This window comes from Arvicanthis niloticus, chromosome 29 (assembly GCF_011762505.2).
Source record: "Arvicanthis niloticus isolate mArvNil1 chromosome 29, mArvNil1.pat.X, whole genome shotgun sequence".
NCBI classification, from domain to species: Eukaryota; Metazoa; Chordata; class Mammalia; order Rodentia; family Muridae; genus Arvicanthis; species Arvicanthis niloticus.
The window spans coordinates 22,028,314-22,605,029 of NC_133437.1; the positions used below are offsets into that span (position 1 = coordinate 22,028,314).

Consider the following 576,716-nt stretch of genomic DNA (forward strand, 5'->3'; position numbering starts at 1 on the left):
GGATATTCAATTTTGTTTTATGTCCTTCAATAAAATTTTATCCCTTTATTGACACAAGCCTCACACAATTCTTGTTGCTAGCCATTTATGGTTCTTACAGCCATTGCATATAGATATATTTTCATTTTCTTTTGTAAGTAGTTAATGCTGGTCTGTAGAAAAATTTATTGATATGTACAGCTACTTTTTTAAATGTGGCTTGGCAATCCTTTCCTGTATATTATAATAAGAATGGAAAACTTTATTTCTAAATATCCATTCAAAATACATGAACAGTCAAAGCCACTTGGTTATATAGTAAGACAATGGAAATATTTGTCATTTTACAACATTTTCAATATTGTGTGGCCAATCTATTTAATATCATTTCTCATCATAAATGTAATACATAGTTGAGTTCACAAAAGACAATTTTTAAAGGTCCATTGTATTAAGAGGAAGCACAACATCCAGGGATATCTATAGTTTGTAGTTTTATGTGAACATACACACAGTTATGAACACAATGTGCCAAAACCACAGGAGTGTGTGTGTGTGTGTGTGTGTGTGTGTCTGTCTGTCTGTCTGTCTGTCTGCAGTGTCAGGATTTACTGAATAACTATAAAATCACAAGGTTTGGCAAATTTACTAACAACAATATGTCATAAGACCCTCCTGCTTTGGTGTCTTAAGTGAGACATGCAGAGTTTTACATCCTAATGTTAATTACTAATATTAACTCTCACATCATATAATGCATAGCACACAGCAAATCAATCAATTTGTATGTGTGTATATGTGTGTGCATACATGTATGTGTGTGCATCTGTACATGTGTGTATGTGTGTGTGATGCGTGTGTGATATGTGGTTTGTGTGTGTGTGGTGCATGTGTGATACGCGGTTTGTGTGTGTATGTGCATAGCATGGTATGGTGTGGTATGTGTGTATGTGTGTGTGCTATGTGTATGTGTATGTATATGTGAGTGGTGTGTGTGTATGTGTGTGCATGCTGTGTGTGCATGTGGTATGTGTGTGTATATGTGTGTGTATATATATACTTGAGGGTGTGTGCTTTGTGCATGTGTGTATATTACAAAATACAAGTTAAATTAGATGTGGCAGAACATTGAGAAGGAGTCCATGAAGATAAAGAACAAGGTCAGGCTGGGAGCGAGCTGCCAATGAAAAATTCTGATATTAAGGTTTAAGAACAAAGCAGCAGATTCGAAAGTGAAAAAAAAACAAAAAAACAAAAAACAAAAAAAAAAAAAACAGAGCCAGGCTGAGAGAATCACAACCAGATCAGGAGCAGGAAATCGTGGTCAGAGACAGATTCAGACAGGTTCAAACAGGTGAGCAAGTGGAGAGAGGGGCACTGAGTAGGCCCAATCACCTGTAGGGAATGGATTCAAGTTGGGGAGTCCTTTACACACACACACACACACACACACGAGGTGTTAGGTGAGAGGTTGTTATAGTGTCATGCTGACAGCTCCAGCGCTGCCACATGAGCTCGGGCGTAGGCCTGGGGGATTAAAGAAAGACTCAGACTTGGGTCATTCGTTGTCAGTGAATGCCAAAGCTTTTACTGGGCAGGTTCGGTATATATACACCAAGCCAGGGGAAAAAAAAACACAAACTCAGGAAAAAAAAAAAGGAACTCAACTGGAGAGCAATAGGATGTCAAGTGTAAATTCCCTTCCTGGGGCACCATGGCTTAGTCAGGATGTTTTGATCTTAGAGGAACTGCAGAATGTTACTTAGTAGACAGCAGCATACAGAAAGTCTCAGCCAGGGCATAGCAGCCCTTTGAGGTCCTACATCATGCCATCAGGGTGTTAGGACCCCATCCTTTATTGGGTCCAGGAGAGGGCATTATACCTGTTCCTCAATCTGGTATGATCTATACGCTCTTGAATCTAGCCTCCCCAGTACGATTTTTCATATTCTCAAGTGCCCTACAGAAGCTCTCATCCGACAACCTGGTGTGTACACCGAAGGATAGACAGGTAGGGAACTGATTATCACAGGGCCTTCAGCTCAGCTTGGTCCCCACAGCCTCTTTGAATTGCTGTCTGTCCATCTGCCTGACCCTGACCCTGCTTTTCACTTCTATGGCCTTCACAGTCCTATGCCTCACTTCTGAAGCTTGATTTGACCCTGAGACTTGGCTCAAATTGTGACCCTCTGGCTGGACTCTGTAGTAGTGACCCTGGCAAGATTCCTGGGGAAAATTCTTCTACCATCCTTACCAGCTTCCTGCCGCTGTCTCTCTGGCCTCTTTGGAGGTTTGTTGTTGTTGTTTGTTGTTGATTTGTTTCTGAGATGTGGTTTCATACATCCCAGACTGGTTTCTACAGTTATGTAGCAGATGATGACCTTCAACTTCTGATCCTCCTGCCTCCACCTCCAAAATTCCTCTCCTTGAACTCTATATAGCTTGTTTTACCTTTTGTGGAATTCTATAGCCAACAGGTACACACACACTCACACCACACAGACACACACACCCACATGCACACACACACCACACACACACACATATGCACACACACACACATATGCACACACACCACATACACATATGCACACACACACATATATACATACATACACACACCCCCACATGCACACAGACATACACACACTCACACACACACACCAAAGTATTTACTGTGTGATATATAATGTGTGATTGAGAGTTAATATTAGTAGTCAATGTGTTTTTTCTTTTAGAGAGAGAAGCAGAGAGAGAGAACCAGCACTTGCCTTGGCTGGTTATCAAGAAAGCCGGAACTCTAAGGCAAATCGCTGCCAAAGAAACTGCCGTGCCTTGTGGATTTATTGCTAGTCAATAAATTCTGACACTGTGGAAAGACACAAGGGTATTTGTCTATGTTTCTGACACAGTAAGCTCATGACAGTGATAAACTTACCCAGTAGCAAAATCTTAGGGACAATCTGAACCTGAGGTAGGAATCATAGGAGTTGCTTAAATCTGTGCCCAGCACGTGCAGGCACTCTATGAGGAAAATGAGCTGAAGACATCTATACATTTCGGAGGACCACCAGCAGAGAACTGTGCCAGAGCGCAAACCACTCTGCCCTGCCTGCCATGAGGGGTTCTTCAGGACTATGATGGACAACTAGGAATAAGCAGCTGGGACCCAGAGCTATAGCAATGTCCGGAGGCAGAATTTCAGTCCTTTAAAGGCCACTACTGTCTTCCGGAAGACACTGTGAGCACATAGCGTGTGCTTTGTTGTCTCTGAGGGCATTTGGGACAATAATAAGGAAGTCCGAAATGACCTGAAATGGTTCGTTTCAACCTGACATGGTCTGGGATCACCTGGGAAGAAGGTCCTATGAAAGATTATCTAGGTTATGTGGCAGTTACCTTGCCTAGTGAGGTGCTCTGCGCAGCACTCCGGGTGGCGCTGTCCTCTGAGCAGGAGATCCTAGATGGCATAAGAGTAAGAGTGGTGGTCGGGCTCCTAAAAGTCCAACTTTTCAAGTCAGGATTCTTCTTCTTTCATCTGACACCCTGTAAGTGTTCAAAGCTATTTTAGGAATAACCTGAGCATTTGCTATCTTACCAAAAAAAGGTAAAGCTGGGTCTGAGGAGTGTCTTGTATCAGAACTTCTGATGGCTGGGGAGGAACTTCTCCATCTAGCCCAGCTCTGTAAGCTGACCATCAATCACCCAGGCTTTAAAGCAGTAAGATCTTCACCGCTCATGCTGCAGCTGCCTGTAAAAAAGCATGTGACAGCTATATAGCACACACACACACACACACACACACACACACACACATATATGTGTATATACACACATGTAGACATGCACACACACATACACGTGTTTGTGCATTACACACACACATAGATATATGTCTATACACACATGTGGGCATGAATATACATATACACATGTCTTTGTACATTTCACACACATATATATGTGTATACACACATGTGGGCATGCACACACACATACATATACATATATACATGTGTTTGTGCATTACACACATATACATGCATATGTGTGTGTGTGTGTGCACACACATCTTGGCTAACTTTATCAGAGTAACAACAAAATATATTTCACGTTGAAGAATATTTTTGAAACCAGATTAGCAAGCCCAAGTTTCTAGCTACATTTCCTGCCCTCAAACCACCCTGTGCCGGCTCTCCTGATACCTTCTCATTCTGCATTGCCGAGAGATGAATCCGTGAATGCAGCTTTTTCCACTTTCTAATGCTTCTCAGTGTGGCTGTACCTAAGAGTTTGGCACCATTAAGCTTCCCAGTCGTAAGGAGGGAACAACAACAACAACAACAACTCTTTTTCACACTTATGTAATCCTTATTTCCAGTAATTCTTCACATGTATGAGAGAAAAAATAAGATTATTTGCCCCCCTACTTAAGACTTTCTCAGAATGTATGAGCAAGCTGCTCTGCCCTAGAGTAAAACCTCAGGAGGATGACAAGGTAGAGGATGAATATTTCCACCAACAAAAAAAAGTTCCTCTCTTGTCATTCATTAGCCCCTCCCCTCCTCAGTGAGTTTTTCGGAGGTGATTGTGAAGAAGGCTTAAGACCTTCTCGCCTCAGAGATTCTGTGCCCCTCCCCACAAAAGTGTGCGGCTGTGTTCACTCTGGGAGAGAGACACAAACACACACAGAGATGAATCTTCTCACAGAAACTCCGCCATCTGGGATGGCACCCGGCATGAGATGTCTGAGACACAGCCCTTGTTTCCTAGAATACAGCACACCGGCCCTCTGATAGCCTCTCTTTGGAGGCTCTTATTTATGGCCTGTGTATGTGTAGACACGATTAACATGGGTATACGTCTGGAGTGGGAGTCTGGGAGCTGGGGAGCCTAGGAAAGGGGCTTCCCAGCTTTGTCTGAGAAAAGGGGAAAAGGCAGCCCTCCCTTGACCGAGTCCAGCCCTTTTCTCCCAGCCAGAGTGCAAGTGCCAGCTGAGCCCCGGCACCTTGCTTTATTGTGCGAAGTCAGGAAAGAGATCTCTCAATTATCTCCAAATTAACTGCCTCTTGCCATTATCCGCTCCCTGAGGACCAATCAGAGCGTGCGTTAGCAAGAGCTGGGCATCAGCCTACCACTTCATCCACTCTCTGGGATTTTGTCCCAGCCACCTCCTCCCTGGCACGCACCGAGCCAAAGTCATCTGTGGCTGCCATTTCTCATGACAAACTTTAATGCTTTAATTAGGAAGCATCCGCGTGTCCACTATTCACAAACACCATATGGCGCCTAGCGCGAAATATGTTTCATTTTCACGAAGGCGAAGCCTTGGGAAAGGGCAGCATTTTGAATATCAATTGTTGTTCCCACACTGGTGAAGAATAAATTTTTTATACTTCAAAAGAGACCACAATGTTGAAAAGAATAAGGGGGGTTTTCTCTACCTGACAAAACTGGTTGGGGGGGGGGGCATTTTTTGTGTGAGGAAGTAGAGCTCAACTTCTAAAGATCAGAAATTCAAAGTCCTTTAGAAGTGAATTCCAGGAGTCTTCTAAGCATTCTAAAGATTTAAGATAAGAGATGTCCTGTGTTTACTTTTCCATTTATAACAAAACGATGGAATCCCATCTCTTAAAGAACATGGTGTGTATTCAGGCAACTTGGGCTAGTTTTATCATGTCAAGCCCACCACCATCCCTTGCCAAAAAACCCTTCTGCCTCTATCTCTCCAGGCGTATCAACTACTCTGCATCTTAGAAGCTGTGGACTGGCTAGGGATATGTGATCCAATGGGATATAGTCTTTGGACTTGGTTTCTTTTCAAACATTATGTCCCTTAAATAACACACCCACATTTTCAAAAAAACAAAACAAAACAAAACAAAACTGTGAATTTCTCTAAAAATCCAAGAGCCAAAATGAGGCTGAATTCGGATCTTTTGTCAGGTGGAGATGAGGAGGGAGAGAGAGGCCAAATGCCAGCATGGGCCTTTTCCTGCTAATTATGCAAATCTCTCAAGATGCAAATGATTAAATAATCAAACCATTACAGGGTATAAATAAGTGATTTATATTTTCTTCTTTGCTCAGGTCAGTTACTCTTCCTTTGTTGGAGGCCATAGGACAGGGTAACACACAGTCCCTGTGGAGGGTAGAGAGTTGGGTCAGGAAGGACTATAATTAGTCATTTCCATCTTAAAATAAACACAGCAGTTGATACTGAGGCGTGAGCATCAGCCCTGTTTCCCTGCTTGAGGGAACTGATTTCTTTCTCCTTCATCATGGTTTGTATTCTCTACTCTAGCTCCCATGTCAGTCACCTCAGACTCCTCTTCCTCTGGACTACATAATTATAAGCTACCACATGTGGCGTTGGAGACACAACTTTAATTATCCAAACTGGAGCACACAACAGACCCTGAATCCAGTGAACAAAAGCCTATTAGAAGGTGATCCCCTGTGGTCACATCGTAATTATTGTCAGGGGCCGTGGGGCTGTGGAATTATCCCTGCAATATCTCACTAACCTCCTATGCTAGAGTCACGTGGACGATGATTTGTGCCTAATCTCATTTCCTTTCATGGTGCGACACTGAAAATAAAGAGCCGGGGGAGGGCTTGTGCGTAAGTCTGGTGGGAACTCAATTCGGGAGGCCACCGCAGATGTGCAAACACAGCACGGGCAGTAATTACTGCAGTGAGAGCCTCTGGCCTTGCACTCAGCAAGTGACGCCCTGGAAATGAGGGTGTCCCTCCTCACAGAGGCGGCCACTAAGGCACCTGGCTCCACCAGAAGGTCCCCCTTATAAACGGAAAATAACCTGGAAGCTCCCTGTCGAGTGGCTCGGTATGTCTTTCCTGAGATTGTCAGAGAAGCACAGAAGTGTATTCCCTTGCAACAGAAAGTCTTGCTAGAAGCCCTGAAATGATCGGCGCCTGCTTTAAGCCCGTGAGATGCTCACGTTTTGTCCTTGGACCATTGAGAGTAGTACTGCGATTCAATACATCATATCTTTCACTTCTTTATCATGAAAAGTGGACTGTCTGGCTACTGCTCGGAACCCTCAGGGCAGAGAGTCTTGGGTTCAGAGCTGGGGAGATGGCTCAGCAGTCAATTGCTGTTCTTCTTGACGACCTGAGGTTTGGTTCTCAGGACCCAGAGCATTCAGCTCACAAAAATCTTGTAACTCCAACTCTAGGGGACCAGACACCCTCTTCTAGTCTTCAGACAACCTGCACTCACTTGCACATACTCTAACACAAACGCACACATACAAACGCATAATCAAATAGTTTTTTTTTTTTAATTAAAGGAATGTCAGGTTCACAAGCACTGCTGTTTCATTGTTTATTTAACAAAATTGCTTTGACACTTTATTGACTGGACACTTGTTTTCTCATGAAAACAAACAACAGATTACATCATTCTATTAACACACATTTTCCCCCTTTTCCTCCAATTATTTTCTTAGACCTAGTGTGTTTTCAAAAACTGTTCTTGAACAATCCTATGCTCAACCAGTTTCTTATAACAGTCTGTGTCTGTTAAGATTTCCAACTAATAGACAGAGATGTTCAAAGGCATGCATCTATCCCTTAATATGTATGTGTGTATACATGTATATAAATATGTTTACATAGATATATGTGTATATGCATGTACACTTGCACATATGCATATATACATAGTGTATACATGCATGTGTGCATAGTTCATATGTATATATATGCATATGTGCATAGTGCATTCATGCCCATGTGTATATGTGCATGCATCTATACATGCATATATGCATACATGCATATGTATATATGTATATGTATATGTATATGTATATGTATATGCATACATGCATAGTGCATATGTGCATACCTGTTTATGTATATATGTATACATGTATATATGTGCATATATGCACAGTACATATGTCTATATGTATGTATGTATACATGTATATATGTCATTCTCCACAACTCACCTCTATGTCCCTGCCAGTCATATAAACTAAACCTGGTTTATATGGTTTAAAATTGGTCCTGATTTTCTTTCTCGCTGTACTGCAATGCCTTTTTGATTTCACATCCCAACGTGATTATCATTTCTTATCCATCTTCTCCAGACAGCCTAAAAAACTGCTGGCCTCTGCCTATTTTCCTAGGTTTGTTAGCTCTCAAGCTCTTCAACCCTACAAAGAGATGTCTTCCCTATCTCCCTTCTACCACAGTGCTTGCCTCCTTCCTCCACACACTAGACTCATTCATCTGATCCTCTGTGTCTCTAGTCACTGAGAGCTATTTGGTGCTATGGTTTGGATCTTGAATGTCTTCCAGAAGCACAGATGTTAGCATCCTAATTCTTAGGGTGGTTATGTCAGGAAATGATGGAACTTTGTGTCAGGATCATCATTTATGTGTCCCTCTACAGGAACTGTGAACTTCTGGTCCCTCCCCCCACCCCTCGCTGCTGATGTGAGTGATTTCATACCACCATGTTCTCCCACTGTGATGGAGTACCTTACCTCGGGTCCAAAACAATGGGCCAACTGACTGTGAGCTAGAACTCCTAAAGCTAAGAGCTAAATACATTGTTTATCTTTACAAGTAAATCATCTCAGATAATGTTTGTTATAGTAATGTGACACTTAGACACTTAGCATTTGTGCATTCATCTAACCAGTCTACATGTTGGTTATTTCTCCATTTTTTTTTTTCTGGTACTTGGCACTAGAGATTGTATCAAGGATTGAACATCAAAGCAGAAAGACTAAGTAAAGCCTGGTGCTTATAGTATTGCTCAACTTAGAGGTAGTTCTGGGTTAAGAGGGGGCAAGCAGAGAAAGGAACTGTAACAATTGCTCCTTGATCACACTCTAGTCCCTCACTAGCATTCAGCCGGCATCTGGCTGTCTTTGAAGTGGCAGACTACTATTTGAAAGCATCATAGGGTTTTGTTCACCTTACCACCCAATTGGTTTAAGGTCAGAAATATTTCACACAGGAGATGCTGTCTGATCCAAACTCCAAATAATGAAAGATTACCCATGTGTCCATGATGGGAAAGTCAGTTCCTGAGTTGATATATTAGTTCAGTTTCTGTTGGTTATGACAGAATAACTAACAAAAGCAACTCAAGGAAGGGATTACTGACCTCAAAGATTGACTGGATCTAGTGCTTTGTGGTGGGGAAGTCACGGCAACAGGAATATGAAGATGGTGGTCACCTAGGGTTTACAGCCAGGAGGCAGGGCCATGATCAGCTCACGGGATGCTGATACCCACGTTCACCCTGGGTCTTTCCTATTCAGTTAAAACTCCTTGGAAGCACACACTCAGACGCATCCAGAGGTATGCTTCCCAGGTGACCACAAAAGCTAACAATGAAGATTAATTAACTCTCAGGGTCAGAATCCTTACCTCACAACTTTCATCCCTAGATCTCCTGCCAACAAGATAAAGACGATCAATTCCTAAGATTAAAATCAAATCAATAGGTACTTTAAAATTTTTAATCTAATGTAATTCTTTGTGGTGAAAGTCAAAGTTGGGAGGGTGCAATATTGAATCTGGGATTTATTGAATAAGAATCTGCTTTGACGAATGTAACATATTTGCGTGAGGGAAAAACTGGATGAAACGTTCATGGGACTTTGTAGTTCTAGGTTTGTAACTTTTCTGTACATCTGAAATTCTTCCCAAAACCTTTAAAACGTATTTAAACGGTTAAGACAAATACACCTCCAGCAAGTGATGCCCAGGGAATGGGAATAACATTTGGAAGAAGGCAGTGTGAGTGCTCCATCTCTGCCCATTCTGACTTCCATTTTTGTTTTTACACACATGCATTTGCTGGTGCAGCAAATGGACCATCCACCCCATCTGCAACTGCTTGAGCTCCTGAACCCTCTGACTGACATTACTAGTCAAAGTCCTCTTGACTGGCTCAAAGAAGGAAATAGCCCAAGTGACATTTTTGCCTTAAGGTGCTAATGGTGACACAGGCTTTCCCTGGGGTTCCAACCACAGTGTGTCATTAGCTTGCTACCATTGTTTTGTTAATGTAATGAATGGCTCCATAGGAAATAACTGGAGTAACAGCTTATTAAAGGCAAAGGCTTCATCCATTAAGATGTTCTTTGTCCTTAATGAAGGTCAGGAAAAGACAGATTGTAGGAGGAAAACTTGCTTTATCCCCATCCATATGTCTTAATTAATCATCATGTCAGTCTGAGTTTGTGTTTGTCCTTCTTCGAGTTGTTGGGAAGGACGATTACTAAAACCATTACATTGTATTTTGCCCGCTGAGCAGTGTGCATGGTGGATATCATTTCCCCAGTGTTTGAGTTTAATTTCTGGAATACAGTATCTCCCGGTATGTTTTTGTTTAACTTCTAATCATACAAAACCTGTTAGATTTGCACTGTCTATACACAGCACCACTAGCCATGGTTAGAGCATAGTGTGGATTATGGTTAAGTATAAAACATTGGCACGGTGGATTTCAAAGACATTACAAAAATATGCACCGTCCTGTTGATAATTTTACATTTGATGATGTAAAAAAAAATGACATCAATTTTACAATTGATGATGTGTTGAAATAATATTTTAATGTGCTAGTTAAATAAAACATTTTGATAAATGATCTTTCACATGTCCCCCTTTTTCTGCTCTGGCTAGCAAAAAATTGAAATTGCATATGTGACTCAAATTATATTACTGTCAGAGAGTACTGTATTAGAGGACTCAAAAAAAAATCTGTTCGGTAACTTTTGAGCCAACCTGCTTTACATGCTTGTTTTAGATAGACTTCCAGTCAATGGGGCATAGTGGAAAGTGTGATTTTCCTCCATGGTGTAATAAATTAATTATATTAGGCCTACTTAGGTTCTTCTTTAAAATATATTCTGGGTTCTTTATACCACTAACCTCTTTCCTAGCACCTGAAATTGTCTTAGACATTGGCGGTGTATGTAGAAGATGCCGTTGTTCTTTTCTCTGCTGGATCTTTTCTTTCTAGCTTTACAATGACCTACCGCCTACTTTGACAACTTCTTCCTGTACCTTCTCAGATTATCCTTACCTCTATCTTGAGGACAAAGCCATGTACATTGTAGTAATCCCCCTAATATAGGACAAGGAAGATATTTGCTTGTCCACTCATATGTACCATAATGAATAATAACACTAATTGTATTGTTTGCTGAACATTCATAATATTCGTAGTTTTGTCTAAATATGTCTTCTATGACTCTTTTGTGGAACCTCCTCAGCAAACCTCATGGGTAGAGTTCAAAGTCATTTATAGTTTACACCAAGGGAAACCAAGGCACAGTGAGGCTTATAGCTTGTCCCACACAACAGAAAACACATGTTAGCATGTAGTCCTGGAGTTGCCTCACATGACAGCCCTGTGCCCAGTGATGAGGGTGGGCTGTGGAATCCATCCGCTGTGGGACTGAGTAATGACTGAAGTGTTAGCCAGGTGAGTGAGCTCAAACCTCATCTATCATCTTGACTAGGGAAACTCAAGGCATTGCTATTCAGGGAATCACAACTTGGGCCTTTCCTAAGAGCTACAGACGGAGGCCTTCACGACCCACTACACAACTTGTAAAAGAACAGTTGGGATTAGATGGTAACAGACACACAGCATCGCAGAAATGCCCCCTCTTAAAGAGTTCTGGGGAAAGGTGGGTTGGGGGTCAATGGAGAGAGGAGCGGGGTAGAAGGCAGATGGGGAACATCAGGACGAAATGGAAAAACACTCCCAGGTGACTGTCATTCTCATTCCAACTCTGATGCTCATTAGTTTCAAGTCACTTGGCCTCAGACTCTCAATGTGGTCATTGTTAAGGGAATGAGGTGATTTAATCCTCAGACTTTGTCAAACAAAGCTATTATGAACATCGGTCCTATTCTCAACAAAAGGTTAAGGGCATGACATGAATTCATTCTGATAGTTTCTTTGCCTGTAAAAGGTACATGAGGCAGATTACTGCCAAAAAAAAAAAAAAAATTCAATGGGATTCTAGAATAAATAATATGTACACATTCTTGCTTCAGCCAACTGACATGAGACAGTGATACAATGGCTCACCCAATCGTCTTAGCTGTAGGACTGTTTTCCTGATTGTTCTTGAGTTACAGGGAGGAGGTGTCTTCCAAATGACTTTTGGGCTTGTTAGTTTTGAAAATATGTTCTTCACGAGATTTTATTTTCATGAATGAATCTCAGTACCATTGTTTCAAACTTAAAAAAAATTGTTGATAAACAGCATCTACACAGCTGTCCTTTCTTTCTCACAAAGTTTAATAGATGTTCTTTTTTATGAAGAGTACACTTTGCTAGGTCTCATGGGACGAGGGATGTGTTTAGAGAACACTCACATGAAGTATTGAGTAGTCTGGGAGCTCCAGTTCTTTCACAAAGCATTACTATTTATAGACGTTAGCGTCTGTCTAATTTTAGACCTGTCTGTCTAATTTTAAGCAGTAGGAGCTTTAGGCACTCACTATGACTAATTGTATGTTTTAGAGAGTACTTAGCGCATGGTTGGTGCTCAATAAATGTTAAATAATTGAAAATGTTAACAATAATCATGTTTGTAAGCACACTGAGCAGAGACTGTTCCTAAATATGTTTCAGTGAAGGGCTCACTGCACTGTTGGCAGGCAAACAACATGGAATGGTAATAACACCAACTGGTCCCTCTTGGTTTTTTCCAGAAACAAAAGAGGGATTTGGTGTAGTGTTGATTTTAGGATCTATAGGGTGTTGATAGCGTCCTCCTAAGGATGATAGTGTAGTCTCTAGAACCTATGAATAGAGGAGGCTATATGACAAAAAGAAATTAAGGTGCAAGTTACCAATCAGCTCGACTTGAGATGGGGGAATTAGCCAGGCTTCTTCAGGTAGGATGAACACAGTCATAAAGTTCTTACTGGTGAAAGTACATGACGGGAGAGATTTGAGGATGCTTTGCTATTGCCTTTAATGATGAAGGAAGGAGCCATGTTCCAAGAATGCAGGTGGCTCTTGAACCTGTAAAAGGCATGAGTGGCTGCTCCTCCCTGGAAGATTCTAGAAAGACCTCAGTCCTGCTGACACCTTGATTGTAGGACTTTTGACCTTTGGAGCACTATGGTAATAGGAAGCTGGTTTTCTAAACACGTGGGTCTATGATAATTTGTGAGAACTACAACACAAACCTAAGACAGAGTCTCCTCAGCATGAATGGCCATAGATGTTCTGAGTGGGCTTTGGGTATGGTTTAGAATATTATCTGAAAGAAAAAATGGGTAAAAAAAATCAAACCTCAAGTGTCTAGCTTTATATCAGCAGGCATTACACAGGGGCATGCTTACAAACCATGAGCCATGGAAGGAACATAGACAGTGGTGCATCAGGGGCAGTGTAACTGATCTACTGACTTCCTTTTTTGTTTAATGTAATGCTTCCTTGATAGTTTTAATAATGTATTTTAAGAAGAAAAGGGGGAGAGACCCTTAATGTGGAGTGACGTTTTCAGAAGTTGCAGTTCAAAAAAAATATGTCTTAGAGACAATTTTCCCATATCTTTAGCTTCTGTACATATTTTTTTTTTTCCTAACACTAATCTGTCCCTCCAAAGAACTTCCTTGAGTCACATGAAAGAAAGCTGAGTCCTCTGTCATTTTACTTACCCTGGTATATGGCAGCAGGGGTGGGTCCTTCCAGGGTACCAAACAAATGCTGTGGTTTTAGGGCCATAGAGGCCTCTAGCTCCTATGTCTACACCATGGTTCATTTTGGTCCAATAGATCTGAAGTGGGCAAGTTGGTGGTATAGAGTTGTCTTGTGTATTTGATTGACTGTTGGTTTTATTTTCCCTTTTATTATTTTTCTCCTTCTTCGTATCAGCTGTTGTCACAACCCTTCCCTTTCAACAGTGAGTTCCAGCAGACTGAACAAAAAAAGAGCAGAGAAATCCTGAATTCCTTAAATGGCTTTAACCCAGATATTTAAATAAGAGTCACAATAATCAATTATTCTCCAAAGAATTTTTTTTTTTTTTTTTTTTTTTTTGGAATATGTCACTACCTGGAAAGAAAAACACACATAGTCTAAACAGTTCAAGTTTCTAAGTATCTTCTCAAACATGAACAGATTGTGTCTGTGTTAATCTAATTTTCACAATACATTAGAATAGACCTCTTGGTTTTAATCCCAGCATTTGGGACCCTAAGACAGACAGGCTTCTGTGAGTTCAAGACCAGCCAGGGATACATAGTAAAATCCTGTCTTAAAAATGGTTTTTTAATTAATTTATTTTTATTTTATGTGCATTGGGGATTTCACTGGGCGTATATGTGTGTGAGGGTGTCAGATCTTCTGTAACAGGAATTACAGACAATTTCAAGCTGCCATGTGGGTGCTGGGAACTGAACCCAGATTTTCTGGAAGAGCAACCAGGGCTCTTAACCACTGAGCCCCTCCAAAAAAATTTAAGTGATTGTTTTCATTTAATATATGTTATTAATAATATATAAAATATATTTTATCAAATTTTACTATATACATATTCTAATTATGGTCAGCCCTCATTTTATTTCTTTTAATAACATGCATAATATTTTCTACCACTAATTTCCAAAAATGTAATTATATATTCCTTGACAGATAGTTAACTTTCATTGGTATTAAAACTTATTTTTTTATTAAATGTACAAAAGAATGTCTAATAAAATTAATGGCGTTATCTTTACTTTTGTACATGATTCTATTGTCTTCAAATACCAAACTCCAGAGTTTAATCTCCACATGTACACAAAAGTTTACCAAATCATTATCATGGCAATTACCAGTAATCAATAAATTCATTGCACTTCTTATTTTTTTTTACATTTAACTTTTATTTTACACTTAACATTTACCCTCAAATTATCTCACTATTATAAATTAGAAGACAAATTTACTTATAATTCTACATTGATATTTTTTAAATGAACTAATTGTATTTAATTCTCATCATTTTTAATCTTGACCTATCTCAAGATGCATTTCATAATGCTTTTCTTTTTAGATCTTATACTAATATTAAAGTCATAGTCTTTTGGCAAGAGGCAATAATAATTTCACTAATTTAATTACAAATTAATATGAGCCTTGCCAAGTAGATTCATGATAATAGTTTCTAAAGTTAATAAATTATATCATCTTCATTTTTTGAAAAATACACATTCAGAGCTTATGGCAAAGAAAAAGCATTAGTAAAAATAATTAGAACCACATATTGACAAAAGTTTAATAAAATTAGCATATATTTTTAATTATTAAATACACAACAAATAAATATTTTTAATTAAAAATTGGTTCACCATGTTGGGCCAGCAAGAGGCCTTGGAGATAAAAGTGTTTGCTGTCTGAATTGCAGTCTCTTTTTCCTCACATCTGTAATCCCAGCGTTCACTTCTACAAGAAGATGCTTGCAGAATCAGGAGATTCAACCAGAAACTCACGGGACAGCTAGGCTGAAATGCACTGTGTAGAAGCAGAAATGAGGGGGACTGTTTCACCAGGGTAAGGAGAGTACAGGCTCTGAAGGTTGTCCTCTGACTTCCTCTTGTGCTCTGTGAAGGGCACACACACACACACACACACACACACACACACACACATACACACACACTATAACCAAAACACACTAAGTGAAACATAACTCTTCTAAGCCTGTTTAAATCAAAGAACTGGAAACCACACGACTTGCAAAATAATTTGGCATCCTAGTTACTTATTTTCTCAGTTTCTGGCACATATATTAAAAACACATGAAGACTTATTAAATGACTACCAAACGATTGAACATGTTTGGGAAGAGTTCCCACTAAAGTCACCCACTAACAATCTGTAAACTTTTTTTTTTTTTTAATAATAGGATATCATTTCAAAGTGATCCTCCCCCAAAGCACTGAACAAACTATTATAAACAACATTTTCCATTTTTCTTTTAAGAACCTGTATGTATGTGTTTGCATGTGTATTCGTTCATGTTTTTTTCTTCTTTCTTTAGCAAGCAATGCACCAATGTATTAAAATAGTTGACTAAGGCAAATACAGCATGACTTGTACCTCTGATCATGACTCGATCCTGCTCAGTGTCACCTGCTCCATATTCTCAGAATGGAGACAATAACTGGTCTGGAAACAAGCCTTCATCATGAAGTGAGGGTTCTTCTCTTTATTTTGTGTATGTGTTTGTGTGTGTATGTACATATATATGCGTGTGTGTGTACATATATGTGTGTATGTGTGTGTGTGAACTGTGTGTATGTGTGTGTGCATGCCTGTAGAAGCCAGAAGTTTATGTACAGGGTCTTCCTTACTTGTACTCCACTTTATTTTTGGAGATAGAATCTCCTTTTGGACCTTGAATTCACTAATTTGGCTAGGTTGGCTAGCTAGAGAGTTCCAGGAATCTGCTTGTTCCCATCAAACTCTAGTGTTGGGGTTATACATGCATGCTATCAGCTCAACTCTTTACATGGGTGCTGAGTTACCAAACTCAGGTCTGTGTACAGCCAGTACTCTATCTACTGAGCCACCTCCCCACAAGGGTCCTGGGGGCATGGAAAGTGGTCTTTTCACATTGAGAGTCTTAGCTTCTATGCTTCTGATCAAGAAAGTATCCAGAGTCTTCTCAATGTAGTTGAAGTTGGTAAGTTTACTTTTGTGACTCACTACTTCTCATTCAGGAGGCTTTCTTGTATCTTTAAAAACCAGAATGTGGTGTGTGTGTATGTGTTAATGTGTTTGTGTGTGTGTATTTGTGTGTTTGTGTGTGTGACTTCTAGATTTTTCTTTCTTCACTAAAGTTCAGTGTACTGAACACATTCTCTGAAGTTTTACTAAGAGAGATTAAGAACCAAAGAGTGACCGAATCTGAAGCTGGAGATCTGGAGAGAGCACCCGGATTGCTCAACATAGACTGATCTCAAGAGCTGGAACATTTCTCTTACAAGGACTCCCCATTTTTTTTTACAAGCCATAGGCTTCTGTTCTCTGTTTTTCTCATATATCTGTGCCAACTGTGTGTTTATTTTAACAGAAACACACAATTTAGAAGAAACTTAGAAGAAACGCTGTCTTTCTTCGTGCATCATGCCTGTGGCAATAGCTTCAGACCTGAGTGCACCGAACCTTTCAGTTCAGTGACTCATAGCTGACTGGCTCAGGTTCCTTCACTCACTCCAAGGGTAAAATTTTCCATCTCAACTAAGATGTCCATTTCTGAGCTAAGCAGCTGTGACTTGAAGACATAAGCATTTATGTGATGCGATCGCCAACGGTGAGGAAGGCAGAGGGACCAAAAGGCGGAAGGACTTCCCAAAGAGCCAGGAGCAGATAGGAACATGTCAGTCAGGATCAGCAATTACAGTAGGAGCTCTTGGGATCAGCAAGTACCACACCAGTGACATATTTCGTTTTAAGCACAGCCCTAGGAAGGCATTCTTCATATCCACATTTTACAGAGAAGGAAGTTGAGGCACCGGGAGCTTAGGTGAATTGGCCCAAGTCAAACCTTTGATAAGTGGCAGAGCTTCTCTTTAAGTCAAACCCATTGATCTGAACTGTATCAACCATTTCATCTCTTCCTATTGTTTGCTATGGCAGTAAAAAAAAAAAAAAAAAAAAAATCTAGTCAAAGTTATAGGTGAGAGACTAGAGCAAAGAGGAGGAAAGGAATGTTCTCCTGAGGCATGAAGGAAAGATGAGCAAACAGATTAAAAGGTAGACTGTTAGAGCCAGAGTGTTCATAGCAGGGAATGCCATGCAAGAGAGAACGGACAGGCAGAGCCAGAAGACCATCTCTAGTCATAGAGTTGTTGGGCATCTGCCAAGAGTCATAAAAGAATCAGCTCAAGAGTTGATCGGAGTTGAAAGTAGTGAAAGTACTCTCTGTGCTGGGCTCCTCTGCTGCCAAAACAGTCTGCTGGAAACAGTTGTCATGCAGAGGATACTGCAGGACACCATGAAGATGCTACGAGATCATTGTCCCAGCTACCATTCCCTTCAGTGGCCACCGTACCCAAGGTTATACCCATCCAGGTAGCCCACATCCAATGACTGATTATTCTTAATTTAGAAAATCTTAATCAAGAAGATTGACCAAGGCCATCCCCACACCCACAATCACAGCTTTTTCCTGCATCCAGTCCTGCTTCTGCATCCTCCTTTCCAAGTATCCATCCCAAGGACTCTCTGGAATAACCATCCTGTACCCAGATTCTATCTCAGAGCCTGTTCACTCAGCATCCAGCAAACGGCCACTTTCTATGAGCAAGTGGCCCAGAGTAAAGTAGAAGCTCTCAATTCCTGACCGCTGCTCCTGCTGCCATCCACCAATCTTGTTCTGGCATAAACAGCATAAGGTCACTAGGTCTGTGCTGGCTCTAGGACTTAAACTGGTCTTCGGGGTAGCTGAGTTATTATCCAAACTGCCTCCCACGATAAGCTACTCTTCTTGTCAAACAACTTAAAATGATTAACAATACAAAACAGATTTGTGGGCCGGGGACGTGGTTCGGTTGGTAGAATGCTTGTTCAGCATGCACAGAGCCTACCTAGGTTCACTCCCCAGCATCACTGGGGCAAGCATAGTGGTGCACACCTGTAATCCCGCCCTTTGGTGAGGTAGGCAAAAAGATACGAAGTTCAAAGTCATCCTGCTGTTCTCAAGACCAATTTGGGATACACAAGACTCTGTCAAGGTGGGGAAGGACTTCTTTAATGTCCACAAAGTCACCATAGCATGGAGAAGGGCATTGAGACCAGAGAGGGTGAGAGACTTCTTGCACAGTAAAAAGATTCAGAATTGGGACAACATCTGTGTTTACATAAGAATACAGCTCTTACCTCAAAGAAGGTAAAAAGTAGTTTATCCTGGAGTCCAATGTTTGTGGCCGTGGCCCCGGAACACAGATTTAGATTACCCCAAATTCCATGGAAACAATTTCATAAACTTTTTATAATAACAGAACAAAGAAAGTAATAAATGAAGACACCTTTCAATACACTGGTAGAAACACGAGAAAGATGGGTTACAAGAATGGAGAAATCTCAGCTATACGGCTTATATGTTACCTGATGACGTGTTTAACTTTTGAGTCGGTGAAAGCCAGTGGGCTGCCAAATCAATACATACTTTTTTTTTTTTTCAATCTGGTAGTCACACTGTTAGGTTTGGCAAGAAATGGCTATTCAGCGGGCTAAAGATAACCCAAGGGGAGAAAATTATAATTAGGCTCTGTATTAGTTCTTCTAAGAAAAAGTCCGACTGCAGCTCCGAACAGACCACTCCAGACCAGGCGGTTCCAAGGGGGAGGAGGTATATTCAGGGGATAGGGCAAAGGTGGGGAGAGGAAGGTGGAAGAGATAAGAGAAAAGAGGAGTAGAGGCTGGCCATGACCACGTGGAGAGAGAGGAAGGTGGGGGAGGAGACAGAGAGGCAAGAAGGTAAGAGAGAGAGTAAGAGAGTAGGAGAGTAAGAGAGTAAGAGAGAGAGGAGGGGGCAAGCAGCCCCTTTTATAGTGGATCGGCCTACCTGGCGGTTGCCAGGTAACTATGGGGAGGAGCATACCTGGCTGTTGCCAGGTAACTGGGGAGGTGAAGTTTAGACAGAATACTAACACTCTGGATCTGCAACATTCCAACCTCTTCACTTTACTGAAGTTGTAATCAATCAACTTTGTGGACACAACTTTGTTCTGGGAATTCTTGTTCACACAGGAATTATGGGGCTCCCAGTTAAATGGAAGGTATGACATCCAAAATATGGGTAGGGGGGGATTACAACAGAAGAGAGAACAGTCCGTGGTGGGCATGACTGTAGTTTCAGGAGAGCTGAAGGAGAATGGACAGAGCACAGGGGCAGTGTAGCCTTCCTTGTAACCACTTGGCCATGGCAGTGAGGAGAACATCCTGGAGGGACTGTGTGGGTCTGACCATGCCTCATCCTTTCTTCTTACTGTGCTAGGCTCTTAACCTCTCTGGTCTCAATGTCCTTCTCTACGAGATGGCAGTTTTCTATAAAGCAGTTTGGACTACTGCAGCAAAATAATATAAACTGAATGGCTTAAACAATATCTCTTCCTCATAGCTCTGGAGGCTTTGAAATCCAAAATCAGGGTCCTGGCAGAGAGTCTGAGGTGAGCACCTTCCCCTCTCCCCCCCCCGCACCCCCCAAATGGCTTCTTGCACAAGGTGAAGGGGAGAGAGCTGGAAGCAGTCTCTCTGTTGACTGTTCTGATAATGGCCCAATCCCACCATGAGGGACCACCCTCAGGTCTCCCGCTAACCCCAACCCTCTCCTAAAATCCCCACCTCCATTACAGTGGGGCCAGAGCATCATGTGACTTTAGTCTTTAGAAGCGATTGGAGAGCTGTAAGAATCCACACGCACAGACCAGCGAGCAGGGGCCAGAGGCTCCCACATGGTAACACTCCTGTAGAAGAGCTCATATTTTATTAAAGTCATATGAGCTGAGTCCCAAACTGTCAAGTGTGTCAAGGCCTCTGCTATGGGAGCACAGTTTCTTGGGGGTCCTTTTGTTTCTCAAAGGAAGTAGGGGAAAAAGAGCTTATTCCTGGGAATTAAGACAGGCTTTTTTCATGCAAATATTGGCTTGGGGGAGTCCCTTTGCAATTAATTACCAAGGTGCAAATTGTAAACCTCTTACTGTCCTTACTTCCTACCTTCTCTCTGTTCCTCCCCCCACTCTCTCCTCTGAGATCAAATGCCTGACAGTCTTAGAATTCTGCCCACTTAGGGGATTATTCTTGTGAGGGAGTATTTAGCCTTTAATTCCACAGGGCACAAGCAGGTTGAAATATAAGACGTCATAGAAAAAAAGAAGAATTTAGCAGGGTTAATCGAGAGGTGAGAGGTGAGCAGAGGTGAAATAGAATCTAAAGTAAACTCGCATCGTCGAAAACACCAGCGAGCTTTAAGACTAACCCTGCAACCGTGGGCAGAAACCTATCACATCTTTATTCCTGCAATTATGGACTCTGTTTTGCATCTTGACGAAGCATAAAGTCCGTTGTCAAGTACACAAAAGCATAATTGAAATCATGTAGGGTGGAAAAATGGGTCTTTCCTTTCTTTCTGGAAATGTCTGTCTTATTTACGCTACTGAATTCTTTGGCAGTTGTTAACAGGGTTTGCTCTTTACGCCGTTGGTATCTTACCCCTGTCTGCTGTTGTTAGCCAACCGACAGGCTGAATCCTACAGTCCCTGGTTGGACGTATTGATCTTGTTTCCAGAAGGGTCCTCCTTCTTTAAGAAGAGTAGAGAAAGCCTGTGACTAAGATGGTGATAAAAGCTCTGATCGTGCTGTGTCATGGATGAGAGAGAGATAGGTACTCAAATAAGCTCAGTCTGTCAAGGGCTTTCGGAGCAAGCATGAGGATCTGAGTTTGATCCCCAAAACCTAAGTAGAAACACAAGGCACTGTGACCTGCATATGTAATCATGGAGCTAGGGAAGCAGAGAGAGATTCCTGGACCTTGTTGGCCGGCCACTCTAGCTAAATTTGTAAACTCCAGGCTCAGTGAGAGACCCCGCCTTAAACAATGAAGGGAGGGGTACTGAAGAAGACATCCAGCATTGATTACTGGCCTGCACACGCGCGCGCACACACACACACACACACACACACACACATCAGCTTTACTGAGATAGAATCATAAAATCATAAAATTGCTCCCTTAAAAAAATATACAACTCAGTGACATAGCATATTCACTTGTGCAAACAGAATTCGGATCATCCATTCATCCCCAGATAAAACTAAATGTTCCTCTGCATGTGTTCCTTATCCCTCCCTCACTGCCGCCCAGGTGACTACCATCTACTCGATAGATATGCATTGGCCTGTCCTGGATGTCACATTACATGAGGATCACAAACAATGTAGCTTCGGTTGGCTTTCTTCTTTTACATCACATGCCCATTTTCAAGGTCTCATGCAGTCTTTGTGGCATCCCGGAAGGGTGGTCGACTGGCCTGTTATCTGGGGGTGGGGGGTGGAGTGGGGGGGAGTGTGTATCTAGGTGAAAAGTTAAAACTGTTGAACTGACTGCTAGATTGTACATTTAATAAGACTGACTACCTCAGGAATATCTCCACATTCTTAGAGATAGCTATAGCGAGATAGTCATCATAACATTGACTGGAAAAAAAGTCAAATTAGTGAGGGAGCTGGTGACATAGATTATGACTCGAGCCTGTAGTGGCATGGTGTGTGGCCATTCATAGTGTAAGTCAGTCCAGGCTGGGTGGGCCTAGAATGCCCTCCACCATCCATTCATAAGTGAACAGAAGGAAAAGAGCCAAACACACAAGTGTATAAAGTTGACTTCTTTATTTTTCCCCTTGGCCTGTGTTTTGTTTTGCTCTTAGGCAGAAATATCTTATCTCAAACTTTCTTATACAGCCAAGGATAAACTTGAACCCCTGAGCTTCCTACCTCTACCTCCCAAATACCAAGACTACAGGAATAAGCCACCACGTCTAGCTAAAGCTGACTTATACCTGTGTAGGAAAAAAAATTATATATATGTATATCTGTATATCTGTTTATGATGTATATGTGTATGATGTATATGTATGTGTATATGTGTGTATTAAGCCGAACTTGTAAATTCACACAACAACACACATATATGAATTCACAAGTATATGTCTGTGTGTATGGTTTGACTTAATGTTCTTTAAAAGTCACGAGGACGTGGATGCCGTGTGTAGTCAGTAGAAGGCATACTTTGACTTTAGAGTTTTGACCTTTCCTCAAGCTAGAAACATAGAGAACAGTCACACAATAGTCTCTTGAGATTATCCGTGGTGACAGAGAGCAGTGCTCCCAGCTAACCCTGCCGGTGCTCCCAGCTCGCCTTATGATCACCAGTGGACTATGTTTCTGAGACCTGGCGTTTGGTAGTTTGAGTGTTTTAAATACACTTGTTATGCTATTTTCTATTTAAGATGAGTTTATCAGGACATTATCCTATTGTAAGTCAGGAGGTATGTGGGAGACAGAGAAACTACATGAAAACCTATCTCTAGTAGGGTGCCAAAAAACTCCCAGTGCCTTCAGGGGAGGCATGCATATCCAGGAACACAGAAGGCATATCACATAGAAATATATTTTAGTTTTGTCTAAATTTTATTTGCCAAGTAATCTAGTCCTGAAAAATGTAAGTAGAGATGATGGTTTTTTTTTTTTTTTTTTTTGAGTCGCTCCTGAGCATTGTTTTGGTGTCTGGAGACCACAGCAGGAATCCCACAGCCTCTACCCTAAGGGTTTTGTGGTCAGTAGCAACCCCAAGACTGTCCCAACTAGAGAAGACCAACTGCAGTGAAACCCGAAGGTCTTGGATTTGAGGTTCAAAGTTGTTGGTTCTTATCTTCCCAGAGACCTGCTGACACCTGCCCTGCATTTTAACCTGCCAATTAGAGGTGAGCGCACTCACACACACTTTGATGTCAAAGACCAACTGGAAAGGTAACTTGGAAGTGCCCACCTACCCCCACCCCCACCCCCACCCCCAAGTCTGCTCTCAGTGGTCAGTGACTCATTGTGCTTTTATGCCTTTTGAGAGAGGTTCTGGGTCTGCATTCTTAGTCCTGAGACCTTTTGAAAAGGATCCTCATTATTTGGTCTGGGACCAAGCTAATATCTTAATGCATCCTTAGACCTGTGGTGGAAATGTTGTCATTTCCTGTCTGGTTTGTCCAAGTTGTGGGATAATCTTGCCCAAGCGTCTATGGACCATGGACCCCAGGTGGGAGAGAAGACAAAGTAATGATCTCTCTCCAGCGTGCAAAGTTAAAGTCACTGTCAGGTTTGCTTGCAGCCAGAGTTCCTTTCCACCCACTGGTGTTGGGATGAAGTCAAAGCCAAGCAAGAGATTGATTGTGTGACTTTTATTTTTAAAGGAGTGCCTAATTATAGAAGGTATGATATTGTATGATTTTGATATTGTTTATAATGGCTTCATCAATTTTTCTCAGCCGATCAGAAGTGAGAAATACCAACCTCCCTGCCCCCAGCCAAAATCCAATACATTCCTCCCCAGCTATTCAAAGTTCCTCTGATGCACTCTAGAATAGAAACATCAATGTCCACAGTGTACTGAAATTCATCCGCATTTGCCTGATACCCTTTAAGATCTCTCCCCAAACTGCCTTAACAACCTCTGGCATCAAAGCCTACTGAGAATATGTGGACTTTTCCTTCCCGTTTGAGTAACACTTATAAAGACAGGTAGCAATTAAAAGCAAATCATAATTTCTAAGCCTTAAAGGAAACTATCGCAGTATGCTGAATTATCGGGATGTCAGCTCCCACCCACTTAGGACATGGCTTGGAATAAAACAGCAAGCTTCAGTGGACCTTAAAACCAAAGCACTTCTCCAAAGACTCTACCTTGGTGATTTCCTATTGCTGTGATAAGACACCATGACCACGGCAACTTATAAAACAATTTGATTTGGGCTTATAGTCTCAGGTGGCTAGAGTCAGCGAGGAGGTAAGGGTATGGTGACAGGAAAAGTTGAGAGCTCACTTCTTGATCCCCAAGTAAGAGGTAGAGAGGGAAAGACCAAGAATGGAGAGAATCTTTTGAAATCTCAAAGCTCATCCGCAATGACACACCTCCCCCAACAAGGCCACACCTCCTAATCCTTCCCAAACAGTTTCACCAACTCAGAACCAGGTATTCAAACACATGAGCCTGCAGGGACCATTCTCATGAACGGTCCAGTGGAAGTCACCATTCTGCTCACTCAAGTAGGAAATATCATCCTTTCTTTGTAGTGTTATAACTCGCTGCCTTGGCAGTACTACCATGCACTAACTCACCCCTGGGGTTTTGAGGAGATGAGATGCTTCCTCCTGTAGCATCCTTGCAGCCAGAATATGCAAGACGTGCCTCCATTTGTAGCCCATCCACAGAAGCCATTGTTCTCCTGCTCAGCAATACACTTTGGGCTTGAGAGCTATACGTGCTGAAAGAAAGCTCACCCAAACTAACCCCATGGGGTTGTATTTAGTTTCCTTTCTATTGCTGTGAGAGAACACTCTGACCAGAAATGGCTTGAAGAGGAAAGGACATAGGTCATCACCAAGGGAAGTCAGAGCAGGAACTCAAGGCAGGAATCTAGATCAGAAATAATGGAGAAACACTACCTGTTTTCTGACATTCTGGCCCATGCTTAACCAGCTTTCTTACACAGCCCTGACTGGACCACCACCAGGAAAACAGCAGTGACTCACAGTGGGCGGGGCTCCCCTCTGTCAATTAAGACACTCAGGACAATCCCTCACAGACAGGCCCAAAGACCAATCTGATAAAGATGATTACTCAACTGAGACTGTTTTTCAGATGATTACAGGGTATGTCAAGTTTTGAGTTCCTGGTAACTGGGACAGAATGTTAGACTGTTCTTTTTTGTTTTTCAAAATCCCACTCTTGAAATACAATCTGAACCTGAAACAGCTTTCCCTCCACAGTCTGCTCTGGTCCCTAGAGTGCTGGGCCCATGTCTGGTTACCAGTGTTAAATTTATCTGCCACATGTCAGCAGATACAATAGGCCAGCACCAGCCGTGCCCAGGAAGGTCTTCTCCGTATTTTGGAGCTAGCCTAGGTGCTTCTAACACAGTCAGAAACAGACACCACTGAGTGTATCCAAGTCATCTTCATTCTCTCCAGATCATGGCAAAAGCTGACGTAACCTTCATCTATTGCTCCTCTGATGAATTTTCTCAATACTTTAGCACATTTAATTTATTTCTCCTAGTGATCAGTGTTTGATCTAGAAGAATGGGAAGATAAAAGTGAGCAGAATGAAAGACCATAGACATATTGCTTTGCTATCACGCTCCCAGAACTTTTGTTATCTGCACAGATATTTTCAAAACCGAGCTTTCCAGTGTCTTTCTTCTCGAACAAGTTTGTTGGCATGTTTCCAGGTCAGTAAGCAGAGCACTCCACCCTTCTGAATGGCTGCTCAGCATCTGTGTGCCTCTACCGTCCTTTCAAAAGCTTCTATGGCAGGGTTGGGTGTTTATATTCTTAGCTTGCGGGTTTGGGCTGCTACTTTGGTTTCTTCAGGGTTCTTCTGTATTGTATTGTTTTCCCACTGTAAATATTACTGAAACGGGTGAGAGAGGACTAAGCTGGCACATTTCCTTAGGATATATTCCTGAGAGTAAATTTACCGAGGCGTCCCTAGAACTCTGATGCACATTCAAATTGTTCTTTAAAACACCTCCACCCAGACTGTACTAGCAAGTACTAACTTTGAACCAACACAGGCATCACTGTCTTTGGTTTTTGTACCTTCTAATGATTGGAATGTCTTCTTTTGCAAATATTTTATTCATGCTCTGGGCATATTTCATATGAGGTGTGCTTTTTCTCATGGATGTGTAAGAGTCATTTGCACAACAAGGCCACAGACTTTCTTAATTTTTGTCCCTTAAAAACGTAATTCAAATTTATTTATTTATTTATTTATTTATTTATTTATTTAGTTTCTTGTTCATTTATTTATGGATGTGTGCATGTGTTGGGGCACTTATGTGCAAGGAAGTCAGAGGGTCACTTGTTGGAGCTGGTTCTCTCCTTCCACCATGTGGATCCTAGGGTGGGACTCCCTCCGGTGGTCAGGCTTGGAAAGCAAGTATCTTTCCCCATTGGAGCATCTCATCTATCCAAACTTGTCCTTTTTTATCTTAAAAACATTTAAAGCCTCTCTTTTGGTTTTTAACTCCAAGTCCTGTTATACTTCATTTTAAAATTTGCATTTGTTTATTTTCAATGATTTCTTATGTTGGTTCACTTTGTCCTTTGATAATTTCATACACATATATAGAACAGTCTGTTTATTCTCTGCCTCACTCCCTCTCAAGTCTCTCTCTTACCCCACAAGTCCATTTTCCCAATTGTATGCTGTGTTTGGTTTGGTGACCCACGGATCTTCACATAGTCAAGTCTTCAGGTCTTGTTTTCCCGTATGGTTTAAAGGCTTTGAGTCAACAAGGTAAAACCCAGTTCTCTACACCAGAGTCATACACTTGCCTGTTCCCTGGTCCTTTGATGCTTTCCCTTTTATGTAATTAAATCTCTGTGTCTAATTAACTTTAAAGCACACAGATGATCAAGCCACTCCCCCTCCTTAAATTATTGCCTCTATCTCTATTGCCTGTGGGATTCAGTTGGGTTCCTGCACACACCTTGCTTCTGGTCATCTGGTCATCCTGCAGCTTGCTTGCCCTTTCATTTATGCATACTGAATTCCCCTAACTCCAGCTCTGAAGACACTAGGAGTCTTCTCGCTCTACAGAGAACCTACTACCTCTAAATTCCTTAGGAATAGAGACCAAAATGGCTTTGATAATCCCATCACCTGACAGGATTTGGAAAGAGATACATACTATTTAATATATGTTAGGAGAATAAATTAAATACTACCTCTCCTAGGAACTGTCTTCCCAGGTTTCTGGGAAGAATTTCTTCTTCTGTAATGTGTTCCTGACGCACACCATTGGGGAGGCATTGTACCTAATGAAGAGATTTGGTTTGCTTAGGTCCAATAACTTTTAACACAATGTAATAGTATGACATAATATAAAATAACAGCCACCTTGCACTGTTGGTCTGAGGTGACTGGATTCTAATGAGGCCTCCCTGCTTGCAGTTCTGCCTTTGGTGTGCCCTGACATGTCCTTGTTCTTAGAAGCAACGACTATGACAGGCTCTAAATGAACAACTAAATTATTAGGTGAAACCTACAATCACTATGAGCCATATACTGCACTAGGAAATCGGTGCCTTAGACACACGTCATCTGGCACCGCTTCCTGGACACTACCCATCATGCTTAAGTGTCAAGGAAGCAGTGTGATCATTTGCCTGAGTAGATTCAAAGACTTCAGCAGAAAGCTGGTGGGTAATAAGAATTTGTCTTTTCTCCAAGAATGTGATACTAAACAATAGCATATTTTCTTTCTAAAGATAATGAGAATTAAATTACTCTGAGTGTCCCTTCAGCTCCCTCTAACCCAGAAGTTTGGTAGACTTCTGTTCTCTGACCTTCCATGAAGTTTTCCTTTGTTATTCATTAATAACTATTCTGTCTCTCTCCCCCATACCACCTTTTACAACAAGTCACCTGAAACCCTTGTAGTGGATTTATGAAACCTAAAAACCCATGCCCTTTGCCTCAATTCTTTCCACCTAGACCAGCAGCTTTCAAAGTCACATATCAGACATCCTGCATATCAGATATTTATATTACGATTCATAAGAGTAGTAAGATTGCAGTTATGAAGCAGCAATAAATATAACTTTATGTTCGGGAGTCACTATAACGTGAGGAACTGTGTTAAAGAGTTACAGAGTTAGGAAGGTTAAGAACCACTGGCCTAGAGTTCATTGTGTGAACACTATAATCTGAGATTTCAACATGAAGTAGCACTAAGGCCTTTAAGATGGACATGTTATAAACTGGCTCCATCTTAAAGTTTAGGGTAGAAGTAGAGCTGGTTTCTGTGGGATGACATCAGGAATCATAATCAGATTGATCTTGGGCATGTCTTCTTACCCCTCCAGGATTTGCTTTCCTTATCTGCAAAACAACAAGGAGGTTCAACTGGTTCCTTGACACTTAAGCGTGATGGGTAGTGTCCAGGAAGCTATGATCTGGAAGTTTCCCTCCCACCCAGTAACAAATCATCTTTTCAGGTGGTAGGAATGAAGACCACCCAGGCAGCCAGAGAAAGAGGTATCATCACTTCTGCTATCTGGTTCTGTCACCTTATCTCCTGTCAGGGCCTGTGATGCAGATACGGGGTAGGGGAGTGGCTTCCTATCAGGCCAGCTCACAGGACACCAGTGTGCCACTCACATAGGCTTCCCGAGAGCCATGCCTGTTTGTGAGCCAGCCAAGTGATCCCAAGAAGGCGAGCATTCACTGGGCTTACCTGAGATGCTATGAGGAACAGGCTAGTTAGGGGCAATCGACAAAAGAAAGGCTTTTATCTCTTGAGTTTTTAAAAGTCAGAAGTAGATCTTGAGACATGAGTGTTTCTGTTCCCAAGGAGCCAAGCCTACTGTCTTCTCACAAACATCTGTCTGCTCCAAGCCCACTGAAGGGCCTGGAAAGAGAAGCAGAGGGACCATGACCACACACTACCTGGCTTTCCATGAGCACCCAGGGGAGCACTCCTTTTCATACTGAGGCCTGGACCTGGCTGGACAAAGGGGAAAGAGCAGATTTCTATTGCCCCCACTCCTAGCCAAAAACCCCAGCCCAGATGGAGGAAGAGTGGAAACATGTGTGGATCCTTGGTATTACTGACATCTTTGGGTTAAGTCCATGATACCTATCACAGGGCTCTCATCCTACCATGTGAAGCTGTGAGACTCTTGGGAACCAACAGAACTCCAGGCTGTGCTCAAGACCATGACATAGTCCAGAAGGAACTTTGGATTAGGCACAGTGATGAACCTCCCGCACAAGCACTGAGCTGTGGTCCTATCTACACTGTCGAGTTTTGCAACCTGCTATGTGAACTTGAGTAAATTGTTTCACCTCCGCTCAGTTCCTCATCAGAGAAAGGGGGTTGTTGTGATCTTTAAACCAGTGCATGAGAATGCTACGTGTAGAAGCCCTTTCAAAGTTAATTCTTTCCATGCATCAAATGGAATCACATCACTGTCTTTTATTTCCTAGAAGCTTCTCCAAAGAGTGCTATTGACACTCGTGGGTCATTCCATCTTCCTTCACCTTTCTCTCAAGTAACAACTGGTGGCTGGTGGGGTCCACACAACGAGAAGGGAGGGAGGTAGAAGCAGCCGTCAGCAGCTGCCCTAGAGACACCTCTGAAAGAACACATCAGTGTTTAATAATGAAGAGTTCATTAACCAATCACATGAAATATTGCCTCTACCTTCCTGATATGCAGGTCAAGTTGAATTAAAATATCAAGGCTCAAGGGTGAACTCACAATCAGAAACTGCATCACATTTAGTTCTATTGGCTGACTTTTTTCACGTACCCAACCCAATTTTCATGCTGAATTTGCATATGTTTATCAGCTGAATGCTAGTATTATGCAAAACCAATGCATTTTTTTCTTTTGGGGGAATGAAGCAGGTCATTCATAATGCTTAATCAAAAAAAAAATTAATAGATAAAGCTAAGCTTAGTGACTCAGAAGGACTGACATGTGACCCTGACTGTTAACTAGGTCTATAACGTGAGCACAGGAACCTTAATTTGCAAACTATCTCTCCGTGGCTAGGGAGGTCAAGAAAGAGAGATGAATACGATCACACGATCACACGCTAATAAGAGGGAAAGGCTGTTACAAAAGGCTGCTAATTAGATGATTAACCATTGTGGAGCATTTCAAGGTTCTCAGGCTGGCAGATTAGCTCCTTCACGCAGATGTCTGCCCATTCCCAAAGCCTGCAGTTGCGCCGTCCAATAGACGCAGGGAGCATTGAGCAGGGCGGACAGAGCAAGTACTGTGGAGGACCTGAAACCTCAACTCAATGTAATTGTAAGTATTTTCAAATGCAAATAGCATTTGTGGCTGGTCGCCCCCCAGCCCCCCGGCTGCATAATGCAAATGTAGCAGCATTCCCTAATGTATTAGGGAAAAAAATAGAACAGATAATAGAACAGACAAAAAAGAATGCGAATCCTGTAGACTTGTTTCCCTCCAACAACCTTTACCAGATTGCTTTATAGGTGCTAGTAAACCCAGTTAGGGTTAGATTTTGACATTTAGTTAGGCCTCCGCTCATATTGCTCATATTCTTCAAGGCCATAAAAGTGTTAAAGAAAAAGAGAGCTTCAGGAGAGAATTTTTTCTCAGCTTTTAAGTACTCAGAATTCTCACACAATAAGCTGACAGCCTCTAAAGACCGACTGTCTTTAGATCAAAGCATCCAAAAAAGGAATATGCAAATAACTTGTCAAGTGTTTCAGGTCAGAAAGGATTGTGTTAATATCTCATTCCCCTGAATGATAGGTCAGAGTCCTGTCCGTGATGTGCATTTACTAACTTACTCTGTTCTGCTGTAAGAACTGTGAATCCCTTTAGCAGATTTCCCCTCGGTACCCAGAGCAATGTATAAATGACTAGCTACTTCTCAGCATCTCTGCTGCTGAGCTACTTTGAAGGACAGAAAGATGGGATTGTGGTGGGGATGGGCTGAAGATAGGAGGACTAGCTAATATGTCCCTCATTTGTAAGTTTTCATTGCAGTGGTTTATAAAGCAATTAAGAAGCAGAAGGAGGCAGCAATTAAAAAGCAGTGGTAGCACATACCTTTAATCCCAGCACTTGGGAGGCAGAGGCAGGTGGATTTCTGAGTTCGAGGCCAGCCTGGTCTACAGAGTGAGTTCCAGGACAGCCAGGGCTACACAGAGAAACCCTGTCTTGGAAAAAAAAAAGAAAAAAAAGAAAAAAGAAAAGAAGAAGCAGAATGAAGGTCCTGATTAGGTAGAATTCACTTCCCTCCTTTAATAGATTCAGGGACAAGGGAGCATCAGGGCAATCCGTCATTGCATTACTGTTGTGCCCAGAGTTGTCTGTTTTTTTTAAAACACATTCATTTCCTTCATGGGGGGACAGAGACCTCTGTGTCAAGACATCTTAAAATAATGAAAACAGAAAACCAGAAACTACACCTCAGATGACTGAAACGCCTGCTCTTTGCTTCTTGTGAGTCCAGGCACGTGTCACTAAGCTATGTGGCTGTGGGTGGTCCAATTGGTAGGATTTCCAAGCTTATCTGACCCCAGATAAACCTTGAGGCTTCTTAAGGGCCAGAATCATGATGTGTTGGACAGTACAGGGAAAGGCAGCTTTCTGACTAATTGATGACACAGAGTCCTTTGATGTTACAAGGATGGTGATGGGCTTATCCATGCTGTATGCTGTGGAAGACTGCACCATCAACAGGATGTGGCAAACCATGCACGAACTGCTCACCAGCAGTCAAAACATCAGTCCGAAGATGGCTTTGAAGCTGACGTTGTGAGTCACCAGTGTGGATGCCAGGTAGAGGCTGGTACTGCCTGAGGTCTCATCATTACAAACACCTTTAATGAGTTCAAAATCCTTCCTGCTTCCCAGATGAAACTACGGCGGCCGGCGGAGGCTAGGAGCTTAAAACCTCACCCAAAGTCACACAGATAAAAAAAAAAAAAAAAAAAAAAAAATCACCCTGTCGACAGTCAACTTAAGTAGGTAGTTGTTGGGCATGATGGTGGTGTATGCCTATGATCCCTGCACTTCAGAAGTTGAGGCAGGAGGCGTGTCAGTTTGAGGGCATCTCCAGCTACATAGAAAGGTCCTGTTTCAAAACATATATATGTTAGGAGTCTGGGCTCTATTTTTCTTTGTCATGGGTCCAAAGAATGCAAGGAAGAATTTTAAGAGCTTGTCCAAGTTTTTGCCACACACCTGCACAGAAAGCAAAGGGGAGGAAAGGCTCAGGTGGAGTGCTCTGGAGTCACCCACTAAACTGAGTAGCCAAGAGTCAATATAATGCATGATTCTTGAAAGGGCGCTGATGAGAAGCCCCTGCCTCTTGAGTTGCCCTGGGCAAACTAACTGTTATGAGTCTGAAACCAGAATCTCAGTCAATAGGAGAGGTGCAAGTGGTTTGTACCTAGATCTTTTTTTTTTCTAGTTTTCAGAAAACTTGTCAAAGTTTTCTGGTAACCCCCCACAACAGTTGTAAACACTTGTATATTTTCCCCTCATCAAAACTGTCATGCTTTCAGAAACCTAACCTGCATCTCCAGCTTCGGATAGCCAAGAGAAGAATGTGCAAGGTTATTCCTTGTAGGATCAGGAGACTATGGTAGGAGAGCGTCATACATTTAAGGGCAGCATGGTCTATTTGATGAGTTCTAAGACGGCTTGAAATAAAAGAAAGGGGGTGGGGGCAGAACCCAAAACATCCTGAACCATGTTGGCACGATTCCACCCTGAAGCAAGGTGGAAAAAGCCCTTAGTCAATGGGCCCAGCAGGGTAGCCTCAGAAGGGTTCATAATAGGCATAGTCAGCAGGACAGAGCCTGCCATTGGGGGACAAGCCTTGGAGAAGGGTGCAGGTGTGAGTCCTTAGTAGTCTAAACCTCTAGGGTCAAAGGGTGTGCAGAAGGTATATCTATGGGGAGCATCCACACCTGTGCATGAGATATTTAATCTCTCCATCTTTCGAGGTAGGTTACTATTATTATAATAATGATATGTTATAGAAGAACTGAGTTGTCAGGAGAGCATGGAGGTTGATGATGTGCTCAGAGAATGATCAATTAACAGGACCATCGGAGTCTCAGCTTGATACCCCGCCTCTACTCTATACGATTCTGCAATTTACACTGGGAGACGTAAAACAGCAAACAGGGACACCCCCTCCCCCTTAAATAGTCACCGGGCCTCTGTGGCTAGCCGTCACCACTCAGACAAAACGACCACAGTTTACGAGCATATATTAAAAATTTTGTGTTACTACAGCATAAAAATAACTAAGACTGATATTTTGGAAAATGAGAAAACAAAACTTTTTTTTTTTTTTTTTTGCAATGTTTTTGCACCTGGAATACACATTGTTCATATACAGATTCCTAGTTTTTACTCCAGCTCTAACTTCAAAGCACATTCTATATTTAAACATTTATTTCAACCTTCATGACTGTATTTTTGACATTTATTTTGTGAACACGCACGCATGTGTGTATGTGTGCATGTGCGTGTGTGTGTATGTGTGTGTGTGTGTGTGTGTATGTGTGAGGACAAAGGACAACACTCCTCCCACCACAGAGAGCATCAAATTCAGGTCCTCTGGCTTAGGGTGTGTGCCTTTCCTGGCTGAGCCATCATGAAGGCCCTATGACTATCTTTTTAAAGCCCCAAACACAAAAACAAAAATAGTAGGGCGTAAACTCCTCACATTTGTGTTCTTGCAAGGGGCAAAACTTAACTCTGTAATTAGCTTAGCCCCTCCTTTCTCCTGCCAGCTGAAGTTTAACCTGGAGGATGACATAGAAATGACACAGGACATAGCTTGATGTGCAAGTGTCTCAAGAACCAGCGTTAATAACTTCACGAAGGGTGAAGAGAATTTTTTTTCCTGTTGCCCAAAACTAGTGACCTGTCCTTAAAAAGCTTTACAGTGTGGCCCAGTGCCGTGCTGTTACTCACCCTCTGTGAGCAAAACAAAGGGCGCACGGGGCTCGACTGTGTAACATTTTGCCATTATTCTGAGAGTTAATAACGAAAACAGGTACCTGAGAACAGCCCACCATGAGAAACTAATACATTTCCTCCATTCCTGGGGTCTTCACAGCCCTCCTCCCTCTCAGAATACAGACTCAGAAAATACGGGGTGGGGCTCTTTAAATAAATCCCAAAGCTCGTTCCGTTCCACCAACCTTGTCCTCCTCTGTTCAGAGTTATCCTTCGAGATACAGGCAGTCTCTCGTGGAACCCCCAGATCACATGTTTCCTGTGCTGTCTTGGCTGAGCTCAGCAAAGCCTAGGGTTTCACTAGGTGTTAGGTAGTAAGATCTACTGTGACAGTGTGGACTTCCCCTTTAGGGACCTATTAGCAGGTCAGAATACCTAACAGAGCTCCCTAAAAGCGGCCCCCAGGGTCTGGAGAAGGTTAACTCAGAGCCAGTCTGGCTAGAAGAAACCAGCTGAAATAAATCAGCTGAAAGCCCCCGCGGGGCCCTTCACTTAGATAAGCGAAAGCCGGGAAGGGAAGGAGAGAAACAAGGTCTACTTTCTAAGTCCCAGAGGTAGGGAGGAAGTTGGCTAATTAAATTTGGGAAGCCAGGTAAGGGTAAGACTCCTTGATTTGGCTAACCCAGAAAGAAAATAAACTTGTCGGGAAAATAGAATATTGAAAGTCTTACTTTCAGCTCTGATCTGCTATGAATTCTAGAAAGGGGGAAGATGGGTCATGGAGAAAAAGCAGACACCTGTATTTGAGATTGAGGACTGTGTGTTGGTTCACCACGTTGCTGGCCTCGGTGGAAGGGGAGTTTTGCTTGGATCCCATCCAGGACAGTATCATTGCCAGGACACCAGGAGATCTCACTCAAAACTGGACATCCGGTCTCTAGGTAATTCCTCGAGCTCATCTCCTCCCGGACTCTGTAGCATCCATCCATCATCTCGATCCTTCCTCCCTCTTTAATCTCTGCTTCCCACCCACTCCTTCCCCTTCTCCCCCACCCACCCCCAGGACCATAGATAATTGATGAACAGCAAGCAAGCCACGCTCTCTCTTGAGTTATCGTCCCGTTTCTTTCCTATCAGCACTCAACACCGACTTCCTCTGCTTTTTCTTTTCCCTGCATTTCCGGCTTCTGCCGCCAGCATCCTGATCCACAGTGCAAAGTAAATTTGTCCCAAAGGTCCCAGTAGATAAGTCCGGTGGTTTCCCTTTTCCTCCTGTTCAGCTTCTGGAGCAGATAATGCTACAAATCCCGCCTTGGTAAAGCCTTCTCCTTCACGCCTTTCCAAATAGAATGCTGTTCTCGCAGTGTCTCCTACACCACCCTTCCAGAATCTTCTCTGCTGGCTTTCTCCGACAACCCCTTAACAGTAGATCTTTCTTAGGATTTGGTTGTTTGTGCCCTTTTCGTCTCGAAATGTCTCATCATTGGTGAAGTCGTCTGCTTCCCCTAGCTTCGTAATAACTTCCACGTGACGCTCAGATATGAGCACCCAGTTAACTTCTCTACTGAACCCAGGGATGCAATGCAAGCCTCTGTGCAGCTGCTAAGTACCTCAGATCCACCAGGAAGATCAAGCTCTTGATCATCCTCATTTAAATCGTCCTCCTCCCCAAACCCCTTCTCTTGTCCTGGTATATGAACTCACACTGTTGCCTAGGGACAGCTTTCATTTGTTACTGTCCTTCTACCATACACGCAAAACCCTGAATTTAAACTGACATGGCTTAATCTCTGTAGTAGTACCCAATTAAATACTTAACTAGATCTCTGTAGTAGTACCCAATTAAATACTTAACTAGATCTCTGTAGTAGTACCCAATTAAATACTTAAATAGATCCCAATGTCGATTGCATTCCTCGCTGCCTGCCCCAGTGTTCTGGGGTCCCAAATGAAAGATACACACAAACAGCCTTTATATTTTGATATGCCTAAAACAGCACAATGATTGGGCCATTTCCTAACCTTTATGTGGCTAATCGACATCCCTCCAATATTCCCGAGTTACTACTTACTAAATCCCATACTCCATCTTTGCTACCCAGGACACAGTTGGGCAGCCTTCTTGAGCCACTATCCCCTGGCTCCTACATGGCAGCGATGCTCTCTGTACTGCATCTTCCCAAGTGTGGCGTCTTCCTCTTCTTCTTCCGCCTCTGTCTGCCCTGCCCAGCCATTGGCTGCCAGCAACTTTATCTACCAATCAGAACCAACTGAAGGCAGGGTCCCTCAGTGTCTTAGGCGTAGGTTCTCAAGCAAACAATTTTGGGGGACCCAAATTAACATAAGAATGAGCAGTATAGGGCCAAACCCAGTACAGCTCTCTATATCCGTGCCTGGTCTGCATGCCGTGTGCAACCCCCTCCACCCTCCACATCCCCGGTCTTCTTTCTACTCCCACTGACCCAGGTTAAGTTTCCAGTCCACCTCCTATCACTAAAAGTCAGTCAACTGATCCCAGTATTCCCTTCACACCCCTAAAGCATTTCACTAATAGACAAAACCACCAGGCCAGTGAATTGCTAATGTTACCCCCATTTTCAGACACATTTGGTGAGCCCCTGTGCTTTACAGAAGCAGTCTGACCAGAACATCTGTAGTTTTTAATGTATTATTTTATGTTTATGGATGTTTTGCCTGCATATATTTTCCATGGACCACGTGCACCACGTGCATTAAGTCCAGCAGGAGGCCAGAAGAGGGCATTAGATTTCTTGGGACCGGCATTACAGATGATTGTGAGTCACCATCTATGTGCTGGGAATCAAACCTGAATCCTCTGGAAGACCAGCCATGCTGTTAACCACTGAACCATCGCTCCAGCCTCACAGCATTGTCTTTTAGAAAGCAATGCCCACCCTAAGACACACACACACACACACACACACACACACACACACACACACACACACACACAGAGGCACTCTTGGGCTTGCTGGAGATCTTCTGAAGTTCTCTTGACTTTTTAGGGTTTTCTCTAAGCTTTAATACTACATCCTCCATAAAGTCTCTCTAGGGTGCTACCCTCTTCCACTCCATAAAGACTATTTTTATTATATCTCCTTCTTTTATAAATTACCCTATAACTTGAAGAATATTTATTTTTAATTATATATATACACATTTTTACATTGTACATATATATCATATTTTATATGTATACATTTTAATTGTACACACACATATAATGTGTGTGTATATATGTGTATATATATATATATATATATATATATATATATATATATATATATATGCACACATACATATGGATGTGTATATACATGTAGGTGCTTGCAGAGGCTAGAAGAGGAGGTCAGAGTCCAGGGGTTGAAGTTACAAGCAGTTATGAGCCACCCAATATGGGTGCTGAGAGCTGAACTCTGGTCCTCTGCAAGAGCAGCCAGTGCTCTTAACCACTGAGCCATCTCTCCAGCCTATTACTTTTGAATTCTACCATAACAATGGTTCTCAAAGAGCCTCAGTGCAGCAAAAATAGTATATCTTCCGAGAAACATAATTCCCAGGCCTGATCCCTGAATTAAGATCTGTGTGGAGTCCCAGATGTGTATCTCAAGTTTGCTGGTGGTTATGAGACAGGCTAGTACAAGGACCACTGCACCTGAGCCGTAGCCCTAGTGCCCACCATATGTGTTAGAGCTTATTCTCATGAAGACTGTAAGCATCCTGAGGGCAGGCTTGCCATATGGCCATCCCTTTTAGTAGCAGCTTAATTAATTAATACAAGTATGAGTAGATAATGGTTGGAAGTTAGTGTAACCACAGAGTAGTTTTTGGCCTTAAGACTCTGCACACTGGTACAAGAATCAACCCTCCAGTCACAGTAAGAACACTGCATCTGTCTTTCCTTCTTTGCTATATTTAATGTCAGTTCTGGACAACAGGGAAAATTCCTTTACATAAAACATAAATGTTCAGGTCATCTTGACTTCTTTCTGAGTATTAAAGAATAAAGCAATGTGCAGTGGATACTACGGTTGTTTCCATTTTTCACAAGTAAAGTGAGGTTCAGAGGGGTCAGAAACTGGCTTATTATCCTGCAACCAGAAGCTGCATCCAAACTGTTCCATCAAGTCCCTTTAGTGGCTCCACGTCTCCTGAATAGGTCCAAACTTTTCACGGAAACCAGGAGATGCTATGTTCAATTTCCTAGCACAACTGTGAACCCAGGTTTTCTCATGCCTCTATGTGCCCAGATTTGCTTCTGATGTTTGAAGTACTCCCAGGCCTCCACAGCAAGTTCTTACCAGTTTTTGGTAGACTCAAGGTCAAGGCATTTATCACCTGGGTAGAGCCCTCCTGCTGACAGACAGTCGTGACAGGAGGAGATACTCTGGAACTTATTAACCCTGCCTGGGGCACTCTGAGTCATAGAGCCGCAGTTAGAGTAGGCAACCAGCCCGTTGGTTTTTATGGCAATGGACTCGCACTCCCAGGGTACTTTAAATTAACCTTTCGAGGCCTTTAAAATCTTCAGTTTTGGCATGGGCATGGCTATTCATGATTGTCCCCCAGATAGAGGGAGACTGACTTCAGACAAACAAAACAAAAGACCTGTGGTCAAGAAGACTGTCTGCCCAAGGCACTGAGGCCACACCCTTGTCTAGAGTTATGGGCCAAGTTTTACAGCTGGGGATTTGAGAGATGAATAAAAGGAAACAGCAGATCACAGCCATCTGTGGGGTTTTCTCAGCCATAGGTTATCAGTGCCCCAAGAAAAAATAGCCTGGACCCCAATCTATAGCCAGTCTACCTGTCATTGAAGAAGGAGGAGAGGAGATGGACCAGGGAGGGACAATGAAATTTACTCTGTTTTAGTGCATTCTTTCATTTATCCATCCATCCATCCATCCATCCATCCATCCATCCATCCACCCACCCAGTCATTAAATCTGGTTCCTCAACACATATCCATCCAGTGCCCACTGAGCATCCCATTTGGTGGGGATTAGAGGACAGTGAAGACTCCATGGACCACGTTCTTGGGAAATTCCAACCTAATGGTGCACTTGCATTATTTATCTAGGGTCTCCCTGGTCCCTTAGATCATCCCTGGTGTACTCCTGATCCACAATCCCCAAGCAAAGTAAAAAGGAAACATCTTTGTAGCCTCAGGTCCAAGAGGCTCTGGCAGCTCTCCCACACAGGCAGGTCTGGGCTGACTCCTGACACCTGCTCCTCCCCTCCCACGGGGGGGGGGGGGGGGGGGGGGCCCTCTGGCTTCCTGTTCTGTCATTCACAGCCTCCTTTGCCCTGGGCTCTTTCTGAAGCAACCTTGTCAATCTCAGCCAAAAAGATGTTTTGTTTTGTTTTGTTTTGTTTTCCTTTTCACTGCTGACTTTCCTATCCACCAGAACCTCCTTCCTTTCTGGAAAACCAGAGGAGAAAAATATCAACTCAAGAGACACCATGTGGCAGCCCAGAGCCAGAGCTCAACCACTAGCTCAATGAACTAGAAAGTTAGAGAGTGATCGGGGCCAGCACATCCCCATGCTGAAACTCCCCTCAAAACCACTGAAAAATCAGAGAAAGGACTGACAAGACCTGTCATGCCTGAGAACCTAAATTTGATCCTCAGAGCCTGTATGTGGAAGGAAGAATCTGACCCTTGCCAGTTGTCCTCTGACCTTTACATGTATACTAAACACACACACACACACACACACACACACACACACACACAATTAATTAATTAATTAATTTTAAAAGTCAGAGAAAAACGGAGCCATGTAGCTCCACCCCCTACATTATCTTCCCTCATATATGAAAAAGCTGATGGGAGAGGTCAAGAAGGGCTGATGGTAGACTTCCAACAAAGAAGGACATTACACATGCTCAGAGGATGCCTTACTGCTATTTGACTCTCTGTGTAAGGAATCCAGATCAACAAAAAAAGGTCTTATAGGCTGAGGTAGATGGGGACAAGAAGGGCTTTGAGGTGGGAACGCCCCTCTTGGTCTCCTCAAGAGCACTGAAGAAGCCATGCTGCCCCTTAGAGTCAGATGCCAACAGTCTTCTTTGTACTTTGCACCTCTGTCACATGGGCAATCTTCAGACACTGAGATGACCAACAGGCTGAGGTGACCAACAGCCCCCCCCCCATCTAATGGTCCATAGGGCTAATTTACCATGTAAAGGAATGTGAGCCAACATGGAAGCTGAGCTTGGGAAAGCAAGTTCTGCCTCTTATCCTAAGAATGACAACGCCTTAGATGATGAGCCAGGTGGTAGAGGGAGAAGCGGGTTCCAACAGCTGTGGAGTCTGGGGACAAAAAAGTGTGAGTTATGTATGAATGGGAATAATTGCATTCCAAAAATAATGATCAGAAATAAAAAGGTAAAACCCCAAATCCCTGCATGTTGGCTTGCTGAGGAGCAGCAGCTGGGTTCATAGACACATTTCACTCTCTGACTTTCCAGCTAGTTATAAGCTAGGCATAGTCTGATCATTTTTCACTTTGGATAAGGAAGATAGTATAACTGCTTTGAACCACATATACACAAGACGGATCTAAATCGTAGCCAATTTTTTACTGCATACCCCTCTCCCCACAGGACTCCCTCATCACCCAGTTTACCACGTTGCTCTTCTGTTTAATTCTTCCTCCTGAGATACCTTGACTTTCTCCACCTTGCTCTGAGCTTAGTCAGCAGACCTGGCCTTCACGACTCATGGTGCTGTCTCTTTTGTCTCTGGCTTCTAGTTGGCTTGGATGAATGGAAGCAGGCCAATGGAGGGCCAGAAGAGAGGTGCTCAAGTCATTCTTTCCAGTCATCTGTCTTTTCCAGCAGCCACAATCCATTGTCCAAGATGTTCTTGTGGTATGGACAACCTTCTAAAATTACAGTTTCCTTTGGACAGCCTCTCTTTTGGGGTCCAGTCCTGGATGTGGTTGAGGAATATGGCTTCACTCTTGCTTGTCACCAGGAGGATAATGAATCCCTTCATTGCTGGTCCCTGGGTGTCTCAAGCTCCCAATCCTGCACTCTATTCTATAAATAGTTAATACTCTAAAATATCTCCAGATTTCATCCGGGTGTGCCTTCTGGTTCTTCCCAGAATCCCTTGTGACCCTCGAAATATTCTGTGCTGAAGTCCCTTTGCCCCAACATCTATGCTACCTAATGGTTAGTCCAGCTTCTTCTTGTGTATTTAGTAGGGGATTAAGAATTTGGATGTTAAGCAACCCTCCAACTAGACTACAAGGCAGTTGCATTAGTTCCTATCTTGTTGCTGTGCTTCAATGCTGATAATAGGCAACTGAGGGCAGGAAGGGATTTATTTGGTCTAAGGTATCATGGCTGTGTGGCTGGGCTTTATTTTCCACAGTGGGAGCTTGCTTGTGGCTTCATTTTGTCAGATCAAGGAACAGAGTCCCCAGGCTGGAACCTGAGGAGCCCTCTAGCTTCAGTTCTACAGTCCTGTTAGACCTAATGCCCTGAGGGGTCCACAGCCTCCCAAAGGGAGGCCATTAAGGCCGACAGCAAGTCTTCAAGTCTACTACTATGGAGGAACTTTACATTTAAACCATAACAGCACCTTTGTAGGCTCTTTCAAGAAGAGACCAGGAAGGCAGGAGCTAAGAGAGATGCAGATGTTCTCCTTTGTAAAATAGTATTCATCTTGTAGTTTTTTTCAATGAAGGTCTCGTGCACTAGACACTATGCTAGGACATGGGGATGCCAGATGTGAGGGACATGTGTTGTGAAGTTTTATAAACAGGCTACCACCTTTGCTCACGAACGGCTGCCTGAGCTCTGGCCCCTCCTGGCTCTCTTTTGCTCCACCTGGCTTTGCCCCAGGATTGGTCACAACCAGCTCACTCCTGGCTTCCTTTTCTACCCACCTTTGTTCCCGGAGGAGCTGAGCTACCAGCCCACGCTCAGAGACCCTTGAATCTGAGGATAGAAACACAAAGACAGCTCCAATACCTTTAGAACTTGCCTCTGGGCCAATTGCTGGGTGCAGATACCTCCTGCCTGGAAATTTGTGCCCTTATCAATTTATTATCTCTGTCTCTCCCTCAGCTCTAAACTTAGTGGCTTGCATCAGCTAGCCCCTACCAACATCCTTGGCCCCTGCCTGCAGCAGAGGCCTCAGGCCCTAGCTGACTAAAGACCTTACATGACTGCTGCTTTCTTCTCATTCTAAAGCATGGCAGAAAAGCCCTCTCTCTTTCCCTGTGTCTCCTTTTCCTCTTGGGACCTGGAAGTCCTACCTATACCTTCCATCCATCAATCGGCCCTCAGTCTTCTTTATTGACAAGTCAAGAACCAATCGGGGAACAAGACCTTAGCAACAGAACATCCTCCCCGCCCCCTTTTACAGGGACACATCTTTTTCCTCAAGAAAAAGTTTAGCAGGAGAGAGAATGTGGTAAAGAAATAATTCTGAATAGGGTATTGTAGAGTAGGGGCTTGAACCAAGTGAGTAAAGAGTTGCTGATCAGAAAATCAGAAAAGGCTTCTCAGAGAAGGCGATTTCCAAGGAGAGCCTTCAGGCAACAGGGAATTAGTTAGAAGGGAGATTCTTGGGTAACAAGTTTCCAAACAAAAATATTTCTGTAAGCCTTGCAGACTGTCAGGTGTTTCCACACCTATCCTTGGAATTCAAACTCTACCCCAATGATTCTTGCACTGAAACTATTCATGTTGGGAGTACCTGAGATGCTTTGGCACATACTGATCTCTGAGCACCCCAAGATTCACTCTGAAGCAGTCATTAGTGTCTGGGGTCACTCAGTTGCATAGATCCCTTTGAAGGTTGGAGGATAGAAGAGATGCTGAAAATATGGTACCCACTGGAGGATATTGGAAAATTTATACAAGCAGGCTCTCATTTTGTTCTTTTAAAAATGGTTATTTATCATTTATGTGTGTATGTGTACCACGGTGTGCAATGCCCACAGAGGCCGGAAGAACTAATTCCCTGGGACTGGAGTTATACTTAGAGACAAGTATAAACTGCCATGAATGTGCTGGGAATTGAACCCTGATCCTCTGGAAGAACAGCCAGTGCTCTTGATGCCAAGCTATTTCTCCAGCCCTGTTGTTCTTGACAAAGCTCTTCCAGCATGCTCTTTGGGAACCCTGGGCCTGGATTAAGTCCAGATCTAAGTCTCTGGATGTCAATCACATCAGCTTACTTGGAAGAACGTCCAGAAGGGCTTAGTGTGTGAAGAGAGTTGAGAACATTGCATATTTGAAGAGTTGGAAAAGATGTTAGAGTTCTAGTAAAGTTCTGCCATTTTACAGCTGAAACAGCCATAACCCAGAGAGGCAAGGGACAGGCTGAAGGCCCCACAACTCATCCCCAAAGACAAAGGTTTGCATCTAGTTCCCCAGCTCCAAACCCCTGCTGCTCATGCTCGAGTATCTGGCTCATTACTGGCGTGGGTGCTGTGTACCAAATGCAGAGGCGGAGCCGCCCTGTTGTACTTACTCCGAAGTGCTGGCTGCACGGCTTTTTTACCCAAATGTTAGCATCTTGTATGGCTCAGTCAGTCAGGGACGCCTGGTATGACTGACCTGGGACAGCTGGGGCAGAAGAGTTGATGTGTATGATGAGAACCCTCAAAGGCGGAAGCCAACAGGGAACACCGATCCAGCTGAAAATCTATCAGATCAGAGATAACAGGCACAAAATCATTGTTAGGAGAAGGTTTTTCCTAAACTGGCCTTTTGCCATATCAGAGTCTGTGTAACTATCCCCTGGCAGAGGTTTCTCTTTCCAGACAACTGCACTGTGAGGAGTTCTGAGGGCCACGGGCATTCGCTCGCGGGCGCTACGGAATCCCACGGACCTCTTACCCTTGACCTGCGAGGATGCTCGCTATCACACCCCCTTCACGGCATGTTCATAACGAGTCTCCATAGACTCCAAAAAGTCTTTTTAAAAGTACGCTTGTATGTTTAAAAGAAGAAAAAGAGTACACTTGTATTAAATAATACCAGGGAAAATGGAAAACGTGGTGCAGTACTGGGAAGTCGGATAGCAGATACCTGCCTCGTGCCTGGGAAAGGTTGTACCTAGCCCAGGCTCTCTAAGATGAACGGTGAAGGGATGGGCAGCTGTAGCTTTGTGTGGAGGTGCAAGGCTACCTCTTCAGAAGAAAGATGGTCTTAAAAACCCATCACTTCCTGCAAGAGGTGTGAGCTGGCAGAGTTAAGATGAAAGAGGGAGACCAGGAAGCTTCACGCTGGCCCATGGTAGAAAGCAGCCCCCTCTCCGTCCTCAGCAGCGGTGAGGCAGCTGCAGACTGCAGCTATTGCTCTGTTTGCCAGGGATCTAGTTTGCATGATTGCTTCCATGTTCCTGAGGCATGGACAGTAGGCAGCTAGGCCCCTCGGTAGCTGCATCTTCTGTTTCTTCCTATCCTCCGCATCCATGTCTGCTCCTAACATGGGCAGTACCTAAGCATATCCATCCCTGTGTCTCAGCTTCCATGATGTAATAATTACATTTATAAGAAAAAAATACTTGTATAATAGGGGTAGGGGGCTGAAGACCCTACAACTCCTCTCTTGCTTGTTTCCTCTCTTCCAGAGATAGTTTGTAAAGGATTTTTCTACTTAATAAATTGTTTATTAAAATTTTATTTATTTATTTATTTATTTTTGTTTTGTTTTGTTTTGTTTTGTTTTGTTTTTCGAGACAGGGTTTCTCTGTGTAGCCCTGGTTGTCCTGGAACTCACTCTGTAGACCAGGCTGGCCTCGAACTCAGAAATCCGCCTGCCTCTGCCTCCCAAGTGCTGGGATTAAAGGCGTGCGCCACCACCGCCCGGCAAAATTTTATTTTTTAAGAGGTAATATCCATAGACAATGAACGGTATTTCATTTATGTATCTCTCCTGTTGTGGATAGCCCTGGTGCTATTTGTATTTTGATACTAATTCCGCTTCCCTAAGAGAGGCTGCCTGGGATCAGGAGTGAATCACGTACCCGGGACTTCATGTAACCCTTCTAATGAGTAAAGATTTCAAGGATCAGTCACTGGGTGAGGAGTAGGTGGGACTTCTGGGTCAGAGAGCCGAAAAGGGGAGAGAGGCAAGAGAAAGGGATGGGGTTTTGGACAGGAAGAAAGATGGAGCAAAAATGTAAGTAGTAGAGACCCCTGGTTTAGGTAGCGGATCCGTTGGGGTCCACTACCAAAGGATTTAACTTAGAATGGCTTACTATTAGGATGCTGGTTGCTTTTTGATTCTAAATAAGATTGTGCGGTGTTTTCCTTCAAGCAGCAACTTGACTGAGTTCCAGAGAAAAGGTACATTGGCGGGGCACGCCAGCCAGCCATGGGAATTTGGAACTTTGAGGCTAATGTGGAAGTGACTGGCCATGGGAACTTAGCCATTTGGGTGGAGAGATTTCGGAGCACCAGGTCAGAGAGTCTCCACTAGCTGAGAAGAAGACTGGCTGGTGATAACATGGATTGCATTTTTAAATATTTCACACCATACTCCCACATTTTTTGTATTTATTCTTTTCTCATATATTGCATCCCTGCAGCTGTTTCTCCTCCCTCTACTTCCCCTAGTCCGTCCCTGTAACCTCTCCCTTTCCCTAGTCCACCTCCCTCTTCATGTCCCCTCAGAAACGTGCAGAGCTCACAGAAACATCAACCAAAGCCGACCCATCAAGCTACAAAACAACCAGGCTCCTATTCTCAAACCAATGCTGTATGAGGCAACCCAGTGGGAGGAAAAGGGTCCCACAAGTAGGCAAAAGAGTCTGGGACAGCTCCTGCTCCCACTGTTAGGTGTCCCACAAGGACATCAGGCTACACAACCATAACATATATGCAAAGGACATAGGTCAGATGCATACAGACTCCCTGATCTCTGTGAGCCCATTAGAGGCCTAGTCGGTTGATTCTATGGGTCTTGTTTATTAAAAATTTAAAGAGAGAGCTTTACTGTGAGTAGTATCTGGGCTCTTGCCAAAAATGGCTGATTTGCTGTGCACTTGCAGAATCAGGGCTACTGAGTACTTGAGATCCAAACAAAATGGCCGGAGGAAAAAAATCCTTAAGCTCCTTAGTGTTGGAAAAGCCTGTACATCCATTCTTTTTTGATGCAGGAACGATATAGTTCTAAGGGCATCTAAACTGCATGCTTGTGGTACTTACTCTCTCTTAATTGATGAGATTAAGTCGAGAAGCTCCTGTATGAAGATTAAGTTGTGGTATTTGTTTTTAAGAAACATAAATCTAGACAGTGGGAAATATAAACTCATAGGAAACAAAGGAGAACAGGGCTTGCAGTGTGTGCTCATACACAGATCCACCATCCCCATGAGAGATGCTGAGAGACTCTGGCTCATTCTCTCAGGATGAGAAAGGGCAGGAAAGAAGGATCTAGAGAAACAAACACCCCAAACGTTTGCATATAAACACATATCACCACTCCACACACACACACACACACACACACACACACACACACACACACACATTCACACACATACACACATTCACACACACATTCACACACACACACACACACACACACATACACACCACAATAACAACTAAAGATCAAGAAGAGGCCGTGATTCCAGAGGGGTTGTTATAGAAAGGGCTGGAAGAATGAAAGGAAGGGAAAAAAACAATATAATTATATTTGAATTTAAAAATATTTTTTAAGGGCTGGAGAGATGGCTCAGCCATTAATAGCACAGACTGCTTTTCCAGAGGCCCTGAATTAAATTCCAAGCAACCACATGTTGGCTTGTAACCATCTGTAATGGAATCTGATGCCCTCTTCTGGTGTATCTGACGATAGCTATAGTATACTTATATAAATAAATTTTTTTAAAAATATATTTTTTTTAAAGTTTTAAAGTATAGAATTGTTTTCTAGACAGTGACTGACATTTAGTGAAAGCTTACTTTGTGCCCAGTATTTTAATAACCATCCTCTCTGTTGAACTTCATTGTGTTCCACTATATAAATATTATTATTAGAATCTAACAAACACACAAAGGCCAAGGAAGGTTAGGAGGCTTACCACACACACAGGCTCCAAACCAAGGACATCAAACCCCTAGACCGATCACATTAACACCTGTTGTACTTACGGAACTGGACCATTGGAAGTCTTCCAAGAAAGCTGAGTTGCTTCTTGAGAAGTGCTCTCTGTAGCACAGGCTGCCTACTTTCCTGGAGCTGCCTTGCTTGGGGTTGTCCTTTCCTTCCAGAATGTAAGTGACAGCATCTCCACCCAGTCTTTGATAATTCTGATGGGTATAGCCCATTCCGGATGGGCCAACACTGAAGCAGATCCGAATCCAGAATTTCCTCTCCCGGCTCCCATGCTCCCCTTTCCTTTCCCAGGTCTCCAGTGAGCATAGTATTCTAGAGAACCAAACATCAGTAATACTGTGCTCTCTCCCCTAGACTTCATGTGCACAAAAAAAAAATAGGCTCAAATGCATATATGTGCATACGGGATACCTGTTGCTCAGGCTATGCCTTCCCCAGAAGATCACAGAACAAGCTTTTCAATTCGTAGGATCTTTGGTTGCCTAGGAAGGCAGTAGAGCTGAAAGGTCGAGACCATTCCTTTCGGGTCAAATCTAGTTTGGAATCATAAGCTGTGCTCATTTATGAGAGTTGAATTTGATCATTTCAATGAAAACCTTCAACCGTGGGTGGCCCACAGCAAGCCTTCAATAATTGGCAGCTACTATAATTGCCTTCCAAGGTTTCCAAGTCTCAGGTCCAAACCACACACACCCTCAGGCTAGCCCTGCCTCTAACAGCAAGACAGTCTCTGTTTCCAGCTTCCCCTTTATACTCTCTGTCCATCTGTAGTGATAGTTCAGCCTACCAACACCTTACTTCAACCTTCATTCTCCCCGAGACTCTTCCAATGGTGTTCAGAATAGTTTCTTGTCTCTAGGACTGGATTCTCTTCTAATCCATCCTAGACTTTCTCCAGAGAGTGAGCAGTATGTCTGAAATGCAAATATGATCTCTGTGTGGAAACCTCAAATAACTTCCACTTCTGGCAAAGAAAACCATTGGCGTAAAATATGTCGATCTCTGAGGAGGTTGCTGTGATTTCTCCCATGTCCCAAACTTACTGTGTGCCATGTGCTGTTTGACTTGATGGTTCTCTGTCTTCGACTGTCCATCTCTGTGTCCTCCCTCCCCACTTCAAATCCTCAGACCTTCTTGGAAAATTATATTTGTTTTTCAAACCCCCTGCTATGGACTGAAATCTTGTGTCCCTTCAAATTCCACATGTTGAGCGTGGGTCACCATCTACCCCCATTATTATTATTATTATTATTATTATTATTATTATTATTATTATTATTACTAGTAGTGGTGGTGGTAGTGGCTGTGGCAGTGGTAGTAAGTTTTACATTTGGAGCTAGGCAGAGGTAAGGTCACGAGAGTAAAGCCCACACAATGGGAGTTAAGCCTTTTACAAGAAGACTGAATTTCTCTTTCTCTGTCTGACTCTCTACTATAAAAGAAAACACAAGAAGATAGCCATGTTCAAACCAGGGAGAGAGAGAGACAGAGAGAGAGAGAGAGAGAGAGAGAGAGAGAGAGAGAGAGAGAGAGAGAGCCTTTATTAGATACACTGTCTTAGCCTTCCCAGTCCGAAGAATTACAAGGAGTAAGTCTTGCTTGAGCTATCCAGGTAGGCTATAAATTTTTATTACAACAGCCCATCCTGACGAAGGCTCTCCTCCCAGTCGCATCTCCTCAAGTGGCCCTCATCTTTACTTGTCAATGGTGAATAGTATCTGGCATTACTTACATTAATGTTAAAAAGAAAAAGGAAAATGTCGAATCTTTCCCAGACATACTTATTTAGTTCTTAATTTCCGTAATTTCTATGTTTTCAAGATTCTGTCTCTATAAAGCTTTTCATTCACACTTGTAGTTGTTTCTCTAATTTTGTTCAGCTTTCTGTAGCCTCGTAATTCTCACTAAGTTTCCTTCTAAGCACTCCTAATTTCCTTATCAGCACTTGTCAACTGTGTTCTCTCTGGGATCTGTTGCCAGCTCACCATTGTGTTCTGTTGTAGGCATTGGCTTACATTCACTTTGTGATGAATACATTTTTAAATAATCCTATATTAAGATTTTAACATCTGGTAGATCCATTGCCTCTATTCTTTTATAAATGAGTTTTTTTAATTAACAGCTTGGTGTGCCATGCTGGCTTTACTACCAACTGATCACCACAGTTGTGCTGGATAGGTTCATGATGATCTGACACAACCTAGAGTCCTCCAAGAAGAGGAAACCTCAATTGAGAGAATGCCTCTTTAAAATTCAGCTATAGGACATTTTCGTAATTAGTTATTGATGGGAGAGAGCCCAACCCATTGTGAGTGGTGCCATCCCTGGGCTAGTGGTCCTAGGTTCTATAAGAAAGCAGATTGAGCAACCCATGTCAAGCAAGCCAGTAATCAGCATCATTCCATGGCCTCTGTATCAGCTCCTGTCTTCAGGTTTCTGCCCTGTTTGAATCCTATCCTGAATTCCTTCAGTGATGAACAGTGATATGGGAGTATAAACTAAATAAAGCCTTTCCTCCCCAACTTGCATTTTGGTCGTGGTGTTTTATCACAGAACTAGAAACCCCAACGAAGACAATAATGTAATCTCCTATAGATTATTTGGGGTTTGGCAGAATATCTGATCAAAAGGAGCCACTGTCTCTTGGGTCTAGATTTAAGTAGGGACTCTCTCGTAGCCCTGGCACATAGGATGCGCATGGCAATGAGGATGGGGTGCCAGTTGTGTGTCCACTCCAATAATGAGGGTACAGGCAGTAGGAACAGAATAAACATTTACTTAGGCATTGCAGAGGCTTGGTTACTGGGGTCTTAGTTGGTCTTCAGGGTTCAATAGGTTCATGATGCTAGAATCTCTGTGATAGTATGGTAGAATATCTGTAGAATCCAAAGATGAAGATACACAGGGGTTTCTGACTCCCAGGACAGTATGTGTTTGGATAATGGCTTCCTTCTCAGGGCTGTGGTAAGATATGGCATCACTGGGGTAGCAGTGGGGAGAATGTGAGTGGCTTCTCTGATGTTGGGAAGACTCCATGAAGTTTTCCTAGCTGTGCTGTGACATGTGAATGATTGTGGAACTTTCCAACAGTTAGCTTGCTGGTGTCCAACTGACACAGCTTGGTAACACCTCCATCAGCCATCTCCACTGCAGATAGGGATTAGGGTTTAGGTTGCCAATGTGCTTCATCTTTCTTCCTCTGCTGCATCCTGCATCCTTGAGTCTGATAAGATCCCAGTTCAAAGCTGCAGCTTTCTTCCTTCAGTCATATGCCTCAAAATGCAGCTGCCTGCCTGTTCCCTTGGTTCTTTGTGAAGAGCCAATATTTGACATCTCTAAATGACTGTCATTTACCAGCATCTAGAGGACTCCAAGACACGCAACACCCACAGATCATAGGCAACAGATGTGTCGTCAGAGCCATTTTGGTTTCCCAAAGCCGTTTTTGGTGGTTTGAGTAGGTTTGGCCCCACAGACTCAGGGGTTTGAATGTTTAGCCTATGGAGAGTGACACTATAAGGTGTAGCCTTGTTGGAGATGTAGACAAGATGTAGACCTCTCAGCTCCTTCTCCAGCACCATGTCTACCTGCCATGATCCCTACCATGATGATAATGGACTGAACCACTGAAATAGTAAGCCAGCCCCAATTAAATCTTTTCCTTTAGAAGAGTTACCTTGGTCACGGTGTAGCTTCACAGCAAGAAAACCCCAACTAAGACACAGGAAAACCAGAGCTCAAGATTGTAGTGAGCCGCTGTTTCAGTGGCTACACATTTGCATTTCCAAGATGGCGCTGGCCGCGTGTCTTCTCCAGATGTAAACATTTATCTGCGCAGTTGCTAGGCAGATAGGCGTGCCTTAGTCACTGCCAATCCCGAGGCATAATATTGGGTGGTGAGCGAACAGCCATTCAGAAGTGAATACGTCACTCTAGGGTGTATTTAAGGAGCCTCTTCCGGTTTCTTCTGTCTTTTCTGCTTTTGCTGTTACAAGAAGTAAAGCCTCGTCTGTAGTGATACCCGATTACTGCCTCCGTGTCCTTATTCGCGGGCGAAGGGGACACAGAAGAGGTGCGCGGAACACAAGATGGCTCTTGAACTGGATTGATCAATGCAAGGCAGACCTGCAAGATATCTGTGTCCATGTTCATTTGTCCATGTCTGTGTGTTTTTATAAGTGTCCGTACATGCGTGTGCACGTGAAAGCCAGAGGCCAGAGACCAATTGGTATTATTCCTTGGGTGTTGTGTTTTGAGACAAGGATTCTCACTGGTCTGGGACTTACCAATTAACGCTAGCTCTAAGAATCTGCCTGTCTCTGCTTCCCTAGTGCTAAAATTACAAGCGCACACCACCACACCACACACTGGCTTTTATGTGGGTTCTGGGGGGCGGGACATATTCAGGTCCTCATGCATGTGAGGAACTGAGTAAGTTATCTCCACTAACCCCAGATTGTCATTTATTTTTACTGATTATTTTTCTTTCAGATGTTTTTAGTAATAAGCACCAAGAGGTCGGCAATGGTATTCACCCAATGGACACAAACAGATAACCCCGTAATTGCCCATTAAACTCTAGTAACAGATTCTTACAAAAACTCAAAGTTCTCTCATTTATATAGGGGCTTGCCAGTTACTATGGCCCATTCCAAGCCACTAACACAATGCCACTAAATACTGAACAAAAAGGGTGTGTGTGCATTGATACTGACTCCTGAAGGGCAGTTTCCAGTCTCCATCCATCACACCACTACATAGAGAACTATCATCCAATAGGAAGAGATGTTTGAGTGATCACTAATGTTTCGATTGGTTACTCTGGGGCTGGGTAGTTCTATGTTATTATGTCATTTATTTTCTTGGTCAACTTTGTAACTTATGGGACTTAAAACTTCAAAAGCCCATGAGCATCATAAAACTTTCAGGAGATGCCTCCTGGACCTCATAGTTGCTCTCAGGGCAGACCTTATATCCACGCTCACAGACTGTCCTTGCCCTCACTGGCTCTTTTGTCCTTTGAGATAATTCCTCTCACTGACCCATCACCACTTTTGTATTCGGGGGCTAAAATAAAGACTCCCACACTTTCTCAATAATATTCTTACTAGAAGCACTAAGAAACTTGGCACTAACTTTAATTCTTCTTTATTTTCTCTACCTCCCCACCCCACACCTCCCAGCACAGGGTCATCTTTGCAAATTACTATGCACTAAATTGCTTCCCCTAAAATTTCTATGTGGAAGCCGTAAGTTTCAATGTAACTTTATTTGAAGTAGAGCCTTTAAATAGATGATTAAGGTTAAGTGAGCTTGTAAGAGACACAGCACCGATGTCCTTAGGAAAGAAAAGAGATATGGAGGAGGTGACTATACAAGGAAGGCCATCTGAGGACACGGCGAGAAGGCTGCCATCTGCAAGCCAATCTGTCCACAGGAGTCATTGCTTCTGGTGCCTCTGTCTTGCGCTTTTGGGCTTGAGAAAGCTCACACATTTCTGTTGTTTGAACCATCCAGCCGCAGCATTTTGTTGCGGCATCCTGAGGAGAGCAATATATGAGTGGACGTAGACTAGTCTTGAACCTTTCCTGGTTCTTCTTGGTAAACGCACAAGCTAGAAGCGGTGCCAGCACTTGTGTGAGCGCATTTGCAAGCTTGCAGTTGCTCCGCTCTGACATTTGCTGTACAGAATCCTTAAAGAGTTCCGAGAACGCCGATATTGCACAATCTGCAAATAACTCAGTCTGACAAATAAAAATAAATGTCAGTTTTGTTTTAAGACATTGATTCATTTGGGAAACTTTCATTGGTAGTATAAAATGTTCTTTTTATATACTGTATTAGATTAAATTTAATCAAAATGAATGAGAACTTTTAAAGTTTGTTGAAGTAGACATGGTGTTTCAGATAACTCTCCACTTACTTTTAATCTGCTTCTGATGCAGCAGGATGGAGGAACTTGACTAACTCACAAAGTTATGTTTCCCCAGTGAAATGAGCTAAAGAGTGAATAGGACTCTTATTTTCAATGGGGAGTATTGTTTGGCCCAAGCAGACACTGCAGAGCCCAGTCTGACTAATCATAGATCTGACCAACACAGTTCCATGTGCCAAACCCCCATTCGCTTCTGTGAAGTTGCCAGTAAATCCAGATCTCTGGCTACCACCTAGACACTAGACAGGCAGCTAGTGTCTGTCGGAAGAACTGTACACAGACTGGCTCATAATTAAACCCATGTCTGTGGCTAAGAACGAGCTAGTTAGTGTGTGTTCTGAATTAGGTAACAGGCTGGCTCTGGCTTTCAGATCACCTCGACTGGACACTTCCTCTCTGCTCCCTGTTCCCTGCTCTCTGCTCCTCCCTACGCCCTCCTCCTTACTCCTCCCTGATCCTCCCTGCTAGCCCCTGCTCCCTGCTCCCTGCCCCCTCTTGTTCTCCAGCCTCCTGCTACATAGAGAAACTTTCTGGAACAGGAATCTGAAGGGTTTCCATGGCGTCTCTACCCCTGGTGCTGACTTGAATCCCATAAGTGTTACTTGAATCTAATAAACATGTCATAAAGTCTATGAACAGTCAAGACCACCAAAGAGGAACTGCGAATGATTCACAAAGAGATGAAAGTATGTTCTATTTCATTGGTGACTCAGAGAATGATATGTACACTAGTTGTCACTGTGACAAATCCCTGAAAAAACAACCTAAAAGAACACTGAAGCCTCCAAAATCAGAGGCTCCAAAGTTCTGGTTTCAGAGGCCTCAGTCCCCAGCCAGCTCCGCCACTGACTGCCAGCTTGAGGCAAGGCAGAACAGTCTCCTGCAGCTTATCTCTTGGCTGGTGGGAAGGAAAGGATGAGATAGGAAGAGGACAAGAACAAGGCATATCTTTCTGGGACATGCCTCTAGTGAGCCACTTCCCTCAGTGGGACCCACCTGCTTTCCACCATACCAGTAATACCACCATACCATGAAGCCATCCTGGAGATGATAGTTCATTGATAAAGCCAGAGCTCATGAGTCAATCACCTGGTATGGATGAGAATGTAGCTCAGGAAGGTGGTAGAGCATTTTCCTAGTGTGCACAAAGTTCTGTTTTTGTTTCCCAATGCCATGTGCACACACACACACACACACACACACACACACACACACACACACACAGAGAGAGAGAGAGAGAGAGAGAGAGAGAGAGAGAGAGAGAGAGAGAGAGAGAATACTACCTCTTAATAGTTGTTGGGAGACGACTTTTAGCAGAAGGCAGCTATCAGCTTTGCAGCCATCTTGAGCCATATACCCTGACATGAGACTTGGACAATAGACTACAACAGCTGAGCACACTCTGATAACATCTTGCTTTAGGACTTTCCTTGGGTGTGTGAGATTAAAGGTGTGTGAGATTAAAGGTGTGTGAGATTAAAGGTGTGTGACTTAAAGGTGTGACTTAGAGATCAGATTTAGAGACAAGACCTAAGGGCATGATTAAAGGTGTGACTTAGAGGCATGGCCTAGAAGTGAGACATATAAAAGGCGAGAGGCAGACAGGAGAGTTCAGCACAATTAGGACAGTACAACAGAGAACAATTTGGAGTAACAGAGAATCAGACACTTCAAGGAGTACAACTAGGGACTAGGAACTCAAGACTTGGGACTTGGACTAGGAAGAGAGACTGAAGAATAAACGGGATTGAAACACACTCTGTCTGATCTCCATTCTTCGAGTCTGTCCTCACTCTCTCTCTTGCTGAACCCCGACCCTCGGACTGGATCGGCAGCTTGGGCCGGGGAAACAGTGGCCGCCAAGCGCCGAGTGGAGAGGGCCTCAACATTTTTTTAGCCCCCAAACGTGGGCCAGCTCAGTTCTCAACATTTTTTGGTGCCCAGCTTGGGGCTAGTGCGGTCTCCAACAAATAGTTGGGTGTGCTCCTCTCTAAAGAAGACATCTCCCCCTCTCTCAGCATCCTTTAATTGCCTGTATAATTTTGTTGTTGTTTTCTGGTTTTTTTTTTTTTTTTTTTTTTTTTTTTTTTTTTTGCTTTTGTTTTTGTTTTCTGCAGAGTTGAAACCTTATGGTCCTTCCCCCACCCACCTCAGCATATCACTTGAGGTGTCCTTGTTCAGCTCATGTCTGGGCAGTCCTGTTGCTGAGACTTCCTGAGTGTAGCTCCTGACATGCCTAGGAGATCTCACAGTAACCTCCCTGGCCCTCTGGGTCTGAGGATATTTCTGTCCCTCTTCCACAGTGATCCCTGGGCCTTAGATGCAGGAGGTGTGTTGTTTACGGACCATTTGGAACTGGACTGCACAACTGTGCGTGCTGATTGGTTGCTTACCATCAAGTCTTTACTGAAAGAAACATTAAAGAAGAAATTACGTTAGATATGAGTTTGCACAAATGAATTAAGAAAACCCAAACTTGAAATTACAATGGATAAATATCAATCAATCAATCCATGAATAATGGTTTTACTTCTTAATGCATTTTCCTGTTTTCCCTTACTGTGACAAAATGCCTGTTAGAAAATCAGCTAAAAGACAGACAGGTTTATTTTTGTTCACAGTTGCAGAGATTTTAAGATTTTACTTTACGGTTGCTTTGAATTGCATTTTCTTGGTGGCATTATATAATATAGTAAGACTACCAGGCAGAGGAGTACTGCTTAGCTCATGGTGGCTAAGAGACAGAGAGGAAGGGCGAGGCCAGGGTCCCAGTATTTCCTTAGAGGACATAACCCCAGTGACCAAACTTCTTTACATTAGGCTCCACCTTTCAAAGATCTTACCACCTTCTAGTGGTGCCATCGGTGGGAGACCAAGCTTTGAGCACAGAAGCCTTTGGCAGACATTTAAAATCCAAATGGTAGTGCTAATCAAATATCCCTGAGTAGCAATTCACTGTTTAAATGAAGATGGTAATGGTAAGGTTTGGTTTTTGAAATGGGTATACAAATAAATTGTATTACAATAGCACAAAGTCTGAGACTTAAGAAATAAAAGGGATTCTGAGACCTTCATACTATGTGTGAAATCCTACATTATGACCTGAAAATAGAATATGATAAGTTACAATACATTCTAAAGTAACTACTTTAATAAAACAAAAATGTTAGACTGGATGAGCCATCAGAGGACATAACAGATAATCAATTTAAATTGCCAATTAATAATCAGAAGATATAAAAAGACAATGAGAAAACAAGCAAAGCTTGCTGTGCTAATGTTAGCCAAACAATTACCGAGAACCAGGAAATCCCATGCAGAGTTTATTCACCTACTTAAAAGCTTTAAGCTACATGAGGCATGAGTGTAGGAAACTACAAGGAGATCTAAGCAAGTCCTCAGGTACAGTTGGAGATGGACTACTTCATGCTCAATGATGAATGGAACAATCACAGAAAAAAAAAATCATAAGGGTACATAACATTTTAACCATATTCTCTGCCAACTTGACTTAGTGACATTTAATGTAACATTCTGCCAAGTGACAAAAAGCCTTCTTTACAATTGTACTTGGGACATTTATCCAGAGTGATCATATTCTAAATTATAAAGGAGGCCTCCCTCAGTAAACTTAAAAGTTTTTTTCTTTTTTCTTTTATTCAATATTTTATTTATTTACATTTCAGATGTTATCCCCTTCCCCCATCCCCCATAAGCCCCCTATTCATCCCTCCTCCTCCTTTTTTCTTTTATATCATTTAAATTACATGCAATTATTAAGGTCAGTTCTAAGCTGAGGAACTAGCAATAATTAGATGCAAATAGTCAAGGAACAAGCAAGACAATAAAGTGTCCCGTGATCACTCCTGTGATTACTATTTCTAAGGGCTTATCAGGATGACTAAAATATCTGAGCCTACTTCCCTGTTCTAGCCCAAAGTCCTTTTTATGCCTGAAGCCTACTTCTTTGCTCTAGCTTAAGATTTATATTCCTGCTGGTAACTACTTCTTTGTTCTAGCCTAAGATTTAGATTCCTGCCTGAAATTTCTTCTTTGTTCCAGCCTAATGTCAGATTCCTGCCTGCCACCCATTTCCTTGTCCTTGGTCAATGTCACATTCCTTCCAAGCAGCCCATTTCCTTGTCCTTGACCAATGTCAGATTCCTGCCAGGCAGCCCCCAAAGCTTTCTACATCTCCCCCTTTTTATTGCATAAACAAGACTGAACTTGTCTTAGGTCATTCTGACAAGAATGCCTTCCTTACCAGTCATGGAATATGCATTATCAAAAGCAATGCACTTCTGTCTTAGGTTGATAAAGTTTTAAATTAAAAGTTTAAATTTAAAATGATCACATATGAGTTCCGACCACAGTGGAATTAAATTAGATATTAAAAGTAAACAGACTATGAGAACTCTTCAAAGATTCACCAACTAAACAGCTTACTTTTAAATGTGAAGAGTATGATTCATACAAACACACAATTAATTTGTACACTTTCAAATAATAAAATGAGAAATATTTTTGAATTGAATGTTAATAAATATAGAGCTTATAAGAATGTGTGTTAATGCAGTGCTAGGAGAAAGCTACCACACTATTGTCTGTATTAGGCAAGAAGGAAGCTCTTTAATTTCAGAGCTTCCCTTCAGAAATTAGAAATGAAAAAGGAAATAAAATAAAAACAACTAAAAAAGGAAATATAAAATTAGAAAACACAATCCACATCGAAATCCCAGTGATTTTTTTTAATAGATAAAAGTTAACAAAATAGGTGTCTTATTTTCATGGAAATTCAGTAAACTTAAAAGAACCTAGGTAACTTTGAAATGGAGCAAAGCTGGAGGACCAGGGGCAGCTCCAGACTCTGGATTTCAAGATGAATTATAAAGCCACATGCATCAAGATGACTCACAAATAGACAACTGATTTTTCTGACAGAGATTCTGAAGTAGCTTAGTGGAGAAATATACATTTTCAGTGAATGTACTGAAACAATTGGACAGCCACAGGATGTACAGACACTGAACCAGAGACATGTCTTAAAAGCTTGTAAAAGGCATCTGCGAACTGATGATAGGCTGACATGTCTGGAGCCATTATTCCACCTGAGGTCATTCGTGTGAGACTGAAAAGTGGGCAGAAGATGCTCTTAAACACACTTCCCACCTTCAGCCCCACCCCCAAAGAGGCAATGAGTAGGCAAAGGCCTGGGCTAGTGAGCAGCAGCCGCAGTGTGAGCAGGCCTTGGGGATGCTAATCTTATTTGCTCTTGATCCCTGACATGTGTTGGGGGCCGACTTTTAGCAGAAAGCGGCTATCAGCTTTGCAGCCATCTTGAGCCATATACCCTGACATGAGACTTGTTTTACATCAGCCTACAACAGCTGAGCACACTCTGATAACATCTTGGTTTAGGACTTTCCTTGGGTGTGTGAGATTAAAGGTGTGTGACTTAAAGGTGTGACTTAGAGATCAGATTTTAGAGACAAGACCTAAGGGCATGACTTAAAGGCGTGACCAAAAGACATGGCTTAGAAGTGAGACATATAAAAGGCGAGAGGCAGACAGGAGAGTTCAGAACAATTTGGAGTAACAGAGATTCAGACACTAGGAGTAGGAATAGACATTAGACACTCAGAAGAGAACAAAAAAAGTACAACTAGGAACTAGAGACTAGGAACTCAAGACTTGGGACTTGGACTAGGAAGAGAGACTGAAGAATAACCGGGATTGAATCACACTCTGTCTGGTCTCCATTCTTCGAGTCCATCCTCACTCTCTCTTGCTGAACCCTGACCTGCAGACCGTAGCAGCAGCTTGGGCTGGGATATAGTGGCCTCCAAGCATGTAGTGGAGAGAGCCGCAACATTTTTGGCTGCCTGAACGTGGGCTAGTACGGTTCTCAACAGACATGGATGACCACTTCTCAGATCCATGACTTTGTACCAGAAGAACGTCCACAGTGTGGAGAAGGAAAGAAGGGGTAGATGAGACCCTGAGCTTCCCTAGCAGCCCCAGAAGTGATTGCCAAAGGAGCGTAGGCTGCATTAGAGACCCCACAGGGCTCAGTAAAGAGGGAAGAGCAAGCAAGTGTACCCACCTTTAAGACACTTCCTGTGAGCGCCTGGTGAAGTGGCTTAGCCGGTGAGAATGCTTCCTCTGCAACCCTGAAGTCTGGGTTTGAATTCCCAGCATCCATATGAAAAGCTGCATGACTGTGCATGTTCATAACTCTGGTGCTGGGGTGGGAGAGTGTCAGGCCCAATCCTAAGAGTTCACTGGTACAACTCACTAGGCAGCCTAGCAGAAACAGCAAGCTTGAAACACAACCAGTGTCCTACCCTTGCCTCCATGTATGCAAAGACCAGAGTACCATTAACACACACACACACACACATGCGCGCGGGGGGGGGGGGGGGGCGGGGGAGAATGGGAGGAGAGGGGGTGAGATGGATTGAGAGAATTAACCCAGGGCTGGCAGAGCTGGGATATACTGAACAAGCACTGTACCACTAAGCTCCACCCCAAGCCCTCTATGTATGATTTTAAATCTTATAAAAAGAAATGAAGGTAGGCTGGATATTTCCCCATGCACATGAATATGTGGCTCTCTGGGATCTCGTGTCCTACAACATGAGAAGGTTGGCCTTAATAAATTGTAAAGCCTTTTCACTCTGGCTTACACTTTTAAGAGATTACATGCACGACGTATACACCCTTGCTACACTTCTACATAGTCTTAAAAATAGAGATAAGTAACGAAGAAGGGTTTTTAATTCCTCCAAAGGCGTTCCCTTCCCTCCGATTGTCAGCTGAGCTGGGCACTCTGCCCTAGATTTTCTTCTTTGAAGCTGCATCTCTTATTGGTTCTGATGAGATTAATCCTGAAGTTCAGGATTGCTGGGCCTTCATGTTTATTTATAAGCTCTTTATTGAAGCACATAACTCGTTCTTGCCCAGAACCTGATGCAGCCTTTCCTGTGCCATGCAGCCTGTAAATTATCCAAATGCTCGGTTTCCAGATTGATTTTTTTTTCCCCCTTCGTTCCCCCATTAAATCATCGTATTAATCAAAACAACATTTTCCTTCATTGAGGATGTTGACGAATGGGAAGTAAATTATCTGTCAATTGCATAGTCACCAAAGTATGTAAGATTACCCCAAGCTTCTTAAAAAGTAGCTATCCCACACAGCTCCCTAGAAATACCAGGAGTCAAATTTCTCCTGAGTTATAGCAACAGATGTGCTGGACTCCTGGAAGGGCTGGCGTTTGAACGATGGCATTGGTGCACATGAGTCTGATTTTATGAATTGCTGTTATTATTTATAGTTTGCTGAGCAGCCGTGATGCATAGCTCTCTCACCATGGCAGTGTTGGGCCCAAGCTGTATTTTTCCTCTACAGATATGTAGTCTATAAAGTCCTGGTTTACAACCTCTAGTCTTCCAGACACACAGCAAGAGGACGATCTGAAGAGCCACAGGGTAAGAGGTAATGTGGTTCTGCTGATTTTACAATTTATGACCTTTTTGGGGTGGGGTGGGGCATCCATTTGTATTACTTATCCAACACAGATACCCTCTATGCAAGATACCCCACATTAACATGGGAGGGACTTCAGCCTTGTGATTGTGAATATAAGCTTTCAAGTCACACAGGCCTGGATTAAGACATAGTCTTCAAGCTACTTGACCTTAGAGAGCTTCTCTTTGCTCATCTATAAAACAGACCTACGAGTTGTAGCTATTCCAAAAGTTATTAGTCAGGAATTTAAGAAGATAAGACACCGTAGAGCCTCCAGGGGAGTGCTTTGAGCAGAGATAATGTCTAATAATTTTAGCATGAATTATTAGAAGAAAATGGCCATCAGCTGCAGTTCCCTTTAACCCACTCTAAAGAAGTTACCTGATGTTTACTGGCAGCTGCCTCAGTAGCTTGCATCCACTGTTTATTTAGTCCTAGGCAGGGGTTTTGCTCACTTCCTGCACTCTCTGGTGTTGAATGAACACAGAGCCCTGTAAGTTGCTTTGTGTCATTTGCCTACTGTCTGGGGTTTCATTATACTCACCCCTTTCACTTACATACTTTAGTGAACTAAAGATTTAATGTTAATAAACTATATGCAATAAACTCCGATAGAAACTCTTTCACTTCCAAACATTTTAAAGGGCGCTTAATGGACAATAGAAGATAAGACGTAACCTACCTCACACGTGTTAGTTAACCTACTTCACGCGAGTTAGTGGCAGGAGAAAGATCCGTATACACTTAAGACAGACATAGAGTCACAATGATGATAACGTCCATTTTCCTTTCCAAAGTGGTTTGTAAAAATCACTGACTTGTTTTTATAGAACACTCGGGGCTGGGTGTTGCAGCAGGTGCCTATAATCCGTACACAGAAACTGAGGAAAGAGAATCACAAATTCAAGGCCAGCCTGGGCTGCACATAGCAAAGCCCTTTGTTCAGATGAAGATGAAAGGGAATGGGGGTAGGGAAGACAAGAGAGGGAGAAGGAGGGAAAACACATATTTTACCAAATAGGAAGCTAAGTGATACATATATTCAGAAAACAATAGTCGGTGGTATCATGAAGCACCTCCTGGTAAAATATCCTCTGACTCTTCAAGATGACCAGAGGTTTCCATTTTCAGTATACTGGGACCTCTCTGACCATTGTATCCACATCTTTATCACCATCTTCTCCATCACCGCCATCATCATCACCATTATCATCACCATCATCTTCATCACCAGCATCATCAACATCATCAACATGACTATCATTATTGATTCTCCATCGTATTCGACATACCGTTCTGAGCTTTTTACACATATTAACTCATTCAGTCTTTCAACAGCTCTTTGAGACAAGCACCATAGTTCCTTCTATTATTAATGGTAAGAAAAAGTGCGATGCAGTCACCTCTCTGTCAGTATCTTTATGAAACTGGTTCTAGAGCTTTGTGAATACCCAAGTCCATATGTTATCAAGTCCCTTATATACTCTGACCCAGCATTTACACTTAACCTCCCCGTCCCCATATCTTTTACAGCATCTCTGAAGTTACTTGATTATCGAGTATGATACAATTCTGTGTAGGAAGTTGTTACACTGCATTCCTTTAAGGATAACTACCAGGACACCCAGGGCTTTGCAGAGAATCTCTGTCTTGATATATTTTCCTCTACAAGGGGCCCAGACCCTAACATCTCAATACCTTAATACCACTCACTCCCTGTGTCACGAAGACCATTCAGGGGAAGAACAGTTGGCAGAGTGGGGATGTTATAGCTGGTGCAATAATGGCTGTGGAGAGAGCCCAGCTCATTATGTGGTGGGCACTGCTCATACTTATGGCAAACCTTATCTTCTGGCTCTTGGATTTAACAATATGCAGAAAGGTCTCAACCTTCATGATGCTATGACTGTTTAATTAATACAGTTTCTAGCAGCAAAAACCTCTGGAGAGAACTCTCTTCTCCAAAGTGTTACAGCTCTTACATGACAGACACTCTCAGAGGACCTTTGATGAAATAACCCTTGTGTGTTTTATTCCTTGTGGACAGGGTCTTATATACATTTTGGGGTGGGTTGGGGTCTAAAGCAGATGCTTTCTATTGGTGTTGTCTGAGATGTTAGGGATGCCTCATCTGCATGTGGAGGGGCTTCAGGTGCTTCCCCTAAGTAACTGACTGTCACTGTCCTCTCTATGGGGTGCCATAATCACATGTTCCAGGAACCTGGTCAGGAGTAGATGAAACACCTACTCAGTTTTGAAGGCACCCAGTTTTCTGAATCCACTTGGCCTTACCACATTTTCTGTCCACTGCCCCATAGGGCCACAGAATTTTTCATTAAACACAAGTTCTAAAAGAATTTTCCAGGCAAAAAAGCCAGCAGGGGCTGTGCGGTGAGGTAATGTTTGGAACAATACATGCACTATCGAGTGCACGCTAACTCTCCCTCATGTCACGCCCCCCTCGGGGATTCAGAGTGCAGAACCTTAGGTGACCTTTGGCAGAGCCTGTATCCACCCCAACAGCGTCACAATTGCCACGCCCTAACTCACACCCATCTCTCTAGAGCCAGTCTGGAGTGCTAAGAGGGACCCCACAACATTCCCTTCTGTCCCAGAATAAGTCTTTGACCGTGGTCCATTTCTCATCCCTCTGAAGCATTCATTTTAGCAGAGAATATATCCACTATTATGATCAGTCTATGCCATCTCTAATAACATCTTGTGTCTTCCACTGTCCGACTGGATGGCATGCCTGCTCCCGTCCAGAAAGGTGGCAGTTAGGAACTCAACATTGATTTGTTTGTAACGTTTTCTTTCCAAATAATCAGAACAAGGGCTTGCATTTTCCGCTGTGGAACTTCAGATGCGGCTTTAAATAAAGCATGCTTTTTGAAATAATTTGCCAAAGCCGGTTTATTGGCATCAGCAGTCTTGAGAGAGAATCAGAAGCTTCCTAAAATGATGTCTTTCAGTAGCGGCGGTCAAAGGGCACTTGCTAAAGTAGTGGCCTCTCCTGGAACCCATCCCTCGTGTTTTCTCTAAGACTCCAGGAAGTGTTTTCCTGCCCCTTGTTTTCTTAAGAAGTGTTGGCTCAAGTAAGGCTCACTCATTCTAAAACCTGCTACTGGCATAGATTCATTGTCCACAGTGATGGTTTCATAAAATCGTTTTTCTATGAGCTGCCACGTACTTCTTGGAATGACCCCTGCACTCTGCCCCTTCCCCTCATGAGTGCCATTTTGTCCCAGTCAGTCATGAGTCTACTCTCATGTTGTCATATGTATGAAAATGATTTCATGTATCTATCTAAAATCCAGGATTAACCAATGAGAGAAAACAAAACAAAACAAAAAATGTTATATTTCCCGAGTCTCACTTTGCTTAATATGATAACTTCTAATTGTATCTGTTTTGCTGCAAAATGACATAATTTCAACCTTCTCTACGGCTGCATGAGACTTCACATATGTGTGCTAACCACATTTTCTTTTTCCATCCATCCATTGACAGACATCTAGGCTGGCTCTGAGGCTTGGCAATAGTGCCACGGCGGACAGGGATGTGCAGAGATCTCTGTGCCTCTTTGATTTTGAGTCCTTCTGGTTTACATAGCTGGATTATGCAGCAATTGTGTGTGTGTGTATGTGTGTGGGGGACTTCCATGTGATTTCGATGGTGGTTGAACTAATCTCTGCATATAAGGGTTCCTCTCCCTTTATCCTCTCTCACTTGTGGGATCCCCTCCCCATGAACACTCACTTCTTTCCTGGAAATTCCCTGTGTCACCACAGAAGCTGTTGCAGCCTCTCCCACACCTACTCTGTGTGACTCATCTGGGGCAGCCCTGCAAGGGCTACCTATTCACAATGAACTGCAGAGTTTGAACCAAAGATTAATTGGTGGCAGGTGCAAAGGGATTAGGGATAGAAAGAGGGTGGAGTTTGTGTCCCACACGAATTATCCCAAACTGGTGGCTTCTTGCACATGTTTTGTGCGTGCATACACTTGTGACAAACAATTCACATGCATGAATATGTGATTACCTCACCCATGAACAGAGCTTGGGGCAGAGGAGCTGAACCATGGACCTTCTGGTATGTTCTCTCCCTTCTAACCAAAGGGCATTGCCCCTCTTCCCCCAAAGGCCACATGAGGTGCCCATAGGGTATTTACTTAACAGAAATGTTTATTTTGGAGTTGAATGTCTAAAGTCAGATCCATCCCTATTTTGGAAGACTCAGGCAGAATCTAGGGGTGGGACTGGGAAATTCTCTAAGCACCTGAGAAACAAGGAAAAGAAATAGCTTATAATTTGAAAGCAAGCTGACTTGAGTGACAACAGACAGAGCAGGGGAGGGGTTTAAAGGGTCATGAATATTTGCATCATGCAAAAAAAAATATTTGCATCACGCACCCATAAACACCCTGTACCCCCACCCACTGCTGTCCTCCCCACAGAGAGGCTCAGTTGTCTTTTCTTGAGGACCTCTAAGAGACTGGGGGAAGATTTCCCACAAACCTGAAGAGGATCCCTGCCTCTTCTCAGGAACATTAAATCAGAATTTGAGCCCCAAGTTTGGCTTCAGAGTGGAGCATGGGAGAATGAGGCACAAGAAGGGAGTGATTTCTGTCCCCAGCACTTTGGATGCAGTCACAGACACAACAAGGCAGGCAGCATTCAAGTCTTTTCTTCCTGTGATTTGATGCTTTTGTGAAACCAGACGTGGAATAGCCGAGAGCACAAAGAGTCTGGAATACTGAGTTGTGTCGCTGCAGAATGCTCCAGCATCCTGATACTAATTTGTTGTTTCATTGCATGCTATTTGAAGCTGGATGTGCATTTCCGGGTTGCACCGAGGATAGTTTCACATTTTTCAGGAAATCATATAACATTCTGGCATATTCTCTAAGGTGCATCACCTCTCATAATAAAAGAAGGAAAATCCAGATACAAGAAAGAAAAGTCTCCAAAGCCAGTCAGATCATAAAGCAGAGTCTCAGGGACATCATAAAGGACATGGGTGGTGACATGTTTTATAAAACCAACGACACGTTTTTTAGAGCGTAGTATGGTGCAGTAGGCAGGGGCACCTCAGCAGGCCTATGCTGACACATCCCTCTCCACTGAGGTACCCGCCATATGATGAGTCTAGTATAAAATAGAGTTTATTTGGGGGCATGGAAAGAGGAGTTGAGAAGGGACTAGAGGCAGAGAAAGAGAGGAGACAGAGAAGGATAGAGAGAAAAAAAAGAAAAGAGAAGAGGCCCACCAGGAACATGAGAGAGGAGGGTAGTGGGGGAAGGGGAGAGTGGGAGAAAGGGGTAGTGGGAAGGCCAAACATTCCCTTTGATAGCCTGGCCAGCCTACCTGGCTGTTGCTAGGTAACTGTTGGGCGGAGCCTAGAAGGAATGCCAACAGGTAGAAACAACAGGGGAGGCTAGACACAGTTCACAGACAGAAGATTCTGGGGCCAAGCCAGACAAGCATTAAGCAAAGTTCTACCTCCCCAACTCTTTATCATCTATTTTCTCAAGAAGTGCATGTTAAGTGTTCTTTCATAAGTAATCCATACCCACTGAAGAGAAAATTAGTATAGAAGAAGAAATTAAGAAACTCCTGGAAATTGTGATACACCCATTAGAGGTCCCAGATCGTCTTCTGAGCTCTGTTCCTGACCTCTGCCATATGACTTTGAGGCTAGAAGCAATCTCCCTCTCCCACTGATTTAGGTGTGACCATGTAGGCAGAGAGAACGGTGTGTCAACTCCAAATGAATGTGGCAAGGATGGCGTGGGGTGACGGTTACAAAGTATAATGTGGCAAGGAGTTTTTGGTGGACAGAGCCAAGATCCATCCCTGAGAAATTATGCCATGCAAAAGATCTGGAGTAAACCGGGGATATTGGGGTAAAAGAGAGGAGTGGGGAATGGGGAAGGGGTAGAAACAAAGCTATGAGGACAGATGGGGGGGTTATGGAGGCCCCTAGAACAGAGAGAGGGAGACAGACCAGGGGAACAGAGAGTGCTGGGGTGACAAGTGATGCCAACTGGTGATGACTAAGCAATTGCTAGGTCCCTCAGAGCAAGCCAACAGAATTGCCTGTACACTAACAGCAACATTCACTCCTTTGCAGTCTTCCATCACTGCAAGAAGAACCAGGACTGGCTAGCCCATTGGCCAAAGAACTAAGAAATACATAAAGAAAACCATAGTCTAACTTAGAGTTTGAAGGTAAGCTTTGTTGAGCTAACCTGACATAGACAAGCTGGCTCACAGGCATATGTGTTATGTTTTGTAACATGGTATAATGAGGTGGGAGGGAGTACCTTGGCAGGCCCATGCCAAGGCCATGCTATAGGCCTAGGATAAAGGAAGCTTATGGGGAAAGGCAAAGTGGTAGAGACAGAGAATCGGGGAGAAGGGGCAGATGACAGAGAAAAGCAAAGGGAGAAGGAGAAAGAATGAGAGTGACCGGGAACACATGGGGACAGGGATGAGATGGGAGACAGAGATAGAGAGACTAAGAGAGAGAGAGAGACAGAGAGAGATAGGGGAGGGAGAGAGAGAGAAGAGAAAAAAGAGAAGAGAAGAGAAGAGAAGAGAAGAGAAGAGAAGAGAAGAGAAGAGAAGAGAAGAGAAGAGAAGAGAAGAGAAGAGAAGAGAACTAGGGTAGCCATGCAGTCCACCTTATATGCCAGGTTGACTTGTACCTGGCCACAGGTGATGATGTAAGCTGTTGCTAGGTTCTTGGGAGGAGTCTAGTAGAATTGTCTGTAAGCCAATAGCAGGGCTATAAACAAAGTGGGTCTTGTTTTAGGAATTGAGTTTTGGAGTACTTTGTTATACAGTATTGTTGTAGGAAAAAAAAAGCTACCTGCCATGAATATATATGAACAGCACACAAAAGCAAGATGATTACTATTTAATTTATTCTTTTTAAAAATGTGTGTACACTCTCCATATAGATCAACATTTGTAAATCACTTGGTCAGAGCATTTTGAAAATTTGTGGGGTTTCCTTCACTTACTGGGGAATTTTTTTCCCAAATAAAAATGTAGGTGTATCTTATAACATATTTTAACATATTTAAGGATAATAAAATGGTTTATAGTATTGATGTAGAGAATCAAAATCAGGACTTTTCCAATGCTAGGCAAGCTCCCTACCCGGAGCTTCATTGCTAAAACCATTTAAGATTATTTTTAACTGATACATGGTAACATACTATATATTACATATACTGTGCGTAGATAAATAGATACATTGTGTAACATTGTAACTAAGTTAAGCAGTTCTGTTTCCTCCATTATTTATCACTTATAGTGTAAAGTGTAAATGTCTTATTTTACCTTTTAGAAATGTAAAGTACATTTTTATAATCTGTAACCACTCCACTAGTCATGACCACCCCACACGTGTCCATTAACATTTCCCTATTCCTCGCCATTACCATTCGTCTCCATAGCTCCTGGCAACTATAATTTTCTCAACTTCTGAGATACAGCTTTTAGATACTGTGGAAGAGGAAGATTATATAATACTCATCTTCCTGTGCCTGGCTTATTTCACTTAGCACACCGTCTCCCATTCTGTTCATATTGCTGTAAATGGCGGGCTTTAGTTATTGTGCAACTGAATGGTTCTCTGTGTATGTACCACATTGTCTTTATGTGTTCATCAGTTAAGGGCATTTAGATTTCTTGGCCATTGTGAATAGGGTCTCAGTGAATGAAGAAGTGCCAATAATTCTTAACATCCCGACATCACTTCCTTTGGGTACATACTCAGTAGTGGCTAGATTGTGTGGGAATTCTATTTTTAATTTTTTTGAGTGCTATCCATCTTCTTTTGTATATGGCAAGTTTTTAAAAAAAAAAATTACTTGTAGACTTGGAGAAATAACTGAATAGAATTTCTTTGGAAACAATACAAAGAATGTAGACCAGAATAGAAGTATCATCCAGCCCTCTGTATTAGGGTTTTGTGCTGTAAAACCCTAACTGAGACACCATGACCAAGGTAACTTATAAGGAAAACATTTAATTGGGGCTGGCTCGCATGTTCAGAGGTTCAGTCTGATATCATCATGGTGGGAGCATGGCAGCATCAGGCAGACATGGTGCAGGAGAAAGGCTGCTAAGGGAAGACTGGCTCCCGTGTGGTTAGGTTCCCACGTCATTGCCCATCCTCACAATAACCCACTTCCTCCAACAAGGCCACACCTCCTAATAGTGCCATTCTCTGGGCCAAGCATATTTAAACCACCACAGACATAACCAGGAAAGATTAGATTTGTCTTCTTGCTGATCTTCTGCTGTGCGTTAGGAAACACATATAGGGTTCCAAATTTACCGTTTCAACATTTTGCCAACTCACAAATTTTCACCAACCAAGTTCTTTTTACATGTAGTACCACATCAGCCATGTAAATTTGCCTCATTATACTGAAAGGCTGAAAAAAAAATACACAAAAATATGGGCATATTGGTGCTTAGGATATTCCAGAATTCCATCATCAGTAGACATTTGAGTTGTATCCAAGTGTTTGGGGTTGTTTAACGCACATAATTCTTCATGTCTCTTTGATTCTAGATGAATGTGCTCCAGGATCAGTACTTTGGAGAGAAATTAATGATTGTTAACAATTGCAATCAAAGTGCTCTCCAGAAAGCCAAGTTGCCTTCTACCAACAGCACATCAGTGGGCCCACCCCCAGCAATGCTGGCCGTGGCCTCGTATTGCTTGTACTTGTTTTGCAATCCAGCCCAGAACATTTGTTACCCATCTTTAAAGCATCTGTTCTTATCTCATCCTATCATTGAGGAAAGCACTCATCCTCTTCACAGTAGGAGCCTTGCCCAAGCTTTGCTTATGACTGTTAGCATTATTCCAGGAAATCTCACTTCAGCCAGCCCAGTGCCCCTGCCTGTCCCCTAAGCTTGGTTCATGCCCGCCTTAGACTTCCTCCAACCTTCTGACTTCTCAGAACCTCGGTCCTCAGCCATCCTTCCAGGTTGATTGCAGATCTCCCCTGCATGACATTAATTAGCCATTCTTTGAACTTCTGTAAGTGTCCTTTGCTTTGTTGTTTTAGAATTGCCAGCCTCGTAATAATGGTGTTCAAAAATCTATTAATTCTTAGCTCCATATGAACCATTGTGCTAAGTGCTATTGTAGCTAGCATGTTACCTCTCACCTCTACACTATCAATGTTTGAATTAAAAAAAAATCTAGAGATTGGAGAACTAAAACTATCAACTCAAGGACACACATGATGGCAGGCCAGAGACTCCAAGCCACATCTCTCTGCTGCAGATCCCATGCCACCCACCATTCCACGGTGTCCTTCTCTCTTCTCTAAGACCTGTGGTCTGAGTACCAGTCCACCTCAAAATCCATTGACAAACATTAACTTTCTATTCAACAGAATTGAGATGTATGCTTCTTGGAAGGTGACATGTTAGGCGCCAGCTGTGTGTTCCTTGTTCTGGAGGGTGTCCCATGACGATCTTGACTGGGGACAGGGTGAGAGCAGGGAGGGCTCACTACTGTCTCTGCACTGCCTCGGGCCTGCATCTCTGCTGTCAGTAGGTCTCCGGCCCGGCCTGATGAGGAGGTCGAGGCCAAAGGACACAGAGTGAGAGCAGGAGGGGAGATTGCCTGCCCCTGACGCTGCCCCTGACGCCCTGTCGTTGACCGGTCTCTCCCAGGTGTTGCCTCTGTCTCTCCGCGCTGAGCTAGCTGGCAGGGAGGCAGCTTGGTGTCCCAAGCAGGTTTCTGGGAGAGTGGGGTTCTCCCCAAGTGTTATAGCTCTTGTGACAAAAACTCTCAGACACCAGGATGATTCTTGAGCACGTACCTTTACTTCCCCTAAATAGAGCCCTTATATACAGTTTTGGGGTAGGTTAGGGTCTGACAGCAGATAATGTCTATTGGCTTGACCTGAGAGCTTGGAGATACCTCATCTGCATTCGGAAAATTCTGAGGGACCGTTCCTCGTGACTGATGGTCATAAACCTCTCTGTGGGAGGGGTTGTTGGAGGACTAAAGCTAAGTGAAAAGAACCAGGGCCTGAAAGCAGAGCTGAACTCCTGCCGTCCGATAAAGGTTCCAGGGTTCGAAACTCATGCTCAACCAAACACCCAGCTGCTTCTCACAGCCCACTGCCCTACAACGACATATCTTACCCTCACTAGTAGAATTATTGTCCCTATAAAAGATATTTATAGGATCTTATTAGCACTTTACATCACACAGGGATGCAGCAAGAAGATACAGTCTTTGAGAATCCTGCCCTCACTAGACACCAACTTTGTTAATCTCTTCTTGTTGTATTTCCCAGACCCTAGAACTGTAAGAATAAATGTCTGTGGTTCATAAGCAACTTAGCACTTGGTAATTTGTAAGAGCATCCTCTGAATACCCAGACCATGAGACTGGAGGCTCCTAAAACAGAGTTTTGTCCTTTTTGGCATCCTCCTTACAGCATAACACAGTGTGATAGGTGATCAGTTACCATGGTGATTGTTGACTGGTGTCCTTTCCAGGATCACATTCTGGATGTGACTTCTTAATCGCTGATAGCGCCATAACCCACCCTCTAAATGATCAGGAAAGATCCATCGACCATACTATGAAATAAAAGCAATATCTATCCCTGCCCTGTTGCGTCTGTCTTCTGCAAGTGCAGTTTGAGATAAACAGGAAATATAGAGCATATAGTCCTTGGCATAAGGAACTTTCATCCCTTACCTGGAGGACAAAAGATAATTGAAATACTAAGTGGTCATCAATCAAAGTGTCCCCCAAACACCTACCTAGAAAACAAAGACATGAATTAGCCTGAGAGTAATGACATACAAGGAGTTGTTAGGGAAAGGAAGTTTCCAGAAAGATGAGGCTTCAGGAAGTAGCCTTTGAGGGAGGGGTGAAATAAGGACAGGCAAGGAAGGCCCTGCTGGAATTAGGTCTTGGGGGCGGATTTCAAGCTCCTACAGCTTTCCCATGCTCAAGGTTCCCAGCATTCCTTCTCTATCAAATGGGCCTGATCATATAGCACATCCCTCAGACTTACTAACATAATATGGTCTAATTAGGCAGTTCCTGCAAGCACTTTGAACTCCATTACAGAAGGGAAGTGACTGGGTTGAAGAAGTTATTATTAGTGGGAATGTGGGGCTAGCCCTGTCTTAAATACTGAAGCAACTCTCTCATAACTAAGTTCAGGCCTGTGAAACAGTCACCGGCAGATCTCTCTCTGTACAGGGAGCTTTCTCTGTTTCTCAGTTGCAAAGACATTCAACTAGAAAGGAAAGTTCTGCCTTGAATATGGGAATAGTCAAAGATAATCAGGTCCTACTGCTATCAGAAGAGGTGAAAGATTTCTTTACAGGAAACAAAACAAATAAGCTGGGTGATATGGGTGCCTAGGAACCAGTGAGTCTATCACAAGCCTGAAATATAGCCAGTTTGGCCCTGAGCTAAAATGACCAAATCTCATACTACTGCCTATTAGAACATGTTTGCACAAAACTCTTAAGCAATGCAGTTTGTTTGTGTCCAAAAACACAGTCCACACAGTAAGCACATTGTTCCCAGCATAATACTGAGGCTTGTCTCCCAGGGCAGGACCACTTTCCCTGGAAAACAAATCTTTAAAAGTAACAAATTGCCAGCAACCCGAATGACGGCTTTCTGTGCAATCTGCCTCTTGTGGGTCAGGGCGGGACTGTTCTTCATACTGCCAAGAACACAGGACTGAGGTCAATCTGTCAATGTTGTCATGGAGAGGCAGAGTTTAGATTAATCCAGGGAAGGACTCTGTAACACTGAGAGGGAACAAGAAGTGACACAGGGTTCATATGGATGCTCCAAATCCCCCAGCACTAGAGCTATCCAAATACCAGCACAAAGACTGAAGCAAAGTCAGCAGGACAGTAGGACAGTCAGTGGAGGGGTGACCATGTCCTGCCATCAGGACACCTCATAACCCAACACACAGGCTGATGAACAGAGAATGAACCTGGACCCTGGAATGGGTTCCCAACCACAAACATTTGGCACAGCGTGGGTACTGAAGCCAGGCCTGTGCTTACCGGCTTCAACTTTTCTTTAATACGGATTAGCAGAGTTAGGCTTGGGCATCTTCTATTTACTTTTAAAAATCAAGCATGTCCCAGTTTGACAGGAAGTATAACATGTCCTGTTCCAAATTGCTTTCTATTTTTTTTTTCAGAATTCCATTAATTCTGGTTTTATGATTGGCTAAGGTATTCTAGGTCTGTAACTAGCAAAGTTTTTGTTTGTTTGTTTGTTTTTAGATTTTTTGTTTTTGTTTTTCATATTATAATTTATAACCTTTCTTCTCCCTGCATCCCCTTCCCTCCAGATCCTCCCATTTATCCTTTCCCACTCTCCTTCACATTAATGGCTTTTTTTAAATAAACAAATTGTTATTGAATGCATTCAGGTATATGAGCATCCATGTACATTGCTAAAAATATAACCTCTTCAGTCTATATAATGCTACTGTATCCTGCATGTATGTTTTCAGGGATGAATGTGCGGCACTGGGTGACCACCTGGAGTGCTCATCCCCCCCTCTTGTTCTCAGATTTTCTCAGTCCAGTGAAGATTTAAAAAAAAAATCAGTAATATGAGCAAAGCATTAACAGAAGCCACAGCTGAAATGGCTTGCTCACTTAGAGTGGCTCTCTATCTTGGCACTCAACCCTTTTGGTACATGCTTGGGCAAAGATTTATTTATTTTCATCGTATGTGTATGGGTATTTTGTCTGCATGGATTTGTGTGCAGTGCATGTGTGCCTGATGCCTATGGAGACCAGGAAAGGGTGTCAGATACCCTGGAGCTGGAATTACAGACCGCTGTGAGCTGCCACATGGGTGCTGGGAAGTAAACAAGGGTTCTCTGCAGCAGCAGATAGTGTGTTCTAAATGGCTAAGCCACCTCTCCAACCCAATTCTTCTGTTTGTATGCTTAACACTTTAAATTTCTTTTTCTCTCCTTTTCTCCCCAAATGACTCATGTGGCCTCTTCCCAGCATCCCACCTCTGCCCTTTGAGAACATGTACCCTCAGGGCTATCCATAACAGCAGCCTAGTGACAGGCAGAGGGGACCCTGTCATCTAATATCTTGATCACCAACTCTGTAACCCAATTATACTCATCAAACCTGCTTCCTCACCTATAAATTGAGAGCATGCCACCACCTCTAGGTCACTGTGAGGATGAAGGACAGTCAGGTCTATGCTTGCCCTACTGTGTGGCCTAGAAGAGAGGAAATCCTTAGCACATGAAGGTCACATCAGAGAGCAGCTTACAATTCTGTAGTGTGTGTTTCCAAATATGGAAAATGTTATAGACTGCATGTTAATGATGGGGGTTGGCCATATGGCAAAGGTCACCCTGCAATATGTGGGCCTTCAGGACACCATGTCTGGGCTCAGGAGCCAAGGCCCACCCCTGGTAATATATGAATGAATGAAAGAAACAGGTACAATACATGGAATACACCAGAGCTGGGGCTAATGTTTGGTGTTTACTGTCAGTGTTGTCTGTCAGGCATGCTTAGCTGCTCTCTCACCACAGATGCTGGGGTCTGTGGGAAGCCAACAGCAAATACTATTCCATAAAATAGGATGTGAGCAGGGAGCTTCTAAAAGTCATACAGCAACTTGGTTGAGTGTAGATTTATCTCACAATTCTAATAAATTGATTGGAGTCAGAATCACAGAACAATAAAAAAAGATCCAATGATCTTCAGAAGCTGGCAATAATTCAGCAAAAATTTACCAGAGCCAGGCATAGAGGGGCACACCTTTAATCTCAGCATTCAGAAGGTAGAGGCAGGCAGATCTCTGTGAGCTCCAGGTCAGCCCAGTCTACAAAATCCAGTCCAGGGCAGCCAGGGCTCTGTTACACAGAGAAACTGTGTCCCAAAACAAAACAAAACGATCGCTAGAAATATAGGGCTCTTACCTGTGTCTCTTCTCAAGTAACAAGGTTCTGGGATCAGTCTGCAAAGCCATAGGACAGATACTTATGTCTTTGGAGGTGAGAGGGATGCCCAGCACCAACATACAAAGCAAGGACCACACCACTCAAACAAAGAAGAAACAGAAATGGAATTCTTTCTACATACAAACCATGTGCATTTAAAATGTGAGACCAATCAGGATGCTCCGTGTTTGATACACTTTTCTCAGCGCCACAAGCTGAATGGTGGATGGTCTATCACTAATGCTTCTTGCTTTTTGGAAGTGGGGGGTGGGGTGGATGACAGTGTTCCGATCAAATGAAGTGAATAGAGGGACAAATCAGACTGTGATGTGATCTGGAAGCCCTTGTTACAGAGGATGCCTCTAATCTTCAAACCTCTTAAAACATCTCCTGGGGCTAGAGAGGTGGATCAACAGTTAAGAGCACTGACTGCTCTTCCAGAGGTCCAGAGTTTCTGGTGTGTCTGAAGAGAGAGACAGGGTACCCACATACAATAAACAAACAAACAAACAAACAAACAAAATCATGTCTCCTCATCTAACCCGTTCTTTGTGTTTGAGTAATGGAAGACAGAGGAAGTGTGCATCCTAGGGAGACAAGCAGGGTTCAAATCTTTCATTTTATTCCAAAGTTCAAGGCCTTTCACTACCCTGTACCTTAGTTTGCTCAAGGAAAAATGAAACCGTTCATTATGTAAGAAGGTCCATATTGATAGGAGAAAGGCTTTGAGATGGAATGGTTCCTTTCATAGCCATCAGAATCTTCATCCAGAACAATGGGCAGCTGAAATCCTCCAGGTCCAGTTCTTGAGAAGATAATAGGTTAGCACACTAGCCCAGACCTTGATGAGCACCCGTTGGAGCTGTCATTTTGGAAGCAGTCTTGGATCTCAGGACATAGCAGACAGAGTTCTCACCAGCTGAGATGAGAAGAGAATGTTCTCTGAGCAAGGAATCAGGATTTAACTCGTCTGTCACAGAGAGATGAGGGTGGGAACAGGGAGCATCTATGTGTGCCTAAACTTATGGCTGGGTGAGAAGCCAGCTGGTGACAAGCTGGCCTTGAAGAAGCCGGAGCTGGTGTTCTCTGACACAGGGTTAAGTCTATGATCCAACTATTCGTACCCTGAGACCCAGTGCCCTCTCTAACTGTGCACATCACAGGGATTCACAGTGAATCCTTCTTGCTTCCTACTGTGGTGTTTTATGGACTAAAAGGCTTTGGCTTCTGGGCTTCCTATCTGTTTATAGGTTAGCTAGTTGGGTTCCCATTGTTTGGGGTCATATTAAAAGATACTGGTTATTTCACCTTGCAAGCCAGTGTGTACACGCCATGGGCTGTCTTCATTTTCTATCCATCATCACAGGAAGGGTAAGAGGGTGTTGTGTGAATTTTTCTAGGTCAAGAGGTATGGAAACACTTATACATAACACATAAGACACTAATGACCAAAGAAACGATTTAATATAAGCCTGTCTTGGTAAATCAATGGATCTCTTTGGATGACTTTTAGGAGTGTAGGTGAAGGATTTCGTATAGGAGAATGGGTAACTTAATGGTAGCTGTCTCTGTTATCACCAAAGTCTAACTTGACCATGGGAGGCCCCATCCCATCCAACCACTTCCTGCACACTCTAGACCTGCCCATAAGACTACTCACAGCTGGAGACGACTATGTCTGCAGCTGAGAGGGGCAGGAAAGAACAAGAAGGTGGACTCTCAAGCGAGAATCCTCCTTTCTCTTCTGTGGGGAACTTCAACAGGTTTGATCTTGTGAGAGTTTCCTCTGGGTCAAGCTGAACATGTAATGCCTGGAGAACAGAGTTGCACTACAGGAACCAGCTTTTCCAGACTAATGTTTAGCGGACACTGTCTACAGGATGAATACTCCTGTAGTTTTTATGGGGAAGCAGACATCCTCGGGGAGTCCAACAAGCAACTGATCTTCATTGTAATCAAAACTAAGCAAGAGCTTTCTAAGATTCAGACTATGTCTCTTAGGACGAACGGCAGGGGATTGTTCATTTTCCTTAGACATTGCCTTTGATGGTGAGCATGATCATCTGACTGGACCTAGGGTATTCTTACTTCCGGCTCCAGAGGCTGAGAATCCCCGGAAGATAGGGTAGTGATGGATCTGATGCTGAGCTGTGGGATGGAAGAGGAAACCTGGTGGTTTGTGAGTGTTTTGTTAGGATGACTACAGACAGGAACAGGTACCTCCTAGTGCCATTCTCATCTCTGTGAGGCTGAAAGGAAGATCTCATACACAGAACTGCAGCAGCGACCTTGTGACCATGAGATGAGGAGCATGCTGGGAAAATCACAGAAGACTTGGAACATTTTAGACTTTACCAAGGATGACTCTCATTTTCTCTCCCTCTCCCTCTCCCTCTCCCTCTCCCTCTCCCTCTCCCTCTCCCTCTCCCTCTCCCTCTCCCTCTCCCTCTCCCTCTCCCTCTCCCTCTCCCTCTCCCTCTCCCTCTCCCTCTCCCTCTCCCTCTCCCTCTCCCTCTCCCTCTCCCTCTCCCTCTCCCTCTCCCTCTCCCTCTCCCTCTCCCTCTCCCCCTCCCCCTCCCCCTCCCCCTCCCCCTCCCCCTCCCCCTCCCCCTCCCCCTCCCCTCCCCCTCCCTCTCCCTCTCACCCTCCCTCTCTCCCCTTTCTCTCTTTTCCATGTTTCTTCCCTCTCTCCTCTCTCTCCCCCACCTCTCTGTCTCTGTGTCTCTCTCCAGGGTTTCTCTGTGTAGCCTTGGCTGGCCTGGAGCTAGCTCTGTATTCCAAGTTGGCCTCGAACTCACAGAAATCTGCTTTCTTCTGCCTCCTGAGTACTGAGATTAAAGGCGTGCACCACTACCTCCAGGCCAAAACTCTCTCTTAGGACTCTTCTTAAATTTGATGTATGGAGAGAAAGATAAATTCTGAGTTGTTGAAGCCACTGCAAAGTGAGTTCTTGTTACATGTGTCTGATGTGCCTTTCCTTTTTTTTTTTTTTTTTTTCTTTTTGGAAATGTAGAAAGTTGGCTGGGTGGGATGGGAGTCATGGGGATAAAAGAGGAAAGAGCTGAGACTTGGAAGCCGTCCTTGTTGGCTGTTGGAGAAGCAGGTCAGGACAATCAGAAGTGATTTGCTCTGGGGGCTGCTGTGTGCTACTCTGTCCTGGGACGGGTGCCCTTTCCACATCTGGCCCAGCCTTCTACACTACAGAGTATAGTCACAGGACTTCCAGCTTCCTCCTGCAAGCCCTGCATTCTCTTCCCTTCACCCTTCCCACATTTTTTAAATGTAAGTATTAAGTGGCTTAGGGAGTATCATTGCTTTCCATTTCAGCAGAAGAGAAACAGAGCAATTAAGTAGTCATACAGGGATCATTAAAAATCTGATGCACCAAGCCAAGGTAACTTCTTCTTGAGCTGTTTTGGCCCAATCTCTACAAAAGCCATTGCCAAAATATTCACCCTATAGCTAGTTTCTCTGTATTAAAAAGCTGTCTGCTGAGTGTGGAGTTGAGAAAAACCAAGTCTAGATAGACCATTGGGACAGTGGATGGTCCACGGTGAAGGGGGACCCTTCCTACTGGAAAGATTAGCTAGAAGTCCAAAATGTGGTCCCTGGTTCCTTGTTATGGCTTGGGTAGCACATTTCATGTAATCTGCCAAGTGTTTGCATAGCTTTAGGGACTTGACCTGACTGGGGCAGCAGAAGAATGAAGGAAGGACAGACACAGAAGAAATAACAGACACACCTATGCAGAAGAGCTGGTGTGCTCTCTGATGGAGAAATCTCAGCATCCCAGAAACTCAGCCTGTTTATTTTATACCATTGAACAGGGAGGTGGGGTGTTGCATACAGCTGAAGGAGCAGGTGGGACCATTACATACAGATAAGACTGGGATTTTACAGACAGCTGAACCAGGAGGCAGACTTAGCTCATCTCAGTAAGATTGGTCTGTGTAGGAGAGCAGTCTTTAAGCCATAAACATCTGGAGGACAAAGCTACAGTGGAAATTTTCTACACAGGTGGTCGATGCTCTTACTTGGTCCCCAGAGAAAGGCTTTGAGCCTCACCCAGGGAAGGCTTTGCCACTCCCATAGGCCTGAAGCATTGGGTTCCTTAACTCGGACAATATATTAACCTCAGACATTCACTCAGTACTTTGTCAGGGTTTCTTCTGCTTTTCCCAGGACCCATTCAAACTTGACACTAGGGGGTGCATGGAGAAATGAGGTAGGGGTAGTAGCCTACCTTTTCATGAAAGCAAAGAGCCAACTTTGTACATTGCTGTCCTTTGAAATCCAGTGGCCATTATTTCCAAGTTCCATCCTACTTGATAATCTCTTGACTCAATACTCTAACCTTTGGAGCCTAGAGTCAGGTACAGGACTCATACTCAGGCTGCCTGCCTGGGGTCTCTCTGCCTTATCTCAGGGTATTGGCATATGAGAGAATCTCATGTAGTGCAGACTGGTCTCAAATTGACTATACAGTCAACCATGACTTTAAACTCCTGATCCTCCTGCCTCTACCTCCCAAGGGCTGGAATTAGAGATGTGTATCCCCATGCCCAGCTTTCTCTCTTCTTTTGAACCTTGCAAATTCTGCAACTGGAGTGGCTTGGATCTGGAAATCTGTCTGGGACACTGAGGGAATGAAGAAAGGGAAGACTCGCAGATACATGTACAGAAAATCTGGAGACGGGTGCAGTGTGCATACTCTGATAGAAGGGCACCTACTACTGCCACACCCCTGAACCTCAGCTTGCTTATTTTGGACAGTACAGTGGGGAGAGGGTTGCTACTCTTGGAAGGAGGTTCCTGTAAGTGAGCAGTCTCAGGCTGTGAAGGCCTGGGAGGAGGAGGAAGTTGCATTTTTAGTCTTTATCCTCATTGATCACTCCTTCACATGTGAACCTCTGAGAAAAGCTTTGCTATATCTCTAAGCCACCCTTGACCATATGAGAATGGCTTTGCCAGTTTCCCTTGGGACTGAGACCTTAGCATCCTCAACATGCCTTGCCCATGAATAATGCACACTCAAGATTTGCTTCACCTTCTGTCTGTCTGTCTGTCTCTCTGTTTTTACATTGCAGTCATTTTCCCAGTGAGATTAAAGCCATTGCTTTATTTCTGCATAAGCTTAAAGGTTTCTTCTGAATCAGCCTTTGGACTTTCTACATAATGTATTATATTTAGAATACATAAGGTTCTAATCATTTTCACCTCAAAGAGGATGTCACCAGTGGTGTGCCACTCACTGGGTCACTGCAAAAGCCTGGGTGCCAAGCACTACTCAACACCACATCAGTCTGATGTGTTGGTACAGTTAAAGTGGCAGGGGACCAACTGAATGATGTAAGACCATTGATTACAACCTGCTGCAGAACCTGTGTCTACAAACGCTATTGAGGCCTCTTGCAGGAGATTCTGACAGACACAGGAAACAGCATCCCCGTCTCCACCCCATTCCTCCCCTGGTGTCATTGTTAACCTCCACTTGAGAGGTGAATGTTGATTCTAAGGTCGTTTCTCAATTACCCCTAAAACTTTAGATACCCTTAAGTTCCATAACCATGGCATGAGGGTAGAAAAGTTGATCACCTTGAGGCTGCAGTCAGGAAACCAAGAGAGAGGAGCACTGGTGTACAACTACTTCTTCTTCTTCCTCCTCCTCCTCCTCCTCCTCCTTCTCCTCCTCCCCTAATATTTATTTATTTTATATATGTGAGCACACTGTTGCTCTCTTTAGACACACCAGAAGAGGGTATCAAATCCCATTACAGATGGTTGTGATCCACCATGTGGTTGCTGGGAATTGAACTCAGGACCTCTGGAGGAGCAGTCAGTGCTCTTAACTGCTAAGCCATCTCCCCAGCCCCTCTTCTTTTTATTTAGCCTGGGACCTCAGTCAGCGGGATGTTGCTGTCAAAATTCCAGGTTGGTCTTCCCACTTCAGACACTTCTGGAAACAGTCTCACAGTCAGACTCACAAGTGTGTCTCCTAGGTGATTCTAAGTCTGAGCATGTGAGCAGTCAAGGCTGACATCACTCCCAGAGTATACCGTCCTCAGTTGTTTCCTTCCTTCTGACTGTGGAGTACACCCTTTGTTGACCCACACTTCTCGCTCATTTTGTGTCACTTGACTGAAGTGTCCCAAAGTGCAAACTATTAAATGAGCTGCTAACAGTAAAATGGTGGAAATGTATATAGGCTCTATCAGATAGTTCTAGAATCTGGCTGATTGCACCTCAGACTTTTCCATTACCAAACTGGATAAACAGAACTTCTGCATCTCTGGCCCTTCTTCTGTCAAAGCAATAACAGTATCTACCTCTTGAAGTATTGTGAGGCCCAACTGAGATAATCACACCATTGCACTGGACGGGCTTCTCAGCATGCAGTCAACGCTTAACACATTTCAGCTGCCAATACTGTTCTATATGAGTCAAGAGTCTCACCATGTAGCTCAGACTGGCCTTGAACTAGAGATTTTCCTGCATCAGCCTCAGGAGTTCTGGGATTACATGTGTACACCGCCATTCCTTACTGTCATTATTATTGCTACTAATGTAATGGATTTGGAATTCATGAGTAGTTTAATTCTTCAGGTAAATCCTCATTCAAAATGATGGCCATAGCAGTATAGTTCCTCTTTGCATTAGGAAATGCTTCCTTAAATGGAAAGGCAAGAGCAGGATCACCTCTGTCGGCCAAGAAATTCTAAAAATGACCAGTGTAAATAGTATCCGGTGCCTAACTACAATGGCCAGTGCATGTGTGAAGTTTACGGTGCCAAGCTTTATTCTAAGTGCTTACACATTCCAACATTTTCCCATACTACCGCTTGAGAAACAAAATGCAGAATTCCCATGACTTACACATGAAGAAAACTGAGCACAGAAAGGTTAAACAATTTCTCAAAACTGCACAGCTATTGCTGCAGTGAGGATCGAAACCCAGGAGTCTAGCTTCAAGATCAGCCTTCTCCATGGCATAGCCTAGCAATAATAGGGGATGGGTGGGGAAAAAAATCACTGTTTAATAGTGATTTAATTAATAAACTTAACTTCTAGCGATTAAACTTCAGAGTACAACGGGTGTTCAAACCCAGGGTCATTCGTAGTTTCTGTTCTCCATTGTGAACCTAGTTTCTACATTTATCTAATCAAGTTAGCATCAGATAAGCTGGGACCACACCTGCAGCTGGGCAGGAGGGACAAGAGCAAGCAGCCCCTTCTAACCGTAATGAAGTAAGTAGAGTCCTAAAGTGGCCTCACACCCAATGTGATCCTCTTTAATACAGGCAGAGCCTGTGAGCCTTTTCCATCTGGTAGAGAGCATGACCAACATGACTATTACAGAGGGAGAAACTCTCCTACCAGCCCTGAGGCACTAAGCAGGCTTGTTGTTGGGGGTCTGAGACCTGGGGCACTTAAGGATGCTAAGGGTGGCCCCGAGCCAATAGGCAGTGATGAAGCAGAAATCCCAGCCCTGCAACTGAAAGAAACACAAGCCAGCTAACTCATGTGAGCTTGGCAGAACATCCCAAACTCCAGAAAGGGACAGGCCACCTGTGCTCTAACAGCAGCCTTATGAGGCCCGAGGCAGCCTCCGGCTGAGTCGTGTGCAGGCAGGCTCCTGACCCACGCTGTTGACTCAACGGAGATGTGCCATTTGAAGCTGCTTGGTTTGTGGTACTTTTGCATACAGCAAGGAAAAAGCAGATCTATACTACTTTTGTTGATAGACAAGCTGGACTTGGCAAAACTGCATAACACTAGAGTGATAGAAGAGTCGACTCCATAATACAGAGTGGCATCTCCCAAGAGCTCAATCTAAAATGTAAAAGACCAGGGCTAGAGAGAGGACTCAACAGCTAAGAGAACCCATTACTCTTCTTGAGAACCTAAGTTCAGCTCCTACTCCTAGCACTGTTAGGTGCTGTACATTCGTCAATAACTCCAGCTCCAGAGGATCTGATGCCCTCTTCTGGCCCTCAAAGACATTGAACGAATGTGGTCTGCAGATATATATATATATATATATATATATATATATATATATATATATATATATGTAAAAGATTTATACACAAAAGATAAAAATACATACTTTTCTTAGATGAAGCAGAGGCAAATCCCCTGCCTAGGAACACAGCCTGCATTCATCCCTTGGAGCTGATATTAATCTTAAGTGGACATTTTGGTTCTTTTCTAAACTTGTCAACTCAAAGAACAGAAGTGTCTTAGTTAGGGTTTTACTGCTGTGAACAGACACCGTGACCAATGCAACTCTTATAAGGACAACATTTAATTGGGGCCTGGGTTGCAGGTTCAGAGGTTAAGTCCATCACCATCATGGTGGGAGCATGTCAGTGTCCAGGCAAGTGTAAGACTGGAGGAGCTGAGGGTTCTACATCTTTATCCAAGGCAGACAGGAGAAGACTGGTTTCTAGGCAGCTAGGATGAAGGTCTTAAAGCTCACGCCCACAGTAACACACTTCCTCCAACAAGGCCACACCTCCTAATAGTGCCACTCCCTGGGCCAAGCATATCAAACCACCATAAGAAGACATCTCCAAAATGTACCTCTTTCATTCACTTGGCTCCAAGAAGGGCTCTGCCTAAATAAAACCAAATGACAAAGTGTCTGCGTGTATCTAAAATTCTCCTTTGGTGTCACGGTGACTTAAAAAAACCTACCTTGAAAATTCCTTCTGTCTATTCAAAGCTCTCTTTCCTAAGGCTGCCTTCCTCTGGCTCAGACTCAGGTATGAGGGGAAGCAGGCAGTCTGCATCAAATGCATAGCAACACTTCATGTATTTGAAGGCAAATAAATCACTCTTAATGCTTGTCTTCCCGGAGCTGAAACCCCCTTCTTCCCTGCCCATCTCTCTAGTTTTCTGAAGTCTCTTGCAAAGGTTTTGTGCTACCTATGTCATTGGCCTTAGCCAGAGGGGATGAAACTCCAACTACAGGAAATAATCGATGTTCTATCAGCATGACGGTAGCAGGAGGGTAGTCAGACACTCTCATTTGCCACAAAATAGCACATTCGAACTCTTAGGATCATATAGGAATAAAAAGATGAGCAGAAAAAAAAAAGCAAAAAAAAATATTTAAAAACCAGGAACTAGTAAAAATTATTCTTAGGGAATAATCAGGTGTGGGGAAACACAAATAAACACAATAAGAATTACTCCAGAGAAGAAAATTTGTCATGGGCATGATAAGAAAATAGGGACCAAAGAAGGAGGTGGGCCATTCACTTTGATCAGCGGGTCTCCAAAGTGACTTCAGAGGCATCCGTGTCAGACTGCCTTGTGCCTTTCCTAGTACTGACCTAACGAATTGTTCTCAACTCATGCTTACGACAAAGGAATTTATACTTAAATGGTGCTAGAGATCAAAAGTCTGAAATCAAGGCATCAGTGGGAGGTAGACGATCCCAAAAGACTCTCAAGAAGTCTCAGTCCCTTTTCATTTGCGTCATTGCCAGTAATCATAGGCACATCCTGGCTTAAAGATTTCACCCTAATGCCTCTGTTGCTGTATGACATTCCACGCTGTGTCTCCAGTTTTGACTGAACTTTCCTATTTATTGTTCTAAAGGTGCCAGTCAAACTGGGGTAAGAAACCTACTCCAGGGGTGTGTGACGTCATCTTGACTAATCATTTCCATCCTATTTCTACTATAATTACTATTTGGAGATCCTGAGAGGGTCATGAATTTTGGTGTGCTGTAATCAAAATGTCTGAACTACTCTCATCTCCCCTAAAATGGGGTGATACTAGACAATGGGGCTGTGGGGGGTTGAGAGGGTCCTAGAAGGGGCTTCAGAGAGCCCCTCACTTCTCCTGCCTCCTGAGGGCACATCAAGAACTTGGCCCTTGCTGAACGCCAAATCAAGCTACTGTTAATCTTTGATTTCCCCGCTTCCAGCAGTGTAAGATAAAAAATATCAGTTGTTATGGCATCAATGGGCATCTTCTTATCATTCTGAACAGACTAATATGGCCCAGTGTATCTAAGAAGTAGTTGTAAGCGTAGCTACTCTGGCCTTCCGTAGTGTCTGTTCAACCGGAGGCCCATGTCAGCAAATCCAGAGTCCGACATGAGAACTGGAGACGTATCTTGGTGACAGAGAACTTGCCTAGCATGTACAAAGCTCCTGCCGCAATAATTTTTAGCACCAGGTGTGGGTGGGGGAGCATAGGGGATTTTGAAAATGGAAGTGTTGACAGCAGTTGATTTTAGTGTACCTTGGGAAATCTACTATGCTATTATCAGTTCAGGAATTTATAAAAATAGCAAGATCGATCTCCTTAGCAGGATGCGAAAGTTACCTGGAAAGAAGGGCTGGGCTATTATCCTCAAACATTGGCTCTCTGTATATTTTGGTGCAGATCATTATTTTGCTATGAATGCATTTGTATGAATAAACAAATAAATGCATGTATGAATATATAAATGTATGGTTTGTGCTTGCTGATCTGGGGCCCAAGTATGACTGTTTTAGACACTGGCTTTAGGTCACAGTTCACAAAGCAACCCCCACCCATCCTGCTGAGAGGGCGCATCCTTGGCTTGCAACAATACAAAGACTCCTGAGGGACATCACCCCACAGTCCAAACAAAGCTCTAAAATCCAATCTGATGGCAGATCCAGAAGTGGATAGTCAGGGTTCAAGGTCACAGAGCAGGAAAACACACTAGTCTTAAGCCCACAGGAAACAGAGAGGCCATCCTCAGAGGACACGTTTCCGGCTTCCGCTCGGCTGGATAAACACACCTGCCTCAGATGCTATATGAAGATCCTGAATTTTAGTGCCGTCAGCAGAACTTCCTGGCTGTCTGAAAAGCTTTGGGCTGTGTCCTTCCAATTTGCTGAGTTTTTATTGCAGAATGGCTTGGAGGCTCTGACTGTCTCCGGGGGCACAGTAAAGGAAGGGACATGAAAAGAATATAAGATAGCATTCAAAACACACAAGCGAGCACCGAGTGCAGAGCCACATGGAAAATCAATGATGATGTCTCCTCAGGGGACTGTGCTGCTGCATGGAGCCTGGGCTTCTATTCCTCTGGAAGGAATTATGCAGTGATGGTTGCTTCTGCAAAGGCTGCAGGCTCAAGTTTCCTAGACAATATCCTGGACTTTGAAAGTACATGTCTCAACAAGATGTATATCCGCTGGCCGAGCAGCACAATAGTGACTTGATGGCTTATTAGGAGAGTGGGTAGATTAATCGAGGCAGTGACTTATTTTGCTTCTAAATTGGGACTTCTGACTCATACACACCCGGAGAAATACCGTTGCTTCCTACCTTGATTTTCGTGTGGCCTTCTGCATCCTAAAAAGCTTAAGAGAGAAACTGGGCCACTTAAATACTGAAGCCTGACTACACACACACACACACACACACACACACACACACACACACGGCATGGTCCCGGGATCTAAACAGGTTGGGTACCACCAGAGAGCTTGTATGTCTATGGGCATGTTTTGGGCGGAGCTGCGTTGGGATCTCCAGAGGTTAGGAATAGTAAGACTAGACCATATGTAGCTGAGAGATGTCATCTTCTCCATATGCCATTATAAGGCTCCTTCGGCCATCTCCTTCCACAAAGGAAACCTTGATGCTTTCCCCACAGCCAGACCCTCTCCCACTCCAATCTACTGTCTCACCTCACTCCTCTCCCTGTCTATACCCAACTCACACAGCAAGGGACCAGCTCTGTGTTTTTCCCGTGACCAATATTCATAAACTACATCATTTGAAACCGACAGATACACCTTCCATCTTTAACAGCAAACAGAAGCCTGGCTCTTGAGTTTACCGTTGGCCTTCACTCTTCACAGGGAGCGAGCAATTGTACCTGAAGAAGAAAGACTAACCTAGAGAGGGAAAATGATTGCTGAAAAATGAATGGGTCCTCAGATAAAAACCTTGCTTTGGGACACACCGAGAGACCATTTATGCCTTTCCCAGACCACTCTATAGCATAAGCCCCAAGACAATGCATGTGAAAATGTAAGTAGGTATCCTGGAGGAAAAAAATCCACAAAATCCTGAGTTCTAAAATCCCAAATGATCTATTAAAAAAAATTAGCCATCAGTGATGGATGGTGAAGCTGAGCAGACATGGGGTAGAGAGAATGTTTCCTATGGCAGAGCTGAGCACTTCCTATGGCCGTTAATTGAACATGCTATTCAGTCCATTTGGGGTGAAGGAGTCAGTGCAAAGTGAGTCTGGAAGTGGGGCTCTGTGAAGTCATGTTTCTTTCTTAACTAGCTTTGTTAATGGGCAGATCTCCTTCGAGGCTGTTAAATGATGATACCCATGTGTCGTGCAAACAAAGCACCAACACCTCTATCTTTGTGGTAGCGTTGCCAGATCCCCTCAGCACTGGCAGTGATGTGAAGTCAGGGAGGTTCTTACAAACTATGGTGCGAACGGCAAGGAATTCCAGCTATTTCCCCCACAGCTTGATGAATCTATTTTAATTAGAATTTTCGGACTAGAGAGCATGATATTCCTAAGAAGACAAAATTACTCATGGGGGTTTTAAAACTCCTTTCTGAGCTTCATGCTGTGTTTACCTCTTCTGCGTATAATGATTTATCATCTCTCCTTTCTTCCGGTCCTTTTGAACGCTGCTTACTCCGTGTGTGTGTGTGTGTGTGTGTGTGTGTGTGTGTGTGTGTGTGTGTGTGTATGTGTGTATACCTTTTTATGAGCTTGTCTCTCTTTCTCGGATTTCCTGTCATGAAGTCAGAGGATACATTTTTATTTTCTAATAAGGTTGCTTAAGTCACTTCCTCAGTCTCTCTCTGGAGAGCTGGGTTTCACGAAAAAAACATTTCACATTTCGTGGGATCTCAGCGTGCCTTCCCCTTTGTAGCTGGCTCCCTGCTTTGGGGTGTTGGAGAGGAAATGGAAACTAATGATGGCCTGGCAGCAGCAGAACACACACACTTAGGGAGAGTGGGTGTCAGGGCTCTCTGTACTTTCAAACAGGAGCCTTCCCTTAGCTTCCCATAGAGCATCGTGGCTGTAGAGTGAGACTGGTCTGCCCACACTCTCTTCTTGGCTCCATTTCTCTGCTTCTGGGGCAGCGTGCACAGGGCCCTCGGAAACAGACTGATTGCTTTTATCTCTCTTGAAAATATTTATAACCAAACACTGGCAATCGCCCTGGGAAGCAGGCCTATAAATTTCCTCTTGCCTCCCACCCCTCCCTATCTTGAAACCCAAGATGAATCAATCCTAGAGTGGGATTGAAGAAGTGGGGAAGAACCTTCCGGGGAATCCGATAACGATCACTTATCTTATGGGCAGCACTCCGGTCTAACTTGAACATCTTGGTTTGGCCAGGGTGGTTGTTCATGGCAAAGCAAGGGTAAATACTGCAGGGCAGTGCAGAGCCCACGCTGGTTAGGGCTGGGAGACATTCCACTCTGTCTTAGACAGAACAATACCTCACACCACAGGCTGATGTGCATGCCAGCCTGGCAGCCTGGATACCCTTTCCCAAAGAACAGTGGAAAAAGAAAACAGGCAAAAATGCAGAAGGTCTGAACCCGGGGGGGGGGGGGGGGGAGAGAGCTTTGTTGAAATACTGAGTCTCTTGTACAATAAGTGCCTTTAGCAGACACCCTTCTGTTCAGGCCACATGAGCATGAGATGTCTCATGCCAGCCTGGCTTTGAGACAGGAGTTACATCTGAGAGACTTGAATGGTTCCGAGCATCCTGAAGGCTTCTCACCCAGCTTACTGATGGTAGAACATCAGAACTGGTAAAGGGTCCCGGTGACCCATGATTGTCTTTTGGCCTCTCCTCTTATCAGTTGTGACGTGGGAAAGTCACTTGAATTATCTGAAAAGTACAAATAATAATGCCTACGGCACAGGCGTAGTGAGACTGTGAGAACTGCATAAGACAGTGCACATAGGCTCTTCCATAAACTCAGGCACGAGGAGACCTCAGTGAAAACTTAGTTTGTCACTGGCATGATCGCAATGAAGCTGTGACTCCAGTGTTTGCACGGGCCAGGGCAGGCCAAACACCTCATTTTCTTGAAGTGTATGCCACATTCATAGATAAGTCAGCTTTTTGGCGGGACTGACTTGACATCTAGTCAGTGTGGCGTTGCCAAATGCTATGTGTGCCCCTCATTATTTAACCTGGTCCCAAGGCCTGAGTGGTGAGCCCCTACACCTGACTGTAATGAGTCCGTTTTTCATAATAACCTTGTAATTTTCATTTTATTTTCTCATTTTCCTAGCTGTTCAGGATATGACATCAGAGTTGATGGTGACTATTTTTTTTTCTGAGTCTAAAGAAATTATACAAGCAAAGCTTTCTAAACTTTTTGAGGCTTATAATCACTTCCCACTATCTTCAAGACCAGCTGGGTGGGGGGGTCCTCAGATCCATTTTTGTGTGGTCTTGGACAGAAGGCTGAACTTATGTATATTGTTAAAGGTTCCCCTGGACGTTGTTTCTACACAACTGTCTACGGTGATTCTTCATGTGTGTTGGAGGAGGGGCCCTCCATTCCACAAGGAGGAGCCTGGACACTGGTGCCCTCTCCACACTCACAGCCAGGCCCTCATTCTCCTGCATCAGTGATTCTCAACCCTCCTAATGCTGCGACCCTTTAACACAGTTCTTCATGCCGTAGTGATCCCAACCATAAAATTTTGTTGCTATTTCATAACTGTCATTTTGCTACCAATCACAATTAGTAATATTAGCAATATCTGACATGTGACCCCACCCCATAGAGGTCAGGACTCACAGGTTGAGAACCATTGTCCTGTATGCAATCATCTCCGAACATCAGAGTCTACAGCCTGCTTATTCTCCAGACTACCCAAGACTCCTGCTCAGGCCTCCCTTTATCCAAAAGTGGTAATAATGCCTTCAACCTCACTAATCCTGAGATGATTTATGACAGATGAACAGACAGGGAAGCCAGTGAATTTAGTAACCTGACATTAAATGTTGGTACTGTCTGACTCACATGATGGTCTGGACTCTGGGAGATGGAGAGAAGCCTGTTGCAGTATAAGACGGGAATCCAGGATCTCTAGAGAGAGGATCTCTTTGTTGCCCAGCTTAAACCTTCCATCTTCTGGGCTCTGATTGGTGGCAATGAGTTTAGGCTGATAAATTCTGGGAGTTCCTCTTCTCACTTAACTCCCATCCCCACCCAGGACCAGAAATAAAGTCGCTGTCTGGGAACCAGTCCCATTTTGAATGGTATGTGGTTTGTAACACTCTCTCAATGAAATGCCATTGAAAGACTCTCCTTCGTAGCCTAAAGTCCTTGAGCCTGTAATTAAATCCTGCACGATCAAAGAGCACTACAGTACTACCACCGAAATGCACAATTTCTATATTCCTCGACAGAGCAACCATCGGTTACCACCAAAGCAATGCCCTTAAGCTACTGGACAATCATTTCCATCTTGGAAATTGGCTTGACTTCCTTGAGTGCATAAGAAAAGGCCCTGCCTAGGGTACGTTCTGCACAAAGAACTGGAAAGCATTCTTACTGGTGGTTGTTGTGGGTTCCTGTGCAAAACCAGGATTCTGTTAGGAAGGAATAATGAAGATAGGCAGATACTGGGTGAGCCGCTGTTGTCCGTGATTAGTCTTCTAGCTGCACCATTATCTAGAGGAAAATATAAGTGGTTGTCAGTTTCAAACAGAGAAATTCTGCTTGAAAGAAAAAAAATCTGTAAACTTCAGGGTAACGTCATAACGGAGACCAGTACAATGCCTTACTTCTTGCTTTGCCTGAATAAGGCTACTTCAAATGTAAAGCTTCACTAGTCAGTGTCGGATGTAAGCACTTTTGCCTTAGCTCCACTATTTCACTTTATAAGGTGGCTAATGAAAAAGCAGGCTTCCTTATGCCTTTTCCCTCATGCACGAGTCACTTTAGAACAGTGGCTCGCAGCCTTCCTAATGCTCTATATTGTGGTGACCCCCAACCATTAAATCATTTTTTTTGCTACTTTATAACCATAATTTTGCTACTGTTACGAATCATAATCTAAACATCTGATATGCAGGAGATCTGATATTTGACCCCTGTGAAAAGGTCATTAGACACCACCACAAAAGGGTCATGACCTACAAGTTGAGAAACACTACTTTAGAGACAGCTTAGACAGAGGTGAAAAAAGGAAGGCCCGTAGTCCATGCATTGTACAACAATGGGTTGCAGAGCCAAAAGTCTTTAGAAATCTAAAGGATTATCAGACATTTCTGCAATCTCCGTTGCTCATGTCAATCACGAAATTGGAAATCCCTTTCCTTTTTCTCTCCACTCAAGATTTCTGCTATTGACTGAGAATAAAGACAAGCCCAACCCCCTTAACTTAAACTCAAAACACCATGGATTGGCTCCTCTCTGTGAAAAATTAGGGAGAACCAATGACCACATGTGTTTCATCCTCCGTCACGACTCCATATGTTGACTGTCTTTGCTATGGTGGGTATAAAAATCTTCCCAAACATATTTCTTTTCTAAGTCATTATAGAGACATCTACCAGAAGTCTAGACATGATGTGTCCCTCCTGATGTTCATCCAGATAGATCAATACAATCTCCTCTGGGTGATTATGATCAGGTAAATAGAAGGCTGGCTGTCCTCATTAACTTACCTAATTGGGGATAATCCCTAAATCAAGGGCTCTTAGGTTGGAGCATGGGGAACTAACAACCAAAGATCTTTGACTCATGAACAGAAGCTTCATATGGTTGAGCCTAGAAAGTGGGGTGTGTATGGGAGAGAATGCCTAGGATAGTGGGCAAAATTTGATGATCTGGCATTTAGGGGGAATTATGGGTGGAGGTAGATCTTGGAATTCTTCCTAAGTTGGATTTATCATGCACTGGCTATATGCACTTGGTTAAAAACTTCAATCTCTGTACCTGGGTTTTCATACATGCAAGCTACAGTATACACAGCACTTGTGTTGGAAGGATCCAATGATAAATAAAAATTTCAAAATGATAACTGTCTCTTAGCAGATATCAGTTATTAGTTTTAGTGTGGTTTTTGTTACTTCTGGGCACACGTGATGCCCCCATTGTCAACACCCTGGTGCCTTCTTCATCCATGGGTGATGGGTGATGTTCCATCTTGTAACTCATTTCAGGAGCTGTACTCTCCACGTGTCCTGGGGGTTATTAAAAACGGAAACGATCATTCAGTTACATTTCAGCACACTGAGAAACGGTTTGTTTTTCCCATTCGTGTGCTCATCCACAGAGGCTGCAATCACCAACTCTCAAAGCCAATTAGAGTCAGTGAATTACCCACAGACATAAAATTAATGAAATTTTCTGACATAATTGTTTCCTAGAAAACACAAGGTAACTAAAGAGGCACAGGATCAAATGAAATGACTACCTTCATCAGCTTCTCAATTCCCAGGCTTGGGCCAGATGTGCTCCCCCTTCTCTGCCTTCTAAGAGGGTTTGCTTCTTTTTATCTGATTGATTGCTAAATCCCGGCCCACGGTGTTAGTAGCAGCACCTTAGACAGTTCACTTTGGCTCATTCATCTGCATCTAGGCAGATTCATGCCACAAGTATCCTAGACTAGATGGGTAGCTAGAACAGCCAAAGAAGCTTCCTTTGAGGAAGCTAGGTTATTTTAACTGAGCCATGGTCCAGGGGAAGCTGGTAAGTAGGATAAGGGTAGAGGACAGAGAGCTGTCCTAAAAGACAGGCAACAGCTACTCCCTCCCCCCAGGCTCCCAGCAAACAACAGCCTGTCTGAGAGATGGAGCATGAGCAGAGATGAACAGATTTCTTCTTCCATAAAATCAGCTGTTCAGATGGTATGACCTTTTGATCAGGCTTGCCTCGAAACTTTGAGAACTCAAGGACACGGGAGTTTTGGAGACAGCCCCCTTTTAATTTTTTTTCCCCAGCTCTGTTCTAAATTCATCTGCTAGCATCCAAGGGGACAGACACCAAAGCCTTACCAGGCCCCTCCCTGCTTTGTACTCATAGAAAGTATCCATCAGGGTGCCTGCACAATACAATTCAAAAGCAATTTGGGCCAGGCACTGTGATTTATAGTTCAAGACTCAGAACACAATGCTCCATAACAAGGTACCATCTCATGCTGATACTTTGAACTGAAGGAAATTGAAGGGCCGTGGAAGTGAGTCCTTTGACCTCCCCATGACCTGGTTTTCCCTTGTTCGGGGTCTCTTTCAAAACAAACTACAGGAAGAATTTCTCTTCTTTGAGATGGATCATGGAAACTATGTGCTTTCTTTCCCAAAGCCAGCAACAATACCTAGAAATGTCACTCTAGCCCAGTAGTTCTCAACCTTCCTAATGCTGAGACCCTTTAATATGGTTCTTCATGTTGTGGTGACCCCCAAACATACCATTACTTTATTGTTACTGCAAACTAATATTGGTACTGTTGTGACTTATAGTGTAAATATCTGTGTTTTCTGATGGTCTTAGGCGACCCCTGTGAAAGAGTCATTCCCCAGGTTGAAAACCACTGCTCTAACCTTACTGTGTCTTTCTGTGTCGGAACCTGTGGCCTGCTGGTCTTAAGAGTGTTGAGGAAACTTACCTAAAACTGTCTGGATAACAAAGCCATTGTGTAATATCAACCTGGTAATGCCTGCTTGTCACCGATGTTAATTTATCAGTCTGCCTCACTATGTAGGGACTCCGATCAGGCAATCCATCGAAGCATCTGTCTGCATTATCCCACAAACCTCTGCAGTAACTGCCTGCAGAAATAGATGCCAGTCTTATTATGTATATAAGCATGCTAAAGTTCAAAGGCATCATAGCTCAAGTTCATACAATTGAAAATACATGGTGTGATAAACCTTAAAAGAGGTGCCCTCCTCTAAAGACTGAGTCCTCTCCATTCTTAAAATGTTCCTGCTGTAGGCCTTTGGAGGCCAAACACAGAGCAGGCATGGTTCTTTGAGCCTCCTCACAGTAGTCAGTACCCAGCTGAGCATGGACTTGAACCTTGTTTTCATTTCTCTATTGGTCATATAGAACTATGGCTTCTAAAGTCAGTTGGACGGTACATATGACCTTCAACAGCTGCTCTGTCCATTTCTGGCCTTCATCCCATCTTGTTATTCTGCTTGCACTGGCATCCTTGATTGTTGTGCACCAACCAAAAAGGCAAGAACCATTCGTTTTGGGGAACTGTCACAGGCATGAAATGAATGTAGAAAATTTGGCTCCCTGCCTGATGAAACTTGAGGAATCAAGCAAGCACATGCTGTTGGTCAAGTTTGGAGATTTGTCAAAAGATCTCTGGCTCCTTAGCTCCACATTCTTTGGGTGCTTGGCAGCCTGGTCAGTATATAGCATTAACTTTAAATTTTCTAGCCCCGTAAGCAGCCCAGGATTGTTAAATACACTGAGGTACTTGGTAATTCATCTTGCTCAATATTTTCATAGTTCAGTAAGCATGCATGAATTATCATAGACATCGTGTTAATGTTTAACAAACATAACTGGCATGATCTCAGCCTTCACCAGCTCCATGTCATGAAATATACAATGTATATACAAATAAACAATTCATGCAGAGGTAATGTTTCTCCCTTGTCTAAGGAAAGACAGTCACGGCTCACGTTGTGTTAGGAGAGAAGATTCCCCGTGTTTAGAGTCTGAGTAACTGGGATTCCCAGCCCTGGTGAGGCCTCCTCCCATTCAAGACCCACAGGATCACAGCCTGCCTGACAGTTCTCCGAGTAATAACAGCACCACTTCTCATTCCCTGGGGATATGTGTCTACAGTTTGCACAGCGCTCTTCCTGGTGTTTATAGTCTGTGGTTGCTGGTTCAGCAGGTTGCTAAGTTCTGTGAACAGTCACTCCTGTTACTCGGAAGATTATGCTCTGGTTTATTCTATACCTTTTTGTTTTTCCTTGCACATTTTTTTTTATTTTTTCTGTAGTGGTATGCCCTCTGTTAATACTGTATAAATGTATGTTTTATGATTTAGCAACAGGATACCATTGTCCATTGGACAGCTCAAAAAAAAAAAAAAAAAAAAAAAAACCAACAACAACAACAACAAAAACAGCAGACAAAGCAAGCCTGCTATGTCAGCTGTGGAAGAGTGTCTTTAAAAGTATGAAAAAATACAAATTTCTCCTTATTTCTAGTTGCCTAGAGTTGACATTCTGAAGCAAGATTTAAAGATGGAATAATAGACTCTTGATGTTCTCCACTGTGCAGGCTCAGCGAGTTTCTATGTGGAACATGCTAAATGATACAAAGTGTCCCAAGCATCATCACTCAGATGTACATAGTTATAAAAATAGGACCCAGAACCAATATCTATATTTCTATTCTGTTTCTATATCTCTGTGTCTCTATGTCTTTGTCTCTATCTCTGTCTGTCTCGTCTCTGTCTCTGTCTGTCTCTCTCTGTCTGTCTCTGTCTCTGTCTCTGTCTCTGTCTCTCTCTCTCTCTCTCTCTCTCTCTCTCTCTCTCTCTCTCTCAACAAGGTCTCATGTAATCCAGGCTGGCCTCGAACTCACTACATAGCCTCCAATGAACTCTTTGTTATCTTGCTTCCATCTCCTAAAAGTTGTAATTATGGTAGCATGAGCCACCCCTGATGTCAAATGCCTGCTTTGCTTTGCTTTGCTTTGCTTTGCTTTGCCTTGCCTTGCCTTGCCTTGCCTTGCCTTGCCTTGCCTTGCCTTGCCTTGCCTTGCCTTGCCTTGCCTTGCCTTGCTTTGCTTTGCTTTGCTTTGCCTTGCTTTGCTCATTCCTTCTTTTCTTCCTTTCCCAGAAACTGGAGGCAAGGTTGACCCAGAACACCATCCGGTGCTCGGTCTGGATGGGCATGAGCTTCTGTTCCCACAGTACCCACCATTCTCCCACTTATTATTTCATGTAGAAAGGAAAGCTGACAAAAAGAAAGCTGACAATGATGCAGTAACGAGGGAAAGGGCGATAAGGTATTCCGTCAGTCTGATATAGCCACCATTAAATTGTCTTTGTGTTAAATAAAATTGAACATCATAAAAATATACAAGTGGGGCATAGATGAATAGGGAAATACCCCAGAGTTTTCTTCTTCAAAATATGGAAAGATAAACTGAATTATATGATTTATTTGGGGTTGGGGAAGAGATATTGTAGATGAGTATCTATATCTTATACCTGCCACCCTCACCTTCTGTTTGTTTGAGACAGTGTCTTGGTATGTACCTGTGGCTGACCTCAACTTCACAAATCCTTCTGCCTCAGCTTCTTCAAAAATTAGAGATATGTACCACTATATACACCCAGTCACGTCCATGCGTTAAGTAGGGGAAAGATGTCTCTGAGTGAAGAACATAGATAAATGTTCCTTTATGAAATAAACTATGATAAAGATTGTACCAGTGAACTTCAGGACTACATTCAGCTGCATGTAATAAAACATTCTGAAGCACTGGCCAAATGAAGAGTGGGGGAACCTCCACACAGCTGTCCAATTCTGCCTTGCTATTTCATCATCTAAATTAAAAGGTTTTTTTTCCCTATGTTCATGATTGAGAAGCATCTTGCACATGTTTTAGGTAGAAGCAAAAGGAGAAATGCAGCCCTCCCTAAGGAGCCTCTGTCATGCCCTGCTAACAGGACACACCCACACAACTCACTAGTGTCAAGAAAACTTGGAAATTGAGTTTTAGCCACTAGAGATAAAAAAAAAAATGGAAGGGAGAAGAAGACACATGTATGGCTTATGAATGCGACTTTGTATCATATACATGACAGGGATATGGGAAGAGGCATGGATGGATGTGAACACTCCAAGCCACGCACTTACATGGACCTGTAAACGTGTAAAATTGCCACTCTTGGACCATGACAATAACTCAAATCATCCCAGGCAGAAACTTCATGGGTGGAAGGAGTCACTTTGATGACTATCGGAACCCAGAGTAACACACTCCAAAACCAGGCTGTGCTTTCTTCCAGCAGGTTGCATGCATGGCTGTTGAATAAATAATAAAATTTTATTTCTTTGTAAGAAATCACCCTAGAGAAAAATCCCAACAAGCTTTATAAGTAACTTAACTCCTGTATTTATAGAGTCATTCAGAGTACTTGAATTTTTTGATCACACATTATTGCATAGCATAGAGGACACTCTTACACTGCAATAACATTGGCAGTGTTATAGCTTCATCAGGGCTTCAGAATGTATCCCTGGTGAATTCCAGGGTCTCTTCTGTATAATAAACCACTAGCTGGATGGTTGAAGATCACAGTACAATCCTTAGAGAATCATGGCAGAGATTAATGTGGGCAACACTGATTAGAAAAACTCACCACTTGCTTCTGGAGTGTTGTAATGAACACACAGGAAGATACTTTTAAAGGTTAGATTACATTTTCAAAGGAACAACAACATCACAATTCAGAAGCCTGACAACTGCTTCTTTCTGGAATGCTGCTGGGGAAACACCAAAGCAAACCCCAAAGATCACTGAGATAGCCAAAACAGGTCTTGCAGAATCAATGTGCTGAAGTCTAAATATTTTATTCCTAAGGAGACCTCACTCTGAGACTGTTTATTCTGGCTTTGCTTACACATTTGCTAAGAATGATTATCTGGTCTCTTCATTCAAAGGTGAGTAGGAATGAATGTCAAGTTCAAGAAAAAAGCTGGTCTGTTAATAGCAGCAGAAAACTGTTGGAACAGAATGAGCCCGAGGAAGGAAGAAAGAATCTTCTAAAATCCAAGACCAAGAATTACAAAGGCATTGCTCTGTTGTGCCATTAGTGAAGGAACATTAATCATACTCAAAGGAAGCCCTGGGTTGTTACAGTGGCTACCATATTTTAACACTCCAATGTTCAATGACAGTAAAAGGTTGACCTGGGTCTGGAAACATGGATGACCTGAATTCAATTCCTAAACCCAAACAGTAAGAGAGAAATGTAGGGAGCAGGTCTGATGCTAAGGTCCTGTTCTCCAATTGGTTCTTGATCTGTCAGTAAAGAAAGCCACGGGCCAATGGCTGGGAAGCAGGTACGGGTGAGACTTCTGGGTCCTTGGAGGCAGACAGAGAGAAGCAAGGAAGGAGAATGGAGTTCCCCATGCTTTGGAGAGAGGAGAACCAAGCAACCATGTGGCCACTCCTATAGGTGGGTGGTCAGGGGAGTTTAGCAACTGAAGTTTAGGGCAGGTAAAGCGATGGAGATTAGGGATTTGTAAGAGCATTATTTTCCAGGCAGGAGGTAGTAGTGCCAAACAATTGTGCCAAGAAGTTGAAAATGAACAACTCTGTGTGTGTGTGTGTGTGTGTGTGTGTGTGTGTGTGTGTGTGTCTTTTGTCCTTGGATTCAAGAAAAGCCAGGGGCAGGGGTGGGGAAGGGTGTGGCTGGTATCGTGGTCACCTCCTGGAGCAAAGACAAGTAAAGCAAAAACTACACACAACCGAGAAAAGCCTCCCCAAAGATGCCCTCTGACCTCTACATGTGGTCCATGTTTGCACATCCCTCTGCCACAACACTTTTTTAAAACAAAACGTTTTTTGATTCTTTGTGAGTTTCACATCATGTACCCCAATCCCTCTCATCTCCCAGTCCCATCATATCCACCCTTTGTCCTTGCAACCTCCCTCCCAAAATAAAACACACAAACAAACAACAAAGTAAAACACAGAAAACATTTCATCATTGACAATATAACCCGGGACTTAGAAAGAAAGAAACAAACAAAGCAACAAAGACACAAAGAAAGAAAGAAAGAAAGAAACAAAGAAAGACAGAATGACGTGAATTGAAGACCAGCATGTAAGAAGCCAGAGAAATATGTCCTACATTCCAAGAAAGAGTTTTACTTAAATGCCTAAAATTTCCCTTAAACAGAATAAGCCTCAGTTATCTGGAAAATTCTCATGGAGAACAGTTTCTGGCTAAAATCAGGAAAGATGTTACTGCACTCTTATAACTGAAGGTCTGTGTATAAGTTCAATTTGTACAAACAAGAGAAAAAAATGTTCAGAGAGGCATTCATCCCTTTTTAATTATAAGCTGTTTCAGTCAGACTGTAAATACGGCCATACTTGAACACACACTGAAATAAACATGTTCAAGCACATTTATTGACCCATACCAACTACTTACGTTCATTTGATTCCAGTGCAAACTGGCTCCAAAGCACTTGTACACCCCCCCACCCCCACCCAGCCCACTTCCTCTCACATATAACATAGGCTGGGCTGGACCAGACAGAAAACAGAGCAACCAAAATATATCACTCATTTACCGCAAGCATATGGAGCTCTCAAACATGTTTTAATCAGCGTGGTCCGAGTGAGCCACAGAACGGCAAGGCTTCACTTCCAGTAAACACACATTAAGTCTTTCCCATTAGAGAAGTATCGAGTAACAGTCTTGAAATCAGGCCTTCCCAGATGAGTCCTCTATTCAATAACCCTGATGCTTAAAAAGGTATGCATTATAGGATGCTTGGTAGCCTGACAGGATGTGATACAGGTTACTTGGTAACCAATCCATCTCACATGCCTTTGATAGCAAGAATGCTTTCTCCCCCAGTGTCAGTGGTAGAGGTCCTAGCCTTTATAGAGTGTCTTCTGTTAGGAGTTCCTGGTCAGGTCTGGCGGCACTGTCTATCCCAAGACCATTGCACTGGGGATGGTATAGAAAAAAATAAGAAATAACCACCTGCTTGGGGCCCAGCATCTGCAAAAAGACCAAGGTTTGGGGAAAGCAAAAGATTAAAGAAGGTCTCTGTGGCTGAGAACAAAGAAAACTTTCCTCACTATTAACCCTGACTCATCATCTTCATAATGATGATATTACCTGTTTCTTTTTCACAGTAATTTATATGAATGAAGCCCTATGCCAAGCATTTTACATGCATAGATGCTCCCATTTAATCTCATAAGGGGGCTATTATTTTTATTCTTAGGGAAACAGAAAGAATAAGCGGACTTGCCCAAATGGTAAAACTAAGATTTGAACCCAGACATCTGATGCCAAGTCCACTAACCTTTGCTGTTTCTGACCTCTTTTTTCTCTGTTTTCCATATTAAAATTTCTTGTTCCCTCCTGTCTTCTAAAGCTCCTTTTGTGCCATGCCTAAGCGCTAGGACTCTAACATCCACGTGGATGGTGTAAGTAGAGGACAAAGGTGACCGAACTGTAGAAAAGGACTCTCCTCATTGGATGTGTCCGCATTGGATGGTACACAGGATCAGGCACTCAGCCCTAGCTAGTAAGTCAGTCATCAGTAAGCTCACCCAACACTTTCTGGTTTCCTGTTAGCCACATGTCACTCAGCCCACACGTCTCCCGTGATTTTTTTTTTTAAAGTTTATTTCCCCATAAAGTGGATTCATTCTTTCTACTAAGATCACTCAGCATCACCTTTCCTTGGGTCCTAATTCCCAGATCTTCACAAACAACATCATCCTTTGAATTCTTTGTCCCAAGGAGACAATGGGACCAAATGCTCAGTAGGACCAACATGAAGACATGCCCTATAAGGAAAGAGGTGGTAGGTCAGCTGCTCACCATCTGCCCCATCTCTATGTTTTTTTTTGTTTTTGTTTTTGTTTTTCCGGGAAAAGGAAGACCCAATGCAGTGTCCTCTTTAGCCAAACTTCAGAAGTTTGCTTCTTTGTCCCTGTCCCTTGCTCCTTAGAGGCGTTGCCCATTCATTTCTTTGCTATCTTGGTGGTTTCTGCTATGTTCTAAGCTGCTAGGTGACGTGTATACTTAGGGAACTAATTATGCCCACCCCATAATGCTTCTTCCCTTCCTGACTTACCACCATACCCTTTTATTATAGTTGCCCTCTTCTTAAAACCACACACAGTCTTTGGTTTCTTCTGGCCTTTCCCAGGGTTGTCCCTCCATGCTCGTGGGAACCAACCTGAGCGAGCTAACTTTCCCACCTCTTCCAAACTTATCACAGACACCTTCAAAGCTCGCCCTCTCCCAACCCACACAATGAGTTAAAGAAAGGGAGGGAAATTGGTTCTTCTGGAGTCTGGGATAGAAAGTGGTTGGTGTGGAATACTGGGGGCTAAAGGAACATTGAGGTCAGCCCCAGGATGAGGAGCTGCTTGGGTGGGGCCAAGCCTGAGAGCTGTAGCCAGAAGCCCCAGAGGGTTGAACAGGAGTGAAAATGCTCAGGCCCCGGGTGAGTGAGAAGAGGTGGGAACCCGAAGAAGGAATGAGTCACACGGGATAACATAATGCCTGGAGAAATGCAAAGGAGGAGCCTCAGCAAAGCAGGTCAAGGCAGGAGAAGCAGGAGTACGAGATGAGTCCGGGGGCAGGAATCAGGAATTCCTGAATGAAACAGTAGAACTGGAGGGCAACAGAGAGACTTACACGTGAAACAGGAAGACAGGTGGGATGTATCCTGATCTACAAGGGCTGAGACTGCATTCTACTATGTAGACAACATTCTCTCCCTCTCCCACTCCCCCCCCCGTCTCCCTCCCTCTCTTTCTCTCTCTCCCTCCCTCTCTCTCTTTTGTGTGTGTGTGCACCCATATTAGGTGGCAAACTTGGACTCAGATCTAATTTTACTAGTTAGTAGGAAATTGAACTGTATTTGATTAGCGTTTATCTAAAAAAAAAAAGGATGCATCTATATGATATCACATGCGCGTTAGCATGCTTCTCCACGCCTTGGTTTGCTTCTCTGTAAAAGACAGATAATAGCATCAGTTGGTGGTAATTAGATGAAGATACATACTTTAAGAGTGCTTTACACCTAGTAAATATCAATAAATATTAGCCATTTTCAGTAATAATAATTACTTCAATACCAAACTTAGAGCTTAATGCTTCTTCACCAAGCAACACAAAAAACCACACTCAGTGCTATGTGCTCCAGAGCCCATGGTGAAATAATGTTCTGTCTCTACACAACTGCAGCGGAGCTCATGCCTAAAATTCTACATGGTCCTTGAATCCCATTTTACTGCTGAATAGCTTTGGCCATTTCTCATCCGCATCTCCAAGCCTCAGCCACTCGTAAGCTGAGGATGGCAGCTGCAGCAGCCTCACATGTGAGGTATGATCCATGACACAGGGTCCGTGGGGTTCAGTGAGGAACGGAGTCATCATTGTGTAGCGCTCTTAGTTTTGACTTGGACCTGTTCTTGGATTGTAGCTCCAAGTATGAGGTCATACCAACTCTTCCGCTGCAAGAGTGGTAAGTGCTTTTGTCTGTTTATCCTGAGCCTCTCCAGACCCTGGAACTTATCATGCAAAGAAGCCCTGGTTTTTACCGTGATACCTGCCAGGATCAAATCTGGGTGAGAAGCTGCTAGTTTCATGTCATATAAAAGGTGGTGAGGTGACTTGAAACAATTCTGATAGTGGCTTTTGAACTTCAGGTTGGAAAGAAATTCTTGGCAAGAGGAGACTTTTTTTTTCATTCAAAATAAAACAGCTTTGTTTGTTTCTTTATTTACCTATGGACCTTTGGGTTTTTGGACTGGTGGCTCTCAAGAATATTAATGGGTCTCAGAAGAGGATCACATGAAAGCAAAACATCTTCTTCCATGTGCAGGTGGATCACAGAACTGGGTGCAAAGAGCCTGTAAGACACACACTGGGCACAAAGGAGGCCTGTGTCTGGGGGTGGTTTGGCTGAGGTTGGCTGGCCTGTTCCTTTTCCAAGTAAGTAGCTGAGTGATACCAACAGCCCTGCAGCCAGATTACATGTTGCTACTAAGAAACCTGTTATGTCATCTCAGAAAAAAATCTGCACGAACATGCCAAGTTTCTTGAGAAAAAAAATCAAAGGCCCACTCCTCTCTTTCATCTTTCTGACTACAGAGCTTGGGCTCCCAAGTTACCACATGTGGCTCAGTCTTTGCACTGAGATCAACAGGGCTTATCAACTCAGAAGATGGGGACAAAGCCAAGGCGCACAAACTGCACTGGTGACACGTAACTGCTATGGTAGCTAACTCTCAACCAGAGAAGACAGAGGGCATAAGGGAACCTTCCTGTTACTAGACCCTAGGGAAGAAGGGAAGAATTTGTTTTAGTAGCTGATCTTAAGAAATGGTCTAATGAACTGATCAGGTTTGGGGTGTCTTTCTTCCTTTAATAGAATATAATGCAAGACTTCAGAGTGATTTTATGGTACTTCTGGCCACTTGTTCAAGCCTGGGGAGAAAATTAGAGCTGAGATTTAGGGATTTTTCTTTCTCATTCAGCAATACCTCTTACTGGGCTTAACCCATTAGGAGTGCTTGTGATACTCAAATTTAAGACCTCCAGAAAGCCTTGCTAGGAGATTATGCTTATATTTGACTAACAACCAGTGGTGTCTCTGTCCTCCTGATGCATTGTCTATACTGGAACAATTAGTCCACATTCCTCCCAGGAGGTAGTTTGCATCACAACAATAAGAAAGTCACCGCCTTTTGTCTACAAGTTTCTGTGGTGAACAGGCAGGTGATCTGTGGAGAACTGGAAGCCAATGTGTTTAAACATCTCTTGAGGAATGGCAGCTCGGGGCTGCCCATCTTCCGTCATATCTTCCTGAGGCTTGGTGAAGTAGCTTTCATCACTTCCCAGATGAACTCCCTAAACTCATGAACCTGCTGCCAGGGCAAAGAGAAAGAAATGATGATGAAAGACCAGAGAACTAGCCAGTTAATCAGGACAAGGAGTCGATTGGAAGGGCATCTCTTTCCACTTGACTGTGGGAAAGTGCTTTATCCCTGCCCTCTCCGCTACCCCATAATGATATTCTGAGCATTAATAAGAGGTCTGGCATCTACAGCGAACTCCTCAGATTAAAAACAAACAAACAACAGCCCCTTCTATGTGAATAAAGTCATGGTGAGGCAGTGGTGAGGGATGGTGGATGCCGGCACCCAAGGGAGGATCTGACAGGAAACCCCAAACAGCAGCCATGCTGAAGATAGTGGAAAATTACCAGACATTTACTAGGCACTATCTTGAGCTTGAGACAGACATCAAAATGACCCGATGAAGTTCATTTACTCCACCTGGTGCTATAGCACAGTACCGCAGATTGAGCGGCTTATAAACAACAGAAATTAATCTTCTCATGGGTCTAGAGGCTGAAGTCTCTGATGGTGCAAGCACAGTCAGGTTCAGGAGCGCACCCTCTTCTGGAGTGCACACTAGTGTCTTCTTGCACTCTCGTGTGCTACAAAGATGATCAAGAAACAATGTGTCTCCTCCTGTTATTTTGTTTGGCTTTTGTTCTTCAGATCGGATCTTAACACTAGATTCAAGTCTACATGTCACTATATGTAACAAGTTAGCCCTGAACTCGTGTCAATCCTCCTGCCTCAGCATCCTTAATGATATAAGTATGAGCCATCGAACCCATTTCTCTTCGTGTTTCATAATGGCATCAACGCTATGAAGACAGCCATATCCTCATGATTTCTCATAACTTATTTACTCTCCCAAGTTCTATGCTTACAAATACTAGTAGGTTGGGATTAAGATTTCAACAGAGAAATTTTGAGAGAACACATTCAACCCATAACGAAGATAGATGCAATTTCGATCTCTAGTTGCCAGAAGAAAATGAGACACAGAAACATTAAATAGCAACTTAAGGCCACAGAAGCAATAGCCAATTAAGCTGGCCCTTCGTATCCATACCATCAGGTTCTAAACCTAGGCTCATAACTACTGCTACCCGCTGCCTTCAGTGTGAGTCTGATACAGCCCCTGGATCAACAGCATCCTGATAAAGCTGTTTCTGTGATATAGAAAAAAGTCATATGGATAAATTTTGTTTCAGAAGCCAGGATTCTCTCTAACACATTCTGGCTCATAGGAATCTAATAAGTTCAGGATGAGTTGACCTTGAGTTATTTCTGTCCCGAGCCCCTCTACCTCCCTCACCCCACCATTCCCAATGCTTAACTGACCTTTTCACTGCTATTTCCTCTGGAGGAGTTCTTTGGGACTTCAAAGACAAATGTCCACGTTGGCGGGGTCAACCACTGTAGAAGGTCTGTGGACTTGGCACTATGCCAGCCATTCCTAGAGGTTAATTTATAATGGAAGATAGCCCAGATGGGTCCATCCGCACCTCTCAGAATTCCACAGCTCCGCCCCCACTCCCCACCACCCTTCACCTTGCAGTTAGAGTTCAAGTAAGTGGCAGGATGCTTGTACCCAGAAAGCTGCTCGAGGCAGCGAGCAGCTCTCTGCCTTGTGGCAATTAGCAGAGTTCCTGTGGCTCCTTAAGCAATGTTGGTGGACCCTTGTCTTTCATTAAACTGCCTGAGAGCCAATCCCTTGATGGATCCCAGAGGGAAAATCAAGGAGGAAAGAGTTTATTATCAGACACAGTCTAAGGGCGACCAACTGAAGACTTACCTAAAAAAATGATAATTAAATATTTCTCCAAGGAGCAAATTAAGATAAATACCCTAAGAGTCATTCCACATAGATCTGTCTAGAAAAATGTCCAATTAGTATAATATATACCACATTTCAAGGACCTGGGGGACTCTTTTTCTATTAAAAAAAATCATTGTTGATACTCCAAGATTCTATGGAATTTTTTTTTCCTTTTTCTTTTACATGCTCAGGAACAAATCTGCTTTCTCAAGAGAAGTACCAGGGTATAATTTAGCAGATCAAAATCCTGTTCCAAGTCATATTCTGAGAATGAATGGCTTCTTGACAAGTCAGAACTGCAGTTAATTTAGGACAATGAATGGAAGCAGATTCAAAGGACCGAGCTTGTTGTCAACTAAGTTTGTGCCTACTGATGTGACTCGAACAACCGTCTGGCATCTGCCTCCCTAGAATAAATAAAACGAGCAGCCACTTTTTTCTGGAAAGAAAGAACAGATCCCCCTGTGCTGCTTTTTCCCTGGCCTTCTAGAAGGCTTGGCCATTCGGGCTTCCAGATAAACGTCCCTGGAGTAGTTTTATTCCAGAGATTTAAAGAACTTGGAGTTGATCCTTGAGTGAGAGCTGTCTACACGCCTCACCTCATTAATCTTCACTGAGAGGGTGAGTTTTACAATTGAGCCATTATGTGGATAGGGAAAACTGACTTGGGGAGTTTTATAGCAACCATGAAGGGCCTGAGATCCAGCCCCCCAGGCAGAGCTTCCTCTCACCTGGTTGCACGATGCTTCAAAGATGCTCCAGGATTCTGCAGAATCAGCCTTTTCCTGAAAGAAAGCTAAATTCCCTGAGGAACAAAGGTCGACTCAATTTTCCAACCTAAGGTTTTTTTTGTTTTTTTTTTTAAAAAAAACACCGGTCACATACCAGGTCGAGAAAAGACCAATACGCTGCTGAACCAGTCTTTATTTGGCTGTCTGCGAGTCTAATGTGTCTGAAGCGCTTTGGGGGAAAAAAAAAAAAATTAAGAAAACAACCGTTGATACCTTTGACACATGAAATGTCTACCAGGATCTTTTTTTCCTAACCATGATCAAGGATGATATGAAAATCCACTGTAGAGAGCAGAGAAGAGACAGTGACTTCTCAGTGCAATGCAAATCCAAGTTCAATGCAGACACTGCCCCACCCCCTTCCCTTTAAGCCAGGAATAGATCATTCTAACCCATCGAGAGGAGCAAGGCAGAGCCCTCATTATCTCCCATCCATGCTTTCCAAATCAATCAGCTCCCTGCTATACTGCTGAGCTTTTTTAATTTAAATGTCAGCTAAAGTTAGAGTGTGTTAAAAAAAAAAAAAAAAAAAAAAAAAAAAAAAAAGCCAGAGCCTCACTAACTTTGGTTGACAATGTCACTTTTTCTTGACAATGTTAAATACTAGGAATTTACACACTAAGGTTCATCCTTGATGTTTTCTGATACTGTCCCTTAAAAAAACCTGGATGTGGTTCAAAAATTAAGAGGCTCCAAATTTCCTTTGTCCGTAAATTGCCACTTCTCAGAACGCAGAGACGGTTTCTAAGGCTTTGCCACCTTGAAATGACATTGTAATAAGTACCCTAAAAGCTACTGTCACCTGTAATCTATAGCCTTTCCTTACTGGGCCTCCTCTCCACTTTCCTCCCTTTCATTTGGCATTGCTAATTCGAGGAGGGGAACAATTGTGATATTTTCCCTTCTTTAAAGTGGGCGCGTTACCGATGCTGCAGGAGGCAGAGCCCTCAGGATTTAGAGGGAGAGGTTTACCTTCAGTGACTTTCAAGCTTGCTAATGCCAATCCAGCAACACTGAGATTGGACTGACATTGCTCAGTGGCCTTTGTGGAGTTAGTAAATGTTATTGGGCACAACAGTCTCATTCATAGCCCGACCTTCCATTCTCCTGCATCTCCTGCCCACTAAACAACAGGATTCCTTACCAGTTACTGAGGGTCTGGCTCTCAGAACAGGATACCCATGGCATCTTGGTCTGTTGTATACTTTGAATTGGCAGCTACCAGAAGGACCTGGGAAGTAAGGTGCTATTAACCCCCCACCTCCTATTCCTGTGCTCCTTTCCTTCCCCAACGTGAGTCATAGAGACCACATTTCTTTTCCTCCAAGATGGGTCTTAAACACTAGAACTCGCAGGGCGTGGTGGCACACGCCTTTAATCCCAGCACTTGGGAGGCAGAGACAGGTGGATTTCTGAGTTCGAGGCCAGCCTGGTCTACAAAGTGAGTTCCAGGACAGCCAGGACTACACAGAGAAACCCTGTCTCGGAAAAACAAAACAAAACACTAGAACTCAGCCCCAAACCAAGCCGTAGACATAAAAAAGGCCACTCCTGAAGTCTCGTTCCAGGGTCCTTGTCCCATTCCTGAGAAGAAGAAAAGTTGCAGAGACCAAGATGACCCCTAACATCAGACCTTGCTGCCCCACCCCGGTCTAGCCCACTCTCAACCCTGTTGCTCAGTTCCATGCCTACATGGCTGTCAATTCTTCATAGAACCTTAGCATTAAAAACACAGTTTTCCCTGAGCTGGGGGATCCTCAACTCTGAAAGCTGCCACACCATGTAGAACGTTGAGTAAGTAAACTTGTTATGCTTTTCCTCACTATACTGTGCTGGTGATGTTGCCTGTGACTTACAGTGGTCCAGGAGAGACAGTTCATTTCTTGTCTTTACTCTGACAACCAAAAATACTTTCATACACTTCCAAAAGCTTCTGTGAGGTGTAGTGCACACTTATTGAGACTAAATTAAATGCAAACCTTCCAAATCCTAACACCAGACAAAAACTCAAAACAAAGATTTTGCCAGTGATAATCTCCACATGGGGACTCTCCGAACACGTCTCCCTGTGTTGCTCCCTAAAACTGCTTATTTCATTGCTGTGGTCTGCTGCTTTGATGCTCTCTGGGGGCGTCACTCTTCTGCTGCTGACACTGGCCTCACCTGGCTATATAGTAGCATCCTTATGGGTGGTAGGTATCTTAGGATAGGACTTACTGTGTCCCAGACTAAGCAGGATCCTGGGCATGATAGATATCCATTCACTTTAATGCTGCTGAATTATTTATGTATAAATAATAGAGATGAACTAAACCCTATACCACTGACCAATGGTCTAGTAAGAAAGACAATATATTGTAGTTTTTTCTCATCTTTATATATTGATGGATGCTATGGTAGACCTGCCCTCTACCCCTGTTTACATGTTGAAAGCATGACCAGAGTGATGACATCAGGGAGTGGGGCCTTGTGCATTCCTGTCCTTATGAGAGAGACCCTTGAGACTTGCTATACCTCTTTTGCCTTGAGAGGACACAGCTAGAGAGAGCCATTTATGAGTCACAAATCTCCCAGAGAGTTAACCTTGGACTTCCCAGCCTCCAAAACCATCTATTGCTGAGGATGCCCCAAGGCTGCAGTATTCTGTTGTTAGCAATGTAAATGCCCCACGATAGTGCAATCCAATAGTGGGTCGTGACTGTAGCACCATGGCCCCTGGGAAGCTGAGTTCCGTTCATCATAGTAACATACAGAAAGGCACAGTAGAAAGACAGTGTTTAATTCCATTACTGGAGCAGCAGGCATATTAAAGTGATGACAAGTTAAGTATTCAGACACATAAATGCCCACACATATGCTACTTACACATATACATGCACACACACACATGCTACACACACACAGAGACACATGTGCTACTTACACATATGCACACACACACACACACACACACACACACACGAACAAACAATGACAGTGTTTGCCAGAAATAAAACATTTTCTCAAAATTTGATGATTGGGGTAGAGGACGTACATTTTTCCTTTTGAATCGATTCCATATTTTTATTCTAGTTGTTTCTAGGCTTCCATTGTTCCTCTTTTATCAAATCAGGTGTCCCTTCAAAGACATCCAACCACTGATGGTGTTTCTTCCTCATGGCCCATGTTCATTCTAAGACAGCAAACCTAGAATACGCATTCCCTCCTGTCTAAATGTGCTTGGAGAAAGAAAAGGTGGGTTGGCTTGGGCTTTTCAAAGACCATCTTTCTTATTCATTGTAAGAGACGGAAATCGCAGTTGAATTCCAAGAGCAAACCCAACTTCTTTCTACTTCTGTGGCCTCAGTAAAAGTCTTATCTTGTGAGTTCAACAGGGACAGCCTTCAAATAAGAGGGAAAATGAGAAGCAAAACACATTCAACCATCAAGTTTAAGGGCAACTGAGCCTTAGGTCATCTGCAGAAATACAGATAGGGACAAATTCCCACGCATCCGGTTTGTTTCTTCTCTGTCTCTATGACTTTAAGCAGCGTACAACTGGAAAGCATCTGACCTGCTTGTCGTGTGTGTCCCTTGAAGATGGTGCAACAGTTAAAAGGGAGGCATGGAAGGACAGGAGAGAAGAGGAAGGAGGGAGGGAGGGAGAGGGAGAGAAAGAACCTATTTTATTCGTGCACCAAATCCCTCACACAATCTCTTGTGACAGGGCAAGTCTGGGCATTAGGAGTTTCTAGGGTGCCTGTCTGTCGAAAGCTTGTACACGGGAGCAAACACCAAGCTTTGTTTGAGAGCACGTGCCTTCAACCACCAACGTACACATTTGTAACATCTCAGACCTTACAGCCTATTATGTCATTACATTTGAACTTACTTTCCACAGTCGGTGGGCATTAGGGAGCAGAGAGTTTCAGACACCAGGATAATGAGCCCTGCCCCACCCCTACACCAAAACAAAGGTCATCTATGATGCCCTTCCTCAAACAGACAACTTCTACTGCTGTGAGACAGAGAAAAAAGGCTGCCAGTCCAAGTAATATTGCTGTCCCCCACCCCCAGAAGAAAAGCCTAGAACTGTTTCAAGTCATTAGCCACTCCTTGCCAATCAGGAGGAGGCAATTCGAGGAAGCTACTCACAGGGACACAGATGCAAATGGACCCCAGTTTGCTAAACTCAGGCCTCATCTTGATCTATACTGATCTTGATCGGCACTAATATTTTATTCAAGTAAAAGTAAAAAAAAAAAAAAAAAAAAAAGTACAGTGTTCTTTTTTCTCTCTCTCTTTTTTTTTTTTTTTTCATTTTAATCAAAAGGTTTAGTCCAAGCTGAAATCAATGTTCTCCAAATGAAACCTGAACCAGACTGATGCTTAATTACCTTTCTAGTCCCGAAGGCATCTCTTAACAATTTGCCCATGACAGTGGACAACTAGTCTCCCTCTTGGTAGCTAGTGCACCAATAACAGCACCCCTGGCAGGCTGGTTGACTAATTTAGCTCCAAGCTGCCAACTTGGCCTCCCTGCTAGGCCATTTAAAAACCATTTACACAGTCGAGTTTGATTGTCAAGTATTCAGACAGATGACAGGTCATTCCAACCTACTCGTCCGAGAGCGTGTTTTTGTATATCCTTATGCCTCTTATAAATCAGACCAAGAAAGGAAGACTGGGAAGACCAGTTGGCCACTTCAAGTAATTGTTCTGTCTGGCCTGGACGGATGAGATATTCAGTGGTGTCAGCAGTGTTATTGGTGGTGAGTTTACTGGCGGAAAGGTTATGTGGCCAGTGCCTTGAGTGCTTTGCCTGACCGGCTCAGTTTCTCTCCTCCCTCACGTACAAACACAGCCTCTTTAATTACTAACAGCAAACAGCGTATTCCACACACTTCACAACATCTGTTCTAGCCTTAATTAATCTCTCACACTGTCTCCATAGCAACAGTGCTTAGCAGGCTCAGACTCCACATTAGGAAAAATCTTCCTGCGAGTGAGTGACTCAAAATATGGCCTTAACGAAGATATGTCTGCATTAATTCTAGTGTCAGAGCTAATGAGAACTTTGCACGGGGAGGTTTACCTGGAAGGATCAAGTTGTATGATTACCGTGATAAAAACAACAGCTTTAAACCGAGAATAGAGAAAAGCGGTTTTTTTTTTCCCCCAAGATATTGCAAAGAAGATGAAGAGAAAAAGCCTGCATAGCTACCTTTATGTTGCAAGAGATTCCTCTGCTAAGAAGATTGGTGACTTTCAGGGGGCACATGACTATGGTTTGCAGGGTAGTTAGGAGAACCAAGTGTTTAAAGGCAGATCTTTAAGGGGCGTTCTGAGCCTTGACTCCTCTGACTTTAATTAAAAGCCCATTGTCCTTTGCTGGCACCTGCTTATGTCTTACACCAATCACAATCTGCCTTGCCAGCAGTGGCGAGGTGAACCCAAGCTTTCCCAGGAGGCTGTGGGGCTGCCAAGGGAAATGGCAAGCTCGCTCCTGAGAACGTGTTTAGCTCCCTGGCCCATGCAGACCCTCGCTGATGCTGGCTGCCTTTATGTTTATATTTGAAGCTGTTAGGTTAGAGAATGTAAAAATAAGCTTTGGAAAGTGCCCAGGGAGCTTGCTTAGACATTAGCCATGGTGTCAGAGCCTTTAGGCAAGAGGTATGGAAAACACAGAAAAAAAACCAAAACCCAGGAGTCAGGCACTTACCTCTGAGTGGTATTTTAAATCAGAACATCCATCGTTAAATGTTTAACTTGAGTTGCTAACCAGAAGTAAACCATTCACTGAGTGTCCCGTTCCTTCCCCCTTCACTGCCCCCATCCACACCCACACACAGACAGGTAACACAGTGAAGTCATCTGAGGAAAAAGAAGGGAAGAAAAAAAAAAAAACCAGGCAAATTAACAGGTAAGTTGAAAAAGAATTTTAACAGACAAGTAAGATTCCTTTTGCAGAAAAAGAAGATCCTCCTCCAGGGAGCATCTGGATGGAGGGGGAGGTTCCTAAATGTTCCCTGGAGCTGAGACTCCATGGACCCCTGGGCACAGCTGACCCCTGAGTTGGCTAGAGATGGAGACAGATTAATCAGCATGGTTGCAGGCCTATGAATTAAAATTCATTGAGAGAATGGGAGCTGGGACTTTTACAGGAACATAAGACTTTTTTTTTTTTTTTAAATGCAACAATAGAAGCAAGTCAACTTAGCAAAAGAAAAAAAGAAAAAAAAGGAAGTCTTTGTTGTTGGCAGTATTTAAACCTCCTGACCTGCCCACCTTTCCAAGAGTTATATCCTGGGCAGATTACTGGAATTCAAGTAATACCATGTTGAAGTTTCTCAGCCATGAAGCCTTCTACACAACCACTGAACCATGCCCCCCCCCTAAAGTTCCCCTGCCCCAAGCCATGTGTGACCAGCCACTTGAAGCAACTGCTATAGAGCCAGCAGCCAGAGTCCAAGATCTATGGCTGGGTCTCTTGTTCCTGTTCTGTACATGCTGATCTGAGACTTCCAAAGACTCTTCCATTCCTTCCTTCAGTGTTGAGCTTGGAGCTCTCCCTCTGAGCTGAGTATCCTGTACCCCTCCCTGGGTCTTAGATGTCTTTCCTGGACACGGGAACATGGGCTTTGAAAACCTGAAGAAGGCCCTGGCTGGTTTGTTACTCAAACACACCCATGCCTGCCTTTTGCTCACTCCCCTTCTCCACACGTCACTTATAGAGTGCTTACTGTGTACCATTTTCTGTCCTGGGCTTATTTCATATAGTTCTTGATGTAACTCTATAAAGTATGGCTTTTACCAATGCGCCCACTTTAGAGATAAGCAACTTAGCCCAAAAGCAAAGCTGAAGGCCCGTCGAGCTGGCAGCAGGCTCCTCTCTCGTTGGCCTCCAGGAGCATAGGTTTTGCCTAGTGTGGACCCATGCAATATGAATAGGATCTTTGGGGTGGTGGAAGCCAGTGCTGCTGGAGACGTTTAGGAAGCAGAGTTCAGGTCTGTTTGGGCTTTCTGGTATTTTCTAACTGCCTCTTTTACTCTGGTAAAGGGATTTACTTTTCTGTTGCATACTAAAACCGTGGTGAACGTAACTTATAGAAGAGTTCATTTGGGCTTATGGTTTCAGAGGGGTGAGTCTATCATGGTAGGGAGGAGACACAGTACCAATCATCAGGCATGGAGGCAGGAACTGAATCGAGAACTCACATCTTGAATGGTAAGCATGAAGCAGAAAGAGCAAACTAGAAATAGCAAGAGTCTTTAAACTCTCAAAGGCAACCTCCAGGAACATACCTCCTAAGCAAAGCCATACCTTCTAAACCGAACCAAATAGTGCCACCAACTAGAGACCCAAGTACTTGAATGCCCAAGACTGTGGGGGATATCAATCAAACTACCACAGGAATATCTGTGCAGAGGAGACAGTCTGGAAAGAGCACAAGTGTTTCTTCATGTCAATCATAAGATTCTGGAGTCTTCTATCCATGTGCCTCACCCCTCTCCTTCCATTTCTCCTACCCTTCATTCATTTCTTTCTTTCTTTTTTTTCTTTTGATTTATCATTATCTAATGATAAATGAAAATGGAATCTGGGGGCAGAAGCAGAGTTGACAAGCGAAGAAAGCAGAGACGGAAAGCATGGCAGCTTCTCCCTCCTCTCCCCACAATCCTGCGTTGTGTGTCATCACACAGGTTCTCAGCTTCATCCCAAAGAAGCATTCTGATGCTCTCTTCTGAAACTCCACTATAACCTGCATCCTCAGGGGATCCCAGGGACCTGTTTACTTCTTTTTCAGTACAACTTAGGACCAGGGAGGCAGACATGTCAATGCCCATTTGACTAGAATCCATATCACTAGTAGAGGTTGGTATAGAATGGGGGAGATGACAGAAACTGCATCACACTTTGAGAGCAGGCTAATATGGAAACCGATATTCCTCTCCATTCCACAGTCTGGCCTTTTGTAGAACCTGGTCAGTTACCAGGGAACATGGGTAACTTCCTTGTTTCCCTGCTACATGTATAAGGGTGACTGGAGAGGCAAAGAGACAATCTTACAGGATACCTGATCCAGGATAAGAAACTCATTATGGGCTCCTCCAAATGCCTGCCTCCCCATCTCTGTCTTCTCATTGTATATTTCCAGACTCAAACACACACGTGGCTCTCTTCCCCTTGATGGAAATGTCTTCTCTACCTACTCTCTCTATTATTCAAGCCTTAGGCATCTCTTTCTTTAGAACGCTCCCCCCAGTCCTACACACACCAGCCCCCAGCAGCCTCTTCCTATGAGTTCTCATGGCAACCTGCATGTCTCCAAGTCGTTGTCTGTGCAGTTGTTAGGATCATCTGCTCATTGGTTAGTGCAGATGTGCATGCCTGTTCATCTTCATTTTGTCCCTGACAGAACACTTCGCCTCTTGCATGCAGTCAGTAAATGTTTGTTGACCGCCTGAGTGACAGGACATTTAGGGATGCAAATGAGTTGAAAGCTCGCATTGTAGGTACTTGCTCCAGTCTCCTCACTAGCCATCTCTAAGCACTTACAATTCTCCACTCACATCTTCTGGCAAGCAAGAGCAATCTTCCTAAACTTTGGGGCAAAACTGAGCAAATGTTAGCAGATTGTTAGTGATAGTAGACACCATATATCAAGTGACTACCACGCCCTGACTCTGTCCTAACTATAATGCTTAACTGCTTAATCTTCACAATCCTATAAAGCAACTATCCTCATTTTTATAGAGGAAGAAACAGAGAAATAAAGCAGAACATTCAAGGACACACAGCCAGTTAAGTGGAGCATTTGCTGCGAAACCCATTCTCTCAAGTACTGAGAGCTGCTGCCTTCTGATGGGAGGTCAGAGGTGGTGGGAGAAGAATGACCTCAGGTCATAGGAAGAAATACCTATTCCTTTTTATTATCTGTTATCTCATGACTGAATTGTGTTATCTTAACTTACATGACATGCTCTTGTGGACACACACACACACACACACACCTTTTTAGCAGCAAGTGTGTTTATATTTTTCTGAAAGAACAGGGCTCCGGGCATGAGTGAGCGGGGTGGATGGATACAATTACACATCCTGATGAAGTACAGAGTAACTCGGACTTGGGCTGATGCATGAATTCATGTTGCCTGGAAAACACAGAACACAGAATGCTTTTCATTCCAGGACAAAAGAATAACAGCTTCCTTTAAGCTTCACCTGGAGGGGCACAGCAGATCCTTGTGGGAGACGCTCAGCTATGACCTGGGAAACTGTAGTCTTCTTGGAAGATGAGTGCATCTGTGTGGGAGTCAACAACTTCTGTTGAGTTCTGTCGTAGCCTGTTCAGGTTACTCTAACAAAATATCATGAGCTAGGTAACCTATTAAAACCAGAATTTTATGTCTCAACAGTCCAGAAGCTGGAAAGTCTGAGAGCGATGTGTTAGCAGAGTTGGTGTCCGATGAGGGCCAACTTCCTGAGTTACAGAAAAGGTCCTCTTGCCATGTCCTCCCTATGATGAAAGGACTGTGGGATTTTCGCATGGCTTCTATAAGCACAGTAACCCCATCTATGCAGGCTTTACCTTCATAATTTAATCACTTTTCAAAGACCTCATCTGCTACCGAGATAGTGGTAGCTATGTGTTTAATGTTGGAGTGGGTATGGTAGACAGACAAGCCATTCAGATGCTAGATTCGTGCTCATTACACAGTGAAAGACATGTGAAAAGGAAGAACCTCCGGAGGAAGCTTGGACATCTACCTGCATCAGTAAAACACTGAAAGATTAAATAACAGCATGGCCAAGATAAACCTACAAATACCAGTATCTCAAAAACTGTCCAAGCTGTCCCAAGAGAGTTGCATGGAGGCCTTGGTTTTTAGAGCCCGAAGGTCAATTGAGGACAGATTTTAAAGCAGAACTCCATGGGGATTTTTTTTTTAAAACATCTTTACATATTTTTACTATTTCCATCGCCTCTATCATGAAAAAAAGATATTTATAGTTATCAGAGCAAAGATTCTGAGATCAGCTTTAATGGAGACAGAAAGAAACTTCTCTCCCTAGGTGTCTTTGGGGTGGGGTAGAGCTCATGTCATTAGGAGTTTGCCACAGAGATAAGGTAACAGAGTTTTAGTAAGCTGTCTGAGTTTTAATGACTATACTTACTGGGGAAAACTCAGCCACGGGACTTTTTAATGCACTTTAACTAAAGCGTAGTCATAGCAGAGCTAGAGAATCTCTCCAAAGAAATTCTTTTAAACCTTAAGATTTGACCTGAGAAAATATAATGTAGAGACAATTTATAACTTCAGGAAAAATAAGTTGGGATCTGAGTGACTGCCCCTCACCACCACCACCCATTCCTTTTCGGTTTCCATTAGGACTGATTTGTGTGTGTGCGTGTGCGTGTGCGTGTGCGTGTGCGTGTGCGTGTGTGTTGGGAGCTGACTTTAAGCAGAAAACGGCTAGATCAACTTTGCAGCCATCTGGAACCATATACCCTGATGAAAGACTTGGTTGTCAAAAGCCTATAACAGCTGAAGCACACTCTGATAAATATATTGTTTATCCCACATAGCTTGTTTTGCTGTTTAGTGACCTCAGCTGTATGGTGCGCGTGGTAAAGTGTTTTCACCTGTGTTCTCCTGCTTGTGTATATAAATACCTCAGAATTCCCTTCAATAGGAGAGACGCAATAAGAGAGACTTGAGAAAATAGAGAAGAGACTTGATCACACCCTGTCTTGTCTCCATTCTTCGTGTCTCCTGCCCCTGCAGCCCCACTCTCTCTCTTGACCAGAGCACTTAGCACCAAAGTGTTGAGGCAGAGTAAAGGTTACCAACGTGTGTGTGTGTGTGTGTGTGTGTGTGTGTGTGTGTGTGTGTGTGTGTGAAATGTGTGTTTTGCTATGGTCCTATGTTTAATATTAAATTTACAGAGTAAAATAATGAGGCAAAAGATATTTATTGACACTGACCAGAACATAGACAAAGATTTCCAAAGAACAAGATGAGAACATTTCCAGGTTTATTTTCTCATAGAGAGCCACGGGTACTCTGAAATCAAGAAGTGTGCCTTTGTCCCTCTGTAGAAAAGCCCAGGCAGGCAGCCACCTTCACTAAGATCTACCCCCTGTGTCCTTAAGACCTGCAGGCTGAGTTCCTTGTAGTGATGGTAGGCCTTGACACTCAGGCCTGCCCACCAGGCTCAAGTGAGGGCTTTCTCTTGGGAGTTTCACTATTTACAGCTAAAATGTCACGCTGGAGGCTCTGGGCTGGGCTAAAAGACGGTGCTGAATAAACTCAGAACCCAGCAGCATTGGTTCAAGAAAGTGAGCCACAAAGCAGGGTGATTCAGGTCCCAAGTGTGTCCAGACTGTGTTCTGCAGTGCCCACCCAGTATAAACAGGTTCTTAGACAGGACACAAGGGCTGTAGAGTGACTATGACAGCACCCCAACACTGAAGGCCCCGATGTTCACACGTAAGAACCAAGCAAGGAAAGGTCTTTCCCATACCGTCCTCTGCCTTCTTTGGGATATCAAAGCTACTCTCAATGAGCAGCTGCTGTCATGGCGGAAGTTCAGTCCTGGGGAAGATCACTCTCCAAATCAAAATGGCTTCACCTTTGTCTTAAAATGCATTTCACACTCTAGATGAATGGGTACACAGTGTAATATGGAATTTCAAAGTGAAAACAACTTTTTCACATCCTTCACCTCACTCAAGTGAAGTTTCTCCCCTAGAAACTTGAAAGTGGGTGAGATCAGTTAAAGATGACACACACAGAGCTGTTTTTTTTTTTTAAATAATTTAATTATTAGACTCATGCCAAAAATTGAACATGCATGAAATATTAAATATTCTTCTTAAAGCACTTTAGGCACAGAAAATCACACACAGGAGGACTGGGGCTGAGGAAAGGTTCTCCCCAAAGTGCCAGTGGTTTTGTTTGTTTGCTCGGGAAAACAAATGGCCACACAATCAGAGGTAAACAATGTTTTCTTCAGCTCCGTCTCCAGCATCTCTCCCATGTCTGGCCACCATCGGGAGAGTTAGTCTTGCTTCTGTTACAAGTGTCTGTGGCTGAGGGCCGCACTGATTTGAGTCCTGGGGCTCTAGGGATTCCCTCTGGAAGGAATCTGCAACTGAAAGACATCATAGGTTACAGGAGACTCCACTTGGCACATGGCAGATGACACTTTTTACCTCAGAATTGGGAAATAGAACAAACTTGTGGTCAACCAGAGAGAAAATGCCCAAGCCCCGGAAGAGAGGAACACAACAGCTATAGAGTGAGGTCATCAGTATTCAATTGTGGGCACAAACACCCTAGGAGTGGAAACTTCCTTCACGGAACACTCTTAGGGGAGTGTCAAGTACATAAAGACTGATCACACTCACTGTTGCCAGAGAAAGGGACTCCCACTGATTTTCTTAAGTGGGTTCAGGCCTCGAAAATGCAGACAGCCTTGTGTGCATCACAGATTCTGTATGTATCTTCCTTTAGAATGCTCAAGTCAAGAACTGGTCTCAGGCTGCGTGGTAGCACACACCTTTAATTCCAGCACTCTGGAGGCGGAGACAAGTGGATCTCTGAGTTTGAGACCTGTCTGGTCTACAAAGAGAGTTCCAGGAGAGCCAGGGCTACACAGAGAAATCCTGTCTCCAGAAAACAAACAAACACACAAAACATGGTCTCAAGACTCCATTTTTCTTGGGGTTCACTAGTGTGGGTAAAGAAGGGGGCTGGAAAAGGGGGCTGAAGAATAAAGAAGACCATCGACCCACCCACTATGCATGTCTGCTAATGCCACACAAAGGACTTTGCAAGAGCAGCTAGGTTTCTGGGAAAATCTTGCCAACTGTAGCTGGGCTTGCAGCTTTTTTTTTTTCTGGTTGCCTAGCAACAGCAGGCACTGTCTCCCCTTTTCTGATAAAAGCTTCTACATTGTACTTTAAGCGGGGAGATAAAGGGGTGCTTTGATTTGAAGAAAGAAACATACTTGCTACAAATCAGTTTCATGGCATTTCTCCCAATATCCAACCTCCCTGAGGTAGCAAAATTACAGGTGAGCAACTCCTAGTTAAAGGCGAACAGATCTGCACGGGAGTGAAGTGAGGGCAGGTCATTCTGAGGTTCATCTATTTCTATTTCAATCACCAAAAAGAAACCATTATCACCTTTGCCACATTTTTTCCTAAGCTACCATTATTTCGACAGATGGGTACATCTCCATTCTAATGATAAAATGCTTCTAACTTTTCCCTCCAGACAGAAATTTTGGCTGCTAGGGAGTGCAGTATGGATGGCTTGGTAAAAATGAAGGGCAAAATGTCCCCACGGGGTCTCTATCTTTTTGCTACCCCTTAGGTCCTTTCTTTTTCCAATAAGAGGTGGGGCTGATTGGGGAGCAGCAACCTGGGCCTTAGGAAGTAGAGTCAGACCACATGACTCTGAAGCAAAGGAGGCCCCTGAGGGCAGGGTGCGGAGGCGAGGTTGCCTGCTTCAGCTTGCTCAAAGGCACAGGCCAAGGCTATTTTAACTTCTATTTTCTTTTTCCTCTTCCTCCTCCTCCTCTTCCTCCTTTTCCTCTTCCTCCTCCTTCTCTTCCTCCTCCTCTTCCTCCTCCTCCTCTTCCTCCTTTTCCTCTTCCTCCTCCTTCTCTTCCTCCTCCTCTTCCTCTTCCTCCTCCTCCTCCTCCTCTTTCTCTTCCTCTTCTTCTTCCTCCTCCTCCTCCTCTTCCTCCTCCTCCTCCTCCTCCTCCTCCTCCTCGTCCTCCTCCTCCTCCTCCTCCTCCTCCTCCTCCTCCTCCTTCTTCTTCTTCTTCTTCTTCTGACAGGGTCTTTCATACCTTGGGATAGCCAAGGAAGACCCTGAATTTCCAATTCTCCTGACTCTACTTTCTGGGTTGTGGAATAACAGATACAAGCAACCATGCTCAGGTCATATGGTGCCGTGTATCAACTCATGGTGTTCTAGATATATGCTAGACAGGCAGTCAACCAATTGAGCTACACCACCAACCCAGGAAGAAAATCTCTTACGCTGGGGCAATGTGACTTTAAGTCTTGTATCTCAGACCCAAGGAAAGCATTATCTAAAGGCTGCTGAAGATGGCTCTGAGCACAATCCACTGTGTCTGTCAGCATCTTCTTGCCACCAGCCCAAAAGCTGTGCCAAGTCCTTTACGCTCACCATCTCTTTGCAACCCAAAATGTAACCCACAGTTTGTAAGTTGGGAAACTAAGGCTCAGGTTAGTTCAACTTTTTGCCCAGCTTTACACAGCTGGAAATATCCCGACATCAGAGGACTGATGCTTGCTCCAGAAAGACACCTCCCTCCTCAGGTCTCAGGACCTCACTTCTCCGTGAGCTGGAAGTAACATACAAGATCTTACATGCCTAACATCTTCTCTCCACTCACCCTCCTAAAAGACAGAAAAAAAAAAAAAAAAAAAAAAGATGTACTAAACCCTGTTAAACCAGCAGGGCAATAATTACAGACCTAGCAACCTCCCCTACACAGTCAGACAAACGCAAAGATCCCAAGCAGTGATTTCAAATCAACCCAGGCAAGACTACAAATCAACTCAAAGCATTTCTCCATCCCATTTGAACACTCTAAGAGACAGGGTATATTGGTCTGTGGTCATGATGTTGTTCACACGATCTTAATTCCTCTCCCCAGCTGTTGGAACCGGTGATGTTGATAGAAAACAACTTCAAAGGAAAAAAAATCTCAATACTTTCATCTAGCAAATACTGGCAGATGGAGCAGGTCACCTGTGCTGCAGCAGCTCTGTCCCCTTGCCAGTGGACAGTGGGTCAGCTGGGACACACAAACCATTACACTGAGAATGGAAAAAAAATCACCCATGGAAAGAGGCAGTTAGGAGCTGATTGCTGAAATCTGACAGCTCCGGGAACACTCCTGTAATCCATGAAGCTCCTAGCCTCTGGGATGACGCAGAGTCCAAAATGTCCAGGGGTCTGGCATTCTGGGATGTCTTATTAATGGCTTCAGGAGCAAAGCAAAAAGCAAGCCAAAGAACCAAGTATGTATTGGAAAAAAAAAAACTCCAATCTTTAAATGATTGGCTGTAGTTCCAGAAGACAGAGATACGATAATGGTCATGGGGCAGGAAAGTATGTGTGCACACTTGCACAGGAGTGTGTATATGTACACACACTTGCACAAGAGTGTGTGTGTGTGCGCGCACACACTTGCACAGGAGAGTGTATGTGAACACACTTGCACAGGTGTGTGTACACACACTTGCACAGGAGAGTGTGTGTGCACACTTGCATAGGAGAGTGTGTGTGTGAACACACTTACACAGAAGTATGTGTGTGTGAACACACTTGCACAGGAGTGTGTATGTGTACACATACTTGCACAGGAATGTGTGTGAACACACTTGCACAGGTATGTGTACACACACTTGCACAGGAGAGTGTGTGTGTGCACACACTTGCATAGGAATGTGTGTGTGTGAACACACTTACACAGGAATATGTGTGTGTGAACACACTTGCACAGGAGTATGTATATGTACACACACTTGCACAAGAGTGTGTGTGTGTGCACGCACACTTGCACAGGAGAGTGTATGTGAACACACTTGCACAGGAGTGTGTGTGAACACACTTGCACAGGTGTGTGTACATACACTTGCACAGGAGAGTGTGTGTGTGTACACACTTGCATAGGAGAGTGTGTGTGTGAACACACTTACACAGGAGTATGTGTGTATGAACACACTTACACAGGAGTATGTATATGTACACACACTTGCACATGTATAGTGGGGAACAGGGCTTTAATCAGAATATTTGGAATGAGGATGAAAACATATGAGAGCACTATTTCTGCCAGGATGTTGAGCCCTAAAGTGACTGGTCATCCCAGCTGGATGCTGTGTGGCCCTGTGGCACCCAGGGGGATGCTGTGTGGCCCTGTGGCACCCAGGGGGATGCTGTGTGGCCCTGTGGCACCCAGGGGGATGCTGTGTGGCCCTGTGGCACCCAGGGGGATGCTGTGTGGCCCTGTGGCACCCAGGGGGATGCGGTGTGGCCCTGTGGCACCCAGAGGGAATGCAATTTCCTGCTCCCTGTTCTTTCTTCATTTCTATCTGAACTATGTAGGCAAGGTCAGTCAGTCTGACTTTGAACTAGAAGCCATTCTGCGATTTCTGATTCTATTACTCTTTTTCTGCCCCCAAGCGAACTCTAGCAGAGCAACTGCGTCCATATTTTTTTTTTTACCCCAAAGAATATGATCCTCACACCAAACCTAAAACTGAAAGTATATTTCTTCAAATGAAACCTCGCCAGTTCAGAAAGCAGAATTCTTGGGGAGTTAAAATGAAATTATCTAGTTTCACTGGTGATCAAAATGCCTGATAATTCATGAAAAGAAAAAATAAAACTTCCTTATTTTTAATAAACAAAGAAATATTAATGGGACCAGGAGCTAGTGAACTGAAAGGCAGACACGATTCTATTGAGATACAATTTCAAGGCTGCAACACTCTCCCTTTCGACAGACTAATTTGAACCTCACCACATCTCTGGAAACAGAACAGAGTACAGATTACTAAGCCTAAAATAGAGACAAATAATCCGAAACACATTTAAAAACCCAAAAGTCGGGCTGAACCAAGTGGAAAAGGAGAAGCTTAGTTCAGGGCCTTTTCTGCTTCAAGACTGGACTACCGGTTGCGCACTGAAACCTCAACTTCCAAAAGAAATCTGCATAGCCACATTGTGAGGGCCGCTGTGAGTCCAGGCTAGCTCCCTCCTGCAGCTGAAAATGGAAGAGAGTCTCTCAATCTGACTGGTACCATTTATTTTTCTGGTAGACGTTTAGTACAAAAGAACACGCTCCTCGCTAAGGGACATGCATGCACAACCTGAGCTGGTCCCCTCTGTGACAGCCTGCCTGTTGACACTGGCGTGTCTGTTCCCTAATACTGGAATTTCTAACAAACACTGAAGAGATTTGGCCTTCCAGTGTATCACCACAATTAGTATCATTTTGAGCCAACTTGATAATTAGCTCTTTTCGTGACCAGCTTACAAACGGTTTAGAGAACATCATCGTGTCATATCCACGACGAACAAAGTGACTCATAAACTGTGAAGTGATTCAATGCTACACCATGGGGTGAAATGTCGCCCTGAGCAAGTCATGAAGGATTGGGCTGAAATCATGAAATTCTCTTACGTTTCTGTTTGGGTTCAGCGACTTTACAAACAACATTCTAGAGGTAAGACAAAACAAAAGAATGCACGACGCAATCAAATCCATTACTTGAAGTTGCGTTTAAATTACTGTTTATAAGGGAGTCATCTTTTTTTCCACTTGTCTGCCTTCAGCCTTCTCAACAACACATGTCTGAACAGAGCCGACGCATTATCCTTAAAGGGCTGAGAAATTAACTGATACCATTCATAGCTACAGTCTACATTTGATCTCTGCTCTTGTGACCAGCAAATATAAAAGTCACTTGTCAACAAGACAAGGCTCGTCTCTAATTTGAAGACATTTAGTTAACATATTCTTTGCCTTTTTCTGAATTTTCTGTATATGAAAACATTTTATTTATTTACATATTTATTGTGTGTGTGTGTGTGTGTGTGTGTGTGTGTGTGTGTGTGTGTGTTTCAGATAGAGTCTCACTATGTAGTTCAGGCTGACCTTGAACTCATGATCCTTTTGCCTCTACCTCACCAATGCTAAGATTACTAGTATGTGCTGCCACATCCTTCAGGAGAAGCCACTTGACATCATGACCATTTTGAAATGAAAGTTTTATTTAACATTAAAAACACTATAACTTTCATCATAGGCATCAGTGCCAAGGTCTAAATGAACCCAGCAGCATAGCAAGGGCCAAGGGCCAAGGACCCAGACGCCCAGGGGTGCACTGAACGTGTTTAGTCTACTTTACCATCATTGATGACGCCCTGTTCAACCCGTCTTACCCCATACAACAGAACTCCGTGAGCCATGGTTCTGCTCTTGTTCATTTTAATCAAGCTTTCTGACTTGTGTGTCTTACTACTATTATGTCCCTCATGTATGTCCCCAAACTCAAAAGCCACACTTTCCTAGAATAACTTCTTCTCCAAGAGACGACTTTATCATTAATGTTCCAATTCTCCAGAATCATTTGTATTCCCATTTAGTCACTGATTCATGCTTATACTCTGAAACATTTAAAAAATCATTTCCTGATGGCATCGCTGGCGATCATTATTTTTTTTTCCTCAGGAGCATTAATGCACAACGTTTTCCCTCTAATGGAAAACATTTATTGTACAGAGCTTGAGGTATCTTCAGAGCAAAGGAAAACTGGTCTTTGTCCCTAATTTTGCTCAATTTGATTTTCCATAGTGAGCCACAAAACAGGATGTGGGCTTGTGGATGTGAAAAGCAATCTAGAGTTGACAGCTGAGACAAACAAAAATATTCTAAACTAGTGTTGTGACTCTCTTTTTCCCTAGTCCTTGTGTACCAATACTGCACTTAAAATAAGTAATGAGAGAGGAAGGAAGGGAGGGAGAAAGGGAAGGGGGGAAGGAAGGGAGGGAAGGAGGGAATATATGTGGTGTGAGCATATTGAAATGATAAAGAAAGTAAATTGTGTGACAATGGCTCTTAACATTGTGACTGAAAACTGGACGTTGGTATTTTTAATGTTCTTGAGATGGTCAACATCCGCAATGTAATCAATGCCAACTCAGGGAGTCTCTTCTCACAGTGTCCCAGACAGTATTTTGTTTCGTGAAACAAATGCAGGCCAGGGCACTAGAGAACTATAAATCCATTCTAGATTATGCAGAGAAAACAAATGAGCAAGATGCCAGAATAAACCCTGGGTGGGTGAGACGGTGGAAGTAGGTAAGTTCTTCTAAATCCAGAAGCTCAGATCTACAGTGCAGCAAGCCCAGACTCATTAGTGGCTGCTGAAAACTATGAAGAGAAAAGCTAGCAGGAAACTCCATAATGGTTAGTTAGGTTAGGCTGGCAGCTGGACCAGGGCTCAAGCCTGCATCAAACTCATGGAAGGAAGCAGACACTCTGCACTCCATGATGGGATGAGAAGGAAATGCACAGGGGATGCTCTATCCATAGGGATGCTTCCATATAGGACAGAGGCCTGCACTCCATCAAAAGGCTATACTCAGCCCAAGGAACTACAAACAGCTGCAGAATATGAAAAATGGTACCACCGGGATATAATCGGCAAGCTATGGAATGGAGTTTGTTTTTTTTTTAACCCAGAAAATTCAAACTGCCCTTTTCAACAAAGAAATTGAATATTAAAAGTGTACGTTAAAAGACAGAGGCGAATGAACTTTAGAGTTAAAATAGTCTTGAGGAATATGCCCATTAAAGGCAATATATAAAATTATTTGGACTTTATTTTCACAAAACAATCATCAAGGGTATTTATAAGATAATCATTGTTAGTCACATACCAACAGCTTGATTTTAAGTAACAATTGTTAATATTGGTTTTGGGTATAATAATGACATTACAGAGATGAAAAACTGGGTTCTTTCAGAAAACTTCAGTTAAAATAATGAAATACTTTTCCAATAAAATGGTAAGGAGCCTTGGATATGTTTAAGATAACTCAACTAGAACGAGAAGTGGGAATAGACCCAAGGGGACTGCGGGTTGGTAAGAGTTAAAGCTAGCTATGGGTAGAAGGAATTCATCAAACAGCCTTTGTGTATGTTTGAAGATTGCCATGACTACTCTTAAAAGTCAATAGCCTTATGCTAATATTATAAAAGGTCCTCTGTTCTGACAGTATAGCTTCTATATGTGTGATATAAGTGGGACAGTGTGGTGGTGCATTAGGAGTCTTCCCTGTATGCAAGCATGTTTATGTCAATTTTAGTGTAACAGGATAACAAGTCATTGGCAGATTCATATATGGGTTTCCATGTGCTTTAGAAAGATGTAAAAAATTGCCCATAAAATGCATGAGGTTGATTTGCATTTATATGTCCCTATAAAAACTGATACTGATTCCAAAATGGTCTTTGTTTTTGCCTAGAGAGCCAATAACATCTCTTAGGTGAATTCTAATCCAGAAAGTATCTCATTTGATATCTGTCAACCTTTAGCAATGAATTAGGTGAGGTTCTTCTGAAGTTTGGATTTCTAATTTTTGCCCTTTCTAGATTGAATTCATTTGAAACTAACATGCTTAAGACACAGGAAATAACGTAGTTCATCTAACCTGATAATATCAAAGTAAATTTCCAGTTATAGTAAGAACAGATGTCAATACAATATCAGATGAATGCATGCATTAGTGAATACCTGGTTCAAAACTTGGAACTACCTTGATCAGACTCACCAGGAAACCAGCCACTTGGAATTCCAATGATTTTATCAGAAATAAGATTAGCAAGAGATAGAGTAAGGGGGCAGGGCATGTGGGGGAGGAAGAAAGAGCAGGAGGGAAGTATGACACAGATATGCAAATGCCACAGTGAAGTTCATTACCTTGTATGCTTCCTGAAAAATAAACAGGAGAGACTATAAGCAAGTGTGTGTGTGTGTGTGTGTGTGTGTGTGTGTGTGTGTGTGTGTGTGTGTGTGTGTGTGTGTGTTGAGCTTGAGCTAGTGGACAGAGACATAAAGACAAACACAAAATAAAGCTGCTTCTGTTACCCAGAAATCACTGCTCAGCATAGGTCTTGATACATATAAGAGAAAGAGTGTGGTTCTAAAGACAGTTCAAAGAGACAGAGGTATTGAGATGAGGTTGGTTCTAAGAACAAAGAATTGTCATTGTAAAGAAAATAGAAGGGACTGGAGAGATGGCTCAGTGTTAGGAGCTCTGACTGCTATTCCCAGATGTCCTGATTTCAATTCCCAGCAACCACATGGTGGCTCACAACCATCTGTAATGGGATCTGATGCCCTCTTCCGGTGTGTCTCTGAATACAGCTGTGGTGTACTCATATTCATAAAATAAATAAATAATTCAAAAGCAAATAGGATAAATCAGGGAAAACAACTTAGAAATTAAAATGCAGTTAGTTTGGTCACCTTGGCAGAATCATAGTGTAAGAAAAGGGAAGGCAGAGCTATAGGTTGGAATCTGGCTTGGTGGCAGACACTTGCCAGTATGCACAGGGAAAGGTAGAATTTCTCTGCAGGCCTTCTGCCATTAAGTCACTAATATCATTTGACCTTTGATGACCATCGCAATACCTATCTAGAACCTCCATCCACTCATTGGTGAGCTTAGGTACCTGGAGTCACAACAGCCCTCAACCTCCTCCCATGACAACACATGGGATAACGTTAGCAGCAGAGCACACACCCATATATTTGCTCAAATTATAAATAGGCTATAAATCATTAGGAATCTGGGGCTGTCACTCTCTTCTGTCCATGAGAAAAAAAAGCCAGAAAACCAAAAATGGAGAAAATGGTTACTACAAAGAACAACTTGAACATTCTTTAACTTATAATGACATATATCAACCTTCAGTAGTTTACAAATGTCAGTAGGATCTCTGTTTTCCTAATGTACTATTTAGGCTGCTTCTCGAAACCAAGCAAAACAGATGCACAAGACAAAGTTCTTTAATTAAAAATGTCTCAGGTTTCTTACAAAACCAAACTTTACTATTTTTCATTTACTATTTTTTCCAGCTAAAATAAGCTGGAAAAGATTCAACTTTCTGTTTAGTTTTTTAAAGGGATTTCAAGATGGTATATGAATGTAAATATCCAGACTTGTAGAAAACCATTAAAGAATACAACCAACATAAAATATTGACTTCTTATCCACGCCAGACACAGTTCTACATACTTTGAACATGTCTCTCAACTGCCATAATCCAAAATGGCAGCTACCATGTGAACTACTACTGAAAAAGCCTAAAGTAAAGGCAGAGATCAATCTAAGGCCCATGGAAAGCTGAAGAAAACTTCCAAAACCCATGACTAGCAAGCATCTTTAAAGAAATATTGAGCCGGGCGGTGGTGGCGCACGCCTTTAATGCCAGCACTTGGGAGGCAGAGGCAGGCGGATTTCTGAGTTCGAGGCCAGCCTAGTCTGCAAAGTGAGTGCCAGGACAGCCAGAGCTATACAGAGAAAAAAAAGAAAAAAAGAAAAAAAGAAATATTGAAGAGGCACTCCAAACACAAAACTAGAGTCTATTAAATAGTGGTAAGAAAATTGAGGGATATTTCTCAGAAATCAAAATAATGATAGCTGAGTTAAAAAAAACTTAATGGGGGCCAAGGAGGCTTTAAAAGCTTGCAGGCCAGCTAGCCTGGTGTGTACAGGGATTAGGACAAGAAAGATCCTGTGTCAAACCAGATAGAAGATGAGGCCCAACACCTGAGTTATCCTCTGACCTCTGCATGTGGGCCATGTGGATGCATACATGTGTGCGCACACACACACACACACACATCATATGCACACATGCAAAAATGTTTTTAAAAGTCAATAGGATGGGATAATAGCAGAGTTAAGATTTAAAGAAATATAAAAAATGGAAAAGGGAGAAAAAAGAATAAAAAGGAGAATTGGAGGAATCCAACTTCCACAGAAAAGCACTTCCAGTGATGTAAATAAAGAGAAGCAGTATTTAAAAAGAAGAAGAAGAAAAAAGGAGAAGCAGGAGGAAGAGGAGGAGGAGGAGGAGGAAGATAAAAAAAAAAGACCATTTCCCAGAACAGAAGGAAACATGTCTCTGGGTGAAAAGGGCCCAATGAATAACTCATAAAAATTATTTAGCAGACGATCTTACAGACAGCTATCATAAAATTTATACAAGTGAGGATAAGATGGTTCTAAAAGCCTCTATTGCTGAGTGGGCCACAAAAAAGAAGAAGAAGAAGAAGAAGAAGAAGAAGAAGAAGAAGAAGAAGAAGAAGAAGAAGAAGAAGAAGAAGAAGAAGAAGAAGAAGAAGAAGAAGAAGAAGAAGAAGAAGAGGAAGAAAGAGGAAGAGGAAGAGGAAGAGGAAGAGGAAGAGGAGGAGGAGGAGGAGGAGGAGGAGGAGGAAGAGGAGGAGGAAGAGGAGGAGGAGGAAGAAGAAGATGATGATGAAGATGATGATGATGATCAGGAGCCAGGAGGTCAAACTTCACCAGAGGATGTGAAAAAACAAATCCTCCCAAACCCAACAAGTGGTGATCCTGGGTGAACTGTTAAAAACTAAATGTCACATGGCAAAAATAAATGGGATAAAATATTTCAATTTATTAGAAAATTTATTTTCACTACATCTTTTCTTAGGAAATACATCGCTCCTGCAAGCAGCTCCTCCACCAATGTGTGTATGTACATAATACACACACACAAACACACAAAAACATACACACAAACACACAAATACACAACATACTCACATGTACACAAAATCACATCTACACAACATGCACACACACACACACACACAAGCCTGTATATGTTCCTATGAAGGCATATATCAGAGAGAAGGAAGCTGGGTGCTGCGCTCACATGTTTCCACACAGGAGCATAGCTATGAAAGGCTGAGCACAGGGCGAGAGAGAACACAAGTCCATCCTGGAGCGGAAGGACATAGGAGCCATCGCCCAAAATTTAAGACAGGCAGAGTGAAAGAAAAGAAAGAAGGGAAGGAAGGAGGGAGGAAGAGAATGGTTTCTTTCTGATCTTAAAAGGGTCCAGACATAACTGTAAAAAGATTTTCTTTGAATGCCACTTCTCTGAGAACAAAAATGCAGTGAGGCAATTTGAAAGGAATTTCTAAAGAGCGGATCTTTTGAAATTCCAGACTGTAGGAGTTAAAAAGCAACAAGAGCATAAACACAGAAGTCACAGGAGGTGGAACGTGAAAAGCTACTGACCATGCAAGGATACTGTCTCTCAGTGGTGATCAGACAGAATGGATGGAAAGAACAGCTCACCATTATGATAAGTGTCTACAGAACCACAGCATCCTAAGGATGCTAAGCCTTGAGGAGGACCAGAAGCCCTGGGAGTCACAGGCAGCAATAGCAATAGTATACTATACAACTGTAGAAAAGAAAACAAAACAAAAAACAGTCCAGCAAAGCTAAGGACCGCTTCCCACCTCTGAGTGTTACATTTCTAAGTAAACTCTCATTCATGTGCGCAAGGACTGAAAGTTACTGATCATAATTTGTAATGGAAAAGCATGGGAAACATGCTACTTCCTCATTCGTAAGGGAAGGAATACACTGTCCCCCTTCATAAGTTGGAATAGCATGCATCACATACATGAAGCAGAAAAGCAAGCTATAGAAAGACATGTACATAACAGTCACACAAACAGATCCTAAACACTGTAAGGAATCCTAACTATGGGAACCCATACTGAAATGTTTACTTATAAAAATAAAACAAAAAATATCATTGACATATGAGATATGGATGCATCTCCGTGCCTAGGGAAGAGAGTGAAGACACCGTGTAGTGATGATAGTCACCACACCTAAGGTGTTGGTCAGCTCTGAAGAAGAAATTGAGAGTCACAGGAGGGCAACTGCTTTCTCTGTAAGTCAGCATTGCCTGGGAAGAAAACACAGTGACCTGAAGCTAATGTGGCCAAACGGTGCCAAGCGCTCACTGTGCGGCCAGCCGTTCAGTCCTCTACATTTGCAACTCCCATGACTAAACCTTCTATACTAATGAATGCACCAAACACAGGAAGGAGCTGCTGTTGCAATGTACTCTTTACCTCAATGGCTTATTTTTAATAACCGGAAAAATGCACACATGATATTTGTGAAACTACTGGAAATTTAATCATACAGCTGTCATATGTTGGTATGAAATTCCTGTCAATTTTTCCCCTAGGTGTGGTGATGATGGTGTCAAAAACATCTGCATCAGAGATTCCTTTAGGGGAAGATCGTGTGGTGAATATCCAAAATATAAAGCCCTGTGGTGCTGTATTTTAATTGTTCAAGCTATATGAAGCAATTCTGGTATTGAGAATAGATTTTATAAACTGGTGATTCTATTTGACTCTCCGAAGTTACTCTGAGGTATGCACGTGTGTCTTCATGAGACTACCTATGTTAACTTTATTTAATCCGCATTTAAAGCGTTTGTTATAAATTGAATATAATTCTATGTTATATTTCATTTGCAATAATCATATGTGCAAATAATCATTATTAGGTGAATAAAATAAAACGTATTTTTTTAAGGAGTGCCTTATCTAGTAGAGATATTATTAAAATGTTCAGGGCTTAATATACACGTATGCAAATGTTTACAATTTACCTTACATACAGAATTGAGGGAGGTGGGAGTCTGAATGAACTATAACTACACATAACTTTGTGGTGGTATATGAAGAATTATTACACTCCTCTGTTAATCTTGTGTCTGTTTGAAACTGTTCACGACATATCCAGGTAGACAAGGGGTGCGTTCATCCTAAATCCAGCAGAACAATCAGATCCTGGCATGACTGGGAAGAGGGAAGCATAACTTAAGAAATGCTGGATGAAGCATCACACAGCTATAGGCGGTATCATCATGGCACCGGATCTTTCTATGGCTCCAGGGAGTTCCTAAACACAACAACAACAGAGCAGGCATTCTGGCAACTGCCAGCAGCTTGACGCTACCCACGCTGAAAGAGTTATGCTTCTCATTTTGCCGAGAGAAGAAGAATCATTTCTGTGCCCGCTGAATAAGGCAGGAAGTCAACCCAGGAATTTTAATGCTGTATTTACTGCTTACTGCTTCAGTAGAGGGGAAAGCAGCTGCTGAACTATCCTGCATACCAGACCCAATTGGTATTTCCCTTTAATCCAGAAGAAGGCAAGCCATTTAGTCAAACACACCCAAGCTAATTAGTTCTACCTGCTTCTTTGTAATTATGCCATTACCAGATTTTTAAAAATGAAATCCAATTCTTTGTTTTCACTGCCCATGAATGAGGGTTTTCCCCCATCTTGATTAACTACGAAATGATGGATGTTGAAGAATTTGCAGGCTCATTCTTTTTGGAAAAATTGGCATTTTGTGTGTGTGTGTGTGTGTGTGTGTGTGTGTGTGTGTGTGTGTGTGTGCAATATATTATATTTTTGTTTTGTAGTTTTTAATGAGAAACATTAACTTGGTAATTCTCATTTGTTTAAAATGACATTTGCTGAGAAGCCAAATCCTGAAGTGTCATTTCTAATTACAGCCTTGCCTTCGTGTCCCTCAAAAAGATTATAACTTAAAAAGCACGGTGTAATATACAGCAAGTGTGTGTGGTTTGAGCAAGATCTCACACCTTGGTTCTCTCCAAGCTTGTTATCATTGCAAAGACCACTGTGCTTTCAAACATTAAAATGAAAATACTTTAGGAGTTACATAATTACAAACTAGGAAGTTTATAGGAAAATGGGAAGCATTAAGATTTTTTTTTTAAATTATTGAAACAGCAATCAAAAGCAAGCCAGGTGTTATGGAACACACCTGTAATTCCAACACTTTGGGGATAGAAGCAGAGCTTCTGTTAAAGAATAAACTACACAGTGAGGAGGAAGGGAGGGAGGAAAGGAGGAGGAGGAGGAATGAGGAGGAGAAGGGGGAGAATCGGGGAGGGAGAGGGGAAGAGGGACAGAGAGAGAGAGAGAATGACTATCTCTTTGGAAACATCTCTCTCAAGAGAATTGACTCAAGGTTGTCTTGTAAATAAGCACGGATGAAGTGGAGCCGTGAACCTGTTGGTATTTGTATTTCCTGACCTGTGACCCAAGACCAGAGCTGAAGGAAAGCCAGCTAACAGCCTTTGCTTATCCAGGTGACGAAAGATCCAAGGTTGTATAGTAACTTCCTCTTTTGACACAGATCTGTTTCTTTGACAAATAATTCTGCTCAAGAAACAACACCCATGGGCTGGAGAGATGGCTCAGCCGTTAAAGGCTAGGCTCACAACCAAAAATATAAGAAACACCACCCAACTGGTCAGACGATTTTAAGACACAAGAGCAGAAGCCGTGTTTGGTAGCCTCAGGTACTCCCTTAATGCCTGGCAATCCCGGCTGCTATGCTGCGGGCCTTCAAGCTTGTGGCCATGGAGTTGCCTGTCCCCTTGTAGAATAACAAGGTAGAAATACAGCTAAGTTCAATAGGTGGGCCATCCTGCTCAGTGGCTAATGAACACTACTCTCAACACACAGCATCAAAAACTCTCCAGAACAGAGGAGTTCCCAGATGTGGCGACCAAGACAGGTTTGGGGGAAGATGAAGACATCTGAACGGAACCTCAAATGCTCACCAAGATGTCAACAGCCTTTCATGGAAGGTCATTCCAGTGAAGTGTGTAGCCATTGTGATGGGAAACGCTAGATATCATGAGCAAAGGGGTCCTGTTTGTGTGAAATGCAGGGGACTAGAGAGGAAGAGAACGGAAAACTCGGGATCCACAATAGGAGATAAGGGAAGTTTTACCTTCAGAAGGTTTTATAAAGCTTGGTGACTCCTAGTGGTCAATTCTCCTTTATGGTTCCACATCAACCTGCATTGCTGGCTTCCCTTCCCATCCCACCCTGACACAAGAGGCTCACTCAAGAACAGGGTGAGAAGGGGACTGTGTTCCCCCATTCTTTACCTGACCTTAAGGAACCTGCATTAGTCAGACAAATCCCTGCCTCACTTCATAAACAAAGCAATTGTTTGTGATCAGAGGTTCTTTCAGAATGAAGACTAATTTGAGCATCTCATTCATCTTTCTATAAACACTGAGTCCCTACTGTGTGCCCTTCACTGGTCTGGGCAACACTGAGTCCCTACTGTGTGCCCTTCACTGGTCTGGGCAACACTGAGTCCCTACTGTGTGCCCTTAGTGAGCTGGGAATTAGGAACCAAGGTGAAATAGATCTGTGCTTCGTACCCAGCAGACTTAACAGTGACCCATTTACTTTCAAAACCTCCCCCATGTTTTCTTTATGTTAAATGGGCACCTTCCCCCATAGTAATTCTACTCTTGGGCACTTTACTCTGTAAAACAAAGAAACCTGTCACAGGCCCATGCATCAGCGTGGATACAGCTCAAAAATAACGTGACGGGCAAAAACAAACCAGGCACACAAAAGGCTTTGGGCTGACTGATTCCATTAAATTCTAGAAAAGCAAAATTAGCCTGCGGTGACAGGAAGCATAGGTGTAGTCTCTACTGGTCTGAGGCTTGACTGAAAAAGCACCTAAGTGGACTCTCCAGGTTGACAGAAATGTTTTGTACCTCGCTGCTCTTTCTATAAAACGGGATAGTCAAGTTAACAGCTAAGAATTTTACTAAATGTAATTTATACCTTGCCATATTGATCTGCTACATAAAGCACCACACTGTCTGGAAAGGAATACAGAAGGAACTTTGTGAAAAGGAACCAAAGTTTCTGTTTGCGTCCACAGAGCCATGTGTGAGGGACTCCTGACCCTAGCCAAGGATGTCTGGAGAGGCCCTTGGAAGAAAATGGCCCAGAGCAACCCTGAAGGAGGAGGAGGGGAGAAATGACAAGGTCAAAGTATAAGGTAGTGGGGATATTGATGACAGAGAAAATTGATGAGCCATGGGTACCAGCCTGCTGCAGAAAGAAACCAAAAACACCTCGACTGGACAGCTCCTTTACCATCTTTATCATCAGATAAAAAAGACTGAAATTCTGTGAGGCCAGGTGACTAGAAGCTGGATCTTGTCTCCAGGGCACACATAACCGCCTGTGCTTCAAGCACAAACCTCAAGGTGACCAACTTCTACATACAGAAGGCCTCTAGGAGCCAGTAAGTCTGACACAGGCAAATCCTAAGAGGACAGAACACTAACTAGCCCTTGATCACATCCTCAGTGTGGGCTAGGGTTGTGCTTGTGTATGGGGCTGTTGTAAATAAAACCCTGTCTGAAGTTCATTGTGCCTGGTTTGGGTTGCAAAACATAACCCCTGTAGCAAATTATGCTGAGATATGTCATTTGGATTTCAAGTGTTCCCAGGGTGGGTGGGGAAACTGTATTTGAAGGGTGTGCCACATGCAAGGAGTTGATTTCAACATTCAATGACATCAGTATTTCCAAAAGATGTCTTAAAAAAAAAAAAAAAAAAAAAAAAACACCCAACTGTCCTGAAAGATGCCAGGCTGTGGAGGAAGATGGGATGGTTAGTTAGACTTGGGAAGTGGCACTTTGGGACAGTCACAGAGCATGTGAATAAATACAACAGGAGTGTACAAAACCCACCATCCCCTCAACAGCATTTCCCAATATTGCCATGGGAACGTAAAAAGAAAATCACATAATACCTAAGACCAGCCAAGCAGTCAAGTTGTGGAACGTTAGCAAAGATGTAATGTCATCATCCCAAATGGGGCATAAGAGGCACTTCCCATCACCAGAGAGCACCGTGGAAGCAGGCCAATGGCTCAAGTAACCAGATGCATCTCCTAAAATCTCAGACCTCTCTCGCCACAGAAATAACATCACCAGTGATGTTTACTGAATCCTAAGAATTTTACATGTATTGCCTTATGTAATCCTTATGCCACCCACAAAGGAGATATTATCAGGAGTGTGAGAAATCTGAGATACACCAAATAATTTTAAACACCCGTTGAAAATTTCATAGATAAGTGACTACGCTGAAATCTGAACCCAGGACTAAGTCCCAGACCCTCCACCTTAGTCACCATGACAGCACATCCTCTCTACTGCCCAACACAAATCAAGTTCTTTCTCCCACACATTCACTTGTTCATCCACTCATGTGTCCTTCCTTGTGAATCAGCAAGACACCAATACCTGCACGCAAGCATCACTACACTGTAAAGGGCGGTCAATTTATTCTTGCTCAAACTTGATTGCAGGCATTGGCAGCATCTGTCATTTTCTTACCAATCTCTGGATGGTGGAGAAAAATCACCTTACCTGCTCTCCTTCTGGGGACATGTCAGGTCTGTTTAAGTTTGTCAACATTCTGGTCCAAGATGGTTTCTACCTGACCAGGTTGGTCTGGTCTGGTCTGGTCTGGTCTGGTCTGGTCTGGTCTGGTTTAGATCTAGGCTAGTGCTGATGCAGCCATTTAGCCAAACCCTCTGTAAAACACTTCTGGAATTTTTCTGAACCATATACATCATCAAGTTAAACAATGATCTCATAATCTTGAAAATAACCATCCCAGAAGTAGTCTGTCTGTCTGATGAAACAGATGCTTTATGGTGGGCATGCTTTGATTTATAATTTTAAAAAAGTGAATTTAATCCTGGCCCCATCCTGTCAGTAAGATAATGAGATAGTTACTGGGTCTTTTAAGTTGTAGGAAGAGATTGACTCTGGCATATCTATTTATCCTATATCCTTATCCAAGTATCTGCATCCATCATCTGACACATACCAAGACGAAATATTTTAATTAACTGGCAGAAACATTTAAAAAAGATAATCCTTCTATATTATACCAAGAATCATAGAAACTACCGCAATGCAATAACTTCTGCAACTTGGCTACTTAAAAATGTGTTATGTGTTTGATCGTTATTATTATAGTGTATTATTATATAGTACGTTTGATGCCAGGAGGGGAGGTGCCTGCCACAGCATGAATGTGTGGAGGTCAGAGGACATTTGTAGAATTTTTTTTTTCTCTCCTCTCACCTTTCTGAGTGTTCCTTGGATGGAGCAAAACAAACACTTTTACCTACTGAGCCATCTTGTCCACCAGAAACTGGCTACTTTTATAATGTCACCTTTCCCAGCAGTGTTTGCTCTCAGCTCAGACAATGGAAACTTCAGGTATTTCCTTCTTGTTCATGAAGGTAACTGACTCAAAGCCAGCTCAGAACAGAGCAACTCACAAAAGTCAGCCTGCATTTTCATGGCGCCCTACCTCGGGTGGAGCATCATCTAAGTTTAAAAACAAAAGCAGGCTGTGGAGATGGCTCAGTAATTAACAGTGTTCGAAGCTCTTTCAGAACTCTGCAGTTTAGCACCTAGCATCTACACTTGGTGATTCCCTGGGCAACACACACACACACAGACACATAGACACACGCACACACACACACACAGACACAGACAGACAGTCTTAGTTAAGGTTTTCATTGTTTGGATGAAACACCATGACTATAAGCAAGTTGGGGAGGAAAGAATTTATATTGCTTATACTTCAATTTTATAGTCCACCATTAAAGGAAAACAGGACAAAAACTCAAACATGTTAAGAGCCACAAATCGGTACTGACACAGAAACCATGGAGGGGTGCTGCTTATTGGCTTGTTCCTCATGGCTTGCTTTGCTTGCTTTTTCATAGCACACATGACCACCAGCCCAGGGATGGTCCCACCCATATTAGACGGGGCTTTCCTGCTTCCATCACCCACCAAGAAAGTACACTGCAGGCTTGTTCACAGGCCAATCTTATGGAAGCATTTTCTCACTTATGAATCCCTCTTCTTAATGACGCTATCATGATACAAACTGATGTAAAACTAACCCCTACATATATCTATACACATAAGTAAATGATAAGTCTTAAAAACAAAAACAACGAATGTACAAACATAACTGTGTAGGTAGCTGTGATGGTTTATATATATGCTCGGCCCAGGGCGTGGCAGGATTAGAAGGTGTGGCCTTGTTGAAATAGGTATGTCATGGTGGGTGTGGGCTTTAAGACCCTCATCCTAGCTGCCTGGAAGTCAGTATTCTGCTAGTAGCCTTCAGATAAAGATGTAGAACTCTCAGTTCCTCCTGCACTATTCCTGCCTGGATGCTGCCATTTTCCCACCTTGATGATAATGGACTGAAACTTTGAACCTGTAAACCCCAATTAAATGTTGTCCACATAAGAGTTGCCTTGGTCATGGTGTCTGTTCACAGCAGTAAAACCCTAACTAAGACAGTAGCTGAGTGGAGGACTCTACAAAAAGGCTAAATACTCTTTTGGAGTATAACCAAACTTTTATGGTGGCCATGGTTTCAGGTCCCAGACCTCAGGAGACATTAATAGATAAGTTTACTTCCTCATGCTGTGACCCCCCATTAACACACACTTACTAACAGGCCCTGGATAAAACAGTCACCATGCTGTCTTCCCTCTCCTCCAATCTACAAGTTGATGGCAAGTAGTTTGCATATAAATTTTGTAAAACAAAAATTGCATGTATTTTAGGATTCCAGTTGAACCAGAGCATTAAGAAACTAAAAATAGAGGGTGGGCTCCATTTGTAATGCTCCTGCCAATCTGGACGAACATTCATGACTTTTCGGTAGGAATAAATCCATTCCAAGTCAGACATTTGATCTGCTCATTGGAAGTAAACCAGCTTTGAAAACCTTTAGCTTCTATAAAGGGGGGTTGATTTTGAATCAGATGGAATAGATGCCAGGCTTGCATATTCCTGTTGCAAGAATATTCTAAAGACAGAAGCATAAGGACCTTTATAAAGACACACTGTATGTATGCCTCAGGGTTTAGGCTCATAGAATTTTAATACTAAATAGATTCATATTTACCATGCTAAAATTAGGAGGAGAAGCCCATCACAGATAAGCAGTTAACTATAAGCATATATCTGAACTGACAAGAAGACAGGCTGAAGATTCCGAACACAGACCCCAGAAGCTTCTGGCAAAGCTATGCGTCATGAAGGCTCCTTGACTTCCCGTATCACACTACCCCACATCCTGTCATCTGCAAATGTCATGGATTTCCAGGGTGGAAACATGCATCCTTTCTAAGACATCCCTACCAAGAATCCCTAAACCATGGTCCCTCGCAATTGAGCATGACTGCCCTGAAATCAGAGAAAAACACAAAGCCATACTCCCGATATGGACTCCCATAACAAGAACTTAAATCGTTCTGGAGACATTGGAACTGCGAAACTCAGAGTCCACGAGAAAGTACTCAGGCTTCCTAGGACGTATTTAAAAAAAAAAAAAAAAAAAAAAAAACAGCATAAAACCACCTCCACATTTGGTATTTTGCATGAAGAGTCTTAAGCACGAGATTCCTGTTGTTTGTTTCTGGTAGATTTATGAGACTCACAGAGGGCAATGCCCTCACTGCGGCATTACACCATTCTGTGTGATTAATTGGTGGCAAATCGCTGCACAGGGTGCCAAGATCACTGGTAGGAAGCAAGTCATTAAAGAAAATTAAAACTCTGCCAGTGCTTTGCTTGTGAATGTTTCCTCCAAAGCCTTAGAGCACTGCCCTAGGGGAAGAAAATGCACCGACATCTCCATAAAGCAGAGCCTCCTGTGTTTCTGCTGCATGATCCCTGGGGTCTATACTCAATCCAAGCATCTAGCATGTTATGTTTTAGGAAGGACATCTGGGCAGAGAACTATGGAGAAAGGGGGATATTTGTATTTGGGGGTTGAAGAGATGGATCAGTGGATAGAGTGCTTGCTTCTCAAGCATAAGAACAAATTCAGGTCCCAAGCCCCATATAAAAACCAGGTGCGGTGGTATCTCTGCACTGTGCTTCTTAGGCAGAAATAGGAGGATGCCTAGAGCTTGCTGGCAAGCTCGTCTAGCTGAAATAAGGAGTGCCGTACTCATTAAGAGACACCTTTCAAATACGGTGGAGAGTGAGAGAGGTAGACGACAAACTTCAACCTCTGGCTTCTGTATTTGTGCATACATGTGTGTGCACTGCATACACACAGGCATGCAGGCCACATGCACACACACAAAAAGATAAAAAAAAAAATGTTGTTGAAAAGCCTTACTGTGTAATTGTGCAAACAAAGGCTCAGTGTTTTATCTTACATATTTTGAAACTTTGAGCACCTACAGTTTTCTCTAGGTAAATCTTCCAACCAAACATTAACATATCAAATTAAATTGAATTAATACCATATATATATATATATATATATATATATATATATGTGTGTGTGTGTGTGTGTGTGTGTGTGTGTGTGTGTACATATATATACACACATATATATTCAGATATCCATTTTATATGTGTGTATATATATAAAATGGATATCTGACCCATTATCCAAGGAGACTCATTAGGGATTTATTATGACAAATTAACATCTTCACAGACTTATTTAATCATCTGGCCCAAGATCTGATCACAGTCATTTCTCCTCCTTAGCCAGAATGTGAAATGTGTTTCAGTCTGGCAAAACAAGGGGATATACTTCTCAGGATGACAGCACGCTCACTCTGCAGATGGCTATAATAAGTGTGTGATATTTCAGGCCACATTTTAAGGCTGACAAGCAGAAGGTCGTGCCAGGGAAGTCAGCTCACACTCTAGGAGTGTACTTAGCTAAGCAACCCCTAATTGTTTTGCCTGGGGAGAGACACTGGACTGTTAAATAGGATTTAGCTGAAGAAAACGAGCTTAAGACAGTGTTTCACTGATCCTCAGCTAGCCACCCACACTGAATATATTGGTGTTCACGATATTTTATGTTAAAAATAATAATGCCCCGGTGACCAGATAAGCTAGCTTTGATGGAACAATCCTTACGTGGTGAGTTGTTTATGTGTCTTCTCCCACAAATGACAGCAGTGGGTCGATTCCAGGAGACTCAGCTAACTCAAAGTACTTTATGGAAAACACATTTTAACTTGTTTCCATTTACTACCCATGGCCATGTGGCAGTTACACATACCATGTCCTAAATGAAAAAAAAAAAATCACTAATGATGGAAGATGTTCTCTAGCATGGTACAGAAATGCTTATACCAAGCTGACAGTACTGTGGCCAGCTTTTAAAAAGTGAAACATAAATTCAGGAACATATAGTTGAATGCAATTGCCTTATTTGAAAGGAGGAGGAGGAAAGAGGAGGGAGAGTTAGAGGGAGGAGAAAGAGAAGAAGGGAGGAAGAAGGAGGAAGGAAAATAAGGAGAAGGAAGAGGAAGAGAATGGGGAGGAAGAGGGAGAGGAGGAGGGAGAAAGAAGAGCTTGGGCCTCAATTCATTTCATAAATATTCACTAGACACCTGCTATACACTGAACTCTGTGTGTGGTGCCTGTGGAAGTGCAGCTAACCAAGGAGACACATGGAGTTTTCCACCCATATGATGCCCATTCTCTAGTGGAGTAGACAAGTATTACAGAAATTATCCCACATGCAATTCATTCAAATAGGAAAGATGAACAGAAACTGCTTTCGGGTGGATCCAGGCTTGGTTTTTGTCAGTTTGCCTGGGACTGACAAGCACAGACTGTTTGGGGATGAATCAGTCTTAAGGAGATGAAGGTCAGAACTCTTAAGCTTAAGGTGAGAAATGGTTCATATCCATCTCCTTCTGTTGCCTGTGTCTGGCATCTTCTTTGCAGTAAGAGAGCCCACTCAAAAACCCAAAGTGATTAGAGGTTTGTTCTGGGGATGTGATTATGGGATGCAGCCATTATGGCTTGGTTAATCTTGATAGTAGCCTCTCATCTGAAATTGAAAGCTCATGCTTACTGTCAGAATGGCCTACATTTGGGTACTTTCCTTTGGGTCTATAAACGTGGTCTGTTGGTGTTTTGTTCTAGGCAGAAACAAAAAGAAACTAAACATTGTGCTTTGGGGTTTTCCCTGGAGGACAAGGCCAATGATAATGATTACAAGGGCCCCTTAGGGCATAAAGTTGTGTGCAGGTAAGGAGTTGGGAGTAAAAACGATCAAAATACATTGCACGACATTCTAAAATGATTAGTAAGGATATCTGTAAAGTGCCTCTTGTGAGCCTGGCATGGACAGTTGTCTCTTTAACAGGCTTCCATCTTCAGGTTTGAATCATAGGCTGCTGGCTTTATGGTGCATGTTGGGAGACACATTTGTGTCATTAGCACGTTACTTCTGAATCTCAACCCCATTGGATTATTTCCATAATGATGGAAGGAGAGCTGTTAAAGTTCCTCAGATGCTAAGTCCTCTAAACACTTTCCAACCTTTCATGTAGATGGGAAAACCAAGACTTTGAGATCACACAGCGGTAGGATCCCAACTCTAACAGCAGGCATTAGAGAGAGTCAGGGTCGGAACCGAAGTCTTTAAACAACCAGGTCAAGTGAGGTGATGGCGTGCCGGGTCTGGCTCACCATGTTAAAAATCTTCCAAGGGAAATGTTAAAACACAGGTTAGATATTTCCTTCTATCCCTCATCCAGATCCTATTTCTTGGTGGAAAAATCCTCATTTATTGCATATGGCAAGAAACCCTGACATGAAGGTATCAATCATGTAAGTAATACCAGATATGGTAGCTGTCCTTTGAGCCACACGTCCCACCCAAAGTATCTTATTTTTTTGTTACCTTACAGTTAGGTAATGGTCCAGTCAACCCCACAACAGGATTAGGGGAATGGGAGCTTAGGGGGTAGAGAATATCTTCAAATTTTAATCCACAAACCTTGGACTCTCTCACGTACATTTAACTATTGATTTAGGAATTCATCTTTTCACTGAAACTGAAAAACCAAGCTGCCTTATTTGAGAAAACAGTGATCTCACAAGGCAGCAAATGAGATCATGAATTCAAATGTAATTTGGATGGCACAGGGTGCCATATAGTATTACACCGTTAATTCATCCAGGTGAATTAGATAACCCAAAGGGGAATTAATTTGGATAAACATTCTAAGGCTAAAGGGGTTTAATCTTCCTCACCCTTCAACTCAAGCAGAAGGCAGAGGGGTGGGGGGGGAAGTTTGGAAACGGAGGGAGGGGGGGAAGTTTGGAAACTAATATCTGAAGTAGGTTAACTATAGCCCTGACAGATTTTACTTTTAGTTTTGTGAATCTGTGTGGAGCATTGCACACTCATGTCAATGCAGGTACACGCAAAGTCCAGAAGAGGGCGCTGGATCCCCCCCCCCTCCCCAAGCTGGAATTACAAGAGGCTGTGAACTTGCCAGGCATGGGTACTGGGAACTGAACTGTGATCCTATACAAGGGCATTACAAGCTCTCAACCACTGAGCCATCTCTCCAGCCTCAAGCTACCTGTTTAATCATAGCTCTATAATAGAGCACAGCTAACTGCATTCTTCACAGACTATCAATGGCTGCATTCAAGCTACAGGGGCAGAGTTTATTATTTGCAATGAAGAGCCGATGGTTCAAATAACTTATTTACTGAATGACCCTTTAAGAAGAGTCTTGCTACCTCCTAACCAGGAAGCCATATTCTTCTTAGGCAAAGTTAAAATGATTCTCGGTTGAACCCATCACATTTTACCTGATTCTAACAAGGGGACCTTGGTGGCTAGGGTGCTAGAGGAGACCGTTCCCAGAACCCAATACCTGGGGAGGGCAATGCTTCCTTAACCAAGGTTGGATCGTGGCCCTTACAAGCCGCTGTGATTCGTGCAAGTAAACTTTATCTTTCAGGGATATTTAGTGCATAAATGGTCATAGGCAACTCTTCTTCCAAATTTAACTGTTAGTCACTTTGACCTTTCTAGAAATGTCAAATATGTGACTCGGAGGCCGCACGTGTATACACATGCATGTGTTTTTGTCTTGTTTCGCTTTCAATATTAAAGGTAAAGATGAATGAAGACCAAGCTGAAGCTCTGCATTCATTTATACTTACTGAACTCTTACTTGAACAGTTTGTCCAACCCCAGTTGGAAGCTGGGATGCAGAGAGGAGAAGGAACAGCAGCCACAGGCTGGCTTCCTGCCACCCATCCACCCACCGGCTGGTTATGCTCTCCTGCTGTGAACTGGGCTCCATGTGCTAAGTAAGGCAGGATGGCCCAGGCCCAGTTGGCTCCTGTAGCCAACCTGCCCCCAGAGAACATGCAATCAGGAAGTTGGCATAAGTGCTTGTAGCTCACCAGACTCTACCAGCAAATGGCATGTTTCCTTTTCCTGGTACAAAATCTGTAAAAGGCTAAAAGTCAATCATCTATAAAACTGAGCCTTTGAGCTTGCTTCTTTACGTTTCGGTTATGAAGTAGCTTACTAAAAACAAGCAATACTGTGGCTTCTGCAGCGTTGCCTACAATGTCTTTCTTCCGGTTTCAGAAGAAAGACAAAACTGCCCACTGGTTCCTGAATTTTTACTTCTTCGAACTCCTATGGATATATCTGCACAATAATTTGATGCCATAATAAATGTTTCAATGCCTTCATTGTTGTTTCATTTAAACAATCCAAACCACAGACGTCTAATATCCACCAATCGCAGAGGAAGCTCAAAATTCCCAAAGCCATTTAATGAAGGCCTAGGCTGGCAAGCATAGCTTACATTTCTTATTTAGGCTGTCGTAGGAAATGAGCTTACGGACTCAATATTTCCGACCTTAATTTAAGTATACAGTAAATAAGCCAACAGAGTCAAGACTGGCTGCCCTAGTTCCTACGTAATAATACAAACTTGATAGCACAAAAGCCCGTGTCTATAAAGATAGATAGTCTAATTTAGCATGATTTAATGTCATATTTTTTTAACAAAGTTCAATTCACTGCCCTAACTTTCCCCTCCCCCCACCAAATAAAACAAAGTAGGTAAATTATAGTTTGACTTCAGTAGGTTAAAATGAGAATTAAGGCTTCCATGACATTTAAACTACTGTAGGGAGGAAAGCCACCATCTTATTCCCTGTAAGAGCTTAATTATGCTCCTTAAAAGTGAACACATAACCCCTGGTACCTCCATATATTAGGATATATGGCCATCAAAAACGTGTGTGGCTATTAGTTTAGGCCCTAGTGTAATACAGCCGATGTTCTTCTAAGGAGAGCTGCTTAGAACTTGGACAGACACAGGGGAGATTCTGTCAATACACAGGGAGAAGACAATCAATCAGGGAGAAAGACTGCCACAGAAACCAAGCCAGCCAGCACCCTCATCTTGGAACTCCGCCTCTAGAACTCTAAGGATGCAAATTTCTGTTGTGGAAGCCATCAAGTCTGAGGTGCTTGGCTTGGCATCCCTTGAAAACTTAAACAAGTCTCTTTTCAAATGCTCCTTTGTCACTGAAGCTGATGGAGCCCGAGGCCAACTTCAGTTTTATAGGAAATGGCCCGAAAGCCTCTGCATTGGCTTCTTTCCACTCAGACTGTCCACATAAGGTGCCAAGTTCTGAATTCGAGAATAGTTGTTAAACACTGGAAATTACCAGATTCTCAACTGTTTGAAGACTAAGAACTATAGCATAGTTTTTAATTTCAAAACAGTTATGATTAGGAAGCCTGTTAGCAAGAAGTCTGATGCACCTATCTCTATTTGTTCAAATAAAAAGAAAAGAAATTGCCAGCAACACATTACCAGGATGAGATATTCTGAATATAAGGCCCTTATGTTTCAAAATGTTTTGCTGGGCACCAGGTTCTAATATGTAATGCAAGAGAAATTCCTTTGGAACCAAAACAATGAAGTTACTCTTGCCGCTGAGCCACTGGAGTGCTTGCTTGCTTGGCGTGAATGAAGCCCTGGGTTCAATCCTGGGTACCATACACTAAATATGGGGTGACACATGCCTGTAATCCAAGCACTTGGGAGGTACAGGCAGGAGGTGGAAAGTTCAAAGGTCATCTTTAGTTACATAGGGAGTTTGGAACCAACCTGGGCTTTCTTACCTTTTATAAACAAAGGTACTCTTTTGTTCCATGTCTATGAGACTGCCACAAACCTATGGGTCAGTGAGGAGGCTGCGTGAGTAGAAGGACTCCCCACACAAGCCTGTTGACCTGAGTTTGATCCCTGAAACCCATGTAAAAGAAACTGGGTGTGGTAGTTTGAATGTGTGGTTCCTGAACCCCTAAAAGCAGGGTGAGAGGCTGAGACAGGAGAATTGTCCAGGAGCTCATGGACCAGCACACAGTATGGCAGCAGCAAGAAAGACCCTGCCCCAAGGTAGGAGGAGGAATCAACTTCCAAAAGTTGTCTCCTGACCTCCACACATAGACACAAACATGTAATCACACATACACACACACACACACACATCACAATGCACAATAGCAATAATTTAAATGGACCCGATCTAATTTTTATTTTACATATAACAATAATTCTTGTATATCATCAAAGACAACATTTTAAGTAATCTGAAAATAGAGTACTGAGATATTTAAATTTCTTTTATATAAAAGATGAGCCTAAATCAAAGAGATTTTAGACTTCCGAACCATAAAATGTTTTCTTCATTAATTGGTGAAAAGAGCAAGTAACAGACACTAACTACATGCATTCAATATAAAGTTCTATAATTCTAAAAGCTAAGAGGAAAAAATCACAGTAATAAGATAAAATGACTTTGTGTGTTGGAGGGGCTTTAAGAGTAATGCAATTGGGCATTTCATAAGACCAATTACATAGCAATTGTCCCACAGAGACTTCATTGTTCAAAGAAATTCAAATGTTTTGTGGTCTTGGCTGGTATCCCTCAGAAGAGGGGGGAAAAAAAAGTCCTCAAACCAACCATCCATCCATTATAAATAAAATCAAATGCTAATTTAGATTTAGTATTCAAATATCCGAGAATTTTGTTCATAAAATAACTTCCAAAACTAGAAAGTAAACTTCCTTATGGTTCTACCTTAAATATTTAGAAATAAAATGGACTTATTATTAGACATTAGAGAATCAAATATCCTTGAGGAAAAAAAAAAAAAAAAACAAAAACCATGTCTCCTGGGATGTAACTGAAGCTACAGGCTACTTATGATATCTGAAGGTGCTCAAGTCCCAAGAAAGACTTGGCCACAGAAATCCAAAACCTTTAGAAATAGCTTCCAAATGGCAATATTAAAAGAGAAGGGGGGATAAACAAAATCAAAATCCTGGCCCTTAACTGTGAGTGGCCTGCCAGGCATTACATATAGATGCATTCCACATCTTCCCCAAGTTCCATTAAATGGTTTAATTCTTGATTGTCCCCTCGCCAGCCGTGTGGCCTGGGACAAGTTGCTGGCCTTGCCGCACCTGAGTTTCCCTTCTGCCGTGAGCTCAGCACAAGAACTGTGTTGGCGGCTGGGAGTGTTAAATGGTTTTCTCCATAGAGAACCTCTATCCAGGGGCTGCAGGCTGACCTGTCATGTAGTTACTGCTGCTGCTGCTGGAAGAATGACCCAGGAACTAAACTAAGTCAGATCAGAGAGTGAACTGAAGTGTCCTGGTGAGGTCGGATTGTAAGGACGAAAAACCAAAAACATTGACAATTCCAGTCTTGGTGCCTTCTGAACACACTTGTGAACTTTATTTTCACATATATTTTTTTTTTCTGTCAGCCCTCCTATTTCAGAAATCCTTATTTTTACTCCTCTGAGCTGGACCCAAACATAACATGGGGCCAGACAAGAGGACAAACGATTCTTAGGTTCTTCCTGAAACAGAGGCCCTTATTCCAACAATAAAACAGTATAGCTTTCATAAATCATAGTTAAAGGCATATTTAACACAATTATCAGCCTAGGACATCGTAGGCAAACACAGCTAGAGTACTGTGCTCTACAGGACTCCTTTGTAGTGGTCGCTTAAAACCGCTCACTCAAAGATTCAGAAGTAGAACACCCTGCCTTGGCCCGCACATCATCTCAGCACCGCCCACTACACCGGTGGCTTGCTTCTGCCCAGCCCAGTTCCCCTCCACTCCTGGCTCCCAAAAGAACATGTGTGGAGAGTGCTCAGAGCCTAGCAAAAACCCCTACCAGCGGCCAATGCTGTATCATTTTCAAGCCACAGAGTTGTACAAGCTTGGAATGAGTTGAACAATTTTAGCTGTCTCTGACCACCCCTTAAAAAAAAAAAAAAAAAGAACCATTTTTCATTCCAATGCCCTCTTCTCTTCCTGTTCTTTGACTATCTTCCCTCTCATCCAGAAATTACCTCTCATGGTAAACTAAGCAAACAGGTTTTGACTAGCGTAAGTTCAGCAGTGAGCAGACCTGACCTGACTCCTATTTCTATGCCCCAGGATGTTCCTGAGAGATCCAGGTTGAAGTGGACCTTCCTCCCTCTGGTCAATGTTCTGAGTGTCCCTGGTCTCCGCTGGACATACCACTGATTTCTTAAGCAAAAAGTCCATTCTCTCAGCGTTTCTATCGACTCCAGCTAACACTTTCTATGCCCAGAGAACGGCTTTGTGTCCCATCATTTTTTATCTCCTTAGTACATTTTCCTGTCTGTCACGAGCGTCCGGCCAAATGTTTCAGAACCTGAGACTTTAAAGCCTGAGGTGAGAGAAAATGATACCCAAGGAGCAAGAAGGATACTTCTAAACAAAAGACGAGTGTGGTTTGACTCAAATGGAGTTTTTGAATGATACCAATGCCAGCACGCAAAACCACACCGACAATAGGACATAAAACACTGCATAGCAAGTTAATGAGTCAACACAGCGAGGCAGCGTGTGCCCAGCAGCAACATCCGTGAACTGGACTGCACAAGACTGAGTTCCAAGATAATTTATGAGAGGGGTTTCTATTTTCTGAGTTTTGCTTGACCCTTTACTTTTTAGTTCAAAGTATTTATCATATTTAAATCTTTTTTTTTTAATTTAAAACAACGTTTTAAAGAAGGTTTTCATTCTCTCCGAGAGAACGCTACAGTAGGTGACTAAGCAATGTCAGGAGTCAGCCAGGACTAAGGCTCAATGTTCCTAGGATCAGTCATAAATCAACTCACAGGCAGTGTCAGGATGATTGCTCCCTAATTGGAAGGAACCGAATGCCTTTAAAACTTTTTTGTTGCTGAAAAATGATCCTCCCAACTGACAAACTAAGAATATATGTTAAGCCCGGAAACAAATCTGTGTCCAGTTCTAAAGATTGCTATAACTCCTGATTGTTTTATGTTTCTGAAATATTGCACTGTGGGTGATTTATTTCCTATCCATGTGGCCAGCCATTTGTTTATGCGATTGCATACCATCTGTTTTTCTGAAGGGAGGTTTCAAGTTCTTCTAATTCCCTACCTCCCATCCCAGGGAAAACAATTCAAAATGGACAGAGATTTCAATCATTTGGAATCACACGGAGTTGGAAACCCTAGCTGCCCTTCCTTTATATTTGGCAAATGCTTTAAGAGGGTTAGCAAATTGTGTTCTTACGAGGTACTTATGGCGAGACGACACCTTTTTTCACAATGACAAATGATGCTAACAGTTTCAGTCTGAGTGTTTAATAGTACAACAGAAGACTTCACTAATGTTACAGGAAATCACCCGGATACTACCACAAATCCCGTCCATACCTTTTATTTCTGCTTGTCAACCCAGACACATATCAAGACGTGGCGGGGTCTAACTACAGAGGAGAATAGCCATCAAGGTGTAGCGCTTTTAAGTGGAGATCACTTAGCCCACTGGCCTAAGGAACGCTGTTGGCCATGCCTATTAAATACACTAAGGCAGTGCTTCTCAACCCTCTGGATTCTTCCACGCTTTAATAGAGTTCCTCATGGTGTGGTGACCCCAACCACACGATTATTTGTTGTTGGTACTTCATAACTGTAATTTTGCTACTGTTATGAATTGTAAATATTTGTGTTTTCTGATGGCCTTAAGTGACCCCTGTGAAAGGGTCATTCGAACCCCCAAGGGTCACGACCCATAGGTTAAGAACCATTGCTCTAACCCTACCACACCACAAGGCCTCATTTATTCAGCTACTTGGGAGTGCTAGGGGCTCAGGCTTCCCAAAGAAGCCTCCAACCCATTGCTATCACCATTCCTTTGCTCTGCTTACTGGGGTTCATTCCCTCTACTGAGGAGCCAACCACTCAGAGAGCAATTTCACATTGACATTGTACCGAAGATGCGTAAAGAATTAATTACCATTTTTACAAGACTCCTTGCTGTTTTCTTGGGGAGCAGGTCTCTGATGGCCCGGCCCTGTTGTCCAGAGTTCAGAGTTGACATCAGAAGGCTGAGAACCATCTATCTTCAGTTCTGTTTGACTCTCACTAGTCCTTGTCAGATCAACATGAGATCCACCCCAGGGATGAGCGTCCCAGGGGACACCTGATGGGTTTGGTTTATTGGACGTGTTAAGTGACATGTGTGCTAAGGCTTCATTGATGAAAAATGAATTTTCATGACACAAACTTTCAGCTCGATTAAGTTCCGTTACCTATATAAAGAAATACAGAAAAACACAGTAATTTCCTTAGCAATTTAAACAAGTTTCATAAAGTATTAATTTGTCCCATAAGCCTGAAAACTCTTGTTCTAGAAATTGCAAATTTAATAAAAATGAGGTTAGGAAGAAATCTACCATTTACTCTCCTCCCAACCCCTCTAAATGAGCTAGAACAAGAAACTCCAATTAGCCATGCACAATGTATCTTATTTTTTAAAAAATCTGCAGAGTTCTATGCCATCAGAGGATCTCCACTTTATTTTAATCAAAGCAATCAGTGTCCCCCTGTTTGCTATATAAAAAGGTTGAAAACGTATCCTTCAACGCACAAGAAATTTGCAATGAATGTAATTTAGCAAACTTGAAGGAGAAATCAGATGCAATACAGTTTTTTTCTTATAAGCCTGTTAATTCTGACAGCTTTATGCACTATCAATAAAAACACACATGCGGCGCAGAGTGCAGAAACTCTGCCCAGACAAACAGAATTGTCAAGCAGTGTTACAATGGATGCAGAGGAAACAGAGGTCTCCTAAATGGTTTTACCCACTCAGTCCTTCATCGGGGCAGTTCATGATAACTTTTTTAGTGGAATGGACTTCAAACTCACGATAACCAACTTTCAAGGCGCAAATAAGCTTCCTACGTCAGTTGTTCAGTTCAATACTTACACACGAAGAGCTAAATGATCTATAAAAACATACGTACCATACAGTGTGATAGGTTATTATTAGTCTATCACAACAGATCATTTATAATGAGTCCTTCAAATACCAAGAAACCAGCATGCTCACAGCGGATGTGTCTCCAGGTCAATTCACCCTTATCTTACTGGGGCAACTCCATGTGTCTCAGCGCACAAAGCTCCCCTCCCCCCCCCCCAAGCATAGGACCTTAAATTTTCTATATTTCAAGTCAAAATATATATAAATTAGTTCTAAACAATATTGCGCCCCCCCCCCCCAAACTGAGACACATGGGTAAGCCCAGGGTAGACAGGGCTAAGGCATACCTCCTTGCTCCCTGGAGAGAAGACGGCTGGGAGGCTCCGCTGGCGACTATGCTTGCAGTGGCCCAGCAGACCCTGTTGGACACGCATCCTCTGTCTCTCTCTCTCTACCATCCGCTGGCCCTCCCGCAGCCGCTCAAGGCTCTGCTGGTACTCTTGGAGTTGGTGGTCCAGCTCGCTGCGGTGACGAAGCAGCAATTCCTCCTGTGACTGGCACTCACGCTCCCGAGCCTGCAGCCGGCTCTCCTGGGCTTCCTGCTCACGCTGTTGCTGGTCGCATGTGCGGTGCCAGCGCCGCTGCTCCTGCTGGAACTGGTGCTGAAGCTTGTGGATGTTGGCCAGTTCTTCACGCTGCTTTTCCAGGTAGCGGGATTTCTCCTGGTCTTGCAAGGGGCCACTTCGGAAGGGGTGGCTAGAGGCCAAGCTCTCCCGCTGCTGTAGAACCAGCTTGTGGATCTCAATGTGGCTATCCTGGATGGTCAAGGCAGCCTGGGGGAGGGGAGGGGGGAGAAGAGGCCAAATGAGTAAGTAGACTTGAGTTACATATGGGGTAGCAATGGGACCCCAAATGCTGTGGGTTAAAAGCCTGGTGGTCTGCTGTAGAGCTGGTGGGAAAAGGTAGAACCTTTAGGAGATAGGTTTAGGAGATGGTCATGTAGGAGTGGGGGTGAGGGTGGAGTGGAGTATACCTTCGAAAGTGTGTGTGTGTGTGTATGTGTGTCCATCCTGGAAGAAGATACTGGGACCCAGCCCTTTTTTGTATCATGAGGTGAATAGATCTGTCTACCTAGTGTCCCTACTATGAAGTTCTGCTTTCCCCAGAGCAGTGGCACCAAGTGTCCATGTACTGAACCCAGGAGCCAAGGTCAACTTTTCCTCTTCCGTCTGGTTATCTGGGTACTTTGTCAGTAAGGTGCAAAGCTACCACAGCCTGTGGACTGTTTACCTCTTGATCAGAAATATCTCTAAAACATGGAAGACTCGCTGGATTATTTTTATATTCTGTTCCTTCCCAACTTAGATCCAAGGCACATTGAGCTCGAAATAGGCTTGTCTACATCTCCTAACAGTGTGACTTAAGGATTTATACAGGAAAGAAATAAGATTACAATCAATATCACTGGTCTTTCAAATCTAAGAGAGTTTGGTTCAACGACTCCAATGGATATTCAAGTGGATGGTGGAGAGGGAGAGACAGTGGATGTTCAAGTCCTTAACTGAAGTGGCTTAGTAGTAAGACATAACCTACCCATATCCCCAGCCCACCCCCAACTCTTGGAGTTGCGTCTAGATTGCTTGCAACACCTAATGTGCCATCTGATGTGCTTCATTCACATGGGAAGGGGTGAAGGCCAAGTGCTTTCCTCAACTTTCTGGAACTGCTTTTTCCATCTTTTCGATCCAAGGTTGGTTAGGTTTCAACCTAGGATAAAAACCTCACAGCTACAGAGGGTTGATTGTTCTCATTCTTGCTTTTGAAGAAGTGACTGGCTGCTGGTTGTTGGGTTGTATTTAAGTCATTCCTTTGGGTAAAAACTTAGTGTGTAAATTCGCAACACTCTGGATTCCTGTTCTATTCTCCTTCTGAGGTCCCTAGTCAGTCATTCGTGGGAATTTAAGAATCTATATAAACACAGTAGTATCCTTTATTTGAGTCCCAAACCAGAAATTATTTGAGCTTTATATATTGCTTTCATGAAGACATAAAAATAAAAGTCAACTATTTGGAGACTTCTGGCAAATAGTCTTTTTATAACATAATGCCTGAGAATTGCAGTTAATGCCGTTTTTTTTAGGAGCTATGAAAGTGGGCAGAACTGGTCTCTTTACTTCTAGGTTTTAGCATTAGAGGGAGAAGGTCATACAAAAAAAAAAAATCTAAGCCTTAAGTTACTGTTTGCTGGATTGCTGATAGGAGGCAGGTATGGTTAAGGGAAAATAGGTACTCTAAATCCCAGCAACATGACTGAACACTAACAAACCTTTCCGAGTCATAGTATCTGACTATGAAGAACTTAGCAACATCACAGGAAAGAATTACCAGGATCTGAGAAGATGCCAGTGAACCAAAAACAACAACAATAACAACAACAACAACACACAAATCTATAGTGAGTACTCTTGGAAGCCTTTAATTTGGAAGGTTCCCATTTAAAGCGCAAGAATATACAGAGGGAGCACACTGCAATGAGACACACACTGGGTATAAACGTATGGCTTAACTCTGAACGAGAAGTCATTACCATCCTAAGGATAAATTCAAATCTTGGCTTCCTAAGACATTTTCAAAGTGCCCGTGTAATGCGCACCCTGGGAAGATGGGGATTTGCCCATTGGTGTGTGTGGTCAGCACTTTTCTATATTTCTGAAAGTTTACAAACTAAGATGTTTTAAATTCATACTTGCCTTGGAATGAGACTCGAAAATGTATTCACCAGGGTCTTTTGAAATAAAATTTGTATTTTTAAATTTGAAAATTAATTGAAAAAAAAAAATCATGGTCACTCTTGATGAGTGACTTAGGAGAGCTGCTATAAGACGAGCAGGGGTCACCATCGAGAATGGGTACTAGCCAGTGTGGTCCTTAAACATAGGATAGTTAGCACTAATAAACCACTGGCACCCTGCTGGCCTGACAGCACACTGGAGGTGCTACCACTACTTCATACCCTAGACTCCGAGGGTATCTGAACGATAAAGCCAACAAACTCCCTATTTTGCATGCCAAAAAAATAGGCATTAGCTCTGTATAAGGATTGCAATTAGCATAACCCAGTGTAAGCATGAGGAACTTAGGTCTGCTTGAGATTGGGATAAGGCCATTTTTCTTCCCTTTCACAAGCATACACTGAAAACTGGATATTGATTTCCACATTTAACTTTACGTTCAGTAATTCTTAATTCACTCTCACTTCACATATCTGGGTCCTTTCCCTTTTCAGCCAGTCTTCTCCGAAGCTAATATAGGGACTAATTGTCATTTTCTGAAATGGGTAAAAGTCCAGCTTCTAAAGAGAGGACCACACCACGAAACAGAAATATTTCAGACCCCATACCCTAAGACCAGCTCAGGGAATCTACTGGAGACGTGGCTATTTCCGGTTAGTAGTCAACACAGCGGTTCCCAACCTTCTTCTTTTTTTTTTTCAAAACGCTTTATTTATCAATATTTGTATAAACATATATACTTATGCACGTATACATATATAAACAATAATTAAATAATAAGATGTATTTTAAAAGTATGGGGAATTGGGAAAAGTGGGAGGAAGGAGAGAAAGGGGAAAATTATGTAAATACAGTGTTCATATATGAAATTCTCAAAAAGGAATCCAGTTTTTTAAAATGTTCAACAGATTAACTAACATTTTACAATATGAAAATAAATATGACCTATAATTATGTTAAAGGACATTTTAACTCACTACAAACTTTGAAGTTTAAATGAGATCAATAAAAATTATTTTACCCAGCATACTAACAAAAACCACAATAACGTTTTATAATTCAAAGTATTTCTAAGAACAAGAAAATAGATTGTCAGGAGCTAAGTCAGCAGAACCAGGGGTACACTGTGTGTGTGTGTGTGTTTTATCAAATCATAATTTTTACTTTTTAACATGGGGGTTATAAACACAAAAACGCAAGATATGGGGAAGGGGATGACACAGGAGCATAGGTGTTCGGGGGAGTACAGATATCTTTCAGAACAGGGTATCAGCTGGGTGAAGGTTCAGGGGTCAGGTTACTATGACTCTGCCTATGATTCACTTGTCCTTATCTAATTTGGTACTATCTGCCAAAGGCTGCCTATTTACAAGGTCTATGACTACTCAGGCTGGTAGATTTCCACCAAAGCTGCCTATTTACAATAGTTTATAGCCATCTGTTTCAGTGTTTTTTCCATAGAGACCCAAGACTTTGTGTTAGCAGGCATGTAAGTCAGGCCTATTGCTGATTTTAGGCTTATGGCTGATTTTAGGCCTTCAGTATATAAGCAGGGCTGCCCCTGACATCTCCTCCCTTCTCCAAGTATAGAAAGGCTATGGCGATTCTAATCTTGCCAAGGCGGGGTTCCCAACTTCTTAACGCTGCAACCCCTCAATACAGTTCCTCATCTTGTGGTGACCCCCAACCACAAAATTACTTTTGTTCCTATTTCATAGCTGTAATTTTGCTGCTGCCATGAATAGTAATGTAAATATTTGTCTTCCCTGATGGTCAGCAACCTCTGTGAAAGGGTCACCTTGGGGGTCACGACCCACAGGTTGAGAACCAACGACTTAACATATTGTGAACCTGAGAGGTCGATAGGCTGCTAAACTCTTCTGAACCAAAGATACCCATAGGGCTGCACTTAGAGGTGAACAACAACAACAAAAAAAGGACTCAGTATCTTTTCATCAGGCAACACAAGTCAGGATGCTCATGTTTACAGTCCCTGAGAGTTTAATGGACTTTTTAAAGCCTGAAGCTTTTCAGTTGCCATCTAAAAAACAGCTTGTTTGTTTCACATGATCAATGGATCTTAATACCTTCCATAAGACAGTAAAGGCATCCCCACATGATATGAATAAGACAATAAGTTTACTGTTGCCGCTGTTTGTTAACATAGTTTCAGATGGAGACATGGCCAAATTGTGGTCCAGGCACCACATGTGTCCCAGGATAGCTCCAAATGCACCCTAACACAACATGGTAACCAATGTCGTATTGGTTTGTTTGCTCTTTAAAAAATGATCATGACAACAGCAATTCTCTCTTTAGAACCACAGACATTGTACTTGATTTTTATCCTCAAAAATGTTCTACACTGTAACTGTTGCCTTGATAGCATTAAAAATTTCTAACCACCACGGAGAGCACACTGGGCACATTGACAGCTTCTTTAGTGTGTATCATCTGAGGGATTACACTCTCCCAGTTCACACCAGTAGTGTGATTTCTACACCTTCCTTAAAAGGTAACAAGTCCTTAGGAGGCTCTGTGGCCCATTTGCCTTTGAGTGATGAGCAAACCAAGGCACAGAGGAGCATGCAAATTATTTAAAGGTTCTCTACAGAGGACTAAGGCCAGCTGTGGAGGTGACACACATTTAGGTGAGAATTTTAGTTTTCACCCAAAAACATGACGTCATGCTGCACTCACCTAAGCGGTTCACTGTGTCAGACCCAAGCAGATTCATTGCTATGATTGAACGGTTTTATGGTTTCTGAGAAGAATCGGGTAAAATGTGGCAGTGCGTGCTGCCTCGTGATTACAAAACCAGGTGAACGCAGCTCGTCTGGCGAAGTGACACCTAGGGGGGTTGGCACTCTTCTAGGATGGCTTACGGCCTTTCAAATGTTCTAATTTCTGAGGTCTGGAAATCATCAAAGCACATTAAAAGAAACATTCACAAGGTTGAAATTACAGGAGAGTCGTTACCTGAAGGCTGTAGAGGAGACGCGTTAAATTCTGTATCGCTTGTATAATCTGGGGGTATAAAAAAGATTACATGTGTCAAGTTCTTGAAAAGCTTCCTTAGCTACAATTTGAGAAAGGACGGTACATGTTTAAAGCACGTGTAGCTCACCTCTGACTGTGAAGAACCTGAAAAACTTCTATATTCCACCTAAAATACATAAAAACACAAGAAAATGAACAGCCACCCGACCTTTGAAAGCTATCAAGTATTCTTGATATACAGGCTTCCCTGTCCAAACTCCATTACTGCTGTAACTATCTCCTCCCAGGCTGGGGAATTAAGCAGCCATTTGACAACATAGGTCTTATTCATTCAAACTCAGAGATTAGTGACAACTCTTACCCAACCATTCCTTAAAATGTCATAGATGATGGTAAAGAAACACCAGGAGACACTGTTACATCTTGTTCTATGGATGCTACAGAACATCACCTGGACTCTAGCTTTTCAATCTCAGTGTTGGAGAACCATGATGCCCAGGTAGCCAGTGGTTACAAAGAGATAGACCCAGGAAAGCGCTTAGGTGGTGTCCTCCAGATCCCACCTCAATTAATCACCAGCCAGCTCAAAACCCATGAATGAAGCCAGAGGATGCTGGCCATCTTCTCCTTGGGGATGGGGCCTATGCCTCAGACTTTGTCTCTTTCACACCACTGAACATCAGGGAATATGTAAATACTGAGGGCTCTTGTTCTCAAAACTGAATTAAGCCTTTGTTTAAGTGTTGTCTATTTTCTCTCTCATTCTTACAATGAATAGTAAAGTTTTATGCATTTAATATTACATCTGCAAATCTAAGGATGGTGCCTCACACTGTAAGGAGCACTCACCAAATAAATGACTATAAGTTGTACTTGTTCACATTCTCTTTAATAAGTAGCAATGAACACTACAAACTCCGCATTTTATGAGATAGAAAACCATCCACTTCCCTGTCCTCTGAGAGCCTGCAGCCTCCTGTATGATGCTTGCTTTTGTTTGAGCACATGCCGTGTTAGGCCCTAAAGAGAATCAACCATAGTTCACCTTGTTGCTTAAAGGAGGCACTTAGCTTAAGTCGGTGATAAGTGAGCCGGATCTCCTTTTGCTTCACACTGTCAGTACAGATTTTGTTGCTTATCAGTCCCTTAACAAGGAAGTGACAAAGGTAGAAGAGAGAGGTGTGATGTCAGGACTTTAGAACTCTGCTCAAATGTATGGAAAACACCAGGACTAAGCACTCTGGTTTGGTGGTAAGTTCTTGCGTGTCTCATGAGCCCCTCTTGGCCCCTTCACTGCTTTTGTGGAAAAACTAAAACAACAACACAAAACAAAAAAACTATGATATCTCCAATTTTTATACTTTACAAAGAAGTAACCAGGTAGAAGTGAGCTGGATTGTGGTACATTGGTTAGTTCCGGCTCAAACCTTTGGGAAGCTATAGGAACTTGTCTTTTTAATGGACTTCGTATGCCACCTGGTGGTTCTACTGCATAACTACAGTTGATCATTGGGAGGAAAATTTCTACCCTTGGGTTATTGTTTTTCATTCTTTGAGATTTTTGTTTTAACCTAATCTTTTTAAGAATGCTAATGCCAAGACATCAACTATATGCTTGCTTAAAACTTTAGCCAAGTGATCTTTTTGTATATATGTTTATTTCCGTTCTCAAAAGTCCCCATCAAGTGTCAGATTTTCCCGAGGTTAACTCACTTCACCTGTAACTGAGTCGGGGGTAGGAGCCAAGCCATTTTCTGTGCAGAATTAAGCTGCCATTGACCAATTATCGTTCCTCCCTAAAAACCTAGGAGCAATGGGAGGCTACGTGCTCCACACTTTAAAGTGACGATCACACCGAAATGCAGAGACAATTTAAGATAAATTAGTTTCATAGCTTACAATCAGAGTAAGTAAAGTAAAATCCTGTATTCATAGGTTAACTTGGGCCTGAGCTTTGCATGTGAATGCTAAATCAGAGCTGACTTTTCTGTGAATTTCTGAAAGCCAGATTTGGTTCTGTACTATGTCACATATCTGGAAACCATGTACCAGTAAGATGTCGCATCTATAACATATGGTAAAGTCCCACAGTGGTGCACATCAACACTTGGAAATGGAGCTAAACCAATGCTAGACAGGTAAACACTCTTGACCTGACTCCCCACCTCCCAGAAGCACAGTGTAATTCCTCCCATGTTTATGAAATCACACACTTGAAGTTAATAGGAAGCTGTATGCATGTAATTTCTACAGAGAGAGAGAGTGACAGCCTACATATATCAAGAATCAGAGAACCCTGTGGCACAGGCAAAAGGTGGTTATGTGGATTCCGAGTCTGCGAGAGGAAGGTGAAGTACGGGTGAGGATCGGAAGGTCACAGCAGAGAACAGAAGCAAGACCATCCCAAAGTGGAAATCAGTTCAGCTCCAAGGGCGCCATCTGGTGGTGAAGCATCCCAATGTTGGGGCCACCTCCCGAACAGAGAGTTGCCGGAAGTAGTGAGGAAAAGCAAAGATTTGCAGCGGCAGAAAGTAAACCGGAAGTCAGAGAGTGCAGACACACATATACACGTGAGGGTTTTCAAGCTTTTTGTTTTTGTTTTTAATAACTTTTCATTTGTTTTTTTTTAAACACTTACATGATGTAGAAAGAACAGGAACATTTAAAGAAGAAATAGTTTAGAAAGTTTCAATATAGATATTTAAATGGATCAGAAACAATTCAGAAAAAGTATTTTCAGTCCTCTCACTGCCTGAGAGCTGAAGCTACTTTGTATACAAAGCAATAGATTCTCGTTACTAGCAAGTTGGTTAACAATTAACAATACCTTCTCCCCTGCATCAGAGACCGCCAAGTCGGTTACCACACCCTGGAGCCCGGGATCCACATCCCAACAGCCTCTTCCTTCTGTACCTTCTGTGACTAATGCTGGAAGCATGCCATTGAGACAGAAACAAAAAGGACAACATCAAACATCAGCCGGCCGATTGTACACAACTCCTGTACACAACTGAAGCACACTTCAAAAAAAGAAGTATCACCAGATAATACATACTTAGTGCTCCTACAGGGGGCGCTAGAGATCGAAAGAAAGCCCGCAGTCCCTGCTCTCCTGGAGCTTACAGGCTAAGAGACACCAAGCAGCATCCTTTGTCACCCATCATTTAATTGTGCTTCTTTCTTGGGCTCATGTGTCCATGTGCTGTTTGTGGTACCAAGTCTACGTCTTGCTTTCATTTAATAGGAAAAAGCCTCCAGGGAAAGAAGTAATTTAAAACAGGTGCCCAGTGGAATAAAAGCAAGGTCTCTTGGCAGACCCGGGTCCATAAAAGGCTCCCTCGTGGCCAATACAAGATCAGCAGCTGATGGACAAGGTTTAGAAGGCAGGTCCAGAGGCAAAAGGGATACTGTTCTAAGAAGGCTGGAGGTGGCTAATGCTTTATGGTTTCAGAGTCATAAAAACCGAGAGCCTGCCTCAGTTTCTCCTCATGTCCAGCTTTGCTCACATTTCACACTTAAGGTTTAACACTGTAAATACTGCACACTTAAGCTAGGGAAACACAGAAACTGGTCCAGAGATGTTCCAAATACAAATTTACCTTTACCCGTGAAACCACAGTTGGCAGGATTTCATCATTTAATTGATTCACAATTAAATCAAACCAGGCTTCTCAAAGCTGGGACACACATACACTCACACACACACACACACACACACTTCATTGGAGCAATATTTGACCAGGACCCTGATCAAAGTATTCATTTTGTGATGTTTATGAACATTTTTTAAAATATGGTGTCATTACACATCTTTATTTCAAACAGGGGCTGCTCTTTTCTCTTTGTTTAAATGAACAAAAATCACTTGTATGACCATCAGAAAATGACAGCTGCCCAGGATTCCAAAAGCCTCTTCTAAGGCAGAGTTTTGTTTGAGTGGGAGCCATTTAACATGAACCAATCGAAAACCCAAGGTCACTGGGCGAAAGCTGAGTACTTCTTAGGCAATGATGTTAGAGGGACAGGTTATAGCAGCTTTCCCTAACTCCTAAAGAGATGTTCAAGCTATTTCCAAACAAGGAACCAGTCTGCTCCTCTCCCCCACTTTCTTACATTAACAGTTAAACACTGGAGGGAGCTGACTTGGAGCCAAGCAGAGGTAGAAGGCTGGAGCTTCCAAAGCTTTTGTTCCCTCATGTGTAGCAACAGGCTCTCTGCTGGACTGACCCTTCTAGACAGTAGATTATAACAGTCTCCTTTGGTAAGTATGCTGATGAACTTGCCTATAACCTCAGACCGACAAGGGCTTGCTTCACAAAGACCCTCCCTGAAGCCCATGCCTTCCTTGAGGAATGGTCTTCTGCCCTTAGCAACTGTATAAAGAGATCAAACTCTTGGAGCACCATGGTCCAAGCCAAGCCAAAATGGATGGCTTCTGGCACATGCGTTCACCCTGTGCCTCCCAGCCTGATCCTAATGGCAGGCTGTTCTAGGTCTAGCAAATGGGTGTCCCTTTGGAAGGCTCCAAAATACAGATTCTGACAAGGAGAACCCTCAGTGGCCTGCCTGGAGGGAGGAGAGGACCTGGCACGTGCCTCAGACAACTGCAGGGGCACAGTGGAGCCTCCCAGCTGTCCCTAGGGCGGGGCTGAGAGCAGCATACCCTCGGTATTTTTAGAGAGCACCTCCTCAATGGCATAATGATGCTCTTCTAAAGGAAATCACCCAGAGCAGTACAACTCCCCCGGTGAATCTGGCTGTTGGAAATGAAAAACATATGTGCACATTCTGAAAATAGAAAGCCCGGAGTAAATAAAGCTGAATTTGAGAGGGGAACAATAATTTGGGGGTGCTTGTAATAAAACAACAAAACAAAACAAAAAGAATAGAACTAAAAAGTTACACTGCTTCTAGGCATTCTACTGAACCACGGGATTTGTTAAAGAAATTCCAAACAGAACACAGAACGCCTGTGGCAGCGCACGCCAATAATCCTGGCACTTGAGAGAGTCAGAAATTCAAGGCCATTCTCAACTACAATAGTAAATTTAAGGTCAATGTGAGAGCCACGTGGGACTGTGTCTCAAAAAAAAAAAATCTTTCTGAGTAAGGTTTTTACCATCTTCACATGAAAAATACACTCTTTCTGCTCTTAGAATCCTTTTTGGAATTAGGTATTTAGCTTATTTTTAGAATATAATGACAGCTGAGTATGATGGTGTACACCTGTAAGTTCAGCACTTCTGAGGCAGGAGGATCATAAACTGAGATCTGCTCAAAATACAGAATATATCCCAACATGAAGAAGACTCTCTGGGAGGGAGGGCTGAGGGTGTGGCTCGGTGGTAGACTGCTTGCCTAGTGTGTTCGAGGCTTTGGGTTCTATCATCCTGGGACCATAAAAACCAAAATAGAATTGTTTGGCAACCATGTCTATAATGATGCCACCAAGCAAGCCCTGTGCTCACGTGTGCATCTGTATCTCATGCGGGTAGGAGAGGCTTTCTAGCTTTCTGAGTTGTGATTCCTTAGCTGATACCCCGAAGATTATACTCAAAAACTTGTTTGCTTAATGCATTGCAGAGACACTTTTTAAAAAAAAAAAAAAATTGAAAGTCCTTTCAAAAATTCATCCAAGAAGTCATTAAACCCTAGTCAGGGCATGATTTGGGGAAGAGGCAATTCTTACCCAGAGGGCAGAACAGTATTACCTACCAGTATGAGTCTTTGTCCTTGAAATACAAGTGTCATCAATTGTCACCTATAACATCTGTTTATGGCCAGCATGGTTATTCTCAAGGTTTTTTTTTTTCTTCTAAGTACAAAAATTACAATAAGTTCCCCTGAAACCAGGTAGTTACTGCTTTTGTTTTATGTGACCACTGTGTGCACTGGGGGTGTGTGCAGGCTCATGGTCAGGTCCTGCACTGTCACTTACAAGCAGTCAACGATGCTGCTTCATCCTGTGAACTGGGTGTGGCAGCGAGCACAGCCCCTCCAGGGCCTCCTTCAGACGACTGGCTCACATCACCCATCTTTGAAGCCTTCACAGCAACTTGCAGACTCTCGGCTAAAAAGGGAGAAAAACAGAACTGAATTTAAGCGATAAATACACAGAGAGCTAGGTTAGCTTACCAGGTGTGTCCAGCCTGCAACAAGTGGGCTGCATGTGCCCCCCCTCCCCCATCTATAACGACTAAATCTCTATGCAAAAGTGTTGACTTACTAAAACATTGAGATTGGTTTAGTGGATAATTAATAATTAGTCACTCTGTCACGTGACATGAACTCTGTAGACAACAATTTGTCACAACACGATGACAGAAGATTAGATATTGTGATCAACCAAAAGTTGATAAATCATATTTGGTCAGAAACTGACTGCTGTTATACAACTCAGTTTTTCTTTGCTTTCTTTTTTCTTTTTTTTTTTCTTTTCTTACCCCCACCCCAAAAGAGTCCTTCAGGTAGTCCATGATGGTCTCAAAAATCCTAGGTAGCTGAAGAGAACCTTGACCCCTTGACCCTCCTGCCTTTACCTTTCAAGTGCTGGGATTCCAGGCATGTGCCGCCATGACTGGTTTACATGATCCAATAATGGAACCCAAGGCTCCATACATGTTCAGTAAGAATTGTATCCACTGCACTATGACCCCAGCCTGACTTCATAGTTATGAAAGTTGTATAAACACATGCTCATGAACACATAAAACAATATCCCAAAAAAGTCTGTGACCTGCAAACACTAAAATACTTACAGCTGGCCCCTTACAGAAAAGTTACACGGCCCTGCAGTCTACACCAGTTGACAGCAGCATCCTTTAGCATAGAGAATTTAACATAATTTTTTTTAAAAATCCATTGTATAAAATATCTCAAGTGTAGCTTTCAATACATTAGAATACTGAAAACCTTCCTGTAATTCAATTAATATACAAACACTATTGACTATTAGGATTTTATACATTTGTTACTAAGATACTAGCTGTTCCTCAGAGGACTGCTTCTTCAAATTTGACTTTAATGACACACAGTCCCATCTGTGCTCTGGTCCTGTTGGGAACTACTACCTCCCTCAAAAGGAGCCAAGTTTACGTACATAAAGGAGTCTCAGTTAGAACGTAGAATATGTCGAGGACCTTGTAATTACTTCTAAAGAATCCTCAACACATTTAGATCACATTCGGGTCAGAGAACGACTCACTGAGCAGCCACTGCTCTGCTATGGTTATTTGATGACTACTCAAGGGAACTTCAAAGAAAAGGGAGAAGAGACACTTGCAGCTATGGCCACATGGAGGCACAGGAGAGCAACAGTCGCAACTGGGACTGGGAAGAAGTTCCTAAAGGGGTGGACACTGAGAAGACCTGGAAGGGCAATGGGATTCACGAAGAGAAGGGAAGAAAAACAGCAGTCCGGCAGGGCAAAGGGGCTTTTCAAAGTGTGCACTCAATAAATAAAGACTAAATAAAGACGGTGATGTCCCCATCCTGGCAAGAATCTCTGCAGTCAGGTGTGAACCAGTGACCCAGAATGGATTCTCATCTGTGGAATACATGGTGCCTGCACTGCTGTGGTTCTCCTGAGCAGCAGGGCCCATGAGTGTATGCTGGCTCCTGGAACAAAAGCCTTCCAGCCCCACATTAGGGAAGATTTGACAGAGAGAAGGAAACCGAAGGTCGGGCTAAGCCTAGGAGCAAGCGCTGTGCTCTGCTAAGGCTTTCATCATGGATGCTGTCAGTTCCTCCACTTCATTCCCCAAACACATCCCAAATATGCCTACTACTCTGCTTCTGTTGCCAACGGTCCTGGCCACCAAATGTAAGGAATATCCACTCCCTCTCAATGACTCTATAACTCTCCACTTCTGCATATTTTTCTTCACAGCACCTCATACTTATAGTCTGACATACTTATTTCTTTTAAAAAAAAAAAGATTTATTTATTTATTTTATGTATATGAGTACACTGAGCTGTCTTCAGGCACACCAGCAGATAGCATCAGATCCTATTACAATGGTTGTGAGCCGCCTTGTGGTTGCTGGGAATTGAATGCAGGACCCTTGGAAGAGCAGTCCGTGCTCTTAACCGCTGAGCCATCTCTCCAGCCCTTATACTTATCTCTTTGTCTTTAAAATTTCTGGAACATGGGTCCTATGAGAATAAGTATTCTGTTTCATTTGGCCACAACTCTGCACCAGGGCCACCGTGCATGACTTGTAATAGGGACCCAGTAAACACATGCTCAGCCTGTCAAACCAAATCATTTCCAGGGCAACTCACCTTCTTTCAGGGCTGCTGCAAGCAAAGAGGCTGCCTGGGGAGGCTCTCCGGGGTCAGGCTTGATGAGCAGATGGGGTTCTAGGTGGACGTCCTCAAAGCCACTTAGTTCCTTAAGTTCAGCATAGATGTGGAGCTTTTCTTCCAAATATGTGCAAATCTGTTGGTCTTGGTTACTCAGTATTTCTGTAGAATAGTATTTATCATAAGAGGTTATCATGGGCTTGGCTCCAAACTTCATGTGCAAATCAAGTTAGGAGGACAAGGCACCATGATTTAGCAAGCTGTCTGGCCCAACACTTTTGTTGGGTGTTAGAGACCCAGATTCAAATTCTGCTGCCTTCCCTCATGACTGCGACCTCCTGCAAGTGACTTAACATCTGTGTCCTGCACTGCATTTGATAAATAAATGTACCTTTCCCAGATTCCAGAAAACCTCGCATTTTTTGTTGTTGTTGTTTATGGGGACATCTTTCTATTAAGACTGACTATCCAGCTCCAGAAAGAGACTTGAGGCAGCCCTTTCTGGAGCAAGTGAAGGCTCCCACGGGTTGAGAAGCACAGGGCTGAGAAGCTTTAGTCTTCTTTGTCTTGGTCAAAGCCAACACTAGTTTATGCTTCTGCTTCTAAACGTCTAGTTCCTGTGACCATCTTTGCATGCATCAATTTCCACCTGACGTCAGTGTGCTGCAGGAGTCTTAAAGCCTAGAGACCCTAACTAGCACCAAATCCAGAGAGTCCCTGCTTCAGTTAAGGGAGTTGGGGAGCAGACGGGAAATTTTTACTGACCTCCCTGAGTGACTCCAACGTAAGGCCTGGAGTTGAGAATTAGTAAGATAAACATACTTATTGAACTCCTGGCCTCATCACAGAAGCCTGACATGGCTGAAACTCTGTTTTCCCCCAGCATCATATGGCCACAGTAATTGCCTCATGTGTGTTACATGAATTTGCGTGAGTATCTAAGTCACTTGTACCATGTGTGTTGATGGTGGTTTTGGTGAAGGGTGGGCGGTGTGGACCTCGAGTGCACACAGTTAACCAGTGTCATCACCTTCACCGATGACGTCACAGTTTTCCCGCCACTCAAGAGAACAGCCAGAGCTGTGCACACACCTTGGCATTGCTGAATCTTAGCCAGTCTGGCTTCAGCTTTGCGCCTCTCCTCATCAGACTCGCTGGTCCTTCCTCCGTCTTCTTCTGGACAACTTCAAAAGACAACAGTCAAGGCATCACTGAAACCAGTTTCAAGATTGAAAGTCTCTATAGGATGATTCAAATATCCCAACCCCCATGACCACCACCACCAGCAGCAGAAGTAGCAGCAACGGTGGCATTATACCATCCACTGCAACTAAGATAACAACATTTTTTGGTTTTGTACCATTATGAAACTCCTCTTGATGGATCTAGAATAGAAGGATCATGGAACAGTAGTAGACGTATTAGACAGATAAGGTAGAGATGGGAGTAACTAACAGAATTCCAAGCTCACCCAACTAATCGAATTACCAATAATAATTATAACACCCACTCTTGCCCCTCAGTTATCAAAACTATCTTTGCACAAGGAACAAGCAGTATATTAACTGAGAAAACTGAAATTTGCCAGGCATTTATTTGAATGGTTCCTCAGGCACACAGAGAAACAAAAGACATGGTCCCTGCTCTCAAGGAGCGTCCAGTCTAAGGAAACACACACATACTACATGTAAAATGTAACAACTACAGGCAATAGATGGAGGACACCAAATCAGTGCCTTAGAAAGTGGGTGTGACCGCATCTTAGGTACCACAGAGAACACCTGGATTGAAGAGGTCTTCACGGAGCAGGTGAGCAGGAGCCACACCAAAGCACACAGGTAGAGTGGGAAGGCACGGCATGCAGGGAGGCGTGCAGAGGGCAGAGTCGTGCAGAGGGCAGAGCTGCAGGTGACATGCTACGGCAGGCAGGGGTAAAGGTCAGGGAGCAGGCAATTCTGGCTGAGGCAGAGTTTTCATGCAGGGGGAGATATGGTTAGAACACGTTACCCAACTGAACAAGGGCATCCCCTAGAGGAAGAGCAGCAAAGTTACCTCTCTACTGCCTGCTGGATCCGCCTCATCCAGTTATTCCGCTCCTCCTTGGAATTGGTGTGGATTTCGTACATCTCGGGACCAGCTGATGAAGCACTGATCAGAAACATGCCTCTCTCCTCGTTGGCAACTTCTCTAGCAATAAGCTTCTGAAGGGAAATGACTGAAGGCTTCTGGTCCTGCGAGAGTTAAGAGGATGCACAGATGAACCCGAACTGATTCTAAACCAAGAGTTACACGAAACCCAGGAACCACAGAGAGCTATAGGATTCGGGAACCAACGGAGAGCAGAAAGGATATCGAATTAGCTCTCCCCTGGCTATGACAGTGTTTGGCATCATCAGCGGAAGACAGCATTCAACACAGGAGCTGGTAGAGGGCATTTCTTACTCAAACCAAAACAGATGGAGAATGAAGATTGAGGGGATAATTATACTTAAGGTTGGCAGGCTAGAGGTTGAAAAGATGGCTTAGTGGTTAACAGCAAATGCTACTTTTGCAGATGACCTGAGTGTGGTCCCCAGTACCTACACTGGGTCACTCAAAATCACCTGTAACTACAGCTCCAGGAGATAGGATGCCTTCTTCTGGCTGCTGCACTACAGGTTTATACCCACATAGAGACATACAGATTTAAAAAAAAAAAAAAGTTAAGTATTTTTTTAAGTTTGTAATTTCAAAGGGCAATTTGGAAAAGATCAGAGGGTAAAGAAAAATATGAAACTACCGTGGTTGAAGAAGGAATTTTTAAAAAGGTATCTGACATTACAGCAACGTTGGGAAGGATGGGGACATGGAACCCATTGGATTGGTCAGTAATTAAAAGACTATGATAGAAACAGAACCCTAGGAAATAAGGTCATCAAATAAAATGTGGAAATGGGCAGACAAGATCCGAGAGTCCTTAGGCATCACTGGTCTCTTCTGCTCAGCCCCGGAACTACTGCTGCTTTATCTGTAGGTGGTTCTTCCTCACCAACCAGATGAACACTTGGTGAGCAGGTCAGGCCCTAACTCATCTTCACACACCAGACACATTGCCTTGCACAGAATAGGCATGCAAGTGATGTCTGCAAAATGGATTGAACATAATTCCATCTGAGGGAAACTGGAAGAAAGTCTAAGAGTTAATGTCCAAGGTATACGGAAGTAACTTCTACCAGCATTTACCGTGGTCTTGCAGCGCCTCCAACCTATGTCCTGGAGCCTCACAATTGACAACGTTAATAGTCCCACACCTGGCTCAAGAGCCATGGTTAAAAGAAGGGCCAAAAGAATGTCTGCGGGATGAGAAGCTACGTGGGAGTATGGAATTTGCTTCGGTCTGCGGTTTCCACCACTGTCTACAGAGCTGGCTGCAGCATGTGGTTTTGTTTCTCCCTTGTGGACTGAGTGAAGCCTTTTAGCCACAGTTTGCCATTCCATACTCTCCACTACTGACTTCTCAGTGCTGGCTTGCCTGCCTTCCCAGCACTGCATAGCTATGCTGTATCTGGTGTTATTGGCCAAGGCACCTCTGGAGTGGTTTTCAAGTTTATCAGAGCAGTGGAGGTTGGGGAGATATCATGATGGAATAGACTACTGGTCTACCCAGTCTCACGTTTGGCCTCTGGAAATGGAAGGTACATCGGCTTTAAAAAGGATCTTGAATCCTGCCCTCTGTAATAGACAGAGCCTCTAAGTATTATCCCTTTTAGTATAAAAGATCTATCTATGTTTTGGCTTCCTCTTTCTGTATATAAAAATGCAGTATATTAAAAGGCAACACGGGGTTTGAGTTGCTTGATATGAAATAATGTGAAATTATTAGGAGTAGGTTAGTGCTCCAGAGAAAGAGAGGTGTCGGCAAGATGTTTGAGAAGTGAAGAAGAAATAAAGAGTGGAATAAATAAAGGAAACTCAATTAAATTCATGCCAACCAGAAAGCATCAAGGGCATGCTTGTCATCATTCATATCAGCTACATAAACACTAGTGATAAGATTCAACATCCCCAGGAATGAAGGTAACACATCAACTCTGAACACATGTCACACTCTGATGATGCACGTGCCTAAAGCAGTCTGCAGGGGTGTTTCGTTTGTATCATGGCACTTTAAAGCCTTTGTTGTTATTGTTGTTGTTGTTACCAACATTTGCAGGTAGGAATTTCCACCCTTTTAGAAATACTATAGAGTCGGAGGTGCTTAGTAGAAACAGAAGACTGGCTGTCCTGGACCATATCCTCATTTAATTTCTAAACATCATCTGTAGCTCAGTAAGCATGATCACCCTGACATGAGGCCTGCACTCACTAGTTGAGGACAGCCCCCACTGCTTGCCACTGTCTTTGTCACACTCCCTGCTGACTTCATTTACATTACTGTCCAGTCCCTACAGACAACTGGAATGGGAGACATTTGATAAGGGGAACAGGGTGGGGGGAGGGGGGAGGCTACCTCTAGTCCATCTCCACTGGTGCTTGTGATTCCACGGAGGCAAAAAGTCCCCAAGCTTGCTTCCTACTTTAAATTTAACTCATAGACGAACGTGCTCATGTTCTCTTTTCTACTGTTTCAATGTTGAAATTGCCTTCTTTAATAGTCAAGAGAGTATTCCTAGATGCAATATTCCAGAAAGTAGGTATTCCAACTTTATTCTAGATCCCATTTCTAGCTGAATGATTTTTTTTTTTAATTGTGTTGGAACTGCAGCTATGGCTCAGAGGTAAAGAACATTAAATCTTTCAGAGGACTCAGAGTTTGGTTCCCAGCACCCCTGTCAGGAGGCTAACACTCATAACTCTGGCTTCAGGTGATCTGACACCCTTTTTTTGTCTCTGAGAGTATATGCTTGCATGTGCACCCATGCATGCACATTTACACACATACACACACACACACACACACACACACACACACACACACAGAGAGAGAGAGAGAGAGAGAGAGAGAGAGAGAGAGAGAGAGAGAGAACTCTCCTGTAAGTACAGTGCTTTCTACTCTTATTGCTTTCTGATAGTTTCCAAATTCATCGTGTCTTCTATGTATACAAGATACAAGATAAGCATTTTTTCTTCTGGGCAAAGGGAATGAAGAATCTCACCTGTGGACCTAGTATGAGGACAAGTTTCTAACCATTATAACGGGAACTAGGAAATGCAGACATGTGTAGCCTCCGAACTAATGATTCAATCCCTAAGACAATCACTGTAAGAGAGTTATGAGACGGGGCTGCTATCAGATAAATGTAAGAAGAAAGTAGGTGTGCTAAAAGAAGAGTATACTTGGCTCTCAAAAGGTAAGAAAATATTTTCTCCTTTGGTCCTCAACATCACTTTTGTATCAGTCTACTAGAGGTAGCACCAACAGCAATCTTCTGTTTCCCAATGACCAGAGAGTTTGCCGCAGAGAGCTAAGCCTGTCCACCTTCACTCTGGTATTTGGTGGGTTGCATTCCGAGCCCCACTTCTCCTCCATAGGTGGCACACATAATTCAAGGAGTCATGTCATACCTCAAAGCAACAGCTAGTCCCGAATCCACATTTTATTCTGTTTTAGGAAACACAGTCTGCCCTTGTCTTATGCCTAACTCCTGATCAGTCAGCAAGTCCCTGGGAGTATTAGACCACACGAGAAGCAGGATTCACCTCTTTCATGCCTTTGTACCTAATGAAACCTTGTCTATAGTGATACGATGTGAAAATTTCTCTTTAGCGTGGGCCCCAACATCTCATAGGTTAATTACAATGACTCCATCTTCCTGGGGTTCCCTCTGTGTTCGTTCAGAGTTTCCCAGGTACTGGCATGGGGAGGCTAGTAGACAAAGTGGAAAGTTTTAATGAAATCTGTAATAGATAAAGTACAAACAGGTCAGGGGGACACAGGAGTGTAAAGCTCCACTGGATGCTCTGCTGTAGTCAGCATCAGGGTGCTGATGGGAGAGAGGAAGAAGCCGCCTGGACCAATCTGCGGAGCGCAGGCAGGCAGGTTGCAGCCTCTTTCTCTCACATCCCATCATTAGTCAGACATGTTTTTTTGCTTTCTCTTTGGACAGCAAAAAACCCTTTATTAAAACTTTGAAACTTCAAAAAATTCAATTTTTGGAGTAATATTGTGCTGAGAGACACAAACACTATCACCAGGTGCGCGCTGAACACTGAGTACTGTGCTTTGGCTTCTCTCTTGCAGACCTATGAGACCAACAAGGAGTTAACTGTGACATTTTTTTTCTCCTCTGTACCCTTAGGAACACACAGAGGCTGGGGAAGATATGCTATAAATTACTAGTTTTCAGTGGTAGGCTAAAATCTAATTAAGTACAAACAGTGAGAATGGTTTACATACCACAAAGGGAAGGGACACATGAATGACAATAGATGTTAGACGCAGCTACGGCTGGAACAAGGATCTCCTTTAAGCCTGAGACTGTTGTTCAGTGGGAGAACATTTGTGTATATGCAAAATGTCCTTGATTCATTCCCTAGCACTACGAAAAGTGAAAAAAGTTCTCTCCTTTAGGAATCGTGGTGTTCTCTTATTTGGAAGATGGGGCATTATCATGGAAACTTGTAGATGAGTGGGCTCTGGAAATGACCTACGCCCAACACTGATAACTCAGAGCTGAGCATGGGTAGGCAGACAGCAGGGACTGAGAGCAGTGCCTGTTCACATCAATGCACTATTTTCAATTGATTAAACTGCCTGCTGAGCCACCTATGAAATTCACTGTAGCAGTGGGTACTATGGGCATATTCTTACCAAGCAACATTTTTTTTTTTTTTTAAATAGGAACATTAGGCTTTGTTAAAGAAAAGACAGCTCAAACTAGTAAAAAAAAAAAAAAAAAATGTGCATTGCGTGGTCATATACTTACAACAGCTGCAAAGATGTATTTCTGGTCTTTCTCTTGTAAGAAGAGCAGCACGTCAGTTAGAAGCAGAGCCAGGATATCTTCAAAGACAAAAACACAACAGTATGAACGAAGGAAACCACAGCCTAGACATTTTTACCAGCTATTTTAATTACCCAATTGGCATTTATCAGTTTAACAGAAATGAAAGACTTTCTGTAAAACGTTTACTAAAAAAATCAAAACAAAACAAAAAACCGCTTTCGTTACAATAGCTAAGGTCTATCATCGGTAAAATGCATAGAAAGTTGTTTAAGTGTGTACTTTTGAATGTGTCACTATAGGTGAACTGTAGGATTGTAATAAGAGGTGACTCTTTAGAAAATGTTTAAGAGCAGAGTTTTCAAAATGAAAGAAAAAAAATCCAACGTAAAAAAGGCCCAGAGATGGAAAAATGATGTATCTGTGCTTTCCCAGGACTTGGGAGGCTGAGGCCAGAGGATCATGAGTTTGAGGCCAGCCCGAGTTACAGAACAAGACCTCGTGTGTCAGCAAGCGCAAGCCTCCTCTCTATAAAAGAAGGTCCTAAGAGACTGGAACACGCCCTCACTTTTAGGAGAAAATGTAGCTAATTAAAAATGCAAGGGAGTGCTGGGCATAGTGGTGGCACTCAGGAGGCAGAGGCAGATAGATCTATGCAAGTTTAAGGCCAGCCTGGTCTACAGAGTAAGTTCTGGGACAGCCAGGGCTACACAGAAAAACCCTGTCTTGGGGGGGAAAAATTGTAAGGGAGCAGCTTCCAAACGAAGTAATAGGGCCAAACCTGCTCTAAGTCTGAGTGAGCCTTGATTGATTTACTTCCCCTGGAAACTTTGCGAGAACTATGCCTCCTCCTAGAACCACCTCGTACCCTGACCCAAACAGGTGATTCCCTTCTGTGGGAAAGGGAAACAAAGGGCATCATGTGCATGGCGATGAATAGATTTTCAGAACAACACTGCAAGCTGATCATCAGCAAATACCTTTGTGTGACCTTCCATCAAAGCCTGCTCATCCTCTGGTGGGCAAAAAGACCTTCAAGCAACTCTAATGGAGTCAATTCTCCCTCTCCTCCTTACCTAAGGGTGTGATTAAGATGAAGAGGGCTAGAAGCAAGGTCCTTAGAGACTGTGGTGGAAACTGAGCAGGCAAACCTTTAAGCTTGACCATCGGGTCCTGACCAATAAAACCAGAGTCTCTGGAAGGAGACTCAAGTGCAAATCAGGTTTGCAGGCCCCAGAGGTATAAGAAAGCCCAGGACAGGCAAGGTTAGCTTGTACAACCTTGGGAAACCTAAATGAATAGCCCAGGACTCTAAGCAGACTAACAGAGTCTACTTGGTTTAAGCCTGTTAGCAAATTGTACCACTAAGAAAAAGCAATAAGTCCTTCCTCTCCTCCTTACCCTGGTGCAGTGTACAGGTAAATGTGTCGTGTTGAGAACACAGATAATATTTAGAGTTCCCCCATTTCTCCCCTCCATGGCTGGAAAGCCCCAGGCTGTCTTAGCATGCAGCAGACCCTCTCTGTGTAGGAGTGTGCCTTTCTTGCTTCCAACACACTGCATTTAGCAGAAGATTTCTACACCAAGGATGTGCAGAACTCTCAGCTCATTTGGCTTCTGACATCACAAGCTTCCATAGTCGTGAAACTTACATGTGAAGGGTTTTGCTTGGGGCAGCAAGCTCCAGTCAAATGTGTGTGTCACCTGGTCACATTTACCTACTGAACGTCACAACCTGATGTTTCAACTGAAAAAGTCAAGGGTCTGTGTGTAGGTGTGCCTGCAAGTCAGAACCGGTTTTTCTTTTGGAAGACTGTCCTGTGTTGAATGAGTAACCTGTACTAAAGGAGAGGTTGTGTTGGCGAAGCCACGATACCTTTGAAGCGACCCGTAGCGGTTTTCCAATAAACAAGCCCGTCGTGCAGGAGAGCCCGTTCTTGGCTCATCAGTGCCTGCTTCCTAAACACGTGGCCGTTTTTGAGCTTTGTGTATGTTTTGTTCTCAATTTTATTTAGGATCTCAAGCCATTTTTGGTTCTTCTCATATTCGCTGACTTTCAGGTCCACGGCTGCGATCATGTCTTTAATTAAGCCAAGAGCTTTGCACAGGTCTCGGTGCTCCTCAGTCCTTTCTGCATAAAGGGGGGGAAAAAAAGGAAAGAAAATTATAATAATCCAGAATACTGAGAGTGATTATTCCTTTTCAGGTTTTAAATATCACAAAGATGCCATGAGAAAGATGTTGGCTTAAGTTCAAATATTTAAATGGCTCTCTGCATCACCACCAAGAAGCAGTACGATATTCGATATAAAAGGTTTGCATTAGTAGGCACCGCAGTAGCTGACAATACGGTGTCCGGCTTTCCAGGGATAAGTCTGCTCTCTGTAGCTGTAGCAGTACAACTGTTTATTTTCACTGCCTGCATGACTGGATTTAGAATTAACCAGGAAGCATGCTTCTGCGCATTTCTGTGAGAGAGAGCTCACAGGGCAGCTTCAGTCACTTAGGAGAGCACCACTGCATAGCCTGCCGAGCCAGACTGAACAAACTGAGCAAAAAGGGAAAAGCAAACAGTCTCTCTCAGCTTCTCATCTGCAGATACAAATGGAGCCAGCTACCTCTGTCCCTACTGCCATGCCTTCCCCTTCTTGAGACGCTGTAAGACAGACTATAAGACAAAATAAACCCTTTCTTCCTGAAGCTGCTTCTTACCTGGTACTTTGTCACAACAAGAAAAAAGTAGCACATATTATATGCTATCTACCTATCCATCTACAAATATGTATACATATATGTAATATAATAAGCAGAGACTATGTTTGGAGTAACCTGGGTACTTCTTCCTTCTTCTCAGAAATAGGTAAGTAACACCATGCTGTATTTTTAATGACTGGAGCCAGCTATGGGGCCAAGCTCATGTCCTCTGACATGGAGCCACAGGGTAATTTATAATAAATATATATATATATATTATATATCTCCAAAATTATATATACACAAAACTATATTAGCATAAAATTGAGAATCTTAATGTTATAATTAAAATGTCCTTGACCTATCATTTTTTTCTTCTGATTCGTAAGAAAATATTTTGAGGGTCCAGTTACTGTGCTTCACAGACGTCAGCCGGGCTTATGCATACAGAACAGACTGTCGCTCCAGTTACTCTTTAAACCAAAGGCCATTCTTCTTACCTCCAGACTGTCTGAAGAGAACGGTCTGGAGGAGTTCCAGAGAATGGGTTCTGGAAACCTCAGATGAAAGGGAATTTAGCTACTCTCTGCATTTGATGATAACGATCAGCTAGTTGATATTTGCTCAGGTGTCTGGACCTGAAGAGCTAAAAGGAAGGGAGGAGTAGGGAGGGGAAACAGAAAACTGGCAGTGATCCCAAAGGCTCTCCAGAGCCTATAGCTGCAGAAACACATGTCTAGAAAGAGCAGCCAGGAGGAGCAGAATCTGTCCTCCAAAGTCTCTTCCTTTGGAGGTTCTCAGTGCACACACAGATGTGGGGAGTAAAGTAAAATAAAGTAATTTCTCAAACCGAGTTCCAACTCAAAGGCTTTAAAAGCTTGCTCACAGTGAGAGAGAGCATTTGTGAGTGGAAGAACTCAACTGTGACTAAAACTCACAAGACAGGGAAAGGACCCAGTAGCAATCTCTCACCCTTGGTGTACTGCAGAATCCTCTCCACCAAGACCGGGTACTTTGTGATGCGCTGGGTGACGAGCAGGATGCACTCTGGGATCCCTCGGCGACGAGCCAACAGGTTGCTATTTCGGATCTTGAAAAGTATATACATGTTTATATACCCCAATCACCATTTTAATTAAAATGTCCACAGAGTCACTGTATTTTGTATTTTTATCATTGACCACTACAGTTGGGGTGGGAAAATATTTCAAGGCACTCTGACCTGCTGTACCTCTAATTCTCAAATGAATAAACGCAGGGTTCAGGAATTGGCTTTTGAACAACAATGGAAATCTGTGAGTATTCACTATTTGTTTTTCTAACATATCTCCTCCACCTTTGCTATCACACACTGTGGCACTTAAAGCCCCTTCTCACAGGGCAATCCTTTTCTTAAACATTTCAAAATATTCTCTAAGTCTTTTAAGGCCCATTGTACATCTACATGAAAAGAAACCAGAGGAGAATCTGGTAAAACTCACAAAATGACGGATAAAAACGTAGGAACCCAGAAGCTTGGAGAAATTTCTTCCATTAAATAAAGGTGAAAGGTTGAAGAAGAAAGGAGGAAGAGAATCCTAGTAAAAGGAGGTTTTAGAGACATAACATCCATAGACACCAGTGGACCTTGGCCAGGTCCTCGCTTAATGATACAGTTTCAAGAGATGAACAGTGAAAACTGATATCAGAAAGTGCCTGATATGCCGGGCGGTGGTGGCGCACGCCTTTAACCCCAGCACTTGGGAGGCAGAGGCAGGCAGATTTCTGAGTTCGAGGCCAGCCTGGTCTACAGAGTGAGTTCCAGGCCAGCCAGGACTACACAGAGAAACCCTGTCTCGAAAAAAACAAAAACAAAAACAAGAGAAAGTGCCTGATAATCTAAGTATGCTGATGTCACCACATTGCATTAAAAGATACGGAGCTCAGAAAGACACAGATGAAATGATATGATGTCATGGACTTGGCGTAAATGAATTCACTCTGAAGCAAATTCATGGGGTAAACAGATTCTCTATTTGCTTTTGCTTTGATTTTTCTGATACACAACGTGTCAGGGTATGAAACTGCTTCCCAGAACATTGCCAATATTCTTAGAAGCTTGGGGAACGTGGCCTCACAGAAACAAGACAGCAAATGAAATTGTCGGGGAGAAATATTTCACTACCATCTAGACTTCCCTTCTGAGCCATAAACCCACCATTTCCCTTCCTTCCCCTGAGAGACAGAACCAAGACATAAAACTTGTTTAGATCACTAAGGTGTAAACATGAACTATCGCCCTACACTGGCCTTCCACTCCACAATGAGTTTGTATAACGCTTACCTTAATAAAATTCTGAAACTTTTTGTTCTGCTGGAGCTCTTTAAAGAGGCTCATGGCTTCTTTGTGATGGCTGCAGAATTCTCCATAGATCCTCTTCATTTTGCTTGCATTTTCTTCTGAAAACTGAGAACATTCCCATAATGGTTTATAAATGCAGTCATTACGTTCGTAGAGAAAAAGAAGATGTAGTTTTTTTGTGTATTTCAAAGCACCATGGATTTCCCAAATACAATCTCTCTCCTTCCCCCAGGCACTTCTTAAATTAAAATAAAAGCAAATGATTAAGCAGCAAGGGCTGACATAACAGGATCACACTGTGCTGAACTAACGATCAAAGAGCCAAATGAAAACACCCAATGCTTTAATTTTTTGCTCCATTTATACAGCTTCATTATTAAAACTTGTAGTCATAGTACTTTTTACACCAAATGTCTGACATCACAGGTGATCATTAGCCATGATGAGAAGAGAACGGAGAAGAAACAACTCGCTAATTTCTTAACTATGGGGAGAAGGAAAGGTGTTTCCATCAGCCTGATCTGGGGGAATCCTCACAAAATTCAGAGACATAGGACAGTGCTGGGAGGGCTGGCTACATAATTTAGCTAGAAGTTTTTGTAAGACCATGATCATTCTACACAATCTGTCCACAAGGAAGGTAGGTCACTGCAACAGACAGCCTCCCTAGAAAAGTATTTAGAATGCATTCCACCATCTTTGGTCTTTTCCCTTTTGCTCAGTTTTATCTGTGTTGATGATCATATGTCTGAAGAGATGAGCCTTAAACCACAGGTGCTAAAATAAAGTCTAACCAAACACTTGTATAAAAACTACACACTCCACAATACTGAGAGTTCAAAACTCTAAATGACTAGGGGCTGGAGAGATGGCTTAGCAGTTTAGAGCACCTGCTGCTCTTGTAGAAGACCCGGATTTGTTTCCAGGCACACACATGGAAACTCACAACTTTCTGTCACTATAGTTCCAAGGGATCTGACGTCCTCTTCTGACCTTTGCTGGTACCAGGAATAAAAGTAGTTCACAGATATAATGCAGGCAAAACATGCGTGTGCGTATAAGTTTTAAACATTTTTTAAAATTTAAATGAGTAAAGAGCTTTATCAAGTTCAATAAATGGAAGAATCAAAATAATATAATAAAGGTGTCAATACGTCCCAGGTAGATAAGACAGGTTTAACCCAAATCTTATCAGAATTGCAGTGCTCTTTATAAATATGCCTGAGATTATTCAATTTACAGGAAATGCAAAAAAAAAAAATCTAAAAAAAATTCACAGTATAATAAGAAGACTCCAGTGTTTAATTTTCCAGACTATTACCCAGCTCCTATTTCCAAGCCAGAATTGAAAGACACAGGACTCAGTAGAACAGAGTAGAAACCTCATACACAAGTGATTTCTGGCAAAGGCACAAAACCCAGCTCATTGGGGGCATGGGCGAGAATTGCCTTCCTATAATTGTACAAAAACAGAAAAGAAGAGAAATACAAGTGAACCTCAAGCTTACAAAACTCATTTAAAAAAAAAAAAACTAACTAGAAAATCCAAAAATTACATTTTTGATTTTATTCCAACAAAGTCAAAACTTGGGTTTGTACCTAAACATCTGTAATGGGTATAAACTAGAAGTAACGAGATGTCTTCCTATAAGTGAGCAATGTAAAAAAAAGCAGGGCCAATCTACAGCATGGAATACTATTTACTAGGAAAAAAAGTATTAACTATGGACACATATAACCACTGATACAGTTAAAAGAATTGTGCCAGTTCCCTAAGGACTACATACTATGTATTTCCGTTTATACAATGTTTTTGAAAATGACAGAAACAAAGAGCTTCCAGGACTTAGAGAGGAGATGGGAGCAGGGGCAAGAAGAAAGTAGGAAACCTTGTGGCAAGATCATTGTCCTGATGGTATGGACATTGGCATGCTGATTGTGGTGTCAAGGCTTTGTTACAGCTGGAGGAAAGATAATGCAAACGATTAAAATCTTACTTAGCAAATCTCAGATCTTAGCTCGTTCCTATGGAAACCATGGAGAGGCGGAACACTGAGCCTCGTTTTTTTTTTTTTTTTTTAAACAATTTTTGGGTAAGCCTTATGTTCCTGAAGTTAAAATGAAAGAATGATCCCCTTGGACCATATCCACAAATTCTCACCCACTCAAGAGTCCCTGCTGACTGAGTGCCAGCACACCTCACCCCAGTCTTCTGAAACCCGTACCCAGTTAGACCCTAGGATGTATCCCCGAGTCTGCCCTCCTACACCCTGAAACACCTCATCTGCTCCCTTGTTGCCTTGAAGCATAGTCTGTCAACCACTACCTGAGCACAATGGAATACTCACAACTCTGGCCACACGCCACGCTGTGCTTGCCAACAAGAAACAGGAAGGTGGGCTCACCCTTTTCCCAAAAGGGAAATCTATGCTTTAACCATTAGGCTGCTGGGCCCATGCCCAGTGCTGCCAATGACCCGACTGTTGTCCCTGCTTTAGCCACACAAATTAAATACAGAACTGATAAAGACACACATTTCCATTAAATATGAAAAAAAGACAATCTAAGAACAAAAACTGGTTTCAATGATTAGAATTCAAAAAGGGTCAAATTGTGAATGTTTATATTAAGGAAAGAGAAATTAAGATGACAGAATTAAAACCTTCCATGTCAATTTTGAATGCTGTCTGCACACTGACAATTTTATTTAGACTGTGTTGCAAAGTCCCTCATGTCACCCTGTTTCAGGTGGGTGACAGAGACAGAACAGGTCTCAGACTATAAGCTGCAAAGCAGATTCCCTCTTTGGTTAAAAGAAAAGTTTCTACTAACTTTTGTTCTGGGATTCACAATCTCATGACAGTAAAGGCTGTCTTGCAGTTTGCTAAAATACTTGGCTCATTTTGATAAGAGGAGATTTTGACCTTGTTCCCAGGTACGTCACCTGTGAGAAGGTGATGCCTAGAGACCGGCATTACCCCTGGTGTTTACAACTAGTCAGTGGGAAAATAGCATCCACCTCACCATGCTATGAAAGTTCAATGAGACACACAGGGAACACAGTTCATTCCATATCAAAGTGTTACCTCACTCTGAGTGAGCTTGATTTTAGCAAGAAGCCCTTCAGAGAGATCTGAGCTAATGCTATTGCCAAATGCAGGTGGCTGCTGTTATTGGATTAGCCAATGGCACAACCTATTTTCAGTGATGCTCCAAAAATCCCAAACACATGAAGGGAGGTTTACTTATCTTGTCTTCTAGGTTAATTATAAAGGGTTTATACCCTTCTTCCTAGAGTGAGCCAGTATTTGATTTGAAACCATCCATTATAATATCACATTTCTGGTTTCTTTCAAGACTCAGATCATAATGATGTTTGGTGGGGCACGAGGGTGAAAGGATATTTTGTTAAAGCAGACACATGAAAGAATTTTTTGCTGAAGCAGACACAGGTAAAAAGATATTTCACTGAAGCAGACTCGTGAAAGGATGCATGAGGTTTAGCAAGATAAACATGACCCCGCAGACAGTGGGAGGAGGCTAGCACATCAGTTTGCCTTGCTTTGAGTCACTAGTCTTTGCTGACAACACTCACATATTGGTTTGCTTTGCACCGAATTGCTGATCTCAATTTGTCATGACTTTTTGAAAGTAACTCGCCAAAGAACTTCCTGTGATAATCCGGAGGGTTCTTGCACTTCCGCAGACTTGGTCAAACCAGCAGAGCCTCCTGGTTTATTCTGGATTGAGCTGGTATTGCTAATTTGTGTGTGTGGTATCTGCCAAGTGGACTAGACTCCAGCTACTGATTTGTGTTTGGTAGTTTGCTAGTGGGGGGAACTGCTGATATCCTGACAATGAAGAGCTATTTCTAAACAGGTCTACTCCCCCCTACTAACCTTTCTTTCCCATTACATCTGTTGTGTGGTGAGCTATAAGAAAGGTTAAAGCATTTAAGGTTTAGAAAACTCTGAGACTACAGAGAACCTATGTTGCAAAAAGCCCTCTCTCACATCAAAAAGTCCAGAGTCCAAAGCTTACCATGGAATTTAGTTTTGACTGCAGTATCCAGTGGAGACAATAGGTTAATCCAAGCCGGGTCCTGAGCCATACACAGGAGGTAGTCATTGGCTGTCAGAACCTCTCTGACATCTGTTATATGGCCTGGATCAACCAACACCCAATAAAAGAAAGCCCCTGGCCCCTACCTAGCAACTCTAATAAAATCAATTCCATTTCTCCAAGGGATTTTAATCAATAAAGAATCTGCAAGCCAGAGCTGGAGAGATGACTGAGAGATTAAGAACACTTGTTACTCTTGCAGGGGACCTGGGTTTCTTTCCCAGCATCCAAGTGGTAGCTCACAACCATCTGTAACTCCAGTGCCAGGGGATCTGATACAGTGCTCCATCTTCCGTGAGTGGCAGTCATGCACAAAGCGCACAAACATGCCTGCAGACAAAACACTCATTCTTACAAAAGGAATACATCGAAAAAGAGAGCTCTGCAAACATTTAGGGTTCTGAGACCAGCTCAACTCCCCTCTTACCTGTTGTACCAGAATGTCTCCGATTTGGTTGATCACAAAGTTCCTGTTGTTATCGGCGCAGGACTCCTGCCTGCGTTCCTTCATGCTGAGGAAGAAATGCCTGTGAGTTTCCAGCAGTTCATCTAAGCAGGGAAAGATCTTGTCCACCGTGCTGTGGTCCAGCTGCAGTTCCTCCTTCATGCCCTTCCTGAAGACCTCAGACATGATGAGCAGTGTCTGGATGTGGTGTACCTCCGTCTGCATCAGCTCTGAAACATGTGAGCACATGCATGATGCAGCTGTAACATGCCTGTTGGGTGTGCAGCCTTTACTACATGACTGTGAACAATCGAGACTTCAGAATTACAGCTTGTATTTACCTACTCCTTAACAAGTCACCTTCCACAGACCAGACAGATGGAGACGGTAAAGAGGTAAAGAGTAACAAGTATCGGGTCACTTTTGTATCATTTCATAACCCACTGTGAAACTCACTCCCTACATATACAAAATCAGTTTTTGTATGAGCTACAGAAACTTACATAATATCAGTTGTAGATATAACTTAATAAAAAGAATTCATCTGTCATAAACCAGCAAACAGACAAAAAGCAACTCAATTCTACACTACACAAGCAATAATGAGGGAATGTTCCAGACAAATAGGACCATTTTTCCCAAATAAAAGTCAGTGATGATTAACATTTAAACTAGCTGGTGTGTGTGTGTGTGTGTGTGTGTGTGTGTGTGTATGTGTGTGTGTTGTGTTTCATTCACGAATCCAGAGAGCTCCTGGATAGGCACCAAGACTCACGTGTACCCACCGGAAGCTGAGAGCGGGTTAACTAATTCAGGGCACTGGCAGATGGGTGGAACCACAACTTGCCAGGAGCACAGAGTGGGTAACTAATTCCTGCTACAGGGAACCCAAGGTCTGAATGAGTTACCTAGTTTGTCTGAGATCAGATAGCTGGATAAAACCCTGCCTGAACCCAGGTCCAGACAATGTCACGGTCCATGTTTCCTCCACAGGCCGCTGCTTCAGCCTCAGGGGCATATTTGAAATACTCACCAAAAATGACATCTTGTCTTTTGATGACATCCTTCTCCTGCCTACTGCAAAAGGAAGGGTCCACCACGAGACTCCAAGACTCTGCTTCAAAGTCCTGCGCATCGCTGCTCAGGTCACTCCACAGAGAAGAATCCACAACATCTAAAAAAGAAAAAACGGAAGTGCGTAAAGCACACATCATGACGAGATCTTCAAGTACCGGGTTCTCAGGTTCAAACCTGCTAAAGGCACAGAAAGGCCCCAGCGAGAACAATGCAGTGGACCCAAAGCATCTGAAAACCAGAGATGAAGTGGTCCACGCTAAGACAACTGCCACAAGAGCAAAGAAGAGCAGAGCGGTCTCCAACAGTAACTGCACAGGGAGGCTGTGAAATTACTGGAGATGCTTTGGTTTGTTTGGGCTCACTCTATTGGGGTTCTACTTGGAGAGCTTCACAGCCCCATACCCTGCTTAGAGTCTTGACCTCGCAGATTTCTTTTGCCTGGGTTATTTTATACAGCTTACTCAATTCTGAATCTGAACTTGTCTGCTTGGTATTACCCAGGACTTGGCAAAACAGGAAGCACAGTGCTGGGCTTGAGTCCTGTGAATACAAACTTTTGTGAAAGAGCTAAACACATGTACACAACACACCTTTCAGGAAAAGAACTACACACACACACACACACACACACACACACACACACACACGCACATGAATGACCCTCTTGGGAACACTAAAGCCTGTTTGCCCTAAACAATCCTCCTTAGAGATCCCAACTGGTGGTTGTAAGGATGAGGATGACAACCGGCTTTAAAGAACCAGAATCCACATCTCTCCATGCAGCACTCTCTCACCTTCTGTTTGTTACCTTCATTTATTGAGGTAACCTGGAAACAAAAAAACAACTCCCCAGGTTGAATTTCGTCCTATAGAATACACTCCAAAATGCTTTCTTTTCCAGAAGTAGCAGGCAACAGGTGAGGCACAGAGCACATCTCTCAGTGATACAGGCAGTAGTCTTAATTAAATATGTATTTGAGGGACTCTGCTCCCATCTCTCAATAGCTATGGAATGTTTCCAATGATAACAGCACAGTGTGGTTCATTCTTTTAATTATATCCATCTCTTAGGAACGTGTTGTTGATAATCTCACTCATGATCGTGTCCCTCAAGACTAAGTTGTGATTTCTAAAAACTTTTATTGAGTTTGTTCTTTGACATTTCACACACGTATAAAGAACATTCTCAGTCCTCTCTCCTCTCTCTTCCCTGTCCCTCAGCAACCCTAACAAGTCGCTTTCCTACATTAAGGCATTTTTGAGATCCTTAAGAAAAGAAGACTCTACATCAAATAGATAGCATACGACTTCAAAAGGAACGACAGAAAGCTCAAAGGTTGGCTCACAGGTAAAGTATTTGGTATATAAGTATGAGGATCAGAGTTTAGATCCTCCAGAAACCTCGCAAAAGCTAGCCAGGCATGGCTGCCTCCTGTAATCCCAGGATTTGGGAGGCAGAGACAGGTGATGCCTGAGGGTAAGCTGGCTAGCTGGACTTAAACAGAATTGGTGAACTCTGGGCTTAGGAGATCATGCCTCAGTAGATAGCACCAAGAGTGATTAAAAAAGACACCCAACATCAGTGTCAGGCCTCCACACATGTGTTCTCTTATTCACACATGTGTACCCTCACACATGTTAACATGCATATACACATGTGTATACCATACACATACATAAACATAAAAAAAGAACAACATAATACATCTTATTTCTTGCACAGAATACCTCAGTTCTCAGTTAAGTGCTCAGAGACAGCGGAACAGGCAGACATCTCACCTTCCATCATGAATGACTCTGTGGAAGGAGAAGAGCCCATGGACTGGAATAGCTCATCGGAATGAGACCTGCTTCTCCAGCTATTACTGTCACCCTCAGACTCCAAGGATGTCGCTGCCCTCCTGAAGCTGGGAGACAGAAAGGGTGACACTAGTTATCTCCAGCCACCATTCAGGGCCATGGAAGCAAAGCAGCACGCTGAGTCTCACCTTTCCAAAGTGGCGCCTGGGACACTTCTGGACAGTGGATGCACCTGCCCAGCAGCTTCCTTCCTTCCAGCTGGCAGTCCGATGGGCATGGAGGAGGAAGGGTGCAGGGAGAGCCCAGGTGGTGGGACGTCTCTAACTGAAGAGCCTGGAATCACAGTAGACACCTCATGTGCTAGGGCAGCATTTACAAGCAAAGAAAGTCAGAGATGTCCAGACAGGTAAACCCTCAAGCAGCCACTTCTACAGGGTTGTGGTCCAGCCTAGAAACCAGTCTCTCTATCACTTCCTGGCAGCTTTCAGATGTCCCTTCCTTTTCTCACCCTTCCAACACCCATGCTTCAGGGTTACTTCCACACCTTCCCTTGGGGACTGTGGATGTCTGGGGTGACCCAAGCAAACAGGCGAATGGAATGGGGAAGTACAGGCCAGCTTTCCCATAAACCACTGCGTGTACTCCTCCAAGCCAGCTTAAAGGAGATGCAAGGTGTTATTAGCCCTGTTGGCAAAATGCATATGGTGTGTGTAAACAAACACGTACACCCAGAGAGCAGCTCAGGGAAAAGGAATGATGATGGAGAGCCTACTCCTTACAGAGCAAACAAAACCCAAAGCCCAGCCGGGCCTTCTCACTCATATACTAACAAGTGGGCAAAGACACATTTACATTTGGTTTGAGGTATAAACAACTCAGAGGACGCTTCAGCCTCTTTGGATTCTGGCTATCGAGTATACAGTGTAACTACTCAGTACACAGTGTAGCTCTTGAGTACACAGTCTGAAGACAAAGGTATGCATCTCTGCTTTAGTCTCATGAATTTCACATTAAGCAGAGGAATAGATTACACTGAAATGTCTAAATTCTAAGCTTCTCTTAAGTCACCTGGTTAACCTCATGACGATGAAAAGCATCTCAGAATTGATTCCAAAGGATTTTGAGGCCAAAACAAGGGGTTGAGTGGCAAGAGAGCTCAAACCAATTTGCATAACACCACACCCAAAAGCATGTCACTGTGACTTGGCACACTTAATTGTCACCACCAAAGTGGTTTTCAAAATGCCAGGTACACTTTGCTACAGTGCTGAGCTGAAAAGTGACCAGGCACTTAAAATTCCTGCCACTGAGCAGGCAAAGCGACCAGCAGATAGAAGAAATTACCAAGTCTTTCACAATAAAGCAAATGTTTTTCAAACTGAGGATATATTAGCATAGCTGGCTCCTGTGGGTAACACAAGGAAGTGTCAAAGGTTACTGATTGTTTTCAAAAGAAACTATTTAAGCCTCAACAGCATATAATTAAAACGACAACAGAGTCATCAAATTTAGAGACATACAAATAAAATGTCAGCACGCTTTATAACTTCAGTATCACACTGAAGGTGCTAACGAAACTACAGCCTCACACACAACTAATCCAAACATGGGGTCTCTGTAACACTGGCCACGGGGACCAGCGAGAACGGACAGATTCCAAAGCCAAAGGCCTCTTTTCCACTAAATATTGTAACTCTTAAGGAGGTTTTAGCACGTATTTCTACAGGTATGTGCTATTATTAGGAAAGCATAAAAATCACATTCATTTAATACAGTGCCTCTGTTTCCCCCCAAAATTATTAAATCAATAGGCTATACTCCAATAAAAAAAAAATTAGAATTGAGGCCACTGGGTTACACTGTTTCCATACACTCCCTATATGTTACACAGACCATGCCTATATACAATGCAGAAACTCTAGGGCTGACCTAGACGCTTATAGAGTCACTTGTTTCCGTAGCTAAAACGTATGTCGTGCATATGTTATGAAGAAGAAATAACTGGACCAATGAGGAAACAGCAGGAGGAGGCCGTTTTATGATGGAAAACGTGTGGTGCACATAATACTTTTTTAAGTTCTTGTCGTTTCCCACATCACTTACTTCCGAGGATGGTCTGTGGTTTGTTCTTGTTGTATTTCTCTTGGAATTTCTAGTAAAGGAAATATTAGAAACTCGTAAATTAGGATCAAAGCACCACTGGGCTACAAGAATGGACATGTGGTTACACAGAATAGGACTCTTATCTGTTTCATATTCATTCATCTTATTTATTTCAAAGAAGAATTCAAAGCAAAAGACAGTAGACTGAACAAAACGTAGAGTGTGGTGACAACGAAATGTGTAAGAAGGAACGAGGGTGAGCCTAGTGAACACTCAGCGCTCAAAAGGCTCAGGACAACCAGCATACACAGCGCATGCGTGCAGAGACCACCCAGCATACACAGCGCATGCGCACAATCCCTGGCGAAAGAGATCTACCGTCACTCCCTTGTTTCTCTTTGTGTCTCTGTGTCTTCATCTTTTGCAATGACCCTCAACTGTGTCAGTTAACACAGGGCTCCCTGACAAGGACCCCTTTCCCCTTCCACACTACAGAAGCATCCTGTTCAACTCACACACATCCCACACATGACTGTGGAGTGACAATGAAAGAACTGGAATCACAACTGTCATCACTTTCGTGACCCCATCCTCAATGTGCATCCTAGCTCCTTGCCACAGGTAGGCTCTCAGCCACAGCGGTGCTCCCAGGGAAAGTGCTAGAAATACCCATCCGGAGGAGCCACTCAGACCTCCAGAATCTGAAAACCCACAAGGGGCCCTAGAAGCTGAGGTTGTTACTGTCTTCTAGGCAATTCTGATTATTGCTATTTGACATAGAAAGACTAGCCTGCACATCTCACATAACACAAGCGGATCTTCACTCTACTGTTAAAAGTGAACAGTTGGATAAATAGTCATACACTCTGAGCATGCGTTACCACTGCAATAATCCCATTTGAAGTAAATCCAAAAGCAATAAGAGTTCAGTATCCAGCAGCAGATGATGCAAGCAAGCAAGCAAGCAAGCAAGCAAGGCACAGAGCAGTGCAGTGACTGGGAGGTTACCTTGGTACACGGAGGCACAGCGTCTTTGCAGCCCTTGTGTGTGTTTGCCTTACAGTCTGAAATAGAAGACACAAAAGTTTCCATCTGACTTAAACGAAGTGAGATCACATCATGCTTTTATGGGCCATTATAAAAATGACACAGAGTAGAACACATATTGAGAAGCCAAACACTTGAATGAGACATACCTCTAGGTAAACATCAGCATACGTGGGAACTCGGAGCTCCATGGAGATGTTTCTCATTGTCTGGAATTATCTTATAAATTGTAAAGCCTGCCTTTGTGTATACTAGATGCCTCTGGGTCTACCTGAGAGCTCTCTTCCTATTCTGTACACTGTGTCCTCAGGGATTTCTAAGGCTTTCCTGATAGCAACCTTCAAGCCTAGCACTGGGCAAACTGTCTATGAGGATGGGGAGACATAAGCTCACAATAACGCTCATAGGAAAAAAACAAAACACTGTCGGCTTCAGCAGGAATTCCTATTAACAAGAAACGAGGGCCTAGAGAGATGGCCTAAAGTTAGCAGGACATACTGCCCTTGCGAAGGACTGAAATTCAGTTCCCAGAACCTACATCCAGTGGGTCACAACCCCCTGTAAGTTTAACCCCAGAGGATCCAACACACTTACTTTTCTAGCATCTGCTGGCACCTGCACTCACTTGTACACACACCTCTCTCCTATAGTCACATATACATACATACAATTTAAAATAAAAATAAATATCTAAAAAGGAAAGAGACTGGAAGCAGGCAAATTATATGAGAACAGTTTGCCACTTGCTCATGTGGCCTCATGTCTCTGGAGGAAGGTAAGACAAGCTTTTTGCCCATAGGGACAGAGACCAGGCTGTCTCCATGTACACAGGAATCCATGGGGCTTGTAGTCTGGAGGCCGTCGTGTTTCTTTTATGGCCTACTTCCCATTTCTTGCCACCCTCTCATCACACACCCATACCCTGCATCTCACAGGAGGAGGCCATGTTCTGTACCTGAAATGCCTTTGGAAATTGGTCCATAAAAACCCTATTTCAGTCCCCAAAGCCACACTGCAGAAGAGCTAGCAGTCTGTTGTGAGCCAGGCAGGAAGCTGAGAGCTGAGCCCCAAACTGTCCCTCTGTGGTCTTAAAAGGCATTTCGGCCAAGGACCTAATACTGATGAGCAGAGCAAAGTAGTTCTATGTACTGGCTCCCCACACAAACATTGAAACCCAGTGTCTTTCCTCTTATTCCCAACCAAGGGTAGGAAAGAAAAAGAGAGGAGAGAAGAGGAGAGGAGAGGAGAGGAGAGGAGAGGAGAGGAGAGGGGAGGGGAGGGGAGGGGAGGGGAGGGGAGGGGAGGGGAGGGGGAGGGGGACGGGGACGGGGAGGGGGGAGGGGAGAAGAAAGGGAAGGGGAGGGGAAGGGGAGGGGGGAGGGGGGAGGGGAGAAGAAAGGGACGGGGAGGGGAAGGGGATGGGGGGATGGGGGAGGGGAGAAGAAAGGGACGGGGAGGGGAAGGGGATGGGGGAGGGGAGAGGGGGAGGGGGAGGGGGAGGGGGAGGGAGGAGAAAGGCAGAGGCTCACAGGAAGAGCCATCCACTGGGCCTCAGGCCCAGAGACAGGGATGGAAAAGGAGGATGTCTAAAATGTGCCTCTGATAAGACAGAAGACGGTTCCATGAAATCAAATCGGGGCCATGGAAAAAGAAAAGACTATGGGTGGGCCAGCCGGATGAGAGGAGAGTGGAGCTTACTGAAACAGACAGACTGCAAGGCAGGTGAAAGGCAAGGACACATTCCCAATGGAACAGAGGCAGATCAAGACCAAGCTATCAAAGCACGGCTGTGAAATCCACCTCCAGAGATCCCAGGATGTGGGGAAGAAGGTTATGATCATAAAATGGGAATGGCATACAAAGACAGATATCGGAGATGACCATTGTCTAAGGAAAAAGCCAGAAAAACCAAATCAGAATAGTAACAGCCCAGGATATGGTGGAAAAGAATCTCATAAGCTGAACAGGCAAGCTCAGGGACAAACAGAAAAGTTCCACTATTTCTTACCCTAACAAGAATAATGAAATGATACACGTTATAGACACATGCTGACAATATCCGTGTGATGGAAGGTTTAAAAGTATTCTGGCATATAGGCTGAGAGAAGGGGGTTACTAACAAAGAAGGCAAGTCACACAGGTCCCAGATACTCCCGCAATAACAGTGAGTGCCCAAGTGTATTGGACCTTGCAGGCAGAAGCTTGAAGGGAAAGACTTTGGAGTATGGTTTCATTTAACCAAATAAATTACATTTTGAGTGTGAACCAAGCAAAGTGCATAAAGGTTTCCAAAAATTGCCCCATCACATCCTAGCTTGAGAAAGAATAGGGCGTAAAGACGGAAGAATGGGTTGACGGAAGGTCTTTGGCTTTGTTCTTAGGATCTCTTTTTCTTTTTAGTTACGTCTATGTGTCTGTACATGGGGATGATCAATTGAGAGAAGGAGTTCATAGGGGCATCGGATCCCCTGGAGCTGGAGTTACAGGTGGTCCAGTGTCGGTTCCGCAGCCAAACTCAAGTCCTCCGCAAGAGCGACATTCTCTCTTAGTCACCCAGTCTCTCTCTAGCCTAAAAGTGACCCAGGCAAAAACAAAACAAAAAGGGCTCGGTGATGTATATTTGCGATCTCAGCACTTGGGAGATGAAGGCAGGGGGATCAGGAGTTCCAAGTCAACCTTGGCTACATAGTAAGTTTAAGGATAGCCTGGGCTATAAGAAACCTTAGCACAACAAAACAAAGAAAGGAAGGAAGAAAGGAAGAGCAGAAAGAAGCAAGGAAGGGGGACCGGAAAGGAGAAAGGGAGAACTGTTTTAAAGCCATGGTAAGTATATACAGTGACCTAAATCAAAGCATTGAAACAGCCAAGTCAATTCCCAAAAGGCTCAGCCTACACTATAAAGAAGAATGCAATGATACAGCAACTGATATATTAGCAGAGGGGAGAAGGAGGCTCACAAAAGGAAGAAAAACTGTATTAAATTGTGAGCCCTACACAGCCATAACACTATCATTAGTAGATATTAAAAGCCCTTATCTTGCCAAATCACAGGAAACAATAAAAGCAAACAACACACGGTCTAAAGAGCTGAGCCAGACGCCGAGGAAAGCAGCCAGGAACTAGCCAAGATAGTTGGAAGCAGTAAAAACCTAAATGTAAATTAGAACAACCCTTTGTTATAAAACAAGGTCTTTCCATTGCATTACAGATTCTCCTGAGCTAAATTAAAGACACACAACCCAAGAAGGAGAACCACAGAAACGGTTCTGCGACAGACACAGAAAAGGGACAAACAAGGGGAACACACTTGAGAGAAGCAGAACTCAGTGCAGGAGGCAGGAGGGGACATCAAAGTGAAGCTATATTGATTAGGGTTCATCCTCAATGAACGAGTATGAGAGGGCCTGCTCTCCAGCTAACGTCACATCGAAGTACATACGAGCATCTACGCCAGGTAGACATGAGAACACCCAGAACAGCAATGTCTGTGAACTGTTGGCAACGAGGAATCTAACAGAAAATGACAGTAAGACTTTGAGTACTTCTTATATCATATTGGTCTATAATAGTAGAGCTATTATAGACCAATTATATTATATTATATTATATTATATTATATTATATTATATTATATTATAGGTGATTATACACCTAACACAGTAGAGATTGCCCATGTCATAGTCTACTTCCCCAATGTCAAAATGTGATATCAATCCAAGTTTAGGCAACCGACACTCCCCTCCCAGTGAAAACCTTGAAAGTCCCCAAACTAATTCTAAAAACCACTGTGGTGTAAAGAGAAGCAGCTAGTGTACACTTTAACTCACAACCTGGTGTAGAACTTAATCTAAGGGACTGATCAGCAATGTCGACAGATCTGTGTGAAAACAAATTTTAATTTACGTTCTGAAACTACAGGGGGAAAAAAGTGAGTATACCATGAGAAATAACTAAATAATCTTGAAAACATCAAATTCAATCTCAGATTAAAGGCTGACGCAGTGTTTTAGGGGTTAGAAGAAACTATAAGTAATTAGTGGCTGCTGAGAGGGGGGGAATTACATGTCCCCAGGGATGAGCCCTCTGAGTGACTACCCAATATCACATGTTCAACCCTCAACACAAGGGCAACATTAGATTGATTCAGGTAGTATCTGTATATTTATATGTATACTTATATGAATATTTGTAAAAATAATAATTAAAGAGAAAGAAAAACAACAGAGACAATGCACAAGAGTAGAAAACGGGCTTGGAAGTGGAGAAGGGGACCCGTAGGGCAGCAGAAAGATGACAGTGGAGAATTAAAGATGATGAAGGTATATTATATGCACACACGGAGTGTCATCATGAAACCCCATTAGTTTGAACAATATTAAATACTAATAAAATGATAAATTAACAGCAAAGCTTTTGGAGGTGGAAAAGTTTGAGACAATTTAAGTTTCCATTCACGCCGTATATCTTCTGTAGGTCTTCATACAGTTATTTTTTTTTAAGTAGTATCTGGTTTGACAGTTGAGCAATCTGCAGCACTTTCGGCAATTTCTAGCTTTGACCACATTGCCGTGAACGCCCACTTAGTGGACTCCACTGGAGCAGGTCTTGCTTACACATCAGTTTACCTTAGGACTCATTAATTAAACCTAAGTGTTAAGGGTCAGCTTTGTGATGGCACCTGTAGGGGCTGTGAAAAAATTACTATGCCCTCCCTTTCCCCTTCCAGAACTTATGGTGAAAGAGACGGATAAGAAAGTTGACAGGGAAATTATGCCATAATGCAGATGGTGGTAAATAACAGGGCCCAGAATTCAATGACGAGAGAAGTGGCAAGCTAGGCACATCGTGGCCAGGCCTAGGAAATGTTATCTGACAATCTACAGGGCTCAATGGAGGAAGAGCCTTAAAGACAGAAGGCACTAAGACAGGAGCATGCTGTCTTGTGAGAGGGAAGATAAAAATGGCAGTGTGATCAGAACAGAGGAAGCAAGAAGTGAGAAGGGAAACGGGCCATGTCCTGCAGGACTCTGAAGTCACTGCAAGACATTAAAGACATTAAGATCCTCGTCCTCCCAGCAGGTGCCTTGAGAATAGCCTTGTGTTGTATCCTGGTTAGTTCTTTGTCAATTTGACTCAAGCTAAAATCATCTGGGAAGAGGGAACTTCCATTGGGAAAATGCCTCCATCACATTGGCTTATGGGTATTTCTGTAATTAGTGATTGATGTGGCATGGCCCGGCCCACCGTGGGCAGTGCTATGACTGGATAAGAGATCCTGGGTTGTATAATAAGCAAGTCAAGCAAGCCGCAGAGAACAAGCCAGTAACAGTATTCAATGATGAGAGAAACTCCATGGCCTTGGTCTCAGTTCTGGCCCTGCCTCAGCGCCTGTCTTGGCTTTCCTCAGTGATGGACTGTGAACAGGGTGTGTCAAGTAAATAAACCCTTCCTTCTCTAGGTGCTTTTAGTCATGGTGTATTGAGGGCCAGGCTGTTTCAGGACTTTCCCTGAGGCCTTGATATATAGAGGAAGAACTTAGTCCCTTGTCTAAAACCAGGTACATGCTTGGCAAGGCCAGGAATAGCTTGAGCCAAGGCCTTAGGGGAACTGCAGTTTTCTGGCTCTTAAGAACTCATTTCCCTCCTTTTAGGGCTGTGGTTATTGGTCCCAGGACTTTGCATACTCTGTCTTTGATGCCTTTGAAATAGCCTTTGTTCTCACTGTGCAACAATGCTTGATCAGCTTCCTGCTGCTTTCCTCCCACTATACGATAACTTTCCACAGACTGTTTCATTTCTCCTCTGCAAACTGTATAGAAGATGCTGTATTTCTTAAGAAAGTTGTTTGCCATAAGACACTGCTTACGTAAGACCTCCTGATTTTCAAACTGCCCTATCTTCTTTGTTTTCTGATCCCTTGGTCCTTCCTGTCAGGAACATGTCATTGAGAAAAATTGACCTGCTGGTCCAGATCACCAGAGTTTATCACAGCCATAGAAAACAAACATAAGGGGACCAACTAGGATGGTGGCTTTGGGTGAGTGAGAGCAGTGATGGATGACAAGTAGGTGGGTTGGAGATACACGTTGGAAACAGAGTCAAGAGAGTTGCCAAAGGACCAGCTGTAGCGTACAAGAGAAAAGGAATCATAAACTAATCCTCTAAAGTCTTGTCATGGGTATCTGTCTGGGGTGATGGGTGGATCGGCTTGCCAGCAAGCACTGAGATGGGATCAAGATCTCAGTTTTGGGCATGTGACAGTCAAAAGCTGTGACATATCCAAATGAAGATGTCCAGCACACGAGGTAGACAGGCTTGGACTTAAGAAAGTCATCAACCGAGCAAAAGTACCGAATGACCAGTATTGACCACTGCAAGGCAAATAGCTGTATGATATGTGAGGCCCTCAAGAGGTCTGTGCAAACATGCTTAGCAGTGGCTTTACCCTTGGGAGCTTACAGGACGGAGAGACAACACATCACACACAGGACTCGAGGACTTACTGGCACACTGGAGTGACTCTTTCCCCAGGAGTGTTTTATCACAGCCGGAACACTGCAGAACCCCGGAGAATGTTCCTGGGACAAACTGATGACGAGTCAGTTTTTCTTTATCTTTAGTATCCTTGTTTTTCATCTTCAGAAGCATCAGTCATGATAGAGAAAGTAGGAGGAAATGTAAAAAGAAAACCGTTGTCATCAAACACTCTTAAAGAACCCGTGCATCAATGTGAGATGACCCCTGCACGGGCTTGCCTTAACAATCCTAATGACTTGACAAGAATTCATAAGAAGGGGCCCATACAGTCAGAGGCAGGCAATCAAATGGGGAACACACACAGAAACTATGCTAACTGCTGAGGACAGAGGCCGCCTACACTCTACAACAGAGAGGAGCAGACAATCAGTTACCTTAGATTTGTTCCGAGGGCTGGTCATCCTGTTCATGAGGAAGCTGAAAGTTCGGCTCACTTTGTACTTTTCAGATTCAGATTTGGCTGGAATGATGTATTCATCCCATTCTTCTTCCTGAATTCTACAAAGAAAGGACCCTATGACCGGGCTTTACAAAACTGAAGGGGGACTAAGGACAGCACGAACACCCTTGTACGTACATCTGTATGGGCACGGCTAGATTTTGCTTTAGGTTTAAATGGTTTTAAAGAGAAAAACAGTAGCTTCTTAATTAAAAAGGAATCATACAGATGGATGAACAGGGACCAGATTTGATAAAGCAATGCTAACAACAACAGAATCTAATAGTATGAGTAGTCATCATACAGTTGTTTCAACTTTTTTATATTCCTGAAAATTATACAGAAATGCTTGGGAAATATACTTTTATAATCTTACCCTGAAACACTCATCCACCTGTTTAGCATGCCAACAGAAATTTCCTGAGACAGGGAAGCCGAACAGTTAACAGTGTGGCAGCAGACTTTATTTATCTAGTGATGATTTGCAATAGACAGGCATTTCCTTGGTTGGTACCAGTTGAGAAACAGACTGTGTGTCTGTAGGTTCAGCCTGTCTCACTCAGCCAGGTGGTTTGCAACTTGAGACTGTAGGCCATAGAGGAGCCGAGGCTACCCAAGCCTGCACGCTGGAAGTAACAAAGCCATGATCACTCTGCCTTCCCTAGTCCGTGTAGCCATTCCTAGAAGGAACAGACTGAACTATCTCAAATAAAATAAAAATTAACTCCTGGCTACTCATCTCTACTATTCTCCACATCACAGAAGACTTCATCAATAAACTATTAGTTTTCATTACAAGTCTGTTAGGTTGACTGCACTATACCATGTTCTTCAGAATACTATGAAACTATGTCATCTAACCCTTAGCCCCAGAGCAGAGGACACTTAAACCTTAACACGCCAACACTATTATCAAGGAGCTAGAACCCACCCAACCTGGTGGAACTGTGGATAGCACAGGCATGAGCCACTGTTGCATTATGGGAGTGGTGCTGCCTCTACGCAAATACAGGAGATTGTTTCGTTCCGTATTTTAACCAAATTTTACTGTACAGTGTTCCTCTGGCACTTGGCTGCTTTGGATAAGAACTAACTGAACTTAAATGACTTTTAAATTTATAAAAGTCAGAAAAAGTTCTTTCTAACATCCCCAACCACCCCCCCCCCAAAAATTTTCTAGTGCGAGGTTGATGACCAATGAAATTGTTTACCAAAAAGTCTTATAAATTCTATTCTTCAGAAACTCTCCTGATACCTTTTTCAATAGGTAAATACATATTTCAAATGTGTTAGGAATATGGATCTCCAGATCTCAACCTTAATCAATTTTACTGATAACCTATTATTTTCAGTGAATTGATTTCAAAGTATTAAAGTAAGTTCCTACTATGCAAATTAAGAGTCAATGCAATAGTACTTCCTTTAATGCTTAGATGTTTTAAAGATAATTTAATTAGATGTATTAATTTAAAGTGGACAGTTGTTATAACGATGATCTGTACTATATAATCACGGGGGAACTGGGAAAGTGGATGGTTTGTTGCAATAAGCCTATAAGGTCTGGCATAAGTTCCTTTCATATGTCGTTTTTTCAAAACTGACTAGTCTAAATAAGAGAATCTCAAAGAAAGCGGCTCCTTCAGTAATTACGTACACAATGACCAAGGTAAAGCATCAAGTGTGGCTAAGGAGCTTCTTGGAACTTCCAATAAAACACCAGGAATAGTGTCAAGGAAAAGAAAGATCTACCCTACTGGGTACAAGTGCACAAGTGAAAGGGGGGGAAGAGAGAGGGCGAGGGCGAGGGCGAGGGAGGAGAGGGAGGAGAGGGAGGAGAGGGAGGAGAGGGAGGAGAGGGAGGAGAGGGAGGGGGGAGGGGGAGAGGGGGAGGGGGAGGGGGAGAGGGAGAGGCAGAGGGAGAGGGGGAGGGGGAGGGGAGGGGGAGGGAGGATGGGGGAGGGGGAGGGAGAAAGACTTCCCATATACCCCATGCAGGTGACATTACTTATGAGCTGTGACTTGACCAAGTGTCACACTGGCCCTTCTTATCTTACAACCTCTTAACAGAAAATATTTTTACTTAAAAAAATTCTTAATAATCAGTCCACTATTACTACAGTTATTAGAGAGGATTCCAAAGACAATGAATTGACAACCAAGACAATTATCAAGTTTCAGTGTCCAGAATAGACCAATTAAATATAAATTGCTTAGGATAGCACGAGGCATGTACAATCACCCAATGATTGTCAGTAACTACTGTCTCAGCTGTCACCAACATCATCATCACCTTTGTCACAATGCCACCCAATGATTGTCAGTAACTACTGCTTCAGCAGTCACCATCATCATCATCTTTGTCACAATGCCATTTCTGTCACTTATTCTGCAATAATCCTGGGGCTACTCCCATGGGTAACTCTTGCCAGCTAGGTACCCGAGGCCAGCAGAACTTGGCCATCCCACTTGTAGCCTGGTCTCTTCCCAAGCTTGGCTATGGCAGCAGCTTTACATCCTGAGATACACAGCAGCTTGGACTTCAACCTTCAGATGTCCACAGTAATTAGAAGCCCAGCAGTGCTGATGGCAGCTTCTGCATCAAACCTAACACTGCTAAGCAGAGACCCGCAGAGGGTAAGGGCAGGTATGTCTCTATTTTCTACAACAACCACTTGGGGGAACTGCTACTGGACAGAGTCTGCTTGTGGTAGAATAGATCTAGAGAAAACCTGCCACCTCTGAAGCTGGTGGTCCTCCCAGCCTCTTGAGATGCTCAAATCTAAACTGTTTGCAAACTCTTAGCCTACCTAAAGTGGGAACCTCCTATCCCCAACCCAGCAGCCTTCACCCCTGAGAATGAAAGGCAGTTGTCTGGATGACTACTACACTGAATCCAGAGAGGTAACACTAGGTCTTGGGTACCTTACTACACAGAAATCTCTCATCATCTATGGACACATAGGAAACATGATGTATAGACATCCCCAAAGATAGATCAGTGAAACCTGCAGAAGTGGGGACCCCCAACATACCTTTTTTCTCCTGGTGGCTCCTGGAAACTATATGATCTCTGGTCTGTAAGACACAAAAGATTAAAAAGAGGAAACAAAGACAAGCTGTGGTCACTTGTTAGTCTGATGTACTTTATACATTGTCAGTTAGAAAACACACACACACACACACACACACACACACACACACACACACACACACAAGAAGCCCGATCTTCTGCAGGTAAAGCTTTATTTCTTTCCCTGGCTTGGAGGGGGAGAGGTCAGTCTGATGACTTCAGGGACTGTGTTAGCATCAACAAAAAGAAGCTGATAGTTTTCGAGCAGTACAGATCATTGGTTAGTTTTGGATACTTCTCACTGAAACTTCAACCCTTTTGTAACACTAACTCCCCCGAAACAGGGAATCAGTAACTGGCTGCTTCCCCACAAAGCCTTAGGCCAGTACAGGGAAGAGTCTACCCTAATGCCTTGTAAAATCCTCAAGCATTCCAGTCATAGATGCATTCTGTGGTTGGTGGGATAGAAGAAGCAGCCCTCCCATTGGCCTTGTGGGGCACAAAGGCTGGTTTCACAAACATAGTACAAAGTTGGAATACTTATTATGGATAAAGGGAGACACTGACAGCGGGGAGAGGAAGGGAACAGCCACTGAGGAGCACACTACCTACAGAGCAAGGCAATCCTTTACCAATGCAATGCAGAGTGGGGGGAGAAGTTGGGGGGGGGCGGTAGAAATGCAGGGGAATGAGCCAGTTACATACAGAATGTAAATGAAAACCCCCTGAATTCTTGTATGTAATAGAAAGTCTACTTTGAGAAAATCAAAGGCTTTTATAGTCATTATAAAATGTTTTTCAAATTAAGTCATAGGTCTTATAAATAAATAGGGTGACATTCCAAGAAAATAAGAGAGCCAGCCAAGCTATCAACTTATAAGGAAACTCGTCACAATCTAATGAGATTCCATCTATCAGTTTATAACAACCTTCAAACGTATGGCATCGATCCACAAATTCTTAATGCAGACTGTACTTTGGCTTCACGGTGAGGGTGTAGTTATTATTTCAGTATCGACAACATCCCGTTCTACAGAAATCCACAAACTACCAAAGGAAACATATAGCTGGACTTTATTTTAGGTATACTAACATTACATACTAAAGTTGCTGCCATTAAACCCTGGACTCAAAGTAAATTTACAAAAAAAAAAAGGAGGAGGAGGAGGAGGAGGAGGAGGCGGAGGCGGAGGAGGAGGAGGAGGAGGAGGCGAAGGAGGAGGACGAGGAGAAGAAAAGAAAGAATGAGAAATAACAGCAAGTAATCCTTCAGAATTAACAAGGAAGACAGAAGATGTCAAATAAGAACGAGAAAGAGGGACTGGAGAGATGGCTCAGTGCTCAGTAGAGGACTGGAATCTAGCTCCCAGCACTTGGACTGGGTAGCTTACAACTGTCTAGATAACCAGGTAAATGTAGCACATACACATACCTATACATGTAAACTAAATTAAATAGAAAGAAAAGGGTTTTTTTAAGTATTAAAAGGGAGAGATGGCTCAGCAGTTAAGAGCACCAACTGCTCTTTCAGAGGTCCTGGGTTCGATTCCCAGCACCCACATGGTGACTCACAGCCATCTGTAGTTCCAGAGGATCTGCCATTCTCTTCTGGCCTCCCTGGGCACAAGACATGCACATGGTTCACATACGTGCATTCAAGCAAAACACCTACATTGATTAATTAATTTAAAAGGTTTTTTTTAAAAATCAAACATAGTACAAATGAATCCTAAGTTTAAGTGTCTGTACTATGCTTCATAAAAGGGAGTCTCCCCTCTGGGGCAAAGGAAGATTTGGTATCGCTTTAAATAAGGAAAACTTTAGTATTATTCAAAATTCATTAAGAGAGAAGTAACAGCAACACAAATACCAGTTTCCCTTTGATTCATTCTAGCAAACTAAACAATAAGACATTTGAATGTGTCCTTGAACTAGACATGCTTTCACACCTGTGTTTTGCTTACATAAACTACAACAAATTATTTCTTCTCCACTAGGAGGTAAATTATTCTTTGTAGCCATATGGGTGTGACTGGCTCATAAATGGTATCAGTGGTGATGCTGGCAACTGTACAATTTCTGTCTACTGGAATCCTCATGTGTGTGTGCGTGTGTGTAGTGTTGTGTTGTATTGTATCAAGCTAATTCACCTGGTTATAATTCTTACCTTCTGGATGGTTTCAAACTTTATTCAAATAGTCCTATGTTTAAATATACTTTTTAAAGACAATTCTTTATTTATAGACTGTATGGGCAACAAAGGAATTGATGTTCTCTCTTTATTCCAATTCAAATGCACAGATTTAAGTATTTATTTCAAATTTTGAACGGAAGGTACTCTTTCCTTACTAATCAGTTGTCTTTCAGCCATCAAATGTCACTGATTTCAAACCTTCCAGGTTGGAGAAAGTTCTAATGGGGAGTCTCCAATGCCATGCACTGTGTGGAAGATACCAGGATGTGTTCCAAATAGCAATAGTATGAGACTAAGTCACAAGCTGGGACTATTAAAAAAAAAGATGTCAAGGAACCATTAAAGAAACTAGAACCCAAGGTTGACGGGAGACCTGGAAACCCAAGAAAGACTCATGAAACAAAGGACGAGGGAGAGCAGAGCAAACTTCTAACTTCTTGCAGTGGTTGTACCCATTTTTATTCTGAGAACTTTTAGAAACATTGATGACTAGTCTTCCTTCTCTGCTAACGACGCATTCCAGATGGAAGGGGACAGACACAAAGCTGTACTTGCCATGTGGCTCATGCATCTTGTCAGTCTTACTCATGCAATGGGTCTTGCTGGAACGGTTACCACATGTTCCATGTGATGTCAAAAAATACAAAATGGTAATAAAACCAGAACAAAGTGAGAAAGAGAAAAAAGGAGAAAAGGAAGGCGAGTGTGAAGATTTCCTGCCTTAACTATTGCATGCTGGGAAAGGAGAATCCTGAGACCTGCAGCTTGCTGTTGGATGGCTCATGGAGAAATGAAAACAAGGGTGTTGTCTGATGTACTGGAAGGTTTTTTATTAAAATACAGCTCACACAGACACAAACACTCCCAAATCAGCCTTTAAATATGACCACTACACAATAATCTGTGTGCAGGAAGTAAAGCAAAGCTTAAATTGTGGGCCATGGATGAGAGCAACTCCCAGTAGAAGCCCACATGGCTCATAAGCGTTTTATGTTTAGGGCTGAATTCTTTTTTGAAAATGAAACAGACTCTTCTAATGAGAATCCTTTCTTATAGCTACACTCTATTTTAATAAAAGTTTATGTTACAAAGTTGTATTTCTACTTCTTTACATTGCTGCTCTTCCTCCCCAGGCTGAGATCCAGTTACTGGTGTTGTGAATACATTGTTATTATTTCAACTCTCTCAAGTCCTGGGCTAAATCTGGAAGGCAGCTCAACTCCATTCTGCCATGCTGCGCCCACCTCTGCCAAGCTGCCTTTCTTGGCACTGTACACAGAGGACAAAAGTAATTCTCAGAATTGACTTTAATTAAATCCTCTAAGGCCCTCAAACTAATATGCCTGGAATCCATTCTTGTTTGCACCATCCTTGAGAGCAACATTTTATTAAAATAAGCAACACAGAAGCGAGCACAGAGCTACAATTTTATCAGAATTAAATCTATAACTAGACTGATGTCCTGTGAGGAAAAGATTCTACTAAGCTTAGAAAATCCTGTTGTGGAAGGAGGATTGGAACTCACCTGCAGCCCCTTCGCATTTTATGTACTTAGAGTAGCTGGATGTCTGCTCTAGAGTAGAATGAGGTTGGAGTCGGATGGTAGACAGAGCTTACCTTCACTGGAACTGCACACGGTGAAGTCGCGCACTAGCCGGGATTTTCCTGAAGAGATTTTGGGTGATGAGCAGGAATAGGATCGTGATCGAATCCCAGAAAGCAGGGACTCCTGGGAAAGGCCATGGCATTACCGAGTCACTGTCACCGAATAAAACCGCCACCCACACGTTTTATCCGTATGGTTATTTATTTGCCCTGGGAATTGAACCCAGGGCCTCACGTATGACAGGCAGGGCCTCTATCACTGAGCCCAGACCATGCACTCCAGACCGTGCTCTACAGCTAAGCGTGGTCTTACTACGTTACCCAGCGTGGCAACGAGCTTGGGAACGTCTGTCTAGGTCTCCCAAGTAGCTGGGTTAAGAGACCTGCACCACACATTTTATGAACGATCTTTAACTATTTGTTCTGTTTGTCTCTCAAATTTCTTTAGTGTCCTTCCTATTTAATGCTTTGATAACCTTAAGCACTGTAGAATTGTTCTCGATAGTTCTCATACACATAAAAGAATGCCTTTGAGCCATTTCAACAACTTGGTTAAAAATGAGACACTTAAGCCACATAACTTTGTCTCTGAGTGTTCAACTATGGCTTTGTTTTCACATGGATTATTACTTGTTTGCTCCTTTATACTTCAGCATTCAGACAAAATTCTATTCTTACTGAGATCTCGATCCTTAAGCAATTTGAGAAAGTAGAGAAATACCTACTTCTAATTATAAAAGGTTTTACGCTTTCGAAGAGCTGTTTATAGTTTTGGGTGTAGCCTCTAGGGGAAGTCCTTGTGAATTCTGTTCACCTGGGCACATTGGTTAATAGACTTTCCACCTGTATTTCCCAGAGTGATACTAACAATGATTTATAGGATTTTAAAGTCATTCCTTTTAAATGACCCACCATTTTCATTCCTATTTCCCAATTGCATGTTATTTCTATTATATTTGCAACATATATAAAACACGCAAGATGGCAAGATAACTAAAACATTGTTTTCTTACATGTTCTGGAAATTTTAGAGGAATAAGCAATAGAAATTCATTAAAGCCCTTTATGATGCTATCTAACTTCTATCCCACAATGCCTTAGCATTGATCCTGCCCATGTATTTCTGAGGTGCCACTTACGGTGAGGGGTAAAAGAAAGTAACACAGGATTCTTTACTAAAATTAAGTCATCACAAAGCTCCTTGTGTGGGAGCTGGTCTTACCCATTCTTCCTGAGTAAAAACACATGGTCCCTGGGGAGCCATTGGTTAAAGGGCTCAGGACTGAGCTGACACAGAAGCCTGACCTAGGTTCAAAGGGCCTTGGCTGAGCTGTTTCATCTGGGTGGACCCACTGGGGCCAGAGACTGAGTGGATGCTGACTGTGCTCTAACCCCAGCAGGGAATGGACCACAGAGAGCCACCAGATGCCATCCTCTTCAGTTACGTCATGCATGGTAACCATTGTTCATGACAATGGAACCCTGGAAACTATCCTAAACCTTTTGGCGACGTTATGCTGGGTAATTACATGGGCGAAGCAAGCTGTGTTTTATAGAACAGAACCTTCCTGTGAAAATGAATATGAAATTGCTTCCAAAGAGCTATCTTTCTTCACATTCAAACCTCAAAACTAGCTAGTATTAACATTCACAACCATATCTATTTTTTTCTTGAATAGTATTCCTCCCCACATCTATTTTTTTTTCTCAGAATTATCATAGTTTGTTCAGGCTCAGAAGACAAGGCTAGATGTCCATGCTGCCGAGGGAAAAGGATTCAGTGTGAAGGGTTAGAAGACCTTAATTTGAGTAATGACATGTGAGCAACCTGGGCTCACCTAGACAAAAGTCTAATTCTTTCAAACCACCAAATAAAAGTTACTTATGTCTTAGGTGGGCTGTGAAAAACTTCTATGTTTTGTGTGTGTACACACACACACACATATATATATGTATGTATGTATATACACACATATATGTATACACATATATATGTATACATATACACACATATATATGTATGTATACACACATATATGTATATATACATATATATACATATATATATGTATGTATATATATATATATATTCAGACCATCTTTATATTACAGGGTACACTGCAAAAGCAAGGTATTATCATACTAACCATGTGTTCCTGAGAGAACTCTGGCATTTCACACACTGTTTTAAAGTACTGAGTGCCATTGAGGAACAAAATAGATGGATGGTAACAGAACTCTAATAGAAAAAAATAGATATGTTCAAGCAGAAGAAGTTCCTTTGAAAAGGTAAACTAAAGTATTTATTTTGTTAAAAAACACCATGAATGAATGAAGCTTGTGATATTTTCAAGAAGAGTAAAACTTCAAGATGACAAAGTGACATTGGAGATTAGCTCAATAAACCAGAATGCCCTGCAAACGTCACCTCTGACTTACTGACGTCGTCCGCCTCCTTGACCAGGCTAAAGGTTATGTGTGCAAACCATGCTTGATCACTTTAACCCAGTTCTGACGGTTTTCCTGCCTCTGCCTCAGGAAGGAGAATGGGACTATTATACAAAACGGGAGCATTTCCCATGTATGTAAAAATGGCATTATTCCTCATGGGTCTGTAATACCAACCCACTGCTGGAAATGTACAAATCAAAATGGAGTCATGGGCATTGAAAATCAGGTATCACAGGAGTCTACCCCGATGCATACTTTTGTAGAAAGAAGATAGAATCTGCTTTCCTATCCTGTGTGTTTCCTACACGCAGAAAAGACACCGAGGAGCTTACCTTTGAATGCAGAGTACTGGACAGAGAAAGTGATTCGGTCCTGGAGATGTTACAGTCTGGCTCAGTGCTGGTGTCAAAAGAGTCCAATTCATCCCCGCTGGGGAGCCCAGTTCTTGCGGAACTCTGAGAGCCCACGGCATAGCAGATGGGGGGATCAGAACACCCTTCCCCTTCACTGTCGGCAACCAGGGCATCCAGGCTAGAACTAAAGCATGAAATAAACCAGTGAGGAGACAGACAGACAGACAGACAGACAGACAGACAGACAGACACTGGTTTTTTATTCTTCTGCATTCAGCCGCTCTCACTGGTGTGAGACACAATGAGTGGTCATGTGACTTCTCACTGATACAGGTTTTTATACTTTTTCCCATCCAAATCTCATTTGAAACCAACATTTTTACTGTTTTTTTTTTCTCTTTATGTGTACACAAGTGGGTAGGAGTGTGCATACACGTGTCACCAAACGTGGTAGTGTCAGGCTTTTCTATTTCCACCGGCCTACTGATACTCAGCATTGTGGTTTTCCCCTACTGCGTTTTCATTGGCTTTTTTAAAGGCCTTACTTTCAAATCAATAAGATACAGAAAGTTAAAAGAGGGGCAACGTTTTGAGATAAAAGTGATGAGGACAATTTTTTAAATGAAACCTTCTCCCCAGGTTCCTGCAGGTTTCCTCCAGAACAAAGCGCCCTACCTTCTTTTCCTGAGATGACTCTGCTCTTTTTCAAATCCATGGAGACCGAAAGAAAGGTTCAAGTTGGAAGTTTGAGAACTGGGTGGAGACATGCAGGACTGCAGAGCTGCAGCATCCAGGGTCCCCTCACTGTCCTCACCAAGTGGGCGCCTGTAGGGACTGGTGTCAGGAGGAAGGATGTGCATGCAAGCCTGAGGCCCCAGAGTGGACCTCATGGACTCGGGGCTGGTATGGACGGAGAGTCCCTCTATGTTTATATAGTTGATGTCCAAATCGCCAACCTGGGTGTTGAAAGAGAACATTTTGTCAAGCAAATGCAGGAAGAAGTGGTTTAATTAAAATCAACAAAACTCCCAGAGATAACAAGTCTCCACCACATTTATCATTTGCAGCAAATGAGACTCTAAGAGTAGGTAGGACTAAGGTGATACCTCAGTTGGTGAAGTGTTGAGGACCTGCCTTCTAGTCACCAGGCCAGGCGTGGTGGTGTGTGTCTCTGACCCCCCCGACAACAGGAGGAAGTCGACGAAGGATGCCTGCAGCTTGCTGTGCGGCCCTGCTCTCAAGCTCATCCTAACTGTGCAAGTTCAGCAACCCTTCACTGTGCTTATTGAATTGGGCATCTGCATTCTCTTTTTCTTATTTGTTCTGTATTACTAAAGCCAACACGCCTCTCACCTCAAGTATTCATAAACAAAATTTATATCCTAACTTCATCTTCGGGTTTTTTTTTTTTTCTTCAATTTTAGTGGATTTGTAGAACACTACAAATTGTAAAGACAATTTCCCTTCATAAAGTTGAAATGCTCTCTATAGTTGGGGTAAATGAAAGTAGGATTAATAATCTATCCAGTGAGGAAATAAAAACTCAAAAGGTCCACTGAAATTGTGGAGATTAAAATAAAATAAATCTCTTTAAGACCAGACCATGACCACAACAATTATCTGAATGTTAAAAAGTATAAAACTCTGAAGAAAGAATTTTAAAAAGACACAGAAATGCAAAGATACCCTTGTGATTACAGGTTGAAAGAGCTGGTGTCCTCCAACCTCTATGTTTGCACTGTCACTTATATACACCTGGACTCACACACATACACACACACACACACACACACACACACAGAGAGAGAGAGAGAGAGAGAGAGAGAGAGAGAGAGAGAGAGAGAGAGAGAGGATCCAATTTTAAACATACAAAGGTCCTAAAGAGATCTTTTTTCAAAGATTCCCTAATCGCCACCACGCACGTGAAAAGATGCCTGCTAACACCAGTCATCATGGAAATGCAAATTAAAACCACAGTGAAGTATCCTGTTGAAGCTGTCACCTGTCACTGAGTCACCAAAAGGCAGCAGAAGAGATTTAATGAAGAGAATAGAGAAGGGAGCTCTGGCACACTTTTGACGGAGCATGTAAATTAGCAGGGCCATCAGTGAAAACACCAGAAAGATTCCTCAAAAATCTCAAAATATAGCAACCATACCACACAGAAGCCCTACTTCTGGGTATGCATCCAAGGGAAATACAATCACTGTCCTCAGAACTGTCTCTACCCTCATGTGCACAGAAGCATTATTCACAATGTATATGAGTCTCGACATACCACCTTGTATAATCCAGGGCATTTCAGCCACTATCCCTCAATAGAGCTAGAAAACAAACCTTATATATTGTCACAAATATAACAGATCTTACATGTAAATATCCATGTAAGTGTGGCTATTACACAGTCTAACCATCCTGAAGCCCGAATGGCTCGGTACTCCAACCTGCTTTCTGTAGCTACAGCTCACATTCAGAGGGCTTATGTCAAGCAAGCAGTTGTTTATAGTTGGTATCAGTCCTGATATGTTGGTTTCTCCGTCATTTTGAATCCAGCCTCTGCCATGGTGTCATGCATTTAGTATCACATTGACTCGTGACACTAGAACAGAAGAGCAGGACACCCAGACACAGGCTGAAACAGAGATGTACTGGAAAAGAAAAACGGTAAAATACCTCAACGTGCAGTCATTGTGTGCAAGTGCACATGTGCACGTGTCAATGGCCTGTCTATATGGAGACTACTTTTAAGGTAGGAGACAAAAGCAGGATTTTCATATCGTCAAACCTATCCAAGAAAATTCCTTAAGATTCCAACAAATTGAGCCAGGCAGTGGTGGCGCACGCCTTTAATCCCAGCACTTGGGAGGCAGAGGCAGGTGGATTTCTGAGTTCGAGGCCAGCCTGGTCTACAGAGTGAGTTTCAGGACAGCCAGGGCTACACAGAGAAACCCTGTCTTGGGGGGTGGGGGAGGAGAGATTCCAACAAATTAGAAAGTGAAAATTTTCACATTAATAATATCATTTAATTTTATAAATACAAAAAGCTTCAAGATGGCTGGGCTGAAGAATAAACCCAAACTAAGTAAAGCTGGTACACCTAGGCTTTGAGCTTGAGCCCACAAGTCTCCCTTGGGGAAGGAACAGAGACAGTCTGAATGTTCCAGCTTCTTTATGACCAGACACTGTTCCGTCTGCACATCAAAGGTATACGATCCCAACACACATCAGCTGGGCATGCTACGAGGATTAAAGACAATTTATGTGACCACATCAGATGGAGTGGGACCAGGTGTCTACCTGCTCTTACTGTCCGGTAGATTTAAATACACACAGGCACACACACACACACACACACACACACACACACACACACACACACACAAAGAGTGGAAGGGAGGGATAAAGGAAGGGAAGGAGGGAGAGAGGGAAGGAGAGAGAGAGAGAGCGCTTGTTGAAAAGCTATGTGATTGATATTGGTAGCCCATTGCCATTTCTTTCATTTCCTGGTTGGCTTCACCAAGGAGCTTTCTCATCCCCCTCCCCACCCCCCCAACTAAACTTAAGAACCTTCTCTTCCAGCACTTCCCTTCCATCCTGGGAAGTGATTCAAATACCCCAGGTCACCTCAGGATGCTGTACCTGATCAATCACCATACAGTTAGCATAGACTTCATCACCCCCGTTCAGCACGTCAGAGAGCTGGCCTGCAGCAAGGGACGCTGGGGCGTGCTTGGATTTTTTGAGGCCATCAAAGGAGTGATCTAGAAGAAATGAACAATGAACAGAACTGAGAGACTGTGAAGTATGAGCAATTCATCTTTCAGCCAAGTTTTACCTTCTTAGACAAACATCCTGCCCCACCCCACCCCCCCAAAAAAGTACATTTTTTAACATGGTATTTTCTGTCTTCATACCTTAAGATACATGGCTCAATTACCTCTGCTTCTACACCTAAACCTTCTTAGTTATCGAGAACTTAGATAGTTCTAGACAGTGGAAAAAAATTAAAGGGCATTTTTTTCCCAAATAAATGTGGAATAAATATTAATCTATAACTTAAAAAACAGTTCTAGACAGGTACATATCAGTGCGCTGCTGGCATAGATTCCCCTTCATAAAAAGATCCTTAAATTCTCACACATTGAACCTGACTCCGATAACATGGAAACATTAGTCCATATCACACTTCTCAAGTATGCAACAGGTTCAGACTGGATGAGTTACTAACGATCCAAAGATAGCAGGGATCCCAGCGGTGGTGGCTCTGGATCACTAGCAAGCCCTCACAGGTGGCTCTTTCTGTCAGTTTGAATCACAGAGATGGCTTTTCTAGCTTCTGTGGTCTCAGCTTTGTACCAAATAGTAAAAGCCACTCCGAGCAGGCCCTGGAGAATTGAGACGCTACTGTATCTGCAGCAAGCGCAGGGTTGAAGGCATAAAAGCTATGCAAGCAGAGCCTGCCTTCCTGTGCCTGGCTTGTTGATTCAATCTCCAGACACCCTCATAGAGTCTCCGCATCCGTAAAAGTAGGCTAACAACACTCTTTCCCTCGTGTGCTGAATAAAATCAGTCTGGATATGTAGAGCGGCTGACAGTAAGTGCGCCATTAATATGATATGGTACTGTTATTAATGTGTGATGTTATTATTGTGATCTTTAATCATGATCAATATGAAGTACACGGATAATAAAACTAACCATGAGTACTGTATCTGTAAGTGACTTTAATGAGGCAGATACATGGTGTATCCAGAGTGTTGCCTAGCAAGTTCTCTTGAATGGATACGGAAGGGAAAGAACAGAGCTAGGTGTGGTGGGGCATTCCCTCAAACCCAGCAGGGAGGCAGATGAAGGTGGAGCTCTGAGTTTGAGGCCAGCCTGGTCCACACAGCAAGTTCTAGGCCAGCCAGGCTACATAATAAGACCCTGTCTTAAAAACAACACAAGAGACAGCACTGCTCCCAAGGCCAGTAGAATTGGCATGTGTCCCACTGCCTGGCTTACCTCTGTCATAGGGTAAAATCTGACTGAAACATGACTCATGACTCCTGACTGAATTGATGTGCTATAGTCAAAAATTCTATTTTTTTATAGAAAGTTCTAGAGGACAAAAAATATACAAAAAATATATAAAGATATATTTTATATATTTTATCTTTATATATAGATATATAGATATAGATAGATAGATAGATAGATAGATAGATAGATAGATAAAAAAAGATAAAAAGAAAAGCTATAAAGATGTACGAATCTCAAACACCAAATGGCCCTGGCTTCAGATTCAGATCTAGATTTACTTTCCTCCCAAAGAACACTAAAATGGAGTTTTATTAAGCTTCTTAAGAGAATATACAAAATAGGGGAAAGTGTTTTCATATACCCATAATGGGTTATTTTATAAATTTAGTTAGCTACCTAGCAATGTGGTACACACAAAGCCCACAGCTCCTTTACAAGTACGACCTTTATGATAAATGGCTATACACATTCATCCTAATTACACAGAAGAGGCTCCAATGGTTATAAATCAAGGACCCAACAAAACACTTTCAGTGTTCTGCAAGCCAAGAAACTCGTGCTCATTTGTCATTCTGGAGAATGTTTGAAAGCAATCAAGAACAATACAGCATGACCTCGTGGCATGTGATCAGTCCAGCCGGGCTGTTCTACAGTGGTTTGTTTTTACAGACGTGAAACACCTGGCATTTCTGCCACTGAACTTAGAGGCCATTCACCTCCCTCCTCATGGCCGCCCTAGGAAGACTTCATTCATAACTGAATTAACCTAAGCCCTGACAAGATATGAATAGAAGATACAGCAAGTGAAATCTCATCCTAAACTATAGGACCTTGAGGAAGGTATTGCTCTGTCACCTCAGCTTCATTTTGAGCTGTTTTTCTGTGTGCATGTATGCATACTCATATGTAAGTGCCTGGAAGGGGGGGAGACAGAGTCTGAGGAGAGCATCGGATCCCCTGAGACTGGAGTTACAGGTGGTAGTGAGCCTCCAGATGACGGTACTAGGAACTGGACCCCAATCCCCTTAAAGAGCAAGTGCTTTATAACAAGGGTCTCCACCAGGAGCCTTGTTCTTAATGACCAAGAACATTGTGCTGAGAACACTGTGCATTTGCCCCAGGCATGGGCAGGCTCAGAAACCAATGCTGTTCTCTAGCACTCGGGTGGAATGGAATTTTCTCCACCACAAACCTGTGCCCTATGTCCCATGTCAGTGTCTAAATGACAACTGTGTGCATGTCACAAAATAAAACTACAAGGTGGCTGAGTAGAGAGAGAGTCAATTTGTATTCTGAATTATTCATTTGATTAGGGCTTAGAAAATGATATGATTGAGTTACAAAGGCAGGCTATGAATGATCTCTTAAATACCCAAAGCTCAAAAAAAAAAAAAAAAAAAAAAAAAAAAAAAAAAAATTCAAAATTTTTCTTTAAACATTTGGACCCATATACATTTTGTGGCCAATCTAACTCAAACTCCTGTACAGTCCTTATCTCCCCGACTTAAGGTCAACATTCAGGCATTTGCCACAGAGATACTACTAGTGCCAATGGCTGCACTGTCCTTGTGTCTCCTAAAAGAGACACAACTCATGAAGTAGAAGCCCCATGTCAAAAAGACAATTTCCAAAAACACCAAGCTGAGACTTCCAAAGAAGAATCTTTACAAGAGTGGTCACAGCCGACATTGGACCAAAACATGCCAAACCTTTGTCATTTCTCTCCCAAATTCACATTCTTCAATAGCAGTGGTTCCCAACCTGTGGGTTATGGCCCCTTTGGGGAAAGGGGTTAAATGACCCTTTCACAGGGGTCCCATGTCAGATATCCTGCATATCAGATGTTTACACTAAGATCCATAACAGTAACAAAATTACTGTCATGAAGTAGCAATGAAAATAATTTTATGGTTGGGAATTACCACAACATGAGGAGCTGTATTAAAGGGCTGCAGGGTTAGGAAGGCTAAGAACCACAGTGACACATCTTCGTTGCTGATTTTACTATTCCCATAAGATTCGCACACTTTCTCCCCTTTACGTGACATTATTTTGAAAGAAACACCTTATCCCCCAATATAAAGAGAAAGCCAGTCTTCCCTGACAAAAGTAGGAATGGATGGAAAAGCTATTTCTCCCCTCAGAATTGAAGGAATACAACAAATTCCACGTGTGGTCACCTATGCAAGCTATAGGAGCCTGAGAGGTGTGCCCCTGTCAACTGCATGGAGATTCCAGGGGAACCCAAGACGCTCTGAAGATGTGATCAGCAGAGCCTGATCAGCAGAGGAGATAGCTCGGTCAGTGCATTACTTGCTACATAATCATTAGGATCAGAGTTCAATTCCCAGGACCCATGTCGGGAAGGAAAAAGAGCCGTGCATGGTGACATGTGTCTGTAATGTGTCCTGGGGAGGTGAACACAGCCCTAGAGCTTGCTGATCAGCCAGCCGAGCCACTTGGCGAGTCCCATGCCAGGGAGAGACCTTGCATAGGTAACTACACTTGGGATTCATTGTATTGCTTCCATTCTGAGGTGACCAGCACTTGAGGAAGGACACCGAGCTGGACTTTGGCTTCTACAGCATGGCCACAGATGCACACACATGAATATATGTGCACGAGTGCACACACACACACACACACAGAGCAACACGCAGAGCAACTTGTAAAAGAAATGTCTAGTTATTACAGCTTGACTGTGAAGACCCCTATAAGCTCGTGTACCTGAGTGCTTAGTTCCCACCCAGAGTTCTGTTCTGGGAGGCCATGGGGCCTAGCTGGCAGATGCTGACAGGCAGCGAAAGTTGTCCCCATGTGACATGTCACAGCTACAAGCTCCCATCCACACAGATCTAGTTCTCCTACCAATCTTCCCTCCCATAAATCTCCCACAAAACCTTCCTCCCTTAAACCACTTCTGTCAGATTGCCTGCCACAAATAGAAGCCCCAAACTTAGCTGAGAGTGTAGCTAGGCATGCGTGGCATAGTGTGAGTGGCTTGGTGTGACCTAGCATGAAGACACACCTCCAAGACAGCTGCTCCCAGACCTTGTCATCACTCTGTCACCCCAAGGATGCCCCACTGTGACAAAGTCTCCCCAGGTTTGGATTTTGATATTTATGTATAGTTTTTACTTTAAAAAATAATAATAATAATAATAATGTTGGACCAGTCAAGTGGTCTAGTGGGTTAAAGGGCAAGGCTGATGAGGAACCCTTTCAGGATCCATATCAAGTAGAAGAGAACTGACTCTACAAAGTTGTCCTCTGACTTAAATGTGCTTGTGTTTCACTCTTAACTATAGCTTTACATATTTAAAAACAACCCTATAATCCCAGCACTTAAGAGGTAGAACTCATAAGGGAAGGATCAGGAGTTCAAGGTCAACTTTGGCTACACAAAGGCTAAGGCCAGCCTGGGCTACATGAGGCCCTGTCTCACAAAACAAAACAAAACCAGCAACAAAACCCAGTGCAGCTAGAACACACCAACCATTGCATAGGCTACGTAAAAAACATGTAAAAATGCTACTTTTATCTCAGTTCCAATAAGATTTTTCCCTCTCTCTCTCTCTCTCTCTCTCTCTCTCTCTCTCTCTCTCTCTCTCATGACTCAAGAGCGAAGACTTCTAAATCTGAGGGATTAAAGCTGCCAAGGGAAAAAGACCAGATCAGTCAGATATGGTGCTTCCCCAGAACAGCGGGGGTGGCTCAGGAATGAGAGGACATGACAAGACCGGTGGATGTGGGCCAGCTTTTTCCTGGGGTGCTTGCAGGATGAACAGCTTCTCAGGGGATCCCCAAGCCTCTTTCAGTTGTTATCCTCACTGCTGGGTAGCTCCACTGGAGAGCCCTAAAGCACAGATTCCTGTCAGCCATCCCTTGCTGCACTAGATGCTCTAGCAACAGGCGGTTGCAAGGGAGGGTTTTTTGATCCTGGGAAGAGGGCCCTTTGGCACCAAAGAGGTGAAGGTAGCTGAAGTGTCTCACTTCTCTGAAAGGTGCCACAAGTCTAGCAGGAAGTGGTTCGCAACACAGAGCAGCCTGTCAGTAAGCTGACTTCTGATGAAACCCAGCTTGCCTTCTGGAAGGCCAGGTCCGGTAGCTAAAGGAAAGTGTAGCCTATTGCCTGGTTATGTAAGAGACACACACCCAGACATAAACAAACCTGTGGCCAGCTTGCTGCAAGGCTGCTACCTCGCCTGCTCTCACTCACTCCCTGCCATGCTCTCACCACAAAAGCTTGGCAGGGCTTGCAGTCCAGAAGTCTCTTGCCCACAGTTTGTCAAATTAGTGTCCTTCCTTCCTTCCTTCCTTCCTTCCTTCCTTCCTTCCTTCCTTCCTTCCCTCCTTCCTTCCTTCCTTCCTTTTTTCCTTCCCGCATTGTGCATTGTTTTGTCACAGGACGATATGAACATAGCAGGATTAATTAGGAATAATTAGCCATGACACCCTGGGCAAGCCTGGCTTCAGAGTTTAGTGTGTAGCAGCCGATGAAACAGTGACCACTATTGTCAACGGTGGCTCTTGAAGGACAGCTCTTGTAGCCGCCACCGGGGCCCACAGCAGTGTTCGTCCCAGTCATTCACGTCCTCGCTGCCTCACTGTCTCTTACACCAGTTATATTTGCTTATTATACGCGACCATTCCCCTCCAAGAACGTTAAGTCCTGTAAGAAAAGAGACTTTGTATGTTTTGTTCACTTTATCCCCAGGGCAGAGAAGTAGGGCAGGCCATAATCAATATACAACCTATAACTGTGGAAATAAAGAATAATTTCACCTCAAGAAAACACACTTGTATCAGGAATAATGAAGAGAATACTCTTTGGGGGGCTGACATGTTTTCTCTGCTTCTGGAAGCTTCCATGGCTGTGTTTCCCCTGTTCTTGCTCTGCCCCAGCACTTTCTTCTTTCTCCCACCCATTCTAACTCTTTCTCCAATATTTACCACGAACCTGCTAACTGAATGACCTGCTGGGCCAGCCCAGGCCTCTCTGCCTCTCTGATGCTAGATAGTTTGCAAACATCCTCAAGGCGAACCCACTGTCATCACCTCCCAAGTCTCTGCAGGCCAACAGGCCCTCCTTCCTGAGTTCTTGCATTTGCCCTGTGGCATCCATCACACTCTGTGGGGGAGAGGGGATTAATTTCACTCCTCTGGATAGAGGTAACTTTCTGGTTTGGTCTGACCAATAAACAGAGCGAGCAGAACAACACAGCCCCTGTGTGCTTTCTCTGTTCTATTTAACCCTTTTACTTAAAAACATCAGGAGCTGGTCATAGTGGCAGAAGGCTGTAATCCTAGCATTAAAGAGGCTGAGGCAGGAGGATTGTGAGTGGAAAGCCTGTTTGGGCTATCCAGTAAGATTCTGCCTCAAAAAATTAAAAGAACAGATTATCAGGCTATTTACTCTCTCCTAAAGAAATAAGGGAGCATCAGGCAAACTTGCAAGTAAAGGAACTGGGGGAAGGGAGGGGTGAAAGCACCTAAATGAGGGAGAAGAAATAAAATACGAGCTACAGCAAAAGCGTCATCTTCAGCACTCTTGTTCCCCCATGGCAGACACTGAACCCCATTCCTCTGACTACATACACTGTGCTCGTTACAAACCAGACACTCGGGAATCTATTCAGTCACGTGATCCTAAACAACAAGGGCAAGGAAACCAAGGTGTCCTCCAAGCCCCGCCCCTAAGATCACATGACCGAATAACTCAGTCATCTCCTGGACTACTCCAAGTACTTTATTACTGGGGTCACTGAGTGTTCTATTGTGAAGCAAAGAATAGTGTGTTCGACTCTGGAATATACTCTAGCAGAGGCTGTTCAATTTACAGGTTGAGGTTTGTTAGATTAAAGTTAAGCTGACATTCCCAACATTTCACAATGGACATTCCACAGAGGTTCTGAAGGCACACCTGACTTTGTGAAAGAAAAAGAAAGATGGTTTAGTAGTGGTGCTGTTTTCTTTTTTTCCAAAAATGTAGATATCACACCCATAGATACTGACATATGCTAGAATATTTCACAGAAATTATTTTAGATTTTCAGGCACAGCTCCAATCTGGCATGGCCAACAATTCTGAACTGCCCTTTGATTGTCAACCAATATCTCTCTCTCTCTCTCTCTCTCTCTCTCTCTCTCTCTCTCTCTCTCTCTCTCTCTCTCTCTGTGTGTGTGTGTGTGTGTGTGTGTGTGTGTGTGTGTGTGTGTGTGTGTAAAACTCAGTCTGGATGAATTACCTATAATCATATAATCATTTTTTATTATTCTTAGAGGAATGAACTGTCAAAAATAGTACCATTCAATTTCTTTCTCCACAAATCAATGCCTCTGGAATACAGCATACATCTGAAACACAATGAGCATGATTCTATGCTAAGGTTACAATGTACAAGTAGGAAAATCTGAAATTTCCATCAGCTGTGTAGCAAATAGAGTATAAATGCAACTATAATCACCTTGTAACAAATACATTATGAATGCAACTTATATGGCATGTACATTTTAAAAAATTAAAGAAAATGGCATTTGAGCAATGCCTGGAATTTCCCCATTAAGCAGTCTCATTAATATGCTACAGTGTGACTTATTTCTAGGTATGTTTGCCTTCTTCCTGGGCCCCCAGTGTGTAATTTCTCCTACTAACTGGCTGCCAGGATATGACAGTGTAAGGCTGGCTGAGAAAACATCCATAAAACAGCAGATATATAATTTCATTTTGTTTCAACAGCACAACATTCAAAATACTCAGGAGAAAGAGCTGGAAAAAAAAAAAAAAAAGCCAAGATGCCGACCGAGAGCTGAATGTCATGAAGCATATTCACTTTTAACTTTCAAATTTTTATGACCTACAATGTCTAGATTTTCAACATCTTTATATATAATAAACAAGAGGGGGGGAAGTCCCTTTCTTTTGTAATGTGTCATTTCATGCAAAACAGTAGTTTATCAGTAAGCTCCCTGCACTGGGTAATATATGTAGAAATGTATTTTCTGGAAATGTTTTCCCTAAGAGCACACAGGGCTGCTTTTAACCACCTGTCCGTATATACTCTCCATACCCACATGGGGATTAACATAACCATTTTTTCTAGTTAGTTATTTTATTTTCTGGTTTTTTTTTTTTATTTCTACTTGACAGTTTCATACACGTACATAACGCATACAGAACACTCTCATTTTCTGCCATCTCCCTGCAACCCATCTACCCCACCTCATCCCAACAAATCTCTCGCACACATTCATGTCTAGCAGTGTGAGGTGGGCTGGAGATGTCATTTGGCCAAAGTGCATTTGCCTAAGGTGCACAAAGCTCTGGGTTCTCTCCCAGGGCTACCAGATAAAGAGGGTAGACGACTGGCTCAATCCCAGCGATGACCAAGAACAAACCCTATCCTTTGCCTGTTAAATTGTTTCCCAATTTAAGGGATCTTTGCCAAGTTCTGGAAGGCAGAGCAGGCACTAACACCTTCAGTGAGAGCCACAAGAAAGTATACAGCTGCCCTCCCAAGGAGAATAACCATTCCCAGAGAACAGTTGCCGCTCTCCTCAGCCATTCCTCTTCAAAGCTCTCTTGGGACTTTGCTGGTGTTAGTCTTGGCATGGAAAACCTCACCTCAAGCTCTTCTGAGCTAGACCTGTGGCTACTCAGAAAATTATCCAGATTCCAAAAAGATCTTCATCCCAAGAATTTCCTGTGGGTTGGATGGAAGCTAGGTCACTTGTAGAGTGCACCCTGTACCAAGAGACGTCCAGGAAGAGAAACCAGGAGACCTCTGCCCATCATTCCAAAGCTTCCAGTGTTCTCAGAACTTGCCTTACCCCCTGGAATCATACCTCACTGTCAAGTCCTGTTACCAAGAGCCATGTCTATAGACAGGAGCCAGTGCACTCCAGAGCTGAAAGGCCTTTCTCAGAAGGTCAAATCCTCTTTTCCATACCCAGTTAAAGTTGGTTCTGTTAAAAGGACTTTAGCAGAGTCTTTGAAAAACCTAACAGTCATAATAATTGACTTGAGAAACTAGCCCCAATCCCTCACCCCACCCCCAACCCTGATTCATCACACCTAAAAGGCATTGAGGAAAGTGGCAGAGGGTGGGGCTGGGGTGGAGGCAGAGAGAAAACGCCATCTTTTGAGAACAACAATTTCCTTCAAGTTTTTCCTAGTCCTCTTTCCTAACTATAGCAGTCTAAAGTGGCCTTTTCCAAAGAGAGTGTTTACATTGAGAACAGACTCTCAGTGTGTAAGTAAGTTGCTTCTGCCCTTGCTTCCACAGAGCAGTCAAGAGATCCTGTGTTGGTGTGGACCCTGGTGTGATTAGGTTCAGTCAAAAACCCCTTTCCTCTTGATGCCATCCTCTAAGGACTGAAGCAAATGAGCACAAAAGAAACCTTGGCAAGCTGTGGGGGACGCCAACACACGACACAAGCCCCAAAAGAGAACTGAAAGACCTCAAATATAAACTGGGTTGGTTTTTTTTTTTCCCCAAAACCACCTCAAGTAAATCAAAAACCATAAGCAAATGGATAAGGAAGATGTCCTCCCATGTCATCATCATGGGAACTCTATGAATAATTCAGACCCTTCATATGGAAAGAAACTGGCACACAGGTGTGTTCAACAAAAATGAACAGTAGACCAGTTCATTTCTAATGCTGCAAGGAGCCTCAACATCCCAGGACTTGCCTCCAGAGAAGTATATGCTTTCACCCCCTAAATGCCATCAAAAATGACTGAAGTCTACCATAGGTAAGGTATTATATCAGCACACTAGAGAATGATGCATAGACATTAGAAATATGTAGTCATTTATTTGTTTCTTCAGTGTCTTCAGAAAGAACAATTTTGAGTGAATGAGTGGGAGAAAGATGAATGAATGAATGAATGAATGAATGAGTGGGAGAATAAATGAATGAATGAGTGACTGGAAGAATGAGTGAGTGAATGAGTGGGAGAATGAATGAATGAGTGACTGGGAGAATGAGTGAGTGAATGAGTGGGAGAATGAATGAATGAGTGACTGGGAGAATGAGTGAGTGAATGAATGGGAGAATGACTGAATGAGTGTGTGAATGAATGGAATGATACAAGCTAAGTACTGCCTGGAAGTGCTCAAATCATTGTTTCTTCTAGGTGAGAAACTGAATTCCTGGCTCCTACTTCGTTATTGCAGGGAAACTCTGGACAGATAAGCATGAAAGAGAGCTGAAAATGGGATTTATGCACCTCCAGGGCTCTACACTGTAGGATAATGGAGATTCTAGGCATAAATAGTTTCTCTGCCTGGGACAAGCAGTGTGAGACATGTTGGGGCCACTCTGAGAATAGGTGGGGTTTTCTCATTTTTATCCAGATCACGTGAATCATGAGGGAATGAGGTGTATACACCAAGGTCAAACCACAGTGCCAGGCTGCTCTCGATTGCCTACATGTGAGGATGACACTCCAAGGTCCTAAACACCTCAGAGAGAGGCAATCAGGGGCTTGGCTCACCGTATATGTCTGGCCATCGTATCCACCATAGTGTAAAAAAGATGTGTGGTAGATGCTTCTAGAGAGAGCATCTGGGACAGCATCCAGCGCCAGAGACCCCCAAGGTTCTGTCATATGAGAGGTGAGGTAAAGCCAACTCAGTGTAAGTCCAAAAGGAGACTAACCAAGCCCTGCTGGACACCAGGAGAGGACCCCAGCATCGGGCCTTGATCACAACTGCCAAAGTCAAGTGTTCATGTTTCTGAAAAGAGGCTAGTCCAGGAAGAACCAGAAATCACTGAAAAGATTCAAGAACCAGGCCCCTCCTACCAGCCACTACCCCCCAATCCCACCAGGAAGCCACATTGAATACTGACAAGGATAAAAAGTGGGGTGAAGAACTCTTAGGAGAAATCCAGGGTACCAAATTAATATCTAGTGATACCAAGCAGATGCTGAGAATGACTGCTTGCATTGTTACATCAAACCAACTTTTCCATATTAAAAATATACTCTTGCCCTCCCTCACCCCACAGCCTATAGGGTAGTACTTGTGAAAGACCGAATGTAGATCAAATAAACAGTAAATAAATCAACATTCACGGCCCGAGTTCCATGGTCTAGCATTGGAGATTTGAAACACACAGGACAAACCCTACTTTCCAGGGACCCTCAGGGTAGAGATGTGAACTGGCAACTGGGACACAGAAAGAGAAGGGATATCAGAAGAACCCATGCCCAGCAGAAAGGAGGCTGAGAGAGAACGCTGACCTCTGAGGGGTGCAGGGAAGTTTTGTATAGGCAATGGCTTTGCCACCCATCTTTCTAGAGATACCACTGGAGAAGAAAGGAATGTCCCTCCAAATTCCAGTTTGAGAAACCCAAAGAAAGGGTTCTGACTGGTTGCGTCTGGGTGATGTGCCCACCTTAGGCCTATCACTGTGGCAGGAGGAACACTGTTGGTCTCTGCATGCCACGATCCTCATCGCAGTGTCCTGAAGGTGCTCCCTCATGTGCGAGCATCATGGCCAGAGTAGGAGAGCTGCCCACTCAACTATGTGAGCATTGTTCAGCCAAGGGAAAGGGGCCAAGCAGACAGAGATAACCGCACAGGCCCATGAAACAGGGTTACATAACATTTCCATGTCCTCATGAATCAGTGGTCCACACAGTCCACACGACTGGGCTCTTTTCCATCACTTTGTTATGCTGAGTGTATGCCTGCCTCTGCATATTTATTTGAGGGATCACCTTCCCTGCTCAAACTTCATCCCTTCACCAGGCTGCTGACTGGCATCCCTTTACCACACCTTCCTCCTTACCTTCCTACAGCTTTTCTATTTTTGTTTTGTTTTCAGTGCTGGGGATTGAACAAACATATGTCTTACATATGCTGGGCAGGCACTCTACCACTGAACCACACTCCCAGCCAGGATGCCTTCTCTTCACCATGAAATTCAACTGTAAGTTTTAGCAGTTTTTCCTGTGGCAGTTGGAGAGATGTCTCCCCAACATGGACACAATAAGTTGTAACACTGTCTTCTTTGCCCCTACAGAGTTGAGAGGAGGGGAATCACTTTCAAAACATTGGCTAAGTATTTGTTCGATTAAGGGGAGTAAGAGGCTGTTAGCTCTGTTGCCTGCCATGGGCCTGCAGTGTGTCCCCTCTTCTTTGTGACACAGAGACGCCCCTGGGCAGAGTCTGACACTGAACCTGCTCTCTGGGAAAGTAAGTAGGAACCTTTCCAAGAGCAAAGACAAGTTAGGAGTAATGTCACCTTGGAGAAAGGTTTCTCTTTTTGAGGCTTTCTGAAGTGACCTATTCATTCAGGCATTCTCTTGTAAATTTCTAGACTAAACTCAAGCACACAGCCATACCTGCACACACAAACACTTGCCTATTCCCTGAAACTTCATGAGAAGGAAGAAAGGAATGAATAAGCTCGTGAAATTATATGAGTTTACCTTTAACAGTTATCACTAAACCTCTGAAACATCATCATACTTCTCAGTGCATAGTAAGGGTTACTTTTCAGATCAAATACCTAGCCTTCAAATATTAAATGAACTCATTTCCAAAACCAAACAAGCACGGTGACAAATGCCTGTAGTACTGCCCTGGAGACGCTGAGACAGGAGGATCATTTCGAGACAAGCCTGAGCAACACAGTGAGGCCCCAGCATAGAAGGAAAAGAAGAATGCCATTGTCTTCACTCCTGGTATATTTTATCACTCTGTCCACATCTCTCTCCGTCTCAGAGAAGACAGCAGGCTTCCCATCATTCTCATTCTGTAGTGCTTTGAGTTAGAGTGCCCTCTACAGACTCATATTTGAATGTTTAGGAGTGTCATTAGAAGGTGTGGCCTTGTTAGAGTGGGTGTGGCCTTATTGGAGTGGGTGTGGCCTTGTTAGAGTGGGTGTGGCCTTATTGGAGTGGGTGTGGCCTTGTTAGAGTGGGTGTGGCCTTATTGGAGTGGGTGTGGCCTTATTGGAGTGGGTGTGGCCTTATTGGAGTGGGTGTGGCCTTATTGGAGTGGGTGTGGCCTTGTTAAAGGACGGATAGCACGGTGGGTGGATTTTGAAGTTTCAAATGGCCAATTGTCTCTCTCTCCCTGCTGCCTGCCAATCCGATCCGGATGTAGAACTCTCAGTTACATTTACAGTATCACGCCTGCCTGCATGCTATCATGCTTCCTGCCATGACGATAATGGACTAAACCTCTGAATCTGTAATACACCCCCAATTAAATGTTTCCCTTCATAAGAGTTGCCCATGGCTATGGTATTTCTCCATAGCAATAGAAACCCTAACTAAGACAAACCCCTTTGAGGTTCCAATTTTCCCACTTCTAGGAAAGTGATGCCCATGTCCGTTAGTTCCCAGGCCCAAGCATGGGTGTGTGTAAGTACCATGCCTGTGGGTAGGGGGCAGTATCAAAGGCTAGCAACAGGTCTTGCATCTGGAACCTCTAAATCTATCCCTGCCGGCTCTCATCCTAGATAACAAACAGTCCACAGAAGGAATGGGAGCTGAGGTGGTGAAGATGCAATGGTACCTTTCCACCCACGGGAGCAAGTCCTTGCCATCCTCCCTCCATTGCCCCGACTAAAAGCTGGCACACTTACTGAGAGATAGAATTCTCTTATGTTTAGTGTCTGTGCTCTAGGCTTAGTTTTGCTTTTACTGGCTCCAGAGCAGGGCAAATCATTTCTTCTTTCTGGGCCTCAAGTCCCCAACTAATAAAGAAAGGTGATGTCACATCTAGCATGCAGGGAGGGTCTGCCTCTTTTTTTTTTTTTTTTTTTTTTTTTTTTTTAATGACAACATGTGTGGAAAACATTTTCCTCATGTCTTTATTCCATTCTTTCCTTTTCCATCCTGACATGGTTACCATGCATTTCCTAGAATACCTTTGGGCTATTTTCTATGGTTATCACAAAATATCTGAAGCTAGGTAACTTATAAATTAAAAAAAAAAAAAGGTTGTTTAGCTCACAGTTCATGGTGTTTAAGGTTGAAACAGCATAGCACAGACTCTTGTGAGGACTCCTTGGTTAAGTCACTAAGAGCAAAAACACAGCATCATGAGGTTGTCAAGGGAGATCCTATGTAAGCCAGGCGACCTGAAGACAGGCAAGGGCCAGTCTTGCTTTTTCATAACAGTCTTCTCAAAAACTAACAAGGGTCCCCAAAGAACTACTTTAATCCCTTCTTAGGGAAGAAGTTTTTAAGACCAAATGACTTCCTCTGGGTCTTTAATTCATCAAAGTCTCTTCTCAACGGCCAAACAGCCAACACATGAGCCCTTAGGTAGCGCAAACCATACTCAAAAGACAGCATCCTCTTAGCTTCAGCTTATAAAACAGATAATTTCCTTATTACAGAGTTATCAAATTCTCTATGTCAAGCAAACATTATAGTTTAATTTAAAAAATATATGATTGGCAAAGCATTACATAATACTGTTTAGTTTGACTGTGACTTCCAAAAATTCTAGTGCTACCCAAGCTTTTCAGGGTTGTTAAATTTTCTAGTTTGCGCTAGCTTCTTAGGAACTACAAAGGCTTTTCCCCACATTGACAAAAATGGCGCCCCTTCACACTCTCTCGCCCTGAAGAGGGACTTGCTATGAGCTGGGGAAGAGAGAACGAGAGACACCACTGGGGTGAACAAAATGCATGAAGGGAAAGTGTGTGCAGACATCTCCAAGGGGTCCTCGGACTTCTATGAAGCACTCACTTTCTGAATGATAACGATAGGAGCCTTATATGAGGTGCAATATCTGTGGGATTTTTTATAATTAATTTTTGATTAATAACCATAACATTTCTTAGTTGAATTTCCCACTGAAACCAACAAAACAAAAACCCAAGCATTCCTATATCCCTTGAAGCAGAACGGTCATGGATTCTGACCTACTCTAATTATTAACCACTGGGCTCCAAAAGGGACTTGTCCTGGAGTAGCCTACAAGATGACGGAGGACAGCTTCTGGGAATGGCCCTCTCAGGACTCGTGGCCAGCTTGGCTTTCATGGCTGCCCCCTCGAGATACCAGTCATTTCCAAAGAACAGTGACATAAGTGTCCTTTTCTGAAGGTGGGAGGAAAAGCAAGAACTAAGTTAAAATACTGCTCAGTGGGGTTTCTTATTGTTACAAAACTCTGTGGAAATTTCACATCTCTTCGTAAGGAAGCTGGGAGTGTGCCTGTGTCTGAATATCCATCAAAGAAACTGAAAACAGGGACAGGAGAGGGCCTCTGAGGGAAGCGATATGAGTGAAGAGGGTGGAGACAGGGAAGCAACAGAAGAGATTAGAAGAGCATATATCTCAATAAATACAAGAGATGTTTGTTTAATAGGGCCATAAATCCAGAGTCCTGAGATCCTCCTTCAAGACTTCCAAGGTGGTGGAGCTGCAGGGGAGACTGACTTCCCTGATGATTGGAAGGAGGGAGAGGAGCCAGGGAGCCGGCTCAGCTGGAAGAGGGCTCAGCCCCTAAGTAGAAGACCAGCTATGTGGGCACAGGCTATGTGGGCACAGGGTTGTAATCCCGGCCCATCGTTGGGAAAGCAAAGACAGGTGGGTCACGGGGGCTGACTTGACAGCCACTCCAACTTAACTGTAAGCCCCAGGTCCCAGGGAGAAATCTTGTCTTAGAAAAGAAGGACAGCTCTTAAGGACAATGTTGGAGGTTGGCTTTTGGCCTCCAGCACACACACACACACACACACACTACATACACCACACCACACACACAAACATACACACACACCCACACACATACACACACTACACACACACATACACACACCATACACACACCACACACCTTACCACACACACCACATACAACACACACACCACACACCTTACCACACACACCACATACAACACACACACACCATACCACACACACACACCACACACACACCATACACACACACACACCACACACACACCATACACACACCACACACACTACATATACCACATATTACACATACACACACACCACACCATCCACATACACACCACACACACCATACACACTACATATACCACATACCACACACACATATACACACACAACACACATAACACACCACACACACACACACACAGATAGAGGGAGAATAGAGAAGATAGAGAGAATAGACAGAAGTTCTTGCTGTTGAAGACACATTAAAAACGTTCTCATTTTCAGAGACAAGAAAGTACTGCTCTTCACAAAAGGCCACTGGGCTGCAAAATCAGAGCTTATGCATCTGGGAGTCTGCAACCCCAGCTGACATTAGAATAGGACCGACCATTTTCTTTACAACAAGGCCAGCACCATCTATCCAAGGAGGGATGGACTCTCTGTGGGCTACCAGCTGGCCATGCTGCTCCACTGCCTTTCTTTTGCCTTTTGCTTACTGGTGGCAAAGAGTTAATCACCCTCCTAAGCAGGTACTTGCTTTCACTTGAACCAGGTTTAATTTCTACATAGCTTTGCTATGACTTTCTGCCCTGGCCCAGGCTGGCAGGGCTCCAAATTGGATTTACAGGGAGGGTGTGAGTCATGTGTTCCTACGGAGCCAGTGGCCTCTCAAGGTTCTCCCTGGCTTCCAGTCATAATCCCTCCCCTCCCAGCTTGCTCCCTACCTGGAGTCCCAGCCCCCACAGTATAGACATCCAGTAAGTTTTCTGAACGACACAGATAGAAACTTGAAGTCACCTGTCCTTACTGTTCTCCCAATGCGCCACAACTAGAAAAATGTGCCCTCAAATCTTGGGACCTCTCTGTATCTCCCCGCTCTTGGAAATAAATTAAACTTTGTAAAAAAAAGAAAAAAAAAAGTTTTCCATTTGATAATAACTGTGAATCACAAAAGATTTGGGAGGTAGGAATAACGCAAAGATTATCACAGGCTCTTTACCCCGCTTCACTTTTGTTAAAGTTTTACTCCACTTTCTAGCTGAGCACGGGCTCACCTTTACACACAGGTAAGTGCTCTCATGCAGGTAGATTTTCCTAGAATCATTTAATGGTGATACACTCTAGCCCTTTAATGTATGAACTGCACCCTCTAAAGGGAGACAAGGCTTTACCACTGATATTTTTAAATCCCTTATGTCTGTAAAATCAATAAAAATTGTATGAAATAAAAAGAACCCTTTTCATGGGTAGAAAATAAAGAAGAAATTGATTTTAAGACAGGATAACGAAACGGTATGCTAAACACTAAGTACTAAGGTTTCTGATGATCACATTTTAAGGATAGCAGTGGACCAGCCTGGAAAAGGTGAAAAGGTGTTGCCACCAAGGCTTTCTGCTTCCCCTGAAAGCCAATGCAGCATCTTCCTAAATTTTCTTTAAGCCCAGCTAAAAGGCAAACAAACAAACACCTTTATTTTATCCTAGAGGGTCAGAAGAAGGTCCTTAAAGCTAACCAAATTTGAGGATAACTGCTGGTCCAGCCTCCTGTGGGAACACAGGACTTGAAGGGAACCAGATACATGGAAAGAATCTATCCTCATGTGCGAACACAGGATACCTCAGGGACATCACTGCTGGATGGAGCCAGCAGGCTCTGGAAGACAAAGACAGGAGGAACAGCTCTTTTCCTGCCACTTTCCATGTCCCTTCTTCCCCTGGAGTTAGAGGCATGACCACACACGTCTCTACACAAGACAAGGAATAGCAAGGGATGTACACTAACTCTCCACTAACTACTTTTTTTTAAGCCTCAGAAGACAACAATGGCCTCCTGCAGTACCCAGCCCAGGATGGGAGAGTCTCTCCCAGAGAACAGTCACTGTGGTTGCCAAGCCCATACTTCCGTGAGAGCCCAAGAAGCAAGAGGGAATACACCAAGCAAGTCTCTTCTACCGTGAGCCCCAGGGTCCCAGGCCCTCCTTTCTTCAGGTTGATCTTACTTACTTGTTATAACTCAAGGTAAGCAGAATTGGTCTCTGGGTTCTCTAGAGACTTTCTCGTTGAAATCATTTTATTCAAACCCTTTCCTTGCAGTAAGTACAAAATCACTAAATAGGACCCCTGATGGACAAATTTCCCTTAAACAATTAACTTCAACACACACACACACACACACACACAGAAGCATAGAGTAAGCGGCAAACATGAGCCCTCTTTAAGCTTTACAAAGTCTAGACATGTTTAAATCAGCAGGACTCTTTATTGTCAAAGTAACTTCCAAGGTAACTGTGATTAAACAAATTCAAAACATTTACCTCGCACTGACCCCTCCCCCCCACACACGTCCCCCGAGCCCCACGTTTTTTTAAGTATGGATAATGACGCTAAGGTAGATGTTAGAGGGAACGGAAGGGGGAAATACATGTACCTCGGAAGTCCATACACAAAGTGTTTATACGGCAAGAGCTCTAGAAAGACTTGTGAAAACAGGAACTTTACTTGCAAGCAGCAGGCAGGGAAATGCGGGGCAGAGAGGTAAGAAGGCGGAGGTGGAGGTGCCTGGTCGGCTCCGGGCAAACAAAAGGCTCCATGATGTACCTTTCTTGGATGCCCTGCGCCGAATCTTCATCTTGGGAAAGGAAGGCCAGGAGTAGTTGAAAGGTGAGTCCGAATCAGAATCCATTGTTTGTTTGGGTAAAAGGATCAGCTGAGGCAGAGGAGTGCCTGCAGACCGTGCCCAGCCAGGAGCCTCCCCGTGATGTCAAAGGCAGGAATGGGGCTGGGTGAAACAGCTCCAAACTCAGGGAGGGAGAGGCAATGAATGTTTTGCTTCCTTCGGGCATTCAGGCATGTAGACCAACAAGGAGGCTGTAAATATTAAAGCCAAACCAGAGAAGCCGGAGGGGGAGAGCGGGGGGGACCTGAAGTCTGGCTGATACATCGCAGTCCAGTTATTCAAAAGGTCACCAGGGAGCAAATGAATCATTAACTCTCCTCTTCTTGTGGCTGGATATGGAAATGAAGACTGGAAGGGATCTGGGAGGAGAAAGAACGCTGCCTGCTGCCCAAGATTCAAGAAAAGCTTCCTAGGCAGACGCCTATTTTGCTGAGAGCTTGGAAATCATTCCTCAGGAAAGCTGTGCTGGGTGAGGGAGGCTGGTTTATGTGTGGACAGCCGATCCACAGCAAATGCAAGCCAGTCTACTCCAGGACGCACCCTTCCTGAGAAGCCAACAGTCTGCACTGTGAGCATCTTGGTTGGGCAGGTTTGAGGGTGCAACTGGTATTTTACTCAACAGTCTGGTCTCCTGGTCCTTTTGGTCCTAAGGTGGGCAGATGCTTTTACCTTCGTCTGCAGTAGCTGCAGTGGGCACACCTCACTGCACCCACTCAAAGTCATTTATTACCGACTAGCAGGACATGTAGCCTGTGTGCTTGCTTCCTGATCTGTCCCCAGGTTCAGCAGTCAGTCCTAAGGGTGTATGTGACTCTGTAGCTCAGTTCTGAACTTTCCTTTACTACAAACTAACAGCTCCTGCAGTCCCCCTATAGGCTTCCCAGTGATTAGCACGCAGTGGAAGCCCACACTGCCTTCCCATAAGCCACAGCTGCCGCTCACCACTCACCGGTCTTCCCTACTCTGATAAGCACACAGAGTGTGTGACCCTAATAAGATTAGGCTGAGCAGCTAAGGTCTCCGGAGCGCTCTCCCACAGGAGGCTCTTTAAAGCACTTCTTGCAGGAGGAGGAAGGCCAGGAAGTCCTACATTTTGCTGTGTTTTGTGAAGTCTCGGATGCTCAGAGAAAGCTAAAGGAAACAACATGAGGGGCCATTCAACAGTGTATGTCTCCATTAGCATTCATCCCTTTCTTCAATTCTATTCTCCGACTGTTGGCACTGAGTGAATGACCTTGAGGAGGCCATGGTGTCACAGCCTGTTCTGTGGTAGCTGAGCCTCTCTGATGGTGGGGGGAGTGAGGGGCAAAGGCAGAGAGACAGTGTGGGAGGGGCCTACAGGAGTGCAAATTCAAGTCACAATCAGAATTATGGAAACTGCTACTGTGATTTCATGTGGTTTCCTATAAAATTAGAAAATGAACAAAATATAATTGGCCGCAGTGATTGAGTCTAAAGGAGAGAAGAGCACTTTTCTATTTTGTAGCCTTTTATCTGAAGAATAAATTATTCTTCCTAAACAGGTGGGTACAACTGTAAGAATAAATTATTCTCAGCCTTGAACATCAAATACATCAAGCAAGAGAATACTCTATATATGATCCTTAATAAAAAAAAAAAAAAAAAAGACAGTATTGTCAGGGAGACAGCTCTAAGCCTGACAGCCTGAGTTGGATCCTTGGGTCCCATATGGTGGAAGGGGGATGAACTCCTGTAAATTCTCCTCTGATTTTCACACGTGTGCCATGACATATACATCCCCCTCATAAATAAAATTTAAAAATTATGTGTGTGTGCGCGCGCGCGAGTGTGTGTACATGCGTGCGCGTGCATGTGTGTGTGCGTGCATGTGCATGTACATGCGTGTGTGTGTGTGTGTGTGTGTGTGTGTGTATACCAAATATAATAAAATAAAAAGAGGTTATCCACTTGAGGGGGATATGGGAGGGTGGCTGGGAGGGAGGGAGAGAGGGAGGGAAGGAAGGAGATTCTATTTCAATTAAAAACATTATTTAAAAAGAAAAACTACACAAGAGGAGCCGAGAGCTAGAGACGAAGCTTAGTTGACAAAGTGCTTGCCTGGCATGCATGCAGCTCTGGGCTTGATCCTCGGCACTGCACAAACTGGCCATGATGGTGCAGACCTGAATCTCAACACTTGGAAGGTAGAGGCAAGAAGATCAGAAGTTGGCTACATAGCAAGTTTCAGGCCAGCCTGAGCTACATAAGATAAAGTCTCCTGGACTAAGCCGAGGAACATGCCTGGGACACTGCAGGCGTTTGGTAAATGAATGAGTCGGACCACTTGGTCAAACCATGGGGGTGGCAAACCTTACATGACAGCTGTAGTAACTATAGCAGCTACTGACTACAACCACTATTAAAATAAATCTTTCAAAAGAAGTCACTGGGGCAGATGTTCCTCTCTTTTGACTCCCTTTTATAATAACAGGTCAGAAGGACTTAGGATGCAGAAGGAGGTAGGAAGGAACTGGTGCAGGCATTGCTGCCGGTTGAGGTGCTAAGTGGATCCATCTTAATCTGTTTGCCTAGAGGTACAATCATTGCTGACAAAGTACAGATGAATTGCTTTATAAAAATTTCCTGACAATGAAAGCTCCCAGCACTGTGAAAACAGCTCTTGGATCTCAAGACTTTCCAATGCCTTGTTTGCCCTGATTCGTCCTGCAGTTAACATGGAGAGTGAAGTAGAAAACACCACTGGCATAGCCTGTTTTATTTTTGAGTCAGCTCAACCAATTTCTTACCTTCTGAAGACTTCTTAAACATGTGTCATTCATCATCATTTCCTACTGTCATTGAGGGAGTTATCACCCCCCTCCATTTTGTTATTTTAATTGCATTTAAATTAATTCAAGGGGTCATTTGCATCTCATCCATATTTAAAAGTTTGTAGGATTGGCTGATTGCAATTGAAGTTGGAAGAATTACAGTCCTCAATCACTCTGTAAATGGTTAGTACACAACCATTACAGTAGTGTACAAGTGACTTCACAGGCTATACCTTTACCTCACTGTGCCTTCTTAATTAACAAATGTTTTACTAAGCAATGCAGCTGCATGCGGTTCTAAGCACTCAAGGCAGATACTGCTGCCTTCATGGGGTGTCTGCTTTCTGAAGGCCCCATGCAGAAGATACCCCTCCACATTCTTCATACGGACAACAGTTCATTTCCTTCTCAGCCCTGATAAAACTAAATCTTTTCAAGAACTGATGCAGAATTTGAGGAACGGAAATTGTGAGGTTTTCTTATCTCCTAACGGGACCTCAAATTCCTTGAGAGAAGAAACTGGGCCTAACTCGCATTTTAAAGGTACCCCAAGCTACAAGAAAGCTCATGGACCATGGCCATGTAGACAAGGCAGTCCTACTACTTAATTAATATCCTTAACCACGTTCCTCGGAAGTTCTGAGTTTAGCACAGTTAAAATGGGACCATAACATCTATACTGCAGAAGTTAACATGAGGAATAAAGGCAATTATAGCATAAAGAAATTAAAGACATTTCCAGGATACTTTAAATATTAGCTAGAAATAGAATTTCTTTTCAGTGTCTTCCTACAGTGTATCACTGAAGTATTCACTCCATGACCTCCAGGGTAAGTAACTCTTTATGGTTATTTCTTTTATCGTTGATTTTAGAAGTCACAGAGCTCAGGAATAGATAGCAACCTCTGTTACAATGATCAGGGAGGTAACGGTGGCCACATGCTTTACAGGAACTTGGAAGTCACTCAAACCTGTTGAAGCCACCCACCATTCATGTCACCCACATTTACACAAGTGTCTAATATGACTACTTCACATCAAAGAGACCACAGCCACCTTCAAACCACACTAACGGAGGAGCCATTTTCTGAACAAGCTTCCTGTGAAGAACCAAAAGGTTTGATTACACATAATGAAGATCATAACAATGCAGTGACGTCATTATTCAGTTCCCTTTTCTCAAGCCTCAGGCCACAGTGTTTATTATTCCTATAAATACTTGCATCTAAACCCTATCCTCAAAGAAGCAGGTTTGAACTTTCTTGGATTTCAGAAGCTTAAGCCAGGCCCAGTTCCGGCTGCCTGTGAATCCAGGGGTAGAACTCTCAGCTCCTTCTCCAGCACTGTGTCTGCCTGCACGCTGCCATGCTTTTCGCCATGATGATGATGGACTAAAGCCCTGAACTTGCAAGCCAGTCTCGTTTAAATATGTTTCTTCATAAGAGCTGCTATAGTCGTGGTGTCTCTTCACAGCGATAGAAACACTAAGACACCCACTGTTGATTTTTATTTGTTTGTTTGTCTGCTTGTATACATCAAGATTCACTTGATGTGCTATAAAGCTCTACGGCTTTTGATAAATCCAAGGTGTTCCGTATCATCAATATCATCAATTAACAAATCATAAATGATATTTTTCACCATGACACACACACACCCCCAATGAAGATATAAAAAGGGTGCAGAAGCCGATTAAGATAGTCCCTAATACCAGAGCTACATTGCTTCCACAACAAAACATTATTGGAATATTTATTATTCAAAAATCTTTGTCTTTGAAAAGATGTTAGTAAGTGACCAAATAGTGGAGGCATACAAACCGTCCATGTAAGAGAATTCCAGTTTACGTAGCTACTCCACCCATAAGAAAGCATGCGGACAACTCCCTGCTCCTTAACTGTGGACCAAACATCTTGACTTCCTTCCAAAGACTACAACATGAGGAAGGGGTGAGGAGGAATAACTTCACAGGAAAGAAAATGACCATCATGGCCACATCCAGGAGATGAATATCAACATCAATGATGATTAAGAAAGTCGATAGGACAAACGCTTTGTGTCATATGATGGATATGGTACTTCACCTATTTGTCTTTCTTTCTGTTGTGTTTTGTTTTGTTTGTTTTGTTTTGTTGAGACAAGGTTTCTCTGTGTAGCCCTGGTTGTCCTAGAACTCCCTCTGTAGACCAGGCTGGCGTCGAACTCAGAGACCTGCCTGCCTCTGCTTCCTGAGTGCTGGGATTAAAGGCAAGCGCCATCACCACTGGGTTAATCTTCCTTTCCAAACCTGCAACTTTAATGATGGGGAAAACATAGATTCCAACTATGGAACATCTATAAGACTCCTGACCAGCTCCCCACAAAACTGTAAGATCATCAAAACCCAGGGAAGTGTGAAACACTCTCACAGCCAAGAAGTTAGGGGAAAGATGATGACTGAATACAACAAGGTATCAGACATGAGAAACTGGGTCAAGGAAATGAAAGGTACGTAAGTCCAACACCTTCCTAAAAATGAGACAGAACTGGCATACCTAATGTAAACAACCTTCCACTCACTCCTTTCTTAAGCACTGGAGATTAAAGTGGAACTCCACTTCTCAGTGGTAAAGGTACTGAGAACTAGGTAGTTTGGCACCGATCCCAACATCGCGGGGCTTCCAGAGACCCCCTAGCTGTGGCTTTCAGCCTTGACTCCCCCAAGACCCACATGAAGCCGTTTGCGAAGGCTTGATGGACATGCTCCATCTAGACCAATCTGGACCTTAGGACCAGCTTCAGAATTTCTAAAGTTCGAATCCTGATATGTAGGCGAAGCTTAGAACAAGGTGGCGGGGCTTCCATTAGCAGCCAGGCTCAAGTGGTTTTCATGTTGTTCTTTTTATTCCCTCTTCCCTTGTACGTCTTAGAACAAACAATATGAAGAACGGAACATTATCCCCATCACAGAAGCAACCAGCATCCTACAACTTGACGACTCTGTGGGGCTTTTCGTTGGAAGAAAATGCAACAAAATAGATGACTTACCTTCATCAAAGCTGCAGTTTCTTTCTGTTCTCTAAGCCTATGGATGACAGTTTATAATAACCTAAAAATCCCCAAATAGTCTTATGGGGTGCATGTTTGTCAACAGATACTCCAGTAATCTCATTTAAGGGAAAACATTTTTTCCCCACATTCCATGAGGAGCACTTTTACCTGAACAAGGAAGCCACAGACACAGAGAGGCAGAACTCAGCAAGGGAACCAAACTGACCTTGTAGCAAACATGCAGTCAAATACCTAAGAGAGCAAATTTTTTTTCTATCAAAATTGGTTTTTTAAAGATTTATTTTATGTATATGAGTATACTGTAGCTGTCTTCAGACACACCAGAAAAGGGCATCCTATGGTCATGAGCCACCATATGGTTGCTGGGAATTGAACTCAGGACCTCTGGAAGGGCAGCAGTTGGTGCTCTTAACCGCTGAGCCACCTCTCCAGCCCCCCAAACTACTTTTAAAACCTCAATGACCACCAATTTGAAATAAACAAAAAGGATTAAAAGCACCCGATTTTACACAAATAACTGCATTTGTAATGCCTTCTTGGAAGATTCCTCTGTCCCAAGGCTTTTACTTGAAATCATGGGTGAAATTAGTTTGTTGTAGAGAAATGCTGCCTACTCCCACCCAAAAACTCAAATACAAAGGGAGAGAGAGAGAGTTCACAGAAATATCTATTTTATAGTTCACACTGTAGTGAGATCTATTAAAACTTAGGCTCAAAAGCTGACTTTCTAGAAGTCCAAGAGCCTTGAAGACCCCGTCTTTCTTCACTTTTCCTTCATGTTTCATACGGCATTCCCAAGGCCTTGACAGAGATTTTGCGTAGTGAAATTGGGGAAAGGATAGGGGAGGGGGGAGGAGGGGTGGGGGAAGGGTAAGAGAGGGTAGGGAGGGGCAGGGGATGAGAGAGGGCTAGAGGAGGGGTCAGCTTCCATTTACAGGAGGATTGTACTTCACTGGGTACTCACAACAGAGTCCTTGACACACATCCCAAGCTGCACTTTAGCTTCCTCCTTTAGGGGAGCTGTTTTGCTGGGTCCTCATTTCCCAGTTTCCTCTGCTCATATCCCCACTAAGCTTCACATAGGGGCTTGTAAGACCTCCGTCCTGCCAACTGAGAAATCCCAGCCTCAGATGCATCTGTGTCTGCAGCTTACGCTTCCCGGGTGGTTTTTGCTATTTTGTTTAATTACAAAGTTGAGTTTCTATCCAACAGCCAGCTTCGGTTCATCTGTCCCCCTAGTGTCCACCCTCCCTGTCCCAACAACCAGCAAAAATCTTCCCTTTCTCATATGATATGTAATAAATAACAATCGAAACGAAATGGCTCAAAATTATAGCCAGATGTCACGGTGCAGATTTTAATCTCAGTGCGAGGGAGGTGGAGGCAGGAATGTCCCGAGTTAAGGTTACCTTCACCTACTTGGTGAGTTAGAGGCCAGCTTGGACTACATGAGCCCCTAGCCAAAAAAATAACAACAACAACAAATGACCCAAAGGTAACAGTAATCAATATGTATTGTATAAATGTATAGAATGTTTGAATAAGAAAAATACTGTTTAAAAATTAAAAAAAAAATAGGGGCTAAAAAGATTTCTTAGCAGTTAAAAGTACTGGCTGCTCTTCCAGATGATGTGGGTTCGATTCTTAGCACCCACATGTCAGCTCCCAGCCACCTGTTACTCCAGTCTCAGGGGATCTGATGCTCTCTGAGGGCACCGGGCATGCAGGTGGGTACTGCATGCAATCGCTGAATGGTTCACAGACATACATGTAGACAGAACACACATAGGCATAAAAATAAATACTTTAAGACAAGGAAAACATAAAAATTATTAAAATGAAACATATGACTAACATGTTTAAAATAATTGCAATTTGAATCCCTGCGTGAGCTGACCACGTCTGTCAGAACATCTACAGTGTGCACCCATTTTGCAGTACCCAAAGAGGCCAGAAGAGGACACTGGAACCCTGGAACTGTATTGCTACAGGTGCTGTGAATCAAACTCAGGTCCTCCACTACTGAGCCATCTCCCTAGTTCCTCCCCAAAGTCTTACCAAGCTTCTGTTTGAAATCTCTGCACGGTGCCAAGCCCACTGTCTGCCAGCCAAATCTGCAGCAGCAGATAAGGTACGGCTTTTTGCCAGAGCCTCACAATCTTGAAACTTCCCAAGAACACCAACCAGTTCCATTCGCCACCCCATCGACACTCACCTCAGGATGCTCTCTATCTACCACCACCCCTCCCCCACAGGAAGAGTTAAGACACGCCCCCATGCTCTTGTCTCGCCATCTCAGTTTCACCGGTCCCTCATATTTCTTTCCATGCCGATAGCTACATGACACACAACTCTAGCTGAACGCATTCTTACAATCTTTAATCCAATGAAGAGCATGAGAATCGGCGATTAGTTACTACAGGAAGTTTAGTTTCCGTGTGAGAGTCACGATATCAGGTCTATGGCCCGTACAGCCTCGCGCACACTCTGGAATATTCCTGGCTGACAGAGCAAAGCCATCACTTTCCAGAAGCTTTTGTGATTGGACAAAGATACTAGGACTGTAGCTTCACAGTCTTCAAACACGAACTTAACTTTCAGCTGGAATTCTTAATTTCCAACCAAAACCATATAGTTTCCCTCTTTTTCAGAGTGGATTTTTCAGCAGGGGTTTGCCAAACAGCAAGCGATCAGATCAAGCTGTCTGCTGTTTGGCTGGCTCTCTGAGTGGTCATGGATCCTCGTGACCGATTCCATGCAGCTTACCCTCCCCCACCATAGGTCCCACAGGTTGCATACTTTTCCAGGAGGTGCTCCCCTCCATCCTCCCTGCAATGGAGCCTCTGCACAGTCTTGACCCCAGCTCTGCTGAGAAGTTTGATGCCGTTCCTTTATCTTGTTTAGTGTCATGGACTGGGTCCAATAGGTCCTTTTCCCATCTCACCCTCAGTGTGCTGACCACGCTGCTGACCACACTGTCGCACCTACCTGCTTTTCTTCTGTTGCCCCCAGGGAGGGCTTTGTGTCCTGCCTCCTTCCTCTAGCTGCCTACTGGGAAGGAATCCTACTATCTTCTTGTAGAGGCTACAGAACCAGATCCCAGCCCTTCAACAGAGGATTCTCTCTGTGTAAAAGCCTAGTCCTGCAGTTTCTCCAGACAGGATAATTTTGAATGCAGCCCAACGTGCAATCCTAAGTATGCTTAAAACACAGAAAAGATTTTTGTCATGATTTCCTTTTATAACTCGACTGTGTGACAGACGACAAGGGCGGACATGTTTGCTTACGTGTCCACAGAGAACAAGGACATTATTCCTGGTCTTAACACCAATGTCACCTCCTCAGCATCTATGGCAACCACTCACTCTGGCAGGTCTGGTGCACAGGCCTGGATAAGCTCACCAGCACTTTCATGCCCATTAACCCCGACAACCACTGTCATTTCTAGTGTACACACTAACAGCCAAGATGATTCTGATGCTCAGAGAGGGGTCATGAGGAACAACACAAAGGGAACGTAGTCTAACCTGACCTGTCTAATAGGATCGAATTAAGACAACTAAGCCTGCACCTAGTTACACATAGGTCTCACATGCGGTGCTTGACAGACGTGAGTGGCTGTTGCTGCTGCTGGTCTGGATAGAGCACTTCCAGACATAACCATCACATGGGAAGTTCCACCAGAACAACACCAATCCAGTTTGCAAGACAACACGACATTTGCACTGCACAGTTTAAAATAACACAATACAGCAAAGTCTTAACACTTCTATCCTGGGCATTTTATTAGCTGCTCCTGAGAGTCTGGACAGAATACCAGCACACACAAAAGACAAGAGTTCTGAAGTGGCCTCTAGGGGGAGCAGCTTCCCATTCCTGCCTCTGGCTTATATCTGCCTGCTACACACTGCTGCTGGCTGCTCTCTCCTGTCGTCCCAGTGGTTCCTTTAAAGTCTATTCTCGTGTTATTTCATAAAGTCAGGAGATTTTTCTTTTCCCCCTTAATTCAAAAGTTTAAATGAACGATAAAACAAAGGCTAGAGTCAGCTAGTCATGTCCATGGCCTGCACCCCTCCCCAACCCACCCCCACCCCCCCCACTCAGCCTTCCTAATGTTTCTCTTCAGACACAATGACGTTACTGACCAAGCACTCAGCTTAAGCAGGGTTACTGCAGTTTACAAAGCAAAAATCCTCTCACCCAACAAGTACACCAGTAGGAGACTGGGGAGAGGTTTTAGAGTCCCAAATTAAAAATAATCCCACTATTTAATACTTTTAACAGCCAACCCCTCCTTCCCCAGCAATGTGTCTGAATAAACATTCTTCAAAGCCGACATTCCCGAGAGTGTGATGCAATCCACAGATGAGACATCCTGGATGCGTGAATAAGTGCCACACTCCCTGCTCTGGGGCCCACAAGGGTCATCTAGTTCTTATGTTTGCTTTTCTTCCCCTTCTTCCTCTTCCTCTGTTGCGGGTTTTGGATGTAAATCATTATTCTCACCTTATACAGCAACAGTAACAGATGTGTGTACACCCTGCTCAGAACACAACTCAGTTTCTGTTCCAAGTTCAGCAGCACCTCAGGCCAGGACATCCAGCAAACCACCACTGGCGAAGGGCCAAGCCCAGAGCAACACACTCAACCGACACTGCGGGTGCTTCCTCCTGGCCTGCTCTAGGCTATGGGATTTCCCAACGGTTGTAACAGCTCTGACACGTGTCTACTGCGGATGCCAAACACAATGTCAGAGCCTCCAGGAACCCCCCTCACAAGTTTCTTGTGATGCCTCCATATGTCAGCCACCTTTGCTGCATAAGACATCTCAACTCTCCTTAGCCTGAGGACTTGCCTTGGCCCCAAGAGACCACCTCCAAGACAGCTCTGCTCTCATATCCCCTTCAAGTGTTGTGGTGGTTAAAATATGCGTGGCCCTGTTGGGAGTAGGTGTGGCCTTGTTGGAGAAAGTGTGTCACTGTAGGAGTGGGCTTTGAGGCCCTCCTCCTAGCTGCTTGCAAGACAGTCTTCTCCTTTTTGCCTTCGGAACAAGATGTAGAACTCTCAGCTCCTCCGGCACCGTGTCTGCCTGGAGGCTGCCTGACTTCCCATCATGACGATAATGGACTGAACCTGTGAACCCATAAGCCAGCCCCTATTAAATGTTGTCCTTTGTAAGAGTGCCCTTGGTCATAGTGTCTCTTCACAGCAATGGAAACCCTAACCAAGACAGGGGTGCAAGCTGCCTCAGCTGCACTGCACCTGAAGGCTTACTCACATCTCAGTCACTAGGCGTCTGCTGGCAGCCGGGCCCACGTACTCCTACCCAAACTTCATTCTACTCTGCTGGCCCCTAAATAGTTCCAGGGATATGTAGGGGGAGCAGGGGAGGAGCCAAGGAAAGGGGGATAGAACATCTGAGAACAAGTGAGAACTTCTAAGTCCATGGGAAGAATCACTTCTACCCTCTCTCCCTCTCAAGGGACCTACACACCATAGCAACACCAGGTCTTCTCCTGAGGCCCAGGGGTGGGACATAGACCTCAAAGGCTCATCTCTGTAGGACACACTGGGCAGCCCTGTGCAAAACGCAGAATGGTACCCAAAGTCCACTCCCTGGGTTCAGGCGCTTCCTGAAATGAAGCCCCCAGCGCCTACCACATTGCGATAATGAGGTAACCATGGTAACTACCATGCCCGAGTTTGGCAGGGTGAAACTCCTCAGGGAATGTTTTGGGTTCTTTCTGTGTACTTTAGATTGTAAGTACAAATTGTACTGTTACAACTGAAACATTAAAGAAAACTGACCTAGGAAGGCTGAAAGATGTAAGCAAGGGTCTCAGGAAAGAGTATTTCATACTAACAAGCTTTCTTTTGGTTTACCATATGGCCGATCCATAGCACCCACCCCTGGCTGCAGGCCATGCAGCATTTTGGAACATACCCAGCACGAGGAGGTCCTGGTCTTCGTGTTCATCAGCCCCGTCCACCTGGCTTTTGACACACTGTAACAGACACAGGTGAGGAATCGAAATAAATCCCATCTTTGCAACATTAGTGTTTGTTTCTCGTGACCTAGAAAGACACTCTTGGAAAACACCAATAAAAGCACATTGCTCGCATCCCAACACGTAAACGGGAGAGTCGTCTGTGTTTATAATTAGCACTGAGAGCTAAAAATAAAGAAAGGATGTGTGTACAGCTAACACACACCTGAAGGCTGTCCACGGGGAAAGCAGTGCCAGGAAACATCCAGGCATGTGATGCTTCCAGCCCAGTGTGTTCTGGAAGGAGCTGCTGATCATCTGGTGCTTACGGCAGTGACAACTCAGAAAGATAGCTAGGCTTGGTCATAACATGTAGCCCATTGCGAGCCTAATAAAAGAAATTGAATTTGGGGCACACCCTTGCCTACCTGTGGATTTTTATGAACACAAGCTCAATTGTCACGCCACTCTAACTCTGGAGAGATACACAGCGATGACAGTGAGACCAGGCAACCATGTTTCCTTACCTTCCCACACTCCTCCTCCTCCTCTGATGGTGATCTACCAGACTCCAAATTCCCAACCTCTGCAAAAGAAATAATTCTTTAGTTAGAAAAACAGACAGGCAGGCAGGCAGGCAGACAGACAGACAGACAGACAGACAAAGAAAATACATGGCAGGTATATACAAGTCATCCAGGACCCTCTACACAGGATTAGCTAGGTTTAGATCAGGCTTTTTAACAGGCAGCTCTACTAGAGAGTGAAGTATGTGATCACATGACTGCACGCACGCACGCTGGGGTTGTTTGTGCATACTACTATGTAAACAAGGTAGAGAGCTCTCGCCGGAAATCCTGGGGTGGCAGGGGCGGGGGAGGGGTGTAGCTTAAGCTAATCAGTGTCCTTGACTGCAAAGGAAGGATGCTCTCCCCCACCCTCAACCAAACCTCTTAACAGATGCTGAGGATATGACTGGTACCCACCTGAGGGTACTACTTGCATCTTCCCCTGGATATTCCACAGATGTCAGTGGAAAAAAGAAGAATGACTAATTTTCTCTAAAAGATACCCAGCTGTCCCTTCTGCATCACTGAAAGTGGAGCACACCACACAACTCCAGCACTGACCTCAGCTGGCCAGGCTGGTTAAGCGGTGACTGGCCCCAGATGCTCCAGGTGTCCCCCCTTCCCGCTCCCAGCAAAGCTTTTCCTGGAAACAATGTTCAGGATGTTCTGTGATGAACAGGAAACCCAGGTGAGGGGACATTTTCTCTGTCCCTTGACTGATTGATTTTCTTCCTGAATACTCAGTTTCCCAGAAACAAGTTCAAAAACAGTCAAAATAACCATGCAGCAGGGTTAGCCTTGGAAAGAGTAAGTGCTAGCGTCTCCAGCAGGGGTGATTGGCTGAAAACCTTTCACCTGAATTTATAGGAATACACAACCCTGCTGGGCCTCAGGATCTTTTCTGGAATCTCAGCTTCTCAGCCTCCAAGACCTTTTTGATGTGGTCCTAGAGAAATGCCAGGATTTTTCCCAGAAAGTTCATAAACTGGACATTCCCTACCCCATTTGCCTTTTCTGTTAATTTCAGTTGCCTTCTGCCTCAAACCTCCAAGTGGACTTATTTAAGCTCTTGGTACTGCCAGGGGTTTCACTTACATTTCACAGAAAATGTACAAGCCCTTACGCGCACGCAGCTCTCCATCGCAAATCAGACCATAGGGGTGACAGGAAGCAAAGGCGAAGTTACTCATGAACTCATGAGTAACGTGAGGCTTCATGATAAAAACAAAAACGTAAAAACCTCAATTTTGTGCAGTTATGTCAACTCTTCTCAACAGAGAATAGGCGAAGTAAGAAGTGGAGAGGCAAGAACAGGGCGGCCCAGATGCTAAGAGCACTTGCTGGTCTTACAGAGGATCCGAGTTCAGTTCCCAGCAGCCACAACTGCTGATAACTTTATACACCCTTTTCTGGCCCCCACTCGCACCCACACATACACATATGCACACCCGCCACACAAACGATAAGTAAAAGCAAACGATTTTTTTAAAAGAATAACTGAATTTATTTTACATCAAGCAAGCGATACGGCAGTGACAGTGGACAACTGGTATCGATCGTGAACCCATGAGGAACGTGAGGCTTCATGATAAAAACAAAAACGTAAAAACCTCAATTTTGTGCAGTTATGTCGACTCTTCTCAACAGAGAATAGAGACGCCCAGCCTGATGATAGCTTATACACAGAACGGCAACCCCAGCTTTTGAATGCATTTCCCAAATCTTGTCTCCAGGTGGCAGAAGAGTAACATTTGCACAAAGACCAGCCTTACAAGTGAACCGGGCTGGTTTTGCCTATAGAGTGTGCCTTTTCAGTGCCGAAGTCCAAAGCAAAAAGTTAAAGCAAGGTTTTCCAGTCCACTTCACCGATGCACAGAACTGTGAATCGCCTGCCGCGGTGTTTGCCACGTAGGTGTTGCTGAGGAAACTCAAACCTACATAATGAAACTTCAAGTAGAGACTATAGCTGCAGCATGTTACAGACAGAGGGGAGCAACAGAGCCAAAGGTTCCAGGAACACATCTGCACCAGACAGGAAGAGGACCACACAATTCCATCCTGCTGGAAGTGCTATGCCCTTAGAGGCATTTCAGGCCACTGTGTCTCTAAAGCATTCCATACATGCAGGCATTTATTCTGAAAAGCACCCTGGAAAACAAGATGTGGCCTCCTGTGATCATTTGCAATATCAAAGGACTCATTCAACTTTCTCCTCAGCCCTACCCCCTAAAAAGGCCGACCCCATGATCTCAGCACATCTCCATCCCTACATTCCCCCTTAGTCTCCTGTGAACTTTTTTCCTCTCTCTCTTTCTACCTTTTAAAACAACTGCTGTAGAAAAAATACACACTGGAGGTAATCACATTAAGTGAAAGAAGCCAGTACCAGAAAGGTAAAGATTGTACATTTTCTTTCATTTGTGTTTCCTAAATTTTATATAAATGTATATACATATATGTATGTATGTATTATGTATGTATTATGTATGTATACATGCACATATGTAACAATAAAGCTGGGAGCAGAGCAGACTGGTAGAATAGGAGGAAGGCTGAGAAGAGAGAGAGTAGGAGGCATGAAGTGCACAGACTTGACATAGAATATGTGCTTGGTAAGAAGTTTCAAAGACAACTAAAATGTCAAAGGATTTTAGAGTCTACTACATTCCACAGTAAAATGATAGGTTTCCATTATAATTCCCTTTGGCTTTAAAAAGAACTTTTAAATGTATGAAAACCCTCACCCTAAAATTACTTCTTAAGAGTTGTGAAGATGTGCAGGTTCAGACCCATAACATCTTTCATTAATTTAGAGCTGCTCACCCAAAGGACATCTCGGAGCTTTTCAGAGAATCTGGTGCCTATTCTATTCGAACTTAATTAAATTGCTCCAGGAGAGTTTCTGCTAAATTAGTGGACTCCTTTTACACTAGCCCCAGGTACCATCAATTGCACAATGCAATCAAATGACTCGTTGCTATAGCAACCTTTGGTTGCTAATAGTATCAGTAACTCTACCTATTCTGCTTTAAGGGCCTATTAATGTTGTCTTCAAGGCCAACCTAGAAGGAAGAATTACCTCTCTACATCAGACTTACCAAACTTGATAAACATGTTTTTTTTAAAAAAAAAAAAAAATTGCCAAACTATAATAAAAACAAAAGATAATCTCCAGTATTTATGTTCACTAATGACACAGCACCAACAAACAGGGACTCTTATCCCAGGGTTAAGTAGCTGTAAGATTAATATCAGTGTCTCATTAAGAAGATTTGCCTGGAGAAAAGCTTACCACCATGTACAGGCTTCCTACATCTTCTTGCAAGATGGATCCAGAGTCTAGACTTAAGCAACCAAAGTGAGCCAGAACTCTCTCAACTGCCCTGTGGCCTAACCACAAGGACCCTCCCTCCAGAAAGGAAGGAGGAGGAGGAGAAAAGTTCTCAGCAGAACCAGGCAGTCCACCAGCCTTCTACTCTCCCATTGTCCTGTCTGCTGGCCACACCTGAGAGCAGCACAGAAGTGTTGTGCACATAGCTGCAAGCTGGTGGTACTATCTGTGTGCTCTGCCTCCCTAAGAAATAACCAAACAGCACCCTAACAGTGCTTATCCCCACCGGACAACCTCTCTAGCAACACACTCATTCACACATGATTCAGTGTCCTCTTGGGTGAGCATCACATGCCTGTAATCCCAGCAATGGAGATGCTGAAGCAGGGGGCCGTGTAGTACCTTCCAGGGCAGCCTGACAAATGGTCTTTGAATGTCTCTTTCTGCTTGTAGGCAGTGAATGCATTCTGGAATCAGACTTGGGGCTGGGATCAAACTGGTTGGGAACCAGTGATTGTATCCCCTGCCTGTTACATACAAGGTGGGGACCAACACATGTTTCTCTTCCACACACCTACATCTGGTGCCCAAAACACATCCATCTGATGGGATTCGGTGGTAGGCCACCTCTGCAAGCAGAGAGAGAGAGAGAGAGAGAGAGAGAGAGAGAGAGAGAGAGAGAGAGAGAGAAGCAAAGTTGCTTACTTTATTGAACTGATGACTCAAACACCTGCAGTTCTGGCAGTACTTTATTACTGTGCTATTCTCACCTGTGTAGCTCAGCCGACCTCTTTTCCCCTCTTGTTCTGCACTAACATTTCACTACTGATCCATTTGCTTCCTTGTTTTGCTTTGTGTTTTGCCCCAATGTGAACGTGCCGCTCTCAGCTAATGTGGCGAAGGAGACGCTCTTAAATCACAATCTATTAGAACACTTGAACTTCTGAGATTCTCTGCTACGGAGAACACTCATGTTGCTGGCCCAGCACCACACGAGGTGGCGGGAACAATGGAACAGTTATCCACAAAAATCCCAATGAGTCCTTTCTTCCAAGAGCCCAAACATTACAGGCAATCCCATTGGCTCAAGTCATCCCCAGAGAGCTACAGCAGCAGAGAGGCCACTGAGGAACCTTGCCCTCGGACACCTCCCCATGTGCTGCCTTGGGGTCATTTTATTTTCATATTTAGGATCATTCAGAATGTGATTTTTTTTGTGTGTGTGTTTTCGAGACAGGGTTTCTCTGTGTAGCCCTGGCTGTCCTGGAACTCACTCTGTAGACCAGGCTGGCCTCGAATATTTTTTTTATCTAAATTACTCTTAATACTTTTTTTTTTTCTGAGCCACAACGGTAATTGTTTAAGAAAACTTGAAAAAAAAAATATATCAATACAATCACCACCCAAGGAAAATATACCAATTATTAATGTAGACTATGCTTATCTAGCCTTGCTGGAGTGTAATGCACACACCACACCACACCACACCACACCACACCACACCACACCACGCGTCCACTTCAGATACAGAGTGTATCGGGTTTAGTGTAGTCCAAGGTGTCCATCACCCACTGTCAACTTTAGAATATCCTCATACCAGCCTGAGGCCACACCCCCATGCGCAGTCACCCCCATGGCTCCTCAGCTGCCCTCTGACTCTGACCTCCCTCCCATAGCTGAGCCTGGTCACCACTGCCTTATTTTCTCTTGGTGGTTTAGCCCACGTGGGATATTTTATTCGGCTGGGATCGTGTGGCTTTTGTAATGGGCCTTATTAACAGCACCATGTCTTCAAGTACGATAGCGGCACTTCTTTGATTTCTTTTTACCTTTTTATTGATTCTTTGTGAATTTCACATCATGTAACCCAGTCCTGATCATCCCCTTCTGCCTCATACCCACCCTTTGCTCTTTCAGCCTCCCGACAAAAATCACACACACACACACACACACACACACACAGAGCACAGAAAGCATCTCATTGTGGAAGCTGTAGTATGTCACAGTGTGTCCCACAGTCTATCCCTCTGTCCACACATCTTCTCTTGCAAATGTTCGTTGTAATGAGCCACGGGTCTGGTTCCAGCTCTGTGGCTTCTGTGGCATCATCAATATCAGATTCTCACCTGGGCTCCTCCCAGTTATCCTGTTGTTGGCCTGTGTCGTGGAGATCCTGCAACTTTGGAAAACTAGGACAGGCCCTTTCAGATGTCCTAACTCATTGGTCAATGACATGAATTTGGAGGTGGGCCAGTTCAGAGCCCTGAATCTGGGCCTGAGTGGTAGCTGAGCTGGTCAGCCCACTGGCTCTCCCTTATCCACACCACTAGGGTGAGCTCTCCAGCACTGATGGCTACCTGATGCCTCTATCAGCAGGAGGCATGGTTAGCTCTCCTGTTGTCATGCCCTCTGAGCTGGCTCAACCATACTCACACCTTCAGAGCCAGCTCCACAGTGCTGTCCAATCAAGGTGTGGGGTCCCACTCTCCCAAGCCCTCCACACTGTGAGTGGCTGGGCCAGCTCTCTCTCCCGCTATCACAAGCTCAGGGCTATGTCACTCCTACCTTTGCCCTCAGAGCCAGCTCCACTGTGTTGCCCAGGTAAAGTGCAGGGTCCTCTCTTCCAAGTGTTACACCCAGTGAGGGGGCAGAACTAGGTCTCCCACTCTTATGACCCCAGGGCCAGCTCTCCTGACTGCCTCAGGTGTCAAGGAGGCGGGGGGGTCAGGGTTAGAGGGCATCATCCTTCACCCACATCACTTCAGAGCAGATAAATGGCAGGGCCAGCTCTCCCCTGCTTTCACCCTTTGGGCTGCTTCACTTGCACCTCCTCCACCAGGGCCAGCTCTCCCAAGTGCTGCAGTGGTAAGGGACAAGGAGAGCTCTCCTGAGCTCATGAGCCTGTGGGCAGCCTTCCTGGCTGCAGAAGGTAGTGAGAGGCGGGATATGGGGGCATCACCTCTATAATTGTACCACCCCATGGCAAATGAGTGGTGGAGCCAGCTCTCCCACACTCACACCCTCTGGTCAGGCTCACCCATACCCCAGCCCGCCAGGGCCAGCTTCAGTGTGCTGCCTGAGCAAGGAGCAGGGCCCACTCTCCTAAGTGCTGCTGCTGATAAAAGATGGGTCTAGTTCTCCAGAGCACTGCATCCAGGGAGGGGAGGGACCAGTTATACACAACCCCTGGACATCCATGTGGTCCCTGATGGCTGCCCAAACTCCTAGGGACAATAGGGACATCTCCATGGTCTCAGGGACATCTCCATGGTTCAACTCCATGAACCCTGGACATTGATACCAACCCCTGTTGCTGTGTAGCTACAAGCTCAGTCATGGCCCTTAGCAGGAGCTCTGGTGATGACCTCACCATGGCCCAGGAGGCAGGGCTGACCACTCACAACGGACTCCTCCTCTTCACTCCTGAGTTTCCAGTTCCATCTCTCTTCATAATGCCCAAGCCGCTCCACTTCTCGTTCTCTCCCACCTGACCACCACGTCCTTGTACATTGTGGTGGCTCCAGGTACAGGCTGGCCATGCAGCTGGCAAGCTCCTGGGTAACATTTTCCATCCACATTGGAAAATGCAGTGACAACCAGGCGGTGGTGGCACAGGCCAGGCGGTGGTGGCACACACCTTTAATCCCAGCACTTGGGAGGTAGAGACAGGCGGATTTCTGAGTTCGAGGCCAGCCTGGTCTACAGAGTGAGTTCCAGGACAGCCAGGGCTACACAGAGAAACCCTGTCTCGAAAAACCAAAAAAAAAAAAAAAAAAAAAAAAAAAGGAAAATGCGGTGTGACAGCAAGCAGATGTCTATGGCCCTCCTCTGCCATGCTCTGGAGGGCAGCTCTGTGGGTGGCATGGTGGTCCACAGGTTTCTGTCTTTCTTCTTCTTGCTGCGCTGTGCTGACTCGATTTGATTTGATTTTTATGAGTCCTAGGCATAAGACAGCTTTGTCCATCAAGCCAGGCATCAAGCTAGGATGAACAATGAACTGTCATCTGCTCTGCCCCTGACTGATATAAGAACAACACCAACAACAGGTCTCTCTCTGTCCAGGGGTGACTTCTTTATTTTTTAATGATTAAAATACTTTAGAGGTTACGGAGAGATGGCTCAGTGGTGACGAATGCTGGGTGATCTCCCAGAGAACCTGAGTTTAATTCCCAGGACCCATGTCAATCAGCTCACAACAATCTGCAACTCCAGTTTTATTAAATGAAAAAAAAAAAATCCCAACTACACAATTATTCTTAATATAGATATTCCAAATAATCTCAAATTAAATAAAACAGGGTTATCTGCTACAAAAAAAAAAAGGGCTATATATGAAATATGGAAGAATTTAAACCTCCAGGCGTAAATGCAACCCCAATATTTCTAAAGTATCAAGCATTGAGGGGGACAGTGTCAAACATTTAAGGAAGAGTTCTGGATATGAGCACGTCTCACCTAAAACTTAACCAAAATCACAGTTCATGATTTTTCTAATGTTTAATTTTTACTTTTGCATATATGTGTGTGTGTGCTGTATGTATGTGAATGTTCTTATATGTTCTCAAGTGCAGAGGCATGTGTATGGCAGAGGCTCAGATGTCTGTCACTGTGCACTTTGCTGAGTCAGTATCTCTCACTGAACCCAGAGCTGGCTGTTAAAATACTCTTGCTAGCGCTTGCCCCAACAAGCCCCTGCCTCTACCTCGCAAGCGCTGGGTTACAGGCAAGCCTCTACACTGGCCCCACTTTTAATGTTGGTTCTGAGAATCTAAATTCTGGTTCTCAAACTTAGAAAGCACAAGCCACGTCCTTGACTCAACTTTAAAGGCCACTTTATGAAGAAAAAAATTGAATGGTAATAAATGCCATGAGCAACCCTCCTCCCCAAAGGTACTTTTGAGTTTAGCTTCAAAACTGACTGGCATTATGAAATATTTAGGCAAACATTTGGAATCATTGTGAAAACATTTGATGCTCCAATCTTCAGGAAAATTTATCTGGTAGAAACTAATAAGGCAACTGATATTTATGTAGAATGGAAATTTTTAAGAAATAATTTTAAACTTAGTTATCACACAAAATACTGCACAAAGTGTGTGCAGACACGTGCCCTCTTTCCTCTGGAGTCTATGTCACATGATGATTCTGTTCATTATATCTCTTATGAACTTTTACATCCATGCACAGTCTATCTTAGGCTCTCAAGAGTGAAACATTCAAACACGGGTTGAGGGAGAGAACCTCAGACTCAAAATTTGGTTGGAATCAACTCACCAATCACCAACACGCACAGGCTTTTGAAAAGCCGTTATATTTCAAAGTAAAATTAGGGCATGTTTTTTTCCTAATTTAATCTACTACTTAAATAAGATGGAGTAAGCCATCTTTCAAGGAGATAAACAAGATATAAATTTAGTTTAGAACTGCTTTTATGTCCCCTGACTTCACTTAGTCGCTACTTCAAGAAACAAATTCTTGGGCTAAGCTGGGGTTGGTCTGGTGCTGTTGCGTATTCAAATGCTAAATTCTGTCCCCAAAGATCTGGTTGTCCCAAGATAAAAGAATTTTTACAGGCACACCAGCTTTTGTTGTGCAAACCTCACTCCCAAATTAATTAATCCATAAAAGGCTAAAGCCTGTGACTGACTGGGGCAGAGAGAGAGAAAGGCAGGACTTGAGAATCAAGCGAGGGGTCTCAGGAGGGAAGGTGGAAGGACACAGAGAAGAGGCCGCCATGAGAGGAGATGGACCATGAGCCCATGGCCAGGAGAAACAGCAAGTAACGAGAAACATATAGCTGGGATGCAAGTTAGAATAGCTCAAAACCTGCCCAATCTAACCTTACAGCCTGTAAAGAAAATACCAGGGCTGTGTGTCTTTTATACCAGCTAGTTAGAATATAAAAATGTCATTTATAGAGCTACACTTTTAGGATAAGCTATCGAAATCTATTAGCCCTTAACTAAGTTCTACACTTGTCCCAACCCTGCTAATTTGATCCATTTGGAATAAAGACTCCAAACTAAGAGGCAAGCAAATTGGAGGTGAGTGGGGGTGGGGGGAGAGGGAAGCTAGCCTGTGAGCTACAGAAAGCGGCCTAACCAGATGGTCGGTAAAACTCCCTGCAGCTCAAACCACCCACCCCACTCGGTCCTGTGATAGAATGGAAGGTGAGAAGACTTTTCACTTACGTATGGGGAAAAGCTAGCATTGTTCTAATAAGTGTACAAAATGAGCATGCTCACAGGCTGACACCCTATCTTTATCTTTGGATCTTTGTTGATGAAAGTAATATCTTTTTAGGGAAAATGGAGTGGCGAGCTAAATCTGTAAGGACAACCTAGCAAAGGATGAGCTTCCCGTAGGATGAAAGAAGTAGCAGCAAACCACATTCTGGCTTAGAGGAACATTTTTTTTTTTTTTGCATCTCTGTGTAATTTGTAAACTTTATTTTAGGAACCTCCACACTTATTTTTAGGTTGGCTGCACCATTTGTACCACGTCCCCAAGTGGAGATGTGCTCGTGTTCCCTACATCCATGCCAGCATCTGTCATGGTACCCACAGATCAATACACCTCGAAACTCTCATGAGGAGCTTCTGTCTGCACTAGATGATGATTAACATCCTGGTCCACAATTGGCCAAGATGCAGGGACCAAGAGACTGCAGAACACTCAGCCCTGAAACATGTAAATATACCACATGCATCCCTCCCAAGCCCTAAGGATCATTGTGGAAGAAGAGGCAGAGAGTGTAAGAGAGAGATGTGGGTGATGACTACAAGGAAATGTTTTCTTCTGGACACAGGAAGACACTATGCATATGAACTCACAGTGGTTGGGACAGCAAGCATCAGACAAAATCCCAGCATGCAGTGGGGCATTGGGCATATAATCCAATCCCTAACTGTGGAGCTATTGGCGATTGTTAGGTGCTAGGCTGGGAGGGAGAGACAGACAGACAGACAGACAGACACACACACACAAACACACACACACAAACACACACACAAACACACACACACACACACACACACACAGAGAGAGAGAGAGAGAGAGAGAGAGAGAGAGAGAGAGAGAGTTTTCTTAACGAATATAGACCCTGGTTAGTTGATCACACTCAAGTGAAAGACTACAAACCCAAGAATAATTGGGCAGAACAGACTAGTCTTGAAGGATTAAAAAAAAATAGGGCACAAAGTTGGAAGGGTAGAGAGGGGTTAAATCTGAGAAGAGTTGGGGAGGTGGGGTGAATATAATCAAAACAAATTGTATGAACTAACAAATTATCAGGGAACTAACAAATTATCTTCATTGACACAGGCTTATACTATTTATATGTATACAATGTATCAGAGAAATGTGTATTTCCACCATGCCTTAGATTTCAGAGCCTATAAATGCCTCTGTTCTAGTCCTTAAAATATCTAAGGTGTTATAAACTAGAGTCACCCTGCTGTGCTACAGAACGGTATGTTCCTTTTACATGTCGGGATGTTGGCACTTGTCATCCAAATTCCCCATAATATCTCCATCCTCTCCCCAACCTCCCCTCTTCTCAGCCTCCAGCAACCATTTTTCGACTCTCCTCCTCCTCTTCCTCCTTCCCCTCCTCCCTCTCCTCATCTTCTTCCTCCTCTTACTCCTCTTACTCCTCTTCCTCCTCCCCTTCCCCCTTCTTCTCTTCTTTTTTCTTTTCTTTTCTTTTTAAAAAAAATTTTCAGGACACACTTTCTCTGTATAACCCTGAGTCTGTAGATCAGGCTGGCCTCAAGCTCACAAAGATCCCTGATCCCTGATCCCTGATCCCTGATCCCTGATCCCTGATCCCTGATCCCTGCCCCTGCCCCTGCCCCTGCCCCTGCCCCTGCCCCTGCCCCTGCCCCTGCCCCTGCCCCTGCCCCTGCCCCTGCCCCTGCCCCTGCCCCTGCCCCTGCCCCTGCCCCTGCCCCTGCCCCTGCCCCTGCCCCTGCCCCTGCCCCTGCCCCTGCCCCTGCCCCTGCCCCTGCCCCTGCCCCTGCCCCTGCCCCTGCCCCTGCCCCTGCCCCTGCCCCTGCCCCTGCCCCTGCCCCTGCCCCTGCCCCTGCCCCTGCCCCTGCCCCTGCCCCTGCCCCTGCCCCTGCCCCTGCCCCTGCCCCTGCCCCTGCCCCTGCCCCTGCCCCTGCCCCTGCCCCTGCCCCTGCCCCTGCCCCTGCCCCTGCCCCTGCCCCATTTCACTACTCAGCTTCCCTAACTTCTTAGTGACTGACACTCATCAGGGCTTAGATACTCCAAACTAGGGGAGGAGGTGGTTGTATCTCCGACTGAGTTGTCATCTCAAAAAACAGCTTCCTTGGTGATAGACACTCTTTGCCCCCAACATCTCATCTCCCGGCTGTCCCAGCTTAAAGGACTCACATCTTGATACACTTGTACCGCATGCAACCATTCTAAAAAGCCCCAAGTTACAATATTTAAAATAAAACATCTTAGGGAGAAAACTCTGTGTGGATAACAACCCTCTGGCTCTACCAACACTGACTCACAGGGAACACTCAAACATGGAGACCAGCCCACTTGTTCCTCCACAAAGTACATGCCTCACATTCGAGCAGAATCCACTCACTTCCAATCGCTGGCACACACATGGCATGCCCTGGTATCTCATAATATATACTTAAATCCCCACTTACACTTTGGTATAGGCTGCAGCTACTTAACCTACACTTAGAACCAGGCACCAGGCCCTAGGCCACAACTATACGAGATGTTGAGCAAAGTGCCCCGCCTTCACTCCCCTCCACCCTCCACCATTGCCAGAAAGGCAAACAGGGCTGAGTAGCTTTCATAATGCTAAAAAGCCAGTTCATGGCAGGGCTGAGTCCTGGGCTGTCTGCTTGCTGCCTGGCAGCCAGAACGAGTCTGAGCATGTAAGCCACAAATTTCCCAGGGACAAAAACTTGAGATTACCATTTCCAGGCAATGATCCTGATGTTACACTTTTTCCATCACACAAACACCAGAGAAGATTCTAGACTAGCCGCGTGAACAAGCAATAAATAGATTCTCTTGTCTGGGAGTGGCTGGGATATTGCAGTGCAAAGGGAAAACTGATGGATAACTGACTGACTTCTGGCTGCCTGAACAAGATGTGCTATTTAAGTCAAATCTCTGTCGAGCTACTAATCACAGAGAAAAGTCAACTCTTAACACTTAGAAATGTCCCTTCCCCATGACCACGAGTGTATATGCTCCATGAGCACACACAACTTTCTCCAGTTCACACCGACATGCTCAATGCCTAAAACAGGGCCTGGCATACAGCAAGTCCTCAGAAATGCTGGAGGAAATTACTGAGAATAAAGATCAGAGCTGGGCTCTCATCGCTTGCTTTTGGTCACTCCTGAATCTTCAGGCCTACAATAGTGCAAAGTACAGAGTAGGCACAAAACGCACAGTTACAGACTATGCAAGGAGAGAAGCCACGGGACCCATGCTCAGGCAGTGTCTTGTGTTGGGTTCTTGGCCTCCCATCAGATCCACATAGGCCAACAACTAAGCCTGCCCAGCTCCAAAAGAAATGTTTTTTGCCCTGTTGCAACACATGTTCCAATCCTCATTCCCCGTTTCCTTGTGAAGGAAACTCTGGAGGTCAATACTAAAGGGAGAAGCTATTAAAATAAATAAATAAATAAGTTTAAGTTCAGCCTGGTCTACCTGAGACCTTCTCTCAGGGAATTAGGAAAATAAAACAAAAGAAAAATCCAAAGAGTAAGAGAACAGTAAGAGTAAGACTAAGAAGGCAAGTGAGAAAATGAAGCTTATTTCTTTTTTAGTGGTCTGGGGCCTGTGATGGTTTGAATGAAAATGGCCCCCAGAGGCTGCCGTATTTGAATGCTTAGTCACCAGGAAGTAGAACTCTTTGAAAGGATTAGAAGGATTTGAATGTGTGGCCTTCTTGGAGGAGGTGTCACTGGGGTTGGCTGTGGGATTTGTAGTGTTCAAAGCCCATGTCAGGCCCAGATCTCTCTCTCTCTCTCTCTCTCTCTCTTCTCTCCTCTCTCTCCTCTCTCTCCCTCCCTCCCTCCCTCCCTTCTCTCTCCCTTACCCCCCATAGATCAGCATGTAGCTCTCAGGTACGCTGGGTACCACCATGCTCCACACCTTCATGGACTAACCCTCTGAAGCTGTAACCAAGCTCCCAGTTACAATGCTTTCTTTGATAAGAGTTGCCTTGGTCATGGTGTCTCTTCACAGCAATAGAACAGTGACTAGACAGGGCCATTTAATTTGTTCAGAATAACTTCCCAAATTATTCTTCAGACACAATAACACTCAAGAAATCATAAAGCCACAATTGGTTCACAATAATAATAATAAAATAATAATAATAATAATAATAATAATAATAATGAAATCATTTATCACATGCACAAAGACGGCAAATTTAATTCCAGGCTAAAGTTATTATAGTTCTTCACTCTACGACAGCTTCAGACGCCAGTTTAAAGTCTCCACCCTGATTATTACCACAGCAGGAGGAGAGCAGCACAATCTGTCTAGTCTCTAATGCACGCAGAGATGTTCAGTTTAGCATTAAGAGGAAATAAAAGAGAACACTTTTATCTTCAGGATGCCCTTTCTTCCAGTTGAGTCTTGGTGGGCACTGGAGAGGAAGAAACCCAAGTACCTTCACGTTAGTCAAACACTGCCCTCTGCTGGAAGATGCAAACAACTGCTAACGTTCCTTCAATGCATTGTCTAGAAAATCTACAGCATCTGCCTTTTAGTTATGTAGATCTAGCAAACTTGGGGCGCTTGCCAAACTCTTTGGGTTTGGTACCTTTAGTCCTGTTCACTTGGTTGCCCCATAGGTCCATCAAACTCATCCTGTTTAAACTGAGTACATTGTGTGTCATAGTCCTGCCTTCTAGCCCACCCAGACACACACCCCAGGCCTGTTTTTCCTTCCCACAACACTCATCTCTTTCCCCACAACATTCATCTATTCCCACCTCACCCAAGACAATACTCTTTTAGCCCCTCGTTGCCCTAGACAACATTCATCTATCCCTAACTCACCCCTCACCAAGTTATAGCCCTTCCGAAGCCCTCTGGCCAGTCCCCTGGCTTCCGTTTGGCAGCTCCCAGAATTCTCTGGGAAAAGTTACAGCCCCCTCCCCTGGCTTTTCTAAAATCCCTGCCAATCTGGCTGCCCTCAAGCCTGTGTTCCTGGTATTTCTACTACCACACATGGGTGTGCAGATGAGAAAATGACCTATATTCTATCCCATTCATCTCCAGTATCTGGTATTCCCTTCTCTCCTTTAGATCCCACATCTGGGGTCAAATCTTCCATGAAGCCTGCCTTGATTCTGCCACTGCCATGGGCTACAACATGCTTGGGGCAAGTTTTGCAAATGGAGCGCTTGTCTTACTCGGCCAGAGAGCTTGTTTTCCTGTCCAGCCACAAATGCCAGTCCCCTCGGCTCCGGAACCCCAAACTCTAGTGTTTATTTAGACTTCATTTTTATTCTCAAGTAGTTTGAAGGTGGACAATAAGGGAAGAAAGATGCATGAGACGACATAATCCCTATAAAACTTCAGAGGTTGACTCTTAAAAGGGGGTGGATCGTAAGAAATCGAGGTGATTGAAAGATGTGGCGAGCACTCAGAGCTGGCAGGTCAGAAACTTTCCTCCAAGTATGTCTATCAGGGAAGTAAGAAACCTGATCAGCTACGGTTACAGCAGAAAAAAAAAAAAAAAAAAAAATGGGCCAAGTGCTTAGAGGGAGCCAGCGTTCCTGATAAGACCAGAAAGAAGTTTCTTATATGATCTTCAAAGAGAAAAACATAACATTACCTAGACTACTTCCTTGGGCAGGCAGAGCAGCAGTAGTCACAGAACACAGCGGAGGCAACTCCAGCCCCAGGAAGCAGCAGGGGCAGGAATCTCAGTTGCTCAGGCTTAACCCAGGAGCAGGTGTAGTGTGCGTGGATGACACACAGACCCCAACAACTCCTCATAAATACTCTTTCTCCGAGGCTTCTTTTCAGCCAACGCAGAGGCAAAGGACCTAATTTTACACTAGCTGTCAAATACTTGGAATGCAGCTACCCTGGGCTGCTAATTAAATGCAGACTCAAAGTACTAACCAGCTGTTAACACTCATGGCAGAGAAACAAGGATCTGGCTGCCTCTGTCCCTGACTCCAGCATCTCCACCCCATGAGACTGGCATTCTTCATATCCTCTGATACTTCATGAAGTCCCATCATTATCCCCAAATCAAATAGGTAATTAATTCAACGCCACAGACACATGGATATTTATTTATATCTACACATAATTTCAAAATAAAGATGTCAATATAACACCCTAGCTAAGACATATAGCAAAAGGAAACTGAGAATAATATCATTTGTACTTTCACATTGACAGTGTTTTCCTGTGCCACTGGGAAGCAGCGGGTATGGCCCCGCATTACCTCATGGCCATGCGCCTCAACAAGGGCCACATGCGGAAGGAGAACATCAGGTGAGGCAAACACCTCACCAAGCACATCAATTCCCAGTGGGGCGGGAGGTGCCTGGCTTTTCCTGCCCTCTGAACAATGTGCTGTGGAGGCGTGCGAGGACAAGCATGCTCAAGTTCATCAAGAAGAGGGTGGGCACGCACATCCACACCAAGGGGAAGGGGTAGGAGATGAGCTGTGTGCTAGCAGCCATGAGGAAGACCTCGGCCAAGAAGGACTGGCCTCCCTACTCCGCAGCCCACCCCAATAAACACTTATACTACAAAAACAAAGGACCCAATGGCCCCCTGTGTACACGATGATTAGATTTGTGTAGCGCCTGGATTTAGAGTGAAGTTAAGATTCTATTTCACACAAGAAGCACAATAATATGCAAAAAGCCAAGAATGCTTCCTACAATAAAAACATGCTTAGTATTTGACTTACTATGGGAATAATTTGTATAGGGAAAATGTGTGAACTACAGTAAAGCTTTTATATCAACCCCCTCCCCCCCCCCCAAAAAAAAAACGCCCAGACATGCTGAATAGAATTAGGAGCAAATGGTACTCCTGCTGGCAAGCTGAGCACTCTGGAAAAGCGTGGCTGACTGATTCCTTGTGCCTTATGTGGAGTAGAATAATAACATGGTGTTATAAAATCATCTCGCAGTAGGACCCCCACCATTAGCAGAACTGCATTCAACCTTGGTATAAGTTCTGTAGGACCAAGGTTTTCAGGACCATTCTGGACCCTGGTAAACACCCCTGATGCATCACACCTCATCTCTAAATGATAGCAATACTGTCTACTCCTTGTGACAACAAAGACGCTTTTGTGCCTTTGGAAGCATCCAAGCCCATGGGAGGAGTTATACAAAGCTTGACTGAGCAGAGGCTTGTCTCAAAGTGTGAACAAAGCTAACTTTGGAAGGAGGAAACCAGGGGCATTTGGGAGACACCAGTAAAGGCTGTGCTGAGACAGCTCTGAAGATCTGGACCACAAGCACCTGGTCCAGGGCCAGCAATGGCACCACGTAAATGCTGGCTGAGTAAGAAGCAAACAAAATCGGGTACAGTGCATATACCCCACGCCCCAGATCTTGCCTCTACACTTCATATTTCCTGCTATGCTCTTTGCTGCACACACTGACAGACTGGTTATAACCCTGCATTTTCTGGGTTCCTTACATAAGGTAGAAACAGACATACCTTCTTCAGTTTCTGTAGCTCCAGAAGGCATGGTTGCTCTCTCTGTCTTGGCTTCTTGCTCAAGAGCCTACAAGATAAAGTGGGGGAAATTGTTGAAAACCATTTTGGGCTCCAGGTATGTAAAAGAAAGATAAAAGCATCACAGAGCTTAGAACTGGGAGAGCTGACAAAGAGGCACGTGGGGGGAGAGGGGTAAGCCCTGAGAGAGGAACTCACAGCCAGTGTCCCAGGAGGACAAAGGGAGCTGGTCAGGGGCAAAAACCCTGCCACAAACCCTTGCTTTTTCTGCAGTTTATAACCACAAGTTTTTCAGAAGTGCCATGTCTGAACCAGCACAGACAGGATCTTGAGACAAAAAGGGAGAACTGGGTGTGTGTGCACCTGTCATACTGGAGGATTCTATATCCCACATCATACGCATGTGATAGGAGAGGACCAGATGAGGAGACAGGACCACAGTCAGGGCATACACAGAGTGACTGCAGATCAAAATGTATGCAGGCTAGCACAGGCTGTCCCTGGCTGGATCCAAGTTGCTAAGCCCTCTCAAGGCCACAGGAAAAAGCTTCCCTCTTGTGACCGTAATGATTTCCTTTTGAGAGTCCCTTGGCCCGTGGAAAATAGGAAGAAATATAGAATGATATGTTAATGTGCTGAACTGCTAAGTGGCCAAAAATGGTATCAGCACAGGTTCTGCAATAAACCTTCAGCCTCCCTGGGTGGAAAAAAAGTCACACAACTAACATAGTTGCTGAATCCTACCAGGCATTCTATTAGGCTGGTGAATGGGATGCCTCATTTACTGACGATCTCAGAGAATCCTAAGGTCAGAGTGCGTACCCAACATACAACACCACAAAGGGCAGTGGGCACTATGTGTCTAGGCAGCCACCATGGGCTACCCCTGTCAGTGTCCCCGTATAAGACATGTTTTTCCCTCTTCTGGGACCCACACATTAGGAAAGGACTAGACTAAGTCTACAATGGGTATTACTATGGAAGTGTTCAATTTTATTATCAACTTGATACAGCCTCAGTTCAATTTTATTATCAACTTGATACAGCCTAGAGTCACCTGGGAAGAGGGCATCTTAGTTGAAGAATCGTCTTAATCAGATTGTCTGCAAGAAACTCCTAATTGATGAGAGAAACCTCTTCTTGCAGTAGAACTCCAAGGTGACTCTCTCCTTCAGGCTGCTCGAGGTGGTTGTGTTTATAACTCACCAACTAATGGATGTTCTTTTCAGTGTTGGGGGCATGTGTGAGTCTCTCTCCCTCTCCCTCTCTCTATCTCTCTGTCTCATGCCTGTGGATCAGACGTAAGCTCTTAGCTTCTGTTCCAGAGCTATGCTCCCCACCATAATGGTCATGGACTCGCTCTCTGAAACTATAAGCAAGCCCCCAATTAGCTGCTTTCTTTTATAAATTGCCTTGGTCATGATGTCTCTTTACAGCAATAGAACAGTAGCTAAAACAAGTCTTTACTGCACATTGTCATGGTATTGTCACCAGCAACTTTACAACAGAGTGAAAACATGAAACAGTAACAGCTCTGACCAAGTGTGGCTTCTGAAGGTGCTGAGAGACAAGCTCAGGACTTGATAAGGTCAAGTCCTGATTAACCTCTAGAGAGAGCTGTAGGTGACTGAGACATGCCCAGACCACCTAGAATGAACATGTCTCCTTGAGGGGACAGAGTATGATTGTGTTTCCATGTACACAGAGCAGCTGCTCAGACCATGGTCATACAAAAACAGATTTCAGTACAGATCCAATGAAGCTTGAGTTCTTTTTCTTTTCCCTTCCTCCTCCCTCTCTTTCCTTCCTGTGATTTGAAACAGGATCTGAGTATGTAGCCCATGCTGGCCTAAAACATGTAATCTTCCTGTCTTAGCACCTGGAGTACTAGAATTACAGAATTATAAGTCACCACTCCTGGTTTAGCATGAATATACTGCATGCATATTCCATATGTAATTAATACTTATTTTCCACAGTTGTCTAAGTGTGGTACAGACATTCCAAATAGAGATATAACTCAGAGGTTAAGAGCACTTGCTGCTACTGAGGATGACTAGAGTTTGGTTCCCAGAAACCACATGGCAACTCACAACCACCCTTAAGTCTAGCTCCACGAAATCCAATACTGGCTTCTGATTCCATGGGTACCAAGCACATATACAGTGTATATATACATACACATAGGCAAAACATGCATACACAGAAAGTAAAAATAATAAATGCTTTCTTAAAACCGATCTGCCTTTTGCTTATACTTCCAATAACATATAATCACGCATGTTATAGCATGACCAATTTTAAATTCAAGAACATATAGAATCATTTGTCATGTCAGTTGGAGTGAATGACTTTGGATGTCAAAAGGGATGCTGACCTTCTGGTCCCCCCCATTTACCACCCAGCCACATCCCTCAAAGCAAGAAGGATAGAGAAAGTGAGGGCATTTGGACCAAAAGGTCATTTTATTGTAATTGATTTATTTTTTTGTTTATTTATTAAGACACAGGATGACCTCAAATTCATGGCAATCCTCCTGCCTTAGCTTCCCACGCAATAGGATTACAGGATTATAGGAGTGAGCCACCACACCTAGCTCTTAACTGGTTCTTTTTTTTTTTTTTTTTTTTTTTCACAAAATGAAAACTTCAGAAAGTGGTTGGTTATTCAGCTCTCTTGCTGTGATTACTGTAGATTCCCATATAATACATAATAATAGCATTTCATTTTATTCATCCCATGCCTTCCCTAAAGTCAGTATCTTAAATGTGTGCAATATCAACAAATCTGGCTAAAGGATTCTGGAAGGACGCAGATGCACGGTGTGTTTGCTGCACACAGAGCTTGTCCTATTCTTCCTAGTTTCGTCACCGTGTGCCACACTGTCCTCTGCACAGCTCTCCCAGGGCTATACACGTTGCCAGGCTCTATCTCTGGGGTTTCTGAGGACAGACTCCTCTTGAGAATATGTGCCCAGCATCTGCCTGGTGGGGACTCATGAGTGGCTGGAGGTTTTAGTATCATTCACTTAACAACTAAAATGAAATGAGAAATGTATATACTAAATACAATACTACATGTCAGAAAATTGCACACAAAATTTCCTACAACTCAATGGGAGTCAGATCAGACTCTGAAGAATATGTTTCATTTCAATTAAATAAAATTCCACATAGGATATACTGATAATATTTACTTGACATACAAACATTTAAATTGTATTTGTGGTTTGATTATATAACATATACAAAGAGACCAAAGGCTATGATAAACTGTGGTCTCTTTCTCTGAGTTGATGTTTGAAACTTTGAAAAGCTGTACAACAGAGGAAAACTGTGTCTCACTAAGCAGATGCTTGACACACAGGAGGACACAGGGTCTAGACAGTGAGTCTGAGGGCCACTGAACACTGGGCACTAGACCGAACAAGTTTCATTCAAAACAAGTTTGCTCAATACAAACAAAAAAAAAGTAAATAATCTTTATATTTCTTAGGAGTTTAGGAGCTACTAAGAGAGATGAAGTGTTTTCATCCTGAGATGGGCATGCTGTAATAACCTTCTAATCTCGTGTCATGGCTATGGCAGAGAGGGGTAAGCCTCTTTATGGAGGGACTACATTCTCACCGGTCCTTTTCGTACACAAACAAGACAGAAGTTTAAATCACCTAAGTCATAAGAAAGCCCAGCAGTAGACGCTATTGACTGTTTTGTGTAAGAATTAGAATACCGTCAATAAGTACAAAAAGAATTTACAATATTAGAATATTAGAATTCACTTGTGGGAGCCTGGTATAGAGGCATATGCTTGCAGTTCAAGTACAAATATGTAAAGATTGCAAGTTCAAGGTTAGCCTGGGCTGCACAGCAAGACCTTGTCTCAGAAAGTAAAACCAACAAAATAAACACTAGAGAAATAAAAATCTATGGACCATTGGTTCTGAGTATGACCACTGGTTCTGAGTATGACCACTGGTTCTGAGTATGACCACTGGTTCTGAGTATGACCACTGGTTCTGAGTATGACCACTGGTTCTGAGTATGACCACTGGTTCTGAGTATGACCTCTGGTTCTGAGTATGACCACTGGTTCTGAGTATGACCACTGGTTCTGAGTATGACCACTGGTTCTGAGTATGACCACTGGTTCTGAGTATGACCACTGGTTCTGAGTATGACCACTGGTTCTGAGTATGACCACTGGTTCTGAGTATGACCACTGGTTCTGAGTATGACCACTGGTTCTGAGTATGACCATTGGTTCTGAGTATGACCATTGGTTCTGAGTATGACCATTGGTTCTGAGTATGACCACTGGTTCTGAGTATGACCATTGGTTCTGAGTATGACCATTGGTTCTGAGTATGACCATTGGTTCTGAGTATGACCACTGGTTCTGAGTATGACCACTGGTTCTGAGTATGACCATTGGTTCTGAGTATGACCACTGGTTCTGAGTATGACCACTGGTTCTGAGTATGACCACTGGTTCTGAGTATGACCACTGGTTCTGAGTATGACTACTGGTTCTGAGTATGACCACTGGTTCTGAGTATGACCACTGGTTCTGAGTATGACCACTGGTTCTGAGTATGACCACTGGTTCTGAGTATGACCACTGGTTCTGAGTATGACCACTGGTTCTGAGTATGACCACTGGTTCTGAGTATGACCACTGGTTCTGAGTATGACCACTGGTTCTGAGTATGACCACTGGTTCTGAGTATGACCACTGGTTCTGAGTATGACCACTGGTTCTGAGTATGACCATTGGTTCTGAGTATGACCACTGGTTCTGAGTATGACCACTGGCTCTGTTTGCCTAAATCTATGCTGGTCTTCATTCCACTGATCCAACCCAGGCTCTAACTCCATGTCCTCAAGTTTTCATTAGGAAAACAAAGTGTTAGCTACCAAGCATCAACTAAATCAATGCGCAGACTCCTCAGTTACTAAAGGAACAGGTACCATTGAGTACTGGGATAATGATACAAACCTTAACAAGAAGGGCCCTGTCCCAGAAATATTTCCTGAAGAGTTTGATATCAGCTTCCAACAGATGCTCAGCCGTGTGGTTAACAGTCAGAGTCAATATTTCTGATGAATGAACGAACTGCAGAGTGGCATTTTCGTTAAGACGCAGTCGGGAGAAGCCTGGGGAGTGGCTACCCTGAAAACTGAAACAGAACGGGGTCAAAATCCACACAGCTTCGCAGAACCCATCCCCCATCCTGCCCCAACATTAAAAATCCAAATGGAAAATGATCCTTAGAAGTCACTTACACACTCAATTGTACAAGCTCTTGGAAGCTGATCCAGATCAAGTCATCTTTGTTTTTCCATTTAGTGGTGTTTTAAAAAAGAATGTATGTTTCAAGGGTCCCCATAAAACCATCCTGATTTTTAACCACGGAAATTCACCTCACTATTTCACTCTCCCTTTAATCAGAAAAGATGCCTCTCCCTTTAACTGAGCTCATGGAAAACAAATTAGCTGGCAACCAATAGTTTGTTAGGTGATTATAATGGAAAACAGAAAGAATCTCCAGGGAGTATGGTGAGGTTTGGATGTGATAAACAACTGGTATATTCCTAACATCCTGGTACCACTGTGCTAAATCTCGTCCTCATGCAAATTAAAATGTGCATAAATTTGATTAGGCCATCTAGGTCATTAACAATGAAACAGTATACCCAAACTAAATTCTTGAATATCAGCTTATTTTCTCATCTGTCTTGACTGGCTAAGAACAGCTGTGTTAGCTAGACACCTTCTCGATGGCTGGAATTAGGGCAGTAAATAAACACGGCTTATAAGATCACGCAATAACAGTAAGGATGCCTCAGGTGATAGCATCCATGTTCATCTCGTGGCCACATCCCAACCTACTGTCTGCAGATTCCTCCCTTCAGAGAACCAGCTCTACCACTTACTCTTGGCACCATCTTATTTTGCGAATGAATATTTGCTCTATGGAAATAAATTAACGAGCCTGTAACTCATAGTGGCTTGGTTTCTACTTTGTCACTGCTACAACGTTCTAGAAGATACATAAATTCATTAGCAATGTTACTTTCAGGTTTTAGATCTTGATTGAGCCCAGGCTGGAGAGATACGTATACAAGGCATATATTACTCTCTCAGGCTGCTGGGCAGTGGTGGAAGCATCATCTGGCAGTCAGCTACACGGCTGTGAGGCTAAAATCTGATCTCTCACAGTGGACCATGTTGCCCAGTGATATATAGGAGGCTAGGCATAGTGAATGCATTGGGGTGTGTTTATAGTAAATGCAATTTGGGATATTTTTGACCTAAAATAGGTCCACAGGCTCCGTTTAAAATCAAGGAGCCTCTAAGCTGACCTATCTCCATCAAATGGAGTGACAGTAAGTGATCCATAAAGAGCAGTTATACTCAAAGACAAGGTCTTTACAGTAATTACAGGATCTTCCAGCAAACAAGTCCTCATGACAACAAGCCACTGAAGTGAATGAACCGTGAGCCTGGGCAGAAGTATAGCTGTGGTTAATTTAGAACACAAACACTCTGTGATATGATCCTATATCCTATAATCAGAATCAAGTCTACGTTTAATCCCACCTATGAATGGGTCTATTAAACATGTAAAATTTAAAACATGTAGTATCCTCTAGGGTTGGAACCGGAAGGTGGTACAAAGCAACCAGCAGATGAAGGAGTCCCCCCTTCAGGGGATAACACTGCACCAGATGCTGTCACTCAGCCAGAGGACATGTTCTTGCCTTGTCCTTTGTAGCCAAGAAAACAGGGTTGTGTTCATATGTAAAGGAAAGAACAATTCCCTCCGGAGAGATTTGTCCCTTGGTTAATGACTATTTGATCAAATAAGGCAGGGGAGGAGAGAGAGAGAAAGTTCTGGTTTCTGCCTAATGGCTACTTATGCTTTCTGCCTAACAGCATCAAATTACCATTAATTAATTGCATCAAATTAATTACATTGAGTTATATGAACCAAACAAGAAAAGTCATCCCACTAAGACACACCATGTAATAATATTCTAACAATATTTAAACTTTATGTTATAATTTCCAATGATCCTATTTTATTTATAAGTTGTATTTTACCATGTGATACCAAGGCAATCACTATGTATGACTCCTTTCAGAATAATTTAGAATAACTGTTCATTTGAGTACATAATCCACTGGTCATTCACTAGGAGTGTTGAGAACATAACCCACACAGACAACTTCATAGCTAACAGACTGTCTCCCTTACACTACTTCACTGAACCCTAGTGACTAACCCATAGGGTTTGCCTGTTATTCTGACAATGAAAATGATGACCTTGACATTGGATTAGAAATAGTCCTGTAACGAAAGCAGAAGCAGTCCCATCTCTCAAATGATTCAGAAGAATCTGTGTAATTATAAATTGTGATTGTTACTAAAATTAATCATAATCATAAAAGGACGTAACTCGGAACTTTTGCTTAGGAAATAATGTTGAAGATAAAACCCAAAAGGCAGTGTAGGTCACTGTTTGGCCAATCCTGTTTTTCATTGTCTCCCATCTCTGTGTCACAAAGAACTCCCAACAAAGGTATCTGCTTATGTACTACCTATACATACATATATACTGTTTACAAGAAAGCTAGCTGTAAAAAACATAAGATAACATTAGCAGATGCTTTTGTTATCTCCATTTCCCTGTAATGCTTGGCAGGCTTTATCTACACATGGACTAAGAGAGACACTATGAAGCAAGTGAACTCACTTTGTGATGTCTTCCACCAGCGTGGAGTGTCCACCATGCAAAGCTAAGTCTAATGGAGTGGTGGCCTCTTCATTTGGTAGCTCCAAGGCCTTGACTCCTCCAGGGAGACACAAGAGGAAGTGGAATAGCTTAGGCAGGGCCCATCTCACGGCCAGGTGCAGGAGAGACTCTCTGTGTAGAGACACTGAAGAAAAGGAGAAGGGCCATGTTAGTTCCTCTAGTTATTAAGTTTGTTTTGTACATTGTTCCTAAAGAGATGATGTGCTTGGTATAACAGAAGCTCAGAGCTGGAAGGAACCAAAAACAACACATCTTGACTTCACGCTCTACAAATGGAGAGAGGTCCTGGGAGGACACAGAGCCAGGGAGCATGAGAGCTAGATCACCATGACTAGTACAGGCTCTTCTGTCCACTGGGCTGCACCTTGCTGCTCTCTGTCACTAAGGCTGCAGGAACATCACCCAAGGACACAGGCTCTCAGGAAAGATCATCCTTTGGAAATACACTCATCAACTTCTAAGGTATCCATGAAGAAGATCCACCACACAGACATGGCAGGCTACCGAGGCTAAGAACACAAAGAAACCTCTGTTTGCACCATTCATCCCTTGTGAGAGGCTGTGACAGAGGCAGTTTCTTAAGCCCAGAGCACTTGTGACTATGGCCAGTCCCCAGTCTCATAATGTTGCTTTTGCCCAGCATTTAGATCCCCTGGAGACATCACACTGCCAATGGCACCCTGGTGCTACGCTGCAGTGAATCATGGGCCTTTGCAGATGCCCCTAACCAGCGATCCTTGGCAGCCTCCTGCTGACTCCCTCTGAAGTATTTACTGCTGTGTGTTATGATCATTTCCTGACTCTTGCTGTAGAGGCTGACAGGCCCTTGGTGATTTTCCTTCTTAACAGTAGCTAGTGATACAAAAAGCCATTAAGTATGTACAGAATTTAAACGTGATTAGCTGTTTGACGATTCAATTGTGTATGTGTGTTTACTTGATATGTAATTTGTAAAGTATTTATACACCTGCTTTCCTAGTGTAATAGCCCAGTACCTAGGACATAGGTAGTTCATGATAGACAATATTATAAATATGTAAACTATACAAACATTTTTACATTAAATAGCTAGACCCAAGCTGGCTGTGGTGGCCCATGCCTAGAATCCTAGCACTTAGGACGAGAGGCTGGAGAATCATTGTGCCCAGGAGTTTGTGACTGACCTGGGCAACACAGCAAGATACAGACTAAATACATACACATACATACATACATACATACATACATACATACATACATATACATACATACATACATACATACCATTACATACATGTCAGGTTCAAGAAATCCATATGCCTCATCACATTTTAAAGACATCTTTTCTAACAGTCTGAACATGAAAAGCTGGTCACTACAGATCTGTTGTGATAAGTAGCACACAGTGGGGGTCTAATAAGTAATGATACTGACTATAGACAATGAAATGAAAGGCCTAGCAGGTTAGGGACCTTGCCTTCTGTCCTGTGGGATTCCTTGAGCATCACAGTGCCCGGCACACTTGCTAAGCATTTGCAGATGAGACGATATTACAGATGGATGGTGAATCCCTTCAGTATTGGTGTTTTGTCTTTGACTAGGCTGCTCTATGGAATACGCACTGCTCTCAGTTCTGTCTCATACAGCTCCTGCATGGACTCTCACTACAGAAACTGTGTCCTCCCACATACAACTGGGACATTAAGAACAAAAATGCCAGCTTCCCACACAGCTCACTGTCCACAAAACCATGATCTTATTGTTCCTCCATCTTCATTAACATAACCTCACTATTGCCAGAGACTCCTGCCCAAGCAGACCAGTGATTGTTTACTGTGGAAATTTTCCGAGAGACTCATCAACCCTTCAGCAGGAACCACCAGCAGACAGTACAGAGAAGCCCTAAATATCATTTGAAACTATCACAATCCTTGCAGACTCTTAAGGAAGCCCCCACCAAACCTGCCATTCGCCCCCACCATCACTAACCCTGCTTCCTCCGCAATAAAAGCTCTTTATTAAACCAAGATTTCAATTTCTCAGACAATTTGTGTCTTGCCACCCGCAGCCCCTGAAGCCACTAAGGGTTTGTAGCAGGGCTACCCGGCTTACTATGACAGCAGTAAGCACAGCTTTGTCTTCTCAGAAAACACAGAACCCAACACAACAGATGCAATATCCTGCTGTGCGTGAAGACAAAATAAAAGTCCTCAGTTTGCATTTTCATAAGTCTATCTTGCTCTCTCTCTATATCCACCTCAGTGACTATGGGGCTTTATACTTTAAAAAGATAAGGACCTGTCGAGGACTGCTCTGCCCCACGCATTTTGGGGGCCAAAATGCCAGGGACCGCTCTATCAATGTTGAAACCCACACTGCCAAAAGCCTTGGGGGCTAAGTTGTTAGAGCCGGCACTGCCCCAAGCTGCTCTAGTCCGCGAGTTGGGGTTCAGCAAGAGAGAGAGGATGGACTCGAAGAATGGAGACTAGACAGTGTGATTCAATCCCGTTTATTCTTCAGTCTCTCTTCTTCTCTCCAAGTCCCTAGTTCCTAGTACCAAGTCTCAGGTCCTAATCCTGATTGAGCTGTAATAATTATCAAGTCCTTGTCCTAGTTCCAAGTTGCTAGTCTCTTTCCCAGTTCCAAGTTCCTAGTCCAAGTGTCTGTCTTCTGTCTGCCTCTCCCTTTTATATGTCTCACTTCTAAGTCAGCCTTTGAGTCTTGTCTCTAAATCACACCTTTAAGTCTCACACCTTTAGGTCTCACACACCCAAGGGAAGATCCTGGGTATCTAAAACAAGATGTTATCAGAGTGTGCTCAGCTGTTGTAGGCTGTTGTAAACAAGTCTCTTGTCAGGGTATATGGCTCAAGATGGCTGCAAGGATGATAGCCACCTTCTGTTGGCTCCCCACAAGGACCCATACCCGGGTCCTTGGTACAGTAAAGCACCACCAAGTCCCCTGCATAATTGCTCTGTCATTTGTCATGTGACATAGCACAGATCCCCCTCCACAGTGAAATAACAGCCCAAATACCAAACCATCTAAAACCAGACCTGTAGCCTGGCTATACACAGTTCCCACACATTTGTTTGACAGGCTTTGTCTTGTCCTTATGAAAATCACAAGATGTGTTGGCTTTTCCTATTCACATGCTGGAAACTCAGCCTAATGCCTCATAGACACTAAGCATGAAAGAACTGATCTTTCTTTTATCCTTGAAGTTATGACCATGAAGCTTTTTTGACTAAAATATTATGGCTTTCACTGTGAACAGATTCCCAGTAGGACAAGTTTGACAACGTCTGTACTTATTTTTCCTGTTTTAAATAATAACCAGGAAGAAACTTGTAAAGATCAGGTAACAAAACAAACACACACCTGCACACCATGCTCACATGTGTGCGCGCATGGACACACACACACACACAGGCTAATGAAGGACAGCCTATTAGCACAAGACATGCAGCAGCCACAGTGAATTGAACTTTGACATCATGGATTGATTGATGGTGGAACATGGTGGAAATTGTCCCATGTTTGTATAGGTTGCAATTTTCTTCTATGGAAAACACAACTGAGAGAGCAAATACCTAAAGCCATGGTGTTAAAATAGTAGCGTTGGTAAAGGTATCAGCTGTGTAAGTGGTATTTCTTATTGTCGACTGTACTGTTCTAAAACTGGGGTACCATTGACTATATTCAGCTGAGTAAGAAGAGCCTTGCTTCCTCCTAAGCCCATAAGACTAGTCCTAGGCACCTACTCTCTATGTGTGAGGGGAGGAGGAGGAGTCCCCCTTCCCAAGCTGGAATGGGAAACAACAGTAAGAATCATGCAATTCACTGTTCCCTCTCCCCTAGCCTCAGAACTTCTCCACTTCAGGAAGAAGAAGAAGAGAGTGCAGGGAAGACTCTTCTGATGGTTAAAGAAAGCACATAAAATTGCCGGAATGTTGAAGGGAGAACACACTTGCGCAGTATAAAATTCAGTACGGAGAAGAAGACAAACAGCTTGCGAGAGGAAGCAACGTGACATATATAAATAATTCTGCTTGTTAGAAGGTTCAGATTTCTTAACAGCAGCCAAGAAAACAGGCTGTGGAAAGGGGTTATACAGTCTGGCAGAGGTAGGGCTGTTTAATTAAAATGAACAAAAGAAAAAAAAAAAAGAACCAAATAAATGTCTCTCGGTGTTTGCTTAGTTAGTATTAGACGGTATCTGAAGTAACCCGGCTCAGACAGAATTACTAATAATTGCTCTGATGGGGCACATGAAAAGGTATGACTTCTGCCACCTTGGGAACACAATCACCCAGACACAGAGAGAAACTGAACAGCCTGTGACTTTCAATAAACTACTCCCGCATCAGAGCGGTGAGGGCCCATCTGCCCGGAACAGTGAGCAAAGCTACACAAAGGCCTCACTCTGTGGAGCATCGGGTTCTTCGAATAAAGGACCGGACTCATCCAGGCTCATTGCCGTGACAAGCATCCACCCCCAGGAGGGAAGATGGACTTTGGCACAAGGTTGAGAAGATACAGTCCTTCTTGATGGGAAGGTGTGGTGATGGGCACATGGAGTGGCTGGGTGCATTGTGTTCACAATGAAGAAGCAAGAGGGGGCAAATGTTGGTGTTCAGATGGCTTTCTCCTTTCCCCCCACCCATCAGAATGAGGACCCCTGTGTTCAGAGCAGATCTTGTCTCCTTAATTAGCACTCTTCAGATGTACCCAAAGACATCTCTCACTACTAATACTCAGGTGTTTCTTAATCCACTTGAGTTGACAACTGAAATTAACTGTCGTAAGTTCACCTCAGCTTCTTTGTGGCCTCCTCTCTGTGTCTTAAAAGGCAATCCTGGGAATATCCCTGTAAGCAGTCCTGGACTTTCTTCCCTATTCTCTTCAAGACATCTTTCCTATTGTCCCAAGGCAAAGTTCAGGGCTTCTCCTTAACGGTGCTAACCTCTACCATCTGACTCTGTCAACACCCACCCAAGCTTAGGCTCCTTTCCTCGACAGACTTCACAGTTCCAGCTTTCTGTGCTCCCTCTGTCTCTCTGTGTGTCGCTCACTCTCTCTGTCTCTCTCTCTCTCTCTCATTGTATCTAAATCTTGGTAAATGTTGTAAGTAGTTACCATGTCACAACCCTAAATATTATGCCAGTGTCCACCAAGTAATGTCGTCCATGGTTTTTAATTCAGCCTTACTGGAAATTTCAGGACATGGGCAAACCAAACCAAATTCTTCAAAATACAGTGTAGATGTGTGTAAAGTACACAATGTAAATAACATCATAGTAAATAAAGCCAAATTGCTTCGTGTAATTAGTATATGCTAATGAAAGTATTTAAAACATAGTCAGTTAAGCAAGACTCTGGCCCTCATTGTCACTGCATCACTTTAAACACTTTGGGACACCTTACATTACCTAGTAAAGAAACTTGTATCTTACATCCCACGACAAATTCACTGGATGGCTGTTTGGGGAGGATTAGTGGTGGGTGTGGCCTTCCTGGAGGAAGTATGTCACTGGGGGCAGACTTTCAAATGACTGATGCCATTTTTAGTTAGCGCTCCCTACTCAAGAATTGAGATGTGAGCTCTCAGCTGTTTCCTGCCTCTGTGCCTCTGTTTTGCAATCATGGACTCTAATCTTCTGTAACTGTAAGCCCGATTAAACTCTTTCTTTTCAAAGTTGCCTTGGTCATGCTATTCTGTCATGGAAATAAAAAAGGAAAATAGTTATATAATAGTATTATAACAATAAAAATTGGATTACAAGGGCAGGGATAAGGCCTGGTGAATAATTGTGTCCTCGGGATCTCCATGGTGAAAGGAGAGAATCATCTCTTGTAAGTTCCTGTGACCTCCACACATGCACTGTAGCACATCCAGGTGCACTAATCAATCAATCAATCAATCAATCAATTTCAAAAATTAGTTACAACACTCAACACCACACACACACACACCCCTAGAGAACAGAATTTCTAAAAACAGGTGAACCCTCAAGGCTCTCCCCACCACAATTAAATCAGGACATCTGAAGAAAGGCGTGAGCAGCCACATTTCCTAGCGACTCTAACACAAAACCAGAGTTGGGGTTCCACCTCTTGAAGTCAGTGAGTGTTTATTAAAATACATCCCTAAGGTCTGCCTGCCTTCTAGAGCAGTTTTCCCAATCTGCTCTAAAGAACTGTGATCAGCTAAGAAGAATGTTTCCAAAGGACAAAAGTGACTAAAGCTCTCTGAGTTTCACAAGCTCTTTTTCACTCTAAGTGCTAACTACTAAGCCAGGAAATGGTTTAACCACTTAGCAAAAGATTAAAACTAACACTGGACGAGGTTAAAAATCTAGAAGCAAGTGATACTCCTAAAACCTTTTAAAACACAAGTACATTCAGGACTGGACTTAGTAATGCTTTACAACTCCTGAGGGAAGCCACCATAGAAATGTATTCAGCATAGTAAGTTTTTGAAGACCAGTGGCTTTTCATTCACATAAATCCAATTCATTAAAACAAGTTCTACTCCAATTTCCCAAGTCACACAATCATGCAGGTCTCAACTTGTGCTCCCAAGTTATGCAGCGGAAAAATATGAAATAAGAATCTTTCTGTGTGCCAAACCCAAGTGTGGGAGGGACATGGCCCCTCCCTGTGAACAGTACACAGCCATTTGTGTTCAGAATAAGATAAAGCCTGACTATAAAGTCATTGTCCGGTGAACTAGACTCCTAAGTCCTAGACGCAAAGACTGTATGAGGAAATAAGAAAACCATGCAGCCAACAAGAAAACTTATCTGTTTGCCCAACCTACAAGGTATCATGACTCGGAATGTTTATAAAATGCCAAATACAAAGAGCAAAATGTACAGAACCAAGAGGAAAATAAGAGAAAAGGTTGTCATGGACAGCACACACACAGGCTCTGAGATGTATGTATGCAAGGTTGTCAGGGAAACTAAGACAATGGGCTATACAGTACAGCATCTTCCATCTGCTCAGGGCTCCAGTGGTATAAATATACAACCAGCCTTCAATACAGAAGGCGGAATGATGGTGAATCTAAGGGAAAGAGAATCCCTGTAAAGAGAGATACAGAGCATCATAAAGAACAGCTGACCAACGTGACAGCCATAGCTAGATCCTGAGGTCAAAAAGGAGACATGGAGAATCATTAACACAGTGCCAGGAGATGCTTGCCTGAGGCTTCATTCTGCATCAGGTACATTTGAGACACTCAGATTGTAAACATAGCTAACTGGAAAGAATCTCAAAAAACACCTATCACAAACCATCGTCCCTGTGTGTCTGCCCTGTATGTCTACAGCTTAGATGGATCTGGCCATATTTTAGCTTCTGGAACTAGAGCTAAATAGTTGAAACACTAGAAAGTCTACTAGACCTCCAAGATGAAGACTTCATTTTGGCTTTTACATCTTGAGACATTCCAAACTGAAATACACAGCACAGGCAATGAGAATCCAGACGCAACCATACACAGTGCAAAGGGCAGTGAATGAAGGGCTCACGACCTGGATGTGGACACTTCTGGAGCTCCAGCTCTGGTGAATTGCCTGGTCTGTATAAGGGAAAATGATACTGACCCAGCTTACTACCTCAGAATGTCAGAAATAACATACAAACCAGGGTTCCCGAGAACCTAATGTAAGAAGTCGCAGTCTACTGTCACTGTTAAATAGATGTGTAGCGTGTTTGAAAACAGTTTTGCTCTGGTTACCATTTAAAAGCATAATTGAAGGGAACCATCTCTGGCTTAGGACACCCTGTAATTGTATCAGTGCAGTGCTCGACATGAGCCATTAAGACAAATTATCTGCAATCCCCTGGCTGGGGCAGCAGGCTGTCATTAGGTGTCAAGAGCACCAATTATCCCAGACTTTCTTTCCAGACTATGCAATCCATTTTTCTCTCGTTGACTAATGTTTCTTCAAGTTCACCTTCTATTCACAGGGAGCTTGCTTGCAGCTTTTGTTCTTCCCTCATGCTACAGAGCAGTGGAACCCTCAGATGCATGCCTTGTTGGCCTTTAGGGACCTTGCTTTTTGTAGGACTCAAAAAAAAAAAAAATGCATTGCAGCTTTTACTGTGTGACTGACAAGCAGGAAAAGAGTGGATTTATCTTGCAACTGGCCATTTGAAGTCAGCAGTAGTTACTTCAATTCAAGTACAAGCAGGAAATTAGCCAATAATCTACAACTGCACGGGCTCTATTCATTTTCCTGGTACTAGACATCAGAGCCTCAGGTCCCTGGTCCCAGGCTAAGAAATGATAAAGTATTGGGAAATGAACTACAGCATCATTTAGAGATTTTTATCCAATTCATTCAGTGTCACGGTCACAATCGGCAAGGGCAGTTCCAGTGAGGGGTGAGAGAAAGAAGGGAAGCAGAATTGACCAAACAGGAAGTTGGTATCAAAGGGCTGGGTACGTAGAGTGAGGCTAAGCAGGTTGGAAAGCAGCTTCAATAGAAACACAGACGTCATAGCCTCTTCCTCCCAAGATGTAAGGATTATTGCCAAAGAGGGGGCAGAAAGATTTTACAAATCAGAGATGGTGGATGATTCCAATGACACAGTATTTTTCTGGACAGAGCAGGGTAGATGCACATATGAACATTATGTGGTGACAGCATTGACCAGACCTGTACAAGCTCAAGGAAAAAAAAAACAACCCAGGATGCAAAGGGGGAGGTAGGCGTGAGGCCTCATCTTTCTGAAGAACAGTTGACAACTGGTAGTTCAAGTAGAAACTTCTAGTTCTTTAGAAAGTTAGTTCTGTCAAATGTTGTTTTGCTGGGGCACACAGGCATAAGGGCATCTTGCTAAAGCAAACACACGAGAAAGATTGTTTTTCTGAAGCAGACATGAGTGAACGGATGTTTGAACATAGTTGTTTCATAGACACCTAAAAGAGGGCTTGCTGAAGGAGTATAAATATGACCCCACAGACAGTGGGAGAGGAGCACTGGGCATTGGTTTGCTTTGCTCCGCCTTGCTGTTCTTCGATAATGACACGCATGTATTGGCTCACCTTACATAGCGCTGTTGAGCTCAACTCGTGCTAACGCAGTCACTGAGAGACAGCCACCCAAGAACTGCTTGGGAGGCTCCCGTGGCAGCTTGACACTTCTGTGGTCTTGCCTCAGGCTGGTGGTCAAGCCTGGCAGTTTCTTCAGGATTGTACTACAGCTGCCTGTTATCTGCCTGCTGAAAGGACTGGACTGTAGCTGCTGGTTCGTGCCTGGTGTCTGCCTAGAGGACTGATCTGCCGCTGCTAAGTCGTGTTTGGTATTTGCTATGGGACTGAACTGCTGCCAAAGAAGACCAAGCTCACTCCCAAAGAACTATCGCTGAACGGCTTCACTTCTTATTCCACTACCTCTACGGGCGGTGGGCTAGAGGAGAGGTTGAACCCTTATTAAAAGTAGGTTGCAAAAACTTTATGCCTACAGGTGCCTACAGGTGGCTACTTAGAGTCAGTTTTGTTTGTTTGTTTGTTTGTTTGTTTTAAGGGTATGCCCCTCTGTTAGGTCAACCACAGTCCATCAGATGACTATACACCCAGGAGTATTTGAATAGCACAAATTGGATTTGGTGAGCCCCCCTCCCCCCCCAAAAGGGCATGAAGTAGGTAGAATGGGTAAGGAGGAAGACAAGGGGAAGCATGAATATGATCAAAATACTTGGCATGAAATTTTCAACAAATTAATAAAAATATTGTTTATAAACCAAAAAAAAAATCAATCCCTAAGAAAGAAGTAGAAATTTTGAAAACTCATACAACTATGTATAAATGGCCAAGTTTTGTAAAATGTAGAATATAATTTCAACAAAGTTTTTATTTTAAAATGAGCCACTACAGCCACATTTATCTCATGCCCCTGAGGTACCTGTGATAAGGATGTTAATAGGTCTGATGTATTGCCCACTGGATCAAGGTCACTCAGGAAGCAAGGAGAGCATCAAGAACTGAGACCCCTTCTCTTTCTACAAAAGTTTATGCTCATTCTTAGCTGTTATCCCTCCCACAATGCTAAAGTTTAAAGTGGCCTCAACTGCAGTTACTTACGAAGGAAACTATATTAAAGCCAACAATAAAAAGATAATAACGACTAACATTCTGAGTAGAAACAGATTTATACAAAACAAAACTCCATTACTAAAGAATCAGAGGTGGATTTAGATATTATTTATGCTCTTCCTACTATAAATTTCAGAAAGCAAGAATTACAGAGAAAAATAATCTGTAAAACAAGAAAAAAGCCAAAAATAGGTGTCTTAAAAGAGGACATGAAAAGGTAGACCACTTAGGAAACCAAAAAATTGATAAGGACATAGCAAAAGGAATTGAGCTGTACAGATCCTAGGATCCAGGCTGATGCCCCAGTCTCAGGCTTTTACAACACACACTCACACATGCACATACACACATGCATGCACACACACATACACATGCACACATGCATGCGCACACATATACACATGCACATACACATGCACACACACTAGCAAACACAAACACAGAGGACAAATCAAAGCAACTGTAGCTGTGAGGAGTGGGTGCACATGCACACATACATATATGCACACACACAAATGCACACACACAAATGTACATGGATGCACACATATGCACACACAGGACAAATCAAAGCAACTGTAGCTGAGGGAGTGGGCAGGGAGCACTGGTATGTAGAAGTGTAGGAGGGTGGGATAACAGAAGACTCTGGTAGTTGTTATTTTTTTTAAACATTTTTAAAGATTTGTTTTATTTTATTTGTATGAAGTTTTGCCCTGTATGTCTGTCTGTGCAGCACTGTGTGTGTCTGATGCCCACTGAAACCAGAAGAGGGCACCAGATTCCCTTAGACTGGAGTTACAGTTGTAAGCTGCCATGTGGGTGCTGGGAATCAAACCCTCTGCTCCATCCACTTTCCCATCTCCCCACTCACTTTCAGCCACTGTGCTTTTAGCCATCAGAGACTGGTAGTATTAAAACTCAGGTGTCATTTTTTATTTAATAAAACATCTCAAGAACAGTCACCACCATTCAAATCCTATTAAGAGATGTAAGAACATTGAAACTTTTCACCTTTTTTCCACTTAAAAGTAACCATAAGTGATTCCTCGGCTGCTGTCATTTTCAAGTTCAATTCTAGTTGCTTGTGTGTAATCAAAATCTGTCATGAGCATCCTATGTGTTCAGGAGAGTTCGAGAGCAAGTGGGACAAGAATGGAGCTTGGCCAACGCAGGTAAACTTCAAAGCCTCCCAGGACTTGGGTTCTGTGGGAAGCACACCAGGGTAGGGTGTTCAAAAATAAAAGCTCCAACTTACACTCCTTTATTCCTGAAATTTATAATTAGAAGAGAAAGTGACCCAAATTCAACCTTATGATCTATTTCCCAGATATGAGAATAAAGATATGGGTCTCTCTTCCAGATATTTAGAAACAGAGTTTCTAAAATATTTATTTTACATGTATGAGAGTTTGCCCACATATATGTTTGTGCACCATTTGTGTGCCTGGTGCCTGTGGAGGTCAGAAGAGGGCATCAGATACCCTGGAATTTTACAGATAGTTGTGAGACACCATGTGAGAGCTGGGAACTGAGCTCAAGTCTTCTGCAAGAACAGCCAGTGCTCTTAACCCCTGAACCATGTCTCTCGCCAGGAAGATAATTTTTAAAGAAGACTTTGTGACGCTTCTTCCTCTTGAAGGCACAGTCTCTAAAAAAGAAAATGTGCTCAATAAGAGATATCAACTTAAACTGCAAAACAAATCCATCTGAATAGGACAAAGTTCTCTTCTTTAAGGAATTCGATTCTGTATTGATTCTTGACTGCCAGAAATCCTATTCCTTGAGAACTTAAAACAGGCTTGGAAGACAATGAAAACATCTTTAAATTATGGATTTAGTTCTCCCTAAAGGATAACTACACGCAACCCCAAGCCCTGTGAGATAATTCTATCAATTTGACACAGCTGTTTACCATAGACACCATTCCAAAGAGCTCTGTCCTCTGACATTTGTGCTCACTCTGAAGGTTACCTTAGCAACCAGAGGAATAGAACACCAGTTTAACATGTCAGAAACTAAGGAGTAGAAATGGCTGCCCCAGAGAAAATACTAGAAGCAACAGAAGGCTAGAAAGCAATACTCAATATATACACAATTACTTCTTTAAAGAAAACAAACTGCTAGGATCCACTGTTTCCTACAATGCACTAATTTCAAAATGCAGAGAAAAAAAAAGCAGGAAATTTGTATGTTACGGATTTCCTGCCCACTGGTATTTCAGTTCTTGTAATCTGAAACTGTTGACCAGTACAAAGCTTCAGGCAGAATAACAAAACAGACAGGCCCCATAATCTGCAGGCCAGCAAGCAAGCTGGATGATCCAGCATGTCCTTCTTACTCAGACCTGGAGCCCAGTGATGTCAGCTCAGTTAATGGCATCTGCACCCAAGCCTCACTCTCTTCCCCTCCTGCATTTGCAGCCAATACACTGGCTTCAAGAGAAAAAGGGCCCAGCTCCATCTCAAGTGCTCACAAATCTGGCTTCTTGCAGGTTTCAGGTATCTTTCCCATAAAAAGAAAGAACAAGTTTTCTCTGCACACCCTGCCTACACACATGTGCCCCTTTCTGTTGCTGCCTAGTAGAAAGATGATGGGTCTACATGGCATGCAGCAAGATAACCATTTGTGAACACTGATGATCAAGACAGTTTTGCAGCTACTTAAAACCTCTTAATCTTACAATCTTTCCTCTGGAGCCCTGTGGGCTCTGCGCGTCCTTCTTCTCATTGGCTGCAATGCACAGAGAACCAAGTGTTCTTCAGGGGATGCTAACAATCCAATTTAGCAGAGCATGGTCATGTAAATGCCTACCTCCACTGTGATAGCATCGTGTTATTTACACACCGTACATTACATGTGTGCCTCATAACAACATCCACTGTTTTTCCTTTAAGCCCCTGTTCTTCATGCTGTAAGTGGTTCTTATACAAACAAGACACTGCTCAGACTTGCTCTCAAGAACTTGCATTCTGCAACTAGTAAATCATAACTCTAATTTTTAGATTCAAGTTTAAATCTAAGATAGTGTTGTCAGCTACAGAATATATTCTTGATCTGACCTATAAAATAAATATGTATGCAATTCCATCCTCTAACATGTCTTCACTGGGTCCCACCAGTACCTCCAATCAGCCCTCTTTGATGATGGATCTTCACACAGCAAATACAAATAGCCTCCTAGCTACATGGGCTATGTTTAAGCCCAAGACTTCCCGGAAGAAAAGATGGAAGGCCCAATTGGCTTAATCCTTGACTTCCCTCTATGGATAGAATAACTTATAAAGACAGGAAGAAAGTTAACCTCTTCAAACTTCATAAAGCAACCTGACAGGTCAAACTTTGTTTTGTTAAAAATTTAATATTTTCTCCTGTAGACTCAGTTCTCAGCAACACTGACAAAACCAAGCTTAATGTTTTTGGTAGGTATTAACAGAACCCATGTGTAGTGGCTATTCCTGGTTGTCAACTTGACTATACCTGGAACGAACTACAATCCAGAATTGGAAGGCTCACCTGTGATCCTGATCTTGAGGCTGGGAGATACAAGTTTCTGACCTGGATCTTGGCATGGAGATCTTGAGGCATAGTGGCCATGAATCCCAGGAGACTAAGGCAAGGAGATTGCTGAGTTCAAGGTCATCTGGGACAAAGCAAGTCCCAGATCTAGGCATGATGGTACACACCTTTAATCTGGGCCACACCTTCTGCTGGAAACCTACATAAGGACATTGGAAGAAGGCAGATTCTCTCTTCTTCGCCTGCTTGCCTTGTGGGACTAAGCAACTTCTAGATCCTGGAATTTCCATTCACAGCTGCTGCTGATCATTGTTGGGGAGTTGGACTACAGACTGTAAGTCATCAACAAATTCCCTTACTATATAGAGACTACCCATAAGTCCTGTGACTCTAGAGAAGCCTGAGTAATACACCATGCATTCCATTAGGGATAGAAGAGTATCTGCCTAGAAGACCCTGAAGTAATTGGCCTATGTCCACCTACACCCGCAGAGGGGTCCAAATTAATCTTCACGATATTAATTTACCCTTATTTGATGGCTAGTTTCATGTCAACTTGACGTGAGCTAGAATTATCTTAAAGGAGAGAACACAATCAAAAAAAATAGTAAGATCAGCCATAAGGTATTTTCTCTATTAGTGATTGAAGGGGGAGGGCCGGCCCTTTGTAGGTGATGCCATCCCTGGGCTGATGGTCTTGGGCTCTATAAGAAATCCGGCTGAGCAAAGTTATGATGTGCAATCCAGTAAGCAGGACCCCTCCATGGCATCAGCTCCTGCCTCCAGGATCCTGTCCTGTTTGAGTTCCTGTCTTGACTTCCTCCAATAATGGACTACAATGTGTAAGTATAAGGCAAATAAGCCCTTTCCTCCCCAACTTTCTTTTGGTCATGGTGTGTCATCACAGCAATGACAACCCTAACTAGGACACTCTACACAAATCACATCTTCAATCTGCCAATTTGTTATATATCAATGTGTATGCATTGAGATATATGAATAAGTAATTTCTACATGATGTCTTTTAAAAAGAAAAGGGTCTCCCCTCACTCTCTAGTTACAAGGCATGCACAGGACAAGCTGTATCTCTCAGTAGGCTGGGAAAGAAGTAACTGTGTTCACAAGGCCAGTGCCATGAGAGTTAATATGCCACATGACAGCCTCCCCCTGGTGAAGCCTGGTTTACCTGCCATCCCTGTTAGGCTTCTGGGAACACAAATGCAGGAAAGCCATTTGGTTGAGCAGGAAGGGAGGCTTCAACTCAAACACCAGCTGAGCACAAATCAGTAAGACATTAGAACATTTTATCCCAGTTAACCTGTCTACCTTATGCCAATCTTCCCAAAAACATGTCTATTAAATCACAAACAGGCAAGAAATCCAAAAACAAAGCAGATAAACCGTGACATCTTCTTGGGTGATTCTATTATTTCACCCAGCCTCTTCCTGCAAACTAGGAGTTTCAGAGGCCCTGCAAAAGCTTCTATCGTGAAAGTGATTTAGAAAAGAAACGGGCTTAATTTTATGAAATAGATGTGCAGTTTAATGGAAGGCCTGAAATTAAATAAAACCTGGGATACTTCCTTCTCTTGCGTGCATAATGAAGTTGCATTATGACTGATGACAGGCAAGATGCAGGCCAAGAGAAGACCTTGCTTTGCTTTGCTTTGTTTTGCTTTGCTTTTTCCAATATATCATTTTTATTGATTCTCTAGGAGTTTCCCATCATGCACCCCATCACATTCACTTCCCAGACCTTCCATGTCCCTCCCCCACCTTGTGACCCAAACTTACCCCAAAAACTAAAACTAAAACTAAATAAATAAAAGCCAATTTGTGCTATCTATATACTCACTGAAGCATGGTCAGACTCTTAGTGGCCTTCCCCTTGAATAGAACTGAGTCCCTCCCCTCCTCCCACACCTCGGCCAGAAGCCATCAACTGTGGCTTCATCATTAAGCCATCTTCACTGAAGCCATTCTTCAGTGGCTTCCTGTCTAGGCTGTCTAGGCTGTTGTGGTGAGGGGGAGATAGGATTTGTCACAGAAGCCTTTCATGTCCCTCCCTGTCAACTAAGCACCTGCAGTCAGCAATGGTATCACAGCAAAAGTAGCCTACTTGCTCTTCACGGTTCGTGAGAGCAAAAATCATGGGCCGCCATATGTTTCTGGCAACAATATAGACCATGAACGTGCCTCCCTGCTCAGTGATACCATGGACCCAGAAAAGGCCCTTGGAGACTGCCTGGACCATTGACATCAACATGGCCTCAGCTGGCAATGCAGACCACGCACATCAATACGACCCCCTGACTGCAGCATGGCTCACGAACATCAACATGGCTTCAGGCTGTAGCACAGACCACAGACATCCACATGGCCCTTGGTGGCAACATGGGCCATCAACACAAACATCAACACAGACCCTGGCTGAAGTAATGCCACAGACCCAGACATGGTCCTCAGTGGCAGCCTGGGCTGGATATCATCACCATGGGAGACCCTGCTTTTCTAAGGGAAGCAGTGCTTCACACTTTGTCTCTCCCTGATAACCATCAAAGTGAAAAGCAAAATCTGAGATATTTATCACAAATTACAAAGGAACACAGTAACGTTTCATGGTAGGCCTTAGGTCAGACACTTTATACAACAAAGCGATTATCAACTATACCTAAAGAAATCATTAAAAATAGATAACAGTTTTAAAAGACAAAAACTATTTTAGTAGCTGTCCAAAACTATTTTTAAATAGTTTTGAACAGCTACTAAAAGAGATAATTGCTGAATAGTTTGTAGGACCCTTGAAAATTCCTAAACAGAACAACCATGTGATCCAGTAATTCCACTACTGGATACACAAAGGAAAGACAATCAGACATCTAGAGAAGCATCTACATTCTCATAGTCATGGCAGACCCCATCACAATGCCTATAAAATACGCAACCAGTAATGAGAGGGTAAAGAAAAACTTAGTCATACACAACATGGAATACTATTCACCCATAAAAAATGAAACCCAGTCACTTGTAGCAACAGAGATGGAATTGGAGATCATTGTATTACAGAAAATAAGCCAGACACAGACAAATCAGTGCCCTGTTATTTAACCTACACGTGGACTTTCAAAAAGTATTACATCATAGAAACAGAGAATTAAATAACGGTCCCCAGAGGCTAGGAACACGGATAAGGGGAAAGACTGTCAGCAGTTGTTAAGCTGCAGCAAGGGTTCTCTGTGTGACAGTGACTGTGCATTTCAAAAACCTGTAAGAAAGTATTTTAAAAGTTTTAAACATAAAGACATGCTGAATATTAAAGTATAATTAACCAGATTTAAACATGATACAATGTACACACATATCAAAACACTGCGCAGCACTAAGTAATAGTAAAAGCAAATTTTTTATGTTTCTATCAGTTAAAACAAGTAAATTTAAAGCACGGTTACTGGGAAGGAAACTGAGCTGTGCTTATGACTGATGTCCCCACCAGGAATACAATACAAATTCCCACAAATTCCCACAGGCCCAACCCTCAGCCTGTTCCTCACGTCATCCATCATTATACTGGTAAAGGTCGGGAGACCGGAAGGAGACAACGTGAGGAGAAAACAGATCAAGTGGGGGTGGGGAAGGAAGACAATAAGAAAGAGAGTAATGGACAACAGGTGACTTCAGGACCCTGGTCACTGGGATTGAGGAGACCGACAGCAAGGACAGACAGGAAGTTAGTGGAGTATGGGAAGAAATGAGGACAAAATACCACAAAAATGCCACAATGAAGCACATTGCTGTTTGTACCAGTTTTTAAAGTAATAATAAATGAATAAATTAAATATGATTTTTTAAGAAAACCAAATTAAATATAAAGTAATTTACATAGGTCTCATTTAGTCCCATAGTCAGGAAATTCCCAAGTTCCCAAGGTCAGGGCTTAGCCAGATTTGAAAGCACTTTTGCTTAACAACCATGACACTAGAAACTATTTTTCCATAGGGTACAGTATCTCCCTATCAAAAAGAAAGGGACTATCTTACTTTTTCTCTTATCCAAAAATGGATCTCTAGATAGCCTAGAAAAAAATGGCAACAGGACATTTGGCAACTGTAGTTCTCTGAACTTACTTTACTGTATATTTCTATCACAAATGCGTACACATCATGGGAAATCTCACACACACCACACTACTGTCAATCCACTGGGAAATCATATACACATATTCTTATAAATTCACAGACATTAGAAAATCTTAAATTCTGAATTTTGACCTGGAAAGCTGAAAGCAGTAAGTCTGCAATCCAAATCACTCCATAGCTTAAGCAGGCCTGACGCTGGAAGATACTCACAGCTTTCTCTTATCCAAGGTCTTAAAAATTCAGAAACGCTTATAAGTACCCTGAGAAGGTTTAGAATAATTCTGATTGAATGGAGAAATGAATAACCTCTCTGATTGTAGGTGATGGCCTCAGTATTCTGTTTATAAAAGTCACACCTTTTACTTAAGGTGGTACATTCACTCTTACCAATGATCAAATTTAAGCCAACCTGTAAGTCACACCCAGAAGGTATCAGGAATCAAACTCATCAAGGTAGTATTATCCAACATAGCGAAGGTCGTGAGAAGAAAACTGCACATTGACGATAGATACTGTATGCAAGCAAACATCTCTGGCATTTCGATAACATTACGCCATTGATAACCCCCTTAAGACACGGCTACTGATGGGCTCAGTGGGTTAAAGTGTTTGCTGTCAAAACTTAATGATGCCAGTTTAATCTGTGGGATCCACATACCGGAAGGAGAGAAATGGCTTCTGAAACCTGTCCCCTGACCTCCACGTGTGCACTGTGGCACAAAGCTGCACCCCTCCCCCTCACACAGCCTAAATAAATAAATATGAGCAACTTAAAAAAAAAAGGAACATCCAGTAAACAGTTTGGCTTCATGCCCAGACAGGCTTGTATATGCCTTCCATAGCTCAACAAGCACTCTAACGTGTTAGAACAAGAATCCATCCACCCCTAGAAACTCTAAAAGCTTGTATAAATATGAGAAATATTAAGAAATTACATATCTGAGGAAATGGAAATAACTGTTGTAGTTTGATCAACATGCATTGTTTACATGTACATAATCACCATAGCATACCCCACAGACCCATACAAATGTGTGTCAATTTAAAAGCACTTTTGAGACAGGGTGTCTGCACTTTGCCCTAGCTGACCTGGAACTCACTATGTAGAGACCAGGACTTCAGACTGGCAATGACCTTAATCCAACTTTCATTCAAAAATTATAGCTATAAATGCCCTGGGTAACATTGACTTTCTATGCATGTGTTCCTGTATGCAGGTACATATGAATGTGTGGGAGGTTTTGTGTGTGTGTATGTGTGTGTATGCGTAGGTATACATTTGTGTGCTGTGTGTGTAGGTATGTGCACAATAGTATGTGTATACGCATGTGTGATTACAATGTGTATGTATGTGCAGTGGTGTGTGTGCAGTGGGGGTGTGTGTGCAAGTATACGGGGGGGGTTGGTGTGTGCACCATGGTCTGTGTGTACAGTGGGTTGTGTATGTGCTTGTGCATGTACAGGTATACATTTGGATGTTGTGTGTGCAAGTAGAAGCCATACTGTTGTTTCCCATAGGTTACTCATTTTTTTTTTTTAAAAAACAAAACAAAACAAAACAAAAAAACAATGTCTTTTTTTTTTTTTTTTTTTTTTTTTTTTTTTTTTGGAGTTATAACTCACCAATTTGGCTAGACTGGCTGGCCAGGGAACCCCAGAGATCCTCCTGACTCCATCTTTCCAGTGCTGGGGTTACAAATGACCACTGTTTTATGTGGGTGCTGGAGAATCAAGTTTGGTTGTTCAAGCTTGCTCAGCGACCACTTCCACTGAGCCATCTCATCTGCCCTGCCCTGACTCCAACATTGTCCAGAAGACAGCTCATCTGTTACCTTTCTTTCAGGCTGCCTCTCTTCCAAGTATTCCACAGAGCTCGTTTTTTTGTCCTTGTTTCCTATTGGGATAATGGCAACACTGTTCCCTTTCCATGGCAAGAAATTAGCCAAGGGGATTAGAGCCACAGTCTGAATCCACAAGCTCAAGAGTCAGACATAAAGGAGCAGTCCCCCGACCTCAGAGCAAAGCCCTTTAATGCCTCCTCCTCAGACTTCCTGGGAACAGGAGCATCAGCCAGCTGAGAGATAAATGGCTGAATCCTTCAGAGAACCCAGCCACACCAGGGCTAAGGCCTCAGCTAAAAATTGGGAAGAAAAGTCTACCCAGAGAAACAGACAGTAAACTGTAAGGCAAATTTTAAACTTGAGAAAACTGGCACACATTTGACTTTTCTGACACTGACCTACCTTCAAGGGAGGAATTTCCCAGGACTGTCCAGCCCAAAGGCAGCTCCAGTTGGGTCAGAGCCAGCACGAGCTCCTCGTCCAAGGCGGGCAGCGCTTCTGCTGTCAGGGCAAACGGGGTCAGCAGCGTCTGGTGACTACAGGCCGTGAGTCGGTCAGCCTGAGTGACGAGCAGACGAGCCAGCCTGCAGGCCATGTTGTCCACGTAGGTCACTGAGCCAGAGCCCATGGTCACTGGGGAGTACCCTTCCGAGCAGAGGCACACAGACACCATCACCGTCTCCTGAAGCCTATGGCCTAAATGATAAGATAATTCAGTCCATGTCTGCAGGAGTCACACGGGAGCCGTGGGCGGGCAGCACTCTCCAGGGAACAAACAGGAAGTATGGTGGCATCTCTGAATGTCACCATGAGCTGGGGGTCATCTTATTTTGGTGACACTGCCATTTTAAATGACCCTTTAGGAGCTCTGAGGATTTCTGAGTCTCTTCCCGCCAACCAAAGACATTTGCCACAGTTCTTTCACATCTGCCCAATCCCTGGATTCCAGTCTACCATCTGAGGGATGGCCTCTCTTTCTGTTCTGCCAACAGCTGGAACACACATTCTTAGCCATTTACTGAGGTGACGGGTTTTTAAATCTGTATCAGAGACTGATAGAAGTGCACCCGAGTTCCATGGGGCTGCTTTGGAGGTGAGGTGAAGATTACTAACTAGAGTCTATGTAAACTAACACATGCAACAGAAAACAGGACTTCCCGGGGCCCCTCCAGCGATGGCTTCTGCGTCTTGGAGACACTCCAGTGTGGCTGACCGTCCTGCTCCCTGACTCCATACTCTTTGCTTCAATTTCCCATTTTGCTCAGGTTGGTGAACTTCTGCCCAGCTCCATATTTTTGTCTTTGGTAGAATTTCCAAGAGTGTCAATAGCACCCAAAACCCTGGGACCATGATACTATGGCTGGACGGAGAAGAGTTACTCAGGCCCCCTGGGAATGATGTCTTTGTACCCACTGACAAGTGCTCATAGGTCTGCATCCTCCTGCCCTGCCTGACTCTCCAAGCTTTCCATCAAAGACTATGCTGCCAGAGTTCCAAAAACCAAGAGCATCTGCCATCCTCACAATGTCTCTCCAAAGCAGGGACTCAAAAGATGCCACCACATTAGTCTATACCTCTCCGTTATACATCGCAGGCCATTTCTACCATAGATGGGCTACCCTGGTAAAGATAGCCATTTTCCCACATTTAAAGGTTACCTTGATAGTACTATAATCAGGGAAATTTAAGGGTAAGAAATACACACCACTCACCCCATGAAACCTGTCAAAATGAAGACAAGGGCCCTCACTTTGAGCAGGCCACAGAACAAGGAGAAAGGCTTGCTTTTGCACCTAGGCGCTCAACGAGGCTGACCCTTCCATGTAAACAAGAAAGAAAGAGAACAATGCACGTCCTGGGGTTCAAAAAGGGGTGCTTTCTCGTTATTTTTATTCTCTCTCTATAAGCCGCTCATTAAAAGGGAAAATATAAAGAGATTAGGAGCAGAAAGGATGTCAGTTTATTTACCAGAGTAAAAGAAGAGGGGAAGGGACCCACAGAGGAACGGCAGCCATTAACAGCAGCCAGGAGCTTTGGTTTGTTTCTTTGTTTGTTCAGTTAGTTTTCAGTTTTTGAGACAGGGTTTCTCTATGTAGCCCTCCTGGCTGTCCTGGAACTGCAGGACCAGGCTGGCCTCGAATTCAGAGATCCACCTGCCTCTGTCTACTGAGTATAAGAATTAAAGGTGTAGGCCACCACTGTCAGGCATTTGTTTTTGTCTTTTTCTTATCTATAAGTTCCTGGGGCTGCCAGGCTGACCACAGAGGAATGAGGAAGGAGAATGGAGACATGGTCTGTCATGTCAGCTTGTCCTGAGCCAACTCAGGCATCGGGCTGGGACAAAGGAGGTGACCCAAGGCACATCCTCTATTGTCTACATCTAAGGATGCTAGACCTTGAGAGCTGGGGGGCAGCCAGTGGGATGAGCTCACCAGGACTAAGCCAAAGCAGACCCTAGCAGAAGAACCCCAGGAGTCAGTGGCACATGGCATGTGTCCTTCCTAAGAGCATGTACATACCCCGTTGTGAACTCCTGACCTTGGAGAGTGTTTCTTTTTCCTTGTGATTCACTACCTGGCATATATCTCTGGAGGGAAGATGTCTCCCACCCCACCCCTGAGAGGCCTCCTCACCTGGAATGCTAGATTGGAGAACATTATCCTCCACACGTTCAGCAATCACCACGTGCCTCTGATGCGACCCGTCGTAAATAAAGTAAAACTCCGCATCTTCAGGAAGATAAACGCTTTTGCCAAACTTTGCATAGACCGTCCTCTGTCCCTGAAAAACAAGTAAGTCTGGGCATCAGTACACTTCCTTGTTCCAGCTCTGAGAAACCACAGGGAAGGGCACAGTGCCATAGCACTGACACCTGTCATATGCCCTGCACGTGAGTAAGCTCAAATGTCACAGAGCCCCCTTCCAACATCAACCTTTTCCAAGCAACACCTTCCTGATGTGTCTAGTATGCGGGTCAAGGCCGGCCTATGCTGCTCTGGTAGCTGAAGAAGATCAAGGAATAGGAAAGAATCATTTATTTCATTTGCCAGATACACTCGGGTGATGTTTCAGTACCCTGGATCCCTATGTCCCAAATATCACTGTGCATAATAAGCTTATCTTGTATGGGAAATATCACTATAAATATAAAGGTCCTATATATATGTAATATATAGGTATATAATATATTATATGTAACATATATTAGTGAATCATGAGGAAAATGAAGAAACAGTCTCCAAGGTCAGGAGTTCACATATGTGCACATATGTGCATGCTCTTAGGGAGAACACAAGCCCCGTGCCACTGACTCTTGGGGCCCCTTCACTAGTGTCTACATTGGCTGAGTCCTGGCAAGCTCATCCCACTGGCTGCTTCCATATTTATATATGTATATGTGTATATGCGTATACGTGTGTATATGTATATATGTATATATTTTATATGTATATATGTATATGTTTAGGCATGTGTATGTATATATGTATGTATATTATAATAGTATATAAGTGATACTTATTCTTAGCTCAGGCCCTAGCATGTGCTAGACCACTGTACACTGCAAGAACCATAAATATTTTTAGATAAACAAGAGTGCTCATTCATTGCATCGACTCTGTCTCCTCTAAGTGATATCTGAGCCTTTTTTCTCAGCTGGGTTAGCTGCATCCTTTGCCTTAAGTGCATCTAGCTAACTTTACAGAGTGTCCTGGTTCCAAGGAGAAGCACTCCTTCAAAGGCATGAGACAGCAGGCTAGAGGTCTCAAGTACATGAGGCTTTGTTTGTACATGAGGGGGTAGCTGGCAACCAAGGCTACCAGATCACCTCAGGATCCTGCAGGCCTCAAAGAGTCAGGATACTCCCTGCCTCAAGTACAAAAAGGCAGCCCAGAGCAGGCCTCCAGGGAGAGAGGATGCATTCCGCCCAGCCTAAGGGAGTGGCAGGTAAAAAGAAAGCAGGGAGTAAAAGAGCCATTTACTCTAGAAGTTTCCAGAGCTTTTTCAAAGTGGAGAAGCCTCTGGCTGTCTGTGTAGCTGCCTAACAAAAATAAACTAGTTTCTTGCCTTGGGATGAATGGGAAAGGAAGCAAGGAAGATTCAGACCAAGTCTCCTGGACAAGAGTGTCAGCCTGACAAGTCCCTACAGCAGCATGACCCTGGGAGGCTGGTACTTAGACTAGGGAGGAGCAAGCCCAGGCCAAAGCTCCTCCTTCCAGTGACCATATCGTTATTTGACCTAACATTGTTTTGAAATTAAAATGCTGTCTTTTCATACTGGCTTGCAGTTGCAAGGCAGTTGCAAATTATGGATTATCATACGAATCACAGTGTTCGGAAAAAACTCACTGGTCCTCAGTTCTGAGTTTTACTGTCTCTGCATGCAAGCACGCATGTTTTGCACGAACGGAATCGACAGAAAGTGACGTGCCAAGGAAAATCTCCCATACAATGGCTTCAGAAAGAGTACAGGAAGGAGAGCTGAAAAGCAAAAGGCACAAAACAATAGTACACATTTGACAGGACCGAGAGAGGAAACTCAGACGGGCTGTCCATTTCCTAAAAGTGAAGGACAGCTTGCTCTACTCCTGTTCCTGGTTGCTAAAGGGCTGTTACTTCTCCATAGACTCTGAGCTGACATGGTGGCAGCTTTCTTAAACACAGAGCAGATTGCATAAATAGATCAAAGATTTTCACGGACCACAAAGATATCTAATCTGCCTCTACTCCAAACAATGGTCAGAGCAGGCTTTCTTTTGGCCAGGTGAACAAGAACTACCACTTAGGCAAGAGTTTCACCATGACCATTCTAAGTCCCTCCCTCCCTCTCGTCTTGATACATGGTTCCTTCCTCCCAAGAACCACTCCATGCTTTATGACGGCAAAGACTATGGGTCCACTCAAGAGAGGTGACCTAGTGTCCTGGCACAGAGGATGGCACTCAGGATACAAGGAGTCACCTATGTAGTAATCACAAGAACATCAGAAATACAGTCAAGGACTGCAGCTAGGAAGGAAGGTGACACAGAGGAGCCACCAGAAGGACCTGAGGTAGATGGTGGGAGAGGATGGCAGAGGAAGGATCTGGTAGTGGAAGAATAAGAATATCGGCAGGCAGGAAAAGAAACAGAGGCTCAAATGAACCAACTTAGCTGAGCTGTGTAGGAGATCCAGAGAAAGGGGGCTACAGGAAGAACAGGCTGAGCTTGTGAGCACAAATAATGAGCTGCAGGTGACAACCCCAGGCTCTGGCCACTGTGGCCACAGAAGTCTACCACTGTCCTTTGGAAACCATTCACTTCCCATGTGGTAAAGAGACTTACAGAATTCGCACATACAAACCTTACGCCTGCCCTTATTTGAACTCAGCTGCAGCCTTTGCTTTCAACAACTGAAAACAATAACCTGCCCTCATAAAACCAATGGATAGATGCCAGAGTCACAGATGCAGATGGGTGTGTTAGCTCCTTTCGGTCAACGTGCTGTACCCACAAGGGAGTTCATGGCTGTCTATAACTCCAGGGGATTTGACACCCTCACACAGACATACATGCAGGCAAAAAAAACAAACAAACAAAAAAAAACAATGCACAGAAAAAATAAAAAAACATCACTTAAAAAATAGTTCCTTGAAACTTATGGAAACAATAAAAAGACAAAGGCAAGATTATCTCCTTAAATTAATCTATAAATTTAACATATTCCACTCATCACCCAAACTGAATGTTTTCAAAGAAAATTGAACAAAAGTATTCAAAAGTTTCTTTGGAAGAATAAATAAATAAGAGTGACGATTGGAAGAGGGAATAATGTTTGAGTGGACAAGCCCTTGCCACACCAAAGCGAAATAAAGAATAAAACCTTTATTCTTATAAACAGTGTGACCGTGGCTGAGAAACAGAACACAAAGGAGAGACCAGAAACAGACACACGGGCATGTGAAAACTACATAATAAGTATGGTGGTCAAATCCAGACACTATTGCTGATGCCAAGAAGGACTTGAGAACAGAGCCTGGTATAGCTCTCCCCTGAGAGGCTCTACCAGAGTCTGACCAATACAGATTCGGATCCTTGCAGTCAACCACGGAACTGAGCACTGGAACCTCAATGGAGGAGTTAGGGAAAGGGGTGAAGGAGCTGAAGGGGTTTGCAACCCTATAGAAAGAACAACAATATCAACCAACCAGACGCCCCTCCCCAGAGCTCCCAGGGACTAAACCACCAATCAAAGAGTACACATGGAGGGACCCATGGCTCCAGCTGCATATGTAGCAAAGAATGGCCTTATCTGGCATCAATAGGAAGAGCAGGCCTTGGTCCTGTGAAGGATAGATGTCCAGTGTAGGGGAATGCTAGGGTGGTGAGGCCGGAGTCTGTGGGTGGGTGGGGAGAGCACTCTCATAGAAGCAGGGGGAGGAGAGTAGGATAGGGGCTTTCTGGAGGGGAAACCAGGAAAGGGGATAACATTTGAAATGTAAATAAATAAAATATCCAATAAAAAACATTTAAAAAAAAAAAAGAAAAGAACCAAGAAAAAATAAGCCTAGTGATATCTCAAATCAGTGGGGAAGAAAAAGGTCTCTCAGCTTCTTCATTGGCTCATGTACTAATCTACACATTCTAAGGACTTTTTTCTTAATCTGTCTCTCTAGGGTGGCTATATTAGCCTAATTACTGAGATTTCTCACACTAATGTCCCCTGAATTTTTGTCCACCACGCAGGGCACCTTCGTATAGTCATAATCCATCAACGACAACGTTATTTGCCAGACAACCTTTTCTATTTAGCATCTAAACTATCTAGCATGCTTGGACAGTAAGCCAAGTGTTTTCAAGTCAGGTAATGAGAACAGAATGGTACATCTGTTTGTGGTGGGGTTCTGCAATCTAGGGCCTTGGGAAGAGCTTATAGGCGTTAGTTGGTCTCAGCACGTACAAGCATCATTCACAAGGCTGTTTCCTGTGTATGGATCCATTTTCAGACCCATCATCATAATTTCAAAGGCCCAAAGGTTTTTAAAGGCTTATGAGCACCAGCTTTTAAAAGAACAGGCAAAATGTAAGCGCAAAACATTTTTAGGGCTTTTTAATGGTAATTGTCAACTTTTTATAAGATGATCAAAACATATTCTACTATATCCCAAAATACTCAAATATCATACATAGCCTCTCTGTGAGAGGGCTCCGGAACAAGAGCACAAGACAGGCCAGTGGAAACTGATACATTGTTGGGAGCCACAGTGAGCGTGTCAACATTCGCCATTACAAGATGGCGCGGGCATCCTGTGCTCCCACTAGTAAACAACTGACTGCGCAGGTGCAAAAGGCAAAAAGCGCGCCAAAGTCACTGCCCATCCCGGGGCGTATTATGGGTAATGAGTGAACAGCCAATCAGAAGTGAACACGTCACTCTAGGGTCTATATAAGCAGTGCCTTTTCCGGGCTTTAGGTCTTTCCGCTTCTGCTGATACAAGAATAAAGCCTCACGTGTCTCTTTTGCGGGCGAAGGGGACTCAAAAAGGGGCGCGGAACAATACATTATGTTTAATTATGAAAGCTTTCTAATACATACCATAAAACACGTTATTTTGTTACTAACATTATAGTGTAAGTGAACTAACAAACTTTGGGGTTTTTTTTATATTTGAAATATTGTTATTATAATAATTCTGTACAAGCCTCCCCTGTGGAGCAGACTCTTTGAAAAGTTAAACAGCAAAACCCCAGAATAACCTTTCCATATTATAAGAAAGTTAAAACACACTTACAGATACCAGCGAGTCTTATGCTAACTAGCTCAGGCCTCCAGAGTCAGAAACACAACCTTGTGTCTCTTGGTTTCTGCTTCCTTACCGAGCTGGGTCTCTTTCTCACAACTCATCACACACATTTGTCTTCATGTGATACTGAAGAAAATGATGACAGCCAACAGTATTTCACCTCAAATTTCTGTGTGTGACGAAAGAATTTCCTTAAAACATGGGTGCTGGGAGGACAGCCCAGGAGCAACCATGAGGGCCTGAGTTTCGTCCCCAGAACCCACATTTAAAACAAGCAAACAAACAAGCACAATAGCGCAGACTGCAATCCCAATGCAGAGGAAGTGAATCTCTGAAGCTCCATCTGGGAGATGGATCTCTGAAGCTCACTGTCTGGCCAGCCTTGCCTACTTGAAAAGCTCCAAGCCCGTGAGAGAGCCCACTCCAAAATCCAAGGTTAACAGCATCCTGTGGGATGACACCCTATGTTGTTTTTTTTCTAGCCTCTATGTTTCTCACCCTGAAATCCATGGGTGGGGGGGGGGATGGCATTCCTTTAGCTCCCTGAAGATAAATGTGACAGGGATATTTATATAAGGATAATTTAGTTAGCCAGAGACCCTTAGAAAGTAATATAAGGTACATATGATCCAAACAAGTTTAGAACCACTGAACTAAAGCATGTTTAAAGGCATCTAATTTTTATAGTGTAAAATATCAGGATTATTTCCATTTAACACCCAACAAAAATTAACGTCAACACAGATTGACTAAAATGGAATGAGGTGTGAGGATTTTTTTAAAGAAGGCTGACTTCCTCATAGGTCAAAAGACTTACAAACCATCTCTACAACACTTGCCTTTGGGATAGAAATGATTTCCACCCCCAGATAGGAGGAAATAGACAGCAATAAGCCAACATTGAGCAGGTAGGGGCTGGGGGAGGGATGAACTATTCTTCGGGACATCAAAGTCTGGATAGAAATGGTGAGGACCAAAGTGACAGACACAACCACACAGTGAAACAACATGTTTCAGGAGACGACCTAAAGTTCCACATGTAACAGAGGTAAAATTTAAAACAGAGGTAAAAATTAAAAGGTAATCATTTATCAACAAAAATAATAACCATATATTACAGGTGTATATTAATAGTCACAAAGTGACCCATTAGCCAAACTTGCACACTGAACTCAGCACATCAGAAAGGATAAGCATGCAAACCAGAAGGTCATTATGACTTTTATTCCTAATGGACTGATTGGCCACTCTGTAATTAAAATGGCCTCTGTTTCTCTAACAGCAAAAGCAAGTGAAGACTAACTCAAGGTAGCCATTCCCTATAAGACACTGCCCTACATCTTTCCCACTCTAGAGCAGGGGATTTAACCCAAGGTCGCATGAACACTAGATAAATGTTCTCCCACATCTCTAGCCTTCTGAAGCAGGCTCTTAAAAGCACCTCTATTCGGTTAATTTCCAAATTATTAACATAAAGATTACATAATACGCACAAAACTCATAGATGTTGAACACAAATACCTGACTCTTGCAGCAGATGGTAGTGGGAAACACACTGGATGGGATATGAGAAAACATAAATTATAATCTCCACTCCCAGATGGACATGGCAGTACACACTTGTAAACCCAATGCCCAGGGAGCTGAGGCAGGAGAATTGCTCTGAATTTGAGGCTAGCCTGTGTTATATAGTGAATTCAAAGTCAGGTTGGGATACACAGGGAGCCAGGAAGGAAGGAAGGAAGGAAAGAAGGAAGGAAGGAAGGAAGGAAGGAAGGAAGGAAGGAAGGAAGGAAGGAAGGGAGGGAGGGAGGGAGGAAGGAAGGGAGGAAGAAAGGAAAGGAAAGGAAAAGAAAGAAAAGGAAAGGAAAGGAAAGGAAAGGAAAGGAAAGGAAAGGAAAGGAAAGGAAAGGAAAGGAAAGGAAAGGAAAGGAAAGAAGGTAACCATTTCTATTTTTGTATTCTTGAACTGTATTCTTGTTCCTTTGGTCTCAAAATAATCAGTCATATAAAATGCTGTTTAACAACTGGACACAGGGATCACAGGACAGGAATTTGGTCAGTAATTTTTTTTTATCATGAGTCAGTTTAGAGAGATACAAAATGTCAATTCTGCCCTGTTCAGAACTGGAGAAACATAGTAATTCCTCTAGGAAGGAGTACAGTCCAGCTATGCTCTACCCTGTCAGACACACCTAGGCCATGGACTGTTTCAGGATAAAAAGAGACGAAATGGACCACATGTTTAGAGGAAAGTGACAAAGATGCCAAAGAGATGCAAAAGGCACGTTGTCACAGGAGAACAATTGGAGGAACTGGAGCTGTTTTGTCAGAGAAGAGCAGACTGGTGGGTAAACAGTCACACTGCAAATATCTGAGGGTCCGCCACACTGACAAGGGATCCGATGTGTTCTGCAGGCCCCTGGGGAGAACCCAGAACAATGGCGGGAAAGGCTAGGGACAGAGTTCAGCTCGGTGAGAGTATTGTAAGGACCAGGGATGAACAGAGCTGTCAGGCTTTGAAGTCGGGGAATGCACACTACCAGAGACAGGGCATGTTTGTGGCTGTTGTTATTTTTCTGTTTGGCTTATCTGTCCAGTCCGGAGAGCCGAGAGCCCATACTGTCTGCTGCAGAGTTATGATGAATCGCCTTCCTATGAAAAACTGAGTGCATTTCATTCTGATCCATTCCTCCTGTGCTTTTGGTCTGATGCTTAACTCAGTCATGCTTAGTAGACTGGAGACTTTCAAACTGAAGTCAACAGAATCTTGTGGTTCTAATGGAAGGATATTGGGAATTTGCAAACACACCATTCAAATTTCATCTTGGATATGCACCTTTTATTCTTTTTTAAAATTAAATCTTAAAGGACTGCTATTTGCTTTAGTGGATTTTATTAACCAAACTTTAAGACTCTGGAGAGGCTCCAGACTGCCAGCCTCATGTAATGAATTTAAACTCAAAGAATAAAATCATAATTGTAAATTCTTTTAAGGTTCATATTTTGAAGTTTCCTATAATGCTCTGGGAAAAATATTTCTCCTATAAAAGTTTCCATATCACCTCTTTAAGGTCTTTAAGTTCCCTCTGACTCTAAGTCCAGACCTTCTGCTCTCTAGTGGAAGAAAACATTCTATTAATGACAAAAGTCACCAATACTCTAAGAAAATATTTCCCCATACCCTTTTTGTAATTGGCTCAAATGGCTTGATAGTTAACACACAGCAAAAATCGTTACCACACAGTGAGGTCGCACACTTTGCAGTCATTTTGGACCCATACAGGCAAGCAATCACACACTGTAATTATTTAACACTTGAGGACTGTGGGTTTATGCTAAACCAAATGCTGCCAGATGTTCAGGAGAGGTCAGCTGGCAGCTTTATACATGCCAAACCTAAACCAAGATCCAGAACACAAAGAGCCTTAAGTCTTTGTAAACTGATCTGCCCTGGGCAAAGAATAGTACTACAACCATCAAAAGTGTTCCATCAGGAGCAGACCACTGTGCTTCACAGGAAGACCTTCCTAGGAGGTATAGCAGCAAGGAACTGTGCTTTCTGCCCCTCTTGAGGAGCAGCTGAGCCAGAACACCCTCTCTGCCCTCAGCACACATGCACCACGTATACTCATATCACGGAGCAGGCTATTCCTAAGAGCACTGAAGACCCTACCAAGTGGTACCCAGCAGGATGAAGAATCTGGCTGTTCTCAGCAACCGACTCGTGGATCCAGAGATTGCAAAACAGAGCTCATTTGGATCCAGGTCTGCCAGGGATGGCAGTTTGGAAGTCTTAAGAAAGAATAAGGAGGAAAGCAGGGAGAAAATGGGCTTCTGATTGGGTGCCAATCCATCAGGAACTGGGGGCGAAGGAGGGATGCACCTCCCAATGTATCTCCTGGTAGTGGCAAGTGAAGGCACTTTTCCGAAGCCCTCCTTCCCAACCAGCTACACATCTTCACATTGCTGAGTCTGTCTTTCCATGTGCTGGAGCCCGGCACCACCTGAACAGCTTGTCTTATCCTCCACCCAGCTCAGGCAGAGTGAGCCTGGCCTGGTCATTTAGGAGCATTTCGACAGTCCTGTCTTCTTCTGCCCCTTGTTTGGTACATTCTTGTTCTTGTTTCCGTTTGGCACTCTTGATCTCTCCACCCCCTCCTTTCTCCCTCCCTCTCCTTCTCTCTCCTCAGGTCAACTGTTTGGGGCGCTAAGCCAGAAAGAAACAGACCTGCTACAGAGATGCCAAACCTTGGCTTCTCCAGAGGTGTCGTCTGGCCAAAGTAAATTAGGGTCCACCCTCCTGTAGTCTTCAGCACAAGGTCCAGCAGTGTGAGAGTAACAACTGTAGCCACAGACACAGAGAACTAAATGAGAAAGGCCAGAGAGTGCAGTTAATCCTGTTAAGAAGAATAATCCTCCCATTTCCTCAGTGATTGCCATGAACTATAGAGACGCTGCAGGTAAGTGAATGGCTCAAGCAGCGGCACCAAATGTCCTCATTCACCATTCATATTCAACATACATACAAAGAGTATGCTAGGTATTCTGGCTAAGACAAATGACCTGCCTGCCCTCGCCAAACTTTCCTAGTGGGGGAAGACACAGTCAGTAAATAAATAATTGTGCATCTGAGAAGTACTTCAGAGCTGATGGAGGTATGGATGGGTAAGGAGACAGCAGCTTCAGGCAGCAGGGAAGAGGTTCTTAAACAATGCTATTTACACAGAGGTCTAGATAAAGTAAGGGTCAGAGCCACGTGGGTATCCAAGAGCATATGAGGCAGAAAGGCCAGCAAGCACAAAGGCCCTGAAGTAACAAGAGTTGAGGTGTGTGAGAAACATCGAGGAAGCTTGCTAACACACTTACAGAGGGTGTAGGAGGTAAGGTCACAGGCAAGCAGAAACCATCCGAAGAACTTGGCCAGTGAGTCCAATTTGGATAGAAAATTAACAAGATCTGGTGTTGCAAAAGATCATTCTGGTTGTTTTGTTGAAAATAAACCGTAATTGGGGAAGTTTAAACCTGGTGAAGTCAGTGTGTCTGTCCAGGCAAGATCTGAGTAGGCATCACTACAGAGCCCTGTCTGCAGAGACTGAGGCAGGCTCCTGGGACGCTCTCTGTCAAGAAAGGCTAAGGCAGCTGTTTTCTGGATCACGATGCATTTGGCTCTGCTTCTCAAGGACTACAGCAGCTTACACAGCTGCCACCAGGACAGACAGCAGGACAGACAGTAGCACTTTCTAGAAGCCAAGCAGGAGGGAGAGAACATTTGAAGACACCTGTATCTTCTGCTCAGTTTTGCTGTAAATCTAGAATGGTTCTAAAAATAGTCTTTGAAATAATAAAAATGTGGTCCAATGACCAAAAGCCACTTTCTGTTGGGTCAGTCACAGGGAGCTCTCAGAGTCAGGCTTGGAAGCTGGCATCTGAGCGGCAAGGTGTGTGTGGGTTTAACCAGAAGGGAGAGTAATGAGAACGCTGTGAATGGGGAGGAAATAAAAATGGGTATGGAAGAAGGCAAATCTGTTGGAACGTCAAAGGGAATCCAAACACAGGAACAAAATGGAAAGAGCTGTAGCACCACCCTGAACTCAGTGACAGTGGGATCAGCAAGATGCTGACCCAGCTGCTGGTTACAGAGACCTCACAAAGCTGTTGGTTTGTGCCATAAGCTGGCATCTAACAGTCGCATCCAAATAATGTTTGGGTAACTGCCCCCAAGTCGTGGCCTAGGACCCAGGCTCCTGCCATCTTGTGGCTCTTTAGCCTGGGATTTAGTTCCGAATTTACCTTCTCCACTTTAACCAGTCCGAGGAAGGAAAGAGCATGGAACACCATGGCTTTTGAGGCCTGTGCATGGCACCCATGTCTTCCACTTCTCAGGTAGTAAGAATTCAGCACCAAGCTGTGGCTGGGAAATATTTTAAAAGCAAGTTTCCAAGAAAAGGACAAAACGTTCTGATTATGGGCTTCATGTCTGCCATAGGCCCTCATCAAATGAGTAAGGCCCACAGAACATCCACAGCAGAGAAGGAATGGTACTGGGAGCTAATCACAGAGCAATCCAAGTTTAATCAAATTTGAAGAATATACTTTAAAACAAAACACACCAAAATAAGCTTGAGAAAAGGGTCAAAAAAAAATCAGTGACTCCTGTTGGAAATACTGGTTAAGCAACATCTTCCTACTCACAAAGCTTTTAAAAAGCACACTCACCTCTCACCTCCTCTATCCCTTTTAATCCAAGGGATATAGCTAATTGTGACAGGGAATCTATGTCAACAAGAACAGAAGGCAGTTGGTCACGTTGCATCCACAATCAGGAAGCAGAGGGCAATGAATGCCCCAACTTATGGGATAGTGCCACATAAAGTGTGGGTCCACCCACCTCAATTAAGTTAATGGAAAAAATCCCTCACAGACACACCCAGGGATTCATTCCCACGGTGATTATAAATCCCGAGATGTTGACAATCAAACTTAGCCATCACTCTAACTCGTACCCTTTGAAATCACCCAGATCTTAACATGAAGTAAAAGTAAGTTTGTCAGAGGCCTACGGCCTTATAACTTACTAGAAATAAGACAGATCTTGTTCTAAACATCCTATTCCTCCAAAACCAGCTGTTTAAACAGCAACCTACTGATCATGTGGTAGTCTTAATTATAGGTTTCTTCTGACTGTTCCAGAGGGTCCCAATTATTTTCTTAAATGGAAATAATCTCAAGATACCACACAAGACCCCTTCCCCTCGAAAACATTCTTCCCCCCAAGTAAGCTGACACACATCTTCAGATCACGCCACTTGGATCTGAAACATCTCTTGGAAGAGGCGCTCAAATTTGTTTAACCAGTTTTTCACTCCTTCAAGACTGCAATTCTCAACCTTCTACTCACATAAGGAAAGCACACACAACTCCTTTTAGTCTATGTAAACAAATTCCCAATAATTACAGAAATTAAAGCATTCCTGTTGAAACCCAATATGCTAAATTTTGTTGAGCGCACACTTGCTTAAAATGAAGTCTTCTTGTCAGACTTTAAACATTTGTGGATAAGAAATTTAGGTGTTTTTGTTTGTTCGTATATTTTGTTTTGCTTCGTTTTTTTTTTAAACCAAAACCAGAGAAAGAAAAAAATCAAAGCATATTATATGATCATTATAAAAAAACCCACCAGTTTATGCAGCTGAGATGCATATTTTTCATGGTTTTATTAAAGGCACAATACAAATTTAAAAAAAAAATGAACATAAAAGTCTAAACAAGTGACTAATTTAGGAAATCTCAAGAATAAATTTTTCTTTTTGAATCTAAACTGTTAAATCTTAAGCCAGCTTTTAAGTAAGTTGGTCCTGTGTTGGACAGTGGTAACCTGTGTGAGCTGTATTTTGCATGCATTATTAATTGTAGCCCAGTGAATGACTCTTCCCTTCATCTTGTCAAAGACCCCCTACAGATGAAGAGTTACAATGGCATCTGGCAAGGTGGGCTTCAGGCCTCCACCTCCTCTGCTCCCTCCCTAGCCAACTGTCTGCCTGTCAATCACTTTTCCAGGCTTCTGGAGCATCCTCCTAGTAAAGGTACAGGCATTTTACACCAGTGCTCTGTGTAAAGTAGACACTGACAACATGTCTGCCTGAGACAGATTAGTATACGATAGAAAACTGAATTTAAGGCTTACTTGAGATTTCATTAAATTTTACTTTTAAACTCTACAAACAAAAGCTAGAAAGATGGCTGAGTGGTTAAGAGTACTAGTTGCTCTTGCAGAGGACCTAGGTTCTATTCCCAACATGGAATTCACATGTTGGCTCACAACCATCTGTAACTTCAGTTCCAGGGGATCTAACATCTATTCTATTCTTTCCTCTGTGGGCACCAGGCACACACATGGTACACAGACATATATGCAAGCAAATACTCACACACATAAAATGGGTATTTTTAAAATAAAACCCTATGAACAGAACCGTCAGCTGTAAATATAAAGTTAACTATAAGCTACAAAGAATCTGGATGTCGGTGTTTTGTATTGTCCCTGAACCTCAACAAACTAATCTAGAGCCAGGGTTAGCAATCTAGTCATTGGATAGCACTGAACACCAACACACACAATCCGAATAGCACTTCATGTATTTTCTATTACTCCTACTTTTACAATGAGGAAAGTGAGACTTGAAGCAAATTAGGTCACAGCTGGGATTCAAATTCAGGCCTATCTCTGTTCATTACTTACTCCTATTTCAAGAGTATTGCTATCTATTGTATAGATAGCTCTTGGGTATTTAAAGTCCCTCCCCCTCCCCCATCACCACCAAAATCAAGTTTTTTGAAGAGCACGGAGCTCTATTCTCTCGAGGTGACAAAAATAGTCCAAATAATTTGGGGGAAATTGTCTACTTACTATAATTTGGACATCTTATCAGCGAGAGAAACTACCTGCCTCTCTAACATCAAAAAACACCAGTCCCACCCTCAGAACATGATCAGTCCCTAAATAAATAATAAACTTAACACATCTCAGGTACTGAAATAAGCAGTGATACTATAAGGAAGAACAAAGAAATAGGGGCTCGTCATTTAAAAACAGGAAACCTCGAGATTTCTATGGGATGGGAATTTCTCAGTCTTCATTCAGCATTTACCCAAAAGTAACATCAAGCCAGCACAGGTGAGCTTTCAGCCTGACAGCTTCCTGTGGAGACAACTGTACTCCTAAAGCTGCAGACGTCCTTCTGTCCAGGGAACATGGTCTTGAAGACAAAATCAGCATGACCCACAGACAGTATCTTCATGAGCAGGGCAGCCTGGACCACCACTCCCTGGCCGGCCACACTCCATCAGTCCTCAGAGTCATCACCACCGTTTGAGGTGACACCTACTATAATCTCTGTTTGATAAATAACGGAGCCAAGATGGGCTAAGATACCACTAAGATCGTCTGTCCAAGGCACTACAGCTTGTTAGGAGGCTGAGCCAGGAAGTCTCTTGACATCCTGTGCCCAGATCTTTAGAGAGATTGAGCTATGCAGACTGGTGATCTCACATGCTCTTCAAATCCCTGAAAGTCAATAGAGCCTCTCACTATTCACAGGGAGGCCTCCCTCCAGATAAACGAACAGGCATGGGGCTCACCACAGTGTCTAGGATATCTGCTATTACCTGATTATTTTGCTCATCTTTATTCTCCATAACCTTGACTGTGCTGTGAGTTATAAACAAACCTTCACCTATCAATGCTCACGTATCAGTCTTGGAGAACAACTCCACATACCTGCGTTCATCACTGTTGGTTTTGAACACCAAGTGGGTGGCAGAAAGGACAGCCACACAGAGCAGCAGGACTGAAAGACATGCTCAAGGCGAGCCAGCTACACCACCATCAGATGACCTTGACAGGGTTCCCCAGGGGACCCTTCTCTTCAGCCTGACCATTGCTGCACTCAGCACAGCCTGTTGTACAGTTCTCTGTGGTAGAAAGCATTTCTTAGCATCATGTCCTTTCAACCTGGCTTTATTGTAGGTAGTAAATTCAAAGAGACCTTTATTATATCATTTTCTGTAATATTCTCAATAATTCTGATATTATATCTTTTTAAATGTTTTATTGGCCTCATAAAGTCCAGGCTAGTCTAACATTCACTACATAGCTGAGGCTGCCCTGTACTTCTGATCCTGTCTCCACCTCCCAAGTGTTAGGGTTACAGGAGTGGGTCGTACACGTGGGTTTATGCCATGCTGGAGACTAAACCCAGAGCCTTGAGAAAGGGAGGCAAGCACTCCACCATCTGAGGAAAATCCACAGTCCCTTAAAGTAGTGTTAACAAGTTAATCTTCAATGATAGGTTCAAGCTCAACACTATCAAGGCAGGGGCAGGAGGGTTACTGCAGGCCAGCTAAGGCTATATAGTGAGACTTAATCTCAGAAAAACATGAAAGAAAGGAAGGAAGGGGAAAGGAAAGGGAGAAGGGAAGGGGAAGAGAAGGGAAAAGAGAGAAGAGAAGGGAAGGGCGGGGAGGGGAGGGGAGGGAAGGGGAGGGGAAGAGATGAGATGAGGAGAGGAGAGGAGAGGAGAGGAGAGGAGAGGAGAGGAGAGGAGAGGAGAGGAGAGGAGAGGAGAGGAGAGGAGAGGAGAGAAATATACTTATCTAACTATCATGTGACTTGAAAGAAAAACCAAATTTCAAGTTTGCAAAGGCAAAGAGTTTATCTGAAATCTGTCTAGGCACTGCAAAAGAAAAAAAAGAAAGAAAAAAAGAAAGAAAGAAAGAAAGAAAGAAAGAAAGAAAGAAAGAAAGAAAGAAAGAAAGAAAAGCTATCAATTGTGACACTGATTTAATCATCCACTAGCCTGACCATTTCCTTGTTATACTGGAATAAAACAAAGAGGTAATTATCTTAGGAATGAGAAACCTTTCAAGCAACAAATGGCACTTTGTGCTGGTCAGTGTTGCTTCAGTGAAGGCAGGAACGTATTTATCAAACTTACCAGTGGGAGAAACAAGGTTAGGAGATTAGTTCTGATGAACCAAGATCCAAAGAGAATTAATTCAAAGAGGGTCAATACTATGACAAGCTCCACTGACTATCAGTGAGAGTCCTGTGCTGGGGTCAAGACACCTCTAGCAGCATGGCAGGGAATGGAAGAGGCCCAGCTAACCACTGCTGCTGCAGAAGGATCTGGAGATACTGAATACAGTGAGCCCAGGCTGGGTCATCAAACATGATACAGCTGTCCAGACTGAGCTGTGTCCCTTCAAGATAGCCTGTGGTCAGGGAAGGTGGTGGCGACCTTTCCTCTGCACTGAGCAAAGGCAATTTCACTTCTGTTCAGTTAGGGGCACCACGTGCTAACAATGTCAGGGGCTCGATAAGAGGACACCATCCTATGTTAGGAGAGTATGCATGGTAACAATCCTCAAAGCCACACTTTGAGGCTGGGGTTCCTGCTGGCACACAGACACTTGCAGGAGGATATGAAAGCTCTTTGCAAACTTTTAAGGGAGTCCATCCAGGACAGAGCAGAGTTACCACACAATACCTTGGGAGTCAGAACTGGAACAAAAGGAGAGAATTATTGGGAGGGGGGGTTGAATCTATTAGAATTATTAACATTTATTTTTTTTAGTTTGCTTTCTGATGCTGTTACAAACACCATAACCCAAAGCAACGTGGGGAGGAAAGGGTTTATTTGATTTACACTTCCATGTCACAATCCATCATGGAGACCAGCCAGGAGTCCAAGCAGAAACCACGCAGGAATGCTGCTTACTGGCTCATGTTAACTAGTTTTCTTATACAGCCCAGGCCCACCAGGCTACGGATGGTGCAACCCACAGGGGAAGCAATCATCCATCAAGATGGTCTAGACGCGTGTAACTGGACTTTTGGCTACTTTATGGGTTCCTATTTCTACCACCCTTGTCCTCCCTAATGTCTTCCAACTCACCAACACCAGGTAGGAGAGAAAGAAGGCTAGAGAGGAAAGGGGACTTTGATATTGTTCAACTACCTCCTGCTGACTGGGAGCATTGAGTTCCTTGGGGGCAATTTTGATCTTCATTGTCAAGATATCTCCAAACAGCAAGAGCAACAGCAGCAACATGGCAGCAACCTGCAGCAGCAGGGGGCAGTATCGGCAGTGGGGTGGAGGTGGGGACCATGCCAGGAGCGGCAACAGCAAAGGCAGAAGTAGCCACCACACACACACCTCTCTTGCAGTTCTTGCATGTATATGCCCTCCCAAGAGTCCCCAGAATTCCAAAAGTCATACATTTGCAAAAACTATCTGCAGCTGGCAAAATCATGCAGTGACAGAGCAGGAGGCAAATCGCCGCCAGCCGCTGGGGACAGTCGGAAGCAGCCCATTACCCCACACCTGGGACTGAAACAAAAAACATAGCCACATAACAGCTCTATGTTTTTAAAGAAACCAAAATTCTCACGACAGACATGCGTGCAGGCCAGTCTGGTTGAGGCAAGTTTTCAATGGAAGCCCCCCCCCCCCCACACACACACCCGTTCTGAGGTGGCTCTAGGTTACGTCAAGTCAACAATGAAAACTAAAATACTAACAGTTAAAACTTATTTTGTAATAACGACAACTTGCCAGACATGGACTCTTCCTCCGGCATTAGCCAGACTTAAAGAAGAGTAGATGACATCTTCCCTCGTGTCAGAGGGAGTTCCTGCACACAGGAGTCCAGGATGAAAGAGATGTCCCATGCTGAACAAGAATGCCTTTCTGTTGGGGACCCATGAAAGTTCACAGTGAAAGTGGTCACAATAGGTCTTTTGACAACTTCTCTTAATTCTAACCAAGGAGACAAATCACCCATACAGATCGCTTTATTTTTTTTTTTTCTTTATATATTTCCAAAAAGAGATTTTCCTATCTTCATAGGCCTGGCTTTGGGGGAAGTTCTTCCCACAGTCTAACTTGGTTTCTCTTCCCCAGTTATACCAATCCACATGGTTACTCTTCTCTTATTGTGACAAACACCAAGACCAAAAACAACTGATATGAGAAAGAATTTATGTTGGCTTATATTTTTATACCACCATCATGGTGAAGAAGCCTGCCCAAGCATCAGGAGTGGCCACAGGAGCAGGAAACTGAAAGCACAAACCTTCAAATGTCCCAGTACTGTGTTTCCTTCAACATGGCCACACCACCTAAGCCTCCCAACACTAACCAACTGGAAAGCAAGTATCCAGATTCCCAAGACTAAGGTATCGCTTTCTCATTCAAATCACCAAGGTGAGCATAGGACCCAGGGTTTAACCCCCCAGCACCCACATGGTGGCTCAGAACCATCTGTTATGCAGTTCTAAAGGATCTGACACCCTCTTTTGACACCAGGCACACACATAATGTACAGACAGACATGTAGGCAAAACTTCCATACATATAAAACGATTAAGTAATTTTAAAAAATTTTAAAAATATAATAAAACTCACACCACACTCTAATGAACTGGATTGTTGTTTTGTTAGATTTCAAAAACAATTATTTTTGTTTTTTTATTTTTTAGAACTTTAAAAAAAAAAATGAATCTTCCAAATCTCCGAATGCCAAATGTCGTTCAGAATACTTAGAGCCATCAGGAGCCTCTGCATACTTTGACTTTGAGTGCAAACACTGACTCCTTGTAGAAGAGTTCTGCCTTTATTTTCAGACCCAGATGTCTGTCTCCTCGCAGAGAGAACAAGGCAGGGACTTAATGTGCTTAGATTAAACCACTCAAAAAGGAGAGCAAACAACCAGGGCTGCAGGAATATAGAACAGCCTTACAAGGCTGGCGACATCACTTGGTTCTTTAACGCCTAGTTTACTTAAGAAGGCTCCAAACTACAGCTTCAATAAGACACATCCTTCTCTCATTTCTATAGAAACTAGAAACGCTGCCAACATGCAGCCGCTTTGAACCGTGCTCAGCATAGAATTCTTGCCAGTTCTGTTCCTGGTGACCTCCACTGAGCTTGGTAAATGGATCACACACCATGCTGTTACACATCCGCACCAGACTAATCTGCCGGTGAGGTGAGGAAGCAGATAATTCCATTAGGCCCCCTCATTTCCAAATGAGCTGGTGGGCATATTACAGACTCTCTTTAAATGCTTTAAAAAAAAAAAAAACAGTTATAAAAAGTAACTTCCAGGTGTCATATTAACAGAATCGTGGTGGTGGTGGTGGTGGTGGGGGGAGTAGGTATCTGTCTATGTGCAATGTGACATGCTTCCTCTAGGGAAAATTTGAAGTTTCTTTGGACACTCTAGACTCTGGATTTCTTGTCTACCAGATATGACCAGACATATAGACTCATGTAGAATCTGTAATCCAGTTATAGGGGATCTGACCCCCTCTTCTAGTCTTTGCAGAGATATCAGGTACATATACATGATATGTGGACAAACATATAGGCAGAATATGCATACATATAAAATGATTAAATAAATTTAAAATGAAAAGAAAACCACATCAAGTTCTAAACAACTGGATTGTAGAATAATTTAGATTCAAAAGTTATATGTATGTGGGTGGGTGGAAAGGCCTGTGGATGTAAATGTAGGTGCCTATGAAGGTTAAAAGAGGGCATCTAATCCCCTGAAGTAATTGTGAGCTTCCCCCATACCCTTGACCCTTACATGATGGAATCTGAACTCAGGTCCTGTTGGAAGAAGAGCAGTATGCCGTTTTAACCACTGATCATCCTCAGTCCCTATAATCAACTGTTTTAAGAGAAAACAAAAGCTGTAACTGTTATAGCTTGGTTTTAGGTAATATGTATTCATAGATCAGATAGCAAAGTAGGATCTATATAATTTGAAAACTACATGAGTCTATATGGCTAGTCATACCAGGTAGACAGGAAATCCAGAGTCTAGAATGTCTAAAGAAACTTCAAATTTTCCCTAGAAGAAGCATGTCACATCGCGCACACACACACACACACACACACACACACACACACACACACACACAGATCACACGTGATTCCACTGAGAGGATACCTGGAAGTTTCTTTTGGCTTTTATAACTATCAAGAAGTAAACAGATCAACAGTTGTGGGAGTGGAGTTGGAAAAAAAGAGTGTCCCTGACACTTGGGGATGATAGATACTTTGTACACCTGATGTTGGTGCTGACCACAGGACAGCAAGTATTTTAAACTGTATATGACTAAGTTGTGCCCTAACGAATTTGCCTTTTACAAATAATCACCCTTTAAAACCAAAGGTCTATTCCCATATATACGTTCTATGAAATTCTTTTCCAGAATGTTCCAATAGGGAAGAGCTGGGAAGTTATTTTTTTTATTGGATATTTTATTTATTTACATCTCAGATGTTATCCCCTTTCCCCATCTCCCCCATAAGCCCCCTATCTCATCTCTCCTTCTCCTTTTTGCTTTTATACCATTTTAATTTCATGCAAGATTTAAGGTAGGTTCTAGGTTGAGAACTAGTTATTTTTTTAAAGCTTTATGTGAATATTATTACATAGTAGGCATAGGACTGTGAAGGAGTGAGACGCAGATATGAGGATGTTGTTGGTTCTGTTGTGCTTTTTTTTTTTTTTTTTTTGAGACAAGGTTTTTCTGTGTAGCCCTGGCTGCCCTGGAACTCTGTAGACTAGGGTGGCCTCAAAACCACATAGATCCACCTGCCTTTGCTTGCCGGGTGCTGGGATTAAAGGTGTGCAACACCACACTCATCAGAGATGAGAATTTTTATACATCGAGATGTGTACATTACGTAAGACTGTGCTGGGCCTCTGTAAGCCACTGATTGCCATGAGGGGTCTCACAGAGTTAAAAAGGAGGTTCTGAAGCTGAGGAACAATGGCTGAAGATGTCAGCTGTCAGCCCCCAAGTACAGAGTTCCTACAGAAGGCAGGGCTCCAGCCTCACTAACTGCCAGTTCCTGTCTCCTCTGCCCAAAGATTTCTGTATCAACTTACATGTGACGGGGTGGTCACCAGGCTGCTTTGGTCGGTCTCATTTCAGACTTACACTGCTCACCATGCCTTCTTGGTATTATAAAAGTGTCTGTCACACACTGGAGATGCAAACAGCTTCTCTCCGAAAATCAGTGGTTCTTAACCTTCCTAATGCTCTGACCCTATAACACGGTTCTTCCTCATGTTGTGTCGAACCCCAACCATAAAATTATTTTCATTGCTATTTCATAACAGTGATTATGCTACTGTTCTGAATCACAATGTAAAAACATGTTTTCTGATAGGTCTTAGGTGACCCCTGTGAAAGCATTTGACTCCCAAAAGGGTGGAGACTGGAGACCCACAGGTCCTGGCTATATCTGGGAATTTTTGTTTGACAGCATATACAATGGAGCCATAACTGAATCCTTGCCAATAATAAAGTCGTACTGAGATCACGGAGGTGCATACTAGTTTGTTTAAAGCAAGAAAAGCGTTTTTCTAAAGAAACATTCTTTTTCACCTAATGGAAAGTATGGGACTTGTTTTCTATGGCATGAAAGAGTAGCCCAGACAGGTGCAGGAAAAACGACGGGGCAGCAATTGCATAATCCCTTCAGTGTGTAGAACACATCCTGAAAGGATCGTCCAGCTTTCTTACGTCAGCATGTGGACTACAGACACCACACAATGGAAGAAAGGTTGCCTAGCAAACAAATGCTCTTGAAAGAGAACACTCCAGCCAATTAAGATATTAAATTATTTTCAAGGCCTTAATAAGACTATTTACATTCCAGCTGGTCAGGGTGTCATGCACCCATAATCTCAGCATTGGGAGGTAGAAGCAGGTATATCAGAGCTGAAGGAGTTGAAGGCTAGCCTTGGCTAAACAACAAAGATCAGATGGTGCTATTTGAAACCTGGTCTCAAAAACCAAGTCGCATCAAAGAAAATAAGGTGGGGGTGGGGAGTGAATGGAGGGAGGCAGGTATGTTTAAAAGTGGAAAGTCAGGTATACTATTCCAATTTACTTATTAAACTGGATTACCTGGAGTTGGAAGAGGAATGGCTCCGTTTGTAGAGTGTTTGGTGAGAACCCAAACTCAGATACAAATAAAAACCTGAGTGTCACTGTACCTGTGATCCCAGCACTGGAATCAGCAGATAGGCAGGTCCACAGCTTGTTAGCCACGCAGTCTAGCTAAACTGGTGGTCTCTGGGTTCAGGGAGAAAATCTGCCTCAGAAAATAAGGTGAAGTGCGACTGGTGAAGACACCCATCAACTTCTAGCTCCATGTGCCTGTACCTGTGCATTTACACACACACACACACACACACACACACACACACACACTAAAAAAGTGCAAAATAGAATTTAAATAAGAACAGCCAGATCACCAAAAAATGGCTACCTTAAAACTTAGCCTTATTTGCTAAAATTTATAATGCTTGCACATCTTGTACATCTTCATTTCCTCTGAAATTCTGAATCAAGATCTATCAAAAACTACACATTTATCTGTTTGGTTCTAGACAGAGTTTTCCAGAGGTCAATCTAGTACCATGAGAAGCACTTGTAAGTTTATATCACTAACCAAATGTCCACCAATATATAGGAGTAAGAAAATGTACAACAGTTTCTTCATGTTCTACTCAAAGCAAGAAAGTTTCCCTAAAAGATAAAACATAGAAAAACTGTGTGTGTGCATGTATGTATGTGTGCATATGTGTGTGTATGTGTGTATGTGTGTATGTGAATAAGTGCATGTATGTGTAGATATGTATGTATATGTGTGTATGTATGTATATATGTGTATATGTATGTGTGTATATACATACATGTGTATATTTATGTGTGTATGTATATGTGTATGTATGTGCAGGCATGTGCATGCACATGCATGCCTGTGTATGTGTGTGCATGTGTATGTGTGTATGTATGTATGTATGCATTTGCGTGCATGTGTGTACATGTGTGAGTGTTAAGAAAGAGGCAAGTGTTAACGTAGAGATTCGTTTGGGCTACAAATCAAGGGAGCTAGGGTGCTTCCCTCTAGTCAACTCATGTACACTGTTTTCTTTTGTCCCATGCTCCTTAGTCCCAAGATATCACATAAGCATCTGTTAACTTTACACACGCCTTTTATACTCTCTGGGCCTTAGTGCAGACCAGAGGCTGCCACTTAGCAAATATGAAGCCAGCCTGGGCTAAATGACACATGCCATTTATAACATCTGTGAACCTTAAAGAGGAAAAAAAATCATAGTTAACATCCTGAGTAAGTCAAAATTAGATAAAAGGCTTACATACAAACAGCCACCAGGCACAGTGGCAGGTTGTGGAAGTGCAAAACCACCTTCTATCTCTCCCCTCCCTCCTTCCAGAGAGTTTTGTTATGTAGTCACAATGGGTTATTTCTGCAGTCTCCCAAGCAGAGACTCTACCATAGAAACAAGCTTCCATCTTCCCGAGGCCTCACGAGTCAGTTGCGCACATGAGCTACTGACGAATTGTTTGTCAGTTAGTAGTGAACAGGCACAAAAGACCGATTCGACAGGTTCCCAGATATAATTGTGTGATATCAGGCTGTGTGCCTCAGACTGCAGAGGATTTTCCAAGTTAAGACAAGTTTAGCCCCAGTCCATGAACCACGGGAACCACAGCCAAGCCTTTCCATACCAAGGGCATCTCTGACAGGAAGATAGAGACGGATGGAGTCACAACTCCTAATCAGTTCTCAAGCACAGTTTGACAACTATTAGCTCAATGGGCAAAGAATTAAATAAATAAATAAAACCCTACTAATCAAAATAATTATAGTAATAAATTCTTTAAGTGGGGGGATTTTGGCATGGCTATTGCACTTATAAACCCCTGCCAACTAGGGTTACCTAGGGTTAATCCAGGCCAAAAAAAAAAAAAAAAAAAGAATACGGACACAAATGGAGAAGGCACTCTCTAGGTAGGTCTCATCCCTTAATCAGAAGTTGTTGGTAGCTGGCAGGTACAAGAGGAAGAATAATAATTCATTCCTTTGTTTGTTTGTTTGTTTGATTGATTGATTGATTGATTGGTTGTGGCTACTAAAAGATTTCCTAAGTTTCAAAGGATGGGCGTAACACCCATACACATACAGACAAACTAATTTGATTTAATGGTCACCACAAATACCTACCACTACCTGGCAACCACAAAGGGCGTTAAGTCAGGAGAGGGCCCTGTTTCAGGGAATTTGGGTAGACTTGGAGAGGAGAAACTGGAGGCGGATATATAGTTATGTTTCATAGTATACGTGTACAGAATTCTCAAGAATAAACAATATTAACATTTAAAAAAAAAAAAAAGAAGCTAGCTTTGCAAGCTAAATTCAGACTCACTTTAGGCAAAGGCCTCAACAATGCACAAAGAAAGAGTACTTCTGGGAAGAAACTAGCTCTAAAGTCCCTGACCATTAGGGCAACCCCAGGTGCTGTGGGGCCCAGGTCCTCCCTCCTCAAAAGCTCAGTGAGCTCTGTGGACCACATCTCCTTGCATAGCCAGGGTTTCTCCAGCCCTCAGGAGGGTCGATATATAAGGAATGACTCAGGAAAACATAGAAGTGAGAAGGCCAACCTGTGTCCACAGAGGTCTGGCCAGGAAGTTCAAACCATGCAGTCTCCATAGACACTATAGCAGGGACACCATAGAAGTCAGCCTTGGGGTTTCCCTGACCCCTCAAGTCCAGCCCGAAAAAGAAGGGAGAAATGAAGACATAGCAGTCTCCTGCTCTCCAGATCCTCAGAACACAGTAGAGAGAACTATGGACTTGAAGGCTCACGTTTCAATTTAAAAAGGAATGACGGATGGAACGATCCCGAGCCTCTCCCAGGAAAAAGAAATCTGTGAATAGGCCCATTGCAGAAAAAGCTGCTACTCTGTCAGACACTGGCCCAGTTCCCTCAATGGCTCTTCAGAGCCACAGCATCAGTGAAGTGACAACAGACTGTGCCTCTGGTGCTGTGGCAGCTAAGCCATTTATGTTTTGTTTGCTGACAACTTTGAGAGACATACACACGTATTTGTCTTCTGTGAAAAGCAGTCAGTGAGTGCGGAGAAGTCTAAACATTGGAGATCTGACTCTGAGACTCTGGCCTAATTGCAATGAACCCTCCTCATACACCTCTCCAAGTCTCAAAAGGAGCCATTCCTCTCCAGTTCCACCCATGGCCTTGATCTCTGTCACGTTAGAGGTTCTCAACCTTCCTAACGTGGCCACCATTTCATATAGTTCCTTGTGTGCTGGTCTGCGTACTGGAGGGTATTGCAGAGATCTCTAGCCTGGCCAGGTGGAAGGGTTCAAAGGAAGGGGAAAGGGCACAAGAAAGGAGGGGAAGTGCCTCCACCACCTCCCTTACTGCTGCCTTGCCAGCTGCTGCTGCTCTGAGACACTGCACTGAGCTCAGAGTGCAGGGGAGCTTCTGGTGGTAAAAGTTTTGGGAGAGCGGTCTCTTCCCAGGCAGTGTTGTTACAGCTCTTGTGACAGAAGCTCTCAGGCAACAGAGTAATTCTCACACATCATCGTTATTCCTTCTGCAGAGGATCTATATACAGTTTGGGGGTGGGGTGGGTCTGACAGTAGGTGCTTCCTGCTGGCTTGACCTGAGGTGTTACAGATGCCTCATCTACATGTGAAGGGGCTTGGGGGAACTGCCAGGATGTGACTGATGGCCACAATTCTCTCTATGGAGGGCTGTGGCTATGTGACGAAGGGCCTGATGCCAGGAGCAGGCAAAGCTCCTACAGTCCCTTCAGGGTCCCTGGGGTTTCAAGCTTTAATTCGACCTTACCAGGCTTCCCCTCATGGTCTACCACCCCACACTTGTGTTGTTCCCAAACCATAAAATTATTTTCATTACTTCTTTATAACTGTAATTTTGCTACTATTATGAATTGTAACATAAATATCTGTTTTCCTGTAGCCGTTTGGGGTTGTGACCCACAGGTTGAGAACCACTGGGTTAGACCTTCCCGCTCTCATTTCACTTCCTCCTGTTCCACACATTAGACACCTTGTCTAACCCACCTCAGCTTTGCAAAATTATCTCTCAAGTCTCAAGTGACACTCTTAGAAAAGGATGTTTGTGGGCTTTTTAAATAATCTTTGTAGTTCCCATTTCCTATGGCCACTATCATATTTTAATCGATTGAGTTCACATTAACCCTTATGTGTTTTACAACACATTTATATTCATTTTAACCATTTTCCTGTGAGACAGTGGATGGCCTGAAATCAGGATTGATAAGAGAAACTGTACTGCCCAGTTTCCCGCCTGTATCTTTCCCCATTACATAATATTCTATGACCTCATTATTTAATTAAGCATTTAGTACCTCATAAAATAATCTTCAAGTAATATTTTCTTCAAGATAGTAGGTATGTCCCCAGTCTAGGAAGCCCTTCTTTGGATCCTGGCTGCCAACATGGTCAGGTTATCAGAGAAGCAGAGGAGATCCAGTAGTGAGCAGCATTTGGATGCTATGGAGTGGGGAGGCTGCTCTGGCACCATTCCAAGAGGTGGCCAGAGCAGAATACACACAGGGAGGCAGAATAGTCTGGGGAGGAGAGCAGACATTCCTTCCACCAGCCAGCCACAGCCATGGTATGGCATGGATGGTATAAGAAGTCTACCAGAAATGACCCCAGTAGTGCGTTGACAAATAGGAGAGCATAGATAGACCTGATAGAGATGTGCCAGAATCCAGAAAGATGTTCACAGGAACTGAGAAATATAAGCAAGGTCAGACAACACTCACACTCCGACATGACTGAAAGAAAATGACTTTTACAACCCAAGTACAGCAAGGATAGGGGAACCCATTGAAGGGTCACATCTAAACAGAGATTCTCACATTCAGACCTGATTTCCTCAAACATGCAGACACCATGCAGGAAAGGAGCCCAGAAGGAAGTCAAATACAGGAGCGACTACGAGTTTTATTAACTGAATGAATATACAAAACCTGAAGGAACCATTTCTGGGCCTGCATTAGACCATCAATATCAGAGTAGATTCCTTTTGTTATCATTGGCTTCCCGGTGATCAGGGGAATTGGGAACCCCAAATATTGCTTAGAAAATAAATGAAGAAATTACCCAGTTTCTTACTTGAGCATAGCACCAGGAGATCTATAATGCCAGTAATTAATACACAGAATGCAAGTTCCATTTCCATAAAGACTATTTTCAGTGTGGTGCTGTCATTTCCATGATTGATGGCCATAACCCTTTGCCACTTCTCATTGCTATAAGAGTACGCTCACACACAAGACTCCTGAAGGTTCATAGCCGCAATATGGCTTCTCTTTCCTACTTCATGTCCAGGAAACCATGAACTCTCTTCTTTCTATATTTCTCACATCTACAACATCTGGTGTGTGGCGGTCAATAAAGCTGTAAGGTGTGATGTCAGTCAACAAAAATGGACCCCAACGGGTTCTTCTCCCCACGTCATTAGTCATTAGAGTATACACAGCCTGAGCTATGACACCATCCTAGTATTTCCCAAACATTATGTTGATGTACTATAAATAGGTTGGTTAGCAAGGGCTACAAGGAAGACTGAGACAGCAGCCACAGCATCAAGAGAATAGAAATAAGGGAGTTCAACAAATCAATTGATATGAGCTATTTGGAAGCTGATTTGCCAAGAAAGAATCAGAATATAAAAAGGAAGAATGAAAGACAGAGTAGGCTCAGGCCAGGCTCACATGACAAGAGCGAAACAAACACACACACACACTAATCTCTTTTGTCAATGTAACAGTGGGCCCACATTGACAAGCTGACTATCACTGGGAGCTGTAGTTATGGAGCTATGCAGTCTATGGGACTTACTAATAAACCTGAGCATTCACCAAGGGGAGGACTTTTCTAAATCTATCCTTACTCCAGTCTGTTCCGATGCTTTAAGCTCACCAAATACTCGAGTAAGGAATTCGTTCTTTGCTAAGTGTACAAATAGGCCATGCCAGTAACAGCAATAGCCTTCTTCCTAGTTTTTCTTCTTCCAGCGCCGGGCATGGAACCAGGGGTATGACACCTGTTAAGCACAGTATCACTGAACCATGTCCCCAGCCCCATAAGTGTTATTTTTACAGTAAGAAACAAGTGGAAACAATAAGTTCAAAAAGAACAAAATCCTTTAGTCAAAAGATTCACAGTCTAAACATGAACTTCCTAAGACTCAGAACTCACACATTTTTTTACTTAGTATTTAGCTTAACTAAGCACTTCTAAGCCAAATTCAATAAGCCGAGACAAACATTTCCCCCAAGGACTCCTTCAAATGACCTTAATCTCTGAGCACTGATATGGATGTAGGCAACCTAGAAAAACATACACTAAGAAGTCTGAAGAATGTCACTGAGAACTGTGGCATCTGGGGCTGGCCATGTAAGAGCGAGGTGGTGTTTCCATAACAAGAAAACAGCAACAAACACAAGCAGTTCTGCTGGGCGCCCGAGGATCTCCCTGGGGCCACAGTGCTGTCCAGCAGACACAGTTTGAGCAGGACACCACGGCTTGGAAAAGTGGACCTTGTTTCAGGAACCTTATCTGCACCCAAATTTGCTCAAGTCAAAATAACAAGCGCAATCAAACCTCGGCCCAAACGGCTGTGCAGTGTGAGTAAAATCATAGACAGAAGAGTAATAAGGGAAGGCAGACTCTAGTTCAAATCCAGGCCCCTGCATTGACAATATGGTCAGCTCCCCATATGCTCCAGTTCAGAATTTACAAACTTAACAAACCTCAGATAAAAAATATTCAGAAAGAAAATGTGTCGGCAACAAACATGGATAGACTTTCCTCTTGTCATTATTCCCTAAACACTATAAAAACTATTTACATAGCATTCATATTGCCTAAGTATCATGAGTAACTGATTTAAAGCATATGGTGGACGCTGGGTGTGTGGTGCATCCTTACATCACATCAGGGAGAAAGAAGCTATACATAGGATCTCACGTTTCAGACCAGTCTACATTATATAGTAAGTCCAAGACAGCCTGGGCTACAAAGCAAGACTCTGTCTCCAAAAACAGAGGGATAAGGTATAGCTCAGTGGTAGAGTGTTTGCCTAGCATGCACAAGGCCATGGGCTCATGGCTCAGCATGACAGCATAAATAGATGATAGATAGATAGATACATAGATAGATAGATAGATACATAGATAGATAGATACATAGATAGATAGATAGATAGATACATAGATAGATAGATACATAGATAGATAGATACATAGATAGATAGATAGATAGATAGATACATAGATACATAGATACATACATAGATACATACATAGATACATACATAGATACATAGATACATAGATAGACAGATAGTATCTGCACAGATACCACACATTGTTATGTAACGTGACTAGAATACTTACATATCTGAGGGTGTCTCTGGACCATTCATTTCAACTAATGAGGGAGAAATTGTCACAAAGCAATAATTCTCAGGTAATGCATGATTACTTTAGGAAACAAATTAATGGTTAGGATTAGTTTAGGAACTAAAGATATTTGGTGGATGGTAGCTTATCAGTTAAAGAGGAAGAAAAATCTATCACTCCCTGGGAAGGTTTTACCTTCTGTGATAGTTTGCATGAGAATAGCCCTCATAGACTTACGTTTGACCACTTGGTCCCCAGTTGGTAGAACTATCTAGGAAGGGTTAGGTGGTGTGGCCTTATTAGAAAAGGTGTGTCATTGGGGTGGGCTTTGTGGTTTCAAGACTCATGTTTTGAGCTAGCTGTCTCTGCCTCCTACTGGCAGATCAAGATAATCTCTTAGGTATTGATGCCACCATGCCTTTTCCCTGCTAACCATAGATTCTAATCCTCCGAAACTCTAAGACCAATTAAATGCGTTCTCTTATAAGTTGCCTACTTGGTCGTGATGTCTTATCACTGCAATAAAAAAAAAGTTCTTAAGGGCAAGTGAATCAAATTCAGATTGGTCTTTATTCCAAAAGATCATACAGTTTAAAGGAGACACGATTCTCTTTCTTAAAATGAAGCTGAAAGTAACGCACATTGTCGGGAGGGGTACCTACTGTGCTACAGTAAGGGACATTACTCATGTGTATGATAAAGAACTCTGATTGGCCCATCACCTCGCAATCACAGAAAAAGTAAAATTTCTTTACAATTTTAGAATAATTTTTCTGAGATTCAGGAATACCAGAGCAAATTTCTTTGAAAATCCAAAGCCCCACTTCTAAGGGTTAATGGTTAGGAACTCCAAGGATGGCCTGCCATCCAAAGAACAGCTTACTGTCACCTACTTCACTTGGGGCCTGTTATACAATGCACTATGTATTAGAATGTATTAGAATGTGCTATGATCTGTAGTCAAAATCCACCTTTACAGTAAGAATTAGTTTCTAAACATCACTGAACTAGTGATAAAATAACAAGAATAAGAGAAACCTGATTGTGTTGTGAACCTTTGCCTAAGTGAGGTTTTGCTTTGTTTCTCTTTTGTCTGAAAGACATCCAAACTGCCTTCCTATCTGAGGGACTCACCATTGTGAGTGAGTGAGTTCTGGTGGCAGGAGAGACCCTACCTCACAATGGATATTTCCTCCCCTGCTCCCTGGAAGACATGTGACCTAGGCTCAGCTGTCCCTTCCCAGGCTGTGAATTTGAATAGAATGACATAAAGACTGAGTCCTTAGAGACTATTCGCAAGAGTTACAGGAAGCCACATGGGAGGGAGTCAGCAAAGTATCTCAGCCACTGGGCCAGCTTTGGTGCAACTCTGGCCTGTGCAGACTCCAAACTACAGTTTTATAGCAGGACCTTGCACCGTTCCTGCTTCTGTTCTTAGCCTGGGCTTCCAGCCCTCTTCCTTCTACATTATGTTCTGTCTAACGAAGAGTTCTATGGCTTACAGTAAAGGATGTGACTCACCCAAGGGGAGAAGTGTTTTCCATCCGAGCCATAAGGAGTTAATGAACCTCAGGGAGCAACCACTTGGAGGACAATAATAAAGTCCTCCACACAAACACCACATAGTCTGAGAAATTTTACTTTCTTTTAATACTAGCTTGTTATGAAGAAAAACATTCAGCTCAAATATTTACTCTATGAAATTAATCTCTGATGATGGAAATCGAAACAAAGTTTGCTTTGGGGGAGTAGAAAGACAGGGAAGGGCAGTAAAAAAGCCTGGGGACGCAGGAGGAGCTCTGAATTTTTCAACAGGGAAAAGGTGGCATACACATACATATTTGCAAAAATATTAAGTGGAGATCCATGCACATCTAATAATCTAACGCATATACTTTATGCAAACGAACACACATACACATAGAATCATAAACACACAAACATGAAGAAGTATGCCCAGATGTTGATATCCTCACGATGGTGTGGAACATCAGGCACTCAACAGCCTTAGCTGGCACTGTTGTCTCCTTTGAGCTTGGACTTACCTATACATTCTAGTCTGACCTAGGTAGTCCCCAGCGGACACATGCCAACACTCGGCACACTTTGGAGATGGGCACATGATCAATTTTGGCTTTACCACCTTTTTTCACACCTTCAGCTTTTTCATCCAACTTGGTGGACCCAACACGGCTGCTGGAGCTCTGCTGTCTCCAAGTCACCATCTCCCAACATGCGAACCTCGAAGCTGAATCCTCTGCCCTTCAGATCCTCTTGTTTCCTTTTCTATGCAAATGACCTGGATCATCTCCCTAACTGATCCCGAAGAGGATGCTCGCCCACTGCTGACCCAAGCACTTGACGTGACCAACTACTAACCACCACCCTCCTTATCCCTGGAATGAAACTAAGATATTGGGAGCCAAACAGACCCTTCAATGCTGGAAGACAACTTGACATGGGTTTCCCAAGTCAATCGTCCTATTTACCACTAACATTCAAGGCCAGTACATCCTCTCCTCTTCCTTCATTTTTCCTGATGGAGAACTGTAGACCTAATAATTTGTGTTTAAAGACACCCATTACTTTTTATATTACCTCCCCTTTTCCCCCTCCCTTTCTCTTCTTCTCACACCCAAACATGACTCCTGCAAGAGCAGGGCTTCTTCCCCCAGTGCTCTACACTAATCCCTATTCCCTCCTTTCAGGCAAGAATGGAGAATATTTAATTCACCATGAAAGTCCCATGGTGACTTTATACATAATATATACTCAGGACAGGCAATCCTGGCTGACATCCAACATGACAGGTTTCCCGTTTTCAGCCTTCTGAGTGGTAAGCTTCACACATACCTTGTGACCTCATCTTGGAGAGAGCGCTACTAGAAACTTCTACTTGTTCAGACTTGAAGCCAACAGACTGGAAAGATGCTGGTAACCCGTTCCCTCTCCTTATCCTTACTGTCTACCACAATCTGTCCCTGCAGAGTCCACCCTTCCAAACTCCCAAGAGGCAAAGTTAAGTTGAGTCAGTAAGAAAAACTGTCTCTACTGGGATCTGACACTTTGCCCTGGACCCTCAATACCAATCAGCAGCCAGCAACCAAGAGGAAAGAAGGGAAGTTGGAGGAGAGAGGGGAGGTGGATTTAAGGAAAAACAAAAGTGCTTTAAAATGTTGATGCAAAAACAAGCCAGAGGTGGCACTAGTCCCAGGAGAATGGCTGCCTATATCTGAGTGGCTCGAACTGATCTGTTGGCTTGTTTGTGCAATGAGTCTGGCCCCTGATAAAACTTTGTTAGGAAGGTTATTTTTTCACAATTATAATAATATTATCAAATGTGTTCATAAACATACACTCTCTACCTAGGACTTTAATTGATTCATTTAGGGTTATTACATTTCCCTCATTTGCAAATGAATGGGAAAGGGCATATAATTATATGTGTGGGTACTGCAAGAAATGGTAAATAAAGAAACTCCTCTTTTACCAATGCTTATTGTGTTTATATTTAAATAATTATTTTCAACCGATCAATACACAAAGTAATGATATCCAGGCTCAGAACAGAGTTATAGTGTTGTACAACCCACTGAGTGCCGTCTGAGTGGCTGGAACTGATCTTTGGTTTGCTTGGGCAGTGAATCTGGCCTCCTGAGAGAGAGAAGGGGGAAGAAAGCCAGCCCATGCCCTGGGTTATGAGCCTGGACTGCATGCGAGCAGTGGAAGCACGCCTCTGCCCCAGTCTCTGCTGCGTGAGGACTCTTCTGTCCTGTGTCCCTGGCATGCTGAGAGCTCAGGGGAAAGCTCACTGAAATCTTTGCCCTTTCCTGATGCTTATCTTCAACTTTTTCTCACTGGCTAACAAGGAAGAAGAGCTCTACACAAACTGGGCCAAGTTTGCAGGAAACCTCAGACCCTGCCCATTGCAGAAATCTGGCAAGCGTTAGCAGGACCTACCCTAGTCCTGGTCCTGAAGATACCAAGTGGTTTATGTAGCCCTTCTGTTTAAATAAAAGTGGAACTAAGCCCAAGGCAAGTGAGGTTGGTTGTTACATTGTTCTCTTTAAACTGGGCAGTGGTGGCGCACACCTTTAATCCCAGTACTTGGGAAGTAGAGGCAGGTGGATTTCTGTGTTCAAGGCCAGCCTGGTCTACAGAGTGAGTTCCAGGATAGCCAGAGCTATACAGAGAAACCCTGTCTCAAAATAAAAAAAAAAAAAAAAAAAAAAGAAAAAAGAAAAACAAAACATTTTTCTCCTTAAAAAAAAATGTGTTAAAGAAACAGGCTGAGCACACAGTAGGACCACAGTCTTAAATCTTAAATGGCCTCCTCCCTGCTCTATTATTTACTCTGGCTGTGGGGACCAGCAAATTCCAATCTCTTTGAATAAGGAGACATGTTTATAGTAGTAATGGGTTGCAATACGTTTCTGTTTAATGCAGAAAAAATTAAAAAATATATCTCAACAAATGGTGCTGAGCAATAGATACATTGTTTCAATTGAACAATTGTACTGTAACAATTCATTGTAACAATTGAAAAATGTATTCAAAAGATAGTTAGCACATACCTAGTGTTAAATAAAATTTAATTCCACAGCATCATGGATTTCAATGTAAATGCAAAACTGAAGATTTTTTTTTTTAAAGAAAATAAGGAGAAAATCAGCAGGATCCTATGATTGACAAAGAGTACTAATGTACACTACCAAAGACATGACACATAAAAGGAAACCTTCAGGGTCAGCAAGATGGCTCAGCCAGTAATGGTGCCTATTGCTAAGCCTGATGACATGAGTTTAAACCCAAATGATGATGAAGAAAATGGAATCTCTTGACTGCCACACACTCACCATAGCACATTCGCTGTCAGTTACAAACACTCAAAGTACATTTAATAATTTTACAAAACAAAATAAGCTCAGTAAAGTAGACTCAGTTAAAAAAAAAAAAAAAAAAAAAGAATCAAGAACCATTGTAAATGTCCTGAAAACAATGAGCCACAGACCAAGGGGGGGGGGGGGGGAAGACCTCTTGTAAATCACACAACTGAAGAAATACAAAATATCTAAGAACTTTTACAATTTGACAGGAAAACAATTGAGCCAATATAAAATGTGGAAAAGGGAAATACATGGCTACAGGCATTTAATCAAAGAAGACACACTGCTGTCAGGTATGCACAGAACAGTGCTTGACATCACTGAGAAGCTGGGTCATAGGGAGCTGTAGTCCCAGCAGCCAAGAGGGTGGTAAAAAGGAGTTAGACAAAGCCAGTTCCCATTAATCTCAGTATTCAGAAAGAGGGGGCAGGTAGAATTCTAAGTTCAAGACCAGCCTGGTCTACAGAGCAAGCTTCAAGACAGCCAGGGCTGGTACAAGAAACGAGAGCGCGGACAAAACTGGTTGGTGCAAGACTGTTATAGAACTCTACAACACAGAAAATTCATTTTGTTGTATGTGATTAAAATAAAACCACCCAGGACTTTGGGAGATCTGGGGATGGAATACAAACAGGAGCAATGAGCTAACTGTTCTTCAGATGTCTGACGTGACCACTTGGAGAGAGGCATGGAGGAAGGCAGCTGACTTAGCTGCTGTACCCTGAACCCAAGGTGGAGAAGAGTGGAATGCAGGCTGTGTGCCAGCAGGCAAATCTACAGTCCCACCGGGATCCAGGTCAGCAGTACTCCAACACGACTGAACAAGTAAGCTGGTGGAAAAATAATTAAATATGCTGTAGATAATGATAGCCAAGATTTTCACCGTCAGAGAAAATAATTCAAACAAAGAATAAATACCAGAATGGACCAGAGTCAGAAAAACAGTCCCATCCACGGCTAGACGAAAGCATCAGTAGCTGCTGTTTCCCAGGGATGAACAGGTTGTTCTTCATTACAAAAAGAGGAAAGAAACCTCTTTGCTTTTGTTTGTTTTGTTATTCAATTAGAGTGGTGCTAATGAATTGGGAGGGAGGGGGTGGTTCCGGGAAGGTTATTCTCCAAAGAGAATCAAATATGTTATATGTTAAAACCAACTTTATAAGGCCAGACATGGAACTAATAAATACCCGAAGTACCAGCCACTAAGGAGACTGAGGCAGGAGGCTGGCTTGAAGTGCCAGGGTTCTAGTACAACTTGGCCAAGGCAGCAAAACCTCATCTCAAAAATAAAAACAAAATCACCACGTTTCAAACAAAAAAGTTACAAAATCCGAGAGAGTTTGCCTCTGCATTCTAGTCAGGGATGGTTAAACCAAACTGAACATAAGACTCCACTCAGCAATACTTATGACGAAGCTTATATTTGCATATGAGAATCCCCCAGTATCCGCTCAGATTCGGTCCCAAGGGTTCTCTGAGGTCTTATCAGCTAGAACTCCCCAGTCAGCTCACAGTCCAGCCTCCTCATAGTTCACATTAATTAGGATTGCCAGGTCCTGGACAGAGGTAGAACTAACATCCTCACCAGACTCTCAAGTGGCCAGACCACAGCCACCCACTTATATCTCCCGCTGCCGTTTCTGTACAAAGCTGACATGCATAAAGCAGTACTATAACCACAGAGCAGAAAAGCACCCTCCATATCTCAGACTTCTCCATCTGCCACTCCACTCTGGTCTGGTCTGGTCTGGTCGCAAGCAGCTATAATCTAAGATAAGACCGACTAGGATAGGTAAGACCCCAGAGGTATATCACCTAGGCAGGGGCTCATGCAGAGTGCAGCATGGGTGATCTCCCTGGAGGGGCAACAGGGAGACCCCACATTCTCGGCAGAGGACCCAGGTCAGCAGGAGCGTCAGATCTCATGAAACAGATGTGATCCTAACTCAGGCACCAGTTTACATAGAGAAGGTAGCTCTGGACCCCAGGACTTTATTTCTAAAGTCTTCACAGGGCACCTACCCGTATTCACTCAAGTCAAGGGTCCCGACTGCACATCACTTATGAGCACACCCAGAAAGTCCTATTTGCTACCCGCAGGCAGGAACAGCAAGAAAAGAGAGAGGACAACGGGGGTGGGGAGTAGGGGGTGGGGGTGGGGAGGGTATGGAGCCTATAGGGAAGCTGTGAGTCCCCCAGCATCTTGATTCCCTCCACATAACCACTTCTGCTCTCCCCCAAAGACACACCTGGTGGGTAGGGTTCTCCCCAGAGCTCTTAGCTGACCTAGACCTTCTGTGAAAGCTGCAAACCTAAGACGAAATGTTATCTTCCTGTATGCTATCATCATCCAAGGCCTAAGTTAGTGGTGCAGAGCTCCCTCTCTGCCAGGACCTGGACCAATAGGCAAACTCAAAGCCAGGGCCAGGACCAGACAGCAAGCTCAGAGCTGGACGCTCTTCAACCCCTTCCAGTGAAAAATCAAATGAACTGCGGGTGGGTGATTTTGAGTTGAAACTTCGTATAGCACGGTTTCCCTGCAGAATGCTTACTCTTAATGCAGTGAAATCAAAATCATTATCCGGGCTACTCTGCATCTCAACCTGCTTATTGTGAATGACCTTCCTTTGAACAACCTACTCGATAGGCTAACAACAATAACCTTGATTTCATCTGCTTCCTCTGGGGAGGGGGAGGGGGGGATTCCTGTCCCTCTAGCCAAGGAGCTTCTCTGAACAAATGTGGAGCCAGGTGATGGAAGTGAAGAAACTATCCTGTCTTGAGGAATTGTGATGATGAGTGGACCCTCGGCTGAGCCTCCGCTCCCCTTAAGCTGTCCTCACAGTGAAGCAGTGGTCTCAAACAAGGGCATATGCTCAATCTGAAACCTGCTATAAGGTCACATACAGGCAGCCTCTGGTTTGCACTCAGTTTTCTAAGAAGCACTAGGCAGCCCCTTCAGCCACCTGTAGCAGTGGTCAGCCTGTAGTGATTACATGTCTACACATATGAGGGGGCAGGGACTCACACTCCGTGAAAACCAGCCAGAAACAGAATCCCCCCCCCCCCCACCCTGTCTCCTTAGGGACTGTGCTGCTCTACCTCCTTTAAAACTCCCACTCAAGATTTAAAATGAATAAACCTAATTAGAGCAGAGGTAAAGGGAGGTTTAACTGATGGGAACCTGGGGGTAGAGGAGTGGGAGATAGCTCAGTTGGCACAGGGTGGACCAATGATCAAGATGAAACAATTCTACCCTCCAGGACCCAGTTAAAAAGCCAGTGTGATGGTTATGCGTGTAAGTGCTAGTGTAAAGGTAGAAACAGCAGGATCCTGGAGCTCAGAGGCTGGCCAGACAGGCTAGCTTTGTCAGTGAGCCCCAGGTCCCAGGTCCCTTGTCTCAAAACTTAGGTTAATGGTACCCTAGGGAAAGATACTCCAGGTTAACCTTGAGCCTCCACACCTGCACATACAAGACAGGCACATGCTCTCTCTCTCTCTCTCTCTCTCTCTCTCTCTCTCTCTCTCTCACACACACACACAGAGAGAGAGAGATTCTAGTTGCAATACTTATAGCCAATTCAGTCAACAAGCATTTGTTGACAGATGAACCGTGACCTGCTTAACACTCACATCAAATGTCACATTAAAAAAAAAAAAAAAAAAAAAAAAAAAAAAAAAAAAAAAAAAAAAACAAAGCAAAACAAAATACAAACAAACAAAAACAACCGGGGTTTTAAACACCTTACTAGACACAAAGCAATTCATGGGACTGAGAGCTATTGGCAAGAGGTCTCAGGCCACAAAGCACCCTAGTGCTAAAATACCTAAGTACTTCAGTTCCTGACATTTTAAATTCTTCCAACTCATCCACAAAAATATCCCACCTACCCTCCTCAAATTGTCTGTGAACCTCCCGTCTCCTATTCTCTTGCCTCCATGAAACACTAACAACCAAGAATGCAGACACCTTGCTGGAGTGGGCTACAGCGAACGTCACACTAAATGACTGCTCTACTCCCTGAAGCCCTGGCTAATCACAAACTCTCAACCAAAGAGATGAATAGAGTAATGGGAACGGAAACATGGCCCTTTAGAGACCCCAAGGACAGTTCCCTAACCCCCATATTTTACTAGCTGGGATTATACATATGAGCCACCACACTCAGTTGTTAGAAATTCTTCAAGGTTCTGTTCTCCTTAGAAAGCCTGCATGGTGGCTGGTTGACTCTCCAGATTTGAAATTTGCTATCCTATCATGACATGCTTCAACCTTCTCATCAGAGTTGCCAGGCACTGTTTATAGCCAGTGTTTTATTCATTTTTACGTGCCTTTCATTTGGGCCAGCAAAATGGCTCAGCAGGTAAAGAGGCTTATTGCCAAGCCTGACAATCTGAGTTCAATCCCTGGGACCCACATGGTGGAAATAGAGATTTGAATCCTGCAAGTTGTTACTTGGCCTCCAGAAATGCACCATGATACATACATGAAAGCACAAGCATGTACACACACATGAATATATACATATATATATACATATATATGTATATAGATATGTGTATATATATGTATATATATGTATATATATGTATATATATGTGTATATATATAATATATAATACATCTATATATAATAGAGATATTTAATTCTAGCTATCCTTTAGGTAGTTCCAGAAAAATCCATTGGTTAATGAGAAGAACCTCCAAGCCTCTACCATCATAAGAACAACATAGAAACATCCTAGTAGTAACACAGAATTCCTCAATCAACCAGCCTCACCAAAACTGTCTTTCTTGAATGGCACTCTCCTGGTCCCCACATGTAGTTACACCTCCACACACTCACATTAAAGCATGGTTATGTTGCTTGTAGAAAGTTAAGCCGATGCGATTTGAGGAGAGTGGGAGTGTAAAATACTCCATAAATAGTAGTCATTTCAGAGAGAACGGGGAGAGGGAGAGAAAGACTGGCTGCCTAGCTTCTGGTAGAAGATAAAATTCTAAAGACTTTGAAATTCCTGAACTATCAGAAGGAAAAGAAGCAGTGTATATAACCTTTCCCCTCTGGTGTCTTGAAGGTAGCCAATGACCACCAAGGACATGGATGAGCTTAGTGTCCCCCTCTTGTCACCTTCCCTCGCCTTCCCTTCTCACTGGATCTCCCAGAGCTGGAGACTCTAAGGCCTAAGAGCTGCATCTCCTTCCCACAGGAGACTACCACATATTCTCCTGTCACTCCAACCTTTAAGGACTCCAGGGTTTTTCTCCTAAGCATCTGGGACAGAATCAATAAGGGGAGTGTCAGAACCCTTAAAAAAAAAAAAAAAAAAAGAACCTCTGGGTTAGATTTATAAGGCACTGTGAAAATTGGTTTTCTGTTAATCACAATTAAGGCGATTTGACCAAATGTCACAAATTTAGCCCTGCCTGCTTATGCTTCACCAATCATGTTTTCTGCGCAACAACTACAATAATGACCTCGTCTCTCAAGCCCTGTACTCTGCACGCCAGCTTTCCAGATGAATTCAAATGACTGTAAATGTATACATTGATGTACATAAAGATACTCAGTGGATTCAACCTAAAAAGCAGGGCATCCCACCTGAACTGGGCTCAGAGTCTGTGTAGCTGACAACTCAGCATGTAAACCTGGTATTTCAAATCAGAATACAAATCTACACAGCAATGGAAGATGTTCTTTGTATTACAAGAATAAGGAAGTGACACTAATGTTACCCTGACTGAATGCGAATGTAGGTTATGAGGTGAAGAGGTTGAGGATTGGGTCCCTGCCTTTTGGCCAAGATCAAGTGTACAAAGCACTGAGGAACTCCAGTGAGACCTCCCAACACTAATGATGCCCATTTGCGATATCATCACCAAAATCTACACCATATCTCTTCCCACCCATGAGGACGTCGTCTTCATTCAAAACAAACATAAAATCAGTGTTGGTGGGAGATGTGGAAAAAATAGGTCTCCTGCGCACTGCTAGTAGAGGGTGAACACACACAGCTGCTGTGGGAAACAATTTGGCCTGTCTTCAAACAGCTAAGCATTCATCTACCACGTGAACGAGCAATTCTGCTTCTAGGTATCTCCCCTAAGCACCGAAGGTGAGAACTGGAACAGATATTCACGCATCGGTGTTTTTAGAGTAATCAAGCACACAGAAATTTTAAAAAAGGACAATGGTGGCTTCCATGGACTGTGAAGGACTGGAGCTGCTGTTGGTGCTTAGTGGATAAGGAATTCCAGATGGAGAAGAGGAAACGTCTCAGAGATATATGGCAGGGATGGATGACTAACCATGTGAATGTACTTAATGCTGCTGAACTACACTCAAAAATGACTAAAATGGGGTCTGTGAGGATGAATCAGCCAGCGAAGTGCTAGACACACATGAATGAGGACCTGTGTACAGATTCCTAGAACCCATGTAGAAAGATAAGTATACCCATAATCCCAGAAGAGGGGTTATAGGTACACACAGGAGGTGACGCAAGATTCTGGAACCTTGCATTAAATCTAGCTGAAACAGTGAGCCTTCAGTTCAGAAAGACAAAGAGACTCTGTCTCAAAAAAATGTAATAGAGCATGGCAGATGAAAACAGCAGTGTCAGCCTCTGGCCTTCTTTATGCATACATGCGTGCACATGCCTGTGTACACACACAAACATACACATGCATACATCTCACACATAACACAAGTGGCTAAAATGTTATTTTTGACTACATAAGATTCATCAAAACAAAGCAAAAGTGCAGCAGACTATAGTAAGTTACCATTTTCACAAGGATGCAAAGAAATGGGGTCTCCTGAATACACACTCTGCTGAAAAGGCCAATGGTATTACCACCATGGAAAAGAGCTTGGCCATTGGCTGTGCCTTTAGAGAGTAAGCATATATTTATACAACTCGGCAAATATGCTCCTGCAGATTTATATGAAGGAGTTTCAAGTTATACCTGAGCTAAAGTTGATATATAACTGACCATGTAGCTTTGTGTATAATAGCCTAAACCTAGAAGCAAGCAAAAGTCCTGCAGTGGTCACAAGATCATACAAACTCACACACCCATTCCACAGAATACTACTTAACAAGCATGAGGCAGGGATATCTGCAGCACATTGGCTGCCTCTTGTGGCTATCATTCATGTTAGACAAAATAGAAAAAACTAATCTCAAAAGGCCATATGTTGAATTATATGGTAAGGGTGGTAGGGTCAAGGTAGGAGTCAACATTTCAATTCCATGCTATATAAAATTCCCAAGCAGGGTGGGGTGCCTACACCTTTAATCTCAGCCCTTGGGAAGCAGGGGCAGGCAGATGTCTGTCAGTCTGAGGCCAGTCTGAAATACAGACCAGCCATGGAGACCCCATCTCAAAACAAATTCTCAGAATGAGAAAATTATAGACATGAGGATGAGATCAGCGATGGACAGCATTTGAGATGGTGGAAGAAAAGGAGGGAGATACACCAATATGTGATTCATGAAAGATATAGGCAACTGTCCATCATCAAAAAGTTTCCAAAAACCATTCCCACATTCCCATTCATTGACACAGGACTGCATGTAATCCAGTGGCTTCCCATTCATTGACATAGGACCACATGTAATCCAGTGGCTTCACAGTCATTGACACAGACCACGTGTAATCCAGTGGCCTCCCATTCATTGACACAGGACCACATGTAATCCAGTGGCTATTTCCTATTTCCTCTCACTTCAACCTCCACTGGAAACTCGGAGCCCCGCTGACCACCTGCCAGGTCACGCTCAGCCATAATCATTAGTTTTATCTGTCCCCTCCACTGAAGTTTCCCCCCTCTAGTGAGGGATTTTGACATGGTATCTTCTACAATAGAGTGTGTTTAACCATTTTCCATCTATGTTCAAACACTCCTTACAATTCATTATAAAGACACAGGGTGGTCTGGATGAAAACCAACCTGTCTATAAACCTGAGCTCAAACATACAATTTTGTATATTATCATACATGTTCACTATTGGGTTCTATCCCAGGACACATTCCTGATACACAATGATCATAAAAACAAGTTACTTTTCTCAAACACCTTGATTATGTAATGAAGACTTCGCACAAGGAGGTCAAGAGCCATGAAGTCGCAAGTCAAGATAAAAAGAGACAACTTCTCGATATCAAATAAGATTTTGAACTTCTGACCAAAGAAAAAGTCATTCAGCTAGCATTAATGTTACCCATCCTTGGGCGAGTTTACTCCAATTTATGCAAAACATTTTCAGTTACTTACCAAAATACATATTATCCCTTCCATACACTATCTTATAGTGAGCAGAAGTGGTAAAAGTCAATGAATCCTCCTTGACTTACACATTCCCTTAACTGATTTACAAATATTCAAGTATACATAAATTAGTGCTCTAACAATACGAGATCATTACATCATCTGATCAAAATCCCTGATGAATATGAATTCTTCAGTAATCACCTCAGTTTATTCCCTGCGGGCTTTTTGTTATTTGTTCTCAGGAGAATACAAGAAGCCATGCTTCGCAATCCTAGAAAATTGTTTTCAGTAACAACACATGGAGTCTAAATGATAAGTGACTATGTCAGACCTCCACAGATTCTGTTTCAGTAGTGCTGATTTTCACACCCCCTGCCGGCCATCACCTTACCCTCAGCTCTGCACATCCCACACCCAGGTCACCCACAGAGACTAAGTCCTCCACGGGCTGCTCCCACAATCCTGTTCCTTTCGATCTCACGCTGACATGAAAGTCTTTGGTGTCTTGGAGAAGAAAACTTCAGTCTTTGACTGGTCTCCACATGCAACTGGTCCTGAATCCCTCTCCTTCCCCGACTCCCATCCTCCCCCCTCCCCCCGCCCAAGCCATTCTTAAATGTCCTCCGACTCTTTCTCCTCCTATTCCCTCTCTTCCCCACTCCTTCTCTCTCTCCTTCTTCTCCTACCTTTACCTCTAGAAAAGAAATTGTGGCTGCCGATTCTCCCCCACCCCCAATGGCTCCACAAACAGTCACTGTCCTTTTCCCTCTATACTTAAAAGAAATGAAGTTTGCAAAATTAAGTCAAGAATTCAAAGAACACATGGAGCATCCCAGAATGTGGTACAGGAGGAGTCGGGTACAGCTGTAGGCTAGCCCTGTACAAGGTCCCCTGAGAAGTACTCCCTGAAGTAAGCTTGGTACGTATCTATTTATCCAGCCCTGAGTCACAGGGAACATGACCAATATTCTCAGTACTGGATTCCCTAATTGTAAAGTCTCAAGAGCAGGACAACCCATTTTCCCTGTGTCTGTAAAACTAGAGTGCAGACACCAACTACAGGAATGAAACCTTGGGGCTCTGGTCCATAAGCTGTCTTCCAAACCCTGGAAGGGACCCTGACCAACGTTATCTACAACTGGAAGCAACTTCCAGAATGCAATCAAAGTTGACCTGCTCAAGGCTGCAGTAGTCACCAGATTCCAGCAGAAGACAATATGTGCTAGTGAGACTTAGTTTATAATAATCTGGTATTTGTTCAGAGTGTTTGGTGTGAATTACATTACAAAAAAAAAATTATTCTCTGAGGTGGTAAGGCTGTTGGGGGCAGGGTAGGAGTCAACATTTCAACTGCAATTAGTAATGTTTGCTTTCTCTCCATGCGCTTCCCCCTGAGACACTCCTCTTCCTGCTGAGTGGCCCTGGAATGTCTGAGAGTATGTGAATACCTAGACAAGAAGCAATTGAATTAAGAATTTTTAACCTATGGAATTTTGCCAGCTTTTATAATTTCTAATTTCTCAGTATAAATGCTCACTTTTTAATCTAGTTTTGTATGTATAAGTTTATTCTCCTTTTCTGAAAGACAATCCTTCAAGAGACACAAACTTAGGCCTCATCATCTGCACACCCCCCCCCTTGTAATTTACTAAGTACCTGTTACACAAAGTCTATGCAGTCAATTAATGGAAGCACCAGTGTCATGGCAAATCATCAGCTATATGAGGTTCTAGGGAACTAGCTAATGAGAAAGCATTGTAAGACATCATGCAATGCCCTAAACTGGCAAGGTAGTGGCTCAGCATTTTGCAGGGTTGTGGATCAAAATAGCTATAAATATTGGGAAATATTACTGAAGAATGCTAAGAGCTGTTGTTGTGTGAAGTGTTCCTGTGGGGCTAGAGAGAAGGGTTAGTGGTTAATGCTCTTCCAGAGGACCAGGCATTTGCTTCTTTGCATCCACATTGAACTGCTTACAACTGCCTGAAACTCCAGCCCCAGGGGATCTGCACCCTCTTCTGAACTCTGCAGGTACCCACATATATGTCACACACACACGCGGGCTTATGCATGTACACACACGCACACACATGCACATGCACACACATGCATACTCATGCACATGTGTGCACACACATTTTTAAAAACCCATTCTTTATGTGCATGAAGCCTGTTCCCTGAGTCGGAGGATTGTGTAAGAATCTGTTAGAAGGTGGGTTCCTTATGAGCTGTTACTTAACAGAACATCCTCTCTTTTGAATGCTAGTCCCCAACAAAGTTCTGTCTAACTCACAAAATTTACATATACAGTGCCCAGAAATTTAGTAAAGTATCAAACTCTGGGACATGTTTCTCTCAAAATGATTACAGCCCTTCCTGATTGACTCTAAGTTTTGCTGTGTACCTGGAATACAAAAGTAAATAAATCAATACAATGAACATCTATTGTTCTAAATAATGGTGGTCACATACATATTGGGGAAACCCAGAGAGAGAGAGATAACCAAGAATCACTATAAAAGAGTGGTCTAGCCAACACAATGGATGAGAATATTATCGTAAGGTGAATTCAATCCCCAGAACCCACATGGAGCTTAGAGAGAAGCGACTCCAGGAAGACATCTTCTGATTTCTACTCATATGCTGTGGCACAAGCATACACATAAACAAACAAACAAACAAACAAACAAATGTTGAAAAAAGTGTAAACCACACTCTGTCCCCAGGATGAGCTTCAGTCACTACACATGGGATGGGTCAAAACCGGAACTATGTGTTACTTAAGTGCTGAGCAATGAGTCAGTAGTGGGAAATCTGTGTACAAAATCATTTTAACTTCTGGTGTTTTGATGCTTTTACATTTAATAGATGAGAAATTACATGAAATGATAGTAAGAGTAAACTCCTTCAAAACGTAAAGCATGAAGTATATCTATGGGACTTCACTGAAGCTATGGCATTTTAGCTGAAGCCTGCATGGGATAACTTAGTTACACAAACACAGAGAAAGCAGAAGCCACACAAAGGTCCTGGGATAGAACAAAACATGGCATTTAAAAGAAACTGAGAAACCAGAGTATGGCTAGGACTTCTAGTGTGTGGGCTTTCTGCCATCTCAACTGGATAATCAAGAGCCACATTGACTTACCAGCAGCTAATTGTGCCAACTGGACCCTCCCCTCAAGAGACACAGACATCCCTCAAATGGCCTTATAGAAAGTCAGAGGAAGTTTGCTTCCCTTTGATCAACAAAGCTTCACAGGAAGACTGAAGTGCATGGAATACCGTAAGATATTAGGATATGGTGAAGTGGCAGAGGGACTTGGGTAAAGACATGGAGATCAGAGAATAGAGACAGAGTGAAGACAGCCTTGTGTAGGCAGAGAGGGGATGTGTCTAATCAGAACAGGAGAGGACATGGCAGTAGTTGGACAGGGAAACCCAGAGGAAGCATGACAGCCTCACAAAATCAAAGCAAATGGAAAGTCTGCAGGGGCTGAAGCAACAGTCCAAAAGTGGATTAGATTCATTGTCGAGGGGCAGCCCGAATACCCGGGGTGCTATGGATGTACCAACAGTAAGGACCTAGGAAGACTCAGACATGACACTTGGAGGCTGGTGCTTGGCAACAAAAGTCAGGAAGCTGAAAAGGGGGCTGCTTTACAGAGAAACTTCAAAACTGCTTTTTAAAAAGAAACAATCACCATCTGGGCTATAAGTGAAGGCTGGATAAGCGAGGGATAATGGCAAGCAGACTCCATGGAAAAAGAAGAGGCGGCCTATACAGAGGCAGGGCAGGCAGGCCACATGTGGGTGTATTCAAGGAGGAGACATAATAGAAGAAGAAGGATGAGCTGACCTAGAAGGAGAAGAGAGGACTCTGGAGAAAACCACGCAGCTAGGGCAGGAAGCAAAGCTCGCACACAGCTCTGGGATGCTGGCATAGGAGGGGCAGGAGGTCAGGGACCCCACATGGAGCTCTTTCATCATCAATCAGATCACACAAATCCTCTGTGGAGCCTGCACCCACACTTTCCACATTACCCCACAACCCCAGCTATTCATGACCTGGCTCCGCCCACCTCGTATCTGTCACCTGCCTTCTCCTTCACAAAGCACTGACCACACTAACCTTTTGCTGCTCTGCTAATACTGGAAGTTCATGCCCTCTCCCAGGACCTTTGTCTTCCGGTTCCCCTGTGGTGAACCCACAGGTTCACACTATCTAGTAACACACCTGTATGCACGTGTCCTTACACACGCAGAGACACACACCATTCTCTGGCGCAGCCACTCTGGGCTCTAGGCCAGCACTCGGCTGCTCTCGTGCATGTCACCAGCTGCAATTCTCACTTTCGTCTCCTCATTCCTAAGTAAACTAGAAAATGGCCAGAGCCTGGGGTCTCTTTGCTTACTCTCTACAATACATGGAGCTGAACGAAGACTTAAAGGGGATGGGAAAAAACACCTTAAAGAAAAATAATGTATGACCTTTCTAAGATTGACTTCAATTGAAACAAAAGGCTTAAAGCCAGACCCTACCAAGTTACGGAGAGGAAGATGAGCAGTTGCTAAGACAACTTCTCTAAACCATGTACACCCTGGGGTGGAGGAGGGTAAGCCTTCCAGAAGAGCTGGCTTTCCAGAACACCTAAATAAAACACTTTGACCAGATCACATCTCGGTTCTTCTACTAAGCTTCTCGCTGTTGAGACTTAAACCATCGGGCATAAAATGTCCCCTTAGATGGCAACAAATGTTTAAAAATCAAATTGCTAGACCAGAAAGATGGTCCATTGAGTACCGGCCTTATGGTCTGAGTCCCAACTGGGAAAACCCACATGGCAGAAGGAGGTAGCAAACTCCTACGAGTTATCCTCTGACTTTCATACGTACATGTGGCATGCAGGAATGTGCACACATGTGGGAAAATGTTTAAATGTAATAAAAATTGAGTCAATTACTTCAAATTAGTTAAAATGCAAAGGTGCACATCGTCCAGAATGGTGAGAGGGTCACTGACACAGGGAATCAGGGTATGTGGACTTAAGAACACTTGGTAAAGACCTGAAAGCTCAAAGACGGAAACTCCCTTTCAGGCACTGCAGGGATGGACAAGATGGCTCCTGGCCAGGTGAACTGAAATAGCCGCCTACAGGCTTCTTTGCTCTGTGGCTGCAACGACGTTATCACTTTGGAATCTGACTCTTCTGAAAGCAAGCAGGTAAAAAGGAAAAGAGCTTTAAAAAAAAAAAATTAAAAAGCAGCCCAAGAAGAGAGTGGGAAAAGCTCAGTTTAAGTCAGTTGTAAGCAAGAGTTCCTTAAAGCAGGCCAACTTAAGCAAGCCCAGCTTAAAGAAGACTGGCAGAGATGCCCAACTGTTGGCAACTTACGAGAGGATGTTCAAGCCACTGTGTCTAAGTGAGGACACAGACTGTACTCACACATCTGCTCAGAAAGTGCACAATGTGAACGTGTGGCCCAGAGGTTGACTTCAAGAGAAGTCCCTCCTGGTTCCAACTCTCTAAGCCAGAATCAGCTGCACACATTTGAAAAGACACCATAGCCCCAACACTCTGACCCCGTGTACTTCACCTTCAGGCTTTCCCCAGGCCAGTGAGGACGTAGAGAGAACCGTCTCTGCGCTCAGAAGTCATGAGTACCTTGGAATTTAGATGGAGCTGAAGCTAATGCAGTTCTATTGGGTTTCTAAGTCAAGCCTTCTGCCAGAGTCTGCTAGTGATGCCCCGTTAATCTGTCTAGGCAAGGGACACAGTCACCACTATTCTTGAGGGCAAAAAGGAGAGAAAAGAGTGAGACACTTTAAGGACCACAAAATCCCATCACTTTCATACTAGAATGTTTAAGGAAGACAGGAGGGTGAGAATGGCCCCATCAGCACCCTTGAGTGCCTGAGAAAATGAAGTTCTGGTGACTGAGCAATGACGGGGACAGTCACTGTCATTTATCTACCACTTAAGATGAGAAAACCCCAAACTCATTGAGAGACCTGCTACTAACTACTACACAAATACATATTATGGAAAATACATATGCAAACATATATTTATATATAATATAATACATAATATATTATATGTTATATATTATAATTTCATGCTTATATATTCTAAATATATAAATATCTTATATTCATATATTACAAATATATAAATATCATATATTTATATATTATATGCGATACGTTAATATTATAATATATAATATTATAATTATATTAAATCATACATTTAAATTAAGCATACGTTAAAATTATATTGTTATGAATTTTATACTTATATATTATACATCATTCTGTAATATATATATATATGCACAAAGTTTGCAAATGCAGTCACAGTTCCAAGACAGTAGTGTCGACATGGTGAACCATGTCACTCCATGTTGGAGCTTTTAACCTCCTCATCAGCAAACTGAGGGTGACTGGTGCCCTTTCAAAGATTCCCAGATGATGTGATCAAGCAAGGCCTCTCAGGACTGGGGGTTATTAAGGGACACGAGAGGCCAGTCATGGGGAATGCAGAACTACAGACAGAGAAAGGGCAGGCCTCAGGCCTCAGGACAGGATTTCCTTCAGCAGGAACCAGAAGTTGGTGGGCCTCTGTGGGAGTCCGGAAGGAGCTGTCTGCTTGGTGATGCCAGAACAAAGCCAGCGAGTCACTGACTGCCTCAGTAGGAAGCTTCTTTCCAGAGCTAGGAAATGGCTCTGGGACTCAAACAGTCAGACCAGACAGCCTGGGACTTGTCCTCAGACCTCTGACAGAAGGCTGAGACTTAAAGCATGTACTCAGCCGGATAGCGACATGAGCTAGAAGATCCAGACTACTGGAAAGATCAATAGAGGATTTAGCTCAGCTACCTCAGGTTTCTAAACACTAGGTTACAACTTCATTTAGGACATTCAGTGAGCCCAGAACACCCAGCATCCCTCAGCTGGATGGAGACTCCAAATAAAATTATGATATAACCATAACATGCAATGGGAATAAATTAACTTAGATCTAACAGACAATGAGCTACTGAGAGAAGGCTGCTGTCCAGCTAATCAGCTGTACAACGTGCTGCCCTAGAGAGAAATGGTCATGGCCTCCCAAGCTGACTCCAAGTTCATCAGTAGTACCACATGTCAGACAGGGACGCAGCTGACAAGACTCCACAAACAAAGACAGATGCTGTAAAGATCTCTATGAATTGGCCAGAATTAAAGAAAAGAAAGAAATGAAGTCTTTTGTTCTTATAAACTTAAGGTAAAAATTTTTAACATACTGCTTTGAAAAATGAAAATAAGGCAAGAAATCCCAATTTCATTATTATCACAATTATCAAGGCTAAGATTCTAGACATTAAGCGTATCTGGAAGTTGTTGACCGAAATGTGAACTCAGATCTCTCATTTGCAACTCAGTTCCGTGCCTATGTAATTACGCACCACAGCGCTATAACAAGACCTATTTTCTCAGAGTCTAGAAGTAAAGCAGTCTCTGATCACTGTGTGTACGTTGTCGTACATGTGTGGAATGTATCTACATCATATCCGGTCTCCATTTCCCTCTCTTCCCCCCCCCCCCTTCTCCTCCTACTGGTCTCCTACTGTAACAATGGAACTACCAAACAGCCCTGAGTGCCACTCTGGACATATACCAGAAGGTAAGTCAGCACACGGCAGAGACACCCGCACACCATCTTCATTGTGGCAGTAAAGAAACAGTACCAGCCCAGGTTCCCATTAGCATGGATAAAACAAAACAAACAGAAAATATTGGTATACATTATAAATGGAGCATTATCTAGCTATGAAGAAGAACAAAATTACTTTTTTTTTTTTTTTTAGATAGAACCAGAAGTCAATGTATTGAGTAAAGTACACCACACTCCGGAAAACAGACACCCATTTTTTTCTCTCCTATACTGTGACTATATTTTAGTTAAAGAGTCTTAAGTTAGAAAATAAACGTCGGTCAGGCAGTGGTGGCACACGCCTTTAATCCCAGCACTTGGGAGGCAGAGGCAGGCGGATTTCTGAGTTCGAGGCCAGCGGATTTCTGAGTTCGAGGCCAGCCTTGTCTACCGAGTGAGTTCCAGGACAGCCAAGGCTATACAGAGAAACCCTGTCTCAAAAAAAACTAAAAAAAAAAAAAAAGAAGAAAGAAAATAAATGTCGTAGACTGGGTGCCCTGCTTCTAATTTACGCCATTCCAGGCTGACACATCCCTGAGCCTCACCTCTACAGCTCTGCTAGCTTGAAGTATACCCTAATAACCACTGGAGAGGCAAGATGAGCATGAAGCCCAGGCTGTGGTCCAGACTGAGAACAAAGAGCCTGGCTCTGCAGACCTGCTGCTTGAGGGCCCTTCACCCACAGAAGCGGGAAGCTGCTCCAAGGCTGCCAATTGGATTTGCAATGCCTACACCCCAACAACCGCCATTGGAGACATCCTCCTGACTGCTTGTCTGGCCATGCTGCTACTCCTCTGACGTGACCATGGTCTGTTTCTCTTTTCTCATAATAGAGTCTCAATGGACCACCATGCTTTGCCACCTTTAAAAACTAGGGTGAGCTCCAGCTGAGTATGTAGCAAAGGATGGCCTTGTGGGACATGAGTGGGAGGAGAGGCCCTTGGTCCTGTGAAGGCTCGATGCCCCAGTGTAGGGGAATGCCAGGACTGGGAGGCAGGAGTGGGTGGGTGGGTGGGTGGGTGGAGGGAACACCCTCATAGAAGCAGGGGGAGGGAAGATGGGATAGGGGGCTTTCAGAGGGAAAACCAGGAAAGGGGATAGCATTTGAAATGTAAATAAGAAAGTATCTAATCTTAAAAAACAAAACAAACAAAAAACCTAGAGTGAGCCTGAAGCTAAGTTCATGAATATCTCAACATCCCTAAGACTAGGGCAAAACCACCTTCCTAAAGATAAACAAACAGAAAGAGAGCATCCTTAGTTCTTTCTGAAATAGAGTCCTGGTAGAGTAGGAAAAGATTGTATGTCCTTTCTTTGTACTTAAAGGTACCTCAATAGGACTGTGGGCACAAGGTGGCCGGCATAGCTTAAAAATGCCATATAGGAACTAAAAACAATAGAAGCTTAAACTGCTGGCAAGCAGGAAGAAAAGAGAAACTAGACACAACAAAAACATAATTAAGTTAAAAACAGGCTTCCAGAATTCAGCTCCTATCTCCCCAAAAGGCCAAACAATCCAGCCCCTGGATACCGTTCTATAAAGCAAAGAGGAAAAACATTGTAGAAGACACAACAGAAGAACGATTTTAGAAAACTAAAACTGAAAGTTTCCTTCGTGGATCCAAACAAAATAATGGGGAATTTAAAAGCATATATTTATACCCACAGATAGTCTGTACTTATAAAGACATCTCTAGACCATTTTTAGAAAAGAGTTATCTGTAGTGATACCGAAATAGAAACACGGGGGGTGGGGGGCATTTTAACTATAAGAATGTCACAAGAACTCACTCAAGTCAGGCCCAGCAAAGGGATCATGAAATTACATGGAAGACTCACCTAAATATGGTGTTCTTTTCTGAACTGTGAATAGAGGTCAGGGAATCATTTCTACTGATATTTTGCCTTCTGTTATTATTAAATTGTACAGATGATCTAATTTTCTCTGAGGCGAGTCACATAAATTAATTTACTTTTAAAAAAGTCTGTTGCAGTGACTAAAATTTTTGCTTTAAAAATAATTATGGCTATTTCACAGGGTATAAATATATATAATTGTCATATAATTTTAGACAATATCCTGATCTGTTATAACTCTTCACAATTTGTGATAGAGGTATATCTTAATTAAAACAACTGAGATTGTCAAAACTACATAAAAATTAAAATTATCAAAATTAAGAGATATGATCCCTCAAGGTCAACTGGGCAAACACTACAGCACAGAAATCAGTGCTAAAATCGTGATAAAATCGTGATAAAATCCAACACAGACACTGACAGACCCCTGGAAGAGCACACCTCAAACTGTCAACAGGGCTGAGAACTCATAATGAGATTAAACACAGGGCTTCCGATTTGATTGGCTTACTCTAGTTCTAATTTATACAACGTGTGTACAAAATACAACACATGATGAATGAACACATATTATATATATTATATATGTTAATATATAATGCAACAAGCACATGACATGAGGTTGTGACTTATTTTCTTAATACTACTTGGCATTTTCTTGTGTTTTAATCAGCACACTTTTAGTAATTAAAAAGGTTTTCACATGTGAACCTTTGGGTCATTTAAATATTTTGTTCCTCAACAAAAGACTAATAAAAGGCAGAGGGAGGGAAGGAACTGAGTGGGAGGAGGGAGGGGGAGGTGAACAAGGATGGAGCAGAGACCGAAGGAAAGACCAACTAATAACCAGCCCAGCTCCAAACCCATCCTATGGACAATCACCAATCCCTGACACTCGTCATGATATTCCGTTATGCTTGCAGACAGGAGCCTAGCATAACTGTCCTCTGAGAGGCTCTACCCAGCAGCTGACTGAAACAGATGCAGAGACCCATAGCCAAACAGTGAACAGTCTGGGACACTTAGGGGGGAGTTAGAGGAAGAATTAAAGACCTTAAATAGATGGGAACCCCACAGGAAGACCAACAGAGTCACCAAACCTGGACCCCTGGGAGCTCTGAGTCTGAGCCAGCAAGCAAAGAACATACACAGGCTGAACCAAGGCCCTGGGCAGCTCAGTCATCATGGCTGCCTTGTCTGGCCTCAGTGGGAGAGGATGCACCTAAACTGGCAAAGACTTGATGTGCCAGAGTGTTGGGGGGGGGGGGATACCCATGGGGAGTCTCCACTCTCTCAGAGGAAAAGGGGACGGGGAAGAACTCTGTGAGGGAGGGAGCAGGAGGAGGAGCAGCAGCAGCGTTTCAGAGGTAAACAAACATTAATTTAATTAATCAGTTAAAAAGCCCTGGCCCCTCAGACAAGTGTGTTAGCTCTTCCACTCTGTCCTGCCCAGTATATCTGTGTTCAGACATCTACGGCAGGAGGATGACAAGTATAAGACTCTGGGTTTTTTATAACATGATTCATTTGGGGGATTTGTCTGTTTGGGGTGGGGGGAGAGGAAACAGGGTGTAATCAGTGCAGGAGAGAGAGAGAGAAGCCAAGCCTGCAGCGGTAATGAGGCTGGGGAGTCTTTCACAGGTTAGTCTTGAGATCATTTTTTTTTTAACCCTTAATTATGGCAGAGCCAAGGGGACATTTTATAACTGCAAGTCACAATCTGAAGAGAAAACTAAAGACCCTAGAGTAACTCAGAAGGCAGGGTTTTATTATTATTATTATTGTTTTATTATTATTATTATTATTATTATTATTATTATTATTCAGAAATCTTATTATTCTATCTTCTTTCGGAGAATACAGTGGTGTATGTAGCAGGCACAGAGTGATCGAGCAAGGAGAGGAAGGGGAGAGTATCCTAGCTGAGGGGAGGGGTCCTAGCTGAGGGGAGGGGGTCCTAGCTGAGGGGAGGGGTCCTAACTGAGGGGAGGGGTCCTAACTGAGGGGAGGGGGTCCTAGCTGAGGGGAGGGGTCCTAACTGAGGGGAGGGGGTCCTAGCTGAGGGGAGGGGTCCTAACTGAGGGGAGGGGGTCCTAGCTGAGGGGAGGGGTCCTAGCTGAGGGGAGGGGGTCCTAGCTGAGGGGAGGGGTCCTAACTGAGGGGAGGGGTCCTAGCTGAGGGGAGGGGTCCTAACTGAGGGGAGGGGGTCCTAGCTGAGGGGAGGGGTCCTAACTGAGGGGAGGGGGTCCTAGCTGAGAGGAGAGGGTCCTAACTGAGGGGAGGGGGTCTTAGCTGAGTTGTGAGCTATAGGTGGTAGATGAATATATTAATTTTTTTATTAATTGGAGTTTCTGACTAAATTTGTTCTGGCTCCTTAATATTTTGTTCTTAGGCCCAGTTTCACCCACACTCACATCTGCACTACCTGCCCAGGCCCATGTCCCTGGAAGGAGGGAGAGAGGAGGCCATGAGCCATTTTGTGAGTGAGGAGACAACTGGTTCAGACTGCATGTAACTGCTCTCAGAAACAACCAGGAGGAACGTGGAAAACTGTCCCTGCCTGCCATTTCCACAGACACATCACCCTTGTTCTCTAAACTCCTATTTTATGTGCAAAGCAAGACATCCCTCAAAAAAAAAAAAAAAATACCTCCTCAATATCACACACAGAAAATCACTTTTTACTATTATCAGAAAATTACCACAAAATCAAATGTCCAAAAGTGACTCATAAAAGTAAGCCAAATGAATTGGAAATCACATAGCCTTCCAAAATAATAATAATAATAATAATAATAATAATAATAATAATAATGATAATAGGAGCCAGGCCATTTTTAAAAAGCTATAGGAAGCCACAGGACTTGGACAACAATGTTCCAAGTGTTTTTAAAGGGCCTCCACTCCATAGCAAGTAAGGCATCTCCCAGTTCACCCATAAGGTTTCAAGTTAGAGAAGGACCCCTTGGACCTAACACCCGTGCTTGGGGACTTACGTAAAGAGGCACTTCACGGCAGCTCAACTCCATGGCTCCCGCATCTGTAATGGAAAGAACATGTGCATTAGGGTGGGGAGCCTGTCACCAGCCCTCAGAGTCCTCTGTGGTCCACAATTCAGTGTTGTCCTTAGGGAGGAAGGGGTACAATACTTAAGAAAGCTTCAGAGACACAAAGAAGAAAGCAGGGCTGGAGTACAGTTCAGTAGTGAAGTGCTTGCCTAGCCAAGGCCTCGAATTCGTTCTCAGCACCTCCTTCAAAAAGGAATACAGAAAAGGGACACTGTCTTATATAAAATTATTCTCCCCAAGAACACGGGATGGGAGCCCTTCAAAAAATTAAACACACGATTCAGTAATTTGACCTCTAATATGTACCCAGAAGGAAAATGGACTCAGTTGAACTTAGCAATCATACATACAAACAGCCAAAGTGGAGAAGCAAACTTAACACCCAGTGGCCTGTCCATGAGGACCAAAATGCAGCAGCCACGTACAATGGAGTATGTGTTCGGCAATAATATTCTTCCACAAGCTACAACATGGATGAGACTGAAAGAATTTATGTTAAGAAAAACTGAGCGAATCACAAAAGAAAAATTACTGTCGTCATTCCACTTATATGGGGTACCTAAAGAGTTAAATTCATAGAGGCAGAACAGAGGAAACAAAGACCGGAATTACCGCTGCTTGGGAGATGCACAACTTTTCTTCTGGAAGATAAAAGCACAGTCCTGAGGATGGACAAGGTGATACTGTACAGTGCAAACCTGCTTAGCGCAGCTGGATCACATACTCGAAACGGTCTGAATGATACCGCTCATCTATATTTTTTTTTACCACAACGCAAAGGCACAAACTTAAACTAAGTTACATATAGAATGTCCCGAGGCAAAATGAGGAGCTTGAAATATTCAAATTATGTATGTATGATGATATATATATATATATATATATATATATATATATATATATATATGACACATATATTCATGCCTCTATTCTTTCAGATTGGTTTCCATACATAATGAAATGCTATCACTTCCGACGGTCCACAAAAGCCACAGAGGGCCAACATGAACATTAGGAAAGCTGGTTGTAACTCACTACTGTCTGACAGGCTGCTAAGTCTACCTTGCCCAGATAACACAGAGGGTATAAGACCATTCATGCCTCTCTGACACAGAGCTCAAAGATTCCGACCACATGACCACAGTGGACACACAGCCCACCAACGGGCTAACCAACTCCTCTGCCAGCTGCATGAACTTCCATCTGCCTGTGCATATCTGTTTAAAGGTAGAGCGCAAAGGTGTCTGTGAACAGACAGGTGGACAAATGAAGTGTGGCACGTACATACAATGGAATGTGATTCTACCTGAAGAGGGAAGGAACACATGCCACAGCCTGGAGGAATCTCAGCAGTGCATCCTCGGTGAAGTGAGCCAGACAGAAAGAGCAATGCCCTGTGGTTCCTGTAACATGGGATAGTGAGCATCAATGGTTTCCGAGAGCAGGGACGGGAGACTGTTTTGTTTAATGGACTTTAATAGATGCCTGGCTTCAGGCTTTGCACAATGAAAACTTCTAAAATGGATAATGGTAATGGAGAGTAATAATGTGCTTAACACTCCAACCTGAGCTTGCGCACGCGCACACACACACTCACACAACGGTTGCAATGGTAGACTCTATGTTTGATAGACAGTCATAATTGAGAATAAAAACAGTCTCAAAATAGCACCTCGAGGCTGGTTTTCTGATTAAAAAATCAAAGAGCCACCGTCATTCGCTGGCCATCTGCTGTGTATCACAGTGCCACCAAAGTGGGGGTGGTCCAGCCCCTATGAGCTTCGGCTGAAAGACAGCTAAAAGTTGGACAAAGTACAGAACAGAGCACGTGGAAATTCCAAATGTGACAGACAAGGAACCTCATCACTGTCTACCCGCAACCCCAAAACTACACCACTCTCCACGGCCAACTCTCAGTTCTGTTCACCCGGCTCTTTGGGTTACAGCTCCATTGTAAGACTAGGTGGCACTTTGCAATCTGAATGGTGACATTCAGTGTACAAGTTCCCAGAGGATACACTTTGCAAGGAAGAATATGAAGAGTTCTATTTTTACTTATTTTATCTAAAATAATTTTGTCTAAAATTAAGTGTCCTAATACTTTATACACACTCTAGCACAGAAACCTCTCAGTCACAAGTCACGTGAGTTATCTTGAAAAACAAGTTATCATAGTTGGGAAGGGGATGGGGGAGCCAAGGATCTGACAGCAGGGTGCTTCTCAACCCTTATTTTCAATACAGCATTTCCCATGCTGGCTCGAGTGAGAACCCACTGGAGTGGGCTCCTGAGTGGTAATCTAATTCTAGCAAAACTAACTTCACAAGTTAAACCAATGGCTTCCAGGGTCAAGGAAAGAACTTCCCACGAATGATAATACGAACAAGAATATGACAGAATAGTCTTAATAAGAATTCCTAATAGGACTCTTTGTCAGCTCCTATTGGAAATTAAAATAGTGAAATAACGTGCAACTCAAGAGCCCTGACAAACGGAAGGCCTCCAATCTCTGACCTCCAACCTCTGACCTCTGACCTCCAACTTCCACACTATTTGTATATGTGTGGTGGGGGCGAGGAGTCGTAGACAGGATTTCTTTATATAGCTCTGCCTGTGTTGGAACTTGCTCTGTAGACTAAACTGGCTTCTAACTCAAGAGATTTGCCTAGCTCTGCCTCCCAACTGCTGGGTTCAAAGGCATGTGCCACCACTGCCTGGCCAAACTCTAAATTATCAAGAATTCAACTTTGAACACTGAATCTATGTGTGTTAGCACTGACCCGGACTCTCATCCTGTCTGCTGTGTACCAGGACAGCAGCAGTTCATCCTGCCACGCTCACAGTCGGGCCATATGTAATCCCATACCAAAGGTGAAGGTAAAACTCCATTCCTATTTAACATCAAAAATGTATCATTGTAGCAATGTGGTGATTTAAATAGCAGACATAATAAAGAAAAAAATTAAAACAAATTTCTTCATGAGGAAAACTATTTCAGACCCATGTATAAAAAAAATCAATAAAACAGGGTAAAGTTTTACTACATGCTTAGATAAAAATATGTTTGGCCCCTTCTTACACAAAGAACTACAGGCAATTAAAGAATGCTATGGGCAGGAGAAATAGTCTTGACCAGAGAGGAGCACCTTAACCAGTTATGTAATATCAAATATTCAGCCTCCAAAATTATACATACAAGTAGCATTATACAAACTAGGAGTGGTGGCACACAACTTTAGTCCCAGCAGTCTGGAGGCAGAGGTAAGAGGATTTCTGTGAGTTCCAGGCCAGCCTGGTCTACATAGTGAGTTCTCGGATAGCCAAAACCACAAAGAGGAACTCTGTCTAAAAAAAAAAAAAAAAAAAAAAAAAAGTAAAACAAATGAATGAAAAACAAGGAACAGACTAAGCAGGTTATATTTATGTATACACACACACACATATTTTTAATGGAAAAAAAAGGCCATAAATTTGAGAGTATGAAAAGGTATATGGTAGGGTTTAGGAGGGAGGAAGAGAAATGGGGAAATGATGTAATTACATTATAATCTCGCCGGGTGGTGGTGGCGCACGCCTTTAATCCCAGCACTTGGGAGGCAGAGACAGCCGAATTTCTGAGTTCGAGGCCAGCCTGGTCTATAGAGTGAGTTCCAGGATAGCCAGGGCTACACAGAGAAACCCTGTCTCGAAAAACCAAAAAAAAAAAAAAAAAAAAAAGAAAGAAAGAAAAAAGAAAAAAAAAACATTATAATCTCGAAAAGAAATATTTTTTTTAAAAAAATAATTTTCCATAAGTCAGCTTATATTTGCTAGAGGTTTTTTTTTTGTTGTTGTTTTGTTTTGTTTTTTTTTTTAAATTTGGTTGTTTGTTTCTAAACAGGGATCAAACTCAAGATTTTGGGCATTGTATACAAGCACTCTGATACTAAACTATACTCCCAATACTTGGTGTTTTGAGACAAGAGTCTTAGTTATAAGCTCAGACTAAGAGCTTTGATTATAGGCATACAGCACAGCATCTGGCTGGAGTTTGTTAATAAAATATACCAAAAAATAAGTGGTCCAGGGGGAGTGGAAAGAGATAAGAGTAGATGTGGTTATGATCAAAATCTATTGAACACATATATGAAATTGTCAAAGAATACTGGGGGGGGAGGGGAGGAACACATCTTTGTAAACATTACACCCAGCAGAGTGTCCATCCATGAGACAAGATAAGAAGGTAGTCCTTCCTGTTCAGCGTGACTCAATAGCTGGTGTGGGATCAAATTTCGAGTGTCTGACCCCCAAACACTTTATTTTAGGCATATTTAAGCACAGCACAATTTGGTGGGGAAAAGTTTCCGGATGATAATTAACTAATTCCGTGCACTCAGTAAAGCCTAAGACATGACTGCATCAAAACGCTTTGCGAAGTTTGTGACATCTTCATAAAGATGGGTTCTGAAGATGGACTGAGAAAAACAAGCTCATGATAAGGGAAGAGGGTCGCCAGGCTATTAACCACCTGTGTCCCAGCCTTCTGGGTGGGAAACTGGTTCTACCCCTCTTCCTTTGAAGAGGCAACCCTATTTGTCATTTGTTGTTTCCCTAGTGCTTATCTCTAAGCACAGGACCTCCGTGCCTCTCACAGAACACATTTTTAAATATGTTTAATATGTTTTTTAAATATATTTAAAATACATATATACCAAAAGCATCATAAAAGGTATATTCTGAAGTGCAAATTACTTCCTTTAAAAAAAAGTTTAAAAAAAAAAAAAACAGTGACAAAGCAGTTCGTTGTTTTGGTTCTGGGGAGGTAGGCACACAGGCACATGTATGTGTACATGATCCGAGGACAGAGGAGGGCTCCTGTATCACTCTCAACCTTATTCGTTTAAGACAAAGACCACAGTTCTTAGAAGCTTGCCTTTTTGGCTAGACTGGCTGGCTGGCCAGAAAGCTCCTGGATCTGCCTGTTGCCAACTTCCAGTGCCGGGATTTAAAGGCACAGATGACCATGGCTAGCTTTTCACGTGGGTGCTAAGGATTCAAATCCAGGTTCTAACGCTTGCATGGCTACTGCCCATACCGAATGAGCCATCTTCACAGGCGCTAATAAACCTTTAAAGGCACATTCACTTTGACATTTGTGAACTATATAATGAAGGACTTGAAGCCAAACGTACACAGAGGTCTATAGAGCTTTAGCCGGTCAGAATGGCTCATTTCAGGGAAATATTTCAGTGTGCTCAGATCTTTACAACTTCTGTCATGAGACAGGAAGCAATCAGAAAAGACTTTACCACACTACACAGGCTACATTGTGGCAGAAAGAGTGCTTTTTAAAGTTGTCAAACTTAAACATGTGCTACTTGATTTTCTTCTGTAAATACAAGGGTATTCTAAGCTTTCTGGGATTTAAGTATCTAGTTATGTTGGAGGCTTTGTTTGGGGGCAAAAAAAAAATCTTAAACAGCCTGTCCTTTTCAGAAAGAAGTAGCACTTTAGTAAGTGAGCAAAGGGAATGTGGTCCAAGACTGTTCAGAGTCTGTCATGGGGAAGATGGCGTGAAAAGGATCATCTGGGCCACTTCCTCCTATATTTATGACACCATAAAGATAAATGTCATGGGTCCTCTCATCGGAGGCTCCTAGCTCCAAATCTTCAGATGTGAGTACATAGCCTGGAGCAACTGCCAGAAACCAGGAGAGTCAAAAGGGATATTTCCCAAGGTAGGGAAGTGGGGAATAGCAGGGTACAAGCTATCCAATCAGGGAAATGGGAAAGCAAGGGGTGGGAGGACTCTAATTAGGGAATAGGGAGAGAGATAAATACAGACAAACAGTAAAATAATAATAAGAAGGTCTGAAAAGTCATAAGGAATCATACTGTTAGCTGTTTGCCTTAAAAAGGCCTATTATGCCGGGTGGTGGTGGCGCACGCCTTTAATCCCAGCACTTGGGAGGCAGAGGCAGGCGGATTTCTGAGTTCGAAGCCAGCATGGTCTACAGAGTGAGTTCCAGGACAGCCAGGACTACACAGAGAAACCCTGTCTCGGAAAACAAACAAACAAACAAGGCCTATTATACATATAATTTTATGTGTATATTTAAATATAAAATTTAAATAAAAATTTCTCACCTGGACAATGCTCCTTTCAAAAATCAAAGACCACTGAAGGACCCACTTCTGTCTCCCATACCACCATAGCTATTCAGTACTAATTCTTTATAGCAGCATTGTTGAATATTGTTTAGAACCAACAGAAGACCTCGGCCATCATTTGTTTATTTGATGCCACCTGACTAACCTTTCTCTCCTCCCACTCTGTACAGTGGGAAGCCCCACAGCACACGCCACTTTTGAGTTATCGGCCAGGGCTGTTTAAAAGACTCTCAAAACATGCAGCCCATTGCTGCAGCCCTTGGTTCCCTCAGAAGTGGGAGGTAAGTCTCTACTGCTGAAGATGCCACACACTTTAGACTCAGGGCTCAGAGACCCTTGAGCAGGAACTGTCCTGAATGCCTCCCCTCTGAGAACTAACTTTCATGATATCAGAAGGCACCACAAAAGCTCCAAAGGAGAGAAGACCAACAGTTCTACCTAGCTATGACACCTATAAACTAGCATGACACAGTAAGCCTAGAGGTTATTGTGAAGTTATGAGTCTTGAAGGAGAGCCTACAACTACCGCCTTACTGAACCAGCATAATTCCTAACTACAGTCTAAATATGTTTCCTAATAGACAAAGATAAGGGTAGCACTCACCCCTTATCACAGACTGAATAGGCTGTATTTAGGAATAACACCACACACACACATAACACTAATTAATAATAATAATAATAATAATAATAATAATAATAATAATAATAATAATGCCATGAATTTGAAAGACAGCAAGAGGCATATGGGAGAATTTGGGGGGAGAAAAAAAAGGGGAGAGATGACATAATTATATTATAATCTCAAAAAGAAAAGAAAAGGAGTGTTTCTGCATGTGCCCACAGCCTGGGACACATGGTTTTGTGAGGATTTTATGCTTTAAGTTTGCATTTATGGTAGCTCTCACCTCTGTACTCTGTAAATTTTTTTGGAAAAATAGATTTCAGTCTATGTTTTAAAAACCGTCCAGGAGGAGCATTTCCTAGCTTTCGTGTTAGTTTGTTTGATTTCTAGAACACCTCCTGGTTAGTTTGCAGAAGGACAGACAGCTATCAGGGAAGGTAAGCACTTCTTTACCAACCCTTGCAGAATTGGTGACTGGAACCGGAAGCTAACCCTCTCAGTCTCGAGGACGGCTAGCAGAGAAAGTCTTTGGCAAAGCCTGTATCACAGAGAAGTATCTCCTTTGATCAGCAGACACTTCAAACCTATTTCGAAGAAGACAGCAAAGAGAAACAAACAAAGGCCTCAGAGCCTCCAACTAACGTTTCACACTGATGGTTTTAGAAAATAAACGTTACTGTGGAAGCTTTACTACCTTCCTGAATCCTTATAACCTTTTCCGTTTTTGCAAAGGCTGTAGAATATGCATTGTTGTGTTATCGTGGTGTATGCATAAACGTATGGACACATTGAGTAAGATACATGCTAACTTTTTTTTTTTCTTAATAGACTACATATTAGCATTTTAAAAATCTGCTTCTAAAAAGAGCAAGCCCTTCCCCCTTGGTCGGCCATGCGCAGCCGTCACAGCAGCATCCTTTCAGTTAGTTCAGGTGGCTACGGCTCTGGGGGTAAGGTAGAATTCTCCAGTGCATATAATCTGCACCCCAGGAGGAGGTGGTGCATGTGACCTGCACCCCAGGGTGACATGATGCATGTGACCTACACCCAGGGTAACATGATACAAGTTATCTGCAGCCAGGGTGAGGTGGAAGATATGACCTGTGCCCAGGGTGACATGATGCATGTGATCTGCACCCAGGGTGAGGAGGTGCATGTGACCTGCACCCCAGGGTGACCTGATGTAAGTCACCTGCACCCAGGGTGAGAAGGTGCATGTGATCTGCACCAGGGTGAGGAGGTGCATGTGACCTACACCCAGGGTGAGATGATGCATGTGACCTGCGCCCAGGGTGAGATGCACCTTGACCTGGCCTGTGAAGGACCTGCCTTCTTCCACATCACTCACATAAGGCTAAGTGAGACTGAGAGCTGCCTCAGACTTGATCTCAGCAGAACCAGCCAGGGCCAGACAACACGTTACTGACTTTGTGCCTTCTGTTTGATAACTCATATCTTATTCCTGTCAGCTCAGCCTCTTGCTGTTTTTAGTATAGAAATTTAAAGGCCACTTTGATTGATATTAGTTACATTTTCCAGATGAAATCCCTTTGACTCCTTAAGCAAAATAAGCATAAACCAAAATAAGTGACATCATGGTTGAAAGGCTGGGTTTCCTTGAAGCTTTTAATATTTTGTACATTTCAGCTTAAATGTCTGGCTCTAGTTACTGTAGACTTTGAAACTATCTAATCTTTGCATGTATGTGGTTTGTGGTTGTGTGAACATTTGTGTGTTTGAATAAGTGTGCACACACACAGCATGATGCATATATGGAGGTCAGAGGACAACTTTTGGGCTTGACCCCCACCCTCCACCTTGCTTAAGGCAGGGTCTCTTGGTCTTTGCTCTCACTGTGTAGGCCAGACCAGCTGACAGGCAGGTTTCTGGGGACTCTCCTGTTTCCTGCCTTCTCCCTAAAGGAGCTCTAGGATTATGTGGGCAATAGAAATTCAGATTCTCCTCCCCACGCTTGGGCAGCAAATGCTGGACCCACCGAACCATCTCTCTAGTCCTGAGACTACTTTAAAAGTGTTTGATAGCTGAAGATCCCACATAAATTCTGGTAGCAATAAGAGAGGCCCCAAGGTCATTCCAAATCCTTCTAAAACTCCTACTGAAATTCCCTAAAAGAGCTGGGGAGAAAGTAATTTGAAAAAAAATTAGGATCCACCTAATACACCTAACCGTCAAACTTCCAACTGGATATTTTTAAGCTTTTATTCCCCTTGGGTTTTTCCCAGATGAACTCCTCTTTCGTGGGAAGGGGCTCTGAGGCCTGCTCTTGCTGGTTAAACTATGCTGGGTCTCCTTCTACACCAAGTTCCATAAACACACAAGTTTGTATTTTGCCGTGCCAGTCGTAGCCGCCCTTGGCCCTCAGCATCTCGCTGTAGAAACGTCACACTCTAGCTTCTGCTGTGTTCCCAAGGCCTGACTCCCTCTAGGTCTAAAAACATTTTTAGGGAAAGTAAATGCCAAAGTATTTCCAAAAATATCACAGATACCAATGGATAGTCTGGACAATAATCCATAATTTTTTTTTTTTTGTTAAGTTTGTTTCCAAAAAGAGAAACAAAATTCACTAATGGGATGATGGGATACTAAAATAGGTTTACAACAAATATCTAATATCCAAAATTTTTGATTGGCAATTAATTCTAAAGAAAAATATTAGATTATTTTAAGTACACTAAATATTTAAAGTTAGGAGGGAACGTAAATAAAACATTCACCTTGCAAAGAAAAAGTCAGTTTCCCCCTTCATGAAATTCCAGGTCTTGAACTCTTATACCTCCAAATGAAACAGTCATGGATGTGAAGCCATGACTTTATTGTTCTGTTGTGAGGATTTCTTGGAGTGGGAGTATTGTCTGTCTGTCTGTCTGTCTGTCTGTCTGACTGTCTGTTTTGAGACAGGGTTTCACCATTTAACCCTGACTGGAGTTTGTTATACAGACCAGGCTGGCTGCAAACTCACAGAGATCCACCCACCTCTGCCTTCCAGCTGCAGGGATCCACAGCCTGCCACATCATGTCCCACAAAACCAGATCTTTAATTTTGTCTTTGAACATGCTAATAATCAGTGTCATACATGCCTTTTATAAAACCCACAGCAACTTACCACTATAAATATTATACTCAGAACTACACTATTATGCTCAATAACTACACTCAGAAAGCTGATGACATAGCACAGATAAGCTAAATATTCTATAAACATGACAGCCTAAGGGAAACAGAAGCTTAAACATGAAAAGATTTCACACTAAACTTACAAAATTAAGGGTCTCGTAAGTGATGTTCTTCCCACCCACCCTCTGCCCCTTCCCTTCCTCCACTCCAGCTGTTACACCCCTGCAAAGCAGTGGGGCTTTTGGTAGTTTACAAGTTTTTATCTCACTGTGATTTGCAAATGGTACAATAAAATATAAATCACTTTAAAATTCAAAAGGCTTTAAGGTATACATTTTAAAGTTGAGAAAAGGACCCTTGGAGAAATGCTTAAATTTTATATAAGCAATTTATCAGGGAGAATACAACACATGCCCACTAACAAGTGACATGGAAAAATCATGAGACAGCAGCTTCAAACATAGTGCAAAAGGAATAAAAGTTAGTGTGTCTAACCTAGTGGCAGTCATAACAATGCTTTGCAAATTTAATATGACAGCAGAGATTTTATATGTGCAATGGCAGCAGAGATTTTATATGTGCAATCACTTTTAGCATATATATATATATATTTATATATATATATATAACAATATCATCGTAAATCAGAGAGAGAGAGAGAGACAGACAGACAGACAGACAGACAGAGAGACAGAGAGACAGAGAGAGTTAGTTATTTCACTCTTTGATCACTCTCTGGATTAGCACAAAATGAAAAATGACAGCTTGCATAAGATCCCTCAGCAAACGGCAGAGCTGGTGGTACCCAACCTAACTGTGATACTAATGCAGAAAGGAAGGAAGGACAGACAGTACACTGTGGGCCGTGAGCCGTGAGGCCAAGTCTCAGAGACAGCCCTTGATGCTAGCACAAGGGAAATGCATGAGGAAGGAGCATTTAGGCATGAAGCTACTGTGGAGCAGACAATGCTGACTATATAAACCTGTCTCGGACTAGAACGATCTCTCTGAGTCATACAAGTCTCGCTGGGGACGTGTCTGAAGATTAGAAGGGAACCGACAACACAGTAACTCTTCAATACGATCTCATTAATGCGAGCTAATAGGGGTAGGGGTGGGGAGGAAGGAGAGCCAGTCAGTCTGAAATAGCGCAGCCTAAATTAGAGGATGTTTATGAAGTACAAAGAGGAGAACGAGTTGGCTGCTAACAGAATGTTCCGCCAAGCCTGTCACACTCATTTGTACTTCTCAGGATATATTTGCACATAGACAAAGCGATTAAATCCTTAAAAAGCTTTTTTTACCAAATCTCCTGAGCTTTTCCTGATTCTGAGAGTCTCTTCAGTGCACTGCTTAGCGTCAACACCATGCTCACTAGTCATCCTGCATCCTGAGGAGACACGGCCTTCCAACACTTCAATTCCCTCCTCAGCAAAAACTTGCCGAAGTCAACTCCTTGTCGTGGACTATGTGTAGAGCACTCTGGAGGCTGTCTAGGTGCTCAAAGCGTGGTCCTGATGGTAGGATGAAGCAGGGGGGTGTCAGAAATAGGACTGAAGACTGGCAGAAGACAAGGGTATGAAGCCTTGTCAAGAGACAAGGGAGTCCTCAGATAGAAGGGGTTTCACATGAAGACAGGCTTGATGCCAGAGAGAATAGCATGTATCTATACAGAATCCATTCCTAAACATTACCCACCATGTGTGTAACAGACAGGGTGTAGCTATGGGGGCTGAGGAGATGACTCATTCAATGAAGCACTTAGCACACAAGCATGAGTTTCTGAGTATGGGTCCCCAGCAATAAAGCCAGGGGCAGGAATATGTGCTCAGAATCCCTGTGTTAAGAGGTGGGGACAGAAGCAAGAATCCCAGGGGTTTTCTGGCCAGTTAATCTAGTAGAATCATAAGTGAACCTGTCTCAAAAAAGTAATTAGAGTAGTAGAGACAGATTCCCATGTCATCAACCACTGGCCTCCTATACACACACACTTTAACACACAGACACATGCATGCACACACATACATGAATGCACACACACTTTAACACATACACACACATGCATGCACACACATACATGTTTGCACATACACTTTAACACATACACACACACGCATGCACACACATACATGTTTGCACATACACTTTAACACACACATGCATGTACACACACATGCATGCACATACATACATGCATGCACACACATGCATACATGCACACATGCATGCAGACACATACATGAATGCATACACACATACATGCATGCACACACACATGCATGCACATACATGCATACATGCACACACACATGTACACATACACAAAATACACACCTAAATTTATATATACATACACACAAGCAAGAAGGGACATAAGGGGAAGGGTCCTTTGGCAGGCACCTATCAGTAATATTCTGTATTATATGTTTATCCCAGAATTTGCTCAGCTTTCTCCTCGAGGCAGATGTAATGCGTTATTAAGGTCAGTGCAGGCCCTGCTCCTGACAGCTCCATGTTTGGGCATTGCTAATGACTGAATCAAATTGGACACAGGACTCATCTCCAGTTCCATATTAGAAAGTTAGAACACAAAAACAAAAAGTCATACAAGGTCCTGCTTCTAATACTGAGCTGGCAGGCAGGGCTACCCAGCGTTCATTCACTTGCTGATGTCTGAAAGTCTGGATTCAGTGAGAAAGATAGTTCTGTGTATTGTAACTGTTCTGTCTACAGAAACGTAAAGCAGTAAAGAGACCAAGAGAAGACAAACGGCACATTTCTGAGAAAGGACTTGTGACCTAAGTCCAACGCTAAGCTTTATTCAGAAGCTTGCCTGGCTCCCTCATCAAACAAGCTAGAGGGCCTCCTTTTTTATTTCATTGATAAGGAAGGTGGGTTGGTTTCCCCCCCCCCCCCGGGGTCAAATGTGGAATTTCTAGCAACTAACATGTCAATTAAACCATGAGTTTATAATGTATGGTCTATGGGTGGATTTTATAGAGCTATGAATTCTACGAAATGAATGTAAAATTTTGTTTATAGGCATTTTCTGGCAAGAGTTTAAAGCTTATCTGGGTCCTCAGTGGACCATTAGAACTAGAGAAAAGATAATATAGTCTACCGAGATTAGTCTCCTGTTTTGTAACAGCTCATGTGAGGACACTGAACGGATGTAGTATGGGTTAGCAGGCTAGTCTACCAAACACATACCTGACAAGGAACTTTCAAACAATCTCACTGTCAAGTAAATACACAGCAAACAGGGACCAGCATTTCACTGCAGAGAGTGCACAGAAGGCAAATAAACACATGGCAAGATGTTCAACACCATCAGCCACTGGGGACATGCAAATTCACATCACAGTGAGATCAGCACCTGCCATTGAAGACAGCTAAAAAAGGAAGAGCTCTTGCCCTGGAGAGGATGGAGAAACCAGACCACAGTGCTGGTGGGATACGAAGGATACAGACACTGAACATCCAGAGGATTCCTAAAAACAAGCACAAAAGTGCTACCAGTAATTGCACCAATGGCTTTTCCAAACAGACCAAACTAGATGTTCCCAGACGTCCTTCAACAGCCATAATAGTTCAGCTCTAGAACACAGATATACATACATCACAGAAACATGTAGTGGGTCTCTACATTCTTGGCTTTTGTCTTCATGCATCCTATTCAATACAGACAAAATAAGTGGTAGGCTTATAATGGTTGCATCTGAACAAAACTGGTACAGATTTTTTTTTCTCATTATTATTCCTTCAAACAAGACACTATTACTCGCCTAATGCTGATAAGTTACTAGGCATTATAAGTAATCTAGAGATAAGTTAAAATATTGGAGGATTCATATATTTATATGCTAATATAACACCATCTTTATAAGACTTGAACAACTTCCAGTTCAGGTACGCAGGGGAAGTCCTGGTCCAGTACCTACCCACAGATGCAAAGGAACAACCACACGCTATTTACCAACACAAAGGGAGGAAGCAGTGATACAGACAGCTGCAACATCAGGATGTGAGACTAGAGAGATGACTTAGCAAGTGGGAGCACTTCTCTTAAGGGAGCCTGGATTCGGTTTCCAGAACCCATGTCGGATAGCTTCAGGAGAAACCAATGCTTCTTGCCTCCCTAATCACCTGTGTTAGTGTGTGTATACTTACACACAGATACACAATCAATAATAATAGGAATAAATCTTTAAACACTCCGGGAAGATGCATTGAGCAACAAAAGCTGACCCCGAAAGGTGTAGACAATACAATTCCATAGACAACATTTTGTCAAAGAAAAAAAATAATGTCATTCAAATGGGGACAGGCTGGTGACTACTGGGAGTTGAAACCAGTAATTGAGAGGCAAATGCAGAAAGATAATTATGATTATAAAAGAAACAACACACTTGAGGTTTCATTGCTATTCAGCATCTGACATGGTAGTGGGCAGATGAGCTCACACAGGTGATCAAATGGCACAACATGGACATCAAAACCACATGTTGACTCATGGAAGTAAAGTGGGAAGCCTGGGCAAGGCTAACACTCCAGCGTCTATAGAACTCTGCCTAGATTTTATTATTTGATATTTATTTATTTCATGTGTATGAGTGCTTTCACTGCATGTGTGTACGTGCACTGTATGTGTACCCTGCTGCCCAAAGAGGCCAGAAGAGGTTGTAAACTCTTCTGGAACCAGAGTCATGGAGGTTATGGGGTGATGGGAAGGAAACCTGGGTCCTCTGGCAACCAGTGCTCTTAAATGCTGAGCTCTCCCCTGGAGACTTTTTAAAGGTGTGTGTGTGTGTGTGTGTGTGTGTGTGTGTGTGTGTGTGTGTGTGTGGCTGTGCGTAGCAGCTGTGGTGGCCAGAGGAGGACATCAGATCCCCTGAAGCTGGAGTTACTGCTGGTTGTGAGCCATTGGCATGGGTGCTGGAAACTGAACTCAGGTTCTCCGGAAGAACAGGAAGTACTCAGTATTTGAGCCATCTCTCTAGCTACTGGTTAAAATACTAATAATATAGTTCTGTGAGCTATGAGCCTGGAGCAAAACAGAACAGCATATACAAAGGATTTCTTATTGTTTCTGACAACTGCATGGGAATTCACAATTGCCTCAATAAAACTTCCAATTAAAAGAATCCCACCAGAGCATATGATCCTACTCAAGAGTTCTCCGGTTCTGTGGGAGCAAGGATAGGTCTCTTGCTTGCTCATTAGCCTGTGCTGTTTCTTGTCATTACTAAAAACATTATTAGAATTTCTTTACTGCTTGCTACGTTTTGTTTAATCATTTTGTGTCACAGTAAAGCTTCATTCTTTGAGAATGAATTTGAGGGGCTGGAGAGATGGCTCAGCCGTTAAAGCTAGGCTCACAACCAAAAATCTAAGAGAATGAACTTGAGGGGCTGGAGGGAAGGCCTAGTACTTGCTGCTCTTCCAGGAGGCCCAGGTTTAGCCCCCCTGTACCAACAGGGGAGCTCACAGGCAGGAGACCCAACCTCCTCTTCTGACCTCTGTGGGCATGAAGCACACATGTGGCACACAGACACATATGCAGGCAAAAGACTCTCACACATAAACTAATTTAAAAAAAAAAAAAAGACTGAACTTGAATTTTTGAAATAGCAAAAGATTGCCAAATCCACTGAGACCAATATGTGTGAAATAAATAAGGATTGTTCTTCATAAGCAAAAACAAATTAGGCTAAATCACGAAATGGTTTTTCCTATGAAGTTCCTTAAGATTTTGAGATCCCAGAGAACACTTACATTCTTTTGGTTGCAAATCCCCTCAAGAGGCAGCAAGAAACCACAGAAGGGCTTCAAGTGGGGTGAGACCTTACCTCAAGATGGATTCCTGCAACACTGACCCAGAGTTGACCCACTGAAGAGACTGGAGAGAGAGATCAGTGGGACAGAGAGAAGAGTTGAGGAACGGACACCTGGGCTATCCCCTGCTACTTGAGCATTTAGCCAGGTGTGTGTTTGTAGAAATTAACATAGTGAGCACTCTGGAGAGACAGCCAGTCCTCTCCTTAGGCTCTCATCTGTATTTCAGACTGCAGCTGTGGCTTTGTGTGACAAGCCTCCTGCTTCCTAACTCCACCAGACTCCGTATCATCACCACAGGGGTCCGTGAGTACTTTCCTTCACCCGTAAGAGTTGAGAAATTCCTTAAATGGAACTGCTAATGATATACCCATTTCTAGACCATAAAACAAATGGACAAGGTATGAATGTTTGAGATGTTCTAGAGCAATGTTTTTTAACATTTAGAAATGGCCTTCCAGCAAAGATGTGAAGCACTGAGATTTAGCTTTAGAAATATAACTGCTTTCGAAATGTTTAATTGAACAGTTACTTAGTACTGCTTTGAGTTGGACCGGATAATAAAACAAGCATCAAGTCCACTCCCTTTCAGTATTGTGCTACTTGTTTGAAAGGAAGACTATGCACACGTGAAATAGGTAAATAATGACCCTTGGGGACAGACAAACAATGAAGACAATCTAAACACTCAATTGCTCAACAAATATTTACTGAGTGTCAATTGTGTAATAGACAGATGCTGTGGTGGGTCCTGTTCTAGAGAAAATGCCAGCTGTGTGAGAGAGGGGAAAGATGAAGTCCCAGTGTGCATGTGGAGGCAGAAAGAACACAAGAGCAGACACACACAACGGTCTATCAGCAGGGGAGGTGCCAAGCATGGTCTCCAAAGAACAGAAAGCCTGAGTTGTTTTTAAAGAACACGGTGGTTTTTAGGTGGGGCCATGGCGAGATAGGAAGGCTTGAGAAATGAGGGTAGCAAATTTTTGAGATTCTCAAAATGAATTCTCACTTCTTAGTGAAGTGAGGAAGGAGAAGGGAGACAGGAGTTGCTGCTGGCCTTGGACATCCTGGCACCAAGGACATTAAGTGTCCTGTGATGCGAGAGCAGCAGCTGCCCAACCTCAAATGCTGACTCTGAACCCTATGAGAACTGCTTAAGTGGAGTTAGATTTGCCAAGAAGACCATGACAGGGAGACACTATGGGCATAAGAAGTGGACACCACCTCTCGAAAGTATAAAGGAAGACTACTAACTGAGCTACAGGGACCTCCATAGCCCACAAGACATGTGTATAAGAAAAATATAAAAGACTTTGTCCAAACTCCATCATGTCCAAGGTAATGTCACATAAGAGCGTGAACATCAGACTAGTGGGGGCGGGGGGAAGGGTGAAGATGACAGAAGTGACAAGAATTGTGTTTTAAAAGGAACACTACGGAGGCTGGGGTCAGATGGACTAAAAGAAAAGTAACCCCAAAGTCGGGGCAACAAGGAAAGAGACATTGGTGTCCTTCGGGAGAGACGTTGCTGTCCTCCCGAGAGAGACACTGCTGTCCTTGAGGAGAGACACTACTATCCTTCAGAAAAATAGTGCTGTCCCTCAGGAGGACACTGCTGTCACGAGGATACTGATGTTCCTCATGGGGACACTTCAGTCCTTCAGGGAGACACCGCTGTCCCTCATGAGGACACTGCTGTCCTGTAGGGAGACACTGCTGTCCTTCAGGGAGACACTGCTGTCCTTCAGGTGGATGACTTGAGTTCTGAATGAAAGCAATGACTCTCAGGAGACACTGTGTGTATGGTATACTATGAGAGGCAGACATTAAGATAGACACTACCTCTAACCCTGTGTCCCTGGAACCTGCAGAAAAAAACATTCTATACCCTAACAATTAATTTTGGAATTCAAGATTTAAAAACAAAACAACAACAAAGTGTTTTCTCTTCCCATTGATTATAAGAAGGCTCAGTGAGGTACACAGAAAATGTCAACTCACAAGGCACTATTTTTAGATCAGCCTGAAGAGTTTGGTGTATATCACAATGATAAAGGGATGAGGGAACTTGCACAGGACTGATCTGGAGCACTGAAAAATAATCCTGAACATCAGAATACCATGGAAAAATATAAGACCCTGCCCTTGAGACATTTAGGGACAAAACAGACACATGTATAGTTAACGAAGATCTCGAGGCAGTTTCCATACCCCGGCAAGCACAGTTAACCACATGACGACACCCTTCGTGTGTTCTCCAGGGGTGTAGTACATGATTTCCCTGTCTTCAGAAAGGATCTACTAGATAAAACTCCTTTTTTTGCTTTACTTAGATATTACTAACTCACTTTAAGTTGAATAGAAAAGCAATATTATTCTTCGTGACACTTCGAAACTATTGCTTAAAAATGTGCAACCTGCATGGACTCCATTAGGATGAATGGCTTTATTGTATGTTATGGAAGTACTTTGTTGGTATTCCACTCCAAGGGAAACCAAAGAAAAAGGCTTTGTCTTTCCAGGCAGTTTGATGTGGACAAGTGGGTGAGTCTTAACATTGGATACGCTCCAAAACACGCACTGCCTGCAGTAAGGCAGGTGAAACTTGGACTTTCCCCTCTTCCTGCCTTCAACTCATACCAAGACCTCAGACCCAAATGACCCTGCCTCAGCTCATGCTTTCCGTGGCTCAAATGTCACTATGTTCTCTCAAGCAACACTGGGCTCCTATATTGAGGCTCTAGATTGGGTCCCCAGTGTAGGGAGGGAGGAGGAGAGAACAGAGGAGTGGGGAAGGAGGAACAGGAGATAAACGCTGAGTTCTACAGAGCCTAAGGGAACAGATGTCAAACCTAGGCAGATTTTCAAATGCCATGAACTGAACTAACTCTGTATTCTAGAAAACACAGCCAAAGACATTAACAGGGTGTGCAGATGCACGCACAGCAGATTTCCAGTCAGTGCCTGAATGGTTACTTCTCAAGTCACAACATTAGCCCGGTTTATGTTCATCTCAGTCCCCTCTAAGAACACACATCCATATTCATACATACAAAGACACACTTTTCCTATCTGGTCTCCCAGTTGCTACATATTATCTTTACTTGTATATATATATATATATATATATATATATATATATATATATATGTTTACCAGTGTATATTGTATATGCACCATACATGTGCCTGGCACCAGCAAAGACCAGAAGAGGGTGTGAGAGCCCCTGGGACTGTAGCTACAATCATCGGCCTCCATGTAGGAGCTGGGAACTGAATCCATGTCCTCTGTAAGAGCAGAGTGTTCTCTCATCCACTGAACCAACTCTCCAGCCATTAAATCCCCACTCTTTGCTGGATGATTGTTAAGTGGGTGACATGATCAACGTTAGTAAGATAATGGATTCTCATAGGTATAAAGTCTTGGTTTATCTCTACTAGTAAACCGTGACTCAAAAGGGAACGGGGGGAGGGGAGGGAGAGATGCCGCTTAGTCAAGAGACAGTTGGGTCAGGCCTCTTAATGAAATTACAGAAAACATGCATTTCCTGAGGATATGCGTGTGCGTGTGCGCATGTGTGTGTGTGTGTGTGTGTGTGTATGTCTGTGCAGAGGTTGAAAGAGGGGTCAATTCACATGCCTCTGTACATACCACAAACTTAGCTAGTTATGTGTCCTATAAATTTATTAGATTGCACGTTTGCAGAAGAAATGTCATTGTCACCAAGAGCTCACATCAAGCACTGTAGTCAAACACAGATGTGACCAGCACTTCCCCAGGTGCCTAGTAAAATTCAGACCAAGTGACTGATTTATTGGTAGACAAACAATAGCACCAGTCCCAGAAGACAGCCCTGTCTGCTGCTCCTCTGTTGGGAGGCTATGCCGGTTGAGTCCAAATAATTCATCTTTACCTTTGTGACTATGTTGAAAGAATAACACCTAAATTAAAAATTTAAAACAGGGATTCCATCTGTGTGATGCCACTACACTCTGGACAGAGACATCACTTTTACTGTGAAAGCAACAGCTTCATGAACTGCTGAGATTAGGCTTTTGTGGGGCTTGGGGGGTTCTTCCTTTTTACCTGTGCACCCACAGCCACACCCCACTGCCTTTAGGCATCCTTCCCGTGTGGATCCCCTCTGCTCCTAGTTGCTGGAAGGTACTTCCTCCTTCCCTCCTCCCTGACCTTAGCTAAAAACCCTAGGGTGCAGGGAAACAAAGCTCCTAGCCCCAGGAAGTCCAGATTCTATTCTGGTCCAGGGTAGCTAAAGCCATGATTTTGAGAACATTAAAAAAAAAAAAAAAAAAAAAAAAAAGACACTGCTTGCTAACAGAGAACCCAGAGGAGATATCACCCTGCCGGTGAAGCTTACAGGGGAGCCTTAGAGGAATTTGTTCATTGGGCTTGTATGGCTCTCCTTTAGGCTACATAATAGCCTAGATTAGCCTCAGGGTCTTACTGGTCAGAACACTAGCTAAACGATTTTAAGAATTACTTTAGATGAGTAATTGAACTCTTCAAAATTGTAAGAAAATTCTCCAAAAGCCATAGACTCACAGGAAGGGGGGGAGGGGCAAAGGGAGGGAGGAGAGAGAGAGAGAGAGAGAGAGAGAGAGAGAGAGAGAGAGAGAGAATATAGAGTTTACACTTTCTCCTGGAGACTTGTACTGGTTGCAAAAGCCCAAAAAGTGAGTTTCTAACCGGCTCTAAGGAAACAGGTAAAACCCTGCCTCGTGTGAGAGTCCTGAACAGGGCAGGACTCACGGAGTGACACCTTTAGTCGAATAATAATTAACAATAATAAAAGAAGAATGTGGCAGTGAGCTAAAGGGAAGGAAAGGAAAGAATTTCCCAGCCTAATGTCTACATCTGAGAGGGAGAGTCCCCCTCAGATTCTTTAACTGGAAAATTAACATGCAAAACTGTCCTACACTACACACACACATGAAGCCAGCTCAGAATTCCAAGATATCCACAGTTAACATCTCATTTGACATTGACTCACAATTTACAATTATAAAGCACTCAACAAAAATCTTCATTTCCAAAAGGTAACACCAATAATAATAATAATAAAATCAGTCCTTTCCAAAAGTCATATAATAGATTAACCAAGTCAACCTATAAATCACTAGATTTAAATGAAGGTACTTTGAAAACATTTTTTTTAAAAATGAAATAGGATGTCATCCAGAAAGATGAGGCTCAGATATTAGGCCACAAAGAGGACTTCAGAAAAAAACACACCGTTTCCATCTCCATTTGATTAGTTAAACAGAATGAAGGAAAGTCAGTTAGTATACACCGGATTCTAAATCTTAAGAAATGAACCAAACAAACAAACAGTGGGATCTAGAGATAAAGATCTAATAGGAAAAGCAAAATATAGAATAACCCCGGAGTACTTTATATAGGAGGTCCAGACTGAGAGAGTGGGTAATGTGCAAAGAGAAATAACAAAGGTTGTCTTTATAATTTCTATGAATTGACAAAACTCAACCCCTCAGATGTTCAAGCTATGTTAGCACCACAAATACATCGAAACAAAGAAACCTTAGGCAATTTTCAGAGTAACATGTGATTTCACCTTAGTAAATAATATTTTGGATAAGAAAAATATAGAAATGGATGTCGTGCCCCGTCACCCCTAATCCCTGAACTTGGGAAATAGAGGCAGGATTGGGAGTTTGAGGCTAGCCTAGGCCAGATCTTGAGACTAATACACAAAGAAAAAAAATAGAGAAATATCAAAACTATCAATGTTTGTCCTTGATAATGTGGACTTGCTGAAAGAGACACAAAAGTTACAAGCATTTTTAAAAAAATACCCCTATTGCTTGATTTGTGATGGCCACATATTTTACCTGAAAATATTTTTTGAAATGTTAATTATAAGCAGTTCCTAATTTCAAATTAAATTGCAAAATGAAGAATAATGTAGCTACATATTTAATATGTAGTTTATATTTAAGTTGCTATTTAACATGTTTTAAAATTTTTAATTCTTAAATCTCTTAACCTACTCTTTTTTAAAGAGACTAAACCACCACAAAATGAAAATTAAATTACCAACTTTGACTGCGTTTTGTAAGCCGCGTGCGAATCCTTTGCCTGTAAAAATGACGGCATGGCATCTATTTTAGAAAGCTGAACAAACAACCAAAGCGGCAGCACTCGGGCAGAATCCTCCCCTATTTCACACACTGTCCTCTGAAATTATGTTCACCAGTTACAGCCTTTTCCTCAAAGCCTTTCAACACCTCAAGGGCCTCCTCTACCTCCTAGCGTTTCCTCTTCTCTGGGGAGAGAACCGTTCCTTTGATTATTTCCCAATCACATCATTGTATCAGCCATTGCTAACTGATCAGATCCAAACTGGACCTCTTACTAAAACCATTGGTTTCATTAAGTATACCAACAGGCTAAGGTACTGGGCCTCTTGGGGTCGTAATCCTAGCCCTTCCTGACTCCCTTCCCCCGCATCCCTGTGTGCAACCCCCCCTCCGCGTGTCCCCTGTGTCCCCCAACACTCCCTTTTGTTACTTCTTCATTCTTACTGCTAATCTGGCTCTCCACACCATCCCCAGCACCACTTCCACCTCTGTTCTAAGCGCCTGTTAATCGATCACCGATCACCGAGGGCACAAAACTCCCATCTCTGATCCATCCTGGAAAGTAATGCCAGGCTTAGCACTCAGCGCTCAAAGTCATTGTGTCCACCCTTTATTCCTGGAGTGAAAATTGACCCCTGGTCACCACTGGCCACATCAATCCTCACTTGGCCCAAGACATGTGTCCCCATCCATGGTCTACACAGTTCATCCTGCTCCAACCTGTCACCTCCATGAGTTTCTCCTTGCTGTGTCTGACACTGTGGTAGGTGACAATAGAAGTTGAATCTTGGCTCAACCGCCCACTCACTCTGTGACCTTGAGCTCCCTCCCCTGCTTCACAGTACCTGCTACAAGGACCAAATGGAACCCAGAAGGCAAGACACCTGGAAGTGCTGACACCCAGAAGGTACGCAGCAAATCCCAGGCCGCTTGCTTTCTCTCTTCATCTTCCCAAGGACCGCATCCCTCATTTACCCTACAGCTTAGCCGTCCGTCAGCTGTCACGGCTGTTTGGTAATTGTTCCTCTCATCTTCCAACTGCACTCTTCCTCCAGAATCCTTTACTGTTCCCTGTACCTGGACTTAAGAGAACAAGTCTAATCATTAGACTCCGAAACAAAGACGAGCAGACACAATGGCGATTGTTCGGAAAATATCGAGAGTCTGACAGTATTTGGGCGTCTGCTGGGGATCGGGATCTTTGATGTTAAATGTTATACCACTGAGCGAGAGAAGCAAAACTCCCAGCATTTCTGAGGTTTGCGATGTATTGCTAGGCAATAAATATTATCTAAAAAGCAAATGTTATAGCATGTTAGAAGGTAGAAGAAGAGAATAAAAGGAAAGGGGGATCAGCAGAGAAGGAAGTAGGTGCCATTTTAAATACAGCTGCTGAGGAAAGCCAGCAGGGGAAAGCCGTGCAGATGAGTTGGCTGAGCTCTGGAGAGCCTGCGCGCCATGTGAGCATGCGCACAAGAGCTGAGAGGAAACTATGTGCGCCATGTGAGCATGCGCACAAGAGCTGAGAGGAAACTAGATACCTGAAGCCGAGGGACAGAAAGAGAACAATAATAAGGTGAGGACAGTGAAGAGTGGAGGGGCTAATCCCACAAGGCCTCATGGGTCATCCTGAAGCCCTGGGCTTCCTTTAGAGCCTGAGAAGCCATCTACAGTTTGGAACTGAGGAATGACATGAGTTGACATAGGGACACTAACAGGTGTGACTATACTAACATACTGTGCAGTGGCAGACTGAGAGGGGTCAAGAGTCAAAGCAGGGGACTTGCTGGAGGCCACTACTGAGACTCAATCCAGAGGGGAGAAGGGGCTGTATCAAAAAGTGGTGAGTACTTGGATTTGGTATATGCTGTAGACAGGTGGTAAGATGTCCTGACAAAATGGGAGAGAAATTAGAGGGGAAAAGAGAAGCAGCTGTCTCTCCAAGCTTGAAGTCTAAGGAGAGCATGAAGCAGCCACCAGCAGACACAGGAGTGGCATGGGTGGTACATGAGGAAACCAGGAGCTTGGGTACAGATGCTATCAGTCTGAGAGACATGCACACATGAAAAGCCACCCCAGAGGCGTAAGACCCACATCCAGCACCTTACCCACGAGCCTCTCCTGTGGCTAAGTCTTTTTGATTGAACCCTAGCAGGAAGATGAACTAGGCTCACGGAGAAACAGAATGTGCGCCTGCCCTACATTTCAAAGCCAAGAAGGGGAACAGGAAAGGCATCCACAGTCAAAGGAGATGGCAGCATCCAAAACAGGCCTTTCAGAAACAAAAACACAGCCACCCTCTGACCACAGCAGACAAGATGTGTAGAAGCAACACAAGGAAGGGAAAGTACCTGGCCAGTTCACAAGAAAACTCCCCCAGCCGCCTGCTCTCTCATCCAGTTCTCCAGTTAGAACTTGGCCCATGGGGCTATTTTCCTTGGAGATCACGGTCATTTTACAAAGAAAAATGAATTTGAATTTTCTAGCGGTCAAGAAGGAGAAGCTAACAGCAAACGGAGCAGCTCAAGTCAACCGTGGCTCCTGGAAACCTTTGCCTCCTGACTGTCTCTCAGTGTGTGAGCACTGCCTTGGAGTGACGCTTCCCCCTGCCTACATACAGGCTTCCTAGAGAGTTAATGGGTGCCTACATAGTAAACACCATGAGCTACTCAAATAAAGGGACACTGAAGCTGGATCTGTAAAGTGCTGAGGTTCAGAAACACCAGGTCTATGGTTTTTGAGGCCTGGTGGTAACACAGGCCTGTAAGCTCAGCACTCGAGAGAGAGGAGGTTTAGGACTTAAAGACCTGCTTGGGCTTAATGGAAAGACCCTGTCTTTAAGATTTTAGAAGTGCCAGAGGTACGATTCTGTGGCAATAATGCTTGTCTAGTGAGCACAGGCCTTGGGCTCAGTCCCCAGCCCTGAAAAACCAGATAATTGAGTATTATAATACCAGAAGTCATTGTGTACTGGCCTGAGGAGGCAAAACAAGATGGCATGAGAGACTCTTGTGACGTACAATCAGGAAATGATCTCTTAAGATAAGAATGCAAAGTCAATCAAGTCAAAAACCATTAAAAAGTCCCTGAAGATGCATTTAAAAGCTGTCACTTTAAGGAAGATTCCTCCCATGGGTTAAATGTGCTGACCTGTGAACTATAATTAGGCCAAACCCCTAGTTGTACAATCTAGAAGCATGACAAAACCCCGAGAGAAAACACAGACCTTTGTCCAAAAGCTGTAGAATCGGGCACATTGTAAGGGCCGGCCGTGAAAAGAGCCTTGTTGGAGGCGTTTTCACTCCTATTTTCCACGTGCTGTCCAATGCCATTCGAGTGGTGACATTAGCATTGGACTGGACAGGCTTCTGTACAGATGTTGTTCATATTTCACAGAGATGGGCTTCCCAGCCCAATGGGACTGGACATCAGTATTCAAGCAACCTTGCATTTCAATTAATTCCCACATCGGAGCATGCCAAGGACCAGAAGAACACACACACACAGCCTAGAGAAGAAAATCCCCCTCTAACAAAGCAAGGGTGTGCCGGGATTACTGTGCACCCAGGGGCTTTACAGGTCTCTGCTTCTTATCTCAGGAAACAAAAGCAAAGGATGACCACAGAATTATCAGACGCATGTTGGGTAGAAGCCAGGCAGCAGCTGGAAGGGACATTGTGGTTGGCCTGAGTCTGGATAGATGTTAATGAATTCATTTCAACAGCATTTCACCAGTGGCCCCACTATGGATACCTGTAGACAAGAGTCCATACATTCTCCAAGGTCAGAGAGTCTGAAACTCTCAATCTACTAATGATGCATGGAAAACTCTGGATTTCCGTTTCTGTAGCCCCCTGACTAAGATTCATATCCTGAAAATACTGTCCTTGGCTACCATCTAGCTTGGTCCTCTTCAGAGGTTCCCAACACCTAGAAAGCAAAGACCTCTTTGCTTTACTGTATATGAAAGAGAGAGAGAGAGAGAGAGAGAGAGAGAGAGAGCCCTCCAGGATCCCAGCCATGCCTTTCTTCTCTAGAGCAGACTCCTGTGGGGTGCTGGTTTACCTGGCCTCTTTCCCTTCTCTTTGTTAGCAACTGGATCTTCCCTCTGGGAAATCCTCCATTGTGTATAGCTTTGGCAGGAAGTAGTATTCCGTGAGCATTACAGAAGCCACAGGGTTTTCTCTGCTCTATGCCTGCCTGAGTAAAGCCAGGAACTATTACACGGTGAGCACGCATAAGCAGGGCCTTCTCAAACAGTTAATTTAATTACCAAAGTTCCTGTATATTGTTTGCAGCCAGAAACTGTGGCTAAGTCGCTCTGCAGCTTCTAACTCCAATAACAAACCAGCCATCCACCTATGGTGACCAATCCAGTATCCCCCAAACACCACATATACATGGCCACCCCTGTGACATCTTCCTGAAACCCTGACAGGACAAGCCTGAGTCAGAAATGCCAGTCCTCGTCCAGAGGCAGGGTATGAGCAGTAGGGGAGTGCAGAGAGACTGGACCGGATACTGAGTCTCAACAGACTGATGCAAGTTAGCCATGCTAAAGGAAAGGAAAAGACAGTGGGGGTCAAAAGAACTACATAGCCCATCACACATACTCAGGAAGGAGCATGAGACTGTGGGATTTAAGATCCCACCCACGAGGCTGTGCACAAAATATAAGAGGAAGGGCTGAGAGACTGCAGTTGTAAGCAAGGCCCCCTCAAAGGGCACCTCTGACACTGTGAACACTCTGAAACAAACAAAAAAAAAAGAGGTTCTGACAAAATTTAACATTAGATCTCCAAAATCATGAGAGATCTCAATTACATAGTTAACTTCTCGAAATTCCTAGTATCCAGCCTTAACACATTCTTAATATTTCGCTCGCCTCCATTAACTATGAAGCCAAGGCACCTGCTTCAGCAAACCCATTCCAGAAGATCTTGATTTCTGACGTGGCACCCTCAAGATCTATCCCATCATAGTCCTGAGTGATGAACAGCTGCCGTGCATCAATGTCAGTGGTCCTCAACCTTCCTAATGCTGCAAGCCTTTAATACCTCATGTTGCGGTAACCCGCAGCCATGAAATTATTTTTCGTTGCTACTTCATAACTAATTTTGCTACTGCTATGAAAGGTAATGTGAATATCGTGTGTAGTCTGATGGTCTTAGGCGACGCCTGTGAAATGGTTATTCAACCCTCCCCCACACCACCCCCCACCTCTCCGCAAGGAGTCTCAACCCACAGGCTCTGTTGAGAACAGCTGAGGAACTCGTCCCCCTGAGATGAAGGCTCCTAGGTTCTGCCTTTGGCCAAGTTAAGCTCATTAAGCCTTCATTTCCTTCTCTGTAAAATGGAGCTATTGATGGCAATAGCTACAAACCTGGGCCGGTAGTGAATCACAACTGTGGGAAGCCTCTGGGGAGTGCCACCTTGAGGAATTGCTCTATCCTCCAAGAATCGGTTACTCTAAAGTGGAAGGTAAGTCCCTTAGGCACCACTCCAAAACTGGTGCTGGCCCCAAGAAACCACCCGATCGCTTGCTAACTCAGTTTCCCACCTGTAACACGGAGATGCCAACCATTCCTAGACATGGGAGATGCGGTGGGGCCAATTTAAACTTTAATGGATTCTAGATGCACACAAATACCATTAACAAGTGCTTATGTACTTATGAATGACCTTCTCAGAGACAGACTTCCGACACCACCTTTGAATTTCCAGTTCAACCACTTTCCTCACATCTCTCATAAACCCACAAAGACTCTTTATTGCTTACCATGCCTCTAAAATCCGTTTGTCTTCCGACCTTCTTACTGTGGCCCCACTCTGCCTGCCGGGCTCTATAGTGCTGTTTCCTCGTGTGTCCAACTCTTTACAGTTTCAGCACCTGTCTCCCTCACTCTGCCTCACTTCTCACTCTCATTATATTCCCATGTTTTCTCTCCCTCCCCTTCCCTGTCCTCTCCTCTCCTCTCCTCCCCTCTTCCCTGTCCCTATCCCCTCCCCCCACTCCACAAGCAGATCCTAAAACCCAGTCCAATTCCTCTCTTGCAGGGAGCCCTGCGACGACAACCCCAAGTGTAAGCATTCTCTCTGAACGGAGGACTCCAGAATTCCCAGCCAAGCTTTCAGGTGAGATTTCTGACTTGGCTAACATCTCGACTTCCTTCCTGCTACTGTTATCTCAAGTAGGTAACAAGTTGCTAGAGGGAGAAGATGGTATCACCATTTATATCCCTGCCCCCTGCCAGTCGAGAACAGTTCAGACAACACAGAGGAGCACTGGGGACCTCAGACCTCTTTGCAGCCTCGTAACTTGTATCCTCAGCTCACCTTCAAAACCTTCCACAAGCAGTTCCGTTCGGCCAAAGGGAACCCTGGTGAGGACAAGTTCTCAGGTCTTCAGGCCAGCGAGGCCAAAGAGCGGAAGAGCAGCTATGGGAGGCTACACTCCACATGGTGATAGCATTAAATTCAGACTTGGGTTTCAATGTCCAGCCACGGTTAAAGAATGAAGTTGCCTTTTCCCTAGTAGGAGCTGAGCCACAAATTCAGATGAAGATGCACTTCACAGATTATAAAACAAGAAAAAAGCACTAGGAAAAAGGCTAGAGGTCCCTCAGTGACAGCAAGAGATAACAACATGCGGTTATTCCACCACTGGAAAAACAAAACAAAACAAAACAAAAAAACAAAAACAAAACATTGGATCTGAAAGATGTTTAATGGCATAAAGCCAACTGACTACAGGTTTGCTCTGCGCCAGGTTATATGTTAATATTGTATAGAGTGACAGCAGTAAGGGTAGCTTGAGGGAAAACTTTAAACACCCTCCATAAGGTCTACCAGCTTCCCCTAGAACACAATGCAAACAGCGGTACCGACCTACTCAGTCACACAGTGACACAGAAGCTCCCTTCCAATGCCTGCCATTCATTCCTGCCCTCTGTGAGACCTGGAGTCGCCTTTAAAAGTGTGGTGACTGCTCACTCCCCACAGTTATCCAGAGCATGTTATGATTCCCCCTTTTAACGATAGAACTGTGAGTCCTAAGTCACCAAACGAACCTTTATCCAGCTCAGAATTCTACCCAGCCTACTTCACTTCAGGGCTACACCACCAAGAGCAGCAGTCATCTCTTAGTCCCAGGCAAACTGGTAAATCAGACTATTAAAGGCTCTGTCTGTGTCAACAGGTCAGTTATGAAATCTGACCCAATTCACTTTCACTCCCCTAAACATCTCGGAAAGGATGCCAGCTCTGTCCTTCAAAGCTACTTTCTCCCTTTCTAAACCGTTGGAGGTCTGCCATTGGTTCTGCCAACCCTCGTTCCCATAACACCTTTCCACAGACAAGCTTCCCATGGGGTCTACATGAGAAGTCTACATGCACAGGCCTGTCAGAGCATCAGAACACAGCTCTCCTGATGCTTCTCCAAGTAAACTGTCTGCAGTTCTAAAGCAAGCCAGCACTCCCCAAGAAAGATGCCTACAAGACCCATTTAACTCACGACCTCAGTCAGGGGTTGCTCACACCCACCATGGTTAGCCATGCTGTCCGGGAGGATGAGGGGTTCTCGTTTGTTATAAAGCAACTTAATGGGAGTTTCCCACACGTACTTCTCTCCACTCAGAGAGCCATGGACCAGGACACTCAACTCAGGGTGAGAAATGGGCCTGTGCAGAGGCCACAGCAGAGGAAGAGGGTCCCCAAATGCACAGGCTGTCCCCACTTTCCCCATACCACAGCGGGCCCAGACATGTCTCATCCCTGCCACCACTGTGTCAGCATCTCTTCTATGATCCCTTGAACAGCAAGGGAACAGCTTTGTATCAACTTCTCAACGTCCCAGCTACTATTGGCCAGACAAACACATACTCCCTCCTGGTAGTTCCCAGGTACTTTATCTGTTAGTAACAAGTAGAAACATTTCATAAAAACCACAAGCAAGGGTTCCTTATAAAGCCTTAAAAGCTCAAGGGGAAAGAAACAGTGTAACCAAATAAAATTACCTTTGAACCAGAGATGGCTGGCTGGAGCACAGCTGACTTCACCTTACTCATTAGGACTGTGTCTTCAGGCGAACAACTTGTTATTTCTGAGCTTTCAATTCCCCGTTTTCACGTGTCTCCGGGTTAATAAAGTAAGAAGGTTGAACTACATTTCGGCTTTAGCTTCCTAATCACAAAGGGAGCTGCAGTGAACACTCTCCTACCACTTTGACTATGAGCCGGAGAGGTCTGGCTTCTTGGTATACCCTGCAGAGTATGGTGGTGCCTATGTGTCATTCCAGAGGGACTGTGAGTTTGAGGCCATTTTGGGCTATACAGTGAGAGACTGACTGTAAAAAGGGGAGAGAGGGAGAAAGGAATTCATCTTTATTCCCATCCACAGCTTCCCCACTCATTCCTCTCCATTCCTTTCCCAACCCTACCACTACTGCATATATAACATCACATAGGCAATCTTCCCAAGCAGGATCACACAAAGGCTAAAAGCTGAGGATTCCGCTCCATACCCAGTCTGACAACTCATCAGCTTGTGACTAGGCAATCCACTTAGTGTAAGCCTGTTTCATCACATGTAAAGTGGGGACCAAAATCATGCCTATCAAATAAGGTAGTTGAAGGAGCAGGTGAACAGTATGCACAGAGCCCTTCAAGAGGCTGACACATGTGCACTCACGGCGTTAGTGTGGTAATGGTACTGGTGAGTATTACTCTATTCGCCTGAGGTTGCCGTGCCCTGATTTGAGGAAACACATCCCAAAAGCCACTAGTGGGAAGGAAGAAAGATGCTTCTGTTTGCAGGAGGAACTGAAAGTGGGTGAGAAGGGAAGGAACCCATTGCTGGAATAGTGAACCAGTGCTGCCATCCTGAACAACCAACCCTTTTCTGGCCCCTCACTCACTCCTGCCTGTTCTGTAGAGGAAACTACTGTGACATCTCAGGAACCAGCACAGGCAAGCTATTACTTCAGCTACCTAACTGTGAGATATGCAAGTCAGTTATGAGAGAGAGCAGAAGAACCTGTGACTTCTGTAACTGAATGTGTTTGGGAAACGGCCTTCCATAGAATATAATGAAAAGCTGTATTCATGCCTCGTCTCACTCCAAAAATCTCAGGTAACTTCTGCTCACCTATAGACCGCTGCTAATACTGTCTCAGATATAAAGTACCACTCATTCTATGACGCAAAAGATTTACACTACTTCCTGGAAAGAATATTTTGCCCCAAAACACCACACAAGAACTCTCAACACGAGGGCCCACTCAAACAGCCCTGCCTTGCTCTTTCACAGCTCACAGGCAGCTGCCATGAACGAAAGATTCAAACTTCCAGGGAAACATAGATGTTCTAGATACAGGTCGTTATATTTTTAAAACATTATCTGTAGAAACAGGGACGCTTCCATGACGTCAGAATATGACTGTCACACGAAAGCACCCCTGAACATGTGGAAGTGGCAAGTCTGACAAGTAGAACCCACACAGACAGACACACCTAAACACTTTATGACTCTAGATACATCTGGAGGAGAGGCCTGTAGCATTCGTCTGAGAACAGTGAAAACAGTTGAACTGGTTTATTGTTTGTCTAGAATCTCCATGCAATTACTTCATTCATTCAATTATCACATACTTAAAACATGGGAAATATCAAGCAAGAGTGTCTTGGTCCTGTAGAGTGTCTTGGTCCTGTAGAGTGTCTTGGGCCTGTTGGCCTTAAGATGTTCAACTCAATGAGAATACCAGACCATGACAGATAACTGTATGTGCAAGGCATCTCATGTAACACCAAGCTTTCGTTTAAATTGGGACAGGTGGGAGCAGGGACTTCCCAGAGGAGAGCTGCCAGTGACTCCAGCTTTACCCCTGATATTAATTCCAACCTTCATCGAATCCTTCCATTTTAGCTGGGTTGTAACCAACTAAATAAGTTTCAGTGTCCCAGAAGAGTAGCCACTAGCCATAGAGACTACTGGGCACTTGGAATATAACCAATCTTTTTCTTTATTTTATTTTATTTTTTTAAGATTTATTTCTTTATTTTATGTGAGTACACTGTCACTGTCTGCAGGCACACCAGAAGAGGGCATCAGATCCCATTACAGATGGTTGTGAGCCACTGTGTGGTTGCTGGGAATTGAACTCAGGACCTCTGGAAGAGCAGTCAGTGCTCTTACCCGCTGAGCCATCTCTCCAGCCCGATTCTTACATGTTAACATAACACTAGTTTAATCTACATTGTCCCAAATACAATGATTATTTCCTTTTTCACCTTTTGGTTCTTAATGTCATTACTGGAAAACTTTAGACAGGAGGGGGTTTGTTGATTCTTTTCTGAGATGAGGTCTCATTGTGTGTCACAGCTGGTCTCAAACTCTTCAAGTCAGCCCCCTGCCTCAGCCTCCTGAGGAGCTGAGATGACAAGGCATATGCCAGCACACCTGAAGATTTGAAATTACATATACGACTCACGTTGTATTTGTTTAGACAGCGCTGAGCTAAGGACTACCTCATACAGCCTCCCCTGATGTTATCTGTGACAATGATGAGGTCATAGCTGGCGGGATGTGAACAGACCTACGTCCGCTGTCTAACTCTGGCTACGCCCTCCTAACAGCTTTCCCTGGTCTTGCTGGACGGATACTGATGTCCAGCTGAGCCAGCTGAAACCAAGCCAGTGAGCCACAGTGGTGACCCAGGCATGGTGGAGTAATCTGTTGTTTGGAGAATCTCAAGAGTGATCCACCCTGTTCTCCAGAAATCTGTAAGATCAGACAGCTAAGTCTAAGAAGATGTTATCTAAGTCTCTAAGGAAACCTAAGCTGTATTCCAGTTAACACAAAGCAGGCATGTGGGGAAAGTTCCCAAAGGAGCCAATCCATTTAAAGATACCTTAAACTCTTTAAGGAGCTGGCCAGGGCAAGAGCCTGGCATGCTCTGATAAGGACCAGGGCAACAAGAAGGGTTATTTGAGGCACAGGAGACGGCAGAGAAGGAAGAAGGGCCAGGATTAGCAGGTGCTACAGTGAGCCCTCAAACAGAGATGAGAATACTGAAGAAGGCACTATGGAGGTGGGTCCCATGCTGGGGAGCATAGGATTGTGGGTAGGCAGAGAGTCTTGTTCTGTCCCACAGGTAGAGAGCTACTGAGTGCCTCCCCAAAGAGAGACAACCATCTGTAATGGATCTGATGACCTTTTTATGGTGTGTCTTAAGACAGCAACAGTGTGCCCATATAAATAAAATAAATAAATCTTCTTTCTTTAAAAAAGAAAAAAATCTTCAAAACGCAATGTCATCCTGGGGAAGAAAGAGAGAGAAAGGCCAGGGAGATGGTTCATCAGGTAAAACACTTGCCACACAAGCATGATGGCCTGAGTTCAAGTCCCCCTTTCCACCACAGGAACACATGTAAAAAGCCAACAGAAGTGACAAGAATCTGTAATCCCAGCCAAGCTGTCCTATGACAAGATGTGAGGCAGACACAGAAAAATAAACCCGAAGTTCACTCGGCCAGCCAACCTGGAGTACACACTCACACTGGCACACGCACATGTACTGCGTGCGAGTAAATAAAGAGGGGTGGAGGAGTTGGGTGCCATAAGAACGAAGAGCAGACTGGAGCTGCCAGCTTAGGAAAGGATGCCCATAGCTAAGGCCAGAGCGGGAGCCATGAAGGTAGTCACAAAGAATGGACAGGTTTCATTTCAGCAGAGTCTGGAATGATGTTTGTGTTGCATCACGTCATGACCAGCTTCCCCTGATACACCCCCCCCCCCATATGCTTAAAACCAGCAACAGAATGGAGTCAAGGGCAGACTTCAAGTAGGCACTCAGGGAAAAACCCAATGATAGCAGGTGTCAACACCTAAACCAGTAACTGTATTTGCTGGAGGGAAGGAGCAAAGGCGGAAAGACAGGAAGGCAGGATGGATCTACATCCCAGGAGCTTAAAACACTGCTGGCCCTCCCTCACTCAGGGGCGAGGGGGCAGCAAAACAAGAACACATGGATGGTGGCGAGTCCACAGCGACAAGACTTCAAACTTCTGCTCAAAGTTTCTCTTTCTTAACCCCAGCATTATTTCTTTGATGGTAATGGACCCCCAAATAGCTTAATACACCCCACTCACTCTATGTCTTTGCAATGTTTTCAGAGGAACAACCAGGCATGTCAAAATACAATTCCATTTGAGTTTGGTTTCCAAATTAAAATCGATCAAGATGAGGGTAAAGTTCATAGCAGGTTTGTGGGTTTTGTTTGTTTGTTTTTATTTTTGTTTTTGTCAGGCAAATTGCTGAAAAATGCTAACTTAGCAGGAATCTGCAAATTCACTTCTTCTGTTGTCTCTTTGAGAAGTTAATGAAGTCCTTTTTCTTCTTATTTATCCACGGTAATTGTGTGTCTATGACACACATGTGTGGTCTTGCGTGTGAAGGTTAAAGGATAGCCCTGTGGGTCAGGTCTTTTCTTCACCTTTACTAAGGCTCCAGGGATCCACCTCAGGCTGTCAGGGTCCATGAGCAAGAGCTGTTACCCGCTGAGCCATCTCACCAGCCCGTGCACTTCACTGACTTCTAATGAAACAACATGAGAAGAAATCTCATCCCTTCCCAATCTAAAAAAACACCTACTAAAACACGGAAACCCTAATGATCGATGATACAGATGTCTTTTACAAGCACAAGCCAGAAGTGATGTAGAGTCACTGGGTTCCAGCCTTCATGGCTGATGACAAAATTTGACTGGCCTTCTACTTCCCAGAAAACCAAGGGTTAAGTGATATCGTTAGTCGGGGCTCTCTGTTAACTGTAAATGGATAAACTCACTCTCCTTTCCTACACAGAAGGGGCTCTGCACAGTGAGTAACGTCGCTTTCTTATATAAAGAAGCAAGCTAATGGACAGAGGGAAAGCAACATTAACAACTGTAATTTTTCTTTTTTCCTTTTTTCCTTTTGTTTATTCAGGGTCTCACTTTGTAGCTCTGGCTAGCCTGGAACTCTCTGTGTGTACCAGGCTGGTCTCCAACTCACAGAGATTCAAGTGCATGTGCCTCCCAAACACTGCGAGTGTGTTAACAGTGTCCCTTTTTCACTGAAAGCTTCCTATGCAAAAATGAAGCCACTCCATTAGGGTATAATGCAAATTGCCAGGCCTCACCTGCCAGAGATTCTAACTCAGGTGGCCTCAATGCCCAGAGTTTATATATTTAAGGCCTTCTCAGGCAGCTCAAAGCCCAGTTGGTTTGGGGTTCACTTCTCTAAACCAGAAAACACTATCCCAGATCACAGAGCCTAGTACACACAGTATTGCAGACAGCTGCACTCTGTGCTGTCAATTCAGGCACATAGCATGGGTGGAAAGAGTCCAGTTTGCACACATGCCTGAGTTAGGTGTGGGAGCACGGCATGTAGCAGGCATGAAACAAGGCAACGCAGACATCAGTGATGGGACACCATACAGTAAGTGTCACCGTGGAAGCTGATTCACATACTGACTCCAGCAACAGGACAGATGGTGGGTGACTGGCTCAGGCTCTAGGCATCCTGGGAAACAGGAGCTGTGGGAAGAGGGAGTGTAGGCGAGACAGAAAGGTGCAAAGGAGAATGGCGTGCAGTTGAAGAGAGGCTGGCTGTCCTAAGTGGCTCTGAGGTCCACTTGGCAGGATGTAGGCCAAAGTGGAATGGGGAAGCACACAGCATCGAGGGCCATGTAGGCCTGGCAAGCAGCAGGAGCCAGGGAAGCATTCTAGACAGACAGCTGGCACGCTCTGCCATGTACTTTAGAGTCGTCGCTGTGAAGGCAGCAGAGGAACCTGCAGAGTGCCAGAGTAAGGCAGAAGGGGAACCTGGGAATGGGAGCATTTAGGAAGCCATTGCAGCAGCCCAGAGAAATGGAAACACACGGAACACAGCTGAAACCACAGGAAGAAACCGGCAAAAATAATAATAAACGGAATGTTTACGTTTTTAAAGTTCAGTGTGAAAAGTGGAATTCAGAATCAGGAGACCCCTTAGACTAGTTTCAAACGCTCCTTAGGAAGCTCACACCATACCTCTTACTGGTTTAGTGCTTTGCATGTGAAATACAAAAATCCCCACGTGGCCACACAGACTGGCACATTTAACCTAATTCAAGTTATGCCTGTGGTCCTTATTGTCATAACCTACTTCACACCAACTCCTGGAACACACAGTTAACCTGTGCTCCTGATATCACACAAGTGCACCCACGGTAAGCCTGTGTCATACCAACCCCCTCCCCGCCTCCGGAATTCACTCTAAGAACAAGCAGGAGTGACTTGTGCAGGGCTCAAGTGTGTAACTGGGAGTGGTCACACCTCAATTCCATGTTCATCCTAATGTCAGACTGAGGGACCCACGTTAAAACAGGCTGAGATCATTAACATGCAAGTGAGTGCCTGCAATGGCCGAGGTCACAAGAAGATTGCTTTTGAGAGCCGTAATTCTAGAAACCAGTGTTGGCATTGCTGAATCTTGACTAAGGAGACTAATAATACTCATTTTGAAAGTGTTTAAATTCTCTACAAAAAACACACTGTTGTCTGTACCCTAGAGGTCAGGGGAAGGGAACATGCTATTGTCCTTGGGAATGACTTGGGAAACTGAAGGACCCAGGGGACAGAATCACGGTCAATAGTGACCATGTAGAGAGTGGAACAGAGGTGAACAGGATAAATCCGTGGGAGAAGCTGAATGGAAATCTTGCTCACGTTCTCAGTGCACACGTAATGCAAAGACTCCTGGAAGTCATGAAAGCTCTGGGAACACTGGTTCTGAGCGGTCAGAGTTTGGGATCAGCAGGATGGTACCTAATCAGAAGCTTCTCTCTCTAAAACTTCACCTAGAGCTTGGAGGAGTCATAATTGACCCAACTCGATAGCAATTTGCCTGAGGGTAAAGAATGTTTTATTTTTTTAAACTTGTATATTTTTCCTAGGAAGACTTAAGAGATGTACGTAAGTCAGATTGTCAAAGACAGCTGTCTCCCTTCAGAGTGTGGCAAGTTCAAAGATGGAGGGAGATCGTTCCCTGCGAAGACAAATCTGAAAATGTAGCCTCAGTGGAAACGTCCAGGACCTTTAGACTAGAGAGCTCCTTCAGGTCTCTTGAACATGAGGACAAGTGGACCCCTCCCAGTCTTCCACAGAACCTCCAAAGAAAAGGGAAGAAAGGCTCTAGACTCCCACAGATGGGCCAGTAAGCTTGCTGCTGGCCTGAAGCATGTTTCCTAGTCTCTCGGCTCCATAGGTCCCTCATCTGAAGCATGGATACACAGTGAGGTCGTCATAGGAGTTAAAGCTAAGACACCTATATGAATGAGAGCCAGGATTACAGGCGTAAGAGCCATGCCATTTAATTGCTTGATACTGAATGTGGAAGTGCTTGATTAAGGTCTAGCGTGTAACCACAGAAAACAACCAATAATGATTGGTACTATCATCGTTAATATCAAACTCCAGACCTCCTATCTAAGACAGGCCCCCAGTTGTTCCTGAATGGAACAACTAAACCACGCTGTGGGTGTGCTTTATTGGGTTCTTATATCCACCACCCTTCCAACCCTTATTCCACCCTAATCCCTTCCAATCCCCCAACACTAGGTAGGAGAGAAAGGAGCTTAGAAGGGAAAAGGATGTGGACCTCTTTAAACTACTTCCTGCTGATAAAAGGTGTCAAGTTCCCTGGAGAAAATCCAATCTTCGTCATCCAAACATCTCCAATCAGCAATCCAGCAACCCAGCAACCCAGCAATCCAGCAACCCAGCAATCCAGCAACCCAGCAATCCAGCAACCCAGCAATCCAATCCAGCAAGAGCACATGCAGCAGCTGGACCCACAGCAGGAGGGGAGCAGCAGCCACCAAGGGCCCTCTGGGCTCTGCCATTTACACCCAAATGAAAGCTATCTGCAGCTGGCAAAAACCACACCCCTCCTACAGCACTTGAGACAATCATAGGTAGCCACTGTGGACAATCTGAAGTGCCCCATATCCCACACCTGGGATTAAAACAAAAACATATTCACATAACGTAACTGAATTTTTAAGGAAACCAAAATTCTCACCACACCACTTGGACTTTGTTTCTATATCCATTGAAATGGCTGTATGTTCATAGCCCATCCAGCGGTAGGACACCACACGTCCCCATAAGATGCAGAAGGAAAGTGGAGGTTTTGTGTGTGTGTGTGTGTGTGTGTGTGTGTGTGTGTGTGTGTGTGTGTGTGTTTATATTTTTGTTTGTTTCTTTGTTTTTTTTAATGTGTTAAAGAAGAAGAGCCTTGTCAGGGAGGAAGCAGGGATCTAAGGCTCCAGAAAAATCAAAGTACACTTGACTCTAAGAATTTCTAACATAATTAGAAAAAAAGTTAAAAGTGTCATTGCTACAACTGAAGCGATTCTAAACTCAACAGAAATGAGCAAAACCAGGATTTTTTCCCCTCCCTTCTTATAGGTCCACCAACCCAATAAAAAGGCATCATTTAGTCATCAAGTTTGAATTAAAAGAGACTTGAGTTTGAATACTTGGGACTTGGGAGCAGTGAACCAATTTCTCTCTCTCTCTCTCTCTCTCTCTCTCTCTCTCTCTCTCTCTCTCTCTCTCTCTCTCTCTCTTTCTTCCTCTCTGTGTTTGTCTGTCTGTCTGCCTGTCTCTGTGTGTGTGTGTATGTCTGTCTCTCTCTGTGTCTCTGTCTGTCTCTCTCTCTCTCTGTGTTGTGTGTGTGTGTGTGTGTGTGTGTGTGTGTGTGTGTGTGTGTGTGTGTACATGTATGCATACACTCGCTTCTGGGTGTGAGTGTAGACATACTTATCCCATGATGTACACACAATGGTACACAGAGGATAACCATGAGTGTTGGTCCTTGCCTTCCCCCTTGTTTGAGACTGTCTCTGGCTCACTGCTGCACACACCAGGCTAGCTGGCCTGCAAACTTTCAGGAATTCTCCTGTCTGTTCCTCCTCATCACGTGACAGGAGCACTGGGATTCCAGATGCACACTACCCTGCCTGTCCTTCATGGGAACTTATTTATGTGACAAACACTTTACCAACTAAGCTACATCCCCAGACACCATGAAACTATTTTTCAAGGAACAAGGACACAAGTCCTGGCCAACGGTTTAACTGTATCCATCCCTACCCCTCCCTAAACATGACAGAAGTGCTCACGTCAGTTGTCTTTGACAGTAAGTCATTTTCCCTAGAAAAATGCGTCAGGAATTAATTGGCGTTGTACTGGAAGAAAATAAGAACACGTCTTTGTGACCTTCGATGTAGAACCAGGCAGCCTTAGAATACGGCCGCTCATTAGTGCCAATCCTTACACAACAGGCCTCTTTCAAACTCTCCCCCACTAATTTGAATTGGCTCTGCAGTTTTCTCGCAAAGTCACTGAATACAGAAGTGTTAGATTAACAAAGCAAATCGGGATCTGGCAGGAAACCAACAGACCCTGGTCCCTGTTCTCTCGAATCCGTATGTGGAGCAATAGGAAATCTATGCCTTAAATAACTCACTGCAGAGCGAGCTATAGCTTTTCATTAGATGTGGATATGCCATTTTCAACTTTGCAAAAATGTTTCCGTCTAGATCCTGGCTTGCTCAAGTAGAATTATCATTTTAGCTTAGGAGCTGCCGGTATCCCTTTCATAGGTCAGGGAACAAAGAATACAAAACACTTATCTAAAATTTCACTAAGCCGGTCGTGGTGGTAGCACAAGCCTGTAATCCCAGAATTTGAGAGGCAGAGGTAAAGGATCAAGAGTTTAAGTCTGGCCTCAACTACATAAAGAGTTCTTGGCTATGCTAGGCTATATGAGACCCTATTCCTGCCCTCCCCCCACCAAAAAACTAAAGTTACACTCGGTTTGCACCCCTAATCGCCCACTTAATTTTGAGATTCCAAGCGAAGCCAACTGCATTTTAAGCAAACGCAACGTATTAATCAATAAATATTTGCCACGTTGACTTCAAGAGAAATAAAACCTCAACTGGCTGACTTACACAGAGTAAATTCTGAGCGGCTTCATTATCCAGAGAATAACTTCATCTTGTTTTTTTTTTCCTTCAAATTTTTATATGGATGTTATTCAGGGATGCTATGGAGAGTTCTTCTTAAACGGAGTATGTACTGTGTGTGACAGTGCATGCCTACAGCATTCAGGAGCCGGGGGCAGGAGGATTCCAAATTTCAGCCCAGTCAAGGCTGTGTAACAGACAAACAGAATGATAATCATTAGACAGCCATTGGTTTGAGCCTGGTCGTGGTGGTAACACACCTTTTATACCAGTCCCTGGGAGGGAGAATCAAGCAGATCTCTGTGAGTCTGAGCTCAATCTCTTACTTCAGTGGTATTCTGATGCCAAATATGTTAAATATACTAAACAGAGCTGGCTCTCTCAGAGACCTCGCACACAGTACATGCAATTGCTTGTACACGTTACTGGTACACAGTGCTCACAGAGTCACAGACAGTAACAAATGAAGAAACTGAGCACTGAGGTATCACAGCTAGGTAGATCGTCTTGAGGCTAGGTATGTGTCCGATCTCTGCAGGTGGAGCGCAGAGACGCATCCGAGGAAGAGAATGCCTGAACAGAAGAGACCATGCTCATCCTCTTCCCGTTTCTGAATCACACTGAAATAATACTAGGGCCACTACATTTAAATCACACACTTACGAAGTGTCTTTATTATTATGAAATTTATCTAAATTTACAAATACACACATACTTTTTTATCTAGTCGGAAACCTAAGTGTTCAAAGACAAGTTTAATATTCCTATCAACTGCACAAATTACTGAACTAATGACAAAACCGTCTTTACTCATGTCTGTGTAACTTCTTAACTTAGAAAATGATGGCTGTTTTTAATTCTTTCAAAACCTGTGTCTGAAGCATGTAGAAGACAGACCTGGAACTGACCTGGAAGGCTCCCTGAGGACTAAGCTATCAAAGTATCTAAAGGTACTATGCAAGCTGTCAAGAGAGGAAATGAATTAAAATTCTTACCCATATGTAAAGCTTAAGAATCATAACAATAAAAGCACATCATAGCATCAGTAGCAGTGTCAGGCCTTGGTGCCCCCATGAGATGGATCCCAAGTTGGGCCTGTCATTGAACTGCCTTTCCCTTAGTCTCTTCTACATTTTTGTCCCTGCAGTTCTTTTAGACAGGAACAATTCTAGGTCAGAAATTTTGACTGTGGTTAGTCCCTCCACTTGGGACCCTATCTACCTGAAGTAGATTCTGAGTTCCCTCTCCCCAGTGTCGGGCATTTTGGCTAAGGTCACCCCCATTGAAGTCCTTAGAGTCCTCACCTCCCAGGTGTCTGGTACTTTCTAGAGGGTGCCCCACCTCCCACCTCCCACCTGCCATCCCAACCCCCAAGGCTGCTTATTTCCATTCATTCTCTTGGCCCTCTGGGCTTCTCTTCTGTCCCTCTCCGCTCCCATACCTGATCCTGTTCCCCTTTCCCATCCCCTTCCCCTCTCCTGCCCAGGTCCCTCCCTGCTCTGCCTCCTGTGATTATTTTCTTTCCCCTTCTAAGTGAGACTGAAGCATCCTCACTTGGGCCTTTCTGCTTGTGCTTCTTATGGTTTGTGGGTTGTATTCTAGGTATTCTGTACTTTTCAGCTAATATCCACTTATCAGTGAGTATATACCATTTGGGAGTATATACCTTTTGGGTTTGAGTTACCTCATGCAGGATGATATTTTATAATTCCATCCATTTGCCTGCAAAATTCATGATGCTCTTGTTTTTAATAGCTGAATATTATTCCACATTTTCTGTATTCATTCTTCATTTGAGGGACATCTGGGTTGTTTCTGGCTTCTGGCTATCACAAATAAGGCTGCTATGAACATGGTGGAGATGGTGGGACATCTTTTGGGTATATACCCAAGAGTGGTATAGCTCTGTCTTCGGGTAGAACTACTTCCAATTTTTTGAAGAACCTCCAGATTGATTTCCAGAGTGGTTATACCGGTTTGCAATCCCACCAACAATGGAGAAGTGTTCCTCTTTCTCCACATCCTCACCAGCATCTGCTGTCACCTGAGGTTTTAATTTTAGCCATTCTGATTGGTGTAAGTTGGAATCTCAGGGTCGTTTTGATTTGCATTTCTCTGATGACTAAGAACATTTCTTTACGTGCATCTCAGCCATTCAAGATTCTTCTGTTGTAAATTCTTTGTTTTTTAATAGGGTTATTTGGTTTTCTGGAGGTTAATTTCTTGAGTTCTTTATATATTTTGAATATTAGCCCTCTGTTAGATGTAAGTTTTTTTCCCCAATCTGTAGGTTGCCAATCTGATGCTATGATGTGCTTACAAACGGGAGCCTGGCATGGCTCTCCTCTGAGAGGCCGTACCAGCAGCTGACTGAGACAGATGCAGATACTTACACCCAACCATTGAACTAAAGTTAGGGACCCCTATGGTTGAATTAGGGGAAAGATTGGAAAAGCTGAAGGGGAGAGTGACCCCATAGAAAGACCAACAGTCTCAACCAATCCAGACCCCAAAGAGCTCCCAGAGACTGAGCCACTAACCAGGAGCATACATGGACCAGTCCAAGGCCCCTGGCACATATATAGCAGGGTATCTGCCTGGTCTGGCCTTAGTGGGAGAAGATAAGCTTAATCCTTGAGAGACTTGAGGCCTCAGGGAAAGGGGAGGTCTGGTTGTGGGGAGCACCCTCTCTCAGAGGCAAGGAGGAAGAGAAATAGGATGAGGGACTATGGGAGGGAGGATGAGAAGGGGGGCAACAACTGGAGTATAAATAAAATAAACTAAAATAAAGACTATCCAACACAGCAAGATATAGTCAAGGGTGGAATAGTGGTAATTATATCTTAGGAGTGACCAATGGCTGTCTAATTGGACTTAAGACCTACTCAACAGAGGGGAATTGCCTGTAAACCTAGCTAACCCCCATGGTTGATAAAGCCATAGAACCTGGAGAAGGACCTTTAACTGCCTCGCTCCTAAGCCAGGGTAATTCCCAACTGCATTCTAAAAAAAACAAAAAAAAAAAAAAAAAAAAAAAAAAAAACCAAAACCATAAATACAGATAAGTGTAACTCTCATCGCTCATTCAAAAAACTTCTTTTGCAGCAACAGAGACCATCACAGGAATCCACAACTGGTTAAAATGTAGAGATCAACTGACCATGAGATGTCCCACCCCAACTGATACATCTACACCACAAGGCTACCCGTGAGGCTCCAGGAGCACTGCAGAAGATGGAGTGGAAAGGCTGTAAAAGCCAAAAGACTAGAATGTCTGCTGAGAGAGGGTGTCTTCTCTATATAACAGGGAGTGGCATCCATCACATCTTAACAATATGGTGCCAGGAAGTCTTACAATATGGCAACCCAACAACACCTGCACAGTGACAACATTGGCTGACATTCCGATGTGGGCGGAGCTACCCTCACAAGGCTCCACCTCTAGATGAAGAGCTACACTTAATGGCTGCTGAGAGAGGAAGTCAGTCTTCTCCAGGGTTGTTGGGAGCCGACTTGTAGCAGAAAGCGGCTATCATCTTTGCAACCATCTTGAGCCACACACCCTGACGTGAGACTTGTTTTTCAACAGCCTACAACAGCGGAAGCACACTCTGATATCCCACATATTTTGTTTTGCTGTTTAGTGCCCCCAGCTGCAAGGCGCACATGGTAGCCATGCCTGCAAGGCATGCAGTTCACGTGCTGTCCACACCATACATGCCTGTAAGGTGCACGTGATATCCAAGCCTACAAGGCACATGGTGCACGTGCTGTCCACACTATAGACGCCTGTAAGGCTTACGTCATATCCACACCTGCAAGGCACGTGGTATCCACGCGCCTACAAGGCACGTGGCAAAAGCCTATAAATACCCCAGATTTCCCTTCAATGGAGAATAAAGGAGACAATGAGAGAGAAAATAAAGGAGAGAAAGACACACAATAAACGAGACTTGAGACTTGATCAGACCCTCTGTCTTGTCTCCATTCTTCGCGTTGCTTGCCCCACACTCTCTCTCGCTAGACCTGGACCAGCGGAACAGAGCAGGCCGTTACAGTTTGGCCGCCCAACGTGGGGCAGCTCGGTCATTACACAGGGTCTAGCCCCCTAAAAGGCTATCCAGTCCCAGGTGGTCAGTCCTCAACATAGCAGGCTGTATTTTTATATATGTGGGTGTGTGCACATAAGTGCATGCATGTGTGTGTGTCAATAAAAATTAAAGAAAAGGTCATGACTTTGAGAGGGAGTAAGAGGTGTAACATGGGGGAATTGGAGGGAATAGACATGATGTGCACATAATATTGATATTGAAAATCTCAAAAAAATAAAATAAACAAGATAAATGTAAAAAAAAGAAAAAGGTTTGTTTCTGGTTTGTTTCATTTCAAGGTATCTCATGCCTATTGTAAAAATAATTACTTCTTAGCTACATATCAATACACATACACAAACACACACACACACAAATAGAAAAACAAAAGCTACCCCTAACCTTTCCACAAAGGACTGTGGGAACAATGCCTCCTGTAAAATCAGCCTTAGCAATTATCTGTCCAAAGCCACGTTTACAAATCCCTCTGGAAAATTCTACGTGACGGATCCATACAGATCCACTCTCCAGACAAAGGCATCCTGACTGGACATGTCCAAAATAGCCCCCCCGCAGACAAACAAACAAACCACTGTGCACCAGCCACTCTGAAAAAGGGGAGAAGGGGAACCGGGAAAGGCTATCACTGGGGAAGCCAGCCACATATTTGGAATTCTACAGGAATAAGTTAGCAACAAGAAGAAAACAGGCACCTGGCAGGAAAAAATGCTGAGGAAATTATTGAGACGTGATACATTTCCTGTCAAAACAACACACGAGGTGGTGAGTCATTCCGTTTGCACCTTCTAGAACTGGTACAACTTTAAATGCTCTGTAAGTTCAGCCATGTTTACTGTGGCGCAGAGGATTTTGTGATCTTGTTTTAAATAGTAATCTACTCATGTCACCCTGTGCCCAAAAATACATGGAAAGCAGAGAGGACTCCCTGTATCCACAGCCATGCCCCTTACTGTCACCAAGGCAAGACAGCACAGTGCCAACGACCTTCCCTGTTTACTGTGTCCTTAATCTGTGGCCTTCAATACTGTTCAGACCAATGGAGTGCTTAGCCCTGGACTGGAGAGCTGCCCCTCAACAACAAAACAGCTCACTGTTGACGTACCAAGAGAGTCGCCAGGATCTTTACCAGATACCTCCAGAACCTGCAAAACTGATTGAGTTCTCAAGTGTTTGAGATCAGAAAAACCCAAGGCTAGATGTTTCCAGATAGTCTCACCCCATCCCCTGCTGAGCCGTCTCACTCAATAGTCCATATAAATTTAAGATGTAAAGCCATTATTAATAAGCAAATATCGTCAAAATAAGCTTAAATCAGTTGAGTTTCTGTTTGACCTTCAAATGTATATGTTTATGTGTGGTCGCTAGTGAATGAACTCAGGACCTCACATATGCTGGGCAAGCCCTGTACTGCTGGGTCATAATCCCCAACTTAAACTGTCATATGTAATTCTGTTTAATAATATGAAACTTTCCTCCTCTTTAAATATCCACTGCATTTATTTCCAAATACAACTAAGAAAGTTTCTAAAGTATGGGCAATGAGGAACCATGAGTAAATGTCTTAAGGGGGGGAAAAACAAAAGCCAATAGTTTGTGTTGGAATCCTAACATCTGAAAAAGATTCCTCCAGTTTCATTTGAGAGTGAAGATGATGTACTCAGATTTTCACATATCTTCATCGATGTCCTTCTTTCTGTTCATTTTAAATTTTTATCTTGTTTCTTTTATTTATGTGTATGTGTGTGCCTATGTGAGTGTACGTTCACATGTGCCTGCAGAAGCCAGAGCTCCGTGTGAGGTCCCTGGAGTAGCATTGCAGGCAGTTGTGAGGTACCTGGTATATGGGTGCCAAGGATGGAACTCCAGTTTTCTGCAAGGTTCTTAACCACTGAACCATCTGTCCAACCCCTTGCTCCTGTATTCCAATTGTCACCAAAGTAGCACCATGCTTACAATACAGGATACAGAGAGACGGGGGTGAGCAGTATTTGATACCTAGTCTATCAGGTATGGTTTCCGGGGGTGGGGCAGGGGAGGGGAATGGCCAAGGAGTGAGGAGAAATGGCTTCACCCAGGCTGCTGAGAGCACCCTGTACATACCACCTCTGTATCACCAACTACCTAATGGCAGCACAGCGGCTAATACAGCAGCACTGAGAACCCAAGTGAACTGGAGGTCTCCTGTTGCTGATTCCTCAGAATCTAGCATATGTCTCCCTCTAAGTAATTGTTAGCTGAACTCCCTGAAGGCTCAAAAATCAAATGGAGCACCCCCTCAAAAGAAAAGAAAAGAAAAAAAGAAAAGAAAAGAAGAGAAAAGAAACAAAAAAAAGTCTGTGGAATAGAAAAGCCTTAGAAAGAACTTCTGGATGATTAGAGTTTTGAACCCCTATCCCAAATCCAGCAAGTCAAATCCCAGACAGAACAATGCCGGGTTCCTGCCTCAGTGTCTAAAGCAACCATGGCACAGAATATCTTGACCTTAAGGTATCCTTAAAGGCAGAGGGTTGCCATGCTTTACATGGCTCCTTATAAGTCTGCCATCTTTTATGTTAATCATCAGTAACAACATGATAAACTGAGTTTTAGGAATTTGTTATCCCAGCCTTGGCGGTACAGGCCTTTAATCCCAGCCCTTGGGAGGCAGAGGCAAGATCTCTATAAGTTCAAGTCCAGGCAACCAAGCCTACATAGTGAGACCTGATATAAAATGGAAGACCACATGGTTTGGGAGGAAACATGGATGACAGTGCTTAGAAAGAAAGAAAGAAAGAAAGAAAGAAAGAAAGAAAGAAAGAAAGAAAGAAAGAAAGAAAGAGAAAGAGAGAAAGAGAGAAAGAGAGAAAGTGAGAAGGAAGAAAGAGAAGGAAGGAAAGAAAGAAAGAAGAGAGTATGTGAACTATTTATTGTAAGTGTTCTTACTTTAGTTGAAAGCTAACATTTATCAGAAGTGCCATCCATACGTTTCAGAGGATATTTCCCACCCAGCCTGAGAAAAGTAAGGTATATTAAGTTCTACTGCCAAAGTGAAATTAATAGCCATCTCCAATCATCTTAGAATTCAATTAGAATAATTGCTAGATTATTCCTGGCTCATTCCACCTGGCTGCTCAGGACGGGTTCTGACTACAGCACGAACTGTGACAGGATAATCCGTGAGAACCAACAGTCCTTTTCCCCTGTGAAGATGCAGTGCTGACCTACCATCTTCAACCCCAGCCTCCTGAACATCTGCATGTAGCCAAGTGTTTTAAGTGTGCCCTGGGAATCAGGCACCGTGCTAGTAACCCACAAGAGGTTAGAAGTGCCATCCTCCCTCCATAAAACTTGAAAAATGGAGCCTGGCCTGTTGGCCTAACCTGTAATCCCAGATGCTCTGGAGGCTGAAGCAGGAGGATTGCAAGTTCAAGGCCTGCCTTGGCTGCATGTGAGTTTGAGGCCAATCTAGGCAGCTAAGTGAGACCCTGCCTCAAGATAAAAACAAAGTAAAAAGAGGACTGGAAATATAGCCAGGGTAGAGCATGAATTCCACTGTCATTATCCCTCCCTCAACCGCTGGTGTCGGTTAAGAAGGGGACAGTGGCACATGAGGGATAAAATGTACAGCGAGGTGGGATGGCCCCCAAACCATCAATTTCAGATGATATCACTGGGTAACATGACCCAAAATTCCAAGACAAACTTCAATTTTGATCCAACCTGTGCCATCCCCCAGACATAAAATCCTTTTAAAACCTTTCTCTTGCGAATCAAATCCAACTCACAGTGATAAGACGGTTTCAAAATCCATTTACTACAGGTATCTAACTCACTTCCAAGTCCTCCTGCTGCTTGTCCACTTCTGTCGAATGATAGCTACTAAAATAAAGATTCCTGCCCTGAATGTAAAAGGAGAAAGAAACTCTGAGTCCTTGGGCCAGAGAGATGGTTCAGTGGGTAAAACCACTTGCTGCCCGGCCTGAACGATCTGAGTTTAAGACCCAGGACCCATGTGGTAGAAGGAGAGAACTGACTCCTGCAAGCTGTCCTCTGACCTTCACATGAACACATGAGCAGCATGGTGCATACCCATACATGGTGCATACATGCATGTATACATACATGCATGCATACATACATACATACATACATACATACATACATGCATACATACATGCATATATACATACATATGCCAAAACAGCATTACTTTTAAGACTTAAAACATCTCTCCTAGGGACTGGAGAGATGGCTCTGGCAGAGGACCTGGGTTCTGTGCTCAGCACCCACATTCCAGCTCACAGCGCTCCAACTCTGCTTCCAGGAAATGCAGTTCTCTCTTCTGGCCTCTAGAGGTACCATGCACATATGACACATATACATTCATGGAGGCAAAACACTCATGCACATAAAATAATGAACTAAAAACAAACGAAACTGTTCTAATACGCCAATCTCCAAAACACACATAGAATTCAACAAAGATGAGGCTTGAATTTTCTCTAGCCTGTCATGGGAAAGCTGAATTTCCTCTGGCTCAGCCCAGTGTCTGTTAAGCAAGATGAGATCAGATTTGTTCAGGGTGATAGGGCCAGAGATAATTTGACAGGAGGGGTCGCTGCTACTGTGAAACAACCTTAGATTTCTGTCAGTCAAATCAGTGTAAGATTTTTTTTAAACACATTTAGATCAGACGGCTATAATGAAAGGACATGAAGGCTTTGTCTCATAATGAAGAAGTTTTTGTCCAAATTCTGACTTTTGACCTAAACATCAAGAGTGCCTTCCCATTGTTTCCCTTCACAATGAGCAAGCTTTGAATTGATGGGTGGTCCCTGGAGCATCTCAAATAACACCTTAGTATGACAAGAAACAAACTAAACATCTACTTTCAGTGGGTAAGAGCACTTGCTGTGTAACCTGAGTTCAAACCTCCCACATCCACATAAAGCACCAACAAGCCCCAGTGCTGTGGAGGATGGAAACAGTAGGATCCCTGAGGCTTGCTAGTCAGTACCCTTGATTCGGGTTTAATGAAAGGTTCTATCTCAAGGGAAGAAGACAAAGAGTCATACAACAACCTGGCAACCTGACATCTTCCTCTGGCCTCTGGATGTGTGCAGGAGTGGACACAGCTGAGGCTGGAGGCTCCAGGTTCAATCCACAGTGCGTGCATGAGCACACACACACACACACACACACACACCACTCTGGTAAAGCCCTAGTTAACAGGTCTTGTCAAATGTCCTTTGCCTTTGAGAATAAGAAAGGAGTGGCCCACAGGAAACCTGTTCAAGTCTCTGAAGACCTGTGATAACTGAAATAAAAGCAGCTTCCAGAGCTCCATTTCTGAGAACCTTTGACAGGTTGAAAGCCTGGCAGCTCTGAAAAGCAGCACTCAGGGGTGAGTTGCTCGTGACAGGAGCTTTCTGAAGCTCGAGAGAGCCAGGGTGCACTCTGCCTCAACCACAAACCTGAACCTTAGTTCTCACCACCTCATGCCACCTTAATCCACTTCTACCAAACTTTACTCACAAGTAAACCAAACCTATAACATCCTCCCAGGGTGCACAAAGGTGGGTCAGGAGTTCAAGGTCATCTTTAGCTTCATATACTGAGTTCAGAGCCAATCTTGGCTACTGGAGATCTTGTCTCAAAATGAACTAATAAGGAAATCACAAAAATTCATGAAATGACCACAGACCTTCCACTGCAAAGGAGATTGGTGCTGGGGAGGCCTGAGAGGAGGTTACATCCACTGTGTTCACCAGAGCCAGGCCTCCTGACTCTGAGCTTACCCCTCACACCAATAAAAGGAATGACTTGAGCCAGGATAGTGGTGCACACCTTTAATCTCAGCCCTTAGGAGACAGAGGCAGGTGGGTCTCTGTGAGTTTAAGGCCAGCCTGGTCTACACAGAGAGTTCCAGAACAGCCAGGGGTACATACAGAGACTCTGTCTAAAACAAGCAAAAATAAAGAATAACTACTTTTCCTGCTCCTGGTCCACTTTCAAGAACAAAAAAAAAGAGATTCATACTCTTAAGAGTTGAATTAGATGGATAGACAGACAGAAGCCCAAATAACCTGAGTTGTTCCAACAAAATGTTCAACTTAGTTTTTAAATCAGGGTGTCAAGGACAGAGCTTGGTGAGGAAGATAGGGGGCTGGGGTTGGAAGACAAGCAAAAAAGTGAGAACTCTGTCTACTTGGACTGTGTCTTATTCAGAGAGGGGTGATTTTCTTATCAGAAAAAAAAGAAGGGGGCTGGGGATATATGCTATCCCTACATGCTATCCAGAGCATTTGCCTAATGTGAGACGGTGAGGGCAGTGGGGTGTGGGCGGGAGATTTTGTATAATCCATGGGGAACTGTGGAGACTAACAGAAGAGTCAGTCCAGGAGATAAGCATTTGTCATTACAGTTTGCAAAGGCAGAACCCTCTAGACAGAAGGCTTTCCACATTGCTCTGGGATAAGATTCCGGAGATCACTGCATGCTGGTATGCAAGAACAATGGGGTTCTCAACAGTACGGTTCTTGAGAATCTACTGGACAGTGTTGCTGAGTGGTGGGGGCTAGTGAGAAATAAAGCAGATACAATGTATAACCTTGTAACAAGACGGAAGAGTAAGGGGCAGGTGCTGTCGCAAACAGTAGCCATTAGACCGCTCTACCTGAAGCTGCTTCCCTTCCACCTGAAGTCACCCCACCTAGACCTTAGCCTAAATAGCAGAGGGTTTCAATCCTAGCGAATAGTGCCACAAAGCCCGTGGATAACTTCAAACTAAAAGCAGGAGCGAATGATAAATTTACCAACCCGCTAACCCATTTGGAAAGCTTAGAACAGTCACATGCAAGGAAATAAATCTAAGAAAGATGAAAAGTGCCCAGAGGACTGAAGAGACAAGCTTTCGATGGCCTTATGAGGGAGGTGTGGCTCGGCTGCAACACACAGTAAAAGGAACTTTGTAGTTGCAAGGTGGTTGTAAACGCTAGGATCAGAAGTGCCGCAGCTGTTAGGTCATTGTTTCCAACGTTCTGTGTGGAACAATTCATATACACTAGAGCATTACGCCCTCATAACAGACGGATCCAAATGGAGGCCACTGGTTCTCACCCTGTGGGTCATGACCCCTTTGGGGGTCGCATATCAGATATCCCAGTATCAGCTATTTGCACTATGATTCATAACACTAGCAAACTTACAGTTAGGAAGTAGCAACAAAATAACTTTACGATGTGGGGTGGGGTCACCACAACATGAAGAACTGTGTTAAAGAGCTGCAGCGTTAAGAAAGTTGAGAGTCACTGGTTTAGGTGATTTCAATGGCCTGGCCCTGATTCTGAACGGAAGCTTCTGATCTTCCCATGAGCTGGGGAGCCGAGGGAGCAGGGGTTCTGCTGTGCTTCATCAGATGTCATCAGCAGACTGCACTCTTGAGAAGAAGGTGGTGGATAAGAATATTCAGCACAGTAAGAGAATTCAAAAAAAACACACGTTCTCAAGTTTTAAAAAACGACACCACGGGGCAAGTGTTCGGAATGGCCAGCATGCAGCAGAATCATGGTGAACTTGGTGGAAGGGAGAAGGGGGTTTAGAAGCCTCAGCTTCCCGCAGACCAGACTATCTTTACAGTTTAGAAGTTCCTTATCGCTGCGTTGGGACAGCTGGTTAGCCATTTGGGAGTACACTGTGTGGGTAAGATGTGCATTGCCAGAGACCAGACAGATACTTCCAGGTGTCTGTCAACCCACGGATTCGGAGTCCATCAATAATCTGATTTATTTCTTCTGACAGAAAGAAACTGCTTCTTTAGAGAGATCCAAAGAAAGGTCTTGATACAGAAGGACAGGCAGCTATCTACTTGCTTTCTGAGCAACCTTCACCTCTCATCCCTGCATCCCAGTGGCTTCCAAGGCAACGTAGACACAACACACAGGAGCACACCACTGCTACTCTCTACGGAGACATTGAGGACTGGAAGGACTTCTGATCATTATTAACAAGATAACTAATCAACTAACACATGGGTACTGTACTTTAAGATCCCTACAAAGTAGCCTAAATCAGGATCCCTGACACCACTGATCTTGTAGTCAGGCTGGAACACTGAGACTCACATGTATTGAAACACAGTAGGCCCAATGCCTGGTAGCAAGTGATCAATGAGAAAGACACGATGACAGGGGCTCAGAAAGAAAAGCGGCTCTGGAGCTACTGAGTTAATCAAAGGCTTCAGAAAGATTATGTTTGAGCTGGGCGTCGAGGATTATAATACGTGATATCTCAGGAAGAGAAGCCGCCTCCCGTGAACAAAGTTGAGTTAGAATTTCAATCATCTCTCAATATCAGAGGCAGGCTCCCTAACCCTCACAGATCCTAAAATCCCATGATGCTCACGGTTCATATTCGTTGGTGTAGTATTCGTGTGTAATTTGTCCACTGCCCACATTCTAGATAACCTCAACTGTCCAGTGCAATGGCAGCGTGATGTACACACTCGTTACCCAGTTTTATGCAGCTGATAACAGCCAAGAAATAACCTGAACATGTTAGAAGCAGGATTAACTTTCAGTTAGCAGTTCACTGAACCCAAGGAAGCAAACCTGTGCGTACAGATGGCCAACTGTAGAGGAATGGTCAGCCATGGCTGATGGATGCGAAGTGTTCACAAGAACAGACCACGGAGGATGACTGGTACATCAACAACATAGAAGGAGTTCATGAGAAGTGGTCAGCACTGCCCCTTCCCTGGACACTGTAGGACAGAGAATGCTAAAAACACCTAACAGCTAGGAAGACAACAAATCCAGCTTATGTTGGAGTGACCTCGTTTTTAAAACGATGTCAGATCCATCTGGAATGGTCCCAGTGAATAGAATACTCAGGTTAGAAATTCAGGTTTGCAGCTGGGGGGCGGGGGGGAGAATGCCAAAATAAATAACCTACAGTTTCATCAATCGGAGAGAACCCTAGACATTCTGAAACTCTAATATTTGGATATACAGCAAACCATGGAGTTAGAGCAAGACAAACAGGGACGGTTGACAAAGAGCCAGGTGGCAATGAACAGGCTATGAGCCGGAATGCTTACCGGGAAAGGCTGTGAGCAAGAATTATTGCCCAAACCATGCATCCCAGTAAAATGTCTTAGACACCCTTAATGATATATAGCAATGTGCACCTCAGTCTCCATGTGGGCCCCCAACAACTAGAGTGGAGGCTCTCTCTCAAGCTGTAGCCTGACTGTGGAATCCATTCTCCAACAGAACTGCCTTGTGTACCTCATCTTGCAGAGACTTGATGAGCCAGGGAGAGGGAAAGGAGAGGGGGAGGAGGACAGGGAGGGACTCTGTGAGGGAGGACTGGGAGCAGGGAAAGCATTTGAGATGCAAATTAATTCATTAATTAATTAATTTAAAAAGAAGTCCTTAATGAGACAAGATGACCTCTGTCCTAAAATTTATTTGTACCATGAAATCAAAGGAACAATCAATCTGCTTGCTTCTCATCCCTTTTCAGTGGCACACTATCCCACAGCGGGAGCAGAAAGGGACCAGGTAGCCAGCTGCCCCACGAGAGTGGGATCTAGACTTCCTTGTCCGCAATCTCTCGGGACCAAGTCCAGAAAGATAACCTTATTCTTTCAGTTCAATGAATGTAAGTGTTTCTGACTGACTGGAGACCATGCATGCCCGGGCTTGTGGACTGAGGCCAGGAAAGGTGACCGGACTGAAGCTCTGGCCCCTTTTAAAATTTCAAGACTGCACAGAATCTTCAAACTGAGAGGGTCTTAGAAGCCATGAGTCTCATCCTTTCTGTTTAGCTGGATGAAAGGGTTGATACTTGCCCAAGGTCACACAGATGGGAGGTTATGAAGAGGTCAGCGCCTGCCTTAGCTTCCCAGCCAAGGGCAGTTTGCCCTGGGTCATACTGACAGCTCACCACCTTTCCAGCTGGAAAGCCTGCTAAAGCTGGGCATGCACGTGGGTGCTAGGGACCAAACCCAAGGCCTCACACGTTCAGCACGTGCTTAATCTGCCCCTAGGCTCCACCTGTAACCAGTGCCACCTCTTTTTAAATGCTTCATTGTCATCTGAAATCAACATAATAACCATCAATATCTCACACATACTCCATAGCCAATTTCACCACCAGCCAACCACAGCAGGTTACAGCTGTCCTCCATTTACTTTTAACAGGGGCTGGTATTGAACCGAGGGTCTTGTGGGTGCTGGGCAAAATGCTCTACCACTGTGGATTATGTCTTGCCCTGGACATTTCCATTTCAAAAATGAAAACCCTCAAGTAGAGAAAGATGTCACATAGCCAGGACAAAGCCAGGTCTGTCGAACTCACTGTGACTTCAACGTCCACACTTGAAAATATCTCATTAGAGTTTATGGAGTATGAATTCTTTAAATTGTAAAATAAGGGGAAAGAGTTAGCATACACACCAAAGGCTTGATTACCAGTGTTGTACGATGAATATAAAAGCTGTTTTTAAAGACTTTGATCTATCTCAAGGGCTGACCAGATGGCTCAGTGGATAAGGGCACTTGCTGCCAAACCTGACGACCTAAATTCAATCCTAAGAACTTACACGGTAGAAGGAAAGAGCTGACCTCCGCATGTGTACACACAACAACAACAAACAAACAAACAAACAAATGGCATTTTGAAAACTTTCTTGATCATATATTTGGGTTTTAAATTTTTATTATGTGTTTGTTTTATGCATTTCTATGCCTTGGCTCAGGTGTGGAGGTCCGAGGACAACTTTCAGGAATCGGTTCTCTCTTTCCACCATATGGATTCTGAGGATCAAACTCAAATTTTCCTGGCTCAGGAACAAAGCGCCTTACACCCTCTGAGCCACCTTGCCAGCCCTTGCTTAGCTATTTGTTAAGGAAATGTCTGAATACATGATTTGTGGGATGACAGAAAGCATGCTACCTGCATTTCAAGTACATATTTTTCTCATGCTCAATAGTCATAAGAAGCCAGCTCCTTGGCAAAGGTAGGATGTGACTCACCTGAGGCTTTGGAAGGGTCACTTCTGAGCAAGCTTCAGTTACTGCCTGCTGCCTGCTTTGGTGGCCCTCCCTTCCCCTTCCCCAACAGAGACACACAGACATACACACACACACACACACACACACACACACACACACCCCTCTGCTCTTCAAGGATCATCACTTTCATGTTAACCTTCTACCAAAATTAAATCTCAAATTATTAATAACTGAAACAAAAGACGGAACCTCTAAAGATCAACAGAATGGTTTTTTGGTAAACATATTCAAAACCGACATCACTGGAATAAATAACCAACATTCAATTATATTTTTTTCACTTTCCCTCTTATTAAAGAAATTATGTCAAATCTTATTATCTTGTTTACCCAGAAGAAGAAATCCAGGAGCAATAACGGCTCAAATAAGCAAATTACAACTGTATCTAAGATCAAATTTCTGGGGAAAATGGGAGTGCATTAAGATGTACGGCTACACACAGGCTCATTTCCCCAGCCAGATGCCTTGATGTGGTGCAGCCGAAAATCCATTCTGAAAGCAGGACCAATGCTAAAACACAAAAGCCACAGAAGTGTCTCTCTGTGCCTGAAGTCAGCCACCCGAGGGATTGAGGCCAAGAGCAGCACCTGACCTGACACACAGCAACCCTTCCAATTTGTTGAATGAATGAAAACTGAAGAAAGTTTTCACAGAACGAGAGGTGTGCTGTAGAAATTTTCAAAATGTCCGAGTAACAATCCTTCAAGTGTAGACAATACCATTATAACGACAGTGGAACCAGAACTGGATGAAATTACAGAGTATAATCTGCTCCAGGCAAAAACCTCTCCTGACCTGCACCTGGAAGCAAGAAAAATATCTCTGAGCCCAGCTTTACCCAAGCAGGAGATTCAGACCCAAGCCTTTGGGGTGGCGTAATATTTCCAATACAGTTGTAACGTGATGAAATTCCTTGAGTTTCTATGTTGTTTCAAATCTACTACTGTTTTTAATTTAGTGCAGCGTGACCCAAATCTTGATAACAAACCTTATCTAAAGTCATGGGGGGGCGGGGGGGGGGGAGAGAGCAAGTCCAGGGCTATTTTTTCCCACTGAAAAAATAAGTCCAACTTCGATGAAACCAAACCTACACAGACCAGAGCTGTCCTACCGCTCAGTACATTAAAGCATAATAAAATTACAGCCCACTGGGACTATGAGAGAAATGTAGGCTCTCTCCTAACCATTCACCAGCAAAGAAGGAGTTTCCAACATTTACATTATTGATCTTTTATTTCTTAGGAGTCAAGACATGATCACAAACTCTGGCAGAACTTGGTTAAGAGCACAAGTACCAATTTTATATAAAATGCTTAATCTTAAAGTGATAATATAGCCGGCCACTTAATACCCACTTAGGTTTTTTTTTTTTTCTCTCTCTCTCTCTCTTCTCACATGGCATACAAAGAAAAGAAAACCACATGTATCAAAGTACATATGAAATTCCTGTCCAGTGGAAGCCTTAGCCACAAGAATAGTTTCTTATGAGAACACAATAAGAAAACAGTTCGGGATTTTCCAAAGTACTCCCATTTAAATACATACATACATATATACATACACACACACACATACACACACACACACACAAGTGTCCCGTACCCAAGAAACTAGTTAGTTTCCCTAACCACTAAGTATCAAGTATGATACTATCCAAGTTCTATAATCAAAAATAATTACACACAATCACTACAAGTGTGTGTGTGTGTGTGTGTGTGTGTTTGTGTATGTGTGTGTGTGTGTTTGTAGTGAAACCATATCAGGGCTCATGGAATTTACTAGAACCTTGGTCACCCACTCTGATTTCCTTCTGTACCTTTAAGCAATTCTTATCTGCTTAAAGGCAGACGGTACTTCAGAGGAAAGTCCCTCAAACACACCTGTTAGAGAAGCTGCTCGACATTGGCCTAGTTGTGCAGCCCCGATAAGGGAGAAAACAGTTCAAAGCAGAGCAAATACTGATTCTCTGTTCTCCAGTCTCATGTCACATTAGCTGGGACACGCCCCAGAGTCCCGTACCCAAGAACTAGTTCTGTGCCTCAGTTTCCCTAACCACTAAGTATTAAGTATGATACTATCGAAGTTCTATAATCAAAAATAATTACACACAGTCACTACAAAGTCTGCATCGGAATATTACATTGAAGTGCTGTGATACCTCCAAAAAGGCTTCTGCAATGTTCTCTGCCTTCAAACACTCCAGTGGAGTTAGCATTACTATTCATCAAGATTAGATAAACACCTATTTGTTGTAACATTCACATAAAAACCTAAGACTAAGACAGAGGGATGGAAACCTTCCCAGGAAAGGTTATCAGAGCTTGAATTGTCTTGTCCAAAGTAGCTTCCACAGAGCCTAACTAGGGCAAGCCCCTGATTTTGTCTGTGCGATAAGAATAGGATTTCGTTTACTTTGACAGCTTCAGGGCCTAGGAACGTAAGACGGCAACGTACAGAAAAGCAGTGGATCTGTTCTTTATAACTGTATTTCTTCACTACTTGATGCAGAATCAAGTGCTCAGTCTCCACAACTGGGGGTGTGCAGAGACTGGCACTCGAGCAGGGGTCAGGGAGTCAGATGCTGGCAAACACAGATGTTACCCTTCCCCTGGGCTCACCCAGCTGCAACCAACAGGCAGACTCTGTGGACTCCTAAAGTAGTCTCCCTTAGAAACCTAACTGGTGTCTGGGAAACCAGAGCTGAGTTTCCTGGGTGGTCTGAACACCCAGTGCTTACAGAGCTCACAGCAAACGAGAATGTCTCCTCCACCTGTGACCCTTACCACCCACAACCGAGTATTCCAGAGAAAACTCGTGCATGGATTCCCGCCCAGTTCTAAAAGCCCCTCCCAAGCAAGATAACCATAGATGCTTTTGTGAACTCAGCAAGCGTTTCCACAAGAAAGAAATGTCCTAAACTTGAGATTGACCAGCAGTCTGAGATACACCGCCCACCCTCCCACCCCCAAGCACCTAGGTGAAGCCAGCCAGAAGCACAGATGGCAAGAGGGGACTCAGGCTCTCGAGGTTCACCCTTCTCCGGCCGCATGCTTTTGATTTCCACCACTAGCAACTCGCTTTGGTTGAGCTCTGTCCACCCGCTGCCTGCTCCCACCCCGTGTGCCCGAGAGGGTGAGGGGTGGCCTCTGCCTCCGCTGTGCTTCACAGCAGCTGCCTTCGACCCCGCAGCGCCACGCACTTGTTGCCATCCCCAGGTACCAGGAGGCGGCGCCCACTCCTCCCGCTGCCCAGGCGGCAGAGTGCAACCTTTCGCCACCTCTGCGGACCCCTGCGTCCTCGGGGACACTAGAGAAACTTTGTCCCCTGAGAACTCAGGTGGGCAAACTTCGCCCGGGGCTGCGGGGAGACGAGAGGGATGGCTTCCCCAATCAGCCTTTACCTGGAGCTGTGGCTCGGGAGCGCCCGGAGCCCTGGCCAGGCGCTGTCCCCGCGGCCTGCCGAGGGCGACCTGACGGCCAGCGTCGCCCGGAGCGGGGAAGCCGGTCCCCAGCTGCCCACGCCCCTCCGCCCCGCTGGCCGCGCCGAGGGGCGGAGTCGCCGCTCCCCCACCCCCCCCACCCCCGCTCGCCCGCCGCGCCCACAGCCGGGGCCACCCCCGCGCCCCCCGGTCCCCGCCTGCCCACCTCCGGCCAGCCGTGCTCGTCGCCGCCTCATCACATGGCCGCGTCCGCCACCGGCTCCAGGAGGAAACCTGAAGCTGCTGCGGCTCCGCCGCCCCCTCCCTCCGCGGGGCGGTGGCCGGTCGCCTCGGCTTTCCTCCCACCGCGGGCTCGGAGCGGGACCTGCTGGGCCAGGACAGGGTTGCACCCTAGCGGCGGCGGCGCCCGCTCGCCCGGGGGGCCTCCACGCCCTACTGGCGCCGGAGGAAGGAGCTGGCCCGTCGGCTCCTAAAGGGAGCAGTGCCAGGCCCGAGGGAGGCTCGGGTTGTCCTCAGCTCAAAGCCACCACACCCGGGATATAATAGTGCCCGGGTCTGTTACAATAGGAAGTACTATTTTAAAAGCGGCAGACTCCCTCTTAATTCACGAGGATGATGGAGGTTCCTCTGGCCCAAAGCTTTGCAGGTTCGTTTCCCTATGCGTTTATGCACACAGGTGCCTAAAAGACATCAAAATCTGTTTGTTTGTTTGTTTGTTTGTTTGTTTTTGAGACGGCCATAGCCATTTTTACAATGCCTAACAATGTAAAGGGACCCCCTTGATCTTGCAGCACCTAGACACTTAACACTGAGTCGACCCCGAGCGAAAAGCCTCGCCATTGTACAATTCACTATAAAATAAGCTTAAGATGATCATTACAGCTTTAAAGATAAAATTAAGTGTCTACTTCTCTAAATTACCTTAATATTACCTTTATTTTTCTCAAGAAGACAGACCGGCTACATGGACAGGAAAGATATGGCGGCCCTTCCCTATCCATCACTGCCACATGCCCTGGGCCACCCTCCTAACACACCTGTTTAACCAGAGCGCGGAAAAATGGCAGGATGGCCAAAAAGACTTCAGGGTCTGAGGTCTTTAACCCTGTCTTAAGGCCAGCACTGCCCGTCTTTCTTTATAAAGCACCTGACATTGGCCTTGTACGATTGACGCTTGTATCTCTGATCTCACACCGTAGAGCCTTGGACCACAAAGAAGAGCCTTCTCACTGAAGAACTATGAGGTCCTTGAGGATAAAAAAAAATAAAAGCAACAATACTCTTTCCGAACATCAATATTTTTAAGGTGAAAAGGTCAACTGGAGATTGGCCGAATGAACACACCACACAAAAGCAGATTGCAAGCTGGTTAGCGGGAAAACGTGTAAACAAGCCTTTGTCGTCGATCCCTTCGTTCCTGTGGTCCTTCTATTTCATTTTTTTAAATTTTTTTCACTGATTCTGTCACGTGTAGCTTGAGAGAGGCAAGGAATTGTGGGAAGAGGAACAGGTACTGTAAGACATTAGCCCAAGGCTCTTCCACACAAAAAGATGCAAACAGAACTGGGCAGGGACTGTTGCTAATGCTCTCTCGGCACCTTTGTAGAGGACGTGTAACCCCAGCCGCTGCAGTTTTTTTTGCTCTCTCTCAAGCACTGAGTGATCAATATTTAAATAAGTACTTGGCTTTCAACCTCTCTGGGTTCAAACTCTAAGCCGCATGTTCTGGCAACCTTGAGAGAAGCTTAGGTAACTGCCTGGGGCAGAAAGCTATCCCCTTGTGTAAATAACCGTTTGCATCTGCTGGCTTTCGATTCTGCAGGTACAGGTCGCTCGCTCGGGACACACTAGGACTGAGCTGGGCTGGAAATGCACGTGTTTAGAATTCAGGCTCTCCTATTCTCAGGCCACAGACAAGAAACATTCAACCAGGAACAAGCAGGTGGGTAATTCGGCCGGCACTGGCCCAGCTTTCCCCTGAGTCCTCCCTCCGCAGTACCCCAGTTTGCCTGGCAGTCCAACCTCCATTCATCCTTAGCCTTTATTCTACACAGACTCTTCTTTAAGTCTCTTCTCCACTGTTCTGCTTCCTTCCACCCTCTGACCTTTGTCTTATCACACAGCGTAGCACCTGCCTACACTTGCTGTCATACGAAGGACTATTAACATTCTTACTCTGTCTTCAATTTGCCCTTTTGAGGACAAAGACTTGCTTCCCTGGTGAGCTCCAGTCCTGGGCTTCCTTTGCTAATAAGTCTGAGAACATGAATAAATAAGTCCAGGAATAGGCCCTGAGCCTTAAATGACCAACCAACATACTGTTCTTAGCAAGTTTCATTGCCTTAAATGGAAGCTTGTTACAGGAAGGTGGCCAGCTTGTCAGGGAATGGAGCGAACCCCAGAATTAGAAATAGGATGACCTCGGGCACATGCAAATTTTTTTCAAGACAGGGTTTCTCTGTATAGCCTTGGCTGTCCTGAAACTCACTCTGTAGACCAGGCTGGCCTCGAACTCAGAAATCCGCCTGCCTCTGCCTCCCAAGTGCTGGGATTAAAGGCCTGCACCACCACTGTGAGGCACATCCAATCTTTCTAAGTCTTCATTTCTTTGCCTGTAAGCTGTGACCGGTGTCTACAATCACAGTGAAAAAGAAAAGCCTGGCAGTGAATGCAGAATAAAATGGCAAAGACTCGTGAAATCATGGTTAGCAGTATTTCAGAGTACAGAATATTAGAACACTTCTTCTCTTAAAATACTTACTTAGTTTTTAATTATGTGAATGTGTGTGTGACATATGTGGGTGGGGGGAGTCTGGACACTTGGGGATGCAGTACCTGCAAAAGCCAGAAGAGGGCTCTATATCCCCTGGAGCTGCAGTTACAGGTGGTTGTGAGACAACTGGTGTGGATTCTGGAAACTGAACCTTGCTTGTCTGCAAGAGCAGTACTCGCTTTTAACCACAGTCATCTCTTCAGTCCCCACTTAAATGTTAGACTCCCATTGAGAAACTTAGGTTCTGAGTAGTACACCTTTCCTCTGTCTAAAGTTAGGGAACACAGAGAAAAGAGGCTATCCTAGTCAAGGGTCTCACGGCTGTGATGAAACATCATGTCTAAAGCATGGGGAGGAAAGAAACAGTTTTTTGGACTTAGGCTTCCAAATTACTGTTCATCATTAAAGGAAGAGAAGAAAGGAAGTCAAGCAGGGCTGGACCCTGGAGGCTTGAGCTGACGCAGAGGCCATAGGGGAGTGCTGCTTACTGGCTTGCTCTTCACGGTTTGCTGGGCCTGCTTTCTGATAGAACCCACAATCACCAGCCCGGGGAAGGCAACACCCACAATAGGAAAGACTCTACCTCTATCAAACACTAATTAAGAAAATGCTTTACAGATTTGCCTGCAGCCCCTCTCATAAAGGCATTTTCTCAATTGAGTCTCTCTCCCTCTCTGACGACTAGCTTGTGTCAGGTTGACATAAAACTTGCCAGAAGAGAAGCCATCCTAACTTGCTTCTATTGCTGTGACAAATGCCATAACCAAAACGAAGCAGAAAAGAAACAGGTTTTCGGCTTGCATTTCCTGACCACAGTCCATCAAGTCAAGTCAAGACAGGACCTTGGAGACAGGGATTGAAATGGAGGTCACAGAGGAACACAGCTGGCTTGCTCAGCCTGCTGTCTCTTACAACCCAAGACCACCTGCCCAGGAATAGTACAGGCCACAGTAGGCTAAACCTTTCCACATCCATAATCAAGAAAATGCCCCCTACAGGCCTTCAGGCCAATCTGATGGAAGCATTTTCTCTGTTGAGGTTTCCTTTCCCCAGAGGACTCTACCTTGTGTCAAGTTGAAAATAAAAAGCAAAACTAACAAGCACCGAGGCCAACATGTTCAAAACCAGTGGAACACTGTCTGAACAAAATATTGTTACCTTCAGCTAATCCCTAGGGACCTAAAACTCCAACATTAAAATGTTGTTGCACCTCTATCACCACTTTTTAAAATAACACTTTTAAATGAACTTTTTATGTAAGTATACCATGTAAACGGTTTCATTATGGAGTGTGTGTGTGTGTGTGTGTGTGTGTGTGTGTATGCACTCACGCATGTGTGTTCACTGTAGTTCTCTCTTCTGGCTTCATATTACCACCTCCTGGAGGTAAAAAGCCTTGACCCCAAGACCCCACACTAGGCCAAAATCTACAGGGAATGGGGCCCAGTTTTGTAAGTTCCCTAAGGGATTCCAAAATCTAGACCAAGTTGAAATCAGTTGGAAGAAAGGAGCTGAATCTGTCACCAGTACGGAAGGACAAGAACCAACCTTCTATGATGCAAGGGTGACACAGGCCTCTGTTTCCCAGTGTTGAACAATCTGGTCAGAACAGCAGCATGTGCTTATGAATCCTGCCGAGATTTGTTGAAAGGCACATTCTTGTTTAATATCAGCTGAAGGCTGCAATACTGCATTTCTGACAAGCTTCATATAGTTCCCACCTGCCTGGTCTCCAGATCAACCTACAGCTTCAATACAATAGAGATTCAAACCCAGTGCAGTGGGTCATGTCTGTAATCCCAACATTGGGAGTCTGAGACAAGAGGATTGCCTTGAGTTCAAGGCAGCCTGGAGTACATAGTGAGTCCCAGGCCAGTCTAGACCATATATAGAGAAATTCTGTCTTTAAAAAAAAAAAAAATCCATGCCAGGTGCTGGTGGCACATGCCTTTAATTCCAGCACTTGGGAGGCAGGGGCAGGCAGATCTCTGTAAGTTCAAGACCAGCCTGGCCTAAAGATCAAGTTCCAGGACAGTTAGGGCTGTTACACAGAGAAACCCTGTCTTGAAAAACGAAACAAAACACCCGAAAATCCACAATAAACACCCGTAACCGCCACACTTGAAAGGTGGAGGCAGCGGTCTAGGTTAGATTAACCACCTGCCTTCCATACCCAGATTTGTTCTGGAATGTGAATAGAAACTGTCCACCAAAGAAGAGTTCTGGGCGGCTGTGAGGAGAAGAGAAACATCCCATTGTTCTGTGTGGGATGTGTGTGCAGCTCGTTGCAGGTGAGGGTCCTAGCTTCAAGGTGCATCGATGGGGAGGGTGGGTGTGCAGGCAGGCGAGAGCGGCAGGCCGCTGAGTGCACTGGAGAAGAGGGATGGGTGAAGCAAAAGTTCAAGACCAACCAGGTCTACATAGCACAATCCTGTCTTGAAAAACAACAGTGCAAAAAAACAAATACAAAGCTTAAAGCAGATGTAAGAAGCAGGCAGAGGAACTGTCAGTATTCGTTACAGGAGAAGCCACCACTCTGGGTTTTATCTATTCAAGTAATAGTAAGTTCTAACTACTGCATATGTTGTTACCATCTGTGAATCAAAGAATAAACCATATTCAGCCAATTTTAAGTACAAAAATCTTTCTGACAGGGCAAGTTTCTATTAGATAAAACAGGTTTTGTACCAAAGATACTTTTCAAGGCACCCAGAAAGTTTTCATTTCTCTTGAACTTAGAAGTAAGACATGACCCACATAATCTTAATATCTTTATTGATAATAGTAAAGTGTGATTTTTAATTTTTTTATTTTAATTCTTTCACAGGAAGAGGCCTATGGAGCTGAAGTGCATGAATCCCACAGAAATACCAATGCAAGAAGTTCTCAAAGTCCACATTCATCCCAGCTAGTTAGGAAAGGCTGTGAGCCTTCCTATCATGGCTGATATTTGCATACAGCTGTCTACATGAATGGCAGGAAGGTATTAGGGAAATTATAAATACACCTGTTGAGTGGAACCAGCCCTATAAATATACCGAGTTTGACGGTTCCCACGCACATGATTTGTGGAACACCGCCCATGAACAAAATAGTGTTAACCTTCAGCTAATTCCTTGAGGCCTAAAACTAACAATAAATACTGGTTCCATTTCTAAGGCCATTTTAAAAGCAATTTAAAAATTAACTTTTTATGTAAGTATATCAAGTAATGGGTTTCATTGTGTGGTGTGTGTGGTGTGTGTGTGTGTGTGTGGTGTGTGTGTGGTGTGTGTGTGGTGTGTGTGTAGTGTGTGTGTGGTGTGTGGTGTGTGTGTGGTGTGTGTGTGGTGTGTGGTGTGTGGTGTGTGGTGTGTGTGGTGTGTGGTGTGTGTGTGGTGTGTGGTGTGTGTGTGGTGTGTGTGTGGTGTGTGGTGTGTGGTGTGTGGTGTGTGTGTGGTGTGTGTGTGTGTGTGGTGTGTGTGTGGTGTGTGTGTGGTGTGTGGTGTGTGTGTGGTGTGTGGTGTGTGTGTGGTGTGTGTGTGGTGTGTGGTGTGTGTGGTGTGTGTGTGGTATGTGTGTGGTATGTGGTGTGTGGTGTGTGTGTGGTGTGTGGTGTGTGTGTGGTGTGTGGTGTGTGTGTGGTGTGTGGTGTGTGTGTGGTGTGTGTGTGGTGTGTGGTGTGTGTGTGGTGTGTGTGTGGTGTGTGTGTGGTGTGTGTGTGGTGTGTGGTGTGTGTGTGTGTGTGGTGTGTGTGGTGTGTGGTGTGTGTGTGGTGTGTGGTGTGTGTGTGGTGTGTGGTGTGTGTGTGGTGTGTGGTGTGTGTGTGGTGTGTGGTGTGTGTGTGGTGTGTGGTGTGTGTGTGGTGTGTGTGGTGTGTGTGTGTGTGTGGTGTGTGTGGTGTGTGGTGTGTGTGTGGTGTGTGGTGTGTGTGTGGTGTGTGGTGTGTGTGTGTGTGTGGTGTGTGTGTGGTGTGTGGTGTGTGGTGTGTGTGTGGTGTGTGGTGTGTGTGTGGTGTGTGTGTGTGTGGTGTGTGTGTGGTATGTGTGTGGTATGTGGTGTGTGGTGTGTGTGTGGTGTGTGTGTGGTGTGTGGTGTGTGGGGTGTGTGTGGTGTGTGTGTGTGTGTGGTGTGTGTGTGGTGTGTGGTGTGTGTGTGGTGTGTGGTGTGTGTGTGGTGTGTGTGTGGTGTGTGGTGTGTGTGTGTGGTGTGTGTGTGGTGTGTGTGTGGTGTGTGGTGTGTGTGTGGTGTGTGTGGTGTGTGGTGTGTGTGTGGTGTGTGGTGTGTGTGTGGTGTGTGGTGTGTGTGTGGTGTGTGGTGTGTGTGTGGTGTGTGGTGTGTGTGTGGTGTGTGGTGTGTGTGTGTGTGTGGTGTGTGTGTGGTGTGTGGTGTGTGGGGTGTGTGTGGTGTGTGGTGTGTGTGTGGTGTGTGTGTGTGTGGTGTGTGTGTGTGTGTGGTGTGTGTGTGGTATGTGTGTGGTATGTGGTGTGTGGTGTGTGTGTGGTGTGTGTGTGGTGTGTGGTGTGTGGGGTGTGTGTGTGGTGTGTGTGTGGTGTGTGTGGTGTGTGTGGTGTATGTGTGTGCCATACTGTGTCTTTTTCCATTTCTTTCCCCTACCTTCCTCCTCTATTAGTCTTTAGTGAGAACACTATAAAGAGACTCATCCTTTGTAAGCTTGTGACTGGTGGCCCTGTGTGAACCCAAAGTTGTTGTCCTAGTCTACGAATTAAAATAAAGATGCACACAGATTAAAATCAAGGACACTTTAATCATAAGCAAAGCACTAGTATGCCTCAAGGACGGGGTCCAAGAGCAGAGGCCAACGGAGTGAACCCATCCAGGGGGTCTGGTCACTGCTTGGGGCTTCATTTTGTGGGCTCTAGGAGGAGGATGGGCTTGAATATCAGGGGCATGAGAGTGTGGTTATCCATTTGGGCCAACAGATTGGATTATGCAAGGTTGCTTTTCACTGACTTCCTTACCCACAATGCATCTGACTGCAATCACATGTGTATGCTATCATGAACAGGCATAAGATGGCAAACAGGGGTTTTGTTTCCTGAAAGTTCACTCATTGGATACTGTTTGCCTGACTGTGCATATACCCAAATCCAGTCTAGACTGGGAATATCCTCCCTAGCTCCCCTACTCAGATTTGTCCCGGAGTGTATTTGAATAGAAACTGTCTGCAAAAGAAGCATTCTTTATGGGTATTAGGAAGGAGAAACCTTCCTCTGTTGTACAAGGGATGTGTGTGCAGCCCACTTCAGACAAGGGCCCTAGGTGTCTAGGTGCATTGTTAAGGGAGGATATGTTTACATAGTCCATGCAGGTTACAGTGCTACACTGGAAGGTGCATTGTCGAAGAGGGATGTGTATATACCTGTGCCAAATGGAGGCCCAGGTGGCTGTTTTCCCCTGTGCTTACCTGCCTCAAGCTTGACGTTCTTTCAAACCAAAGTATTTCATTCTTCAGATCCAGAACATGTTGGAAAATTCTCAATGGATTCTGGAAGAAGGAAGGAAGGAAAGAAAGAAAGAAAGAAAGAAAGAAAGAAAGAAAGGGAGGAGGAGATTGCAATTTTAATACTTCATTTTATGAGAAATCTTATAAATGCTAATCAGTTCCTTGAACCTGAGAGTCGGCCATTGATAGCTAGAATATTGCTTTTATGACAGTTAATCAATATGGTAACCTAAGCAAAACTTACTGTTTTCCTACCACTACATAACCACGAACCATGTGTGATGATTTAAATTTAAATTTTCTCTCTCTCTTTTTTAGATTTATTTTATGTATATGAATACACTGTTGCTGTCTTCAGACACACCAGAAGAGGGCATCAGATCCCACTACAGATGGTTGTGAGCCACCATGTGGTTGCTGGGAATTGAACTCAGGACCTCTGGAAGAGCAGTGAGTGCTCTTAAGCACAGAGCCATCTCTCCAGCCCCTAAATGTCAATTTTTAGAACAATGAAGCAGAATTCCAGCTCCTTGTTGCACCGTCCATCAGTGAGTGGCTCGACAGGTTGCTACCGGACAGCTGCCTCAAAGCTGCTTTCGAAGGTTTTGATTAGAGAAAAGACCACCTTCCATTTCTCTCTGAAATACAAGGGTGGTTTGGCATGGAGTCTAGGTTTAGACTCCAGCTCAGGTTACTCTTTCCTTTCTGTAAGTCAGTTTCCACATATCAGACACTCTGCTCTTTTCTCGGGTTTCCAAAGGACCGCCTGGAAGTTGCCGGGTAGACCAAACTGGACTCGGTAATTCCTGGTTTACCAGTGCTGGGATTACAAGCGTGTGCAACAGTATGTGAGCCTCAAAACACCAACTTTGAGCCGGGCAGTGGTGGCGCACGCCTTTAATCCTAGCACTTGGGAGGCAGAGGCAGGTGGATTTCTGAGTTCGAGGCCAGCCTGGTCTACAGAGTGCGTTCCAGGACAGCCAGTACAGAGAAACCCTGTCTCGAAAAACAAAATAAAACAAAACCACCAACTTTGAGGCCTTTCACCCTTCAAGAGGTCCCGATCTTTTTGACTGGCAAATACTAGCCTAGATCCACTTGAGAAAACACTGAGGTTTTCCAAGAAGTCTATTACACTACACTCTGAATATGATTACTGACCAGGGTGTGTGTGTGTGTGTGTGTGTGTGTGTGTGTGTGTGTGTGTATGTGTGTGTGTTCCTGCCAAAATGGCTACAGGTGATTTCCAGTTATAGCCTACTTTTTAAATATTAAGCCAACTTACCCCCCCTTTAATCTCCAGGGCATAGCTCCACAAGCCAGTACAAATAGATCTTCCCAGATGCACACCGTATCTGTGTTTCATCCATCAGTCATCAAATGTTCTAGAGGGCTCCAGTGTGGGCGTAACAGAGAACTACCTGTACCCAGCGTTTTTCTAATTCCCCAACAGCTGTCCAACATTGATATGAACATGTTAAATCCCAGCCTAAAGCAACCTTTCATGGTTATATAATAAAAAGCCCTTTAAAAAGAGTTGATCATTGAGACACTAACACCATTTTAATTAGGGTGGCACAACTAGTCACTGATTACACCTGTGGGAAATAATGGGTGTGCAACTGTCACATGGGCTGTAATTACACTGAAGGCTGCTGGTGACTGGTGACACGACAGACGTGAGAATGGGGCCCTGATGTTCTGCACATGATGTCATCTGAACACTGCTAAATGCAGGTATGGCTCTGGGCAGCTCGTACTCATTAGAAATCCACGTCCTGTTTTCCTGTTCACAAAGGGCAGGTAGAGGAGGGGATGGAAGAGAAAACTCCACAAACAAAATGGGGATGGATCTAACTCCCTCCCCCACAAAAAGTTATATGAAGCATTTTCACTAAGCTCTGCAAACTTTACTTGCATACGCTTGATACCTTCCAACCTAGAGTCTAAGATTAAATCAGTTCCCGGATCTCAGAACTTTTGACTAGCCTTAACTACCCTGCAATTTCTCAAGCTAACTTAAAAGACCTAGAGGCAGTTAAAGGCAATGCACCAGAGTTGTTACTGGTTGCTGTTTTCAATTCTGACAGATCTGCCCCTAGTCCTTGGTGGAGCTTCATCTCTAGGACTCAAAGGAGGCAGGCAGGACAGATAAGCTCACAGAGACATTCATACTTGAACCCAGCGGAACCAGCTTAACAATTATATGTGATGTGAAGAGAAAAACTGCACACTTACAGCTATGAGAGAGAGAAAGTGTGTGCAATTAAATAACGTAATGCTGTGCCCAAGAGTCTACAAAGCATAAAACCAATCCAAATGACTACAAGAAATAAACAAAAAAATTCTTCTAGCCAGCAAGTAGATTTCATGAATTAAATACATAGTTCTCAAAAGAAAGAGGCAAGGAGCCAATCAATATTTTTTTTTTAAAGTGTCTGATCTTAGACATCAGAGAGATGTGAATTAGAATTACTTTGAGAGTCTATCTTACCCCAATTAGAATGGCTAACATCACGGGAACGAATACTAGTAGGGATTGGGAGAAAGAGAAGCTGAGTCCCTGCCATTGGGAGTGCAAGCTGGTACAGCCATTGTGGAATTCAGTATTGCCATTAAGAAGGAGAAGGAGGAGGAGGAGGAAGAAGGAGGAGGAGGAGGAAGAAGAAGGAGGAGGAAGAGGAGGGGGAGGGGGAGGAGGGGGAAGGAGAGGAGGGGGAGGGGGAGGAGGGGGAGGGGGAGGAGGGGGAAGGAGAGGAGGGGGAGGGGGAGGAGGAAGGGCAAGGGGAGGGGGAGAAGGAAGAGGAGGAAGAAGAGGAGGGGAGGGGAAGTAGAAAAAGGAGGAGGAGGAGGAAGAAGAGGAGAGGGAGGGGAAGTAGAAGAAGGAGGAGGAAGAAGAAGAGGGGGAGGGGGAGGGGAAGAGGAAGAAGAAGAGGAAGAGGAGGAGGAGGAAGAGGAGGAGGAAGAGGAGGAGGAGGACGAGGAAGAGGAGGAAGAAAAAGAAGAAGAAATCTAAAATTGGAACTAAAGTATCCTATGGCCCAGCTATAACTCTTGGGAATAGATCCAGAAGAGACTCTAACTACTGATGTGCCTGTACACCCATGTTTCTGTCTTCATTATGTACAGTAGCCAAGAAGGAGCCTAGGCCACCAATAGTTGAACAGATAAACTATGGCATATAGGTGACATGGAGCTACTGTAGAGCAGGGGGCCAGGTGGAAGGGAAAGAGGGTAAGAGGGAGAAGAAAGTAGGAGGTAAACCTTGGGGGGACCTATGGGCCAGTAGGGTAGTGAAAGAAGGGCTGGGGAGGAAGAACAAAGCAGGTTTGGAAATGTCATAATGAAATTAATTTTTATGTTAATTTTGAAATTTAAAAAAGAGAGCTATAGCATTTAGCTTCAGAATTTAAAGGTAATTCATGAACAATGAAAACCAAGATAGTGTGTGATAGAAAAACAAATAAATTCTTATTAGTATACTGTGGAGGTGTACGAGAAAATTATGTATCTATAAAACAAGAACAAGTCACAGAAAAAGGAGTCATCAGAGGACAAGAAAGTAGCTTTAGAAATTAAAAATATGAAACAGTAAATGTTTTAAAATCTAACATAGAGTCAACAATAAAGGTATAGAAATATCCCAGAAATCTGTGTCGTTACTGTTTTTAAGACAAATGCACAAGGCCAGGAATATAGCTTAATGGTATAGCACTTTGCCTCCCAACTTGCTTAAGGCCAGGGATTGCTTTCTCTGTTCTGTCTCTGTCTCTGCCTCTCTCTCTCTCTCTCTCTCTCTCTCTCTCTCTCTCTCTCTCTCTCACACACACACACACACACACACACACACACGCACACACGCACACACGGAATATATGGAACAATTTTTAAATCAATATTAATCTCACATGTCCAACATTCCCCTAAGTGAAATTCTAGGAGAAGAAAGAAAAGGGAATGAAAGCAGTGATTAAGTAACAAATTTTAAACTCAAGATTCAAGAAAATGTGTAAGTCTCAGTTAGAGTTACTATTGCTGTGATGAAACACCATGGCCAAAGCAACTAGGGGGAGAAGAGGGCTTGTTTGGCTTACACTTCCACAACATTGAGCATCATTGAAGGAAGTCAGGACAGGAACTCAAACAGGGCAGCAACCTGGAGCAGGAGCTGATGCAGAGGCCATGGAGGAGTGCTGCTTATTGGTTTGCTCCCCATGGTTTGCTTCCCATGGCTTGCTCCCCATGGTTTGCTCAGCCTGCTTTCCTATAAAACCCAGAACCACCAGCCTAGGGGATGACACCACCCACAAAGGGCTGGGCCCGACCCTACTGATCTCTTATTAAGAAAATGTCTTACAGTTGGATCTTATGAAGGCATTTCTCAGTTGAGATTCCCTCATTTCAGAGAACTCCAGCTTGTGTCAAGTTGACATGAAAGTAGCCAACACAGTGTATTTCTAATAGATCTTCAAGCCCTGTAAGAGTATGAAGATACACTCGCAAGACTGTTTTCTCTATGCAACATTTTTGAAACAGAAAAAAATTGGAAACAGTGTAATTGTTCAAATAGTTGTTTGGTTAGATAAACCAAATTATGCAGTCATTTTAAAACACTAATGTGGGGGTGGAGAGATGGCCCCAGTTGAGAGCACTTTGCTGTTCTTCTAGAGGACCAAAGTTCAGTTCCCAGCACCCATATTGGGTAGATAGGATGGAAAGCCACCTCACAGCTGCTTGTATCGCTAGCTCATGCAGGCGCATATAAATTAAGGGTAAATAAATCTAAATAATTCTTTTAAATAAATTAAAAAGTCAGAGAGTGGGTATGGTGACCCACGCCTGTCATCTCAGCATGAGGAAAGCTAAAACAGAAAGATTGAGGATTTAAGGCCAGCCTGGGCCACAGAGCAAGACCCTGACTTAAAAACACAACAACAGGGCTGAAAAGAGGCTCAGTGGTTACACACTGCTCACCTAGTGCTGTTTCCAGAGACCAGTGTCTGTTCCCAGCACCCATGTCCGGCTGTTCACAACTGTCGGTAACCCCAGTTCTAAGAGATCCTACACCTCTAGCCTCTGTGAACACCTGCACTCATATAAACATACTCACATAAATACACACATATATACATAATTTTTTTAAAAAATCTTTTTTAAACACACAAGAAATAAATAGCAAGGGACTAGAGGCACAGATCTGTGGCCACGCCCCCAATATTGCAGACTGAAAAAGAAAATGAGAACAGAACAGTCTCTGTGTTTGCAGATGTGTTTGCAGATGTGCGATGCCTGGCCGAGGGCGCCACTGAGAAGCTATCAACACAGTGACCGCAGGAAGGAAATGGAACTCGGGGTTAGCGAACAATCTTTAACTCGCATTTAAAACAGAAACAGATTCTTTCTTAAACAATTTCATATATTACACAATGCACTGGGGGGGGGGGTGCTCTCTCCTCTCCACCCTCTCTTACTTCTCCTCCCTGTCAACACTGTCCCATCCCCCCCCCATCTCCCTTTCCCATTTTCATGTCTTCTTGTTTTGCTTTGTGACTTTGTTGCTGTTATCTAAGACTATCTGTGCAACCATGGGTATGGAACTCTCCTATGAATCCTGAGGGGGCTTACTAGCGTGCTTTACCTATCCCAGAATCCTTCCGTAGCCAAAAGTTCAGCAGGGAGATCCAGACCCCTATGAACCCCTCCTCCACCTGTGAGGAGTAGGAATTTAGAAAACTTCACCCGGTCCGGCTTGTTTCCAGGCAGCCGCCATTTTTCCCGCTGCTCCGGCTCTGAACCGTGGCTCCAGCTATCTAGAAAGACCAACCCTGGCACCCACAAGACGCCAACGTGGTGCCTGGCTCTGCCAATCCACCACGCTGTCCACGATGCTTGGCTGAGCCCAGACCATTCCCACTATGCCCACGGTACCCGGTAGAATGAAGACTCTTAATGCTTAAAGATTATCCAATGGATTTATATGTTTGGAAATATTCAATTAACAAGATGCCCAACCAATTAGAAATGTTACCCAATTATCTAGCCTAGGTATTGTAACTACCTTAGACTGCTAGAGACACTCCTACATCCGCAGCCGTCTTCTCTCCTTCTTCTCCTTCTCCTCCTCTCCTTCTCTCCTCCCAACTCCTTATTCCACCTACCTTTCATACAGCCCAGTCACCGAGCCTTATTGTAAATGTAGTGGGAAAATATCCTGCTACATCCACCCACAACTGGTAACTGACCCATCCAGTCTTATACAGGCCCAGTGCAAGCCACTGTAGCTGCTGCTGAATTCTTGATTGCAATGACTATGTCATGAGCAGAAGATGGCGTTTCACAGTCCTTCTCTGTGTCTTCCAGCTCTTACATTCTTTCCACCCATCCTTCAGAGATATTCCGAAACATAGAGGGGTTGTACAAATGTCTGCTTTAGGGAACAGCACTCAGCTTCTTACTCAGCACTTTGAGCAGCCAAGACTCTGCATTTACCTCCATTTATTGTAATGAGAGGCATTTGTCTGTGGGTATAAAACAAAAACGTTTAAAAAGCAGTTTAGTTTCATGTCAATTAAGCCACCCACTCCCTAGGACCTGTGACACCCCCACCCCAAATATTTTGACCAGGTTTACAAATCTTTTGACCAGGTTCAAAATCTTCATATGCTTCTGTACATTTTTAAGATCTTGGGCAATAAAAAAAAAAAAACAATATTTAGAATATTCTAGAAAGAAAGAGTAAGATTTCCCCCTTTATTATATTTCCAAGAAAAAGCAGTAAGTTGTCCTGAGTCGGGACAGAAAGAAGATAAAAGTCCTGGGTAGAGAAAGACTCAGCCCTGGCTGGGAGAGTAGGCATCACAGGACCGTGCCTGCCTAAGAGCACTGGGTAGGGCGGGAGGACAGGCACACACAACTCAAAGGCCTCCTGTGTGTGTATTAAGGTCTGCGAAGACCAATGAAGCTAAGAGTGGCTGAAAATGTTTCTTGGAGGAAATGGCAACTGAAAAAGACAGCAAGATTTCACAAAGGCAGCAAGAAGAACTGTCAGCTCCTTAAAGTCCGCAGGTCCAAGCCAGAGGAGAGAGAGGTCCTGGTCCCACTGGGTCTCTCCAGAAACACACCCGGCGGGAGTCTTGTCGAAGCAGGAACTGAACTTTAATGTAACAACCTCTTGTTTATATAAACTTGGAGCGTAGGGAGGAGGGGTTTTGGTGGGGGTAAGATGATGTAGGTGGCGGGGAAGGGTGATGGAGGGTATAAGGTGACTGACAGGGCCATAGAGGTGGCCCTGTGCTCTACATCAGCAACAGCTGAGCAGGGGCGAGGCCAAACAGGTCCTGTTGAGTCACTCCAGTACCAAAGTGACTAAGACAGGTCTCAATCTCAAGCCAGGCTTAGACTCTCCCACAAGGCCACAGAAATTAGAGTGAGGTTCAGGTTCGTCCACAAGGCCCAAACCAGGGCCGAAATGGGGCCCAACAGAGAACCCGTCAGATCATCAGTGAGCACTCCACCTTGACTCTAAGAAGCATGCATCACTAGCAGCCTTCAGATGAAGATGTAGAACTCTCAGCTCCTCCTGCACCATCCCTGCCTGGATGCTGCCGTGTTCCTGCCTTGATGATAATGGACTAAACCTCTGAACCTGTAAGCCAGCCCCAATTAAATGTCCTTACAAGAGTTGCCTTGGTCATGGTACCTGTTCACAGCAGTAAAACCCTAAGACAGTTGTTTACTGTTTTGCAGATGCAGAGCCAAAGTGGCTGATGCAGGGGCGGCATGGACCCTGTCATTGGGCAGCATTGATATTCTGTTTCCCTGCTCCTTTAAAGACAAGTGACTGTAACTCACTAAGTTGGACTTCCCTTCTCTTCAAACTGTGAAGAAGACTGGAGCCTGGTATTCAGCAGGGATGCTGGCCATGGCAGCTCTCATTGATGGTTTTTGTTTTGTTTTGTGTTTTTGTCCCTGCTATAGAGAGCAGGTAGTTAAGGGCAAGTTATGGCTTCCTTGTCTTTGTATGCTTCCCTCCCCCCCACACACACACCTGGTGTCTATACAATACTGATGTCCATTTTGGAAACTTGAAGGCCACCTGGCAGTGCTCTTGATTGCCGAGGCCCTGTCATATCCAGGGGAGACTGTCTATAACTCCAGTTCTAAGGGACCCAACACTTTCTCCTGGCCTCTGTGGGCATCAGGCGCTCAGGCGCATGCATGATATATATATATATATATATGTGTGTGTGTGTGTGTGTGTGTGTGTGTGTGTGTGTGTACATATATATATATATATATATATATATATATATATATATATATATTCATGCAGGCCGAACACTCATACACATAAAAATAATCAAAAACAACAACAAAACATCCAGACCTTTATTCCAAAATAATGCCCATTTTCCCCTCTAAGTCCTAGAGAACATCTCAGAAGAGGAGGCGGAACGATCATAAGTAACAAAGAACGGGGAGGGGCGCAGTGAAATAGTCTCCCCTGGATATGACAGGGCCTCGGCAATCAAGAGCACACAGTAGGTTTGCCTACCTGAATAAGAGTTGCACCCACAACACACATGAAGGCTGGAGAGAATCAGCCAGAATCAAGAATAAGAAAGGACAAAGGGGTGAGTGTGTGATCATGATGTGCCGTATACACGCATGAAACTGTCAAAAAGGAAAACGGAAAGACAGGCATTTGCTCAGGCACAGCCAACTGTCCGTTACTTCTCAAAGCTTGGGGGCACACTCAAGCTAGTCGCCTGTATTTCTCAGAAGCCATTGCACGCCTGCGTAATTTGAACAACCACTTAATTCTCACAAGTGATAAAGTAATTTGTCGTCTTGAGCATCCTATGGCCAGCGGTGAAGCAGTGAAACTCTGCTGGTGTGGAAGTGAGTCACAAATCACCGTTATAAGTCACTAGAAGGGAGTTCGTTTCCAGCTAACGGTGGTCCACAGCACTTCCTGTGAGGTGTCTCATTCTGTAAATCCTTGACGCCATGAACGGTGTCTTCTGTGGCCAGTTGCATAAGTTCCTACCTGGAAGTTCCTGGCTCACACTTGTTTTGCTTTTACTTAGTAAACTAAGTGAACTTTGGTTTACTCTCCGCTGCTTCTTTTCATCTGTGCATCATGGGAGCTCTCTCTTAGACAAACTTCATCACTTTAGAACCCTCAGGGCCTCGAGGTACCTCATTAGCCTGGGAAACTCTGTCCTGGGCTACAGGTCATGTTTCCTTATGTGGGAAGTGTGGCATGTGCTCCAGGCCAGGAGTCTGTTCCAGGGAGCAGGGAGCTGCTGACATCTCAGGTGTGTGCCTACAGAGTTTCCGGGATCTCAGACCAGCTCTACCTTACCAAGCTTTCTGGCATGGTTTGCCATCTTGCACAGCTCCTGTGCAGCTGGAACAAGCATGAGAGCCGGTCCTTCCACTCACATGCCTTCCCTTCAGGACATAACACTAATCACTGTTCATAGACAAATGGATAAAGGAAATATAGAATGGTTTTCAGCCATAAAGAAAAATAATATCATGACATTCTCAGGAAAGGGGACGGAAAGAGGGCAGTAGCAAGGTGGGCATTATGTTAAGCAAAAGAAGCCATGCTCAGGACAAATATCACATGCTTTCTCTCACATTCAGAATCTAGACTTAAGTTTGTATAGAGGAGGAGGTCATGAAAGTGGAAAGGGTGATATGAGGAGGGAGGAAGAGGTCTTAAAGAAGGGGTGAAGGGGGAAGAGCGAGTAGCAGAATTAATGGGACATGCCCAGAAGCAATGGGAGATTGCCAGACATGCAATGGTATACGAACACATTTGAGCAAAACACTGACAAACAATAAATAAATAAATCTAATTTTTAAAGAAGGTACTGCCATTTAAAAACAATTCTTGCAAGGGCAGAAGAGACACCGCCTATAAGAACCATGGCCCCAATCCCAAGATTTTATAGAAGTGTCATGGCAGAGTGTCCAAGTATCCTTGAGCACTGGCCATAATATCTCTACCTGGTTATTGGGTGGGACTCTTCTGGAACAGTCCCGTGATAAGTCTGGGCTCTAGTGTCTAGACTTCAAACCTGATTCTGTGACCCTAGAGGCAATGCTATGAGCCACTTGAATATCCTTTGGGATTTTTCTCTCCTCTATCACTAATTTATGCAATAGTCACTGGAGGAATCATGCTGATAAGAATATACTGCTATATTCAAGCGGTATATGAGTATGCCAAGTATGAACATGATACAAACACACCCTCATCCTCATACACATAAAGAACCCTTGAGAGCCAAAGGACAGAACTACTATTAGAAAAATGGAGAAAATACACAGACAATTCATCATAGAAGATAAGAAAATGTCCCCCGTACTTGAAAAAAGTGTCTACACTCAATTGCATTTAGAAAAATTAAACAATACTAAAATGACAGTTCTCACCTAACAGATTGGGGAAAAAAATTAAATTTATCAACTCATGGTGCTGGCAAGGTATTGAGGAGATGGGCACTCTCCTGCATCGCTGGTGGGAGTGCGGATGGTATGGTGCTTCTGCAGAAAAACCAGACAGTTCCTCAGAAATTCAAACAGGACCCAGCCATGTCATTTCTGGAAACTTAGCCTGAAGCTACAGCACCAGAAGCACAAACATCACTGTTTTTTACAGTTTACTTATTGTGTGCACATATATAGTATTACTGAAAACCACCTCAATGAACGTGCACATAAAAATAACTAAATAAACAATGGTACGTCCACTCACTGAATCGAATAGAAGGTGGTATATCCATCCACTGGATTATGAAGCAGCTATAAGAACTAAGAACTGCATTTCTAGAAAATGGCATTTTCTGGGGCTAAACGAGAAAAGGGAAATGCAAAAAGAAAAGAAAAAGAAAGAAGAAACAAGCAAATGGAAGCTACAGTCAGGAAAATGTGGGATGTGGAGCCAACCAAGTAACTGGGAAATGTCATACTCTCTGAAGGCAACTAAGCAAATAGTGACCTATTCCAGTAAATCTGCTTCTCATAGGAGCATGGGTTGATAACTCTGCGACCTTTTAAAATATGCTTGGTAGGGACCAGGTGAGGTGGCTTGTGCCTTTAATCCCAACATTCAAGCAAGTGAGTCTCTGTGAGGTCAAGGCTAGCCTAGTCTACATAGCAAGCTCCAGGACATCTAAGGCTACATAGTGAAACAGACCCTCTCCCTCTCCTTCTCCTTTTCCCCCTCTCCCCAACTCTCTCTCTCCCTCCCTCCCCTACTCTCTTTTTCTTTCTCTCTCCCTCCCCCACTCTCTCCCTCTCTTCCTCCCTCTCCCTTTCCTTATCTCTCTCCCTCCACCACTCTCTCTTTCTCTGTCTCTCATCTCTGTCTCTGTCTCTGTCTCTCTCTCTCACACACACACAAACACAAACACTGTATGTGAATATGTATGTCAGAGGGGAGATAGAGAGGAAGAGAAGGGGAAAGAGATGGAGGGAGAGATAGAGAAAGAGAATAAGTGCATATTTGTAGAACAGTCTGCCATCCTGTGGGTGGAGAAAAGAGTTGTAAATAAGTTCAGAAATGGCACGTTGACTTGGAAAAGGTAGAAAGAAGCCGCGGATCTCAAGATCCATAGATGTACACACGAACATACGAACAGAAACAAACAGGTAAAAACATACACACGTGTGCTAGCACACGCCTCCGTTAGAAGCACTATAGAGCAATCAATGATGGATCCCCTTAGAGGCCATACATATTTTCGGGGCTTACATCTTGAGTCCAACATCACTCTCTAACACAAAGAAAACTGTTTGGCTCTAGGGATAAAATAGGAAAAGATGCAAATTGGGCCAGGAATATTGTATGATACCAGCGGGGGGGAGAAATGAGAGAGAGGGAGAGAGAGAAAGAGAGAGAGAGAGAGAAAGAGAGAGAGAGAGAGAGAGAGGAAAAGGGGAGAGAAAAAATGTATAAGCAACATTATAGGACACAGAATGTAACCTTTAAGATAAGCAAAGTATCTTTAAGTCCATACTCAAGAATGAGCAGAGGAAAGACAATGTCTCCCTAGAAAGAGCAGTTATGAAGAAAACTTTACTTTGAACTCCACGACATTCATTGCTGCTGGCAAGATCTGCAGGTGCTAAAAGTAGTGGGTGGAAATGCAGTCATCCTCAGACCATTCCTGCCAAAGACACACAACTGGAATCTAATGGAGAAAAAACATCAAGAAAAAAAAAAAAAAAAACAAACTTTCTACAAAATAATTGATCAGTAGTCGTCAAAAGTCAGACGGTCCTGAACACTGGGAACTGGGGAGCCACACATTTCAGAGGCACTAAGAAGCCATGACAGCTAAATGTAATGACAGATGCTGGACTGAATCCTAGAACTGAGAAAGGAGGGGGCGGAACAGACTAGAAAAACCAGTAGTCTGAGTGAACAGCAGCAGACCAAAGTTGATTTCAGTTCTGAGCATCCTGCTGTGGTAACGGAAGTTGTTAACATCATTACAAGCTGCCTGAAACCTCGCTATTCTTGGTGTTTTGTCATCAGACAGAAATGGCTTCAAAATAAAAATAAAAAATGAGTTGAGACTCTGAAGCCATCTGTCCTTGAAGTTTCCACTGTAGTCTAGTTCGCCAGAGAGCAAAGATGTGTCTCTTTGTTAGTCTGGACAGAGCAAGGGCCACCCTCTAGCATAGCTGCTAACCCCAAGTCAGATGTTTGCCCCTCGGGGTTCAATTTTGTGGATTCCATTTCTGAATTCCTACTTCTGTCCATTAGAAGAGATATAGAACAATCGGTGATGCAAGAGCAAATATCCATTTTGCCCGATGCTGCACCCTGGGTGTGAGACTCCTATGGACCCTATTGCAGTGCAACCCATGTCTGCTATTGGTTAAATGAATCTCAGCTCCCTTTGTTCTTAACCCAACTCTTCCTGGATAGATTCCTTATCTCCTGGAATATTCATAAGGAAATCCAGAGACAAGTACTCCATGTCACTATTATAAAATGGTGACGCTGAACATTGAATTCTTGTCCTTCTGTCAAGTGGCCTTCACGTCCTGTTTGCTAAGAGAAATTTGAAATGATATTGTGGCCCAATCGTAGCAAGAGCAGGAACAGTGTTGTAGCTATGGCCATGAGCACAGCCAGCCATCTGGGATTCTGTGGGAGAGTTTAGATGCACCTGAGACACCTTGGAAATCATCCATCAGCATGGTTTAAAGGGGGAAAGAGTGAGCCATGGAGACCGTTCAGTGAGAAAAGTGTTTTCTGTGCAAGCCTGGGGAACTGGGTTCAGATCTCCAGCGCTCCTGTAAAAAGCCATGTGTTATGGTTCACGCCTGTAATCCCAGCTCTGAGAGTGGAGACAGCAGGATAGAGAGAGCATCCTGGTCAGCAATTCTAGCCAATCAAGTGATCTCCCAGGTTCAGTGAGAAAATGTGTCTCAAAATATAAGGTAGAAAGCAACAGAGGCCACCAACATTAATATCATGTCTTCAAACACACATAGTACACACACACACACACACACACACACACACACACATATGCATACACTAAACACACACAAATAATAAAGTATCATCACTAAAAACCCTGGGCAGTAACACAGAGCGTTTAACAAAACAAGATAACATTATGAAGTAGAATTGCATGTGAACTTGGTGATTGAGGTGTAAATCAGAGTTTCCCAGCTAAGCACCTCGATTCCTACCTGTTGTGTTTTAGATATGAAATGCCCCCTGAAGACATTGTACACTGAAGGCATTGTCCCTAGCTGGTGATCACATCATGAAAGCTCTAACATGACCAATGCAGTGACCCAGGGATGGAGTCATAATCCAATGACATTACTGAAAAGTGTTAGAAACTTTTGGATGTGGGTGGGGCCTAGTTGCAGCAAATAGATCGATTGGCTGTATCTTGGGAGGATATTTTGTCCAGTGGCCCTTCTTCACTGTTTCTCCCTCCCTCTTGTCCACCATGAAGTGAGCTACTTTGCCCCAACACATGCTTCCTACCAATGATGTTCTGCCCTCCGTCCAGAGGCCCTGAAGCCATGGAGCTCAGTGACCATGCACTGAAACCTCTGAAGCCGAGAGCCACGTTAAACTTTTCCTCCTTTAAAGTGACTTTCTTGGGTTCTTGCCACAACCATAAGAAGTCCAAGTGAGGTTCTGTCCTTAAAAAAAAAATTAAAAAGAGGGGGCAATATCCATTTCTTTTGCCTTTGTGGGAACTGTTGCAACATCATCAAATTCATAATCTCCACGTACTAGAGGCATCTCCACGTCTCAGCACTGAGACCTGTTTTTTCTGTATGTGGATATCTTCGATAGTTAGAAAGTCATCAAATTCGTAGCTCATTTTTCTTAGGTAAGTTTTTGTTTGTTTCATTTTGAGATTTTTCTCTCTATGTAACCCGGGCTATTCTTGAATCTGTAATCCTCCTGCCTCAACTTGCTGAACTTAATTTCATTTTTACATATTGACACAGAGGACTGAAGGAAAGGTCGACATTACATAATTCACAAACAAATACACATCACCTTTAGAGAGGAACAGTAGGGTTGGTGGCACATGAAGTCACTGTGCTCATTTGGGTCTTAGATGGGAATCCTAATGGCCTGTTTCACATAATTGAATCTTTCATAAAAATCATATGGAAATGAAAGAGACCATTGAAAAGAACTAAGAATTAAGGACTGTGCAGACTGGATTCCTCATGACTTGGGATGCCTTCCTTCTACTCTTAGCCTTAAGAAAATGTTGCTAAGCATCCATAATAAGACCAGGAAGCCTCAGAAATGTCATCTCCCCTCCCAAAACTGACCAGAGAGAAATAAATGATTCTGCTAAGAGAACCTCATGCCCTAAACTAAACTAATTTCTGCATAGCACAATGAAGTCTGGGGACATTGAAGAAATGACCAAGAACCAATTCATAGAAGATACGCTTTCCAGATCCTTCAGCCACCTCAGCATGATCCAGACATTAAAGGCCACAAGAGGCATCACAAGAATGTCATTCCATCTTATTTATGACTGCAGATATAAAAATCCTCAGTTAAATCCCAACAAAAAAAAAAAAGCCAGCAGCATATACAAAGCATGATATACTGTGGCCAAGAGGAGCTTATCCTGAGAGTGCAGGAGTGGTCCACCATGAAATGCCAGCCAACCCTACATTACTAGAATGAGAGAGAAACATTACACAGTTGTCTCAACTGAAGGAGAAAAAGTATCTGACAGAAGCTAATGTTCTTTATACTCACTAGAAGGAGAAGGGAACACTCCCATCTGTGAAAACCTCAAAGCCAACATCATATTTAATGATAAAAGAATAAAGTCTTCTTTCCTTGATTTCCGGAACAAAATGAGCTGTCTGTTCTTCCATTTCTATTTAATCCTGCATGGTTCTGGCCAGAGTTAGGCCAGGAAAACAAAAATCAAAGGTGTCTGTATTATAAGGGAGAAAGAAAAGCCCTCCAATTCCAACAATATGCTTTTGTACATAAAAAAATCCTAAGAACTCAACTAAAAAAACTATTAGAATCAGCAATCAAATTCAATTGCAGGTTATAAACTCAATATAAAAGTCAGTTACATTTCCCTATACTAAAAAGCTTATATTCCTGGGATAAATCCCATTTTGTCACAGTAGCTACCCTTTTCCAGATAAGACCAGTAAGAAAGGGATCAGTAAGACAATCCAGCTGGTAACGATGTTTGCTGCCAAACCTGGTGACCTGAGTTCAATCCCTGAAACCCACTTGATGGAAGGGAACTGACCCCTATAAGCTGTCCTCTGTCCTACACATACATACATGATGACACACACACAGGAATGCACTTGAGTCACACACACAACAGAGAGAGAGAGAGAGAGAGAGAGAGAGAGAGAGAGAGAGAGAGAATAGCTGATAGACAATAGAAAGATGACAGATGATAGCGATAGATAGATGATAGATAGATGTGATAGATGATAGATAGCTAGATGATAGAGATAAATAGTGGATAGATGCATAGATATATAGATAGGAGATAGATAATAGATGATAGAGATAGATAGTACATAGATATAGATGGATAGATAGATAGATGTGAAAAGGTCCAGAAAAAGACAAAAATGTTCACTCTCACTGCTCTTATTCAGCATCTTATTAGAAGCTCTTTATAACGCAGTAAGAAAAAGAAAATAAAAAGCATAAAGATTGGAAGGAAAAAAAAAAAGATCTGTGCACCCCAGACAGTTATTAATTTAACAGGCTGGCAAGCCAAGGACAGGTAAGATTCTGCACAGAGCCTTACCAACCTAAGACAGAAGTTTTTGATAATACATATTCCACGATAGGAATATGTAAGGAAGGCATTCTTTTTGTTGTTGTTGTTTTTGGTTTTTCGAGACAGGGTTTCTCTGTGTAGTCTTGGCTGTCCTGGACTCACTCTGTAGACCGGGCTGGCCTCGAACTCAGAAATCCACCTGCCTCTGCCTCCCAAGTGAAGGCATTCTTGTCAGAATGATCTAAGACAAGCTCAGTCTTGTTTATGAATAAAAAAGGGGGAGAGGAGGAGAGCTTTTGTGGCTGCTTGGCAAGAATCTGACATGGGCCAAGGATGAGGAAGTGGGCTTCAGGCAGGAATCTGACATTAGGCTAGAACAAAGAAGTAATTTCAAGCAGGAATCTAAATCTTAGGCTAGAACAAAGAAGTAGGCTTCAGACATGAAAATGACTTTGGGCTAGGACAGGGAAGTCGGCTCAAATATTTTGGTCATCCTGATAAGCCTTTAGAAATAGTGATCACGGGAGTGTTCATAGAACTTTGTTTATTGCCTTGCTTGTTCTTTGTCTATTTGTGTTTATTGTCTTGCTTGTTCCTTGTCTATTTGCATCTATTGTATTGCTAGTTCCTCAACCTAGAACTGACCTTAAATACTTGCATGTAATTAAAATGATATAAAAGCAAAAAGGAGGAGGGGGGATGGAATAGAGGGTTTCTCGGGAGTGGAGGGAATGGGGAAACGAGATGACATCTGAAATGTAAATAAACAAAATATCCAAAAAAAAATCTGTGTTTTCAGATCAGTCAAATGTCTGAGTGAGAAATCCCAGAGAAACACTCACACACACACACACACACACACACACTCAGATACACACACACTCAGACACACATATATAATGACACACGTACATTCTCACACTTATACACATATACACTCACACTCACTCACACTCAGATGCACACACACACTCAGACACAACACACACACACACACTCACACACAACAGTTCCTAATTAGAGCAAGATTTCTGTGTACATGCTTAGCTCAGCAATGAGCAACTGGAATTTAAAATTAGCACATCGCCTTTTACATTATCACAAAAATAAAATGTTTATGTATAAATGTGCCTAATATCTCTAAGACTTTATAAAGAAAGATACAAAACTTAATGAAAAAAAAACCAAATAAATAAATGAGAATATTTCATGTATGTAGGCAAACTCAGTATTGTCAAGGTGTCAGTTTGTCCCAGTTCCAGCCTCAGACTCAATGAATACTAATTAAAAGACCATGTTATGGGGACTGAAATGATTGCTCAGTGGTTAAGTGCATACTCTGCTCAGACAGAGGACCCAAGTTCAATTCCCAGCACCCACATAGAACAGCTCACAACTACCTGTCACCCCAGCTCCAAAGGACCCAACACCCTCTTCTGGACTCTATCAGCACCACCACTCACATGTGCACATACTCACAAACAAAAACATACACATATATGCATAATTTTTTTTAAAAAGAAATCTTTAAAAAAAAATACCATCTTGTGCATATTGACAAGCTGATTCCAAACTAAGGCAAAAGACCCAGAATAACCACCACAATACTGAAGGATTAAAAAACAGAGAACCGTCACTGCCCAACTTCAGAACTCACTGTGATGGAGGAGCAGAATGGAAACCCCAGGAATAAACCCAAATAGACCGAAGAATCTCAGCCTTGGCTGAGAGACAAAGGCAACGCAGCAGAACAAACTAACAGAGTTTTTCAACAGATGGCATGCTGAGGTGAATAGAATGTGCATTCAAAGCATTTTAAAATGTAGACACAGACTTGATACTGTTCAGAACATTTAAAAGATGAATCGTAGACGCAACGCTATAAATCAAAACTAGAAAGCAGTGGGAGGAATTATAGGCGGCCGTGATCACGCGATCACTGCTTGGATGTAACGTCAAAAACAATCCATGAAAGAAAGAAGAGTTGATGTGGGATAGGACCTCATTAAATTTAAAAATCTGTGTTCTGTGAAAGACGATATTAAGTAAATAAAAAGAAAAGCCACAGACATGAAGGACATCTTTCCAAAACATATATCCAAGGAAGGAACTGGTACCCAAGGCAAAGAAAGAACCCTTAAGAATTTAACCATGAGCCAGGTGGTGGTGGCGCACACCTTTAATCCTAGCACTTGGGAGGCAGAGGCAGGTGGATTTCTGAGTTCGAGGCCAGCCTGGTCTACAGAGTGAGTTCCAGGACAGCCAAGGCTATACAGAGAAACCCTGTCTCAGGAAAAAAAAAAAAAAAAGAATTTAATCATGAGGCTGGAGAAAAGGCTCCATGTTCAAGAGCACTGGCTGCTCTTCCAGAGGACCTGGGTTGGCTTCCCAGCATCCACATGGCAGCTCACAACCATTCCTCCAGTTAAAAGGGATCTGATGCCCTCTTCTGGCCTCTGCACATACTGCACCCATATGGTGCACAGACAATACATGTGCACAGGCAAACCACCATACACACAAAATAAGAAAAAAAAAATCAACTATTAAAAACTCCGAGTTTTTTTTTTTTTTATAGTTACTCCAAGTTACTGTTGTAGGAATGCGGTGATCTGACTGCTTTGAATGACAGTTTAGCTGTTCTCTCATGGTGTTATTCAAATAAGTTTAAAACTCACACACATAAAGAAACCTGCACAATAAGTGTTTACAATCACTAAAACTTGCAAGCCAGCAGAATGTCCTTTAAGGGGTGAGTAAATAAACTGTGGTGCATTCGTACAATGAAATATTATTATTCAGCAATAGGCTAGCAAGTCACCAAAAGATGTGGAGAAAGCCTTATTAATGCATTTGCAGACTGAAAGGAAACAACTGGTGGAAGGCACATACTGAACAGGCTGAGGTATATGAGCTGCACAGGCTGAGGTATATGAGCTACACAGGCTGAGGTATATGAGCTGCACAGGCTGAGGTATATGAGCTGCACAGGCTGAGGTATATGAGCTGCACAGGCTGAGGTATACGAGCTGCACAGGCTGAGGTATACTGAGCTGCACAGGCTGAGGTATACTGAGCTGCACAGGCTGAGGTACACTGAGCTGCACAGGCTGAGGTATACGAGCTGCATAGGCTGAGGTATACAAGCTGCACAGGCTGAGGTATATGAGATGCACAGGCTGAGGTATATGAGCTGCACAGGCTGAGGTATACAAGCTACACAGGCTGAGGTATATGAGCTGCGCAGGCTGAGGTATACTGAGCTACACAGGCTGAGGTATATGAGCTACACAGGCTGAGGTATATGAGCTGCACAGGCTGAGGTATATGAGATGCACAGGCTGAAGTATATGAGCTGCACAGGCTGAGATATACTGAGCTGCACAGGCTGAGGTATATGAGATGCACAGGCTGAGGTATACTGAGCTGCACAGGCTGAGGTATACTGAGCTGCACAGGCTGAGGTATATGAGCTGCACAGGCTGAGGTATACTGAGATGCACAGGCTGAGGTATACTGAGCTGCACAGGCTGAGGTATATGAGCTACACAGGCTGAGGTATACTGAGCTTACCTTTACCTGTATGTTACTTCTAAGTTTCAGGGACACTACCAGTCTAAATGGCTTTAAGTAACACTTATGGTTTAAGATATGTTTGATGTTCGTTATGTTTTCTGTATTTCTGAGTGTTGCTATAATTTTGCTTTGAGTATTTTTAGACCAGCTTCCCAGCCACCACAAGGGAAGCGACTTTGCTACACCATACTGGACTGAAATCACGAGGCATTAATTTAGCATTAATCTTTCCTTGCTATAAATTGATTTATCTTTGGAATTTGACATAGCCATGGCAAGCTTACCAGTACAAAATCTCAACATTTTAATAACTTAGAGCATCAAAGGTTTAATTTTTACTTGTAATATGTTCATCGTGGATCTAATGTTTTCTCCCTGTTCCATGACACCTCCCTCTGAGATGAGGTGATTTTTTTAAAAAGCAGATTATCTAGCAAATGGTTTTCTTCACAGCAGAGATGAAATAATTTGATTTAACACTTTTTAGGGGAGCATGGGTGGCTTGCCCACATATATGTCTGTGTACCATGAACATGCCTAGTGCTGGAGGAGGCCAAAAGGGGATTAGATGTCATGGAACTGCAGTTACAAAGGGCTGAGAACCACCACGTGGGTGCTAAGACTCAAACCTGGATCCTCTGGAAGAGCAACAAGTGCTCCTAACCTCTGAGCCATCCCTTCAGCTCCAAGAACGTGATATTTAACATCTGCTTATAAATTACATGGTGTCATTTCTGCCTTGATTCTATAAAATAAGTCCAATAGCATACTTCCTCCTGACCTCAGCCAAATGGAGATAGGTGATCCTACCAGAGGGGAGAGACCCAAGGCCTAAGGCCAATTCAGATCCAGTAAGTTGGAGATCTGGAATACGTACACCAACAGGGCTTGCAAATGCATGGGGAAAAAGTGCGACCTGTGAACAAAAATACTTGCCAGGCTTGTCTTTATTTGGCTGACTTCAGGAGTGAATGACAGACATTTTCTCCTTTAAGTTCTAGATCTGTCCAAATGGCATGAGGCTTGAAAGGGTTAAATAACTCACTAGCACAATACTCAAATCCAGGAGAGGCAAGCTTGCCAGGAAACAAGATCACCTGAGTGCATTAACTGTGGTGCATTCATACAATAAAATATTAGTCAGCAATAAAAAATAAAAAGGGTTAGCAAGTCATCAAGAGACGTGGAGAAAACTTTATTAAATGCATTTGCTAACTGTGGTGGTTTCTATATGCTTGGCTGGGGAGTGGCACTATTAGAAGGTGTGACCCTGTTGGGGTAGGTGTGGCCTTGTTGGGGTAGGTGTGGCCTTGTTGGGGTGGGTGTGGCCTTGTTGGGGTAGGTGTGGCCTTGTTGAAGTAGTTGCTTGATCCTAAGAATCCACATGGTAGGAGTGAACCAACTCCCACAAGTTGTCCTCTGACCTTCACACAAATGCTGTACTACTTGTGTGCATGTGTGTGTGTGTGTGTGTGTGTGTGTGTGTGCATGCAAGGGTTTGCATGCACAGACATAACATACTTTAAAGAAATAAATGTAATTATTTTAAAATTTTTCAATTGAAACCCAGTTACATTGTTGAAAATGTATCCACTGTGGCTGGGCATCGGCAACATAGCTCCCGGACCTCAGGCTCAGGAGCTCAGGAGCATCAAGGAGGAGGAGGCAAGAAGACTGTGAAAGCCAGAGGACAAGAAAGCCAATACCTGACACCTATGAATAAGAAAAACAACAATTCCAGGTGACATCAGAGTCCTCACTGCTAATGTGAGAAGAATGTTTGAGCAGGTAAAGGTTGTCCCTTAAAGTGACCGCCTACTTTGCAGGACACCTGGCTGAAGCGAATCAGCCTGAATATATTAGTCAGTGGTGGTTCAGACCTTTAATCCCAGCACTTGGGAGGCAAAGGCAGGCAGATTTCTGAGTTCGAGGCCAGCCTGATCTACAAAGTGAATTCCAGGACAGCCAGGGCTACACAGAAAAACCCTGTCTTGAAAAAAAAAAAGAGGGGGTAGGGGAGGGAGGGAGGGAGGGAGGGAGGGAAGGAGAAAGGGAAAGAGAGACTGTTATGAGATTGTGTCCCCTGGAAATGACAGAAAAGCTTCACCCATTGTCCTAGTTACTTTTCTATTGCTGTAATAAAATGCCTGATCTAGGCAACTTGTGAAAAGAAATTATTTAATGGGCTTACAGTTCCAGAGGGTTAGAGGTGATGTGGGAGAGGAGAGAACAGGGGTGAGGAGGGAGGGGAGGTGAAGGAAGGAGAGGAGAGGGACTGGGATACCGAGCAGTCCTCTTATACACTGCCTGGCAGCAGCACAGGTAGTAATGGCGGCAGGTGATGGCGTAACTGTTGCTGGGTCTCTGGGAGGAGTCTAGCAGAACTGTCGGTAAGCCAGCAATGCGGTTATTGAACTTTTGGTATAGGGCCTTAGCTGGTGAAACTGGCTCACTGGGCCTTGAAGGCTATGCCTCCAGCTCTAGGCTTATGGTATCTGCATCCTGGCTGGTTAGCCAGCTCATGTTCTTCCCATTATTCTACGTGTTTGAGCAGCTTAATCTTTTAAAATAGAGCCTTGGTTAGATTTGTTTCCATATTTCTGGTTATAATCTACTAATAACTACATCTGTTCTTTAAGTCTATTTGGTCAGCATAGCAATAAGCAAAAAGGGCTTGTGTTCCTTCTGAGAACTTTGGAGAAGGCGCAGAAGGCATTTTCCCACACTTCTCTAAGTAACATCGCCCTCTTGTGGCCCGATGGTGAGTTTTTGGCACCACTCAATGTCTCCTGGTTAGCAGGCAGTGAGAAAGAACAATGTCCAGAAAAGTTTTCTGTTTCAGTTGGATCTCATAGAGAAATGAAAGCTACCTCCGTGTTACATTATAAGCTCTAAATACAATCTTTCTCTGCAAAGCAGCACCAAGTAACCATTCACTCAGCTCGTGGTTATTAAGCACCAGAGATGTATCGGGCAAAAGTTAAGAATACGAAAGTGAAGGAGAACATTTTCCCTGTTTACAGAACATAAGACATTACCTCTGCACTGCTTGGAAATGTGCATCTTTAGAGCTGGAGACTTGAGATCAAATCCAAATTTGCCACTAACTAACTGTATGACTTTGAACACATCACCTAGACTGTCACCAAAGTGTCATTGTGTGCAGAACTAGATACTAGTATTACCTGCTTTATCTAGATGCCCAGTGCTCTGTGAAATACTAAACACTGTGTGTGTGTGTGTGGGGGGGGTTGTTCAGGGGAAATGATATTTCCTCAGATGAAGGAGCTTTGGGGACAAGGGGTAACCAGGCACAGACCTTGCAGTGGGAGAAAAGACTCACTCTCCAGGATCCATGTTGATAATATTCACCCTTCAAAATGCACCAAGTTTGAGGAAAGCATTGCTAGGTGTATAATTGCTTGTATATACAAAAACCTGAAATTCAGGTTATAACTTCTTGTAAATGTAGTGCCGGGAGCCAAACCCAGGAAATTACCTGCTGTTCTAAGAGAACCTCGGGAAATTACCTGCTGTTCTAGAAAGTCTAGTCAGTACAAGGTTAAGAAAGGACATTCACAGGTCTCAGGTCCCAGGAACTTAAAGAACATCTGGCATTTCCTGGGAGCTGGTTACGACAATGGGATGGTCTAGGACAATAAGGATATGACAGTGGACTGGTCTTAGACAATAAGGATTCCATAGTAGGATGGCCCTAAGCAATGACCCTTGCCCAAACTTCCCGGTTTACTGTGTCCTTATAACCTGCCTCCAAAATTAAAGTTTCAGAACTTGATCAGAACCCCAGACTTGCTCTCATTCTTTGTGTCTCTTGTCCTTTCACTCTTTCGCCCTCTTCCCTAAGGTCTCGTCGAATCACTGCAGGCAGGGGCAATGTAGAACTCTGAAAGGCATCAGAATGCCTATCCACAGAGGACTGGTTGCAGTGATTGCGGTGCCTCTGTACAGTGATGTGGGACACAGCCTAAGAAAGATTGAAGTAGAGCTATGGGCACGGAGGTGTCCCCAGTCTCAGTGCAGCACAAATGGAAAACCAGAATGCACAACTGCATGCTGCATGCTCCTGTTTGTTTCGAAGTGAGCTAATTTAAAGATGTGCCAACTACGGGGAAGAATATTGTACTTACCGGCTGTCTGGATGCTAGAATGTCTTTAGAATTTCAGGGCTGGGTATTTAAAACTACTTCTCTCAGAAACCTTTGCAAATAAAGTCCTCCATGAAAACTGGGCTCCTAGATGAGATGGATGTGATGGTTAATCACAGATATGGACTTGGAATCACCTGGGAGAGAGGCCACTGGACATGTCTCTATGTTTAATGTGGTTTAAGAGAGAAGACTCACCCTAAATGTGGTGGCACCATCCTGTGGGCTGGAGTCCAGGACTAAATTGCAAAGGGGGCGGGACATTTGAGCACCAACGCACATCTCTGTGATTCCTGCCTGTGGACCTACCTTAGCAGTGAAGACCCCCAAACTCAGGAGACCTTTACTCAAGTCTCGGGAAGTCACGGCCACCCACAAACTCGAAAGACACCTTACCTGGATGCAATCAGCAGAGGTTTATTAGGGAAGAGAGCTGGCAGCCAACGGTCAAACTGCTCACCCACGCAGGAGTAGAGTTTGACAAAGCCAGTCAGTCTGAGAAGAGTTTTTAAAGGGGGAAACCACAAAACTGGAGAGTGAGGAGGGGGTGAAAGGTTGCTAAGGAAATATAACAATAAAAATAGTGGAGAATTCCAGAGGAACACAACCTAAGTGAATCAGGGTCATGTGGAATACACTCTGTATTCTCAAAATGTAGTCTTGCCCTGTCACTAGCTCAACTATTTCTCAGTTGTTACCCTGTCACTTGCCCTGTTATCATGGTCACTAGCTTCCCAGCCCCACCTAGATGGCTTGCATCTTTTTTTGTGGTCAAGAATGTGTCTTCCTGCTTTGGACCTTCCCCACCCACAGGTGGGTTCTCTTCCCTGAGGCTTGAGGAATGTTAATCCAGCAAGTGTCCTCTGACTCAGGGATAATGTCCTCCTCCCGGGATGTATCCAGGGCAGTGAAGGCCTGAAATCTTACATTCAGTTCCACCTTCTGGAACCTGCATTCTTTTGCTCAGGTCCAGGGGTAAAGAAAAAGCCTGTATATATTTTATAAAATGGTCTTTATAATTTTTCACTCTACATCAGTTCCTCACACTCCTGCTGTTGTGACTAGAGACACTCTCGCCATCATGTTTCCCTTCCCCTGATGGACTGCACCCTTACACCACTGACTAAAATAAACCCTCCCTTAACTTGCTTTTGTTAGGTAATGTGTTGTAAGAAAACTCATACCATGCGCTGACACCTGACTAGGAAGGCGCGAGGGGGGACAGGGTGTGAAGGAAAAGCCAGCTGTCTGCTTGTTATTGTCCACAAGACAGGAGATGGAAACTGAGAGGTGACGGTGACAGTGACGGTGACTAAGCCACTCAGGGTCTCTTCTAGCAGAAGTCACAGCCTTTTGCTTTCTGGGACTGTGGTCTTGAGTAGGTGGCTCCATTCTAGCCTTTTGATGATGGCAGAAAGACCTAGTCCCCTATATTAAATCCTTATGTGCATTAGCGTCCCAGCTCCATGGCAGTTAGCTGCAGGTACTTGCTCTGTTGTGGTTGGTTGATATGAGATGCCAACCTTACCACTCTAAAAGAGACCCAGATAACTGGTCAAACAGTAGCACAGGTGTGTCTACAGGGTTCTCTGAAGACATTTGCATTTCAATCAGTTGACCTACTTAGGAAAGTCTGCCTCTTGAGAGCCTTGAAAGAAATGACAGGAAAGGCGATTTCTCATCCTTCTCCCTGGGCATTAGAGCTCCTGATTCTCCAGCCCCAAGATTTGGAGACACAGACAGGAGTCCCCTCTACCACATACTCTCTTCCAGATTCAGTCTGAAGTCCAGACCAACCTTGCTGGTTCTCCATGGTGCAGGAGAGAGTGGATCATGGTATTTCTGAGGCTCAGCAGTCTCATACTATATGTGAACCATGAGTTCTTCATCTCTTTGGAAGCATAAGACAGGTCTCTACCTGGAAGAGAGAATTTTCTTTTCAATATGTACCCTTTTATATTATCAGGAAATGTTCGCTATGGGTATGTTTTACAAAGGCAGCTAGAACCACAACTGTGTCATTACATTTTCAAACAATCAGACTCCATTATATATTGTACTTCTTGGGCACATTGGGGAAAATATACGGATTAAACACCTCTAAGCTCGCAGAAATGTACACAAATAAATATTTGTGAGGGCTGGAGAGATGGCTCAGTGGTTAAGGGCACTGACTGCTCTTCCAGAGGTCCTGAGTTCAATTCCCAGCAACCACATGACGGCTCACAACCATCTGTATCAGAGATCTGATACTCTCTTCTGGTGCTTCTAAAGACACCTACTGTGTACTCAAATAAATAAAATCAATAAAATCCTGAATACTTGTTTGTAAATGCCTCCAGATGGCTTAGGGGAAGGGATAACAGGGTCATCACTAGCCACCATGAACCTCGGGATCTTGTGCCTTATACATGAATTGCCTGCTCAAAATTATCTTGTTAATTAAAAAAAGAAAACTCTAGCAAGTTTGAAAAAGAATAATTAACTTTGGCCAAGGCACAGGTATCTTGTAGGTAATAACTGGGAGGTAAAATCAAAATTAAAATTTGGGCTGGGGAAGGAGTTGAGGGGGTTTGCAGTCCTAATGGGAGAGCAACAGTGTCAACTGGCCAGACCTCCCTGGGCTCCCAGGGAGGGGACCACCAACCAAAGAGTGCACATGGAGGGACCCATGCTCTGGCCGCATATGTGGCAGACGATGGCCTTGTTGGACATAAGTGGGGGGAACGGCCCTTGGGCCTGAGGGGGTTCGATGCCCCAGTGTAGGGGAATGCCAGGGTGGGAAGGGAGGAGTGGGTGGGTGGCTAGGGAACACCCTCATAGAGTCAGGGGGAGGGGAAAGAGAAAGGGGTTCCGAAGGGGAGACCTGGAAAGAGGATAGCATTTGAAATGTAAATAAAGAAAATATCCAATAAAAGAAAAAAATTTAAAAAAAATATGGGCTGGGGCTTAGGCACTACAAACAGACTGGGAGAACCAGGCATGCTGGGATTTTGGAACTAACAGGAAGCCCCACCAAGCTTCCTACTTCATTTGATTTGAATTATTTGCTCTGAGTTGACTTTGGAAATCATACGTTTTCAGGGCTGGAAAGATGGCTCAGTGGCTAGGAGCACTGGCTGCTCTCCCAGCATCCACTTGGCAGCTTGAAACCAGATGTAACCCCGGTTCCTTCTGGCCTCCTCAGTCAGTGCACACATGTGAGACACATACAGGTAAAACAATTATACATTTGAAACTTTAAAAATAATAAAAATATTTTTTTAAAGAAGATCATTCATTTTCAAGGCCACAGAGCCGAACAACGTGTACTTTCCCATTAACTTTACTTTAAACTGCACCTCTAGCCAGGTGGCACACATCTTTGATCCCAGCACTTACAAAACAGAGGCAGGAGAGTCTGTGGGAGTTCAAGGCCTGTCTGGCATACATAACAAATTCCAGGACAGCCAGAGAAACAGAACCAGAACCCCTGTCTCAAAATAAATAAATAAATAAATAAATAAATAAATAAATAAATAAAATATAGCAAAACCAAAACACTTCTGATGTGTTGGTCATGATGATAACAGTTGCCTAGTTACAGAAGCCATTTTTGCAGAAACCATCAAGTCCTCACTTGGACCTGTACAGGTGTCACCTTTTGACATTCCCAAGGCCAAACACCAGCCTCAAATTACAGCAATGTGGCCATTTTGTAAACATGCACCTTATAAAAAGACATGTGCTGCCTTTGACCCCAGTATTGAGGAAGCTCAAGCAGGGGGATCTCTGTGTGTCTGAAGCTAGCCCGGTCTAGAGGACAAGTTCCAGGCCTTACTAGGGCTACATAGTAAAACCCTGTATAAAAACCAAACCAAACCAAACCAAACCAAACCCTGCTTGTCCCTCCAGGCAGAGAAGCAGAAGCAGGTAGGCTAACTGCAGATCTTCACCTCTTTCTTCTCTCCTGCAAATCCAATTCCCCAGGCTCACGCTGCTCTCCACCCATGCACAGCAGGCCACCTGCTGTGGCCTCTCCTCACTCTCTGCCCCCTCTCCCACGGGAGTAGGCAGACCCTGATGGAGCACTCTGCTTTGTTTTCTCCTGTGGACCTCCTCAGTACCCCCGATTACTAGCCCACCCCTATTCCTAAGGGTCAGCTCCCAGTACCTAGAAACACAGCTGTGTCATTCATCTTCAAACAAAGCTGTAGTTCTCAGGCACATTGAGAGAAGTTCATGAGGAAACAAACTGCTCTTGAGGGTAGGCCACACGCCAGACAGTGGATAGACAACAGAAAACAAACTCAATGGCGTCTTCGGAGGTCTCTTTTCTCATGATGCTGACTCAGGGCTTTTTTTTTTTTTTTTTAACATTTTAATTACTTTTTAAAATTTTAGTTCTCTCTCCTTCCCTCTCCCTACAACTCCTTTGTTCATACATCATGGCTTCCAGTTTTGTTTTTACGCGATTCCTGAGTGTGTGAATGAGTGGGTCTCTGAGTCTATGACTGTTCCTTGTGCCTTTTCTTGGGCTCTGTTTCTTCTATTTGTTTTTTTTTTTTTTTTTCCTACTCCAATGTGTTTGGTTTTGTTTTAACTTATTATATTTTTATGTTATATTTTAAAAATCTGTTGTTTCCTAATGAGAAACAGAAAGGTGGTGGATCCTGATGGGAGGAGTATCGGGAAGGGAAGGTGAAGTGGACACCTAAGGGTTCTTTGGAAAGTCAGTTAGATGGTGTTTGGCTGGGGCAAGCATGGGAAGGAGCGTTGTCCTCAAGTGGACACAGGTGAAAGGCTAGGGCAGACTGATGAAGAAATGTCTCACTGAAGCAGACACAGGAGAGAGGATGTTCTGCTAAAACAGGCACTTAAAAGGATACGTGATGAGAGACTTTTTGTTAATGAGATCCATGTGTCGGGGTACACCTTCATTGCACAGTTGAGCTACATTTGTTGGGTCCATAGAGAGAAACATGCCAAAAAAACCTTCTGGTGATGTGCTGTTGTTTCTTCTTGCTTTCGAGGACTCAGGCTGACTGGCAGAGCGATGTCATTGAGACAGATGCACGTACCGAGGCAAGACCCGTGGAAGACAGGTGATGTTTGGAGGGAGCGTAAAGAAGGACTCAGTGGACAGTGGCTGAGGCTGAGCTTATAGAGCCGGGTGTGCAAGGCTCGCGGGTCTCACATCTTCCCTGAGAGAGGCACAGCTGAGAACTTCTCCTGGCATCCCTCCTGGTCCCTCCTGCTGAGGCTGAGGCTGAGGCCTGGCTGTCTCTGCTAGGTACTGCCACTAGGAACTGCTGATTTGTGTTTGTGTCCCGACTCTACCAAACTGGACTCCGTGAAGTGTTTTCGAGTGGATCGAGCTGCTGCTGCTAACCTGTTAACTGAACTGCCAATTTCCAGACAACACAGATGGAAGTTGCTCCAAAAAACTTTTCTAAACAAGTCCACTTCCCCGACATTCCTTCTTTTCCACTACCTTTGGTGGGTAGTGGGTTACAAGGGAGGTTAAAGCATTTAAAAGTCATCATTAAAGATAAAGTTTTTAAAAAAAATTAATGTCACAGGATGGGGAGCAGTAGAGGGCAGAGAAATGATTACCAGGATGATTATATGAGAAAAAAATCTATTATATATAAAAGCGTTATATAAAAAAAATCTATTATATATAAAAGCGGGGCACTGGGGTTAGTTAATTCATTAGAGCAGGAGACTGATTATACATTTTTATAATGTATGTTCCTTGCTTCGATAACAGCCATTTCTATATTTCTTACAGTTAGCAGACAATTAAGAAAACATTTGGAGAAGTGGGGGAGGTGTTCATTCCTAGGCCTGGGAACACGAACTTGTTTGACCCTGTCAGCAAGATGGAGAAGTTGTCCTCGAGATGACTGGACTCAGACAACTGTCTGTCTCCTTACAAGTTGTCCCTGAGATGGCTGAACTCAGACAACTGCTTACAACAGAAGCCGTTCAGCTAGAGGGAAGTTCCCAGCTCCCCTGAGGTCTGGGGAAATTTAGTTTCTCCCTGTGATTAAATGGAGTTTGAAAACAAAATGTTATTACTTAGAATAAGTTTCTTTTGCTTGTTCCCAACAGGGGTGAGACCTCTTAGACTGTGTTCAACATAAGAAACCTCCAGTGAACAGACTGCCTTACATTCCAGTGCCTAATGTGATAACCAATGTAATCATAACCCCAGAGCCTTAGGGCCTCAGGTTGCAGTAAATAAACAGAATGCTAAGATATGTACATGAGCTGCCTGAACTAATAGCTAGACAGCTGGGAAAACGTCAGCTCTAAACGTACCAGGCAGGTCAGTTTCAAAAGAAACTAGAATGTGAATCCATGTTAAGAACTCGTCAGTGGGGACAGGTGTCACCCAATTAGCACAAGACCAGGGAAGAACACGACAGAGACAAGAGTCCCCCACCCCATCAGCTGACATTTTTCTCTTGCATTCGGATGTCAGAAAGGGCCTGTCAGCTTCAAATTAAAATTTTTATTGCTGACTTTGGACTTGTTTCCAAATATTTTTGACTTGGACTGAGCCCCACTACCAAATGTCCCTATTATCTGGCTTGTTAGAAAAGCCTGTGTTAGACTTAGCCTCCGTAATTGCATGTGCCAATCTCCTTTAAAAAAAAAAAAAAATCCTTCAACATCTTTAATGTTTCTAGCACAGTCTCTCTCTAGTATGTAAACCAGAATTCAGTGGACCTCATTCACTCAGCCAGAGCTCAGTCTACCATCAGTCAGTCAGGCCTTTGTATGAATCTCACCATGCTTTCTCTTTAATTATTTTGGACCACCTGGCAGCCTTCAATGCCAGCTGCCCTAGTTTGTTCTCTTGCTGTTGTAAGACATTGACCAAAACAGGTTACAGTGCCTGAAGCAGAGGTGGAGGGACACCACTTACTAGCTTGCTCCCAGGCTCAGAGCTACCTTCCTCATTCATGTGTGTATACACACACACACACACACATATATGCCCTGCCCAGTAATGGTACCACCCAAGTCATGGCTCCACCCAGTCATGGCACCGCCCACAGCCATGGCACCGCCTACAGTCATGGCTCCACCCACAGTCATGGCTGGGCCCTCCAACATTAATAATCAAGATAATGCCCGTAGATATGCTCAGGGCCAACCATGGAGACGATTCCTCAACTGAGGTTCTCTCTTCCTCGATGGAAGCTAATTATGACACCAGTTGAAACCATTTCCGTCTACCCCACATCTGGCTGTCCTCCACATCACTTAGCACCATCTGACCCACTATAGCCTTTAACGGAGTTTTCCCTCAGTCAGTGTAAGCTGCAAGAGGAAGGACTGTTGTCTGTTCAGTTCATTTCTATAACCTCTGGATTTGCATGTCTCAGGATCAGGAAGTCTTTGGTCATTTGGTTTTAAAATCCACTCACATCCATAATGTGTGTGTGTGTGTGTGTAATAAATGAGAGCTCCGTAAGAACTTCATGGAGGACTACAGACAAGATAATAGAAAGTCAGCAGGAACTAAGATAATTTTTCTATATGGTGAGGCATGGCCATCATTGGCTTCATTTTTTTTTTTTTTAATATTAAGGTGCATCCTGGAGACCAGCTTTCTTTGCTGAAGACCCCAACGTAGCACCCCCAGCCTCCCTAGAGCATCTCTTAGGTTCTCAACCTTCCTAATGCTTCTGTCCTTTGACACAGCTCATGTTGTGGTGAGCCCTGACCATAAAATCAACTTCATTGCTACTTCATAGATACGCATTTAACACCAGCTGCCAGCAAATGTTTTTTAGCTTCTCAGAGGCACTTTGCTCAAAGACAAAAAACTATTCATGGTCACTTGTTAAAGTTAGAGATATTCAAACTTGAAAAAAGAAGTTTTAACTTGGAAGTATCCCACTGAGAAACTACTTGATTTTAATAATCATGATCAAGGGAGTCTTTAATTAACATTTGGCAGAATTCACTTAAGTTCAGTAAACAGAGTATTTAATGGTTCCATTTGACATCAGTTGCTTCAGCAATTTAAAAGCACAGACATTTAAGAAATCTGACTGGAAACAAGCAATCCTTCCCATATGCTGAAATCTGAATTAACATAATAAATTAAACATAAATGACTAAGTTCTCAGCAACAATTCATTATTTTTGCATCAATAGTAAAATATAAAATAATTCCAAACTAAAAAATTACAAGTTAAAAACTTGATTAGGCATTTGACTCTCAAGGCCAACATTACATACTGAAACACGTCATTATGTTAAAACACTTCACATAGCAAGTAATAGCTTCAATGAATATAAAAACAACTCCTGAGCTGTGGTGGTCCACACCTTTAACTCCCAGCACTTGGAAGACTGGGAAGCACGTGGATCTCTGTGAGTTCCAGGCTAGCCAGCCTGGTCTACACAGTGAGTTCTAGGACAGCCAGAATTACCTGGAGAGGCCCATCTTTAAAAAACAAAACAAAACCCAACTCCTGAACATAATTGTATTGAGGACTGTGGGATATGTTCCCTGATCCTATTAAGGGTTTGTAATTGCTATAAACTTTTTACAGGAGCTGTAGCACTCTCCAGTTTGTCAAAGGAATGAGTAGTTAGGGCCCTCACAGGCCAGCCCAGTGCCGGAGATATAAGGACACCAGCTTGGGGAGTCGAGTGACTTTAATTCAATGTTCTAAGAGAATGATGATTCAACGCTCGGACAGCTGTGACAAGAATTAAATGATCTGGGGGCCAAGAAACGCTGCAGAGGTGCACAGGAGCCGGCAGCTATGGCTTCTAGCAGACTCACAGCTGCTAGTGGGAACTCTCTGCATACCTAACAAGAGTTATTTAAATGATTTTATTTAGGTAAACCAACCTTCTCAACTAAAAGCACAGCCTCTCATTTTGACTAATGTTGTAACTTCTCAGACTCCAACCCGGGCTTCTAACAAGCCACTGTACTGAAGACCTGCTTCAGCTCACTGAAGGACACTGTACTCTATTGCTGGACATGTGTCCACACCAGAACACTCTAAATGTACCCCTTGTGCTTTAAGAAAACCTAAACTTAGCCAAGTGGCAGCACACACCTTTAATTCCTGTGCTTGGGAGGCAAAGGCAGGCGGATCTTTGAGTTCAAAGCCAGTCTGATCACAGTGACTTCCAAGACAGCCAAAGCTACACAGAGAAACCCTGTCTTGGGCGAAAAAAAGAAAAAAAGAAAAAAAAGAAAAAGAAAAACGTTAAATTTACAAAACTGAGATTATAAGCAGAACCATTACAAATCTTTCCCCAAGGATTTCTTCAGCTCAAGATACCATTACCAGATACGTTATTAACCTAAGTGGGGTCACTGAAGGAAGGTAGGAAGTACCAGCTGTGTAGTCAGTATGCTGGTCAAAGCCTCTGACCCTCCAACAGGAACTGATACACCTCAGAAAGCCAAGAAGAAAATAAACTCTTTATAAAAATATATAATTTACAACGAACTTTTAGAAACACATTTTCAAAGCAAACTGCTGCTGTTTGAGTCTGACCCACAAAATGAAGAAGAGAGAAAGAAGAGTTAAGCACAGCTAAGAGAATCGTCACAGAGTTACACATGCAAGATACACTGTAGAGCACATGCGCAGGCTAAAAGGCCTGCACTGTAAAGGAGAGGACAGCTGGAGCACGGTGAGGATGAAGGGAAGGAAGGCAACAGGCTGAGGAGGGAACCGGTTCAGTCCCATCTCTCTGGACAGACAAAGCTAAGGCAAACACTGACGTCAGGCACAATTGCAGGTGACAAAACAGACCCTAAATGCACTTCCAGGGGCAATATTCAGTGACCCGCCACACTTAGAAGACAGTCCCATAAGCAGCTGATGACAGCACATGACTTAAGACTTAGAAGGCCACCAAGAGGGACGGAAAGCTGCCCAGGGCACTGAGGACAGAGAAAGATGTTTTGTTGCTGGTTGTTCTTGATATTTCCCAGGCTAGAAGCAGAAAACAAAACCAAGGTTCGGTCCACTTGGCAGGACTCCGTCCGCTTGGAACCTTCTCCAGAGGGTCACAGGCCCTACGGCAACTGAGATTCTGGTCCCATTAAGGCCAGTATCAACTCATCTGATGTCCACAAGACACTGTGACCAAGACAACTAAGATCTTCTAGCTGAAGACGACACAAAATAAATCAATACATGGAAAACCACATCTTGAAACAGGTACTTATGCCCCAATTTTGATTAATCCAGTCTCTTCCATAAAACTTCTGTCAATTATCCTTTTGAGTGTATTAAAGCTGCTTTTTTCTCCGTAATTAATAGAGTCAAACAATGCCCGGTTAGGAGTTCTTGTCAGTGTCACTAGGCTGCACTGACGACTCTGTCTTCTCCTCTGGGAGTTCCGCAGGCACATCCTCCGACACAGGGGCGCCGGTATTCCGTGTCATGGTAGCAAACAGCATGTCCATCATCCCCAAGGTCTCTAGGAGCTCTCTTTGGTAATCAATTTCTTTTTCTACAAGTCCTTGAAGTACTATAAACTTTTTATCAACTACTGATGACTGGCCAATCACAGGTAAATATATATCTAAAGGGGGACAGAAAATACATTTACTAGAAACATTTTCTGTAAGTGAAATCAATATTTAGAAAAAGTGTATTAAGACACTGAATACCAGTACTTTTAATAATTAATTTGTGATTTACAGGGAGCATAACAATACATCTGATTAAATGCATTTTGAAAAGAATTACACAAAATAAAGGGCAGGGAGTCTTATTATCATGTTAAAACTTAGATGACTGGGAACTGAGGGAATGACTGTTAGGTGCGTGCTTTTCAAGTTGTATGTGAACCTGATTTCCAGCGCCCATCAAAAAGAGAAGAAAAATACACTGAACACCTGGCAGACAGCTGTACCCCCAGCCCCAAGACCACTAGCTGAGCTCAATGGTGAACTTCAGGTTCAAGGAGAGAACCAGTCTCCAAAACACAGATGGCGAGTGACAGAGGAAGACACCAGTGGCAAGCCTGAAACAAAGCATCAGGTGCAGGCTGCAGGAAGAGATGCACCACAGGAAAAGGCTGGAGCTTGTGAGCATGCGACAGTAAACAGCAAGCAGGACCAAGTGCAAGCCACAAACACTGAACTTTAGGTTTGTAAGTGAAATGAAGGACCCTATCCTATGTCCTCAGGAGCAGACAGGGTGACTCCCTTCCTTGTGGCTTTAAGGAAGAGAAAAAAGGATAGCCTCAGTGAGCTTCAGTTACTTAACCCAGCAGTCTAGAAAAAAGAGAGCTGAGATTCACCCAGCAGCAAAGGCTGAAGACAGGCCTGCATGTCTTAGCTTGTTCTCACTGTCACGGTGAGGAACCATATTACGTTACTAATCTCTTCGAGTCAGGGAGGCGGGAGCCCCTGCCTCTCTTATTTCCAAGCCCCTAAGGCCTCTGCACTCTACTGGGTAAGAGAGTAGCCACATGGACTTGGGACACTGCCCTCTACTTTTCAGTGCAGCTGAGAACTGCCAGCGGGAAAGGAAGAGAGCAAGTGCAGGGGAATCCAGTGGTGAGGGGCCGCGGTGAGGGGCTTCAGCACAGACCCGCCTGGCCAAAGCACCCAGGATGGCTCTGGCAGTGCAGACGCCCAGCATGGGGCCATCCGGCCTGACTGCCTTCTAGACTCTCAGAGCCCAAGACTTTTCACAGAAATTCAACCATGACTTGGTGTTTCCACACCCACACTGGTACTGGTAGAGCACCTCTGTGTAAAGTGCATCCAGCAACCCCATGTCAGCAGGACACAAGGCGGCCTGGACTGCACTCTACCTCCTCACTGTTTCAGCCGCTCATCCTAAGCACTTTCTCTTCTTCCCGTCTTGCTCCCTCTCTCTCCTCTCACTAACTTCCCATATTGATTGATTGATTATTTTCCCCCTTTACTGATTTAGATTCCTATGCACACCCTCCATCCTTACCCTCCTGTTCTTTCTGGGGACATGGGTTTTCAGCTGTTTTTTTGCTTTATGTAAATATCAGTTGGGCTTTCAGTCGTTAGGGGACTGCTTTCTATCCTGTGGGAAGTAGGCATAGGCTTCAAGCCCCTACAAACTCGGCAGAGGCAGCCATTCCGAGAGATGAGCGATGGAGAAGATAGGGAGAGCAGACAGACATCATCGTTAGAGATGTTTATGAGAAAACGTTCTTAAACTGTAATTATCCTAGTCCAGTCAACTCAAATCTGCCACTCTAACGTTTTACCACATTGTAATGCACTGACACCTCTGAGTTTTCTGTTTTAGGTCCTTTAATTTTGTTATTTATTTATTTTTTTTAAGGTGCTGAAGCTCAAACTCAGGGGCCTGGACACGCTGGACAAATGTTCTAGCCCTGAGCTCCCCAGTCACAATTCTTCACCTGCATGCTGCACCTGCATGCTGGAAGGTCTGTGGTTCACAGCTACTTACCGATGACGATTTCAGCAGCAGTAATCAAAACAGGGGCAAATCTCGGCTGAGACAGATTCCTACAAAGCAAAACTTTTTAATGAATCTTGTAAGCCTTAAAAACAGAAAAAACAAATCCCTAAAACAGAAGAGCAAACTAAAGACAGGCATCTCTCACTGGGCAGTAACAGGACCTAAGCCACAAAGTCCAAGTGAAACATACCTTATCAAAAAGTTAAGGACCCGGGTAATCTCCTTCTCATCCCGACCTGCAAGGGCGTTGGCAAGGACGCCTCTCCGATTCAGTTCCTTTATGATGGAAACTGTAACCTCAGGGGTCTTTATCACACAGTTAGGCTAGAAAAATGTTCAGAGTCAGTACATCCGAAAGGACAGACAGAAAATGTCACTGTTTGCAATAACTGTCAGGCTCATCTTCACAATCCCAAGTCATAGGAAATCCTGAGCCCATCACTACTGGATCCCCACACGTCCTGTCCCTTCGTGTCTGACAGTCTCACACTGCAGCCTGAGCTGACCTTCAACTTGACCATGTAGCCCAGCTTAACCTCAACTCAGCCTCCCAAGTGCTGGGACAGGAGGGAGGAGCCGCAACACCAGAGATGAAAATGATTGTTTAAATGCTCCTCAGTAGCGAGGCATAGTAGCATGCACCTATAATCCCAGGGCTAGGAGCCAACAAGAGGGTCCTGGGGCTCACTGGCCAGCAAATCCAGCCCCCTGGTAAGCTCCCAGCTCAGTAACAGACCCCGATCTTGGATAAGTAAGTAGAGTTCATTTGCAAAGGGGGAACTTCAGTTGAAAACTACCATTACACCAGCCTATGGATAAGTGTATGGGGCATTTCCTTGATGTAGGGGCCCAGCCCACTTGGGTGAGGCCACCCCTGGGAGGTGCTTCTGGGTTGTACAAGAAAGCAAGCCGAGCAAGCCAGGGGAAGCAGCCAGTAAGCAGTGTCCTCCATGGCTTCTGCTTCAGTTCCTGCCTCCAGGTTTCTGCCTCAGGCTTCTGCCCTGACTTCCAACTTCATGATTATAAACTATAATATATAAACTATAATATTTACAACATAAGTATTATATATTTATATATAATATAGACAATTAGGTATAAATTATATATAATTATATAATTAAATATAGATATATAATAAAACGTATAAACAATCTGTATAAGCTGTAAGCTGAAACCCCTTTGGTCCCCAAGTTGTCATGATCTTTGCACAGGAACAGACGGTATACATGCGCACTGCAAACACAATTTAAAAATTAAGTGAAAAAATATCTCTCACTCACCTCCAGGACTCTGTCGAGGGCCTTTGAGATCCGAAAACTTTTCAGATCCCTGTCATAGCATTCTAGGTGCTTCTTGGCTGGCCTACTGACCATGATGTCATCCTGAAAGAAAGAGCAAAATTTACAGATGAAGAAAGTGGATACCTACACATTAAAAATAAATGTTTTCATAATAAAGTGATACATTTTAGAGTCAGGATGCTTTTACACTGCACCACAAATAATGTTCCTATGCTGATGAGCTAAGTGGTACACTTTGCCATGTTAATATGGTTATACTTATGATTTTTAGCTTATACATATCTAAGTGGCTCTATTCTGAGCAAAATTACTAAAAGAAATAAGTAGACAGATGGACGGACGGACAGACAGACAGACAAAATTTGAATAAGGCAGGCAGTATGACTGCATATAAAGAGAAGTGAAAACAAGCCAGAGAGACCAAGATCTAATCTTCACGCCTCTAATGAACTCCTGGGTCAGTGAAACGTTACAACTCAGCCCTCTTTAACACCAGGGAGACATTACAGCTTTGTGACATTTAGAGAACCAAATCAGATAGTGGGTGACAGATACTATTTTGAAGATGAGAACGCACTTTATTACTGCATGATCCAAGGTATTAAGAAAGTAGTCCTGTTTCCCATTATTCTTCAATAATGTCTAGCCATCTGCCAACTTTGATGGGGCAAGAAGCAAAGTAAATGTATGTATTAAGTGAATCATACTTTACAGTAAAGTCCAGGAACAGGTGGGACTGATCCTTCTAAGAAATGTCACATTTTAAAAATGATTTAAAAAAACGCATAATCACCCGTTGTTTCATGTAAATTTTCCCTTTAATAAAGGTTCGATATGCAGGCCTCCTTCTCCTCGGAAGAGACTCCTTCTTTGCTTCAGACTTCCGGTGTTTAACACTCAGTATTCCATTGGTCATTCCTACAACTATTGTCTCATCTTGATGCTGATGGTAATCAGAAAAATCAATTTACTTTAACCAACATTTTATAGTAGCTTTAAGTCAAAACAGCATTTACATCATGTCTGCTACTTACCTTATTACCCACAGTTCCACTCAATGCAAACACACTCCTAACAATGATCTATCCAAACTGTTATAGCAAAATCACCTTTTCCTCCAGGGTACCACTTTCCAGAGAGACCTTATCCTCACACAGCACTGCCAGTGAAGTGTGTGATGAGAACCTTGATGCTGGCTGAGCGTGCTAACAAGATGCTAATTGCATCTCGACAAGTTCCAAAATAATTTTTTATATTCTCTGAATGCAAAAAGGACCTTATAATGGCATGACTTTCGTAAGCTGGCTCCCACAATATCTTCTCTTTACTCTCCTCTCTGGGTTGAGACTTCCTTATAACATATTCAATTATCCTCTTGCCCAAATGTGTCTCCTGAAACCTCACAGTGAATACTCTAGGAAACACAGTGCTCACTCTGCAGCTCCTCCCTCTCCAGTGTTTTTTAAGCCAGCCCTTCTCCGTGCTGCAGCCCCCTGGCATTTGCTGAAGAAAGAGCTAACAGCTTCCTAGGCCAGGCAAGGTACCACCATTACAGCAGTCAGCGCCACCACGAACGAACGAACCTACCTACTCAGTTATCAAGAAATGACACATCATACCAATTGTCTTGACGCAAACAAGCTAACCTTTGGGTTACTTAAACCCAAAGGTAAGATCCCAGAGAGTCTATTTTTACTTTTACTTCATAGACAAGGTTTGTAACAACTTGAAAAGAGCTGAAATCACTTACAGAAAGTGCCAGACTCAAGATTGAAGCCGCATAGTCAAAGCTGTGGACGACTTTGTAGGAAGTGGTGCTGTAGACTTTAACTTTCCTACGAAAAAGAAAGCTCGGAAGTCACCTCAGAAATGCGTACGTGTAAAAAAATACAAAGTTTCCATTTTTAGCAAACTATGTGAATATTAAATTTTACACTGTCCATAAAAAACACTGACATAATATTAATTACAAAGTACTTCATCAACAAGCTCCCTGAAAAGCGGTTTTGAGTACTAACCATGTTTGAATAAAGACTGACTACACATTTATAAAACTAAAACACAGTGACCCCATGTCATCTGAAGATAAGACAGAGGCTTGAAAATCAGTGAGCAGAAGACAGTGAGCCCCAGAACAGGGTCCCCAGCACACCCTCCACTGGGGCACAGCAGCAGCAGTCCTGGTCTCCATCCCCTGCATGGCAATAGCATTTCAAGTCTTTTCTTAAAAGCAGGGAAAAAACGGCAGCCTAGAGACAAACTAAAAAAAGTAAGTCCTACAACCCTGTGGACACCAGCTACCTGTGGCTACTGAACCCTTGACTTGTAGCTAAAGAAAATGGGGTGCATTTAAAAACTACAGAAACTTTTATAAAATATTATATTACGGCATACATTTTAGAAAAACTATTCATTTCTAGTATCTTACTAAGTAAGTAGTCAGATTACATGTTGAACTAACAATCCATGTATTATAAATTTTACTTTATGTTAGATAATGGAGTACATAAAATATGTTACTGAAAGCAATTTTTAAGTTTTTAACCTCTTTTAATGTGGCTACTAAATCATTTAAAATTACACATGCAGCCTGTGCTATGGGCTTATCCGACAACAGAGTTTTAGAACATCAAAAGCAGAGTCCTTGACTTGGCCATTTTCATGCTGGAGGTGGTGCTCAGGCCCTGAGCATGCAGGTACACAAGCATGCAGGTACACAAGCATGCAGGTACACAAGCATGCAGATACATAAGCATGCAGGTACACAAGCATGCAGGTACACAAGCATGCAGGTACACAAGCATGCAGGTACACAAGCATGCAGGTATACAAGCATGCAGGTACACAAGCATGTAGGTACATAAGCATGCAGGTACACAAGCATGCAGGTACACAAGCATGCAGGTATACAAGCATGCAGGTACACAAGCATGCAGGTACACAATCATGCAGGTACACAAGCAGGTAGGTACACACTCTCGCCCGAGCCGTGGCCTCTGCGCTCAAATCATCCACTGAAAACCATAGTGCTCTCTTACTCTCTCTCCCTCTCGCCTCTCTGTCCCCTCCCCGCCTTCCTCTCTCTCCACGTGGTCATAGCCAGCCTCTACTTCTCTACTCCTCTGTCTGTCTGTCTGTCTCTCTCTCTCTCTCTCTGTCTCTCTCTCCTTTCTGCCTCTACTACCCTCCTGGTTCCCCTCCCCATGCCCTCAATAAACTCTATTCTATACTAAAAAAAAAAAAAAAAAAAAAAAAGAAAGAAAGAAAGAAAGAAAGAAAACCATAGTGCTTGCACCACTAATGCAGGATGCAGGAAGTACTCATATGAGCTGTTAATATTTTTAGTTTGTTTTGCTTTTGACACAGGGTCTTTCTTTAGCCCTAACTGTCCTAGAACTCACTATGTAGACCAAGCTGGCCTTGAATTCACAGTGTTCCACCTATTTCTGCTTCTCAAATGCTGGGATTAAATGTGTGGGCCGATACTCCTGGCTGAGGTTTTAAATTTTAAAAAATGTAACATAGAATAAAATATATCTTCAGAATAAAAATTTCAAGATGTGTGTGTGTGTGTATGACTTTAAAAGAAACTATACAAAAACAGACTACTTCAAAAGGCCAGTGGTATTCAAGTGTATAAGCTATAAAGTAATAGATAAAATTATTTCTGGGGAAAAATAAGTAGTTGTATGTAAATATAGAAGGTCAAACTATGTCCAAAGCAATAGATTTTTATCCTCTATGAAAACCATTAGATCTTTTATCTCAAATGTTGCTAAAATAACTCAATTTCTCAAATAATAAATCCTAACAATGACGGACAAGAAAACTAAAGTGCTACCTGTCCAGTGAGCCGGAGAGTAACCTCTGCCCAGAGCTGCTCAGACACAAACATGTCACAGTCTTGTGATGATTTTTCAAAGACACAAGCAGCTGTCCTCCTTTTAACATGTCCCAGACTTTAACATAACGGCCTCCTGTGGAGAGAAATAACCAGTAGTTTGATATTCTGCCTGTGCTCAGAACGATGAGGATCTAAGAAGCACTTCTCTCTGGGGCTCCCTAGGATGGGCACTGAGCAGCAGCCAGCACTGCCTGTGGTACTGTGAGCCCCTCACAGGAATGTTACCATGACTAAGTTACTGCTTATTTTAAGCACCGCAAAACAAATAGAAAACTGAAAATATTTTTTTTAAAAAGAGTATAACAAATTCACTGTAACCACCTTGCAGGAAAAAGCACTTCCCACCAAGCCTGGAGACCGGAGTTTGATCCCTGGGAGCCACATGGTAGGAGACAGCTGACTCCTGAAAGTTGCCCTTTGACCTCCACCCATGTACACATTAATAAAACAGATTAATAAAAACAAACTTAAGGAATACTGTACAGCTATGGAAATAATGTAGTTGTAGCTCTAGCTGTCCTAGAACTCACTATGTAGACCAAGCTGGCCTTGAACATACAGCGTTCCACCTGCCTCCCATGGATCCCCCACACGTCCTGTCCCTTTGTGTCTGACAGTCTCACACTGCAGCCTAGCTGACCTTGAATTGTACTATGTAGCCCAGCTTAACCTCAACTTGTGATTTGCCTGCCTCAGCCTCCCAAAGGCTGGGGTTAAATGTGTGGGCCAATACTCCTGGGCTAAGAATTTTATGAACCTCCTCCCCGCCCCCAAAGCAAAAAGACTTCCCAGTAACTGTACTCTAAGAATCAGAAAGACCCTTAATAGGTAATTTAATCCTAGGATTCAAAGAATATAATTTTAGGAGCTGTGAGATGGCTCAGCAGTTAAGAGGACTTGCTGATCTTGCACAGTGCCTGGGTTCAGTTCCCAGCATCCATATGGTAACTCACAGCCATCCATAAATCCAGTTCCAGTGAATCTGACACCCTCCTCTGAGCTATGAGGGCACTGCATGATGTAGTACACAGACATACAAGCAGGCAGACCATCTATGCACGCACATAAAATAAATTGTAAATGTTTTCAAGAAAACACCCAGTGGAAGTGGAATAGGAAAGACAGAAAAGGCCGTGCGTGGGGAGGAGGGTTCTCATTGGCCCGGTGTGAGGCCCTGGGCTGCTCACAGTGCCCATCTTCCCGTTTGAATGTGGATCTCATGGGAAGGCTCAGTTTGCAGCTACTCATCTAATGCAATTCCTCCTTCTCGGGGCACAGGGGTGTTAAGGGGCTGCCCAAGGTCACACAGATAGCTGGTGACAGAGGAGAGCAGTCTACAGATCTCCATCTTCCCCAGTCAACTTGGTTTCATTCCCACTTCTTAAAACAAGAAAAAGAGTTATGTCTGACAATGACATAAAAAAGAATTTTAAGTTAAACTGGTACCAGAAAATGTATAAAAGAGTTTTTAAAAGGAAGAAACGTAAAGCTATATAGTGTCAGGTGAGCACACTCCTCTGATAGCAACACTTTTGCTTTAGTGACAAATGAAAAATTATGATTATAAAATTCATTTTAGTAAACACAGGCAAACTCCTCTTGACTCCAGTTTAATGGACGTGGACCAAGGCCTATTTAATTCTACATTATATCCTCTCCAGCACATTCAGTTTACTGGACAGGAACTTGTCAGGAGACACAGGAAACGAGACCAACATGATTCCACACCAGGGGGAAGGCTGCCAAAGCTACAGACTTCTCTGGAATAACAGGTAGACGTCTAGGGACATGTACCTAGCCTACCAAGTTCTCACATTCCAGGACTTCAGGCCTGCCACTCCAGTGAGTGTTGCCTTGGACAAAACTAGTTGATGTTTCATTTTTTTACTTAAGTGTAAACAGAATGCTAACCACCTGGCAGGACTGTCTAAGGCATTAGAGATGACATGCAAACACCAGCACAGTCTCAGTGGGAGTCAGATACAGTAAGTGACAACTACGGGCCCAACCCACCTACCAACAGAGCAACAGCTTACATACTAACTCAGGTGAATACCAATAATTTACAAATGGCAACTGATAAAGAAAAATCTCATCTATTTGAGACCAACAATAGTGGTGAAAGCTATTCTGAAAAGCAATACCTGCAGATACCAGAAGACCTCCAGAGGGGAAAAGGAGGACACTCTCCACAGGCTGCCCATGCTCCACACACAGAACGTTTTTATTTGTCCGGGCATCAAACATCTTCACAGTATGATCATATGATCCTGAAATGTTAATGTTTGTATTATGTAAATTTTGTTCTTTAAAATAAAAATTTGCCTATCCATACAGTAAGATTAAAAGGAGAAAACCATTGCATGAGATTGTTTGAAAACACACACACAATTCACTCCTGCCACCATGACTCCTGAGAAGCAAGACGGGCACCTACACAAACTGAGCTGCGCCTACTACACAGCTCACAGTGCTGTGCAGCTGCTACAGCCGGCTCTCTGATAAGCAGGGTACCATGAGCCCACTACACCCGACATCTAGGATACTTTTAAGCCACCCTGAAGCTATTCCCAAACACATTTAGAGGACAACACAACCCACTATCAAGAAGAAAAAAAAAATAGCGGACTTTATTTAAAACCTTATTATTTTATTATTTATGAGGCTAAGAATACATACATTCTAGGCTAGAGCTCTACCATTAATGTACACGACCAACACTATTAACAAGCATTTAAACCCCTCCATCCCAAAAGAATCTACAGAAGTGAAGTAGAAATAGATCACCAACCTGTTACAAAAAGGTCTGGGTTCAGTTTGCTGGCACAGCCACACCTCACGTAATCAGAATGTTCTTTGAATGTCAGAATTTCTTTGGAGTTTGGAATATCCCATAATTTAACAGTATAGTCATCAGCACCAGAGACCACATGATATTTGTCAGCTGTAAAATCTACCGTATGAACTGCTCTGAAAGATCAAAAGTCAACAGATTACAAACCAAAGGGAAAACTACTGTTCACATCTAACGTAAAATGTGCTTTTATAGATTTAAAACAGATCTCTGAGGTCCAGGCCAGCAAGATGACTCCCTGGGTAAAGTGAGTTTCATCTCTGGGACCTCAGTGGTAAAAGGAGAGAACCAACTCCTGAATGTTGTCCTCTGACCCCACATGCATGCCATCCCATGTACACACCCAAATACACACATATAAGAAGTAAATAAATATTCAACTTCAGAAAACAGAAAGTGTCTATGCAAGAAAAAGAGAAATAGAAAAGTCTTTAAATAGGTGTTTGACCTTAAGGCAAACTCTGAAATATAATACTATGTTATTATTAGGTTAGCAAGAATACGAAGTAACTGCCTTACATTATATTTCTAGAATGCTAATAATTAATGAAATTAAGTTCTAAATGTTGTAACAAAGGTAATTTTTGAAGTTTTTAAAAAAGACTTATTCATGTATTTTATGTATATGAGCACTTTGTTTGCATGCATGTCCTCATGCCAGAAGAGAATATCAGACAGAAGAGGGCATCAGATCCCATTACAGATGGCTGTGAGCCACCATGTGGTTGCTGGGAATTGAACTCAGGGACCCCACATGAGCAGCCAGTGCTCTTAACCACTGAGCCATCTCTGCAGCCCCTCAAAGTTTTTATCTACTTATTTTATGTGCATGTATGTCTGTGCACTACACGAATGCCTGGTGCCCTCATGCCTGGGCTTACAGATGGTTGTGAACGTCGTTTGAGTGCAGGGAACTGCACTTTTTGCACTTAACCACTGAGCCATCTCTCCTGCTCAGCAAAGATACTTTTTAAAAAACAAAGAGCTCTTTCAAAAGTCTTGAGAAAGACTTGCCATAGAATACAAACTCATTAAAAGAGTTTCTGTTTTGAGTGTTTCAGTGATGGGCACAAACATCCTGACAGTTTGCAATAAAAATATAAAACAAAAACAAACAAACAAAAAAAACCCACTTTGATATTTTAAATCAGTAGCAGTTTCAGCAATGACTTTAGTAACCCTGAAACTAATGTTAGAACTTAATTTATCCAGGGGAAAAATACCACAAATCAAAACACATAATTTTAGTCACAAGCTCTATGAGCTGGATGGTTAAGTTCTTTGAGAACAATAAGAAATAAAAAGTACATACAGATAGAATCCTCACACAACTATATGTGTTAAAAAGCTTGAAGACAGAACTATCAACAGAAAAACAACAAATTAAAACCAAAACACATCACACTGGCTCTTACTTTGTGTGGCCTTCAAACTGCCTGAGGGGAGCCCTCCCACTTATATCAAAAAGTTGAACTGCACCATCTTCACTGCCAGCTACAAGCAACTGACCATCCTGACGAAAAGTAGCACAGTATGCTGTGTCCTTAAAGCGGGAAAAGGTTTTTACAGGTTCTTGAGAGTACCGGCCATAAATGTGGATCTGTAAGATAAAAGCAGTATTTCAGTAACTGGCTCAGCAGAAAACCCCATAACGAGACTGAAGCCGTGAGCCTTTGTACTTACTCTTGAAGACGCTGTGACCGCATAGTTATATGGAGGCTGAGGAGAAAAGTCTACTTTGGACACTGCACCAAACTCCTTAATCTGAACAGGGGTCTTAATAAAAAACAAGACAGTATTGGCAGAGTTAAAAGGGCAAGTCACACTTAAGCATTATGCCACTTCCTACAGAGCAGTTCTTTAGTCCTTAGCGATAGTTAGTACGCTGTTGACAACACAGAAAATAAGCACAGTTGGAAAGCCAATGAGTCTTCAGCTGCTGACTTTACTCTGAATCCCAACAAGAAAAAGACTAAGCCTATACCAGTATCATCCACCTATGATTCTAAGTTAAGATAATCAGACCATACAAGCAGGGCTGTATCATTCTTACAGCAACTAACCCACTCTATTGCTGCATATAAGCAACACATTTACCAACCATTTTTATAAAAATGCATTTAGCTTAACTGAGCCAATTCACATCTAAGGGGCTTATTTTTCCAAGAATTCCAATATTACACTGAATACTTCAATAAACACTTGTATATGTCTTAGAAAATTCTTGAAAGTATGTTTTGTTTCAAGCTATGAATACAAAGCCAAAAGCAATGGTTTTTTTTTGTTTGTTTGTTTTTGTTTTTGTTTTTTTGTTTTGTTTTTTTGTTTTTCTAGACAGGGTTTCTCTGTGTAGCCCTGGCTGTCCTGGAACTCACTGTGTAAACCAGGCTAGCCTCGAACTCAGAAATCTGCCTGCCTCTGCCTCCCAAGTGCTGGGATTAAAGGCGTGAGCCACCACCGCCCGGCAAAAGCAATGTTTTTAAAAAACTGTTGACAGTTATTGTCATTTCCCTCCCTCAATTTTTTTTCATGTATGCCACTATACAAACCAGCATCTAAACCGTTATCTTATTTGGTTTTAATTTATGTTCTTTGTTAAAATCTTATGTGTGCATCTGCTTATCTAAACATGCACAGGTGTGAAATGCCTGCTGAAGCCAAGAAAAGGTACTGGATCCTCTGGAACTGGAGTTAAAGGCAACTGTAAGCTACCCAATGTGGGTGCTGCAAACTGAACCCAGGTCCTCTGCAAGAGCATCAAGTGTCTTAATTTCATGTAGTTGAGAGTACCCTTAAACTCATCCTGCCCCACCTACCAAGTGTAGGGATTACAGACATACACTGTACAGCCAGATAAGACAAGGCTGAACTCAGGCCTTATGCGACCGGGAAAGCACTCTACTACCTGAGCTACATCGCTTTAAGTGGTGAGTAAAGCTCAGTCTCTTCTTATATTTTTATGTCTGATTAAATATCATTTTTCCACAAACTTCCTAATCTCAAATGTTTTCTATTTTCCAGATTTTTGATATATATAAAAAAAAGTCATCGTAAGCATTATTAGAAGGTACAAAGAATCTAATTTCAGAGTAAGAAAAGGCAAGAAAGTCTCCTTACATATAAGATTCAAGTTTTACAGTTTCATTTGCCATTACTGTTCTGTGTTAAGCATCTGCATGGTCAAAATAATTAAGTGGTATGGACTTTGACATGAAACTCTTCTAAGAAACATTAGGTAACAAATTATCTGCCCACACTATTAGTTTTAGCTAGCGGTTCTGCCAGCAGGAGCTGGAGACACTGACATAAAGAACTGTCCAAAAGCCCTCCTCCCTCATTTCCTCGCACACTTTACCTTGTAGTTGTTCCAGTACAGAGTGTCTTGGGTGATTTTCTCACCAAGTACAGGATATGTTTGAATCACTACAGGTTTATAACCAGCCATGGTTTCATGTAAGTGCACTGTTATCCAAGGGTCAATAGTCTGGAACTAATTTCAGAATAACCACAGTGACTCTGCCTTAGGCCTGAAAAAAGAACAAATTTTTAAGCACATATTGTTTATAAACTTTCCTATACAAGTATGATTTTCGTTCCACTTTCTTTCAAAAGGCTGTGTGGAACTTTATAGACTAATGACCCAACAAACCATTTCGTTGGAGTCATGGTTGAGATCTAGGGAGCCATATTGTACCATCTCATACACAGGCTGTAGATGTATATTCTTAAACCTCCCAGACCAGGCTGCAATGCTTGAGAGTAAATATGACACAAACTTCCAGTAGCTGAACCAGAAAAGCATGCAGGGCTAGAACATTCACTTTCTTGTCAAAGGAAATAATACAGAACTAGAAATATAATGTTATCTCTACAGACTTGACTTCCTAAAAGACAAAAGATGCCAAGAAGAAAGGAAAACAAAGTTAATGCTTTAGTGTGGAAGCTTAAGATGAAATCAGAGATAATGTGCTGGCACAAGACATAAAATTAAACGTGAAAGGTTCAAACTGTAGGAAAGAAAACTGAAATAGAGGAAACCCAAAATAACAGAATAAGGGAGAAAAAAAGAATCTAAGTTCTTAACAGGGGAAGCATTCAACTGAAGACAATCAAGAGTATCAGATGAACGATTCCAGGGATGACACTCTCCATCTATCCTGAAAAGCCTGCAAAGAGGATATCAGCAGCACCAAAGCAATCAGTATGACTATTCTAATTGCTTTTTTTGATGAAGCAGAGCAAACCAAGGTTCACCCACTTCCACCTACAGCGTATAAGATAGTATTCAAAGCACTGGAGAATACAAGGGCAGTAAACAGACACAACCTACACCTTTGAATACTCAAAATGATTGTGTCTACTAGGAATCTATTCAGCTTTCCTCCTCGCCCCTAAGACTCAAAGAAGTATCAAGATTTTCTCTCTCAAATATCTCTTTGTGTACAAGTGTGTCTTTGAATGTAGGAGCCAGACAGTCCTTCTCTATGGTGCTGCATCTTATTTTCTGAGACAGAGTAAGGTTTCTTACTGAACATGAAACTCACCAACTGACAATACCGCCTAGCAAACTCTCCTTTTTATGTGGGTGCTGGGGATTTTATCCCTCTTATCCAGTAACACATCCGCTCCATCCCTTAATCTCTCAAATACTCATAAACTTTAAATCCACTTAACTCTAGGTCAATTGCACCAACGTGTGTCTTTTTTGACTACTGAAATAAAAGTGATACCATTTGAAAGTCTCCTAGACTCCCTCACCCATCTTCCCAAGAGTTACCAGTATTGCTAAAAACCCAACACTACCCAGAAAATAAACTCCTAGCTCCCTAGCACATAAGGTTCCCTTTGCTCTGGCCTTTAAAGCTTCACCTCTTGCTATCACCAACTGTTTATTTTACAGTTCACTAAAGACATTACACTCAGTTTTGCTTCAACATACCAGGAATGCCCTTTCTCCATGTATTTACGGTCACCACAGGAAATCATTCTGTCCCTAGGAAATCCCTCTCTGCCTTCCAACAGGTGTTCTCAAACACTTTCCATTAAGGGCCAGATGGTAAATATTTTAGGTTTGGCCAACCAATGGACAAAACAGAAGATATTCTATAGTTAATGACATAGCAAGAAAAAGTTTCACTAATAATCACAAATACATTTGTTGTTGTTGTTGTTATTGAAAGAAAATGGAATTCTTTGAGGTCAAGGACTATCTCATTTAGTTCCAAGCCAAATCACTGTACAGTATGTTTATCTGCAAAATCCATTCTTAGCTCACTAAATACAAAAAACACAGGCACCGGAATAGATCTGTCCCAGGAAGAGTACCTCCTAAGTATATTTTCCAAGAAATGAAAGCTTTTCGAGGAAAGAAGTGGGAAGTAGCGGTGGCTTGCTAAGTTACACAAATGAAGAACAGCATTGGCGGGGATGTGCGCGGGAAGACAGTGCGAACAGCGAGATGGTATGAAAACGAGTGATAGGAAAATCATTCCACCAAATCAGGACCTAAGAAACTGGGATTCACGGAATAGCAGACATTACAACACAAGGTGTGAGCAAGTAAACCCTTTTTAATTAAGAGTACTGAGAACATGGAAGAGGAAGATGTTTAATTCTACCTGGAAATAATGTCATTTCAGCGGGGTCTCTAAGCATAACGTGACACGATGGGCACAAAAGGAGTAGAGCGTAGTGCGGAGAGAGACGAATACCCGACCATTCTCAAATCGCTAAAACAGAATTCTGTTCTTGGCCTTGGAGAAGAGCGGATTGCTCCAGGGACTGTCAGCGGTGGCTAGGAGAGCGACTACACAGGGGCAAAGCCTGAGACGAAATTAAATCGCGGAGGCAGGTAAGTTCAGTGATCTCGTGGGAAGCCCCAGCGCAGAATGTCCAGCATGTCAGAGATCACAGTGAGGCCTAAGCAGAGTCTGGGCCGCCACCGGGAGCCGCCATCGCCTACCTCCGCGGGGTGCCGAGGGTCCGCCGAGGCACCCCGATCCCCAGGACGACGCCCCAGAATTCGCCAGCTCCCTACAGCACACCGCTCTTCAGCACTCGCTCAAAATCACGCGGACACTGCAGGAGCCGGAAACGCAGAGGCGCAAAAGCGCGTCGCGGGAAGATGACGCGTAGCGCACGCGCACGCGCACGCGCAGGAGGGCGTGAGGACCAAAGAACTACAGGAACGCTCCCTGGTGGGCGGGGCAGTGGGGCGGGGCGAGGGCGGGGCCCCCGGCCGTTCTGTAGTGACCCGGAACTGAGTCGGGCCTTAGCTTTCCGAGACGATGGGCTGCGGATCGCTAGGGAAACAAGAAGCGATCACTGATAGTTGTCTCGCCTTCACTGAACGCTCTGGGCGTTTTCCAGAGGAGATAAAAAAAAAAAAAATAGGAAGTGACGTCTGGGCCCGAAACGGGCGGGGTTCGGGACGGATCTGCAGCTAGGCCAGGCCGGAGCCGCTCTCCCGCTGCGCTCCGGGTAGACGTACCACCCGCCGGACCGGCCCCTATCTCTGGATCCGCTCGCCGCGCGGAAGCAGGAGCGGGTGTCACCCCGCGGCCATAGAGCGGGAACGCCTGCCGGGACACCTGTCGCCTGTGAGACGCCTTTCGTTTTTTTATAGCACCTTTTCTCCCTCGAAGGACAATTTCAAGAGTTAAGAAGAACCAGGAGCCCCTGCGATTAGCTTCCACTGGGGGTTGTGCCCACTGCATGCATTATACACTCCCTTCCTGGGAGCCTGCCTGGCGAGCCTTCCCACCCTTTCTCTCTTAACTCTTTCTCATCATCTCTGTCATTTCGTCTTTTCCTCCCCTGTGCTTCAAGTTTTGGCGTATCAACAGTCTTTGCTCCTCTCTGTAATCGAGTCTAGATAACCTCTTCATTTCCTGATCTCCCGTCAAAAACTGGTAATTCCGACTATTGAAACCTATTGTTCTATAGGGGCTCGCAAAAGAAAATAAAAAATAGAGGTGACTATTTTAACCCCATTTTAGAAATGATTGAGTCTCGGGAAACTCATGATTTGCGTGTCTGACACGTCTAAGTAGTTAATGTTGAGAATAAATTGCCAGACCCAATTAGAAAATATGAGGAAGAAAATTTTAAAAATTTGTTGAAATTAAGATCAGAAAATACCTATGGGGCACTAGGTAGGTTTTGTGTGCAGTGGCTCCTAAGAGTGGATTTAACAACTGAGGGAGGTGGTACTCGCCTTTAATCCCAGCACTCTGAAGGCAGAGGCGTGGCTACAAAATGAGACCTTGTATCAGAAGAAAAAAGTTCTCCGTCTGGCATTTTTTTCCTCCTTTAAACGAAACTTCAAAGGAAGTTTTCAAGAGAAAAGCGGTGGTAAAAGAGACACACGACATCCCCCCCTGGGGGATGGACCTGTGCTCAACCCACAGGGGCCAAGAAGACATTGTTCTTTCCTTAGAAACAGTTCCCACTGAGCACTGAACTAACTTTCTGTTCCTGTTGGCTTCTAACAAAATGTAACAACTTTTGTTATGTGATACTTTGTGTGACTGCAGGGTCTTCCCTCTCCCCTGGAAGTGTTGTATTCTTGTATTGCTGCTTATTTACTGACCTCAGTGATAGAGCAGGATATGTTTTTCAGGATTCAGGAGCTTTCTTTTTCCACTGAGATGAATATTACCCACCCATTCTACTCAGAAAATCGTGATAAGGAGTAGTCTTTTTTAAAGGAAGTTCTCGAGATTAGGTCTCTCTATTAAGTAGCTCTAACTGTCCTAGAATTTACTATGTAAACCAGACTGACCTCAAACCCACAGAGATATGCTTGCCTCTGACTTCAAAGTGCAGAGATTAAAGGTGTGTGCCACCACACCTGGCTTGTATAATATTACTAATGTGTATGTTTCCAGGGCATTACTACTTAGTATTGCATGACCAGTTGATGTGCTCCTTTTGGGGAGGACTGCTTCTCCTGCTGTCTAGTGTTCCACCACACTCAGCAGGATCAGTCTTTTGAAATGGTTTTTAAATGCTGAACAGCGGTCATATGGTACCAATTCATCTCTCTCTTAATTCCAAGTAATTCTGATCATCACACACTCTTTCAAAATTTTCCCTTTCAAAATGTCCAAGGAGCAATATGCTGTCAGTTGAGAAAAATTAACTGGATCTTCAGTTCTTCCTGTTTCAAGTGACTGCATATTTGGGATTATCACATATCCTGTGATACCAATCCATAACCTACACACCTCAAGTTGCTTATGCTTAATCTGAGCAAAAACTGACAAATACACTTTTTTTTTTTTTTTTGGTTTTTCGAGACAGGGTTTCTCTGTATAGCCTTGGCTCTCCTGGAGCTCACTCTGTAGACCAGGCTGGCCTTGAACTCAGAAATCCCCCTGCCTCTGCCTCCCAAGTGCTGGGATTAAAGGCGTGTGCCACCACTTTTAATTACACTTTTAATTCTTAAAAAAAAAAAAAAAAAAAATGAATTTTGTAGGGCCAGAGAGGTGGCTCAGTGGGTAAAGTCACTTGCTGCCAAGCCTGATGACTTGAGTTCAGTTCCTGAGACACACATAACAGATGGGGAAACCCAGTTCCTGAAATTTGTCCTCTTGACTTCTACATGCATGCTATGGCCCATGTGTTCCCACATACATGCAAACAAAATAGATAAGTATAATAACTAATTTTTAAAGCGAAGTCTGTAAAATGCCTCACTGTCTGAATCATGGGTATCATAGGAAACAGTGCTAGTCAACCTGCCTACAAGTTGGCCCTATCTCAGCTCAAATCGGGAAGACTTACAGAAATGGCATTTTTTAAAATGAATCTCAAATAATGCCTTACTGTCTTAACACGAAAGTGTATTTTCTATGGCAGCCTTTAAACATTGGGCACTTGTCAGCTATAAGATGTCTTCGGACAGTGTTGGAGGTGTACTATATTCTCTGCGTCCTTTCCCAGAACCCTGTACACTAACAGCAGCATCTCTCTTTATAAGTGAGACTTTCTTAGGCTCAGTAACTTGTACATATCACATAGCTAATAATCAAACGGCAGTGCCTTGTTGGTTCATAGGCAGATTCCCTGCCTCTGAATACTGTGTGTTTTCTATTATGTAAGGAGGCTTACAAGAGCACTGTTTGGATGTGTAGTTTAAATGATCGTGTGTGTACATTTATATAAGTTAATATACTACCTTAAATATTCTAAATTTTTCCTTTCAGACATTTTAATATCCCAATTCCAGGAAAATACTGGATAATGCCCTTGGGGAAAAAAAGAAGAAATCATGAAGAAATGTTTTAATTACTAAAACCATGGCTACATCTGCAAATCTGGACATTGGGGCCCAGCTGATTGTGGAAGAGTGTCCCAGCAGCTATAGTCTCTCTGGGATGCCAGACATCAAAATAGAGCACCAACTGGACCCAAACTCAGATGAAGGATCAGCTCAGGGCGTCGCCATGGGAATGAAATTCATATTGCCAAACCGATTTGATATGAACGTGTGTTCTAGATTTGTGAAGTCCTTAAATGAAGAGGATAGTAAAAACATTCAAGATCAAGTTAACTCTGACCTGGAGGTGGCATCTGTCTTATTTAAAGGTTGAAAGTTATGGTACAATTCCCTACATCCACTTTCATTTGGCTGATTCCATTATGGGTTTTGGTTTTGGTTTTTGGGTTTTTGTTTGTTTGGAGTTTTGTTTTTGTTTTTGTTTTTGTTTTTATCATGAGATTCAGAGTTGAGAAAAAGCTTAAAAGTTATCTTTTAAAAGAATCTCACAGAATCTCACAGAAACCCACAAATAAATTTTTGTTGGTATTTTAAAATATTTCTGTCTAAGCCAGGTTTAGTGTCACATGTCTTTAGTTAGTCCCAGCACTTGAGAGTCAGAGGCAGGTGAGTTCAAGCCAGCCTGGTCTGCATAGTGATTCCAGGCCATCCAGATATACAGAGTGAAACCCTGTATAAATAAATAAATAAGTAATGACTCCACATCTGATCTTTATTTTCAATTTCCCTAATTGGATTTTTCTTAGTTGTATCTTTTTAAATAATAGAAAAATATTTCTTTTCTTGTTCAAAATTAGTCTAATGCTTCCTGTTTCGTGACTAATTTACATCAGCTTCTAATACTGTAATTCAATGATCTGTCAACATGCTGTAGTTACTTTGTAATGATCTATTGAATATTAAAACTAATAGCAGATCAAGATTAATAACTTTCTTTGTAGTACTTACACTGTAGTTATATAGACTAATATAATTAATAAATTAATATCACCTGATAAACACTTGTGAACTGACGCTATTAACCCTCATACATTTTTCATGTGAACATTAACACGTTTATTACACTGCTCTGTCATTAAAATACTATTTTAATTTGTTTTATCTAGCTGAGTGCAATATCCATACATCCCCTTCTCCTGGAGTTCAAGTAAGGCATGTCTACACGCCCTCTACAACAAAACACTTCTCACCCATCAAACAGTCAACGACTTTAACCAACAAGCACAGGGGAAACGAGGTGTCTACCACACCCCTGTTAGCAAATTGTAAGTATGCACTTAGAATGTATCGAAATACTAAATGTATCGAAATACTAGAGTAAATAACTAATGCCAGTACAGATTAGGAGTTTATGTCTGAAACATTGGTCTCACTAAATAAACATTCTAGCTTTGAAAGCTTAAGTGGCCGGGCGGTGGTGGCGCACGCCTTTAATCCCAGCACTTGGGAGGCAGAGGCAGGCGGATTTCTGAGTTCGAGGCCAGCCTGGTCTACAGAGTCAGTTCCAGGACAGCCAAGGCTATACAGAGAAACCCTGTCTCGAAAGAAAAAAAAAAAAAAGAAAGCTTAAGTGATACATTAACCTTTTTACTAAGTTGAAACTTTTTCATATGTTTTTCTGTGTTTGAAAGTTTCTTGTTATATCTCTATGACAACAAATACAATTTAAAATATTATCAAAACCTTTATAGTTTCACCGAAAAGAAGTGAGTTACTGTTAACTTTTTTTTTATTCTTTACAAATTAAGGTCTGAATGCTTTTGTGTTCTTATAGTTTAATGTTTACTTATATAGGAGTGTAATTGTAAATATAAACTTACATATTAGTTCACTGATCAAGAAATTATTTTGTAATAAAAGATAAATAATTCCTACTGAAACATTTCATTAGCATATAATGTAAACATGAAGCCACCCTTTAAAAAACTTTGAATGTAAAGTTTCTGTGCCTGAGTTAACAAATATTCAGTGAAGCACGAGTATTTGAGTGAGAGCTAACCAGCTAACAATTAGATGACAGTAACTGCCTTTGAAACTATAATGTGAGTGTCTCTGTATTCTTTTTTTTTTTTTTTTTTTAATATTTTTTTATTTATTTATTTATCTTATGTATATGAGTACACCATTGCTTTCTTCAGACACACCAGAAAAGGGTATCGGATCCCATTACAGATGGTTGTGAGCCACCATGTGGTTGCTGGGAGTTGAACTCAGGACCTCTGGGAGAACAGTCAGTGCTCTTAACCGCTGAGCCATCTCTCCAGCCCGTGTCTCTGTATTCTAAAGCCTGTTGAAATCTCAGTCTCTGCTTTAGAGAGCTTAAATCCCTCCAGATTCATACAGTAGCAGCGAAGCCAGGAAGCATTCTGATTCTACCTAAGGGCCACTTCCAGTTTACTTAAATGTGTGTGCCTCCACATAGCACTGAAGGCAGTACTAGTTAACAGTGCAGCTCCCAGAGATTGTTTTATAATATTCCAACCGTAGAACTTCCCTTCTGGAAAAAAAAAATACAAAGCTAGAGACTGTTCCCCCATGTTGCAAATAAAAATGCCCAGTCAGCCAGCCAGTGTTAACACACTAACTAGTCCCAACTGACCTTCTGCTCACAAATGTGCTCTCGCCAGCCAAGGCAGTCACACCTGTACTCCCAGGCTCAGGACACTGCTGCCAGGCATAAGGAGCTTGAGCCTGTCCAGGCTACGGAATGAGACTTTCTTTAAAATTAAACTTACCCCCTCAAAAAAAATCTAGCAAGGCCAGTGTTCTATTTATGAACTCGTCCCTAATGTTCTGAAAACCAATCCAACCTCAAAATAAAAATATTTAGGGGACTGCAGAGCTGGCCCAGTGGTTAAGAGCACTGGCTGCTCTTCTGGGTTGGATTCTCGGCACGTCCACGGTGACTGTTGACACCACCGCCCTTCTTTTGGCCTCTATGGACACTGCAGGCAAAATACCCACTTAGCATACATTGTAAACATATGTGTATTTAGAGTTTAAAAGGCTGGGAATGTCAGTATACCCCTGTAGCTTCAGCTACTCAGAAAGTTGAGGAGCGAGGATTGCTTGAGCCTGCATGTTCAACTTTGGTCTGGGCAACATGGTGATACCCTCTCAGGAAAAACAAGTTAGATCTTCACTGTGGTCACTAAGGAAGCCAAAAGGAATGTTCTTATGTCGTTTTGCACCTCCTTCATAAGTTTGGAATCAGGGGTAACATTTTTAAAATTAAGTACCTAAATCACTCTTTAGGATAAATTTTGCCCAAAAATAATAATTTGCAGGAGTCATATTATCATGTGAGTCAGTTCTCAGAGGATACAACCTGTGATATTACTATATTTTGTTAGGCATAAATGATAAGAAGATGGGGTTTGTTTTGGGAAAGAAACTGGCTTCACCATGGGATGGTAACTGTGTGCCCCACCAGATGCACTTGAAAAATTTTATCATGTTGTTTCAGCTCTGTCTGTTCACCAGTTGGCAGCTCAGGGAGAGATGCTCTACCTGGCTACTCGGATTGAACAAGGTAATACCCTAGTTTTAAGTATTATATTTTGAATATTCATTTGAATTTATTAGAATTGTTATTGTTTGTTTTATTTTTTTTGTATAGGAAACTATAAAGACAAAAGTAGTTGTATAGTCTCACCAAACACATAACCCAATGGGTAGCAAATGGGGAAATTTTTAAGTAATATAAAGTGTAAAATTTGGGGCTTTAGGATGGCTCTGAGATTAAGAGCACTGGCTATTCTTCCAAAGGACCCAAGTCTAGTTCCCAGCACCCACACAACAGCTCAAGGCTGTCTGTAACTCCACATCTAGGAGATTTGATGCCCTCTTTCTAGCCTCCAAGGGTCCCAGGTACACATGTTGTATGCATACATACATACAGGAATGACACCCTGTTGGGTTTTTTTACATTGTTGTTATTTACATTTTTTTTTTTTTGTAAATATGTGCACTTGTTTTGCCTGTCTCGCTATGTTGTCCAAGTTGGCCTCAAACCCACAGTCCTCCTGTCTCAACTTTCTGAGTGCTGAGATTACAAGTGTGTATCTCTACAACCCAGCTAGTTTATACTTTTTCACACTAACATATACTATGTACTATGATTTCTATTTGATTTTTTTAACTATGCATCTCGTTGATTACAAATGTGTTACGGGAAGTATTAAAAAATGAACCCGCAGACTTCCCATGCTACTACCAGCCACTCTCTATCCTGGCACAGTCCTACCGGGCTACTCTCTGCCTGCCAACTCCCCAACAGGGCCCGGAGCTCCTGTGTTCCCTTCGCTGCCACGCCAGCTCCTCGCAACAGTCCACCCCGCTGTCAGTCACAACAACACCCATTTGCCCGGTAGAAACAAAACTCTAGAAGCTAATAATTAACAAGTCAGATTTATGTATCAATAAATTCTCAATTCACAAGATGCCCACACAATAATTCCTGGTCCAATTGATAATGATACAAGCTGCCCAACTAGATTAGACAAGTTATCCCAATTATTCTAACCTTATAAGATATTCATAACGACCTGTGGCTATTTAAAGCCATGCTGGTTCTGAATCATCCTGTCCTGTCTCCATCTTGGCTCCTCCCCTCTCTACTCTGTGTCTCTGTCTCTGTCTGCCTGCCTCTCTCTCCTTCTGGAACTCTTAGCACCGCCTCCCTTTCCCTGTCCAATCACAGGCCTCCTGCTGCACTAATAATTAAATAGATTGGACAGGGAAATTCCTGCCACACAAATGTTTGCTGACCATCTTAGTATTCTTTATAAATATATTCATTGAGTAAATTTTCACCAGTAGCTATCCGGGTCACAAACTGGATGACTTTTGTCATGCTAATGAGGTCTTCAGCTACCCTAGACCAACGCACAGAGCCACACCTGTACCTCTGGCTTCTTGTTTTACATGTTAACCAGATGACTGGCCTCATGTTAGCGTTAGAGTTGCAGTTTCCCCCATAGACACAATGAGACTTAAATCTTACTAATCTGTGGGTTAACATGGTACCTCACAGTGATGTTGTTGAGATGATAAGGTTATAATCCCTTTGAGTTTCCCGTTGTCTGAACTATCTACAGTCTCTTTATGTCACATGAACTCCAAAATGAAGGAAGCTGACCTCCACTGTCTCCTGCATACAGTTTTCCACCGTTTGTTCTTTATATATGACCTCTTCAGATTTTTAATCATGAATTTTTGTTCTTTGTTTTTGAGTTTTACATCCTGCTTAGAAAAGATTCTCCACTCTAGGATTACAAAGAAACCATTCTTATGCTAGACTTATGTGATTATCTTCTTTATAGTCTCTGATGCATGTGAAATACTACTTTTTAGTATAATAAAGAGTAAGAAAACTGTTACTTTTATTTTAAAGTTAGGTGTCCCAATATTGTTTGTTGATTACAGGGAGCATGATCCAAGACTCTTATTTTTGTGAAACTTAGTCATATTTCTGTTTATTTGTGTAAATATTGGGACCTAGAGAGATGATGCAGAAACTAAGATCTGATGCTGCTCTCAGAGGACCTGAGCTCAATTTCTAGCATCCGCATTAGGTGGTTCACACCCACCCACAATTCCAGAGGCAGCCGATGGCCCTTGTTTTAATGGCCCCTGCACTCACATGCACCCATACTCCCAACAGACACACAATTTTAAAATATAATTTTTTAAAAAGTAGAAATTTCATGTTCCACCTACCAAGTAAGTGTTGAGGGAAGCTGTGCAGTGTGTGACTGTTAGGCTTCATTTAGGGAGTAAAATGAGGAGTAAAAACAGGTGGAATTGTGTGGCACTGTTTCAGATTATCCAGTCTTCATATTATACGAGGCACTGCATGAATGAGGGAAGCTCACAGGCAGCAGTGCTAGCTGGAGGCCTTTGTGAGACGCTGAAGTTTTTAAGGATACAGTCAGGTGATGCTAAGAGCTATCGTATCTCATTTTGTTGTGATCTTCCCATCTGTGTGTTGAGATGACATTGCTAATAATCTGTGTTTAGCAGAAATAAAGTCACTTGCCCAGCACAAAACCACTAGAAAATGAAAGAACCAGGATTCTATCTTGGGTCTCCTGTCTCTGAGACCAATGCTGACCTAACATGATAGTATGTGTGATATTTATACTTTAAAGAATGTGCACCACGAACCCAGCTTTGTTGTTAGGCCCATTTTAGCATGTCCAGACTGAAAATCGCAACAGTACATCCAGACCTCAGCAAACAAAATTCAGCCTGTTGAACTTCATTGAGTAATAAGTTTTTTAGAACAAGTGTTTTCAAAGTGATAGTAATATGTGGTTTTTAACTTAGATCACAAAAAAATGCTTTTCTTTTAAATAGAAAATGTTATCAATCACATGGATGAAGAAGGCTTTACTCCCCTGATGTGGGCTGCGGCACATGGGCAAATAGCTGTGGTAGAGCTCCTACTTCAGAACGTAAGGACATGCTTATAAGTTGTTCATGTGTGCTTTCTTACGTTCAGTTAAGTCTTTAGTGCAGCGTTTCTATCTGCAGCCAACTCGACATAGTGGTGGAGGGCACAAGAGAAATGCTGTCTGGTATTCCCGTGGAACCGGGGTCTAGCTGGGAAAGCAATGGAACACTCCCCCCCCCACCCCACCCCCACCCCCCGTGAAACAGTGAGAAGCAGTTGATGTCCAGCCCCTCTCTGAGTAGAGCAGGAGCAGAAGCACTGCCAACAGGTCCTGGTGGAAGGGCTTCTTGGGGGAGCTGGAACTTTTTCCAGAGTGAAGGAGAACTGGACTGAGGCAGCTGGAGGGAGGAAGGAAGTTGGGCGTCAGGCTTTGGTAACGAGTTCATCTGTCACACTTGTGTTTTTTCCTCATTAACCCTGGCACACGGCCTGACCTCAGTGTTAACTGTACTATGCTCACAGAGACAGTGTTCCTGTTTAAATCGACTGAAAGCCCCTTCTGTTCACTTCCACGGCAGGGTGCAGATCCACAGCTTCTAGGGAAAGGTCGGGAGAGTGCCCTGTCGTTGGCCTGTAGCAAGGGCTACACAGACATTGTCAAAATGCTGCTTGACTGCGGAGTGGACGTAAATGAGTATGACTGGGTGAGTGCACACGCTGAACTGAGGCTTCTGTGGCGGGCTCAGCTCCACCTCAGAGGGAAGTGCTGGCCTAGCATGCATATCACATGGAGGCGTACACCAGTCTCACGAGGTGGAGACAGGAGGATTGAAGTTCAAGCTCATCTTTGGCTTCTTGGCTATTTCAAGGCCACAGGACTACTTAAAATTCTGTCTCAAAAAAATTAAATGAACAAATAAATAAATACAATTATTGTAATACTTTTAGGATTTAATTGATTTCAGAGAAATATAAGCTTTATTAAGGCGTTGGAAAAATGTACTTTTTTAGGATGAACAAGTTAGTTATTTCTTGTGATTTAAAAAGTTTTCATAAAATATTAATATTGTTTTAAACTAGTTTTACATGCCCAGTTCCATAGCAGCATTTGAGTGACTATTACTCACTGAAAAATGCTGACAACTGACAAGTTTCCTCCTGCAGAACGGAGGGACGCCTTTGCTTTACGCTGTCCACGGGAACCACGTGAAGTGCGTGAAGATGCTGTTAGGTAAGCAGGTGAACAGAGTCCTTGTTTAGAAGAAGCTCACAGTGCAGATGCAGTTAGGTAAGCAGGCAAACATAGTCCTTGTTCAGAAGAAGTCCTGTGAGTATTTTAAGTTGTCTTGTTAAGAGGAGCATATATATTGTTGGGTTGCATTATCCTGCTAGTGTTTGCCTGTGGGTTCCCATCACCACAAGACTGCCCTGAGAGAGGCAGCTCCATCACCTCCATCCACCTCTGCCTGGGAAGCTTTTGCCCTTCCTGCCCACATGTGGTGTCACCTTTGACTCCACTGTTGTGTTCTCTGTTTGCAGTGTCTTCATGTATAAGTTGTGTCTGGTTGTTTATGACATTCAGCTACTGTAGGGATGTTTGGTATCTCCCCTTCAGCCCGTGAACGTGAACTCTGTGTATCCCATGTGCTCAGTAAGAGCATGTTGGCTGAAGCTCTGTTCAACCATTCACATATGAACCAGGGATAGACGGACATTTACATTTTCATTTTATTTATATAGGTTTTGCTGTTTTGTTACAGAAAATGGAGCTGACCCAACAATTGAAACAGACTCTGGCTATAATTCTATGGACCTAGCTGTAGCTTTGGGATACAGAGGTGGTGAGTAGTTTAGAACTCTCGGGGCATTTTAGGAAAGCTTCATACATAGTAATGCCAGTGCTCCAAACCTTCTTCACTTTCATGTATAAAGCACGAGTATTCTAACTGCAGACATAGGCTTGAGTGAAGTGCAAAGTAAACAAATCCCTGTAAAGTGAGGGATTGAGTTCATTTATTGTACTTTTTCATAAACTCACATAATTACTGGAATTAAAATACTGGGCAGTCTTTGCAAGATTTTCAAAAATGTTTTCATAAAAAAAATTATGTAACATCATTGTACTGTGTAATAAAACCTCAGTACAGAAAACTCAGAAGCTTGGACAGCTGCTGAGTTAGGAACCACCTTAATGTTGTTACACACCGTCCTCAGATGATAATCATAGAAATAACTTTGTTGTACAAAATCCCAGGGCTCAGTTGAATTTATGGACTGACTTTTGTTTGCTTGGTTTTGTGTCTCTGTGTTGTGACCTTAATGACTTGTCCATGTAGTTCAACAGGCCATTGAGTCACATCTGCTGAAGCTACTTCAAAATATCAAGGAGTGATGAACCCTCAGAAAATGCCATCTGCCCTTCTCCTTACTCCTTGGTCCTTAAATGATAGTTTCGTTTACATGTAAATTTTTATAGTTTTGCTTGAGTGTAAATTTTTATCTCAGTTGCAATATTTGCTGGTTTTTATTGAGTTTTAATAAATATTCCTCTGGATAATTCACTTGTTTATAATAAAATTAATCCTGATGGTTTTTTAAATAAATGTGTTTTACTATATATTAAAATTATTAATTAATGTTTTATGGCATGTAGCCTTTTATGGTACAAGTGGTTATGTGTCTTTGTATCAAGTACCACAATTTGACACTTTAAGAAAATTCCACCTTGTTTGTCTTCACCCTTGTATTAACTCTTTGACTTTGCACAGGGCTTTCTGTAAGTCTGTGGGGAAAGTAATGTTCTTGTTGAATTAAAAAGTGCACAGTGTGATGGTTTACAAAATCATGTTAAAATAAAATACTTTGTTTCCATTCTAGCTCTTTGATTATTTGCTTGTCACAAATGTCTTCAGGATTTTCAGTGTAACGCTTCTGTTCTGCAGATAGATCAACAAAGATTCATTAGTGCTCCTCTCTAGAAGGATACTTGGAATGGTTTCTCTTACAAGTAGGTCTGAGGAGGAAAGCATAGGAGAGCAATGCGCTGCTCTTCACGCCCACTGGAGGAATGCCATCAACTTGTCTCTTACTAAAAGCCAGAAGAGGGAACCGTGGACTAGAAAGTAATTTGATAGACTATGAGGCTTGATTGAGGTGAATCCATCTGAAAAATGGGTATTGTATCAGTTGTAAACCGTATAAACTCAATCTGGATAGTATAAGAGAAAGAGAACTATGGGGAAACGGAAAGATGCCTTGGTGAGTGAGCACTGGCTGCTTTAGCGAAGGACTGGGTTCAGTTCCCAGCACCCACATGGCAGCTCACTAATCTGTAACTCCAGTTTTAGGGGATCTGGCAATCTCTTCTGCATGCATGTGGTACCCATACAAACATGCAGACAAATACTCATACACATAAAAATTTAAAAAGCTAGGTTACAGGTAATGTTAGGTGAAAATGCTGAGTTATATGCAATGGGTTTTGTCTGATGGGACCAAACACTGCAGGGTGGGGTGGGTCTCTGCAGTCACCTTGACGAGCAGAGCAACAATACTCAAGAGGAAAGAAGGTAGTTCAGGGGCTGGAGAGGTGGCACAGCGGTTAAGATCACTGATTGCTCTTCCAGAAGTCCCGAGCTCAATTTCCAGAAACCACATGGTGGCTCACAAGCATCTGTAATGGGATCCGATGCCCTCTTCTGGTATGTCTGAAGACAGCTACAGTGTAATAATAAATAAATAAATAAATAAATAAATAAATAAATAAATAAATAAATAAATCTTTAAAAAAAAATGGTAGTTCAGTTCAACATGACTAAGTAGCCAGTGTTGGTTCACATTTTGAGAGTCTGACCCCAAGTAGTTTGTTTTAGGCATATTTAAGCACAGCACAATGTATTGAAAACTTTGCTGGTGATAATCCACGTGCACAATAAAGCTTAAGACATGACTAAATTGAAAGTCTCTGTAGAGTCCATGTGACATCTTCCATAAAGATGCAGGCTATAGATAGGCTACATGTGACACCTTCTGTAGGTGCTGTAGATGGACAGGCTCACATACAGGTCTGGAAAAGGAGAACCACAGTACAAAATGTCACTAGGCTATTTTATTAGCCAGGTCTCTTCCCAGCCTTCTGGGCGGATAACTGGTTATGCATCCCTTCCTTTGAGGGAACAACCCTGTGTGTTTAACATTCCAAGTGCCCCTAGTGTTTGTCTGTGAGCACAAGGTTCTCAGTGCTTCCCACAATATACCATAACCCCTGCACTGATAGAAATCAACAAGATAAACAATGAGAAACCATTAGATGTGCCACCTTATTACATGATAATAAATTGAACTCAGCAAAGCAGCTCCCCTAGACTGAGGGCTGTCAGACTATTGTCTGTACATCAGCATCAAGTTGGAGGCTGCTTAGCACATCCAGAGTTTCTCATTCAAGTTCAAAGGCCACTGGCCCAGAGATCTCACTGTGTGTGTCTCTGGGTGGCCTCTTCCCTTTTGAGCATTGAAAAGACATGCCTCCTTTGTAAACATTCTCCATCACCAGTCTGGTTTTGTTAGGTTTGTGTGGGAGAGCACGTGTCGTGAATGTGTGGAGCCCAGAGGATAACACACGGGAATCTCTCCCTTCATCGTGTAGGTTCTGAGGATTGAACTCAGACCCTCAGGGTTGGCAATAAATGCCCTAATTTTCTGAGCCGTCTCACTGACCTTTGCCCTGATTGTCTACAGTCATACAACAATTTAACTAGATGAATGATCCAAAACAGTAGAAATAAGGGTCCCAAATGGCAAGATATTGTTGAAAGACGGACCAGGAGGTCTTACACAAACTGATGACTTAACGCCAAGCAGATTTATCAAGAAGTACAGCATCTTATATACTATTTTCAGGGATGAAAATAGCCAAGATCAGTATAGAGATAAATCAGAGAATGTTGGACAGGAGAGCACGGGATACTTCAGATTCAACTGCCTTAGTGCTGATAACCACAGCTCAGGGGGAAGAGTCAGATCTCCAGAAACCACAACCTTGACTCCTCTGAGGCACTGGCTCCAGCTCTAGACCGGCCTTGCCCAGTCCACTCCTGGACAAGGACTCAGAACTAAAGTTCCCTTTGTCCTTTCATCAGGGCCTCTGAGAAAGTCTTGGGTCAGTCTGGCCCACCGCTTGTAAGCCTCACATTTCTCCCACAAATCTAGAGCTTTCTGTGACTTAAGAATTAAGATCAAAACAGTGAGTTTCTGCTCAGCACTCCTCAAGACAACCACCAGGCTTCTGAAGCCTGAATTCTTTGTTCCTCTATTCTGGGTTATGGCCCTAAACCCAAGAAATTCTTCCCACATTTTACCACCATTTCAGTTAATTGGCCTAGATTCATTCTTTTCTTTGAGGTCTGTATAATGTGCTAAGAGATCTCTGCCTTCTTTTCTTTTAATTTTACATGTATTTACTTGGAGAGATGTGTGCACGTGCTCACAAACACACACATGTACCTACCATAGCACACATTTGAAGGTCAGAGAACAAGACAGCCACAACAGGAGTTGGCTCTCTCTATCCACCAAGATGGAACTCAGGTGGTAGGCCTTAGCAGCAAACACCTTTACCAGCTATGGGGTCTGATAGCTGTTCAAGGGATGGTGTCTAGGGGTCTATCACTTGTCATCAGGGTGGCGGTGGTATCTGGGACACCCTTCTACAAGACACCCTTCTATTAGGCTGACATTTAGAGGTTCTGGGCCTCACACAGAACCTCAGCTGCACTTCCAATAAAGGCAGGAACAGAACTGAGATGGAGCACTCTGTGTGGCTTGTCAGTGCCTCTCCTGAGGGTAAGAACTTATTCCAGATAACAAGGCTGGTAATGAATCTTAGACACTTTTCCACAGAAATGCATACTCTCTGGACTCTTGATGCTATCAGCATTTCACTTTGGGGAAGGCCGAGCATTGTTTCCAACCAGTTAATTCCTCTTGTTTCCTTTATAAGCTAGTCAGAATAATCTTTTAATATCAGAGACATTATAATCAAGTTTGTAAATACGTTGTAGACTTAGAAAATACTTCACACTTCAGTGGTAGATAAAGACCTATGTCAATATAGACATATATACACAGAGAGAGCCATAGGTTAGGGAAAAAGTCAAGAACTCTATCTCCCTCCCTCTTTGTGAGGATAATGATGGTGCTGATGCTGATGGTGCTGATGGTGCTGACGCTGATGGTGATGATGGTGCTGATGCTGATGATTATGGATGGTGGAGGTGATGACAGTAATGATGAGTATGGAATATGGGGCTTTGCAGATGCTTTTTGCCCAGCTGTTTGAGCGTGACTTTTTTTTTCAAATTGTTTTTGTTTTAAATAAGATCGTATTTTGTCTCTACAAATACTTGGCCCCAGCCCTGGTTTATGTAAAGCTAGCCTGATGGTGGAAGAACGTGAACAGTGTCTTTAGGGAGATGGAGTTGGAATCCACCCACAAGAGATGAAGACAGGGATGTTTTGACACAGCGCATGGAATTTGTTTCTTTCTTCTCCACCGCTCTTTTTTTTAGAACATGAAATATTTTTCTCCCTTTTTTCTCCCCGCCCAAGATTTATTTCTTTATTATGTATATAGTGTTCTGCCTGCATGTATGTCTGCAGGCCAGAAGAGGGCACCAGATCTCATGATAGATGGTTGTGAGCCACCATATGGTTGCTGAACTCAGGACCTCTGGAAGAGCAGTCAGTGCTCCTAACCACTGAGCCATCCCTCCAGCCCCCAACATGAAATTCTTAACTGACTAGGGGCTACAAATAGACAAACAGACCAACCCAGGCAACACGAAACCAAAAGCATCAGTGAGTAGGAGTCTCTGCTACTGAGACTAGCTAGATCTCCATTGTGCATCCAGCCTGATTACCAACAGATCACAAAGGCGGGAGAGATGGATTGGGGATAAATAGCTCTTACTGTACAAGCATGAGGACTGGAGGTCAGAGGCCAGATTCCATGTAGCAAGTCCGTAACCCCAGCTCCAAAGTGGGAGGAGACTGGGACCTCTGGGCTTGCGGCCCAGGGTTCAGGAAGTGACCCTGCCTCAAACAGAGGTGCTGATAGAAGAGGACATTTGGATGAGGGCAGTGGTGGCACATGCCTTTGATCCCAGCACTCAGGGTACAGAGGCAGGCAGATCTCTATGAGTTCAAAGCCAGTCTGGTCTATAGACCGAGTTCCAGGATGACCAGGACTACACAGAGAAACCCATCTCCAAAACAAAACAAACTAACAAACAAAAAAAGAGGACACCTGGCATTCTCTTCATGCCTCCTTGCAAGTACATAGGTATGGACGCTCCCCTCCCCAACCACAAACACACAAAAAGTGTGCAAATATACTCACACAGAGACACACACACAAATAAGGAAATAATATATCTTTTTCAAAAAGCTAATCCCCAGTACCACTAATAGAGAACAATCTCAAGAATGTGTGCAAAGCTGAAGCAAAAACAAATAACAAAACCTCTGAGGAGGGTAGAAAGAACTAGAACCAAAAAAGCTAAATGCCAGCTGCCCCGTGTCTGCCGCGGTCATGGGTATGTGTACAGATAAGTAAGCCCATGAAGCCTGTGTGGTCTCAGCAGGCCAACGCCATCAAACATCAACAGGTGACCTTTAAACTATTCCAGTACCATTTACAAAAGGCTACAAAGACACCCTCATACAACTGAGCTGTGACAAGTACTGCATTCTTTTCGTGATAGCGGAAGAAGCCACTAAGAAGTTTAAAACTAGCCAGATGTGGTGGAGTGTGCCTTTAATCCCAGCACTCGGGGAGTGTGGATCTTTGTGAGTCTGAGACCAGCCTTGTCTACATAGTGAAGTCCAGAATAGCCAGAGCTTTATGGAGAGATCCTGTCTCAAAAGAAAGAGAGAGAAAGAGAGAGAGAAAGAGAGAGAGAGAGAGAAGCGGCCTCTGACTCGGTCTTCTGGAATTGGGTGACATTAAGATAAGATCACTGAGCAAGCTAGTGCTGGTCTATGCCCTTAATCTCCCACTCTCCGGAGACAGAGGCAGGTGGATCCCTGTGAGTTTGAGGCCAGTCTAGCCTACAGAGCTAGTTTCAAAACATCCAGAAGTAGAGAAACTCTGTTTTAAAGCAACATAAAGTTCACTGGTCTTCTATGAACCTAGCTAATGTCCAGCAGGGATCTAAACTGCATTGAATGGTTCATTCCCAAGTTATAGAAGCTGGTTCTCTCTCTTTTTATCATATGTGTAGGGTTATTTTGCCTGTATGCACATGTATGTACACCACATGCATGCCTGTTAACATGGATTCCCTAAAACTGAAGTTGCAGACAGTTGTGAGCTGTCCTGTGGGTGCTGGGAATTGAACCCTCGGCCCTTGAGAAAAGCAGCCAGTGTTCCTAACTGCTGAGCCATTTCTTCAGCCTCCAGAAACTGCTTTTTTTTTTACAGATAAAAAAAATATCTTTGAGGGGGCTGGAGAGATGGCTCAGTGGTTAAGAGCACTGACTGCTCTTCCAGAGGTCCTGAGTTCAAATCCCAGCAACTACATAGTGGCTCACAACCATCTGTAATAGCATCTGATGCCCTCTTCTGGTGTGTCTGAAGACAGTGACAATGTACTCACATATGTAAAATAAAATAAATATTTTAAAAATCTTTGATGTGGGGCAGGAGACATAAATTTTTTATTCTCAGCACTCAGGGTATTATTTAACGCCCTCTTCTGGCTTCCAGAAGTGAGAAACAGTCTGTGCCCTGTTCAATACAGAGGCAGTTTTGATTATTGTGGGGGGGGGGGTGTGGGGGTGTGTGTGGGCAAAACACCATACACATTAATAGAAAAAAAAGTAATTTCACTCAGTCTGTGACCTTTAACAAATACTAACTATTGAATCAGATTCTGTTTTTCCAAATAATCTTCTGGGGGCCTTTTTTCCATATGACATTAAAAGAACATGTCACCATGACCTGTTAAGACTTCGGGCAAAGCCTGGCTGAAGTTAAGGAAATCACCCTGGTAATTAATCTCCCTTCTTTCGTCAGCTGAGGGATAAACTAATACAGGTGCCATGAAGTGTTGGTAACAACGGTTGTCTTACATCACCCTGCTTATGAGACTGAACAGTGGGTTCAGAGTCACCTCAGGAAAAGAAGTGTCAAACTGGAGATCGGCAGAAACAAAGGTTATGGTTTTTAATATGTTTGATCTTTATAAAAATAAATGCCTGGGCCCTTAAGGAAATGTAGTGGGTGGTTTGAAACGTGCGGCTGTAAGGATTTTCAAAGTTTGTAACCTGAAATTTTCTTTAGAATGTCAATCAGCCTCCCAGGTGGATAAGATTCTGTTGAAATACTTTTTAACACTTTAAATTCTGTTTTAGCACAAACTGTTCATATGTTCTTACACTGTTGATAGATGAATGGATGGATGGACAGATAGATGGTAGATAGATGATTGATAGATAGATAGATAGATAGATAGATAGATAGATATATAGATAGATAGATAGATAGATAGATAGATAGACAGATATGTAAAATAGATGCTTTGTTAGGTTAAACCACTGAGTATTTATGTATCTAGTCAGAGATAAGGAATCCACTCATATCTCCTAAAAGATTTGCTGTGTGAAAAATAAAATGTTTATTAATCTGATAATTTGAAAAAATACTTAAAAGTTTCTGCACAAACTCCGACTATTGTAAAGGGATAAATATTCTTTTAAATATCTTTTTTTTGTGGCAAGTCTTCTCAAATTACCTGCCTAGTGACAGTCTCAAAAGTTCGCCTTCTTACTGATGAAATTCCAAATGCTATCTGTAATTTCTTTCATTTGTATTGCTTATAAATTTTCATAATGTATGTATATTTGTTTTATAACAGGAAGTAGCAGTAGCTAGGTCTGGAGTCCTAGAGCTGTCACCTCAGCTCCATGGGAGGCTGAGGCAGGAGAATTGTAAACATAAGGCATCCTGGGCTACAGTGTGAGTTCAATCAAGTCCAGCCCAACAGCTTAATGAGATCCTGTCAAAGGAAAATGTAACACGAGAGATATGAGGGGGGCTGTAACATGAGCGAAAGGCGTGTAGGTGTGCATTGAATAGGAAAAACAAACACTTAAGAGGAGGATCCAAAGAGAATGAGGCAAATGTTCACAGCAAACTTCGGAGGACTGTCGTGTCATGTGTAGAGCTTCCTCTGAGAGGAGTTAAAGTTCATCATATTGGAGTGCAAGAGCTAAGACGCCAACCTTGTGCAATAGGAACATGACCCAGGCTGGGGAGATGCCCCGTGGCTAAGAGCACTTGCTGCTCTTGCAGAGGACCTGATTCAGCACCCAGGTCAGGTGACTCACACCCACCTCTAACTCCAGTTTTAGGGCATCCAGTGCTCTCCTCTGGCCTCTACAGGCACTAGCATGTCTGTGGTGCATGTACAGACATGCCAGGTACACATATATAACATATAAGATAAAAATTAAATAATAACCATTAAAAATAACACAGGAGTTAGAGAGATGACTCAGAGTTTAAGGGCCCTTGCTGTTCTGGCAGAGGACCAGGATCCTTTCCCAGAACCCACATAATGACTGACAATAGTCTGTAAATCTAGTCCCCAGGGAACCAATGCCCTCTTCTGACCTCTGAGAACTCTAGACACATATGTGAAGCACATACATTCATGCAGGCAAAACAGTCATACACATAAAATATTAAAAATAAACCTAAAAAAATCATTCTTAAAAAAATATGATCCACCTGTCATTTTCTGCACCCATGACTGGAATCGAGAAATGCTTTACTATCTGTGATCCCATGATCTACTGAATTCAAACTGGGATCACATTAAAAATGTGATTATTAATCTGAGACAGACTTTTACAAATTCAATTCCTGCTGAATTCTTTTAGTAACACGAGGACAGTTGGTCCTCTGTGTGTACAGATCTGAATTCACAGATTCACTCAACTACTATAAGTAACCAAAATCATCAAAATTGCCTCTGTATTGAACGGGCACAGACTGTTTCTCATGTCTCATGAGTCCCCGCCCAGTGCAGATCGGCAACTACTTAAGCGTCCTTCACACTGCGTCATCTAGAGATGACAAAGGATATGAGAAGGTGTGGACAAGTTATACACAGACAGTGGCACACGTTACACAAAGGACTTGAGCATCTGTCCATTGGGGCATCACCTTCAAGGGTCCCTGGATTTGGTCCCCTGGGAATGCACAGGGGGGAGCTATGCAGAAAACACCATGATATGTTTATTCTCCAAAGGGAACAGATTCACTTGTGTTACTGTACAAGCATATATTACTGCGTGAGCATACAGCATCTGAAGCGATTAGATGTTTCTATATTTTCCCTCGCCCCATCCAGTGGGGACAGGTTGTACTGCGATATGTGACATCTCCCAGAATCCACTTGTGAAAAGCATCACGAGTACCATCATGGCGTTCAGCCCATCTGTTTCTCATCTCTTTTCCATAGTTTTAGGAGATTCCTCTAAAGGTCATTAATTCTTCAGCATTTATGTAGCATTTATGTAGCACATTGCCCCATGCTTGAGACCAGCCTGGCCCCGAAGAAACTGTGGGCTCAACAGCAATGACATGAATCTGCCTCCCAAGTGATCTCCCCTGAACCTAAAACATCATATGTTAACCAATGTGGGCCTCCTCAAACATTAGTCCTTCTGCTATGGGAGCATCATCTCATGGGAGCATCTCTTTACAGACCAATGGGAACCTCCAGCTCTTGGGAGAACCAAACTAAGGACCATAGAGTCGTGGGTGCAAGTTCCATTCCAAAGGGACTGGTTCCCAGCCTGGGATTCACAGTGAAGTTGTTGGGAGAGGGCTGAAGATGTGTTTCTCCCCCCCCACCCCCCACCCCCACACACCCAGTTCCCATGATACCTACAGGTGATCTAATCTAACTAACATGGCCTGTGATTAACCTGAAGAGCCTGATAAAATCACAAGGGAGAACAATTGTTGTAAGGGCAATAACTCTGACAGATGGGCGTGGCACAGTCCTAACTACACTTGCCCCTCCCATCACGACCCAGTCTCCCCAAAACAAACAAACAAACAAACAAACAAACCACCCAGTGATTTGTCCTTTGTGTCTGGCCTGTTGGTACCTGTTATAATTATTTTGGAAATATTCCCCTCCCAGTCTAAGTGGCAAGATAAAGAATGTCAAAGCACTAGTTGTGTCTTTTGTGAATGAATAGTGTGCTGTTAGCTATGGTTGCACACTCTTTATTAGGAAGTCTAAAAGGCAGAGCCCGCCTCTAACGCACTCACTTGTTTACGTCTGAGGGGTCCTGAATATGGTGCATACCAGTTTGTACCAATGAAGGCTCATGAGCTCACTTGCTGTTTTCTTCTCTAGGGGCTCCTAGGACAGGCAGCAGTGTTCACCAAAGCCCCAGCCTTCTGGGATTCATTGCTGCTCACAGAGTTCATCCACAAGGCCAGGTACCTCTTCCCGCTTCCCGTACGCATGCTCATTAGGAAATCCCCTCTTCCTGGGGTGTCCCAGAGTTTGTTTGTCACTTTGACACGGAGATGGGAAGCGATAATGAGGCCATTTGCTGGTGGCCTTGGCTTAATGAGACCCAGCTTCTGAGCCCCTCGATTGTTTGGGGCCCAGGGCCCACCTACCGGCTGAGTCAGAGTTTAGCATCACAGACTTCTCTGGAGATAAGTCGCTCTCTCAAACAATCCTAGCTCCTAGATCACACACCTTCATTCACGAAAACTCCAAATAGAAACAGCCCAATTAGTTTTTACCGTTGTATTGTATTTTAATTGTGGGGGAAGGGCGTGTCTACGTAAGAGTGTGGGCATGCAAAGTTGCTGAGGAGACCAGAGGAGGGCATTGGATCCCCTAAAACTAGAGTTATAGGCAGTTATGAGCCACTCCGTGTGGCTGCTGGGAGCCAAACCCCAGTTATCTGCAAAAGCAGCATGTGCTTTTAACCACTGAATCATGTCTCCAGCCCTGACAACCCTCTGTTGGTTACCTCTGTTGGAGGAGCAAGGGGTCTGTAAGCCCCTCTAGGTAAGCAAGTAGCCAGCCCCCCACCCCTATGGACCTCCAAGAGCCAGATTCTACCCACAGAACACTCTAACTGCTGGACCTATCACCTCCAGATGCAGGCACGAAGCTCCACTCTACAGAGTAAAATGCGCCCGCCGCTCAGGGCTTGAAATCCCACCAATCCCCACCCTGGAAAGCTCCGCCTCCAAGAAACCCTATTTGAAGTCTGGCTGCCAGTCAGTTCTTTGCTGCTTCTCTCCCAAGCAGAGGCAGCCACGCTCCTGTGTTCTTCCCCATGAATCTCTTGTATGAGGCTTGTTGTCCAGCCTGACTCTGTGGTTGTTCTTCCTTGGCTCCAGATTGCCAGGATACCTTTCCCCTCGGAGCTCTAAAGCTTCCAAGAGTCTATTTACTGAAAAAGAGTGTGGGGTTACCCTCCAGGTATTTGGAATAGTTGGAAATATTTCAAATCTTGCCTTGAGTAATGATTACATGGAAACGTGTGCAAAGTCGATCAATCATGCTGTATACATGATATCCTATAGATATTTAAGATGAAAATCCTAAAGCATTTGTAGAGAGTCATCCCCCAGCACCACTAAACCCAGAGAGCATAGGCACCTTTGTGGTAGAGTTGCTTCCTTGTGTGGATCGTTCTTTCTGGGGTGCTACAGTGGAGTGAGAGTGAGCCAGTATTCGTGTGACCGTTGGTGATCTTCCTGTGTCAAAGGCAAGGACATGAATTAGTGCCCAATGTTGCTCTGGGGAACTAATAGACTCACACCGTGTGTGTGAACCAGACATCATCTAGTAACTCGTCTGCTGATAGATATTTGGGTTATTTCTTATCATTCCTCAAATAGTGTAATGATGCAATTATGGGGTTTTGGTTTTTTTCTTTTTTTCTTTCTTTTTTTTTTTTTTTTGCTTTCTTTTTTCATTTTGTTTTGTCTTGGTGGGCCTCCTTGAGTGTCACATGTAGCATACAGACTCACATGTATACACACACATTTTTTTAAAGAATAAATCTTTTAAACTATATACTTTGCTCCAAGCAGAAAAGTGGTACATTTGGACAGGTCTTTTTGCATCCCCACTTGCCTTTGAAGGAGCCCAAAAAAATTCTGGGCCTCGTCTATGGTCTCTCTCTGCTAGCCTCCCTTGCAGCTAGATAGCAAGTGTGTGATCTAGGCTTAAGTAGTCAGGCATATCAGGCTTTGAGTTTTTAAACGTAAGGTGATGGTCCAAAGCACTAAGAAGTATGAATCTGCCGGGCAGTGGTGGTGCACGCCTTTAATCCCAGCACTTGGGAGGCAGAGGCAGGCGGATTTCTGGGTTCGAGGCCAGCCTGGTCTACAGAGTGAGTTCCAGGACAGCCAGGGCTACACAGAGAAACCCTGTCTCGAAAACAAAACAAAACAAAACAACAAAAAAAGAAGTATGAATCTAATGGCAGTGACTACAGCAAGCCCAGCCTTGGGAGCAGAAGACGACACACTAGATGTGACCCTGACCAGTAGGTTTGGGGACATGGCTTTATGGAAACTGGTTCCCTGTTCTGGGTCTTCCTCCAACCCCTACCATAGAACATTTGGGACTTGTGTGAACCCTCAACACTTAAAAAAAAAAAAAAAAAGATCTACTTGTGTTGTTCTTAACTTATGAGTACATGTGAGGGCATGCATATATGTTGCAACCGGCTCTGCTCTACCTTGCTTGAGACAAAAGACTTAACAATGCCTGAAGAGTTACTATGTTGCGACCTGCTCTGCTCTGCCTGGCTTGGCCTTTCAAAGGCTGTGATTAAAGGTGTAGGCCACCACTGCCTGGCTTCAAACTGCCCCTCCAGTCTTCAGGTCAGGGTCTAGAGAGAGAGAGAGAGTGGGGAAGAGACGCAAGGAATGGAGACAAGACAGAGGTTCTGATCAAGTCTCAAGTCTTTAGTGTTTTTTTTATTGAAGGAAAATCTGAGGTATTTATACACTTTTGCCATGCCCCTTGTAGGCACGTGGATATGACGTAAGCCTTGGAGGCGTGGCTAGCATGTGGATAGCTGCTTTCTAGCCGCTTTCCGCTAAAAGTCGGCTCCCAACACATATACATGTGGGGTGCCCAACAGAAGCCAGAGAAGATCCCCATGAAGCCAAAGTTACAGGCAGTCGTGGGCTGCCCAAGGTGGGTGCTAGGAACCAAGGGGGCCTTGGTAAGTGAGTACGTGCTCTTAACCAATGAGTATTTCTCTAGCTCAGTGTTTCAATCAATTTCTTCTCTGTTTACACAGAGCTGTTTCTGCTGATAGGAATGTTGACAGTTAAAGACATAAGGAGGGTGTTCCTCTCACAGACTTTGTCCTACATTGACACCTGAGGGTCACGAGTCCTTAATGACGACAGTTCCTTCAGTCTTGATCACACTTACTCTCCCTTTCGGCTGCCCTTTCCCCTCTTCTGACTTGTTATATACTCACATCCCTCATCGGTTCTGTCGTGTCAGGAAACGTTCATGAACCTCAAAGACCATCAAGGAGTCAATTTTGATGTAACTGTACTGGGGTCTCTTTATTCAAGTTCAAGCTTGGGACCCACGCCAACCCTGACACAGCCTAGTTTTAAGCAAGTTTTTATAGAGGCAAGAAGGGGTTATCTAACCTGGAACACATCTGATTGGGTCATTATGGCCTTTAACATAATTGGCTGGCGTTGGGAGCCAAATTAAAAACTTAACTTTTGATTTTTTTTTAATTGGTGTTTGTTAGGAAGTGAAGTGTCAGGGGCCGCCTTGTAACCTGAGGGTATGGATTTTTTGGGGAGGTAACCTGGAAACTGGTATTAGACATTTAAGTTTAACCTTAGGTCAGGTTCTCTAAGATGAAGTCTGAAACCCCCCAAAATTAGTCTCTCAGTTCAACATCCTCTAACCCCACCCTGAGAGAACCCCCTCCCCAAGCAGCACAGCTCCTCTGCACAGGCCGGGGGGTCAACCCAATTTTTCCTAGGACTTTAGAGCCTCATGCGTGGGAGGCAGGTACTCTACCACCAAATCACAACCCTGGTCCTCCATTTTCCTAATTCTAGAACCTCTTAAATACTAGGGAATAACTTGCTTTTGAAACCTACATGATATTTCTTTTTAGAAAAATATGTCCAGAAGCTTGTTGGCACTATTCCAACTGACTCTGACCCCTCCTCCCTGAGAGCTGGGATCCTGCTAGGGTTTTTTCTCTTTTCTCTGTCATCTCCCTGCCCGCTCATGTCATTTCCTTCCACAATTCCCCAAGCTTCTCCTGAGCATCTTCCAAGAATGAGAGAAAGTAATGGATTCTACACACACACACACACACACACACACACACATACACACTACACACACAGCACATATACACACACCACACACACCACACACACACAGCACACACACCACACATACACACACACCACTCACCACACACCACACATACACACACACACAAACACACACACACACACATACCACACACACACCACACTCACACACACCCATGCACCACACACACACCCACACACACCACACACACATACACCACACACACACAAACCACACACACACATACACCACACACACCCCACACTCTCTCACACACACAAAAAGACACATACACCACACACACACATCTTGCACTCTCACACACACTCACACACACACACACTCACAAATACACCACACACACACTCACACCACACACACACACCCCACACTCTCACACACACTCACACACACACACACACACACACACACTCACAAATACACCACACACACACCACACACATACTACACATACCACACATACACACCCCACTCAGACACACCACACACACATACCCCACACTCACACACACCACCACCCCCACACACACATCAGCCTCACTTAGAGGCCTATGTATTTTTTCAGTCTGCTCCATAGCACATTTGTGTCATGGTCATCTGTGTGGTCAAGGCGATGCCTTCTCTTTCAGGCGACAGGAGTATCTTTTCTTCCTACTGCAGCAGATGTGCCGTCGGATCAGCATCATAAAAGAGGTAACATGTCTGCTTTTATTTTTTTTTAAACTTTATGTGTGTAAGTGTTTTGCCTGCATGTATGTGTGTGAACCATGGAGACCAGAAATGGGCCTCAGATCTCCTGAGACTGGAGTCATGAAAGGTAGTGAGTTGTCATATGGGTGCTGGGAATAGAACCCTGATCTTCTAGAAGAGCGGCCAGCACTCCTAACCTTTGAGCCGTCTCTCCATCTCCCTCTTCTTCTTCCCTCTCCTCCTCCTCCTCTTCTTCTTCTTTTCAAAAATACCTGGAAGAGCCTTGCCAGGCAGGAATCATTCAGTCATGTCTCGGGAGCTGTCCAATAACAACTTCTCCCCATTGTGACTAGGGGCTCAAAAGCCTCCCAAATTAGTATGGGGTAGGCTGGAACTTGTTGGAATCCTTCTCTGGAAGACAAGAACATGAAAGCTGGAGCCCACATCAGATTCCTTCCTTTGTAGCACCTGAGGACCAAAGATCACACACATAGTGTCACAGCCCTATCCCCTGTCAGCCATCCCAGTGGTCAACTTCCTATAAATGTCAACATTCATGTACTGACACCTGCACATCACACACGGGACAGCTTCGTTAAAGATGGCTTTTTACTTGCTTGTTTGGAATTTATTATGTAGACCAGGCTGAACTTAGATTTACAGAGATCTCCTTTACCCAATCACCCAAGAGCTGGGATTAGAGATACGTGCCACCATGCCCAGCCAAAGATGGATTTTAATTAGGTTATTGTCTTATTTATAGCTGTGAATAGACAAGGAAGCTCTTAAAAGGACAACATTTAATTGAGGATGGCTTATAGTTTCAGAGATCCAGTCCAATGTCATCAAGGCAGGAGCCTGACGGCATCCGGGCAGGCATGGTATAGGAGTTGCTGAGAGTTCTACATCTTCATCTGAAGGCTGCTAAAAGAAGATTGGCTTCCAGGCAGCTAGGATGAGGGTCTTAAAGTTCACACACAGAATGACACACTTCCTCCAACAAGGGCACACCTACTCCAACAAGGCCACACCTCTTAATGGTGCCACTCCTTCTGACAAGCATATGCAAACCACCATAGTTATCAACATACTTGAACTCGTGCTACCTCCAGGTAAGATATAGTTAAGCTTTTTAATTTTGCCTCATAATTTATAAATAGGCTAAACCATTAACAAAACAATAAAATTCACATTTTTCCCCCAAAGGAAATCAGTTTTAACGATCTGTACCTGAGCAAGCTTTTCACAGGATCAGACTATTCTATTTACCTTTAGGTACTAAGATCTCACCAAGTTACAGTCCTTTAGAGAAGATTTGGTCAGGCCCTGGGACAGTCATTCCAAGTCTTTTCCCTCAAGAGGAAGATATTGGAGGAAGTCGCAGATGCTGCCCTACTAAGCTGGAGCCGTACTTCATCTGCTATGCACGTATCTGGGTTCACTGTCCAAGGCACAAGCTTCCTTTCCTCTTTTACAAAAGATACCTTTGTTATCTACATTTTCCAGAACGAAAAAGAACAGAGGATAATAAGAATATATCTACTGACCTAAGAGCCTGCCCTGTTTGCAGGAAGAAGGTAGTTGTGTGCTTTTCCTGAGAAGGAGAGCTGCTCAATTGTCACCTACTTGTGCTACAGTGATAGTCATGGTGTATCAGGAGGATCCAGTAATTCACAATAGATCTTAAAGGGAAAGAATCAGTTTTTTTGTCTACTATAATATTTATGTAAAATAGTCTATAATTTTTTATTCAATATACCGTATTTCAACAATTCAGTATTATACCTCCCCTCCCCCTTTAAGCTCTGAAATCAGGAGTAAGCTCTGAATACAGGGTCAGGTGGCTGGCTTCATACAGGGACTGTCCACCAGGTAGCAGGCAATATGTAGTGACAGGACATTTCCACTGACAGCTGTTAGGATCAAGAAGTCAGCAAAGCCTTTTTCTCTCAGCAGACTGAAGCTAAGGATCGGTGTGGGTCATATGGTGAGTTTCAGCCTGGGTTACAATGTAAGAACCTATCAGAGAGAGAGAGAAAGAAGAAGAAGAAGAAGGAAGAGGAGGAGGAGGAGGAGGAGGAGGAGGAGGAGGAGGAGGAGGAGGAGGAGGAGGAGGAGGAGGGGAGGAGGAGGAGGGGAGGAGGAGGAGGGGAGGAGGAGGAGGAGAAGAAGAGGAGGAAGAGGAGGAGGAAGAGGAAGAAGAAGAAGAAGAAGAAGAAGAAGAAGAAGAAGAAGAAGAAGAAGAAGAAGAAGAAGAAGAAGAAGAAGAAGAAGAAGAAGAGGAAGAAAAGGAGAGAGACGGGGAGAGAGAGGGAGAGAGAAGGAAAGGGAGCCCCTTAAATTGAATGAAATATGTTTGCCCACATCTGCAGATTCAATCAACTTCACATTTAAAATACTTGAGAAAAACTGCATCTGTATTGAATATCCACAGAACTTTTTTTTTGCATTTATTCTTCAAATAAGCTAGTATAGTAGCTGTTTACCCAGCAGTTAAATTGTATGCAGTATTATGAGTAATCTTGAGATAAAGTATAAAGATATGTGTAGGATATATGTAAACACTATGTTGTTTTATAGAAGGGACTTGAAAAATCCACACATCTCTGAGTCTGCCAGGATCCAGGGACCAATCCCAACAGGGCAAGTGACTGCCATACACAATGACCTGCTTAAAGCAATAGAAAGTTAAACAAGAGTTGATTTCGACTCATTGGTTAAGAACATATACTGCTCTTGCAAAGAACCAGAGTTCAGGTCCTAGCACCCAAGGCTGGTGGCTCACAACTGCCTGTAGCTCCAGCTCCAGGGGATCTGATGACTCTTCTGGCCTTCACAAACACCTGCACTTGTGTGTACATACCACACACACACACACACACACATGCATATATGTAATTTAAAAATAGATAGATCTTTTAAAGAGTTAGTTTTGAAAGAATAAATTTTATCTGAAGGCCTTAGCTGTTTCTTGATAGAAAAAAAAGCCAGCCAGAAAGCAAGCCATCCTCGGGGATGGAGAGATAGCTTAGTGGTTGAAAGTACTTGTTCTTGCAGAGGGTGTGGGTTTGATTCCCAGCATCCATGGAGTAGATTACAACCGTCCATAACTCCAGTTCTAGAATGCATATAGTACACAGACATACATGTGATCAAAGCATTAATAAATATAAAATAAATATGTAAGAATACCAACCTCTCAGCTTACTGCTTCAGCCACCGGGCCTGTCTGCAGCCATGCTTCCCTGGCATGACCATGATGGACTCGAACTTGTGTCTTGGTCATGGTGCTGTATCACAGCAATAGAAAGGTAACTGATACATTCTGCCTGGGTGGGATCTCAAGGACCTCCAGCAATTAAAACACGCAGAACTTAATCTAGGGAGAAAGGTTCTTTCATCCTTGACCATGAGTACAGATCTGGAGTTGGCAGGTAGACTTGCATGTGGCTTGTTTTCTACTTTCTGACTCATCCTCCCCTCCAGAATGCTGCTAAACCCAGAGCTCCTTCATTCTCTAGAAAACACATCTCTCTCTTCTGTGCATAAAGATTAAGTAGCCTGGCAGCCTAGAGAGACACAAGGCCCTAAATTCCAGCTGTTCTTCAGACTCCCAAGCCCCACCCCTAACGACTCTCTCCTAATCCTGCCTCCACAACACTCCTCCTCATCCTTGAGGTTTTCTGAAGGGAGAGAGGACCGGCTATCTGGCTGTTCATCACGGTCATGAGGGCCATCCTTAGCTTTCACCAAACTACACTCCGAGGTCACAGTTGCTCCCCCACTTCCTTCCTCCCTCCCTCCCTCCCTCCCTCCCTCCCTCCCTCCCTTCCTTCCTTCCTCTTTCTTTCTTTCTTTCTTTCTTTCTTTCTTTCTTTCTTTCTTTCTCTTTTGTTCCTTTCTCTCTCTTTCTTTCTCTCTCTCTTTCTTTCTTTCTTTCTTTCTAAAAATCTATTTATTTTATGTAGGAGTGCTCTATCTGCATGTCCACTACATGCCTGAAGAGGGTATCGGAATTCATTATAGTTGGTTATGAGCCACCATGTGGTTGCTGGGAACTGGAAAAGTCACCAGTGTTCTTAACCACTGAGCCATCTCTCCAGCGCCCTTCCTCCACTTTTAGTCACCATGTACCGTAGCCGAAGCACAGCGTGTCAGCCGCTTTTTCTTACACATCAATCATGTTTGCTCTCCTACCACTCGCCCTGGCTAACACCTGATAGAAAGGGAGCAGACATGTCTTCGATCCGTCTTCTTAAAACCAAGATTGATTCACTTTTCCAAAGTCGATCTCCAGAAACTTCTCCATAACAAACAAGCATAGAAACTCCTACACTTGTTTACTGTAACCTGAACTACCACATGTCAGCACTTCGAGAACTTTCTGGGTCTGTGGTGTACCTAGAAACTCACAAAAATGTACTTGACATTGGGCAGAAAGTGATTCCCTTCTCTTGCGCTTCAGCTGTCTGTCGGTCTGTCCTCACTGCATAGTTATAAGCACGCAAGTCAGTACCACTGAAAGTCCCTGGAAAGCCAGCCAGTCTTCAGAGAAGTTAATAAGCCTTGACCCATGCCATGCAGACAGAAGAGGCAACAGTTCAGAGGCAGCTGAAATGTCAACGGGACCTATAACAGGCCAGTCAGCGACCCCAGAATGAAAATGCTGAGTCTGTGCTAATCCTGAGCAGCTGAAGACAGACGTGTATTACAAAGAATTCAAGACAAAGGTCTGGAGCTGAAAGGTTTAGCTTTGAGGAGCTGAACAAGCAAAAGAAATAACCCTGAGTTATTTCCCAGTTTAGAAAGATTCTGTTTATCCTTTTTCGCTAGAGTTGGAGCCAAATTTGAGTTAGCTCTTAATATTTCTGGCCACTCAAGTCAAAGGCGCATTTCTGGGAACAGCCTGTCACCACGGGCTCCAGGCTGAGACAGAGAGGGGGCCTATCTGTGTGACAAGCTTTCTCCCTTTTCATCACCTTGACCAGTAACTCCAGGACACTGGCACAGTGACAGTGTCTTCATCCCAGGGACCCCAAGTCCTCAGCTGTCCACTGTTTGTCTGCCTTGCCGTAAGAGACAAGAATCTTAGACTCAAGCAACCGATCTTAATAAACATTCCAGCCACATTAAACAGGCAGACAGACAGACTGGTACACACACCTTTAATCCTTCCCAGTTCGAGGAAGTAGAGGCAGGCAGATATCTGGTAATTTAAGGACAGCCTGGTCTATACAACAGAGCTAGTTTCAGGCAAGCCAGGGCTGCATAGTGAGACCCTGCTCAAATAAATAAATAAATAAATAAATAAATAAATAAATAAATAAATAACAAATACAGTTTTGAATAACCCTTGAAAAGACAGAGTCCTTTAATTTGGAAACCCACTTTAGCTATCTAGTCATTTGCTCATTTCTCTTACAAATGATTTCATTTACAGTCTTCATGTAGCCAGATGGCGGTGGCACACGCCTTTAATCCCAGCACTCTGGAGCCACAGGCAGAGGCAGTCAGATCTCAGTTTGAGGCCAGCCTGATCTATAGAGTGAATCCCATGACAGCCAGGTCTACATAGAGAAATCCTGTCTTGACGAAACCAATATAAACAAACAACAAACAAACAAATAAAATATTTACGTATAAGATTTACAATACAGCGAAAAGAAGGGGAGCTTTAAAATCAAGAATCTGGATCAAACTCCTGGTTCTCACAGTGTTTTTAAACTCTTGGTTTCCTCTCTTCAACAATAAAGCTAAGGACACATCTTGGCATGGCTGTTTTGGGGATTTGAAATAATGTACCTAAAGTTACTGGCCTGCAGTACATACTCAATGAAAGGAGTGTGGTTGTGACTGTCATTCTATTACTGTATCACTCTGTTGAACCAGATAAGCCTAAGTCCAGTTTCTACATTCACCTAAGGAGAGTGCTTTATCCTTAAAGCTTTGTAGCTTGACAGAAAGACACTCACTCTCACTAACTTGGGATTGACTTAAACTGAAGGAAATCTCAGTCTCCGACAAAGACCTTCTCTTTAAACCACTACAGTCAGGCTCACCTGATTCTGTAAGTAGGCCCACTTCCTTGACCTCTGCCTGTACTCGTAAATATTGGTCTGTGTGAAGAGACACCATGACCAAGGCAGCTTATGGAAGGGAGGCATGGCACTGGGGCTGAGAACTTACACCTCATCCCAAACTCGAGGCAGAAAGAAGGTTAATTGGGAACAAAAGCCCCAACCCCAGTGACACACCTCCTCCAACAAGGCCACACCTCCTAATCCTTCTCAAATAGTTCCACAACTGGGGAGCAAGCATTCAAACGTACGAGCCTATGGGGACCATTCTCATTCACACCAGTACATCTGCTAAGCTCGGTTTCAGCACAAAATCTTACATAAACCAGTTAGTGACAATTCACCCGCTGGTGTCATGTGCTGGTTTGCCATGTCATATTGCCTGGCCCCCCTCTGCTTGCAGGCTGCACACACTCAGCTTTCTCTGTAATACGTAGAGTTGGGGGTCCGTCTTTTTGCCTGTTGTAGTTGTCTTGGCGGAAGCCTTCTTCCTTGTCTTAACAAGAGTTCACAGTAACTGTCCCTTCACACCTCTCATCTCCACGTGTCTGTTTCTGATGGGACAATGCCACTGTCCACAGAGATACATGAACTTGACCTCTGCTATAATATGGATTTCATTTGTCCCCTAAGGGTCACAGGCTGGGACTTTGTTTCCTGTGGTAGTGGAGCTGAGAGCTGATGGAGCCTTTAAGAAATCAGGTCAACCGTGACATTCTTAGTACACTCAGGGCTGATCCATGAAAAGGGATAAGAGACCGCTCATGGGTCCTCTGAGCTCTGAGAAGAGGAGGAGGTTGCTATAGAAACAAGGGTGATCTCTGAGTGGCTCTGCCTTTCTGTTTAAGGATGGGCTGTCTTCCTTTCACATGCACTCCCACTGTTGTGGCAATCTCTGTCTTGTCATGGGCTCAGCCAGTGCTGGTGCTATAGCCTTGAACTCCAGAGCTAAACACACACACACACACACACACACACACACACACACACAGAGAGAGAGAGAGAGAGAGAGAGAGAGAGAGAGAGAGAGAGAGAGAGAGAGTTTGCCTTCATCATTTGATTGCAGTGTACCAATAGAAATCTCCATGTCAGGACATGTCACCAGGAGAAGCCAGTTGATTCCTCTGAAGCTGAGCTATCACCAAGTCATATAGCAAGTGGGCAAACGCCTTTCCTATGAATTGAAGCGGGCAGAGCTGGCCTCTCAGATGCAGCTGCCTCCATTGCAGACCTCCTACCCATGCCTGCCTCAGCCTTAGAAAACTGCTGTTCTCGGCACTCCACTGCCCCCAGCCTTTGTCTCCCTGTCACCCTCCACTCTCTTCACCACACCATATTCCTGAGGTCCCAGGAGTCCTCCCTCTGATTAAAACGGGCCTGTCTTGTTCTCCCGGTTCCTTAGCCTGGCTGAGTGACTCACTAATACATCTGACAGCTCTGTCTTTACTGTGAATGGCTGCGGGGACCTCCGGGATCCACTTCTCATACTTAACGTGCAGTGAACCAGGAGCTTATGCTGACCACGAATTTTAGAGCCTGCCCATCTAATCCTATTTTCCAGGGGACAACAGTGATCTGGGACACTCGTTAAATACACAGACATCGGTATTGCCTCTGGATGCTACAAAGTTGGGCTGAGGCTCAAGAAGTGTAAGCTTTATAAATACTCACCGGGATGCCAGGGAGTGTTCCCGCAGGCATCCCGATGTGTTAGGAAAAGGGGAGCAGGGCAAAAGTAAGAGGGGTGGGCCGTGTAGCCATTGCTGGAGGTCACCCAGCTTTTATTTTTGGCAGAACCAAGTCCAGCATCAGGCTTGCTCCGTCCAACATAGCTTGGCTGTTGACTGGGCGATGAAGGGTTAGAGAAAGGACAGACACAAGGACAGAAAGGCTGGGATCTGATGAAGGGGCACCAAGGAGAACACAACCCAGAACCTAGCACATCTGCCATGCACAGCACAGCGGGAAGAGTTAGCTGGTCTCAGATGTCCCTATAGGGGAGCAGTCTTGGTCTCTGGGTTACACACTGCCAGCATCGGCACAAGGACCAGAGGAAGGTTTTGCCCATTCCCTGAGCCCAAGAAAGGTTTCACCAGCCGCAATGAGTCTGCGCATTGGCCCTTGACAGAAATACACATTCACTCCGGGCTTTTCCTTGACAGAAATACACATTCACTCCGTCAGCTCCCCACCATTATGTATCCCATGCTTGGGGAAAGGGCCTGCTCTGATGCTAACATTCTTGTGCCTCGTTGGCCTATAGGAACTCTGTATTGAGGAATCACGCCTCCAGCCACGCCCCCACAGTCTGGTCTTCCACGTTTAAAACAGGATGGTGGTGGGCCTGCAAGATTCAGTTTCTCTGAACTCTTGTTCTAGGGTCTGTGTCCCTGTGGTGAGCTTGAAGTATACCCTCACTTTATTCAACTGGGCCCTGGGCCCTTTATGTGTAAAATAAGGTAATTGGACTATACTGGAGCCAAAGCTTTTCTCAGAGGAAGTTGACAAGCTGATCTGAAGGTGGGCTTGCAGTAAGGGAAAAGTTAGGGCTTATGTTACTGGAAAAATGCCCGCGCTCACTAATGAGGCGCCCTCTAGTGGGAAAGGCAAGCAAGGACCCTACCCTGGTTCCTCAAACCCGCAAATCAACTGGTTACTTTGAGTTCCTGGGAAATGATTGTGGGTCCCTAATTACCACCACGTTGCCACCACTTTTAACTTTATCATATGCACAAAACATATGATAATCATATGCCTTAACAAAATGCAACGGACTATTTTGTAATACAAGTTCTAGAGTCCAGGCATCAGTAGATTCAGCGTCTGGTGAGGGATTGTTCCTGCTGCCAAGGTATCTCCTTCTCTCTGCTACCTCCCAGGCAGAGAGTGCTAGATGAATTTAAAAAAAAAAAAAAATTAACCCCTTGCAATATTTTTTGTAAGTTTTGTGTGTGTGTGTGTTTGTTTGTTTGTTTGTTTACGTGAGTGCTGTGCTGAACGTTCACCTGCAGGCCAGAAGAGGGCATCAGATCCCTAGATGGTCGTGAGCCACCATGTGGGGAGTGAGAATTGAACTCAGGACCTCTGGAAGAACAGCCTGTGCTCTTCACCACTGAGCCATCTCTCCAGCCCCTGAAGTCTGGATTTTTGTTTGTTTGTTTCTGTTTTTGTTTTGTTTTTCGAGACAGGGTTTCTCTGTGTAGCCCTGGCTGTCCTGGAACTCACTCTGTAGATCAGGCTGGCCTCAAACTCAGAAATCTGCCTGCCTCTGCCTCCCAAGTGCTGGGATTAAAGGCGTGCACCGCCACTGCCCGGCCTTTTTTTTTTTTTTTTTTTATAAACGTTCATGAGGATAGGATATAATAGTTCTTCTAGGGCAGTGGTTCTTAATCTGTGGGTCGCCACCCCTTTGGGTCAAACGACTTTTTTTTACTGATCATATATATTTACATTACGAATCACAACAGTAGCAGAATGAAGCTCTGTCATAACACTGAAATAATTTTACAGTTGGGAGGTCACCACGACGTGAGGTATCGGGTCGCAGCACTAGGAAGGGTAAGACCCACACTGCTCTAGAGGATCCTTCTCCAGCTGAGTACTTTGTCACACACACGTTTTGGAGGTACACAAACGTTCACACCATGGCAGTTGGTATATAATTACAGAACAAGGTTAAAATCAAGTTCCGCGAAGCCAATAAACTAGAAAATTCGAATGCTCGTTGAACACGATGGATGGCGCTGTTTTGTTTTGGTTTTTTTTGTTGTTGTTGTTGTTTTGGTTTTTTTGTTTTTTTTTTTGTTTTGTTTTGTTTTTTGGTTTTTTGTTTTTTTGCTTTTTTGTTTTTTTGGTTTTTTTTTTGGTTTTTTTGTTTTTTTCGAGACAGGGTTTCTCTGTGTAGCCCTGGCTGTCCTGGAATTCACTCTGTAGACCAGGCTGGCCTCGAACTCAGAAATCCGCCTGCCTCTGCCTCCCGGATGGCGCTGTTCTGCAGAAACTGCATGGCCGCCTTCGAGAAGGTCAGAGAAGGCTGGGTCTTGGCTGACCTTATACTTTAGCTTGTTTTTATATTGTGAGCTTCAAACTACGGCCAACAATGTCTGTGAGCACAGCAAGACAGCTCAGCCTTGTTCACAGTCTTTCACGGAGTCAGTTGAATGCACCAGTGTGTGCTAGGGCACCATCCTAGCAAACCGAAGTTGTCATCCTGTAGAAAAGCTCCAGAGAGGATGGCTGACTCATCACCACAAGGAAAGCTAAACTCGATCTGTTTTTTTGAACATGTGGCTTCAAGTCTAACTCTGCCACAAACTGTTAAAGGCTGGGCAAGTAAATGCCTCCAGCTCACAGGCTCCCGCCGAAAGGGAGGCAGACTACGTGAACTCATCCACACTCCTCCGGGGTTACCGAATGGAAAACTCGTCGCCAAGGCAGAAGCAAGGGGCTGGAGATTTACATCCAAAGGCTTTTAAAGGTGCTGATCTGTCATCCCCACTCGCATATTTTGTATTTCCGGGCCCGCCCAGTCTTTGTCCCGTGAGGCTCCTTAACACGCAAAAGAGCTGGTCAGGAGGCAGCTGAATCGGGAATTGTTAGTCGCTCTTTGCCGCCCTCTTGAGGGCCTAGCTTGGGTTGCATTGGATGCTGCCCAGAGGGCAAATGAGAAAATGCAGTGCAGGCCCAAGACAGAGCTCTTGTGAGCTCTTCAGCTGGACATATGAAAGTCCTGCTGTGTGTGTGTGTGTGTGTGTGTGTGTGTGTGTGTGTGTGTGTGTGTGTGTGTGTGTGTGTGTGCGCGCGTGCGCGTGCGCGTGTGTGTGTTTGCGCACGCGTGTACATATCTGCTTCTGCCAAGCAATTTATGAGGGAATTCGCACTTCACATCTTTGCCATCTCCCAGTCCCAGCTCCTTCAGGCCTGGGCAAGCTCCTCATCCTTTGGAAGGAAGCCTGTGTAACTCCTCTCCCTCTTTTATGTTTTAATGTGTTTCTTTTATTTGCATTTGCATCAGATCTTTGGACACCCTTGAAAATCTGGTGCTTACACTGAGCAGTGTTTTGTTGAGTCCGGTTCTTTTCTAGTTTGGCACGCATAATTACAGCATTTAAAAGGACTCTCAACGGAGAGGTCTGGGTGCAAGGATTCAGCAGGGTTGGGGAAGACAGCATTAGAAACTCTGCTTCTGTACAAACCGTTTGATCTCATCCTTAAGTTTCTAGTTTGCACAATGTTTTACTCTATATGTGTGTGTGTGTGTAGGCTAGTATAGGTATATAACTCATAAATAAATATGAAGTGAAGGAGGGCTAATTATATTTCATTTAGTTATTTTGCTGCAGAAGAGTTAGACAACCATAAAACCCTAGGGAGTATTCTGGAAGAGTGCACTAGTCAGTGACAGAATCTAGAGGACGAGTCACTAGATAGAGAAAAGGGATGTATTAGAGTGACTTACAGGCTACAGTCCAGCCATGAACGGTCCAAGAATCCAGTAGCTGTTCAGTCCACAAGCCTGGATGTCTCCGCTGGTCTTCAGTATATACTGGAAGCAGGCTCTAACGCTAGTGTAGTTTGTGCTGCATATACCTTGCCAGCGAGGTGAAAGCAAGCACTGCCTTCTTCCATGTCCTTATAGAGGCCGCCAGCAGAAGATGTGGCCCAGACTGAGGTGGATCCTCCCACTTCAAATATCCAGATCTGAAGTGGCTCGTCCCACTTCAAATGGCTTAATTAAGAAAAAAAAATCCCTCACAGGTGTGCCTAGTCATTTGAATTTTAGTTAACTGCAGATGAAGTCAAGTTGACATCTAAAAATAGCCATCATGAGTCCATCCCTTGTCAGCTTGACACACAGTCATATCTCTCCTTATGTCATGCTTAATTTCCAAATGAAAACAATGAGCAGCCCATAACTGTGTCTAACATGATATCACTACCCACGTACAATCACAAACACACTATATACTAACATGATATCACTACCCACGTACAATCACAAACACACTATATACTAACATGATATCACTACCCATGTACAATCACAAACACACTATATACTAACATGATATCACTACCCACGTACAATCACAAACACACTATATACTAACATGATATCACTACCCACGTACAATCACAAACACACTATATACTAACATGATATCACTACCCACGTACAATCACAAACACACTATATATTTAACCAGGTCGTAAGTATGTCTTCCTTCATCCGTTACTCTCTCCTTCCATTCCTTCTTTCTTTCCTTCCTTGACAAGGTCTTCCGGCTGTGTAACCCTGGATACACAACATGCTACCCTTCTGCCTTAGTCCCCCAAGTGTGGAGATTACAGGCAAATATGCCACCATACCCTACTTTGAGGATACTTTGATGTGGGCCAATGTAATATCATCACTAAAACATTATGAGATGCTATTGGGTTTTGTCTTTTATAGTTTGTTGTTTGTTTGTTTTTTCTTTTCTTTTTTTTTTTTTTTTGGTTTCGGTTTCTCATAATTTGGTCGTGTGGTTCTTGAATAGGAACTCTAGATGACATCATGTTGCCATGTCAATGGTTTGGGTAGCAGTAAAGGCATCTGTCACAAAAACCTAGAGGACTGAGTTAGAGCCCTGGAAGCCAAGTAGACATGGAAGGAAAAGACCAACTCTACAAAAGTGTCCCCTGACTTCCATATGTACTTCAAGGTGAGTGATAACATGATCACTTGTTTTGACCAATTAAAATCGTAAGGGAGAGAACTACAAACAGAAAATCTGGAAGAGGTGAGTTTACTTGTCTGAGTCTCAGCCCCTTCAGTAGTAGAATAAGATTCAAACCCAGGCCATTACCTACTGGGAGGAATTTTAACCACTAGCAGGTTAGAGGTGCAGACTATTGTACTATTCTGGTCTTGGTGATGATCTTGGCAGTTGGTTAAGGCTGGTGTTCTCCCTAGCCATCAGGAAAATGCAAATTGAACTACTTAAGATAGCACCTCACCCCAGCCAGAATGGCTGTCACCAAGAAATCTCAACAGGTAGTGGGAGGGTGTGGGAAATAGGAACCCTTATAGTTGGTGGGAGTGTAAAGAGCTGCAGCCATGCTGGAAATCAGGATGCTTCCCAAAATGTAACAACATGTGACCCAACTTTACTCTTCCTGGCCATAGGTACTCAGGATTCAGTATCCTACCACCAAGATACTCATACAACCAGGCTCAGTAGTGTCACACCAGCAAGGAAACAACCAACCTTGATGTTCATCGACAGATGGATAATGAAAAGGTAGTATACGTACACAGTGGAATTTTATTCAACTGTAAAGAAAATTGCAGGAAAATGGGTGGAACTAGATGGCATATATTAAATAAGGTGACCCAAACTCAGACAAAAATGGTATGTTCTCCCTAATATGCAGATCGTAGTTTGAAATACACACCCAAATATGTAAATGAGTATAGGCATAGAGCCCTAAAAGACTAGAAAAGCAGCTAAGATGGGGGTAAAGAAAAAAAAAATGCCATAACGACATCTAATACTTTATATGCTTTGTGAAACAATACATGTTTTAAAACTTAATTTTCTGCTAGACATGAACCAGGGTGACACTAGTAAGCTAGAGGCATCTCCATCTGAAACTTAGGGTGACTGTTCTTCCTCTCGGTTGAAATGAGTGCACGTGTGTGCTTCCCACAGAACACTGTGGCTATTTGGAAACAGGTCTAGAACAGGGACCTAAAGTTACATCTGATTTCTTCCCAGTTGCTTTGTTGAGTGGGACACAGTTTCTTTAACCCTTCCCTATCCTACATCCCAGGTCAGTAAACAAGCAGATAGACACGCCATCACTTTGAGAGAAGTCTTAAGGCAAAGACATTTTTCAGCCTTTCCAAAACCATGATTATGAGCCTAGTTGCACAGGTTTTCATCACTCCAATCAGCACAGTCTTGGATACTGTTTCTGCAGTGACTTCTGGGAATGCAGGCACAGTCCGTGAAGAAAACGGTATCACATCTCCAGCCTGAACACTCTGGGCACTGTGAAACTAGACAGTCGTATTTATTTTTAAAAGCATAACTTAAAATGTCAACTGGGGGAAAAATGCTATTGGACAAGAACTGGCCCTTCAGGTTTAAAAAAATATTAGTGAAGCGATCTCGTGGGAAAACTGCAGATGATTATTGAAGATTCCAGACCTGGTTTGAAAAACCAGAGACAACATTGCCCCTTCCCATCAGCCCTAGCTAAACAGACTGACAATCTGCATAAACAGGGAAGGGTCAAACTCGAGTTCCCCCGCAATCAGTCAGCAGAGGAACCAGGCCTTAGCTAATTGGCAACTAGCCAGAAGCAAAGGCTCTCTGCTTTTCCAGCCCTTTGTTATAGAGGCAGACATCTCCTTAACAAGACGCATTTCCATTCTACTCTCTAGGGGTGACAAAGCTGATGTCCCTTCATTGTGATTATGATGCAGCTTTCCAATGTATCAACAGAGCCATAATGCACTGGACTTGTGTCGACTGACTGTGGCCTTGCTTGCCTGTGGATGGGGATGGGTGAAGCTCCCTGTTAAGCCTTTGTGGGAACACGGTAGGGGACAAGGGTAGAACTGAGGAGGGAAGGACAAGGTTGGTAACTAATTTTCTGAGAGATGAAGCACTGAATAAGCCTTCTGTAGATCTTTTAGAATTGCCACAAAACAAACAAACAAACAAACAAACAAACAAAAAAACAAATGAAAGTTCATAGTAGACTAGAGCTTCCCATTGAGAACATTCTCATGCAAAACTGACTTGAAATGATATTTAAATACTCTCTCCTTTGCGCCATTCCCTCTTCCTTCTGTCCTTTCTTCTCTCCCTTTCTCCCTCTTTTTTTTTTTTTTCCAGAGCTGAGGATTGAACCCAGGGCCTTGCGCTTGCTAGCCCTACCACTGAGCTAAATCCTCACCCCCACTTTCCCTCTTGTCTGTCTGTCTGTCTGTCTGTCTGTCTATTACTTATTATTTTTGGAGATGGGGTTAGGCTGGAGATGAAAGCCAGGACCCTGGGCTTCTTTAAGCTGGCTCTCTACCTCAAAATTACTGCAGCCCAGGGAGTGATGGACTTTCTTAGCTGTGAATGTAAATATCTTTAGAAGGTTTCTAAGTTAGAGCTAATTTAAGTAATTGGAGTGTAAAGGCAGCCACTCCCAGAACCCATGAAAAAGAGCAACTGTGTAATTTTCATCTTCACCTGATTCATCTGAGCAGTCACCACAGTCATTCCTGGTGTCACACACCCTGTCCACAAATGTCCATGTCTTCTGGTTGGGACACTTGAAAATCAGGTTTTGTGGGAGACTGTTGGGCATTTGACCTAGAGGGTACAAATAAATTATTTCTAATGGAAAATGTATTCATGAAAATGTTTAAATGGGAGTTGGGAATTTTAGCTTGCTACTACTGTTTTAAAGACAGGGTCTTACTGTATAGCTCTAGCTGACACCCACCTGCCTCTGCCTCCCAGGTTCTGGGATTGAAAGTATATATGCCACTATTCCTAGTCCTGGCCACTGGTCTTTACTTTTGTTTGGTTATTAGTCTACCTCACCACAGTAGGCAGCAGCTTCATCCCCTCCACCATGGCAGTCCATCTTGCCATCGCAAAGCAGAGATGGTGGCAAGCAAGTTGCATGGTCCTCACACAGGAATCCTGGTTGCTGTGAATCTGTTCTGCATTGGTGACATGTCCAACCTAAAGGCGGAAGAATGCTGACGTCCTACCCTCGTCTGACTTGGGCCACTGTCCCCATTATTTCTTCTCCTTTCTCTCATTCGCACACTCCAAAACTCTCTAGGCGTAGGCCTTCTTAACTTGACTGGTTTTTCTTTTCCATCAAAACCATTGGCATCTGGCGAACTCCTGACTTAGAGGTAATAGCAGGCAGATGGGGGGGGGGGGTCAATAAGCCTGCTCCCTGGTGTGGTGTGAGTTTTATGATGGGTTGGGTATACAGTCCTACAGTCCTATATATTATTTTCTTGGCTCATGTAAGAACAAAGGTAACTTTGCTATGTCAACCTCATGGGCACATTGTAAGTAAATTTAAATTGAGATAGCTTTTCTTTTCTTTCTTTTTTTCTTTCTTTCTTTCTTTCTTTCTTTTTTTTTTTGGAGGTCTTTTAGATTGAATTCAGGTCCTTGCATATACTAGGCAAGTGATCTACCAGTAAGTTATTACTTACCCTTTAATTAAGATGATGACGATGAAGGATAATTTTGAGACAGCATATCTTGGGTCTTAACTCAGACTGACATGTAGCTGAACATGACCTTAAACTTCTGATCCTGTCAAACTCTACTCCTGCACAAGTGTGCAGTTTGGCCGCTGGCTGCCAGCTCTCTTCCCTAATAAACCTCTGCTGATTGCATCCAGGTATGGTGTCTTGGAGTTTGTGGGTAGCTGTGACTTCCCGAGACTTGAGTAAGGGTCTCCTGAGTTTGGGGGTCTTCATTTGGGGGCTCGTCCTGGATTTTGTGACCACCCTAATCCAAGAACCCACTGGGAGGTAAGGGAACACCGTGGTTTTCTGTCTGTCTGTCTGTCTGTCTGTCTGTCTGGTTGTTGTGTGAAATTGTCTGGTTTCTCATGTGCCAGGTTGTCTAGATTTGTCTAAGTTGTTTGGTTTCTAAGTTGTTGGTGCCCATCTGTCTGAATTATTTGGTTTCTGAAAAGTGCACTTTTGGTTTGGACTGACAGCTGTTTCTGTCTCGTGGGGGCAGTAAACCGTTTCTGTCTCTCGAGGAGATAAACGAGTGATTAGCAGATGTGCTGTGAGGTCACTAGCTGCTGCGCCCCCCAGAGACGTCTGGGGGTTTATCTAGGTGCCGGAGAGGATGTGGAATCCCTCTTGGCTGGCACTAGCGGTGGAAATGAGTTTTTGTTAGTCTTTTTGTGTGTTAACAATGGGGCAGAGAGGAAAGGTCAGAAATGGCCACCACAGCCTAGGGCAGCGGTTGTTGTGCTGTCACTTGTTGTGCTCTCATGGCAGTGTGTCTATTTTTGGGTTGTTCATTGCTGGTGTGTTAGAAATCTGTTAGACTTGGTCCAGCATAGGCTGGCCAAGTCGTCTGAACCTGTTAAATCTGAATCTGTGAAGACTGACTGCGTTGTCTGGTTATTGGAGTCTTACTTGAGAGGCAGAGGCAGGTGGATTTCTGGCTATCTTTCTATGCCCTTATTGTGTAACTTGGTCTCTGTGCCCGTGGCAGGGGCGAGAACTGTCTGTGTAACCTGGTTTATGTGCTGCCCGTGAGAGGGGTGAGCTATCTGTGTTATTTTGTGTGTGTGTGTTTTCTTGGCAAATTGTGTGTTAGCTGTTAATCTACTGTGTTAAACATCCTGAGTTAAAAAGAGATAACATCATCACCGGCAGGGAAAGAGTTAAAGCCACCTGTATAAGAGTGCTGCTGCAGCGCAGAGAGGTGGGCAGGTCCTTTAGTAAGGGGCACCCACTGCAGTTCGTGTTCGAGGTTCATGTTCGGACAGCCCGCCTACCGCATGTAGGGTATCCTCCAGGTAACACCACATGGAGGGCGCCCTTGCCCAGCCCGCATTTTCGGGCGACAGCTTGTCATTCCTCAGCACAGCCCCCATGAACCACCCAGCCACGCAAGTTGATTGCCACCTAATTTGGTGTGTGTGTGACTGTACTGGGGACCTCAGGGTCGCTGCTGTAACAAATCAGCGGCATTCCACCTGCCGCCTATGAAGATAGATAGGGCCCAGGTAATTAAAAACCTGGCAGTAGAGCCAGGGCAGCTGGACAAACATCCCCAGCAAGATTATTCACCTGAGAGTTATAATTATATATTTTATATTAAAAATATAGTGAGTGAATAGCGCTGAGATTTCGAAAAAAGGGAAAAGTAAATAAGTAGCGCTGAGACAAGTCACGTGATGTGACTCCAGCTTAGAAACTCTGAACCAACAAAACTGCCTGCAGACAGGTCAGACAGGTCAGGCAGATTGCCTACTACAAGAAGTTACAGGCTGTCCTGAGTCAGAGATCCAAAAGACTAGACCTCCATTTTGGTACAGATACAAATTTATAGTAAAAAGTAAGTTAGTAATCAAAGCAATAGATAGGCCAGAATCCCTCAGGCACCTAGATCTAGTGCCCAATATAGTCACCTAGATAAATCTAGTAGAAGAATACCCTTCTCTCCCCACCCCCACCCATAAAAGCCTTTCTTCCGCAAGATCCTTGTAGGTTCTGGTCTTCAGGAGTGAAGAACAAGAGAGGACACCGGGAAAAGACTGTTCTCTCAGACATGGGGACCCCGTCAATTGATCAGGCCGTGGTCAACAGCGTGTTACAGAAGGTAAGGGACACCCAAAGGCCCATGCCAGATCCCGTTGATAGATCTTGTGTAAGAACATGAGACTCCGCTAATTTTGACCAAGGAACATGAGATTAAAGAGGGAGGCTAGAGAGACTACAAGATAAGTCATTAGAAGGTTTAATATAAGTCTAGAAGAAAAGAGTGGAGAAGGTTTAGTGGAAGTCTCGAGAAAAGGAGTGGAGAAGGTTTAGTAAATCTAGAGAAAAGGAGTGGAAAAGATAAAAGGTTTAAGATAAAAGGTCTAGTGTAAGTTGCTGAGACTAGAGAGAGATGAAGAAAAAGAAAGATAACAGGAAAAGAATTTACAGAAAGCAGAGAAGAGGGACTCCAATCAAAGGGAGATAAGACACTCCTTGAAAAAGACCAGTGTGCACATGGCAAGTAAAGGAGCCAGCTTCAGGGTCCAAGAGGGCCCTAACAAATAGAAGCCAGGGCCAGGAAATCCCAGGCCTTGAAAAACACCCCAAATGGTGAAGATATTAGCTCTGTGAGAAGACAGCTATTGAGATAGACGGGGCAGCTTGGAGCCACCCAACTCTTGATAGACACAGGGTCCTCCTCCAGGCCAATGGGCCAAAATGTATTCATGGACTACCCGAAAATGGTGGACTAAGAGATGGGCTGGGTATCCCATTCATTTATGGTCATCCTAGACTGTTCCTACCCTCTGTCGGGTTGAGACTTACTCCCTAGGATAGGGATCCAGATACAACACTTCCTACCCGATGGGATGCAACTAGCTGACAAGAACTCACGGGTAGAGGAAAGGCTTCTCCTACTGACTCCAGCCGGGAGCCAAGGTAACCTGCTTTACAGACGGGAGCAGTTTTCTCCATGTTGGTCAGAGACAAGCCAGTGCTACTGTGGTGGACACAAATGTCATCTGGGCTGACTCCCCACCCCTGAGATCATTGGTGCAGAGAGCAACCTTGGAACCTGGGGCCGACAAGCAGGTATGCTTTTGCCACAGTCCATGTCCGCAGGGCTATATACCAAGAGAGGAAACCCTGATGAAGCCAGCAGCTGTAAATATTCGTTGCCCAGGACACCAAAAGGGAGGAGACTCAGTGGCTTGAGGCAATAACCGGACAGATCAAGTGGCTTGATACAGGAGCCCCTCCCAGTTTTGGGCCTAAGAGATGGCCTCACTTAAAACACAGAGTAAGAGAAAGAACTCAGATTGCTAGCCATCCTGCCAGCTACTATCTAGAGGAAAAGAGACAATGGAGCACACAAGAAGGGAGAACTATACTCCCCAGAAAACAAAAGACTTACCAGACTAAATGCACAGATGGACTCTTAAGATATGAGTGCAACCAAGCAGCCAAGAGATTTAAAGCATATAATGGACCTCAGGTTTTGGGCCAGAGAAATAATAAGACAGTGTAAGATATGCCAGCAAGCAAATGCTTATAAGACTTAGAATAAATAAGAAAATACCTAGGAGAAAACAGCCTAGAATAGGGACCTTCCCGAGGTTTCAATCGTCCTAGGTAATCAGATCAGATAGCAGTTTAAGGTAAGTCAGGAATTATCAGAGATATTAGAGACTAATTAGAAGCTCCACTGTTTATACTGTCTCCAAAGCTCAGGACAGGTAGAGAGAATGTACAGAACCCTAAAACTAAATTGCCCTCCAGAACTGGCGCTGGCTAGAGTGTCCCTTGTCCTTGTTCCACATCCAGAATGCCCCTTTTGTGTGAGAAATGATTTTTCAGGCTACTAAGAGACTGTTCCTGGTGCTGCTGACCATCCAACCTCCTTGAAGTTCACACCACCTGTGCCTGATGCCACCTGAAGAACATCCAGAACAACCCCCTGCTGTTTAGCTCAAGGTCTTCTGCTATTCTACAAGGCCAAAGAGTAGCAGGCCTTACAGCCTTAGAGGGTGGGGCTTAGGGTGTGTACACCCGAAGTTAAATGACAGCTTGTGATTCCAAGATTGAAATCGAAATGTGAATCTAGAGTTATATAGATTTGTTCCTTTTGCAATTTCTCTTTATTATGTATGTGATTTTATGTGTATGTAGACAACTATGTGCCACAAAATATGTAAAAGTCAGAGGACAACTTTGAAAGTATGTTTGAAAGAAATAGAAAATTTTTGAGACCCCTAGCTAATAAAATAGAGCCCAAGGACCCAGTTTTGAGATAGTCTTGCTATGTAGTCCGGGCTTCTCTTGAACTTGTGACTGTTTGCCTTTCTGCATCCCCCAACCTGGCCTATCAGTGGTATTTTTCATACTTCTTCCTTATATACCTAGGTTTGATGTACCATGAAGTCTCTGTCCTTTACGTCCCTGAACCCTCAGTCTCACTCAGGGCTCCCTCCAGGGCTCAGCTCCAGTTCCAGCTCGTTCATTTCCATGTCCCCTATCACCAGTCCTCGCGGATTCCTCTTGAATTTAATTTCTAATTATATGCTATCCCACCATCCGTTGCCCTATTTACAGTGGAAATTCCTTGAAGGTAGAGACCATAGCCTGTGTACACTTCAGAGTCAGGCCAACCTGCATCACAATGCTGGCTTGCTTACTTTATAGCTACATGATCCAGGGCATGTCGGGTCCTTTCCTGGAATGTCTGTCCTAACAACAGGCACCTTGCAGGACTTGAGGATAGAGAGAGGATATGCAAAATAGCCAATGGCTGGCACATGTCAACCCCTCCCCATCCGTAGACTCACCTACTTTGGAAACAGACTCGGTGTAAATTGTGTGTGTGTGTGTGTGAGATGATACATACTTGCAGGCTTTGTAGCTGTCCCAAAGGTGATCCCAACAGCAATTGCAGCGGCGACAGCTCCAAGCACGAGGAATACCCCACAGGAAGTCAGAAGATCTACTATCAGTAGCTACAGAAATTATGTATCTGGGGGGAATGCGAGAGCAGTCCTTCCACACCCCATGGCCATCCCACAGTTGGCAGTGATCTCTGGCTGATGTAATCTGTGGTAATTATGTGTATCACCTCCCAGCCTAATTTTGAGAAGCCAGCTGGTGACGTGCCACCTTTCCTATCACAAAACTGGCAAGGTTCTACTTAAATGTTGTTCCTGTGATAAAACAGACCAGAAGTAAACCAGGCATCAAATTTGATGAGCCTTTGTAACAAAACCCTTCCCTGAAAACAGGGTACCATGAAAGGAAATGTTGCACAACACAGTATCGCTTAACTCACTGTATTAAAAATACTAGCAGAGGGGCTGGAAAGATGGCTCAGTGGTTAAGAGCACTGACTGCTCTTCAGGAGGTCCTGAGTTCAATTCCCAGCAACCACATGGTGGCTCACGAGCATCTGTACTGGGATCTGGTATGTCTGAAGACAGCTAAGATGTACTCAGATACATAAAATAAATAAATCTTTAAAAAAAAAAAAATTCTTGCAAAGGTCAGGATCAAAACAGGCTTAACCTCTGTACTGGGACAGACCTAGCTGGAAACCCTTCTTAGAGTTAGAGCACAGCCAACTCTACCTACACAGCAACAGTACCAGAAACAAACTCCCAGCTCCCACTCACAGTGCTCCAGCTTAGCCATTCCATTTGCTTGGGTTCTAAAAATGAAATTTCCCAGGTAACAGATTCATCTCATTTCCTATGCCAGAATCAGGGAGTGCCCCACTACCAGGCAAGCTGTGATGTAATATGTTTATAATCAACCTGACCCACAAGTGTCTGGAAGCCACTGGGGTTTTTTAAGCTGTTGAGACCTCAGGATCCTTTGAGGGATGACAGGATGTGACTGCACCTTCCTTCCAAATTTTTGGCACAATTAACTCTGCACAGTAACTCTGGGATTGTAGCTGCATAGCACCTTAAAAGTGTAGTGCAAGCTACGGTATACATTTAAAACCATCTCTTAATAGTAAATGTAATTCCAGCTCTCCTCTATGCACTGGATAGAGTGGAGCTTCTGCTAATTCATTAGTCACGGGAACTTTCTTCTGAGGATGAGGAACTGGTCAATATTCTGACTATGGTGGAACTTACACTGTGCATGTTAACATGCAAACAGTCTTGGAAATCAGTAATTCAGAGTATCAGGTTATACATACAAAATGGAGGTACTTGCTCATACCTCATGAAATAACTCAAAATGAAATGCTGAAACTGAGACTGAAGAGAGGGCTGAAGAGATGGCTCACACTTAGGAGTGTTTACTGCTTACTCCCAGAACATAACATATACAAGGGCTCACAACCATCTCTAAGTTCAATTCCAGGGATCCAATACCCTTTTACTGACCTCTTTAGGTGCCAGGCATACATACATATGATGAATACACATACATATAAAATAATCTTTAATAAACACCAGAGAAAAAAGCACCCTGGTTTATACACACCATACTCTTCTCATAGCACACCGCACAGAACAAGGCAGCCCTAATGGTGCTGGAGAAGCATTCTCCAACACAAGAACATCCATCACATGCCAGCTGTCTAGAGACAACTGCTTACTGTGTACACATCAGCGCCAAATAAACAAAACAATAAACCATATACTAGGCAAAGAATTTTATTAATCTTTTCCAAACTTTATTCCCAGGCTTTTTCAGCTTAATTTGCCGCAAAGAATGAATTAGATATAAGCGAAACTGAAAAGAGCTGCACTGTCCGGGGGCTTGGGCTTAGAAATGTTAGAGATCTAGATTTTATCAGATCCATAATAAACAAAAGACAATTTTAAAAAGCAGTCATGATATAAAATAGCAGCTCCTGTAACTTCTGCAAATGTCACCTTCTTCAGAAGTTGCTTCAATTCAGTTTGCCTCATTCTTAGAAGCCTCATCAAAATTCTCCACCAGATCTAAAAAGGAATCAAAACAGGAGACATCTTGAAAAAAAGTCAATTCTACAAATAACTTGCAGATATTTAAAGAGACACTCTCAAATTTAAGACTTGTCACTTCCCCATTTGGCAGCTGTATGGTTTCGGGTAGCTATTAGAACTGCTGTTCTCAGCCTTCTCTTTTATACAGGTTGTGTTGTATAAAATACAATTATTTTGTTGCTACTTAGTAGCAACTGTAGTTTTGCAACTGTCATTGATCGTAATGTAAATATGTGATAGTCTACAAGGGGCTTGAGACCCACAGGTTGAGAACTGCCGTATTAGAGGGAGAAAGCATCATGCTTAAACAATCTGATTTACCACTCTCCCTCCCTCAATTTAAGAATGAAAGAATCCATTGGCCAATGCAGAATAGAACTAAAGGGTATCAGGACACAACCTGAGCTTTCCTTAGGTTCCAGAGACAAAGTGGAAAATGCATCATTTTTTTGACTCTTCCACAGGACAAAAATTCAACATAATTTAGTTGGACTTGGTGTCATATGTCTGCAATCCCAGCACTTAAGAGGCTGAGTCAGAAGGGTCTCAAATTTAATGCAGGTCTGAGTTACATACTGAAACACTGTTTCAAACAAAACCAAAAACATAAAAGAAAAACATTACCTTTTTAGAACATCAAGCCTCAAGATACTTAAATCTCTCCAAGCTTTTCATAAACCACTGTTTCAAGGCAGCTTCAGTTACTAAGTGAGGCTCCTGTCCTGTCCTGTCTTCACATTCTCCGTTCTAACTTACTACCACCACCACCATCCTGGAATGTTTTCTGTAGATTCATTTTTCTCCCTTGCTTAAGTGATTCTTACCTGGAACTTCATCATCATCATCCTCTCCAGTAGCAAGTGGTGCTTTTCCATCCACAGCTGTGAAAGGAAAATAACCAATAACTACCAACCAAAGAACATATGAAATACAAAGTTACAACTTACACTCATGTCAAGTGACATCTGAGGTTTCACCTGTAGCACCATCAAGGAGACCTTTGATGGGCACAAACCATCCTCTGGGTACACTGAGAACAGTGCTCAGGGTAAAAGCACACAATGAACTATGGTCAGGCTTATTTGGGGAGGCAAATGAAGAGGGCAGCCATTTCCCTAAATATATTCACTGAAATAAAGCATTAAAAAATTAAGCTAAACATGGTGACTCTTCTATCAATCATAGCACTTTGAATGCAAAGACAAGAAGACTATAGTAAACTCCAGGCTAGCCAGGGACACATAGGGAGACTTATCTCAAACAGCCAGGAAGGAGAGAACAAACACACAAGCCAAATTTGAAGTATCTTTCAACTCTACTGTTCCTTCTCCTTCCCCTTTCCTGAGATACTGGGGACTCAACCCAGGGCCTTAGATATGCAAGAAAGAACTACCACTGACCCTTACCACCCAGCCTACTTTTACTTAAACAAAACCAAACCACCAAAAGTTGAGACAGTCTAATTTGCACAGGCTTTCAACACGTAAAAGTTCTTCACCTTGTATGTAATGTTCCTACTTCAGCCTCCCCAGTAACTGAGATTACAGCCATGAGCCCTCACACCAAGAGCACTTTTACCAAACAGAAAAGAAGCAAGTTCTGAGAACACACAACTCTAACCCACACAGACATCAGTGGAAACTTCAAAAGCCTATTTAAGCTCAAAGTCCAAGACGGCCTAGAACATCTTGATGCCCCTCCCTTAACAATAAAAGCGTACAATGAGTCAGTATCAGACAACAGCAGGGAAACCAACCAGCCATGGCAGACCTCTGTATTCCTAGTCAGTTTTTAAGCATCTAGCATAAGCTGTCATATCAACTGTGATGGCTAATCTGGGTTAATTTGACACCCACAGGAAGAAACCTCAAATGAGGAAATTACCTCTGTTACACCAGCCTGGTGGCATGTGTAGGGGGCATTTCTTTACTGCTGATTGAGGTAGGAGGAAGTAGCCCAATGTAGACTAGTGCCGTTCCTGGGCAACATGGACTAGGATAAGAAGGCTGTGCGGGGCCAAATAGCCCTAAATATATACATACTAAGTAACACTGTATTTACACACCCCCCATGCAATAACAATTAATGGGGGGGGGGCACAGAAAGTAACTTGAAAGAGAGCAAAGAAGGGTACAGGGTAGGGTTTGGAGGGAGGAAAGGGAGAAATGTATAAAAGGCAGTTGATGGCGAGCTTGGGAGCATGCCAATAAGAAACGCTCTTTCACGTTTCTGCCTTAATTTCCCACCTTGGCTTTCCTTGATGATGGACTATAAAATGCGGTGAAATAAAATAAACCTTGTTCCTCAAGCTGTTTTTGGTTATGGTGTTCATTACAATAGAAATCAAAACCAAGACACCACTTGTTATACACATAAGTCAACTAAACAAAGTCCCTATCCAACTATACTGTGAAACCCTGAAATGCCAGGCGCTATCATCTGCATCAACCGTAATGGATTGTTTTAAAATAGTAAGAGCCCAAAAAGCCACCAAACACAAAGACTGTGAAATAAGGAGATTGAATGCTAATTTCATTCTTTTTCTGAGGGCTGTACGTCTATAGCCCAGGCTGGTCTTGAACCTAGTAACTTTCCTAGTTTAGCCTCTCAGAGTGTTAATAAGCTTGAGTCAGCACGCCCAGCTTGATCAGTTCTAAATTTTAAGTACCAGCAAACCCAAAATTAACATTTGTTTTCATTTCTAATTAATAAAAGGTTTTAGTTTGATTTAAACCTAGTAAGCTGGCAGAAAGCAAACATCCACAAAATCAGGTATAATAGTCACAGATAAACTAGACAAATCGTCATCAACAAGAACACATAAGCAGTTAAAAGTCTACTATTCTTTTAGACATAGAAGTTGGCCGTCTACACCTAAAGACATTCTTAACACTTCTGAACCCCGAGATCACACAAACAGGTCACTAAGTAACTAAAAAGGTACAACGACTCTGAGGATACTCACATTGTTTGGGCAGAGCTTCAGCCAGTCTCCTTAAACTAGTCAGACTGTCTGCACCAAGCTGGTTTAGGATGCTGGGAAGCATTTCTGTCAGCTGCTTTGTCTCAGCGTGGCCTGTAATGGTGAAGGTATTTGCTGCCAGAGATGCCTGAACTTTAGGGTTGTTAAAATGGATCACTGTTCCTTGGTTTGTAAACATGTTCACCTATAAAGAAAATAATTATAATGATTACCAAAGATTCCTCTAAATCAATGTTTTTATTAAACAAAAACTAGAATCTGGCTAACTGGTGTAGTTCTTCTCTTTGAAGCACAGGTGACAACCTCCCTGGAATGAGTAAGGGAATAGCCTTCTGGCTTCACAACATCCTTGATCATTTGTTTAGTTAATAGGGCAGGAACACCTCCCAAGACACTTGGACATCTAAACATCTAATGGGACATGAACCACGACAACTCTAACAGCAGAGCCAAGACAATTTGACCATTAAACTTTCCAGCCATACCACGTTTTGACCCTTACCTCTTCAATACCAGAGATATTGTTTACCCCTAACTTCTTTAAGGAGAACTGCAGTTTTTTATCGTCTGCTGTGGCTGTTCTGTGAACCACCTTCTTCTTTCTACGAGCAGTTCCCTACAGGAGTAAGAGGGCAAACAACACATTTACATAGCAGATCTTTTCCAGTTCTTTTCAGATCTTGGTTTCTGTACAAGACAGTTAAGCAGATGGAACATGGTGGCACACCCCGACAGATCTCTGAATTTGAAGCCAGCCTGGTCACCTTACTGAGTTCTAGGCAAACCAGAGCAAAACAATTGAGACCTGGTTTCAAGTAAAACCAAATACATAATAAAAACTAAAGGTAGTTATCAAACCCACAAACTAAGAAGTTCAAAAGGCGGAAGTAAGGAACGACATAGGAATTCTCCATAAGCACCAGTTTGTCAGATGCAAAAATGTCTTTTCACAAGCCCTGACATTTTAAGTCTTTTAAAAAATGACCAGACATGGCCATGTTTCAACCTAAGCTAAGCCTCATTTATACTTTTTGTTTTCAAAGAATAAACAATAGCTTAATATTCACAGATGAGACAGTATACAAACAACCCATGAACCTGTATACACATATTATAGCCAAGAGTAGAAAGTTCTTAACCCACAGTCACACAGACACCTCTGAAACCCCCTCCCTGCATTGCTCAGTTCCCCCGTAGAGCCAATTTCTGCTCCTCGGGAAAAGGGCTCTTTTCAATCACTCAACCAAGGACTTCCACAAGCATCTTTGTCTTTTCTAGATTACTTTTAACAGTTATTGTTAGTCATCCTTTAAAATCCTGTCAAGTCATTGTCTAATCTGTATCTTTCCTCAACTCTGCACTACGACATGCTAAGTTACTTCCAACTTTATGTAGACTATGAATAGACTTTTATAATAAGAACAATACCACCAGAAAAATTTTAGATTATAAAATACAGACTACTGCATATAGATTCCATACATTTCACAAATGTAAAATTTACTTAAAAGTTTGTCAGTTTTTCCATTAGACACTGAAAAGGGTCTTGAATAATATTCACCTAAAAGCACGTGAATCTAACACTGCGATTCTCTACAGCAACATTTACTCATCCTGTAAGGTTCCTTAAAAGGTACAGGAAAAAAGTTCCCATATTGTAACTGGAAACATTGTCTTAGCTTAAGGAAGACTAGATACAAAGTGTCCCTGAGACTGACTCGGAGGGCTCTCCTTTTCCCTGGACTGATGAGCTAAAAGGTAAAACCTAGTAATTAGAGGAACAACCTTGCACACAAGCACACCACTCCAGAAACTAAAAAGAAAATAAGCCCAGCTTTTCCTTAGCACTTGAAGCCTTAAAATAAAAAGGACAAGAAACATCTAAAGTTAATGTCATGAATGCAAACTGAAGACTACAGTTGCCAACAAAGGCTAATAGGATACTTACTGCCGGTGCCAACCCTCCCAACAGAGTCTTTAACCTACCTGCAACATTTGGTTCTCTCTCAGAAGACTATGAAGGTAAATGTTAACGTTGGAACAATTTAATAGGTAACAAACTTGTACTACGGAAGCTCCACAAGCTTCACCAAGACACCATGTTTCAACAAGCTGCCACACCTTGTTAAACACCAGGAATGTGCTAACACAATTCTTGAAACTAAGGAGCCCTTCATCTGGAGTGGACCCAGCACCAACACCACGTTCAATAAAGAGTCTTTAAGAGCAGTATCCCCGGGAGAAACCAACCTGCCAACGTGGGCGCATTCTCCCATTGTAGAATAATTACAAGGGCAGAAGAACAAAAGACACGTGCTTAGGTAGTATTTTCCAACCTAACATTGTTCATGGGTTTTAAAAGTACACCAATTAAAGAAGGTAGGTATCCTCAAACACCCTAAGTTCAGAAAGCATTGCAGAAAGGTCTTTAAAAAAAAAAAAAGTACCTAGTCATTAAGTAGAACAGGAAAAACCAATACTTTCAGTTAACTTACTTTAAAAAAAAAATGGGGTGGGAACGCAGTTCGAGAGTTGAGGAGCTTGTCTAGCTCGTACTAAAATTTGTGTTGGATCTCAGGATAGCTAAAAAAAAAAAAAAAAAAAAAAAAAAAAAAAAAAAAAAAAAAAAAAAAAAAAGCCAAGAAAATAAACCCCCAATTTTGTAGAGGTCAAGGATAGACGGTGCACAATAATTTGGCAGAGAACATACTTTTCCCACTATTAATGGAATTAAATAACAGTTCTGTTTATCCGCGCCATAATCCTGAACCTCACGCAAGTAAAGCAACGCTTTTAAGTGTTTTTTTCTCTACTTGCTCACCCCCCTCAGCCCTAGTATATTATGTAGCCTCCACGTCTCTTGGTATCGGTCTCGTTGCCCTTGGATGTGCTACCTTTGCCAATTTCCCCGGCCAAGCAAAGTGACAAAAAAAAAAAAAAACAAGTGAGAACGGCAAAGGGCGGGGGAAAAATAAATAAATAAATAAATAAAAGAAATAAAAAAAGAAACTTACTTTCCCACCAATGCGCACTTGTGCCTGCAGCTTGGCGAGTTTCTCCTGGTTCATGATCGTTTCTTTCATCTACAGAGAGACCAGAAATCCTCAGCAAAGAACGATCGGGCCCACTCCAGCATTCCACGCTCGCGATCGGGAGAAATGTCCTCCTCGGGCTCAGGCCTGGATCCCAAATCCACCGCACACAGAGCTCCAGGGGTCCGCTCCGAGCGAGCGGGGCGAGCGCTGGCCCTGTCGCCCCTCCCCCTTCCAGGCCGCGGCCTCGGCCCCACGGCAGCGCAGCATCCCCCACTCGCGGCCTGGCCGGGCCGGCCACGATCCGCGGGCCTCGCGGTACCTGAGGTTCCCGTCCTCGGCTTCCGCCGGGAGGTGAAGGAAGAGAGGGCGTCGCCTCGCCCCCCGGGGCAGCCGCCCCTGGCTCGCCCTCGCCCCCGAGAGTCAGGCGGAGCGGGAGCGCCTGTCCGCCGCATCGCTCTCCCCAGCCCCGTCCACTCCCTGCCTCGCTCCTGCCGGGAAATGCCCGCCCCCTCGCCCGTTCTCCTCCCTCGCCGGCGTCCACAGCCTCTCGGTACCTTGTCGGAGTGGGAATGGGACCGCGCGGGGAACTAAGATTCTCGCTCAGGGGGTCTCGGGCAGACCTGCTGAGATAAGGCGCACACACGCGGAGACGCAAGATGGCAGCTAAGAGGGAGGCCGGAAGTAACACCACGCCACTTCCTCCAGAACTCAGGAAGCGGGCGCTTGGCGCCTCTGCGCATGCGCGGCCTGGGCCCCAGCGGCGAGGGTGCGGGTCCAGCGAGCCACTGGTTCTTTGCTTTCCGTCCGGCGGCGGGCTGGTTGCTGCGCGGGAGAGCTGGGAGCCGCGGACGCCGCCCGCGATCCTGGGAACGACCAGGGATAGATCAGACAGTGAGGCTCCCCGTAGAGCTGTGGTTACGTCAGTCTGTCCTGTGTCCACCCTTAGGGCGTCCAGCTTTGTCCGGTAGGCAGCAGTGTCTGTTCAATGCCGGGTGTAAATAAAAACGACCGAAACCAGCAAAGCTAACTAATGTTGCTTTCCAAAATTAAGTGACTTGGGTGATGTTGAAACCGCGATTCAGAATTTCTAGAAAGCTTGTTCAGAACGCATTCCAGATCTCCACCCCTCCGCAATTCCGTTTATTCAAGGTTGAAACAGGGTAACAAGATTTTTAACCCCTTAACCCTCTGCACCACTACCGTCGACTCCTTGCTACCGAATCTTCGTGGATTTGACCATGAAGCATTCGCAATGGAGCAAACTTTACCTTGAATAGTTCAATCAAAGATGAATTTGAGCCCGTGTGCTTGAAGATAAGAACGTGGCAAGTGAGTTAAGGTTTGCCGAACTCCAGCACAAATTGTGTTTCATTGTGGTTGTCGGTTTTTTGTTGCGTGATGTGATGGCCGTGTTGAAGAGTGTCTTGATAAGTAGCCTGAAACACAGCTATCCTCCAGCCTCCGAGCCCCTTTCTGTCTAATGCTGGGATTACAGTAGTCCAGCACCACTTCCAGACAAGTTTTAAGATAACCTTAAAAACCACCTATATGAAGATTTAAAAAAAAAAAAAGTTTAAATGAAAATTTTGTGCGCTCAAGCCCTTTTCAGAGCTAAGCTATGAAATGTTTTTGGATATTCAAAAGTGAAAGTGTGTTAGAATTTTGAGAGAGAATACAATTTATCCAAAAAACTTGCAGACATGAATACTCTAGCTAAAATCAATTTTTTTTTTCTTCTTGGAAACCCTTTTACACAAGAGTTTATGGCAACAGCGATGAGCCATTAAAAAAAAAAAATCAGGAGAGACAACTAAGTTGCTGTGTAGAAAATGTAACAGTTTTTTTTTTCTTGAAACAACAAAGAACAATGTTTCTTTTATCCCAACAAATAAGTGTGTCAGTGCTTGTTGTTAGGCTATGAAGTATCTCAGCCTAAACATACTCCAGATAACTGAGGCGAGGCAACAGAATTCAGTGCTACAGAAAATATATAAAACATGACTGTGTTACATATGATATATAAAACCTAGAACTGTTTCTCTTTAAAGAAATGTTTATAGAATATTTTACCCTTCATATTACACTGAAGCTATGTGAAACTTCCGAACCATGCTATTTTCTGAATTTTTACATAAAACTCTACAATATGTAACTGATACCTGCCTCGTCTTTTAGGTCTATATTCAAGAAATATGACTTAGTTTATTTTCTCCTGTCCTTTCATGGTATGGGAGACTTGTATGATCTTGAAAATCACCAAAGGTTTCCTAACTATAAGGAAGAGTGTTTATTTTGACCCTTGCTGTACCAGGATTTCAGATTTTGCTAATATTTATATACCAGCCTTTTAAAAACTAATCGAAGGGTTTTGTTATTTTACTTTTCCTCTAGAAGTTACTATCTGCAGTCTTTCTTCAGGACTACCGTTTCCCACATGCTCCTGTTGTCTACAGCAAATGTGAGGGATTGCCTCCCACCCTTTACTGCTCGCATAGAGCAGGCCAAGAACTGCGTACTTAGCCCTCAAGATGGCCTCTGCCAACAGAATCCAAGAAAAGGAAAACATGATTGCTCTCCTTGGTTCACAGTATATGTCTAAACAAAATATATGAGCCATTTTCATCTCTAACTGGAACTTGAATTGGCTTCAGCAAGAGCTAGGGAGTTACTTGACATCAGGCTTACTTTTTTTTTTTTTTTTTAATGTTCTTTTTATTTTTTGAAGCAAATGTCAATTATTCTTTTCTTTTTCTCTTCTCTTTTTTTATTGGTTATTTTATTTGTTTACATTTCAAATGTTATGTTCTTTCCCGGTTTCCCCTTTGCAAGCCCCCTATCCTATCCCCCCTTACCCTGCTTCTATGAGGGTTCACCCCCACCCACCCACTCCCACCTCACCACCCTAGCATTCGTCTACATTGGGGCATCAAGCCTTCTCAGGACCAAGGGCCTTTCCTCCCATTGATGCTAGATAAGGCGCCATCAGCTCGTTCAGTCCTTCCCCTAACTCCCTAACATTGGGGTCCCTGTGCTCAGTCCAATGGTTGACTGTGAGAGCACCCGCATCTGTATTGGTCAGGATCTGGCAGAGCCTCTCAGGAGACAGCTGTATCAGGCTCCTTTCAGCAAACATTTCCTGGGTCAGCAATAGTGTCTTGCTTTGGTGTCTGCATATAGATGAATTCCCAGATGGGGCAGTCTCTGGATGGCCTTTCCTTTAGTCTCTGCTCTACTCTTTGTCCCTGTATTTCCTTTAGACAGGAACAATTCTGTATTAAAATTTTGGAGATGGGTGAGTGGCCCCATCTGTCAACTGGGGGGCCATGCCTAACCTTTGGATATGGTCTCAACAGATTCTCCCTTTTGTGGGGTATTTCAGCTAATGCCATCCATGTGGTCCTGGGAAACTCTTGCTTTCTTGGGACTTTCTGGTTGCTACCCACAATTTCCCAGTCTCTCATTCCTACACATCTCTGTTCAATTTCCTGACCCTCTGTCCATCTCCTCCATCTCCTCCCATACCTGATTCTGCCCCTCTTTTTCCCCTCCCCCTCTACTCTTCCTCCCAAGTCTCTCCCGCCCTCTACTTCCCTTGATTATATTGTTCCCCCTTCTAAGTAGGACTGAAGCATCCACTCTTTGGTCTTCCTTCCTCTTGAGCTTCATGTGGTTCATGAGTTGTATCATGTGTATTTCATGCTCTTTGCCTAATATTCTCTTATCAATGAATACATACCATGTTGGTTCTTTTGTGTTTGGGTTACCTTACTCAGGATGACATTTTCAAGTTCCATCCATTTGCCTGCAAATTTCATGAAATCACTGTTTTAAATAGCTAAATAGTATTCCACTGAGTAAATGTACCACATTTTCTGTATCCATTCCTCTGTTGAGGGACATCTTGGTTCTTTCCAGCTCTGGCTATTATAAATATAGCTTCTATGAACATAGTGGAACATGTGTCCTTATTACATGTTGGAGCATCTTCTGGGTACATGCCCAGGAGTGATATAGCTGGGTCCTCAGGTAGTACTATGTCCAATTTTCTGAGGAACTGCCAGACTGTTTTCCAGAGTGGTTATACCAACTTGCAATTCCACCAGCAATGGAGGAGTGTTCCTCTTTTTCCACATCCTCGCCAACATCTTCTGTCACCTGAGTTTTTTGATCTTAGCCATTCTGACTGGTGTGAGGTTGAATCTCAGGGTTGCTTTGATTTGCATTTCCCTGATGACTAAAGATGTTGAGCATTTTTTTAGGTGCTTCTTGGCCATTTGAATTTCCTCAGTTGAGGAAACTCTATTTAGCTCTGTTCTCCATTTTCTAAATAGGGTTATTTGGTTCTCTGGAGTCTAACTTGTTGAGTTCTCTGTATATATGGGGTATTAGCCCTCTATCGGATGTAGGGTTGGTAAAGGTCTTTCAGGCCTAATTCTTAAGGGGAATTATGACCCACAAGGAGTTCTGAGAAATGACTGAAGGTGAATATTTCCATGATTTTATTTAATGTGTGTGTGTGTGTGTGTGTGTGTGTGTGTGTAGGGTAGAAGACAACTCTTAGGAGTTGAATTCCTTTTACTGTGGTCCCAGAGACTGAACTGAGGTCATCAAGCTTGCGTGGCAAGTACATTTCTCCTGAGCCACCTCACGGGCAGGTTCCTGTGCTTTTAGTTGTCGGAGAACCACAGTGGACACACCATCCACTAAACTTCCTGGCGTTCTTCTTCCAGTATCTCTGTCTCGGCCAAGTTGATATCTCCATGTTAGCTTGTCAAGTCTCAGGAAACCTTGCTGAGACACCTTTACCTCATTAATTCACATCTCTTTCATCTCTTTGCCACAGAAACAATGTTTTTGTTTGTTTTTTTCTTTTTCCAAATTCTCCATTTGATGTCAGGCAATGTATTGTGGAACCATCTTGGACCTGCCAGCAATAAAAATAATGACACAGAGGCTTTTTAATATGTTAAAGCTTAGGCCTTTTGCTGGGCAGTCTCTCAACTACTCTAAATCTAACCAGACTACACCATGCTGGGAGCTCTACCTCACTCTGGTCCATCCATTGACCCCTGTCCATGTCTCCCTCCTCTCTAGTTCTTCTCCAGCATCTCTCTCTCTCTCTCTCTCTCTCTCTCTCTCTCTCTCTCTCTCTCTCTCTGTGTGTGTGTGTGTGTGTGTGTGTGTGCTGGGAAGTTCTGACTGTCAGATCTTTATTACAGCCAATCAGATACAATTCTAGATTACTTCAGGCAGGTGAGGAAGAACAATTTTTTTTACAAAATACGGAGAACAGTGATGGGTCTTAGAAGTAACAATACCAAACTCCTGTTCGTGTTTAGCTCTCCGAGGGTATGAACCATGGAATATACAGAGACATGCCTTCACACATTGTACCCCAATAGGAGTGCATTAGCCCACATACACAGTATATATTCCACAGAGAAAAGAACCCTGGGGGCAGCTGGGGCATTCCTGAGGTGATTGATACAAACCTTCGCCTGATACAGAGGAACAGTCAGTCAGTGACTTGGAAGGATGGTATGTTCTTTCGTCTCCCTATTTCTCTTTCCTAGTTAGACTTAAAGCCCAGAGAAGAAATATATTTTTCCATGGGTGGAACCCACAAGGCCTTGTAAGGTAGACCTCACTGTACAGTGTTATAAAATACATTCAAGAAAATCAAGCCCAGACTTCATGGTGGCACTGCAAGTACTGGCTGGTCCAGTGGAATGACCTTTGACTCTAGTCAGGGAAAGAGTGCCTATTGGGTGGACATTTGGTGCCTGTTTATGATGGAGCAGAGGAAGGTCTTCCTTGCTGCCAATATACTTATCAGCCCCTACCCATCAGTCCTGCTTGCTGAATGTGCTTCACAGCTGTGTGCAAACTGTCCCTTGTGACCAAGTATGCAATGAAACAAGTCATTTGAGGCCCATTTCCACACAACAACACCTTCTCTTCCAGCTCACACCTAAGTCATCAGCAAGACTGTTGCAGATTTCTTCTGGAGAGGCAGAAAGGTCTGCAACCAGGAAGGCAGCTGTTGGAGGAATTCAGGAGCTTTCAACTGAATCTCCTGGAGTTGGAGAGCTGTCAGTTGTACACATCTTCCTTAAGACTTCACAGGTGGGAACAGCAGGATCTTCTTCCTTCATGAAACCTTGGCTCCGTTTTATCCAGCAACAGTCCTTCAGGATACCTAACCTGCCCAGAAATCAAGGTGATGGTGGGGGAGTATTGGCAGCACCACTTACTATTCCATCAACCCACTGACAGAACTTGCTTTGTCTTCTACCGTGTTATACTCTGTTGGCTGAGAGGCCTTAGTTCCAGCAATGGAGGCATCTTACCAGGAGAAATAATAATAATGTCTTTGAGCTGAAAATTAGATCTCCACTCAGATGCTCTAGGCTCCTTGCACCTCTGAGTCAACGGGCAAGGAGGGAAGTCAAGGGTGTTGCTGTAGGGTGGGGTACTGAGTACCAAAGAGAAACTGGGCAACTACTCCACAGGGAGGTAAGGAAGAGTGTGTCTGGAATGTAGGAGGTCCCTAATGAAGGTCTAGGTCACTCCATTGGGTAAAGGATCATGCCAGCAGCAGTTGCCAAAGGCAACAGGTATATAGTGTATAGTAGAGGATAATTACAGAAAACAGCTATGGCCATATGGCAACTTATAGAAATAAAAACTATAATTGCTATAGCTTCTTTCCATGAAAAAGTGTGTATTTGTATGTACATTACTGTGGTGGTTAGTTTTATGTCAACTTGACATAAGCTAAAGTCATCTGAGAGAAGGGAACCTCAATTAAGAAAATGCCTCCATAAGATCGGGGTGTGGGCAAGCCTGTAAGGCATTTTCTTAGTGACTGATGGAAGAAGGCATATCCCATTGTGGGCGGTGCCATCTCTGTCCTGGATTCTATAAGAAAGCAGGAGGAGCACGCCAGGAGGAACAAGCCAGTGAGCACATCACTCCATGGCCTCTGCATCAGCTCCTGCCCCACTTGAGTTCCTGCCCTGACTGCTTTTTTATTTTTTTTTTTTAAGATTTATTTATTTATTTTATGTATACTGTCACTATCTTCAGACACACCAGAAGAGGGCATTGAAATTGTATCCCATTAGAGACAGTTGTTAGCCACCATGTGGTTGCTGGGAATGGAACTCAGGACCTCTGGAAGAGCAGTCAGTGCTCTTAACCACTGAGCCATCTCTCCAGCCCCCTTGACTGCTTTTGATAATGAACTGTTATATGGAACTGTGAGTGACATGAACTCTTTCCATCCCAATTTGCTTTTGGGTATGGTGTTTTTATCACAGCAACAGTAACCCTAACTAACTTACCTGCTGGTTCTTTTCCTGGAGGACACTCATGAATACAAGGGCTGTCAAGGCGTTCCAGGAACTGCACAGCAGGACAGAATCCCCTGGGATTTGAGGGGCTAGAGTAATCAGCTAGCCCAGCATAGGTTATTTTGGACCAACAATAAGAATAAAGCATACAGTAATTTAAGAAGGCTAGAGCAGTGTTTCTTGAAGCCCAAGACATTTACCATGTTTTAGGTGGCTCACAGTCAGACGAGTCAGTACGAGATGATAGAAGTATATTCTTTTCAGTTCTTTCTTAAATCCTCTTGTATGGGGAAAGTGTTCTTTGGTTCTATCAACTCACAAATATGGTAACATCTGCTAACCTAACCTGTTAAACGAAGAGGGGAGCTAGACTTGGCACTCTCAGTAGCAGCATTATCAAGGTAGGATTAAACAGTCTTTTTTTTTTTTTTTTCCTTTATGGTGATTGAAACTAATCTGCTCTTTCCAGTTGTGAGGGTTTTCTCTTCAGGGGCTGCACAGATGGCTCATTGGTTAAGAGAATTTGCTGTTCTTTTAGAGGATGGAGGTTTGAGTCCTAGCACCCACATGGCAGCTCTGACTGTAACTCTGGCTTCTGGGGCATCAGGTACATACATGCATGTGGTACATAGGCATACATGAAGGCAAAAAACCCATATACATTTTTTTTTAAGTCAAAAGAGGTAAGTTTTCAAAGTTACTTATCTGAATGATTTTAAATTGGTGGATTCAAAAACCACCAAATAGTTCTTTTGATATTTGGGCATCTCAGAAAGTATTAAGACTGTGAGCGTATGCTTGACTAAATTTCCAAAGCTGGTCATGCAAAGAAATGCAAAGATGCGACTACCAAGATAAAAGGACTTATGAGGGCTCTGGAGGATATTCTAATGACCTGGAGTTTAATATAAAGTAAATGGAGGATTCTTGAAAAATGTTCCGAAGAAAGCCACAGAACATGTCTTTTGAGACACCCTGTGGCCAGCAAAGCTAAGTCTCAAGGATCAAAGATCTGAGTGGGGATAAAACAGGGGACTCCAGGCTTCTGAGACCAATAACAAAGCACTTCTCACTTTTATTACTAAAACAAGCAAAACACGAGGTGATGTTTACAAGTCGGCTTAAGCAAATACAAATTCAGAAAGAGAATAACCTGGTATTATATGTTAAGACCATGTTATGATGTTATGTTATCATCTTTGTTCATGTGAAAAGAGCCAAGAATATTCCTCCCAGGCCTTTGCCTTTCCAACAGAGAAATGCGGGCATGCAAGGGGATCCCCTTTATTGCTTTCAAGTACATTTATCTGTCATAGTTCATGCGATTCTTTCTGAAAAGCCACCTTGTAGGGAGAACGTTCTGCAGGCTGCCCCATCTATAGTTCACAGTAAGTTCACAACTTTCTTACACTGGCTTCTACAGATGCCTCCAGAAGGAAGCATGGTTTAGTGTGTGGAAAAGGAAATTCTCAAATAGGTCTAGTTTTACACAAAGTTATTCTTTTAAATTCTTTTAAAAATTATTTTAAGTGGACGAGTGTTGTGCGTGTATGTATGTGCACCATGTGTGTATCTAGTGTCTGAGGGGGTCAGAAGAGGACACTGAGACTCTGGAACTAGGGTTGCAGACAGTTGTGAGCCTTCATATAGGTACTGGGAACCAAACCTGGGTTCTCTGTAAGAACAACAAGGGCTTTTAATGAATATGGCATCTCTTTGGCGCTCAAAGCTCCTTTTAATATACGTGGTCTACCCCTTAATTCAGTGGAAGCTTCTGAAGTAGGTCCTTTCAAGAACTTTCAACCCAGTGTAGCTGACTGATGCAGCCTAGCCATGAAAAAAATAGCTACCTTAGAAACATAAAGCACAGTACCTCTATAAATGTATCAGCTATGCCATGCTAACATTTTATAAGACATTTATAATAGAAGAGCATTACTGATATGATAATAGGTATGGAGACATGAAACACTGAAAGTCAGAACAAATGATCCTTATCTTTCACACGGTTCAGGTAAAGAACTTCACACTCCACGTCCCCCCAGATCTGAATGTACAACTGGTGGCAAGTCGCTGTTCCCCCACAGAGACTGGCCCAGGCATGACTGCCAGCTGCTCAGAAACAGTGGCCAGACTGGGTTGTAGGACCAGATGCCAGACATCTGTCTTCTATTAACTAGGATCAAAATAAAGCCCTACCCAAGAGCTGACTTAACACAGCACATGTAGCAGAAACAAAGATGTCCCTGTTGCCTGTTTAGCAAAGTGTCTATTACAGGATCTCCCACCTTCTCAACAGCTGGAGGGATCGAGCCCTCTCAACACGACCTTTTGCTCTCTTGTCTTTTCCTCTGATGCTAGCCTGCCTTATTTTTTCAACTATCTCTTTAGAGTCTCCTCTTCTTAACCTTAGCTTCTCTACAAGACTCTCAGCATCTGTTCACCCCTTTACCCTGAAGTACAGCACTTTCCTGAAGTTTCTCCATTAGGTTTCTCCAGACTCGGGAATTTCTATTACATACTCGAATCCCTCACACCTAGGCCTGTGTCTTACACTTGCTTCTCACTTGACTCTATTTACATATCTCAAATGTATGTATTTCTACCGAAACTCTCCTTAAATACCCCTCCTACACACAAATGGGACCTCATTGTATTTCCAAGGCTGGCCTAGAGCCTCTGGGTGTAAGTGATTTTCTTGCTCCCATGTCCCAGGCACCTGGGACTATGGCCGTGTACCATGCTTCCGACAATGATCCCCCTTTATGTTTTTTTATTTTAGTTTTTATATGTATGATGTTTTGCCTGCATATGTGTCTGTGTGCCATGTGCATGCCTGGTACCTGCAGAGATCAGTAGAGGGCATTAGACCCTTAGAACTGAAGTTGTGGACCGCTATGCACTACCACATAGTTGCTGGGACTAGAACCTTGGTCCTTTAGAAGAACAGCCAGTGCACTTAACCCCCAAGCCACCTCTTCAGTCCAACAGTTACTAAGGCTGACTGAATAAAACACAGCAGGTTGTGACTTCAACTGCTGTGATGTGCAGTGTTACTCATCAACAGTACTTAACCTAGAATCTCCTGGGGATGGGGGTTGGGGTGGGCAGGCCTTCAGGTACACCTGTGAGGGATTAGCTAGGTTAGCTCCTGAATGTTGAGGTTTGGTCTATTGCTATGTATTGTAACACTAAATTCTGTACCTGAAGGCTTTGAGTGAATCCTCAGGTTTACAAGCTTTTGTTTGGTAAACCTGTTTCCTTAATTTAAAACTATTGGTTAAATAAAATTGACTACAGCCAATTACTGGAGTCCTTAGAGGTAGGTGGGTTTTGAGTTACCTGGTTGGGTGTGGAAAGTGAAAGGAAGAGAGGAAAGACCAGGAGGGAGAGAAAGAGGGACCATGAGAAGAGAGGTTCCATGATCACATGGCCAGGAGAAACAGCAAGTATCTGGGGTACACTGCTTGGGAGGTAGTCAGGCCAGCAGTTAGAAAAGTAGATTAGAAATTACCCCCCAGTAACTGTCAAAGCCAAATAAAGTAACCACAGTCTGAATCCCATTCATTTGTAAGCTAGTCGGGGATACGCTTAAATCAGTTGTACTACACCTGAGAGTGTCTGTGAAAGACTGTCTTGAGTGATGTGGAAAGACCCATTTTTACTTGTGGGGAGAGCCTTTTTTTTTTTTTAGGTAGGAATCTTGTGCTGTATAAAGTGGAAAAAGCTAGCTGAAACTTCATTTGCTGTTGTTGGCTTGCATGACTAGCTGGTTTTGTACTCCCGTTGCCTTGAATTCACCGTCATAATGGACCATAGAACCACCGGTCCATTGGCTGGATGCAGTCCAATAGAAAGATGATACTGTTAACTGATTGTGCACCAAGAGAATGGAGTAACTCATCCTTTATGTCTTTGTCTTTTACATTTAGTTGTCTTAGCATATGGATTTGAGTGACAAAAATCAGTGGGATGACCACCATCTTAAGAATTTCTCTGGTTGTGATGAAACATCATGATCCAAAGCAAGATGGGGCAGAAAGGGTTTATTTCACTTACGCTTCCCATCACTGCTCAGCATCAAAGGAAGTCAGGGCAGGAACCTGGAGGCAGGAGCTGATGTGGAGGCCATGGGTGCTGCTTACTGGCTTGCTCCCCATGGCTTGCTTGTTCTGCCTGCTTTCTTATTGAATCCAGGATCACCAGCCTAGGGATAGCACCGTCCATACGGCCCTCCCACATCAATCACTAAGAAAGAAAATGCCTTACAGACCTGCCAATAGAGATTTTTTGTTTAAATTGAGATTCCCTATTCTCAGATGACTGAAGCTTAGGTCAAGCTGACATAAAACCAGCCAGCACAACTACACTCCACAATAACCTATTGTGTATTTTACGAGTAAATAAAGGAGTTGGAAGGCTCTAAACACAAATAAGGAGATGGAACTGTTAATTAGCCTGTTTTGACTAATACACATTGTATATAAGTATTGAATATCGGTGTACTTGGGTATTGATCAATGGCTCAGTGGTGAGAGTACTGGCGGCTCTTCCAGAGGACTGCCTTTCTCCAGTGCTCAAGTCACATGGTGACTCACAGCTATTGATAACGCCACGTCTGGGGATCTGATGCCCTCTTCTGGTCTCCAGTGGTGATGCATGCATATGACGCACAGACTGACCTTCAGACAAAATAATGTACACAAAATAATAAAATAATTTTTAAAAAGCAAATTATTTTGCTTCTCTGTATAGCAATTCTGGCTTGTAGTAGACCAGGCTGGCCTTGAACTCACCGAGAACTGCCTACCTCTGCCTCCTGAGTGCTTTAAGGGAAGTATAAGTCAGTAACTTGTGGTTCCAGATAGTTGGGTTGTGGCTCTTAAATGTGGCAAGCTCATAAAGAACCCCGAGGAGCTTTTGTTGCTGGTGAACACTTGAATAAAACCTGACAAATTCCAGTATTTATTAGCCAACATAATATAGATATACTAAAAATATTTATGGACAACATCATAATAAAAAATTCTAAATCTCTTTCCCCTTCTGTTTATCTGACATACATTAGCAGCAGGTCTCCTTCCTTGGAGTTAGAATCAAATTTACCAAATAACAGCCTCATGCTGGTTTTCAGGGTGTGGCATTTTAATGACATGTAACCTAGCAAACAATGTCACAGTTTTATGTATAAATCTTAACCGTCTAGGATAATGTGATGAAGGAAACAAAAAGGAAATAAAATACGTGCCTGAAAATAAACTAATTTAGTTTAGCCAAGAAAGAATACAAAACCAAAAATACTGGCACAGGATGAGTGCTTCTAGGTCAGAACAGCACCCAGCCTGGGATACCACCATTGGACTCAGCCTGGGACACCACCATTGACCCCAGCCTGAAACACCACCATTGAGCTCACCCTGGGACACTACCATTGGACCCAGCCTGGGACACCACCATTGACCCCACCCTGGGACACCACCATTGACCACAGCCTGGGACACCACCATTGGGTCCAGCCTGAGACACCACCATTACTGGCACTAAGGTTTTGTGGTTTCCAGAAAGAGTGAATCTGCTACCAGAAGACAATCATGAATGTTGCATGAGAGGGGATGAGAAGAGCAGAAGGGGGTGTGACTACCTTCACCTTTATTTTTAAATTTGAATGGAGAGTCACCATGGCAATTCAACAACAAACAAAACAACTTTTCTTCAAACAAGTAAATATCTCTAGTTCAGAACTTCTCATACCCACCTAGCTTTGGTACTGATCATTCACACACTGTGTGTCTCTCCTGAGTCATTGCTATTCATAAGATATCATGTTCATAGTGCTGCTTTTATTTATTTATTTATATTAAAGATTCATTTATTTAACTTATATGAGTACATTGTAGCTGTCTTCAGGCACACCAGAAGAGGGCATCAGATCTCATTATAGATGGTCGTGAGCCACCATGTGGTTCCTGGGAATTGAACTCAGGACCTCTGGAAGAGCAGTCAATTCTCTTAACCGCTGGATCAATTAAAAAGCCCATCACGAAGATTTAAGATTAAGAAATCAAGCTTTCGCAGGGTAGGAGTGCAGTATGCAGAATCGTAGATGACAGCAATGTCCTCCATGTTTTCCCATCCTTGTCCCAAGAATCAGTTTCTTGAGGGGAAGTAGCACCTCCATGAGGAGCATGTGTTCTGACAGCACCAAGAGCAGCTATTCTGAAGCTTTAGCTGGCTTCTGTTATGCAGCAGCAGTCAGACTCCACTTTATACTACAGATTCTTTACTATTTGGAGCTAACCACATTCCCTCCATTATCAGTAACTCTCCCTCCCCCAGCTCTGCCTACAGATTGCTGTAACTGGAGCTCCTGTGACTAAGTCCCTACACTAGGGGTTCTGGTGGGGAAGGCCCTGTGTTGGTAACTAGGCTTGTCTTAGTCTCTAATTGCTGTGAAAATACCACACATAATCAAGGCAACACATACACACACACACACACACACACACACACACACACACACACACTTTATTGGGACTTAATTCCAGAGGGCGAGTCCATGACCATCATGGCAGAAAGAATGGCAGCAGGCAGATGTTGGCACCCGTACTCTTCCTCAACGCTTTGGTTGCTAGGTGCTCTGGTCAAGAGAGAGAGAGAGTGGGGCTCTTGGGGCAGGAGACGTGAAGAATGGAGACAAGACAGGGTGTGATCAAGTCTCCTCTTATTGAAGGGAATTCTGAGGTATTTATATACACAAGCAGGAGAACACAGGTGAAAACACTTTACCACGTGCACCATACAGCTGAGGTCACTAAACAGCAAAACAAGCTATGTGGGATAAACAATATATTTATCAGAGTGTGCTTCAGCTGCTATAGGCTTTTGACAACCAAGTCTTTCATCAGGGTATATGGTTCCAGATGGCTGCAAAGTTGATCTAGCCGCTTTCTGCTAAAGTCGGCTCCCAACAGGCAGACATGGTGCTGTAGCAGTAGCTGAAAGCTTACATCTGATCCACAAATGGGAGGCAGAGAGTGGGGTGGGGGAGGTACTAACTGGAATGGTATGAGCTTTGTAAATGTCAAAACTCACCCCTAGTGACACACCTCCTCCAACATGACCACGACTCCTAGTCCTTACCAAACAACCTACTGTCTTGGGACCAAACATTCAAATATTTGAGCTTATGCGGGCTAAAGCTTTATCATTTCTGCATCCTGTAGTGAGAACTCTGGAATTTTTGTTTCTGAAAAAGAAAAAGAAACACACACACACACACACAGAGAGAGAGAGACAGAGAGAGACAGAGAGAGAGAGAGAGAGAGAGAGAGAGAGAGAGAGAGAGAGAGAGATTGTAAGAATGCGCTTTCATTTTAATCCCAGGTCTAGGGATATGGGCTACTTTGGTCTGTCTGAAGCAGATGACTATGATTTGCCTCATGCTCTAGCAGAAGCAGGGTTTTGCCAGCTGCAGGTAATTTCAATGATTGTGTGACGTTTTGACATGTGGGAACTTTTCAAAGGGTGGATCATCGGAGATTCCCAAGAGGAGTTAGAGGAGGGTTGTTGGTCGTTTAAGGAAGTTGCTTGCAGCTTGTTAGTAGCAGTGGTCAAAGAAGAAACAAAGGGAAAAAATTAGAAAATAAATTTCTAATTCTTCTCTCTCCTCTACCCTTGCTTCTCTCCTATCTAGTGTTAGAGGGTGAAACCAGGGGGATAAAAGGTGGGACTGTAAGGCCCCCACGAAAGGAGGACCTCACCCAAGCCTCAGAAATTCGCAGCCACTCATTAACTCACAAGACACAGAACTTGATGCAATCAGCAAGAGGTATATTTCAATCAGTATACTGAGGTCAAGACCCATGACCCACGCAGGGGCAGTGGGGTTTGACCCCGGGGCTTTGGAGACAGAGAGAATTTAAAGCTAAAAATCACAACTCGGGGGTGGGGGGAACCACAACCCAGGGGGAGTAAAGGAGGGCTATTGGAGAGCACCTGTGGCAAGTCCCAGCCCATTATTCAGTTTGTGACAGGGTACAAGGAACAGGCTATTCTCTAAGAGCCTATACGCCATCTATCTTGTGGTCAGCCAAGTTCCTGAAACACAGAGCTCACGACCAAGCTGACCTGCACTCTTGGTTCTGCTCTGCCTGTTAGGAGTTTTTTGAAAATTCTTAACCCTTTCAGGACAAAGAAGAATCCACAAGATAGCAAAGAGTAGCAACAGCATCCCTTCCACTGGTGTTAAAATGAGGCATCTGCTTATGCATATAATAGTCTGACAGTGGGTAAAGAAAGAATATCTTTCTCCTGTCTGGGTGACATCCAGTGACACAGTTGAAGACAGCTGGGAAGAGAGGCAGCCGGATTACCTCTGAAGCCACCAAGCAGGCACTGAACAGAACTGCCCAGGCCTTTCTTCTTCTGTCCAGCTCTGACACTGGGCTCTTCTTCCAGTGCACCTCCTGTTTCTGAGATCCACGTGTGATCCGTATTCACAGCTCTCCTGCTTCATCTTGCCAGTGTCTCACTGTTATTCCAACTCTTTGAGGCATTCGGAAATTCCGAATCTCATCCAAATGTGCTTGTTCATTTACTCCTTCTTTTCTAAAGAAATCTTCATGCATGTCAGAGAAGAAACAAACAAGTAAAATAGCCAGTTCCTAGTTCAGGTACGTGCTGAGATGCCACAGAGGTTTAGTGTGTGGCTAAGCTTGGCTTAGAGGGCAGCACAGTATTCTCCATGACTCTCCATTTCAGGCAGACAGAGGGTGGAGACAGACCACCTCAGGAAGATATTCACCGAAGTTTCAAGATAAAATAATGCTTGACACCTGTGGCTCGATCATGCACTATGTGCCTGTGCACGTCACACTGCAAACACTGCTGGAGCAAGAGAGTGATGAGACATTCGGAACATGCTCTACTTCACGTTTGTCAGACCTGAACCATGGATCATTTTGACCATATTAACAAGTTAGCTGAGTGGACCAGGAGCACAATTTTGGGCTTTGCTTCAATGTTTACCTCAGATAGGGCACTAAATCCTGCACACGTTAAAGAACGAGTCCCCCAACACTACCTTGGTGAACCAATGGGTTTAAATGAGGACTTTCAGAAGCATAGGTAATTTATAGGCAGCTACTCCCCAAAAGGAGAGCTACTCCTCCAGTAATGTTAACCATTTATTGATCCTCAGAGGGGAAGAGGGGGTAATGAGCTTTGGGAGCCTCCCTTTCCAGGAGGGAGTGTTAGCCAGCCCAACCTTGTGAGGAATCACAGCTGACCTGCTTTTGAGACAGCAGTGGCCATATAGTACTCAAAAAGACAAGAATCCCACAGCACTGCTGATGTCTTCTCTAATAAGGGTCAAAGGGGAATGTGGACTTGAGTTATTTAGACATTTGGCCCAATCTTTGATTCAGTGAGCAGAGACCCAGCTCATGAGAGTTAATTCATGCTTCTTGGAGGCCGGGCAGTTATAAAGCTACTTTGGAATGTTCTCAACTATGCCTAAGAGACCTGTTTTTGACAGATGTGCTCGTGTACTTCAGTCCATTGGCATATGGAAGTTTTATGTACAAGTGCCTGCAAAAGTTTCAACATGTAACTTTTATTACTGCTCCTACTAGCATGGAGAGACAGATGGAGAGACAGACGGTATACACATTACACCCAGAAGCAAGCTCTGAAACCGGCCTTTCAGGCCTAACTGCTTTGCTCTGCTCAGGGTTTGTGTGTGTGTGTGTGTGTGTGTGTGTGTGTGCATGAGAGAGAGACAAAGACAGACAAACACCAGCCCACATTGGCCTTCTAGGTCTAGTTGCTCTGCTCAACGTGTGTGTGTCTGTGTGTGTGTCTGTGTGTGTGTCTGTGTGTGTGTGTGTGTGTGTGTGTGTGTGTGAGAGAGAGAGAGAGACAGAGAGACAGAGAGACAGAGAGACAGAGAGACAGAGAGACAGAGAGAGAAGCCCACACATAGGCATGAGGGAAACAAAGCCCATCCTCTCAACTCTCCTGCCCAGGGTCCACTGTGGAACCCTACCTTCCTCATGCTGCAGGTCCTGTTTCTCTACCTCCTTGCTGCTTCTTTGATTGACCACCCCCGGCTTTCCATCTTCTGCATCTGGACCAAAGCTATGTCTAGACTCACAGAGGTATATCTAGCCCAAGGCTTGTGAGTCACATGCAGCCAAAGATGGCTCCCAATGTAGCCCAATATAAAAGGGTACATTTATTTAAAGCATTATGACATCATCTGTGTGATTTTTTTAATTTTCTAATTTCACTAGAAGGTTCTCCATCATGAACTTTCTAGATAACAAGAATCCCATTGCAATGCCAGAAGATTAGACGCATCTAGCGGAAGCCAAGTCAGGGAAGAACAGTCCAGAAAGGTATTCTCTTGATCTCTGGCTCTCTCCCTTTCTGTCTGACTGTCTGAGCTGGCACTGCCTTTCCTTGTTCGTGGACTGTGCTACAATTTGAACATGGTTGGTCCCTCCCATACTCATGTTGAAGATTTAATCCCCACTGTGACATACTGAGAAAGTAGAAACTTAGTCTAACCATGATATCAGAGGAGGCCCTTTGAGTGAAATGTCAGCACGTGGAGCCTCTGTAATTGAATATCGATGACTTCATAAAAACAGAGGCACTGGAGGACACACACACACAGACACACACTCACACACACTCCTTGTCTCTTTCCTTATGATGCCGTACACCACTACTCTACCAGCAAGAAAGGCTGTCAGCAGATTGCAGCCCTTGACCTTCATTCAGAAAAGAAATAGCCATTTCTTTATAGTTTACTAGCCTGTTGCAGAATGTTATTAGCGATGGAAAATTAACTAACCAAGATTGATACTTATGCCATAACTCACCTGCTTCTCAGGTCTTTGGACACAGGTTAGAATTTATTTCCCCGCTGGGCAGTGGTGGCGCACGCCTTTTATCCCAGCACTTGGGAGGCAGAGGCAGGCAGATCTGTGAGTCTGACGCCAATTTGTTCTACAGAGTGAGTCCTGGACAGCTACACAGAGCAACTCTGTCACAAACCAACCAAGCAACCAACCAACCAACCAAACAACCAAACAAACAAGAATAGTTCCTAGAGAGACAAGCCTCAATGGTCTAGAACACTAAATTGAAAAATGAAACTTGGATAACATTATTTTGATGTTATTTTGGAAGAACAAATAACCAGCAGTGTTGTGGATTGCTGTTTGTATTTTCTGCTCCCTCAAGAGGGGTAACCCCTACGAGGAGTAGATCCCGTACTCAGGTGAGGTCAGGTGAAATCTTAATTGGTTGGATGAGACTAGAGCCTGTGATTGGGTAGTGGAAGGAAAAGGTGGAGCTGCAAGTTTTAGAGAGGGAAAGAAGAAGAAGATAGAACGGAAGAAGGTGGACCAGAACCACGTGGCCTAAAGGAGCCTCGAGTAGCTAGGAATTTCATAGATGGGCAATAGAGAAGTGTAGACACATTTGCCCAGTCTAGGTGTGCAGGTTTCATTTATATCCATTGAGTTTTGTGTTCTTTGCGTGGGCATTTTGGGGTTGGAGATTTATCGTTATAAATCTGGCTGGTATATCATAAATCTCTAGTGTTCTCATTTCACCGGGCTAAGGGGATCTGATGATTGGTTTTCTGCAGGCCAGCCACAGGGGGTGGATGGCCTGGGAAGTGTGAGCAGGCTCCAGGCATTTCAGGAAAGACTGGTTCTGTCAGCTTAGCAAACAGAAAGCAAGCTTGGGAGCAGGTATTTGACTGGAGTGGCTTGGCAGCAGGCTGGCAACGGGAGCCAGGGCAAGGCTGCTTGGGGCTGGCCATGGGTGTGGGTGAGATCTTTTATGTTGGTGCCCACCTAGATTTAGTGTGGTTTTTTAAAACTACATGCTACACAAGGTAGTCAAAACATTTTTTAAAAAAAATCTTTTTTGTTATTTTGTTTGTTTTGCTGTTTTCTTTTGTTTTGTTTTGCAGTCAGGATTTCTTTGGGTAGCCATGGTTGTCCTGGAACTTGCTCTGTAGAACAAGTCCTCGAACTCAGAAATCCCCCTGCCTCTGTTCCCTGAGTGCTAGGATTAGAGACATGTGCTACTGCCGCCTAGCAAAATGTTTGAAACTTCTTAATAATAGAGATTGAACTGAATCTAACAAATGTAAAAACAAGTTAAGTTAAAGAAATTAAACCAATGATGGACAGGTCAAACGAAAAGACTATGCCATCGAGAAAGAAACCAGAAGAGAGAAGACTGAATATGTAAAGGGAGCACTTTATGTTTAGAGGAAGTAGGTCTTGTTTAGTAAATGGCATTGGCCCTGCATGGAGGTTCACACCTACAACCCCAGGGCCACGGGAAGGAGACAGGAAGCTACCTGGAGCTGGCTAAGACAGCCAGTCTAGCCAAAATGACAAGATTCAGGTTCAGTGTGAGATCCTGTCTCAATGAAATGATTGAAGAAAGACATCGGGGTGTCAGTCTCTGGTATGTACATACTCCTGCAGGCACATGTGCACAAAATGAACGTACCACACACAAAACCACACACATAAATAAGTGTGTTTTAGAACAACTGACAGCCAATTGAAGGGGAAAACTGGCTTCTTGTAAAAGTTAGCATGGGGGGGGTCTTTCTTACAGTGACTTTGAAGGACAGGATCATTGACTTGACCAAAGAAAACTGAAAACTCCCATGTTAAAAAAAAAAAAAAAACACGGAAATCAGAGGACAAATTGGGACCAAGCGTTGGTTTTTATATGACAACACATTCTAGTAGAGAAATCCACCCCCTAAAAGAAGGTAGATGAAGAATTGTGACAATTCACAAAAAAAAAAAAAAAAAAAATCAAACATATACATATTCAAACTCAACATCAGGTAGGGTGGAGTAATCAACTTGATTTTTAGTTTTTACTATCACAACGGAAATACTTTAATGGGGATAGAGCATCCAAGATTGGCAAGAATGTGGGAAAACAGGCATCTGTCCTGCTTCAGAGAGACCGTGGCCTCCGAGGTAGAGAGAGGTGGATTGGTTAGGACAGAGTGCAGTGTGCTTGAAGCTATTGCATGTCTGTCAGTTGTACGGGTGATATTTAGAAAACGGAGCCCGGTCCGGCTTGTTCCTGGGCAGCTACCATGTTCCCGCTGCTCTAGCCGCAGCTCTGGCTAGCTAGATGCGAAGGCCCTGGCACCCACCAGACGCCAGCGTGGGGGATGGCTCTGCTTATCCACCACACCGCATCCACAAAGCTCGGCTGAACCTCAGACAGTATCTGCCATCCTCGCGGTACCTGGTAGAAATGAGACTCTTAAAGCTTAGTGATTATCTAAAGGATTTTATATTTTTAGAACTGCTCAATCAACAAGATGCCCACACAATTAGAGTTGTTACCCAGTATCTAACCTTTTGATAGAAGTCGCTACCCAGGACAGCTTTCGACCCATGGCTGATAGCCTCCTCCTTCTCCTCCCCTTCCTCTTTTTCTCCCCTTCCCTTCCTTCTAGGAAGAACTGGCAGTGTAGTCACTTACCCTACACTTTGTATGTCTGGATCACTCTGAGTGCCTTCCCAGCAGGTTCTGGGCCTCATAATCTGAAGCCTTGATAATCTCTGATAAAGGGTCCTTGGCAATCATCATAATATAAAAAATTTTTAAATGAGCTGTTTTCTATTTTCCTGTGCCTCCAGGCTGAGAGGGAAGCTCTGGCTTCTGGCGGAACACTGATGTCTCATCCAGAATGGCTCCTGTCCAGCTCCCCAGCTGAGGAGGGTAATTATGTTATGGCTGCAGAAAAACTGAAGAGTATGTGACCCCCATCTGTTGAGGAGATGGGAACGACAGGCAAACAGGAGCCCCTCAGACAAACCAGTCACGCTGCCCTGGGCCCTGTCTACAGGGCTACAAATGTGCATGGCTGTCAGAGGTCGGAGGTTACCTGTGACCATCCTGTTAAAGACCGAACAAGGTAAGCATAAAGAAAAAGATTGGGGTCCACATTACACACAAAGAAGGGATTGGTGGACACTTCACCACCCCATCTGACGCTGACATTTGATGTTAAGCCACACAGCTCCTGACATGGCTGCAGCAGCTGTGTTTCCCTTTAAGAGGCGAAGCTGAAAGGTTACCTTAAAATAAAGAGCTAATTCAGCCTCAGAGGCGGAAAGTGAAGACCACAGCTGCCCCACCGCCATCCTCCAGGCAGGAGGGTTAGAGGTGCCTGTAGAGTTTGTTAAGTACATAGACCAGAAGCTCACTTGCTTGCTTGCCCACGGTGGGTCCCTGTAACACAGTATTATGGGCGGGCTGGCTTGTCAACAGCTGGGATTTTGTTCTCTGGGCTTTGAAGTCGGGGCACCAGTGTAGTTGGGTTCTGGTGAGGACTTCAGATTGCAACATCTCCTCCTTTCTTCTCTAGAGAGCTCCCCGGAGGAGTCCATTTTTAAAGTGCTCTACTCCCACTCATGAGAGCTTCTCCCTTATCTTCTATCTAATCATGCCTCCGAAGGTCCCCCCTTCTAATCCCATTACATTTACACTAAGATTTCCTTTCTAAAAAATGCTTTTATTATTATTTATTTATGTGTGTTTGTATACTCTGCAAATGAGGACAGAGGGCTGTCAGGTCCCCTGGAGCTGGAGTTACAGGCTGGATTTGGGAGTTGCCTGATTTGGGTGCTGGGAATTGAACTTGGGTCCTCCAGAAGAGCAGCATGTGTTCTTAACCACTAAGCCATCCCACCAGCCCTCCAACAAGGACTTCAACATAGGAATTTGACGCAGCACCCAGCCAGCCCATTGTGCTGGAGCAGGACCAGAGACTTTCAGACAAACTCCTAGGTGCTGCAGCTGCAGGCCAGGCCAGCTGAGAACATCTATCCTTGGTAATTTCCAGATTGCTGGGGATTCACCCTAAAGACCGATTAGTTCTTCACCCAGACTATGCAGACCGATCTCCCCTAACTTTCAAAACATGAAAGTAATTATTCCAGTTTCTCTTGTCCTGAAGACACAACTAATGATAACAGGGGTGCAGACAAGCTGTACCATATGGGGCTAGACATTAGGAAAAGCTGGGAAATAGGAAGGAATGAAGGGAGGAAGGAAGGAAGGAAGGAAGGAAGGAAGGAAGGAAGGGAGGGAGGGAGGGAGGGAGGAAGGAAGGAAGGAAGGAAGAGAGGGAGGGAGGGAGGGAGGGAGGAAGGAAGGAAGGAAGGAAGGGAGGAAGAAAGGAAGAAAGGAAGGAAGGGAGGGAGGGAGGGAGGGAGGAAGGAAGGAAGGAAGGGAGGAAGAAAGGAAGAAAGGAAGGAAGGAAGGGAGGGAGGGAGGGAGGGAGGAAGGAAGGAAGGAAGGAAGAGAGGGAGGGAGGGAGGGAGGGAGGAAGGAAGGAAGGAAGGAAGGAAGAAAGGAAGGAAGGAAGGAAGGAAGGGAGGAAGAAAGGAAGAAAGGAAGGAAGGAAGGGAGGGAGGGAGGGAGGGAGGGAGGAAGGAAGGAAGGAAGGGAGGAAGAAAGGAAGGAAGGAAGGAAGGAAGGAAGGGAGGAAGAAAGGAAGAAAGGAAGGAAGGGAGGGAGGGAGGGAGGGAGGGAGGAAGGAAGGAAGGAAGGAAGGAAGGAAGGAAGGAAGGAAACCCAGGCTTCACACTCAAGTATTCTTTTATTATGATGATGGTGGTGGTGGTGGTGGTGGTGGTGGGGTGTGTGTGTGTGTGTGTGTGTTTGTATGGAGTCATGTGCCACTGTACTCAGGTCATGGTACTAGTGTAGCGGTCAGAGGTCAACTTTATCAAGTCAACTTTCTCCTTCCTCTTTTACGTGGCTCTGAGGTTGGAACTCAGGTCTGCTAGGTTCATTAACAATTGCCTGTCCTCATCAAGTCTCCTCACCAGATGTTCTGAGTTCATTTATATGGGGTGAGGTGGGAGCAGGATTAGGTTTGCAAAGCCCGACAGCTTGCAACCAGAATTGAGAACTGTCGCATCAGATTATTGGTCTCCAGATCGGTTACCCATCGGAAGCACTTGGGGAACTTTACAAAAAAGAATGCTGTCTCAGGGTTTCTATCGCTGTGAAGAGACACTGCAATCAAAGCAACTCTTATAAAAGAAAACTTTAATTGGGGCTGATTTACAGCTCAGATAATCCATTATCACCATGGCAGGAAGCGTGGTGGCCACAGGCAGGCATGGTGCTGAAGAGGTAGCTGAGAGTTCTACATCTGGATACCAAGGCAGCAGAAAGGAGAGAGAGAGAGAGAGAGAGAGAGAGAGAGAGAGAGAGAGAGAGAGAGAGAATGAGAGAGAGAGCAAGAGAGAGAATGAGAGAGAGAGCAAGAAAGAGAGAGAGAGGGAGAGAGAGAGAATGAGAGAGAGAGAATGAGAGAGAGAGAGAGAGAGAGAGAGAGAGAGAGAGAGAGAGAGAGCGCTACAGGGCTTGGCTTGGGCATATGAAACCCCAAAGTCCAACCACAGTGACACACTTCCTTCAACAAGGCCACACCTACTCTAACATGGCCACATGTCCTAATGCCATCTCCTAAGCTTTCAAATATAAGTCTCTGGGGGCCATTCTTATTCAAAGCACCAAGCGCCACAGATGCTCTAATCTTACCTCAGAGAATTCAGTTTAATCATAATGGGATACAGCACCTGGACATCCAGTGTAAGTCTCCAAGGTGACTCTGATATGTCTGATATGCAGCCCAGTCAATTGCTCAAGCCAGGGCAGTGGCTAGGTCCCCCTCCTAATTATCTATCCCAAGTGCACTCTGACACGTTGCTTCTCAAAATGCCTCTGGACTGGCCTCGGTATCAATAAGGGACCTTTTAGAAAAGCAGTTCTCTTTTAGGGGTGGTGGCACATGCTTTTAATTTCAGCACTTGGGAGGCAGAGGCAGGGGGTCTGGTGTTCAAGGCCAGTCTGGTCTATAAGGCAAGTTCCAGGACAGCCAGGGCTACACAGAGAAACCCTGTCTCGAAAAACCAAAAAGAAAAGAGGAATGCAGTTCTCTATTTGTATACAAGATCTACTGAAGTAGCACCTGGGCTATAAAGACTCCGGCCTCCCTGTGGGTAAGAACAACTTCCATACCTCACAGTTGTTCATGGTCCTGCTTGTCTTCCAGAGGCCAGTCAGTTTGAGAAGCAAGAGCCATGGGCCTCTGAACATTGGGCAATACCAAATCTCCCAGATGAGGTGCCAAATTTCTTAGTGTGGCTGAAACTTCATGTAGCCAGTGAAGCTTTTCTGTTGGTGGGAAACTGCAGGCATGAAACTGGCAGAGTCTGCCAGGGCCTGCAGCTGCACTACGGGTCAACAGAACCGGAGGAAGAGGTGGCAAAGGCAGGAAGGTGCCATAGAGAGCAAACGCTGTCCTTACTGTCTGGGTGTGAGGAGAACACGAGATGAGGGAGGGAATGAAGCCAGGGCCTGTGACAGCGGCAGAGACCAGAGATGGCCTTGTGAGAGGACATTTTTCTTGGACATGGATGCAGTCAGGTTTGTAGCAAGTACACACGGAGGAGCCCACTTTCCCATTTACAAGGCAATCCTGTATAGCGGTGGTGCAGCGGCTTAGGCGGCCGCCCGCAGAGGGCGAGCCCATGCCTTCTGCTCTCTCTCTCCCGGTTCGAATCCCGCTCATCCTGTGCGACTCTGCCCGAGTCTCATGGGGGGCGGGGGGGGGGGAGGGAAAAAAAAAAAACAACAAAAAAAAAAAAACAAGGAAATCCTGTTTGTTGTTTCGGAAACAAAATCTCACTCTACAGTCCAGACTGGCCTCCAACTTCTAGCAACCCGACTGCTTCATCCTCCCATTGTAACCATGAGTCACCAACCCTGTCCAGACTGCTTACTTCAAAATCATAATCATAATAAACAATATAAAGTATTAATATTCAATTAGTATTTGATTAAATTAACTGATTGGTTAAATCTAATTAAATTTAATTATTGAATTAAACATTATTATTATTATAATTGTTAGTGTTGGAGATGGTACATTGGACAGTGAGAGGTACTAATGCTTTTCTGGGTTAGCTCAGGGCCCCACCCATGCATAAAGTTCATTCTGTGCTATAACTTTCATCTCAAGTAGTGAGGAGACCAGAACACATGAAGCCTCCTTATACTTAGCGCTACAGCAAGTACTTATTTGCATAGGTTGCTTCTACAGTTTGGTGATAATATACATTTAATGTACTCTGCACATAAAAGTAACAGGCAGAGATTTGAGTGAAGACAGGATTGGTCAAGGCTGGATGGCAGTCACTAACGGTGAATGTCTACTCCAAATAAGCAAACCAGCAAAGGGGTGTCAAGCAGACAGCATCCTTGGGCCAGAAATAATAATTCTCAGGAAGTTCTGCTAGAGAGCACTGGTGTTAGAAACATGGCTTTTCATTGCCTCGGGAAGGAGTCAGCCATAGATTTTCCAGCTGCCTTGCTTGGGATCATATTGTTGGTATTTAACCTCTGGGTCCACACCAAAAATAGGAAACCTATAAAGGCTGGCCTTTGTGTTGAGAGCTGACATATATGACATGAACAATATATGCTGTCATAGAATCATCACTCCCAGTTTTTTATGTCATGATGTTGGAGACTGTTTTCCAAAAATGTCAGTAAAATGTCCTCCACGTGAGGTTTTTATATAGTGATTTTGATACTTCTCCTCTTGAGAGTTAGGTCTAATTTACAGGTTAAGTCATGTTTTCCAGCAAGTTTTATGTGGAAGTTATAACCCACAGCACTTCAATGTGTGATCTTCTTAGGGGAATGGGATACTTTCCACTTGTCTGCTTTTTGAGACAGGATTTCTCCGTGTAGCCCTGGCTGTCCTAGAACTCACTCTGTAGACCAGGCTGACTTTGAACTCAGAGATCTGCCCACTTCTGCCTCCCAAGACCTGGGATTCAAGGAGTGAGCCATCTTATTTTTATCTTTAAGAATGAGATCTTAAAGAAGGCCTTTAATGGAGGTAACATGGTTAAGGTTAATCATTGGATTAGAATGTCCTGATAAAAAGTGGAGGTTTGAACACAGGCATATACAGACACTTATCTGTATGGCAGGATGGTCTGGGCTCAGCCCAACCTCGTAGAAAGATCGTGGAAAATTGTGGCAGAGCCACCTCCCACACTGGCGTCTCATGGGTGGCAAGGCTGGTGTCTCTGGCCGCCTGAGCCACTAGACTGAGCCGCCAGCCTGAGCCCTGAGCCGTGGCAGTAGGGAGAACACACCACTGCTCATGACTTCAGGCCATGTAACACAAGCAGATGGGGTGCCGCCGTTTTAAATATCTCCCACTACAGTTCTGTGTGGCTTTTTAGATATGGTTTAAAAAACAGTCAGCTTTGAACTTATCTGGTGGAAAGATCAGATTCCTGTCAGATAAAGGGAAGTGTCTATTAAGAAATCACTGGGCACCTGGAGTGATACTTTGCTACCCTGCTTTAAGCCCCGGGAGGACTGCACTACCAGCCCCATCCAGGTTCCCTCAGATGCAACACACATACACACACACACACACACACACACACACACTTAATTTTTAACCTGCCCTATAACTCAATTGCTGGGATCTTTTAACCTCCTGTGGCTAGAGTGTCCTTCCAATACTCTTAGCTCAACACCCTAAATTTTCCCTCAACTTTAGTTGCTCAGTTACCTTCTCCTTGTTCAGTAACCACAACTGCCCTCTGCTTAGTTGCATTTCTAATCTCCCACCTGGGGAAATTGCCTATGGCCACCCTCCCTGAGATCTCACATGGCTGGTCACATTTTCTCCCTCTGAAGCAGGGGAATAATCCTCCTCTCTCCTCTGCCTCTGCTAGCTTGCCTGAATGGTCGCAGAATTCCTGCCTATTCCTTCCAGCTCATTGGCTGTTAGCATCTTTATTGATGGGTCAAGGACCAATTGGGGAACAGGACCTTAGCATCAGAACCACTCTCTACATCTTTACTTTTCAGAGAATGGAATAACTCATCATCAAAAACAATAAGAAAAAACTTTGCTACACAAAATTTACAGAGGAGGAAGCATATCAATAGTGTTCATTGAAATAGTTGTAAAATAGATTTTCATTGTTTTAGTTTTTATTCGTGTGTGTGTGTGTGTGTGTGTGTGTACATGCACATGTGCACACATGCATGTGAATGACTGTAGAAGCCAAAAGAAGTGTCAGCTCCTCTAAAGCTGAAGTGTTAGGCAGTTGTGAGCCACCCAGTATGAGGGCTCTGTAAGAGCAGCAAGAACTCCTAAACCCTGAGCCAGCTTTGCAGCCGTATCTGATCAATAGAGTTTTAATAAAAATAATGCCTAAAAGTAGATTTTCAATTTTTTTTTAAATGCTACTTTAAGGGCTAGAGAGATGGCTCAGTGGTTAAGAGCACTGACTCTTCTTCCTGAGGTCCTGAGTTCAATTCCCAGCAACCACATGGTGGCTCACAACCATCTGTAATGGGATCCGGTGCCCTCTTCTGGTGTTTCTGGAGACAGCTACAGTGTACTCATGTACATAAAATAAATAAAATCTTTTTAAAATGCTACTTTAAAAATGAGTATACCATAAGCACTGAAAAATAGATCCAACTTGTTAATAACAACTTTAGGTACTAGTAATTTACAGTGTGCTAATTAGACCTTAGGCAAGTTTAGAGGGGAAGCGACCCACAGCAGCAGCAGGAATCACCTGAAGGTGTCTTGGTTCGCATTTCTAGTAGTTGATGCTGGCTGGCAGCTGGGGCAGCTGATTGTGTGATAGCTTTCGACCTTGCAAGTGGCTTGGGCTTCCAGAAAGTCACCCATGTCACTTTCACGTCGTCAAAGCCTTCCTGAACCATAGGAGAGTTAGGGCTGTTGTGAAAACCAGCACAGACCAGAAAGCTAAACAACAGAACTGGGATGGCTCACTGAGCCTTCTGGGGCATGAGGGAAGCTTTTGCTTCAGGCCTCTCTTCTTGGTTCATAAGTGATTGTGATGCAGGCCTGGTAGGAATGAGACTCTAATGCTTAGATTATCCAAAGGCTTTATAAGTTTGGTAATGCTCAATAACAAGATGCCCACACAATCAGAGGTGTAGCCCAATACCCAACCTAGATACATCAACTACCTTTGACTGCTAGAGACAGGCACATGTCCACTTCCATGTTTCTCTCTCTCTCTCTCTCTCTCTCTCTCTCTCTCTCTCTCTCTCTCTCTCTCTTTTTCTCTTGCTCTCTCTCTCTGGTGCTCTCTTCCCTAGCCCCTCCTCTTCCTTTTCCTCTTTCTCTCCTTACTCTTCCTCTTCCTCTCCTTACTCCTTCCACCTTAGCTCCTCCCAACTTGCAAGAAAAATATCCCACTACACAGAACCCTGAGCATACATTTCACCAGATTTGACACATGAATTAATATGGTGCTTTGGTAGGAAGAAAAACTCCAAGAATGGACTTGGCTGAGTTGCAACAATAAACACCAGAATCAATCAAATGATAATACCAACCAGAAAACTCGAAAGAAAAAAAAGTAAACCAACAAAAGTCTCGTGTATAAACTAATATTAAAGATTTCTGAACACACACACACACACACACACACACACACACAACTACAAGCTACATAAAGATCTTGCATATTCTAAGATCTAGGAAGTAGTGGTGGTTTGAATGTAGAATGTCCTCCACAGTCTTGGGCATTTGAATGCTTGGTCCCCAGATGGTGGCGCTGTTTGGGGAGGTTTAGGTGGAGAGGCCTTGCTGGAGAAGTCTATCAGAGGAGGTAGGGTTTTGAGAACAAAAGGCCTCACATTCATTTGATCTCTCTGCTTAGTGTTTGCCATTCAAGACTTGAGCTCTTAGCTTCCCATTCCTGCCTACTGCTTGTCCAACACAATAGACTCTTATCCTTCTGAAGCCATGAGCCCAAATAAATTCTCTTGGTCAGGAAATTTTATCACAACAGAAAGGTAATGTGGCTCCTATAAATTTTTCCACTATGAATGGCTTCATCATTGAATATATGTTCAACTAAAATATTACAGCCAGACATGAGAAGAGGAGAAAGTTCTTGAATTCTGAAAAACAAAAACAAAAACAAAACCTTCCTGTGGGGTTTGAATGACAATGACTCCCATAGTTTCATATAATTAAATTCTTGGTCTATATTTGGCAGAACTGTTTGGGAAGGATTAGGAGGTGTGGCCTTGTTGGAGGAGATATGTCTCTAGGGATGGGCTTTGGGGTTTCAAAAAGACCCAGTCCCCCCCCCCCCCGCCTCACAATTAAAAAGTAAAGAATGCAGGCTAGATCACTGACGGGGCCCCTTGGCACCAGATTGGTGGTCTTCTCAGGCTCACCTTTTTGGGAACCATTAGCCTACTAACCATTCAGATGTTCATAGGTCAGAACACTGAGCATAGACATAACCCCTCTCCTCTGTGCCATCTACTGATGTACATGTGATGCATCCGCCACACCAACAACACCTCTGGGGGAAGGCAAGTCAATCTCTTATAAAACCCCTTATAAAAGCAAAGATCAAATCACATACTTCCAACATACAATGGCACAGAGTATATGTTACTATTTTTAAAGGAAGGAAAGGTGTCATGGTGAAGAAATACTGGATCAAAGCAAGACAGAAACCAGCAGAACGAATCCTGTAACTCCATGCCCAGTATCAAAGGGCTTAGATGGGCTCTTCCCATCTGCCCTTCTGCATGCAACAAACTTCACTCTCTCAGGCTGGTTCCACTCCCTGGGTGCAGCTCTTCCTTGGCAGACATCTCACAGCTCTTGGGGACTCCTATGCAATCCATGCTTCCCTTTCATAAAGACTCCCCACCACACTGTTGGCCTCAGTGGCTCTGGGTACCACACATTCAAATATATAGCCAGTGGGGGTGGAGCATTCTCATTCAAACTACCACAGTCTTCATCTTGGTTGGGCTTCTTTCACTGGGCAAAAAAAGTCCAAGATCCATTCATGTTGTAATTTGCATTGATAGTTCATTCCTTTTTATTGCCAAGTAACTGTTCCCTGTGTAGAAATGCCCTGGAGTTTATCCATTCACCTAAGATGGGTCTTTGTTATTTTTTTTTTTCTGATTTGGGCCATGTTTTAGTTTATTTTCCCATTTCTGTGATAAAATGCTCAAAGAGAAGCATAGATAAGGGAGGAATGGCTTATTTTAGTTCACAGTCAAATTATGTCTATTTGTCCATAATATTCTATTATAATGTCACAGTTCATAATAATCATCTCATAGTCTAATGATCTACCATGGTGGGTAAATCAAGGCACAGGAGGTTGAAGCAGCTGGCCACATTATCCCATAGTCAGAAGAAGAGAGTAATGAAGGTATGCCTCTGCTCTGCTCACTTTCTATACTTTTACATAGTTCAGGATCCCTTCTCTGGGGAATGGTGCCACCCACAGTGGCCAAGTCTTCCCACCTCAGTTAGGCAATCAAGATAATCCCCACAGACAAGCTCAAACACCTCTCCCAAGTGATTCTAACTTATGTTGACAACTAACATTAACTGTCACAGGGCTTTTAATAATAAAGTCACTGAGAGCATTCAGACACACATGTCTGAATGGGCATGTTTCTTTCTCTGAAGTAAATAGCTAAGAGTAGAAGGATTGGATCATATAGTGTCTCTAACTTTTAAAAATATTGCCAAGTTATTTTTAAAGTGACCATACTGTTTTACTCTTCCAGCAATAGATGCTAAGGTAATTAATTCAATGACTCAACCATTAACAAGCACCACTAAAAGGATTGGATAGTTATATGAATAGAGGAAAGAAAAAAATAAGCCTCAATGAATACTGCATACCACTTAAAAATGTTGCTGACCTAAATGTAGAGCCTGAGATAATAAAACTTAAGAGACATTATTTAAAATTCTGGGGTTAGCTGGGCATAGTGGCACACACCTTTAATTCTAACAGGCAGGTGGATCTCTGGGAGTTTGAGACTAGCTTGGTCTACAGAGCGAGTTCCAGAACAGCCAGAGCTACACAGAGAAACACCGTCTTGAAAAAAAAAAAAAAAAAAAAAAAGATGGGGCTGGAGAGATGGCTCAGCGGTTAAGGGCACTGACTGCTCTTCCAGAGATCTTGAGTTCAATTCCCAGCAACCACATGGTGGCTCACAACCATCTGCAATGCAATCTGATGCCCTCTTCTGGTGTGTCTGAAGACAGATATACATATACATTAAATAAATAAATAAATAAATCTTAGAAAAGAAAAGATAATGATGATGATATATAAAGTGAAACACATAAAATGAAGTAAAACTGACTAAGAACTCATTGGAGATATGGCCCTTAAGCTAGGTCTTCTAAGAGGTAGAACTGGAAGGACTTGGAAGCAAAATGGATGTTTATGGAACGAGCGAACAAAGGTGGTATCCGATGTCTCTATCCTCTCTTTTTCTTTCCTTTTCTCTTTTAAAAAATTATTAATTTATTTTGTGTGTATGAATACACAAAGCTGTCTTCAGACGCACCAGACCAGTGCATAGGCAGATGGTTGTGAGCCACCAGGTGACTGCTGAGAATCTAACTCAACATCTCTGGAAGAACAGTCAGTGTTCTTAACTGCTGAGCCATCTCTCCATCCCACCCCTACCCATTCTTAACGGCAAGATAAATAGTACGTAAATGATGAGATGACACAGAAAGAGCCATGAGTTCAGCAGTCAGAAAGACCCCTTGAAATGTCAGCATGTCATCCAGGCAGACACTATGACCCTGCAATGCATGAGATCACCAGAAGGGTGATGGGGCTTTTCAAATAACTTATTTTATCATAACAGATATCTTACTGCCAGATAATAGACTGACTACAAGTGGATGCTCTCATCAAGACACAAGACGTAGAACGAATAAGAGTTTGGGAACAGATCAAAACTTATGTGTCAAGAGAAGTAGAAGGAAGAGCTGGAGAGATGGCTCAGCTGGTTAAGAGCACAAGCTGCTCTTTCAGAGGTCCTGAGTTCAAATCCCAGTAACCACATGGTGGCTCACAACTATCTGTAATGGGATTTGAGTCCCTCTTCTGGTATGCACAAAGACAGAAAATTCATATATAAAATAAATAGATAAATCTTTTTTAAAAATCTACTTGTACACATTTAAAAGAAGAGGAAGAGGAACATGCTGTTATCTATGTATCTATCTACTATCTGCCATCTATCTCACCTATTATCAATTTATCATATCTATATTATCATTTGTCTATCTATCCATCTATCAATCTATCCATCTATTATCGATCATCTATCTACCTATCAATCTATTCATTTATTATCTATCTATCATCTATCTATCATCTATCTATCTATCTATCTATCTATCTATCTATCATCTTCTTATAATCTAATTTCATGAAAGGCTTTATCATGGCCTCATAAGCATCCTTTTCATTTTCATTTTGTCTTATAGACAAAAGAAATTCCTAAATCACTTTAAAGAGCCATGTCTATTCCAACTAGAGAGATTTCTCTTCACAGCCTCTGGTTGAACTATACATGGAAAATAAATAAACCCACTCTTTCTAGACATAGCACAGGCCAACTGTTCTAATTCCAGAAACACAAAGTCTGAAATGCTCAAACATTTGAACCAGGGTGGACCACTCATTTGCCGCAACAAATGGAAAATTCCACACCTGACCTCTTGTGGCACATCACAGTCAAGCTACAAGCAAACTCCAAACACTGCGTAAGTATACCTGCCAGCTGCATGGGTGCATGTGAGACACAGATGGGTGTTGTGTGTAAGCTCAGTTCCTAGCCTCAAGATATTTTATTTAGCATATTCAAACATCCGAACACATGAAAAAAGAAAAAATCTGAAAGACTCCTGGTCCTAAGGATTTTAGAAAAGAGTTACTCAGCCTGCAGTAAAAAATTAATTTAAAACTTAAAAAAATTAATTTGTTGGTACTGAAGAGATGACTCAGTGACTAAGCGCACTGGCTGCTGCTTTTCCAGAGGATAAGGGTTCAATTCCCAGCACCCCACACAGCAGCTCACAGCTGTTTGTAACTCCAGTCCCCGGGGATCTGACACCCTCACACAGACATACACACAGGCACACCAATGCACATAAAATAAGTAAATAAATCTATAAAAACTTATTTGTTATTATAAATATGTGTGCTCACATGTGCTGGGGTCCCAAGGTCAGAGGACAACTGTATGGAGTCAGCCTGTAATCTAATTTCTCAATTCTTTTTATGTTAGAACTAAACACGCTCAGTCAGCTTGTGGGAGATTGACGTATTACGTAATGGGACAAGATACCTATGATAATGGAGCTGAAGTTGTGTGTTCTGGAATTAAAGGCAGCCCTCTGCATGAAGAATCTTCTGTGGAATGGAATGGATACAGGCTTTGCAGTTGAACTCATGATGCAAATTGCATGTGGTCGCCGGCGAGATGACTCTGTGGACACTGGCGCCCTCCCCAAGACTGAAGTTCCTCCTTCCCCCAGGACCTACAAGCTGCAAGGAGAGAACTGACTCCTGCAAATTGTCCTCTGACTCTACGCGAATGCCATGAGGTCATGCCCCCACTCCAAGCCCACCCCATTGACATACACAAAATAAATAAAAATGTAATAAGAATATTTTTAAAAAATAACAAAATAACCAGCACTTGGACTTCTGACTTTGGGGCACCAAATGTAAATGAGTGTGAACCACCAAGCATGCCTGTGTGGTGTGGTGTACTGAGGAGGGAGAGACAGTCCAACTTAACTGTGGTAGTGAAAAATTCCTGAATCAGTGTGAATAAATTTTACTGTTATAAAACACAGATTTAGACCTTTGCTGACATCCTGAATTCTTGAGGATTTCTAAGTCCAGCTCAGGCTGCGGAATGCTTGTTTAAGAAGCTCTTATGCAAGCAAGATCTACCCGGTGAGGCCTGGAGGCCACTAAGATGTGGAAACAAGAAAGAAACCTCGCCCTTTCTCCAGCACACTGAAGGGCCTGCCATTAGAACCCGCCTCAGTCCATGGAAATTTCCAGGCTAAAATATACCTACTCCTGAGAGATACTGACCACTTTCCCTGTGGAACTTGGCCTTGCCTTAAACTTACTTTCAGATCCTATGCAGCCCTGAGGAAGCAGCTGGAGGTAGGTCTGGCCCGTCCCCATCACTGCCTTTATGAGAGCTGGCAGCCCGAGATCGCTCAGCCATCACAGGGAGGTTGATGTGGGTTGGAATTAGCTTAGTTTTAAGTGTGCTATTACACCACAGAGAATGAGGAGGATGGAGGCCCCAGATGTCCAGGAGAAAAAGCTAGGGTCATCCGGTCCCCTGAGGAATAGAACAGGCATATAACAGTGTAAAATGGAGGTGAAGTGGGCAATGTTCACAGATTTGCTGGAAAAGAATCTGGAGGAATCTTACACTTATCTTGCACTGACAATGATGTGAAGAGTGTGAGTCTCCAGGTGCCAAAACCTTGAATAAGTTGAATTTTCAAACCCACAGAGGTGCGTATCCCACAAGTTTATAAAGCAGAAACTAGCAGTGGGCACTGTTGGCACAGAGTGGGCGCTGTTGGCACAGAGGGGTTCCTCTGAGAATTTCAGGAATGAAAAGGAGGTGGGGAATTGAATTTGCCTAAATGTTCATTGGAAGTCTGTGACATGCAGAGTGTTACCAGGAGCAGAGTAGAGGTTAGAAACACGGACAGCAAGCGGGGGTGGGGGTGGGTGGGGGGTGGATGGGTGGGTGGGGGCGGCTGAGTCCAGTATCCACCAGCAGATGAATGAGTGGACACGTGGTGTATGTGGAATATCTCTCAGCCACAGAACATCCTATCTATGAAGTCTCATACGATGAAACTCAAAGACGTTATGCTGAATGAATTAAGTCAGACACAAAAGGCAGGAGACCATAGCAGGAAGTAAAGCAGAAACCATGGAGGAGTGCTGCTTACTGGCTTGCTCAACAAGCTTGCTGATTGCTTACAGTACCCAGAACCGCCGGTTCAGTTATGGCACCACTCACCGTGAGCTGGACCCTCCCAGATCAATCAATGGAGACATGTGGCACAGGCTGTGTCCACAGGCCAATCTGGTAGGAACCATTTCTCAGCTGAGGTTCCCTCTTCTGAAACGTCTCTAGCTTGCGACAAGTTGATGGGAAATTAGCCAGCCCGTGTACATTCTTGCCTGCCTTCTGAGTTTGCACACCCAAGTTTCTCCTCAAAGAAATCCTCTGGGCCTGTGACAAAGACGAAAAGAGAGTCGAGGCAGAGCCTTCTTCTCAAAGCTGGTGCCAAATCCTGTGACCTCAGCTCTAGGGTTCAGGACACTGATGCACACAGCTCGTGGGAATAAAACTGATAAACTCAAGGAAGCCCAAGGAAACATCTGTGTACGGGCCCAGTCCCTGTCCACCAGAGAAGAGAGACTACTAGATCTGGTGCCTTACTAGACATTTTCTGCTCCGGGAGTTTCTAGCCACCATGTGGTACCAGGTGCCCAGGCCAACCCGGGGGACAGCACGGCTGCACACTGCCGCCAGGGGGCAGTTCTGCCGTGCTCCTACATTGCAAGGACAACAGCCAGCTGCTTTTTGTGTGTGTGTGTGTGTGCGTGCTTGCAGGCCAAGGGGTGGGGAATGGGGGTGGGGTTCGCTCTTGATTCCAAGTGGCTGTCCTGCCCACCTCTGGGAAAGATTTCTGGCCCCTGTACTAGCTTGGGGGGATGGAATGGTATGGGATGGAAATTTCCCATCCTTGGAGAAAAGTCGGGGAACCTTGAGATTCAGAGAGCAAGGGACCAGGAAAGCGGAAAGAGGACGAGTAAGGCATGAACTAGGTTTCCAGGCTGGGAAATATCTGGACTGAACAGCTAAGGGGCTCCGCGTAATGGGTACCTTACCTAAAGAAAATAAAACTGGTGGAGCGGCCAAAGGTGGGGCTTTAGTGAAGGTCACCCAAATCTATTAACACGGTCCGCCTTACAGCGACCCCAGTGTGTTGAGGCGGTCTGTCAAATCCGGCAAATCCCCACATTTCCCCGGGTGACCTTAAGATAATTTACCACGTTTCCCCAAAGATTTCCATGGAAGAGCCCTTTAACCCTTTGGGGACAGACTTAGGGACGATATTACAAACGGGACCGTAAGCTTCCATTCCCCGGACCCTTCTAGGAAGACGAGTTGAAGACGCTGCAAGTCTTGAGCAGATTGCCGGCTGTAATTTACTCTCTAACGTTACTAATAGCCTGCGAACAATTCTTCTTGTATTTCATCTTCAAATACGTTACTATGCAGCAGCCCTCAGCGCAGCGAAAACCCTTATGTTTATTTAGCTATCGGGCGAGCACTTATAAAAGTTAAACTTTCGATGTAAAAGTGGATTCCTCGGTAAGGACGCTTGTCTGCATCAACAAAGCACTCGCTGCCTGATTAATGTTGGCGCAGGTTAATCGGAGCCCATTACAATAATTAGATGGTCCAGTCATACATCAAACGAGAGGCAATGACAAACAACACGTTCAGAACGCCAGGCATTCTCATAGGCCTTTCAAAGATCTCTAAGAGACTTGACGGACCATTTACAAGTGGAACTGGTGGTTGCCCATTGGAGGGAACGAAACCTGGTTTGAAAAGAAGTCTTAGATAGGCAAGAGTTTATTTTTGAGACTCTGTGATGAATACCAGTTGGAACAAGTCGTTTCAGGACGTAAGAAACACTTAGTTAATACAATGACACACAAGAGCATTTGAGACTGAGAAAGCCATTGAATTTTTATTCAGTTCTTGGCAAATGGCGATTTTAACCAGAAAGTTAAACTTTTAAGGCAAAGTTCCCTATTTGAAATAGAAGCATCTCAGTAAATGCAAACATCCAGAAAGATAGGCTATCAGGATGAATTCGGGTTACACAATTATTCGGATTTCCCGCCAGCCAGAACCATACATTTAGCTGATGGTAAACACGGGTATCCTTTGAACAGAATCATATTTTAATTATCCCTACTAGTTTGCAACTTGGAAGAAAAATGAATAGAGTGGAGTTGCATCCTATATTTAAATTTTAAAAATCTTTTTTTTTTTGTAAAGATTATAAGAAGCATTTAATGTAATTTCCAAAAAACGTTGATTTCAAAGTTTATCTTTGCTACGGCCCTTTCTACTACCAATCTTTCCCGAACAGCACGGTCTGTACGTTGTAATTCCAGTGTTTAGAGAGTAGTGTGAAATTCTCATTAGAATATATCTTTTATTGAAAAGTATAGCGCTCCTTTTCCTAACATTCCAACAGGTTTTTTTTTTGTTGTTGTTGTTGCTACTATGTGTAATTTCTGTGTGAGTGTGTTTGGGTTTTCACTACAATTTTCTATTTCTTTTCCTAATTCAACCATTATTTGCTCTATTCCCATGGAATCTGTGAGATGCTCTCATTAGAGTGGCTGAGTTTAGCTGTCAAGTCTCTAGGGCATTCAATTGCAGATAAATGACCAAAACGCCAGCCTAACCGCATTTTTATTAACAGATGGCGGAAAACAAACGTCTTTGGAGGAGAACCGAAGGGAAAGGGTTAAAGGGTCAATAAACAATTATTACCGTGCTCAAAATGGGGGGATTTCTCATCAGATTCCACAGGCGGAGGCTGGCCCTATCCAGAGGAGCAGGGACACCCCACCAGACTCCCTCGCTCAATATTCCAGGGATCGCCTCGCACATAGAGCAGTTATCCCCCAGTGGGATGGCTCCTACAGGCCACTGAGTGGTCTAATAGAAGCGTCCACGGAGCGCTTCTGAAATTAGAGTTGAGGGCTAATTCAGGAGAATCAGGCTACGGGCTTGAACTACTGTAGCCCTTGGGTCCAGCTGGCTAGGGTGTGATTCAGGATATCCAATACCTTGGCAAGAAATAGCGGGCTCCAGTCTCCAACTCTTGCTGCTGCCCCTCCTGCGGGTGAACTTTCTCTCTCTGCCCGCCGATTCCCTCGCCTTTCTTTCCCTTCCCTGGGCCGCGCTCTGACGTGCACACCATGTGACAGGCCCCCTTCTGCTAAAAGCCCAGACAAGGTCCGCCCTCTTCTGGACTCAGCCCTGGCCTTGCCGAGCTCCGTTTCTAGATTCTCACTCGTCCCGCGCCCTTCTGGGCGGCCGACACCGACTGGCCCGCCAGGGTCCAGCCACCCCCTCCTGGACAGACCCGCCTAGAGGCACCGCAGTGGAAAAGGTCAAGTCTAGCGCGCCCGCCACCCGGTGCTCGCGGAGCCGGGGAGCGCAGACACCCCACGCAGCCCGGCTCGCCAAGTAGCGGCGCGGAGCGGCCCCAGCCACCTCCTGCAGCCCCGCGTCGCAGCGTGGCGTCCCCGCTCCGGGTCCGCCGCTCCGAGGTCGGCCTGGGGAGGCCAGGGAGCCGGGATCCCGGTGCCCCTATGTGCCTCCGCGCCACCGCGCCGCCCCAGCTATGACCCTGAGCACGGAGATGTCCGATGCCTCCGGCCTCGCCGAGGAGACAGACATCGACGTGGTGGGGGAGGGCGAGGACGAGGAGGAGGAGGACGACGATGACGACGAGGGCGGCGGTGGCGGCGGCGGCGGAGGTGGCGGCTGCGGCGGGTCCCGGTTGCCCAGCTCGGCCCAGCGGCGGCGGCGCTCTTACGCCGGGGAGGACGAGCTCGAGGACCTGGAGGAGGAGGAGGACGATGATGACCTTCTGCTGGCCTCGCGGCCCGCCGCGTCCCCAGCGCCTCCGGGTCCTGCGCCCGCCCCGGGAACGGGATCGGGCGTCTGCAGCGGCGCGGGAGCGGGAGGCGGCGCGGGAGGTGGCGCGGGCGCGGGCACGGGCGCAGGCGGGGGCGCCAAGAACCCGCTGGTGAAGCCGCCCTACTCGTACATCGCGCTCATCACCATGGCCATCCTGCAGAGCCCCAAGAAGCGCCTGACGCTCAGCGAGATCTGCGAGTTCATCAGCGGCCGCTTCCCTTACTACCGGGAGAAGTTCCCCGCCTGGCAGAACAGCATCCGTCACAACCTGTCGCTCAACGACTGCTTCGTCAAGATCCCGCGCGAGCCGGGCAACCCGGGCAAGGGCAACTACTGGACGCTCGACCCGGAGTCCGCAGACATGTTCGACAACGGCAGCTTCCTGCGGCGCCGCAAGCGCTTCAAGCGCCAGCCGCTGCTCGCTCCCCACGCGGCGGCCGAGGCGCTGCTGCTGCGCGGTGCGGGGCCGGCGGCGGGCGCGGGGGACCCGGGCGCCGCGCTCTTCCCGCCGCCGCCGCCGCCGCCGCCGCCCGCCTGCGGCTACGGAGCCTACGGCTGCGCCTACGGCCTGCAGCTGCCGCCCTGCGCGCCGCCCTCCGCGCTCTTCGCCGCCGCCGCCGCCGCAGCCGCCGCCGCCTTCCACCCGCACTCGCCCCCGCCGCCTCCGCCGCCGCCTCCCGGTGCGGCCGCCGAGCTGGCGCGGACCGCCTTCGGTTACCGGCCGCACGCTCTGGCCGCCGCCCTGCCCGGCCCGTTGCAGGCGGCGGCAGTCAAGGCGGGAGGCCCCGGCGCCGCTGCGCTCGCGCGCTCGCCCTTCTCCATCGAGAGCCTCATCGGGCGCACTCGGGGTCCCGCGGCCGCCGGGGCGCACGCCTCGTCCCGCGCCGCCAGCGGGACCGCCCCGGGACCCGGGGGCGGAGGCTGCGCCGTGCAGGCGGCTGCCGGTCCCGCGGTCGCGCTCACCCGCTCGCTCGTGGTCGCCGCCGCGGCCGCCGCCTCCTCCGTGTCGTCGTCCGCCGCGCTGGGGACTCTGCACCAAGGGACAGCGCTGTCCAGTGTGGAGAACTTTACTGCTAGGATTTCCAATTGTTAGAAACGCCGTTAGCGCGCGGGAGAGAGCGAAGGTAGGACTCCCGGCTCCTTTCTCCGGGGGGTGGGGGGGTTGGTTTTGTTCGTCCCTCCATGCCCTCGGCGACCTCCCGCCCCCATTTTCGCCCGCTTCGGATTGTTGGACCAGACCATGTTGGGCGACAGCTGGGGCGCTGCGCAGTTTGGCTTAGAGGGTCAATCTATTTATGCAAAATCGCCCTGTGCTGCAACCCTGACTTGGGGAGGAAAGAAGGGGAGTGCCCTCCTCCAACCCTGTCTTGGCACTAGGAATTTCCTTGACTTTTGACAAATTGAGAAAAACTAAGCAAAATCATCAAAACGAAGCCTTTTTGAGGTATAGAGATTCTCAGGTCCAGGCGTTTTAAAAAAAAAATCAGTAATGTTTAAATGCAGCTTATACGAAACCAGTAAAGATCTCCAAGAAATGCCTTTATTTGTTCACACTTGTTTGGTATACTTTTTCATGGAAAGGAAAAAAAAATTGATTAACATGTTTACACAAGAAACAAGTCGAAACTTATCATTTCCTATTTTTTAACCTGTGTTTTTGTATCATAATGGACATGTGGAATTTTTATTTTGTACTTACTACGTATTCTTTACAAGGAGTATTGTAAATTTTACTGGCAATTATTATTGTACTATTCTAATGTAAGATTTTTACACTTTTTTTCAGAAATAAAATGCTTAATTTTCAAAGAAAAGCCACCTAAGTAATTGGCTGAATTGTCCCTTTCTTAGTTTCTTTTCTGTTAAGAAGAAACAAAATGTCATATGGATGAGTCTGATCTCAGTACAGGATCTGCTTACACAGCACTCTCAAAGAAAACCGAACAAACCCAGGATACCACGCTGCCATAGTTCTTCATTTAAACTTTCCAAGTCAAAACCATCGCTGCTCAGAACTTGTTTTTGGTGAAAGCCATTACTTTGCTAGATAATTCCATGTCTAAGCGTTGTCCATCTTCAAGACCAGGGAGACATTTTAAAGTTGAAGTTTTAGTCACCCTAAGGTAATTTAACAGGAGTGTGCGATTTTATTTCCGAAATTCTCGGGTTAATTTCTACTCACTTTTCAGCACAATGTTGTACAAAAAAATTATGCTCAAACACGATGTTAAACTGTAATGGAAACAACGCAGGCAGGGCCGGTCTCTAGTTTACAATTTTAACAGCAAAAAAAAAAAAAAAAAAAAAAAAAAAAAGAGAGAGAGAGAGAGAGAGAGAGAGAGAGAGAGGAGAAGATTATCTGTTTAAAGGTGTTAACGGTCCTGGATAAACAAATATTTACATTTATAACATGAATTGTATGTGAAAGTTCTGGGGTTTAAGGTAAAAGCGAGTCCAGGAATTAAACAAGTTCTGAGTGCAAAGACAAATTGACTGGAATTTTGGCTTAAATGAATAACCTAAGGGCAAGGGAATTTGTCAACTTTAGCAGAGTATGTGGTTCAAAGATTTAAAGATGAAAGTACCTGGGTGTTTACAGAACTAAATAAACAATTTGGGTGATTTAGAGCATCCATTTTGAATTTTAAGGTTTTCATTGCCGATTACGTTCAACTTGTAGCTCTTTACAGAAGCTGAGGCTAGTCTTGGCTTGTACAGATGGTTCTGTGAGCTCTGCTTATAGCGGATACATATGTAACACATAATTTGAATGCTTTGGGTCAGCGGGTTGCAGTAGAGATCTCTTTATTCGGTTTCTCTAAAGTGTGGTAAGTGTGCACACTACTGTATCTGAAGACTCACAGATTGAACCTATCCAATTCATGATGTCTGCACTATAGGACCAGTACTGTGCAGGGCTGGTCACGTTTGACACCTGGCCTCTTCTGAGGCATCTGAAGATGGAAAAAACTCAAAACCTCAAGATAAAATTATGTTTGTTTGTTTGTTTGTTTTTCCCACTAAGAGATGCGTGGAGGAAGGTAAATTTGAAACGTACCACTAAATATATAGCAAGTTGTAAATGAAGGTCTTATATTCAGAGGCTTCTTGTCTTCTAATATAGATTTAAAAGAAAGCAAACTCCGGACCCCAGACCATCTGCATCCCAGGAACCCTTTTGCAGAGGCGTTCGCAGGCCGAATCCAAAGGCAAACCATACAGCAGCGTGGCAAGCCTGTAGTTGTAGACTTGTGGAACGCACAGAAAGAACTTTTAGATTTGAAAGTTATTGCAAAGAAAGCCAAGAACAAAACCGTGTGATTACCCCCCAGCCCCGCCCCAGGAAGAGTGTGTAGATACCTCAAAGGCAGGGAATCACAGATACTTTTTTTTAAACCCCCTTAAGATCACACATCTCTAGAAAGTGCGAAGAGGAGCTCTATTCCCGCCTCCCAGGCTTTCAGGGCTTTCAGTATACGAGGCTCAGGACGGCCCAGTGCTAGCCCTGGGGTCCCTGTGTTTGGCTTCCACATCACCCGTCACCCTCGCGGGCAGCAGACCACAAATCTGCTTTTAATCAGGCTGGGTGCAGTGAGCCTGTTTTGTCTGTTGCATCCCACCAGGTTCAGCCTTCTTTCTGAGATTTGGGCGTTTGCGTTGGGCTTTACTCAGCAAACCTGCTCGGCGGGCCGTTGCTGGGGATAGTAAGAGGCCCTAAGGCAGGGGCCCAGAGTGGTACAGACGCTGGGTGTAGGACGAGGAGTGGACCGTGGGCCCGGAGTGTGGGGCGCGCCTGGCCAGGCTGTGCTGACAAGCAGGTGTTGGAACAAAGGCAGCCGGTCTACCCAGGCCTTTGATGGGCAAGGATGTCTCCTCCTGCGGCTCCTCATTCGCATGCAAATCCAGTACTGCCCCCCCATACACACCCCCTTTCTTTGAAGGCAAACAGAAGGATGTTTGTGTGTTTGTAGGCAAGAAGGCTGCTCGAACAAGCCTTCTTCAATAGCCTGGGTCTCGAAAAATAAACCAGTTGGACAAACATTGGCCACCAGCTCTCCTCCTCCCGACTACAAAGTGTGGATTTGCTACAACTCATTAACCCGACGCCTTTCTCTCCTCTCCTTGTTTCTTTACTCATCAAACGCCCCCGTAGAGCCTGGAGACAAATGACCGAAGCGCTGCCGGGAGGGAATTGCAGTTAATGGGGAGAGGGGTATATTGGGGCTAATGGTTCAGGCAGCTCCCGAGGAAGGACCACACAAAAAGGAGCCTCTCCATTCAAGACTCTGTTGTGCTGCGGGGATTTAATCTGCAGCTAGATTTAGCCAAATGTTATCTATTGCGGGGGTAATGAAGCCCTTATGGGCTGAATCGCTCCTTGTACCACACATGGTGTCATGACCTCAGATTGCTTCTTGGTTGATTTCTTTCTCTATCGGGTAATTATTTTATGTCTTAAAAAAAACAAACAAACAAACAAACAAAAAAACAAACCCTAGTGCTTCTGCTCAACAACGGGTTTCTTCTCCATTCCCACCCCACACATTTAAGAGGCACTTCCTTTTCTAAGAAAGAAAAAGAAAAAGAAAGAAACATGTAACTGAGGAAGTGAAGGGAAGCTGTGGGGGAGCTTTCCCCAACTTTTACTTCTGAAACATCTTTGTGTGCACCCATCTAAGCTTCTCTGTCCCCTGCCCAGCAGCCCTCTGTGCCCAAACTTTGCCGATGGATCTGCAGATGAATTCTGGACGTGCACATCTTCCAAATTTTTACAGTGAGCATGCATCTCAGGGAAAAGGCTTCTGCTACTTGAAAAAAAAATGTTCTTTTTCATAAACCCACATGTCTTCCTGTAGCCTGCTGGCTGGGGGAGCTGGGGAAGAGTGCTCATTCTGATGGAAGGTGATTATTTTGATGGAATACCAGACCCTGTAGTTTATTAAAGGCTGGCTGAGGCCACTGGTTGAGGCTGTGCCTGTTTTGTTTTTCTCTCTCTGGCCCTGGAGACTCTGCTTTCCTTGTATGAGGGAAGACCAAACTGGGAGCTGTTTTAAAACCCGACTGCTGATGGGGAGGGATCTGACCCTACTACCCACAGCTAAGACTCAAGGACTCCAGGCTATGCTCTTTAAATTATCTGCTAAGCACCCATTCTGTTTGCACCTGCTTTTAATACTGACAGAGCAAAGTCATGTGGGGGCAACTTAAACAGTGTTATCAGTGTCAAATTCAACCTAAATCAAATATTCCCAGGGATAGCACTGGTCTCATCTGGCTTTCTCAGAGAACACCAGTGTGCATTTAATTGGAATTCCAAGACCCCCCCACCTCACCCCCAGTTTAGAACACCCTATAGAACTGAACCGGACAGGGATGGACCCAGGGATGCACATTTTCCTTACTCAGCTCTCTGCCAGCTTCCTTGTGGTGCCACTGAGTCACACAGGGGCAGGACCGCTCATTGCCCACTAGCCGCCACTTGCCTCTCCCCCTGTGATTCTGTAATTAGGCATATGTTTTCTGTTGGTAAACGTGTTTGATGTCATGGCCAGTGAAATGTGGTGTGTTTATAGGGCCACGAATGAAAATGTGTAAATATGTTTAGTGTAAAATCTAGCTCTTTGACTTTAGCAATAAATAGGCTGCCAACTCAGATCCACTTACATTTGACAGGAAGATGGAGCCTCTGATCCTGGCCAGCTGCTCCGGGCTGCTAGGCATTGGACTTTCCCAACCAAATTCACTTTCTGGCTAGTTTCTTTGCATATCACGTCTCTCTGGTCTATCTAGTTCTTGATGTGACCAGCTTGGGCTAATTTTTACTGCAGACCCTTCTGGTGGTCTGGAAGCTTCCCGGTTCATTCCTCTGGCTTCTTTATCAAGAAAACTCCCCTAAGTCACCAGCAAGCAAAGCCCAGGAGGAGAAAATAATAGTTGTCAACCAGTGAATCTCCACCACCCCCAAACCTTCAGCCTTTAGGTGTGGCAGGGTGGCTAGGAGCTGAGGTTATAAAGTTTATGCTGATCTCAGTCCTTACCACCAGCATCCTAATTATATAAAAAAAATATTTTGGCCCAGCATGCTGATGTCTGGGGCAGGAAATTTGAGGCTACCCTGAGCTGCATAACCAGACCACCTGTTTCACTCTGTTTCAAAACCAAACATCGTCCACTCAATGGCCACGTCTACTCTAGCTTTTAAGAATATAACATATATAGATGAGTGTGGACTTCAGTTAACTTTTCACAGCTGGATACACCCATGTAGTGCATGCCTGATCAGGAAGCAGATGTTATGGGCACCCCAGGATTTCATTTCTTATTCCAGCCAGTACCCTCAACAAATGTTAGATTTTTTTTCAAAGAAAGATTTCCACAGATATTTGAGCAATAATATCTTAATTTTTGAAACGTTTTACTTGTTTGCAGTGCTAGGTGCTGAACTCATGTGTGCTCTACCAACGAGCTATACCCTCAGGCCACCGACAGGTCTTTTGAAAGGAGCCTAATAGATTTCACTTTGAAATAGTGAGGAAAAGAATCGTTCTGGGCTCTGCTTTATAAACCAGATACCGAGGCTCAAAAGAGGATAAATGACTTGCCCAAGGTCATAGCTACTGGGACTTCACTACTGAAACACCATTTTATTTCCACAAGACCCTTTTGCCACTTTGTCACTGTGACTTGTTAAACCGTATGCATAGTTGTAGCAAAGATGCTTGGAGCTCACTGTGAAAGAGCCATTTTTTTTTCTTTCTCTGCTGCATGCTCACTATACTCTCTTTCCTACCGTGTCCATGAGAAGTCTGTTGTTCTAGATGTGTTTAGAATGAACAGTTAATTATTTCAGAGCCCCCCATCCCACCCAACTAGTTCTATGTGGAACGACTCTAGCATCTCACTTTTTGTTTTCCTTCTTCTTCTTTTTTTCTTCTTAGACATCTTCTTTAAAATCTCCCCAGGAGAGGTTCTGTCTGACTACAGTCACAAACAGGCCGTGTACTCTTTACCTGGATCCTCCACATCTCTTGTAGATTTCAGGGAACTATCTTATGTGTATGAATGTTTTTCAAGTATGCATGTTGTATGCCACATGCATGCCTGGTGCCCGTGGAGGTCAAAAGAGGGCACTGGTTTCTCTGATACTGAATGGAACTATCTTGTGGGTGCTGGGCATCAGGTGCTGTCAACCACTGAGCCATCTCTCCAGTCCCCTCTTGTAGATTCTTAAAGGTCAAAGTTTGACAGTTGAGAACACTTTTCTACACTGCCAAGCAGGTCTTAAAGGCCACATATTTCTATTTTAAGATGGACAGGTAATGTAAGGAGTCAGACTGAGTCAGGAATCAAAAACAGTTGTTGTTTTTGAGAAAGTGTCCCCCTTTTCCTGCAAACACACCCTTGAAGATTCTGCTCTTTTTGCATAGCTAGCTCTAGGTAATGTGCTGTGGTCAGTGATTTTAACCCTAGAGCTTTAATCCCACTGTACAGGAGCCTCCATAGCAGTGAACCCATGGGTAGCTGCTACCTGCCCTGGCAGAGCTCTCCCTAAAGCTCTGGTGCATGAATTCCAGACTAGCTGCCAGTTCACCCTTGCCCACTGCTATTCTAAGAAGGACAGCTTTCTCAGGCAGGGCTTGGGGTCATAAAAAAAAAAAAAAAAAAAAAAAAAAAAAAAAAACCCACCTAGTAGTAGAGAACTTGCTAGACACTCACAAGGCTTGACAAATTGTGGACTGCTGAGTGCAATCGAAAATTCATGACAGACTTTCCATTGGGGGGAAAAAATAGAAAAAGAAGTTACCATTTTTAAATCCCGGAAACTTATTATCATTGTTTTAAAATTCCACACTTTGATAGCTCCCCCACCCCCAAAACAGTCTGCAATCATTAGCATGATTATTTAAACAATTTGGAAAGTGTGAGCGTGAAATTAGGAAATCTGATGGAAAGATATTTTCTTCTCTTATCTCTTATTTTTCAAGATAGGGAATTTCCTTGTGTGTAGCGTGTTGAACGAGGTGTGGAACTGTTCTAGTCTGTTAAGCCAAATGCAAGCTGGGCCCAGCACCAGAGAGAAGCAGCAAAGAGGAAGGGGATGGTTTGCCTGGATCTCATTGCTCCAGAGAGAGCCAGCCAGGACAGACTACCAGCTCTCTCTTATTTGTAACTTGATCAATCACAGATTGGCAAACAAAAAGAGGTGGCGGACACACAGAGATGAATTCTTACTTTGCACATCTAACTAGCAATTCCTGCTAAGATAGAAAAAATGTTTTCAGTAATAAAAATGCCACAGCTTGAGAAAAGTCTACAGAAAGGGACTTTTGTGAATGGAAACTAGTCTCTTCTACTTTTCCTTATTCCTATAGTTTTGAGTGCAAGAGCATGGCTGCAGAATCACATTGTTAAATAATAGATGACACAGAAGGAAGGGCGGTAATCACCAACCAAACAACGTCTAAAGCGTCAGAACAAAGGCTGCATTGAAGTGAACTGTTAGGTCAGTTTCCACTCCTCTGGGTAGTGTTCTTCTTCTTCTTTTCTCATGTTTTCTTTCCTTTTTTTCTTTTCTCAGAAGATGGCGTGTAACAGTAAAATAATTTATATGAAAATGTTCTGGAAAATATAAAACATTAACATAAAGAATCATGGTTTCTGTGTGGTTTCTTCCTACACCTTATTCATTTGGGAAAAAAAAAAGAAAGAAAGAAAGAAAGAAAGGAGAAGAAAAAGCTCCAGATTCTGGGCTAAAACCAAATCTCTGAATTATAAATGTTAACACACTTACCTTTTTTTTTTTTTTTTTTTAATTTCTGTCTCTCTATGAAATAAGTTATTACTCAGTCCCTTCTAGAAACAACGAAGATAAAAGAGACGACAGTTTGCCTTCACTGCAGTCAGATGTGTACTTGGACTGATAACTTTCTCACTTCTTCTAAAATAAACAAATGGATAATGTTTTAACCTCGTTCCTCTAGCCTCTTGCTCTGTTTCTTCCCTCGACTAGCTCAACTGCTGATCACCTCTTTAACCCCTAAGCTTTGAAAAGTAGGATTAGCCTGTACTGTTTATGGAGCACCTGCTATATTGCAAATCCCTTTAAATATAGGAAACAAATTAAAGAATTCCTGACACCAAGCTGCCTCTAATTACCTAAGCATACTTAGTGAACAGGAGGAACGAGCCATTTTAGCAGGAAACTAAGGGAAGGGGGGAGGCTAGGTATGTAATTCTTTCTCTATTAAAACACTTTTTAAATGTCAATAGTACATAAATTAAACTGATGACACTGTCTTATAATATCTTTGTCATGTAGCCCTTTATTCGTAAAATATGCATGTGTAAGTAGCTTTGGGGGACTGAGGTAACACAGGCAAGTGCCTTCAAGCAGAGAGCTATGAGTCTGACTTGCCTCCCCATTTTAGAAGGGATTCTTCTGATGGATCACTCGGTGTCTTTAGCTTCCAGTTTTCTCCGAGAAGAAATGAGAAGGGCGGGTTTGGAGGTGGGGGTGAATGGTTGTTACCAGGTCCTTCTGTACTGTGAACCCTAACCCTAACCCTGCACGAACTGAGGTTACATTCACATGGGTCTGTGAAGAGTTACACTCAGAGACAGTTGTGAGATCCAAAGGCACTTTTTTCTTCCCACGTTCAAACATTTTATTACAGACCAAAGAAAACTTAAACTAATGCAAAGTATTTTTCTTATATCATTTTAATAATTTTTAAAATTAAAAACTCCATTTGAGAAATTTCAGTATGAAATTTGCAAACGCTTTGGGAAAGTCCAGGTTTTCGGACCTTCCAGGGCGCACAGCCCGCCAAGAATTTTGCCTCCATTTCCTTTTGAAATGCAATCCAAGCAGTCACCTCACCTTTAAAGTTGTCACCGCCAAGGAACTTGGTTCAAGTCACCCAGTTTGGATCTTGTTTTTTTCTTCAACAGTAACCAGGGGTACAGAGGGTAACGCGCGGAGGACAGGGTGCTGTGTTTTTCTATTTAAGGAATTTAATATTTCTTTGCTTTCCTCCCCTTTTCCTCGACCCCCTCCAGCTGCACACATAGCAGGGCTCCAGAAACACCATCTCCCACACGTCTTTAGAATTCTGTGGGATGGGACCCCTTATTCTAGGGAGTTGGTGGGTGACGGTTGTTATTGTAACTCTATTCTGTAACTAAAGCTCTGGCATGTAATAAATCTCTCCCCAAAGACTTTTGGATCTTTGATTTGAAAAATCGGATTCCTTTTGTGGAAACAGTTGACAGGAACCTAAAAGGATTAGTTGCATTCCACATAGGATAATTTTTACTGGCAACATTTTGAAATGATTTGGTTCCTTTCAGACCTTAAACAATGTCCAGAAAAATGATCTAACGAGACTCTTTTGTTTTCCTTTGTATGCGAATCGGTCTGCTGCCGGGGCCAACATCTCTCTCTTTTTAAAAATGTTTTGCTCCCGAGCCGTGCACCGAATTACTTTTCGATCATCTTTTCTACCGAGTATCTTTTTCCGGACAGGAGGCGGTTTGTGTCTCTTGGGCCTAGCAGGGAACAGGGGGACCTCACTCATGGCTGCGCAAGGGCTGCAGCTGGCTGCGAAAAGGCCTGGCCCGAGGTCGCCGGCAGCCCCAGAGCGTGGCGGTCCCCCACCCTTACGGTCCAACATTCCACGCTGCAGAACGCGGCGCGGGCTAGGCGAGGGCGGAAAGGAGGAGGAATTTTCTGCGCTCTCCCCAGTCCAGCCGCGCAGCGGAGCCCAGAGGGCGAGCAGCCTCCTGCGCACAGCGCAGCTCCGCCGGGCTGGCCCTGAGCTGTTTATTTGGTTGTCAGCGGACTTTAGAGATGTTTTTGGCTAGAGGTTCTGACCTGCCGGGGCGCAGCGGCCGCTCGGCCCCGGCTCTCCCGGCTGTTTTTACACCTGCACAGACTCCCCCTCACTCCTTGGCCTGATTTATAGCCTAATTAAAGGCTCAGTGCTCTGCGCGCCACCCGGGCGGCTCCCTTCCTTCCCTACCAGGAATGCGCGGGCGACAGCGCAGTCACTACTAGGGCGCTTCTGCAGCCGGGGCCCGCCAGGGCTGCTCCCCCAATCCCTAACCGATAGCTTTCGATAACCACGGGGGGACTAACCGCTGCCGGGATGCACAGAGAGGCCACGTGCGCTCGGCGGCCCCGCGTGGACCTCCAGCTCGCGGCCCCGAGGTCCCGCGATGATGCTGGCGGGGATGCGGTGGCGTGGCCCCTCGACGCCGCGCTCCCATTGCGGATCGCGGCTGTGGGCGGGAGGCGCGGGGTCATAGACCGCCCAGCCCGCGAGCCACGGCAACCCAGCCTCGGCTCCAACCTCCTCCTTGGCGGCCTTTTCTTTCCGGAGAGAATAAACGGCAAGCCAGCGGAGATTGGCAGCATTGAGCATCTTCCTAACCCGGCTCTGTCTTCTTTCCATCTATCAATCCACCTTTCTAATTAGACTAATTAGGAGCACTCTGCAGTGTCGCTAGGCCCGGGGACTGAACGGCTTCGGGGTTGTGAAAAGAGCCCTGAATGGCCATGCTGGGGGCCGGGCGGGGGCCTTTGCGACTCATTCACCACAGAGTAACAGTGGCTACATTTATCCCTAGCCATTGAAAAGAGGCTCGATTAAAACGTTTGGGAACTAATGCCACCCTGCATCCCCTCTCTAATTAGAGGGACGGGGGGGGGGGCGACGGCGAGAGTTCGGGGACCCTGCAAACCCCCTTCCTGTGCGCCACTGCTTTCCGCCCTTTCTGCGCAGCCGTTTTCCTTTCAGGAGACAAAAGTCCGCCACCTTCCCACCTGTTGCCCAGCCCTTGCTTTCACATCCTTTCAGAGCCCCAGACTCTGCCCCAAGCAGAAGGCCCAGCCAAATGCGCTAGAAGACTCAGCGAGCCGGGATGCTGGGGGCACCGGAGTGGAAAGCAAGGCGTCTAGCTACCTTTCTACTCTTTCACAAGTACGGCTCTCTTCATGTATCATCTTCCTTATTTCTCACGTTCATCTCGTCCCTTCTCCACAGCCCACACTTCCTTTAACGTGAAAAAGCAGCGTTTGTGGATGACAGGAAGTGGGTCGGGTGCTTACTTGGTACACGCTCCTGGTCTATGTGGCGCTGACAGAGTTCCTTACAAGCAGAAATAATTTGTACATTTTGTCAGTAGTCCGTCCTTCCTTCCTTCCTTCCTTCCTTCCTTCCTTCCTTCCTTCCTTCCTTCCTTCCTCCCTCCCTCCCTCCCTCCCTCCCTCCCTCCCAGAAAAATGTCTTCAGCACCAACTATGTGCCCAGAGGGCCTTAGCACACCCTTCAGCCTTCTTAGTTTCCTCTTAGGCCGTCCTCAATTAACATCTTAATTAAAAACCTAACTTGATTCCTTGAGCAAGCTATTTCTATGGTTGTATATGTCAACATATTTCTATTTATCTTTCCCGATGCCTAATAGGAAGACTTCACAGACACAAGCTATCAGGGAACTAAAAGAGAAGTCATTTGCAAATATAAATTTTTGTATGGAAGGAAAGCTGTTAGTTCATCTTGTTGGTGAGAAGGTGTTGTCTGATACTTTTACAAAAAAAAAAATTTTTTTTTTGAAACGCTTTGTCCTAAAACAAAGTTGTCCGAGAAGGTTTGGTTTCTTGCTTTCTTTCCTCTTTTTACTTTAATTCCTTCTCCTCCCCCTTCTCTTGGAAAAGAGCCAGATGTGCAAAGAAATATCATCAGGTCACTGTTCTTAATCATGTTAATTTAGAAAATGGAACCTCGGAGGAAGATGCTATTAACTAAATGTCAACCCACAGTGTGCAGAATTCCTTGGATCCAAACTTCAAAAACAAAAATGAAAGATGTCATGTGAGCAAGAGGAATCCTGGAATTTTTTTTAAAGGCCTAAACTGATCTTAATAGAGTTTTATTGCTTCCACACCCCACCTCACGATATTTTAATTTAACAGTTACAATATGCATGACATTGGAACATAAATCCAGCCTGTTAAGACACTGGGAGGGGCAAAGAGGAGGGAAGAATTTTTTTTTTTTAAAGTGGCTCATTTGCATTGGAGAAAATGACGATTTGCAAACATTTCCAGTTCCTGGAAACTTTGAATAAGAACCCCCTAATCTATACTGCCTGTGTTTTTTTATCGCAGACCTCTTATTTTTCCATTTCAGCTGGTGGTTTGAGTTTTAATTAGAGATTAACATACATATGGTCACGTGTGCAACCCCTAAGTATGCAGGTTGGTGGATATGTACCTATCTAAGAGTCCTTAGATCAAGATTAAAAAGGAAAACAAGACAGAAGAGCCTCTCCAAGCTGCTTCGTAGTAAACAGCACCTCCTTCCATCAGACGGGTCTCACACTTTCTTGAATTTCATATAAATGGGATCATTGGGTTTTGTCTGTTTTCTTCATCATCGTGTTTGCAGGATGCATTTGCATTGGATCCCTCTCTGTAAATCAGTGTAGGGTGTAAACAATTTACAGAGGTACAAATGAGAAACAAACATGGCGAAGCTTTAGTTTATATGCCCTTCCCCGTAAAACCCCAACGTTCCGTTATCAATCAGAAAGGTAATCTTAAAACAACTGAGGAAACCAAAATAGTCCACCCACACGTAGCAACAGCAGCCATGGGCTACATCCTTTTCAAGATGCAATTGTGGGTAGCTGCAAGGAGAGCAGAAGCCACAGGCCTCTTTTGTAATTGGATTCTATTTCCTACTTGCCATTTCATCCCCCTAAGACTAGTAGTAAGTACTCTGGGCCTCTTCACAAAGAATGGCATGAACTTGAGGAGGGAAGTAAATTGCATCCAGTTTGTTCTGTCTCAGACATGTAAGTACTTAATGCAGCAGCCTGTCAAGTGTGCTTTGAATTCTGTTTGAAAGTAAAGTGTTCCAATTTGCAACTAACACAGTTACCCTGTCTGTGGGTCACCACACAGACCAGTCAACTTCAAACAGAGAAAAGCACAGCAAACCTGCAGAATTACCATATTCCTGCTCACAGCCTCTCCCTCAGCAATGCACCCATTGAGCAAGCCTGCTCCTGAGTTTGGGACATGAATGACCAAGCAGAGGCTGGTGGTAAGGCTGTTATCAGCTCCTTTCAACAGAAACAGAGCCCACAGCCCAAGGACCTTGCCCTCAGGAAGAATAGTGTTTTTAAGAACAGGTCTCTTGGACCCACAGGAGAAAGGAGAGAGCCTAGAGGAACCTGAAACATAGATTTTGGTTGCTTCTACTGGATATTGGTAAAATCAAAGTTGGAAACAGTCAGTTTTATAATCTCCAATCTAAAAATTAATATAAACCTACAGTAAGGCATAAAGCTTACATTAAATAAGGCTATATGGGGCTAAGAATAAAAGAACCCCGCTGAATTATAATATCAGACAAGTAAATCACTTATTTCAAAATAGCAAAGGTCAGAAAATCACTGTTTATTTTTAAAATAACTTACTTGTTTTTTATTTTATGAACATTAATTGGTGTTTTGCCTGCATAAATATCTGTGTGAGGGTATCAGAGCCCCTGGAACTGGAGTCACAGACAGTTGTGAGCCGCCACGTGGGTGCTGGGAATTGAGCCCAGGGCTTCTGGAAGAGCAGCCAGTGCTCTTAACTGCTGATCCATCTCTCCTACCCCCCCCTAAATTACTCAGTTTATAAATGTGCTTGCTGCCAAGCCTGATGACCAGAGTTAAATTCCCAGGACCACATGGTGGAAGGAGAGCACTGACTCCCTCAAGCTGCCCTCTGACATCCACATCACAGCACATGCATGCCCCCTTGGCACCAAAACAAACAAGAAAACTGCCTACCTATTATAATGATTAGACAAAGATAACAAGACTACCCAAATACTATGGATGTTGAGACACTGATTTCTTGTACATTACTGGTGTGAATGTAAAGTCACCCTGAAAGCTAACAACTTATAAAACTAAACACACATTTACCACACTGTCTACCATTGTCCTGTAGACTAGGGCCTCTAGAGCAGAAAAATGAAACTTTATGTTCATAGAAAAACATGCAGGAAAAGGTCTATAGCAGATTCATTTGTTAATGAAAAAAAGGAAGGAAAGAAGGAAAGACAAAGGGGGAAGGAAAGAGAGAGGGAGGGAACATGAGAGAGAGAAAGAGAGAGAGAAAAAGAGAGAGAGAGAGAGAAAGAGAGAGAGAGAGAGAGAGAGAGAGAGAGAGAGAGAGAGAGAGATCAGATTCATGCAATGGGTGAGACTGGTATAACCATACAAAGCAGTAAACACCAAAGAAAACTCCATGGTCTTGACACACTGGGTTCCAAAATCATTGTGCCTTTGGACCCAGAAAAGTAAGGTACTGCATGATTCCATTTGTATAACATTCTTTACAAAATGATTGCTTTTTTTATATATATGTATGGATGTTTTGACTGCATGTATATCCATGCAGTGTACCACACATGTATCTGCATGTGTACCACACATGTGTCTAATGTTCACAGAGGCCAAGAAGAGAGCATCCCCGGGGACTAGAGTTACAAATCTGAGCTCTCATGTGGGTGATGGGAATCGAACCTGGGTCTTCTAGAAGAGCAGCCAGTGCTCTTACCTGACTCATCTCTTTCAAGCCTCACTTGAAGGGACAAGACTGTAGAAATGAGGACAGATTAGTAAGGCCACGAAACAGGAACGACTGGGAGAAGGCATGAGTGGGAAAGGGCAGAAAGGGGGAGTTCCTAGCTCTGCACTTTTATTTGGGGGCTGCTGCATGAGTATATACATGGGATGAACTTGTATATAGTGAAGCACACACCACACACTACACAGCCGTGGTTTGGTGTGTCCCCCAAACACATTCACTGGAAACTATGCACCCATGTTGGGAGGCAGAGCTTGGTGGAGAGCCTTGGCTGCTGACTGAGTTCACTATATATAAAAAAAAAAACGGGTTGGTGAGAGTGACTGGGGTCTTTCCAGTCCTTTGTCATGTAAGAATAGAGATTTGTCCCTTCCTGCCTTTCTGCCACCATGTGACAGTACAGCAAGAAGGCCTTGCTAGCCAGGCTCACGGCTTCCCAGGATCTCTAGTCTTAGTACTCTAGAGGCTGAGGCACAAAGACTGTTGTTAGTTCAAAGCCAGCTATGGAGTTATAGACCCTGTTTCAAAATTCCAAAAAAGAAGGAGGAAGAGGAAGAGGAGGAGGGGGAGAGGAGGAGGAAGGGGAGGAGGAGGATCATTACCATATCCTGCATATCTTGGCACCTAGTACTTGAATTTCACAGTCCCTAGAACTATGAGAACCTGCTCTTTGTTGCTCAGTCTCAACCAATCTGTTGTAGCTGTGCAGAACTAACTCCCCCATATGAATGAACATAAAAATGAGAAAAATATATAAGGTACTCAACAGTGCTATATAAACATCAATGTCCTGAATTTGCTAAGGCACTGCAACTATATACCATGTCTCCACTGGGGAAAGGTGGCCGAAGGGCAGACAGAACACAGTGGACTCTTTTTTTTTTTTTTGTTACTTACGGCGAGTCTTATTTCAAAAGAAAAAGATTCTTCAGTGTCTCATTGTAAGAGTTTCTTCTGATGACAAGTGCTTTCCTTAGTAGATTTTTTGTAATTAATAAGTGCAACATACATTTTCACAAGCAATGTTTATAATAGTTTTACTAATATTACATTTGATAATTTCCCACTGTGTTTCCTATGGAGAGTTCCAATATTGAAAATGAAAGGTTATGAAACATCAAAAATATTGTCCAATTTATTTGGAAGTCTTCATTCTTTGGCGACTAGATTAACTTTGTGAATTGTCAACATCAGAAGTCAACTATGGTAAATTAGATAACCAACCAACTTGAGACCTTTTTTTTCCAAACCTGAAGGATCTTGGAAGATCTCTCACACATACAATTAGGAACTGGTTACAGGGGAAGAGTTCTCCAAATGCCACAGGAAGCCTTTGATATTGTTTTGGGTCCAGGACAACACTTAGAGGGGAAATTCATTCAAATGCATTAGTGTTGGTGAAGGTGTAGCACAAATTGTCTCGTTTCTAGAGTCACACTCCAAAAATGGTTCTTGGAAATCTGCATATTTGTTTTAAGAACGCTGTTATCATTTTATAGGAGATAATGTCTTGCTGTATAGGACAAACTGGCCTGGAACTCCTGCAGTCCAGTTTGGTGTTGAACTTGTTATCCTTCTGCCTCAGCTTCCCAAGTGTTAGGATTATTTGCACCGCCATGTCTGACTAGTAGAAATAATCTCTGAAATAAAACATCAAGTGTTTAAAGAAGTGGTTCTCAACCTGTGGGTCTTGACCCCTTTTGGGGGGGGGTTGTCAAATGACCCTTTCACAGGAGTCTCCTAAGACCATTGGAGAACACATTATGATTCATAACAATAGCAAAATTGCAGTTGTGAAGTAGAAATAAAAATAATCTTATGGTTGGGGGTCACCACAACATGAGGTATTAAAGGGTCACAGCATCAGGAAGGTTGAGAAGTGCTGGTTTAGGGTATTGGCCTTTATCCGTCTCTGTCTTCTTTTGTTCATCTAAGACAAAGCCATACAGACTTCCTTACCTGACTTATACGGCCTTACTCGTGAAAGTTTTATGAAATGTAGTCATGATTGTAACTTCTATAATTCCTCTATAAAAGGGCCACTCAGCAAGAATTAGTTAATAAGGTAAAAACGGGCCTTGATTGTGAGTTCTTCAGGGGGCGCACAATTATAGAACAATTTTCATTTGGCTTTTCCCCTTACAATTTTGCCTGTCTACCTGTAAGTGAATCATGGCGAATAAGCAGTCTGAACTATTGTAAGTGGCCCAAATTGCAAGGGACTGGTTTTAAGACGTTTTAGACCTGGGTGCCAGTGCTTTAGCTATTGGGCATATTCTTTTCTTTGACTGTTGTATTATTTTATTTCCATTGGGAATTGTGGAGTTCTAAATATTATTAGTGGTTTACCACGTTTGCACACATGTGTCCTATTAATTTCAGCGATGTGGGGGAAAGTGACAGGCCTCTTGTTCCCCACCATTCTTCTACCTGCTCACACAGACAGGCCCCTGTCTGCTTAGAGTTCAGAAGGGACCACACAGACTCTAAGAAACTTGAGCAGAAGAGCTGGATCATGGTATGAGATGTGGGGTGGGGGAGTAGGAAAACCTCTAGTAACTGGATTTTTTTTTTTTTTTTTTTGTTCTCAATTTGCTTGAAACAGCTCATGTAAAAATTCAGGCATTTTAGAATGTATGACTTAGCTCTGTAAAACCTTTAAAAAAATTCTTGGAGGGAAAAAAAGAGCATGTTTACTTTTAAAAAGTCAATAAAAATATAGAAAAAAATGCTACAAGGAATGGCAAACTTGAAAAATTGTCACCCAGGTCTTAGGACCACATAACATGATGCACACAACATAGCATATGAATTGAAAAAAGATACAAGTAAAGATAACATTAAAATAGGTACATTGTAAGTAAAAGAAACTCAGGGAAACCCAAAACCTATATTTAGTTTTCTATTTATTCTCACTGATTCATCTTGCTTGCACTGAGTGAGCACCTACTGTATGCCAGGCATGATGGGTGTTGCTATGGATACAAGCAAAGACAGAACATCTGGCTTGGGGAGGGAGAGAGGAGACACACATGCTAATTAAAATCTTATACAAAGTACGTCAATATAAATATGAACTGATTAGTAAAAGATCACAGAGAAAGAAGTTGCTATCTGGGAGGCCCCAGGAAGGCTTCTCAGAAGACAAGGTCTGCGGTGAATTTTGGAAAGGAACAGAGCTTACATATGGAAACAGAACAGTGAGCGAGCGGGGTGCTTTTCAGCCTGGTGCGGGGGTGGGCAATGCTGGAATCTCATCACAGAAGTGAGCGGTGGGCTTTTCTAGTCTGATACAGTCCAGAGTTTCTTCAGCAGTGCCGAGAAGTAACTTGCGTGTGAGCAGTGGGAACAGGGTGCACTGGGGCCCATCAGTGAAGCATGTGGTTAACTGGTGAAGTATATTTAGTTCTCAAACACATTCCTGTCATATTGACTCCTAAGTGGGAAAGTGCTATGAGAATTGTTCGAATTCTCATAATTGTTCGAATGAGAGAAGGATCATTTTAGGGTTGGCTGTTAGTCCCACCTCCTTCATTCCCTACCCCCAGCTCCTCTCTCTGTCTCTGTCTCTGTCTCTGTCTCTGTCTCTGTCTCTCTCTCTCTCTCTCTCCTCGTCCTCTTTGTCCTCGTTCTCATCATCGTCCTCCTCCTCCTCTTCTTTTTAAACAGAGTCTTACAATGTTGTCAACCTTGGTTGGTCTGGAATGTTCTATTTAGGCCAGGCTGGCTTCAGACCTCGAGAGATCTGCCTCTGCCTCTCGATGTCTGGAACGTCTTTCCTGATGGAGTAGAATAATGGAAAGATACAGGATACAGAGGGCTGGAAATGCCTGGGGCCAGTAAAGTGGCAAGGGACAGATGGGACTTGGCAGGAGAACAGACTGCAATGACTGCGTTGTGATGCTCCCACAGCCATAGATAGCATCAAGCTGCTTTTACAGACCTAACATCTCTAAACTCTGCTATCGTTGCTCCCACCACAACATTCGCAGATAAACACCCATTGGCTAACATTCCATTTCCCTAATAACTGAGCTTAACCTTTTCAGAACCTTGTTCTGGTTCTCTCTCTCTCTCTCTCTCTCTCTCTCTCTCTCTCTCTCTCTCTCTCTCTCTCTCTCTCTCGTGTTTCTCTTTGTAGCTCTGGCTATCCTGGAACTTGCTCTGAAGACCAGGCTGACCTCCAAATCAGAGAGATCTGCCTGCCTCTGCCTCTGCGCCTTGGCCCTCGGCCCTCGGCCTTCTGCCCTCTGCCACCTGACAGAGCTGACATCAAAGACATGCACCACCACCACTGCCTGGCTCATGTGGATTCTTTCTTTCTTTCTTTCTTTCTTTCTTTCTTTCTTTCTTTCTTTCTTTCTTTCTTTCTTTCTTTCTTTCTTTCTTTCTTTCTTTCTGGTGTTTTGCCTGCATGTGTGTCTGTGAGAGGGTGTTTTATCTCCTGGAACCAGAGTTACAGACAGTTGTGAACGGCCTTGTGGGCTCTGGGAATTAAACCAGGTCCTTTGGAAGAGCAGCCAGTGCTCTTAACTGCTGAGGCAGGTGTAACTTTGAGTTCGAGGCCAGCCTGATCTACAGAGTGAGTTCCAGGACAGCCAGGGTTACACAGAGAAACCCTTTCTTTAAAAACCAAACAGAGAGAGAGAGAGAGAGAGAGAGAGAGAGAGAGAGATTCTTCTCTTGCACTGCTGCCATAAGCTAGGATTTTTGATGCTGGACCAGGTAACACTGGGTAGCTTTAATCTCTTCTAGTCTCAACCTCAGGTCTGCTCATTGATCAGCACACACTACAAAGTAACTTTCCAAGACCAGGCCTTCCTATTAGCCAGAGCTGACCTTAAGGTCTGGTCCTCCCACTAAAGCCCTCCAGCACTAAGCTTCAGGTGTGCAACCCAATGTCTCTTTTCCAGAAAGTTCCCCGTCTCGCCATACTTCTGCTCAAGAACTGAAAATGACTTCCTAGTTGCTATAAACTATTCAGTTCTAATCTGAACACAACGTTTACCATTTATTTGTTTGTTTGTCTCTTTGTTTGAGACAGGGTTTTTCTGTATACCCCTAGCTACCTAGAACTCACTGTGTAGACCAGGCTAGCCTCAAACTCATAGATCCAGCTGTCTCTGCCTCCTAAGTACTGGGATTAAAGGCCTACTCTACCACTGTTCTGTTAATCTGGGTCTTTTTAGTCGGGTCAAATTTACTGTATAAGTGGGCTCAGCAAATGTCCTGTGGTTTGCACTATTGATATTCAAGGTCCATACTAGAGTGTCTTTTCCTCTTACCTCTGTTGTAGCTGTCATTACAGACCTGGCTGAGATTTTTTTTTTTTTTACCTTCTTTTGAAACATTGTTGCATCACGAGTATATCACTGTAGAAGTTAACGCCTATGGAATACTTCTGGGGAGGCTGCCGGGGAATTAGTTATAGAAATCATGTCATTTGGCTCCTGCAGGCATCCTACTAGGCACACGGGATTTTCAGATGGGACACAGAAGCCTGGGGAGCTCAAGCTGCTTGTCATTATCAAGTAAGTGGATGAGCTAACTTGCAGGATCCGCCCCTAGGTGGCCTCACTTGAGAGCCTGGACCGCATCATGGTCATCTGTCCTCAGCGGAAAATGCGTAACCCCAATTCATGATGATTTATTTTCTGTCCCACTTATTTGATATCTGACTAAAGACTCTTGTGAACTGCATCTTTACTGTATTTACTACGCACTTCCCACCATATTTCAATCTGCTTAAATGAAAGGCCATTCCTAGTAATTCTGTTGTTGTTATTTACATATCCAATTGGTATTAAGATCTTTTCTGGGGTCTAGAGAGATGGCTCAATGGTTAAGAGCATTTTTTTTTCCTCTTGCAGAGAATATGGGTTTAGTTCCTAGCACTCAAATGGTAGTTCATAGCCATCCATAACTTTAGTTCCAGAGGATTCAATACCCTCTTCTGACTTCAGTGGAAATGGGGCAAGCACATGATACATATACATACATGCATGCAAAGCACTCATAAAATAAGTAAATCTTATTTTATATTTTATATTTTACACATAAAATAAGTAAATCTATAAAAATACTCTCTGACTGCTGAATAAATTGATCAATCTGGCAGATAAACAATGTGGGTAAAATAATTTGGAGAAGACGGGTTTTGTTAATTATCTAAACGCAAAACAATAAAGATAAGAAATTGTTCTAACCATCTATCTCAGCCTAATGAATCTGTGTCCAACTTACACAGAGAGGGTAGCTTATATTTCCATTTGTGTGAATGACATCTGCATTGTTCTGCTAACTATTGCTTGTCCTGACCAGGGTTCAGAGAGTGATATTTATAATCTCCAAGTATCTGAAGTAAGAGAAAACATCTGGTTATAATTCTTGAGTATGATTCAAAATAACACACTTTCTTCATACTTTCATTTACTGGCTTGGCTTAAAACTTGATTTGTATTTTATGAGTAAAAGATACACATATTCAACAATTTATAATTAAAAGACAACCATTTCATAGCCGGAGAGTTGACTCAGCAGTTAAGAACACTGGCTGCTCTTCCAGAGAACCCAGGTTAGATTTCTAGCACCCACATCGTGGCTCACAACCAATGGTAACTCTAGTCCCAGGGGATCTAGTGCCCTCTTCTGGCCTCCATATGCACTGCATGCACACAGTACACAGACATATGTAACACCCATACATAAAATAAATAAATGAAAACAGAACAAACAGAAACCACAACCATTCCACATACGACTTGGGGGTTACAGTATAGCTATTGTACCACAAAATGATACGGCCCCTTTGGACCCAGCCATCTAGTTATGAGTCATGACTGTCTTAAGATTGCTTAACTACAACATACTCATGCTGATACAAAGGCAATGTCACCCAGCAACAACACATTTCTCAAAATACATCCTCGTTACTAAATGTATATACTTGTACTTACAAAAGCAAGAAATTGGTACTAGCTCTTTAAAAAAAAATTACAGTGTATTGTTAAACGGAACCAGGGGCCTCTTTCCCTTTGAGCTGTTGACTTTGGCACACCCCTTTTACAGAACCAATTAATTAACAGGCAGGCAATTATTAAGAGAGCTAGACAGTTGTGATGAAGGACTTTTTCTTTCATTGATCACAGAGTTGCCAAGGCAAAGTGGGCAAACTCTTTATTGGTTATTCCAACAGAAATCTGAGAAACGGTTGTTTGATTACAACATTGAAATGTATTTCTCATATTCATCATCTGTGCCCAAAGGGACAGTTGAGGTCTTCAAACATCGAGATGTCATTAAATATATTAACTCTTTTTTTTGTTTTTCTTTTTGTTTTTCGAGACAGGGTTTCTCTGTGTAGTTCTGGCTGTCCTGGACTCACTCTGTAGACCAGGCTGGCCTCGAACTCAGAAATCCGCCTGCCTCTACCTCCCAAGTGCTCAAGTGCTGGGATTAAAGGCATGCGCCACCACTGCCCGGCCAAATATATTAACCCTTATAGCACTGAGAATGTAACACCAATAA

The 576,716-nt window shown here is 43.6% G+C and overlaps 5 protein-coding genes, 7 long non-coding RNA genes and 3 other non-coding genes across 35 annotated transcripts in view; 9 read left to right on the forward strand and 6 right to left on the reverse strand.

The window, feature by feature from the left end:
- Positions 1-2,850, forward strand: part of LOC143440295 (uncharacterized) — a 26,004-nt gene extending 23,154 nt beyond the window's left edge. Inside the window, exon 3 of the long non-coding RNA XR_013108072.1 lies at positions 2,718-2,850. This is a non-coding gene — a long non-coding RNA (uncharacterized LOC143440295). The remainder of the gene's footprint in view (positions 1-2,717) is intronic.
- A 114,150-nt stretch (positions 2,851-117,000) lies between these two features.
- Positions 117,001-399,901, reverse strand: Arhgef28 (Rho guanine nucleotide exchange factor 28). Of its 4 annotated transcripts, none has more exons than XM_076927245.1 (36): positions 399,724-399,901; positions 340,917-340,960; positions 286,161-286,308; positions 283,930-284,223; positions 263,885-264,068; positions 261,123-261,303; positions 256,110-256,176; positions 239,033-239,091; positions 238,463-238,523; positions 207,710-207,831; positions 204,746-205,026; positions 204,050-204,254; positions 201,279-201,390; positions 197,430-197,472; positions 194,333-194,456; positions 193,925-194,057; positions 187,384-187,439; positions 186,376-186,424; positions 184,461-184,605; positions 184,252-184,379; positions 182,429-182,569; positions 181,378-181,625; positions 176,811-176,933; positions 175,460-175,577; positions 173,670-173,924; positions 171,776-171,852; positions 166,923-167,101; positions 165,963-166,054; positions 164,850-165,032; positions 162,504-162,635; positions 159,393-159,493; positions 156,693-156,731; positions 156,545-156,592; positions 151,121-151,606; positions 149,805-150,099; positions 117,001-118,201 (listed from the first exon to the last, which is right to left on the reverse strand). In XM_076927245.1, exons 1-36 carry the CDS (start codon positions 399,752-399,754, stop codon positions 118,038-118,040), a joined length of 5,148 nt encoding a protein of 1,715 aa, XP_076783360.1. In that variant the 5' UTR covers positions 399,755-399,901; the 3' UTR covers positions 117,001-118,037. The 4 variants fall into 4 exon arrangements, with proteins under 4 accessions (XP_076783360.1, XP_076783361.1, XP_076783362.1 ...); XM_076927246.1 differs by lacking the exon at positions 399,724-399,901 and adding an exon at positions 399,480-399,601; XM_076927247.1 differs by lacking the exons at positions 263,885-264,068; positions 283,930-284,223; positions 286,161-286,308; positions 340,917-340,960; positions 399,724-399,901 and adding an exon at positions 261,410-261,579.
- On the forward strand, positions 196,898-232,686 carry LOC143440432 (uncharacterized). Its single transcript, XR_013108118.1, has 3 exons — positions 196,898-197,041; positions 225,807-226,017; positions 232,377-232,686. It is a non-coding gene; the product is annotated as an uncharacterized LOC143440432 (long non-coding RNA).
- LOC143440515 (small nucleolar RNA SNORA48) lies at positions 246,336-246,475 on the reverse strand. The gene has a single exon (XR_013108166.1). It is a non-coding gene; the product is annotated as a small nucleolar RNA SNORA48 (small nucleolar RNA).
- Positions 368,909-385,230, forward strand: LOC143440296 (uncharacterized). The gene is made up of 3 exons (XR_013108073.1): positions 368,909-368,988; positions 381,792-381,860; positions 384,016-385,230. It is a non-coding gene; the product is annotated as an uncharacterized LOC143440296 (long non-coding RNA).
- Positions 399,902-400,025: 124 nt separating the features above from the next.
- On the forward strand, positions 400,026-405,554 carry LOC143440431 (uncharacterized). Its single transcript, XR_013108117.1, has 3 exons — positions 400,026-400,164; positions 401,341-401,460; positions 405,119-405,554. It is a non-coding gene; the product is annotated as an uncharacterized LOC143440431 (long non-coding RNA).
- A 23,759-nt stretch (positions 405,555-429,313) lies between these two features.
- On the forward strand, positions 429,314-429,464 carry LOC143440500 (U12 minor spliceosomal RNA). Its single transcript, XR_013108155.1, has one exon. It is a non-coding gene; the product is annotated as a U12 minor spliceosomal RNA (small nuclear RNA).
- Positions 429,465-439,746: 10,282 nt separating this feature from the next.
- On the reverse strand, positions 439,747-458,395 carry Utp15 (UTP15 small subunit processome component). Of its 2 annotated transcripts, none has more exons than XM_076927249.1 (13): positions 458,257-458,395; positions 455,650-455,821; positions 453,978-454,070; positions 453,710-453,894; positions 452,232-452,410; positions 451,585-451,710; positions 449,378-449,513; positions 447,287-447,371; positions 446,330-446,479; positions 445,516-445,617; positions 444,423-444,556; positions 444,221-444,279; positions 439,747-442,340 (listed from the first exon to the last, which is right to left on the reverse strand). In XM_076927249.1, exons 2-13 carry the CDS (start codon positions 455,737-455,739, stop codon positions 442,093-442,095), a joined length of 1,587 nt encoding a protein of 528 aa, XP_076783364.1. In that variant the 5' UTR covers positions 455,740-455,821; positions 458,257-458,395; the 3' UTR covers positions 439,747-442,092. The 2 variants fall into 2 exon arrangements, with proteins under 2 accessions (XP_076783364.1, XP_076783365.1); XM_076927250.1 differs by having other exon boundaries at positions 457,913-458,376.
- A 103-nt stretch (positions 458,396-458,498) lies between these two features.
- On the forward strand, positions 458,499-470,850 carry Ankra2 (ankyrin repeat family A member 2). Of its 5 annotated transcripts, none has more exons than XM_076927251.1 (9): positions 458,499-458,893; positions 461,504-461,885; positions 462,684-462,842; positions 465,044-465,109; positions 467,938-468,035; positions 468,553-468,678; positions 469,139-469,205; positions 469,735-469,815; positions 470,311-470,850. In XM_076927251.1, the coding sequence occupies exons 2-9, from the start codon at positions 461,597-461,599 to the stop codon at positions 470,364-470,366; spliced, it is 942 nt and encodes a 313-aa protein (XP_076783366.1). In that variant the 5' UTR covers positions 458,499-458,893; positions 461,504-461,596; the 3' UTR covers positions 470,367-470,850. The 5 variants fall into 5 exon arrangements, with proteins under 5 accessions (XP_076783366.1, XP_076783367.1, XP_076783370.1 ...); XM_076927252.1 differs by having other exon boundaries at positions 458,538-459,205; XM_076927255.1 differs by lacking the exon at positions 461,504-461,885 and having other exon boundaries at positions 458,539-458,893.
- Positions 470,851-477,073: 6,223 nt separating this feature from the next.
- LOC143440436 (uncharacterized) lies at positions 477,074-508,360 on the forward strand. 12 transcript variants are annotated; one of them, XR_013108126.1, is made up of 9 exons: positions 477,074-477,187; positions 480,409-480,494; positions 483,064-483,234; positions 485,052-485,115; positions 497,729-497,893; positions 498,358-498,472; positions 499,621-501,738; positions 503,433-503,554; positions 504,392-508,360. It is a non-coding gene; the product is annotated as an uncharacterized LOC143440436 (long non-coding RNA). The 12 variants fall into 12 exon arrangements; XR_013108123.1 differs by lacking the exon at positions 499,621-501,738 and adding an exon at positions 485,934-486,224 and having other exon boundaries at positions 503,433-508,360; XR_013108122.1 differs by having other exon boundaries at positions 503,433-508,360.
- On the reverse strand, positions 497,648-506,449 carry LOC143440438 (uncharacterized). Its single transcript, XR_013108132.1, has 3 exons — positions 506,321-506,449; positions 500,423-500,545; positions 497,648-499,233 (listed from the first exon to the last, which is right to left on the reverse strand). It is a non-coding gene; the product is annotated as an uncharacterized LOC143440438 (long non-coding RNA).
- On the reverse strand, positions 508,093-515,125 carry Btf3 (basic transcription factor 3). 2 transcript variants are annotated; one of them, XM_076927256.1, is made up of 6 exons: positions 514,982-515,122; positions 514,407-514,475; positions 511,895-512,008; positions 511,375-511,576; positions 509,234-509,290; positions 508,093-508,385 (listed from the first exon to the last, which is right to left on the reverse strand). In XM_076927256.1, the coding sequence occupies exons 2-6, from the start codon at positions 514,473-514,475 to the stop codon at positions 508,339-508,341; spliced, it is 489 nt and encodes a 162-aa protein (XP_076783371.1). In that variant the 5' UTR covers positions 514,982-515,122; the 3' UTR covers positions 508,093-508,338. The 2 variants fall into 2 exon arrangements, with proteins under 2 accessions (XP_076783371.1, XP_076783372.1); XM_076927257.1 differs by lacking the exon at positions 511,895-512,008 and having other exon boundaries at positions 514,982-515,125.
- A 26-nt stretch (positions 515,126-515,151) lies between these two features.
- LOC143440437 (uncharacterized) lies at positions 515,152-519,643 on the forward strand. Its single transcript, XR_013108131.1, has 2 exons — positions 515,152-515,756; positions 516,819-519,643. It is a non-coding gene; the product is annotated as an uncharacterized LOC143440437 (long non-coding RNA).
- Positions 519,644-544,142: 24,499 nt separating this feature from the next.
- LOC143440521 (small nucleolar RNA SNORA17) lies at positions 544,143-544,274 on the reverse strand. The gene has a single exon (XR_013108171.1). It is a non-coding gene; the product is annotated as a small nucleolar RNA SNORA17 (small nucleolar RNA).
- An 8,474-nt stretch (positions 544,275-552,748) lies between these two features.
- Foxd1 (forkhead box D1) lies at positions 552,749-555,363 on the forward strand. The gene has a single exon (XM_076927258.1). The coding sequence runs from the start codon at positions 553,242-553,244 to the stop codon at positions 554,631-554,633; it is 1,392 nt and encodes a 463-aa protein (XP_076783373.1). The 5' UTR covers positions 552,749-553,241; the 3' UTR covers positions 554,634-555,363.
- Positions 555,364-576,716: the final 21,353 nt, after the last annotated feature.

Bases quoted from the DNA above. Each gene is read 5' to 3' on its own strand.
- Arhgef28 (XM_076927245.1), bottom strand. From the start codon at position 399,754: ATGAGGCGGCGACGAGCACGGCTGGCCGGAG. The intron at 238,524-239,032 runs GTAAGGAAACAT...TGTCTGTTACAG, and splicing joins AGGAGGAGGAGTGTGGGAAG to TGTGTCAAAAGCCAGGTGGA. The intron at 184,606-186,375 runs GTAAGTGATGTG...CTGTGATTCCAG, and splicing joins ACCACAGACCATCCTCGGAA to GCTCTTCAGTTAGAGACGTC.
- Utp15 (XM_076927249.1), bottom strand. From the start codon at position 455,739: ATGGCTGGTTATAAACCTGTAGTGATTCAAACATATCCTGTACTTGGT. The intron at 454,071-455,649 runs GTAAAGTGTGCG...TTTTTTATTAAG, and splicing joins TGTACTGGAACAACTACAAG to ACCCCTGTTCAGATTAAGGA. The intron at 451,711-452,231 runs GTTGGTGATCTA...TTAACATTTCAG, and splicing joins CCCAGACCTTTTTGTAACAG to GATCATATGATCATACTGTG.
- Ankra2 (XM_076927251.1), top strand. From the start codon at position 461,597: ATGGCTACATCTGCAAATCTGGACATTGGGGCCCAGCTGATTGTGGAA. The intron at 468,679-469,138 runs GTGAGTGCACAC...TTCCTCCTGCAG, and splicing joins ACGTAAATGAGTATGACTGG to AACGGAGGGACGCCTTTGCT. The intron at 469,206-469,734 runs GTAAGCAGGTGA...GTTTTGTTACAG, and splicing joins GTGCGTGAAGATGCTGTTAG to AAAATGGAGCTGACCCAACA.
- Btf3 (XM_076927256.1), bottom strand. From the start codon at position 514,475: ATGAAAGAAACGATCATGAACCAGGAGAAACTCGCCAAGCTGCAGGCA. The intron at 512,009-514,406 runs GTAAGTTTCTTT...TTACTCCTGTAG, and splicing joins AAGTGCGCATTGGTGGGAAA to GGAACTGCTCGTAGAAAGAA. The intron at 509,291-511,374 runs GTGAGTATCCTC...TTCCTTTCACAG, and splicing joins TGAAGCTCTGCCCAAACAAT to CTGTGGATGGAAAAGCACCA.
- Foxd1 (XM_076927258.1), top strand. From the start codon at position 553,242: ATGACCCTGAGCACGGAGATGTCCGATGCCTCCGGCCTCGCCGAGGAG.